The sequence below is a fragment of the Acanthochromis polyacanthus genome, chromosome 4, assembly GCF_021347895.1.
Source record: "Acanthochromis polyacanthus isolate Apoly-LR-REF ecotype Palm Island chromosome 4, KAUST_Apoly_ChrSc, whole genome shotgun sequence".
Taxonomy (NCBI): Eukaryota; Metazoa; Chordata; class Actinopteri; family Pomacentridae; genus Acanthochromis; species Acanthochromis polyacanthus.
In genome coordinates, this window is record NC_067116.1 from 17447483 (window position 1) to 18015561 (window position 568079).

The 568079-nt window shown below is 40.5% G+C and overlaps 6 protein-coding genes, 2 long non-coding RNA genes and 1 other non-coding gene across 30 annotated transcripts; 6 read left to right on the forward strand and 3 right to left on the reverse strand.

Moving 5' to 3' along the window:
* Nucleotides 1–3162: 3162 nt before the first annotated feature.
* On the reverse strand, nt 3163–174718 carry lrrc7 (leucine rich repeat containing 7). 18 transcript variants are annotated; one of them, XM_051946959.1, is made up of 35 exons: nt 174289–174718; nt 136461–136757; nt 60415–60617; nt 58007–58124; nt 56343–56421; nt 55537–55626; nt 54358–54414; nt 51890–51953; nt 50744–50818; nt 50482–50626; nt 49196–49268; nt 48921–48938; nt 46263–46392; nt 44506–44621; nt 44164–44233; nt 42772–42871; nt 42319–42443; nt 41637–41711; nt 40231–40467; nt 39966–40088; nt 36763–36874; nt 34339–34543; nt 32240–32743; nt 30765–30989; nt 30411–30645; nt 29891–30238; nt 27252–27497; nt 21745–21957; nt 18211–18378; nt 16716–16835; nt 16338–16530; nt 15599–15858; nt 14574–14666; nt 8927–9001; nt 3163–6483 (listed from the first exon to the last, which is right to left on the reverse strand). In XM_051946959.1, exons 3-35 carry the CDS (start codon nt 60601–60603, stop codon nt 6373–6375), a joined length of 4992 nt encoding a protein of 1663 aa, XP_051802919.1. In that variant the 5' UTR covers nt 60604–60617; nt 136461–136757; nt 174289–174718; the 3' UTR covers nt 3163–6372. The 18 variants fall into 18 exon arrangements, with proteins under 18 accessions (XP_051802919.1, XP_022054533.1, XP_022054540.1 ...); XM_022198841.2 differs by lacking the exons at nt 136461–136757; nt 174289–174718 and adding an exon at nt 104229–104895; XM_022198850.2 differs by lacking the exons at nt 136461–136757; nt 174289–174718 and adding an exon at nt 104229–104895 and having other exon boundaries at nt 6360–6483; nt 8927–8984.
* A 3443-nt stretch (nt 174719–178161) lies between these two features.
* Nucleotides 178162–191247, forward strand: ccdc17 (coiled-coil domain containing 17). Its single transcript, XM_051947630.1, has 14 exons — nt 178162–178532; nt 181614–181742; nt 182084–182183; nt 183084–183222; nt 184809–184925; nt 185060–185193; nt 185483–185689; nt 187608–187777; nt 187991–188076; nt 189312–189527; nt 189796–189931; nt 190241–190327; nt 190461–190571; nt 190780–191247. The coding sequence occupies exons 1-14, from the start codon at nt 178335–178337 to the stop codon at nt 190930–190932; spliced, it is 1983 nt and encodes a 660-aa protein (XP_051803590.1). The 5' UTR covers nt 178162–178334; the 3' UTR covers nt 190933–191247.
* Nucleotides 191248–191538: 291 nt separating this feature from the next.
* Nucleotides 191539–197564, reverse strand: nasp (nuclear autoantigenic sperm protein (histone-binding)). 4 transcript variants are annotated; one of them, XM_022209249.2, is made up of 14 exons: nt 197357–197561; nt 196898–196945; nt 196689–196802; nt 196286–196366; nt 195711–195817; nt 194786–194838; nt 194641–194711; nt 194483–194556; nt 194200–194388; nt 193564–193736; nt 193345–193428; nt 193175–193249; nt 192437–192571; nt 191539–191736 (listed from the first exon to the last, which is right to left on the reverse strand). In XM_022209249.2, the coding sequence occupies exons 1-14, from the start codon at nt 197392–197394 to the stop codon at nt 191698–191700; spliced, it is 1281 nt and encodes a 426-aa protein (XP_022064941.1). In that variant the 5' UTR covers nt 197395–197561; the 3' UTR covers nt 191539–191697. The 4 variants fall into 4 exon arrangements, with proteins under 4 accessions (XP_022064941.1, XP_051802934.1, XP_022064940.1 ...); XM_051946974.1 differs by having other exon boundaries at nt 194786–194841; XM_022209248.2 differs by having other exon boundaries at nt 194786–194844.
* Nucleotides 197565–198211: 647 nt separating this feature from the next.
* trnam-cau (transfer RNA methionine (anticodon CAU)) lies at nt 198212–198285 on the forward strand. The gene has a single exon. It is a non-coding gene; the product is annotated as a tRNA-Met (tRNA).
* A 1407-nt stretch (nt 198286–199692) lies between these two features.
* LOC110961574 (glypican-5-like) lies at nt 199693–269904 on the forward strand. 2 transcript variants are annotated; one of them, XM_022209252.2, is made up of 11 exons: nt 199693–199952; nt 202582–202743; nt 209373–209920; nt 213842–214024; nt 216104–216276; nt 216405–216464; nt 217112–217234; nt 232821–232941; nt 244039–244168; nt 264737–264840; nt 267290–269904. In XM_022209252.2, the coding sequence occupies exons 1-11, from the start codon at nt 199775–199777 to the stop codon at nt 267386–267388; spliced, it is 1881 nt and encodes a 626-aa protein (XP_022064944.2). In that variant the 5' UTR covers nt 199693–199774; the 3' UTR covers nt 267389–269904. The 2 variants fall into 2 exon arrangements, with proteins under 2 accessions (XP_022064944.2, XP_022064943.2); XM_022209251.2 differs by having other exon boundaries at nt 199694–199952; nt 244039–244180.
* Nucleotides 269905–279734: 9830 nt separating this feature from the next.
* Nucleotides 279735–341173, reverse strand: LOC127533593 (uncharacterized). Its single transcript, XR_007941355.1, has 2 exons — nt 340892–341173; nt 279735–281286 (listed from the first exon to the last, which is right to left on the reverse strand). It is a non-coding gene; the product is annotated as an uncharacterized LOC127533593 (long non-coding RNA).
* Nucleotides 285015–337740, forward strand: gpc1a (glypican 1a). The gene is made up of 10 exons (XM_022209253.2): nt 285015–285741; nt 322198–322356; nt 324235–324452; nt 324916–325089; nt 326607–326772; nt 327232–327362; nt 330996–331133; nt 331520–331650; nt 335609–335784; nt 336147–337740. The coding sequence occupies exons 1-10, from the start codon at nt 285591–285593 to the stop codon at nt 336326–336328; spliced, it is 1626 nt and encodes a 541-aa protein (XP_022064945.2). The 5' UTR covers nt 285015–285590; the 3' UTR covers nt 336329–337740.
* Nucleotides 341174–347824: 6651 nt separating the features above from the next.
* Nucleotides 347825–466918, forward strand: LOC110966046 (ephrin type-B receptor 1-like). The gene is made up of 20 exons (XM_051946972.1): nt 347825–348187; nt 392545–392609; nt 393251–393541; nt 394855–395073; nt 395181–395361; nt 404417–404572; nt 412333–412595; nt 415670–415745; nt 417125–417249; nt 429273–429438; nt 429835–429940; nt 431831–431892; nt 431989–432186; nt 438892–439139; nt 445760–445827; nt 446572–446719; nt 449437–449586; nt 457089–457285; nt 457404–457562; nt 458820–466918. Exons 1-20 carry the CDS (start codon nt 348094–348096, stop codon nt 458929–458931), a joined length of 3084 nt encoding a protein of 1027 aa, XP_051802932.1. The 5' UTR covers nt 347825–348093; the 3' UTR covers nt 458932–466918.
* A 70674-nt stretch (nt 466919–537592) lies between these two features.
* LOC127533711 (uncharacterized) lies at nt 537593–538344 on the forward strand. The gene is made up of 2 exons (XR_007941463.1): nt 537593–537749; nt 538256–538344. It is a non-coding gene; the product is annotated as an uncharacterized LOC127533711 (long non-coding RNA).
* The last annotated feature ends 29735 nt before the right edge of the window (nt 538345–568079 follow it).

The following is a 568079-nucleotide window of genomic DNA, read 5'->3' on the forward strand; positions in this document are numbered from 1 at the left end:
CATTAATGTTTTGTTGACCCATCCATCCACCTTCACCTCCTCCTTAGGCCTTGATTACATTTTTCTTGCACAGGCACAAGCAGACACCACAGACTTGTTGCTGCTGGTATTTAGACTATTTTCTAGTCTGCTTGGAGAACTCGTCACATACACTACCAGTCAATAGTTTGGACTCGCCTTCTCATTTGAAGTTTTTTCTTAGAGACCATCAAATAGGGCTGTCAACTGTGTACCAACCTGACTTCTGCACAACACAACTGATGGTCCCAACCCCATTCAGGGCAAGAAATTCCACAAATTAACTTTGACAAGGCACACCTGTGAACCATTTCAGGTGACTACCTCATGAAGCTCACTGAGAGAATGTCAAGAGTGTGCAGAGCAGTAATCAAAGCAATGAGCCGCAATTTGGAAGAATCTAAAACATAAAAAATGTTTTGACTTATTTCACACTTTTTTGTTTTCGGAGAGAATCTACAATGTAAATAATCATGAAAATAAAAAAAAAAACCTTGAATGAGAAGGTGTGTCCAGACTTTTGACTGATATGTGCACTAGTTTGGCATCTACGTGTTTTTGGTTCGCCCACAATGACTAGAACTTTGTTAGCTCCAAATCCTGGGCTGGACATGCATGTGTGTGGAGGGGTTGATGTGAGTTGATTGAGTGGAAATCTACATCACGTGGACCCTCGTGTACTTGCAAACACAGAAAGCATAAGACTGAAAATCTGAGCCGTTTTGCCCTGTCAACTTTATATGCACTTCTTGCTAATTTTTCACAAATTGTGGTATTTTTTCCCCAGTTCTTACTTTATTGGTCCTCAAAAATAAAATCGAGAAACCAAATGTGCTTTTCTGTGTGTTTATAGTCTGAGTGGTACATACAGACTCCCCTTCTAGGATACTTAGATTACAGTGTCCCATTTTCTGTTTAAATAATAAAGGGTAAAAACACAAATTGGTTAAATAAAATACATTTGGACCTGTTTTCGGTCAGATGCTTCTCTCCACTACTACTTTAAATCCTTATGCTAAGTACATCTGACAAAAGAGGGGATTTCCCCCCCAAAAAATGAAATGCATTTTTCATATACTTTGCAGGAATGGCATGTTTATTTGAGTTATTATGATAATTTAGTTACTTGGTCAGCACACACTGGCTGCAAGACAGCCGATGGAGTAACAAGATGAAAAAATTAGATTCAAAACCTAACCCTAACCCTATGCAAAATTCCTGCATGCTGGACACATACTGTGTCTGTGGACAGTGGAGCAGTTGTCGGGATCAGATGCGCAGGCAGCAGCTGAATGCAGGTCATGGGCTCAGTCTCTGGTATTGTTATCGATCAGGTCACAAGAGGTTATTGACTGCTTTGGTGGCGGCACAAAAACTCTCACTCAGTATCTCTTACACATGCCAACACTCACACACTGATTCCGGCATAATATGAGTCAGTGTGGGGAGAAATGCATGCATGATTGTGTAAGTGGGTTGGTCACTCAGCACACAGAAGTATCTTTTTGTCCAAAGCAGCGTGTAAAAGACAGAGTAAAGAGGAAAGGGAACAAAGCGCCGTCATTCTGCTTTTCCCAGTGTGTGCATTAGTGCGTGTGTGTGTGTGTGTGTGTGTGTGTGTGTGCAGTGTCACTCTCTATTGTTAATTGTCGGCCTGTGCTACAGTAAGTGGAGTTGTTCTACAGAGAGCACTGATGCCACGAGAACAGTGGGGATTGGTACAAGGCAGATTCAGGGGAGAAGTTTAGCCAGTGATAAATATGTCATTAGATTGCAGCCAACTCATTATGTACTATGATAGTGGTATGTTCACTTTGATACTATTTTTCTTTGTGTTTAAACATGCACTATGAAAAGCACTTTGAATTGCTTTTGTATATAAAGTGTATAAACTGCCTTGCTTGTACTGTATAATAGTACAGTTAACAGTATTACAATAAGTACTCAGATATTTTACAGTGTAAGAATCTCCACAAAAAAGAACTCATTCTCCAAAAAACATTTCTTATGTGAGTTGATTTCAATATAATTATTTGAGCATTAATAGTTCACCAAGGAGGCGGAGCTTCAACTGAGCTATGTAGCGATCAACATTGCTTTGTCTGTGTGTCTGTTAGCAACACTAATCAAAAATGGACTAATGGATTTGGAGGAAATTTTCAGGGAAGGTCAGAAATGACACAAGGACCAAGTGATTAGATCTCGGCAGTGATGTGGCTTTATGGTCTGGAAAGATTTCTGTATCATTGTGAGATAGCGGCACGGCATCACTGTAACTATGACAACAAGTGAACGTAACGTCAGCTGGTGGTGAATAAATGAAAGGTTCAGGTGTAGTCCAGAGCAGTCTGGACTCTTCTCATTGTATGAACTACGCTTTCCATGTGGAAATGATCTCTGGTTTAGGGCTCTGTTTACGCATGAATGAGCTCCAGTTCATTTTCCAGAAAAAGCACTGTAATTATCATTGATCAATATCTAATCATTTCCTCTGCTGTATGTGGTGTGTGCAAAAATCAGTAGGATTTTTATACTTACGATAATAGACATGGTTTTGGTAGACTCTGGTAGGCTCTCAGTTTGAGAGGCGGCTGGATAAAGTCAGCTTTCCCTGTGTGATCCACAGATCAGATAAGTGTCAGGAATAGATGAGATGGACCGAAGGAGAGGGATGAAGAGGAGTCAGGCTGTTAGACAAATGGACAAACACACAAAGGAGCATCTGCTGAGATGCTGAGTTAATCCACACAGTAGCAGAGGTAACTGTAATCTCCCACAGACCTGCTGAGGTGATCTCCATCACGCTCTCCTCTTTCCTATATTTTTCCATCACTTCCTTTACTTACCTCATCTCTTCATACGTCCTTCACCCATTTCCCTTCCATCTGCTCCTATTCTTGCCTGCCTGCCTTAGTTTCTTCTTCCATTTACTCCTTTTCATTTACTGCAGTGTCACTTTCCTTCCTCCTTTCTGTTATTTCCCTCATTTTGGGTCCTGCATTTCATGAATTCTTTTCATTCTTCCTGCATCCCTCTCATTCTTTCCATTGCTGCTTCCTTTCTCTTCTTCTACAGAAAGAGCAGAAAGAGAGACATCTCATTCCTCGTAAAGACAGATCGCAGTACACCAGAAGAAGCCCATAGTACCAATAGTGACATTTTTATTATTTGTACAATAGAGACTTTAGTACATTATTCAAAACACTTCTTATATACTGAAAAAATGGTACGTCCCAAAGCCCAAAATGGCTCCAGTATAATCGCTGCACAGCATTTTTTCAATTTTATACATATATTATTTTTTGTAAAAACTGTATCTTAAATAGTATGTACAGATAGCGTCTGCAAAATGCATTCTAAACACATGATATATATTATATATACTTCGGCAATTACATTTCTCCGCATTAATACTCAAACTTAAAACTGGAAGGATTTCAACTTGCATGTGCAAATAAATAAAGAAATAAATAGTTCTGTTAAATCGTCACTAAAATTTGTCCAACTTATAACTCGACAGCGTTTCTCTCTTCGGAGGTCAAAGTACTTTTTGTCACACAACAGAAGAAGCAGCATTCAAGTTGGGTAGGTGTAGGTACTGCAGAAAGCATGAGTACATTCACAATCAATATGAGTCATTTTAAATTGGATTTCATTCACAGCTATGTACAGTGACACCGTCCTCATTTGTTCAGCTCTTATGTAGTTTAAACACATAGAAAATGACTGTTTTTATAGTCATATACATATATATATAATATATATTTGTATAACACAAATTCACAATTACAGTAGAAATACATTTTATACAGTTTTGGATAGTACATGTGTAGGTCTCCAAGTCATACTGTGCGTACTTCCATCCATAACTTTGTTATAAGTGTCATTATAAAATATCACAATTTTTGAGCAAAGCTAAGGTATATCAATATATTTAGAAAGAATTACCTGAAACATGTAGTAAAAAATAATTATATTATCAAACCTTTTTCTCTGTTCTCATCACAATATCTTTGATATTTCAAACTCTAAATAGGGTCGGGTGGGTACCTGTGGTTAAATCTCTCAACCACCTGATTAAACTGTGCCATTTTGTGTCCTTTATGTGGAATTAACGGAAATCTTAAGAGAGTCGACACAAAATGTGCACAGTATGTCATGTCAAGTAAAAAGCAAAGGACAGTGAGGCATGTTGTTTTGCTCTAGATGAAACATCAGATGTTTTACAGAACAGAACTCACTGTCATGAAATGTCTTCAAGACGTGTGTTGCATTTGCACAAAGACAGAAAATGAACATCTTCACTCTTATTTGTGGTTACTTCTGTCATGTCAATTCAACTTCTCAAGTGTGAAGGTCAGACCGCACTGCAACGGCTCCAGCTTTGGCCAGAAACTCCCCACAAAATCTCGCTTTTAACATTTAAGTGAGTCTTTTTCCCTGTTCTTTTTGATGGTGAACTTCAACTATAACCTGATTTTATCTACATTTACCAACAAAGTTAGCAAATCGAAATGTCAGTGCACGCTCTTAGTGTCAATTAGCATCTCTTCAATTTACCAAGGTTGCACTGAAAATTCAAGTGTAACAAACAACAGATGAGATCTTTCCCTGATTGTCTAAGAAGGGAAAATCATGTCACTAAAACTGTGTTACACCTTACTGGTTATTATAGGGACATTCTTTTCTCTTGTTGCTTTCCACAGGAAGGCCGGAGGTTAGGACACTTCAGCAGAGCAGATGCTTGCTGACACTTGACTCGAGGCTGAGCCAACAGGTAAAAACCAGTTTCCCCACTCTCTAAAGCCACACTGCTGCTCTCACTGTGTGAACGTGAGATCTGGGCCACAAACAAGTAAAGCTCTGAGGATGTGGGCCTGTTTCAATACAACCAAGGAGCGGCAGAGGGTCCATATGGCACCAACGATAGAAGATCAGTCTCACTGAAACTCAGTGCTAATAGAGTCTTCTAGAGTGTAGAAAACATCTAGAATAGAAAATGGCTGGCTGTCAGTGACCAATAATATGAAAGCATGCTGTGACTTTATCACACAACTCAAACACTTAGAAAGGGAAGTGGCATTGCTGTGATAAGGACTTCAAAAGATGGCACAGATATTATTAATGGTGTTCAGTGTGAGTGTGACTGGTTTTATAATAGAATTTGTATTCTAAACTTATAGTCAGGACCTCATTATGCAGCAGTGCACAGAAATTAGCATCGCAAGTGTTGTGTATGGGGACACAGGATATGTGTGTGTTTTGCCTGTTAGTTCATGTGCATGGCAGTGTGTGTGTAAACATTAGCATGACTCGCTCCATAGATGGCACTGCAGGACAAGTTAGGCTCTGCTGAAAAGCTCAACGGGCTGAGCCTCAGAAATATTGCTTTAGCTCTTTTCAGCACAGCTGTGCAAGCAACAGTTTCCTAAACAAACAAAAAAAAAAAACAAGTAGCAATGATGACCTATGAAAAGTGTTTTCTATACAGATAAAATAGTGATATACTTTAGAAAATCATCCATTTGGAGAAATGATCCCTGTATGTTCACAGGAGAGAATTCAGAATATAGTTTATCAACAATAATTATATTAATCATAAACTTTTAGAGCTGTCTGTTCAGGCCCCAGGGAGAGAGCAGCTCTGGAAAGCTGAATCTCTATATATGTACACAAGGCAGAAAGTCTTAAGTTTTCAATTTCTGTACACTGGAGGCAATATTACCTGCAGAACTGAACAAAAGACAGCAGAAAGGAATAAAACACAAGATGGTAAAAGAAAGAGAAGAATTGAGAAGAAAAGAAGGTACAAAAGAGGGACAAAAAGAACTAAAGACACCAGAGGAAAAAAAAAATAACAGAAGAACGATGAAGAACATGTGCTACACCAAACAAGTCATTTAAAATCTACTATGGACAGCAAGAAAAAGGCAGTGGAGAAAAGCAAAAAATACCGCAAAACACCAACTAACCAACAAAAACAAACTACTCAGACTGACTGATCAGATGACTGCCTAATTAAAAAACCAACCACAAATCCAAACTGCAGCAGCCCTGTAAGGACTCCAAGTGTAGAGTCCTCTTGTGGTCCGTCCATCCGTCGATCAGGTCCCTGACCGCCGGTAGACAGAAGAGCCGATATGTTTCCTATGGTACATTTGGCACTGGTATTTGCCTTTGGTCCAGCAATAGGCAAATAAATGTCTGTGTGTTCCCCTAAAAAGGTAAAAAAGGCGGCTCATTTTCCAGTTCCACGAGCCTCCAGCGGAGGGCAGGTGGGGTGGCGTGGGATGGCGATGAGCAGAGAAGAGAAGCGTTGTTGTATTTGTTTGTTTGTTTGTTATAAAACTATTTCTAGCGCGTGCTGCTGTCTCTCAGAACCACCAAGTCCACCGTCCGCTGGAAACTCTTCAGCAGAGAGACGGCGGTCTCGTGCTCCATGTGTAAAAAACTATGTCCATTAGCCTGCAAGGCAAACACGCAGCACAGTCAACAGCATGTGTGTGTGTGCATGTATGTGTAGAGGTATGTGTGCTGCACTTTTTCCATACACATGTCTATGTGTGAGTGTTTGTGGAAGGATGGAGGGTCACTGCCATCATTATCTCAGTAACACATCACTGTTGGGGAAAAGAGAGAGAAGAGGAGGAGCTACACAGTCATGCTGTAGAAAGAGAAGGGGTAAAGACAAAAAAGGGCTTTTAGATGAGGTCATCCAGCTAAACTGTACATCTGTGGAGAGAAGATGAAGGGGAGGAGAGAGGGGAGGAACACATGAAAGGAACGAGACATAAAGGGAGGGTAAATCTATTACAATCTGAAGCGCTGACATCTCATTTTAACCTCAAAGTACAAACCTTTCCTTTTGGTCTTAAGTCTAGCACAGTTCTGAATTACGAGGTTCGGCAAGTACCAATAAAATACATTTTCCACAGTGAGAGGGTGAGATTTTTACTAGTTGTGATCAGTGGTTATTCATTGACTATGCTAGTTCCATGTATCTGATAAAATAATCCTGCATGGAAAAAGAAACTCTCAGATACTGGAAATGGAGTTGAGTTATTTGGAAATATGTGAGAGACAAGCAACATTTGTAGTATAAAGAAAAAGTTAATGGTTTATGACGAGGACAAAGAACTTTGGTTTGTACCTGTCATTAAAGTCATGAAAGCAAAGCAGTTAAAAAGTAATAATAAGGACAATGATGGCCATATGCATACAACACAAGTGAGTTCCTGTCTGTGCAGTGTTATTTAAATGTAAAATGATTAAAAATTCGATCCCCTTAACTGCATTACTTTTAAGTTGAACAGTAGGGTATTTGCACTTCTTAAAACTTAAAAACTAACAGTATACCGTCGCTATATTAGAAATACAGGCCCCACAGCAAGAGCTCAATGCAACAAAAGTCAGAACATCTTTTATTACTGAGATTTTGATGTTTTTAACTTTTCAGTATGTTGTATTTCCTGCTTTGTTTTAAATTTTTGATGACAGATTCAATCCTCCTCAGAATGGAAGTTATCAGTGTTGCACAAATTTCTAGAGAGCTGTTCCTCTCCTCAGAAATTCTTCACAGTTTTTACTTGTGTCTTCTATAAAATTTCGTGTGATTTTGGCACTGGGTTTTGGATCAATGTCATGTTGGAATATTCCCATTCTGCCAAGCTTCTGAAAGCTGAGTGGTTTTTATCAGCAAGTATTTGGTATATCCACAGGCATTCATAGCCATCTAGAAATGTCATCTTCTCGACATCTTTTCCGTTCATGCAGCCCTGTATCATCACACTCCCACCACTGTGCTTCACTGTCAGGACTATGCATTTACTGTGGTACTTCAGTCTAGGTCCTACCCAAACATACTGGACCCCATCAGAGGTAAACAGGTTTACCATATGACCATGGTGTCATCTGACCAAAGACTGCTTACAGTGCTCATCACTTTAGTCTTGTTTAAGCACAGTTTTAGGTCTTGGATGCTGTCCATGGAGGTTGACGATATGCATTTCCCTTCATGCTGTCTGAACGTTCACAAGTAGCCTCTGTTCACTTTTGAAAGACGACCACTGCGGCTGTGAGTAGTAGTACTATAACTTGTTCTGTACCTCCAGATCACTGCTGCAACTGTCTTTCCAATGGTTCTCAGTTAGTCTCTGATCTTCTTATATCCTTTACCATTTTTGTGTTGTTTTTCAGCTGCTCTGCCAATTCTTTTCTATGTGAAGCCATTGTATTGACACACAAGCAAGCCCATAGGAACAAAGCTGGGAAGGTTTTGGCCCTCACTTATTTTACATCCATATTCATGCAGAAATAGACTACTTGTCACTTAAAAAACAATGCAATTACTGAGAGGTGATACAAATTTGAATCATTGTGCACTCACTTTTGTTGTGTACTTTACATATCAGGCCAACTAAAAAACGCAACATATGTGTGTTTTAGAGCAACTGACAGAGGACTTTTGAAGCTGATATTTGGGGGTTTAAAGCTGTGAACATGACATATTGAAAAAGGCTACTTCAGTCTGCCTGTGATCTGTAGCTCAAAGGTTCATGGGCGTCTTTAGCTAATAAAAGAGAGTACATCGGGTGGGGGGGTCATGCCTGATTTCTGCAGCTTGCACACACAGAGGCAGAACATACACCAGGAAAGTGCTGAAGTCCAATACACACTTTTTTTTACTAAATACGAACATCCAGTGAGGGAACACCAGCAAATGTCTTTGCATGTCATCTCTGACTGTGTGCTGAGTTATACGATGGCAGATAAACTGTGCAAGACTTTCTCTCTCTTCCTGCTGAATGATCTGCCTCACTGTTTGAAAAATGTTAGGGAAGGGTTGGGGAGGGGGAGGGGGATGGAGGGCAGGATGTGGCCCATTTGATGACGAGTGAGAGGGCGTTACCTGCAGTATCTTGTCTCCGGGCTGCAGGGCAGAGGCGGCGGGCCCGTCATGCTGTACCCTAGTAACAAAGATACCCTATAAGTCAAAATGATACACCGTTAGGACAACACAGGGACACGATGGTTTAGAATCTTTGCCTTTCTCAATCTCATCTCAATACCCACCCACCCAGAAAAAAAATCACATTTCTGCCAGAAATATATACGGCCGGTTCACCAATGCATTCGCCTTGTTTTAAATTTGGAGAGGCATGCAAATGATGCAGATATACTGTTGATAAGCTGCCAGTTGATTCAGAATGCTAGAACTTTAGTCTTTTAAGGTACTTGAATTGACTTTGTTACAAACACTGAATGATGCATTCCTCCCAAACATATCAAAATGGTTTATCAGCTATTTATACGGATGTGGACTTGGCATAGAATAGACATGAGGTTAGAAAGAGAGAAAAATAGATATGCAGTCAATATTTAAAGTATATGGGAAGAAGAATAGGTGTGGGATGGGTTCTGACTAGGGGAAAGAAGTAGGGAGCAGGGAGGGCAGAAGAGATTTCATCCCCCATATTTTCCTTCAATAACCCAAGGCAGAGATTGTAAAAACACCAACATCTTTTCACCGAGAGCTGAAAGATGTTTTTGAACACAGAAAGTGTGGGACAATGCGGCTGTATCAACTCAACAGGCTGTGCACGTGTTGAACACACAATAGTGAGCTTAACAGAGAAATGTGCCATAGAAAAGTGACACGAGTTAACCAAGAACAGTAAGATGTAGCAGTGACAGTGCAGCAGCACCTACATACACACGTGGACAAAATTGTTGGTACCCCTCAGTTAAAGAAGGAAAAACCCACAATTCTCACTGAAATCACTTGAAACTCACAAAAGTAACAATAAATAAAAATTTATTGAAAATTAAATAATCAAAAACAGCCATCACTTTTGAATTGTTGATTAACATAATTATTTAAAAAAACAAACTAATGAAACAGGCCTGGACAAAAATGATGGTACCTCTATAAAAGATTGAAAACTATTTGACCAGAGTGACATGATTAACTCAGGTGTGTCATTTAATTGACATCACAGGTGTTTCCAAACTCATAATCAGTCAGTCTGCCTATTTAAAGGGAGACAAGTAGTCACCCTGCTGTTTGGTGAAAAGGTGTGTACCACACTGAACATGGACAACAGAAAGCGAAGGAGAGAATTGTCCCAGGACATCCGAAAAAAAATTATAGACAAACATCTTAAAGGTAAAGGCTATAAGACCATCTCTAAACAGCTTGAAGTTCCTGTGACAACAGTGGCTCATATTATTCAGAAGTTCAAGACCCATGGGACAGTAGCCAACCTCCCTGGACGTGGCCGCAAGAGGAAAATTGATGACAAACTGAAGAGACGGATCGTTGGAATTGTATCCAAAGAGCCCAGAGCAACCTCCAAAGAAATTAAAGGTGAACTCCAAGGCCAAGGTACATCAGTGTCAGATCGCACCATTCGTCGTTGTTTGAGCCAAAGTGGACTTCATGGGAGACGACCAAGGAGGACACCACTGCTGAAAAAAACTCATAAAAAAGCGAGACTGGAATTTGCAAAAATGCGTGTTGACAAGCCACAAAGCTTCTGGGAGAATGTCCTTTGGACAGATGAGACCAAACTGGAGCTTTTTGGTAAGGCACATCAACTCTATGTTCATAGACTCAAAAACCAAGCATACGAAGAAAAGAACACTGTCCCTACGGTGAAACATGGAGGAGGCTCAGTAATGTTTTGGGGCTGCTTTGCTGCATCTGGCACAGGGTGTCTTGAAAGTGTGCAAGGTACGATGAAATCTGAAGACTATCAAGGCATTCTGGAGAGAAATGTGCTGCCTAGTGTCAGAAAGCTTGGTCTCAGTCGCAGGTCATGGGTCTTCCAACAGGACAACGATCCAAAACACACAGCCAAAAACACCCAAGAATGGCTGAGAGAAAAGCGTTGGACTATTCTAAAGTGGCCTTCTATGAGCCCAGATCTGAATCCCATTGAACATATGTGGAAGGAGCTGAAACATGTCATTTGGAGAAGACACCCATCAAACCTGAGACAACTGGAGCTGTTTGCTCATGAGGAGTGGGCCAAAATACCTGTTGACAGCTGCAGAACGCTCATTGACAAATACAGAAATCGTTTAATTGCAGTGATTGCCTCAAAAGGTTGTGCAACAAAATATTAAGTTATGGGTACCATCATTTTTGTCCAGCCCTATTTCATTAGTTTGTTTTTTTAAATAATTATGTTAATCAACAATTCAAAAGTGATGGCTGATTTTGATTATTTAATTTTCAATAAATTTTTATTTATTGTTACTTTTGTGAGTTTCAAGTGATTTCAGTGAGAATTGTGGGTTTTTCCTTCTTTAACTGAGGGGTACCAACAATTTTGTCCACGTGTGTACTACAGTCTGTGAGTGAATGCAGGAACAAACACGTATATTGCAGGTTAAAGAACTGCACATGTTAGAAGTATTAGTGAAGTTAATATAAAACAATGACATTTATACAGTGAGCCTCATACATCCAGACAGTCAAACAATTTGATTGTTGGCAATAAACGAAATAAAGCTTTTGTAAGCAAAGTGCTACATATATGCAATCTGGTTAGTTAATTTTGCCACTTTTCTTCATCCACATCCTCCCAAGTGGTGAGAAAGCAGACTTGTCCTGTCAAATATATGGAGCTCACTACACATTACAAATGAGTTTGCTAGCAGCTGAAATTGCATTAGTGACAACAATTAAACATTTCTGCAATATAAAGCAGTTGCACACAAAGCTGCATCAACCTGTAAAAACCTTCCATCCTCAAAATGTACTTCATTCAATTTTGAGTTTACTAACCACAGAACTGTTTTCTACACAAGTGATGCTTTTGATGAGTTACACAAAAGGACGATATTGAGGATGAGGTTAGTGCAGTCCAGTGATAACACGTGTACAGTTTTCTCCAAACGATGACAGTATGTTTGCTATCAAAGCAGCTTAATGTGCAATAGCAGTATATCTCACAACAGGAACAGAAAATTGGGTTTTAAAATTTTCATGAGTCCGATCAGACTAAAAATCCATGTTCTAATCTTTAAAACTCCTGTCTTCTGCCCTTAAACCAAGCCGGAGAAGAAGATACATCAAAGCTCGACATCCCAATCCAGTCAATACAGGAACTGACTCACTGTCTACTCACTGATTCCTAATTAGCCCGAAGTGAAAGTGCCCCGGTGGCTTAGAGGGCCTCTTTTAAGTCAAACTCATAGGATCATTGTCATTTTTTAGGCATCTGATAATGACTTCTGGTCTAACAATCTACAATTAAAAGCAACTTGTCAGATGCTATGTGATAAGGACACTCTATTCTGAGCAATGTATTTTGCAACCTGAATTAGTTTAATTCTGCCATCTGCCAGTGTGTTCTGTTTCTACACAAACACATGAGCAAAAGGATCTACATCTTTAAAGAACGATGATCAGGCCAGAAAAGAAAAACAACAGAGTACAATCTGTCTTATATCATGTGGTATTTTATATTTTTGAAGCCAATTTGCAGACATCACTCTTCCAACTGTCTAACACTAATCTTCATAAAGCACTGTCAAACGTTAAATATCTGCTTCATCTAGATATGTAACCACCAGAGGGAGCCACAGCCTTGTGGAACAGCCATAGCTGTAGTAGGCTCCTGGGATTAAAACCATAGATGTATAATTTAGTAGTCAAGCTGTTTTCAACCACAGTCCTTTTTAACTATATAAACTCTGGCTCGATTTAGCCTTAGTCTCAGACAAAGTAGTGTCTTATCTGGACAAAATCATCACAAAGACATTTATGAAGAGAATCTGACAAACCCGCATGAGTAAGTAGGTTGAGAAGGATGATAAAACCATATTCAGAGGCATCTTTATTACTTTGAGCAAAAACTGCTGTCAAATCAGCCCTGATCGGATTACTACTGTTAAAACATGGAAGCTGCTGCTTTAGTTAGATGTCTCACACTGTCTGGAAACAGCGTAAGAAGATGGAGTCAGAAGAGGAAACTTGGACAGTAGAAGTGTAATAGCTGCTGCTGAATCACTAACACAGGCCAAATATCCTCCATCAGACTATGAAACCCTGCAGGACGCTACGAGTGAGTTCAGTAAAGCAGAGTCCACACAGTCCACATCACACAGAGCACATCTACATCCACATTTCACTTTAAAACATTTATATACGATACATACTTCCATGACTCAGTGAAAAATCAACATTTGCTGACGTTAAGTGACATCTGACTGCCACTGTTTTCATTCACTGAGATGTTACAGTATGCATAGTAAAAGTAAACATTTTGCACTAAAGTGAAATATTGCAAAGTGTTCCACAAAATCTCTTATTCCACACCGACAGAGATGTATATATATACATGTGTATGTAAGTATGTCCATATCATCTATCTGTTATGTCATATATATTATATGTATGATTTAATTACTTGACAAAATATTCAGCAGAATCTTCTGAAAAACCGTTCATCTGCATTGACTGCATTTGTTGCCTCTGTAACATAGCATTAATAATGGACAAACTGCAGCTGGTGGAAACTTTATGGATACAAGCAGAGAAGGGAATGATAAAATAAGTGCACGAGTCAGCAACTGTAGCACCAGTTGTCTGCTTAAAACTCCAAGTTAAATGATGAATTGACAGTTTAGGTATAATCAGTCTAACACCCTGACTTAAAAAAACGTCACCATGCGTCACGTGGGCCGTACGGAGGATGAATGTTTAAAGAACTCTTCTTTGCAGGCTTTCTATTTATAGACCAGCTGTCTCGTCAGTTACTCTGAATAACAGTCAGTAAAATCTGTCATACTTCCCATCCCTAGATCAAAGTGTTGAACATCTAAAATCACCCATGGTGTCCCAGAACTAAGCAGCACTTCCTAAAATAGCTGTCAGAGCTCCGTGAGCAGCCTCGCTCCTTTACACCGACTATAGCAGCGTGTTTCTAGGACAGACTGCCATGTGCAGCAGGCCTGAGGGATCTGCAGCCCCCAACAGGCTCTCAGCACAGGCACACACTGACAGAATCAGTCAAACTCAGAAGTAGAAATGATGAAAGAGTTTGGCATATTTCATAATGTGTATGCATGTGGCCACAGATATTTAGGTTTGCTGATGTGACTTCCGAACAGTGAAAAGTCCACAATAAAGACATGCCAAATATGCAGCAATACTGCGTTATCAGCATGTGCACGTATAAATCAGGTATTAGCAGTCCTACAACGTTATGTCAGTATGTGAAGTAACTAGTGATACTAGCAGTTTTTCACTATAATACTTATGGAATATATGTAGGTGATGTGTAAGCCAGATTAATCCCATCATGCCTCAGGTATCTTTACCAATTTAATAGAAACCCTTCAGTCAAACTGCTGTTTTCCAGCAGTTTTTAGTCCAACATCACAGGCTCAAATAGACTCAAAGTTAACCAAGTCAACTGCTGCCCTACAGACAGACACACGGACAGATAGACGAAACACTGCAGTAACGAGCAGCAGTTTCCATGGCAACTCTGAGGTAAAGCCAGGGAGGCTGTGATTGGCTGGCAGGCCGGGTCAGGTCGTACCATGTCGGAGGGTTTGAAGGGGTTCCCCTGGCCGCTGATGCCACCAGAGATACTGAAACCAAGACCAGGGTTCTTCTCTATTCTCACACACAACTAGAGAGAGAGGAAGGAGAGGACAAGAAAGAAAAAAGAAGGAAAGACAACTGAAAGTGAAATACAAGGACTGTGAAAATTGCTACACATGCATAGAGACAACATGTAGAAGAGTGCTTATGTGTGACGTGTAACACGTTTTGGCAGCTATATTGGAGGTCCTCTATGGCTGCAACAAATGAGCCACAAAAATAATTGTGAGAGTTTTCCTATTTGGCATGTCGAACGCCATCTCATACTAGGAAGGAGAAAAACAAAAACCATCAGGAAGATCATCTGGTGCGAATGACTTCATGTTCCTACCTAAACTGGTACAGTGATCTCCATCTGTGAAATATTTCAGATTTAGAATGACACCGCCTTCGTCTGTTTCAGCACAAACTGTTGCTGTTAGGTGGCTAAAATTACATTTGGATGTCCCAGTTAAATTTAGATTTTGTCTCCTTTAGTTGACTGCCTCATGTATTGACCTTATCTGAGACCTTCATAATCCACTTACCAACCTATGCATCTATTCTGACATCACTTTTTCTTCCTGTTCATAAATTTGGTATAATATGTAAACATTATCCACTTCTGTCTTTTCAAATTTAGTTTGCTGTTCAGTTATCTAGCAACGGATAGGAAAGGCTGACCTTAATTTCAAACTGCACCTGAACAAATTTTATAGTTGAGTCGAGCCCAAAAAAGGTTCAGAACAGTTTACCCTGTCAGTTACCTGCATTCAGGAACATATTTTGCTCTTTAACCTTCACCTTTGCGTTGTTACTACATGGCTCAACATCCCAAACAAAAATGAGCTAATTTCCAAAATAATCACTGCATATTTAGCCCAATTTTAAAACAGAGCTCCAATATAGCATGCAATGCGGCTTGCTGCAGGCACACAGATAGACAGAGATAGCCACACAGACAGACAGACAGACAAATACCTGCTCCTGGAAACCATCCGTGCTCTTCTGGCCTTTAGTCTGCAACAGGCAGCGAGCGCTCTGAGGCCGTGGGTTGGTGTGGGTGGTCATGACAACCTGGTTGCTATGAACCATGCCCTGGTTGCCATGGTACTGAGGGTTGGTAGCGGGCTGATGGGAGGAGTGGGAGCCATGGGGGTTGTACTGGGGCTGGTTCCCAGACGAGGACAAGGCCATGGGCAGGCCAGCGCTGGGGTAAGCCTGGCCAGGAGCAGGATGGGCTGGACAGAACAAAAAGAGGCTGATAGGATCTAACTAATGAAATGAAACTTTCTGGAACTGATTATTGTGCAGGAAATTGATTGGAGACACGACATACATTTAATTTAACTGACTCAAGTACTATTACTGGGTAATTAAAGGGTGGAGTTTTACCTAGAGTAAATTTAACTAAACTTTTTTTCCTAATTTATTTCAAGTTTTAAGAAATTTTACCATTTCACACAAATAGGATACACAATCACTGGTTTGTTAGTGTCATCTGTTTAGTCATGAAGTCATCTGACAGCAAAAACATAAGATAGTGACTTCCAAATTTCATACTGTCATTGGATGTGACGACTGGATGTGTGAATGACCCCAAAGGTGATCTCATTTCTACAAAATGGCATTATACTACTTGTGAATATTGAAATTTGAACCTTCAAAATGAATAAGTCTGTACATGGACAGATGAACCATTTCTGTTTTCTTATTTCACCTTGAGACATGTTGCCTTGGTACTGTCCAGCAGGAACTACTGATAGGGGCATCCCTGGCTGGTACTGGCCCCCCTTGTTCATCATCCCGTCGTAGCCCTGCTGCCCGACCACGCGGTGAGGAGTGGTGGAGGAAGAGGAGGTGACGATCATGGTGTTGTGTGACTGGTGGGAGGGGTTGTGTGAATGGATTCCCTGTGGAAAGAGAATGGGCCTGTTTAGCTTACAAATGTACTTCTTCAAGGTCTTAGGAGTGCGAGCCTCTAAAAATCCATAAAGTGAAGCCAAATGCAGCAGGTTATGTACCCTCTGTAGGTAGAGACTGTAAAATAGTCTGGAAACAGACATGAGAGGTTCACTGATTAGTCAGCAGTTCTCACCTTTTTCATGAGGTTGTCAGGTGGGACGTCTCTCCTGCCAAGTGAGTAGGGAGCCCACTGGTTGCTCCCTGACAGCCCCTCCTGGTCATTATCCAGCATGGCAGCCTGCTGAGAGGGGGTCTGAGAGAGAGACGGAGTGACCTTTACTGAAAATGAACATTTAACTCCTTCTGTATCAGTCTCTGCCTGCCTGTGACGCAGGTAATGTGAGATTCTGTTCTTTAAAAGTTGCTATGTATAAGGATTTTGTTTAAAAATTTCAGTCACTGCTAACAAGCTGCTGCCTGTCCCGGAAGGTCCGCTGTTCTGCTCCTGCGGGTCAGGAGAACACAACAAGGGCCCAGGCTAGCTGACTAGCGGTGACTGAACCTTGAAAATAAAATTATTACAAACAAAACTTTAAAGGTGGAGTAAAAAAATTCTAATCTAATGCTTCATCAGACTCAGTGAATATCTTCTCTTGGTTCACCAGCTGTGCGGTGTGCACTGGAAAAACATCCAGTGTTTGTACACAGCCTGGCTCTGCAAATAGGAAGCAAGCATTGGATCAGTCCACACAGTACTATTCCAGTGTGTCCTGTACACATGTGCGCTTGTCAGCAATGTTTGTCCAGAAGTGCAGACTCCATATTTACGTATGAACAAAGCTATAATAGTGTAGTAAATATATTTTCCTTCTAGAGGAAGTAATGTGCTAGCAACGTCAGTCAACGTGGTCCAATGGCTGAAGCAGCAGACAAACAGTATTTAAATAGCAAGTTATCTTTGATCCCCTCCTCCCCAATACCAAGAGTCTCTCACTAAAAGATCCTGAAAACCTGGCTGGGAAATTAAAAAGTATTTGTGCTGTTGTAATTTATGGTCAACAGCAGTTTTTCTGCCCACTGACATCAAACCACTAAAAAGTGCACAGAGAAAAAAGTAATTACTGAAATCTCCAATAAAAAATACCAAAACTTCAGCAGGAAATGTTTTTTGAGGATCTAAAACGGTGCCTTGTTAAAACTATAAAAGTGTTTTGTAGGTGATAACAAGTTGGTCTCATGGCCCTAAAACGGTGAAATGTGGTGCAGACAAGCAATACCCAGAAACTCCAGGTGTTAGACAAAGTTTGATTTAAGGATGGAAAAGACAGATGTCTGTTTTAATGAGCTGTTTCCATCACTGTTGTTCTGTTAACCTTGAAATAGACAAGAATTTGTTCACTGGCTGCATCACTTTACACTACACCTGCTTTTAACTCCTCTTAAGAAATATTCATGGGATTTGAACAGTAAAAATAAGGAGTTTCATACCCATTTGACAGATACTTACTGTTTGAGATGGCAAAGTAGGCAGTTATAACAGCCCACACTATACAAAACACATACTTAAATAATAGTTTGTGGTAGTTGTAGTTAGGTAAAGAGGCAGTGGCTGCAATTCTCCAATACTACCTACGTATGCAGTAACAACAGCAGTACCAGGGGTTCATCGATCTCCGGGGGATACTCACAGCGTTAGCAGATGGAGGAGGAGGTAGTGGCAGCCAGCGGCCAGCAGGGGGCTCATGCTTAGTGTTATTGTAAAGGTTAAAGTTCAAAGTGCTGCTGCGCCCCTGGCCGTGACCCCCGCCCTGACAGAGCATGCCCAGCGTGAGCGTGTTGTGCTTTAGGACACCACTCTGATTGGAGAAGACAACATCACACGACATGGGTGAATGTGGGGGGGAGGGGAGGGAGGGGAGGGAGGGGAGTGGGGGCGGAGCCAACACAGCGGGCTGCAGCGTGGTGACAACACACTGTGAGCTCCACAAACAAATAAACAAACAAACAGCAATAACACTTATAAAAACAACAACGACAACAGTGCAGAGTTGCTGAAAGCACAGAGAAATGTTAGCTAGTGGTCGGTCAATACGCACAGAACATTGTGTCATACAAGCAACAACAGGTGGATCAGTTCATACCAACATTAGTTTGTAACTTTTTGGATTAGTTATCTTTGTTGTACGTGGATGTTTAAACAAACAATCAGCCTAAAATCCCCCAATGAAACTGATAAATACAAGGTTTTATTGTGAAATGTTAAACCATGGAGTGACAGGGTGGATGTACTTGGACAGGGTGGATGTACTTGGCACCATGTGACAGGCTACAGTAGGGTGATCTTAAGACGCATTAGCAGGTTTTTAGGATTCTGCATGATACACTGCCCGTCCAAAAAAAAAGTCGCCATCTGTATTTAACTAAGTGAGCAATAGGTAAGAACCTTTCATTGGATAATTACTGCAGTAATGAATATGTTTCAGCTACAACAGCTTATTTAACCCTAGCTGATGCAGTGAGGAGCTTCTCATTTCTTCAACAACCATGTTGGAAGACATATCCTGTGGTCATGGAAAGGATCTTAATCTTTCTCAGAAGGGTCAAATTACTGGCCTGCTAAAATCTGTTATGAACTGTCCAATTCATTACAAAAACCTGAAGGATTGTGGTGAACTGTCATCTTTGAGGAACAAATGTGGCCGAAACAAACTCTTGGGTGATCGTGATCGGAGACCACTTAAACGTTTGGTGAAATCATATCACAAGAAATCAAAAGTAGAACTTATGGTTATGTTTAATAGTGAAAGTAAGAGCATTTCCACATGCATGATGAGAAGGGAACTCAAGGGATTGAGTTCCCTTGAGTTCCCTGTCAACTCAAGGGATTGAGTTGACAGCTGTGTAGCCTTAAGAAAACCACTGACCAGTGAGGCTAATCAGAAAAAAAGGCTTCAGTTTGCTAGGTAGCATAAAGATTTCACTGTGGAGCAATGAAAGAAGGTTGTGTGGTCTGATGAGTCCAGATTTACCAAGTTCCAGAGTGATGGGGGCATCAGGGTAAGAAGAGAGGCGGATGATGTGATGCACTCATCATCTCTAGTGCCTACAAGCCTGTGGGGGTTTGGGTTATGATCTGGGGTTGGTCAGGTTCAGCAACATTATATTCCAAAAGAATGAAGTCAGCTGACCTTTCCATCAGTGGAGTTTTTCTTTGCTGATGGCATGGGCATGTTCCAAGATGACAATGTCAGGATTCATGGTGCTCACATTGTGAATGAGTGGATCAGGGAGCATGAGACATCATTTTCACACATGGATTGTTCTCCACAGAGTCCAGTCCTCAGACCCACTAAGAATCTTTGGGATGTGCTGGGGAAGACTTTGTGCTGCTGTCCGACTCTCACATCATCAATATAAGATCTTGGCAGAAAATTAATGCAACTCTGGACAGAAGTAAATGCTGTGACTTTGTAGAAGCTTATCAAAACAATGCCACGGCAAATGGGTGTCTCAAAGCTAAAGGCAGTCCAACGAAATATTAGAGTGTGCGACTTTTTCTATGGATGGGCAACGTATTTTTCAGAAATTTGTACTCCGGACCTCCTCCCTGCCACGTCTGATTGTCCTGTCTTTAGAGGCACCAGCTCTAACTAATTAGTTTGACATTTGGAAAATATTGCTCATTTGCTTTCTCACTGAGAGTTAGATGAGAGGATTGATAGCACTCTTATGTCAGGATGGTAAATATGAATCTGGAGCCAAAAGACATAAATCCCAGACACAAGAGTTATTAGCTAGCTTGCCTGTGTCCAAACGTAAAATAATCCGCTCTGCAGCACCGCTAAAGCTCTCTAATTAATGCATTATATCTTGGTTGTTTAATCTGTATTGAAAAAAAAAGCAAAGAAATAGGTTTGTCACATTGTCAAACAGAAAACCAGAAATAGTTAATTTTACACTTCCGCTTTTGATACGGATAAAACAAGCAAAATATCTCATGTCAATTTGTCAGCATTTAAGTGGATTAATGTACTTTTGGACAGAGTCAGGTGAAGTGTTTTTACCGGTTTGAAGTCTAAAGCTCTATTTGCACCAGACGAGTATTATTTGGGGATTTTGTGATTTAAAAACAACCCCCCAATGTCTGTGTTTCATGCGATACATTCGTACAGGAAAAGCAAAATTTGTATTTTACTCAAAATTAATGGCATTATAAGCAGATATGATAATAATAAAAAGAAGAAACGTGGACAAAATGAATAACGCTGCAAAAAACATCATTCCAACTTTCCTGGGGCTAACGTTATCCCAGAACTTGTGCATTTGGCGATATAGCAGGTCCTCCAACAGAGAATTGTTAATTTACAAATAATTGACATGACAGATTTGCATGAGATTTACTTTCTCTGCAGTTATTAGAAATACCACAGGTCCTTAAGTAATTCTAGTTCTGTTCAAATTAGCCTACAGTGAGCTAATGTCCTGTAGATTCATATTTAGCATACAGACATGAAATCAGTATTAATTCTGTGATTAAACTTTAGTAAAGAAAGCACATGAGAGTATTTCTCAAAAAGGTTTTCCTATTAAAACTACTGCTGCTTCTTAAATCTGTGTTAGGATAAATGCTATGAGCTCCTCAAAATATCCTCATTTTTGACTTTTGAGTCTGAGGAGCTTGTGATTTTTTTTAAAAAACAGGTGAAAATATCAAACATTAAAAAGTTCATTTACTTCAAGTGCTGTAACTGAGGTTAACAGCATATTTTTGTTGTTTTCAAGACAAGTGTCCGACAACTACATTAAAATCGATCAGTGGGACTTATGTCCCTGACTTTATTCGTTTCAAAAAACATTTTAAGGCACGACACAAGATCAAATTATTTATCACAATGCAGATTTTGTTGCATTGCATATCAGGACGTGATTTTCACAGCACATATCCAGTAGTGAGTGTGCAGTAGGTCAGGTTGACAGAGTGACAGTGTGGAGTGGACACACATGCAGCCGGACACAAAAATCTGGTCACCCTTACAACACAGACTTACACAGATACAGACAGGGAGGGCCTCTCAATGCTCTGTGTGTGTGTGTGTGTGTGTGTGTGTGTGTGTGTGTGTGTGTGTGTGTGTGTGTGTGTGTGTGTGTGTGTGTGTGTGTGTGTGTGTGTGTGTGTATGTGCATTCCTCTCTTTAGTGTGTGTGTGCATGTCATTGACGTACCCTGTCTAATCGTTTGGCCTCTATGTGCCTGAGTAGCTGTTGCCTCCAGTCGGCAGGCATCTTGGAGGTGATGTCTTCAGGTTTCTGTGGTACGACAGGCCTTACTTTGATGGTGTCATCAGGTGATTTCTCGGGGCAGGTTGCCAGGGTGTAGTCAGGTGGCATCTTCTCCAGAAGGGCAGCCATGGTGGGACGAGCGGAGACTGGACGGGCCTGAGGACAGAGGGTTAACATTTTAAACATACAGTAACATAGAAACAACATTAGCAACTGGTTGGTGAAGACAAAGCAGGGATATAAGTACAGTTAACGGTGATACATCGATTGATAATATGTCTGGTGTTGTCCTTACAACTTGTAAAACAATGTATGGCATTTTGTAGTTCTTAAAAACTAAAAGTCCTTTCAGACATGCATTCACTTTCATTAATCTGATGGCATCTGAATCTGATAAAACTGGACCTTGAAACATTTCAGTACCACTTTTAACGAGTCGGAACTGTATGTAGTCACATTATTGGATAAGCATCCACAAACAACATATTTTGAGTGGTATAAAGCAATTTGTGGAAGGCTCTTTCCACATTTCAGCACCAATACTGGTCTAAAAACATCACAGAGAACACAAAAGACACAGTTTGCGAGGCACTTTGCTGCACCATTTCACATCTGTGCCAAACTGAAATGTCCATGAGAAAACTTCACTGCCATATAGAGAGTCTGAAGTCCAGATTAATGAAACTCACCAATAGTTAATGTAATTGAGGTTTTGACAAAACATTCAATGGAGATGAAGTTTATTTTGTTGCTTCCAGCTGTTTATAGGACTCTTTTCTCTGGGTTTATTACATACTTGCAGGATCAAACCAAAGTGGGACCTACATGAGCATCTCCAAAGAGAGAGTTGCGCACATTGTCCACACCAGAGAGTGGAGCTGTCACACAGAGTCACAGTGGATCATCCATCCGTCCATCCGTCCATCCATCCATCCATCCATCCATCCATCCATTCTCTATACACCCTTTTATCCTCACTAGGGTTGCGGGGGTGCTGGAGCCTATCTCAGCTGACTCGGGCGAAGGCAGGGAGCACCCTGGACAGGTCGCCAGTCTGTCGCAGGGCTACATGTACAGACAGTCACTCTCGCATTCACACCTACGGGCAATTTAGAGTCATCAATTAACCTCAGCATATTTTTGGATTGTGGGAAGAAGCCAGAGTGCCCGGGGAAAACCCACGCATGCAGAAAGATCCCGGGAAAGCTGGGACGCGAACCAGGGATCTTCTTGCTGCAAGGCGAAAGTGCTAACCACGATGTCACTGTGCAGCCCCACAGTGTATAGATAAATTATTTGTTACATAGCTGTATTCCTCAAGTTGTGTCCTGAGCTCTGTCATTGCTCAAACAATGAACAATACAAATCTGCAGCTGTGCTAGTGGCTCTGTGAGGCTGTACTAACAGGAAACAACTATGCTAACATGCCAGTGTTTAGCAGGGACAGACCGATTATCGGCCAGCCTAATTATTGTGGCTGATCATTTTTTCCGATTTTTGGTATCATTGTTTTATTGGCCGATTATCTAATAATTAATTGCACTACTTCAGCTCTGATGCAGTCACCTTTCTCTGTCTGTCATCACTCTGTGGTCTCAGAAATGTCTCTCGAAAGACTGCAAAAACTGAACAAGAAACACAAGCCGTTGCCCCAAACCAGGCAATTAGCTACTCTCACAGTGGCTGAGGCTATGCTAACGGCTAACAGCTAATTAAGAAGGCAGCCACAGATTAAACTAAAATAGAGTCTGCAAAATAATGATTAATAATGCTTTGAAATATGGACCTTAGTGGGCAATGAAAGTAATAGAATAGTGAAATATCAAGGAAACAGAAGAACAGTAGACATAACCGCAGGAGACAAACTGATCAATCTTAGTTGACTGCACATAAACAGAAGAGAGCACAAAATTTAATCTTTCCTATTTCTATTTACATATTCACTTATAGTCACTCTTTTTATTGAAGAAGCCTAGTTTTAAATGACAGGTTCTTGCTATCACATGCCTTTAAAACACTACATGTATTGTATATTGGTTCCAAATATCAGTTAAAGGCCTTTCCTTATTACAATAATTGACATAGGTAGGGACCCTGAAAAACCCATACTGGTCGATCCATACTTCTAACTATTTTCACCAGCACTAGGGACAAAGTACAGCTGAGGATGATTGAAATGTCAGCAGTTCTTCACGTATGAACAACTGTTTTGTTTTTGTTTTTGTTTTTGTTTTGACCTGATGAGAGAATAGATCAACATGAAACTTTGTACAAAATTTTAGAGTAATCCATCCAGTCACTTTCCACATGTTTCAGTCAGGACTAATATAATTAGCTGACTAATGGGCCTGGCATTTACCATGACTATCCAATGAGCCAAGCTGTCAGTGTGGCTAATAGTAACCGGGGTTATATGGAATATGAGAATGGCAGGCAGATAGCCATAGAGACTCCAGTTGTGCACACCAGACTTGCATAGGGGAGGTGTGCTTTAGAATAAAGGTAAAACTATTTGCATAACAGGTGATGTATACACTGTTATCATAACTTTTGACCATGAACTTGGGCAAAAGACATCCAGAATAAGACTGCAGCCATAAGTGTTCTATATAAGTTTCCTAGTGCTTAGTTTCCTTCCCATGCCCTGCTTGTTCATGCTGAAAGGTGCCAGATGAAGTGCTTTGCGCCTCTCATCAGTATGCTCCTGGACACCTCTGTGTGACTATTTTGGGAAAGTCTGACTTGAGGCAAACCCAGAACATCCTGAAGGGATTATTTATGGACATGGGATTGCCTTGGGATCTAGTGTATGGCTGAGGCAGAGGACACCTGCACTCCTCTGCTTAGTCTGCTGCTGTAATAACCTGGACTCGAGTAATTGGTGGAAAATGGAAGGATTAAAAATACTGTAATCCCAAATCTGCTACCTCTATGATAAAGTAGGCCATTTGTCTGTGTGTTCCAAGTATTTTTCATTTTTAGGTAGCTACACACGTGGACAAAATTGTTGGTACCCCTCAGTTAAAGAAGGAAAAACCCACAATTCTCACTGAAATCACTTGAAACTCACAAAAGTAACAATAAATAAAAATTTATTGAAAATTAAATAATCAAAAACAGCCATTACTTTTGAATTGTTGATTAACATAATTATTTAAAAAAACAAACTAATGAAACAGGCCTGGACAAAAATGATGGTACCTCTATAAAAGATTGAAAACTATTTGACCAGAGTGACATGATTAACTCAGGTGTGTCATTTAATTGACATCACAGGTGTTTCCAAACTCATAATCAGTCAGTCTGCCTATTTAAAGGGAGACAAGTAGTCACCCTGCTGTTTGGTGAAAAGGTGTGTACCACACTGAACATGGACAACAGAAAGCGAAGGAGAGAATTGTCCCAGGACATCCGAAAAAAAATGATAGACAAACATCTTAAAGGTAAAGGCTATAAGACCATCTCTAAACAGCTTGAAGTTCCTGTGACAACAGTGACTCATATTATTCAGAAGTTCAAGACCCACGGGACAGTAGCCAACCTCCCTGGACGTGGCCGCAAGAGGAAAATTGATGACAAATTGAAGAGACGGATGGTTCGAATTGTATCCAAAGAGCCCAGAGCAACCTCCAAAGAAATTAAAGGTGAACTCCAAGGCCAAGGTACATCAGTGTCAGATCGCACCATTCGTCGTTGTTTGAGCCAAAGTGGACTTCATGGGAGACGACCAAGGAGGACACCACTGCTGAAAAAAACTCATAAAAAAGCCAGACTGGAATTTGCAAAAATGCATGTTGACAAGCCACAAAGCTTCTGGGAGAATGTCCTTTGGACAGATGAGACCAAACTGGAGCTTTTTGGTAAGGCACATCAACTCTATGTTCATAGACTCAAAAACCAAGCATACGAAGAAAAGAACACTGTCCCTACGGTGAAACATGGAGGAGGCTCAGTAATGTTTTGGGGCTGCTTTGCTGCATCTGGCACAGGGTGTCTTGAAAGTGTGCAAGGTACGATGAAATCTGAAGACTATCAAGGCATTCTGGAGAGAAATGTGCTGCCTAGTGTCAGAAAGCTTGGTCTCAGTAGCAGGTCATGGGTCTTCCAACAGGACAACGATCCAAAACACACAGCCAAAAACACCCAAGAATGGCTGAGAGAAAAGCGTTGGACTATTCTAAAGTGGCCTTCTATGAGCCCAGATCTGAATCCCATTGAACATATGTGGAAGGAGCTGAAACATGCCATTTGGAGAAGACACCCATCAAACCTGAGACAACTGGAGCTGTTTGCTCATGAGGAGTGGGCCAAAATACCTGTTGACAGCTGCAGAACGCTCATTGACAAATACAGAAATCGTTTAATTGCAGTGATTGCCTCAAAAGGTTGTGCAACAAAATATTAAGTTATGGGTACCATCATTTTTGTCCAGCCCTATTTCATTAGTTTGTTTTTTTAAATAATTATGTTAATCAACAATTCAAAAGTGATGGCTGATTTTGATTATTTAATTTTCAATAAATTTTTATTTATTGTTACTTTTGTGAATTTCAAGTGATTTCAGTGAGAATTGTGGGTTTTCCTTCTTTAACTGAGGGGTACCAACAATTTTGTCCACGTGTGTACTTGAGATGGCAAAAGATTGTGGTCACGCATATGAGAAGCTAAAGTTTACTGCTGTTTGGAGACGACATGCAAACCCTGGTCTCCAGTGTCAAAGTCATCCTGGACGTTTTGACATTTTTAGGCTCTTTGAGCAAACAGCTCATGCTGCCACTTTTGCAAAGTACCTGCAGTCCAAAAATACTGAATTCTTTTCCCCTTTTTATCTGATGATGCTATTATTGTTTTGACATCATTTTGTATAAAAGATATAAACCAACCCTACCAAATTCATCGCTTTTAGAGGATATCAAACCATTTGAAACGACAAAGAGTGCTTCAAAGGTATCTGATGGGTCCTAATACAGCTGCTGTGTTTCCTAGATATTGCCCCTATTGGCAAGTGAGGCTGTTAATCTGTCAGTTCATTAATACTGTAAATTAAAGTTTCAAATTATAATTGAAATCATTAGTTGATTAATTGTCAACAGAAAATGATTCTTCAGCTGTACTAATAATCAGTTTTTCCACAGTGAGGTTTTACTGTCTTTTTCTATTTTATTGTAAATTCAGTCTTTTTGGTTTTGGACAAAACATGACATTTGAAGATGTCACATTGTGCTCAGGAAAACTATGAAAGACATCAGTGTCATTTTCTGACATTTACAAACAAGCCAAGTAATTCACAGATTGAAGACATAGCTGGCAGATCAGTAATGGCAATAACTGCTAGTTCCAAATCGAATTGTATGGGGCTCCAAGATCAAACGAGATAAATGGTAAAAAAGTAGAAATGTAAAGTCAAAAATACACAGCTTTAACAGCAGCTTAGGTAACAGACAGCATACCTGAGATGCTCCGTAGGTCTCAGTGCTGTAGCTCCTGGCAGACAGGGGACGGCGCTGAGTCAGGCTCTTGGTGGGATAGCCAATCATGGGCTTCTTTTGCTCCTGGTAAGTAGGGTAGTCATCATCATAGCGACCGTTTCTCTTGTTGTGCATCATCTGACTCTGGCTGTCGGCCATGTTAGTAATAGCAGAGTGCTCCATGGGGGTGGAGTAGGCAAGAGCCCGACCATAAAGAGGAGGGTCCGCCTGAGGGTAGGAGACAGGAGGAAAGAGGGGAGCGTTTCATCAGAGCATAGAATCAAAAACAAATTGACATCATTGCTATAAATGTAGTGGATATAATGAAAAAGCAGAGGGTAAAAGCAAAAATGGTGCATTTGAACCATAAACATGACAAGAAAGAAATAAGGTTGTGCTTCACAGATAACCAAGCAAAGTCAATATCATATTTCATATTTCAGTTATGGAAGGAGTTGTCCTAATAGTGCCACTGTTTGTTTGTTTTTTTAATGCAACTAAAATGTCCATTTTAATACAGTTCATGAAGGGGGGATAGGTCAATAAACCAGAAAACACATCCACTAAAATGAAATACTTTAAAGACCTAATACATGCTGCATCACTGACTTATTTTTACTTATTGTCAGGTATTTTGCACCGTGGAAATAGAAACAGCACAGTGGTGTTTATGATGTCACATATTAGTATGTTCAAACTAATGGCCGAACAAGTACAACAGGCCTCTAGACCAGAAATGTGTTTGGGGAGGTTGTGGCACACACACAAACACACACATAGAAAGTGCACAGCAGAAATGAGTATGCTTCTGTGCTCACTTATACTTCTAATGATTCAAAATTGTACCGCCTTGCAATCACTACATTATTTCAAAGTTGACATGTAAAGCATTTTGTCTTGTGAACAATCCAAAATAAATACCTCAGAAAGACATAAAGACCCAAAAGTAGAAATTCAATGCCAGAAAAGTGAATCCACTGTGATCACTGAGTACACCTGTGATTTCCATTGAGCCTAAATGCATGAAGATCCATCCATTCTCTATACACCGCTTTATCCTCATGAGGGTCACGGGGGGTGCTGGAGCCTATCCCAGCTGACTCGGGCGAAGGCAGGGGACACCCAGGACAGGTCGCCAGTCTGTCTCAGGGCTACATATACAGACAAACAATCACACTCACATTCACACCTACGGTCAATTTAGAATAATCAATTAACCTCAGCATATTTTTGGACTGTGGGAGGAAGCTGGAGTGCCCAGAGAAAACCCACACATGCACAGGGAGAACATGCAAACTCCATGCAGAAAGATCCCAGGCCCACCCCGGGGTTTGAACCGGGGATCTTCTTGCTGCAAGGCGAAAATGCTAACCACTACATCACTGTGCAGACTGCATGAAGATGTTGGTAAAATTAAATTTTTGATCTATTAATCTATTTCCATGGCTCCACGTGGACAACATTCGTCAGAGGAACTGAAAAAACGGACTGTAGAACTTCACAAAGACGGAAAAGGTTTGCAAGAATATTGGCAACCAATAAAAAAAATCAGGTGTAACACAGCTGCAGTAGAAATCAAAAGGTACAGAAAAAGCCACAGTACCACTAATCAGAACCACAGCAATCACCCTCCTAAAAAAATTACACCATGAACAGTGCACTACTTGCACAATATAGTTCTGAAAAAAATACAAAAATGCCTTATACTTGGTAAGGGGATATCATGTGGAAATGTTTCTGAGATATGTGAGTGTGAAGACAGTGTGAAGGACACTGTCTAACATCAGCCTCTGTGGACAGCATCTCAGAAAGAAATTCCATATTTGCTCTTTGACACAAAACTACAAGTTTAAACTTCACTTAAGAACATTAAATGAAGCCTGATGAATATTGCGATCACACTCTTTGGTCAGATGAAACTCAGATGGGGTCTAGTATTTTTGTGTAACTCTGGTCAGGACTACTACAGTGAATGCATAGTCCTGATCATGAAATTCAGAGGTGGGCAGGTAATGATATGAGGCTGCATGAGAGCAGAGGGAGATGACATTTATAAATAGTACCATAGATGGATGAATATAACAAAATACTGGTTAGTAAGATGAATTCCAGTCTGCAGAAGAGTCACAGAAAAGGATTATTCCAGCATGATAACGATCCAAAGTACACTACCAAAATCACACAAGAGGTTTAAAAGATAAAAGGAGAAACCTGACCAAGTAAGTCAGCTGACTTGAATCAACAGAACACTTTTGGAGTATTTTTACAGAAAGATATATCAACGCAACCCCTCCCACAAAGAGCACCTGAAAAACTGTTGGTGTGTCTAGGAGGATTAAGTCCGTCATCAAAATAAAGGTGGACATACAAAGTCCTGAAAAAATATAAAAGATCTGAATCTCAGTTATTGCACTGAGTTCTTATTCTATAGTTTGTAGTTGTAATACAGCAAATCTGAATTGTTAGTTTTTAATTTTACATTAGGGCAAATACCCTACTGTTCAGAAGTAATGCAACAATTGAGAGGTGATACAACTTTGAATAATCCAACATTTAAGTGAAACTGACATCTGTTATATGGTGTTTGTACAAATAAGCATAGTTGTGCTTTTAGCCCCTACCTGCTGTCTGTACTGAGCTTCCTGCAGTGCCTCCTGCTGGGCTTCATGAACTCGACGGAACAAAGCGAGCTCCGTAGAGCTCACCAAGGAATCTGCTCTCCGCAAAAACCCTGGCCTGGAGCGCTGTGTTGGGATTGGCTGCTGCTGGGTGGGTGGGCCATCCTGATTGATTGGTGACTGGGGGAAAGAAAACATCTCCAGTGGTGGATATGCACGATACCGAGGGCTCACTAACTCCTTGGGTAATGTCTTCCCTGGTTGATTTATGTACTCCAACGCCTTTGATGAGTGGTTGGCATAATCTGGTGTGTTGGGAAAGGGAGGAGGGACCCGTCGATCAATGGTCACCTGAATGGTTGGAATGGTTACAGAAAAAGTTTTTAGGTATTAGTGATCATTCAAAACTGAAATCGCTTCATCTTAATTGTTTTTAATAAACTAAATGAAAATGTGTGTGTGTGATTTCAGGTATGAAAGCTTTGCTCTGTTGTAGTTCCAGCTGTCAAAAACTCCAACTAACCTGGGGGTTGTAGTTCTGGTCAAAGTGGTAGGCCTTATGTGGGACGGCAGGTTTTTGGTTCTGTCCTGGCTGGTTCTGGTTGCCGACTCCGTGTCCTGGGTAGCCCAGCTCTTCATCTAACATGGGTGCAGACTGTGACCGTGACATGTTGGTCTGCTCCATAGAACCAGGCAGCTCGGGACGGTCCAAACTAGTCTGCTGCTCAATGGATGAACTATAGCTGTCCATGGGGATACTGCAGACAGACAGGAAAGCACGTTAGGTCTGTTTCGACACCACAGTAAGGTAACTAAGGTGCAAAGAGCCCCACTCGAGGATCGGTGTCATTTAAAATAGAAAAAGAGCACATTCTACCTGTAGACTTTGTAGGAGCCGATGTCAATCTCATCTATACTCTGTGACTTCTTAAACTTGGATCTCGTCTCCTTCATCATAGGGGACAGTCGGTCCGAGCTTTTACTCATTACCACGGTCACCTTGTTGCCCCCGGTGACAGTGAGCTGATCCTTCCTGTTCTGCTCCCCTTGATTGTTATGGTACGTCCAGCTGCCAGGCAAAGGCCCTGTACCTTGTTCCATCCTTGGAGAAAAAATATGCGTTTAGGATTCAATGTCGTGATTAGGATTTTAATAATATGAGCCCCTACAAATGAGCAGGGCTAGCGAAGTGTTATAATAATAGAAGCAGAAAACAAGGACAGGTGAAAAAGTGTAATTATAGCCTAATCATCGGACTGAGCCATTTCATTTCTGCTCCATTATTCATTCTATTTGAACAGCTGACAAAATGTGTCTGGTAATTCAGAGGTCTGGAATCAGGTTAGTGTTGGTAATAATGAGAACAGAAATGAAGAAGGAAAGGAGCAGCTTCAAAACAGTTTTTTTTTTTTTACCACAAATATGATGGATGTAATACTTAAATTCTAATTTGACTTCAATTATAGCCACACCAATTGTTAATTATCTCAACCACAAAAGGAAAACAAAAACAGAAAAACATTTCTTAAAAACATTTTTAAACATACCCCAAAGTGGCACATTCAAAGAACTTGTGTTATCCTAAAATTATTAATCCAGAAATAATATAAAACTGGGGAAAAAAACTGAATATTGTGAGAAGCTGGATCCATTGAATTTTTTGCATTTTTCCTAAAAACAGCAAGCACAAATTTCAGTTATCTGTTGATTAATAAATCCGTCCCTTCAAATAATTCAAAGCTGGAAAAGTTTCAAAACATACACTACTATTCAAAAGTTTGGAGTCACCCAGACAATTTCATGTTTTCCATGAAAACTCACACTTTATTCATGTGCTAACAGATCTGCACAAGAGTTTTCTAATCACCAATTAATCTTTCAACACCATTAGCTAACACAGTGTAGCATTAGAACACAGGAGTGATGGTTGTTTGAAATGTTCCTCTGCACCCCTATGGAGATATTCCATTAAAAATCAGCTGTTTCCAGCTAGAATAATCATTTACCACATTAACAATGTCTAGACTGTATTTCTGATTAATTTAATGTCATCTTCATTTAAAAAAAACTGCTTTCTTTCAAAATTAAGGACATTGAGTGACCCCAAACTTTTGAATGGTAGTGAAGGACAAAGTTTTAGAAGACCTCTGGATCTTGTTTGCTACTACAAAAACCCAGGTGTTAGTTGGATAACCTGATCAAAAATACATCTTCATCATCAGCTAGAGAAAAGTGTAGAAATGGTGCCATTACGATTTGTCAAACTGAAAACTTGCAAACTGTAGGGGTCATTGAGCCTTCCACATCAGCACACATTTCAGGGCTAAATGCAGGTGAGTTTCTGTTACTCACCTTGAGTCTATGTCCTTGCGGTCGGGGTTGGGGCTGGAGGTGGGTGTCAGGTCCAGCTTGGAGGGGAAAGCGGTTCTGTCTTCCAGTGGACTGGGGGTCCTGGTCCAATTCTGCCAGGGGTTCTGGGAAGGTCCGGAGGATTGTGGGTCATTGTCCGGGGTGGATCGTTGGTTGCCATGGAAGGGGAGTGTCTGAGTGTCCAGCTCCAATGGGACTCCTACGATTCTTTCTTGCCTGAGGAGGGGGCGGCGGCCGTGTGTGGACTGGCTGCGAGGTTTAGAGCCCAGCGGCGGGTTTCCCTGACTCGCACTAGATGATGGAGGATCCAGAGGAGACTCCTCTGCATCGAAACCTGTGTTGTCGTAATGAGGGGCCTCAGCCCAGTCAAACGGCTCGCTAAGTGGACGCCGATCCCCGCGCTGCTGCAGGGTTCCTGATGGAGGGGTTTCTCTCTGAGACAGCAGGGGCTTGGAGTCAATGGGCTTGGGGAACGACTGGGCAATTCTACAACAATAGACAGACAATATCAATCACTACTTATCTTATGGAAAATAATAAAAGGAACAAAATTATGCTACTCTTATGTCTTGTATAGTAAATCCGAGCCGGTGTGCACTAACAGCACAAGTTTCTCTTCCCCTTTCTGAAACATCAGTGGGGCCAAGAACCACATGTGTTGTAAGTGATACTTCCAAGAGCATGAACAAAAAACATGAATCCTTCAAACTCCTTAACTGCCAGTTGCAGTTTACAAATCCCATGTTTCACAAGTACAGAGACAAAAGAACAAGTATACAGACTGCGATCTGTGCCTCACCCCAGGGCATGTGAAATGACAACTTTAATGTCAAAAAATACCAAAGCGAGCTTTCACCCTGCAGGGCTCCTCAGTACAAGAGCAGGCATGGCAAGACTGAGGACAGGGAAATTAGTTTTAACATTATTGGCAATGACATTCCCATTGATGGAGCAAATAGGAAAAGGTTTTGTCTGGAGGCAAAACAGAGAAGAACATCAAGGTACAGTTATCCAGTCCAATCTGTTACCAGAACCCTGATTACAGATTGTTGGAGGGGCAAATCTGAACATCTTTCTAAATGTTACATATTTGAATGTCTCTATTTTTGAGGCACTGACATACAGTAAATAATGAATTTTGGCAATGCTGGGATATTAAAATATCCACATTACCTAGCAGTGACCCAGTGAGATCTCCACTTTGAAAAAATAGTGATACAACAGCGTGTACCAACACCAGGGTGTTTATCCGACAGCCGTTAGCTTATTGTAGATGTATTGTGATCAATGTGTTTGTTGACTAACAAGTAACAAAAAATATAAGTTTGATGTATACTATAAAATGCCTTCTTGAGCAGATGGTGTGGTTATAATGAATAATAAAAAAACCTAATTAAAACAAAGTGAACAAACACATTTACCATGAATTTATTCTTTATTATATGTGTTGAGACAGAAAATGATTGTCAGCCCATATGTCACTGACAGACCTTTCATTTTTACTCTCAGGTATAATTATCATCCAGTCTTATCAGTATGACTGAGACTATACTGAAAATGTCACAAAAATAGCAGGTAATCTAAGTTGAGGCATTTGTTGTTTATAGCTAACATTTCTGATTAGAATTTAAAACAGATTCAAAACACTTCCATGTCTGGTAAACTTCACTGTACTTGAAGTGCACTGCAACCAGAGGAATAACTTCAGTGGAAAGACGAGGCCTGTTTAAAAAAAACCTAAAAAGCCTCTTGATCGTAACGTTACTGAAGCCCAGACTGGACAGCTGAGAAGCTACGAAAAAGGGAGCTGAGAAGGAGAATCCTGAACAGAAATCTGTGGCGTCCTAATGAGCCTCTCTGACCTTGACAGAGTGAGCAGAGAGATGAGAAAGACGTGAGAAGATGGAGGGAGGAGATGATGGAAAGAGCGATTGGATGGATGGATGGATTAGATAAATGATAGATGGAGGAGACTGAAGTGGGGATGGAATCAAAAGAGAAGAAGAGATGATAGATAGTGAGAGGGAGGTACGCTGATGAAATTAAACCTGAAGCATGCGCGCGTGTGTGCGTGTGTGTACCTGTTGGTCCAGTGTGTCTGAGGGGCCTGGTCCTTGCTGGGGGCCGGAGCATGAGGGTGTGCATGAGAGAGTGTGTGTGAGTGTGTGTTGGCCGGCGGGTTGGAGGAGCCTGAGGAGCCCTGTGAGGGAGAGTAGTCGGAGTAGGTGGCCGAGGAGCCGCTGTGGTTCAGACAGTGCAGTTTATCCACCTCTTCATCTGTAGACTCTAGACAGACAGACACAGACAGTCAGATGGCTCTATTCAGTGAAAATGTCACATCCTCTTCTTTCTGATAGCCTCTTGTACTGCTGCTGATCAGCCTTTGACACCTTCTTGTATTTCATTCTAGTTCCATGTAAGATCCTCTCTACTGCGACATGAAGCTGCATTGTTCGTATCGGTGGTGATGGGTTTTTGCGGCTTGAATCACCGTAGTGGTCAAATTTAAAACCACAGTATCCACAGTTCCTATGAACAGAGAGTGAATGGCATCTGAAAAGAATAAGCAGCGTGTCTAATTTCTGTCTTTTTGTCATAATATTACGATAAATCAGTAATAATAGCAGTAAAATGTTGCTTAAGTGTATATATTCACAGTGAACAAGCAAAAAAGGACAGTTACAATTGGGTAGAAAACAATAAATATTATATATAGCATATTTTGACATCTTTCTTAATACTTACATATTCAAGAAAAAACAAGTTATGAAAGAAATACATAAAAATATGCAGAAGAGCAACATCTGAGCTCATGAAAGAAAACAAAGTGAATCAAAGTGAAAAAAAAAAAGCTTTAGGATGAGATTTAAAACTAGCAACTGTGTCAATGGAGACAGCAAAAGCTTGATCCCCTTTGTTTCTAACCCAGACTCCGGAACAGTTAAAAGATCTAAACTGGCAGATCTGAAGGTCTGTTTGAACATTAAAACCCCTCTCTGTTGATTAAACCTCTCAAAGTAAAACCCTCATCTGTGCTTATCAAAGTTATATATTTAGCAGCTTTTCCACTGAAACAATCCCTTGCTGCCTTAAAATGGCTTACACTTAACTCTAAAATGTGCAGATTCATTAAGTCCCTGCCTCTCTATCTCCCTCCACACAAGAACATATTTCAACCCACAACAACTTGTAAGCATTGGTAGTAGCTACTAACTACAATATTTGTTTGAGAAAACAGCAACGTCTCCAGAAACCTACTCCAAAAATATTTGTGGGAGCTGCGACAGGTGCAGAAAGAGGGTGGTATATTCATATTTTTTGGGGTTTTCCAAATTTCTGCCTCTCCCAGCTTTATTGTGTTGGTCAACAACAGTATGATGGTTATCACCTTGATCCTACCAGAAGTTTTAGTGGTAAATTCATCATTTTATTACGCAAAAGCATCTACATGCTTCATCGGATGCATGAATAGTGCTATCAGAACTCATTAATGCTCCCAAATCCCACCTCACTGTTTTAAATCTCAGCTGTGAGAGAGAGAAGAAGGTGAGATCAGAGGTTTTTAACAAGGTGTTGATATTGAAGCCATCGTGATGTTCAACAGTCAGATCCCTGTATTACACATGACAAGAGGTAAAAGAATCATGCACTTCTTTAATCTTGTCTTCTGTTCCTTAACCCAGATTTGTGCCAAGCTCACATTATATTTATGGATAATATTTCGTCCATTGCCGCAAGATGTGGCCTGGTAATAAAACATGTGCTGAACAGTTGTATTCAGTCTTTATCAAGAGCCTCTGTTGGAGATGACGCTTGGAAAGAAAGCAGCACCTAGCATCAATTGCCGAAGCGCGTGAACCAGGGGACAACTTACATTTTTCTTTGCAATTACCAACAACATCACACCAGGAGGCTCATGTCAAACCTCCTCAAATCTCGACGAAAGCTCTTTATTTCCTGCACAAGATCCACGATTAAGAATTTACGCTCACCAAGACAGACAAGCTGTTTGAGCTTTAATCATTCTGCAGTGAGCTCCCTGAAGAAGGAGTGGATTATATGATGGAGCTCTGAATTAGCCAGAGCTACAGTTCGTCACGGAGACCGGATAATAAACTGTTTCTTTCAGAAGATGCGATTAAGGCGCTAAATTATTTAGAACTAAAAAGAGATTTTTGATAAGGCAGTAAAAGTGGCTTTGTTTCCCTCAGATGAAACTGAAGCCTTCAGGGCTAAACAAGTAAAAAGGGGTCAAACTGAAAGCTGCACACACCAGACTGGAACCTACATGCACTGCAGAGGTCCACAGTATTCCCTCCCTCTCTCTGATTTGTGCTCAAACTAATTTGTGTGCCACCATGACTAATTAATGGACACTATTACAACATGCCCCAAAGCTGTATGCAAAAAACCACATTAAATTACTGTGTGCAGCCTTGTATGTACATGTATGTATGACCCTGTATGTTCCCGTAACACTGTAGATCTACAGTATGATACAGTACCTTTCTTATCTTTTCCCAGCAGCACCACCTTTGGTTTGTACATCGGTGGCTCCACCAGGGTGGGCCTCATGTCAGAGATACGGATGTCGTTGGGAGAGCCGCCCATCGAGTCCTGAAGACAGACAAAACACCCGGACAGGTTGATGTGAGGAAGCTATAACACTGAAGGGCAGCCTTGGAAATCTACTCAGCAGCTCGTGAGCTAATATGGAACACAAGTTAATACTTTATAAACATTATAGCTCCAAATCAGGATCTCTGTAATTTGATGCTGCTTGTTTGTTCGTATAAAAAAGTGATGGTAATTCAAGCAGGCGGAGTGGAATGTTGTCAATAATCTTATAAAAAGGTCATCAGTTTGCGTTGAAATTGAAATCAAAAACATGAGACTATGTGACACAAATAAGGCATTTGGCAATCATTCAACAGTTACAGGAAGTATTTAGAAGCATTTAACATATTTAACGACACCCTGCAGAGTTTTTGACCTTCAACATTTTTGATAACATTTCACTACTTCCTGACAGCCTCAGCTATTTGAATATTGATGTTGCTGTAATGCCACACCATATAAATAGTTTTTACAGAAATACAAATTGAATTTCAATTTCTGTTTTTGTTCCTGAGTGACACTGCTTTCAAACATAACTTTTGTTTGTTTGCCAGAAATACCTCAGAGCACCTCAGCTGCATAAAGGTTCTCTGTGTAACATTTAGAAAACCCATATTAATGATTCCGGTGGCCATTAAAGGCATTGTGGAGGATGTTTTTTTTTGTTTAATTTGTCTGATTCACATAAAATGAATATACTGACCTTTAGTGGACTTGTATGTATGGTTTCTCAAAAAATAAAAAATGAAAAAAATAACTGTGGACATGGCAGGACCTGAAAAACATCAGCCAATCAATGCGCTCGGACCGAGGCGTTTGGTTTGCTCCCTTTCCTGTCAATCAAAAATCTTCCAGCTCAGGCCTAGTTACGTAGATTACGTACGCCTTGGACTTACGTGTTTTCTGTATGTGTTGCTTTGGTATAGCTTCGTAGTTAGCTGGCGACTTGTTTTGCTCATCTTTTTTACATAATGGCAGATAAAGATCCAGGGGGACCCAGCCGTAAAAGACAACTTCACGAGTCCTACGCAAGTTTCTGGAGGGGGGCGTTTCTTCGTAAATGTTAAGGGGGGAGGTTAGAGAGGGGTGAGAGAGAGGTTGTACGTGCGCATGCACATGCTACGTTCAAAGTCGTAGGAAATTAAATCTCCTCTAATGCCATTAAGTAAACTGCATCCTAAGCATCAGCCAAAAGAGTGACAAACATGAGACTGAACATGTTTGTTTCTATCAAGCTGATAGATGAAGTAGCTAAAGTTATCAGTTAAAGCTGACTACAAAAATTAAAGCTTAAAGCTAAATTAAAACTTTTTTGCGACTGTATTTGAATTTCCAGTGCTGGCATAGTGCTAAAACCAAGTGTAGAGATACAGTGGGAGGAGAGTTTGTGTTGTTAGATGGTCACTGATCTACATCAGCAGACTCCCTTCCTAAGCTAACAGTGGCTACTGTTGCACACTAGTGGTATTGTGGGGAGCAAAAGGGAGACACTCAGGAGCTAACAAAAACATTGCACCCTTTGGATTTTCCTTGAAAACAAGAGTCTTTTACACAACCCCAATCCTTGTCTGCACATTCATGAGGCACTTTTTGTGAATGTGCCTCAAAGTTATTGAGGATATTAGAATATAGGACTATTCCACAGAGCATGAGGCCTCTAATGCAGACATCTCAAAGCCATTATGCACCCTTTCTGTGAGTCTGCATATCTGCAGACTTCCCTTGGGGACTTTCCTAGAGCTCATGGCAGAATTGGTGGCGTGAAAACATAGCTGCTGTGCTGCCCACAAAATTTACACAAAGCAAGCATGGACAGAGTTGAGAAGAAATCCTTGTGGAAGTTTACCTGTAAGTCACAGCATCTGGCTATTAGTTTTTGTGGTTATTCATTGCATGTTTGTAGAGCTGATTATATTTTCAGGATTTAAAAATGTTTATTCCTTTCCTGACATTTGGCAGTTTGCTAAAAATGTGTAGACTGTAATGTCACAAACAGAGAGTGATTAACTGAGCAGCTTATCAAATTGCAAATGAAACACAAGTCCAACTTCACTTCTTATTTACTCCGCCAAGGAACGCGGTGGAGTTATGTGACAATTGGCGTACGTTTTTCTGTGAATCTGTCTTTCAGTCTCTGTACAGCATTATCCAAAAACAGACTAATGGATTTGGTTGAAATTTTCAGGGAAGGTCAGAAATGACACTAGGATGAAGTGATTAGATTTTGGCAGTGAGGTGCCTTATCGTCTGTATCCACGGATTTGTTAAAGATTTCTGTATTGTTGCGAGATAGCAACACGGCGTCACTGTAACTATGACAACAAATGAACATTACATCAGCTTCCTGCTGACGATCACATGATTGTGATCCTACTACAAATCCATTGCTGTGGACTTATCGGGACTTATCCGTCGGAAATCATACAAGGACTAAGCAGCCTTGGCTAAGTACTGTGCTCTCTGAGTGTTTTTCTTGTTTTAAAAATTGTGATGGAATGCTTTCAAATAACGTGTACTGTCATGATAATGTGTCCCAGTCCTCCTTTTATACGATATCATGACTTTGATCCTCATGAACTCACACATTCAGGCACTACAGTTGCAGAACCACTTACGGTTGTGATGGTTTAGTGTTTCAGCTTTGAGGTGGAAATGGGGATTGGAGCATTAAAATCAGCCTACGGGCTGTGACCAACCAAAAAAGTCACAGACGGTTTCATTTTCAAGGTTATGATACACACTGTTCACATACTGGGAATAAGAAAGCTAATAGTATTTGTAAATTTCTTCATATTTCTACTCATTGTCTCTTTAACTTATAGAGTGGAGTTTAAGTGTGAGTATAAGAACAATAAAAAAAAACCCCACAAAAATACAGTACATTAATTTTTCAATTGGCCAACTAACAGACACATTTTTTTAAGGTGAACATTTTAATGACACTGTTCCTCATTCTTACTGTGATTACTGTAAAAATCAGGAGAAAAAAATTCCATATGATTGCACAATGCAGCAAGCTAAAAACATCTGAATCATGTTTCCACAGTCCTTGTTGTTGTGTGTCTGTGTGTGCCCACACTATGTGACAAACCTCAGAGCTCTCTGTCAAGTCTTCTTTGTCCTTCCTCTTGGGAATGTCGATGCCAGAGTTATGCATTGATCCCTGATCCATTAGCTGAACCTGAGAGAAGTCCTGCATCTCTCTATCTGTCACCTGGAACACAGATTCATTTTTTCAGTCATGCACTGATTTTTACCTCATTCAACAAACACAAAATATGTGGAATATCCTGACTTCTAAATAAAATATGTTAAATACACTTGTGGCTGCCTGTGAGTGTTTGTGTGTTTCCTACCTCTTTGGGAGGCAGGGGCCACGGTGGTTCATACGGCTCTTTGCTGAGGTGTGTATGTTCCATGTTAGTTCCTGCCGAGGTGGCAGTGCCTGTGCTCAGCTGGTGCTGGTGCGGATGCTGGTGCTGGTGTGGATGTCCGGTGTGCACGTTTTTACCCACAAGACTTTGCACTGACTTGACCATGTTCTTCAGATCCTCAGGGTAGGGTGTTGGGTAGCGCTTTAGGTTTATCTCCACCTACAAGACGTACACCAACAAATAACTAAAATCAGAGGATTAACATACTTCCCAATGTGGAAGAATTACAGGTTTCCAGAATATGAATTCCCTGTAAAAAAAACAAAAAACAAAAAGTTACTTTAAATGGTTTCTTTGCTTCAGGAATAGGACTTTTGCATTTCAGTGGCTGAAATCTGAAATGTAGCATGTACCATATGCATATCAGTAACAAAAAATGTAGCAAAGTTGCTGAACAGATTCAAAACTTGTTGAAAATCTGAAAATGAATTGACTCAAGTTGATACTTAGAGACACATAAAAGAGTTTATGTCAAATGTTGACTTATGGTGAACTTTTTTTTTGACCGACAGGATTTGTCTGCTTGGAAACGACATAAACAAGTGACAAACGACAGTGAGACATTGTGTTAGAGATGTTAATGATACATTTTGCCTACTTCAGTTAAGTTATTTTCTGTCAAACATGCCGTAGTTTTGTCGTCAGGTACTAGTCAAGTCACGGCTAAAACCAAAGGACTTCGTGACGACCTCCAGTTGTGCATTGTAGCACCTCACAAGATGGGAAACGCCTATAAATCCATATTCAAGTGTCTTCAAGTGCCAGTGGCCACAGTGTAAATCATCATGAAAAAGTAGAAGCAGTTTAACACTGTGATAAATCTCGAAGGTCGTGGTAAGAAACGGAAGGCAACCCCTTAACTGGCAAGAATGGTAGAGGAGAGGTCAAAAAGGAATCCAATGATCATCACCCAGACCATCGTGATGAATCTGGGAGACACTGAATGAGTCTGGTCTCCACAGACACAGACCAAGGAGGACTCCAGCTCTCCAAGACAGGCAAGCAAAAGCTCACTCTTTTGGTCATTTTGGTCATCAGTTCGGTGGTAGAAGGAGAAGCATTCAAATCCAGGAAGACCATCCCCACGGCAAAGCATGGTGGTGGGAATGCTTTCGTGATTTTTCAGTCAATATGTGACCTTGTCAACAGCACCATCAGAAAAAAAAAAAGACTACATTAAGATTCTGGAGGGAAACATCACGCAGTCTGGAAATAAAATGTCCTTGGGCAGCACTGGAACTTCCAACAAGACAATGATTTGAAACATACAGCCAAAGTGGTCAAGAAATGGTTAACAGACAACAATATCAACATTTTAGAGTCCAGACCTGAATCCCATCGAGAATCTCTGGGGGGAACTGAAGACCAGAGTGATGGCGAAGAAGCCTTTCAACCTCAGAGACCTGGAGATCGTCACAAAGAGGAGTGGAACAAAATCCCAGTGGAGACATGCAGAACGATTGTTAGCAATTAAAAGAACTGTTTGATTGAAGTTGTGGCAAACAAAAGGCTTTGTCAGTAATTATTGACAAATTTCTGACATGGCCTTTGTTTTAGCAAAAATGTAAAAGAAAAAAAGCCATATATTTAGATATTAGGTTCAATTAGAAATTGCCAATAGTTAATTTAAAATCATTCATATCTCTAATGACATGTCTTACTGCCTTTTGTCTCTTGTTTATGTCATGTCCAGTCAGAATTTGGCATTGGTATGAATAATTTTGAGCTTTTCTGTATAATAATTCTACAAAGCGGTGCTCCCTTGATAAAAAGTACAGATTTGTACTTTAAATCAGTGAGCCAGACTGTTCTGAGTACATCTGTCCGCTGTCTGTGCTAATGTTTCAACCTGGACGGTTTTGTGCTATAAGTTAGGGCTGCTCCAGATGTTTGTCCGTTAGCGCGGGTCTTTGGAAAAAAATTCTATAAAAAACTCTGGTCGCCTCATATGACCCCTTCAGTTATTTAATGCAAGTGAGAGACGGAAACAGAGAAAGACAGAGAGCTGACCTTGACCTTCCCAGAGTTGTCTTCCTCTTCCTTCTTGTCCTCAAAGTCAAAGGCCACAGTCATCCTCTGCTGTCTCTGCTCCTCCCACAGAGTAGGATTAAAGCTGTCACTGTCCGACTGGTAATCTGTACACACACAAACACACATACACAGCAGTGATTAATGATAAAGGGTTAAAACTTTCAATCAGGGACTGGAAATTGTCAGTATGCACATGTCCTCTTCATGGAGCACATAACATTATGTAATGTCAAATGCTAATATTGTAATATTACTGAATCTAATCAAACAAATACAAAACATTCGGTGACCTTTTCTCAATGTCCTTAAACCACATCACACACACACACACACACACACACACACACACACACACACACACACACACACACACACACACACACACACACACACACACACACACACACACACACACACACACAGAGTTTGTACCCTCATCGTGTCGTGGCTGCTGAGGAAACATGTAGTTGGTCAAAACCTTCTGTTTGGTTTCGGGGTGGGCTTCTGTCTGCAGAGGGATCAGAGCCTTGGACTGCAAACACATGAGCAATGTTTTCATTAGTATTCTTGAAAGAACTTTGACAGATGATACTGATTCCCTGACTCCTAATCTTAACCTAATCCTACCCATTAAAAACTAAAAACAAAGATTCCTGTTAGAAGTTTATTTAAATCTCTCTTCAGCAACAGAAAAGCTTGACTTGACAAGACGAGTGTTATTATAATTACTGATATAAATCACTGAGAAAAATTTGCAAATCAATTTTGCCAACAAGGAAAATGAATTTCGATTACATTTGGATTACAAATAGAACTTTGTAGCCTGAGTGTGTTGTCAGTTTTTTTTTAATTTCCATGTCGATCTCAAGGAAAATGCTCGTTATAAATGCTAACGTGAAATAAACAGAAACATAAACATGAAATGTATTGATGTATAAGAATTCTCATTTTCCATGTTGGTTTTTAATACAAACTTTTTTTAATTTAACTTTAATTTCAAGTTATCTAAATTTCCCTGATGTCAAAGTCTGCAGTTGTTATGCATCAAAAAGCATGACTGAATTTGAGAGCAGAATTTTAAGGCAGAGCATGCACGCAGTGGCAATTTTAAATGTAAATGTAAGGCTTCACTGCCATTTCACAAATTAACATTTGAATTTCAAATTAGTTTTTTTCTTTAGCAGGTAAATAAGGATCTGTGGTTGTTGTGACTTTTGATGTGATTTAAGAGTTTTATTCAACTTTAAGCAAAACTTTGAATGTCTTGAGGAATATTTTTGTTTGTAAATCAAAGTGTCTCTGAAAGCAAAATAATATGTCCTCCAGGATGGAGCAATGACTCTATCATGTATTTACTACATCGAGCATACAAACAATACGGCTCCTTGACATAATAAATTGCAAAGGAACCTTATTTTAATGTACTTTTAAGTGAAGAATTCACTTAAAATCACATAATTAAGTAATGATCAAAAATAAGATGCCATCCCTTTGAAGAAAAAATAACTAAGAAATCAAGTGAAAATGTACTATGTAAATTTAGCCCATGTACTTTTAGAGATAGACATTTTTCTTCCTTCATTCTTCCTTGCCAAACCGTTCAGATAACTACAAGTGAAAGTCAATCAGCGGCTGAATTTTCACAATAAAAGCTTTCCTGTGATAGCAAATGAATGGGAATGGGTGCCTGCCTGAAAAATAAAACGAGATAAAATATACTATCTAACTTTTTAATTTGAATTATACATTGATGCTTTTAGTGTAATGCTGCATATATTTTAGCAGGTACAGTCTCTTGGAGAGTGTAGGAGGAGACACAGATACCTGATTGTCAGAGAGCCACAGAGCTGCCAGGTCCTTCAGCTTAGTGAAGGTAAACGGTAGATTCTTTAACCTGAGAGGGAGGGAAGGAAGGGAAGGGAGAGAGGGAGGGGTGAGAAAGAAAAGAGAGATGTTTCGTCTGCCCACGCACCTTACAGCCTGCAGAGCACGTCACCATGGCAACACACTCACCCATTCCCATGGTAACTGTAGGCCGTGAGAGCTGCTAGAGAATCGAAACGGCCATTGAGAAAGTGTTGCCTGCGTGTGTGTTTGTGTGAGTGTGTAGCTCACATCACTACTGAGTCATAGCTTGGTCTCTGCCTCTGTGTGTGTGTATTTTACCTGTTGTCGCTGAGGTTTAGGACTCGTAGTTTGGTCATCTGTCCGATCTCATCAGGAAGAAACTCCAGTTTGTTGGACCGCAGTGACATCACCGTGACATTCTTACAGTTACCGATCTGAAGCACACACACATCCATCATATCACAATATAACTGCATCAAACGTTGAACAAGAGATCCGCTGCATCACGGAACACCTCTGAACCAGCTACATTACACAGTGTATCTGCAGATACACGGACATTAAATTTAAAACTTGTGAAGATCTTTTTACAGTGACAATGATTAAATTTAATATGCTGCATTTAAAAAAATGTAAAACATTCATGAAAAACAGATTTTACTGCCAGTCATTTTATTCAAACACCCACAGAAGTGACTGAAAATGGTACAAGACTCCATCAGTTGAGCGCCATCTTATCCATAACATTATAATTAGCTGTTACATTTGTTTTACAACGAACATTACAGTCAGTTATATTCTACCTCAGAATTTAAGGCCAAAAACTAGGCAGAATGATTTCTTAGTTTTGAATAAACTAATAAACTTACAGTTATCGATCTGAAACATACACACATCCGTCACACACTCGGTGTATCACTGTTCTTTGTTTGCCATTTGTGCAAATGTAATGTTCAGGTTTATCAAATGTTCTCCCAATGACAGGCTGCAACCAGCCTCACGTGGCACTACCTGTCGCTATCCTGCTGGAGTCACTAACATCTCAGCAAAACCACCAAAAAGAACATCAACACTATGGTTCACGTCTGTCATCTTGTCTGCAGGTCTCCTTAATTTTCATTATAAACATTTTAAAATGCAGGAAAAATAAACATAAATCCCATTTGTCATGTCCATTTAATTTAGGACCCTTGAATGATGGATGTACAGAGCAGACTTTCAGGTCCTTTTAAGAATCTTCCCAAGAATCATCTAACACCCTGATCATAGTCATATTAGGGCAGTGACTTGCAGTTTTCTTGTTAAGTGTCCAGTAAATGTCAGAAAATCTGGAGGAATGTTAATGGCAATTTCCCAGCACTCATGGGGACAGCTCAGGTTACTTCTGTCTGACTAGTCTTACATAGCTCTATCTATCTCCACAGTGCTGTGTCAGTGCTGGAGAACGGTCTGGTTGCACTCCACCATGGGTTCTTATATAGTGGGGGAAAGAAACTCAGGACTGTTTATATTATTTTTACCTAATCACAATAATCTTTGGTGGTGCCAAGCCCAGGATGCAGTGATGGTGCCCCTCCTAAATAATGATAGGTAATTGTTTTGGTGGAACATTTGCATGCAGTGATGCCAACACTGTCATTAAACTGGATAATTCACCAAAACAACTGAACAGGCTTGTTTTTATCGCCTCCGTCAGCATGTTGCCTGCAACTGGGATTTTCAAAACCCTAACATGCACAGTAGTGTGTGAGAAACATTGTTGTCACACACTACTTCATTCACTTTGACTTTAATAAGCTGCTGTAAGTGAAATCCAACACTTACTGCTGATTTTTCACTGTAAAAGCCTTTCAGCAACAGCAAATTGACGAAAATGGGAGCCTATCCTTAGAACATAATTTGATCTCCGAGAAAAACTCGAAAATTTTCACAGCTGAGATGCTTGAGGCAGTAAATGTATCACTTAATTTTCTGTCGATCAACTAATCATTTATTCTGCTAATCTCTTCAGTTTTAAATAACATCAAGGCCAGAACCGCAATAAGGAAGTGTTCATGATGTGTTGATCTACCTACCTCACGGGGCAGCTCTGTGAGGAAGTTCTCATCAGCAGCGAAGGTCCGCAGGCTGTGCAGGTAGCCGATAGTGGGAGGCAACGACTCCAACTCATTACAACTACAGTCCAACTCCTCCAACAGAGACAGACTGGGTGAAAGGAAAAGAGGCAGGAAGGAGGAGGAGATGAGAAAGACAGGAAATCATACTACAGGCTACAAAATCTCTGCTGTGATATTAGATTACATAGACATGGGTTTTAAAAGATAAGAATGGCCACATTCTCTGTTTTTACAACTGTCAACAAATTCCATGAGAAGACTGAAACCAGGAATTAACTGAGCTTACTAACAAGTGTCGTCTGTGTTTCTTTGAGCCACTGAGTCCCACTGCTGTTCAAAAACACACCAGTAATCCACATCATTGCACTTGAAAACATGTTTCTTCATTACCATGAACAAACACACACTGTAGTATGTTCTGAATCAGCCCCACACACCATCCTGATACACCGAACGTGCATTAATCTGTGGCTGAAAATAGCACAGTTTACTCCAGTTTAAGTGACAATGAGCAAGATGTCTGAGGACATTTAAAAAAACAAAACTATTTAAAGATATGTATCGTTGCAGAAAAGTGAGAATGATTGTTAGTTTCAGTCTTTCCATGGGAGTTGTTGACAGCAATAAAAACAAAGAATGACCCCAGGCCTATCTTTTAACATGTTATGATGAGAAGGAAACTTGGCAACAACTTATAGGTGGAGAGTGTTGAGAGAAGGAAAAGATTGTCAATTTAAGGAATCAGTCAATTATTCAATTAGCCAATCGGTAAATGAACAACTTACACATATTTGGTCTCATTTGATGCCCACTTGTCCTCATTTTCCCACATTTGATGTTGGGAATTCTTTAACCTGGATCTCAACCTCTCCACTACACTCAGATATACAGTAACATCCATAGCAGACCCTCTACAGGACACCGTGACCCCCCCTTTGACTGCCTTTGTTGGCCTAGCGTCACACTAACAGCAGGCTAATGCTAATGAGACAACACTTTTACATTAATGTACTGTCACTGTTAACATTGCATTAGTCTGCTGTTATTATTCCCAATAGACCCGACCATCTGGGCCACCATACGGTCTGATAGGAGAGGAGAGGAGAGGAAAGAAATGTCACACCCCATTTTAAACTTTAATAGGTAGATTACATTTTCTATCGTTCTTTTCTTCTTAGCATTGTTTATATTCCTAATAAAAAAAAACAGAATGTCTCTCTTTTTTCTTCAAAAATGTACAGCTACAGTTAAACCTGTCAAATATGACTTTTTAACAACCTTCATAAGATTATTGAGCCGCTATCTGCCTACCAGCTGCATAATCCTACATTCAAGAGCTGCCATTGTAAGGAAGCACAGTGGCTCAGTGGTAGATCACTTTAAGACTTGAGTCTCTGGATTCAAATCTCCTTTGTGCACAGAGCTTTTGCATCCTTTGGTGTGGGTTTCCACCAGGTACTACTGTTGCACGCTCATTTTAAGTTCCCCTCTTGTTGAGAGCAAAGGCTGCAGTTTTACTCCAAGACTTCAGTCCTGAAGAACTTCAACTGCCATATAGTGTATGTAATAGGAAGATCTTGATATACAGCATATAGATTATAGATTCAGCTTTGTGTACTTTGTATATATAGTGAAATACAGTATCCTTTTATACTAATGTAGCTAGAAGGGGAAGTAGTGTAGTAACAGCTGTCCTACAGGCACGAATTCTGCATTTCCTTGGATTTCACATAAATACAATTCTTTTAAAAATATGAAGTAACTCATTATGAATATTGAATTGCTCAGTGTAGAAACCGAAGCATAAGTAAAGGATCACACTCATCATTAGTAAGAAACACTTAAAAAACTAGAGGGGTAAGAAAGGACCTTTCTTAGGGGAAATAATGAATCTACAGTACTACTTATTGAGGCTAAAGCCTGGGACTTGTTCAGGAAGACAAAATGCTTTCAGTGCGTTCAGATACAAATCTTGCAATAAGTGTTGGTGTCAGGTAGAGAGTTAAATGGCATGTATAAAGTCACGCAGAATAACTATGCTTGTGTAAAAAAAGAACAGAATCAAAATATGTTTTCTTATACTAATATAATGTAGTATTTCTGTCACTGTCCAAAATTTTCCACCACCAACTTATAAAAATCTTTTCAGTGTATAGAGGTGAAAGAGGGACACACTAACAGTACTTTTAAATTCAGATTTCAAAAATGTTCCTGCTTCATCCAACTAAATATTCATCTTTACTCAAAGGGAAACAATGCAATTACTGTGGCAGAATCTGGACTGTGATGGATAATAATGAGAATTATGGTAATCACATTGCTCTAATCATTTTACATGCAATCATTTCCATCTCAACCCTCCAGGTTTTAGCTGGCCTGGGTTCACGTACATTAGCAATTATGGATGTGGATTTTGTTCAAATATTAGGTCCAAATGTCCAAACATGAATGAAATGTAAAAATCTGTTTATGTTTGCATGTAATTCATATGGATATAAGATGTTTCCCACATTGACAGCATGTGGCAGCAAGCTCGTATTCTTGTATCTGCAACGCAGTTGAACATCAGTCTGTCTCTGAACACACCCCTGGATCCAGGAGGCTAATGTTACTCACCCTTGCTTGGGCTTCGCACTAAGCCACGGCAACGCAGCAAACATAACACACAGAACCCCCCAATCATCAGCCAGCATAACAACACAGCAGTAATAAACAAGGAAAACAACAACCCACCAACGATAAACAGTCTCCTGCTGAGGTCATCTAAACTGACAAAAGATTTTGTTGATGGTGGCAATAAAGTAAAACAAAAGTCTACTGCATATGATGTGAGTCTGGCTTTAATTTTTAGCTTTGCTAGCTTTTCATGGAAGTGTGTGCGGGCTTCTTACCTCCCGATGGTGTTAGGCAGTGAGGTCAGCTGGTTGTCATCTACCTTCAGTGTTGTCAGCTTCTTCAACATTCCTACATCAAACACACACCCAAAGTCATTCTCTTCTTTGAAGAAGTATACGCTGTGTTCCCAGTAGACCCCAAAAGGGAGCTTCAGTTTTTGTTTCAGTCTTCTCACTTCCTCGTGCTTATACTTACACAGCGCAATCCACTAATTTCCTCAATCTGTACAGTACAAACATAGTTCTCTGCCACCCAGCTCCAACAAGGATTGTAGAAATAGTTTGAAATTGGAGAGACATGCTGTATTGTTTTTTTGTTGAGAAATAAATGAGGAGATTGACGCCACTCTGCATAGTAAATATGATGCTGTAGTCAACATCTGGGGAGCTTAGCTTAGCATAGCATAAAGACAAGAAATGGTAGGAAACTAGTTTTCTGACTGTCAAAAGACAAAAAATGGACCTTGCTTCTCTAAAGTTAATTACTAAACACGATATAACCTTGTTTGTTTGTTGGGGGGTAAAGCAGTGTGAAGGGGGATTGGTTATTTTTTATTTGATCTGGAACACCCTCCTTTTTTACCTTTCTAAAATATCTTTATTGGGATTTTTATACAGTGGAAGACACAACATGAGCAAAATACACAACACAACTGAGCATTTCTGAAACCGCAGTGTACTGAAAGCACAGATTCAGACTTTCATACAAAGCAAACATAAGGAACCAACCCTGTCAACACGATGACTAAATTACTCCTGTATTACAGCTTCCTATTGTTAGCCCCTACAGTGTAGTAGTTTTATAAGCAGAAGCATAGGTGAGCTGCTGTGCTCAAGCTGCAATAACTGGGGAAGATGGTGGTGCAGAGAGAGGCCGGGACTCCATACACCTGCAAATTCTAAAGGAAGCACCAGTGAAAAGTTACACTGCAGTCATTTTAAAGCAGGAAGGGATTGTTATCATGGAAAACACTTAATATGCAACTTTGGCACACAGAGATGAGTTAGGGGATTCATCAATAACCAAAGAAGGCCTTTAGAGCAAGGCTAAGTGTAGGCTAAGTGTGTCTCCAGTCAGCTAACTAGCTCCTGGTTGTATTACTTTTTACTGTACAGATATGAGAGTGGTTTCAATCTTCTCTTCTAATTCTCCAACAAATGGATGCTCCAAAAAATTCTTTTGAACAGGAGTTAATATAATTGCCTCTCTAAAAGACAGCGACGGTAAATACAGCTTGACTGTTTTTTAAAAAAAAAAAGACTATGAATGTATGTGTGTGTACCTATAGAGTCAGGGAGGTGCTGCAGCATGTTGGAGGATAGCAGTAGGTCTTCTAAGGCCTCGCAGCCGGAAATGTCTGTGTCCAACTGCTCAATACGATTCTTAGCTAAGTCCAAGTACCGCAACTGGCGGAGCTTCCCTATCGACTGTGGTGGAGAGCACAAGGGGAGGAAGGAACAGTTGACAGAGTGACAGAGAAAAGATGAATGAGCAAAGATCTCAAAGAACATTTTCGGCTGTGATCGCCTGTGATGCTTTCTTACCCCTGGTATAGACTGTAGAGAGTTGTTATCCAGCCACAGCTCCCTTAGGTTGTGGATCTGTTCCAACACCTCTGGCTAACATGCAGACAGAAGAATCCTCATTCTCATATACCGAACACATACGATATAAACAGATATGCAGTGACATGTACGAAAACAACAAATGAATATTCATGATCCTCAAATGACGCATTCTCAGCACTTATATTGTGTATTGTGCTCAACCAAAAATTAACTTGAGTCCATCTTCAGACCACGACTGGCAGAAATAAATAAAAAGCTGGCGGAGTGGGTGAGACTGGCAATCACTCCCTCCATGATTTCTCGTTCTTGGCAGGAAGCAGAACGCAGAGCCAACCTACTCCTGTCAGAGTCAGCTTCCTGTCTGACCTTGATGTCCCACCCTGTCAGTCTTCACGCAGACCATCCTCCCTCCTCCCTTCCTGTCACTGTGTCCCATTTCAGGGTCTGACTGAACCTGCGCCTCATCACTAGATAAGACGGTCTACAGAGGGTTTACCATATGCTGCACTGGGTCTTGAAATGTGAACTCTGAAGATGGTGTCCCCTGAAATGGGACACAGCATCTGTGTCGCCGACCCTCCTCTCCTCCCTTGGAATCTTGCCGTTCTCCCTTCTGTCAATTTCTTCACCAACAAAGACTTTTAATTAAATGCACGTGTGACCGTCAAAGATCATTTCAGCGACACATACTGTATTTTTAGTTCTGCATTGAAGTTTTTCGTTCTGTAGATATTTAGATTCTAATCGATCACACAACACCATCAAGAAGGTGTCTAAAAAAGTCATTCTGAAATATGACAACCTCAAACATATAGCTAAAATACTGAAATAATTATATTTAGCAACAAGAAGAATGAAGTGTCCTGCAATAGACTGAGTCAAGTGAACCAATGAGAGATGTTGCTGTTTCAAAGGCAAAGTTTAGTCAGAGCGTCAGACGAACACTAAAATCTATTTAATATGTTTACTTCATTTGTATGAACTTTATCTCTAAATAAAAAGTTGTCTGGGCTCACTTCAGTGCCTAAAACATTTGCACAGCACTGTATATTCCAGCTTCATTTTACTGTGAGCACATATCTCTGATGTTGAATTGCAAAACATGACAGCAAGCGGTCTCACCATTTCAGAGAATTCATTGCTACCCAGATCCAGCCTCTCCAGCTGTGTCAGTCTGTGGATGGACCTGAGAGGAGAGGATTCACTGATTAGTACAATTACTGCAATTATGGCATACCCTAAGTCAGCTTTGCATTTTAAATACTGAAAAACTGTGCACTAAATCAACCCTTTTAAAAAACTTTATATGATACTATTATTGCTACTGTAGGCATTATAATGTATTTCTGCTTGGCTTTAAATGTCGTGTTTGCAGCGCGGCCCTAAGCTGTGGATAACTATCTGCTGATAATGGCCCACGTGATGTGGTGTCTATCATCAGATAATTTTAACCCTTAGATGCACGAGTAATTGGACTCTGCACTCTTCCATAAGTGGGTCAAAAATAACTTGTATAAGAATCTATTTGTTTTGTGCCATTTTTGTCATTTTGGTAAAAGAAAAAATTATCATTTGTATGATTGTTTGTATTATATTTTTATCCACACAGGAATGATTTCATGCTTGAAAAATGTTTATTTTTCACTTTATAACACATTTTGAACATTTCGATGATTGAAAAAGAATAATATTACACAGAACAGCAAAAGATAAATGTCAACATCCATTCTGTTGACATTTTTCCACTCTGTTCCTCCAGCTGTTGCTGCTCTCTGTCCCTCCAAATTTCTGCATCACCTCTTGTATGATATTATCAGTGATAAAGAGCTTGGGGTAGTTATACAAATATCACTATTTCTTTAAAAGTGTAAAAGATAACCTAAAAATTTAAATGGAATGATATCAAAAACTCATTTTTGAGGAATAACTGGAATATGAAATGACAAAACCTTTTCATTACAAAGGTTTTGCAAGAAAACGACCTCACCAGGTCATTTATGACCCACTTATGCATCTAAGGGTTCAAGAAAACTACTGTAAGCCCACACTGTGTCCTTAGTGTATGCACACATTTCAAAATAAAGCTATAGTCTGGTTTAAGGACACAAAATAATATCAAGATGACAGTACAACATTATTAAGTGCGATGTCTGTTCTTGCATCTGTACAAAATGACTCCTGACTGAATGTTCATATAGTATTTTTCAGTCCCAGGCTAAAGGTGTAACAAAACAAACTGAATATTAGCATGCAGATCAAGTCCATGAGCTAAATTTTCCACTATTACTTTTCTTTTTGGTTCTGGCAGGCTTGTTGTAAAGCAGTGATGTGATTTCGCTGCATTTTTTAAAATCTTCAGTGATGCACCTTGTACCCTGGTAGTCAGAAGTATTCACATCCTTTTTTATTTAAAAGGACCAACACAGCAATGTAAAAACAGTCCATTATATGTAAAAGTCCTGCATAAAAAAAATACTACTTCCTTAAAATTTTTGCATCAGAATTTAGTTTAAGTGAAAGTACTGTTTCGGTCCCTTGGATAGATCTATTAATATATATGACAGCATTAGATTATTTAGTGAAGAGTCAGTGTGTTCATGTTACTGTTGTTGGTGGAACTACTTTATAACTGGTTTTGTTTACAGAGACAACAGACACATCTGAGGACTTTCCAGAAGTCCCAGATCTGTCTTCAGTTTTTTGGACATTATCTCTAATCTTTGATTTTTTTGTGAGATGTTGGATCACTTGAACATTCAAAAATGAAATAAAATGAAATAAAACCATGTAAGACGTTTAGGGGGGGGGGGGGGGGGGGAATTACTGTTTCACTGAGCTGTTAACAACTCACAGATATCGGAAATGTGAGCCTGACTACACACTGCTTTTTGTAAAAAAAATTAATAAATAAAAAAAAAGGCCAAAAGTAAACCACTGGTTTAATTTTTAACTATGTGATGCAGCTTAAAAGCTTGTTAGCAAATATGTTGTGTAAAATGTTTATATTGCAACTAACTAAAGCTGTCAAATAAACATAGTGGAGCAGAAAGTACAATATTTGTGCCTGAAATGTAGTTGACTAGAAGGAAAAAGTAGCACAAAATGGAAATACCTCAAAACTATGCTTAATAACAGTACTTGAGTGAATGCACTTTCTCTCACTGCTGGTAGCTGTACTTCATCAGCAGCAGTATTATTGTTATTCACACCAGCACTCTTCACAACCTCTTGTAATTAAAATCTCTGTTCTTCTACTTTAAAGGTTGTCTCTGTTGAGTGAAGTTGTGCTGGTGGCCTCCTCTGTGGTCGTGGTGAGGATTTGAACAGAGGGATAAATTCAGCTGCATTATGTGAAACACTTTAAACTGTTAAGACTGACATGATCCTGCTATAATAGGCTTCATCAGTATTCAGGAACACCTGCCAGGGATAAATATAGTTTTAATCTGGACACCTGGGAAGGCGAGCATGCACTCTGTAACATCATCAAGCGTCTGCAAGTGTGTGAGCTGTAAAATTAAAATCAACCTTTCTCACTCACTCTTTCTCTCCATTACACACACACACACACATATGGCAGTTTGTCTCACTTTGGCATGGTTTTCAGGTGGTTCTCTCTCAGCTCCAGGATCCGTAGTTTGGAGAGTCTGAAAAACAGAAGGGGCAAAAACCAAAACTGAATTCACTGCAACAGTTTTTCAGCAGGAAGGTTGCAAAAGGCCAAATAAAATGAGGAAAAACAAGTTTAATTCATCGACTCCAAAATCAGTGCCAGACTCATTTCCTCATCATAATTATGTGCAATCATAAACTTGTAATGTTTGATAAAACATTACTTCGCGGCATACCAGATGATCACCACCACGACTGTGTTCAATACAGGGGATTTCTGTCGCTTCCATTTGAAGTAATTCATGCGATTCATCCGTCAGGAAGTTTCTAATGTCAGCTGCACTCCCTCACAGTAACAGAATCTGCAAATTGGCTGAGCAACTTGCTGGAAGTTGGTTAACAAACAAGCAATAAACCAAAAAGACTACAACATGACCTTTACCTGGATGGAATGCTAAAGAGTAGCATCCTAGTGTGTTGTTGTAGGGAGGTATAAATGATTGTTAGTATAAATATGTAAAGTTTCTGTGAGATCAAACAAGAACAAAATTATTTATTTTTCCCCAAATATAGAAAATCATGAAGTGTAGGCCTTGCACTGGTGCTGCTACATTTTACATAAAACGCGCTAATTTTTAAGGCTAAATTCAGTAGTAAGCTGTAAGGGTGCTGTTCAATCTAAATTTTTAAATCTAAAGTTTATTGCACAACAGATAAAACATAGGATGGAGCATTACCGCATGGGACACCACCAAAAACTTAACTGCTCTATAATTTAATACATAAGATAAAGCAATTATCACAAAAAATGTGGCTATGTTAAATTAAAGAAACAAAGTATAAGTAAAAAATAAAATAAGGAAGCAGTACGACTTTTCTGAAAACAATCTCTGACATTAAAGCGGGTAGGTCATTCCTCTATCAGGACCAGCATCAAAGTATTACAAATTCTGCAATCAAGTTAAAGTAACAATGCTAATTGCATTATTTCAAATTCTGGTTTTAATTTGAAATCAATTCTTTTTTAAGCCCAGCTGCATGTGCCCATTTTTATGACAAAGACTGCCCCACACAAAAGGTACTGAATAAAGGACTCTGTTGACTTTAATATTTAATCACAAACAGTCCAACAAAGTCACACACATGCATCAGTTTACCTGCCAAAGTTAGCCGGCAGATACTCCAGGAAGGCATCGTTTAAAAAGAGCTGGGTCAGATTCAGGAGCTGCGTAAAACCATCTGGGAGTCTGGAGGTGAGAGGAAGAAAGAGATAGATAGATGGAGAAAGGCATTAGGAAAGAAAGAAAGAAACAAACAAACAAAAGAGAATAAAAAACGAGGAAAGAAGGTGTGTGTCCTTGAATGGCCTCGGTGGAATAAAGCAAGGACATTGTTCCTGTAACAACCCCTGCAGAAGCAGCTAACTGCTGTTAGCCTGCAGATGACTCATCCGCTGCCCCACACATACACACAAACACACACACACACACACGCAAAATACAAGCAGCATTTCTGTCTGCAGCATACCATGTGGTAAAATCTAGCTTTGTTTTATGGTCATTACACAGCCGATAGAAAACAGCAATTACAAGTCTAACACCTGATGATGAAAGCATAATGGTGAACAACAACAGCACTCACGTGCATATTTTCTATTGATTGGACTTAACTGAGGCAACAAGATATCAACACAGGGACCAGGCTGTATGGTTGTACAGGGTCTAAATTATTTAGCCTCTCTGTGGTGTAAAAAATGTATAATTCTGCATAAGTAAAAGCAGGTTAAGTAAACAAACCAGAGCAGCCCAAAAAGCTTAAAACGTAGCAAATCCATCAAATAATTCATGACATCTTGAGTCAGAGTTCACTCAAAGCTAGCTGATAAAAGGGTCCCATCAACCACAGGGTGAAGTATTCTGTTACAGGTTCAGTTCTGCAGTGATGGTGTGTGTTAGTGTCTTACTTGGTGATGGGGTTGACACTGGCTTCCACCACAGACAGGCCTTTACAGCATTTTATATTGTCTGGAAATTCCTGGATTCCTGTTGGCGAGAGAGTCCAATTAAAGGTGAAGATACATTATGTCTTATTTTTGTTACACATTCATTGTGAAGCTCATAAGTTTCCTCACCGTCTCAACTTCACAGTATCTAGGAAGGCAGTAATTTCAATTCTAAGGAAATCATTCATGGAGATGTTTTCAGAAATGCCCACGATTGTAAATCAGCAGTTCCAAATGCCACTAAGTTTGCAATTTTTTTTTCTTTGCTTAGTTTTATTATTCCGCTAAGGAACGGTGGAGTTATGTGATGATCAGCGTGCGTTCGTTTGTCCATCTGTTTGCCTGTTAGCAATGTTACTCAAAAACAGATGAACGGATTTGGATGAAATTTTCAGAGAAGGTCAGAAATGACACAAGGACCAACTCATTAGATTTTGGAAGTGATGCAGCTTATAGTCTAGATCCACGGATTTGTTAAAGATATCTGTATCATTGCGAGATAGTGACATGGTGCCACTGTAACTATGACAACAAGTGAACACTACATCAGCTGCCTGCTGACGAACACACGATTACGATACTACTACACATCGACTACTGCCGACTTATCAGGACTTATCTGTCGGAAATGATACAAGAAACGATTAAATTGTGGGGGTGTTTCCGAGTTTCATCAATTCCCGCCGCCTGCTACATATAATTAGGTCACACGAGCATAATGTACACATGCATAACATACGCCTATTTGCCTGGAAAATCCAGACTGACTTTATTTATGTATTAATATAAATACAAATAAAGGCAGTCTGGCATTGTGATGATAGGAGACGATTTCAAAAAGGAGGGGCTAACGAATGCAGCTTGAACGAGAAAGAACCAATCAGCGTAACACGGATGTGACGCACAAACAAATCGACCTTGAAGTCCATGTAGTCCAAACAACAATGGCATGCAGCCGAGAAAGCGTCGCGGTGAACGATTACTGCCGTTTTTGTCACAAAAATCTGCGAATACATGGGGTACTCTCAAGTACAACACTTATTTTTTGAAAAGGCTACGCAACAAAAGACTCCTTCCGAACGAGTATCGGTGTTAGGAATAACTTTAAATTGGAGTCAAACCAAGTCGGTGCGTATGTGTAAAAGTTGCTTAAATTTACTCACACGTTTGGAACGGGATTTTCCTCGGTACAAACAATGGCAAGAAGCCAAAAGTAACGAGCCATCCACTGCCTCCTCGTCGTCGGAAACGTCAAGTGAAAAGAGGCAACGACTAACGCCATCCAAAACGCCAAGAGACCACAAAAAGATTCGCTTTGGCCCCCCTCCTCCTCCTCCATTATCTTCGAGGCGCTGAAGATGACGCAGCATTAACTCCCGCCTCCCGTGCTATGATTGATCGTACCAAACTGTACCGGGAGGGAAACGCGATTCAATTCGCCCAATGCCAAACTGACTCTCCTGTATCTCCTAACATGGAGATAGGAGATTACATGGAGATTCAGTTTGGATTTTCCAAGCTATACGCCTATGCTTAGCGTAAGGTCATTTTGTTTGTGGGTACATCTATAATCTATATTCTATTGCCACATTCTATAGTGTCATGATTTCTGATTCCATTTTTACCGTTTTTACTGATGTCTAGCTCTTTGAGGTTAACCAGGCTGGCGATGGTGGTGGGCAGGTTGGACAAATCATTATCGGGCATGCTCAGCTTCTTCAAGGCCTGGCAGTTGAAGAGTTGCTATGGGAACACAGAGGGATGACAAAGGGATATTACAGTCTGCTGGCAAAATCTCCAAGACCTCAAACAGAAAGGTACAAAAGAACGGAGCGTGGAAAGTCAGCTGCAGGCATGCATCACTTAATGTTGTGGAAAAGCTGAGCCATTTTAAGTGCATTTTTCTATGAATAATGCAGATTTAATCTCCTCCATACGGTGGGCCCTCAGGACAAAACACATACTAGAGTGAAAGCAAAAACATCCAGCGAATTGTGCCCTCCATCGAAAAAAAAAAAAATGCAAATTCCAAAATATATACAAGAGTGAAAGCTAATGCATAAAAAGAGCTTAGAATACAGATATACTATAAATACCAAGCAAATGCTCTTTAGATTTTAGAAATGCTGCACATGTAACAAGACTAAACAATACAGGAGCTCAAAACTGAGGAGAGGCATGGACAGAATTTTAAACAAGCAACAACAAAACTGTTAGTTTTACATTGAGGCTTGTCAGAAAGAAAACATAAACTACATGACAAAGTTGTCTATACTAAAGGTCCACTTACTTACTTACTAGCTTTAAATGGAGCATTATTTTTACCCCCAGAGTCAAAAATGACACATTTCCCCTCTAGATATACAGTACAGAAAGAGAAACAGAAAAATTCAATAACTAAGAACCAAATATACATATATATATATATATATATATATATATATATATGTATATATATGTATATATAAGGCAAAGAGCGACATACTGCATAGCTTGACATGGTCGTGGCTGTTCTGAGCCAACAGGTTGCACAAGGCCACCACACTCAGTCACTTCAATTCTCACACACACATAAGGAGCAGTCCAACTCTCTTACATAAAAGCCAATCACTCAATAGCTCTTATACAATCTTGGCACACATACACATTGTCAAGGCTGAGCAGGTTTTTATTTATTTTATTTTTTTTCTGTCAGTTGAATGCAAGTTTGGCCCGCCTCTCACACAACCCTATTAGACTGTCTCCATTCATGCGGGCTAAATTTAGAAATCCAATTCACATCTTTATCATTTAAACCAGGACAGGATATCAATAAAAAGTGATGGCCCTCTTATAAAGCAGCACCTGTAATTCTCCTTGAAATATTAGAAGGGCGTTGGGCTTCAGCACTGCTCATGTGGGGGCTTTCACATAGCCTCTGATGGGCTGGGATGCTGCCACGAGGTGCTTATGTGGCCACAAATTGACTTTGACTATCCTCACGTTTCATGTAACTCTTTGTTTTCAGTTGCTTTTGGTCTGAAGAATCTACTTTTCTAAAGAAATGTCAGTATTGTCCACTCAGTCAGTCAAGTGAAGTCAAAGAGACTTAAGTTTTCGTCACTTCTTGCACCATAATTATTGGAATATTTTTTTCACTTAACTCTCGTTTTGACCTTCACTTTCACTTGCTGTGAATCACTTGCTGTCTACTTGCATTTTCAGTTAGGGTTTCATTCGGTTCAGGCACAAAAACGACTTGGTTAGGTTTAGAATATGATTTTATTTTGCATTTTTCCAGGGTGACAACTTCACTGCAGATATTACATGTACCTATTCATACTGCCCAAGAGGTTGCTGACACTATTGGGGTTACATTGTAGTTATCAGTGGTCAGAATGATAACACACCTACCTAGCTTACTAGAAGATGGGGGAGGTCCCTACTGGCTAATATGTATGGGAATGATGTGCAATGGTAACAGCCATTTATTAGGCAGATACTATCCAAATTGTGTCACTGTATTTACAGATTAATCACAGAAGAATAAATCAAAGAACTGTCATAATACAAACAAGCTGTTAATGGCCAATGCAACAGTACATTTGTCCAAGTGACAGGTGCTCTCTATCAAATACAGTACTGTGTAAAAGTTTGCAGAAACAGCTATGTATGTCTGGATGGGGACAGACAGAGAACAGCTCCTTTAGTTCTGCTCCTTAGGTGGTCTTGTGCAAAATCATAAATCCTCAACTGTACCAATGAAGCTTCTGAAGGCAGCAAACCGATCAGCAAAACAGTGGCTAAACCAGGCAGTTGTGAGTGCTGAACTGTAAGCATAAACTCAGTGTTCCTGAAAAGCAGAGCATGACTCAGTGAATAAGAATCAGCATGAATTGTGTTTGACCAGTAGGAACCCTGAGGAAGGGGGCCATCAGGTTGGACGAGGTCAGTAACGTTTAACAGGGTTTAAAGGGTAGAAAGAATGTAAAAGGAGTCAGTCAAATGAAGGAAAGGTAGAGCAGGAAAGAGTTAACACATGAGTCACAGCTACCTTGGGCAGTTCCTCAATCTGGTTGGCATCCAAGTAGAGCTCCTCCAGAGTTCTCTCAAAGCTGAAGATTTCCTTGGGGACCTGCTGAAGGCTGCAGTGGGAATAGTCCAACACTGAGATCACTTCCTCTTCACCACGAAAACAACGGCACGGCACCAGCCGGCCAATCAGCTTCCGCTTAGTGGTCATTTCCAGACACTGCACTATAAAGGGCAGAAAAAGAATAGAGAGAAATGATGTTAGAATCATTTCAGGGGGTCTGCAACTCATGAACATCAACAGTCTTGTTATATCTTGTTAACCATGCCTGACGTACGTCAGCGGGGTTACTGCATTCGGTGCGGTATCTGGCTGGGTAAGTATGTATGTGGGTATGTATGTATGTATGTATGTATGTATGTATGTATGTATGTGTGTATGTCCGGTCCGATATCTCTGCAAGTGCTGAAGTCAGGATAATCAAACTTGGCACTGAAGATCAGTCTAAGGTCCTCTGCTCAGTTGTGGAGTTAGAGGTCAGCAGATCAAGTAGGAAGGGATATACGTCGGATGATCAAAATTGATACAGAGTATCATGCATAGGCGTGGTTCTGCCCCATAGTGGAGGCTCGTCTAGTTATATCTGTATTCCATGTCTTACTACACAAAAACCGCTGTTAGCCTGACGGCGCTACATGGACAGACTGAATCACTAAGGGATGACACATGGTCTGAAATATCAAACTAGTATTAAAAATGTTTCTGCAGCAGAGATTAACTATGGAGCTGGCATTAAAATTCATGAGTGGGATTTTCTCTAAAATATTCCAAAATAAATTTGTGACATCAACCCTGTGAGCTGCATTCATTAATATTGACAGATTTTGGTGCTTTTGATGAGTAATGAAATAAATAAGCGCACAAAGGAACACATTTTCACATGACACCTTCTGCAAAATTTTTTTTATAATATGCAGAGATAATTTGTAAGTGTTAATTTAAGTCTGAGGGTGTAAAAATGACAGTATTCATATGACTCTGTATCTATCATCCATCCATCCATTCTCTATACACCGCTTTATCCTCACTAGGGTCGTGGTCGGTGTTGGAGCCTATCCCAGCTGACTCGGGCAATAGGGGACACCCTGGACAGGTCGCCAGTCTGTCGCAGGGCTACATATACAGACAAACAATCACACTCGCATTCACACCTACGGACAATTTAGAGTAATCAATTAACCTCAGCATATTTTTGGACTGTGGGAGGAAGCCGGAGTGCCTGGAGAAAACCCACGCATGCACAGGGAGAACATGCAAACTCCATGCAGAAAGATCCCAGGCCCAGCCTGGGATTTGAAGCAGGGATCTTCTTGCTTCAAGGCAAACTTGCTAACCACTCCACCTGTGCAGCCCTGTATCTATCAGTGTCTGACATATCATCTGCGAGCCCAGTGCATCTTGTGCATTTTGAGTTGGGATGGGCTCCAGCCCTTCACAGCCCTGCGGATGAGTGATTGGGTGGAAGAATGGAGTGATCACGCTCCAGGAAAAACTTCTAACTCTAAATATGTAGTCAAAGCATTTGCTATGTGGCCTCAAGTTCACCCAATTGGATATACATGGAAATGTGAAACCCTGTCACAGCACCTCGTCTTTACTGCCTTTTTTGTGTGTGTCTGTATTTATTGTGTGCTGCACCACAGTCACAGATGTCCATTACATCAATTTAGTATTGTAGATCAAAAACACTCAAATGTATGTAGCAGACTTTGACTCCCTTGAATGGATCAGTTCTAAAAACACTGAATTTCCCATTACACAACCAACAGCATCTTAATATCGGATCAAGACTGACTGAAACTCCATGTCCTCAAATAACTCAGCTTGTAAATAACTTTCACATCCTGAGGGGCTTTTGAATGAGTAGGGAAATTATCCCCATGCGTAAAATTGCTGGATTGACCATTTAAGCATTGTTCTAAATCAGGTTTAGGCCTGTCCGTGTGGATTTTGAATGTTCTCCCCGTCCGTCTATTGGCTTTCTCTCAGTGTTCATTTTTCCTCCCACAGTTCAAAGATATATTGACTCTAAATTAACTGTAGGTGTAAATGTGAGGGTGAATGGCTGTCTGTCTCTATGTGTCAGCACTATGATTAAAATATATAAAAAAATAAACTCGTCGACCTAAAAATAGGGTGCTCCAATTGAAAAACATCGCATGATTAGGTTTTTCATCCTTTCTTTAACACAGAAATCTGCATCTGACAACTGTACAGGGGATAATTTTTTTATTTTCTTATAACTCACCTGCTCAAACGGTTTTAAGGCTTCTAAAGTCATGCATAATTCATGGTGTAGGTCATAGTTACAAGTGGGTCAATACGACGGTCCATGGCCTGCCTCAGCTCCACTCAAGATCCAAATCTTTGCTCATTTTTGGATCAGCAGGGACTGAGTCAGGCACTGCCAAGATGGTGACTGCTGGAGCCACCACACTGAGCTAAGTGATGTCACTCAGAGTTTATCTATCTATATGAATGTCCCAAACCAATGGAAAAGGGTCAAACCTAGGCTTGAACCAAAACCTGACCCTTGTCCACTGTCACTCAGTTGTGACAAAGGGAGAGCATGATTTGAGGCAGGATACTAAGGATACATATTTTGGATAACTTCCTAATTATCTGCAGCATTATAAATTAATAATTGGCTAAATGATAACACAAACTAAGCACGGTGAACATTTCTCTGTCCTGGTATTGCTGTTTTAGTCAACATATATGTGAAAGGCTGCAAAGGTGGGTCGATTACATATGCCAATAGGATTTAAGAAGATATAAGAATCTCAACTTGTCTTAAACACATTAGCGCTGGCTGGAGGTCGTTAAGCTTTGCTGAAGTTTTTTTCATGGTGGCCTAATGCTAGCTAAACCCCTCCACAATGCTCTCTGTTTGCCAACAATGGACAGCTGGTAGTGCAAGTGACAGCCTCCTCTTGTCAATACAGTGTCAATCCATAAGAGGTTCCACCTGGTGACACAGCTACACCTACAGGTAATCTACAATACCTGAGGTGTGTATCATCTCGGTAAATAGTATTGGATATCTGTAGATACTAAATAATTAGGGACTCGCACTGCATAGCAAAAAAACTTGATGCAGTCCTACTTATCTATCCATGGCGTGAAAGCTGCACCAAATTTAGAAAGCATACCAATGACGACAACATGATGTCCTTACTCGGCCCTTGTAGGATCCCTCCGATCACATGATGAAATTGAGTGTTTACTAGATATTTCAGAGCGAAAGTGAGACAGAGAAGCCACACAAATTCAGAAGTGTCCAGCCAAAACGAAAGCAGTAGCACTCCAATGTAATGTTAGCTGTAGGAAATGTACCATTTAGGTTTTGGTGGACATTTATACTGTGTATAAAAGTGTCACATGTGTGATGGCATACTTGCAGTCAGGTGTGGAACTTTAACGTGGGAGTTGGGAGTGGAGGCACTTAAACAGGCACCAGATGGTAAATGATAAATCATACCATAATGTGGAAGTCCCCTGAGCATGTATTGGCCAAAACATTAGCCTCAGCTCAGCTTAATGGTGCATTTTCTGCACAGAATGAGCCCTCTACATGTTATCCACTATTTTATCAACGGGAATATTGCATTACTGAAGGCCAGTGAGAGCTACAGCTCTGAAAAACTGTTGAAACATACACTACTGTTCAAAAGTTTGGGGTCGCTTACAAATGTCCTTATTTTTGAAAGAAAACAGCTTTTTTCAATGGAGATAACATTAAATTGATCAGAAACACAGTCTAGACATTGTTAAAGTGGTAAATGACTATTTTTGCTGGAAATGGCTGATTTTTAATAGAATATCTACATAAGGGTACAGAGGAACATTTCCAGCAACCATCACTCCTGTGTTCTAATGCTACATTATGTTAGCTAATGGTGTTGAAAGGCTAATTGATGATTAGAAAACTCTTGTGCAATTATGCTAGCACATGAATAAAAGTGTGAGTTTTCATGGAAAACATGAAAATGTCTGGGCGACCCCAAACTTACGAACGGGAGTGTACATCTGGACATGTGAATGTTGTTCTAAGACAGGGACAAATGTAAACTTTTGCTTTAGGTGTTGTGGAACCAACATTAGTCTGAGAGCTTCATTTTGCACTGCAGCTATTTTGCTGCCAGGCAGGTGTAAAACATGGGACAGATGGGTAATATAGTCATCAACCGCCAACCAGCAGTTACCCAGCTCACAGCAGGCTGAGGCTCTTTGTCACGCACACACTCAGTCTTTTCAAACAACAAGCCAGAGCCATATAATTAGACTGAATCCTCTGTAATTCTGCGACAACATCACTCCATTACACAACTCCATTTAAAAAGCTCGTGGCTGAATGGCATAAGTAGGCTAACCATGGGTATTAAAATCCTTGAGTGAGGATTCATCATTCAGCTTTATCATTTCAAACCCAAGCGCTTACTACACTCAATCTACTGACAAATAAAAATGTTTTAATACCAGCCCTTTCAAATAGAACAAAGAGTGAATCTTCAGTTATCGGACTGACACTTCAATTTCCTGTTTGATCTGCAGCTGTGATGAGGAGAGCGGAGGGAGGTGATGAGGAGTGGCATAAAGAGAGAGACAGGAGTCAAAAAGGGGAAAAGGAGGAGAAAAGGAAGTAGAGAATATGATAATATGAAGGTGTGGAGAGCAGAGAGACAGACACCAGGAGGCTCAGAGATAAGACCTGCAGCTTTATCTGTCTATAAACACACACACATGTCCAGCTCCACTGTGAGACCAGATGAATTCAGACGATAAACAGAGTGATCTTGAGCGCTGTGAGTACACTATGTTATCAGCTAGAGGTTGTTGCAAGCACAGTGAAATCTGATAAAAAGGCCACAGATCCTCCAGGACTGTTTATCTAAAAGGGCTGGCCCATTAAAATCAATACATCCTTATCCACAGCCACGCTCAGTGCGGGTGTAATGAGGCCAGCTGGGATTTACTGTTTGTCTACTGTATGTGTAAACCTGGCAGTCAGGGCTTTTCATGGTGCTCAAACCATAGACCACTGGTTCCTTTCTACCCGCTCATGTTCAGAGCAAATAAACCAGGGTTTGTTCTACATTGGGGAATGGGGAACAAGGATCGCATAGCACAAAAAAATCTTGGAGCAAATCCCATTTTCCTTTTTCCGCACAGTTGTCAGAAAATGCAGAGAAAAAGATCCCACTGAAAAGCAGGAGCTAAAATATGGACAGGCCTTACAGACAAAATTAATGAATGCAACACCACAGATATAAAACAAAAAATATATAATTTAATTCCTTCTCTGGTGACTGATTTATTCTACCCAATACTCAAATGTACATATTTAGTTTTAACTTTTTTTTTCCAGGAAAATCCTTTCCTGCTGTAAAATGGCTTAGATATACCTTTGCACTGTTGACTCCTTCGAAATGTAAATATCCATGAGGTCTACAACTTTTTCTCCTTCGCTCCAGCGTACCAGCTCACCTAGGAGCTTCTCAAACACTGTAAAATCACTGTATGTAACACAATGGACAATTGTAATATTGGAATAAGCCAGCCATACATGTTGGGACCCAGAAACTGATTGTGAAGCAGAACTCCACCCTGCAAGCTGATTGGTTCCTTTGGTTTGTGAGATAAGAAACTGCGTTAGTCTGAATCTGTCTTTTCAATACTTTCATCAATACTCAGCTTTAAATTAAATGCTCACTCATAGTGTTTGCTGCTGATTTTGCACACAATGAGTCTTTTAGCAAAGATAAAACACCACATTGACATGTTACAAGGTTAAAAATTAGATGCCCATGCACATAAATGAATAAATAAAAAATGTTTTAAAATTCTCTTGGGAAACTTTTTAAACCATTGATATGCTATGAGTGGCCATCTCATAGAAATATTTTTAAAAGATGGCTGTATGTCTTCTATTTATGTCAATTTTTCTCTTGTATAGTCGCATGAATAACTGACGACTTCCATTGAACTGAATACACCTGGAAGTGCACTCAGACAGAGATCAGCTAAGGCCAATGCCAAGGCCAATTTCGCAATTTGAAAGAAGTTTCAAGAAAACCGGTCTGGCAGTTTTTTGCTTAATCTTGCTGACACACAGACAGACAGTCAAACAAACAAACCAACAAACGGATGAGGCTTCAACTTCTTGGCAAAGGTAAAAATGAAACAACGGCTCCAGCCAAAAACAGGAAGATACACAAAAATGTTTTTGGGAATACTGGAATAGAGACGACTAAATTGTAGTTAGTTGATAAAGATGTACTTGATTGCAAACAGTGCTGGCTTTATGACCATACCATAAGTTGCAGCATCAAGGGTTTGGTCAAGACCTGAAATGTTGACCTTCTCCAAAATGTTCTAATGTAATGGAAATGGAGACCATGGACTGATGCATTTGTGGTCAGTGTTGTACAAGCACAGATGAGCACAGATGTTTTTCTACTTTTGTACTTTATCATCACACACTCTTTCTGCAAAACGATGAGCTGCAACAGCATGGCCATGAGGAGAAGTTAACAGTGTTCAGGCCTGGAGCAAAATACAACACAGCATGTTTGCAAGACACCCTGCTGCTCTGCACCATCTCTCAGCTGCACAAACACGCTTAAACACAGTTGTGGAAAACATGCACTGTTACACGAGATAACTACAAATGTGATTTGGGTGTATGTGTTCTCTGGTATGTGTCAACCCTTTTATGTACTCAGCCCACTACAATCCCCTCTCACATGTTCGGTCTCAGTGTGACTGAGGACACACATCAGGTGACACTCCGTCATAGTGACACAGCAGAAGCAGCATTAGGGATCTTTTCAGTAGCCGAGTGAGACTGTGCTCTGAGTGCTTGCTTGGCTGAAACCTGCATGGCTAGAAAATCTGTGAAATCAGTTTGATGCTTGGTGCAGCCTCTAATCATCCACTTGACATCCCAGCCGAGAGCCAGATGGCCCAATATGAACCAGTAACACTGACCACACTTGATATGACCAACACTTGGCTGTAGTTGATCTTCAGTCTTTTTTAATGTTTTCTTTGGTTTTTCTTTTAATAATTGTTGTCATCTTCTGTTTTAATGTCTTTGTAAAGCACTTTGAATCGCCTTGTTGTTGAAATGTGCTATATAAATAAATTTGCCTTGCCTTAATGGACAATCCCAGTCATATACGGTATACTGATAGAATGATCAGACACACACAAGATGAACCATTACTTTTCCTGACAGACATGTGGTAACTTTTATTGACTCCAGTCCGCATTTTAAGACTCACAAAATTACCCAGTATGGAAGCAGTGAAAAGCAACTCTTGTGTTTAATGATTTGGCTAAATCAATCGCTAAATATCAGCGCACAGGCTGCTGAACAATCTGTTTCTACTTGATACCAATAATGCAGCTGCTTGATTATGCCCTCACAGTCTATTGATGCAACAGCTAAATATGCAAAGACAGAGTAGAGTAAAAATAACAGCTTTTTTTGTCAAGACAGACACGAGAAAATAGAGAGGAGAGCTGATGTTGGCCGGGCTAGTACTGCCACAGCAGGGACAATGACAAATATTAGCCACTGGGAGACTGTTTACGTGGGCAACAGTGAGAGACAACTGTGGGCAGTCACCTTCATGACACAGACACCTCCACAGACTGATTTGATGCCAAGAAAATCCCAGAAGATGGACAAAGAAGCTGCACAGAAAAGACAGCTGTGATTTCTCAAATCCACCTTATGAAGTGTATTTCACACCAGAACAGAAAGAACAATAAAAATGCTGCAAAATGTACCGGTTGAACTGTTTATTCCAGCATTTGGTCCCAGTGTCCATTCATGGATGTCATGTTTTGTGAAGAAAATGAGTCTGTAATTTTCTTCTTTGTTTGCTTTGCATTTTGTGGACTCTGCCTAAATAAATGAATGAATGAAGGTGTGGCACTTCAGTGCATCCACTCCTGCCCAGACTCACGGAGAGCAAGTCGCCACAAAAAAGAGAAAAGAAAAAAGAAAAAAGTAGGAAGAGAGTCAGAGTGAGCCGGCACCAATAGGGAGAAACTAGGAAGAGAGCGTGGTTGGCTGTGTTGGCTCTCGCTGCTGCTATGGAAACAGTATGACAGAGCAGACTGACTCTGCAGAGGCAACGCTGTATGTGCAAGTCCCCAACACACACACACACACACACACACACACACACACACACACACACACACACACACACACACACACACACACACACACACACATTTAAACAATTTTACTTTGTTAGCAGCACAGTCATTATGATATTATATAAAATAATGATGTACAGAAAAATGTTAGATCTGCTGCTGCAACATGAACTGATCAGACACAACATTAAAACCACCTGCCTAACATTGTGTAAGTCCCCTTTACACGATGGACATTAAACCCCTGGGGGTCCTGTGGTGTCTGGAACAGGAGTGTTGGCTGCGAGCTCTTTGTGTACTTGTGCCCATGGATGCTCAATCAAATTGGGATCTGGGAAGCCTGGAGGTCACAGACTTGGGCTCTTGGTCATGTTCCTCCAGCCACTCCTAAGCAGTTGATGGGATGTATTGTCTTACAAGAGGAGGACACTGGCATTGAAGAGTGCTGTTGCATGGGCTTGGTCTGCAACATTGTTTAGGTGGCAGGTGTCTTTCACAGGAATGCCAGGACCCAAGAATTCCCAGCAGAACATTGGATTACAGTGAGATCATCAATGTTATTCACTTCAACTGTCTGCGCTTTCATTGTTGCCACCTACACACAGTTACACACCGGCATGCAGTGGCAGAATAAGATCAAACTACTTACTTAAGGAAAAGTAGCAATACAACAATGTGAAAAAACTCAAGTACAATTAAAAATCCATGTGCCACCTTCATTGTATAAAGACGTCCCTTTCACAGTGACACACAGTATATCACAATGTAATTGTAGCTCCTTTATTTATATGTCACCAACAGTTTTGCTGTTGTTGGTTTTTGATTTGGTATTTTGGCAGTTTAATCTGTGGCTTCGCAATAAGGGCTTTTCTGTCAGGTGTGGAGTTTTAAACATCATTTCCTATTTAAATGAACGTGCTTAATACGTTTTGCAGACATATTTCTATATCCTAAAAGAATCATGAAGAAAGGACGGATTGTGACATGAAAAGTCTTATGAAATTTACATTCAAGCTTTTGTTTATTATTTGACGATCAGCAAAAACATTAAAACTACTGACAGGTGAAGTGAATGACATTGCAGTTCAATGGTCCTCTGGGAAACTTTGGGTGCTGCCATTCATGTGGATGCCACTTTGACATGCTCCGCAGACTGAAACATTGGTCCAGATCAAGCACACTACTGAAACTCATGAAAACTCATAAATACAGCATTCTCCAACTCCAGCGAACTCCCCCAGCAGGACAATGTGCCCCACCACACTGCAAAATATCCCAAGAACAACTGAAGGAACATGACAAAGAGCCCATAGCCTTTACCCCGCTCTGAAACTCTCTAGATCCCAATCTACTTGGGCACCCATGGGACAACCCACAGGACATCACAGGATCGTCTGCAAACATCACAGGACACCAGCTCAGTGGTCATGGCCTGATGGGTCAACACTGTTTTGGCAGTAAAAGGGGGACTTTCATAATATTAGGCAGGTGGTGTTCATGTTGTGTCTGACTGGTCTATTTCTAACAACACAGGGAGATTGCTTCACTTTTTAAAAAGAAATAAGGCTTCGAGGACTCAATTCCAAAATGAAATGACCTGATGAGACATTCAGCTATTATCTATACACCGCTTAAGACAGGGTTCAAGCTTTGAGTCACATTTCACTGCCAAAATTACCATTTTTTCGACTTTCCGTTGGAAATTTAAAACATAAATTTTCTATTGTAAAATTTTCTCAGGAATTCTGATTTGAAATCAGAAATGCAAAATCTCTAACCACTTTTCAGCTACAGCCATTTTTTTCTCAGACACTTCAGGCAGAAATTGACAAAAACATTAGCATTCATATTCCTGACATTTATAAGTACTGTGTTGTGAATACATGGAAAACCTTGCTTTAACTATACCATTTACTGACTGAACATCTTAAAGAGTCCATACAAAGGTCATGTATTTTAAATTCATTTCTCCATCACTCACATGTATGAAATGACATATGAAAACAGACCCCAGGTTGAAAAAAAAAACGACGCTCCCCTTTAACAAAGATTTCTTAACTATATTTAGTAGAGTCAGGCAGTGAGAAAGTAACAAAAGGAATACAAAACACCTTAATACCCCAAAATTTGCCAGGTGGAAATTAAAAAAAAGATGTAAAATTCCATGTTAAAAAAACACTAACACTTGTTTCTGAGCATCAAAATCAACAAAATAATGTAATCACCATCTGTACAACATTTTAAAGTATACTGGGATTGATTTTTGAAGCTGTATGGTCAAAATTGCCCAAGTGTTAGTTTTTTTAACGAGGGTCAATAACTTTTTTACAAATCAAGAATTTCAACAGGGTGGGTTAGTATTTTGCTTGTGTGCTCTTAGCTGACTTAATAAAATATTTGCTGCTGCACATCATCATTTTTGCCAGGTCCTAGAGAATCAAATGGTATATAACACTTGCATATAGTCCTTCCAATAATATGAAATATATGGTAACTTCTTACCTTAAATTTGAAATATAGCAAACGATTTTGTCACTGCACCCTCTGTAAACACAGGTACTGAAAAACACCTTGGAATACCTGCAAGCCTTAAAACTGGGTTCCAAATTAAAGCACACAACATGAACACGGGAATGGGACCTTAAAATACCTTATCAAAGAAACATTAACACAGGATTTACTGCTTCCATATCAAAGTACAAAAATTTTTGTCACCGAAAATCATCATTTTTTGCCTGTTTTTTGCCATAAATGGCCACAAAAATGATGTAAGCATACAATTGAGATAAAATATGATGCTTCCATCAGAAAGCAGACAATTTTTTTACCCTAGAAACAACTTTTATAATTTGGAAGTATGGAAAAGTATTCCTTACAGAATTTTTTTACACCGGTGGCAGTAAAACGTGACTCAATGCTTGAAGGCTGTCTTAATGGATGGAGTCTTTCCCAGCTGACTTAAAGTGAAGACAGAGGACACCCTGGATAGGTCACCAGTCTGTCACAGAGCTACATATACGTAGAGACTAACAATCACACTCACATTCACACCTACAGACAATTCAGAATTACCTGGAGCAGGAGCACCTGAAGAAAACCCACACATGCACAGGGAGAACACACAAACTCCATGCAGAAAGATCCCTGAAAGGCCGGGACACGAACCGGGAATCTTTTAGCTGCCAAGTGAAAGTGCTAACCATCAAACCACTGTGCAGCCCCCCCCCCCCCCCCCCCCCCCCCCCCCGATGAGACGGATTTTTGCTTCGTATTATAAAGTAAATTGTTTAATTTGTATCAAAAACAACCTGCCAAATATGCAGAATAAGTAGTAAGTATCACAGATGGAAATACTAAAGCAAAGAATGTTAAAACTGCACTGAAGCCCAGTGTTGCATAGAGTTGCTCTGCAGCACTGCTTGTGAGCAATCATTATGGTGTCACTGCTCCTCCTGAATTTCACCTCAAGTGGTCTCTTTTCTTTCCTCGTGCTTCTGCTCTTCATTCAAGCTTGTGTGTGTGTGTTTCAGCGTATGTGTGTGTGTGTGTGTGCGTGCGTGTGTCCTCCAGCGGCTCGAGAGGGTGAATTCCCCTGAGCGCCATGACGGCCATCTCTTCACGTGCAGCCCTTGCCATCACCATAGTAACCGCTGCCATAGAGACTGTCTCCCAGGAGCCGGGTGTATTTTTACTCATTCTCTCTCTCTGTGTGTCATAAAACAGAACATGCTGCACTCAGTGGGCGATCGCTCCACATTTGGCGACGCTTAACGTAGACTCGGATATATCAGACACTTTTATAGCACCTGAAGAAGGGCTTCAGAACAACTCCTTTTCTTTCTGGTTCTTGTAAAGGTGTCAGTGCTGCACTCCGCAGAGCTTCCCTCAGGCTCCTGCACCCGCTCACAATTAAACAGTCACACAGTCACGCAAAAGCACATGTGAAACGCACACACACACACACACACACAGACTCATTTACTTCATGATTACTTGTGACGGTGACAGCGAGAGAAAATGGAAGATCCTGTTTCACATCCCAGTGCTCCACATTGTTAAGCAAATCCCTGAGCGGTGTGTATGTGTGTGAGACTGTACATGTGGGAGGTCGTTAGCTAACTAGCAGCCAGGAACAGCTTGTTCTGTCGTTTTCTTGTACATTCATTAAATAACCACTTAGAGCCTTTACCTGCATCAGCACATGCATACAAACACACAGATTTATTTTTTTGTCTTTTTGTTCTGGGCCAAGAACTTAATCATTTACAAATGTTGTGTTTGAAAAGTCAGGCTTTCACTCAGCAGAGATCAGCAGCACTGTGCTGCGTTCAAGTACTCTCAGGAGACATTCTACATGCACAGGAATAATGAAATGTTATTCAAGTCTGAAGTACAGGTGTATCTCTGGGGGATGGTTATTGATAATGGATATTGAATTTGACATTCAGGGTGTTTTATTTCAAATCCAAGGCAGTCTGGGATATCCTCCAGACACATGTCACATTAATGAGGATTAAGCACAGAAGGACAATAAATCAAAGTAAAACTGCAGCAGGTGTCATTCTCGAGCATGTTTTATACCAGTCCCCAGCTCCCAAAATCACTCAGGTCTCAGTTAAAACAAACAAGCAGCAATATTTGGTCAAAACATCAATCCAGCCATCACCTCGACTCACAATTCTTCGAGTTCATGGGTGCCAAACATACGGCCCGGGGGCCAAAACCAACCCACCAGAGGGTCCAATCCAGCCCACAGGATGACTTTGCAAAGTGTAAAAATTATAGAGGTGAAAACTAACCAAGCCTTTCTGTGAAAATAGTTAAAGACGTTGAACATTGAACAATATAATGTCAGTCAGCAGTTGCAGTACAACAGAGTTTAAATTGGTGGAATTCTATTGTTGATGCACTGCCACAACTTTTATGTATTTTTACCTCCGCCAAGGAGGTTATGTGACACCCAGCGTTTGTGTGTCTGTCTGTCTGGCTGTTCGCAAGATAACTCAAAAACACCTGGGCAGATTCAGATGAAATTTTGAGGGGATGTAGACTATGGTAAGAGGAAGAGCTGATTTAATTTTGGTGGCAATCCAGAAAGGATCCTGGATTCTGGATCACTTTGAATTTTTTAGTATGTGGTTTAGTATGTGGTCCAAAATTTGACAAAAACATCATAGGTTAGTATGTCGTCCAACAAATTGGAACAAGGTGTCCAGATAGCTCAACTGGTTTAGAAGGTGATTCGTAAACAGAACTGTGTCAGAGACGCAGGTTCGGTTCCAGCTCATGATCCTTTACTGCATGGGTTTCCTGTTTTCCTCTCTCCCTGTTGATTAATTCAAAATGCAATAAAATTGTTCATGAAAATATATGTCTTATGTTTCCATGAAAATACAATGAGTGCTTTTCTAGTTTAGTTTGTCATCCAAAAATGACAAAAACATCATAGTTTAGTATGTCGTCCAAAATTTCAGGAAAATGTCATATTTTCATATGTTGTCCAAAATGTGATAAAAACTTCATAGTTTAGTATGTCGTCCAAAATGTCACCAAGAACTTCATAGTTTAGTATGTTATCCAAAATGTTTTAAATCGTACATAAATGTATGTGAATACAATCTTCCATGGGAATGTCTATGTCCTTGGTGGACGTCTGCGCTCTCTGAGTGCTTTTATAGTCTATGTATGAATTTGAAACATTTACAAGGCAGGAGGATAAATTATTATTTTCTTTAATAGATCCCACTTTAGTTTGTGTGGTGAGTCAGTTCAGATCACATCTGTGTAGTAATCCTGATCACCAGTGATCAGGATTACTACACAGATGTGGAAATGAATGTAAATTTTAAATGATTTCTGTGGTCTGTGATCTGTAAGCTGTAATGTGTCAGTAATAAACTGAGGCTTCATCTTATTAAAATTGTACTTATTTTTCTTTTTAATTTTCAAGTTGTTCACAATGTTGCATAAAATCAATAGTTTATTAAATGGGAACATTTTCAGGATGCACTTTTTTGCACTAAAACAAATGGGAAAAATTGGAGTTGTCCTTATTTATCGGTGATTATGTTATGATTTTACTGATCCGGTCCACTTGAGATCAAGCTGGGCTGAATGTGGCCCCTGAACTAAAATGAGTGTGACACCCCTGGTCTGAGTGATACAATGCTGGTGATCGTCCCAACCTGGTAATCTAACTGAACTCTTGCTGACCTTGTTTTTCTTGCAGTTGTGATCATTTGTGAAAGAGCGGCCAGCCAGAAAATCTCAAAACTTATTTTTTTTATAGGTAGGTTCATAATTTAAGGAACTTAAGTGCACTGGATAACAACTGATATTTTGTGTATGGTCTCATATGGGATGCCTATGTAAACTTTGAAAAGCGATACTATGCATAGGTACACGTTTATAATTGTATTGTGGAGGTTTACTAAAATTCACAGGCAGCTTACATGCTCAATGTTTCAAAAAGACATTATTTTTCTCATATTGTATTTTGTTACAGTCCCTCTTCTCACCCACTGATGTGTTCCATGACAACTTAAATACGTAATGCAAAAAAAAAAAACCATAAAATAATGCTTTATGCAAAGCGCAGAACTGGCAGGTTGGTATAATCTGTAAAACCATCGTATGTGGATCGACAGTTTAATTCCCTGTGCTGCTCCTCACCTTTCAACATGTCAGTCCACAAATATACTTCACTGTAAAGATAACCAATCCCCTAAATACACACATGCACACACATTTTCCATTTTCACAGGGTCCTACATGTTACTTGTGAGTCTGAAATGTCAAGGCCTCAATGCTTCACCAAACCAGTCTGTCTGGATGTTGGGAGGAAGCAAAGACAATGTTGGAGTCCCATCTCAAAACAAACACATCTGACCAGTTTATAATTCAATGTCTCACAACTGAAAGCTCATGTGAAATATATTAACTTAACCTTTGTGTTACTGACTCGTTTTAAAGTTTGAAAATGTGGGGAAAAAAATACATTTTCACAGTGAAACTTCCGATGTCCACCTTTTCAACAATTTTGGGAAATCTTTGAACAATTTTTGATGTAAAAAACAGAAATGTTAAAAATGTTTCTTAAGAACATTCACAAAAAAATCAAACAAAATCCTGGGAATTTCGCTGGATTTTGTTTGATTTGTTTCTAAATGTCGTTAAAAAACATTATAAGTTTTACTGATATATATGTAATCATTTTAGATATTTTTTGGATTTTTTGGGAAGATTTTTACTCATTTGTTGAAAATTCTTCGAAGAATTTTCTTGCCAAATTTTGGGGATTTTTTTTTCCAATAAAGCTTTTAAGGGAAACTTTTAAGGAATCATTGGAATTTGCTTTGTGAAGGTTTTGCAAATTTTCAAAAATTTTAGGATTTTTTTTGGCTGAATTTTTGGATTTTTTTCAGACAAGGAAACAATATTTTTGGTGCCTGTAAATGAGGACAACAGGAGGGTTAAATAGATTTTATAGCTAGACAATTGGTTTTTCAATATATCAATGCAGTAGCCGAGGCCTGGTTATGTTTATGTCATTAAAATAACCTGATTAGTGTTGGAGAAACATTGCCTCCAAGGTTGACGTAAAAGTCTTTGCATGGGACAGAACGGAAAGCCAACTCATCCACTTTCTATCTCCCACAGTCCCTGCTGTCAGGGGAACGTCGGTCCGTGCTTGAACAAATGATCAATAATTAATTTTTTTGCGATGAGGACAAAGTCTCGAGGAAGCACGGCTCAGTCTTGTTGAATCACAGTCTGGGCGTTTTCACACTCGCAGCCCGTCCAATCTGCCCGCCACTGTGGCTCCAGGTGGCACGTCTGTAAAACTCAATGACCCTCACAGCACCGACACTAAATATAACAGCCGGCCGACACAACAAAACACAGAGCAGCTGACTATTCACCTGCACCCACAATGTGACAATCAATTATGCTCAGATGCATGACTGAACAAATTCACAAATGCAACAAATGGGTCATAGAGCTGGGACTGCAGCCACAGAGTGACCTGAAAAGATGCTGGCAGCGTGCACACAAGTGAAATAAGGGACCCACTCTCACTATATCTGAGGAAAACTTTTGGATGTGACTGGAGACAAATACAGACAAATGACAGACTGAAAGTTCGACAGACAAACAGTGGGATGTATAAATAGTTCACAATAAAGACAGATAAACAAGCAACCAGACAGAGAAAAGCTGCATGACAGAGAACTAGCAGCAGCAGCAGAGAGTTGTGCTGTTAGAGATGAGCAGCTCTGAGTTACTGCAGGGATTTATGACATACAGTCGTTTCATATGGCAGCCATCAGAGCGACTCAACAATCAGGCCATCAACACAAAATTGACCGTTTTGGTAATTAAGTCAAGCAGAAATGGCAAATATTTATTCGCATCTGCCTCTCATGTTTTTTTACTTGTTTCATAGCACTGTCAGTTGAACGTATTCTATTGGATAATTTAACAGTATTGATACAGATATGGAACAACATGCAACAAACTTCAGCCTGAAGCAAACCAGGTAAGCAAAAATGTGATTCCTATGCAACAAAAACTTCACTTTCATTTCAGTTTTTAAAAGAAACGTATATTCCCACCAAACGGTAAGAGTTTAGACGAAGTAAAAAAAAAAAAAATTTCCAGTTCGAAAGATCCTCATTAGGAGGGTGGAGTGAAGGCGTAACTCTGCAGCAGGACGTTCTCTCAGTACACTGGGCATTGCTACTCATGTGGGACCTTTATTCTGAAACTGAAGTTTCATTTTAATGAAGTGTTTGTTTTAATATTTATTCCCTGTTTGGTTAGCTTTAGGAAAATATCATGAACTGGGTAAAAAATGCAAACCCTTCACAACATTTCTGCCTCATTCTCCGTGTAACCATGGTGACAAGTTCTGCCCCGTTCATTATGTGACTGATTGGTTGAAAATGAGCGACAGTAAAGCAACTACATAAATGAAAGAGATGATGATTAGAACACTTTTGTTTTACACAAACATATTCCCGGAGGAAATGTGCTTCTTTCAAAAACAATTGGGAATGACGTTTAGTCGTAGAGCAACCTCATTTTTAGGAGACATGATGTTCTAACAGATTCACATACACCGGCTAACTTGATAAAATACATCATTTTTTAAAATTTGATCAGACAAATGGCTACAATAGTGGTGAGGCAAACAAAGGAAAGTCAGATTTCTGCAGCACAAAGTTATAACGTGCCTATTTTTTGAAGCCCTTTTTTAATCCCTACTTATTTCTTGCAATTTATTAAATATAATTACATTTTCAGGACAAAACTTATCCAGTCAGTAATTAGTCTACCTATAATTTAAATACAATTCAAATAAAACAGCTCTCATAAAGTGACAGACTCATGCAGGATGTGATAAAAAGTTACTGAAAGCAGCTTTTTCTTAAATGGTCAAGAACCAGTGGATTTAATTGTTCTTATTTTAAAATTGGACACTATACTTTTCTGAATCCCAAAAGTCCATTAACTGGATGATTTATTTTATTTAAAACTTTCTTTTTATATATGTTGCTTTACCATTATATATAACAGCATCACTCAGGTTGTCAGTCAGATTTCTTCTCACTGATGGTGACACTTTGTCAGATTTCAGCAGTTACCATGTTGCATATAAAATGATCACGTCCAACAGAAACAGACGCCAGAACTGCAGAAAACAGGATTAAAGTTGTAATAAAGTGGAATCGCCCTTCAGCGATCAGAGGTTCGACTATGAAACAGCTTGTGTGTGCACGTACACTGATGTCACTATCAACAGAAAGGCAGCTGGCTGTTCTCAAACATTTCCAGACAGACTTATTTGGTTTTTCATTTCAAGGCTTCACTCGTCCAACTGTTCCTCAGTATCTGTGAGGCTCACGGAGAAAAGACTTCATTTGAGCCTCTCCTCTCCTTCCTCCCTTCTGTTATCGTTCACTTTCTCTCCCCTTTTTTCCAGGCCAGTCTTTTCTTTTTTCAGTGCTCTGTTCTTCCAGGGTTGTGCTCAGTGGCCCAGTTCTTTCTGCCTGAGACACCCCGCCACATCTCCTCTTTCTGTCTTCTCCCTTTTAGGCTTCTCTCTCTCTCTCAGCGCTCTTCCTCCGTCTGTCTCTGTGTTTAACTTTTTCTCTCTCTCTATCTTCCTCCATCCCACCCCTCTACTGAGAGACAGAAAGGGAAGCCATCTTAAATCAAGCACAGTATTTTTTGTTTCCTCTCTACGGGAGCATCTCGATCTAAATCCATTTTTTAAATTCCAGGAGGTGATTCATTGGAAAGACAAACTTATCATCATGTGTTTGAGAACGAGTAGATCTCTGCAGACTGTGTTTTCTGCTCTCAGTCCTCGTTATGAAGGGAGGAAAGTTTTTGTGCCATTTTCCCAAACTGATGTTTGTCTTTTCACACAGGACAAACTCCTTTCAGTTATCCACGGAGAACATACACACTGTAAGGAGCTTAAAACTCTTCCTGAGATTTCTGACTTTTCCTGATTCCACTGTGACCTTCAGAGGATGTCTACGGCGACACAGTTTCACAAAAATAATGGAAAAGACACAAACTTAGCCAGATTGGCTACAGTAACTGCACTAATCCTTAATTAATCTGTCACCTTGATCTCCTGTCAAATACAGAATGTACAGTCTCAGGAAATAATCATGTAAATTTATTTGAACGTCTCTTTTTAAAAAAGCAGATTTCTTTTGGCGCATCTAAATTTAAACTGATGCAATGTTCTGTTCCCGTGAATGAGCAAAAAGTCAGGATTTGTCAAATGAAAAATGAATTTTAAAGCCATAGCCACATACTACTTGAGATTTTACATGTAAACACATGATCAGTTCATAAAATTGGCTTTCAATCAAATCTCAGGCTGCAATTAATAACAGAAAATAAAGTCATAGAAACTGCAATTACCTGAAAGCAAAAAAAAAGAAAAAAAAAAAGAAACAATACATGAAAGTGCTAAGATTTTGCTTAATTTTGATGACGTACTTCACAATAATACGCAAAAATGCATCATAATTCAATTTGATTTTCAATTTAATTACTTTTTAACATTTTCAAGTGGAAGTTTTGGTCGTACAGAATATTGTTAAACTAATCAAAGGTGGATTATGTGATTCTCATCCAGCATACTTTTTGTCAATTTCAGTGGATTCCTCTTCACAGTCCGCTGGCTGTCTGTTCTGTGTGTGTTTTGGTGTTGGTACACATCCCCGTAATGGCTGAACAAACAGCTCCATAAATGGGAAACAAAGTAAGGAGCTCTAACCGATCCACGCTATTCCAGTCAACCAGCAACAGGGAATGTTGTTGCCTGTACATAGGACAATCTCATGAATTCCACCACATTTCCAAAGGATAAGGTGAATTCAGAGGATTTACAAAACACCTTGTCCCATTATTCCGTACAGTGCATGGTTTTACTGCAGCAATAGCTTGTAAAGCAGATGTGAAAGAAAGCAGCAACTGTTCATCTCCATCCTGTTTTCAAGGGGAAATGTTGAGGGAAAAAAAAACTGCCTTCAGCATTATGGGGCACAAGACTGCCATCCTCCTCTGAGCAGCAGGGCATCATAGGTGCTGGCTTTAACTTGACCAGGGAAAGAAAGGTCTGCAGCTGGCCCTGTGGCTCTCCAGGCGGGGTAAAACTATTTCAACATCTCACTCTCTCTAGTTTTTAATCCATTGTGTTTCATATGAAAAGGTTTCATTTACTTTAGCTATGAAAAAAGACATCCACTTCCATGCCTAGAAGGCTGAAATTCTTTTCCATTTACCCAGCTGTCAGTAGCATGCCCATGTCCATAGATGTGCATGAATATGGGAGGCGAGGCTTCTGAATCTACAAGTATGTTTGTTTGGCTGCTGAATTCAAATATCTGCAACTTTCTCATGGCAACAGCATACTTCACCTCTAAGTAGGAGATACTTCCTCCAGCACTGATTATATACCTCAATAAGTCAATCCTGGAGGAGCTTATTCATCAGGTTTTGGGCTTCAGAGGGTTTGTACTGTTGAGGTGGGCCAGCCTCGGGCCGCTGCAGCACTTCATCATAAATGTCATATCGACTAAGCTTATGCAAGTGCTCGAAAATGAACCAGCAAATCCCTCGCTGATGCTTAAGTGCAGACTTGTGACCTGTTTTTAGCTGTGGCTGAAAAAGACAACTGCTTCCTGACGTCAGGTGGCATGTTTAGGTGTTTCTCCACTGCACTAGAATCGAATGTTTCTTGCAGTAAAGGATATTCCACATACACATTTTCTCTGACAAATGCTAATGAAAGTTAGCTGTGAAAAGTTCTGAAATGCTACCAACCTTGTATATTACCAAACATTTATAAGAAAGTCACATGAGTAGAGGAACTGGGATTACAGTGAGTTATAAGGACTAATCCTATACAGAAAGGACGGATAAAGATGCTTTTAAGCTCAGACTGTTGATGTCTGTAAGAGGGTAACTGTGTGTGTTATTTAGTTGTTTATTTAAGGTCACCTTGCCATGCTGGTGTCCCAGCAGCTCGCCCAATGCTCAGAGCCAGAAAGACAGAGGAGCGGAAAGAAGACACACACACACACACACACACACACACACACACACACACACACACACACACACACACACACACACACACACACACACACGGATGTCTACTATGGCATCATGTCTTCAAACTGTTGGCCTAGAAGCTTTGAACTATTCATAGATCATGCTAAGAACGGAGTGACACGTATTATTAAAGTTTTAGGTTAATTTGATTTAACATACTGGAGACTAAATATGAACCCTGGGTCAACACACGGTGTACCAGTTCATGTGCTGCACAGTCTGCTCTCCTTACCGTGTCGCCTCAGTGTGACTTGGAAAGAAAACACAGGCTCGGAGCTCTAAAAAGCATAGAGAGTGGGTTTCTACAAATGCAAAATAGCTTCTCTTCTTCGCACCTTTAACACTATTTAAAGACGCAATCTGAAATGGTCTTTATCTTCTCAGAACTCATGCAACCTGCAAGCAGATTGTGCTTCTCTTTTAGGCTTTTTGGGCCACTTTATGGAAGGTTGAACACAACACTGGCATACTATCATGTGATAGGCTTATGTCTTAGTAACCTCCTTAAATATGAAGCCAGCATAGAAGCAATAAAAACTGCAGTTCCTCAAATGTCCACTTGAAGTTGGTTCCAAAACTGAGTCAGTCCCAACCGATCTCTATGTTAAAATGTCCAACTTTACATCAGAAATAATGTTTACAACCTGGTACAAAAACAGCTTTGGTGTCTATCTGTAATTTCCACATTCATGACAACTGTGCAGTAGATTAGTTATATACATATATATATATATACCTCACTCATTTAGATTATATTGAGGCTTAAAGTTAAGTATAATTCAGGGCATGGAAGCTCTGCTGGTGCTCCATCTCTTTGCTCATTTATGGATGGATGATGTCACAGGTGGTCCATCTAGCTCTATATACAGTCAATATTTACACATATAACACTCATAGTGCAAGACTGATTCTTATATTAATTGTGTCTTTGACAACCTGGAGCATCTAAGTCCAACATTCCTTCTCCTTTTAGCTCTGCTTTGGTCTCCCTCAACCCCTGAAGGAAGCATCTACCTTTAAAGCTGCTAAATCTTCCACCTTACTGACCAACTTGTTGCTCGCTGTGTCTGTCTGCTGTGTAGTGTTGGGCAGGAAGCGTTTATCTCAATCTTTTTGCACAAAACTCCTGCTGCTCAGTCTGGAAATTATGCTGAAAAATGAAAGTCACTGGCTGTAAAATCCAAACACTGAGCTGAAAGATGCTCCACAGACCTGAAGGGGCTGTTGATGAACCTTTACCCAAACTTTAACATGGTTAAAATTTAAACTTTATTACTAAAACTAAGCCTTGCCTCTAATATAAAGGGTTGTCATTTTTGTCATGCGGTGCGTTACTGAGCCCCCATATGTGGCAATGTGTCCGGGTTTCTCTCTGTGCAACGTGATGAAAACAGATCACAGAGTCCTGGTTGCGAGAGAACGGTTCACCTTCACCTGAAAAACTCTCCGTGTGTACACACTGCGAGACCTGCTGCTATCTGGAACAACCGCTCCATCTTTCTGTCATCCCTCTCTCTTTCTCTCTCTTTCGCTCTGGCCGGGAGTCAATCTCTCTTTTTTACTGCCAGCTGATAGCTGTGCATGACTGTCTGGATCTCTATTCATGCGTTCATTCCATCTATCACCTGCTGCTGCCTCTGTCACTCCCCCTGTCCTCCCCCTCCCCTCTCGTTCCTCCCCCTCTCCCAATGAAAGCAGATAATGTGCCGTGGCTTCTCATCTATGCACTGATAGCTCTCAGCTCACATGCTTATCATCAGACCAATCAGACTGGGTTTACCGTTTTGCTCAAGGTCACTTCAGCGCCCATGCAGGAATCTAACCGGTGACTCCTCGGCTGCAGCTCCTCTTCCTGTGAAGCCACACTTGCAGCGTTTTGAATGTTTTTCTCACCCTGCATGACAGCTTCCATTTGCATAAACGCCCTTTAGTAAGTTTTATCCCTAAAGCTTTCCTTAACAGTCCATGGAAATTGCACATCGAGCAGTTGCTATGGTAACTGGGGACTCAATTGCCCAAAATTACCATAAAACACTAATTAAAAAGCCCTGGCTAAGAGCACCATTTTGACAAGCTTTATGCAACACGGCTGAACCAGTCCCTCAGGTGAGGAAAATGAACTGGGAATGGAAGTCATTTCAACACCCACTGTGTAATGTTTTATAATTCTGTGGACTGAATGTGAGCGTGGAGTATCGGAGTGTAGGTGTGCAGTATGTGAGGTAAAATGAACACAGGAAGTCTGGTGTGGAGTGGCTCTGAGCTTGTGTGCTGCACCACAAACTTTGTGTACTGGAACAAACATTTCTGCCCCCGTTTGACTTATTTTGACAAAAGCTGACAGCCAACAGGCCTGTGTTTTTGTGGACTGTGTTTCTGCCAGCGGTGTAAAAATGCAGCGCATTTATACAGTTTAATGCATGCTTTGGTTTGGAGTCACAGTCAGTATGCTTTGCAGAAATTCAACAACAGTGACCAGGATGAACTTCCTGTTCATTTATTTTAAACATGCGAGACAGGAAATTGAAAGGTGGAGTCTGTGATTCTGGAGAAAGATTGTTGATACTTCGCTAGTTAGCATATTTAGATGAAATGCTAGATTTCTAAATGTATCATGATCACAACATTGTGCACTCCTAGAAATGCATTACTGTGAATTAAAGTTGCAATTTCATGTGCTTTTTTGCACAAAAATAATCCCTTCCTGCCCTAAAATAGTTTAGATATAACCTAACAACTTTGCTTCCCATAGAGAGTACAGATTTATGGAGTCCCTGCCACTTGAGCACACCAGCTCACCTACAACTCTCCTCAGACACCTTAAAACTATTGGACACGACACAACACAATGAAGTTGGAATTTTGGAGTAATTCAGCCACACATGTTCAAACGGGGGCTGCACAGAGGCTTGGTGTGAGCACTTCCGCCTTGCAGCTAGAAAGTCACGTCTCCACCTTCCAGGGATCTTTCTGCATGGAGTTTGCATGTTCTCTCTGTGCATGCATGGGTTTTCTCAGGGTACTCCAGCTTCCTCCCACAGTCCAAAAACATGCTGAGGTTATTTGGTGATACTAAATTGTCCATAGGTATGAATGTAAGTATGATTGTTTGTCTCTATATGTAGTCCAGTCAGCTGGGATAGACTCCAGCCCCCCGTGACCCTAAGGAAGCTTAAGCGGTGTATAAATAATAGATGGATGGGTGTTAAAACTGCAAACTGATCCTGATGAAAACTATTGATAGAGAAAGCTCCACCCTGCAAGTTGACACATATTTGTCTTACATGAGACTCTGGAAGTCTGAATCCTGACTGTCACCTGTACAGTTTCAAGGTGACTACTCAAGTAGCTTATACAATGACTTCCACCATAAAAACAACATCATATGGACGTGTTAACAAAGTGAAAAACTTGATCTTCACCAGAGCAGGTCTTTAAAGGCCAACTTTTCCATAAGTTATATTGTTAATCTGAAAAATATTCAAAACTTGATACACTTACTAACACAACATACACATAAAGTAACAAATCAGTCCTGAAATCAGTTGTTTCCTAAAAAGTTCACAAATCCACCCTGCATCTGTGATTGTTTTGACTTTGAATCTGTTACTGAACTTCAAGTACACATGGAAAACATTCAACAAAAATGACTGCAGTTTGCTGTCCAAACTTGTTTTCTGGAGCACTGAATTACTCCATTAGATGTGATGGAATTACATTTTATTGCATTTATGGACTGACAGCCACCACAATGAACTCTACTCACTAATGGGTAAGAGCAGGTTCTGTTGCGCTGCCGTTTGTGTCTGATTAGTAAATGTTTAATTAAATTACTTTAGAATGAATTAGAGACATTTAAATTTCCATACAGTTTTTCTTTCTCTGAGCTTTCCTGCTCTGCTAACCACACACTGCTAGCTCCTTTTACGTTCACCAGATACCGGACATTAAATGGGACTAGGGAATATGAAAGAAAAGATGTGGTCAGCGTGTGGGTTTTGTGGTCATGGACAACAATGAGTTTATCATATGCCTACCTGTGTATTATGTTTTTTATATACACTACCCTTTAAAAGTCTGAGGTCACTTAGAAATGTCCTTATTTTTGAAAGAAAATCAGTTTTTTTTAAATGAAGACAACATTACATGAATCCAGTCTAGACATTGTTAATGTGGTAAATGACTATTCTTGCTGGAAACGGCTGATTTTTAATGGAATATCTCCATAGGGGTACAGAGGAACATGTCCAGCAACCATCACCCCTGTGTTCTAATGCTACATTGTGTTAGCTAATGGTGCTGAAAGGCTAATTGATGATTAGAAAACCCTTGTTCAGTTATGTTAGCACATGAATAAAAGTGTGAGTTTTCATGGAAAACATGAAATTACCGGGATGACCCCAAACTTTTGAACAATAGTGTAAGTATTTCCCACATGAACACTGCTGCCCTTGCAGTCACCACATGTTTTGTGCTGCATGTGGACATCAGTGAAGAGGTCCATGCAGACTCTCGTGGATTTGGGAAGATGACGATAATTTCATCATCATTTCATTGTCTGGGTGACCTCAAACTTTTGAACGATAGTGTATGAACTTGCAATAGATGTTTTTTCAGTGTGAACATTAAAAGGGTTAACTCTGCTGTAAATCTCTCAACATGAAGTTCCTCTCTGATCCCTTGTTTCTACAAATCGATGGAAAAGTAAATTGTTCTAGTACGAAGGATCAACATTATATGGGCTGGTCTCACCTGACTGGCATGGCCAAACTAACTTTCATTAAAAGACACAAATCTTCAAATTGGAAAGGCTGAATTCATGCTGTGCAGATGCCAGGATGTAGTGTGCTCAATGCTGCACATCCCCAGTATGCTGAAACTACTGAGTCACCTGACGGAGAGCTATAGCTAAATCTTGCAGGACAAAAGCAATCCCAGCTAAAACAAGCTGTGAAGACAGAGGTGATGCATCTTTTTACTCATCATCATCATCTCAATGATGATGACAGTCTTCGTTCCTCTCAGTTCAGAGCAGACAGCTTGTAGCAGAGCAGCCACAGACACCTTCCCTGTCTGGACAGAAAGCGACAGGACAGGAGGAGAAGAGTCAGAGCGAGGGGGCAGCTCCATGAGAATACGCTGGTGTGAAGCCCGCTAGTCACGACACAAAGCTGCTGTGGAAAATGCTTTAACACGATGCCGTCGCCACGGTGACGTGGGCATCGCAAGGCAAGTTCAGGCCAGTCAGTCAAGGGTGAGACACTCCACTCCCACATACCTGCGCTCCATCAAACATCACCATCACGATTCAAAGCGCTCGCAAGGCACATCCGCTCAGATAATGTAATACAGCATCACAGTTAAACAACAAGGAGAGAGGTGATATGTTCTGTCGCTGCAGGTTCTTCCTTTAACTCTTGAGTCTTCTCACTTAGCTTGCAAATGTTGCATACAAAAGGGAATAATACGTCAGTCTCACATCGCTGTAGATCTGCACAGTTTGTACTTGTTATTTTCTCCCCAAAATATCCACCTCTGTCTGTTCCTCTCTCTAAAAGCAAAGCCTTCATCTGTAGTACTTTTGTGGTTTCTACCTTAAACAGATCAAGGTCTTGATGATTTGTGATGATCGCTGACAGCATTTCACCATGTCAGTGGTGGCTGAAGCAACATGCAGCCCCTTCCATTTGTTTAATGCAGGCCTGTTTCAATCTGACCAAACACAATTTGGATCTGTGGATCGGTAGTCATTTCATGTTTGGTTTGAGGGAAGTAAAGACGTCTTAACAGATCAACAATCAGAATTGGGATGATCAATTAGATATCTGGCATGTCAGGAATTTGGATTGTCTTGCAGTTTGAGAGGTTTTATGGTTTGATATCCTACAATTCAGCGCAGAGTTGCTTCTGTGAGGACAGAATTATTGTGCACAAAGCACATCAGCTAAAAATCCTGTCAGTTTTGTCAGTGGACAAACCTGAATATGTCTATGGGACAAATGTCCACGTGTGAGACACAGTCTGGCATCTAGTCTGCTAGAAATCCAGTCAACCAAAAGGAGAAAATAGTGACGAAGTGTTAGTATCATTTGAAGTCCTATATGCAAGGAAATAATTCTTGTGTTCTACTTTTTCACAAGTCTTGTGGATTTGAGCCACTGACAAAAATCCACCATGTGGACTTGCGTGAACTCTTGCATGTATGTAAAACCCATGAACTGGCCGACAATGCTTTATTTCTCTCCTCACTGTGAATGTGGACTCCAAGTTTGCCTATGTTTCTGTATTGCATTCTTGTTACTATAAGAATTCACTTTTACAATACATTTAGTCTTAAGTTTCTTTATGGCATCCCCTATTTATTAATGATTAATGAACTTACTACATTTGTTATCTATTACAGTTTTCACAGTCCATTCCTGACATATTCGCAAAAGTCCCTCTCCAGTTTCTGATTAAACCCATAAAAAATCATCTCTGTCTATCCAAATGGATTAGATATGACTCTACACCATTGGTTCCTTTACAATGTACAGATTTATGAAGTTCCAGCCTCCTTCTCCATCCTCCCCTCCACCATTCGCGGCAGCTGGAGCACACCTGCTCACTGCTCTGCTTGCTCTCTGTAAAATTTTCAATATAATGCTGCCGTAATTTAGTCATACATGTTTGAATCAGAAACCGTTTCTTAAGAGTAAAAATGGTATAGTAATGCTACAAAGCCCCGCTCTACAAGTTGACAGGATTGGTTGTGTTGGTTTGTGTCTGAATCCTTGGTTTTATGGCTTTCATCAGGACGCTGCAGTTTCAAGCCAGAAATTACGAACGTAGATCTGACAGCTGGATTGTTTGTGAACTCTGTGTTTACTTGTGCCAACATCTGTCTGAAGACACTTTTAAAATATGCCCTCCAGGAATGAGTATGCTTGTGTGGACATCGTGTTTCATAAATATTTTCAATGTCACTTGCTATAAATGTCCCATTTAGCGTCTGTGTATGAATGGATAATAACTGTGATATCCAAGAGAAGTAAAAAGAAAATTCCCTCCAAATCGTATTTTCTTTCTAAATAAGGGGTGTTGTAAGATGGTTAATGGGGCAGGAAAGAAAAAAAAAAAACATGGTCCTGCTTCTCTAATCTTTGCTTTTTCATGAAAAGTAAAAGTACAAAACCTGCTTAAGAATTCTTACAAAACAAAGACATATTCAACTGGACGCTGAGTCACTTTTACACTCTTTGCCCAAAACTTAAAATAAGAACATTAGGAAGGAAGGAAGGAAGGAAGGAAGGAAGGAAGGAAGGAAGGAAGGAAGGAAGCATGAGAAGCTATGTTTAAATGCATAAGATCACTCTACTCTGCATCCTCAGAGCAGTGGCTGTACACGTCAACAGGCACAATTGAATTGCTAATTGCAGACTGCATGTTTAGGGCTTCAGAGCAGGCTGCCATGCTACAGCTGCCATTCAGGCAGTCCTATTGACACCTATAGAGCCCATAAGGTCCTGTGGGAGCTGGCCCACATATCTGCACACTACACACAAAGAGTCAACATGAGGGACAAGACAAGAACAAGCAGGAGTAAGAAGGATTCAATGATGCATTAAGCATCCAAGGTTAGAATTTCACATGAAATCTGACTTTCCATGCTTGTGAGGACCTTCAGTGGCTTAATGCAGTCCTGCTCCCAACCTAAACCTAATTGTGACCTCAAATTAGGTCCAAGTCCAAGTCAGATCCCACTGAGTCACACCCTTCTGTAGTCAAAACTCACGTCAACATCTGTTTTATTTATTTTTAATACATTTTCTAATATTAAAATGAAAAGATGGGACTTTGGGGATATCAAAGACGTTCCTTTTTGTGTCAGGTTCAGATTGACAGCAGCCGAGTGTCTGTGGAACACCAAAGGAGATGAGAGCCAAACTGAACAAATCTTGTAGCCTAGCCGCGCTAGACAACCCACGGCAACGAATTTAATTCTCTGCCAGGGTGGGTCGAGTTACCCTCCATAAGGCTCGAGGCTGGATTCTCCTAAAACTGGCCGGACCAATCACCATGAAGTGTAGAGTCAGAAGGCAGGCGTAACGAAGTGACGACAGAGGCGCGACGATTCTGACAGAAACAACCGGCGCACAATAAACAGTTATCTTTCGACTCGGCTTTGGCCACAGCCCTTAAAGATTTGAAGCTAAAATTCAACTTGAAAGATCAACAAAGGATGGCACTGAAGTGTTTCATTGAGAAGAAAGACGTATTTGGACCTATGCCGACGGGATATGGCAAATCCTTAATATACCAGTTGGCTCCGCTGGTTGGGAAGCTAATGGGACTTAGCCACAATCCGCCGGCGCTCTAGGAACTCCGTCAGCCTATTCATTGCGCTGATTGGTTGTATACTTACCCAATTGCTGCAGAGTGATTTGAAAGACAACCTTTTAAGCCCGCCTCCCTCCCTGTCGAGCGGCCCTAGACCCTTGTGCCTTCAGAACATGGGTCTAGCGCGGCTAGGCTACAAATCTTGGGTTGTAGCTACTAGTCTCAAGGAGACAGCGTTTTGTTTCTAGAATTAAAGAGCAGTGGTGTGTGTCCTCAGAGTCTGTCATTAATACACTTCCTATCTGTTGTCTATGGAAACTGCTGTGCCATATATTCTGGTAGCAGTACTTTGCGTTTTGAGAGACAGTGCAAAGTGCGTGAGGTTGGCTGCATCTTTGTTCACATAAAGTTGAGATCTTCACTGGAAACTCCTGAAAAATGTCTGAACTAACCATTGTTGATCTGAAATGAGAACAGTTTCAGCAACTGCCTGGCTCATTGTTCAATTCTACATGATTCAATTCAGTTCAATTCAACACATTTTGGTGAACAGTTTTCTTATATAAGAGTGCAGATATTGGACAGCACTTGTTAGTCATCTGTTGTGACACTGTCTAGTCACATGTAGGGAAGTGGTGCCACTCCTGTCCTAAAATGCCCCTGCAGACACACATCAGTATCCTAACAAACCATGGTGACGCATGTGCTGTTTAATGAGCTGCAGCTGAGCAGCCATTTATCCGTACCCTGCAAACTAACATCACCAGTGCACTCCGAGTCTGTGAATATGCACTTTTTAACACACACTCTTTAACAATGACTGGACGTGTTCATGTTGGTAAGTTAGATAAGAAGGAGCAGGAAAACTAATGTGGGTTGTTGTTCAGAATGTGTGGCTCTTGTGTTGTGTAGCAGCTGCTCAGAGCAACTGTCTCCTGTCTGTGACACGACGTCGACGTGTGCAGACTGTTTTATGTAAAATTATGGAAGTAACATCTCCATGTAGGGTAAATGCAAAACTAGAGGGCACTAAATCACGCCAAAACATTTTTTTAAATAACTTTCTTATTACTCTGTCAAGGAATACGGTGGAGTTATGTGACAATCAGTGTACGTTTGTCTGTCTGTCTGTCTGTTAACAACATTACTCAAAAAAGGAATAACGGATTTGGATGAAATTTTCAGGGGAGGTCAGAAATGAGACAAGGACCACCTTATTAGTAACCTGGCAATAGCCAGATTAATAATTGTGTAGTACTTGATAGTACTCCACGATCACATGATTGTGATCCTTCAACAAATCCACTGCTGCAGACTTCTCGGGACTTATCCATCGGAAATGATACAAGGAGCAACTGATTAAATTGTGGGGGTGTTTCCGAGTCCCATCAATTCCCGCCGCCTGCTACATATTTAGGTGACGTGATCCAGTATCCATACATAACATACACATGCATAACACATGCCTGTGCTCAGCGCAAGGTCATTATGTTGGTGGATGCATCTATATTAAATGGCCATATTCTATGTTGCCGTGATTTTTGCCACACTGCAAAAACTCCAAATCTTATCAAGTCTATTTGTCTTATTTTTAGTCCAAATGTCTCATCCCACTTGATTTAAGATAAATTCACTTAATAAGTGACATTTCAGCAAGATGGAGGGACTCGTTTTGAGACAATGCATCCTAAATATCTTGTTAAGTCAAACAATCTGGAAATGATCTTGTTTTGAGTTGAATTTTACAAGAAAACTCAAAATAAGTTTAATATATCTCAAATTAGGAGGCTACATGTAAGCAAAAATCTATTTTTGAGTGAAAAACTGCTATTTTTTTAGCATGTCTGGCTTATTTTAAGACACCCAAGTTTGACAATCCTGGTAAAATATAGCTTAAAATAAGTTTTCCCAGCTAATTTTAAGATCTCAATCTTCTAAATATCATATCTTATTTCAAGACATTTTTCACTTCTTCTATTCGCAGTTTTTTTCCCTCTTATTTCAAGGTAAAAGTTCCTTGAAATAAGTTTTTTTTTCTCGATTTGAGAGGGGCATTGTTTTTTTTCCAGTGGACAAAGTCTTTCAAGATTTCAGCCGTCAGAAATGATACGACTGAGCAGCCTTGGTGGAGTACTGCCTTCTCTGAGTGCTTTTCTTGTATAAGAATGTCCTCACAGTGCAGAGATGACCTCAGTAGAAAATTAAAACTGCGCCTCACAAGATAGCAATAAATGCCAACATATACAGATTAGTACAGTGATCGATAGAAAAGATTTTCGGTGCTGGAATCCAACAATGTTGTGACAAGAAAATTTACAGTCAGCAGTCCTTTCACACACATGCAATTTATAGAGTCACATGCAGCTCCACACACTCATACACATGCATGGATGGGTGCTCACTAGAGTCTGGAGTGACACAGTGTAGTGCACGCACGCACACGCACACACACACACACACGCACGCACGCACGCACGCACACACACGGGTCTGAGGTCTCCCTTCAGTCACGTGTAGTGCAGTGGTCTATTAACATTCTCTACACATGGGTGCATACAGTGAGCCCGGGGACTTTGCTCAAATGTAAAGAAAATACACTGTCAAACAAAATTACCACAGCGCATTTCATCCCACAGGTGAGCTCATGAATGGACTAAATCATTCAGGAAAGCATTCTGCAAAATACAGTTTACTCAGAGAAAATAAGGCTTACACGGCAGCTCGTTTCTGCACTTCTTCCTCCACAATATGCTTCATGTAACGTTCCACTAATGAAAGTCAGACATGCTTGCCTGGTTGTACAAAGCTCTGCAGAACATTTGCTGATGTTCTATGCTTAGAAATAAAGCTGGAGAATAGCGAGCGTTACCAAAAATATCATTAAAATGTCACGAATCATCATTAAGCATAATTTCTTTCACTCTAAAATAACAACCAAAACCCTTTTGACATTAAAACGCGATTATAGACATTTTTACGGCTGACACTGATGTGTCATAACATAAAAAGCACAGATGGAGCTAATGACTTTAATGACGGATGAGGAAGTTGCATTTGTGTGGACATCATTAAAGTTATTAGTCACACCTGCATGTTTCCTGTGAAAATGCGCTACTGTTTGCATTTTGGGTGAGTCATTTATTATTGTTTCTGTACAGTAAACTAAGTGGTGTAACATGACAAGAGGGATTTTCAAGTTATATTTAGCTACTTCACCATATATATGAACTTTTTTATAATACAGAAAAAGATGCTTGGAGTAATTTTGAAATGGCGTCAGTACATATTCTGTTTAACACGGCAGCTCCAAATCCCAACTGTCAACACTGTCTGCAGCACATGTAGCAGAGTACGTATCGGAGCTGAGCAGATGTTGGTGAGTCAGTCAGTGTCTTCATGGCTAACTGCTGGCTAGTTTGTGAAAACATGGTTGGAAAGTTAGAAAGCAATGATTCTAACACTTTCCCTTTTCAAAGCAGGTAAACAAACATATCTACTTCACTACATTCCACCAGGATATGTTGTAATTTTAAGTCCATACATTTATTTGATGACTGTACTTCTGGATTTGGAGGTTCCAATTTTTAATACAAAACATGGTACATTTAAATTAACATTATATTTTGCCCCACATCAACTAATTAAAATGTTATACTAAAAGTGACCAAACTACACAGCAGAATGTAAAGTGATTTTGAGCTTTACCGGTAACACCAATAAAATGATGTATTATGTCATCAAATGTTATTGTGAAACTGGCCATTCTACAAAATGAAAACTACTGTAGCTTTGATTATATTGTTTTTGTTCTGATTACACTTTCAAATACTCAGAGTATTTCTACACTGTGATATTGCTCCTGATGCTAAAAAAATCTGAGTGCTTCCTCCATTATTATATAAGTTTTTACATCCCTTTGACTTTTGCTGCTGACAAAGTTTTTAGCATTCATTACTGACTTCTACTAAGGGGAGGATTGAAAATCATTTTCTTCCTCTCAGCCTTAAAGGAAGTGGCATCATGCCAAATCTCCACTTCCTCCTGTGATCCTGCTGGGAGCCTCTCAGGTCGAAGATGACGGCAGCATATATCGAGTAATGCTGGACTGCCGCTGCTGGAAAGCCAATATTTACTATGACTGCAATGGGAGAGATATTCCAAGATCTACGGTGAGATAGAGAGATAGATAGATGGCTAGATAGCTAGCTAGACAGATAGACAGATAGACAGATAGACAGATAGATAGATAGATAGATAGATAGATAGATAGATAGATGGCTGGATAGCTAGCTAGACAGACAGACAGACAGACAGACAGACAGACAGACAGATAGATAGATAGATAGATAGATAGATAGATAGATAGATAGATAGATAGATAGATAGATAGATAGATGGCTGGATAGCTAGCTAGACAGACAGACAGACAGACAGACAGACAGACAGACAGATAGATAGATAGATGTCACTTCAAAAATAAACTAAACAAATAAAAATTACTGTTGGTGACATTTTACAGTGTGCATTAAACCAAGAATATATCGATTGAGATTTCATCTTAACTGTGAAAAAATCCCAAGAAAATGCCAAAACAACAATGAATCAATTAAATAACCAAATCCTTTTGTTCATTAATTACTAAAAACACATCACCAACATGTTCCTATACTACCATTAAGTTTATTCTGGAAGGATTCCACATACGTTGCTCTACTGTGGAAATGCCAACTAATGCACCAAATCTGCAGCTCAAAATGTCCCCAACTACAGTGCCAAGCTGCAAAAAAAGCAACAAAAAAACTATATTTATTTGAAACAAAGGTTTATTTTGTTGGATGGAACAGTTGTGTGTCGCTCCCTCGCAGCTTCCAGCCTGCTGGGCTATCTCCATGTGGAGTTTGCGTGTTCTTCCTGTGCAGAGACATGCATGCTAAGTTCATTAGTGATTTTTAGATGTGAGTGTAAGCATGCATGGTTATCTGCACTGTGTTAACCCTGCAATGGGCCGACCACCTGTCCAGGGTGAAGCCCACCTCTCAGCCAGTAGATGGTACAAGGAACAAGTGGACAGAAACACAGAGAGACATAAACAGACTGATGAAGTTGGAAAGTTTTCAGAGACAGATTGCTGGTTTGTCATGGGATTTAATAACAGTAACAAAAAAAAAAGCAGAATGTCTCTCTCCTTTAAGGAACCTAAACCTATAAACACTGAGATATGGTGATTACAGAGAAGAAGCTGTCCTACTGTGATGACAAAATGCCAAAGAGCGGTGAACCCGAGCGATCGCAGAGACGAGCCATCTCTCAGTCTCTTCCTGCCTGATAGCCATGACAGCTGAGCTGAGGCAGACTGAGCAGGACAGCCGGCAGATGCTGTCGACTTACAGAGATTACTCTCTCGCTCGCCCATCTTCCACTCGGCCTTTATGTGTCCCTGCGCTCTCTCTGCTCCACTGCTTTCTAAAAGTTTCTCTGTTGACTTTCTCTGGAGTGTCACAAAATGTAGACCAATTACACCAAGATACTAGACACAGTTGAAGATGCTACTAACTCTAAAATAAAATATTAATTGCAGTTTCCCCCCCCATGTCCGTGTCTTTCTCTGCAGCTTTTATTCCCATTTCTGTGGCGCAATTTCATTAATGGGGGCTGTGGTTATTTTTGCTACAGTGAAACGGCCATTATGAAAAGATTCAATGGGTCCAAATTACCTCCATGGTAAATGCTGTGAGTCTGAAACGGATGAGAGGATTTTAAAGACTCTAACAGAGGCCAGAGGGTCACTTTGCTTCTCTCTTGCTCACATTCAAACATCCTGACGTACGTGGAGTCACCACGCACGAGTTTTTGTCCCATTGAGTACAGGCTAAGTTGCCAGTGGCAACACATGGTCCAACCGGCAGAGGATGCAGATAGACCTGCCCCCCTCCTCCTCCCATCTCCTGGGAGATTGTCACACAACTCACCCTCTCTCCAGGAAACACAGGATCAATTCTGACACTGCACATGTTTTGGGAAAGCATAAAATTTCATACTTGCAAGTATCACTGACTTTTTCCGCAATCTACAGTGTCTTTAGTGGAGATACTGATGATTCAGATGTAAAGTGTTGACCGTGGCAATATTTTAAGCCCTGGATCAAACTGCTGCCCACTGATTCATCCACTCATAATTTCATTCTGTTCAAGTTTTCCACTATAAGTTGGCTCCTGCACTGGAATGGCTCTGGCTGCTCTACAGACATTAACGTTTTGATCACAATGAGCCTGTAATTTTGCTTTTAAGGGTTTAGGAAAGGAATTGTACATGTTTCTGTGACTTTTATCGAAATTACGAGTGACAAATGGTTGACAAATTAAAGGAAAAACCTGAACCTGTGACCTTACTTTTTTTGTTGTTGTTGTTGTTGTTGTGGGGGCATATTCTGTGGGCATGATTTGAGTCCATTGTTCCCTTTTGAGGTATACGTCACTGCAAATCAATACTAACCAGCTCTGAATGATCACCTTTATCCTATAATGAAACGTTTCAATCCTGAGGGGAGTGGCGTCTTCCTCAACGACAGTGTCTCCATCCATAGGGCACAAGGTGTCATTGGTTGGTTTGATGGAGTAGAAAAATCATAAGAGTCAAAAGGTATTGCCTTCACCGTCAACAGATCTCAATCCCACTGAACACCTATGGGTGATTTTGGACCAAGAGCACTCTCTACCACCATCATCAAAACACCAAATGAGGGAACATCTTTTAGAGGAATGGCGTTCATCCCTCCAGTAGAGTTCCAGAGACTTGTTGCCAAGCTACATTGAAGCTGCTATTAAAAAAAACAAAAACAAAACAAGCTGCTATAGAGGCCCAACACCCTGCTAAGACACTTACTTTCATTTTTCATCCATCTCCAACTCTAAAAATTGTTGTTTTAGAGACCTAATTTGCAATTTTTTACACTGGAAGACTGCAGATTGGATCGGAAGTTAGAGCAGGTTGATTATTTTTTTTATCAAATGTAAGTGAGGTACATTGGTAATAACATAACTGAAAAGAGACAGTGCTCATGTGCAAGTTAGAGCTCCTAAAATTCAGAATTTTTGTTATCACACCCCTCAAAATCTAGACTTTCCGACTAATAATGTCACCGCAGTTTTACAGTGAAGTCACTTCAAATAACTTGCAAGTATGTTATTTTTTTAGAGCATGAGATGTCTTGCTAAATGTATAGGCTGCATTCCTGTGCTATTGGTCGATGGGCATGACCTTTAAGTTTAATCTCCTTCCTGTCACGATAAACTGTGCACAGTTGAGTGAGGAACATAAAAATCAGTTCAGACCAGAGTTTCTCAGCCTGTAGCACAGTTAGCCTGCTGCCAAGGGGCTTCTAAAAAAAGTTCTGAATTATGGTTCCTCGCTTTGTCATTATAGGTTACTGAGCATAGATTAATGAGCAAAATGGCAGTTTTATTCATTTAAAGTTAAATTTACAATACAATGAAGTGCTAAAAAAGATTAATATGACAGCTTATCATCTCACTCTAAATTCTGGGGATGTGAGTATTTGGGGAAGTATAAAGTATGGGGCCACTTCCTACCAGGCTGAAACTGAGCAAACATGGAGACAAAGAAAAGTGTGTGCGCACACACACACACACACACACACACACACACACACACACACACACACACACACACACACACACACACACACACGCGCACAAAACCCAGTAGATTCAGCAGAAACACAGGGTCACACGTCACACCGAGTGACATATTGGTCAAGTGTGAAAGACTCAGCTATCCATGCAAACACACACACTGAGCCCTCGGTACAGTGTGAAACGCCGTGCTACAGTCCTGCCAGGTTGATTAACAACTGCATGGTTACCTATGGTTTCTGCCAAACTGTTCAGTTGTAGAAATCACACTCTACTGAACAGCTCTTCCTTTTAGTCTCCATGTGTCATAGTCATGCACCTCTCAAAAACTGCATTATCTCAGAACAGGGTCTATGTTTTAGCTCCAGCTTTCTTCCTCCTTGTCAGCAACAGGTCATCTTCTTAGTGTTCTTGTAGCTGCCAGAGTACATGAGGAGAGAGTTTTGTGACGACAAAGAAGCTCCTTGACCTGTTCTGTCAGCGTATCATAAAAACGATGCTGTCTGGTGGACTACAGCACAACACTGAACCTTAAAATCAAGTCTAACAGCATGTTTGGCACAACTACCATTAGAAAAGCGCTCAGAGAATGCAGTACTCCACCAAGGCTGTTCATTCCCCCATATGGCATTGTCAGAAATGCAGCATTTTTTGTAGAAATATATAATTTGTTTGTTAGTTATTGATGATCAGAAATCACGGCAACATAGAATGTGGCCATTTAATATAGATGTACCCACAAAAAACAATACCTTGCGGTGAGCACAGGCGTGTGTTATGCATGTGCACGTTATGTACAGATACTGAATCATGTGACCTAAATATGTAGCGGGCGACAGGAATTGATGGGACTCAGAAACACCCCCACAAATTAATCAGTTGTTTCTTTTTAAGGTTTCTGATAAGTCCACAATGGTCGATTTGTGGTAAGATCACAGTCATGTGATCATCAGCAGGCAGCGTTCACTTGTTGCCATAGTTACAGTGACGTGTCGCTATCTTGCAATGATACAGAAATTTTTAAAAAATCCATGGATCCAGACTATAAGCCGCATCACTGCCAAAATTTAATGAGGTGGTCCTTGTGTCATTTCTGACCTTCCTTGAAACTTTTGTCCAAATCCATTAGTCCATGTTTGAGTAATGCTGCTAACAGACAGACAAACAGACGGACAAACGTACGCTGAATACTCCGCTCTGATTGGTTCCTTGGCGGAGGAATAAGCACTTCATACTTTAGGGTAAAATGTCAGCTGCAACTGAAAATAGTGTACATATGTTTTAATAAACTAAGACAACTACAGCAGGAGGTTCCCTAAAACTCATTCTGCCCTCTCTGCATTAACTCTGTTATCAGTTCAGACCAGACAATAGCACCTGCCCTGCTCCTCCACAGCTGTTTCACCGGATCTTCTTCACCGCTCTGCTCACCTGTCTGCTCATTAGTCCCTCAGTATACAGCATGTGCAGCCGGTCCATCAGCTACAGTACATCTAACCAGATACTCCCTGTGTGCTCGTCATGATTGCACGCCAGCAGTCTTTTCATTTTCTGCTTGTTTTTTGAACCTGCCTGACACTGTTTTTGTCTGCTCCCTCCGCTTTGTCTGCTTGCGTGGTTTTATCTCTGAACATCGTTTGGTGCTTTTGTTTTGTGTCTGGCATTGTGATCCTTTATCCTGAGATGTGACATCTCCTTACAACACAGCAGAAACAACATCTCTGGTCTGGTTTCTGCTTCGTTAAAATTATAGGCGGTACATCGAAGATGGATGTAGCCTCCGGGTCTGAGAAGTGAAGCCAACGCAAAAGTGCATTAAACCTGCACTGATCTGTTCCCATGGGAGACATTTTCCTAAGCAGTGTATGGTCTAGATTGCTAGCTTCAAGATGTTTTGAATATGACATGATGTTCATTTTGTAAATTATAGTCCTATTTAGAGCAGATTATACTATATAGCAGAGTATATCATGGGGCACGGCTAGCTCGTGAGTCACAGATTGCTAACTCTAGCATGGTTATGTCAGATCGACATCTTGTTTGTTATGTCCAACTTCATGTATGGAAATAATTAATTTGATGAATGGATTTTGTCAGAAAATGGTTCCAATATTGGACCGACCCATAGACATTCATTCCATTTCTTTCCCCTACTCTTCTCCCTACGTTTCCTGTCTCTCTCTTCAGTATGTACTATAATAAAGGCAAAAAAAAAAAATTGGCTGTCACATGTTCCTAGAAACTAAGATCAGGTCTTCTGTTTTATGCGGTGAGGTTTGGGGTTGTTAGGCTGTGCATTTATGTTTGTTCGTATCATCCATCCATCCATTCTCTATACACCGCTTTATCCTCATTAGGGTCGCAGGGGGTGCTGGAGCCTATCCCAGCTGACTCAGGCGAAGGCAGGGGACACCCTGGACAGGTCGCCAGTCTGTCGCACGGCTACATATACAGACGAACAATCACACTCACATTCACACCTACGGGCAATTTAGAGTAACCAGTTAACCTCAGCATATTTTTGGACTGTGGGAGGAAGCCGGAGTACCCGGAGAAAACCCACGCATGCTCAGGGAGAACATGCAAACTCCATGCAGAAAGATTCCAGGCCCACCCTGGGATTTGAACCAGGGATCTTCTTGCTGCAAGGCGAAAGTGTTAACCACTACCCCACTGAGCAGCCCTTGTTCATATCACCTATTTTGTATTTTAATTTCTATTTTACTTTTCTGCCAAGGTGCGCAAGGACAGCAGATGGAAATGATCTACAACAAAATCTTGTACAACGCATCTCTTGTCTTATGAGATGTTTTTGTGCACAATCCATGACACATATGAAATTATTTTAGCACTGAAATTGGATTAAAGAAAGTAATTTGGGAATTTAATTCCTACTCGCTTATGTTAATGCTTTTATTCTGGTCAAATCTCTGATGTTGACTCATACTATGATCCCGCCTTGTGGGCAAAACCTGACTGATTTTGATTAAAATACATCGTGTATTCAAGGAGAACTTCCAATAGAAAACTGGTACTCTTAATGCCAAATTTCATTTCCCCATTAGACTGTGAAGGATCCAGAATCTCTAACTGGAGCCAAATAATTATGTCACCCTCGAGAGAACAATGTGAATGATGCAACCATGGCAACACTGCCACTGAGACTGGAGAAGGGACAGAACGGATGCTCCCATATGAGTCTGTACTCACAGTGGGGAAAAAAAAGAAATCACATTAAACCAGATAGAAGAACAAAACGAATGAGATAAATTTATCCTCCGAAAGACCAGTTTGGAACAGTTTCATGCAGCCTGTGTGAACCTACAGTACAGTACGTGCCGTGACGAAGAGGATAATGTTGCTGTCTGTTCCTCCTCCCTCCCCCTCGACTCTACTCTGCTCTTGCCTGCTTTTCTAAAATCCTTCAAAGGTTTCCTAACATGGATTTGGTGGCTTTAAGAAAATTGTGGCAAAATAGTAGCGTGCGCCTTTTATACTTAACCACAGAGTTGGAAACTGCTCCAAGTCACGCTCTATCCAAAACACTGGCCTGAGAGGTGGTGGTAAAACATCAGCTTGAGGTCAAATTCTAGATGATTCATGGCAAGAAATTAAAAAGTGGAACAAAAAACTTCCCAAAAATTAGTCCTGCAGCAGCAACCAAGAGTTCCAGCAGACGTCTTCATGTCTTTGTGCAGTTAATCCAAATATATTCAGCTTATGATCATATTAAAAAGACCAAATCATTAAATTCCACATCTTAGATAAGCTAAAGCCAACTTTCATTTTTAAAAATGCACTTAAACAATCAATTATCCCACCTGTAGCAGATTCATCTTCAGTGTTAATCAGCTCTATTCTGCAGCCTGTAACTCTCCACTACAATACACCTTTCATGTTGAATAACTGCCTTCATATGTTGGTTATATTGCGAGGGCATTTTCTTGACAAACTTGACAAATCAAAATGAATGCAATTAAAGTGCACTCTCCATGTCCCTAATCAGCACCCTCGCTGCCGTCGCCACGTCTGACAGCTCCAACATTTCCCAATCAAAGCACCGTAAGCGTCACCATCATCCTCCATAATATCACAATTCTTCCTCATCATCACAGAACACACTGCAGATGTATCTCTGTCCCCCTTCCCTCACTGGGTCTCTCTCCCTTGGCCCATCACCATGACGATGGGAGCCGGTTCCATGGATACAGTCACTAGGCAACCGGCAGCATCAGCAGCAGCAGCAGCAGCAGCAGCAGGAACAGCAGTGTCCTGTCAGAGCTCTAGTGGAGCAGCAGCAGCAAAGAGCCTGAGCCAACCTTCCTCCTCTGTGCAAGTTTGCTCTTTGAAGAGGAAATGTTAATGCATTTATCGTGTCTTGGATCTGAAGCCTCTTACATTACACTCAACACTGGAGGGGCTTAATTTAGACTGACACACGCTAGAATGGGAAGAGTTTGTGGGCAAAGTGGAACCCAGATGAGCGTGTATCTGCTTTAAAACTGTGTTTAAATATACATGTCAACATCATTACTGCTTACTGATAGCTCAAATATGGATGCGGAGTTTCTCTCTCAGTGCTTATGTGTCTTCATCTGTCAAAAAAGGGAACCATAACAGGCAAAATACCCAAAGCGCCAACCACAGAGTACAGCTATAAATTATCCAACTTTCAGTATTATTTCTCGCTGTATTGGTTATTCTTTAAGTAAATTGTTGTTGGTGTCTTCAGATTTCTTGTTTTTCCCAACCAGCAATCCAAACCACAGAAATATTCTCTCACATAAAATGGAGAAAAACACCAATTCTGACATTTGAGATTTTGAAAATAAAATCAACTCAACTGTGTTTGTATAGCACATTTAAAAAAACAACCAAGGTTTACCAAAGTGTTTTAGAGATGAAAAATGAAAACAAGACACAATCTGTAAGGAAATATACAGAGCAAGATGAACAATGATATATATCAGGTGTCAGCACTCAGCTACAATTGAAAGCCAGAGAGTACATGTGTGTCTTCAGTTGAAGGTATGAAGAGACCAGGTATAAAGAAAGTTTGAAGATTTACCTTGATAAATTACAGCAGCAATCAAATTATCAAAAGAGCCAATCTTCCAATCAACTAGTGGACTATCCTGGCGAACAGCTGGGAGATCAGCTTCATAAAGACACAACAAATACTTCAAAGTATTACTCAGTTACAATACTCGACTGGGAGTAGCCTGCTCAGCAAAATGTGCTTAAAGTGGCAAAATAAAAACACAAAAGGTGTCATACCACAGAATTACCACTGAGCAGCGTTTTTTATTGTGGTAGCTTTTAACAACGATATATAAGCTTCTACAATTTGCAAAATGTTCAATGTCAATGATTGAATCCTGTGAATGCTTTTATACACGTATGAATATTACGAAAAGAACCATCGAGAAAATTCTGATTAACAGATCTAAATGACTCAATTTCAGTCTAAAATGAACTCAGAAGGATTTTTTTTTTTCACTAAATAATGCATCACGCTTTGAAAACTCATTGCATGTTTGCTCTGAAAAGCAATTTGCAAATTATCTAGCACGCACAGATGTCAAATAAATGCACCGAGGATACAAATACGCTTTTTCCCACGATAAAACACAGTGGAGTAGATTTATTTAAATCTGCACAACACTTGAGTAAAAGTATTGGGTTACATTCCACCATTGAAGCAGGTAAATTCATACTTTTATAATGCTGGTGGATAGAATAAACTGAGCAATCACTTTATATGCACAAAGAAAGAGAGGGTGCTGCATAATGCATAGAATCTGAAACCGAGGCAGATTAGTCTACACGTCAGGAGAATCACATGCAGTGTGCATACGACTGCAGACGACAGCCAGGACTGCTGAGAGACCAACACTGACAACACATAATTGCCTGTTTGCAAAACTACACAAAATAAGGCAGCGACTGCACGGTCCCGATGGAGAGAAAAGCACTAATAGAACCATCTCAGGAGCAACACAGACACAGGAGCTTTGATATATGTTGCACTGAAGATTGCAGTTAAATATTCCCTTTGATTAGAAGACGCTTCTTTTTTTTCATGTTGCTCCAGTGCCATAATAATCATACATGCAGTAAAAGGAAATGCCAGGGAGAACAAATTACAGCAGGGAAAATTATGATCCACATAACAGAGAGCTCTAAACCGTGTGCAGGTGTATAACTGCAGCTATAAAGCATTGAGCCGGATGCTTAACAAGCCTTTGTCATTACGGGCTTGCAACAACTGACTGATACAGCTAAATAATGGGCGAGATGGTGCTTAGCAGGACACAATACCTCCGGCTGCTGGGAGGAACAGGTGTGTGTCTGTGTGTGCGATGGTGTGTTATATGGAAGCATGAAGCTGTGATGGCAGATCGCTGGGGGCTACATGTCAAGACAGGAGGGTATATGACACTGCATCATATATCATTCACACACACACACACACACACACACACACACACACACACACACACACACACACACACACACACACACACACACACACACACACACACACACACACACACCAGCTCTCCCTGTTCCTGCAGTCATGGCTGTTTCATTAGCTCATCACACAGCTTTAAAGGCCCACAGATGAGGGTCTACTGTGTGCAAAAGGGGAGAAAAAAAAAATTCTCATATATGCTGCACAGTGCTGTTGCCCAGCAGCAGCACTGATGCAAAAAAATAAAATAAAAAAAAATCTAATAATGTCATTCAAACTGTCGCATAATAGCAGCCTTATAAAAAATTATGGTCATAGCAAACATGGGGGGAAATCATGAATTGTAGCCTGGCTGCAAATTTATATGGCATTTTAATATTAGCCGCAGATTAAAAATGACATTTTGTGCCAATAAGGGGACACCAATTGCCCACTGTGTCGATGTCAGTGTGGTTTTCCATTAAGGGATGTCCACATTTAACGCTGCAGCAGGTATGTGTGTGTTGCCTTACGTTGTAAAGTAGAGTAGTTATCCATCTGTTAGGCTGCTGGTGGCCGATCCGGTTAATATCTATCAAATAAAGATCACTCTGGTGGCCCCCGTGGACACCGCAGCACCGGACAGGATCAGTCTACCGGGACGAACCGAGCCGGTGTGAAAGCAGGACAGGTACCCGCGCTACCAGCTGCATCTTCAGCAGCTACCCCCGGGGCCGGAACGCGGAGGAGATGAGGACATCACCGCGGCTCATTTCATTCGGTGAGGGGTTTTAAAATCCAAGTGGGCTCCGGCACACGTAGACTACACCCTGCTTTCTGTCACACAGCTCCTCGGTCCACGCAGAAGAACGGGAAAAGCACATGAAGAAGCCGAGATGCGGGCAGAGAAAAGGTCAGTGTGGAAATCACACCGGAGGAACGGATCCGTGACCGACGGAGAGGAGCGGCGCGCTTCTCCTTCTTCTCCGTTACCGTAAAAACCCCGCTGCAGGAAAAACACATTCAGCAGGAGCGTCTCCTCCCATCTGTCCCCCGTGGAGAGAGAGAGAGGGAGGAGAGGGGAGAGATGGATGAAGATGGAACGAGGACGCCGGAGTAGGCTCGGTGCGTTTACGCGTGCGCCATGGACGTGCGCGCTTGTGTGGTGTGATTGTGCGCCGATGTGACTTTGTGTGAAAGAGACAAAAGGAGAGAAAGAGTGAGAGTCGTCTTTTATCTCATTGTGTCACAGCAAGCAAGCACATGCGCGCGCACACGCACGCACACGTGAAGTGGAGCTGAGACTGTTGCCATGCTGCCTCCATCTTTCCCTCAGAGACACAGAAATGTTGTTTTTTTTTTCCTTTGTGGACAAAAATAGTGATGAAAGATCATAGTAAATGAGAAGGGTTCGGTTTTTCTAAATATATATTCAGAGGCTGAATACAAAACTCTGCAGACCACTTTATAATTAGGCACTGTTGCTTGGTTTAAGGTATAAGGTTATATATAAGTAGTTATAGCTATTAATGCATAATTTAGCAATGCTTTATTCTTCAGTCATAAGTCATTTATAACACCTTTTGAGTTGCCAGGTTGTGAAAAATCTCTCTGGCTGCTGCTTCTGCTCCTCCCTACTTGGTTTGTGTATTGAATTCATCATGAAGGTCCACAAATAGATCTTTAGACCAACCCTAGGAAAACAAACATGCCCCAAAATTCACTTATTAACACTTTATGCCATCTGCAGACCAGACATCTGATTATGAACTGAGAAAGCAGTGACCCTTTGTTAACCTCTTAAGCACTATGGGGTTATTTTAGGATGTTTCCACTCCAAAGAACATCCCAAAATATAGGCCGTGGCCTAACTGATACAGATACTTGGTGAAAACAAACATTTTTCTGAATGTTTAAGGTTCTTATCCACATGCAAAAAGTGTTGAAGGTCAACCAAACGGAGAAAACCTTGTAAAGCACGGATTAAGTCTCCAGATGTGTTTCCCCTCAATTCATGCATGCTCATTGTTGCTTTATTCAATAACTGCTACATAGTTAATAACTAAACTTGGCATTGTTGCGCCACCTCACCAGCACACAAACCCTCTGCGTCTGTATCTGCAGTTTAAGGTTTGCAGAAACAACAAACTAACAGAATCTTCTCAGTATATTGTTGTATTGAGGTAGACCGGCCCGGCATGCTTGTTACCATGTTTGCAGTTGTTTTTGTGTTCTTGTGTGGAAAGTGATATATTGCACACAATGGTCACGTAGAGAGAGTTTTTATTTTTTAAGGACGAAGATATCTGCCTGTAAAAGCCTCCGTATTAGTGTGGACAAGGCCTTCATCAGTAACAACAGCAAACCTGCAGAGCCAAACTGAAGAACCTTGAGCTCTGTGGATAAGAGACACGTGGGAGAATCTGACAGCCAATAAATCTTTTTATCCTCATCACCAGGTGTGAGTGAGATCTGAAAAAAAAAATTCTTCAAAGTTTATGTTATTGAAGCTGTTTTAAATAATTCCAGCTGCAACTCTACCAAAGGAAATGAAGGACAAGTGCTACATTTCAATAAAAGCGGTGTTTGGTGGCATCTTAATTGTGTGCCTGGCAACCTTAAAAAACAGTTTTGTTGTGTTTCTATGACAGATCCAGCCTTGTCCTGGTATTATTTATACATACAGACATGATTGCTTTCGACAGGTGCAATCCATTAGCACTTCTAACTGTAACTACATTATTACAGTAGAATAAAGACCAGCCAATGGGATTTTCACAACCTAACAAAAGTTGTACTTAATGGAATTTTAAGAAATATACAGCACCGGTAAGTCAATATCAAGTACAAATATTCCCTACTATATTGTTTACATTGCAAATATATGTAAGCCAAACAAAAGTCAACATATTTTAATCTGACAAAATGTATTCACAGATATAATGTGCTTGAATTTCTCAATCACTCTTCACATTCACACTGTGTACACCTTGCTGACGGAATCTCTTTCCTCATGTCGGCGGAATCTATTTTATCATGCCATTACGGCGGAATCTCTTCACACTCACACCTGTGTACACCTTGCCGGCGGAATCTCTTTTATCATGCTAGCGGAATCTCTTTCTCACCCGTGGTTCTGATCGGTGTCACTTCCTGGATCGGATCCTTGGATTCACACCCAGCGCCGAGGGATCGCTTTTCCTTTCACCGACCTGGCCACGAATTCACGTCCCAGGATTTTCAGATCTCGCTGCTTGGCGACGATCGCTGTCGACAGACTTCGGTGTCGGCTCTCCTCGACGTCGGGAAGGAATCCTCGGATCCGGCTCGAAGGACCAAGTTATATGTCAGAGAGAAGCTCCGCTGAGAGCTCCCACATAACATAAGAAGATATTCACCGAACCAGAAAGACACGGAGACTGTAATTTTACTTGCAAGGGTAACACAGCACAGTGTAACAAGACACATTAGTGCGAGCTACAAAGACTGCTCCCATACGAAGTTTATTTTATACACAAGCAGAAATGAAAACATAGCATAAGAGCTCGAGTTACACAAGGGGGTGTGCTAAGCTGAAAGAGTGGAAATATACTGGGATGTGGAGACTAGAGAGAGAGATGGAGAGATGGAGAGATGTGTGCAGATAGGTGTGAGTGAGTGGTATTCTATGAAAATAGTCATGTAAAATACTATGCACACACAGTTAATGCTCTAAGGCTCGATTATGATAAATGTATTTACAAATTCAACTCTAACAGGGTTCATCCAGCCAACACTGTCATTACATAAAACAGTTCTCCTCGCTGGCCTGCAGCAGCAGCAGCAGCAGCAGCAGCAACAATGATGTTGGGACGATGAGCTGTGTGATTGAGAGTCGCCAACATTATCAGCAACTGCCCCCACTGCCAAAAACGTAAAGCGTTTGGCCTGATGCCCGGGATAAATGTGTCCCTACTCCTCTTCATTCTCCTCTTGACCAACATTTTAGTGTCCAAAATTAAATCTGAATCTGAACAGTGAAGGTGCCATCAATCAGAAAGGATGATCGCTGTGCAGCCACTGAAGCTTCACCTCAGTTGAGCTCATGACATTTCTTGAAAACATATGCTGGTAGCCCAAAAGATAAAAATGTGCTTCTAAAATTTCAAATGTGGAAGGCTTGCTGCAGATGTACGGTACTCATGCAGCTGGACTAACGCGTAGAGGACCCTGCTGGTTTTGTGCAGGACACGATAAATGGTAAATTAGCAGTCTTATCTGGAGCTCAACATGTGGCACATTGCTGCTCATAGTCAGTAGCCATCTGAGTCGGCTGCTGTTTAGAGGCTAATCAGCTCATCCGCAGTCAGCATGAGGTCAATTCAATAGTGTTGGTTTCCGTGAATATCACTCAGTGGAGCAGTAAATCCATTTAACAAACAGGCCTCACTTTTTTTTTAACTTTTTTAAGTGTGAACATGCTGGCAATTCATTATTAGCTAAAATTCCTGTGTGTACTTTCATATTAGTAAAAACTCCATCTGCGGAGTCTGTTGGTGACACCTAAGTTCAAGATTTCATGTTCATTAGCTAAGATTAGTAAAGTAGAAAAGTCAAGATTACATCAACATTTTTCATTCCATACAGAGGGATACTGGCCCTGAGATCAGAGAGCAGGTCTGTGACAGGTTTGATAATAGGATCATCAGGATAAACTGATCTGAAGATGGTGACAGTGGTTGTCCCTGTCTTCCGACTCTTACCCACAGAGGCTTCATTGAAGATGTTTTAAGGTCAACAGATGTCTGCTGTTGCACTGGGTAGCTTCTCAACTTGAAGATGTTCAACTATTTGAGTGTGGCACATAGGTTCCTCTAAGTAAGTAAATCTACCCAAAGGTCAAAACCAAGAATAAGAAGTAAATGAAACAATCAAGGCACTGATTTATTGCTGTGATAAGATTCAAATTAGATTTCTGTTGTTAGTGCTCTCCAGTACTCTTCCTCCCAATTATCTGCCTCAGCTAAATGCTGAGATAAAAGCTTCCTATCAAAAGGGCAGTGTCAGTCAGGATGGGGTTTCAGTCAATTCAATGGCAATCAGTGATTCTGCAGGAGAAAGACTGAAAGGTGTGGCCATTTTGTGAGGGAGGCCATGAACAAGTAAAGCACAATGGTAGATGTTGCTCAGGTGATAAAGTTGACTGTCCACTAATTACAATGTTGGTAACGTCCTTGTGACACTGAACCCAAAGTTGCTCTGGATGTCAGGCAAGCACCTTGTCACCACTGGAGTGTGATTGTGTGTGCAAGTGACACTTTGAGTACCACTAAGGTAGAAAAGTGGTACACACAGATCAGGCAAGACATTATGGCATTATGACCATCTGCTTAATATTATGTTGGTCCCTTTTATGCTGCTAGAACTCCTCTGACCCAGTGGGGCATGGACACAGGAACTCTGAGGATGTTCTGTGGGACCTGGATGGTGAGAGTGAATTCTGTGGGTTGCAGGGTGGGACCTACCTAGATCAGGCTTATCCTGGTACATGTCACAGATGCTCAACTAGATTTGAATCTAGGAACTGCTGTTGGACTGCTGTTGCAATGGGAGGTTGTTTGACCTTCAGTGTTTAGGTGGGTGGTACATGTCAAACATCCATATGAATGTCAGGACTCAAGGTTTCCCAGCAGAACATTACATTGTAACAATATGATCGATGTTATTCATTCACCTGTCAGTGTTCATAATGCTGTGGCAGATCGGTGCATAAGTGCAGACCATTTACAACAAGATTAACTAGGCTGACTTCTGAAATATACTTTTATAAACCCTCCTGAACTCTTCTGGACAAAATAACGTGGTTCCTGTCATGACTTGAACTGGCCTCTGACATTGCACTTCACTCCACTGTCCTCGACTCTACTGTACCAGTGATATAGTATCCTTATGCCATCTGTGCCAGTTGGCAGTGCCAGGATGAAGCTCCAGTTAAACCCAGATGGCAGCACTGGGATTCTCCAAGACTCACTGAGTTTGGTAACAGTCTGTGAGAAAACACAAAGCCGGCCAGGACATCACTCTGTCACTCCACAACTCATCATTCTCTGCCCAGATTTCGTTCTTTCTTTCCTTCCTGGGTCACCTTGAAGTTTTTCAGGTCCACTTTAACATCACATTTTTCACTTCCATTGCTGAAACATCCTTCCACTAAATCTGACTACCTATCAGGTGGGACTGCACTGTTTGCCTGGCAAAAAAGAGCCCCAAACTGAAAGGTCTTTGAGCTTTTTAGTCAGATCATTTAGATCTCAGAAGACTTTCTACAACAAAGTAGACTACTTTTAGAAAATGGATGACAGTACAAATGGCAAAACAGCTGAAGTGAAAGCAAAGTGTGGGAAGATATGAGGCCTACCAGCAATGTCAGAAACTAGTCAGACCAAAGAGCATTAGTGCCACAAGGAGTGTCAGAACACCCTCATAAATGGTGATTGATGAGCAAAAATTGCCTCTGAGACTTTGAAACAAGGTTCAATTTCCATTTCAAACACACATACTCACAAAATAGCGCTTAATGTGCTGCTATGACACAATCCTACACCTGCAAAGAGGCTGACTGCTGGGATGAACCAGTACCTCCATTAAAAAGCTCTGTTACTGAAGAAAGCAGCCCACAATATGTGTCATCACCAATGCCAGCCCCAGCACCCCTCAAACATTGCACTGAACAGCTAAAGCTAATCATGAATTTGTAAAAAGAGGTAAACAGGTTAAAAAGTATTCGGCTTTCTCCCACCAAACACGCACGCATCATCAATTGGCTTATTGAAAGTAACTGCAATGCTAAACCTCGAGACTTTCAAATGTCTTTGGTCTGGTGCTTTACTTCACAGTGTCAGCGAGTTGGCAGAAAATGTTGGCTAGCTAATGTTTAGTCTCGCATAGCCAGAACGATCTCCACACTTGGGTTTTAATGCCGTGCCAACACCAGAGAAATGCTAATGCTGCAGCGTAAGTGCGGGGCTGCATAGTCAAGTCTGTAATTTCATTTAATCTCTGCTCGAAACATCAGCAGAGCTAAGTATGAGCATTAAAGAAAGCATGCTGAAAGTTCCAACTGCAGTTATTTCCAGAACTCCATCATTAAAAGTGAATATTACACTCATTTGAGGTTTTTGTAGCTGCTAGTCTGTAATTTTGTGAAACACCTGAGGCTGTGGCTGCGGGATGCAGTCACTGTTTAGACTAGTAGTGAATCTGAGTGTGACATTATCCATGAAATTAGAATTTTTGGTAGATCTAATCAGATTAAGCCTGTTAAATATAGTTGAGGTAGTTTTGGTGGTGGAAGAGTAAAAACTTGTGCTGCCCTGTAGAGAGAGGCTGCTTTCCCTCACACATAGCTACTGATAATTGCAAGCTTCTCTTTGGAACAGCAATAATATGTTTTTTATTTACTCGTGTTGGCACAAGTTGGTAATTACTGTATGGGTTTTAATTTGGGATCACTTCATATTAAAATGTGCAAATGTGTGCACTAATTATCATGTTTTTTTTTTATTTTGTATGCCACATTTCCTGCACTGCCCACCTGTTTTTTTAGAGTTTAAAAGTTGTTAAATGTGTGAAAAATGTTAAGTAACTTTTGAATATTTGCTATGAAAGAATGTTAATTCCTCATGGTTTTCCTACACCTAGCTGCACTGCTATACTCACACTCTGTTTAAATACAGCACTGCATTATATGATCAGTCTTTTATAAAAGCAATGAGCCATAAGAGGCTGAGCTTTACAGTGATTTAAAATCAATACCAAGAGGTTTTACTGAGATTCACATGGTGTCAGTGTATGACTGACTGCTGCTTGTGTTTTTGTGTCCAACAGTGTGATCACAAATACAAGATAAAAATACTATTCAGGGCTGTTACTTTTAAAATCTAATCATTTAGCAGTACTATTTGAATTAATAATACAGCAGATATAACTTTTTTTTTCAAATGTGGTTCTTAGGATTTGTACAGTGGCTTTAAGTGTGTGTTTACAGGTGTGGTTTGATTAGATCTAATGGACAATGATCAACCAATATAAACAAACAACACAGACTCGATATAGAGATTTCTCTTGTGAAATACCCCAAACTGTTCTAACTTTTGCTGGAAATCAATGTGAGGCTTGTAATAAAAGTTGATTAACAAATATAACCAAAATAACTCTCAAAATTTACAGGTAAGATTGGCTGTTCAGCCTGGTTCCAAACCTCAAAGGCTACATCCACTCCAATAAGCTTTCATTTTTAGACTAAAACAGACTTTGCTGTTATTTAGTATGAAATTAGTGCACACAGAACAAAATTCTGTTGCAATTAGCTCTGCACAGATTGAGCAAATTAAAGTATGTGTTAAAATACATATTAAAAATAAAGTATATCAAAATATATAGCAGTAAAAATGCTATAAGGTGCAACAGTGAAAAATAATAGAAGTAACAGTAGTGCAAACATTTTTTCATATATAATAAGAATTTTAAAACTGATGTGAAAACTGTTGCCATCCCGACAAGCATATTAGCAGTGTTTCAGCATTAATCTTCATGCATATTAACATGTGTTAAATGCATGTTGCATGGCCATCTATGTACAGTAGGAATGCAATTGCAGATGTAAATGTGAAGCAGGGGTTGGCTGCTTAGTTATGGAATATATGAATGGGAAGAGAAGGAAGAACGGGTAACAATAAATAAAACCACAGGTTTCCTTAACAGCATCTGGTAGCACAGACAACAAGATCAAGAACAGCTATAATTTGCTATCACTGTTAAACAAACCACTGAATGTCAGTCACGGGACAGGACCATGTCCAAGGTTGTATATAAAGATGGATACATTTTCCTGAACAGTGGTTTTGAAGCTCAATGTGATGGCTGTCATCTTGGCAGTGCCTCCTAACTCCTGGCTAATCTAAAAAGGAGCCAACAGGTGGAGTGTAAGTGGAGCAATAGACTGTCCTGTGATAGTACCGATGCATAATTTTAAGGCCTGAACACAATTTAAATAGCTAAACTATATAAAAATGTACCTACATGGTGTTGAATATGGACACTGGTGATAGCAACCTAAACCATTTTTGTAACATTCTGTAAACATGATTATTTCTGCTGTAAAGTTGAACATTTTAACATGGGGGTTTTGGGGACTGACTGACTTTTAGAGTCAACCTCAAGTGGTCATTCAAGGAACTGCAGTTTTTGACTGTTCTATTTTGGCTAAAACCCAAACAGAGAAGGAACATGGGGATCTGTCTCATAATTTACAAAAGTCTCTGTTTGTTCAGACTAAAAAACTCTGACATTTATTAATCTAAAACAGAGACAGCAAATGATGCAGTAGTGTGGATGTTAGACATAAAGGTTATACTTTTTAAAATCAAAACATTTTAATGTAGATTTCACTGGCCACATCTCAGATTTGTTTTAGACTTCAAAAAAGCTGGATAAAAAAAATAAAAATTGAAATGAAGGGAGCCAATTAGAGCTTACGAGCTTACAAGGTGAGATTAAGAACTGGGATTTTATCTTTCCACATACAAGCGACAGTTTAAAAAGGCAGCAAAAGAGAATAACAGTGTGGATGAAACCGATGAAGCTGTGCGAGTGTTTATGAGTCCAACAGCTCTTAATGTGTAAAATGGTTAACATGAAGAAACATGAGGTGGTTTAATCTGATTATCAGTTTGGCAGGAAGTGCTGCAGGAACATAGAATCAACTCGTTGGAGTTCATGCAAAAAGATGAAGAACATCCACCAGGTAGAGACAAAATATTTTAAACCTTACGTGGATGTTAAAAAGTATTTTCAGACTTTCAAAGTTTTGATAAAACACAGTTTCTTGAAAAGGATACAGAAGCCTTTCTTAAAATAAACCAGAGGAGATGTGATCAAATTTAAAGAATATAAATGAGGCACAACGCATTTTGCACTCTGTGTAACACTTTGGTGGGCCAAACTCATTTTATGAGCGCCAGGTTTTGCCCACAGGTCCTATTTCAGGCAGCTTGGACTCAGTTGATTTTGCCCACAGGTCCTATTTTGAACGGCCCTGGTTTAGAGAGCCAAGCATGGATCTGCTATAAACGTAGGTCACAAGGCTGTACATTTAAAGGCTTCGCCTATTTTGGGCATCTAAGTGCCGCTCCTTTAACACCTCTTGCGTGTTTTGCAGGTTTTATCGGCAAATATGATGCTTGTAACATCACAACTGCAGGATTCCCAGAACTGTAAGAATATATATTATCAGCAGCATGATCCAAGTTATGGCTCAAAAGTTATATACACTGGGCACATATTAGTTTAGGCAGCCCCGGTCACATCTGCACAGGACTTCTAATCTGTGTGCTTTATATCTTTGAAAGGCCCAATCTGAGTTTCAGACCTTGAGGGTGAAGATATCTGGCAGTCGTTCTTTCACAGCATGTTAAGAGCTTAGGTTTGGTTATAGGGTTCAGTTTAGATTTAGACTTGCATTAAGACAAGGGTACTGTTGTTTTTTAGCAAGTTGTTGTGATAGTTACAAACATGTGTCCCAGGGGATGGTTGAGAGAATTGGATCATTACAGCTCTATTCACATGCAGCTTGAAAAGGGAGTATCTTCGACACACACACATACAGAGACACACACATACACACAAAAGCACACACAGTTGCATTCCAGAAAGACAATATGAGTATGAGATGGGACCCTGCAGGTAGCAGGACGTCATGCAGCGAACTGACAGCCTGTTGCAGAGCCAACAAAAACAACTGTGTCATTAAATCACTGAAGCCTCAATAGTTGCTTCCTGTTAAGATGTTCACGAAGTTAATGTTGCCAAGCAACAAATACAATTTGAGCCAGTTAGAGGAGCTTCAGCCAAAATCACTTGGCAACTAAATTTTGCAAGGAGAAAGAAAAAGTACTGAAGAATCAATAGTTTCAGACCTTGTATCCCAGGATGATGTTTGGATTTCTGCAGCTGTAATCGAGGACACGTGGGTCACGTTCAAGTCACTTCCAGGACAAGGTCAGTACATAAGGATGAGGTTAGTCTTATACTGTCTCCATCTGTGAATACACAGGGGTCCACGAGGGCCCACTTCATGTATATTTCATCATCAAAGGGTACATCTGTGCAGACATTCACAAGCTATCCAATTATTTAGTGTCTCTGTCGGCACTATGCTACGAGTCACCAACTGCACATGTGCTGGAAAACCAAAACAGGACGTTTGATTGGACTCATAGTGGACATGTATAGAATATGTTGATGATGATCTACTGCACGTTTGGACCACAGCCTCCATGTGGACAAGTAATAAGTATGACCTTGTAACATCTAATAAGGATCAATGATTTCTAATACAAACTGATGACAGAAGATCATTCAGTATTTACAGCTTATTTCTTTCTACTCATTTCTTCCTTCCTGTCGTCACCAAGTGCTGCTCATGAGGGAAATGTTGAATTTCTCTCTGTAACACACTGAGGTCATGACCTTACTCTATTTCATATCTGTTTTGATGTGAAAAGCACTTCATGCCTGTAGCTCTTTTCAAGCTCTTTAGTTGTGAAGGACCATGAGCAGCATTTCTTGTATGAATCGTGGTGTACAAATCAAGTTTAGAATTCTTCTTATTTTATTATTATTAACATTAAATATTCTGCTTTAACCCAATTGACCCTCACTTACAACAGGAAAAAATTCATCCAAATTCAAATGCAATCCTTAAACAAGCTCCAAATTAAATGGATATGTGCCTCCTTCAACCGTATCTCTGAATCTGCATTGGTCCTTCATTGAACAATGCTACAAAACAAATCTATCCCTTGGTTGTACCTAAATGCGGCCCCTGGTCATATAATTCTATTAATGTGAATGTATATTAATGATGGCAGCGCATCATATGGCTAATATTAAGCTTAACCTTCACTGTTGCTGCTCCGCTCCGTGTTAGTTTGCTTTCATTGGAGCACAGAAGAAGTAGAAAAAGGAGAAGCTTATACACTAAACTGAAATTAAACTAAAGCACAGAAATTTGATAAATAACATAGATGTACACTTTTTTTAAAAAAATTCTGGCCATTTTTGGGGCAACACCAAGCTGCACTGTTGCTTTGACAACAAGCACAGAAAGGAAGCTACTGGACAGTAAGATGTGCTTATAGGTGAACAATTCATTGAGGTTGGTCTGTGAGTAAGTGGTATGGAATCATAATATGATTCATGGAGACTTTAACTCATCTCCAATCAGAGTAGGGAAATCAGTACTGCACACACACACTGGACAGACTTTTCTCCGCCTGAGTGGGCTTCCTGAGCTCCTAAAGAGTCACAGAGTCAGGAGCAATGCATGATTTCCTTGCATTAGACACCTGAATGAGTACCAAAACACTACAAGCGATCAGTTCGGGTTCATGTCTCCCTTACTTGAGTGTTTTTTTCCCCAACTCATTGAATGAAGCGCTTCAGACGAGTGAAACAGAAACAAATCAAAATGACAACACCAGTAATGAAACCTTTTGGGCTCAGTCAAGCAACTATGACATAAATGACACTGAAAGATAACAGTACTGACATTGGAAATTTGCTGTTCTAAAGCACCACCAGGAAGCTAAATGACAGCCGAGCATTTTGGTATAAAAAAAATTACCAATTGGCTAAAAGTATTTTTGCAAAGGGTAAATGTTAGGAGAAAAAAATATTATTAAAAAACTTAACTGGAAAGAAATTAAAAGTAAAAAAAGTGATATGTTGTGTCAAATTATGACAAAATACATCTGACTGAGGGATGCACAGTGGAGTAGTGGTTAGCACTTTTGCCTTGCAGCAAGAAGATCGCCGGTTCTAATCTCGGCCTGGGATCTTTCTGCATGGAGTTTGCATGTTCTCCCTGTGCATGCGTGGGTTTTCTCCGGGCACTCCGGCTTCCTCCCACACCAAAAATATAGTGAGGTTAATTGGTTACTCTAAATTGCCCGTAGGTGTGAATGTGAGTGTGACTGTCTGTCTGTATATGTAGCCCTGTGACAGACTGGCGACCTGTCCAGGGTGTCCCCTGCCTTCGCCCGAGTCAGCTGGGATAGGCTCCAGCACCCCCCCACGACCCTAGTGAGGATAAAGCGGTGTATAGAGAATGGATGGATGGATGGATGGACATCTGACTGACAAGTTGACATTTTTAAAAGGACTAGTTTGAGGAGCCACTGCTGGCTGTGAGCCCCTTACAGCTCCCTGGAGGATTGCTTAATTTGCTTAATTTGCTTTTGCCTCAGAGTGGGAACAGTACATCCATCCACATCAGCTGCACCAATATGCAATAAACCGCTCTGGAAGCCATCATTTAAATATTGCTCCCTGTAGTGGGAAAAACTTGTTTCATTTTTAAGAAATTTCCTTTGAGGAATAAGCGGCAACAAACTTTGAAACAGTCGTTGCCAAGACCATCTCACTGCAGGCAAAGAAGATGTTCATGTTGTTCATTTACAGATGTTTGCTCACATTTGAAAGGGTTGTACATCAGATCAGCATTAGATTCGAATGTGTATAATCAGCCTCATGATGCCTTAAGTCACAATAATCTAAAAACACTGTAATAAATGATTAGAGGAGAAGTGAAAGACATTAGCAGAGTCTTCTTCCTGACAATATGAAATATCAATGGTTGCTATGGTGATGCAGTTTCATCAATCACAGTTTTTTTTTCTTCCGAGGGCCAAAAGCTGCAGTTTATAAAGCTGTCTTGTGCACAGTGCCCATTACTGTCTGTATTGTAAGCCTTAAGATCTGTTAGGTATTAGGTGTGGGAAGAGACCAAGTTTTAGTCTGCTCCCACTGAGATGACTAATTGGCTGGCTGCTTGGTTGGTTGGTTGGCCGGCTGACCAGCAGAATGAATGACTCACTGACAATAGAGAGACACGGTGAGGAAAGACGGGGAATACATGGGATAACATGATAGGTAGGAGCTGGTATTTAAACAACACGGTGCGCTGCAGTAGTACATGACAGCAGCACCACTCTGTGGATGTCGAACCTGCCCCAGGAGTTAAACTGACTTATTGACTGTGAAACTTGGTCAGGACACGGGATGACTGAGCAAGTGATGGGTTAAGACACACACAAATCTTGCACTTGGGCATTCTAGCATGTAAAAGGATGAGGTATGAGTCAAACTGACTACTTTGCAGTCATCAGTGTTGTACACCGCAACCCGCCGAGCAGCCACATGCTCCCATTTTCTTTTTCTAAACCTCAAACACACATAACAGCACATTTCCTGGTTTGTTATTTACCCCTGAACAGCCACATCTCTTTCATGTCCTCTCGCTGTGCCTGACTCTCTGAATCCGCGAGTACATTCAGTTTCCATACTGCAATATGCCTTATATGGTATTTTGTGAATGGGTGTTGCTAGGTAACTGGAGTGCAGTAAAGCGTGGCAACTTGATTCTTGTATTTAAGATGAATAAGGATTAAAATGACAGTCATAAGGACTGGAGCTCCAGAGTCACCATGAAGATTTACATGTATAAAGGAGCTGCATGTGTTTTAGTTTAATGGTACAAAAGATATCGCAGTTTCTCCTCAATAACAAAGCACCACAACATGTGCAGCTGTTCTTTGGTGCAGAGCAAGATTTCTGAACATATTGTGTCTATATTAAATATATTCATGTTCTGGTGCTGGATTCTTTGATATCAGGAAGGCTGAATCTGCATGTTTTCTCTTAATGAAGTAGACAATTTTGAGATATCTAATGCTTAAATATAAACTCAGCTTATTATCTTTTGTTTCTGTGAGTGTAATCTCAGCTGACTTCCATCTAAACCTCCTCATCACTACAAAGGTTAGCTGGTAGGGAGCAGTGATTAAACAGTGAATCATGTCCACAGATAGGAGTTTTGTTTGTTTTTGTTGTTGATTCTAGTTGGTTATGCATGTCTTTGTCATGGACAATATAAACTCTTTGCGCAACTTCATCTGTTTCCAAGGAGCAAGAAGGGGAATGAGGAGGTCAAAACTTCAACATCATTTGTAGTATAAAGGATATTTTGCCACATATCCACAGCATTGTGTCTGTACGAGAGAATGGTCAGGCTGCACCTTGTGATCATTCGGTTATCGAAGGACATTCTGGCTTGTTTGCATATCTTGAAATGTCACTTTCATTAAAACAGCTAAGTCAATGACAGAATCCAGCAGGTCTGTCTCACTGCACGATCCAAATCTTTGGGAAAGTTGCCATTTGCAGTGTGTAGGTTGCTCCTTGGAGGTTGTTGTTGCCGTTTCTGGTAGTGAAGGGATTTTGACAATGATGACCAGCAGATAGTGGAGGAGAATTAGAAACCTGTGTGAAATGTGCTCCTGGAAATGGCAGACTTATACCCAAAGTCTGGATTCAGTGAGTCAGACCAGTAGAATGTTAATCTGCTACAATAAATCAAAAATGTTTTTCCTTAAGCATTTATTATAATCCTTTTCAGACAGACACACGAACAGCTGTAATTATTAGATTTTGTAGACACCTTGGAGACCATTTGGAGGACTCTGTTTCGTAGATGTACAGTAGATAAACTTCTACAGACACTAATGCTGAGCATGTACAGTACTGCCATTTTCCTGTAGACACAAATGTTAGGCCGCACCATGGAGGTACCCATGAGGAAGTCATGATCATACTTCTTTGTGGACACACACACACAGACAGCTGCCGACACCACAGACCTGTTTTTGTTATACTATTTTGACGTCTACTTGGAAGTCGATGGGACGACTCCATTCCATACATGTGCAGCTGGTCGTCATCTACACTACCATTCAAAAGTTTAGAAATGTCCTTATTTTGGAAAGAAAAATGTTTTTTTTCAATGAAAATAACATTAAATTAATCAGAAATACAGTCTAGACATTGTTGATGTGTTAAATGACTATTCTAGCTGGAAACGGTTGATTTTTAATGGAATATCTCTCCTATCTCTATCACTCCTGTGTTTTAATGCTACATTACATTAGCTAATCATGTTGAAAGGCTAATTCATGATTAGAAACCCTTGTTCAATTATGTTAGCACATCAATAACAGTGTGAATTTTCATGGAAAACATGAAATTGCCTGAGTGACCTCAAACTTTTGAACGGTAGTGTATTTCCCCCATGAACACCGCTGCCCTTGCAGTCACCACAGGTTTTGTGCTGTATGTGGACAACAGTGAAGAGGTCCATGCAGACTCCCGTGGACTTGGGGAGATAATGACAACTTCATGTGAATCCTATCACATACTTGTGCAGAAAGTAGAACACTGCCCTAAATAGATAGAACATTAAACTGCAGACCGCTGTTGTGAGGTTAAGATGTCTGGCATCGCTTTTAATCTGACACTCTGACAGTAGTTTCTTTTTTTTTCTTCAATTCTTTCCTCTTCACATCTTTGTGAAAGTAAACTTTCCACTTTAGCCAAGTGTGAAATCACCTGTGATCACAAGCAGAAGTGTCATTCTTGGTGAAACTTGATGTAGCCTCCTAACTGAGAGCAGCTTTCATGTCACCTCACAGCATAAGAGGAAAAAAAAAGTGCACTCTCTGCAACCAACTGGTGAAACATGTGGAACAAGTGAAAGAAGTGAGTCTCTGAGTCTGCAGTCTCCACCTCCTCATGCTGGACGGTGACAGAGGATGGCAGCTTTGGTCTTTCCAACACTGAGCTGCAGGTGGGTGCAGTAACTCTGATCCAGATCTGTACTCCTCTTCACTGTACCTCTCATGGGTGGTTGTAATTTTCATTCCAGGCTTTTAACCAGGAACACATCCAGGAATTTCTGCCATTCATATCTGTTTAGGTTGGAGCTGTATATACAGATCTTTATTTCTATTTATGTGATGTTATGTGAAGGAAAAGTATTTCCATTTAAAATCACCATTGCTGAATTACTGCAAATAAAGCTGCACAAAGTCTATTTTCATTTTCAAGCTCAGTAAATTAGAACTACCAGTGAACTGGCTCAAACATGCAAACAACTTAGTAAACTTACAAAAAAAAGACTAGTGTTTTTAAGCACATTCAAATGGCTTTGAAAGATAGAGTGTCCACATTACAGAAAGAATCAACACTATTTTAATTCTGAGAGGAATCTGAACAGATACAGAACACTAAATATTATAAATCATTACTTGAAAGTATTCATTTGCACTGTTGATAATTGGTATCCAGAATACTTAACTGTACAGAATATGTTTTCTTTGTCAAAGTTCCAAAATAAGGAGGGTATTAATGTAGCACTTAATGTTTGAAATCAAGTGCCATTATTTCACTTGACCTCTGTCACAAATAGCACATATAAAAACTAGCCCATAAATAAGAAAGGTGCAGGACTTCTGCCCCTTCCAAAATCACTGCTGGAAAATAAATCAGTCAAATGTTTCCAGAGAAGCTTTGTTTAGTGTTTGATTGTGTGTAAGCCACAAAGAAAACTGATTAGGTTTAACCAAAGCCTGTAATTTAAGATAAAGTAGTCTGAATGACCGGATGTAGACTTAGGAAATTATTCGTCCATACAGGCTAGACATTGTTAATGTGGTAAATGATTATTCTAGCTGGAACAGCTGATTTTTAATGGAATATCTCCATAGGGTACAGAGGAACATTTCCAGCAACCATCACTCCTGTGTTCTAATGCTACATTGTGTTAGCTAATGGTGCTGAAAGGCTAATTGATGATTAGAAACCCTTGTGCAATTATGGTAGCACATCAATAAAGTTGTCCTGTTTTCATGGAAAGCATGAAATTGTCTGGGTGACCCAAACATTTGAACAGTAGTGTAGCTCTCTCTAAATTTTGGGGGAATTAGCTATTTTAATGACAGTGCTTGCTAGTCTCCCTGTGTGCAAGTGTCCCATTAAACAATTCCCCTTGTAGCTATTTTGCAGCGACACAGTTACTGTATCCTGGGCTTTGCACTACCTGATGATTCTGATTGGTTCAAGGAACTACAAACAAGCCAGAACATTTCCAACAAGCCATAGCACTGTCTACAGTAGGCAGGGCCTGGCTATGAAAGATAAATTCATTTCATCGGTATAACAAATTTGGTTATGGAACAATTTAAGGACACAACTTGGACCTTGCTTGTTAATGGGAAACAAAAAGTGGTCTTCAGTGTGTAAGTTCAGCATTTTGTTGTTCAATCCATCCACCCTGACCTCCTCCCCACATGGATTTTGCTCTACAATAATGCCACATAATGATTTAGGTTGCTACTGATACAACTGAAGGCCTTGCAAATGTTACATACAAACATATTTTGGTGGGCCTTGCTGACACAACTGATGCTTTGTTCTCCTTGTTAGGACGATCTCAGTCTTATCTTACTAATACAATTTATACTGATACCTGTGCAAATAAACATGATAACCTGTGTGCATCTCTATGGCATGTTTGTTAACTCTACAGCATGTAATCATCTTGATATTGCTGGTGTAACAGCCCTTTACAGATCAGTAAAACTGGCGTGCGTCACACCTGGCTGGCTGTGAGATGAAGCCAGCTGTCCACTGTATGAACAGTCTCCTGATGGATTATGGGTAATGACAAACCACGGTCAAAGGTCAGGAATTTGTCCTATCATCCCTCTTTCTATCACACTGCCATCGACTCCTATTTCGATCTGCGGTTTCATTCCTTTTTCCGTCTTTTTCTTGCCTTGTTTGCCTGCATTCTGTCTCGTGTGTTTTCTGCACACTTTCTTTTTTCCACGCTGTCAGCACAACAGTACACAGAAGACAGACACAACAGAGAGGTGGATGCACGGAGATGTAAGCTTTCAAGCTGAAGTGCATTTTCAGAGAGTCCGTCTTTGTGTATTAACAATGTTATTTTGGTCTGCATCTGAGGATTTAATTGCCCTTTTATCTGAAATATCTCTCGGAGAAGCGCGAATTCAGTTAACAGCGGCTTCCTGTATAAAAACAGAACCAAGAAAAGAGAAGCTAATTGATTTTCCTTGTCCTCTTTTCTAAATGTCTCCATCTTTCCAGGACGCCTCACCTCTATTATGCTCCTCTTTCTGCCAATTCCCTCCTCTATTCATCTGCCTTCTGTAAGTTTAATGTAAACATCAAAAATCACATTAGCACTCTGGAAAGAAGGATGGACGGATGGATGGATTTCTGGGCTTCTTTCTCCTTCTTTCACTTTATCTCACATATTCTCTCTCTCTCTCTATGCCTCCTCTCCCTCGCTCCCGCACTGATGAATATATGAATGAGATTAAAACAGAGACGCACAAACACACTCTCTCTCCGGCACATAACCTGCACCACACACACACATTTACCATCTACATTTCCACTGAATGTCCAATGACTCTCAAAACCTTCATCATCACATGTGGGTTGTTTGAGTTTACAGTGGCACCAAACTGACAGTATTTATTTAAGAAACTCGGAGAGTGAAAGCCGTCTAATAATGAGGCAGCCTTCCAGTCAGGAGACACACAGTGAGACTTTGATTCCTTTGCCTTTAACCGAGCCACAACATCTACAGCAACAAGTAAATAATGCAGCTAACAAGCACTTTTACCTCAAGCAAGAACTCATCCGTCCCTGTTTACAATAAACCAGTATAGCGCACAAACGCTGTGTAAAGTATACTTCTGTGTATCATAAACCTTGCTTGTCGGACCCAAAAGGTATAATTGGCCCCTAAGTCCAGGACACAGAGGGATGGATGAAGGATTAGAGATAGCGCTGCAGGGATGGACAGAAGGAGCAGATGAAAGCTCCAGGAGAGGCTCCAAGAAAAAAAAAAAGAAAAAAAAACAGCAAACACAGATGCAGAGAGACACTGAGAGGTAGAGATGGATGAAGAGCAGACCTGAAAGTTTGCCCTCCCTCTCTGCCTCCCTACTTCCTTCATTCTCTCCTTCTCTATCTCTCTCATTTCCTTTCTTTCTTTTCTTTCTCAGTCTTTCTCTCCCTTCACTGTAGGCTCTCTGTTTCTATGGCGACCGCTCCTGCCATCGCCGAGGAAGAAATGATACCTGAGGAGAGGAATCGAAGACAGTTGAGGAGGAACCGATAGATGAAGATGGATGGAGAGGAGCTGGATGAAAACATTTATTATTGCTATCTGGACCACGTTCATGTGCACAGTAATGCAGCTGGTACTCAGTATATTGGTCACATTTTAACTGGACAGCTGGACATTATGTCTGTTGAATCAACTGAGAGGTTAAAAAGACTTTTACTTTGGCCACAGTAAGCCTACTTCTGAATATGCTAACCTATAACTCTTAATAAGTCAGCGATTCTCACTTAGCCATCTATGTTTGACAATGAGGGGGGAAATGTAAAGATTGCAGTGTGTTTTCGTGCTGTTATTCAGTCCACATTAACACGCCTCACACAAAATATATGGAATAGCTATGCTGGCCCACAGCGCAAGATACATTGTTTTACAATAAATGCTGTAAATGATGACATGCCTGATGTATTTTAGCCTGTTCTTTTCTATTGGTCTGCATCCACATGACATAACTGATGAGGTTGTTTCACTTCATACATGAGAAGAGCAGCAAGAAACAACTTTCTACTCCAAGAACTCAGAGCAGGCCTGAGGTGGTGTGAACGTTCACAGTAACTGACCTTGCTAGTCTTTTAGTTTCGATTCCAATCTCTAGTAATACCAAGTGTTCCAAAGCATTGACAAACAGAAGTCACTGGAAAGAACTTCATTTCTATGAGCATGTATGAAACAGAATTATTGTGCTTGTTGTGTTAGCTTAAATGGCAATTATTTCCGTCTGTAATTGTGATGCTGAAAAGACTGCTACTGAATGATAATACGAGGAGGGGAGAATAAATAGCCGCTCCGAAGTACCTAACCTGGAGAGGAACATTTTATCTCTTAAATGCAACCCTGAAAGAGGTACATGGGCAGATCTTACTGTCTGTAAGAACCAGCCTCCCCAAGGAAGGCTCCGAACTACTGCAACTACTGTGTCGGTCCATCCATTTTTTGAATTACTTCAACATTTGTCACATTTTTAGTAGTTTATTACTCTTGATATCTTTCACTGTGTGCTTTGATTTCTGCTACAAAACTGCCTGGATAGTTTGAATAGGTTAAAATACTTTCGTACAAATATTAAACACAACACTCTTGTTTCTTTTAGGTCTCCATATACATGGGTCTTGCCACAGCAATAGCCTCTTACAAAGCGTACATTTTTTCCAGTGTTTTATTGGAAAACTATAGATTTTGTGGGTCAATGTAACTCTAGCAGATTTGATGTGAGGCTGGACTGATCCATCTCTCACCAGCCTGTCAGAACCTATCGACTCCATTTTAAATCAACACGTCTGTTAGCTCAGGCAGAAGAATATGCAAACAAAACGTGAGCCATTGCCTGCTCATGTTTTTCTTGCTTATTCTTCTGCCCTAAATTTTTATTCCATTTAAGGACATTACTAAAGTGATTGTATGTTGAGCTATGATGATATTTAAATGTAATTAAATAGCAACAAATGGGAAAATGAAGTAATTCCCTTTTGTTCCAAAAGGGAAATCTAGTCATCTAAGAACTGATTTTTACAAATATTTTTCATGAATACTCATTGGTCAGTTCTTGTCCACATTGATTTCGCATTTTATCTTAAGCTCAGTTTTCTAAAGGCCCGGGTCGTGTCTTTAAACTGCTTGCTTTTTCTGACTCACAGTTTAAAACTCATGTTTGGTTTACACTCACATAAGGCAAAGAAAAGACTGCCAAATCCTTACGACTGAGAAGCTGAAATAAATAAATATCAGCCAGCTATCAAAACACAGTTGTAGATTTAATGTGAATACTCAGTTCTATTATATTTAGTTAGATGTACAATGATCAGTATTGGATCAAAGCAGGTTTAGATCAGATGCGACGAGTTGTCAATGGAGCTGCTTGCTTTGAGACTACACTGATAAATAAAGAGTGATGAAGCTCTGCAGATGGTTGCCATTGACAGCACAGCTTACAAAGTAAAAATAGCTGTACTGACAGTGTTCTGTAAATCCTAGCATGACATTCCCTCCTCCACACCTGACAGAAATGTTTAGATGGGTTTCACTAAGTGGCCGCACAAGGTCAGCTGCAAGGTTGGGTGGAGGTGGGATGCACATCTCCTGGAAATACTGCAGCAATAAATACTGTGTTTGAGAGCAGCCTGCAGTATTAAGACGCCACGAAGAGGCAACAGCTGATCTGCATCTACAAATCTACAGGCTGTCACCCCGAGGCCGGTATCACAAAGGAACATTTGGTGTTACAGTCATCAACAAATTTTTACACACATATGTAATGACTATCTACAGCATGGCAGTCTAAAGTTTTAAATGACTCCTATAGCTCTTAATTTTCTATAATGGAAATTTCTGAAACACCATGAATTTTGGCTCTTTCATAGTTTAATTTTAGGTATTTGGGGAAAAAAAGATTAAAAATGGGGTTTAAAATATACATACATTAACTATAAGTATCAGTTTTGATGATGTAAAAAGTAAAAACATTTTCTAAGTGGCATGGCCTCTTAGCTTCCTATGAGGGACTATGATTGACTACAGCTGCTGACTCCTCTGGGCCTATTTAAATAGAGCCCATATGTTACACTCACAACCACTCTCAGCCACAACAAGACAGTGGGAAAGTCTGAGGAGCTTAGCAAAGATTTGAAAAAGCAAATCATTGATTCGAACAAGTCAGGACAGTGACTTGGAGCCAATTCAAAGCAATTGCTGATCCCAAAATCATCTGTGCAAACCACCGTTTGTTAATACAAAATACGTGGTGTCATTGTGTCACGGCTACGATTGGGAAGAAAACAGAATCAGTCACCTACTGCTGACAAATAATTGGTCAGGATGGTAAATAAAAAAGCAGGTCTGCTATGATTGGGCTGCTACAACACTCGTGTCGGTGTCTACAGTCAAGTGTGTTTTACATCACATGTTAAAGTCCAACTGACTGCTGATCATATGGACAAAGAAAAGACCTTCTGAAAGAAAGTTCTGTGGTTGGATGAAACAAAAACTTGACCAGAAAAATGTTCGGAGGAAAGAAGTTGAGGTCTTTAATCCCAAGAACACTAAATCTTCCATCAAGCACGGTGGTGGTAGTATTATGCTCTGGGGCTGTTTTGGGCAAATGAAACTGGTGGTTTAGACAGAGTATACTGGATATCGAAGGCGGAGGATTGCCTCTGCATTCTTAACCCTCAACAGTACACCTGTGGTCCATGCAGACTTCAGGGGTAAATAAGATGTCATATTTTTTAATTTGCAAGTTGGATTTGTTAGTCCCTTTAGGTAGTCGTCACCCACATAGTTGCCATCACATACGCTAAAGCTTATTTGATTGTAACCAGGTCTGTGGTGTATATATGTATTTAAAAAATCCAGCCCGACTGTGCATCTTTTACTTGTGTATGTTTGTGTTATGTTGCTCTTGTGATGACTGCTTCAGTTACATTGTGTTTCGTTTCAATTCTGAAGTTTTTATACTAATATTGTCAGCAATCCACGTCAGTAATCATCAATAGTAATTTCATTGTTTCTTTCATATTTGTATCTATAGACGACACACGTTTTAGGAAAATATATTTTGAGAGGATATGGACACGTAAAGAAATGTGAAACTGATGAAATACTCCTGGGGTCCAGCTGGATCCCAAGTGTACAGAGTAGTAGGTTTTGCCACGTGTACTGATGAGGGTTAAGAACAACCTAAAAGCATCCACTAGAAGGTTGGATACTGGATGCAGCTGAGTGTTCACCCAGCACACAGGCCAAACACAAATCAAAAATGTGAAAGAAATGGCAACGAATTAAGAGCTTAGACTAGTCTCTCCAAAGTTCTGACTTAAACCCCATCAACAACCTGTACACTGTGCAGGCCATTTGGACACCATCAACAGACTGAATAGTGTTCATCAACTTTTTTTTGTAAAAACAGTAAAGCAGTGAGCTAAAGTTGACTAACTGCTCAGTCTGTGTGATATTCCATATTTAATTTCAATGGCAGGACTCCACTGCTCATAAAATTTCTAAATTAAATTGGCCAAACTCCCAAATACATCAGGACCAAGATGAAACATTAGTGAGTTTCCCAAATGGCATTTGTCACCTATGATCAGCCAAAAAGGGAATTCCCTAAATGAACAGGATGTAGTCCTGCATCCCTTTACTCCCTCTTATTTACACCCAAGGACATCTCAGCAGGTGTTTATTTACCTGCATTAGCTCTGGCAGTCTAAAAGTCCCTGATCCCTGCAAATGTTTGTTCCTGTAACTAAACAATAACATCATGTTACTGTGATTATGCATGTATTTAGACTGCGCGCATAATCTCTTTATTTTAATTAGTGCGATAACAACAGCTACGCTTTAAGCACGTTCTTGCTTTAATCAAATTACAACCATACGTGTAAATCACATCAACACATCGGTGCACACGAACACCTGTGTGTGTTTCACATCAGTGTAACATGCATTTAAACTGTATCTGTAAACACTGGGATTAAAATGCTAATTTTACACGTAGTGAATTTACACAAATTGAAACCTTAACGTCTTAGAATCCCACATTGCAGTACATTTTGGCTGCCTTAATGCTGAGTAATCCTTCACATTTCCAGTTTCTGAAAAATGTTTTCAGAACATTTTGAAAATGTGCGACATGTGCAATTATAAAGCGAGTGATAGCTTTAAAATGTTTGTCATGGCAACAGTACATGGTGCTTAAATGCCTCAGAGAGAAACGTACTGGTACACGCAACATATGCACTGTATCTTATTGCTTCCATTGTCATGAATCACGCAATCATATCAAATTATTTTGTGCCTCAGCAGCAGATTGAGGGTGATTTACAGTCTGTTGCTATTGCAGCTTGATTGACGTTGCATTCAGAAACATTCCCTCTGTCTTGGAGAAACTCTAAATTGCTTTCTTAAGTGGGATTAAGATAGGATTTTCTCATTCGGATGTTCCTGTAATGTGGCCCCAGGAGTGAGTCACGCAGGAGCTGTTCACAAAAGCCATTAACTCTGTTCAGTTCAGCTCAGACTGAAGATGCAGTCCCATGGGATTCATTTGCAACTGCTTCAATTACTGTGGACTTGCCCAACTGTTCTCTGTTGCTCTACTGTCCTCTTCTATGGAGAAGAAAATGCAGTCACAAAAGAGGCCATTATGACAACTGCAGCTCACAAAGGAACAATTTAAAGGACCATGCCACACAAAAAAGTTAAATCAGAAATATCGCAGACGCAATTTCACGCACACAACGAACTGGGTCTAAAAGTAGCAATGTTAAGTGCCAGCTTAATATTGTACAACATGTGCATATGAATCATGGCATCCAGAGTACAGTGTGTGTGGTGTTAATTACAGCTCAGTCATGTCGCTGAGACCCCCACTGAGTCTGTGGAGAAAACCCAGTCCCCAAGGGATGATGTAGTCGTATGCTTGTGTATATTTTGGTGGCAAGATAAATAAAAAGAAAATCACTGCAGCCAATTATATCATAGCCTGCAGACACAGCTGGCTAGTTATACTACACTGATATCAGGTAAAACAAAGTTTATCTAGATACCTTGAATCTCACTCTTCTCTGCAGGATTTCTAACGTTAAGATTTCTTGAATTTGACTGTGATTTGACTGATTATTCCAACTCCTGCTTTAAAATGATCAAAAGCTCTAGATCACACTGAGCCAGGATATGTTTGAAGTTTGGACATGAAGAGAGCTTCAGCGCAGCCTACTGTGACCAGCTAACAGAGAGAGGCTTCTGCAGCAAGCAGCTATGTGGGAACAAGTCACTACACCGAGTGGTGGTCTCACTAATTCCAACAATCAAGGTACCATGTAATTATCAGAACGGTTCACATCAGCAGTGTGACATTAACCCAGCTCACACATTCACTGCTACAGTTGTGTTAAAATACTTTTTCTGTTCATGGCGATAATACATATTTGAGTTTTACATGTAAAGCTGCCAAACTGTCAGTTACTGCTAAAGGTGTAAATGTAAGTATCTGCACCTTTTTTTTTATTGTAGGCCTTTAACACCCATGGTATTCAGTTAATTAACACAATAACTACACGTGTATGGGACGCTCTCTGTTATGGCAAATGCAGACCAACCAGAGCCTAAAGTCTGCTGTTTAGGAATACTACAGTTTCACTTAACTACAGTGACGATGGACAAAGAGATGTGCATCGTAGAAAAGCGATACTTGGTCATTGTTTAACCACAGTCACATAGCTACCATTCAAAAGTTTGGGGTCACTTACAAATGTCCTTATTTTGGAAAGAAAAGCATTTTTTAAAATGAAGACAAATTTAATGAATCAGAAATACACTGTAGACATCGTTAATGTGGTAAATGACTATTCCAGCTGGAAACGGCTGATTTTTAATGGAATATCTCCATAGGGGTACAGAGGAACATTTCCAGCAACCATCACTCCTGTGTTCTAATGCTACGTTGTGTTAGCTAATAGTGTGGAAAGGCTAATTGATGATTAGAAAACCCTTGTGTAATTATATTAGCACATGAATAAAAGTGTGAGCTGTCATGGAAAACATGAAATTGTCTGGATGACCCCAAACTTTTGAACGGTCGTGTATGCAGCTTCCAAGTTGCTCACTGTGAACATCAGAGGTGTGAGAGAAAAAACAGCACAAACTCTGCTCCCCACAGCAGCCTCTTTCTAACTGATCTGAAGCAATAACAAACATCAATCATAGAAGCAAAACTGCAATGATACTTTAACATGGGTTAGAACATGGGTTTTAAACACATGCTGAAAGTAATCGGAACACATTACAAAGTAAACCCTTACATGCACATTTTAACCAGTAAGTCATAGCAGCCCGTTATAAAGAAACACAAGCTAAAATTGTCCACAACTCATCCAACATCTGCTGCTGCCCTCACAAATGATGGATGCACATGTAGGGACACAGACCTCACAGAAACACTGCAGTTGAACTTCATTATTTGGTAAATGTTTCACTCTAATAGATAGTATGTGGATTTTATTGGAGATAAAATATGTATTGCACAGTCCTAATGTGAACCTGGAGGATGCTAATATGAATACAAATGCAGTACAGTTAAAGGGTATTTTCTAAAACTGCGCCTTAATAGGTTGTCATTTCATAAGTTTTTTTTAATTTTTTGAACCGAATATTTTTTTTTTTTTACAGTTTTACTTCTTTTTCAGTAGGTTGCAGCCAGTTACAGCAGCAACGATATACTTTTTAAAGGGAAGACATTGTCAAACACTAAAAGAAGCAGTTTAATGCTTTAGTACTTTATGTTTTTGCTGGAGTGAAAATGTACAAAACTGATTTTTAAGTAGTGTTCACCAGCATCAGTCACATCACTTCGATGAGCATAATGGTGAGTTCAGGCTACCAGTGAAAAAGCAACTGACTGAAAGCTCTTTTCAAAGGAAGCCTGTCATATGAAGGCCATGACGTGCTACCAACCACAGTTAATCTTGCCTTTTTCTTTAGTTCCATTTCCACTTCCCCACTCTTCATGAAGAGTTAGCCTGTTTTCTAGATGTTAATCATGAAATGGCTTGAGAATATATGTAATTTTGCAGCATTGTCAACACTTTCCTCCTCCTCTCAACGCCACCTTTTTATCTTTCTCTCTTTCATCTGATGCATATGTGCACTGAAGACAGCCAGAGATCACACTATCAGGTGAGAAGCAGGCAGGAGACCTCATGATCTGAGTGAAGAAATTGTCTTTGCTTTGGATTTCTCCATTTCATGAAGCATTCTTAGCACTTGCCAGACACTCAGCTGGCCAGTCCACTGGGAATTCTCCTGATGCTCCAGATGGCCAGTCCCGGTTGGCACACAATGGCATCATCACTTTCCTTTAAAGGGATGTGTGTTGCCATTTTGAGAAATAAAACCATTTGGCTTCTTTTGGAGATTAAGAGGAGATGTCACTCACTCGGTTTGGCTCACAGCTGGAGCCAGGAGACGGTCGGCATCGCTAAGAATAAAGACTGGAAGCTGTGAGAAACAACCGGAGCTGAAAAATAGGCCTGCTAACACCTCAAAATCTCCCTTTACCAAACAGAAAGTCAAAGAAAACAGCAATTACTAGCTGCAGCTTCACACATTGAATATCTCTCACATGCAGCAGTTTATTAATCTGCTCAAACTTTTCTTAGAGAGGCATAGTGACATCAAACCTGGCAACCTCATTACACCCTTGTGCCTCCTCTAAAACCATGATTTGACCCTTTTACATTTTTCTCAAACACCACACAACATGTTAATTAGTGAGCTTTGTAGCTTCCAGCTTATTTTTGGACAGTGTCAGGTTAGTTGTGTCCCTCTGCCTCCAGGCTTTATGCTAATCTAGGCTACCTCACTCTGTTTTTAAACGCGCAGACATGACACTGACATCCATCTCCTCATTTCACTCTTGGAAAAATATGGTGCATTTTCCCAATAGCTGAATCATTCCTTTAATTTAAAATCATGGCACACGGATGGAACATTAGAAAGTGCTGGATTAATCTTCAGAGTAAACTGGCGGCTTATGAGTGATAAACGAGAAGAACGGCAGGGTTGTGAAATCATTTATGATCATTAGAAGTGGCAGCTTTCCTGAAAGTTTGAGTGTCTGCTTTATCTTTCACCGTGGGAGGAAAAGGAGGTCAAAGCGCATTAAGGCGTCACAAGGCCAAGTGAGACATCAGTGCTGCTAAAAGTAGAGGTCTTCCCCACGCTGAACATGGATGATGTGACTGGATGTCTTAAAACTGCTACGAGCAGCTACACAGGGTTTGGTAGATGAGTCTGAGATGCCACCTAGTGATTCTGATAGGACCACCCCAGTCCTACTATATACGCCCTCTTTTTCCTGACTCAGCGAACGGGGATGAGTAGGATAAGTTTCCATGGCAACAGCAGACAGAGAGAAAGAGAAAGGGAGAGAAGAAGAAGAAGAAGAAGACAGAGGATGCACAGAGGGAGAAAAATACAATAAGGCTACAAAAACACCCCCTTTAAAAACATACAACCATACTCAGAACAAAGGGTGTCGTGTTAATACAAAGGTCACATTGTATCGGTTTCTGTGTTTTTAATTTCTTGCTGGGAGTCAATAATTCATTAAGGTGCACCATACTTGTACAGAGAATGTTTAATTGCGGGTTGTTTAACTACCAAAGCAATTTGCGCTGAAGGGCAGAGATAAGAAAAAAGGGAAATAATCATTCATTAGTCACAACAAGAATAATGCAACCCGGCTGTGCTGTTCATTAACTGAGGGTCTAACTGTGGTTTATGTCATGCTACTATAATGTGGGTCAAAATATGGAGAAATGTGGACATTTTACATGTCCACTTACATTAAAATATGTGTGACATATTAAGGTACAAGTAATGATGGGAAAGGTTACTCACCAAACAAGGTATGAATTCAAATTTGATGAGAGAAGTATTTATATAGTTCCCTAACCACAACAGCTGTCAAACCTCAAAAGTGTTATTTACAGATTAGATGATTAAAAACATACTATTTGGAGGAGCCAACAGTCTGGTCCAGAGTGAGGTTTCCGTGCATGAAGATAAACGTTTTACTTGAGCTTTTAACACAAGCTACTGAAAAGTGATGTTGCTTTGTTCATGACATCTATATTAGAGAAAACTCAAACATTATCTTTTCCTTTTCAGTGCAGTCATGCCTTCAGAGCAAAATTTCCACGAGTTCATAACAAGTGAAAAATAAGTAAATCCAACAATCAGACTGGATGAAATTTACTGATCAAATGCCTTTGTTCATGACCAAACTCCTAAAGCAACAAAAAGAAATGTTCACTGTGCACATTGAGTAAGGTACCTCAGAGCTTAGAGAGAGATTACCATGACATTTTCGAAGCACATTCATGCTCTCAAGGGCGCAGCCTTCTCATCTCATTTAGAAAAACATTCTCAAGTACCAGAGATGATTTGTCCTTGGTTAATATAATGATCTGCAGTTATTACCCACAAACCTCCCCAGTGCTTATTGTTCTCTTCTGGGTTGTTTTTCGCTCTGTTATTCTTTTCTCTCTCCAGTTAACCCTCACCTAAACTTGTCAAGGCAGATGTCTGCCCTCCCTGAACCTGGTTCTGCCAGAGGTTTTTTTCTGTAAATAATTGATTTTTTTCTTCCCACTGTTCCCAAAGTGTTGAAGATTTTTACCTCAAGTGCTCTGAGATGACATATGTTGTAAATTGGCACCATATAAATAAAACTGAATTTAATTTTGTTGTACAACACTCTGTATCCAGAAACTGGTGTTTAAAAATCTCTTTTTCTCTACAGCAGCTCACGTGGTAAAACAAAATTGATCCACAGCTGCTCGGGAGCTTTCTTCTGTACACTTGTCCTGCTTATAATCACACCTAAATACATACATTTACTCAGGTTCTAAACTTAGGTCTAGTTTTAAGTAACAGTTAACAAAAATGATGGTACCCATAACTTAATATTTTGTTGCACAACCTTTTGAGGCAATCACTGCAATTAAACGATTTCTGTATTTGTCAATGAGCGTTCTGCAGCTGTCAACAGGTATTTTGGCCCACTCCTCATGAGCAAACAGCTCCAGTTGTCTCAGGTTTGATGGGTGTCTTCTCCAAATGGCATGTTTCAGCTCCTTCCACATATGTTCAATGGGATTCAGATCTGGGCTCATAGAAGGCCACTTTAGAATAGTCCAACGCTTTTCTCTCAGCCATTCTTGGGTGTTTTTGGCTGTGTGTTTTGGATCGTTGTCCTGTTGGAAGACCCATGACCTGCGACTGAGACCAAGCTTTCTGACACAAGGCAGCACATTTCTCTCCAGAATGCCTTGATAGTCTTCAGATTTCATCGTACCTTGCACACTTTCAAGACACCCTGTGCCAGATGCAGCAAAGCAGCCCCAAAACATTACTGAGCCTCCTCCATGTTTCACCGTAGGGACAGTGTTCTTTTCTTCGTATGCTTGGTTTTTGAGTCTATGAACATAGAGTTGATGTGCCTTACCAAAAAGCTCCAGTTTGGTCTCATCTGTCCAAAGGACATTCTCCCAGAAGCTTTGTGGCTTGTCAAAATGCATTTTTGCAAATTCCAGTCTCGCTTTTTTATGAGTTTTTTCAGCAGTGGTGTCCTCCTTGGTCGTCTCCCATGAAGTCCACTTTGGCTCAAACAACGACGAATGGTGCGATCTGACACTGATGTACCTTGGCCTTGGAGTTCACCTTTAATTTCTTTGGAGGTTGCTCTGGGCTCTTTGGATACAATTCGAACGATCCGTCTCTTCAATTTGTCATCAATTTTCCTCTTGCGGCCACGTCCAGGGAGGTTGGCTACTGTCCCGTGGGTCTTGAACTTCTGAATAATATGAGCCACTGTTGTCACAGGAACTTCAAGCTGTTTAGAGATGGTCTTATAGCCTTTACCTTTAAGATGTTTGTCTATAATTTTTTTCGGATGTCCTGGGACAATTCTCTCCTTGGCTTTCTGTTGTCCATGTTCAGTGTGGTACACACCTTTTCACCAAACAGCAGGGTGACTACTTGTCTCCCTTTAAATAGGCAGACTGACTGATTATGAGTTTGGAAACACCTGTGATGTCAATTAAATGACACACCTGAGTTAATCATGTCACTCTGGTCAAATAGTTTTCAATCTTTTATAGAGGTACCATCATTTTTGTCCAGCCCTATTTCATTAGTTTGTTTTTTTAAATAATTATGTTAATCAACAATTCAAAAGTAATGGCTGTTTTTGATTATTTAATTTTCAATAAATTTTTATTTATTGTTACTTTTGTGAGTTTCAAGTGATTTCAGTGAGAATTGTGGGTTTTTCCTTCTTTAACTGAGGGGTACCAACAATTTTGTCCACGTGTGTAAAACGCCCAACTTTACAGCAGAAATAAACATCTCTATTTTAATGGTGTTCTGTGATAAATATTTTTCGTTCACAGTGAATTCTTTCTTACAATACTGTGAGCAACCACAATGAAGGAAGATCAAGGAAAATTGGAAGCAAGGCTGACAGTTAATGTGTTTGTCAACTTAAACTTCTTTTTTAAAGTACCACTGCTCCAACTTTTACTCATGATATCTATTTTTATCTGTTTGTTTTTCCACTACATTCACAGTTGCCTTCAGTAAAATCTTCAAAGAGCAGCTGCTGCGTCCGACCTTTAGTGAACGAGTGTTGGGCTTGCTGCATAGCTCTGCATCTACATCCACAGTGAGGCCAGAAGAGGGTCAGTATCCTTCAGATGAAGGGCTTGTTGAAACTCCCCCTCCCTCTGACCTTTCCAACATCAGAATTAGGGCTGTTTCAGATAATTTTATAGCTTTCCAAAGCTGACAATGTGATAATACCAACCATTTCGAGCAGCCAACAGATATGCTGGATTTTACCTTCTTTCCAAAATTTTCAGAATTTGTACACTTAACACAACATCAAATCATCAAATCAAACAAATCATCTTTCTATTGTTCGCTCTTCTTTATCCTTCTTGTAATATTTATTGCACACTGGTCATGCTGCTATGAAACTGGTAACCCTCTTTAACACCTCCACCCATTTGTTTCCTCCAACACTTCAACCTCAGCTCCCCTTTTTGTCTCCCTCCTTCCAGCTCCAGTTGGTCCGATAAATGAAAAAGTTTTTGACAAAGACAGCTACATCTCCTACCTTTACTGTGGGCCAATGAGCGTTCAGATGCCGGTGTTTGAGGTGTCGTTCCGTCTGTCAGTCACCCTGGATATCACTGGTGGGTGGAGCTTATATCCCCGGGTGACGGCCTGTGGTTGGTCAGGTTCATCTCTGCCTCCTTGTAACCCCACCCACTGGGCCTCCTCAAGGCCTTATGGGTAAAACGCTCTGCTGCACATGTTGCTGTTTGCTGTTCAGTTGAGCCGTCTGTCTTTGTTAAGCTTCCCGTCTGTCTGTTAAAGCTGATTCTTCATACGTCGTCTTCATATAGTTTTCCTGTGTGAGCAGAAAACAAAAGGTGAAACACTTGATTATTTGCAAAGCCCTCTTTAGTTACAGTAGCATGTGTCTGCAGTTTCAGGGCTGCAGGTGTAGGACTCCCATTCGAGGTTTGTTACGTACTGAACTGGATAACTAAGGGTTTAAGGTACCTAAAGATGGAATCTCTCATGATTGTGATCTTGTGAGAATTCAGTAGCCTGCAAGCCAACTGGTTAGTACACATAAGCAAAGATGACCATGCACATTCATTTTTTAAACAATGTCTCAGCCTGCTTATTGTAGACAGAAGCTAAGTTGGTTGAAAGATAGATAGCCCTGTGTGACACCTTGACTTTCTTTGCAATTTCTCTGTAGGAAAGACCTACATTTTTCAGTGTTATGATGGTCTGTCTCTCTTCCACTGTTAATTGCCTTTTCTATGCCATTTTTATAGCAACACAGTGCAATACTGTTCAACTAATGCTTTCAATGGTATGGTGGCATGATGTGTTCCAACACTACTTTGAAGCCCCGTCCACACGAAGATGAAACGAGGTCTAAACGCATAAGTTTCTTGTCGAATCTGCGTATCATCCACATGAAGACGGCGTTTTGGGGATCTGTAAACGATCATTTTTGAAAACGGGTTCCAGAGTGGAAAGATTTTGAAACGCCGTTTAAGCAGCTCCATGTGTACGGGCGACCCACTGCTTTTCAGAAACGCTTGCGTCATAGTTTCGTATCTTCACTGACACACATGCGCAGTTTCATAACTTCATTGACACGCATGCGCCACACGCGGCCACGACAACAACAATGGCGGCGTACAGTGTAGAAACTGTGCTGATGAAGCTCTCTGTTTACAACTTTTGCCGCAAATGCACATGCCCACAGTTTTTTTCTTCTGTTTGCGCGTGTTTCCGTCATATCGTTACAGCGCCCCAAGAGGTCTGGCATGTGTTTTACAGCGTTTCCATGCATTCGTGGAGACGCACACATTCGTCTTTACGGCGGTCGTTTTTGAAACTGTTCAGCGTTTCGTCTTCGGGTGGACGGGGCCTTATTCCAACAGAGGGGGTTGTAAGTAATAAAGACAAGTTGGGACGCCTGTGGGATTTGGTAGCACCAACTCTCAAGGCTTGATCAACCTCCACTGCTGCAGAACAGCTTTAAGTTAACCCATTTCTTGTTCCCTGAAATGTACATTATTTTTCAGTTTTGGGTAACCTTACATTTTTTTACTCTGACAGTTCACCACTTATCTTTGTACCATTTCAAGCTATTCATTGGACTTGAACTACATGAATTTCAATACACAAAATGGAAGAACTGGGGCTAAAACGTTTGACCAGTAGTGTATGGATTCTCTCCAGCCAGTTTTAGGAACACCTCAGAGTCTCCTCCAGGCTGGATGTACCAGGAAAACCTTCAAAAGAAAGCCCTCAGGAAGCCTCTTCTGTAGATGTCTGAACCTCCTCAGCTAACTCCTTTCAATACAAAGGAGCAGCCACTCTCCTGTGAGCGCTCTTTAGATTTTCAAGCTTCCCAGCAACTCAACAGATGAAACCCATTTCAGTCACATGTGTCTGCGATCTCACTCTTTCGGTCACTACCCAGACCTCATGACCATAGTGGACGGCTGAAATGTAGATCGACTGGTAAATCCCTTTTTTATCAAGGTGGTCAGCGGTGCAATACCACCAACGCTGCATCAATTTATCAATTTCACAACTCACCCTGAACCCAGAAGGAGCAATTAGGTTTCTGGCACGTTGTAAACCAGCAAGATGGCAAGTGTGACATGTGATATCTCAAAAAACCAGCATGGCTTGGCAGTAGCATAATGGAGAGAATGAAAATAAAAAACACTTGAATATGTAAACGCTTAACCAGAGCAATGTGGAACTACATTCAGCACAAACACGCAGGCATTAGCGTGCAAGGAAATAAGTCTGCTGCTGCTGCTAGCTCTTCTAATACTAGCAAAAATGTTACATTCTTTACTGCAGACACTGTGATCCAGCTAAGTCCGAAAAGATGCAGCTCATCACGGCAAAGATTGAGCTAAGTATGCCTCCATTCAGCTTTGTTGAAGGTAAGGGCTTCCATAAGTTCATGTAAACACTGAGCTTGAGTAAAAGATGCGCAAAATGATCACATTCAGACTGGAGCAAAACCAGTGTGGCTCAACTTTCAGACTAGTTGATCAGAGTGAATCAAAATTGCTAACAAAGAAACTGATCACTATGAACAACACTAGTCTTAATTATCAAAAGTTCCTCTAAAGCTGTGCCATGTCGCCGCTTATCACAGAAAATTCCTTCTCAGTTTTCAATGATGTATTTTCTCTAATACGAGGAAACAGGACTTTCTATTAAAAAAAAACCCTGATGCTGTATTCTGAAATGACGTATTTTCAACAAGATTAAAGAAGGAACTGTACTGTCATAATCTTGAGAGGATATATTATAATTTAGTAATCCCTGAACGACAGCGAAAGCTTTGTGTTTACTCCGACTCCAAACCTTCTTTGCCTTGTCACTTAAAATAAGAAATACTTTGTCTCTCGTTTCCATTAACACAATCTGTTAAGCCGAAAACACGCATAAAATCTCAGGGTGACAATACTGGGATGGTGTTTTGTCAGATCGCTGGAATAACAAAGTGGCACTGATGGAAGACAATCGCAGTCATCGGTAAAGAGTGAAACGAAGGGTTATAAAAACATGTTTTTTTCTGTCCCTGCATGCTCTTTGTGATATGATATATCTTTCTGCTATTGGCAAAGAGCACACTTAAACCCAGTCACTCATAGTTATAACGTCGTCAGCCTCACTGAACGGTAATAATTTATTCTTTAATCACTGTCCTGTTGCTGATTTATCTTTTATATTCCTCTGAAAATGAATATTCTCTACAGGGGCTCTACAGTAATGGATATTATAAATCAGACTTCCATGTAGCTGTTTTCCTGATTAGATGCATCACTGCAGTGGTTTTAGTGAACGGCAAATGTGTCATCACTTTCACTTTGAGCTTTAACATGTCAGAATGCGTCTATGACCACTTCCAGAGGTTTGAATAATTAAACATCTGCAGGTCTTGAATATGTATCACTGGATCCTCTGCACTGCTGCTATTCATTTAAATGAATATATTGCAAGTTATATTGCATAAAGTTCAGGGGTTCATGGGAACACCTGCCACATATAAATTAGCTATAAGAGGGATACTACACAACAGTCATGCATAACTGCTTCTCTCTGTGAGTTCAAGTGGATTAAAATGATGCATTTTATCAAGATGGTCTTGAGCACAGACAGCCTTAGCTTCGTGCAGCACATGATGATCCCCCTCAATGTTTGTGCCCTCAACAACAACTTGTACATCATTACTCCTTGTTTACAGTCAATTCATTAACTTCACACTAAATATCTACGGTCCACAAATGAACTGCAAGTTCTGCTCTGCAAGCTAAAAAGGGAGTCAAACCAATGAGATACCAGAAACAGCAGCAGCCTCCCTGTGTGTCAGTTTGTCTGTCCAACAAATCCAAATGACACCCAATAATGTGGGGATGCTCGTTTCCATGGAGATGCAGCATGAGTCATTGTGAGGTTCGTTATGGAGACAAAGGCCCGTGTTGAACATATGATTATAATTAGAGACAGAGAGGGTTCGCCTGGATACCAGCACACAAACACAACAGGGCTGTATCTACTGAAGTATAGTGGACTATATAGAGACATTACATTCTTTTCATCCCATGTTTCAGAGCCCAGCTTCTCCTTTTCATCCATTGTTACTGTTCCAAAAACAGCAGCTTTGCAGAATGAAAATTTCATTTTGAATCCTGTCCTTACTTCTGAGTGAGTAAGCTTATATGCCTACACGACCGTTCAAAAGTTTGGGGTCATCCAGGCAATTTCATGTTTGCCATGAAAACTCACATTTTTATTCATGTGCTAACATAATTGAAAAGGGGTTTTCTAATCATCAATTAGTCTTTCAACACCATTAGCTAACACAGTGTAGCATTAGAACACAGGAGTGATGGTTGCTGGAAATGTTCCTCTGTACCCCTATGGAGATATTCCATTAAAAATCAGTTGTTTCCAGCTAGAATAGTCATTTACCACATTAACAATGTCTACAGTGTATTTCTGATTCATTAATGTTGTCTTCATTTTTAAAAAAAAACTGCTTTTCTTTGAAAAATAAGGACATTTCAAAGTGACCCCAAACTTTTCAATGGTAGTATGTGTCCAACTAAAACTGAAATTCATACTGGTGACAATTTTAACTGTCCCTGGAATCTCATGTATGTAAGGTGTCAGTGGAGTTACACTGTCAGCTATATTAAACATTTAAAGTGAGTGTCACACATCACCAAGAAAAGAATTTCTAAACTGTTCTATAAACAATATAAATTATATTTGGGGTTGGATTCAGGTGAACAAAGCCTCAAAATACTTGCCTTCCCCTAGAACTTGGTTAGTGGCAACAGAAACTACTGTCCTGATTTGTTACCACTAAGTGAAAGATCAATCAGTCAAAAAATCAGCTCTTCAGCTGACTCACACAGATGGTGACGCATCTCTACTTATGATCAGTGTAGTTGCTGGATGCTGGATATAAAATAAAAAATCTTCTGACTCATTCCATACGTGGTTGTTGCTGTGTGATGGAGCACCACTGTTTGTTTTCCTTGAAGCTTAACCAGCTTTTATATTTTGTAAAAATAGAATAATTTCTTCTGATGTTACTGGAGGAGCTCTTTACTTCAAGGATGCCAACGTACCTCTAATAGGAAAAAAACCTCTCATTCTGCGTGTAGTCCTTGACAGGGGTATAGTAGTCAGCAAGGAACTTTTACAATACTGGCATTAAAATCACTAGCCTGCTGTTGATGGAATAAATAGCTTGACAGAGTATGACTATATACACTGCTGTTCAAAAGTTTGGGGTCACTTAGAAATGTCCGATAAAACATATAAGAGCAAAGCTATTACTATGAAGGATGGGACATATTTTGAATTTAAAAGCCTCATATAGATGATACTGCTCACTGTTTTTACTGTACTTGACTTACGGTGCAGAAAAGTAGGGTAACACATATTACACTCAGTCAAAATATGACAAATAACCCTATCACAATAGTATATAATGTGGGATATAGTGAGCACACTAATATATTTTTTTCCAAAGCAAATACTTTGAAATTTAAAGATTTAGTTAATTTTAGAACTGTGCAAATAATGTTTAAAGCAAGCCACAACAAAGTCCCTGATAACATACAATAATTGTTCAGAAGTAGAGCTGCACATTATGAATCAAGAAGAAATATTCAACTTCAATATGTGGGATAAACTTATGGAACAGTCTGGATGAGGATTTAAAAATGAGTACAACTGAAAAACATTTTGATGTGGGAATGTAAATGTGTTCTGGAGTTTTTAAAGAGGTAGAAAAGTAAAAGGTTCGATGTAAACAGGAAACAGTGAGATATGAGATGTACAGATATTTCGTGGGAAGAAGTTGAGTTAATATTCATCCTACTCATTTTCACACATTATTTGCAATGTGTTTTATTCTTTTTTGCCTTCATGATACTGTGGCATGTCTGAAATAAATTAAAATAAATGAAAAGCTGTCCATTCACTATTGTGATCTGCATAGTTACACTACTGTTCAAAAGTTTGGGATCCCTCAGACAATTTCATGTTTTCCATGAAAACTCACACTTTTATTCATGTGCTAACATAACTGCACAAGGGTTTTCTAATCATCAATTAGCCTTTCAACACCATTAGCTAACACAGTGTAGCATTAGAACACAGGAGTGATGGTTGCTGGAAATGTTCCTCTGTACCCCTATGGAGATATTCCATTAAAAATCAGCTGTTTCCAGCTAGAATAGTCATTAAGCACATTAACAATATCTACACTGTATTTCTGATTCATTTAATGTTATCTTCATTAAAGAAAAACTGCTTTTTTTTCTTTTTTTTTAAAAAAAGGACATTTCCAAGTGACCCCAAACTTTTCAATGGGAGTGTACATTTCTGGGCATGTGCACATCCGGCTTCAATGGAGATTGAATGCAGAAATACCAATCAAGCTTTAGATGGTGTTACCTCTTTGTCTTATAAACAATGACCTAAAAAGCACAGATTGAAGCCTCATGAAGTTCCTGAATGAACCCTCATAAATACTATAAAGCTGATATATATTTATATTTGGTTAATTGTGCAAAGATTCAAAATTGCGTTTCCCTTCATGACAAGTTAGACTTGTGAAGGCAATCATTCCATCCATGCAGGAGGTGAAAGTTTCCTTCACAACCAATAAACAAACAGTAGTTCATTTCTTTTTAATGGAGCTGTAATTCAGCAGTGAATCACATCACTCCTAAAACTGTCATCAAAATCTCTGCAGTGGAGATTTTGCACCAGACAAATAGATGAACAGACAAAGGAACGGAAGGAAATTGTTCCGTGGTCTTCCCATCAGTTTGAAAAAGCTCACACAAAGTCTTTTCTCTCCAAATACTCTGAATGCTGACTCCCCTGCCCACCCACAGTCTGTTGGCCGCTTCACCCTGTTCTTATCTGTGAAAAAAACAAAGCCACTGCCTCCTGTTGGATAAAGAGCTGCAGTTTTTCAAGGATTTCTACAGCGATCGGTGGAGGAAATGGGCTGCTTTTAAAACAAGCAAAAACGTTCAACGTCTGCGAAAGTCAGATAGAAAGTACAACGAAACGTCATGTTTTTATTCCTGCTTCCAACGCGGTTCGTTTGGAATGACAGAGAAACAATAAAAATGAGTGTTTACTGTCTGTCTCGACTCGCCTTTGAACTCATTCACTCCTCTCTGTTTGCCCTGCCTTCCCTCTTACGCCCTCCTTCTCTCCCGTCCATCCTGGCAAACAGAGAGGGAGCGAAGGGTGAATTAATAAAGGAGTGAAAGTGGAGCACAACTCCCTGAGGTCCGCCTTTTCTGGGACGCTCACACAGAGAAAGAGATACACGCTCACACACTCACACAAACGACAACACAATCTACATGAAGACCCTGACACACACAGATAAATGTGAGGCCTACATGGCTTTAGATGAGAAGAGGAGGAGACACAGAGCGACGACTCTCCATACAGCCCATCATCTGCATGCACGTAAGAGAGAGATGAGGAGGGAGGAGAGGGGGAGTGAAGGGAGGAGAAGAGTGAGGAAGACAAAGGAGGAAGAGGAGGGAGGGCAAGAGCCACGTGAGGACGGATGGATGAAGAGTGTCGCCCGAGGCGGTGGAACTCACAATGGTCCCATATTCCCTGTGATTCCTCCTCTCCTCTTTCCTTTCACTTCTTCTTTCCCTCTTTTCTTCACCTTCCTCGCCTCTTCCCTTCATTCTCAGCTTTTTTTGTCTATTTATTTTTCTTTTCATTCATCTTCTCCCCTTTTACTTTAAATTTCGCTTCTTCTCTGCTCCCCCACTCATCCTTTCTTTATTCTGCTTCTTTTCTCTCCCTTCATCTTTTCATTTCATCTTTCTCTTCCTTTTTCTCTCCTCTCTTACCCACTTTTCTATTATTCTTCTCACCCTCTTCTTTCTTCTTAGTATTTCTTGTCTTTTTCAAGTTCCTCCTCCTCCTTTTCCTATCTATCCCTTTATTTCCCTACCTCCTCTTCCCTTTATTCCTTTCCTTTAATTTTAATAATTTCATTCCCGTGCCTTTCTTCTCCCTCTTCTGCTCATTTCTTTCCTTTTCTTTCATCTCATCTTTCCATTTTCTCTCTTCTCCCCTCATCTTCTTTCTCCTGTCTATTTTTCTCCTCCTTTCTCCTTTTCTTTTCTTTCATATCTGCTTGCTTTTCTTTTTCTCCTCTCTTCTCCTTTCTCCCCCTCCGTTTCTTTTCCTTTCTTCGACTTTCTCTTTCCCTTCATTTCTTTCCTCCCCTCTCCTTATCTCTTCTTTCATCTCTTCACCTCCTCTCTCTTTTACTTTCTACTCCTTTCCTTTCATCCTTCCCATTTTTGTCTTCTCATTTTTGTCCTTTTCCCCTTCTTTTGTCTTCTGCTCTTCCTATCCTTATTTTTTTCTTCTTTTAGTCTTTTCCACTCTTGTCCTCCTTCCTTCCTTTACCTTCGAATTCTTTCATTTTCTTTCATTGTATTTCTTCATTCTTTCCCTTTTCTTTTTTCCCTTATTCCTTATTTGCCGACTTCCATTTTCTTCCATCTTCCTTTTTCCTTCCCTTTCTCCCCATTTTCTTTCACTCTGTCTTTTCTCTGGTTCCTCCTCTCCTCCTCCACTTCTTAATGGTACATTTTAATACAAAGTTTAGGCATCTTCCCTGTCAGCAAAAATCCGAGGATGAGTCACTCTCTGGTTGGGCTGCAAACGCAAAATAAACAGTTTGTATTGACAGGTTGCTTTACAGTCAGGAAGGGATGTATTGTTAATTAATGGCCTACAACAACAAAACATGTTGACAATTAAGCCTCCTTTAGTGAGGAAAAAAAAGCCCCCCAGGAGTTTCATTGTAATTCAAAGCGTTGTAGTGGGCACAGTCAGGCACTGGGGATAAAGCCAGCAACTCTTCGACTACTCTCTGGATTTCCTCACAGATCTGCCAACTAGTGAGCTTTTCCTCCCTCTGCTCCATCCATCTTTCCTCCCTCTGCCCATCTCTTTGTTCTCATCTCCTCTTCCAAGCCATATGTTAACCAAAACAAAGAGAGAGAATGAATGAAGTTAGCTGAATGAACCAGTAGGTGAAAGTAAACAAATGAACGTCAGAATGGTTAAATGTTTAGGGTTACCAAAGCTGTGAAAGTTAATTAAATTCTCCTTTGTTTCTGAACATCTTGTCACCAATGACGGGTTGATTTTTTTTTCCTTTAATAAATTGCTGTGAAATGTTGATGCAGGTTGACGTGGGCTAATGATGGCAGAGGAAAATAAAGATGGAAAACATCAGTTAACTTTTTTACACAAAACAAGCTTGGTATTTAATTCTTAAAAATCACTGGAAATGTCCAATTAAAAGAGTCATCTACACTTTGAATATTTGGCACATTTCTGAAAAGCGGGTCATGTGCTGCACAAACATGTCTAATTACTGACAAAAAAAATGGTTTAAAACAGCCACTTTGTGAAATGCACACAAAAAATCAACATCCCTGATGGTGAATATTAAAACACTGAAGTTATCTTAAGAAGTGCGTCACAGTGAGGGATTCCAAGGTGGCAGAGTAGCACAAAAACTAGATATTGTTTATGTAATGAAACTTAATCTGAGTGTTAAAAAAATTAGAAATAAGGAGAATAAACAACAAATGCAAACATGGGATTTAAACCCCATTCCCTATAAATAATACAGATCTAAAACAGGATTAATCTTTATGGTAAGCTATGTACATGTACTTGTACAGTTTATTATGTCTACAGTTATGATGGTAACATCCTATACTTTATTACTCCGCTTAGGAGTGTGGCGGAGTTATGTGTCAATCGGCGTTGGTTTGTCCTTCCGTCTGTTTGTCTGTCTGTGCACAACATTATTCAAAAACTGACATACGGAATTGGAAGAAATTTTCAGGGAAGGTCAGAAATGACACAAGGACCAACTGATTAGATTTTGGCAGTGATGTGGCTTATAATCTGGATCCACAGATTTGCTAAAGATTTCTTTATCATTGCGAGATGCAACACAGCGTCACTGTAAATATGACAACAAGTGAACGCTACATCAGCTGCCTGCTGACGATCACATGATCGCGATCTCACTACAAATCCACTACTGTTGATTTATCAGGGCTTATCTGTCAGAAATGATACAAGGAACAATTGATTAAATTGTGGGGGGTGTTTCTGAGCCCCATCAATTCCTGCCACCTGCTACATATTTAGGTCATGCGATCCGGTATCCATACATAACATACACATGCATAACACATTCCTGTGCTCAGTGCAAGGTCAGTTTCTTTGTGGGGACTTCTATATTAAATGGCCACATTCTATGATGCTGTAATTTTTGATCATTGATAACTAATAAACAAATGCTGCAATTCTGACCATACCATATGGGGGAATGAACAGCCTTGGTGGAGTGCTGTGCTCTCTGAGTGTTTTTCTAGTTCTAATATGGTATCATGACATTAGGCAGTGTGGTGGCGCTTACATGTCTAATTGTAATGTCAAGACAAACAATGCTATGAGATTTTGAGATATTTCAGTCTAAACTCTGTCCTCACTCCATTGAATACCAGTGAGGTATCAAGCCTAAGCAATACGTCAATATGAACAAAAGTTTTGATTTCTAAAGTTAGAAGACAGAGTAAGAAACCCCTAGTGCTTGGAGAGGACTTGAGGACAGCTTCAGAAAAAGCAAGTAAATGAACCTGTTTCTTTAGTCAGAAATTAGTCTCATATAGCCAGACTATTCTCTATGGTCTGGCAGCACTTCATTATCATTCTGCTGTAGGGGGAAAAATACTCCGTTAAACCAATCACAGCGGTTTCGAGCAGGGCTAAGAACAGTTTGAACTGTTTTTTATTCACCACATAAAGTGTCTTTGTAAGGTACTGGACCACTATGTGCTGCCATAACAGCTTTAATGCACCTTGGCACGGATTCTCTGAACTCTACTGGAGGGATGAACACAGTTATTACCAAAAGATATTCCCTTATGTGGCGTTGCCATGATGGTGGTGGAGAATGCTATTTAGCATAGTGACAGATGATCTGGATGATCATTTTTATACTTTTCAAACCACTCAGTGACCCCTCGAACCCTATGGACATGGAATTATCATCCTGGAAGAGATCACTCCCATCAGGATAGAAATGTTTCATCATAGGAAAGAGATGATCATTTCAAACGTGAGCTTGATTTGCAGTGACTCTCCCCTCTGAGGTGACAAATGGACTCAAGCAATGGAAGTAAAATGCCCCCCACAGCATAACAGTGCCACCAGATGTCCTCACTGTGGGGGTCAAAGGTTCAGGTTTTTCCTTTAATTTGCTGTCCATCTGTATATACACCTCACAAATCTTACGTGGAGTAAACAACACAAATGCACAAAAGCAACTTCAATCTGCAGCTGATTTGTCAGGAGGTCAGGAGTCAATTTCAAAACTGCAGCTTGAGGTTTGCAGTGTGGAAGTCAGTTGAAAGTAAACTTTTTTTTTATTTATCTGCCCCTGGAGGTGCATTCAACCTAAAATAAAGCTTCACATTAAATGTCATTAATATGCAAGAAAGCAGCATCAGCAAGAAAAAAATAAAATAAACGAGAAGGAAGAGGAAGACAGCCATGACAGAAACTGAAAGATTAACTGCACAAATCAGTCGCAAGATGAAGCTGCTTGTGTGTTACTTTTATTTTCTGTTTTCTATTAACATTATCTGTCATGTCACGTATGATGCAAGACGAGGAGATGGAAAAGAGGAAGCAGGTGCAGAGTGGAGCGGGCAGGCAGGAATAGATCTGGCAATTTATTGAGAATCAAAAACAATCTTACATCCAGGTGGCTGGCAGGCAGTCAGCACAAGTGTGTGAGTGGCAATCTATTAAAGGTATAAATACACTGTGGCTGACTGGGAGTGGGGAAGATGAGAGGTAGGTGTGGCAGTCAGGTGACACAGGGAGAGTCACGGGGTGTGAATGAGGTGTGACATCAGACAGGAGTGAAACAATGAAACAAAACAGGACATGAATAGGAACTATTATCACTGAACAAAGAATGTTGGCGTTCCTCACTAAAAATAAGAAATCATCTAAAAGCTTTGCAGTCATGGTAATGCTCAAAATGCTTCTCTCCTGCTCCCTGTGCTCGCATAAAGCGTAATTAGTCACAGCCAAACTCCCAATAAAGCTGTTTTCATTACATATGTCTCTTTTTCTCTTTCCAGATGACAGAATTAATATGAAACAGAATCTTAAATGAAGCCCACTGAGACAGCATGCTCACTAGCAGTCTCTTCCAAGCTGCCGCTCCGCTAAAATCTTAATTTTATACCCGTCACGTTGTCTGACAAACGCACCATATACACAAGTTAACGACGACTGCTGGGCAACATTTTGATAGAATTCAAAGCTGCTACCAAAGTCAGGAATCAATTTCACAACAAAGAGAAAAGACGTTTCTTTAGCTGCTCTGTGCCTTTTCATTTTGTCGAGGGCTTTGATAGAACCTTGGAGTTCTTCTGGGACTCCTACTGGCTTAAAAAATACCCCCTCTGATTTTATTTGCATTTATCAAATTGGTGTTTCAAATTTAAATATGTTTGCATTTCATAGTGTCCATAAAATTTCTGTGTATACAAAAAAATCATACAATGACAAAGTTTGTCAGAATAAAGGTTCACTCATTTTGCTTTCTGGGGGAAAATTTACTGGTCAGATTAACTGAATAACTGTTAACAAAGTCAACAGATTAACTGATGGTAATGGAGTCATTAGTGGCGGTCTTAATCTTTGACCATTTTCGATGAGAACCGTCGGTTGTGTTGTTTTTTGGAAACATTTCTCAAGTCTCAGTAGGTTTGTATAATGGATTTTACAATCATGTTAGAGTTAAGATGCTTTCAGAGAATGAGGGCCAAGTTTGTCACAACCAAAGCCTGTTTGTTCTCTCCATAATATCAATAATTCACTCTGCCTTTGAAACATCCTCTCACATTCATCAAGTAACAAACAAGACAAGCTGATCTGAAATGATGACAGTATCTGGTCCTGAAACATTACAGATTAAACAGTCATAAAACATGAAGGCATGACTTTGAGCTTTCCATCCTCAAAAAAGACGGAATGTTTGCCTCGACTCCGCGTAGTGGCCAAAAGTGGAATAAGAAACTGTTAGAATACAGTCAGATGAATGTGATAATGCCAGAGAAAGGATGAAAAGACACCTACAGGAAACAAAACTCAATAGAGCATAAAATAAAGACTGAGAACAGATTTAGGAACGCTCTCTGGTTGTTTTTTTTAAATGTCACTGAGAAATAATTTCACACGCACATGCATATAAGCACAACTTATTAAAGAAAGACAAAAACAGACCAAACAACAGAAAGACAGATGACATCAGAGAGAAGAAGAAATACAAGAAGAGAGAAATAGAGCAAGAAGTAAAAGATGTAGGGGAAGAAGTGAAAGAAAAAAGAGCTAGAAGCAGCGAGAGGGAGAAAGAAAGAGAGCCTCTTGCAGAAGCCCAGGGGGTATCCTGCTATCCCAGAATGCCTTGCTCTAACCTACTTTGGTATTTCTGTTTCCGTCTTTGTCTCTGCAGCGCTCTGAGTGGGCTAGCTACCCCGTACACACCAGATCTGAGCGAGTTTTGTACGTGTGTGTGTGTGTGTGTGTCTGTGTTCTTAGATTTCTATCATCCTGAAATTAATAGGAACATGCATGTGTCTGTGTGTGAATATGAGTTGAGGACCTACACTGCTGCAAGCATTTGATCACCGACATTAACACTTCTATAAATCACTGTTTTCACTTGTATGACTGCAGCTCTGTATGTGTGTCAGTAATATAACTCAGTCCGGCTGTATATATTTTGTGTGTTTTTGTGAGTATGTATGGGTGAATGAGTGTGTGTGTGTGTGTGTGTTGGAGAACAGTGCGGGCTGAGTGGGCAGCCTGACAACCAGCTCAGCAACACTCTGTTACCATGGAAACTAATGAGAGGAGCATGGAAGAGAAGAGTGTGATGGAGAGAGGAAGTTTTATCTATCTATCTATCTATCTATCTATCTATCTATCTATCTATCTATCTATCGCCAGAATTGTTATAGATTTTCATAGTTTGACCATTAAAGGTAGTCAGCTGTAGATAGTCGACTATCTGTAGAAATACCGTTGTAGCGTTAAACATTTAGCATTCAGGGTTACTTTAACTGTTGACTGAAACAGATCATTTTCTTACATTAAATCAGATGTTGCAAAAACTGACTGAAATATCAGAAAAAGCCACACTTTGCAGATAAAAACACAGTTGCAAACCCTGGCTTGAGCAGAAATCAAGGCAATATTTCCACACTATCGAGCGCGCTGTCCAAATTACAATCATTCTTGAACACCCTCTCTAGTGAAAATGGTGTTTTATATATGCTAAAAGAAGCATCATGAGCAGTTTGAATATGTATGGCTGAATTTCTCCAAAGTTACAACTTGATAAAACATTCACGACTGGAGTTGTCGCATCAACTAGAAGCTGTGATAATATCATACGACTGTGGCAGTAGTCAGCAGTTACTGGTGAAGGGAACAATATAGATATTGGCGTATAAATCATATAGGGAGGTTCTCTTTCTCAGATCACGGCAACAACTGATTAGAGGAACCGTGTGCCCATAGGCCAAGGACATGCCAGTGCACCAATGAAGAGAAAGCTAAGTCCAAATCACGGCTTCTCTCCAACAGTTTTAGACAATAAGACTGTAGCACATTCCGTAAAAAGACTCTGTCCACATTGAACTTCATCCATTCCTGGGAAGACGCCTACAGATTAACATTTTGTTGACTGTAGTCCTCTCAACTAGCCTAGCCGCGCTAGACCCATGTTCTGAAGACGCAAGGGTCTAGGCACGCTCGACAGGGAGGGAGGCGGGCTAAAAGGTTGTCTATCAAATCACTCTGCAAGCAATTGGGTAGGTATACAACCAATCAGCGCAACGAATAGGCTCCTAGAGCGCCGGAAATCAGAGGATGCGGTAGTTCGGTGAAGCCTTATTTATACAGTCAATGGGTGAAGCTCAAGTATATTACAGACATGTTAACAGAAAGATTATTCAGAATCGGTGCTAATGGAGCTCAACGACTCTTGTCGTTTTTGTTGTCGACCCTGGCAGAGAATTCAATTTGTTGCCGTGGGTTGTCTAGCATGGCTAGGCTAGTTGTTTCCGGTTGTTTCTGTCAGAATCGTCGCGCCTCTGTCGTTACTTAGTTACGCCCGCCTTCTGACTCTACACTTCATGGTGATTCGTCCAGCCAGTTTTAGGAGCATCCAACCTCAAGCCTTTTGGAGGGAAACTAGACCCACCCTGGCAGAGAATTAAATTCGTTGCCGTGGGTTGTCTAGCGCGGCTAGGCTATCTCTCAACAGTAATGGTCCTTGATATCAATATAATTCTACATTGCAGAATAAACAGCTGTAGCCCTATATACTGCAGTCAATTCCGCCTGAAATTTCTACTGAAGTTCGCGAATATCCATCCATCCATTCTCTATACACCGCTTTATCCTCACTAGGGTTGCGGGGGGTGCTGTAGCCTATCTCAAAATATGGGACGCACAGCACGAGGCGCACGTTCACGAAAACTAGCTATTTGTGGATTGTTTACTGATTTCAAGACATGTTTTGGACAAAATATTTTACTGGCTTGTTTTGTCTGGATATCCAAGGTTGGATTATGGCCGTTTTTTGTGGAATATTTTCATCTGTGACTAGTTATAAGCCTTCAAAGGTGAGTTGTGCTGTTTACGGTATTTGTTGCTGGTTGGACAAATGTGTTTATATTACCCGCAGTGGTAATCACATCTGAAAGTGGTTTATACCGGCGGATTCATGAGAATCTAAGCTTTCCATGGGTGTATAGTGTTTGTATAATCGCGTTTGCAGCTTCAGACATTTAAGGAAATGCTTATGCAGATCTCAAAGCGTCCCGCGGGCGGGCCGGTGAAGTGCAACGGGTTGAGAAAAGTTGCCTGTATTCTATCTCAAAAAACAAACACAATCAACACTAGTGACATTCATAGTGTTTGAGTAGAGTTGTAGGTGAGCTGGCGTGTTGGTGTGCAGTTTATTCGGACAGATGTGCTGAAAAAGAGGCATGGAAGCAATGGTGTAGTGGCATAGAAGCAATTTTACGGCACAAAGGGATTATTTTCGGGGCCGTGGGGGTCTGGGGCTCATCCCAGGTGACAGGTACCTGGTCCATCACAGAGCTAACATAAAAATACAAATGACCATGCAACCTCACACCTACAGCCAATTTAGATTCAGCAAATAGTCACCCATGCATGTCTTGGGGAGAAAGCTGAAGCACTCAGATAAAAAGCCCACACAGACACATGGAGAGCAAACTCCCCAAAGAAAGGCCTCAGCCAGGTTCAAACCCTTCTGGCTGTGAGTCAGCAATGCAAGCCACAGCACCACCATGCAGCTGACATTCTGCAAACTGCACAAGTGAATTAACAGCAAACATACATTCAAACAATCAACCTTGGGGTGTTTTCGTTGCATAGATTATATCAGATGATTGGTCCCGAATTCATCCTACAGCATGACAATGAGGCCAAACATTCGGCCAGAGTCATGAAAAACCATTTTCAGACACAAGAAGAACAAGGAGTCCTGCAGCCTGTGGTAAGACTCCCACAGAGCCCTGATCTCAACATCATGAAGTCAGATTACATGAAGAGAAAGAAGACACCGAGACAGCAGAAATCCACAGAAGTGCTGTAGCAGGTTCTTCAAAATGCTTGGAACAACATATCTAGGAGACCTGGGGCACCGGGTATTGATTTGATTTAGTTTTTTCAGTTTTCTGCACTGTGGATGACGTTGACGGATAAATAAAAACTACCCATGGCTCCTTTTCTAAAAGCATCTTCACTTTGTACATCTCAGCTGCAGCTCTAGAACTGAGCTCACAATAGGATCTGTAGTTATCTGACTGCCCCTAAACTTTTTATATAATCAATAACAGATTGAATTCAACAGCTTTTTTGGGGGGGATTTTATGCTATCTTTCTTTTCATCTCATAGATGACATTATAGTTTGATGGTTTCTGCATGATTGAGAGATTGTTCAAACTGGGTTGAAAATAAAGCAAATCTGCAACCCTAATAATCTTACCCAGTACCTGTGTCTACCACCAACACTTATCCTAACCCTAGAATAAGTTTTAGTAAGTCTCTACCCTAAAACAAATGATTAACCACGTGGAGGCGAACAGGAGGCGAGTCCTCACAATGTGATCTCTGTTACAGCTTCAGGCACACATGTGACATCCAACACTGGAATCAGGGCTCCACCTGCTGCATGCTGAGGAACACTCACACACATTTGTACTTCTATCCTTGAGAGGCCTTTCATTGACATTATGCATTCCCAAACCCCTTATCCCAACCTAAACCTGAACCTCTAACCTCAAACCAAGTGTTACACCTCACACCCTTTAGTGATTCGTCCCACAGTGAGGACCAGTCACCCTGACCCTCATCCCAAGGTTCAAAACTCAAATTAGTCCTCATAAGAATAGACCTGCAAATGCTCACACACACACACACAGCTGTCAAAGCTCTCCTCCTCCACTGAACAGGAAGCCAGTTTCCTAACAGCAGGCCAGTGCAGTGCAAATCCCCATGGAGACTGAGGATGCTCACACACATGCGGTTTAAAGCCTTTAATCTGTCATAATGATCGAACATTTTATGCTTCTCCGCAATCAGTTACCACAGACTCATTAACACACAAATCCACAACAGTGTTAAATTCAAATGAACTTCTCCAAACTGTCAACCACATCACGTGACTCCTGACTCTCCGTACGGATCAGTTTCTGCTCCGTTCAGCTGTTGTTGTAACATGCTGCAATCTGTAACCGTTAAACCCTCCACTCAGCTCCATATACAGACACATAAGTTTTAACACGAGCATGGAAGCAAATGTGTTACCAACATAAACATATTTCCTGTCTACTGACCCCTATGTATTGTGTTATTTGTGCTGCGCAACTGAGCATAACTCCATTACCCCTCTGACCGAGGACCTCACACCTTCCTTCCTTTTTGTATTAGTTGTTACAACAGCAACAACATGAACCACGGCTAAATGATTTTGGCAATAAAAACATCTTTTGTAAGATGCTTTTACTGAGCATTTATTGTTTCTAAAAATGTATCTTTCCAGGATGTATCAATTCATTGAAGTATTAAGGCCTGAGAGAGGTTTTACAAGCATAATTATGGCCTAAGCTTTCAAATAAAGAAAGTTTTTGGATAATTTGCACAAATAGTGACCACAATGAAAGTTTTCCTACTCCAATAACCCACATTTACTCTCAGGATTACGCTCTGAGAAGCTTTTCAGCTCTGGCGGTGCTATGGATTGTTTTAATGAGTGGGTCCCTGGTGTGTTTGAAACATGAAAGAGCAGCAGGAGGCCCAGGAGTGAGCAGGAACTTCACATTGAGCCGTTGCTTTCAGCTGTTTCACTGGTGGACAGATGTGTGATTGTAAGAAATACAGCATTTGAAGATATCCATCCATTCTCTATACACCGCTTTATCCTCACTAGGGTTGTGGGGGGTGCTGGAGCCTATCCCAGCTGACTCGGGTGAAGGCAGGGGACACCCTGGACAGGTCGCCAGTCTGTCACAGGGCTACATATACAGACAAACAATCACACTCACATTCACACCTACAGACAATTTAGAATAATCAATTAACCTCAGCATATTTTTGGACTGTGGGAGAAAGCCGGAGTACCCAGAGAAAACCCACGCATGCTCAGGGAGAACATGCAAACTCCATGCAGAAAGATCCCAGGCCCACCCCGGGATTTGAACTGGGGATCTTCTTGCTGTAAGGCAAAAGCGCTAAGCACTACTACACTGTGCAGCCCACATTTGAAGTTATTAACTTCAAAAACATGTTAGGAAAAAACAAAGTGCATCCAACATTTTTTGATATAAATGTGCTGTCACTTGAGAAACACTGACTGTAAATGTACAAAGCTTTTATTGGTGAAACTTTAAAGGGAACATTTGTGTGTATAATCTGCAACACGGATCATTTAATTATTAGTTGGCTGCCAGGTCTGATCAAACCAACAATATGCATTAGGATGATGACCCATCCTACTGATTATCAGATGCTGTTGTCCACTACAGGAACTTGTGTGCTGTTTCAGAGCTGCCTGAATATTTGACCAAGTTCTAACTGCAGGTTGTCCTGGTAGCTTAACTGGTTGAGCAGGTTTCCTATAAACAGAGGCTATAATCCCCAGCATAGTGGTCATAGGTTTGAATCCAGCCTATGGTCCTTTGCTGCAGGTTTTCTCCTACTCTTCTAACCACTTTCCTATCTCTCTCTACTGTCCTATATAATAAAAGCCAAAAAAAAAAAAGTTCTTGCTGCAGGAACCCTGTAAAACTTTGTTCAAGGTTATTTTCAGGAGAGGAAAAGCAGCTTTGACCCTGAAAAACTGCTGTGTGGGTCTCAACACCAACTGGGTAAAGTCTCAGTGACCTAATCATTAGTCGTTTTCTCTTAAACATTGCCATCAACAACATAAAATTCACAATGTTGGCTAACATAAGAATGCCTCTGTTCTATTCCCTGTATGCTCATAGAATTGTACTTCCATCCAGTAACTATAATTTGTTATTATTTTGGCACACTCAGAGGTAACGTTGCAATTGGAGCTGTCAGATGATCCACTGCAATAAGAACAGAAAGTCTGTAAAGACCATCTGCCAAGTATGTACTGTTTATAAGATGAACTGAGAGTGTGACCGGCCTCCTTCTACCTGTTGTCCTTCCTCTAATCCATTTTTTCCTTCCAGTTCTCCTTACTACAATTTGTGCTTAAAAGGGTTTAATAAAGTATGTTCTTTAACTAGTTTCTCTTCATATTTGCATTTTATGTCATAATGAGCGCTTAATTTACTCATGATTACAACTTAAATGTAAAACAATGAAAACAAAATCTCAAAAATGTCAGTATATGTTGCTTGCCAGAATGCCTAAAGTGGACTGGTGTTGGATCAGGTGCATTCTGAACAAAAACAGCAGTGGTTTGATGGACGCCATTGAAACTCTTCAGCCCTTCCTGCTTCCTACTGAGCTTTGCTTTCTTTCAACCCTTACTATAATCATTCCTATGCTGATTAAAAAGCACTGCCTCTAGAAATTCTCTACTTTATGCGTGTGTTTCACGTATGTGCACATTTACATTTGCACTACAGCCCATGCACCCAATAAGCGCTTGCTGTCGTCCACTGCAAACTACCCCATTCAATTGGATAATGGTTGGGAGGGCTCTCAGATGACTCACTCTACATCTCTCTCACACTCATAAATGCACGCAGACACAAACTCGCAAACAATGACGCACAAGAAATTTTCCAATGAATGTTCCGTTAGCATTTGTGCCGAAGCAGTTACCAACACTTGACGGGTAGAGTCAGAGAGAAAACAAACAAAGAAGAGAGAAGACTTCACACATGTTAGTGGCCTGTTCTATCGTTGAAGAAGAGACCGGAGGGCCTCAATCAGAGCCCACTATCCCCTGTGGATCTGACTGTGTGTGTGTGTGTGTGTGTGTGTGTGTGTGTGTGTGTGTGTGTGTGTGTGTGTGTGTGTGTGTGTGTGTGTGTGTGTGTGTGTGTGTGTGTGTGTGTGTGTGTGTGTGTGTCCATGGGCATCCTGTGTGTGGGGGCGGACAGTGAAGCTGAGTTGTCACGTTGGGCAGAACATATCAGCATATTCATAACCAAGACTCTACAGCGCACAAGCCTGCATACACACAAGCACACACACTCAGGTGAACACAGATGCAGAAAATGTATCATGAGATGTAAACAATATGAAATAAACAGTAATGGCAGAGGACAGCGGGAGGCAGGGAGGACTCTGAGCGAAAGAGACAAGGTAGGCTGAGAGAACACGAGGAAAGACACAACGGCAGACTAGAACCAGAGAGAAATGTAGAGGAAGAGAATGAGTGGTAGGCAGGAGACTCTGTGTGGGTTGACTTTTTCTCTCCCTGGTGCTATGGTAACCTACAGAGCTGCAGCTAATCATAGGAGGAGAGGAGAGGAGAGGAGAAATTAATACTCAAAAAAGACAGTAGGTAACTTCAAATTTTACCTGGTTTTAAAAACCTTACATTTAAAGACAGTTCCTTGATGGCATGTTTAAAGCTCACATTATCTCTTTTAAAGATCTTTCAGCAGTCTACTGAGTCATATTAAAAAATAAAAATTAAACCCGACTGCTTCAAACAATACTGAAATTCAAACAAAAACCAGGGGCTGGGCATCCTTATGGTGGTTAGAGTGTGTTAACTGATGCACTACTTTGGCCCACACTAAAATCGATCACCAAACCACTGGTTTGCCATGAAATTTAGTAAAAATATTGCTCCTAGTGATTTAATTATGTCTTGACTTTTCCTCTAGACATACAGTGAGATATTTGTGGCCTTGAGTGAAATATCTTTACAAATTAGTAACTTTGGTGATCCTTTAAAGAGGTCATACTATGCACATATTATTTGGGGTCTACTAGAATATGTCAGAGTGCTCTGTTTTAGTTCCTGAATCTTTAAGGCCCGCCTTCTGAGGAGTCCTGTGTGCTCTGATTGGCCAAAGTCAGGCAGCTTTAGCTCGGTACTGTGACTCCAGATGCTCTTAGTACTGAGGAGTCTTGACTTACATCGGAATTCCATTAGTACGGCACGACATAACGCAATTTTCACCGAAAGTCAGAACTCACGTGTACGTAAGTACCCATGTCACTCACCGACATTAACACAGTGGTAAAATCTTAATGTAGGACATAAAAACACTGTACAGTAAAAAGAAAAAATAAATCTAATAAAGAAAACTATTTGTTTTAATGTCACAAACGCTGCACGTTGCAATAATGGAACAAGACTTTCTTAATGAATTTATAGGAGATGGCGACGTAACCACAAAACGCCGTAGATCGAGGACACTGTAAACCAAACACCTACCGTATAGGCAGAAAAACATGACATCACTTTTACTGTTCATGTATTTGGGATTTCTCATAACTGATATCTAACGCTCACCTGCAAATATCTACAGTGCGACTTACAGAGATTTGCTGATGAATTATGACTCGTAGTAATTCCAGTTTCAGATATCTACAGTTTATTGCTAACTAGCCTTAATTCAATTTCAAGATATTTTTGATATTGTATTCAAGATATTTTATTTTCCATTCACTTCAGGTACATTGTAATTAAATTTTATTTGAACAAGTCAGAATGCTGTACAGGTGTCTTGAATTGGAATTCTGACTAGTCCAAATGTAATAACAGATATCTTGTATCAGCTTTGACCAGCAGTTAGATCAAAAGCTACGGCAAGTGGGAGGCCGAGGTAGCATGCTTTTCAAATGTACTATGGCACTGCAACTGTATCCACATATTACAAGATGTTTTACTACCATGTCAGATTGAGGCCAAAGTTCTAGTCTCTGATGATTGAAACTATTTGCAGATGTCTTGCTAATGAGGTCTTTCTATTTCATGGAATTTTCTAAAGATCTCTTCCACCACTGCTAAAATGCTTTGCATGAGCAACGACACGGAAAACTAGTCATAATGATGTTTGAGATAGCTGCAAGTATAAGAAGTGAATACAAGATACATCTAATTTACGCTGTGACTAGTTAGAATGATGTATCAACAGCTAATCAAAATGACCGGTGGCGATGTCTGTAATTTAGATTCCAGAGAGTCAAACTCAGGTAATAAATGTAATAATGGCCCAGCTGTTCACCTGTGTTACATGGTGACATACATAAGTAATTGGAAAAAAGCCCAGACTTCACTCAGGTAAGAAGCAGTCTATTTATGTATGGATGAGAATAACTCCCTTTGGTGTGGAAGGTTACAGAAATTTTACATACCCAAACAAGAAAAGCACTCAGAGAACTCAATAGTCTGACAAGGCTGTTCTGTCATATCATTTCCAACAGCTGAAATCTGAAAAAACTGGGCCAGAAATCATGGCAACATAGAATGTGGCCATTTAATATAGACGTACCCACAATTAAAATTAACTTGCCCTGAGCACAGGCGTGTGTTATGCATGTGTACATTATGTAGGGATACCGAATTGCGTGATCTAAATATGTAGCGGGTGGCTGGAATTGATGGGACTTGAAGACATCCCCATAGTTTAATCAGCTGTTTCTTTTATCATTTCTGATGCATAAGTCCCGATAAGTCCACAGCGATGGATTTGTGGTAGGATAGCAATCATGTGATCATCAGCAGGCAGCTGAGGTAGTGTTCACTTGTTGTCATAGTTACAGTGACGCTGTGTCTATCTCGCAATGATACAGAAATCATTAGCAAATCTGTGGATCCAGACTATAAGCCACATCACTGCCAAAGAATAATCAGTTGGTCCTTGTGTCATTTATGACCTTCCCTGAAAATGTCATCCAAATCCGCCAGTCTGTTTTTGAGTAATGTTACTAACAGACAGACGGACAGACAAACGTTTGGCAGTCGTCACATAACTCCGCCATTCCTTGGTGGAGTAAATACTAAAACACACTTAAGGAAATGGAAATCCCAAAAGCATAACACGGACTCTTTCACTTCCATCTAATTTCATCAGCAGGTCAAAATTGACATTGTTAGAATTCTACCCAATAAACATCAGCATGTTAGCATTAGCTTAAAGTACCACTATACTGCAGTACAGTGTCACAAAGCTGCTGGTATTGAGCTATAGATCCTGTCTTCTTTAGCCATGCTGTAACACTGAGTAACACTATAATATCATAATGGGGAAAATCCTGCAAAGATGATTCGGAACAAACATAGGAAACATGTGACTGCAGTAATGAAGCAGTGTTGTACCAGATTCTGACCATGATCTCCCACTCACCAAACATGTGATCAGTCATTTGCAGTGGCTCTGCTCTGTCTCTAAACTGTAGTCCCTGTAAGTGGGTTTAGTGTTTTTGTTGGCAGATGATATTAGATGCAGAGGCACACAGGTGGATTTCCACCCCTGCAGCTGTATTTTTAGATCTTCAGTGAGGCATTTTGATGGCTTGTCCTTATCTGAAACGTGTTGACGCTCAGTGTTTGGTTGTCTCCGCCGTCTAAACAGTTAACTGATCATATTCACAGGATAAAATAAGTGTAGCTCTGTAAGCTTTAAATTGTGTGTTTACTGGTATATTTCATATTCCTGTCATTTAACATTTAAATAGTATTTTAGACTTTATGCACTGAGCATGTTTCTCTACAAAACATAGGGGTAGTGTATTATGTTTTTTGTGTCATTAATCCGGATAACTCTGAATGTGAATTCCTGATTATATGTTTGATCGTCTCTGATATTGTTGTGGAAGTTGTTTGGTTCTGTACAATGTAAAAAAAATACACAAAGCAAAAACAGCAGAACATGTGGAATCAAAATCTGTAACATCTAAAAGAAAAACCTAAAAACTAATTCTATCACTGAAGTCTGACAGAAACTGTCCTTCATTTTTCTTTTTTCCCCCTCTGTCGCAACACAAAAAATATGTTTGTGGGCAGACTTCTGTTTTGTTTGTTGTTGTGACAGCTGATGATATAAACAAAGAAACTACAAGGCTGTAAATGTAACAATCCTTTGTTCCACTTTCTCTTTGTATTATGCCCACCCTGGAGCACCGAGCTGCAAATTAATCACAACATGATTCAGCCTCAGGAAATAAGGTGTCGGACATCTACAGGAGTTAAGAGTAGGATGGGCGACGAAACTCTTAGTTGACAACATACAACAAAAACACAATTTTTAAAAAAATCTTTGTGATTCAATCTTGTTGTCGTGTCTCTTGGAGGTCATTCTGTGTTTGTTGGTTTTTGATATATCCCTCGATGATTGTTTTGTATGTCTCTGCAGTGGTTTCATGTCTCTTTTTGTTGTGTTAAAACTCTCTGTAAAAGTTTTTGTGTCTTTGATGTTGCTTTGTGTCTCTTGTGGTTGCTTTGTGTCTCTTGTGGTTGTTTTGTGTCCCTTTGTGGTTGTTTTGTGTCTCTTTGTGGTTGTTTTGTGTCTCTTTGTGGTTGCTTTGTGTCCCTTTGTGGTTGCTTTGTGTCTCTTGTGGTTGTTTTGTGTCTGTGGTTATTTTGTGTCCCTTTGTGGTTGTTTTGTGTCTCTTTGTGGTTGTTTTGTGTCCCTTTGTGGTTGTTTTGTGTCTCTTTGTGGTTGTTTTGTGTCTCTTGTGGTTGCTTTGTGTCTCTTGTGGTTGTTTTGTGTCCCTTTGTGGTTGTTTTGTGTCTCTTTGTGGTTGTTTTGTGTCTCTTTGTGGTTATTTTGTGTCCCTTTGTGGTTGCTTTGTGTCTCTTGTGGTTGTTTTGTGTCTCTTGTGGTTGCTTTGTGTCTCTTGTGGTTGTTTTGTGTCTCTTGTGGTTGTTTTGTGTCTGTGGTTATTTTGTGTCCCTTTGTGGTTGTTTTGTGTCTCTTTGTGGTTGTTTTGTGTCTCTTTGTGGTTGTTTTGTGTCTCTTTGTGGTTGTTTTGTGTCTCTTGTGGTTGCTTTATGTCTCTGTGGTTGCTTTGTGTCTCTGTGGTTGTTTTGTGTCTCTTTGTGGTTGTTTGGTGTCTCTTTGTGGTTGTTCTGTATCTCTTGTGGTTGTTTTGTGTCTCTGTGGTTGTTCTGTATCTCTTGTGGTTGTTTTGTGTCTCTGTGGTTGTTCTGTATCTCTTGTGGTTGTTTTGTGTCTCCTCATGGTTAATTTGTGTCTTTCTGTGATACTTTGTGTGTCTTTGCAGTTATTTTCTATAGTTTTTTTTGTGTCTATTTGAAGTTATTTTGTGTCTCTAGTAGTAGTTTTGCCTCTCTTTGTGGCTGTTCTGTGTGTCTTTGCAGTAGTTCTGTGTCCCTTTTTTGTTGTTTTAAAATTCTCTGTAGTAGTTCTTGCGTGTCTTGTGGCTGTTTTATGTCTCTCTGTGGTTGTGTTGTGTCTCTGTAGTTGCATTATATCTCTTTATAACAGTTTTGTATCTTTTTACAGTAGTTTTTGGTCTCTTTGTGCTTGTTTCGTGTCTCCTAAACGTTATTTTGTGTCTTGTTGTGATATTATTTGTGTCGTTGTAGTTAATATTTATTTTTATTCTGTGTATCTCTGGGGTTGTTTTGTGTGTCTTTGCTGCAGTTTTGCATCTCTTTGTTGTTTCATATATCTCTGTAGTAGTTTTTGTGTCTATAGTTGCATTATATGTCCTTATAGTAGTTTTGTATCTTTTTGTAGTAGTTTTGGATCTCTTTGTTAACGGTTCTTTTGTGTCTCTCTTTGTGGTTGTTCTATGTCTCTGTAGTTTCATTACATCTCTTTACAGTAGTTTTTTATCTTTTTGTAGTAGTTTTGGGCCTCATTTTTGTGACTCCTTGAGGTTGTTTTGTGTCTCGTTGTGGTTTTATGTGTGCCTTTGTAGTTACTTTCCTTATTTTTTTTCTTTGTGTCTCTGTGGTTCATGTGTTTGTGTTAGATTACAGGAGTCTTGCTAATTTTTCTTTGTGTTTGTTTCCCTGTCAATGGCAGCTTTTGTCTCTTTATAATCATTTTGTGTCACTTTGCAGTCCTTTGGCTATACTTTGCTTGTGGTAATTCCGTATGTCCCTCTGGTTTGTGTCTTTGTTGTGCGTTTTTGTGTCTCTTGGTGGTTATTTTCAGTTGTTTGTAGTGCTGTTGTTGTATCTGTGGTCGTTTAATTGACTCTCCAGCTGTTCTGAAATGTCATGTGCTGTCATACAGGGCTCTGGTCCAGGCTGCTGCTCTGTTCAGTAATCCATCTATGATTCTAATAAGCCAACTGCATATCCTATGACTGGTGAGGGGAAGTGCACCTTGTTCAAATCATTCTCTGACAGAAAAAAAAGAAACAAAATCCTCCCTGCACCTGTGCATATTACTCAGTCCAGGTAATTTGCCCATGCCTGCAATGAAAGTGTAAGTATAGCACATTTTCTGACGGGGACAGGTGCAGAGATAATGGTGACAATTAGTCTCAGAATGTTCATGGGCCTCGTTCAGACTGCCTGCTTGATTTTTTTTTTTTTTGCATATCCTGAATAATTTTAAGAAGTCTGGACAGCAAAAATGTTTCAGATTTTTGCAGAATGGATCCAACTTGCATTTGGATGTGGTTTTAAATGCAATTCCAATTGGATTTCTACAGATAGATGTCAGTCCGGATACTCTAAATACTCAAATTGGATCTCAAAACCAGAGTGACGGAAGTTCAGAGTAGAATCCATGCTGCTTCTAGCACAGTGTTATGGATGACCACAGTCCATAAACAGATGGGGAAATAAATTGTGTTGCAGCTTATTGGGAGTTGGTTTGTGTACAAACCCGTTGTCAAGTCATATCACCAACGTAGCTATGTGTGTACTGATGCCTATGTTGTCATCACAACCACCCATGCAAATAGATGGATGATGTCTGGACACACAAATGTGAACTGATTGCTTGTAAATAACACTGGGGACAGTCGGTCTTAAAGATCTGATTTGCCTGCAGTCTGAACGAAGCCATGGAGTAGCAAGAACAAATTTGCTCAAAAGAGAGTAAGAAAAAGACCAAAAGAATCAGTGAGAGCCTAAGGAATGGCTGCAGGCCAAAATGATTTTATACACGTGAGATTCATTCATATTAGATCAAGAAGTGGTATTGAGCCATTTGGATTTTTGTAATTTTGTCTCTGAAATCCCAGAGCCAAATGTGTTCCATCAATAAACGCAGTAACTCTCTGTCTGATGATTATATTGACTCCTCAGCTGGTTTTCTGAGGCTGCAGGACAATCAGACACATTGATTATGGATTGCAGTTTTTTTGATCACAGATTATTGTTCCGATATGCTGTTTAATAATAGAAACTGTTGAAAGCTCATCATTAGAGTGACTCATTCTGTCTAAGTCTCCTTAAGTTGAGTCATCATCATTTTAAGCTGTTTTGTGGCTTGTGACAGAAGAATCAAATATCTTTTATTGTCAAAGACCTGACAAGCTTTGTTTCTCTCATCTGTCCCTCTCAGTCTTTCTCCTCCTTTGTCTCAGTCTCTCTGTTTCTGACTCCTCTCTGCTCATTTCTCACTGTTTCATAATCCTACTGAGAATGATGCAACTGTACAGTAACTGTACAGGCAGACAAGCAAACAGTCTTTCTGAAACCAGACTACTTAGGAAATATTTCATCTCTACTTCTGTGTTCATTTGCAAATGAAAACGCTCATCTTTTATCTCCGTCTGTATTGTACGTCTGTTTTTTTTCTGTATATGTAGGTCAGGGCGCCCCAGTTGTAACTGGACCTACTTTAACTTGATTGGCTTCAAAAGGTTTTGTTGTTGTGGCTGATTAGACTGTGGATGTTTGCTGATGTGAGCAATTTCAATATAGTGAAAACAACCACAAATTGTTTAATGTCTCACTCTAATAGGCACAACAGCAAAGTCAGTGAAGCGCAGCTGTTTATGGCTTTCAAATAATGGCGCATCTGTTTTATACTCCATAGTTGAGAAAAAAGTGGCATCCCTCTTACTCAAATGTGCCTTTTTCCATGTGTGGGAATTAACAAAATACATTTACTTAAATACTGTACCTAAGTACAGTTTTGAGGTATTTGTACTTGAATATTTTCATTGTATGCTGCTTTATACTTCAACCTCACCACATTTTAGATAGAAACGATATGTTCCCTTTTAGTTTTAACTTTAAAATGGAGACTTTACACAAGCTTTCAAATAAATAAGATACAGATCAAACCAGTGTTTTCCAACCTTTTATGTGCTTTTTCCTTTTAAGCTTCTCACATGAAAATGTTCAAATGATCCAACTTCTCACCAAAAATCAAAGAAAAGAGAAAAAGTCAAATATCTAAAAGCAGATTTGTGCATCAGAACTTTGTCTTTTCTTCTTCCCTCTCTTATTAATCACGCCTCAGATTTGCCTGCTGTCCCTGTATATAATGTATTTACAGCTACAACAGTAACATGCTGCTGACACACTTCAGTATTAACAATGACAACAAATGATGCCGTATAATATAGTCATGAAGAAAGGTTAACACACGCTTGTAAAGACCAATACTGTATGTCAATACATATCATTTCATTGCTATACATCTATTTTTAATGCAGCAGATTTTATTGGATTTCGAACAGACAAAAATAAATCTATGACAGAACCAAAATGCATGATTGTGTTTTGTGACAAAGAAAACAATCAAACATCACTGTGCTTCCATCAGAAAATTCAGAGCTACAGGACTCACTGGAAACTCAGGATCGCCTTTACAAATGCATGTGAATGCTTGATAACAACTGTATGTATCAGCCATATTTACTTCAAGACTTCTGATACATTTTGCCACCAATACTAATTTTTATATATTAATAATGCAGGACTTTACTTTCAATGCAACAGTCATTTTGACCTGTCATAGCAGAAAAAGCACAGGTGCTACTGTAAACATTAAGAATGTCAGAGTGACGGTGACCCTGAAACTGAAGCAGTCAGTGCAATACAGCCATCATTGACCTCTATTACAAATGTGTTTTCCCAAAGTGTGATGTCAAAACGTCTTCTGTGAACAAGACCTAGTGTACACCGCTATCGTAATTGAGACTTGTCAAGAGCAATAATCTGTATTTGTGTGTATAATAATAGCCAAAATCGAAAACACCCAAGGTACCATGTGTGTTGAGTTACATATATCAAGAGTTTTGTCCAGAAAAGGATTTCATTTTTTGCCTTTAAATAACTAAGATGTAACTTTACACTGTTGCTTCCTCTAAAATGTGTATCAGCTCACCTACCGCTCAGCTCAAACACTAAAACTACTTCACCTGACACAATACCAGGGTGTATCATTGCAGTAATGCAGCAACAGATGTTCAATCTTGAAACAGATTGAAGAAGTTATTGACACAGAAATTCCCACATAGTTCCTGAGCTCCACAAGATAAAAAAAAAAAAAAAATCATCTTGTCAAAATCAAGTTGCTCCCAGCACCAGAATAAAATGAAGAACTGGAACCTGATCCCACCTTTCAGTCAAAGTAAAACTTTCCAGGGGTCACTATCAAAAATCTGTCCATCTTATAGTAACACTTGGCCAAAGTAAACTAACAGTGCTTAAGTGAGGCCTGCTGCTGATGTCATGAATAATCTGGACATTTTTGGAAACTTGTGAAATCATGTTATGTTTTTCTAACATCTAAAATGGTTTTAATCTTCCTCTATCGCATACAGTAATGTGTTCTCAAATAAGCAGATGTTGCCAATCTGGGACCCTGTTTTCTATGCAGAGAAGAAACCCAAGTAACTCTAAACCCGTGCACAACTTCAAACACCAAGAAAGTCAACAGAAAGTTAATCCCTTTAATAAACAGATGTGCACAACAAACACATGAATCCAGCTCTCTTTAGCTAAGTGTCAAATATTTAGAACTGCTTCAGAATCCACGGACACAGGTCGGTGTGTTGCTGATGTACACTACCGTTCAAATGCTTGGTGTCATTTAGAAATGTCCTTATTTTTCAATGAAGATAACATTAAATTAATCGGAAATACACTCTAGATTAATGTGGCTAATGATTATTCTAGCTAGAAACAGCTGGTTTTTAATGGAATATCTCCATAGGGGTACAGAGGAACATTTCCAGCAACCATCACTCCTGTGTTCTAATGCTACATTGTGTTAGCTAATGGCGTTGAAAGGCTAATTGATGGTTAGAAAGCCCTTGTGCAGTTATGTTAGCACATAAATAAAAGTGTGAGTTTTCATGGAAAACATGAAATTACCTGGGTGACCCCAAACTTTTGAACGCTAGTGTCTCTATATATATCAATAGCTATTAGCTTCATTAGAATATTCAATAAGCATATGTTGCCAGGCAACAGATATGGTGTCCATGGTGTTATTGCTTAGAAGGGACATCTGATTATAGGCCTCACAGTGCTGTATGACTGTGATGAAGTTTAAACCACGAGGGTGTCATCATGGCCTGATCGCCTTCAGAAACACTCAGTAACCTTGAAAGCAGACAGGATAATCGTGGATAAAAATACATACACAGACAGTAACACCAGGGGGCTGTTTCACTAAGTGGGTTTGACAAACTCTAAACTTTACCCTGAAATCAACTTAGAACAGCTGATCCGAGTTTATAGAAGAGTTCAACTGAGTGCATGCAAGGTGAATGAAATAAGTTATCATCAGTGATGCTCTGATGCATTCGGCAGTCGAAAAACACAACAGCAGCAGTGAAAGAAGCTAAGAGCTAATCAGTTAAAGCTGTTATATCTTATTCAGCAACCACTCATCATTTAGGAGACCTGAATTAAGAACATGGGATGATAAACAGTTGAATCCTGCTGAATGTTACTTTAAATGTTTAAATACATTTATTCAGCTGTAACTTCAGGGACACAGAGCTGGTGGCAGCAGAGGATGAAAATACAGATCAAACAGATTATTTACAGAGCTCTGACGGTAACCTCAAGTCTGACGCAGCAATCACGACCTTGGTGAATTTCAGCTGAAAAAGCATCCGAGGTAAACCTGAGTGTACATTTTTAGATCTCTATTTAACATTTTATACCATTAATGACTATATTTAAACATGCAGTAAAATTAAACTCAGAAACTGAAATGCTGTTAAAACAAATCAGGCTGCATTCAAAAACTGTCCAACTAAGGCTTGGACTTCTTTGATGTCTTCTCCTAAGCTTCTGCAAATGAATGCACTCTGGTAATCGCTTTCCATAATGCAATGAGGAAAAAAAAATGCCGTGTCAGACAGCTTCTTCAAGTTTGGGAGGAGGGGAGGAGACAGAGAGGAGGAGCTCAGGGTTTGTAGTAGAAAGTATGCCAGAAAGACTACGAACAGACAAAGTTACTACAGTAGTTCAAGAGATCTGACCTTCACCTCATAGTTAACAGTGTTTTCACTGAACTACATTTCTGCACACAGAATTAAAACTAGACAAGATGGGTCAATATATAATTGAGGGACATTTGAAGACCATAGCATATATCCTGCATATATTTTTATTAAAAGTAAAAAAAAAATAGGTGTTTTTATGTTCATTATGATCATGTCTTTACAAATTCCATAATTATTTTTTATGAAAACAATCACTTTTTAATAAAATGTGACTAATTTGTCAACTAAATAACTGTCCAAAATTAATAACAACCATCTTTTAATTAGCTAAACAATAATAAAATTAAAAATGTTTTGATTGTGTTCTTTTTATTAACTTGAGATAATCATGACAGTGATTTATTTTTTTGGCAACATATCAAATTTTATATGGAAAATAACAAATTGTATCTGTGTCCAAGAAATCACTTTCAACTAAGTTACCCATTACAAAAACACCTCTCTAGGAAGTGTGTTAATTCCAGATCACATGACCTGCTCGTCATGATGTCATTTCCTCCTGAAGAAAAGACTGGCAAGACTCCAAGGCTTTCTGAGTTATTTAAAATACAGTAGTGTGGATTTATCGCATGTCAACAGGTTTACTACAATATCTTTATAAATAGCTTTTAATTTCAGTTTTACTAAGTTGTATATATAATAGAAGAATCTTTCTCTAAAAACGCCATGTGGTGTTTGGTTGTAGGCGGCCATGTTGATTTTGGGCCTGAAAACAGCAAAAATGTCAACTATGATACCTGTCAACTATGTTACAAAAAGTTTTGCAATTTGACCCAGTTGATGTGTCTGCTTAAAGAGAACCCATGTATGTCTATGTAGCAAACTGAAGTCAAAGCAATTTAACTTTATGAACACAGATTTTCTCCCTCATTTACATGAAATATTTCCTGACATGCTTCCTCCAACATTGAAACTTTGGTACTAGCTGCACCATTTCATCATTTCTTCACTAGAGGTGATATAAAAAAACACTGATCATCTCATTATAACGCAACACTCTACTGGGAAACCGTGGGTCCTGACATTCCTGTGGATGTGACTTTGATACGTACCACACAAACATAGTTTCAAACCAAGCACTGCACCCCAATGCAACATCACCATCAGGCAGCAGTGGCCCCTGCAGGACAGTGAGCCCTACCACACTGCAAATACTGTTCAGGAAAGTCTCAAGGAACATGACCGAACAGATCCGAAGGCATTGAACTGGCCTCAAACTCCACTGATCCCAATCCAATCAAGACATGCAGCAGAAAAAGCCAGATTCATAGAGGACCCACTCCAAAACCCAAAGAACCTGTTAGAATCTCACCAGTGATTCAAATTATTATTTTGCCGACATTATGGGGATCTACACAATCATAGGCAGGTTGTTCTCAAATTGTGACTCATCAGTATACCTCATATGAGGGTGTTACTTTCATATGTATAAAATAGTAATGACAAACCAAACTAGTAAAGTTGGAACACCAGTGAGTCCATCAACTTTCTGCCCAGGATTTCACACACAACCAGCCTCGAAGACGGGAGGGAAAACATCTTCCACCGTAACAGCAGGTTAAAAATACCGCCTCTCCTCAGACATCATATTTGCTCCAAAGAGAGTGTCTCTATCCACAAAATCCTCCTACTTGTCCTTGGATAAACAAGCTCAACTGTACTCAGGGGAGATTGTGGAGTATTCATAATACCTACTGTGTCTAACGTACTCTAATGAATGTGAATGCTTGATGCAGCCACATGGAACAGAACCAAAAAGTCTGCATGTATGTGTATATTTCTGTTCCTGTATTATCATTTTAAAGGCCAGTCTGAGTGTTAATCTAGGAGTGAGGGCATTTTCAAGTTCATCATCTGATTTAGATTAAAGGAATATTTCAAAGAGTTTGTGAAATATGTTTATAATGGTCCCTCGTCTACCGTGGAGTTAGGTTCCAGACCCCCATTTTGGACAATATAATACATCACTCATGTTAGTACATTAAAGCAGCATAATCAGCATCTTTTTAAGTTATAATGTGATGTGACAATATTAAAGGGGTTTCTTGTAGTGAAGAATCTACCAAATCCTGCAGCTCTTTTCAAACTTACAAAGCTTGAAATCAGGCAGCAACCTCTAGGACTGGAAAATAAACTCACACAAAGTGTCACAAATGGAAGTTTCTTGAATGACCACTAGAGGCTGGCTCCAATAGAAAGTCAATCTCCATACACCTCTATGTTAAAATGTCTAACTTTACAGCACAAATTAACATGTTTACAGCCTGATGGCAAAAACAGTTTTGGCCATGATAGATAGTTTCCCTGTTGGTGACAGCTGTACGCAGTCTGAATTTTTAAATAGCTCATCTATTGTAATTGTATTGAGGCTTAAGGTTCTGCATAATTACAGGAGTGGCTGTTTTGAGTGACAGGTGGGTAGCATCATTGAACAGTCCATGGCCCAGAGAACTCTACATGATCTGCTCAGGCTCCACCTCTGCCGAGTTTCTATAAGTCAGAAGTTAAGTAGACCAGGCCTGCTTTTGTGATGATGGCCAAACCCACTACACTGAGTTTAGGAAACCTAAACCTCAAAGAAGGTTTATCCACCTCCTCATATAGTCAGTGGCACCAAGCAGCAGACATGAAAAAGGTAACAAGCTGGTAATCACAGTGGAGCATTTAGAAGCTCAGTAGTCACATACTGTAGTGTGCTCAGAAGTTGGTAGAGATCAAAACAGACCAAATATAGCATTAGACATATTTAATAGATGGCCAGAAACATGGCTCCAAATGAATGATTGTGTCGGAGTGTGGTAGCTGGATAGGTAAAGTGTTTCCTCACAAAGGCACCAACTAATCTTCAAAACTGTCAGTGTTGTCAGTTATTGCAGGATCAAACGACATAGTTAGATTAGCTTAGCATAGCATAAAAGCTGCAGTGGAACACAGCTAGCCTAATAAAATTGGTCATTTTTAAAATATGGCAAGCAATCCTTTTGTCACCTACCCCCAAACCGTCCCAGTTCTAAAGACTTATGCTAAGCTAATAATCTTCAGGTTGCAGCTTCATGTCTAGCATGCAGAGATGGACAGTGTATTGATCTCATCTCAGCTACAAATGCATGTAGTGGTAACAGCCGAAGTTCAACCTATGAGTATATTGTGGCATCTGGCTACTTAATTTTGTAGTGTATTAAATCGGGAAACATTATTTTAGTTGTGTAAATTAGTGTCAGTGCAATATTAAATAAATATTGATTTGCTTTTCAGACTTGTTTTGTCTGCAGAAGGTATTTCATTGTACCTCAGCAATGGAAGTGGGTATTAATTACAGTTTTGCACCTCTTGTTTCCACGTTCCCACTTACGCACTGTCATCCCGTGATCTAACTGGCTTGCTAAAACATAACTGATTATAGCCAAACCTTTACCAGTCAGCCCTGGCCAAGAAATTTTCTGAGGTTTACTGGGGCTTAAACTGTAATCGCAAGACTACTCATGTTTCTGAATCTCTCAGCTGTGGGGCATCCCAGTGAATCCGTGGGCTAAGGTGAATATCATGTACTTGTGATGTTGTAGGCTCAAATCTGGCTTCTGGCCTGTCTCATCTCCCCTTTTTCTCTCTGTCATCTTCCCTGCAACGCTCTGCATACAGCCTAATGAAGCAGAAACGTATCCCAGAGCTTTCTATCTGCAGTAGACGGAGCTGTGAAGATGAGATGTTTCCTCCTACGCAGGCAGGCAGACAGGCAGTAGCTCTAGAGACCCAAACACCTTCAACTGGAGCTACTGTAAAGCTATGGAATATCTGATTAACTCTCAGTGATAGCAAACAGCAAACCTGCAGCCTCCGTCTGAGCTGCTAGCTGATTGATTTATTTTTTAGGTTTGTATCTGCAGTGAGGATTAAAATTCATTATGTGGATTTACGTCAGACTTATAGCCACAAACATAACAAAATACAGGTCTAAAGTGGAAACGGAATTGCTAAAGGTTGACAAATACAAAAAGCTATTAGGCTGCCATGTTAGTGAGTTGACAAGATGGAGCAGAGTTTTATAAGCAGGATGAGTCAGTTAACAACAAGATGGTTGGAGGAGTCTGCCACCAGAGGCAGTCAAATGTTTCTACATTCGAACAATTTTGAACACGCTAAGGTCTTGGAACCTCAATAAATTCTGAAGTACTATCAGCATCTTTTCAGTTTTACTACTGTATAAATCACATCGGGTGCCTGGCTTTGGTGTCAAAACGAGATGAGTAATTTCCCATAACATTTTCTCAAGATGGTGCTGGATTAGCGGAAGCTTTTCTGTGCTTTCTGCAGCCGTTGGTGAGAGTAGGTGTTGGAAACTGTAAGGATGATAGACTGAATGGGAAAACGACACTAATTACATCTGCTGGATTTGTTTAAACTGATAAAGCTTTATGGTATAGTATTTAAAGATCCATATATATATATTGCAGTTGTTAAGTAACTCCTTTCTATCGGATATATGTAGAAACAAACCAGAGCAGATAGTTTACTGATACTGCATTTTACACATCTGTTGCATGTGATGTGAATTACAGTACGCTGATATGCTGATAGTCAAATCAGATATTGTGGAGGAAGCAGAAAAATACTGATGACCAAATATAAGGATTAATTTGCTGTATATTGAATGATAAGTGTAAAAACATGCAGATGGACTCTTAGAATTTAAACTTCACATCAGAAAACAGGAGGAAAATTCTAAATATTGTTATCTGTCGTCCAAACCTGCTCTCACAAAACCCTACAGGGAGACAAATACATTCCCCAAAAAGGAGGAAGGGAAGAAAGAAAAAAAAAACAGGACCTCACACCGGATCTAAAATAGCCTTCAAGTGTTTGAGGTGTGCTCAGGTGGTCGGGGGAAAGGACTCTCGGTGGGAGAGCAGCCAAGCAGAAAGTCAAGTCCCTGCTGGTGAAGAGTTGGGTCCTGAGGCCACAGAAGAGCCGGCTGTCACCTGACCTCAGGTTACTAATGGATGTTTTAGGGAGTCCTGGTGGCAAAGAGGGCTGGCACCTCACACATGCTGGGCACTTAGAGCAATCTGACCCCGGTGCATAGTCTGTCACTCTGTATGAGCCTTCAAGTTGTAACAGGATCAGATGTTAGGTGTTTTTATCGCCTGTCCACGCAAATGAAGCTCTAAACTCAGACCTGAGTGAAACGCTGATACATATACAGACAGACAGATAGAGTCCTCCACACAAAGTGCCATGAAGTTCAGTGTGTCCCATTAGAAACTGTCTCTGTGTCTTTCTAGGTTACAGTAGGAAAGAAGACAGCCACAAGGCAGTGATGCTTTTCTGGACTAATGGGACAGTAACATGCTGCACAGCCCCGACAAGAGTATAGATGAAGTGTTATGTAATTAATACTCCTCCTCCTATGCAGATACAGTAGACAAGCTGAGAAATCGTGGCCTCAGCTGTAACTGTAAACCTGAAATGGCTTATACAGCTCATATATACAGTGTCCTTTTAATCATTCTGGCTCCTATAGCCTCATATAGACCAGCAGCTCTTGACTCAGCTAAAGCTTGTGCATAACTGAGACAGTAAAACAGGCTTTCTGTGGAATGTTGGCTTTTTACAGTAACATCAAAGCCCTTCTACAGCCACGCAGCATGCAGAAAACCTGTCTTTCTCTCTGTCTCACCCACACACACTCACATAACACTCAGCCCAGAGACCCCCCCCTTGTGTACCTGCTATCCCATAAGTCACAGTGTTGGCAAGGGCAGGTGACTGGTAAAGCAAAGACACACAGAGAAAAGTGGTGTGGGGCTTCACTTACCAACAAATCCCCCTTCTTCAGGAATCCTTCCTTTCCTCTCCCTTCAGCCGGCTTCTTCCAGCGCTCCAGCTTTCATCTTCCCAGCAAAGAGAGCAGGAGGGAAAGAGCGAAGGACTTTAAAGAATTAGCATTCCTCTTGCTCTTGTGTTTTCTCTCCGTCTCTGCTCTCGTCCAGATTTCTCCACAGTCTCTGGGGGGAAGCAGGAGCATCAGTGATACACTGCCGTGCGCTCCGCTGCAGGAGGCTGAATGTCAATCACACAGGTATCCTAGGGAACGGCTGAGCCCGCCCCGTAGCCGACCCTGATTGGTCGGCTGACGGAGAACCAGAAGTCACAAGTCCTCGCAGATCCACAGATGGGTACCGAGAGCTGTGGTGGGATCATGTACGGAGCCAAACAAACAGTAGTGGATTGCAGTACTTGCGAACTCTCTTTCTCTCCTCTTGGTCTCTCTCTCTCTCTGACTTCAGAGCCTACTGCTTTATTTTACAGTTGCTTAGCAACAGCCTGGCATGTGTGAGTATGTGTTGCAGAGCAGGAGGAGAGATGTGGGAGAGAGAAAGGAGTTCAAGTCCTCAACTCTCTCTTTCTCTCTGTCAGAGGTGTGGATGGACGTTGAATATTTCAGTTCTCAGCAGCAGCATCAGTATGTCTCAGTATTATGGAGGCCCTGGACTCTTTAATGGTGCAGGAGAAATACTGCACAAACTTAAATTTAAGACAATTTAAATTTAAAGAGGCAATTGAGCATAAAGCCCCATATAGACTAAGTCATAAAATTTCATAACGAGTCACTGTAATTCACGATGTCAAACTTTTTAGCCTGGAAAACACAAGACTGTGATTTGCCATTAATTCTATGAAAAGCACAGATACTATAGAAGGTATTGAAGTTTCAGTATTTCAAAGCTTATATTTGTGTAACTGCTTCACATTCAGTATGTGTAGTTAAAAATGCAAATGTGCTTAAATCTTCAGATATAAAAAGCGCAAAATGTAAATATGTCACCAGAGAAAGAAAAATTATACTAAATCTGAAGGTGTTCTGCATGCTCAAGTGCCAATACGCCGAGTGGTGCAAAGGATTCACAAGGGACTCTATGACAAGGCTGAGGCAGAGGTCAGATGGTAGAGTTCACCATCCTGAAGGCCTGAGGGGAGAAGGTTCTGCTTGACGTTGTCATCTATGTTGTTGCCAGGATTTTAGGAAAACAGAGAACAGGAATCCTGATTACCCAAAAACTACAGAACCACTGCTGATACCAAAAAAGATCATCTCTTAAATAGTTCCTCTCTTATTTATTTAGACCTTCATATCCCACAACATGAAAGTCCAAATATATAAGATACTGGTGAGAAAATACTGAATTCTTTACTCTTTCAGTTGCTTTCTTGGCCTTAAAGAAGCCGTATTTAAATTTATTACATCTAAAATATTGAAATTAGCTTAAAAATTGCTGAACATGACTCTAATTTGTGAGTCGTGGTTGTCATGCAGATTATCAGTGATTAAAAATGTTACTTAAACAGCTGAGTAGTTACCTCTGCGGTATTTAAAAACATACAGATGATGAATTTATCATTTGTTCATGTTACAGAAATACAAACAGCACCAACCCTTGTAGTTTGGGTCACTTACTGAGGGGCTATTTCTTTGATATCACACTCTGTGAAATAAATTGAGATTTGTCAGCACTTAAACATTCAGAGCAGTGCCTGACCAGTGCCTGAACTCTTTCAGTTACACCCAGGATGGAAGACTTTGTGGCGCCAAAAACTTTCTAAGACTTATACTCCCAGCTGTATGTGCCAAAACAATCAAAATCTATCTGTTGCTTGGATTCACTACAGTTCCGAAAGGCATCACAGTGTTTTCAGCTGCAAAATAAATTTAAAAAAATCAAAATGTCCTCAGAAACTTCCAAATCACTTCTGCAACAACACCTACTTCCCTACTGTCCATCCATAAGCCCAGAATACTCAAACATTACCTACAAACCTACCCTACTCCTGATAAGGTGCCTGCTGCATTTAAATTTGTCAGACTTGATTCAATAATTGATCTGCACATTTAAGAAGGCAAACATATTTCTGTAGTTTCTTTCTATTAAAAAGCATGCACATGTGAGAAGACTGCACACAGAGTATTTACTGGTGGTAAACATTTGCCTTTACTGCAACGCTAGAGTTGCTGCAACCTTCAGTACAACAGCAGAGCTTATTATTCACACAACTACCAGCAGGAGGCACCAAAGCCACTGACGAGCACAGCAGGGTAAAAGAAAAAGAAGAAGAAAGAGAAGTTTGGAAGATAAAAACGTGCTGTTATTATTGCTTTGTTATCACACTAGTTTATAAAACACACATTTAGATCTTCTTACACATACAATGTGAAGAATTTGTGTGAGTAAATGTAGTAAGAAGTGCAGAAACCGACTGTCACCACTGCAAGATGTATTCAGTACTTCAAATATTAAAAGAACGCAACGAATTAAAATGGCCTCAGTGATATTAAACATGAGTTAAGAGAAGCACTATCACGCTCATTGTTTTGTTCAACCAATACCTCAAAAATGCTTGCAATAAATGAAACGTATTACAACAATTCAAAGACAATAAATTCTCACATTTGAGAAGCTGTAATCATCAGTTGTATTTTTTTCTTTTTTAGAAATCAACTTATATGACAAATCATTTTGTAGGCCGACTAGTAAATCAGTGCATCAACTCATTTTTCCAGTTCCATTGTTGGTATAGCATATTTCATGCATGTAGCGCAAATGAATTTAGTGAGCTTTTAAAAAATTCTGTTATCAGGATGTATAACACTACATAGGCAAGTATAATGTTTTAATTTAGAATGTATAAAGGAACTGGAGGCTTAAACCTGTCAAAAAATAATGAGAAATAGGAATACAAAGTGGCACAAAAATGAAACACTTAAGTACCTAAAAATCTCTATCCTGTTCAACACAACACCACTCATTATATAGAAAAGCTGATTTCAAATTGAACTGAGCTTGGCTGAACTCAAAACTGCTAAAAATTTGTTTGCAGCTGGGATGCGACTGGCCTGAGGCAGACACAAGTTTGTTCTCTAGAGCTGAACACATTTAAGTAGAGTTTCTAAGAAGAAGTTAGATGTAAAAAGCTCCTCTCAAAGGAACTGACCTGATAGGAACTGCCCTTGTAGAGTCGTGTACTAAAAACCAGACTTTCCATTACCCAGTTCTGTTGTTATTTCAAAGCAGCATAGTAAACGAGTCAGAACAAGGGGGCAGAAGCTGAGTGAAAGGGTACTTGCAAACACTTGAATGTAGTCAGTGCTATACATTATGTGGTGAGCTTTATTGGCCTTAAGGTCAGATTATTGTACGTACCTCACACGCAGTTTGTCAGAGCGACTGAATTCACTGAGGTCCAGATGCTTTGGAGCCAGACATCCAGCTGCAGTCTGCCTCTGAGTGCTCACTCAAGGGTGAGAAAACATCAGACAGTCTGAGAATTTAAAAAAAAAGAAGAAAAAAAAGAGGCATGTTATGAATATTCAAACGGCCAGAATAAAAGCATAGTGTTGTTTCAAAGTGGATTAAGTAGATAGTGCTGAAAAAGAGAAAATTTGCTTCTTAGATCACAATTCCTGACTTTCAGCTTCACTGTTGCAGAAGGAGATACACTGCAAAAACCCCATCCGGCTGAAATAATCACACTCTGACCTGTTCATCTACAATATAAAATTACTTATGAAAGAGGGAGGGGAAAGGGCTGGTGTTATGAGACGACCTCACCACACCTTCACAACAAAATCACTGGCATGGTGACAGTTACCAACAAACATAAGCCAGCAACTCAGTTAGCTAGATTTACAACCTGTAACGAGCTGGCACTTCTGTTTAATTTAGAATAGTAAGAGTGGATTTTGTGTTGCTTTTTTTTTGTTGGTGGGACCTAATACTGTTTTGTGTTCTACCCTTAAGTGCAGTTCCTCCAGTACTTCAGTTTATGAGCAAGCTGTTCTACTAGAATTACCAGCTTTGACACCAGATGGAGAAGGAGTTGATCTGCAGAGACTGTAACATGCTGTTTCACTCCACCCGGCTACTCGAGAAACATAAAGTACTGTTGTGCATTGGGAGTGAGGCAGGGCACATTCAGGCACAAAGACACAGCTCTGAACCTCTCAGGAGGAACAAAGCTGGAGGCGTGGACCCGAAACAGACAAGAACCCCTGACCTGGTGAAGGTGAGTCAGTCAGGTTATTAGTAAGTGACCAATCTGACAAAACAATTTAGAGAGTTAAATTACAAGTATATGGGTCAGCTTATAATTGTTGGACTTTTTGTAGCATAGCTGGCAGGTATCATAGTTGACATGTTTGCTGTTTTCATGGCCGCCTATAACCAAACACCACATTGCATTTTTAGAGACAGATTCTTCTAAAATATTATATATACAACTAAGTAAAATTGAAACTGAAAGTTATTTAAAAGATATTGTAGTAAACCTGTTGACACAAATCCACACTACTTTATTTTAAAGAACTCAGAAAGCCTTGGAGTCGTGCCAATCTTTTCTTCAGGAGGAAATGACATCATGTGGAGCAGGTCATGTGATCTGGAATTAACACACTTCCTTGAGAGGTGTTTTTGTAATAATGGGTAACTTAGTTGAAAGTTAATTCTCGTAAACAGATACAATTTGTTATTTTCCATATAAAATTTGATATGTTGCCAAAAAATAAATATCTGTCATGATTATCTCAACTTAATAAAAAAAGAACACAATCAAAACAATTTTTAAATTAGCTCCTTTTATTATTGTTTAGCTAATTAGAAGGTGGTTGTTATTAAATGTGGACGGTTATTTAGTTAAAATTTTAAATGGTTGTATTTATATAGCACTTTTATCCAAAGCGCTTTACATGATGATATATCACATTTACCCATTCACACACTGATGGCGGGAGCTGCCATGCAAGGTGCTAACCACAACCCATCAGGAGCAATTAGGGGTTAGGTGTCTTGCTCAGGGACACCTCGACGTGAGCACGATGGGCCGAGGATCAAACCGGGAACCTTCCAGTCACAAGACGGCCACTCTACCCACTGAGCCATGCCGCCCCTATTTTAGCTATATAAAGTCTTTTTTTCTTAATACGTGATTGTTTCTATAATAATTAATTATGGAATTTGTAAAGACATGATCATAATGAACATAAAAAACTACACTTTTTATTTTTAATAAAAATGTATGCAAGATATATCCAATGGTCTTCAAAAGTCCCTCAATTATATATTGACCCATGAACAAATTTAGAAATAAAAGGGATAGTGGATGTGGTGGTGCTTAAAAGTTTGCAAACACCTCAGAATTTTGTACGTTTTTACAAATGTAAATGTGACTTAAAACATCATCAGATTTTCACGCAAGTCCTTAAAGTAGATGAAAAGAGCCAAGTCAAATGACTAAGACAAACATATTATAGCTGGTTATTTATTTATTGAGGTCAGTGATACTAAATCACATATATGTGAGTGGCAAGAGTATGTGAACTTGTACAATTAGCAGCTCACTTGTGGTCTTCTGTCAAAACGATGACAATAAGACGTGAGAGGGCATCCTGTTCTATTTAAAGAACAGGGACATATTAAAGCCTGATATCACAACACATGTATGTGGAAGTGGATCATAGCATGGACAAATGAGATTTCTAACCTCAGAAAAGAGTTGATGTTGTTGAAAGGGTCACAAAACCAGCTCTAAAGAGTTTGCCCTCACAATCTGCAAGCAGACAGACTGACAGACATACAAATGGAGGACATTCAGGACCACTGTTACCCTCCACAGGAATGATTCACCAACAAAGACCACTCCACTAGCTAGGTGTGTATTAGGCTGCATAGTTAAAATGAACCCAGAGAAGCTTAAAAGCAACTAAAGGTCTCTCGAACAGCACTCAGGAGAACACTGAACAACGGTGTGCATGGAATGATTGCAAAGAGAAAGCGACTGCTCACCAAAGAGAACATCACCACATGTCTGCAGCTTGTGAAAGATCACATGAACAAGCTGGAAAGCTGCTGGAAAATGTTTGCTGGACAGAAGAGAGTAAAGTAAATGAGAAGTGTTATGTGTAGAGAAAAGAAAACCCTGCATTCTGGCAAAAGAACCTCATACCATTGTGAAACATGGTGATGGTAGCATCATAGTTTGAAACCGTTCTGATGCATTAGATCAGGACGGTTCGTAATCATCAATCAATCCAACATTAAATTCTTGTGAATTCAAGACAAATTATACAGGAAAATGGCAGAGTTCTGTTTGTAACCTGAATCTCTGGATAAAGTGGATCATTCAGTATAACATTAACGTTGAACACAAATCATTCTATCAGAGAAAGGTTAAAGAAGAATATATTTAATGTTTTGGAATGATCAATTCAAAATTCTGACCTTCATAAAATAGGAATGTTGTGGATCTAAAGAACCAACCAACATCCCAGAGTTGTTCTGTACAGATGGGCTAAAATTCCTCTAAAGTGCACAACTGATCAACAGGAAATGTTAGTTGCAGCTCAGTGGGATCACAGCAGACACTGAAAGCAGTGATTCACTTACTTTTGCCCGTCACAGACATGTAATATTACATCATTTTGTTTGTCTGTTTTAAGACTTGTATGAAACTCTGATAATATTTTATATTTATTCAGAGAGAAAATCTAAAGAGGTCTGAAAACAGACTTAAAAGACTTGAAAGTAAGAAGCTGTGAACATATAAATAAGAGAATTGTTCTCATGGGGGACACGTTGCTTAAAAAAGAAATAATGTTTGTGCACTAGAGTGCCTCCGTAGAGACGATCATTCACATTTTCATTACGTATCTAAAAATTTCATACCTGTTCTTTTATAATTAAACACAGAAACCTCTTAAATTTTGCATTTCATAAATTCCCAGGTCTAAATATAATGTGTTCCTCTAAAACTCCAGCACTAATTATGGTTTTAAAAAATGATCAAAGATATGAGTCAACACATCTCTAGCATTACTAAAAAGGCCCAACAGTATCAACTCCAAAAAGATGGGATCTTAAGCAGGGCTGGTGTTGGATTGCATTCAGTCGTGTGGGTGTATCTGATAAACAGCACTGACAGCTGAATATTTATCAGGCGTGTCACTAGCTAAGGATGACAGGAGTGAGTTCTGTCTGAAGCTGGATCTCTATACCACTCTGTAATGTCAAATAAAGCTGATTTCATGCGTCACTCAGAGAAACAGATGCTTTTGGAGACACTGAATGTGTGTCTTTGTGTGTGTGTGTGCAGCTGAGAGGTCAGCAGAGGAGCAAGAGTAGGAGGGGAAATGTTGATGCAGAACTGAAGTCACCAAGAGTGGAAGACAAAGCAGCGACCTGCCAGAGAGACAGTGCTGCTCTGCAAAACCTCACTGATGAGGTAAAACTGAACCACAAACCAGCTTTCAACCACCCTGCTCCAACCACGGCTGTCAACTTCAAAAACAAGATCCTAAAGATAATCCACAGAGGGAAAAGGGCATCGGAGTAACATTTTATGCATATAAATGCATTTTATTGTGTCGTTTCGCCGAGCACTGCAGGCATTTTATGGTCTTTGATTAAACATTCATGTGTGAATATCATTAAATCAGTGAAGACACATTGAAAGAGCAGCTTTAAAGGGAGTCCACAGATACACAAGTGTGAATAAGTAACGTCAATGTTGATGTGTAAATACTGAAATATAATGCAACACTATTTCCCTTCTCTGACTTCTAGTTTCACAAGCTGAGGACGTCAATTGAAGAAAATCTGCCAAAGTGGTCAAAAAGGACCAATGATTCCAAAGTTGGCTCCACAGTCTCTTTTTTCACTCATACTTTACATCTTTTTTCTTTTTCCTCTTGATGTACTATTCAGCCATTGGCCCACTCACACTTTAAAGAGTGTCACGGTACTACTAGTGCTCACATTTCTTCTATATTGTAAAATCTTTTTAAATAATGGATGAAGTCATCAGCCAGTGGCTTCAGAGTGAGTCACAGGTCACTCTGGGGGACTTAAGTTAAAGAACTGAGTACATTTTAATGACGGTGACAAAAGAAATTCAAGAGTTTGCTCCAAGACGTTAAAGAACTAATTCTGTACATAAATCCATGTGTTCTTTAGGTGAGTGGGAGTCAGCTGGGACACAGTGAGCGACTGAAAGAGATGAGAGAAATGGCATCGGTCCATGAACGCCAACTGGCCCTGATACATGCTCAAAACCAGCAGCTGGAGCAGCAGAGAGATGGTGAGGAACAAATGCTACAAGTGGCATGAGACCTTGTGGGCTGAGTATCTCCTTCAACCCATGTCTGAAAGTCTATGCTTAAAAAGCTACAGGTATTGACTGAAGCTGCTTTAACAGTCGTGTGTTTGGGTACTACTTGTGTTTTGGGAGCATACGTTGATCAGCCACAACATTAAGACCACCTGCCTATGATTATGTAGGTTCTCCTCATGCTGCCAATATGTCTCATGCCCATCTGGACATGGACACAGGACCTCTGGGGTGTCCTGTGGTGTCTAGCACAGGGATGTCTGATCTTCCTTGGATCAGGCTACTGTGAATCAATAAAATTTAGATTCACATTGGTTTAGAGTGTTAGGTTTTGGATGGGCTTATACAAGCAGTCCTAGTGGCGAAGTTTAAGGTTTGGGGCATGTCACCAAGAAATAGATGTAGATCACCGTAATGTTTTCTGAAGTGATGGAAACATGGCTGCATATATTTCAGAGTTGGCTCATCAGGTTAGCATCCTGGCTGAGCAGAGCAACACAACTCACATGGAGAGACTGCTGACGGAGCTCAGAGAGCAGGAGGAGAGGAACAAGGAGACACTGCAACAACTTACCGAACATCTTTGCGCATTACAGTAAGTGTATATGTTTGTGTAAGCTTTAATGGAAACCAAGTCCTTTACGTTTGGTATAAAAATATTCAACAGTGCTTTTTTTACATACAAAAGTTCTACATTAAAAAAATATATCTCATTACTAGCAATAAAATGAACTAAAAGCAGTTTTTAGATTTAGATTTTAGCTTCAAAATGAGTTCTCAGAAGATGATATTTTATAAAGCAATAACATAAAAAGATCTACTTGTAGGCTCCCTTTGCCAAAACAGCTACGAAACCATTGAGGTGGGTCTCTACAGACCTCTGACAGTGTCCTGTTTTATCAGGAATGAAAAAATTAGCAGCAGGCCTTTTTTGGTCCAATAAGCTGTGATGTGGGGCCTCTATGGACTGAACTTGTGTTTCCAACACATTCCCACAGATGGCTGATCGCATTAAGATTGGAGGTAATTGGATGCACATTCAACCCCTTGAACTCCTTGTCATGTTCCTTAAACCATTCCTGAATATTTTTTACAGTGGCAGTTCGCAGAGCTTTCTATCTTCCCGAGTGTATCCCGGTCTTTCCCAACATACCCCTAATGAAGAGCCATTTTGGATATGCTGTGACTCCTTGTCATCACAGTTTAGTCCTTGTGAAAGTCACTCAGTTCTTTATGCTGCCCATGATTTGTGCTTCCAACACAACTTCAACAGCCGAGTGTTCACCTTCTGCCTAATATATTACTGTTCAAAAGTTTGGGATCACTCAGACAATGTTGTGTTTTCCATGAAGACTCACACTTTTATTCATGTGCTAACATAATTGCACAAGGGTTTTCTAATCACCAATTAGCCTTTCAACACCATTAGCTAACACAATGTAGCATTAGAACACAGGAGTGATGGTTGCTGGAAATGTTCCTCTGTACCCCTATGGAGATATTCCATTAAAAATCAGTTGTTTCCTGCTAGAATAGTCATTTACCACATTAACAATGTCCAGACTGGATTTCTGATTCATTTAATGTTATCTTCGTTGAAAGAAAAAATAAGCTTTTCTTTCAAAAATGAGGACATTTGTAAGTGACTCCAAACTTTTGAACATACATTTGTATAATATAAAATAATGTACTAAAGTGCAATTGCCTTAAGACCCTACTGTAGTAGAGTGATAATGCAGAGAGTGATTATTTAGATTCATCAACAGGATACCAGACTACCAAAGTCCAGCACTAACTGTTCAACTTGGATCAACCTTACTACCACAACAAGTACAAGTGCAGGTTTATTTAATGTGTTTTTGTAGGCTGATATATTATATATGCACTGATACAGACATGGTACTCAAACCAAAATTACTGCAGCTACAGTATTTTTTCACAAAGAGGAATGCTCAGCGAACTACATGTTTTTGTTTTTTGTTTTTTGATCAGGACACTGGATGAGTCATAGCATCAGTTATTTCATTATGCCTGGGTAGTTCCTTATTGCGGTATGTTTGTGGTACAAAGAATTGAATTGGTCTTTGCAGGGTGGATTCTGGCTGCAAAACGGTCGACAAACGCCACAATATAATCTAATTTTTAAGATCGACTGTGTTCTTGTTCTCATTTTCTTTCAAGTGTGCGAGAGGGCTCTGTACCTGCTGATCAGTCAGATCCACACAAGAAGAAAAAGATGCATCATGACAACTACAAGCTCCTTTTATCTGTGGAAGGCCCTCTCTCTAGCCAGATAAAGTATGTACCCACACTGTATCCCTCAAGAGTACTTTACTGTAAACCTATAGGGAGTGCATATTTTAGCATTCTTTCTTAATGTCATGATGAAATTAAGGTTGTTCACATGTGAATATGAGGTATCTTTGTTTCAGAGCACTGCAGCAGGTGTATATGCAGTCAGGTGGGTCTGATCCAGCCGTTGTGACAGAGCTGATAGACCTGCAGGCTCAAGCCCAAAGCCTAGAGAAAGACCGACCAGCAGCAGCCTCCAAGGCCGGAAAAAAGAGTACGAGTCAGAGTGATGAACAGAAGTGATGACAAACAGAAAATATGCAGTGCTTGTCACTGTCTAACCCTCTGTCAACACAGCTGTGCTCAGTGAAGCTTTTATTAAGTTTACTCAGCTTGATTTTTCCACTCTAAAAACCGATTTCCTCTCCATAGTCCATGGTTATTAGATTCTGGTCCAACATTTCTTTTCAGTGACAAGCTGTAACACCCAAAACATACTGAGAGCAAAACACACAATGAATTAGAAAGTTGTGTCTGGGGCCAATAAAGATGATGACTCACAAACTTGTGGTTCCGGCTGCAGATCTGTGGCAAAAATATGAGCATCTTTAAGTCCCAAGTCCCATTATCATCATTGTTGTCCTCGTGTCCAGATGTAAAGGCTTCACATCCAAGTTGGGAGCTGCTGGTTTTGGAGCAGGAAAACCAAAGACTGGAAGAGGAGATCCTCAGGATCCAGCTGGCCAGAGAGAGACACAGTGCTTCTGAAGGTTGGACAGTTTGTGCTACGAAGCACACAGCTCTTATTGTTCCTGTTTTTACCAAATCCATTTATGGAAACCTGAAAAGCGCTTAACAGTTAACTCATTTAAAATAAGTTAGTGCAGGTCAAATTTCAAACATGTGACTGTCTCCATCCAAGTTTGAAACTATACTTAGCGAGTGCGGCGTAGATCTGACTAAAAACTCAAGGACACTATGACTGGCAATACAATGCCAAGCTGTCAAACAGAAGGTAGCCCCACCCTAAAACACACCCTACTTCATCATCTGTTTTCCTCCAAATGAGCCATAATTCCCAAAATGAACTCCATACTGCATTTTAAAAAGTCTTGACAATAGCAACTGAGAACATAAACTCATTAGGAAAATGTTTACTGAAGCAACAGATCAGGGGAGAAGTAGGGTCATTTTCTTAAAGACTTCCATACAATCTGACGATTGAGAGAGATCTCCGCTCTGCCAGCTGTTGAAAAGAATGTAGTCTGGAAGGCTCTGTCTTCTAGTCTTCTATATGCAGTCTATGGTGTTGATAACCACGCTAGCAATTCTGCTACAGTGAATCCTAAAATCTATATTGTAACATGAAGATATCTGGCAGGTATAATGTTCAGAATTTGCACCATCATGGTTTAGTGTGGTAGCAGCATGCTAACATTTGCTAGTTATGCAGTTTAAATGTCATTATGTTTTCTAGTATGCTTTAAAGCTCGTGTCCGGAGTTTCCGTTTGTTTTCAATTTACGTATCATTGTTTAACAAAGCTCAAATGTGTTAGTCTAGTTCGATAATATAACATAATGTTAGTATGACGCGATATGAAAATTTATTCATGAGGTCCGCCTTCCTCTCATAGACCCCAATGTTATTCCAAAAAGCGCCGGTTGCTGCCGACCAATCAAGTTCGAGCTTCAGCTTTGTCATGCTGTCAATCAACGGTTACGCGCACAGCAAGCAAGCCCATGCAGAGGTGGGCGAGCTACGCACTACGCAACCGCGCACACATTTGTTTTGCTTGTGGAGGAGAGAGCATCAGGGATCAGCAACTTCCAGAAAAGTTACCAATCCCACGCCTTGTCAGGCTAAGAGACTGCAGGACGTTTTTTGGCTCGGGGTGCTCGCGTCGCTCCCCGACCACGGCCTCCATAGCCCGCCTGACGGCTTCGTTTAGATGCCCGACCTCTGGAGGAAGATGTTGGGGCGTCTGGGACATACTCTTCGTCAGAGTCGTCATGCAATTCTGAACTCTAGATAGAAATAAATAAACAATGTAACACATATACACGCGTAAATGCACTGAGTTTGATAAACAACGTCATCGAGAGGGATACACGAGTGTAATCACATATTGAAACTTTACTCGTTCGTCCTAGGAGATTCATGTTATTTTGGTATTAGGACAAGTTAGACTCAATACAGAATTCCAACGTAATTCCTTTATTATTTACTAAATATACTAAATGTAGAAGAGTGGAAAACAGCAAAACAGGCAAGATGCTGCAGCACTCGGGGCACTCCTCTCAGGTACTGCGCGCGTGCACAAATAAAGGGGCGAAATCAGAGGGAGGGTGGGACCAACAGTGTTTTGGGAGACGCTGCGATTCAAACTCCGGACACGAGCTTTAATGAACAAACCTATATCTTGACCAGAAAATCAAGTTGGATGAAATTTCAAATTTCATTGCAAAATACCCGATCGTCGTCAAAAACTATTTCAGTCGAAGTCAACAATCACCAGCATCAGGCTATATCCACTGAAGACAATCCGTAATGCCATGTCGTTATTACATTTACAGTCTACAGGTACATATTTAGATGGATTGAATGTGTGGAAGCCCCTGAACTTCCTTACAAAACACCGATGTACACAGAAATATATACCGGTCAGTCATCTTTGTGTGTTCTCCAGCAGCAGTGAAGACGGAGCTTGAGCTGATTCAGAGGGAGAACCTCCACTGGATTTCTAGCGTACAGGCTGAGATGGAAAGAAGGAAAGAAGCTTCCAGGCCCAGGAGACAGCCTCCTCCATCTCCACTCCCACTCCAGCCTAAGAACCACATTCATGCACCTCTTTCACTGGTACATAATATTCAGTTGTTGTCAAAAATATTCGTGAGACTCTCCAAAAGATCATGAGTCAAGTGAAGACTAATTTCTCATTTTAGACAATTTTAAGCTACATTCAATTTAGTAAATGCATTTATTTATGTTCTTCGATGACTGAAACTTAAAATTATCACCAACATATGTCTGTAATACTGGTGAAGACACAGTTCCTCTGTATCCTCCCAGTTCCAGACCAGATCCTTCTCATGTTCTCTGGGAGGACATGTTTTGGACTCCTCGGACTCTCTTGGTCCGGCCCCCTATGACCCTCTGTGAGTTTAACTCTCACAACATCCACAGACGCATTTTACATCTAAATTAAAATATTTTTAGATGCAGTGAAAAGCTAACTATATATACAAAAGTATGTTACCAGTAATTTGAAAGGTTGATGCTACAGGTACGGACCGTACCAGTAGCATCTGTACTAGAGGTACGGACCCGTTAAGGTCACTGAAGAGCTGGCGCCGGTTAACTACTATTTGCTGCACATTACAGGCAGTTTATATGAATGACTTTGACGGCGAACATTGTATAATTTAACCAAAAATACACCGTCTCCTCTCACACTTTAGACATTGCAGTTTTTACGCTTTTAGACGCCGTGTATAAATTGTTTGAAGTCCAGTTCCTATTAATTAGTTTACCGCGTTCAGTGGTGGAAGCGGCTGACGAACTCCATTGCAAATGTTCCCATTTAATTTCGGACGCTAATTTACAAGATAAAGTTAAGGATGTCGAATATGAAACAAACACTCGTGAATGGTGAGGAGCAGCTCTTTAATTCGGCATGAATTAAAAAAAAACCCACAAACTCGATTTACTGTGATATTGTGAGATTTGTTTGTGGTGATGTAAATTAGCCATTCAACAGAGTCCGCTAACATTAAAGTGACTGACGTGCAGTGTCTGTGTTGACAGACGCAGAAAATACGTCAGGGTTTTGTTTAGGTTGTTAATATGTAATAGTCTGTCGCTACTTTTGAAGGTAAAAAAAATACTTGTAGTTTGCTGGCTGTTAGTTCCGCCATTTGTTTTGTTTGCTGTTTGTGCTTTATTAGAACAGGGTCACGTGAATAAAAAGTTTTGCTATTTTTAATAGTAGTGCTGATTTCAACCCCCACATCGCTGTCCGTGAAAAAGTCAGATAATGATATTTATAAGACATTATGCATGATCGAAAAGAGAACAGCAGATGACTGACATGACAGGCTCGGCACGCAGATTCACCTCGAATCACGGAAGCGCCTTCATCACTCGGATTACCAAGCCGGCTCATTAATATTTATATACGTCGGATTACCAGCCAATCACAAAGCGCGTTCATCAGCCGGCTCATTAATATTTATGTACGGCTCATTAATATTTATGGAAAGGCAAAGTGCCGTATCCCTCGGTCACAGGCTACGGGTACGGGTCCGTATCTGTAGACTCTACCTTTGGAATTACCTATGCACCAGTCATATCAGCTAACCTTTCTGTGAACTAACATCCTCTGGTTTTGCAGCGCTGGCTTTGTTGTTTTCTATGACATGGCGCTGGGAGTGGATGCCTCTCAGAAGGCCCTGCATCTGGTCTCTGCTCTTTACTCAAAAGGTCAGAAAGTGGGACCGTCAACTCTGCTTCCTGCTGTCCAGTGCCTTCCAGGAGTGCCTTGTCCTTACCCGCACAGCCTCACCCCTGGAAACAATGTCCTCCTGTCAGTCAAACAGCATGCACCCAGGTAGGGGCACAACTTCGGGAGGAATGACTGTTTTTATTATTATAATCAGCAGTGCAGTGACCTAAAATCTCTCTGGCTGACAGTGTAGTGTGCTGCATGATTTTAGTGGGACAGAAACACTGAAGTGAGGTTTATGCGTTTGAGGAGGGAGGCATTTTAGGAAAGTCAGGCTGTATTTTCACAAATGCACAAGGGATCTTGCAGTTAACATGTTATATCTACCCACCTAAAAGTTGTGTAAATGCACTGTGAACCTCTCCCCCTGCAGCATCCAGCCGTCACCCTACCTCTGTCTGGTAGTGGAGCTGCAGGCAGCAAGAGATCTGGATGATTATAACCATGAAGTCTACAAACTGGCATCCTGCGGCTGGACACGACTAGAGCTCTTTGATCAGCACAACCAGGTCTAATCGGACGATATACAGTACAATTACATGATGTTAACTGCAAAATATGTATATTAATTCTATAACAGCTGAACTAGTGCATGCTGTTATGGCATGAGTACTACATTTAATCTCTAAAGCTATTGAGTTACACCTGATTTACTGGATGATACAACTGTTTAACCAGTTATAGTAGCAACTTAACCTGAATTGTATTCATTTATATATAAAACATTCAATCATGTGCTTTTAATAACCATTCAAACTACTGATTATTAAATATGCTGCTTGTATGTCATGACATTGTGCTATTCTCCCAATTAACAGCTCCATAGTGGCCACTGGAGGGTGCCAGTGCGCACTCTGCCTATTAGACCTTCTGGAAGCATTGCCCAGCTCAACTCAATACCCCAGGTACAAATACCCCGAGAGATACTTCGAGCAAATGCCTGCTAACAACAATCGATACATTTTGCAGCCATTCTGAAGGCAGAAGGTAAAGCAATCTTGTTAACTACAGCCCTGACTGACTTTCTATAAACTTGAGGTGGGCACCACGGAGCTGTGTGTACGTTTGGTCAACGGACGAGATGGAGATGTGCAGACTCTGATAAAGCCTGATCCACACAGCACCAGCCACTACAAATACCCACCTGTGGTAGGTTAAAAAGGCTTCCAGATGTTCCAACTATAAAAGTATTACCATAAGTTGTGAACAAAAATTTAGTATAGCAACTCAGTTATGTAAATCAAGACTACATGTCACAGTAAATCAATGTAACTTTATCCTTGATTACAACAGAAAGGATCACATCCTCTCCATGGTTGAATGTGGCGCTGTTTGTGTACCTTATGTCACAATACAGGAGTCCTGTCTTCCTGCCTCGATCCACAGTGTTGCTGCTCCGCCAGTTTCAGCTCCACAGCCCACTGGAGTGCATCAACTCTCCTCGCTGCTGCCCTGCACAGACCCCAAACCCCCATCACCCACAAAGACAGAATGGAAAGAGAACATGTAGAAAACACATCTACAGTCAGGACGTAAATTCTTAAAAAGATACAGGCCTTTACTCTACATTCAGATGAAATATGCAGTGGTCTACAGTAGAAGCCTAGCTATGCTCTAAAACTACAGTAAAGTAGCAGTGTGCTGTTGAAAAAGAACACAGAAGAGGAACAACGGCCACCATTGACAGAAGTGACTTTTAGTAACATTGTTTGTTTTCTACTTCAAAGTCTCTCAAGCCTGTAGGGATATATTAAAATTTGTCAACATCTCAAGTTGTGACACCAAAAAACACAAAGTTGAAGAAACACACATTTAAGATGAAACTTGTTAAAGTCAGAGAGTGCAGGTCTACACTTTTTTGGTTCCTGTTCAGTTCACCATCTGTTAAGGCTAAAAATCACATTATAAAGTAGCAATAAAAAACAAAACTTCACTCTATAAAAATGAATACTTGCAAATAATCCAACTTAAGATTGTACCTTGTGCGTCAAAAGGTGTTTGAATAAAATATCAACTATCGGTGCATTATATATTTAAAACCTGTCATCAGCATTTAGCGTTTCTCCACTCAACTGTGTGAGTCCACCCAAAAAGACTGAAGAAAATAACACAAAACTTGATCTGCAAATTCTTTATTTTTTTACTACAAGTATACAAAACTTGACAGACAAATCTATGAAAATGGATCTTATTTACAGAAACAAGTGTTGAAACGTGGAGAGGAACTGGACAGGCATGCTGTGCTGGTTTTAAAGATCAGAAAAGACGAAGAACGTCACGCCGAGGACTGGACGGAGGCTGACTCTGCGGCAGGCTGGAAGAGAAAAGCAAAAAAGTAACATGACATCAGAAAGGACTCGACGTATATGTAATATGGACTCGCGAGAGCGTGCAATTTACACAAACATCCATTTAGCAGTTGGATTACAGGTTTTTCTATTGCCATTTTATCCAACCAACGAAACCACTTCTTGAGTGGTTTCAAGAAGATACTTGCCACATGATTCCTTCTCTAAACATGAGAACACAAAAAGGAACCATATCTATAATGCAAATGCAAGACAAAAATGGTTTTGTCAAGTCTGACTATACCAAGATTCAACTTCAGTGGCAGTGAAAGATGCACAAAATGTGCTCTGAAACTTGGTAAATCCTACCGACGTTATTCCAAAACGAAGAGAGTCTAGGCACCCTCTTTTCAGGAGCTTAAGTTAGGTAGAAGGTCCCACATAGCAATTTTCTCCCATGTCAGCAACTGTACAATTCATCCTAACTGAAGATTAAAGCCTCATTTTTAATGAGACTTTCAGAGATTCACTTACTTCAGATGTGCTTATTGTATCCTATCATGTATAGTCACTAACATGAAGCAAAAAAACTAAATATTTTACTTGACTGGAGATCCGCTTGCAAGCAGCAGTAGTTACCCTGTCTCCCTACGATATCACAGCACAAACATATTTCAGAGAGTCCTGTGGATATATCAGTAAGTAAGACATGAGCCTATCACTCGCCTCCTGTGATTGTCCCTCCTGGACTCCATTGCCGTTGCTGGCACTAGAGTCCCCGCTGCCATTAACTGTGGCTTCCTGTTTCGCTTGTTTAGCATCAGTGTCCTTTACTGGGCTCTCCTCCTCCTCTGGTTTCCTCTGTGTAGAAACATAAAACCAGGACAAAAAGGGGAGGAAAAGAAGACTGAGGCCTGTTGTACACAACTGCATTCAATGCAAAAGACCTTTCGGGGTGATATTAAGAAAGAAGCGACGAAGACTAAATTTGACATCAGGAGCTGTGGCCTACAATGTCAAAAAAAAAAAACAATATAATGAATCATGCACACAAATCAGCCCATAACCAAAGCTTAATTTCTAGCATTCCTGCCACAACACAAGCACCGACACACATGCACAAAATCCAATTCAACAGCACTTCAATCACTGCATAGGTCACACAAAAGTCACAATACACAAGCTAAAGAATGACATTTGCAGGAAAGTCAATGAGCTCCTACAACCACAGCAGGCAACCACGCAGACCGTACAACACAAAGCAAGCCACACAAGGCCAACTTCAATGTACAGGCAATTACAGCTCCTGTATGGAACCAACTGAAGGTTTTTCCTTCAGTAATTACTTTAATGACTTCAGCCCAGTATAACAAAGAAAAACTGGACTTTGGCCCAAGAAGTATGAAACAAGTAACCAAAAAATGCACAACTGATGGCGAGTGACTACAGGTTAGTGGGCCTCACCTTTTTCCTGACCAGGTGAGATATGTCAGAGACAGCCTTGGAAGATGAAGCACTGTCAGATGTTTTCACTGGAATCTGAAACACAAAGAGTTACATCTTCTGTTGGTGCTTTCAAGTCAACAGTAAATAGGGCTTTATTAATAGCCACAGCCATCTTGCAGTGCCATTACCTGGCTGGTGGTTGCAAATGCTGCCGCTGATGATGAAGGTCCACCATTCTCACAGGGAAATGCTGATGAAGTTGAAGCGCCACCCTGCAAAAGTCGAGTGGGTTACACACAAGTTAGGGTTGCATCACTTTGCTACTTCTCTCCCTCTACAGGCAGACACTTAGAATATTTCACAAACAAATAGTTTAATCCCTAGACGCTGCTGTCACGTGTACCCACTAGTGTCTGCTGGATGGCCTGTGAGGCAGCACTGGCTGTTCTCTGGCTTTCCTTGGCATCCTCCACCTTTTCCCTGATATCAGGCAGAAGCAGTTTCAGTTCTTCCATCTCATTTTTCTCCTCTGCTGCACCATCTGCTCCTTCTGCTGCATCTATCACCTTCTGCAGCATGGCTACACACAGACAACAATCAGATTAAGACAAGAAATGCATGATATGGAAGGATAACCTGCATAACAGTTTTTGTGTACAAGTTCTGAGTGGGTGATGTCACTCTTCCAACCACTCCCAGAATTTTCAATTACAAATGATTCAGCATTCATAAATATACACCACCAGTCAAACATTTGGACACACCTCCTCATTCATTGATTTTATTTAATTATTTTCTACATTGTGGATCAATACTGAAGACATCAAAACTTTAAAAGAACACATGGAATTATGCTGTAAACAAAAAAGTGTTAATCTTCAGTATTAATCTACATTGTTGAAAATAATACAAATAAATAAAAAGCATTGAATGAGAAAGTGTGTCTAAATGTCTGACTGGTAGTGTATGTACAATGAGGTCAAAATTCTGACAAGGCTGATTCTCACAAAAAAAAAAAAAAGAAAAAAAAAGTGTAGTCTTACCCAGACGGGTCTCGATGACTTCTATGGAGCTGTTGTAGTGCTGGATGGCCTGACTGTACTGATCCATGTAGCAAAGTGTTGTAGCAACATGGTAGTGGGTCTCAGCGAGCAGACGACTGTGGGAAGGCAAGTGCTTCAGCTGCAGGGTGAGACACTCCTGGAAGTCCTCTAGTGCCTGAGGATAGTTACCTGAGGTGAAAGCAAGGCAATCAGATTTGGACAGTGAAGAAACTGACACAAGTCCAATCCTGGAACTTCAGTCTTCTGCATGGGAGCGACATACCCGACTCAGCACTGACTTCTCCAAGTTTCAGATACACTTGGGCGGCCATCAGCTGGTCATCCTTGCTTTCCTTTCTGCACAGATGAAGCAAAACAAGAATAACATAATTATGTGCTGAACTTTAATGGATCAACTTCATGCTGTAATGTTGCCCGTACCTTTTATAAATGACTTTGGCGACCTCTAGCATCTCCCAGGCCAACTGTAAATTCCCAACATCATCTTCTTCCTGAAAGGTGGGAAAGCTGTCAGAAATCCTCAATGTCAAAACTAAGTCAAAAACCATCAAATATGGGAACTGACCTTATCTTGTCCGTTTTTCTCTTCATCATCATCGTCATCATCATCATCATCATCATCATCTGTCGAAGCAAAAGAAAAAATTTAAGGCCAGATAATCTTTAGTATTTTGGGACTTAAATAGAAACTGAAGACAGGTGCACTCAAATGGGCAATTAGTTTCCTCAGAAATGCAATTTACACATGCTACACTATTTTTCCCCTTCACCTTTTATGACACCTGCTAATGTGAACTACTGTAAATAAAAAAATTCCAAGTATGTGCTCAACACATCCACACCAATGGTGCTCTGTATCTAAATATCTACTACCCTCAGGTTTCTCCTCGTCCTGTTCCTTCTCCAAAACTTCCTCTTCTCCATCCTCTGGCTCTGCCTCGACCACCTTGCCATTCTGCTCTTCTAAGGCATCAGTCTTCTTTTCTGTTCCTTTTTCTGGGGATGCTTCCTCCACGTCATTGACAGAAGCATCTGGGTTCTTCTCAACTTGATTTACTTTAGCTTCCTCGACTGAATTATCTTCCACATTCACAAGAGAACTTGAGGCATCTTCTGATGCAGTCACATTTTGCTTCACAGGTGACTTCTCATCATTTTCCTTTTTCACCTCTGTGTCGCTCTTCACATCCTTAGTCTTTTCCTCCTCTGCCATTGCATCATACACCTGCTTCCGTAGGTCATCTCTAGTTTTGTCTGCACCAGTGGCACATGAGAATTGGTCTTTCAATTGCTAACAACCCAGGTAACTTACATTGACTGTAATGTAAATTAATTTACATTAATGTAGTGAGCCATGATCTAAAAAGGTAATTTGCTTGACCTTTGACTGTGTGTATACAAGGATTTGATAAAGACTTCTGACAAACTTGGGATTTGTCCCTTTTAAATACTAAAATAAGGCAAAACTTTAAACACTTCAATGCACTGACCATCAAGGTTGTTGGCGCTTTCAATATTAGAGTTGCTGGGCTGCTCCTCTTCTTCTGATTCTTCTGGGACTCCCTCTAGGGCATTGCCAAGGACACTGTTCTCCATCCTGACCAAAAGACAAAAAGCCATGACGTCATCAAAAATTCAATTACTGCTTACAACTGAAGGAAAACAGAGCAATGTCCCTAAATTGTCACTCTGAATGCAGATTAACTGGTGAGCTCAGCCCTTTGCCTTGTACAGAACAGGAACTTACCAAACAACAGATAAATGACGCATAGGTGACAAAGCAGTAGTTAACTCAGCATGAACCTTACAGAAGTGCTATATATTAAAATAAGAATCTGCCTTTTCCTGGCTCAGAATGGGTCTTTGGGGAATGATTACACACAACAGTAAGCATGATCAGTCTGCACACAGTATAAAGGCAATGAATCTGTGCATTTTCCTGTTAATTCTGGCCACTTCATGAACAAAAATATCAATTTATAAAAATCTTGTCTCTGGGTAAACCCTCCTTGGGGTGGGGCAGTAACAACTCTTCTCTACAGGGGAAAAAAAACACTGTACAAACCTGGCAAGCTCCAGTAGGGACTTCCCACACAGGAATAAAGCCTCACCGCACTCATCTGCAGTGTCCCCATATCTCTCAGCCCTGCCATTAAGACAAAACAAGTATTAGGTGTAGAAAGTTTTGATGATCACATACATGAACAACATTACACTACTGCAAAAGTCTTTACTGGGCTGAAGACAAACTTAATTATTTCAAACAAAACATATTGTACATCAACTTTCACTTTCCATTTCTCATTTATCCAGACTGATAGAGCAAGTAGAAAAAAATATATATAAAATTAGTCAGTGTCACTAAGTATGTTTTTCTTTTTTTAATACATGTAATCCTTTGTCTTAAAATAACGAATGCACTTGTCCCACGTTGAATCACTAATGGCGCCTTCTTCATCAGTACTCACAGCATGCCACAGGCGTCCTGGAAGACACTGACAGCAGAAACAACATCTCCCATCACCAGATGCCTGTTCCCTGTGCCAATCAGTTTCTTTGCCTCCTCCATGACGTCAACTGAGCTGCAAGGGGAAAATACACATGCGAGTTATACTGGGTCGATGCTGAATTAATCAACGCCTGCAGAAGAGTTTGCTGTAACGCTGTGGACACTAACCTGTCTGCAGCAGCTGCCGATGATGATGAGCAGGGCTTCTCCTCCACACTGCAAGAGTTTAAACTGAGATCAGTCAAAGCAAGTTTCACCTCATTCCGAAGTGCAACCACAGTCGACACACTTAACTTTTACGGCTCATTCAAAGAGTTTCATGTCCGAAGACATCAGCGACGCCTTATTGTTGTTAGCACCGTGTGGTTGTTAGCCAACTAGCTTGCCAGTGGGGGTGACAGTGATGTTGGCACCGTTTACAGACACTACAAGGTGCCATCAGCCATCTGATTACTTTAAAGTGAGTGTCACTAGCTGTACGTGTACATACCAAAAAACACATTTCAACACACTCTTAACACACAAGGTCGCCAGCGTTAGCCGCGTCACCTAGCTAAAGGCTAGCTAGCCGTGTTTCCCCTGCTACGTTTATTGTGACTACAGAGAGAAATTACAAGCGGTTCTTACCTCCCAGAGCTCGACGCGGCGGACGTTTCCTCTGGCATGGTTTCAGAAGGACAGTACAGACGGTGAACAGAAGGAAAACCGACGGGCTTCTATGCAGTGAATGAAGTGCAGCGAGACCTCCTGGGACAGTCTTTGTTGGCGCGCTTAAATAGAGAAAAGAAGGCTTTCTGTTTCCGCCTAACTTGGAACGCGGGAGATTGGAGTTAAAGGGGCCGCAGCAAGTATCATGGTGCGTTTTAGGGTCGTGGGACAAACCAAACATTCACAGCAGCACAGGCGATACAACAACACTGAGTCAAACATCAGCACAGCATCAGTGTGATTTTGCTATATATGCTCACAAATGTCTGAAATACTACGAGGATATTTCCTCGGATTGCCGTTTTGACTAATACACCGCTCACCGTGCTTCATATGTAACTATACCTAAAAACACCCAAATATCAGTGAAATTACCCACAGGTCATGAATACAACAACTCCATTTGGCTATTTTATCACTGAGAGTAAAGTTTAAATGTGATAGCTTGATAAGACTGTAAGTGTATACCACCATTTGTCCGAATAAGATATACATTTTTGCTGAAAAAATAAAATAACCGACGACAGTTTTTTGAGGTTCAGCCGAGATAAAAGCAAATGACTCCACTGAAAACAGAAACAGAAACAGGACAGATGGAGGTGAAACCTGTCTCTCTCCTAGCATCTGTAAACACAGAGTGAGGTGAAGAAAGTGTCCCCACCTTTCGTTTATCTTCGACCACGCCTTCCCATATTGAACCAAATATCTCTTCTAAACTAAGCACGGGCTAGCTAAATACACTGTTGTGTATGGTTCTACATTGTTGGTTTAGCAGCCTCGTTGGCGCAGTTAGGCAGCGCGTCAGTCTCATAATCTGAAGGTCGTGAGTTCGATCCTCACACGGGGCACACGTTTTTTCACCACATAAAGGTTCTCTGTCCTAATTAACAGACTACAGTACAAGTGAAAACAAAATGTCTCACCTGCTATTCAACTCGTTACAGACAGCAACCAAAGTTACCTGAAATAAACTGTAACATTGTCCTTAGTTGGCAAGTTTCAACGGCCGTTTACAGTTTGTTGTGGCCGTTGTCTTGCTAGCAACTCGTTTCATGTGGTCAAGGTAAGTCAGAAACACCCAACATTAACATTATTCGACCACGTAGTACTTGCAGTGCTATTTAAAAAATATTATTATTATTATTGTTTTATTTTATGTTTGTCAAAAAACTGGTTAAATTAAACAGGGTGCAGGCTAGCTTAACTGCTAAGCTACAACAAGCTAGTTTATGCGCTTCATATGTTAGCACACATTTGGTCTACAGAGCTAATCATATGATTTTCTAGTATTAAATTAACAACAACCTTTCTGAAACACCCAAGAGTCGTTTAAAAACACCTTACCTGTGTTTTGGAATTACTTCCAGGCTCATTAAATACTGTTCTACTGAACTGAACTCGAAAATAATTAATACACAAGGTTTTTCATGAAGTCAGGTGTTTTTCTCCAGTAGCCATCTTGTTCTGAAACTGGAGAAAAATTTTTAGAAAAAAAAGTTTCTGTCACTCAGTAGATTTTTTTTGTAGTCTAAACTATTATGGACATTTGGAAATAAGAAGAGCTGGTATTCTTTTTATTTTATTTTATATTGTTCATTAACTTGCTTAAAGCTCATATACACTGGGGCCAGTGGAGCATTGGAAGTATAGTTAGGTGCAATACTCTTGTATTATTCACGTATTTAGCATTCAGCATGCAACACATCACATCATTAAGTCCCGATTATCACATATAGGTGTGTACATTACATTAAAACTACAGCTACTGCACAAAACAACTTTCTTATGAGGGGAAGGGGTCAGCAGGTGGCGCCCATGTTCCACGTTTCAGCCGTAGTTTCCTCTGATTCCACTTCACTCCATCAGTCAACTTTATTGGATCATCTTATTTGCAGAAGCATCTGTTGTGCACTATTTATGTGAGATATAACGTCATAGAAAACAAGCATCTGGCTTATGACCCTGTAACTTGGTGAACTGCATGTAAATTGCCTTTATTCTCTGCGGTTGTTGTGATAGTTATTCCATGCTTTGTTGTCAACTTATAGCAGACTTTTGCCACAATTGCGTTCTGGCAGCCGCATGATCAAAGGAAGTGGTATTTTGAAGGTATTTTTATTTTGAGTGCACATGTCAATTAAGTAATTGAGGCACAGTGGGGGGGGGAGAGAGAGGGACAGAGAGGAGGGCTCTGAGGCTCGGCGGGCTCCTCTCAGACTTAGCGGCTGCAGATGAAGTTTTCAGTCACACTGCTCGGTGGGACTTTTTTTTTTTTTTTTTTTTTTAGGATTTCACATTAACCGTCCAGACTCTTTATCTGCCTACTGACATGTTGCGATGTTCCGCGCAGCCTTACAAAACATGGACTTGTTTTGGGTAATTTTGCTGTATGTTGTTTTTGTGCCGGAGACTGGCTGTGGATCAGCCGATGCAGACAGCTGTCATGAGGTGAAGACAGCTTACATGATGCGCCAAATAGGCCCGGTGGAGCTGGTGCCAGACAGACCGGGGACAGGTCAGTCAGTCTCTCTGCAAATGTTTGCTCTGTGTCGGAGGATGTTATATGAATTATTCTCACAACTAACACGGAACACACGGAAGTGGGAAGCGACTGAAAAAGCACTGAACTCGAGTGTACTTTTCATATAGTCAGACTTTACTTGAGATTTTTTACTTTGTGCTAATTTATACTTTGTTATATTTTAAAGACAGATATCGTGCATTTTACTCCAGTATTTATCTGACATTTATCAAAGACAAAGCATATGATAAGTTGCGATATTAAAAGCATATACATTTTTTGTCTATTTATGTATTTGTAATAATAAACCAAGACTGTAGTAATCTTGATGATGGCGCTATTCTAATGCACAATGACAGCTTTTCCTTTTTAATTTGTTAAGTGCATTTTACCTATAGATTTTTATGCCTGTGATGTTTATGAACGCATGGCTTGCAGTTCCACATAAAATCACCACTAACCACAAGAGCATTGTTTAAACTTCTGCTCAGTGTCTCTCTTGCTCTGAGTTCTGTCAGATGTACTTGCAGCACTCACAGGTTTTAGATCAGTAGCCTTGTAAATGTAGGGCTCAATTCCACAGAGAGGATCATCTCTGTACTGCATTAAGGGCGAACCCTTTAAGGGGAGAGAGGCTATTTCTGCTGAAAATTAACCAAAATAGTCTGGAAGACCTATATAGAGCTCCTGAAAGCATACTTGGCTGCACATGGCAGCGTTAATTATCGTGTTTGCTAAATCTAAAGGCCCATTGGAGATTTTGTCTGGCTTATGAGAGTCTCTTTTTACTTTATGACTGAGCTGGAAGTGTACGTCTTAAATGTTAATGACAGATCATCCTTTCGATCAAAACTGCACCCTAAGAGAAATGTGCTCCTTATGAAGAGGTGGAGTGGATGATAGAGATCTTGACTCAAGTTTAGCTTTTCGTTTTTCAACCTTCGCATAACTTTACAGTGCTCCTTGTGTCAATTATAACATACACAGATGCACAACATTCAGACATGTGAATAATCTCTGACAGACATCACTGTAGAATTGAAAATATGTTACTTTAGCATGCTGGCTATGCAGGAGTTTCAAGTAAGCAAAGAATGCACCAATAGTTCTACAGTGTTACTGGTTTTAGATCAGTGACTAGCTTTGTGCCTTTTGCTTGTGATTGCTAACAGAGATTTTTGGCAGTGGTGTTTGCTAATTATAGATAATTACCAGACCAGAATCAATGCACATCTATACACAACATATCTGCACAACAGAGCCTGTTGTTCTGGTCTTCAACAGCCATGAATCACTTAGTTTGAGGAATGTGCGATTTTAAGAATCTTCTCTCGCTGATTAAGACATCCACTCATTTACCCACAGCTGATTGGATGAAGGCGCCAAACTCTGGGATGTAATTGATCTTGGCTTCTGTAAATTGAATCCTCAAAAACAAAGTGGTTTCTCTGGAATATTTGTGACACGTCTCCAAAAATGTCTTAATGATTCATCAGTGAATTTGGAAAAAAGCACATTTAGAAGGAAGAAAATCCTGGTATGAAGTACACTTGCTGGAAAATTTCCAAAGGTTTGAGCCTGGTCGACCACCTGTTACCATGTGAATGACATTCCAAATGTGCATTATTTGATCTGTCAAACTCCATCTGCTGATGGAGGCCATGTGATGCAGCTGAAATCTCTGAGAAAATAACAGCAAGTAGATCTTGTAGTGCAATTTTTTTTATTATTTTATTTTACTAATGCATACTTTTGACACAAGAAGAGAGGCCACACAGTTCTAATTCTTGCTGAGTCAGTTAAATTTTAAGCTGCTGTTTGCAGACTTAAACCTTGTTGCAAAAATTGAGCTTTGAGATGATCTCAGTCTCTGCTGTTTCCCACTAACCTGCTGCTCTTAACGCATGCGTGGAATGCAATATGCCTTTACCAATACATCGTAACTATCCCAGCAATGAAGTCCATTGTCAGCTAGTGCTAATATGAATAGTCCAAAGTTTGACACAGGCCTGGTGTGTTTGTGTGTGTGTGCGTGTGCGTGTGCGTGTGTGTGTGTGTGTGTGTGTGTGTGTGTGTGTGTGTGTGTGTATGTGTGTGTGTATGTGTGTGCATGTGTGTGCTTGTGTATGTGTGACTGTGTGTGGCTCACATAACTTTACAGTTCATTCCTCTCATCTCTTTCTCCCCCTTGATCTCAGTCAGCTGCTTGACAGCTTGGCTTACAGTAGTCTACCAAAGTCAGACTGCTCCATACCACACACACACACACACACACACACACACACACACACACACACTTAGGTCCCAACAGGCTCACTGTACAATTAATTGTGTGAGGTCATAAAGTCTTCTGGGTCACCTGCTTTTAGATTACAGATCCACATTGAATTGCCAAATAACAATGAGTCCAGTTAGCGGTGGTGGTAAAATGTAAGGGAAAATGGATTTCTTCAGAATTACATCATCTTTGGAATCAGTAGTAGTAGTAGCTGTTACCAGTATTTGAGCCCTAAAGAAAAAAAATCTTTTTCTATCCAAGAAGATATGATTGATGTTTGACATTTCTCAGACTTTGCAAAGTTTATGTAAACAATAACAATCAGTTATTTCCTCTGTTTTTTAGATGATTCTCTGCGAGTATGTGTCCACCCTGGGCCTAGCTGCTGTACCAGTAAGATGGAGGACAGCTACATGGCAGCTGTTCGCAGTGAGACGCAGCAGAAGATGCGATCGTACAGCTTTGAACTCAAGTACCTAATTGCTGGACACACCAAGGCTTACCATGGTAAGGGAGGGAAATAGAGAGGGCTGTGGATTCGAGAATGTCGTACTTGCATTGTTTCATTTTGTACATCAGTGAAGAGAAACCAAAGACAAAAAGTGAGGGAAAAGTATCTCGCTAAATTACATCACTCTTTAGATTAAAATGTCTTTATTATATTGACCTGTTCTAACTGGATTTTGAAGAGATGCCCATGCATAGTGGAGAGCATAGTGCACCATAGTACTATGGTTTGGAGATTTTTTTTTCTTTCTGTTTTTCTCTACTGATTTTTCCTCTTGACACAAGACAAAGAAACATCTATTTCAAGAGTCAGGTTAACAGAAGAGTGACAAATACATCTATATAAAAAATTGAAACAGACTCCTTGCAAAAGCACATTTATTTGCCACATTTCAGTGCTACACCTTCATCAGCCACATGGTTTGTTGCACAAAGAAGCCATCAGAAATAGGGAGCATTTGTAATGTCACAAACAATCACATTTCATTTATTCTATATGAAGGCATTAATCTTAAAACTTCATTCTAACAACTTTTAATATTATACAGAAAGTTACAAAACAGTATCTGTCACAGTCATAAGTACATACAACACTGTGTCATTAGAATAAATCTCTACTGACTACATTAATCTAAGTGAGCCACATGCTGATTAGATTTATATATTGTACTGGGGAGGTCTTAAATAAATGTATTATTTAGGTCATTTATTATCGATGTAAATCTTTATTATATATTATGTTAAATGTTGCTAAATGTTGCCTACTTAAAATCATAGTATTTTATCCACTGAATGTAAACCATTTTGAAGTACATTTATGATTGTTCCAGTATCCACAGTTTTCTAGCTTTCTCCATGTTATTGAAAATTGTCATTCAGTACAGTGATGCTGGGACTCAGGACTTCCTTGTATAGTATGTGGGGAATGTGATTGGTTGTGGAGTTACAGCTACTCCCTCCTTAATACGGCTTTGCTTTGTAACAATGTGCCGGAGGGCTGTTTGAAACATTATTCCCTTCACCCCAAAGAACACCTAACCCCCAACATTTAAAATGAAGACTCTTTAATACAAACCACACCTCTAATACAAGAGAAAAACATGTCGGATAATTAAAAAACATCCCATAAGCAGCTCAGCAAATCTAAAAATGAGAGGCCTCTGTCTTTTTTGTAAAACTTTAATATTTCTTGGGGCTGTTTGCCTTTCATATGTAGACATCACCTGGGCTCTGACAAATATAAATGAAAGTTCCTTCTTCATTTTTGAATAAAAATATTTTTACATTTAAATATTAAAATATTTTTTTGGGCATTTTATAAGATTAAATGTTTAGAAGAATCAGGAAAATTCTTATAATGTAAACCAAAATGAATAGGTAATGAAGATAATATATTACTTCTTGTTTCTGTTCAGCTGTGTTGTGATAATGCGTTTTCTCTGTCAGTCAAAGTCAGAGTGACTTTAATACCAGTCGTGATTTTGATGTTTTAACAGTTTTGTGAAGAGCCTGTAGCCCCTCTGTCATTCTCACTTTGTGTGTTCATCATGAAATAGCTAGTTTGTGTCAGGGTGGTGGTGTGAGGCCAGTTTATTTTGTGAGGCGCCACAGTGGCTAGCCAAACAAACAACTGATGTTCGATTGAGTCTTTGAGAGAGCAAACTCTCAGAGGGAGCAGCGGAAAACTTTGTTACAACTCTCCACTCTCTTTCTCTGTCTGTCTGTCTCTGTCGCTGCGATAATCAGGTTTTGTTCTTGACCAATGAGAGAGCGAGGGACGAAGAATGTTTACATTCAGTACGTATCCGCAGCAAAGTGTTGTTGCCGTGGGCAACAGCCGGTCTCTAACGGGCTGCTCTGAATAGAAGGAAGAATACTCTGCTTGTCCACTTGTCTCTCAACGCTATTCACTAGTCTGTGTGAGCATGTGTGTGCGAGAGAGACCTTGTGTTTGTATGTGTTTACGTGCATGGATGTGTGCATGTGTGCTGCTCATGTAGGGTGGAGACTATGAGAATTGTAGAGTTGATGAAACCCAGCAGACACCCCCCTCTCCCCTCCACTCGCTTCTTCTGAATACACTCAGGCTCGGTTTCAGCTGCTATTTATGCCCAATGGATAGCTAAACCATCCATGGGTAAAATTAATGCCAAACAGCCAAACACAAAGAAGGGCTGAGCAAACCTGAAACAGCAGCAAGGGGACAAGTGTAGAATTTGCTGCATTAACTTGAAATTTTGCAGGTTCAAACGCTATGATTAAAAAAATCGATTCACTCAAACTGCAAAAAAAGGATATTTTTTCATTAACCCCAGGAGATATCCAGCCATGCAAATAATTTAATGTGCTTGTGATGGCTATTCTGAAAACACTGCAGCCATCTCACCTCAGCAATGGTAAATAGGATTTTTATTTTGCTGCTCATGACACTGAAAAACTGCTGAAAAGAAAGCAATTTTTGGCAATACAAAGTGATAAATAATGTTAAAGTCTTCATTTGGTCAGGTGTAATGGTTTGCACTCATGGAGTAGGGAGAAGATTCTTTACATCTAATGCTTAACATTTAGTCCAAATGTGTTTTGCAGCCACTCAATTTTACTGCAGTTAAAGATAAAATTGACAGACAGTGTCCTGGATGCTCAGGATACTTTGCTGTCAACAGTTTTCAGAGGAGCTGCTTCTCTAGTTTTACAGTGGTGCCATATTTATAAACCCTGGACAACTTACACTTAACGTTGTTATGGACAAATGAGGAAGACATGCTTTTTTGTTATGTAGATCCCTTTAATGAATTAATAGAGGAATTCATTTCATCGGGAAGTTTCTTGGAATTATAATCTCTTTTTCAAAGAACACTTGGCAAACAAGGCACACCATTGTGAAGCTGCAAAAAATTATAAGATTGAGCTTGATGGAAAAAAGACACGGGACAATTAATGAAATTGATTTTGCAGGACAGCAGTGTTCCTCAACAGCTGAGCTGAGTCTCACAGGATTCCCTCTTCTGAGCACAGTGATTATAACCCACTGGAGAAACTGAGACATGCCCAGAGCGCTTGTAGTCAGGCTCTCCTTACACCCTGTGGATTACTTGTGTGTGTGTGTGTGTGTGTGTGTGTGTGTGTGTGTGTGTGTGTGTGTGTGTGTGTGTGTGTGTGTGTGTGTGTGTGTGTGTGTGTGTGTGTGTGTGTGTGTGTGTGTGTGCGTGCGTGCGTGCGTGCAAATATCTGTCTGCATGCTTGGGTGCGTTTCTCCTGGTACTATAAGACCCTTGTGCCCTCTCTTCCTCGTCGCAGCTGTTGTCCAATCACAGAGGGTAAAGAGCTAATCACATGACCCCATGTGAGTAGACTGCTTTGTCACTTGATGCTGTCTGTATTTGAGTTGCTATTGCCAGGACATGGGTATGCAAACACATAAAAGTGAGACATTCTCACTCAGAGCTTTGGCTGCTCAGCTGCCTCATCCTTCAGCGTGCATGCTCCTTCATACAAAATCTTTGCCTTCAGTGGCACTTTTGTGAGTTATTCAATAAATCCCTAACCAAATGACTCTCTCTTGTAGGGTCAGATGGTTGTGATGGTGAAATTCAAAGCTGTTAGGACACAAACCCACACATGCATTCACACAGAAGCATGCACAGTGACTGACAGAGTGGCTTGGTGAAAGTCCTAGGTAAATAGGTTTCTCTCCCTGTCTCTGTTTCTCCCATTTGTCACTGTGTGTGTGTCAAGATGCCTTCAGACTGACCTCACCCTTTTTACTTGGCAAGTCTCAAACATAGAGGCACTGACTGTCACACAGCATAGAGCCTCTGTAAAGGGGAGGGTGACGTCCTCTTTATTAGACCCTGTCTGACATAGGAAACACAGTGGATCATGAGATTGGGCCTCTCATTATCACCTGTCTATAGATAACAGAGTTGTGAAAACGAGCTCGGGGATGAATTAAGTTTGAGCTATTTTGGTACGTATGCAGCAGGAAAAAGTCAGTCCAAGGTCAGTTAGACAGAGACTGTGTGACAAGGAAAAAGAATATATGCACAGACATGGAAATCTTCAAGTGACACATGTAAATGTCATGCCTCTATCTGAAAGTGAAACAACTTTATACAGAGTTATTGTATGTAAATGGTTATTTATAATTCATTGTGCATGTATATTATATTCACATACACTATATGTGTACTTAATTGATGGCAACAGTCCCCCCCTGGTATATGGCATGGTCAAGATTAGATAATAACTAAGCAAGGGGAGTGCTCATAGACACATTATTATAACTGCACTGTTAGCACAGCTGTCAATTGTTTGTCTGTTGCTGTAATTTTATATAATAAACTAAGAGGTCTGTGGTAGGAGAAGCACCCAGACCATTTACTTCAGTAAAAGTAACAATACAACAATGTAGAAATGTACAAGTTAAAATTGTGTATTCAGAATCCTAATTCAGTACATTTGCATAGCTGTTATCATCAGAAGGACTTAAAGCCAGAGTGTAAAATGAATAAATGAATAAATGAGCTCTTGCAAAGCCAGTTTACACAATGCTGATTAGGCCTATCAGCACCACCGATGTATTGCTGTATTTCTAATTTTAAATCAGTATTCTTGTAGCAACCTGTTTAACGTCAACCAGCATTGGCTGCTTTGTCAGTGCTGACGAGTGACACAACTGAGGCTTCAGCAATCAGGAGTATGGTGGAAAAACCATCCACAAAAAGTTTAAGACAGAGCTCTGACAGATGTTCCAGATTAAAAATGAATAATTGGTAATTGTAGTTCCACACTGCAGATTTAAAGTATCAAGAGTAAATACTCATCATCTATGAATGACATGCTACCATATATGACATAATAAGACTGCTAATGCAGATATATTAATATGAAAGCAACATGTTCCCATTCAAGATAGTCAAAATAAGACGAGTTTTAAAAACTTTATTTACAAATTGATAGTTTAGTCGAGTGTTTCCCAACCTGGGGGTCACAAGAGAAGTCTGATGAATCGAGAATATGAACTTTAGTTATTTAAAGATGAACAGCCCTCCATGACATTATCCACAGTGTTCCTGATCAGTGTGTTTTTGATGCTCAGTGTGATGCCTGTGGCCATTGGCAGTAGGCCTCCTAACTTCCAACTAATCAAAAAATTAGCAAAGAGGTGGAGGGTGAGTGAAGCTGAGGTGGGCCATGCAAATGTCTCAGGGCCATGGACTGTCCTATGATGACACCTATCTGTGACTCAAAGCAGTTACATCCTAAATTATGTGTCACTAAAAGTATTTTCTACCGTAAAGTTGGGCATTTTAGCACGGGGGTCTTTGGAGATTGATTCACCGTTGGACCCAGCCTCAAGGGGCCACTTGCGGAATTGCAGTTTTTGGGACTTAAGAGTTGATGTCATTTGTCAGCATTGCAGGTTGCTGTTTTGTTGTGAGATCATTATTGAGGCAGAAATTATTTTTTGCATGAAATAATTTGAGCACTTATTAAAAATTAAAGCATTTGAAAAGTGGAGAAATGTCTCCTTGGTAAAACTGCTGACAACCTTGAAATATAATAGAGACACAAAGCTGTTTCCGTCTGAGAGTTACAAGTGAAAGAAGTTGGAAACAAATAATCTTTAACCTGTATCAATGCATTGTATTTTAACTTTTCATGTGCTTTTTATGTACACAGCAGTAAATCTTAATCTGAAAAGTAATCTGGAACATATATATATGTAGTGGAGTATAAAGAACAATATTTCACCTTGTGGTGCAGTGAGTAGCAGCAGAAAATAAAACAATCAAGTACATGAAAAGTAGCTCAAAAAAGCCACATTAGTCCCTATGGACTAATGTCTGGGAATTTTAGAATAAACTAAAGGCTCCTCCATCCCTTTGTTGTCTGTGTTTCCACTGTGGTTCCAAAAAGATTAGGTAAATTAGTTAGCTAATTTTAGAAAAAGGAAAGACTGTTTTTCTGTGTCATATTTGAGTTTGACTTCAATGTGGACGAGTGTCTCAAATTCCCACTGCATGTCTTTACATAAATGTTTAACACAGTCTAAACTTATCACCAGTCCCTCTATCATACAACTTCTTTATTAGCTGCATGTTGTGTCAAAGAACAAATGTCAAATGAGCACAGTCAAAATACGCTTATTTGCAGTTGCAGGTGACAGTGTTTGGAATATAAAGGAATATAAAGTTTCCAAAGTCAGTTATTCTATGTGTGCTGATTTTGACTCAAATGTAAATGTGAGTTTCACAAAACAGTGTTTTTTTGCTCCATATGATCAGAATTATTTAGACAAGAATTACTAATCATTAACAATTTTAATTAACAACCAATTACCTATAATCAACTGGGATTTATTTTTTGTCGATGGATTTTGTGCATGAGCCATGCAGATCATCTTACAGGAATGCTTGATACTTGGAAAAGGCTATTTGTAAGCCAGCAAGATGAGTCATATATGCAATAAAGAATCACATTAACTTTGCCAGCAGGTAATAATGGTGTTTAATGCTTACATATTCTGACTTAATATAGTTGCGACTAGGTACATGGATGTTTGACACAAGTGCCCATGGTATACACACCATAAAATCCCTCTCTTCCTGTCTACTCTCTCATTCCAGAGACCTTTGAGTCGCTTGTGTCCTTTACATCTAACCTGACCAGCACTCTGTTTGACAGTGCTTACTCCAGTCTGGCGTCCCACTGTCGCCCCCTTGTGTTTCACCTGTTCAGCGACATCAAAGGTCACCTGTCTGGAGACTCTAATTCCTCCTTGGACAATGCTGTGAGGCGATTCTACAATGATCTCTTCCCACTGGTCTACCGCCGCCTGCTCAACCCTGGCATTGGCCACTTGTCAACCCCGTCCTATTCCTCCCTTACCACGAATCACGACGAATGCCTGCGGCTGACGCGACAGGATGTCAGCCCTTTCGGACTTCATCCTCGCCTTCTTGTCAGCAGCCTGTCCCGGGCGCTCGGGCCTGGTCGAGCGCTGAGCCGACTGTTGCAGCTGGCTGGAGAGGTTGTGAATGCAACGGAGAAGGCAACGTTATCCAGAGAGTGTGGGCGCGGGTTAGTGAGGATGCAGTACTGTTCCCACTGCAGAGGGCTCACTCTGATACGGCCCTGCACTGGACTGTGTGTCAACATTATGAGAGGATGTCTGGTAAGCCTTTGAATGTGCATTTATGCTTTCTGTGTGTGCAGCTGTTTAAATATAAGTGTTTGTTTGCATTAGTTTTGCACTGTTCACACTGATATGAATATATTTCACCAGTGGACTTTACAGAATGCGAAGTACACTCAACAAAAATATAAACGCAACACTTTTGTTTTTGCTCCCATTTTTTATGAGATGAACTCAAAGATCTAAAACGTTTTCCACATACACAATGTCACCATTTCTCTCAAATATTGTTCACAAATCTGTCTAAATCTGTGATAGTGAGCACTTCTCCTTTGCTGAGATAATCCATCCCACCTCACAGGTGTGCCACATCAAGATGCTGATTAGACACCATGATTAGTGCACAGGTGTGCCTTAGACTGCCCACAATAAAAGGCCACTCTGAAAGATGCAGTTTTATCACACAGCACAATGCCACAGATGTGGCAAGATTTGAGGGAGCGTGCAATTGGCATGCTGACAGCAGGAATGTCATCCAGAGCTGTTGTTCGTGTGTTGAATGTTCATTTCTCTACCATAAGCTGTCTCCAAAGGCGTTTCACAGAATTTGGCAGTACATCCAACCAGCCTCACAACCGCAGACCACGTGTAACCACACCAGCCCAGGACCTCCACATCCAGCATGTTCACCTCCAAGATCATCTGAGATCAGCCACTTGGACAGCTGCTGAAACAATGAGTTTGCATAACCAAAGAATTTCTGCACAAACTGTCAAAAACCATCTCAGGGAAGCTCATCTGCATCCTCGTCGTCCTCATCGGGGTCTCGACCTGACTCCAGTTCGTCATCGTAACCGACTTGAGTGGGCAAATGCTCACATTCGATGGCATCTGGCACGTTGGAGAGGTGTTCTCTTCACGGATGAATCCTGGTTTACACTGTTCAGGACAGATGGCAGACAGCGTGTGTGGCGTCGTGTGGGTGAGCGGTTTTCTGATGTCAATGTTGTGGATGGAGTGGCCCATGGTGGCGGTGGGGTTATGGTATGGGCAGGCGTCTGTTATGGACGAAGAACACAGGGGCATTTTATTGATGGCATTTTGAATGCACAGAGATACCGTGACGAGATCCTGAGGCCCATTGTTGTGCCATACATCCAAGAACATCACCTCATGTTGCAGCAGGATAATGCACGGCCCCATGTTGCAAGGATCTGTACATAATTCTTGGAAGTTGAAAACGTCCCAGTTCTTGCATGGCCAGCATACTCACCGGACATGTCACCCATTGAGCATGTTTGGGATGCTCTGGATCGGCGTATACGACAGCGTGTACCAGTTCCCGCCAATATCCAGCAACTTCGCACAGCCATTGAAGAGGAGTGGAACAACATTCCACAGGCCACAATCGACAACCTGATCAACTCTATGCGAAGGAGATGTGTTGCACTGCATGAGGCAAATGGTGGTCACACAAGATACTGACTGGTTTTCTGAGTCCCCAAACCCAGCAATCTATAAATCAAATGATCTGCATTCACATGAGATAGTTGGATGGCCTATTTGCGTGTCAAACTACATACATGCCTGCCTCCTTGCACACTACCTGTGCACTCATTGCACTTCACAACATACTATAAGACTAGCTGGACATATTGCTAGAGTTAGCGAGTATATACAGCACAAGAATAGCAGATAGAGTGCAGCCACATTTTACTGTTCCACTTGAATCTACACACAACAAGAAACATAGTCAAGACCATAACCAAAAAACATTAAACAGAGCAAGAAATCAAACCCAAATCACCCTCGGTAGGTTTTTCCTGGACTGGCACCTGGCAGTCAATGCAGGAGTCAAAAGGCCTGGAAAGTGACACCATGGCTCCTCTTTTTCTGTTCAACAAGTAATAATCTGCCTTTGGGGCGACACTTACTGGTTTAATTGAATGAAACATGATTTCATTTGAATGATTTGAACTCCCCTACCTTCCAGTGCTCTCTCTCTCATGTATTAGTCCACCTGCTGTATTCAGGCAGTGTGCATTCATGGTTTTTTTTAAAGAGTGGCAGTTGAGGTAGCGTTATGTCCTTTTTCTAGTACTAGTTATAGAAATAACAGTGTTGCATTTGTCAGTGGTATTGCACCGATTCTTACAGGAATAGAACTACTGAGAGAAGCATTAATAGTGCACAGATTATTACGGTATCTATATTACACAGATACCAAGAGGCACACAAGTAGAGGCAGGAAGTGATTAACTCAGCTCAGTATAAAGACTGGAAGCGGAAAGAGAAAGATTTAGAGAGTGATGAATGATACCTGCACCACCCTGGAATGTTATTAATTAACTACTGGCATCTTATTTGTTTAATCTATAAAGAAAGACAGTAGTAAAAATCTGATGGATTGTGCTTGTTGACAGCGTCTAACTCCCCATAAAACTGTAAAAGATATTGTAATTGTTAGAGTTGCAATGATTACCCAATTGTCAACTATTATTCTAATTGCCAAATATTCTGATAATTGATCAGTTAGTTTCTGTACTTTATTTAGAAACTAAGTAAAACAAAATCTGATTCCAGAGTTTCTTAAATTTGAATATTTTCTGGTTTCTTTCCTCTTCAATGATAGTAAACTGAACAGCTTTGGACTGTCGACAAATCAAGACAATATGAGGAGCAAATGGTGGATTTTTGTGCAGAAAGATTGTCATTTTACGCCTGTATTTATAGACCAAACAACTAGTTGATTTCAAAAAGTATTTGACAGATCTGTCAACAATGAATAGAATTGTTTGATGCAGCCCTAGTAATTAATTTGTAAGCGTTATAGGTGGTGGAATGTGTATGTTTCTAAGTGGTTAGAACCAGGCTTCCTGTTTCCCATTACTTGCATTGTTTATGCTAAGCTAGAAAAAAATCACCTAATAGCTCCATCCTTGTACTTCATGCCCAGACTTCAGAGCTCCTCCCCCAAAATGCTGAACTATTCCTTTAATTTAACTTGCTTGGACTTGCTTCTGTTACGTCCAAAGTAAAACATTTTTGAGATGTTGCAATGATGTCTTGGCTTTTCTTAATTACTTTTAATCTGCTGTCAGATCTAGAATTTAGAAATTGCTGAACCTCATCCATTGTTATTCCTCTCAGGTTGTGTGGGTGTGATTTGAAGACAGTGATTTAGATGCAAGAGAGGCTTCAGAGTGTTTGTCTTCCTCTTTCTGAAGGAGGACACTGACAGATTTAGAGTAATATTCCCATGTCTCACACTGCTGAATCATTCACAGCATTTTATCACTGGTAAATCATTCCCACATTAAGTTTTAGACTGACAAATAACGAGAGCATTGCCAAGAGAACTGGCAGAGTCTTCCATGCATCTTGCTGGTCTGCTCCGAAATTTGCTGGACAGCTTTAGCAGCGCCCACAATAGAGACTTCTTTATAGCACAAAATTGGAAGATGGCACTGTTCAAGCCGCCTGAGAGCTTCTTGGAAGCACAGAAAGCGTGATAGAAAAACAACTCCCAACATGTTTATCCTGCTCAGGGCAGAAGAGAAAAGAGGAGGAAAGAAAAATTCACACAGCAAAGCCAAAGAGAGGCAGAGGAAGCAAGCTGGTTCATGGAGAATGCTGTCTTCCTATCCTCTCATGAGCTAGAAACTGCTAGTCTTCTATATCTTTAACTAATTTTGTTCCATCCATTTGTTTTTCAATTTACACCAAGGTTTTCAGTTATCAAAGACAGATTTTCTAAGTTTGATTTTTGCAGTAGAGCTTAACTAATGTACCAGCTTTGGAGAAACAGCTCTAAGATTACCTCCAAATTTGTCCTCGTTCTCTTTCTCCTTTTACTGTTTTCTTCTATCTTCTTTCATCACATCTATCACCTGTGCAATCTTGTGTTTATCCTCCCCTCTCCCTATTCCTCTCGTATTTTCTCGTTTCCCTCTTTTGTAGGTGGGTGTATCAGAGCTGGGTGCCCCCTGGGGGAGTTTGGTGGTACTGCTCCAACGGTTAGCTGCTACTTTAGCAACCAGCAGCAATCACAACAGCATGGAGTTAGCTCTGTTAGCGGTCCGAAACCATGTGAATGATGCCATACTGCACGCTCAGCTGCACGGGCCACGCATCACAGCCACAGTAAGCAGAGGGGATGATGGGATTGAGGGGGTGATGTAAATTCTGCGTTCCATGCTTGTGTAGTAAATTGTGCATGAAAGCAATTTTGAATTCTGGATCTTGATGCGTTCCCCGGCAACACCCACACTTTAAAGAGCTCAAATCTAAATGAGGACCAGCAGCAGATCACCTCATTACTCATATGCCCCAATAATAAAGTCATTTGAATTTTGGACACAGAGTGAGGAAGGCCGTGGGTTTCTTTCAGCCTGGCACTTGGATCTCCTTACAAAAGCCGTGTACCTAGATGGGCTAAAAACAGCCTCATTCTTCAGAGAATCTGGGGTTCCCCTCAGTCTGTGTGTGTGTGTGTGTGCGCGCGCGCGAGTGTGTATGTGAGTGTGAATACAGATCCAGTGCCAGACAAAGACTGTGGTTGGCGGGACAACCGATACCCAGAATGCCGCTTGGTTCTGAGTGATGAGAAAGTTTCTGTGGCTAATCTGTGGACAAACAGACGACACACAAACACATGCATGCATGCACACACTGTTGGAGGGAAAAATAGAGTCGGCGTCCAATTTTGAGAGAACATTGTGGACTTAGTAGAGTAGATTCCTGAGAGGTAAACAAACACACACAAGCAGAATTGCACTGCTAATTGTGGGGCTAATAAGAAAATACCACTTCATTAATTATTTGATCAAGCTCTCTTATTCATTAGGCACATCACCAAAGGCTGACCTCTAACCTTTCAGCAGTACATGAGCTCTGTGCTGCATTTAAAGTGAAAAGGTGTTTGCAGCATGAATTTTAAGACAGCAGTGATTTTAGCTTGTTGGGGAAACAGCGTGTCTGAGGAAAACAAACACACTAATAGGATAAGTAATTGGTGTGAGGCTATTCTTTTGTGTGTTTACTGTCATAACAACCAATAAACTACCAGCTATGAAAGGCAGAGGCACCGACGGACCTCCCAACAACCTGAGGCAATACTATTTAACCCCTTAAAGCTCATTTCTGTGTATCAGAGTCACATGTTTAGATTTTCTTTCCATTGAAATAACCCCTTCCTGTCTTAAAAGTACTTAAGATTAACCCTACACTGTTGCTTCCTCTCGGATTTGCTAAATAGCTAAATTTGGCTCTGCTCAAACTCTGTGAAGCTAATCTACATTACACAATGGCTAGTTGTTCTATACATGTTCTAACAGAAAGCATGTTCTAAAGAATAAGACGCAAAGTCCCACCGTGAGAGTTTGCAGTGTTGGTGCTTGGGTTTGTTACATATTGACACACTCTTAAAATAATGGCCTAAGTCATTTTTTCAGGTTTTCAGGAAACACAAAAAAACTGAACCACAATACACTGAACCTTGACCTAGACCATCATACTACAGGCGTAGAATTGCATGATCTGTTCAACTGAAGATTCAGGCGATTTTACCAGAGGTGGTCAGCATCATGAAGAGATGTTTTAGGTTAAAAAAAAAACTTTTATCAAAACAAGACTTAGGCCATTATCTTAGGAAGGTGACAATATGAAGCCCCAAAAGTCTGAACTTGTGTTTCTGAGACTGTCTTGGGTACGCTGCATTTTCAAGGTGGAAATGCTCAGCCATGGTGTTGACTGCTTATTTTACTCATGATATGTCTCCCAGCATATTTAAAACATCACATAGGCATGTTAACAATTGTTATCTAGTTAGCAATCAAGCAACAAAGTCAAAACAACTAATGCACAGATAAATGAAACATTAACCTTCAGCCTCTCTAAGTGGTCGTGCAAACTTGACTGAATCGATTAAAAAAAGATCCAAGTCTTGTACCTAATATAATATAATATAATATAATATAATATAATATAATATAATAGTTAGCAAAATTCCATCATGTATACCTGTTTACAAATCTGTTCAAATGAACACATTTGGAATAGAATGTTTGGTATGGATGTACAGAAGTGAGTTCAGCTAATTGGCTTTGCTGTAAAAACCAAAGTTCTTAATACTTCATGTTCATATATATTGCATTCCTCTGAAAAGCAGTCACATCATCATCCTTTGAAAAAGAAATGCTATTAAAACTATCTCCTCCACAGGTAGAGAAGGTGTGCGGCCCCGAGGCGGCTGGTTCCATGACGACAAGTACACAACCCAACATCTTGCACACAACAACACATGCAGCATCAGCGGCCACAGAGAAGCCATCTGTGACTTTACCTCCTTCGGTTGGTCCACCCACGAATCACCGTTTACAGCTGCAGGCCAGGAGGTGAGTTCAGCACGTACATCTGATGACATGAAAGTTCTTGTCATTGAGGTGGTAATGATTGAGGAAAGATACACCTTCAACAATGGCAGAAGGAAAATGAAAAGCATTGTGTGTGTGTTTGTCTATAGGTCATTCCCTCTTAAAGGTTCAAGAGGAGACAAGAGTCGAAGCCTGAAAAAACTATCAAGGTGAATTTTTTGGCTTTGAATTAAATATTGTTAAAGTGACGGACATCTAATTACCTATGTTATATGTTTATGTTTCTTGCAATATACAATATGCAATAAATATATATATATATATATATATATATATATATATATATATATATATAGATAGATAGATAGATAGATAGATAGATATAGATATGCAATTTACTTTATTATATCTATCAAGGGTTAGTCCAGTAAAGGGAGTGTTGCTTTACCTAGCTTTAGACTGTTTTGACTTGATCAATTTCTCTGTGGCTGTATTTGCATTTTAATCATTTCTATTTATTGTCATCACCGTATGTCACATCTCCTAAAGTACACAGCAATTTCATATTTCAGCAATTTCAAATTTAAAAAAAGAAAACAGAAGATCAGACAGCTCATTAAACCAAACCTCGGTGTCAGATTTTCATTATGCAGTCATTATCAAAAATGCTATGAGCTTGTTCCCCCCCTCCTTGTTGCATTCAGTAACCTCTCTTAAGTCTCTCTGAATGGATTTTCCAGGGAACTGGACATGACAAGTGTAAATTGGAACAAATAAAGGCATATGGTACATGGCTCCTACTCTTATTAACGGCTACCCAAGCATTCAGCTGTGCACAACTCTCTCTTTCTTTCAGGGAGTTTGAGGGCTCTATCCAGCGGTACCAGTGGTTTTTCTCTGAGCTGCCAGAGATGCTTTGTGAAAGCGAGATGGAGGTTGAGCAGCACACATGCTGGAGCGGCCAAGATGTCGTAGAAAGGTCTGTGTGTGTTGCATTACGTGTATAATGTTATCACTAAGCATCACTTATGGTAACAGTAGCACTGACATGCTAGTTGCTCCTGATGACTGATTTAATCATGATCTTCTAGGATTTGGTTCCTAAAGCATTCAAATTTGTATAAAGTCAAAAGGGGAATTTTTCTCAGTCATAGTCACCCTGATTGGTGCTTTTATTAACAAAACGACATAAAAGTTTAACATGCTACCATTTTTAGCATTGTTGTACTGATTGTGTGCAGAAATGAATGTCGGAGGACATTTTAAAAAAGAGACATTTAAATGCTGGACCAAGTTTCGTGTTTGTCAGCTTTTGCCAGGTGTGAATTTCAGGCCCAAGCTGGACTTTGGAGACCATGTAAAATCAGGTCAATACATTGTTCATATCTCACTCAGCAGCTGGAGTGCTGCTCATCAATTTTGCCACTACTGTTCAGAAGGCACAGTATTTTGCAGCAATACTAATGGAGCTGCATTTTTCCCAATTTATTACAGTGTCTGCCCACCATTCAGTGTAAATTCCGATCTAGCAGGTGTGTGAGAAAGATGTGCCATTGTGTGGTCAGCATTTTGTTGCTTTAGATAAGCTGGCATCAGCATGGAATGAGTTGTTTGAAACCTTCTATCCAATTATGTTGGTAATGTTAACATTCATCTGTAGCATTTAGAGCAAATGAGTGTTTCTCTGACGACATCCATGACCATAGTATGTAATCTGATGACAACATTCGGGCCGATGGAACAGGAAATAGAAAGGTTTTAAGAAAGTGGGTTTGTGGCTGGCAAAATGCAGTGTGAAAGCATTCCTTGCTTTAAAAAAATAATATCATTTTGAGTGTGTCTTTGTGGTTTAAAGAATGGGATAAAAGTGCAACAGCACATGAGTCTGCGTTCGTGTGTGTGTGCGTGTGTGCGTGCGTGCGCGCGCGCGTGCGTGCATGCGTGTGTGTGTGTGTCTCCTAATAGTTGCCAGGGCAGGGGGGTGACAGGGTTGTGAAGGTTAGAGAGTTCGTTTCCAGAGTCTTTCTCATGGTGATTTCATTGGCAGCTTAAACTGGTAACAAGACAAATGGACACACACACATGCACCAACACATGCACACACATTCACACGCGTGCACGTAAACGCATGTCAACACACACATTCCTACACACATACCAACACGCACCCCGCAGTACAGAATATAGGATGATAGTGCTCGTCGGACACCTCGCTGCACACATGCTTGTCTGAAAGAAACAGACACACAGTGAAGCGTTGTTTCAGGTCGATCCATCTCAGGAGGGAATGGGTTGCTGTGATGGAGAAGGTTTTTTATTAATGGTCTATCAGCCATATGAAACAGACCGTGTAGCCTTGCAAGGACATCCCACGCTAACACACACACTTTGCTTTGTCACCATTAGTGCTGCAGTGACGGCCAGTAAATCTCATATTTAATAACTCTATTTTTAGAAAACTGAAGCAAGACCCCCTTTAAATATAAAATGTAGTTCAAAAAGATCTATTTTGGATCCAAAATATTTAATCAAGAAATGCATTATGTTATGTTTAATTTTCCAAGTTAAACTATATGCGGGTACACAGTATGATGTCTGACATAAACAAGACATCACTATTCCTCCAAAATAACATTTTGTCAATATTAAGTGCTAGAATTGCTTAAACCTTGTGAACACAGAAGGGATGTTATTGGCAACTCCATTGTGTTTGTAAGTATAATTTTAACAACCTACAAAATAAAAGTTATTAAACCAAGGCTTTCTTTTTCAATGTAGAGAGGAGTTGTTGTTTCCTAGTAATCTAGTGGAGGCACGGTCCATTTCAAGGCAGTAAACCGTTTCTGATCATTGCAGTGTCTGAGTCCTCAGAATGTGTTTCTGGAAAAGCTCCAGTTTTCCACGGTGCCGTTGCCTCTGTTTCAGAAGATCACTATGATTAAAGATGCTGAATGAACATTTCTCATAAAACTCCTGCTCTTCTCTTCCCCTCTAATTTCTCTTCTAAAGATAAAGTAGGCAAGCATGTGGAAATAGCAAAAACAAAGCCAGACTTTGAAAATGCAAACCCAATCTTGTAACTCTCCCCCTTCCCCTCTCTGTCCTGAGCTCCTCCCACCAAACCGGCCTAAGAATATGCTCGTAGTTCAAATGCAGAAAAACAGTTAAGCTAAACATTCAGTCAACATTCTTTTGTGGCTTTATATAAGATTCATATCCCACTTTATTGTGAGAAAGTTTTCTGTTTAACCCATTGCACCACATTTTCCTACTCTCACTGTGGACTCCCCTGATCTGGGCGATTAGACCTGCATTTAGCTGAGTCTGTCATCAAAGATTACATATTCTGAGGCATGAGGAGGTGCAGAAGTCTATTTTACTCTCAGACCACTTGAATTACAATGTCCTAAAAATGATCATACATTTTTTCCCCAATGACCATAGATGCTGCCATAGAAAATTCACATAAGTGGCTGTAATTGAGTGCTAGAATTTCTAATCATCACTAAAGCATTCCAGGCAAAAAAAAACAATTAAAACAAATCTGCTCTAACATTTGATCATGTGGTCAGTTATAGCTGACCAACATATCGGACCGGTGGTTACATAACCTTAGAACTGAGCTGTAACTTAACTGTGCAAGCATGCGTGTGTGAAAGGTGCACTCTAGTGCCTAAACAAAGAGCACTATTCCCATGCCAGCAATGCCAGAAAAATACTGCCTACCCTCGCTTCGTGTCACATCACTGATCATGTGGAGTTGGAACACTGAGAAAAGCTTCCTGGACATTTCCCGATCTACATTCCTTCCCAGTCCACCTTAAATATTCCTACTTCTATTGTAATTTTTTCTGTGACATCTCAGAAATCAATATTCAGAAATTCTCTGTCATCACCATCATCTGTAAAGTGCTTCGTTTAGGGTGAAGTTTTACTTAGAGGGCTAGAAGAGATGTTGCCGTTGGCCTGTGTTGGAGTCCAGCCAGTCTGTGCCTCTCTGACCTCTTTACATCTTCTTCTCTCTTTCATCTATCCATCCACCCATTCATTCATTAATTCAGCCATCCATTCATCTCTCCATCCTTCTTTTCAGACCTCCATTCATCTCCTCCGCCCTCTGACCCACTTCACTTACAAATGTCTGTGCTGGTGAGAGTGTGTGCATGTGATAGAAAGGCAATAAATGATGAGAAAGTCTGAGAGTGGATGATTGAGGAGAAGAGAGCCGTTTATAAGCTCCTCTTTCTTCTGGGTTACAAGCAGGTTGGACAATGAAGATAGTTACACCTCTGTTCAAATGTCAGAGAGAAGCGAGAAAACACTGCTACCAGACAACCCAGGCTGAAAGCTCAAGGTCATCTACTGTAGAAACGAAGCAGACTATCCTCCAGTCCTCCAGTCGCTCCACAAACACCTACAGACTTACCTACACAGGAGCAGGAGACAGAACAAAACATTAAATAGTGTTGTAAGAAGGTTCAAATTTAGATAAAGCTATGACTAGAAAAATGAAGAAATTTGTAATTTGAATACTTTATTTTGATAGCACAAAAGCAGGAGCTATCTAATTATATTACACAAAATCATTATATAAGTCATCTCAGGGCGCTTTATATTGTAAATCCTTAAAACAAGACAAACCCGACAATTCCCCCTTGAGCAGCAATTGGGAGCAACTGGGACAGAAAACTCCCTTTTAACAAAACCAGATTCAGCATGGGTGACCATTTGCCTCAACCAACTGAGATGAGAGGAGAGAGAAATTTTAAACATTGACTAACAAAAACACCAAACTGGCTGCAACCACAGATCAGACACATGCAGCTCCAGAGACGCCTGCAGAAAAGTAGAGAGAATACCGAGAGAACAAGCAAAGGACTACTCCGCCAAGACTGTTCATTCCTCAAGTTGTGTATTCAAAAATCCCAGCACCATTGAATCTGACCATTTAGTATAGATCAACCCACAAACTAACTAAATACATAAAATTTCCTTGCATGAGCACAGGCATGTGCTGTGCGTGTGTACGTTCTGTACAGATACCGAATTGCTTGACCGAAATATGTAGCGGGTCGAGTGAATTGATGCAGGTAAAACTCTCCCGTATTGTCAGTCAGGCCAGCAGAATCATTGGTTCAACACAAACTCAAATCTCTGAACTGTGATCAGGAAAGTCACCCTGATCACAGAGGACCCTTCTCACCCCCTTCATCACTTCTTTCAGTTACTGCCATCAGGTAGACATTACAAAGTCCCACTGGCCTGCAAAACATCTGCAAAAAATCCTTTTTTCCCACTGCAATAACCACCCTGAACAAAATAAAATAAGACACTGAGCACTAGATATTTATTTATTTTTATCTACTGCTGTTTCTTTTAGACATCTACTCGTGAGCTTGGGTTTTCAGTGTGTTTTATTTTATTGTTGGAGCCTGTCAGAGAAGAATTTGTCACCATTTAGGACAAACAATAAAGTTTATCTATCTATCTAACTGACACAGCGTTCACTTGTTGTCATGGTTACGGTGATGCCGTGGCGGCCACTATGTCTCGCAATGGGAAATCTTTAACAAATCTGTGGATGCAGACGATAAGCTGCATCACTGCCAAAATCTAATGAGATGGTCCTTGTGTCATTTCTGACCTTCCCTGAAAGTTTCATCGAAATCCATTTTTTAAGTCATGTTGCGGACGGACAGACAGATTCACAGACAAACGTATGCCGATTGTCACATAACTCTGCTGCGTTCCTTAGCAGAGGAACAAATCACAAGCTACACAATACAGAGGACACAAAGTTAATTGCATGCAGCAGTGGCATACAAATACATGGAAAGTGAAATAGAGGAGAGGAGACTAGAGGTGCGCAGGGCATCATGGGAGGTACCCCAGCAGCACAGGGTTATAGCAACATAGCTGAGCTAGTCCTAAAGATAAGCTTTATTAAAAAGGAAAGTTTTAAGCCTAATCCTAAAAGCAGAGAGGATGTCTGCCTCCTGAACCCAAACTGGGAGCTGATTCCACAGGAGAGAAGCATGATAGGTAAAAGCTTTGCTTCCCATTCTGCTTTTGGAAACTGGGAACCACAAGTAAGCCTGCACTCTGAGAGCAAAGTGCTCTAATGGGATAATAAAGTACTATGAGGTCTTTAAGATATGATGGAGCCTGGTCATTAAGGGCTTTGCATGTGAGGAGAAGGATTTTAAATTCTATTCAGGAGGGCTAATGACGAGAAGCTAATACGGGAGAAATATGACCTCTCTTGCTGGTTCCTGTCAGAACTCTCACTGCAGCATTTTGAATCAGTGGGAGGTTTTTCTCAGTTATTCACACATCCATATAATCAGCAAAGATTGTAGTCAAACCAAGAAGTAACAAATGCATGAACTAGTATTTCAGCTTCAGTGTAGAGACAGCATGTTCCTGATTCTGATACACAACATTACAGGTTACTGTGGCCTTCATGTCTTGAATTGCAGCTGTGCTTTCTAATATTATTGCCAAGGCAAAGAAAATATACAGTGTGAAAGTGCAGAACCCTTTTAAACACCATGACAAACATTGGTGTGCATGGGCAGATAGTTATTGACACGAGCAAACTGGAATTTGTCTGATAAATATGACTTGAGATTGGCCCAATGTCTGAGGCTGTAAGAAGAACATTGATGAGATTTTTCACTGTTGTGCTTGGGCCTTGATGTGCTCCTAATTCAAAATAAAAATCTTCACCATAATTGATTTGCAGCAGCTTTTTCAAGGTTTTTCATTTTAGAGACAAAGGGAATGTTTGATGTAGGTCTAAAAATCGGCTAAAAGACATAGATCAACAGCAGGCTTTTGAAGTAGAGATTAAATTACAGAAATCTTTAAAGCCCCTGATATGTATCCTGTTATTAAAGATAGATTAGATTTAATATGGGCATGTTAATCAAGATTAAAACATCCTTGAGTGGTCTGATTTAGATAGGGTTTATAAGATACGCTAATGATTTAGATACAGTTTTCTCAGAGAGATCTAAAAAGAGAAATAGATTAAATATAAATCAAGTCTTACTGCCATTTCTAGAGCTACTATGACTCACAATACTTCTGAGACAGTTGTGGGAAGGATGTGATGGTGCAATTCTATTTGTAAAGAAGCTCATGAAGTCATTACGACTAAGAGGTACAGGACTGCAAGGCTCAACAAAGCTGTGGGTTTTTGTTAGCCTGGCTACAGCCCACACAGTGTTTTCACTTGTTTTGCCTTTTTGTAATTTTGAGTACACCTACCTGTGCAAGTCTGGACTTTTTTAAAGGCAGATATTTGGATTTGTCAGAAAAAGTTGAAATACATTTTGTTAGTGGTGGCTAAGTCCCATCAAGTGTCCCCGAGTATGACAGTGAACACATTTAATGTTATCAGTTACATATGCTTTTTGTGCTGTCACCTGTCAAAATGTCTGCTGTGAAAAATATTTAGAATCTTTATTTTTCATACAGTTTCTTGAAATTTTGTGACCCCTGCAGTTCCCAGCATATCTGTACCTAAATCCAACCTGTGGAAAGGTCTGATCAGCTGGAAGTGGAAACATATGGGGACGTGCAGGGTCTTGGAAACACTCTTGTATGAAAACAGGCCCATAATTGTACACATGAGCTTGAGACATCATGACCCTGCATTTAATTCAAGGTATCAGTGCAAGACATATGGAGAGTACAGGGTGACCCAAAAGTTTGGAAACAAATGAAAAGTCTATAATCCAAATAATATAATGTAATTTCAATAAATCAGTACCACAGATATATTCAGAAGAGTTACAGATTAGTGTAAAACAAACATATTTCGACATGTTCATGTTTGTTTCTAATACAAAGTTGTGAACGTTTCCACCAACTGGTTACACTGGTTACACTGGTATCTTCTGGAATGTATCTTCATTCATGCTTGTGAAGGTTCCTCAAACTGGCCAGTAAATGTCGCCTCGTAGTACTTTTGGATGTTTAAAAAAATTAAAACTGTCAGATACTTTACCATCAACAGTTTTGAAATCTGACACTGATGGCCTGCATTTTGAAGTGATGCTCCAGCATACCTGTACCTTATGGTTCTATTCATTTTCTTCCGAGTTATTGCACTCGGCAAATACTAAGCTTTTAAGTTATTTTATTATGCTATAACAAAAATTGGTAAAATAAGAGTGAATTCATGCACCCCCAACTCAAATAGACACTGGAGTTAAACTTTGTTTCCAAATTTTTGGGTCACCCTGTATAGTACAATATGTGTTTTTCCATCTCAATGTGGATATACAATACCGTTCAAAAATCTGGGGTCACCCAGGCAAATTCATGTCTTCCATGAAAACTTACACTTTCATTCATGTGCTACCATAATTGTGAAAGGGTTTTCTAATCATCAATTAGCCCTTTACCAGCTAACACAATGTAGCATGGTTGCTGGAAATGTTCCTCTGTACCCCTATGGAGATATTCCATTAAAAATCAACCATTTAGTGCAAGAATAGTAATTTACCACATTAACAATGTCCAGACTGTATGTCTGATTAGTTTAATGTCATCCCCAAACTTTTGGATGGTAGTGTAGCTCGCACACTGATCAGGTGTTCTGTCTTCAGTTAGAACTGTAATAGCCGTTTGTCTCCAGAAGAGGGAAGCATCATATCACATTAACAAGGGAACAGGTATCAACTCTGCTTCCCACTCAACACCTGCCACACCCCATGTGTTGATGTGTTTTTTTGTCTCAGTTTTTTAAGGAGTTACTTGCAATTTATATGAAGCATTAATGCTTAACAGAGTCAGGTAAATGCTGATAAAAGTCTGACAATGAGCTGTCCTGAGGGCAGAAGAAGAAAGTAGGGAATATAAAAAATTCATCTTAGTGCCAGATCTATCCAAACCATGGCATATCGCTTCCATCTGGGACAAGAAGCACAGGTAAAGGCCTCAGGTATTAGTATAGTGTGTTAGTGTCTGTGTGTCTCTGTGTGTAAATGAATAAGATAGAGCTATATAAATGACTCCACAGGAATGCAGATAGATTTACTACTCAGGTTGTGACTCTTATAATTACACACCTCCCTCAGATCAGATCAGATCACATTCTCAGGTAATTTTCGCTGCAGTTGTGTGTAGCACACGCATGTGTGTGTGTGTGTGTGTGTGTGTGTGTGTGTGTGTTCTTGTACTTGCTACATTGTGAGAACCATTTTCTGCATTTAACTATCAAAGTGAGGACATTTTGGCCGGTCCTCACTTTGAAACAGCCATGTTTGAGGGTGAAGACTTGTTTTTAGAGAACAGGTATGAATTGAGGTTTGGTTAGGGTTAGGGTAAGGATTAGGGTTAGGCGATCAGTTGTGATGGTTAAGGTTAGGGTAAGGCTCTAGGAAATGCATTACGCCTATGGATGTCCTCACTAAGATAGAAGTACAAACATGTGTGTGTGTGTGTGTGTGTGTGTGTGTGTGTGTTCGTGCATGTGTGTGTGAGTGTGTGAGTGTGAGCTGCCACAGATGCTTTAAACGTTTGCTGCAGGGATGAGACCGAAGAATAGATGTCTGTGTGTGTGTTACCATTAGCAACCCCGCTGTAACCGAGGGCAACAGCAGAGCAGCATTGTCGTTATGGCGCTGGTGATTTATGTCTGTCGTTCTCCAGATCTTATTAAGTGTCACTCACAGTCACACCTCTCTGTGTCGTCTGCGGCAACAGTTTCTGCAATATTATCATCTGGTGTCAAACACACAGAGCAGCCCGACAGTCTGTAATCTGGCCAATAGCTCATTCACAGCGCTGACAGCTTCCAATACGTTCAGCAGGACAGCAGGTATTGCACATTAGAAAATGCTTTAGATGGGCAGATGCTGTTGATATTTTTCTCCTCCAGACGGAACAGATTTGTACCTTTGCCAGGTGGTAATTACAGGTAATTGAATAGAGATTATTTTCTGCAACTTCAGTAACCTTTGAACAGAAGGTTGTTTTTTTATCAGCTACACCATGTTTGATTTCCACAACAAAGTGGTACCAGACTGATAAAAGAGGGTGAAGATCTGATGAGTGCTGTCAACAAGAACCATTGACTACTTTTCTCTTCCATCCATCCATCCATTCTCTATACACCGCTTTATCCTCATTAGGGTCGCGGGGGGTGCTGGAGCCTTACTTTTCTCTTGAATTTGAATTTTTTTGTTTGTTCTGCCTGATTCTTGCTTCTTTTAATTGAACATTACAATAATGAACTCAGACAAATTTAGTGAAAAAAAGCCGCACATTGTCAAAGTTGCTTGGCGGCCATCTTGGTAAGGCCCCGAGCAGTTTTTTTTCAACCAGCAAGAGCACGTCTCTGTCTGAATCAATAGGAAAGGAGGAATCCCCAGTCTCATCATCATCATCATCATACGTTTTAGAGTCCATTCTTCCCCTAGCAAGGGGGTTAGACGGTCAGGAGGTAGCCCGAACTTGCTGTCGCCATTCATCCCTGTCCTTGGCCATGTCGACTGTAAGGTTACAGGAATGAAGGTCCTCCAGAACATTATCCATCCATGTTTTCCGTGGTTTCCCTCTACTTCTGGTACCTTCTACCTCCAGTGTTTGGCACTTCCTTATCCAGGAGTGGCCCAAACTAGCGAAGCCTGTTCCTTCTAAGGATGACCTCAAGGTGGACTAGGTCTAGCTTGCTGTACAGTGTGGCTGTATCCACATGTGCCTAGGTGTTGACTCCGCATATCCACCTAATCATAGCCCTCTCATTCCGAAGCAGCTTAGAGCGCTCCTCGTTTCTTATCACCCAGCACTCGCTGGCATACAACATAACACTGCGGACACATGAGGCATAGATTCTTCCTCTAGTGAGCAGACTTAGGGTGCGACAGGTGAGGATAGGCAACAGCTCTCTGAATTTGCCCCACGCAGCTCTACAGTGTTTTGTGATGCTGGACAGGCTTCCACCTTCAGTGCTGATCGTATCACCGAGATCGGGCTGCGAGGTAACAGTGCTAAAAGCTAAAAGCATCAGGAGAGAGATGCACTATCCTCCTCACTGAACTCATGAACCACATCACCATGGAGGGTCACATTCCTGCAGACTGGGACGAAAGTTACATTGTGAACTGCTACAAGGGTAAGGGCGATGCGCTCGAGAGAGGGAACTACAGAGGCCTGAAGCTACTTGACCAGGCTATGAAAGTGCTGGAAAGAGTCTTAGAGAAGCTGATCAGAGAAATGGTGAGCATCAACGAGATGCAGTTTGGGTTCATGCCTGGAAGAGGAACGACTGATGCCATCTTTATTGTACGCCAGCTTCAGGAAAAGTATCTCCATAAGAACCGCCAGCTCTATTTCGCCTTCGTAGTCTTGGAGAAGGCTTTTGACAGTCTAATAAACAAAAAACAGTGAAAAAGTTTGGTGACTTTGCCCAAAATAAGACCATAAAATCTTTTTTCCAAGCAGGTTTTACTTCTGCTCGCATGGCCACAGTAGCAGAAGTTCAGTTCAGATAGATCAGGAGGGGCAGATCATACAATCTCCGTTTTGTCCTTATAGAATTCTCCCATAGATTTCTTCTTAAGATTGTTTCAGTGATGACTTTTTCCTTTATACCATATCTAAACTCATCACCTCCAGTCGAGGGCTGAATGTTTAATCAATTTCGAATCGAAATGGCAATTTTAAATAATGCAATTGGCAAATCGCAAAGACTGCATTAAACAATGAGATTAATGCTGTAGCTCCGTTTGATTTCATTTCAGCTGATTGAAACTTTCATGGATTCTTCATGGTTGCCCATCGATCAATGCGTACTAAGTGGTTTTGGCTGCATGCTGTGGTTGGACCAGCCACACTTTGTACATTTAGAAGTGTGGCTCACTGTCAGTCTCAGTAAAAGTGGCGGCTGTTAATGTCTGTCAGGCTTCTAGCAGATGTTTTGCTACTGCTGCCAGTGTGATTTACTAATATCTTCTCCTGCAAATAACCCAGAGGTGCATCCAGCCCACTCTGGGTTCCTTTTTCAGCCTTCCCCTCCTACTGCAGTGCTTAAGGCTCTCCAGAATATTAATAATTGATTTTTCCATTACATCTTGCATAGTCATAGAAATTGGCTCCTGTGGTCGTGGACATTACAGGGATCCTATTGTCCAATTTCCGAGTTGCCCTACTTGACAACTCTTCTGGAATTGGTCTTCAATAACAGCTGAAGGCATTCCTATTGGAGAACCTGCTATCATCCTGGTCTTTACAGGCAGTCATAGTCCCATCTCAGTGGTGGCCTTACTATTGATGATTTAGATACCTGCCCATACATTCATAGATTTATCAAAAACGTTTCATATGACCGTTTAACTTTTATAGTGCAGTTTGTTCTCTTGGCTATAGAAAGGATGCATTTTTCAGGTTTGTAGCGTATGTACGGCCATACAGTTCCTTTGCCATCCCGGGCTGTTCACCGTTCATGTCAGTACTGTTGACTCTTTGACGTTTAATTGTCCAATGCATATTTATGCAGACTGTACCAGCTTCATGCAAATACAACAAAATCCATGCTCCTCTCAATGTCCGTGTGGAGATATATTACAGTAATTTCCATATTTCCACTGTGACCGTGCTTAATACTGAAAAGGTCACCAATATAAAACCTCTGATATCTGCCTCTCTGACAAATTTACATTTAAATATCAAATAGAAAACATACCATGCTGAAACCAAAGCCTGGCTTTATGTACAGAAACACTTTATCTCTGAGTTGTAGGAAAAGTATTGTTAAAGTTGTTTTTCTCTCACTTCCTGATTATGTGGATGTAATTTATAGACATGCTCCTGCTTCCACCTTCAGGCCCTTAGATTCCATTTACCATTAAGCTCTTAGATTCATTAGAGGAGATAATTACAATACGCAGCACAGCATTTTTCATTATTAGGTCTGTTGGTCTTCCTTTACTGAGAGACACAATAACCTTTGGTGTTTATCTATTGACTAATGTCTTGCTGGAAAATTGCCATCTTGTGTCGAACTTTTTATTCTTTGAAAGAAATGACTTGTTTTATTGTGAGTCCACAAAAATGCAAAGCAAAGCAACTTAAAAATGCCAAAACCTCAAAGCCGTGCATAATAATTGCCTCATACATGCCTGTATTGCTTCCTCTGATTCTGTAAATCATTCTGATTTGTCTGTGTCTGTTCTGTGTAAACTAGTCGACTTATTTTTCAGTGTAACTCTAAACGAGGTGCTGCAGTAAAATAACAGCAGGCTCAGCCAACCTTGGATAAATAAAGGTCAGATCAGCTGCCTGTCACTCTTGGCTGCATTGTTACCAATAAATAACATTCCTAGCTTTAACGAAGATGAAAGAGAACATGAAATATGCCACAGCATTTGTGAGGAGTTGACAATAACAGATGCACTGGATGTGTGGTGTTGACACTGATCCCTAAAATCTTTGCTGGAGTCTGAGGAATCTTGGGATTTCCCCATGGAGAAAATCTGTGGTTTTTAATTGAGCTTTTATCTCTTCTTTTTCCTCATCCTCATTCATCACCCGCCTTCTTTCCTGCCCTTCTCCTCTTCCTCTTCCCTCTCATATTTTCCTCCTTCTGCTGCCTTCGATTTTAGATGACATTTCGGAGGCTTTGTTTTGCCTTTAGTCATGTGTTAATGCATTTACATTAAGACCAGTATCCTGTTATTATATAGTCTCACTTTGTTTCGGGCATGTCGCTTCATGTACCATCATATCCTGTTTCTGTCAAACACACTCTCACATCCCAGCCGTGCTTTAAAAAGCCAAATTCAATTCCATGAATATACGCAGATTAGCAGGGATGCACCTTATGATCTTTTGTTGCTCAGTGGTGCATCTGAGGAATCAATGTAAGTTGTTTCCATGGTGACAATGTTTATAATGTTTCCTTTGTTTATGCAGCAATACAGAAAAAGATATGCGTCTTGTCTTATAAAGGAAGATTAATGGATTACCCTGCTAACTTTAGGCTTATCCCGAGTTATCTGGATTGGTGAGTCCTAAACACTTTGTCTTATGCAGCTACCTGTTAAGATCAAAGGATTTAAGAGAAGGTAAACACTGCTCCAGCTCATATATAATAGACAGTAAGCGCACCAGTTGAGATTCTACTGCAACATTTCCATCAGCGATCAGTTGATTGTAGCCTCTTGCTCTTTCTTTAACCATGCAGAAACATGAGGTGTTTTATGAAAGACTCAATAGGATGGCCATTTTACGAGTATAAAGTATGTTCTTCATACCAATTAAGGCCAGTGCAGAGCCTTAAAATGTGAAAAATGTTCACACACTGAAAAATAGGTCCCATTAATTCATATAGCGAGCCGCACAGACCTTCATCAGTCATCCTTTTCCTGTAGCCATTATGTTTAGCATTTACAGTGCAGTTCTTTTCTCCAGGAATCTTCCCTGCAATGGCAGAAGAAACAGCAACACTATTATAATGCATCTCACTAGGAAACAGAAGTAATTATTTGGTAAGAGGCTACTGCATATGTAGAAAACGGCTGGAAATATAATACTTACTTGATTCTGTTCAGTATCAGTTCAGTATCTGTTCAGTATTTTTGTTGATGATATTTATTACATCTGCTTGTGTGATGTATTGGTTTTCCCACTGCATCATATTATTTTGCCTCTCTAATAGCCTGATTTTCCCATGTGGATCTGTAGTCTGATCCTTTCTTCAAATAAACATGCAGCTCTAGATCTCAACACATTATACGCGACTGGCTGCCTGTTTAATTTGAACTTGCTCAGACAGAGCAGAAAAGGAAAACCATACTTGACAGAAACAGTTGCATTTTTGTAATGTAAGTTCTCACAGATTGATGTCAGGCATAATGAAGCCAAACAAATTCAGATCAGGCAGAACCTGCTTTGTGAGTGAGGCCTCAGAACATTAACTTTTTGTTTTAAAAAAATACCTTTAGTAATAGATGATCTTATCTGGAAGCATATGTGCATTAAAACACGATCTGTGTGAGAATAAAACATTCATCTGAAAAGCTTAATTAAAGGCTTTATACACTGTGTGAAGCTTCTGATGGGATCTGATCCCAGAAAAGCAGGATCAGCATGGCTCCAGAGGATGGGGTCCTCACCACTGCTTGGCTCTTGGCATCAGTCAAGTCATTTTAGAGTCATCCACCATGTCTCTACTCTTTGGTTCCCACAATCCTTTTCCCTTCGTTGCCATAGCCAGAGAGTGTTTGTGTTTTCGAGGGTGTGTACTCTGAGTGGTTTCTGAGTTGGTGGCTGATTGTATTAGCTAGCAAAGCTGGTTTGGAACATGGGAAAATGTGACTCATGAACTTTTGTTTCTTCTCTTTCGCTTTTCTCCCACTTCATCTTCCTTTTGATCCACCCACCCCGACACCCCACACAGCTGAAATGATGTGATACTTGCTTACAGCCCACTACAGAAGGAGCCATCAATAAGCGAGATGATCAAAGATCACACTCAGTGATGAATTCTCTTCTTTCAGGCTACTCCAACTAATTCATCATTCTAAAAATGTTCAGTGTAGAGTCCGTACATTCAAGTAGTTGCAGAAATCTATTTATTAAAATGTTTTACAATCAAATGCCCCGTTTCAAAAACATACATTTGGTATGTTGCTCTGTAAAGTAAATCACTTACACTTTTAATTATTGCTTCTGGAACTATAATCCAGTTGTTATACAGCAGATAGTCCTGGTGAAGTAATAGTAAATTTTACATTTATATAGTATGATTTTCATATACAACTTCATTTTCCAAAATAACTTATAACTGACAGTGCAACTGATGGAGGAGAGCAAAGATACAATGCCTCACTGTAAGTATCATAAAAATGCCAATGAACTGCTCTTTTTGTGTTTACAGTTTCTATCATTTTAATGCATTGTTCAAAACCACTAACAGCAGTGGCTATCAACAGTCAATCTGTATTTAATAAAATATCTCTGGCTTTAACTAGAGGATTATCATAAAGATGGGCCTGCCCAAAACTGATCTCATGTCACCAGTTAATTGGTTAATGTAATCGGTAACTCCACTGCTTGAATAAAAGATTTGTTTTTTCTGTTTCTTTTTGTCAAACCAAACTAATTCGCCAATGTATGCGTGCACTTGTACTACTCATGTTGTGGGGACATAAATCTGTTTACACACTCACACTGTGGGGGCCTGCCTCCCTTCTGAGAACAAAAAACAAGCTCCCATCACATAAATCATTGCATTTTTAGATGAATGCTGGGTTTAAGGGAAGGTTTAGGCTGAGACTGGTTTAAAGATCTGGGTTAGTCAAGTAATGGTTGTGTAGGAGTTAGGGTAAGTCTAGTGAAAATGCATGTAAGTCAATGTAATGTCCCCTGACGTGATTTAAAACACGACTGTATCTGTGTGTGTGTGTACTGTCATGAAATGAGTCACTGCATCCTGACTGAACACACTGGTATAGCGACTGTGGGGAAACTGGGGCAGGAGAGAAACTCACTCACTAACAAACTGGGACAGGAAGTACTGTATGTCTTTCTCATGTTCTGCCTTTCTTTAGTTATGCAGGTCATGTGGTTGGCAGTACTCTAAAAGCCCAGAAGGAGAATCCAGAAATGACCGTCCGTAATACAGATCCTGTCCTGAAGGGGGCGAAACAGAAGTTGGAGCAGCTAACACAGGTAACCATCACATGCTCACTTATAAAAAAATAAATGCTAGCACACATTGTTCTCCTAACTTCTTATTATCGTGATAATATTACGTATATTCAGACTTTAATATAATGGTGGATTTTGTGATTCAGAAGAAATATGGTTGATATTCAGATAGTTAACGTGCTGTATTTATCATGACTCGTGCTCCAACTGCCATGTTTCTTTTGGTGCTGTGCATAAATACAAATATGGACAGGACATGCTAGAATAGCACTGTGTGGCTCAGTCCTAAAGACTGTATGAAAAGATAGTCGAACCCTCTGTGTCATGACCCATAGGCCTTCCAAAAAGCCATTCTAAAGCTCAGTTCGGAGGCTCTGGTTGTCTCCATCTTGCCAATGCCAGACTCCTCCTGGCGTCCAGCTAATTTAAAAATGTGCAGAGGTGGTAATTCATTGCCCTACAGTTGTCATGAACAAACAAATATGCTTTAAAGACCAAAACTACTTTTATACCAGGCTGTAAACATGTTGATTTCAGCTGTAAAGTTGGGCATCTTAACATGGGGCTCTATGAGAATTGACTCATAGAGCCAGTCTAAAAGTGGTCATTCGAGGAATTGCAGTTTTTGGCACTTAAATGTTGTATTAATTTTTCAGCTCTGGAGGTTGCCCTTGATTTGTCCAAGCCTCTTTGTTTTTATCCCATTTACAGAGCCTCAGCAATGTGCAAAAAAAATAGTTTTTTTCTCTGCACACACGTAATTAGCAGCTGATGGGCTCGTAATAAAATACTCACTGAATTTCACATAAAGTATATTAGATTAGTGGCTATGCAGACTCTTCCTTTAAAAGGGATAGTATTCAGCAGGACCTAAAGATGTTATATGATGTCTGAACAACTAATTTCCAAACTGGCACATAACTTTAGTAAATATCAAAGCTTTCTGTAACATTTTTAACTCATGCTTCAATTAGAATTTCACTGACATTTTTTTAATGGCAAAGTGTCTTGAGAAGGTATCTTGAAAAATAATCTAAACTGGAATCTTTGAAATTTGCAGTGAATACTCAAGGCTCCCAGAACATGAAATGCTGTATTGTCGGGCCTTCCTCTCCCTTTTTCTAGCAGCACATTAAAAGAAATAAGAAACAGCCAACAATTCATGCTTGTTTGCTCTGTAGGAAATGGTTTAAGAGTCCACAGTAATATTATTTGTAATTTAAGGTTTTGTGTTGGTCATCCCTGGTGTATACATCTGAAACAGTGTCTTTTGTTATTGTCTGCAGGCTTAAATGAAACTTTGACGTATTTTTGCATTGCGGTTAGTTTAGAGCTGCAACAAATGAGTGAATTTTCTGCTCGATAATCTACAACTACTAATTTTTGTTATTTTTCAGTCAAAAATGCCACATAGTAGAAGACTCTAGCTTACTTTAATGGTACTGACAGACATAACAAGACGTTTAACTGCATTTTCCTAAACCATGGCAATTCATTACAGACATTTTAAATGTAGAAATAACACAATTAAGTGATTACTTGTGTCGACAAATTAATTGATGATGAAGGCAATCATTAGCTGCCGCCCTTGGTGGGTTATTTATTCATCTCATTATGCAGCCTTTGCAGAAGCCTCCGCTGTGAACATATACATTGGAGAACATAAGCATTTCTGTAAATGTTACGTCAGAGTAAACAGAAATGTGTGGATGATTTCATAACTCTTCTGCTGAAAGAAGAAGAGGAATATCTCCTCTGCTAACCTCAGCCACAACACAAAGACACATGAAGGCGGTTCTTCTTAATGCATTCTGCAGGAATGATACTTTCTGCCCTTAGACGATTGCTCATCTCCATGTCTAAATAATGATTCTATTGTTAGTTTGATCTTTGGCTGCATTGTAGTGAAGCCTCTTTGTGTTAGTCGAAGGTGTAATGTAGGTGTGATACATCAAGTCTCTAAAGCCAGCCTCAGGTTGTCTGTGTCTCTGGGGGTGTGAAGTGTCCTCGTGTTCATCTGGCTCTCAATCATCTGTTATCGCCTCGCCTGTGAAGCCCTGCTTAAGCCAATAAACTGAAATGTCAGCACTCCAAACAGATGTAGATAATAACATGCAATAATAAATTAATTAATTCAACAATTAAACTAGATTTATGCAGCACTTTCAAAGCCCTGCACAGTATGGTAATGTGGTGATACGATTTGCATGGTGGATTCATAAAGTCATATGAATACGATCCCACAAAATGATACATGAATGTTACTCATAATGATGATTCATTATTTGTGCTGAGGACCATGTGGCTGTGGAGCCTGTAGAGACAGTCGGACATAGTTTGCTCGCCAATAAAGGATTAACCTGGCAATGATTTGTATTTTTTGTTATTGTCAAGTAAATCTAATATGAGACCAAAACCAACACTGTGTTAGTCTATAGGTCTCTCAACACTCTCTAAGTTCTGAAATTCTACCCACTGCTACAAAGATATAAATCTTTAAAATATGTCTATGACTATGGTTTTATTTTCTAACAGAAGCGCGATATAATAAAGTGAAAGAGCAGGGAATAGTCCGCAGCTTTCTCTCTCCATTCTTCACCTCATCAAATATTATTCAAACATGAGTAAATAGTCGATTTCTTATGAACTATTTTCGGTGGTGGATTTGGTGCACTGCAAAGAACTTATGACAGCAAAATGTATATGTGGGATGGAATAAATGTGTCCATTCTGCCAGTAATAAAAGACCAGCACATCCGGCTCAGAAGTGTGGTTCACTGATGTGACATGAATAGTTTCTGGACAGTAATTGAGCTTTATGGCACTGAGAAGTAGCAGCTTTGGTTACAGAAGCAGCACTTTGGATCACTTCATGATTGGTTACATGATGTCTATTGGCAGTAATGAAGAATTGTCAGACTTGATCTTTAAAATAATATTCCTTATAGCCATAACCATGAAGCTGATGAAGCCAGGGATAAGATTTCAGGCTGTGTATGCCTCTCAGCTGGGTTTATACTGGGTCATTCAAGCTTGGTTTCACATACGCTCATCCTGCTGCTTTGTCAGGAAATTTTGGCATCGCATTTGAACACACTGGATACCCCGTGGCATCAATTTTTCAACAGCAGGGTAGTCTGATAGACCTAAATCAGAGTGTCAGAAAAATGGTGCCACAGTCCATAGTCGAGTGTCCTCGGCTGGTGTTATCACTGCTGCTCTGTGTGGGTAATGTTGATGTGTTTTACCCCAAACCTTAAACAAAGCAAGGTTTGTGAGGCGCATAAACCTAACCAAAAAGCAAGTAGAAAATTAACTGGAAAAAAGACACAGGGAATGAACTTCAGTCTGCTGGGTTAAAATCCTGTCACTTACAATACCACCAGGCCTCTTGTGTAGCTATTTTCTGCTAAAAACACCTCCTGTACTTCTATCGACATCAGCTATTTACATAGGTGGCACCAACACCAAAGGACACCTCATGCATAACTCTAAGACCCCGTGGCTTTGTCAGACACAGTGGGAATGAGAATGAGTTGGTCATGCTGTATGTAGGGAGCAGTGGCTGATAAATATCATCTTTCACGGATTCCGATGCCGATTATTAGTAAACAAGCAGATTTATCGCTGATATTTGGAAGTGATATATATTTGTAGTGAAATTTAAATCTTACTCCAACATGCCTTCAATTATGTTGTACTCAAAAGACATGAATTAGATTAATTTAATTAAACAAGAGCTTTTCTCCATTTAATCTTCATTGTTGATGGCAGTTTATTACTTATCGTGCATCCAGTTAGATACTGCAGCGGGATGTTACTGAATGCTGAAGAACACTGACTGCACATAGAAAGAGGTGGCTGCTTCAGAGTCAGAGTAGCACATTTGTAAATGCACTTATTTGTATCAGGAATCCATTTAAAAAAAAATAAAATCAAGAACAAGAAAAATATAATATCATATCCAGTACAACCGAGAATCATTTGACCCCTACCACGAAGGCAATATATATATCGACTTCTGTGAGGACTGTAAGAACTATCATGGTCAACATGAGCTCTGTTTGGGCTTTTTGATGTGGGTGGAGATTGTTTAAAACAGCATGAAATTAGGTGGGAAAAGGCTGCGTTATGTTCGACCTGTCGGTGACCAGAAACACGCATTTAGCAAAAGCATTTCCTGTGATCATCAGCTCAGTATCACAGTGAAACAGCATGAGTACAGCAACACTCAGAGCAGAGCATCACGATTCCAATTCCATGAATGAAACAAGATGGACCTTCGTACTGTATCATAAAGTGAATTACAGAATCTCAACAGTCTCCACTTAACCTCTTTCATCAAGTCTGAATCTAGCTTTGAAAATGACTAAAGACACCTGTCATGTACTGGCACGTATTTTCAGTTTGTGTAAGCTTGTCTAAAAAGCCTGATACGTTCTGTTAATCTAAGCGTTGGTGACGGTTACAGAAAACTCATTGGATGGAACATGCTAAGGTTTATTTTTCTCTTTTTGCTGTTGAAGCTCTTTCTGTGCTCCGTCTAATTTGGGTGTTGAGTCCATTAATCACGTTGCGTTTACATGGATGGAAAATGCCAAGTCAGCATCCCCCCGTGCCACACGCACAAACACACACACCGCACGTGCACCATGTAATCATTTATGGATGAGATTTGGTTTCTCAGGCCCATTAATTCTGTGTAAGGCATACATGTCGCGGGCATACATGAGTTAAAGAACATTCAGGCTTCTGTGAATGCTAAATGGGATTCTATGAAGATCAACATACGCTGAGGATAAGGAAAGTTAGATCAGTATTTATGGATCTGTAATTCATGCCTGCTGGATTGATCACGATACTATTAACAGGTCACAACATGAACCAAAGAGCTCATCTGCATTGCAAGCTATATTCTGTTCCAAAGGATGTGCAGTCCTTCCATCTTTTTAATAAACTGAGAGAATGCACATAAACAAACACACTGCTGGTTTTGTCTTTTGAACAAGTTCAGTCACCTTTAGAAATTAAAGTCCTGGGCTGTGTTTCTTTCATTCTAGCTGCCCTGGTAATTTCTCTTTGGAGGAGGCGCACACATAAATGCTCGCCATTTATTAATTGTTATTCATGGCTGTCATGTGTGCCTTTAACACACTCCCACAACAAGGATGAGAGCAGGAAGCAAATATGAAACAGGACAAAGAAGCTTCTCTGGAATTTTAATTATTTCATCAGCCTTGTTTTGAAGGTCTGTCTCTCCCTTCGTCTCTTCTTATCTCTCACTGTCCCAATTTGTATTACGTGTTAATCAGACCTTTGCAGCAGCGGCTTGTGTTTCACACGGGCTTTGCAGTCTAATGGGATTCTGTTAGTGCAGCCACTCGTTCATCCTCTCAATTAAAATTTGTATGTTCATGCTCAGCCAATCAAGTTGAGTCTAATCAACCCTGTGGGGGCTGCCCCGTGTCGAAAGGGCAGCACTCCCCCCACTGCTCAGCTGCTTTTTTTAAGTGGCAGCAGATGACAGCATGGGCAGGGATGGCTTCATTAAAACACTGGAGTGTATTAGATCCATTGACAGCGTTCAGTGATCCTAATTTCACTGAGGAGATCAGAGTTTGTGTCTAATCACACACTTATCTCCATTTTATTACTCCACTAAGGCGGAGCTTCAGCGGAGTTATGTAACAATCGATGTACGTTTGTCTGTCTGCCTGTTAGCAACATTAGTATATCTTCATGCTTACTGGGGGATATTTACACCCCCAAGGAACGTGGCAGAATTATATGACGATTGGTGTTCATTTGTCTGTCTGTTAGCAACATTACCCAAAAATGGACAAACGGATTTGGATGAAATTTTCAGGGAAGGTCAGAAATGACACAAGGACCACCTCATTAGATTTTGGCCATGATGCGGCTTTTTGTCTGGATCCATGGATTTGTTAAATATTTCTGTATCATTGCTAGATAGCAGCACAGTGCCACAACAGCCATGACAAGTTAACACTATGTCAGCTGCCTGCTGACGATCACATGACTGCGATCCTACTACAAATCCACCAGGAACAATTGATTAAATTGTGGGGGTGTTTCCGAGTCCCATCAATTCCTGTCACCTGCTACATATTTAGCTAATGCAATTCTCTATCCATACCTCACCCAAGGTCATTTTGTTCGTGGGTCCATGTATATTAAAAGGCCAAATTCCACAGTGGTTTGACTTCTGCCACAATTTTTTTTAAGAGTTCAACCGTCGGAAATGATAGGGCGACTGTGCAGCCTTGACAGACTACTGCACTCTCTGAGTGCTTTTCTTGTTTAAAGGATTTCACTATAATGGGAACTACTCTTAGTTGCTTTTTTAATGAGAGTCAGATAAGAAAACTGATGCCCCTCTCCTATCAGGCAGCAGCCAATGAGCTTGGCTTAGCACAAAGACTGGAAAAGTAGGGAAACTGCTATCTTGGCTTTGTCCAAACATAACAGAATCCTACAACCACCTCTAGAGCTCAGTAATAAGCACACGTTGTGATAATGTGCAGCACTGATTCCAGGAAGTCTGTAGTCACCATGTACTGATAAAAATAGTAATTTAAAGAGCAACTTGTAGGCCGGCAGCCTCAGGGGATTGATGTGTAAGAAGAAGAAGCAGCAGAATGTAGTTTTATAAATGTGTCTATAATAACAAGGAGAATAGTTTTTGAGTGTTTTACTATCCTCAGAAATAACTATTTGGCTCACCAAAGGGAAAACAAAACAGCTAGGTCCAGTTAAACAATAGGTAGTAACAGTAGTGTTGACACTGAAGAAGTTGAAATTGTGTGTTCATGCAGATATGACCACAGCTTTAATAGCCTGCTGGGTGCAGGGACAGATAAGAACTTGGATACATAAAGACTCTCTGCAAGAAGTGAATTAGTGGTGTAAGAGTAACCAACGGCAGAACAAGGAGGGTGTCTTCCTATGAGACATTTGATAACTTATGTAACACTGTGTTATGTTGCAGTGCTAGTTTGCTATTACTTATCAGGATACAAGACAGCTAATATTGACTGATACTGACAACAGTATAAATATTACCTTACACAGAATCTAGCATTTGAGAATCAGCTGGTATTGGTCATATCTCACTTGTCTTACATGAATTAATATCACATTTTGTGGTGCCGCGTGGGAGAGGGAGGTGGGGGAGACCTGAGTAATTTAGAATTTTAAAAGAAAACTCACAGGTCACAGTTCATGTTTTGGTTGAGCTGAACGTTCGACAGATCGATGATCATTGCTCCTGCCGGTGCCGGCAGCTGAACCTGCTGCTGATGCTTGAAGCAGCTGTGTGCACCGCAGGAACCACGACAGCTACGAGCCTCTCACAGCCATAGATTAGACATCCCATCCAGAAACTCTATCACACCTTCGGAAACATAACCCTCCTGTCTGAAACGAGCGCTGCACAGCACCACATCTTTCATGACCTATTTAACAGTGAAGTCTCTCCACCTGCACAAAACACACTCGCAGAAGAGCTTGTTAGGAAAAGTGTGGACTCCATGTTCTAACAGGCTGCAACCTGCACACAATAATTCACCATGTTGAAATACTGTGAAAAAGTAATTAACAGAAATCCCAGTTACTTAGACTAACTACCAGCTATTTCTACACGGTGTGCTGAGACAGCAGCAACTCTCTGATGTGATGTAATGTGACCTGTTCTGGAAGAAAAAGTTTTCAGAAAAGTTGCTCTGAAAGAAACATTGGCTTTCGAAAGCTTTGTTGAACTTATTCCAGAATTTTGCAGAACCACTCATTATAAATAATTACCAGTACAGTTGCTGGATCATTCGTAAAAGGTAAGTAAGTTATGCGGAGGGTTTTTGCTGGTTTCTGCTGCACATTTTGTCGTCAAGCCTATCTGGATCTTTCGCAGAGCTGTTTACGTATAACCATTTGTACAACATGATACTGTTGATAATTGATATTTTGCTAAAAACCAAACAGTTACTTGTCAAAGTGTTCATTGTTGGACTAGTAGAAACAAAGTAATTCATACAACTGCCATTTATTACCTTTAGATTTTATCCAGATTTGATTTTCCAACCTCTCTGTGCTTTTTGTGTATTTTTGTCGTATGCAAATAAAAAACTAAGACCAAAAGTCCTCACCTCAGTTTTCCCTCCTCTCATTAATTAGACTGGACAGCCCATTCTGGAGTAGCCACCCTTGAATAATTTTATTTGTTGGCCTGTTGGTTTCACTGGAGAGTTTCAATGCCACATGGCCCAAATTCTGCTTAAATTCTAGACTTTCCACATGACTAAGAAAACAGTCCTGGTGGAAACATTGCTGTAATGTATTTTTGTCCTCCCTCAGCCCTCATTTGCAGTCCGATGACATGATAGTGAATCACCACACAGTGCCTAGTCTGTCTCCATGTCCCCTCGGACATGCTGTCATATAATAACCTTGGTTCCCCTTGTTTCCATGGCTGCCACACACCTACAGCACGGTGGAGGCCAGATGTCCCTCTGTTTGCTTCCCATTTTCACCTGTCCAAGCAAAAAAATACCTAATACATAGACAGTGAGCATCACCAATTACTTTGAAAATCATGTGCTTTTTCTAGTTTTTGATGAAAATACTCACATAACAATAGCAAATTGTTATTCACATATTACTGTATGTATGATGTACTTAGTATAACTTTGATCCAGTTACATGCATGCATATATAAAGCAGTATGTGTCAGTGAAAGTAGCAGCAGTTCATACCTTATGTTTTTGTGTTAAAGAGATTGTATTTGTAAGGCAGAGTCAAAAAGACTTTAAATACTGAAGAGTCAAATAGATTTTGGCTGTTTACCAACAAGAGACTCTTTCCCTGCATGACAATGAAGCTTTAAAAGATGTTTGCAATTATAAAATCCTGAACAGTTGACTCTCAGCTTGGCCTTTTGTAATATTTAATTTCCAGACATATTTCACCAGTGTAAGGTAATATAAATCATTACGATAGATGTCACAATCTTTATGCCATCACAGTCGCTGTATATATAGAAGTTTTATCTTTGAGAAAAATAAAATGTCAGTACAATATATCTTTTTCCTTCATAAAACTGGTGGCTGTTTGCCTTATCGCCTTCCTCAGCTGGAATTTATATATTACCTACCTTGACTCTTCACCATACACATTTATCATACTGTGAACCAATTATATGTTCCTGTCGCCGTGTTTGGGTGAGAACTTAATAACTAAAATTTTGGTTTGGTTTGTTTTGTGGTTTCTTGCTTGGAACAAAAGTTTGTGCTGTCTGTTATGAATACAGTAATCAAATTGTACAACCACTGACTGAAACAAAGTGAAAACTCAATATTTGAGTGGATGTTATAAACTTTTTCCTCAATAGTAGAGCTGTAGGAGACATGAGTTTTCTATCTGGGATCACAATTATGAAACACAGCACAGCATCACTGTAACTTAACTGAGTAGGAGAGAATATGGATTCATTCAGAGACAGCATGACCTCAGTTACCCTTTAATGTACACTCTGACCAAGACCTGTGTGCTTTTGTTTATGTGTTTGTGTATGTTCTGGCCATTTTGTGCCTTAAGTTGGAAAAATACAGCAGAACTACGACTATTTTTAGCTTTAGCATTTCTTCTCTATGATTGCTTCAATATCATTATCATTTCACAATTATCAGAGCATTCTAAATTCAATTTATTTCCATTCAATTCAAAGGAAATATAGCTTCACACTGCTAAAGCCAGTTTGAAATAACAACAAAAAACTGTATCTGACCAGAAGACATGTACTTTAGCTATTAGATTAATATCACACACTTACAGATAAGTTAAAAATAACTTGAAATAAAAATACAGTACTTTCCTGACCTTTGCTGTTATTTTTTGTAATGCTTTGTTTGTTGATTTGCGAGTGGAAGCTTATACTCTTTGCACTTAATGTAACTCCTTCTGAGGTTTGTGATATGCCTTAAATTGGGGGGGGAAAGCAAACAACAAAAAAGAAGTTTAGAACCTACAAAACCTACAACAATGCTTGAAATTCTATGAGACTTTACTTGGGAATCTTACACAGGTCTTAAGAGTGAAGCCAATGCACACTTGCCCTAAACCTGCATTGTTTCTAACGACCAGCAGGGGATGACTCCTCCAGAGTGATTGCACAGATGTCTATGAGAAAATTACCCTACATTTTCCTATTACGTTTATAGTCCCAATCACTATTTTGAAGTCTTCTTCAATTTAGCATGTTATTGATTTTCTAAAACATGCTCACATTTAGAGAAAAATATATGATAAATCAGAGTTTGTTTTAGATCGGAGCTACCTTATGATTGATGGATCGCTACTGTGTCAGAGAGCGTAGTGTCCTTTATTTGTTAGTCAGCCCTTCCCATTATTGTTTTTTTTTTATACTAAAATTTTGATGGTCAAATGCCAAACTCAAGGCTTCAAAACCAAAATTCACAAACCAGTGGGTGGCTTCACAGTCCCATCGGTCCATCTTAAATATACAGTCTCTGTTAGGCACAGCAGTGTTTTGAGCTAAATTTTACAATCAGCATCCAGTCAAGCTCGCCGGTCTGATGCTTTGCAGGTCATATTTACCAGGTCCACATTCTTCGTTAAACCTTTGTGCATGCCAAGATTTATTAATTTGAACTCAACACAAAGTATTTCTGGTTCTGATGGAAGTGTAATTTGTTTTACTAATATTTAAGTAGTGGACAAAATAGAAATTTTAACCTAATAGTGGTGCTGGATAAAAAGTTCAGGTACTACCTGAGTGTTGAAAGTTTATCTGAGGAGTCCTTTAAAGAGTGCACAAAATTTTATGATAATTATCGCTTTAGTTGTTGTGACATTTGACTCAAAAGTCAAGGAAATGACCAAAGTTTGTAAGATAAGCCCTCTGATGAGCATGAATATGTCGTAAACTTCCATCCAATACTGGTGGACAAGCTGACCAACGCTGCCATCCTCAGAGTTACCCCACCAGCATGACTAAAGATGTAAATGTGAGTTTTTGTGTATCTTAGGAGTGCATGTGTAATGTGTTTGGACATTTGCGTGTGTATGTGTGTGTGTTTTCTTTAGGAGCTGTTAGTGGAGCTCGGCTGGGCAAGCAAAGCGAGAGGACGAGGGGAGGAAGAGGAGGGAGGGAGCGCGCAGACAGATGGAGGCAGCGGAGACGACTGTGATGATGAAGATGGCTGTGAAGCATCTGGTGAGGAGAGCGGTGAGTCACGCGTGCACACAAACACACGGGCAAGCACACAAAAAGAGAGGAACAAACATTAGCAAACATACACCCACGCATATACGGAGTTGATGCACTTTTGCAAGCTTGTCTTTTCACTCTGCAAATATAGGGGTTCTGATTCCTACATTACACACGCGCATACTGTATATATACACACACTATTAATAAATAAAAGGCAACACACACACTTAGTTTATTGGCGTGGTGGAGATTCTAAATGCTGCAGCCGCCACATATCGTGTGCCAGCAGGGAAATGCCCAGAGGGAGGGATAGTACTGAGATGGATTCAACTGTCCTCCCTCTCTCTTCCTCTCTCTCACTTTTTCCTTCTCCCTTTCTGCTGCTCTCTGCACTTTTTTTTTCTCCTTCTCAGCCGGGATAAAGGATGCACTAACAACCAGGTCACCACAAAAACAGAAATAGAAAAATAAGCTGAAATTATTCATTTATCTCTTGACTTATTCGTCGAGCTTTAACTTATACATAATACATGGGTGTCACAGGGAGATCTGGGAACTCCTTGGAGCCTTGAGGCAATCCCACAGAGCGAATGTCGTAAATGTTTGCTATGATTTAAATTGTTGATGAGATAAAGTTGCTCCATGTTGAGGTTACTGGCCAAATGTAATGTTTTCTGTCCTTGATGTAAGAAATATTTTCAGTGCAGCGTTTCCCACAGATTTAAAACGTGTTTTTGGTTGAGCTTCTTCTTGCACTGCTCCCACCAGCCTGAGAGCTCTGCTTTAGAGTACTGTGTGGTCCTTAGACTCTTAAATGTGATGCACTAATAAACAAACTAGCTTTTGGTTCTAGGTAAGCTCAGCGAAGCAGCTCTGTTCCACAAGGCATTTCAGTGTTTGAAAGGGACAATAGATAAATGTCTGTGTCTAAAATGTTCTTTGCATTGTGGAGGTTTGCAATTTTTTTTTAAATTGCCACTTAGCACATTTAGCATCAGGTAGCTCACTTCACCCTTGCATTATAGGAGAACCTACAGTGTCCACTAATGCTACCACTAAGCCAACATAAGAACTTTGATTCAAATCTCAAGTACTTCTCTCCAAAATATACAATTCTTGACTTCAATCCAAATTAAAAATTAAAAAACCCTAAAAGGCTGAATGGGGCTGTGTTGATTTACTGTATCAAACTTAAATTACTTAATTCAGTAAATTAACACAGACTGAAAAAAATGTAGTTGTTTTTCATTCTGGTTCAAAGTTCTGCATCTGTTGTAAAACTGATCACACCCAGCATCACTAGCTGTGGTTCCATGATGTATTTTATGTGCATTTAGAAATGTCACATTTGAAAAAGTTAATGGAAACTGCAAAATAGAAATAAAAAAATATTTTAATGTTTGATTTAGGTGTTTTTTTTATGTTTGGAAAAAATGTTACACATACCCATAATACACATGACAGGAGTTGGTCACACTTTTCTGACATAGTGAACATTACATGACCAATAAACCGATTCCACTTATTTTATTGCTGTCGTCTCTTGATAGCATTAAACGCGTTGAATACCGTAGACATGAATGGATAATTACAACTTTCCATATTTTTTAAAAACTTCTTTCCATTTTTCTCCCGATGGCCAAGTTTTGTTTTTTCCTTCTTCTTCAAGGTGTTTTAGGTGGTAAACAACTGATTTTATTGTGGCTTCTTTACTCTCTTCATTACTGCCTGTACCGTCACCCTCAGACGACACTATACAGTTTAGTTTATTTGCTTCGAAGCAAGCCTAATTCGCATTTTCTCATTATTGTTTTTTTCTGTTCAGAAGTGCTCTCTTTTGTAGTGTAAACACACTCGACAGTGTGTTCACAGTGTGCTGACATCCTGAAGTATACGCATTCAACACTTCATTAAGGCAATGCAAAAACACCATTTTCTGTGGGTGTTAAGTTACACTTTAATATAATAAGAAGGCAAATTACACTGCAAAATAAGGAGGGCATGACGTCAGTGCTCTAAGCAGCAGTTGCTGCCCTGTACATGACCCTTTTCCAACAGATCCCTATTCATTTCAAGCTAGAGAGAGGTGTGCAAACAAAAACACCTAACAGACATCTGCTATGTGAATTAACCAGTGTCCTTCTAACTGTGACAGTGTTTTTAGGGATGACCCCATGGCTTATAGTAAGAAACGTATTCAAAAATACAGGTTTAGTCTGGTTTAATCAGAATCAACAGCTGGTTTACACTGGGTCTTTTACATACAGAAGCAACCTTTTTTCAAACACATCAGTGCAAACAGATCTAGTATTTTGTGAGTATTATGTCATCTCCAGCCAGAAGCCTGTAGGATAAACAGTTCAGCCTTGCTGTAATCTATACGCTGTGGAAAGCTTTACGACCCACGTCTATCTTTAGCTGGAAAAACACATACATTGATCAACTCGTCAACGTATGTGAAGACCTCAGCCACCTTTATGGTGATGGAACTTTCCATGACACCCAAGTGCTTTGTAACTTAGTCTCTGTGGTCATATTGGTGCTGACCCGCGGCAGTAGTTTTCAGGTCAAATCAATAAAGTCATAGCAGGAGCGTTTGTTGCCATTTTCTGTATTTTCATTAGGATGGAAATTGTGCTGCAACAGCACCGAAGTTTTATTGTTGGGGGTCAGCTTGTGCTTGCGTCACGGGATTGATTGTCATAATTCAGTAAAACAGGACTCATTCTTCTGCTTCAGCACCTTGTTACTCATGATCAGAGGTCGTGTCATCCTCATGGGCGCCCTGGTGATGTCATCTCTGTCCCCGAAGGCAGAATCTAACAGGGTCAAAGGTCATTGTCGCATTCACTATCCCTGCACTGTCCTTCTCATTACTGGAGTCATCAGTGTGTATTCTTACTGTGGTGTGAAACGCCATTGTAGCTTTCTGGCCCATTGTGCTTTATATTTTATGCCGGGTTGCAGACTCAAGCTAGGCCATGACATGACCAAGTGGAAAAAGCAAAGTTATTTTCTATCTTTATGTATACTGGGGGATATTTACGCCACCAAAGAACGTGACAGAATTATGTGACAATCGGCTTGCATTTGTCTGTCTGTTAGCAACATTACTCAAAAACGGACTAGTGGATTTGGATGAAATTTTCAGGGAAGGTCAGAAATGACACAAGGACCAAGTGATTAGATTTTGGCAGTGATGCGGCTTATAGTCGTCTGGATCTACAGATTTGTTAAAGATTTCTGTATCATTGCCAGATAGCGGTACGGCTTCACTGTAGCTATGACAACAGGTGAACACTACAGCTGCTTGCTGATGATCGCATGATTGCAATCCTACTATAAATTGACCACTGTGGACTTATTAGACTTATTCATCGGAAATGATACAATGACTGACCAGCCTTGGCAGAGTACTGTGTTCTCTGACTGTCTAGGCTGCTACATCTTTCCTTCTCTGTCACTTTCAGAAGACTCCGATCAGTGCTGTATGTAAGTTCATCTGTTATTCAGCGCTTGCACATATCTATGTACCACTCAGTCCTCATTAGGGTGTTGGGGAGACTAGAGCCTATCCCAGCTGACTTAGAGTGAAGGCAGGGAACAGGTCCAGCTAACTGAATGTTAACATTTTCATTCATAAACCACAATATTTCAAAGCCATTGGCAGAAGATTACAAATGATAGCCTCATTTATGTGCAAAATTCATATTTTGCATTTTAGAAAGGGGTCCTGCATTTGCACATCAGGAAAAACAATGTAATCAAACATGCTTACTGGAGTACTGAGGTCTTCTGTTTTTTCAAATTTCTTACACTTAAATGTTCCAGATCATCAAATTACTATTTCTATTAAATTAATATTAGATAGAGATAACCCACAAAACACAAAACACCATTTTAAAATTACAGTTTACTGAAGATTTATTGAAAATCAGTATCATCCCTGTGAAAAAGTAATTGGCCCCTAAACCTAATAACTGGTTGGGCTTCCCTTAGCAGCAACAACTGCAGTTAAACGTTTGTGATTAGCTTGTTAGCTTGTGTTCAGTACTTTACGTCTCCATGGAGGAGTTATTGGCCCACTGTATTCTGCCGAATAGTTTTAATTTGGCCACATTAGATGGTTTACAAGCAGGAACGGCCTGTTTGAGGTCTTGCCACAGCATCTAAATTAGATTCAAGACTGGACTTTGACTCGGCCACTTCAAAACCTTCATTTTATTCTTTTTGAGTGACTCAGAGGTGGACTTGCTTGTGTGCTGTGAGTCATTGTCATTCTGAGAACCCATTTGAGCTTTAGGTCAATAACTGGTGGTGGATATTCTGCAGGAGGATTTTCTGATAGAGAGCAGAATTCATGGCCCCTTCAATTATGACAAATCATCCAGGTCCTCAAACCATCACACTACCACCGCCATGTTTCCCTGCTGGTATGTTCTCCTTGTGAAATGGAGTATTAGCTTTACAGAAGATTCCAAAGTTCCACCTTTGACTCATCAGTCCACAGGATGTTATCCCAAAAGTTTTGGGGCTTATCTAGACATTTGTTTGTTTGTTTTTTTAAATCCCAGACAAGCCTTCATGTTCTTTTTGGTCAGTAGTGGTTTGGGCCTTGCTACTCTCCCATGGGTGCAGTTTTCCCTTAGTGTCTTCCTTATTGTAGAATCATGTAGACGTACTTTTACTGAGGCCAGTGAGGTCTGCAGTTCTTTTGATGTTCGTCTGGGTTCTTTTGTGACTCCAGCATTAGATGTCAGTGTGCTGTTGGAGAAATGTCGGTAGGCCGGCCACTACTGGAAAGGTTTACGACTGTTCCATCTTTCTCCATTTGTGGATAATGTCTCTCACTGTGATTCTCTAGAGTCCCAGAGCTTTAACAATGGCTTTGTAGCCCTTTCCAGATTGATAAATGTCAATGTTTGTATCTATTCTTGAATCTCTTTAGAACGTGGCATGGTGCTGCTTTTTGAGACCCTTTAGCTACTTCACAATGCCAGACAGGTTCTACTGAAGTGATGTTTAGATTCAACAAGCCTGGCAGTAATCATATAGGAGGGGAGACTGGTGAAATTGAACCCAATTGTCAAATGAATTTCGTCATTCGGTCGATTCTTAACTAAAGGGGCAGTTACTATTTCACGAAGAGAAAGATGGCCTGGACAGCATTTTTCCTTCACTAAATGAAGTCATATTTTAAAAACTGCATTTTGTGTTTTCTTGGGTTATCTGTATTATATATATATAAAAATAGTGTGATGATCTGAAATATTTAAATGTAACAAATATGCAAAAATAGAAGATATCTGAAGGGGGGCCAATGGTTTTTCACAGCTCTGTATGTACTGCAACACCCCCTTCTTTAACAGCTCTTAAAGTAAAGTACTTGTGGGTACATTTGTCATACCCTTCCCATTGACCTTGATGTGTCACATCTGTAGAAACTCACACCTCCCGCTGGGCCTGAAACTATTGGCTATTTACAGAGAAAATTGCTGGTTATGATTTAGCGAGCTGGTGGCAATGTGTTGGGATCTTGCCTTTCAGGCCACAATGAATTCCTGGAGAGAGAATCTCCATAAAGAGTGACAAAAGGGGATTTTCTGCATTTCCCCTACTTGTCGGCATCTCTATGCATATAAACAAGCCTCACATGCACTGAAGCTGAAAGAGTGATGCAGGATCAACCAGACCACACAAATCACAGAGATAGGCCTGAAAAACTCATTTACTCTTTTATTTATTTGTACATTTTATGTCTGAATTGTCCATTAAATCAGTAGTCCTGAGTTAAATTATGAATAAAGTACCATAAAATGAATAAAAGCAGTCCACCTGTGGTTGTTCTTATAGATCTGCCACTAAATCTGTGCTCTCTGACTCTCCTTCTTTAAAATTCTGTGTACAAGCCATTTCTCTAAATCCGAATCACTGAAATGTGGAGCTTATTATTTCGCAGGAGAGGAAGAGCACAGAAACAAAAACTCTGTTTGCGTGACAACAAGAGTGTTTGTGAATGTGTGGATGTGCACGCACAAATGAATCTTTATAGCCTCTCGCTTGTGCATGTGTGCCCAACATGTGCTTTACGTGTAAGATTTAAAGGCGTTTGCATTTGTGCAGACAGGACATCTGCATCTTCAGTGTGTTTGTGTGTAATTCATTGTGTTTTGTGGATGCTGATTCTCTGTCTGACTGACTGAAACGGATCCAGTAGTGTGTCGCTTCTTGACTTATAATGTCTTTCTCAATATCAACCTGCTGTTTTCTGTAACACATGATTGAGCTTAAGTTCTCTCTCTCTGTCCCTGTCCTGCAGATATTAAGAAAGGCGGGTGAAATCAAAAAGAATATATTGTTTCTTGGTCGTAATTAACTGTCATGACATCCAGGCTTTATTAAAAACTGAAGAAGGACAAGAGAAGAGTAGGATGAGAGGGGGAGGTGTGGTGCCAGGCGATATCAGCCAGGAGCAGAAATCAAGCTCCAAAACGCCATGCCTTTGTTTTATTTATGTGGGCCATTTAACAGTGAGAAGTTATTTTAGTCCTGCTGAGACAGTACACAGTCTATTATTATTTGATATAAGTCCATTTTCCACATCAAGGCAAGTTGATCTCAGCCCAGAGAAGGGAGAATCACTTGGCAAACATTGTTCGCACATCAAAAGCAAAAGGAAAAAGCCAGGCATCCGAACATAGTAGCACTTAAAAGCAGTGAGCTTAACTTAGCGCTGTTTGTGCCATTGTATTTATTTATTTATTTGTAAGAGAGAGACAGTGAAGTCAAGCCAGACGAGCTGATTATGTGGTTTATCCTCACACATTGTTCTCGTTGAGGTTAGCCGTTGATATAGGCCAATAAGCACAGAAGTCTCAAAATAAAAACAGTAATATTGCATCAGCAGTCACATTTAGTTACTGTTAGCTATTTTTTTTTGTTTAAATTATGTATTATTTTGTAGGGGACTATTTTTGTTTCTCATTCACTGTTCTTTCTTCGTCTAGCCATTTCTCACCCTCCCCTTTTCTGGAATTCACCAAGATTAAACTGATTGATTTTCTCTCCTCAATCCCTTCTTTAACTGCCCCTTCTCCGATCTCTCTGTCTCCCCAGACATATCCAGGTCCTATAACGTCAATAATGTAAATGTAATCACAGCTTCTCGTCTCATCTCTTCTTCTTTTCTCGTTTCTGTTCTCTAACAAATTAAATGCTGTGTCACCATAATTGCTATGATATAAACTGTGATGTGGTGGTGGTGGCGGTGCTGGGAATACTGAAACCTCCAGGTATCCATGAGTCACATAACAACCACTAATGCCGGTCTGGAAAGCACCAAATCTTTTCCCATAAGACCCCAGGCTGCTTTCTCTTACCCTGCATCACTGGTAATGTATTCTGGAACTCTTTGTGTCTTTACCAAGTACAAGTGTACATTGGTGTGTGAGTGTGTATGTAAGAGAATGTGTGAATGTGTACTCGCAAGGGGCACTCAATCCCCGTAACCATAGTTACCAGGTGGTCTGTCCTCCCATGGGTCCCTATTTGATGACAATGAAGAAAGAGAAAGGGAGGAAGGGAGGAAGAGATGGAGAGATATATTAAGGGAGGAGGTGTGGCATATTTTGTGCCATCTCTCTTGGTCAAGTATAAAATGCATTTGTGCAGTGGGCTTCCTGTATATTCTCATTTCTTCTGCTGTGATAGTGAATGTTCAGTTTAATTTCCAGTTAAAATATTGTCAGTATTTGGTTCTAACCATAAACCTGCAATAAATAATAGAAATACAACAGGATATTGTACACTGCAGAACCATTTTCCCTTTATTGCCCTCCTTCCATGTATCTTCCCTCCATCATCTCTGCCTCGGCTCTGCTGGCCTCTCCCCCACTTCCCTGGGGCCAGATTCGCAAAGCCTTTTAGAAGCTATTTCATCTTAAAGGGAAAGGCCAGTGTTTTCCACTGCTTAAAAATGCTGCCCCTCTGCCCGAGGACAGTTTGATCTGCATTCGTAAGCATCCACTGCTGTCCAAAGAGAGCCAGAAAGAACAATAAAAAGTCTGGCAAGGCTTCTAATCTGCACTGGTGACTATAAAAGTTATGTATAAAAGTTCCCAGAGCGAGCCTTTGAACTGGATTGATCAGTGCTATAAAATGAAACTGCTTTCTTTGTACATGCATACACTGGAGAACATTAGAGTGCATAACATCAAATGAATGCAGAGTGTCTGACTGATGCAGCAGCTTTACCCTGGAAAACCAGGCCAAAGCATTTTCTTTCTATTATGCTTTATTTTCACCTGTAGTCATTAGATTGTTACAACAGCAGAGATTATGTGCAACTAGTTATATATATATATATATATGTATATACATTAGTATATGAATATTAGAGAAAAGAATTCTAGTTTCTTTTTATCTATCGTGGTGAGACAGTATTTAAAGCATAGAACTGTTCACAGTGTATAATGTTCATAGATCATATTTGTTTTACCAACCAAAGCTCCTACTGGAAACTAAATGAAGAATAACTGTGGTTACATTTTTTGTGTGTTTTCCTGTCAATAAACCCCATTAAACACATAAACCAGAAACAAACTGATCCTAACAGGTGTCTCCAAAGCCTTTATGTCATAAAGCTCCATTGTTTTGAAATCGCATCAGTGAGCCGCACCAGTGTGACATGTGCTTTATTAGAGAAATATGTAGTTTATTTTGAGTGCAGCCCACATGTACTTTATTGTTGCTGTAAATACTTGACACCACACAGTGGCTGAAAATAATCCCCAATGCCCTAGCTACAGAGACTATAACCGTTGTCTACACCAGACTGTAAACATGTCCATTTCTGCTATAAACCTTGACATTCTAACATGGGGGCTCTGTAGGGATTGATTCAATTCTGGGGCCAGCCTCAAGTGGTCATTTGAGAAACTGCAGTTTTTGTCACTTTTGCATTGGCCTAATTTTTCAGCCCCAGAAGTTGCCACTCGAAATGGCCGTGAGCTGCTTTTTAAGACTAACACATTCAGTCATGAATGGGTTGGGGGTTTAAAGGACAGGACGAGCAAAATGTATCAGAAGGACCAACACATTATTGGTTTTGGTATTTTCAAAAGATTTTTTAACAAAGACAGATATATTAAATAATGTGCTCCCAGCTTTGTCCTTAAACCCCTAACATTCTCCATTTTATGTTCATTAAAATGTGATTAATTTTATTCAATGGGCTCTTACGATGAAAACTGTGTGTAGGAAATAGTGATTGAACAAGTATGTGTCCTTACAGATGACAGAAAAGGTAAGAAACTAGTATTTAGTTGTGTTCACACTCTTGTTGTAAAGCAGGGAACTGTTTTTGCTGTGATTTTACCTGATCTAAAAATGGTTTATATTGTATGCATTGTGGTTTCACAATGTGTAGTTTGTTAGCCTTGATTTGAGTGCCATTTAAAATACATCATTCCAGCTGATGAGTGATGAAGGATAACGGTCATAGATAGAAAATGCTCTCCAACTGTCCAGTTTGCTCTTTCTAGCCATCTAGCCAAATGTTGCACCTCCTTGACTATCAATAACACGACCAAGGAAAATAATCTAGGCAGCAATTTAGCAATGTTTCCCCCCAAACAAATTTAGCAAAACTAATAGGATGTAAATGTATTTTGAAGCATAACTGAGATCTCCTCATTATTTATCATCTAGCTGGTATTTCTCTTTTAACTTCTGGCCTTTTCCTACTCTCAGTACTTTAGTTGTTTTGTTTACGTCGCTCAGGTTTCACAGCTTGAGACTTCAGCTGCCACACGCATACATGTGCACATATAGAATGATAAGAGCTAACGGTAGGTGTAGCGAGAATGAGAGACAATCATAAATGATACGCTCCCACGCTGTGTGTGTGTGTTCAGCATGTGGCAGTGGTTCATAAGCAGTGGAGTTAAATGATAGATCCCTAAGGTGGGAGACGCGGCTCATTAAAGAATTATACATTCACTTTGCTCTTGCTCTGTCTTTCTCAGTCCAAGTGAAAAACTGCTCTCTTCTTTGTTCAACATGCCCACAGAGAAATAGAAGACGTGAACTTTACATGAGATGCCGCACATCGCAGAATTCCTGTTTATTAGCAATGCGTATGGTCGATTCCTTACACACAAGCTATCAACACACCCATCACCCTTATCAGGCATCTCCTCTATTGCCTGTCATGTCCTACTGGTTGCCTGTCTGCTTGTCTATCAGCCTGTCTGTTTGCCTATTTCCTGCTTGCCTGTCTCTCTGTCTGACCCTCTGCTTGTCTCTCCACCTCAGTGGGTTTGTTCATGCAACTCTGATTAGACATCATCTGTTTATTAGTCCTCTCCTCTGCAGGGATGTTGTTATTCCCTTTCTTGACCTTTTGAGAGAAGCCTGCTGCCCTTGCTTTGTTTAGCTGCACCTCCAACAACACCCTCACTGGCTGCTGTTGATGTGCAGCCTTCAAAGACTCATTCGTCTCTGTTCATTCTTTCATCTCCCTCCAATCACAGTTAGTCCCTCGCTGCCTTCGCGGCTCCGTCTTCATCTCGTTTTTTTTCTCTGCATGTTTCCACCCAATGTTTTATGATTCGTCTTGAGGCTATGATTAACCTGGGTGAGTGTGACCTTCAGAAGACATTCCACTGCAAGTCAAAGCGGTAACTGCTATTATAATCCACATTATGTGAAAACAAGCACTAACTGTTAACCTGGATGATACTTCATAGCACGTGGTGTTACTGCAGAGTAAATATTGGAGAAATCGAGAAGATGGTGGAGATCCATCCATCCATTCTCTATACACCGCTTTATCCTCACTAGGGTCGCGGGGGTGCTGGAGTCTATCCCAGCTGACTCGGGCGAAGGCAGGGGACACCCTGGACAGGTCACTAGTCTGAAGATGGTGGAGATGCACACCCAAAAATTTGACCCAGCTGTTGTCCATAATCACTGAAAAAATACACAAGTTTGTAATTTAATACTCGTTTTGGGGAGATAAGCCAGCTGATTAATTTGATTATGATGTTGTAATTAGGGCTGGGACTTCAACACGTTAGTTTTGATTAACTGATTACAGAAAAAATAATGTGTTAAAAGAAATAATGTGTTTAATCGCACCTTTCTCAGTTCCCTAATTTCTGGCACACCAATAACATTGATGCACACTCCAGCCTGATAGGAGGCAGTAAGAAATCTGAAGTCCGTATGGTAGCCACAAAGAAGTTGCACAGGACGCACTGAGTGATGTCAGCACAAGAAAGTTTGTTGAACAGTGAATCAAGGCGAGACCACACTGAGCTTGTTGCGAGGAAAATTTGCTTTTAAAAATCTTCAGGATGGCAGCTTGGATAAAAGCGTGGTTGTGTGCAAATTGAGCAACAAAGAGTTTTCTTATCAACGCAGCACTTCAAGCCAACAGTATCACCTCGATGTAACACGTTAGCACCAGAGCTAACGTTAACTACGACAGTCCTGGTAGCAGCAAATGGTGTAGCTATCCCATAATAGGCCACTTTTCAAGACACGGAAAGTGCTGAAGTTTATAAAAAGTTTTAAAATATTGAATATAATCGCTATAATTACACTTTGAGTTTGCAGTAATCTGTGAATGTAGTAGACAGATGAAAAATGCAGATAAATATAAATGAAACTAACATTTTTGCTGTTTAAATTCATCCATCCATTCTCTATACACCGCTTTATCCTCACGAGGGTCACGGGGGTGCTGGAGCCTATCCCAGCTGACTCGGGCAAAGGCAGGGGACACCCTGGACAGGTCACCAGTCTGTCGCAGGGCTATATATATAGACACACAATCACACTCACATTCACACCTACGGGCAATTTAGAGTCATCAATTAACCTCAGCATATTTTTGGACTGTGGGAGGAAGCCGGAGTGCCCGGAGAAAACCCACGCATGCACAGGGAGAACATGCAAACTCCATGCAGAAAGATCCCAGGCTGGGATTTGAACCGGGGATCTTCTTGCTGCAAGGCGAAAGTGCTAACCACTACTCCAATGTGCAGCCCTGTTAAGTTCATGTATGTGTCTATTCAACAATTCAGTCGTCAATCAAAATTTATTTGAATTGAAAATCTTTGCTTATTGTGTCAAATATTGCTATTTGACAAAAAATGTGATTAATCACGATTAATTCATTACAAAGCCTCTAATAATTAGATACATTTTTTTTAATTGCGTCCCACGACTAATTGTAATACAGACATCACAATTATCCATCCTTAGTCAATTCCAGCAAACTTTAGATCATCTGCTCCATTGCAGGACTTTTATAAGTGATGTGTTATAGTAAGCAGAACACAGAGCAAAGAAACCATTAGGTATCATTAAGAATACCTTCTGTGAGGTAAATTGTATTTTAAAGTAAATACATCAGTCAGATTTGTTGAAACTGTACTTTCTGATTTTGATTGAGTAGCTCAGTTTGATTGATTATTCACCACTAGAGCTAAAAAATGATAGACATGAAGAAGTCCTTGAAGAAACGTATTAAAATTTCACCCCGAATAAATAAGACTGACTGAGTCAGTCGATTTACATTGACTGATTCCTGACTAAAAGAGCCACCAAGCAGGTCAAAGTTTCAGTTATTCTGTGAAAAATCTCAACATCTACTTGATGGAGTGAGAAATTTGGCAAAGACATCCATAGTTACCAGATATGTGTTGTCATGACACTGGTGATTCTTTGACTTTATCTGTGGTAACATTTGGAGTTTTTAAAGAATCTAAACTAACTAATCTAATCTTTGCCCTTTTGCTTCATACAGCCTATCTTCCGTGGTGTGATCTTGGATAAACAGTTCAGCTCAGTCTAACACTAACTTTTCTCAGTTAAGACTTTTAGCCAAGTTAAACCCTATCTTTCGCCGAAAGCCTTCAATATTATTGCCATTATTACCTCCTATTAGACTATTGTAATTCTTTGGATGTGAGTGTAGAACAGTTGTTTCTTTAGTGCCTGCAGCTGGTACAAAAACAGCTGCTTGTCTTTTAATAGAAATGAAACACCAGTATTTCCCTATTTTCACTTTTGTTTCTTCTTTCTGTTTCAGGATTTCAGATAAGTTTGTTTTTTAAATTTTCACATGGGTTAACACTGCCGTATCTAGCAAAACTTGCAACGTCATATCATCAACCAAGCAGATGTGGTGGATGTTCTGAGATACAGGCTCATAAATAGAGAATTACTCAGACTTGTGAAACTTTTAGGTCACTGCTGAAGCCCAACTTTTTCTCATTGACTTTTGATTTGAGGAGGTATTGGCACCATGACATTACATTTTTACTTTGTTGTATTTTTTCACATTAATCTTTTTAGTCATTGTGTTTTTTGTGGTTTTATTGTTTGCTATTTTAATTATTCAACACCTCTCTAGAATTCATATTGCTGTCAAATGTGCTTTTGAAATAAATTTGACGTAATCATATCTATTTGGGGGCTGCACAGTGAATGGTTGTTAGCACTGTCGCCTTGCAGCAAGAAAAGTTCCAGCTTATGTCTCAGCCTGGGCCTGGGATCTTTCTGCATGGAGTTTGCATGTTCTCCCTGTACATGTGTGGGTTTTCTCCGGGTTCTCCGGCTTCATCCCACAGACCAAAAACATGCTGAGGTTAATTTGTTATTCTAAATTGTCCGTAGGTGTGAATATGAGTGTGATTGACTGTCTCTATATGTAGCCCTGCCATAGACTGGTGACCTGTCCAGGGTGTCCCCTGCCTTTACCCTAAGTCAGCTGGGATAGACTACAGCCCCCCATGACCCTAATGAGGATTAAGCGGCGTATAGATAGATGGATATCTGTTTGGCGACCCCTTTTCTTTTCATGTAGTGTAATCAACAGGTCTAAATTTACTTCATGACCTCCAATGCTTCACATCTGCTGTCCTTTGTATTTTCTTGCTAGATAAAATTGTTCACACAACTAACCTTAGCTTAACGAAGATTGTGAACATGGCGAACATCCTACCTGCTAAACATCAGCATCTTAACATTGGTACTGTGAGCATGCTAGCTCTGCATTAGCATTTAGTGTCTATTACAGCCTCACAGAGCTATTAACAGGCTGTGGTCTTCATGGAAATAATCAGTTCTCTGAGTTCCTTTTAGGTTTTGTGCTTTATGGCTTGATGTATTTCTTTGTCAAGTTAAATGTCGGTTATCTCTCCATATTGTGCCTATTCTGACCGGAGAAAGCTACACCAATGATATCAGTAACCTTTTGTAATGTGAACAAATGCGTGTAGAGATTTTTCCTTCGAAACGTACAAAATGGAGTTTCTAACAATTGACAGGGTTTGTTTTAAACCACACCATGATTTTTAAGATTAACCAAGTAGCTTTGATACCTAAACTTATCCAAAAAGCAGGTCAAAACACAAGTCAAAAAGCAATACTATAACAACGGTTAAAGATAAAACTCAAACTTAAATCTCCTTGCTACAAATCCCCTGATTTTGGCCACCAGCAGATCCCAAACCTCCAAATGTAGGCTTTCGTTCTTATTTGTAGGTGCAAAATCATTGCTTCATTAAGTGAGATGATAACAAAGCATCTTCAATAAGATACAGAGCCTACTGTGGTGGAAGATGACCCTACTATATGTACAGGAATGATACGCAATGATCACACTTGCCATCATAACATTCAAAATAGGTGTTTCAGTTGGAAAATCGACATGACATGAACTCTCTCAACATAAAACCCAACAATTCATGCCGTATCGTATGCAAATTTAACACGGATTTACATCTCTGAGATGTCCCCTTCAAAGTATTTATTGTGTAGAATAGTTAGAGCTCCTTAAAGTCATCATATTTGTCACATACTACCATCCAATACAGCACAGTAAAGGCTTACTAAATTGCTTAAAAATATCATGGCAAATTACCCACATGAATAATTTTAGCATCTATAGATTCCCATCAGCGTGAGTAAATTAAACAAGCATGCTGATTTGATTAAATTCTTTCTTAAAGTCAATAAATGACATTTATGACAGACCACAGTGAGTAATGTTGAATAATAACAGAATATTAGAATCCCATTACTTTTACTGCCAGGTTCAGCACAGTACAGAAAGCAGGCAGTGTCAAAGGTGATAGAATTTATTCTTAATGTATATTTACTACGAAGTTCACTGTGTATTGTCTCCTTTCTGTCTTTGTCTACTTTTATATTTTGCTATCGTTATATAATTTGATTCTGATAAGGACTTGCTGAGGGTATAATCTTCAGCTACCTTCTACCATGCTCTTTCTGCTCTCTGTGTGTGTGTGTGTGTGTGTGTGTGTGTGTGTGTGTGTGTGTGTGTGGTATGTGCGATCATGTGCTTGTGTGTGTGTGTGTGTGTGGGCGTGCATGTGTTTGTGTTTCCTCCCTGGGGAACTGAGGCTGAAGTAATGAAATGCTCATTACTGATTCAGCTGGAAATGCTTGGGATACATTTACATGCCTACACACACACACACACACACACACACACACACACACACACACACACACACACACACACACACCAGCTATCCAGACGCTTTTCAAGGTCACCTCGCATCATTTGCCTGTGTGTGTCGGTGCGTCTGTGTGTGTGAATGAATGTGTGTCGTATACACAAACTGAGGAGCAACACGATGGGGCATAATTGGGGCCTAAATTGACAGTTCTGTACTATACACCGTAGGCGTCTGATATCAGACACGATCATTAATGCACTGCGTCTTTCTCATTCTCTGTTTCACACACACGCTCACACGCCTCACACACATACATATTCACCTTTGCTGTCAGTTCACTTTTCAACTTTCACTCATCAGATCGTGCCTCGCTGACAGCCTCTCCATCCACACAGACAAACACATGAAGGTGTCTGATCGACCTGAGGTTGCCGTCTGCAGCAGGACAAGACAGTACAAATGCTCTTCCTCTTTGTCGAACGCATCCAAATGCGTTCATTGAGCTCTGCTTTACGCACAGGTCAGGCTGATCAAAGCATAACTAGCGTGTTTCTGTGACGCGCACTGTGTTTATGGGCACACACATGCAGGACATACACAGCGCTGTCTGCTGTTATTAGGAAGGAGCTGTGTTGTCAGGAGGGTTTTGTTTCAGATGGCTGACTGGAGGAATGCATGAAAGAGAATTAAACACAGTTATGCTGATGTTTGGTTATTGGCTTTTCTGGAATGGATGCTTTGGTTTTATGCCAAACAGACAGGAATGCTAAAGTCTGAACAATACGAAGGACTGAAAAACCACAGATGCATTGTTGCATGATTTTGAAGCACATTTTATCTCTATCTCAATTCCAAAATGTAATAAAACACGTGGACAGATGGGCACCTGATGAAAGCTTGCAGGTCGCCATCCTAAATTGAATAAAACAACTGACTTAAATGTATGATTTTCAGTGTTTTAAATGATTATTTTGTCTGTAGGTACACTCCTGTATACAATGCATATATTATTTAAAAGCCACTGCAGATTTCAGCTTTGTAGGGTTGGCTTGAATAGCAGTTTCTGGGCTCCAGATATTCGGGCCCTATTAATGACCAGTATCCGAATATTCGGGCCGTTCCGTAGCAGTATTCGGATCTCAAAATTAATATCTGGATACCACCGTTGGGATCGAATATTCGGATATTCGGGTTCAGTCCTACAGCTTTGACGTAATACTTCAGAAAATCTCCTTTGGACTTGGACAAACAAAAACAATATGCAAACGTGCATATTGTAAAAAGCTAAATGCTTTTTGTTAAAATCTATTTTGATATTTCTATAGCCGGGTTGTTTTCTTGCTTGTCTAAAAGTGTTGCGCAGCATTAATGATTCTCTTTAATCTAATGATCCTCTTACACAGAGTGGGATGGATGCACCTGGACAGCCATGATTTTAAAAGTTAGCCTTCCACAGTGAATAATGCAGTGTGAATGTGTAAAACAAGCAGAACTAATTCCCTTTGTCAACTATCCTTTATGCCGACTAGCTACACTGGTGGCATAAGGCCATTATGCATAGAATGCTTAATTTGTATGTCATGTAGCCCTTTGTGTATTTCACCTGAGGGTGGAAGGAAGTCCAGAAGCAGAGTCAAGCTGGCATTTGTCCAACTGATGATTCAACTTTATGACACTGAGTGAGCAGCCACACCAAAAATAGAAATTTCAAGCTTTCTTTCACTAATTTCACCCAGTGCCTTTTCTCTCACAAACATATTTTTACCAAATCCTGAATATTAGTCTGTTGATCATGTTTTGTGAACATAAATCTGAGTACTCAGTCTCATTGTGTTGATCAGCCAGGCTTTTAGTACATACCAAAAGCCCTGTCACATAAATAATTATATTTTAGACTGATGACTTGGTTTATACCAGGATTGGGTTAGGGTTGGTCCAGTACTGGTTGCGGTCAGTGTTGCGGTAAATCTGCAGGAAGTGAGTGTTAGTCAACACAAGGTCCTCTGAAGCTGTGGAAACGTAGTGTCTGTTTGTGTGTGTGAGATGCACTAAATGCTTGGCAGCCAGTCTGTTTCCTGTGGGTCACCACAACTCTGATTTATGGCTCTGCTCCACCTGCTTGGCATCCTTACTGTCACCCCTGGGTGAACACTTCACTTGAATCCAATTCCATTTTTATCTTATTATTTTGGAAAAGTATCTAAATTACAAGCCGATGGTGAAGAGGACGTATTTATTTGCTTGGAAAGGAGGGGACGATGAATCACTGCCTTCATGTTTTCACCAGCCTTCCTCTTCAGCCACTACAGTACATGGTGACCATTTGTGTCCCTACTTGTAAACTGTCAGCTCAGCTCCTGTGGGGATGTAAACTGTGCATGAATGGAGTGGGTAGCTGTTCATATGCTGGACGGCAGGAACAAGGCTAGAACTTCTGGTTGATCTCCTATAGCACTGACCCGGATACTGCAATTCACTGACTGGATCCCTCAAATGTCACTCCTGAATTCTTATTATCACACACACACACACACACACACACACACACACACATACACATACACATACACGCACACGCACACGCACACACACACACACACACACACACTCATTGCTCATTGCAGCAAAGGTTAAACTACCCCATGAGTGGTATTGTTCATCACTCATCTCTTGCTGTGTGTGTCTGTGTGTGTGCACGTCTTTCCAGCCAATCTGCCATATGTGACATGTTCTGGATTGTTGCTAAGAGACAAACATGCTGAAGGGCATGTAGGAGGAGTCAGCATGTTGCGACCCGCATCAAAAGACACACACACGCACACAAACACACAGGAGGACGTGCACATGTGCATGCAAAGCAACCGGGGTGACGTAGACTTTATCAAATCAATCTAATTATGAACCTGAAAGATGGAAATGTTTTAAGTTTTGTCGACATTTCACTGACCAAACAATCTATAGTTTGATCTGTTGTTTAAATGAAAGCTAATGTGTTGATATTGGAATTGATTGTTAATGGAAATGATCAGTAGTTGCTGTGACAGTGGCAGTGTTTATGGAGTGTATCAACTCAGCTTATAGTCCTCACTTGGACTGTGTTTTTCTTTAGTCAGCGGGGGAAAGTACTCAGGTTGTGAACTTTAGCAATTCTGCAGCATAAAAAAATCTTTCTTGCTGGTGTTACTTTGACACATATCGCCCATCTAGACATCGCTCCAGACCAATACCTCACGGCAACACCACTCCCCAATGGTATGGCCTTCCTCAGCAGAACATTGTGCTCCACTACACCACCAAATCTGCTCACATACAGCTCGAGGAACACAACCAAGAGCCCAAAGTGTTGGCTCTGACTTTAAACTCCCTGCATTATCTAATCAAGAATCTGCAAAATCTAGCGGAGGCCCAACCCAGCAGCACACAGCACCCAGAAGCCAATGTCCTGAGCCTGACACCACCAGACACCACCCTGACATCCCTCTCTCAGGTGGTCATGGTGGCACTAGAGGAACCTACAATATATTAGGCCGATGGACAGGCCAATGCCTTAAAACTTAAATTAAGAGATTGAGCTCCAGTAGTATGCATTTTCCTCTTTGTAGCACAAGTTTTTAAAATTACTTTTCCCTCAGTCATTACTCTGGTGCCAAATTTGTCTTGAAATAAAAGTAATTCACTTACATGCTCTTTGGGAAAATGATTTTTCCCCTATTCTCATTTACACGTGCTCAGCGTAAGAGCAAAGGAAGTTCAGTGAACAGATCCTGTGCTAAAATTGGCACAAGTAGGCCCAGCTACACTCATCTTTGTGGAGAATCAGACACAATACGACCCAGTTCTGTTCCCTCAACAGGTTCAAACCAGATGTGATTCAAGGTTTTCAGTTCTGATGGGAACAGATGGACACAAAACAGACCACACACACACACACAAACACGCACACACAGACATTTGTGCAGCTATGAACCCAGTGTCCCATATTGCTCCATGCTGCTATTTGTCAAGAGCACACAATAAAGGACAGATGCCTGCTCTGAGTAAATCATCTAAATCATCAGCACAGACACGGGCAAAAACAAAAACACATCATGCGTCTTGCATACTGTTTTATTTTTTGACATGCAGGAGAGTATCGATGTCTGTGTTTTGAATTTCTCATGTTTTGTTTGTGCATATAAAGGTGTCTTCCTGCTGTTTTTTATATGTCATACTGTGAGATCTAATATTTGTATGAGTGTGTGAATATTAACAAAATCACCTCATTCCTGAGCAACTGAAAGAGCCTCTTTGTCTATTGTACTGCAGGACAATGTGCATTGTAAGAGACTGAATCAGATTTCTTCCCAGGCAGGTGTGTATGTGTGTTTGTGCCAAGATGTTAGAGAAAAAGAGCATGTTGTGACTGAGTGTTTTTGTGATAGTGCAGGTACCAGAACGTCTGTGGCTGATGAGTGTTACTTGTGTGTGTGTGTGTGTGTGTGTGTGTGTGTGTGTGTGTGTGTGTGTGTGTGTGTGTGTGTGTGTATGTGTGTATGTGTGTGTGTGTGTGTGTGTGTGTGTGTGTGTGTGTGTTTTGCCAGCGGCTCAGTCTGTCTCCCTGGTGTCCTAATCCACTCATTTACCTGATTTTCTCCCAGGAGGAGCCTGCATGTGAAAGCGTTAAAGCAGCTGGTTAAGTCCAGCCGCGCTCCCAATAAATGAAGCAACGTTTCGCACATCTGTGCGTGTTAGAGTGTGTTTATGTGTGTAAGGTAACAGCATTCGCACTGTGCGAAGCTGTGGGTGGGTGGGGTGAAATCCATAAATCTTTCAGGTCTAAACAACAACAAAACAGCCATAAATAATGCAAGATTTTGTGCAATCATAAGGCTAAAAACAGGAAGAGAAATTACTTCCACAAATCTTCCCTCTTAATTTTGGTTTTTGTTAGATTGCAAAGCCTCAAACATATTTTTGTTCCTTTAATTGATCTTTCCAGACATCTTAACTTAGGGCTCATAGCTAAGATTCTATGCTGTGTCATTTTGTGTACTGTTGTAATTCTATATATTGTCATATTTTGGCGTCTGTTCAGGTGATGAGACCAGTGATGCACCCAGCGGTCATAGTCCAGGAACCAAGGACGTGGCTCCTCCTCCTCGTCGCCCAGTCCCTCCTCAGCACCTCTCACCTCCCCAGGTGGGCGAAAAATTTACGACCACAGTTCAGACAATAAGTAAACATCACAGATTTCCCCAAGAAATTGGTTAGCAGACGTGGCAGTAGCTCTTTCCGCATTTTAAACACTCCGAATGCAATCAAAGTGTCTTTCAGCGTGAGAATGGCTTCAAGCAGGTATGTGAATGAGAATGCATGCGGCAGCAGGCGGGAGGCAAATCCCACACATTAACACATGTGACTGCACAGAGAAGAGGCTGATTCGAAAAGCTCGGTTTTTGACAACCGTATCGATTTTTTGCCGACTTCCACGCAGCATTTGGGACGGATCTTTGGTTGCGCGTTCGTGTAGCTGATTCTGCAGCCTGAATCTCTGACTGTTTTCCAATACTTTTCAGTTTATTTCACACCCCCGCTTCTTCCCACAACATTGCAATGAGCTGCTCTGATTAATTACTGAGGAGTCAGTGTACAGCGTGATCGATTAGTCCATCACCTACTGAGCTCTATCAGACAGATACTGATGCAGCTTGATATCAATATAGTTCTGAGATGACAGTTTCAAAAGTTGCCTCACTCATTAAATTCTGTGCGTGCTGCTTGCTGTGTGATGTAGCACGACGGCTTGTTTTCCTGGAGCACTAATAAGTGAAAAAATTGTGTCATAAAGTAAGTGTAGTAGTTTCATAAAACTGTTATAGCTCTCTTTATTTCAGGCGGTAAATAACACCACAGGAAGCACAGCATTAATTTTGCATATACAGTTAAGCACAACCTGACACATTTTGGTTTTGGCTGCATCTTTGGTACACATGAACACTCTACCTTTCTTTATGGGACCTACAGTTCTTTTACGATTTGTAGTCATAAAACTTGCTAGAAAAATCTGTTTGAAAGCAATGAATTCAATAAAATTCTACATATATATTCTAGGTGGATTCTGTTGGTCGACCTATGATTGATACATATTTATACATCCTTCATTTAACCATTACTCAATCACAGATAGAACGATCAATACATAGATTAATAGATATATATGGATAGTATCTGTCTATTTTTTTCTTTCTATCCATGACAAATTGGCTGATAAAACAGTATGTGTGGACATCTGTGTTTCAATCTGTATCATGGATGGATCCACCATCTATTGGTTTATAATCAGTGAATATTCCAACAGATGGATTGATGAAAGTAGCAAGAGTATATGCACAATAGATTATACATCCAAATGTCAAGGTAAAAATTAACATTGACAAGAAAATGTGGCAACCGTCTTTAGCCCACAGATGAGATTTGCGTATTAGAAATCACATTCACGAGCCACCCGACATTGTTTGGGTGTCTAACAGAGCTCAGTTTGATGGCTGGATGTCTGATTCTGTGAAGAAAGAGAAAAAAATCAGTTTTTAATTAAATATAATTACACTGTGGGCGGCTCAGTTGTAAATCTGTGTTGCACGTAGCCCCAACGTGTAGGGTTTTTCTCAAGCCTAGCTAATACACTACCGTTCAAAAGTAGAAATGTCCTTATTTTTGACAGAAAGACAGAGTTTTTTCAATGAAGATATTATTTAACTAGACGAGCCCTCAGTAGAGGGCAGAACCACGCCCATGCATGACACTCTATCAATTTTGATCATCCTGCGTATATCCCTTCCTACTTGATCTGCTGACCTCTAACTCCACAAGTGAGCAGGGGACCTTAGACTGATCTTCAGTGCCAAGTTTGATTATCCTGACTTCAGCACTTGCAGAGATATCTGACCGGACATACACACACACCCACCCACCCACATACATACATACTTACCCAGCCAGCCTGATACCGAAGCGAATGCAGTAACCCCGCTGACGTACGTCAGGCATGGTTAATTAATCAGAAATCCAGTCTGGACATTGTTAATGTGGTAAATGACTATTCTAGCTGGAAACGGCTGATTTTTAAAAGAATATCTCCATAGGGGTACAGAGGAACATTTCCAGCAACCATCACTCCTGTGTTCTAATGCTACATTGTGTTAGCTAATGGTGTTGAAAGGCTAACTGATGATTATAAAACCTTTGTGCAATTATGTTAACATACAAATAAAAGTGCGAGTTTTCATAGTAAATATAAAATTGCCTGGATGACCCCAAACTTTTAAACTGTAGTGTATATTTTTTAAGTTGGCTACTTAAAAATAGCGGTACATTTTAGGCAACAGGATGGTTATTTAGATGATGTAAGGTTGGATTCGGACTCTTGAACACACAGCTCATTAGTCAATTATGATAAAGCAATTACCTATGTGCTTCCACAACACCTTTGCCCTCTTCGCGGAACCACGTCTACACTTTCTAGAAATTAGTCTTCTGTCAAAGTGGTAAACTGACCAGACACACACTCTGTTTAACCCTGGCACAAATGCACACACTGTTGGTACACTGAAAGTATAATTGCGTAACGTATTTCGTATTTCCCTATGAGGTGGCTGTTCATGGCTCGGCCCACACAACGATGACGTTCGGAGCTTTGACCCTGGTGACCCTGCTGCTCCTACTGCTGTCACCATGGGAACCACGCTGACCGTGAAGAGACAGATCCAGAGATGGACAGAGACAGTAAAGGGTGACAGACAGCCACACGCTGTGTGTTATGTGGCGACGATGAGTACGTGGAGTTTCTGTGAGCTCAGCACGACCGCTCGGGCTGTTTTTTTGTTTTGGGTGGTGAAGCTGGTGGGACGAGCTGCTGGCTCACCACCGCTTCAGGTGCACAGTATGCATTTGTATTACCTGTACTGACCTCTGTATGTGTTCATTTATGTTTAACTCTGATAGGATAGATTGCACAGCACTACTGACTTTTTTTTTTGAAGAGAGATGTAAATACAAATATATATATTATATATTTATATAAAGAATTTCTATAGATAACAATGGCCTGATGTGTAAATAGAGTTTAATATAGAACAGAGCAGACTTGGACATTAAGGGATGTTTGGTTTGTTTGTTTTGACCTTTATAAAAGAAGTCTCCCGCTGAGATCAGAGTCCAGAACAGCGAGGGTTCAAGCTGCAGACCTTCACTGTTACCACACCAGTGCACCTACAGTGAAGGGACACTGCTGAGGATTTACTAATGTGACAGAAAGAGGCTGGAAGAGGACATTGAAACACTTTCTTAAAAGGCAAAACAACCAATTATGTGATGCTTCAGACACATTTACAGATGGTCATGCAGCATAATGAAGACGACCCATCTACCCCTTTCTCCCCACACAAACACGCTCTTTTACTAATGCAAGCTGGATGATTTTTTTTTTAAAAATTCTTCAGCAAGTATGATGAGTTTTAAATGCGTAACACTTCGCTCAAAAACTCTGTCTCCTCTGCTGATTTGTCATTTCAAGGCATATGTGTATTCTTGGAAAAACTAGATAAGACTATTTTCTTCTCGAGATGTGCAGTGTGAAAAATTGTTAAAGCACTACAGGGAGATATGTAACAGCTTTCAGCTCAACATCAATTACACTTCTTCAGCAGGAGAAATAAGAATAAAGGCAGAAAAAGCACCCAGTGCAAGACAAGAAGCAGAAACAATCATCTGCCTTACAATGAATTATTTGACATCTTATTGTCATTTGCAAAAACTGAACTGTTTTGTGCTTTTAAAGGCTGATGAGTCTCCAAGTGTGTATTAATTAAAACTGCTCTGTCCTGCAATTAGATTATATATATAAAACATCCAACAAAACACTGTATTCAATTCAATAAAATTGAATTGAATTGAATTGAATTGAACTGTATAGTTAAGGGTTTTTTTCTATGTCTTGTGATCAGAGAAACCCAGATCAAGACGTGTGGACTAAGTGTAATTCATATTAATTAGGATTATCAAATCCTCCTGGGCTCTCTGTTGAGTCCCTCTCCCCTCAGACTGCACACAACAGCAGGACTGGCAACTGGAATACTGATTAAATACACTCAAAGGGTGCAAATGAACCAACTGAAGGACGGTGTGCATTTCTGTCAGTGGGTGACTGGCTCTCTTCTGTGATTCATGTATTACCTACCTGCTTCCTTGTGGTTTCACGCTGTAGCTGCAGTCATTTTTGTCTTTGATGATTTGCTGTAAAACTTTTGAGAATGTGTCTGCTTTCATCACCTGACACGGTTTATTTATGAGGGAATGTGACTGACACAAGAGACGACTGAAAAAATACCATTAAGAGCTTAGGTTTGTGAGTTATCTGGGCAGCCAGCCCAAATACCATCTTAGCCAGCGGGGTGCTTTTACAACATAATCTTCCAACAAATGTGCTATTATTTGATTACTATTTAGGCGTTATACCTAAATGAGATGAGGTTTTGGATTCAAGCCAGCCCTTCCATCCAACTCAGCTCCTGCGAGGCGACCTTGTGCGTAAACAAACTGCCAAATGCACACGTGGAGACCCTGAACAGGATGAGTGGACAGAGAAAATATAGAAGTACGCAGTATTTTCACAAACCGTGGCACTACCACTGTGGCTACCGACACGTTTTGAAGGGGATTCTAAAATGTAAAAAATATATATTTTCATATATTTTATAATCTTATGAAGTCTGTTTTCATTTTTGCCATAAAATATTGAGCTTTTATCGAGCAAAATAGTCAAAATTCAAATGATTATCTGGAATGTGAGGATAAAACTGATAAATTGGGGTTACAAGTTGTTCTTGTGTGCTTGCTCGCCTGCTACAGTTGTAAGAATCTTGTATATGAATTGTAGCCACAATACTTCAAAAATACACTGACTGTGAGCTTCTGCTGTGTCATTGCTAAATAAAATCAATAAATCTACCTTATCCAAGTTTAACAGCTCTATTAGTTTAGAGAACCTAATTTTTGTTGTTCTGTAGCGGTATGCAGGGCACCGGGACGCAACAACCGGCCTTTTAGCTGCAGCTGTGGTTCATTCAAACCACTGTGTTCATGTAAACTAAACCAGTAACTCTGATGTGCCACTTACTACTGTAATACTCTGTGTGTCCCGCTACTCTGTTGTGTTGATAATCACCAGTTGGATATCCTCAGTAATAAAATGTGTTTTCAAATACACATTGCCGTTTTGTTCTTTATGCAGAGTGTGGAAGAAGTGTCAGTGGAAGATGGGAGCCACCCACAACTGGAACAGATGTGTGAAATAGAAAACGGGAAACAGTGAATACAGACACATCTTAAAGGCAGCCGGTTGTAGCTTCAACGTAGCATGAATTAACATCACCGTGTTCAGCTCAGCTACTGCAGCCAAAATGAACAGTGCTGGCCTTGGCCTTTTTTGCTCTCGTCACCAAAACACAGTGAAATGTGAAAATTCAAAGCTGTAGAGAGAATAGATTAGATTTGAGAGCAAATAACAGATTATAACAGTGAGTCAGCATGTACTGATGGGCCTGTTCTAAAACATTTCAATTACAACTCTTCTAAATTTGACTTCTTAAGCATATTAACTTCAAAAAACAACGTGGGAGGGAAAAAATGACATAGAGGTGGTCCTATATTTGGACAAGGCCCCTTTACACAGAGTTACTAATAGGGTGACCTTTCTTTGTACAGCTTCCCTTCCTGTTCACTCTTTGAGCTGCAGTAGGCAAAAATAGTCACACCAAGAGGCATTTTGACATCTGGTTTCCTCAGGGATTATAAGAGAGTCCTCTACTGAACCCTTCTAGTCGCAAATACGACTGCACTGCCTGGCCAAAAAAAAAAAAAGTCACCACATGGATTTAACTAAGCAATAGGTAAGAGCCTTCCATTGGATATTTGATGAATATGTATCAAGTCACTACCGGAAGAGATCAGCATTGGTATAGAACTACTAGTCTAGTGCAAGACTTTCAAGTATCTAGGGAGTACTGTTTCAGAGAATGCTAAGCTAGAGGACGAAATATCACTCAGAATGGGAAGAGCGAGCGCTGTGTTTGGAAACTTGAGGGAGAGACTGTGGAACGGTCGACGTGTCTATCCATGTGAAATGCAAAGTGTGCAGAGAGTGACAGTACTGGCTACTCTACTGTACGGTGCTGAAACTTGGACTGTCTACAGAGTGCAGATAAAGAAACTAAACACATACGCGATGAGACAGGTTCAAGCCATAATGAACATCTCATGGAGAAACAAGATAACCAACATAGAAGTGTTGAAACGAGCTGGTCTACCATCAGTGGAGGACATGCTAATACAGATGAACCTGAGATGGCTTGGACATGGTGAAAGTTGGACCACCAGCGTGTCCCTCGTCAGTTACTGTACTCACAGTTATGCAGGGGCAAACGCAATCAGGGTAGACCAAGGCTCAGATTTAAAGACACTGTAAAGATTAACTTGAAGAAACTGGGTGTAGACAGGAGTTCCAGGCAGCGGAAGGCTAAGGACAGAGCTGCGTGGAGGGATCTGATCACATCTAAATGAAACATTCATTGTCACTACGACAGACTGCTATGATGAATACGTTTCAGCTGCAACAACTTATTTAACTCTAGCTGCTGCAGTGAAGAGCTTCTCATTTCTTAAACAAACAACCACAGGCAGACACATCCTGTGGTTGTGGAAAAGATGTTAGTCTGGGTCAAAGGGTCAAATTATTGTCCAGCAAAGAAAACAAGTAAGGAGATTTCTGAAACTACTAAAATCAGGTTAAGAACTGTCCAATGCATTATTAAAACTTTGAAGAACAGTGGTGAACCATCGTCTTTGAGGAAGAAATGTGGTCGGTCATGTGGTCTGATGAGTCCAGATTTACCCTGTTCCAGAGCGATGGGTGCACCAGGGTAAGAAGAGAGGCAGATGAAGTGATGTATTCATCATGTCTAGTGCCTACCAGCCTGTGGCGGTTAGGGTTATGATCTGGGGTTGGTCAGGTTCAGCAACGTTCTGTTCCCAAAGAATGAGGTCAGCTGACTACCTGAATCTACTGAATGACCAGGTCTTTCCATCAATGGAGTTCATCTTCCCTGATGGCATGGTCATGTTCCAAGATGACGATGCCAGGATTTATGGGGCTCACATTGAGAATAAGTGAATCAGGGAGCATGAGATGTCATTTTCACACATGGATTGACCTCCACAGAGTCCAGACTTCAGTCCCATTGAGAATCTTAGGGATGTGCTGGAGAAGGCTTTGTACAGCGGTCCGACTCTTCCCTTAATGAAACGATGCCACAGTGGATGAGTGTTGTCCTCAATGTTAAAGACAGTCCAATTGAATATTAGAGTGTGTGACTTCTTTTGTTGGCTGGGCAGTGTATTTGCTGCTGTTTTTTCTCTCTCCCCTGACCTCGGTGATTTAAAAACCTGTGACTAGCCAAGGTCACCTGTCACAGCTAGACTTCCTGAAGCCTGAAAACAGAACCAAGAGGAGGTGAAGAAGTCTAGCTTCCTCTTTAAGCACTTAAACTACAAAATACCGAGGGCTTATTATGGAATTTTTTCCTTAAAGATGCCAGATTTAAGTAGCTTTAAAGTTGCTGAAATCTTCTCACTGTCTGACATTTCCACATTTATTTTATGTCCTCTTTATTGATGCTGCAAGACATTTACAGTGTGTGAAATATTTAAACTGAAAACTCCCACTTTTTTTTAAATATTATTACATCTTTAAATCAAATGGAAATACACCAAATGACATGTGCAGTACTTAACACACAGTCTGCACAAAATTTAAGATTAAGTGTCTTTGACATCTTTGGGATTTCTACCAGAATCTAAAATCAGATTTGTGTAGGTTTGAATAATGTTTGAATACTTCAGGGCTGTCAAATTAAAATTTTCTGCTATGCGTGTAGCTGGGAATTTTCATTCTGCAGATGTAACTGCTGCCTGTCTTAACGTCAGATTAAGACATTTTTTGGTTGTTTTTGTTTGGCATTTACCGCTGGTACACACATTCATCGCATCTGGGTTGCTGAAAGAGCTTTGAACGTACCAGAGAGTGAAGCCATCAGAACCTTGCATATATATTTTATGGGAACGTGGCTGCAGGTCTTTGGCCTCTGGCCCCGCAAGAGATTACTGTGATTGGATTGGCATGGTTAGGAAGTTGGCACAGATCGCTTGGCTGGCACAGCAAACTGCCACGGGATGATGGGAAATAAAGACATCACTGAATGCAAATTGCCACAGAGAAGAAGACACGGAGAGAAGGAGAGAAGGAAGGATGAAGAAAGACTGTGAGGAGTTGGAGGAGGAGGAGGAGGAGGAGGAGGAGGAGGAGTGTACCCATCCCTCATCCTGATGTTGGCACATCCGAGTCCCACCCATATATTATGTTTCCCTCTAAGAAAGGTGCTTCACTATGTCTTTACATTCAATGTTTCTCAAGCTTTTATTCATTAGTGCTGACTTTTGAATTCTTTCAAGGAAACAGTTTGTCTTCTCTCAATGCTGCCACGTGCTGCTGCCTTGATTAATTCTATTCTGCACAGCTCCGAACAAGAGAGCAGACAGACAGACAGAAAACAGCCGGCAGAGGGGTTAGAGGTGAAGCAGGTGAAGGGGCAGAGAGACGTTTACAGGGTGTTCTTTCAACAAGCTGATGAGGTTTCTCTGCTGAATAATATCCGTCCTCTGTGCCAGCACTAATGAAATCAGAGCTCTGATTATTTTGACCCTGCCCAAGGGTTATGATTGAGGTTTGTGCTATTTAAATCATATTTATCACCGCCAGAGTTTGCAGCCTTCAAACCACACATCAGATAGCTGACTGTGGACACGTTGCAGCACTCCACATGACTTTAGAGCTGCTTTAGCTCTGGAAATGTGCCTGGAGGCTTTCAAGCTATTGAGAACTTCATACACACAAAACAACACTACAATATCTAATTGTCTAAGGATTTGCTGTGACACTGCGACAAACATCCAATTAGTAAATCCGGATAGGATTTGTTTGTACCATCTGTTTATCTGGAAAAGGATCCTTGAATCTACCCAAAGCAAGTTTCGGTGTTGTGTGCACATTCTTTCTGAGGAGTTATGACCCACTGAGGAAGGTAAGGAATCAGTGATGGGACGCTTCATCATCTGATCCATGTGAATGTGAACAGTCCATTGTTTCTGAATGCTTCTGGGTGCGCTGCAGTCTAAATCTGGATTGGGTGTTGACTCATTTAAACCCAAAAGCAGATCATCTTCGCAGTGGTTGGCAGCCTCCTTATCCACAGTCTACAATGCCAACATCAGGGAAGCTCTGCTGAAGCAATCAAGGATTAAGTGTCTTGCTGAAGGGCACTTTAACTTCAGTTTCTGTGTGAAAGGAGAGCACTGAATCATCTAACTTACCTTAACACACCTGGATTATTCCAGCCCTGAGTTATTAAAAACCACAAAACCAAGCAATACCAGTAAGATTAAGAGCCTTGAGCTGTGCTATCAACTCTGTAAGGTCAGACCCCAAACTGAAATCCCACCTGCATTGTTGCCATTTTCAGTAGTAATAAAGTAAACTTTATAAGGTACAGTCAGAAAGTTCTGTGTGAGCAGGATATCTGGACTGGCAATAGGTAACCTTGATGTTGAGGACAATCACTGTGGATGAGACCCAGAGACAAAGCAAGAGGAAAAGTTCAGTCTCCATGACCGAATAAAGGTTCACCAAGTCAGGAGATCACTAAGGGCAGGTTGGTTGTTTTCTTCAACATTCACATAGTTGAGCACCATGAATTTGTCCCCCATATCTGCACATTTGGACTGACAGTGTTACGTCCCACTGTAACATCTTGATGCAACTAATTGACAACAATTGATACAAACAATGTCAAACAGTAGCACGATGTGGGCACCCGGACAGCTCAAGGGGTTAAGTGGACAACCCATATGCAGGGGGCTGGTCCTCGACGCAGTAGACTGGGTTTGATTCCCGGTTGTGGCCCTTTACTGCATCTCTAACAAAGGCCAAAAAAATAACTTATTAAAAAACAGTAACACGATGCCATGTGGTTGCTTCATCAAGTTAACAACACAACTGTTGCTCACCTCCCAGGACTGGCTCCCTCCTAATTCTTCCTTCCCTCCCAAAATGAAATTCAAGCCAAAGGGTCACTTTTTGACACAGTTGAGGGGATCCAGTGTGTGTTGGTGTACTTCACCACAGCCAGTGTCCACAATATATTAAGAAAGTGAAGCTTGCTGTAGTGTCTGGGCTACATTGGGTTTCTGCGGTTGCACCACGTCTCCTGGTCACTGGGTGTAAATGACTTCACCAGTGCAAGACGGCAATGACTATTTCTGCAATGTTTTGATATTCCATTTGCAAAAGGCCAGGAAGTGATGATCCATCATCATTTATGCAGTCTATGGTTCATCGTGATGGCGACATGAATGTTTGCACAAAGTTTTATAGCAATCCATCCAGTACTTGTTGCAACATTTCACTCGTGTCAACAGCAGCTTGAGGAAACTTGAGGACTTGTGAGTCTTGAGGAAAAGCAACAGATTAATAAAATCAGTTGGATGTATCAGTAAGTGGTAATAGTGAGAAAATGAGCTGATTCAAAGCTTTTTGCTCAGTGTAATTCAAAGATTCATGATTACAGAGTTCAGCTTGTTGCTGTGTGCGAGGTGAACAGTTCAAGCCCATTATTTATGACTGGTAGATTTGTTTGTACATGTAGCTGAGAGGTTTATCACACTGAGAGATGCGGTTTTAGCAAGGCAACAAAATCACCATCTTCTCAGTCTGCCTGTTCTCCTGCATTTATAGTGGCTGAGTTTGGCCTTCAGTATTAACCTCACAGTGTTTTCAGGTTGAAGCACATTTAACTGGACGCCAGCCAATCATTCACTCCCATGCCATTATGTCAATGTTTATTGGCTATGGCTGAGAGATCTTATCGTGAATGACAGATTGCTTGGATTGAGAGTGGCAGGTGAGCTATTAAAGCTTCATCATTTGTATGATTTATCGTTTATAGGTGAGCGGGTACAGTATGCATCTGGTGTTAGTGCGTGCTTTGTGACAGACACTTTGGCAGATGTCTTGGTTTAGTTGGAGCTCTACACTGCAGATGCCACCAAGACACACAGCCATGTGAGTCAAGAGTTCTGTCGGTTTAAATTCTGCGTTGAAGGAAATATCTGTCGCTCTGACTTACAGACTTAAAAGGACACGGAGGGGAGCAGGAAAAGACTTCAGTGCAGCACACTCACACACTCACAGGTCGCTGTTCGCAGGTCACAGCAGGCTAAGCTGCTTTGTCTTTCATTTCATTATATTTCTCCCTGACATCTTCACGCTCTGATGCATCACTGGCATGCACTTGAAAATACAGAGCCATATGATGTATCTGCATGATACCATAAGACCGTGTCTTTGGGAGTGTTGAGACCAAGGTGCAAAAAGATGGCAAAGAGGGAATATACTGAAAAGTGGCAAATATGAAAGTATTTAAACTCTCTTCTTCAGAGTGTGAGGGCTTAGTGAAGGGCATATCTAAGAGGGCTGGGAATTTAGATGGGAAGACAACAAGAGTAAGGCTGAGTTTAAAATATATCAAGAACTGATCTGACCTGATGCTGGTTCAGTGTTAGTGGTTATTTTAGGTGTGTGGTTCTAAACCAAGGCTGCACAGTGGAGTAGTGGTTAGCACTTTCGCCTTGCAGCTAGAAGATCCCTGGTTCACGTCCCGGCTTTCCCGGGATCTTTCTGCAGGGACTTTGCATGTTCTCCCTGTTCATGTGTGGGTTCTCTCTGGGCACTCCAGCTTCCTCCCACAGTCCAAAAATATGCTGAGGTTAATTGATTATTCTAAATTGCCCGTAGGTGTGAATGCGAGAGTGATTGTTTGTATGTGTAGGCCTGTGACAGACTGGCGACCTGTCCAGGATGTTCCCTGCCTTTGCCTGAGTCAGCTGGGATAGACTCCAGCCCCCCTCCCGGCGACCCTAATGAGGAATAAGTGGTGTATAGATGATGGATGGATGGATGGATGGATGGATGGATGGATGGATGGATGAATGGATGGTTCTGACCCAGCTCTGACCTGGCTTGACTAGCCTCACATGGTGCCTCAGGAAAAATAACTCAAAGATGCAAAAGTCGATAGTGACTCTAGGTTGGAGGGAATGTTCTTTGCTATTCTTTCATTTATTTGTGTTATGCAAACCGTAACTGAGTTGTGGAAATGGATCAATTACGGTTTGCATAACACATATTTTGACATCTTTGCCTCGGTGGCACCAACCGACACTGAAATCTTGCACTGTGGTGCCAAGAAGAAAGCCAAGATGATGTGCTCATCCACAGACAGCGTCCTCAATGTTGCAATGAGTTAAAACGTCGTCAGATATCAGTTCAAACCAGTTTTGGAGCGTTGGCGTTTTAATCAGACCTTTGAAAGTTTGGTGGATCTTGATTAAACAGAACTTTTTATCTATCAAAAATATTCTCATCTGTAATTTCCAAACCAGGAAGTTGTCACTCGTCTGCTGGATGTGAACACAGACGTGTGACATGTTACTGCTAACAGCATCAAACCGAACAGCATTTAGTCTGCCAAGGCAATAAATCATCGACTGGATCAACACATGCCCCGGTGTTACACCAGACATGTGTGTGGAACGGGTGTGTGTTGGATTATGTGAAAGTTCAGGTTTTCCTTGGACTGAGTTAGTCTGTGAAGGTGTGTCCTTGGCCTGGAAATTGTCCTAAAACAGCTGACAGAGTGCTAAATACACAAGATTATCATCAAACTTTTGGCATTGAACTTTAAATCAAGCTCTCTTCTCCCTGTGCTGCAACATGTTCTGGATGATGATAAATTTGGCCTGGCTTCTTTTTGACACCTTTCAGGAGCTTTTTCCTTTATGTCGATCATACACCAGTGATTAATGACCACATGAATCAAACAGGTAAGTACACAGTGTTCACGTGATAATTCCTGACTAGCAGAAGCCAAAATGTCTTCTGTAATAAAAACTATGTATGTAGGGGATTTCAGACTTTGTGATCAGATTTTTTTCTTAAAACACAAGTTACTCACATACAGTTTGTCCTGTACATTCATATTGCAGCCACTAAAATACAAAAGATTCCTGCATTTTACAGAGTTTAGATACAGTGTTGACCTTTACATTTTTGGGGGGATTTTACGACTCTATTTCCGATCAGCAGCAGTGAGATGACAACAACAAAAATGGACTTGAAATGACTTCACAGAAAAGGCTTAAACCATAGGCTATATCTTGGTCTAAAACTGGATGAATGCTCAATGATTTCACCAAAATGTTTCCTGAATAGCAGTTTTGTGGTGTGGTGCCTCCAGCCGTCTCCATCGTGGCAGCGTCTGCCTCCTCTTAACTCCCAGCTAATCCAAAAATGAGAAAAGAGGTGGAGGTTGAGTGGAGCCATAAACTGTCTTATAATTATGTATAAGATTAAGCTTAAGTGCAGTTTAAATGAGTTAGTTACATAAAAATTAACCCCTTGTACAGTTGTCACAAACAGGGAAATTAGCATTAGAGACACTAAATATCTTCATTTCTGCTTAAAAGTTGAGGAATGAAATGCAGGTCTAAATGGAGATCGTCTCGTTTCGGAACCACCCTCAAGTGGTCATTTGAGGAACTGCAGTTTATGGTTCTTCCCTGTTGGACTAATTTTTCCATCCTCAGAGACTGCTAAGTCCAGACACCATATTGCCACACATGTGGGGCACTTATTGGCTTTATTTCCAGTCAACAGTGGTGAGATATCAGGAAGCAAGGGAGAAGATAGGAAAGAACTTGTCACAAAGGGCTCAAACTAGAATTTTACCAGGAATAAGTTGCTGTTTAGTGCCAGCACCTTCACCCCCAGACCACCCAGACACACATATGCGATTGTTAGCATCGTAATCTAAAACAACTTGTGTTAAATTTTCAGATGCAATGGCTTCATTTCAGCCAAAAGAGCACGAGTGAGGTTAGCCGCTGCTGCTGAGTAATGAGGTCTGACTCTTGGTCAGTTTCCAGTTCATTTTGCTGGATGGGGTTGAGGTCAGGGCTTAGTGGAGGCCAGTTAAGTTCAGAATCTCTTAGTTTAGTGCAGTGTGGCTTTGTCATGTGGAAACAGGAAAGAGCCCTCCCCACTTTGTTGCCACAAAGATGGAAGCAGTTGCAATGAACTGCAGGGACACAGATGTTCTTGAGCATGACATTGTCCCTAAAATAGCAATTAAAAAATAAAAAATCAAAGCATCCTCTCTGTTTCCGAGTTCCTGATGAGAACATTGTTCCGCAGAATAAAGCCACCGGGGTTTGAATCTCTTTATAGTCTTCTAAAGTACCTCGTGTTATTAATTAAAGTGCTGTAACCCTGAGTCTGACCTGTGTACCATTAACGTCACTCACACAACTGTGCACTCCTCTGCCACATCCAGTTTAAACGTAATGAGAACTCATTTAAACTCTTTGTTGCTTCAAAGCCCAACAATTTCCTTTTTATTTCAGCTGCATTTCTGAGGTGTCAGTCAGATTTCAGAGCTGCCCCTGACCTTCTGTGGCCAGCATGTAGACCCGATGTTAGATGTGAAGACTGGAGAGCGTCTGACAGCTCATTGGTCACATCCACCAGCCCTGGAAAACTGAGCCGGAGGAAAAGCACTGACTCTCTAGCAGCCTTGCAGAAACACATGGGTTGCTCTATGAGTCAGGATTGTTTGCAGAAAGGCTAATTTCTCCAGTTTGTATGACACATTTTGTTTCATGCATTCACTTGCGAAAGAAAATCTGCTCTTGAATCTGAAATCCTGACCTCAGTATCAGCGTTTAAGTGGCTTCAGCTCGACTGATGCTGGAAGGCTGCAGGCCAGGAGAGCACTGTGCGAGTGAAGAATAATTCAGTAAATCCCTTTAGCTTTGAAACTCCCTGCCAGAAGATCTGAAGTCTGCAGAAACAATCTCTTAAATCAAAGCCATCTTTTTTAAAGGATTTTATTAAGGTCACAAAGAAGATCTATTTTTTTCCGTTCAGAGATTACCAGTTTTCATTCTGTAACTCTTTTCATCTTACTTCATTCTTTGTTTTATTTCCCATGTAAAGTCTTTTGTGAGTTTGTTTTTCAGGTGCTGTATAGAAAAATGAATGATGATTGGTGTTCTAATTATTAGAATGTGTCTTACACAAACTTAGCCACTATTTATTTGAGTGTTTCCATTTTATGCTACTTTACATTACATTTCAAAGGGAAACAATCAAAACTAAATCAGTGGTTTCTAATCTTTGTTGTTTCTCACAAAGAACAGTGTGTAGTCGGTTCAGTTTCAGATGTCTATGAGTTGTTAACAGCTTCATCAAAGAGCAATTTTTCCCTCTAATATGATTTCATCTCAATAAATGCTCAAATGATTCAATATCTCACCGACTACCACCAAAAAGATAAGAGAAAGAGTCTCAAATCTAAGAACAGATGTGTGTTTCAGAACAGTTTTTTCTTCTTTCATGTCCCATTCTTCACACACTGATGTTTCTCTATTAATAATCTAATAATGTCATAAACATTATCACAATCAGCAGGAATTTTATTCACTTTACCCACGTTTTACTGGGAATACTTGCATGCCTTCTCTTGTAAATGTGTATTATTACGTTGCTGTATTGGTATTTTATTTTAAGTGAAGGATCTGAATATTTCTTCCACTGCTGCTTTCAAATGATGATCTCTTGACATTGTAGTGAAGTTAAGATCAACACAACAAAGTGAAACCAAGCTGCTCTGATATAAGCAGAGCCTTCAAAAAGTTTGCTTTCATTTTCTATCCAACTAATCTCCATTTGTACTCAGAGTGGCGATGGACCCAAAACTTACCATATTTTTACTCCTCATTTATTATCATTTGAGTCCTACATATTGCAGAGTGTTTAAATATCATAAACCCACTACACTCTGTCTCTGTCGACTCCAGGATTTTAAATTAATGAGAATAAACACTATACATTTTTAATGGGGGATCCCTGGAAGATAGAAAGAAAACCCAGTGCTGAAAAACAATAGTAACTTTCAAAATAAGTAGAGTTAAGGCAAGCCATCACTGCTGTGTGATGTTTTCATCAATATGATTTCCTATAGGTAATTTTCTTGAGGCATTTTCAAATCTCACAGTGTATGTATAGGTCCCTCTAAACAAGAAAAGTCTTGTGACAGTGATCGAGTTAGAAAAGAACTGGCTGAAAATGAAGTGGCAATTGATGGCATCAACCACTACTTAACAGAAAAAATATCAAAAAATAACTAAAAAATAGCATGAGGCATATCAAATGCTGTGTGTATGTCTATGTCTGTAAATTGGTGATTAGTGTATATATGTGTAATTTTGTGGTTTTTCTTCCAGTTACACACAACTGTGTATTCCTATCCTTGTGGGGATCTACAATTGACTCCCATTCATATCTAACCCCTAAACCTTACCCTAACCCTAACCCTAACCCAGACCAAAACAATGTCTAACCCTAAAGAAACGTTTTTGCACCTTTACTTTTTTCAGTAACAACAACATGGCCAAGAAAACACTGTTTCCCCTCATGGGGACCCAAATGAGGTCCCCACAAATGACATTTCTTTTGGTTTTCCTATGGTTGTGAGGACATTAGGTCCCCACAACTCCTATAATTACCCACACACACACACACACACACACACACACACACACACACACACACACACACACACACACACACACACACACACACACACACACACACACACACACACACACACACACACAGACATATAACTTATACACACGTGGACAAAATTGTTGGTACCCCTCAGTTAAAGAAGGAAAAACCCACAATTCTCACTGAAATCACTTGAAACTCACAAAAGTAACAATAAATAAAAATTTATTGAAAATTAAATAATCAAAATCAGCCATCACTTTTGAATTGTTGATTAACATAATTATTTTAAAAAACAAACTAATGAAATAGGGCTGGACAAAAATGATGGTACCCATAACTTAATATTTTGTTGCACAACCTTTTGAGGCAATCACTGCAATTAAACGATTTCTGTATTTGTCAATGAGCGTTCTGCAGCTGTCAACAGGTATTTTGGCCCACTCCTCATGAGCAAACAGCTCCAGTTGTCTCAGGTTTGATGGGTGTCTTCTCCAAATGGCATGTTTCAGCTCCTTCCACATATGTTCAATGGGATTCAGATCTGGGCTCATAGAAGGCCACTTTAGAATAGTCCAACGCTTTTCTCTCAGCCATTCTTGGGTGTTTTTGGCTGTGTGTTTTGGATCGTTGTCCTGTTGGAAGACCCATGACCTGCGACTGAGACCAAGCTTTCTGACACTAGGCAGCACATTTCTCTCCAGAATGCCTTGATAGTCTTCAGATTTCATTGTACCTTGCACACTTTCGAGACACCCTGTGCCAGATGCAGCAAAGCAGCCCCAAAACATTACTGAGCCTCCTCCATGTTTCACCGTAGGGACAGTGTTCTTTTCTTCGTATGCTTGGTTTTTGAGTCTATGAACATAGAGTTGATGTGCCTTACCAAAAAGCTCCAGTTTGGTCTCATCTGTCCAAAGGACATTCTCCCAGAAGCTTTGTGGTTTGTCAACATGCATTTTTGCAAATTCCAGTCTGGCTTTTTTATGAGTTTTTTCAGCAGTGGTGTCCTCCTTGGTCGTCTCCCATGAAGTCCACTTTGGCTCAAACAACGACGAATGGTGCCATCTGACACTGATGTACCTTGGCCTTGGAGTTCACCTTTAATTTCTTTGGAGGTTGCTCTGGGCTCTTTGGATACAATTCCAACGATCCGTCTCTTCAATTTGTCATCAATTTTCCTCTTGCGGCCACGTCCAGGGAGGTTGGCTACTGTCCCGTGGGTCTTGAACTTCTGAATAATATGAGTCACTGTTGTCACAGGAACTTCAAGCTGTTTAGAGATGGTCTTATAGCCTTTACCTTTAAGATGTTTGTCTATCATTTTTTTTCGGAAGTCCTGGGACAATTCTCTCCTTCGCTTTCTGTTGTCCATGTTCAGTGTGGTACACACCTTTTCACCAAACAGCAGGGTGACTACTTGTCTCCCTTTAAATAGGCAGACTGACTGATTATGAGTTTGGAAACACCTGTGATGTCAATTAAATGACACACCTGAGTTAATCATGTCACTCTGGTCAAATAGTTTTCAATCTTTTATAGAGGTACCATCATTTTTGTCCAGGCCTGTTTCATTAGTTTGTTTTTTTAAATAATTATGTTAATCAACAATTCAAAAGTAATGGCTGTTTTTGATTATTTGATTTTCAATAAATTTTTATTTATTGTTACTTTTGTGAGTTTCAAGTGATTTCAGTGAGAATTGTGGGTTTTTCCTTCTTTAACTGAGGGGTACCAACAATTTTGTCCACGTGTGTATATATACATATATATATATATATATATATATGTATACACACTGCTCAAAAAAATTAAAGGAACACTTTGAAAATACATCATATTTCAATACGGGGGGAAAACAAACTGGATATTAGCATTGATATGGACTGGTTAATGTGTTAGGAATGAAAAGTGTCACATTGTTTGATGGGAATGAAAATTATCAACCCCCCAGGAGGGTTAAATTCAAGACACCCCAAAATCAAAGTGAAAAACTGATGTGGCAGGCTGGTCCATCTTGCTGAAATTCCTTGGCAGCAACTCAAAATGGTATTCAGTAGTTTGTATGGCCTCCATGTGCTTGTATGCATGACTGACGATGTCGGGACAAGCTCTGAATGAGACGACAGATGGTGTCCTGGGGTATCTCCTCCCAGAACTGGACCAGGGCATCGCTGAGCTCCTGGACAGTCTGAGGAGCAACCTGATGGTGTCGGATGGAACAAAACATAATGTTCCAAAGGTGTTCTATTGGATTCAGGTCAGGTGAGCATGGGGGCCAGCTAATGGCATCAGTTCTTCATCCTCCAGGAACTGCATGAGTTCTCTTACCACATAAGACTGGGCATTGTGCACCAGAAGGAATCCAGGACCACTGCACCAATGTAAGGTCTGACAATGGGTCAAAGGATTTCATCCTGATACCTAAAGGCAGTCAGAATGCCATTATCCAGCCTGTAGAGGTCTGTGCGTCCCTCCATGGATATGCCTCCCCACACCATCACTGACCCACCACCAAGCCAGTCATGCTGAACAATGTTACAGGCAGCATAACGTTCTCCACGGCTTCTCCAGACCCTTTCATGCCTGTCACATGCGCTCAGGGTGAACCTGCTCTCATCTGTGAAAAGCACAGGCCACCAGTGGTGGACCTACCAGTTCCTGTGTTTTATGGCAAATGTTAACCGAGCTCCACGGTGCCAGTCAGCGAGCACAGCAGGCACTAGAGGATGCTGGGCCCTCAGACCACTCTCATTACATCTCTTTCTGATTGTTTGGTCAGAGACATTAGAACCAGTGGTCTGCTGGAGGTCATTTTGTAGAGCTATTGCAGTGCTCATCCTGTTCCTCCTTGCACAAAGGAGCAGATACCTGTCCTGCTAATTGGTTGAGGACCTTTGACAGTCCTGTCCAGCTCTCCCAGACTAACTGCCTGTCTCCTGGAATCTCCTCCATGCACTTCAGAATGTGCTGGGAGAAACAGCAAACCTTCTGGCAATGGCACGCATTGATGTGCCATCCTGGAGGAGTTGGACTGTCTGTGGAACCTCTGTAGGGTCCAGGTATCGCCTCATGCTACCAGAAGTGACACTTACCCTAGCCAAATGCAAAACTAGTGAAAAACAGTCAGAAAACATTAGGAAGGAAAAAATGTCAGTGGCCTTCACCTGTAAACTCATTCCTGTTTTGGGGGTTGTCTCATTGTTACCCCTCTAGTGCATCTGTTGTTAATTTTATGAACAGCAAAGCAGCTGAAACTGACTAAAAAGATCCTCTGTTACTTACTTGTCCAGATCAGTATCCCACATGTTTCACTGAGTTGATGCAATACTTAGATTAAAAAGTGTTCCTTTATTTTTTTTGAGCAGTGTATATATATTAATGAAAAGCTATGAAATAAAATATGCAATCAAAAAATATGCAATCAAATTCAAAGTGCTAACAAGGTGGTGATGGGAAGGAGAAAAAATCTGTTGTAAAAAAACTTTTTTTTATGCATTAAAGGTACATTCTCTCTGCTCTCTCAGTTTTTCAAGCCTGCAGGTGGCGCTGCTTAACTCATATTCTCTCGGCAGCTGAATCCACGCTCACACTGATACACAAAGAGCCAGCATCATCCCTGTCCCTGATCACTCCCTCTAACAGTCCGCTCCTTGTCCCGCAGCCTGGACCGGAGGACTACACCGTCCCCGGTCACACTGACACACTTTGTGGGTGTGTTTCCTTCTCAGCGGCTGTTGCTGCCCCATGAGGAGAGGCTGAGTCCGGCTCTGAGCGACACCTGCCTCTCTGCTGCCCGCTCTCTTTTGTCTCTCGCATCTCTGCAGCTCCGGGCAGCAGCGACCAGGAGGAGGAGGAGGAGGAGGAGGAGGAGGAGGAGGAGCAGCGGGTGTACCTGATACCTACAGCCGCACCGCAGCTCCGCTCTCTGGCACAGAACAGCCCGCACCGGCCGCCACCGGCACCGCCTCCCTCCCTGTGTTAGTTCACCGGAGCTTTGTGCAGTTTGAACGGGACACGCCGCTTCTGCTGGCAGACCGACAACTCTTAGAAATACAAAGAAGAAAACAACAAATCACTGAGGACCTTCTAAGAACTCCTGCTCGGGATCTTTCCGTCAGACTGTGAGGAGAAAAAAGGACTACACCTGAAGAAGATGCGTCTCCCGGTGCTTCTGTGTGCGGCGGTGTGTCTGTGCGCTGTACCGGGCCCGGCCGCCGGGGCGGATAGGAGCTGCGCCGACCTGCGACAGTTCTACACCGGGAAAGGGTTCACTCTGGCCGGCGTACCTCAGACCGAGATCTCCGGTGAGTTTCTGGAGGAAAATTTTTCATTCACTTATTAAAAAAAAATAAAAAAAAATCAACGACTTATTAAGTCAGTTTTTCAGTTATCATCTATGAAAACACGAATAGTTTAAAAATCACCAGATGTTGTGATAAAATATTACAGTAGGATTTATTTTCTCATATCGAAGCAATATAGGGACGTAGAGTATGTTGGTAATATTTCTAATACAAAATTCCTTTAAAATGCTTATCCTACCATTACTCTGTTTGATAATTAAATCAGTGCACTGTGACCGAGGCTCCCATCTGTGCTAATAAACCTGCACCTCCTGCTTTTTTAACCAAGTTTCATCCTCCTTTCACTTGCTTCATTGTTCCCAACAGCAGGTGTGCTTATCTTGTGCTGCATCTCAGTCCATGTGCCTTTTGTGCATTTGTCCATCCTCAATTTTCTATTTCCCTGACTGAGCATCTCCAGTGAAGTGATTTCCCATCCTATAGGTTCTCATGTACGTCCCTGTTATAGCCCTTTCTGGGGCATTTGGCTGTTTACTGAGGTTGCTGTGAGCCATGTGTCGTGTGGAGCCATTATAATCTATTCATTGCATTTGCTGTTGTTTGCAAATGTTTAGCGCTGCAGGTGTGACCAGCTCTTAGTATAAAGTACAGAGGAGCATATCGATTTGGCTGTTGAATAGCAGTGCTGCACTCATGTGTTCTGGGGCATTTTTTCATTGTCTGCTTTTGCACTGGACTGCAGGTGTGGTGTGTGTGTGTGTGACTCGATAGATGCTGAAATGGCCTGTTTTTTTCCATTTGCATAAACTAATAATTTAGCACGGCCTGGGGTAATATCCAGTAACAACTATAGCTCAGAAATCTCGACATAAGCTGCTGCTGAGTTGAACAGGAGAAGAAGTGGTTTACAATCACTGTATTCTTTTGTTTCTTTCCTGGACCCCGTCCTGTCAGTCAGTTCTCCAACTAGTCAGGCAATCATGCATTTAATCAATCAGTCAATTACCCATCCAGTCAAGTAATCAGTCAGCTCGAGATCCAGTCAGTCAGTCAGACAGCACACATCAAAGTCTCTCTATCTCGTCTCTTGCGCTCGCTGCCGTCCAACGCTGATTAAACTGTCTTGGCCTTGAGGAAAGTGAAATGGAGTTGTTTTCCCCTTTAAGGCAATCATCTGACGTTCTGTCTTTTCCCGTATTCCACCTAAAGATGGAAGGAAAGCAGCGGCCTCGCAAAAGGAGGAGATGAAAGCGAGGCGAGATTGAGGTGTGCGTTCTGTGTGTATGATCTGAAGGTCATTTCATGTTGTGTCAATGAAATCGCTCTGGTATGAGAGACTGGGTGATTAATATTAGATGTGTGTATGTGCGTATGATTGAGGTAGATGGCAGCAAACAGATAACACTGTGGCAACGAAATCTGTGAGAAAGGCAAAGGAACTGAAAAAGATAGACAGGGAGACAGGTTGACGGAGACAGAGCTAGTGAGTCACCCAAGGTCTCTGTCGGTGCTTCACAGAGAAGACACCCGACACAACACTCTCCCTCCCTTTCCATTAAAAACTCATCTTTTGTTGACGGATGAAAAGCACAAAGCTTCACTCACTTGGACTTCTAGTTATTCGAGCAAGAGTTCTACCTTTCCAAAACTCATTAAAAGTGACGACGAGATAGGAACAAAAAAAATGGCGACAGGCAGCAGAATTCCCCAGAAGAAGTGGCTCTTCGATGTTTCTCATCTCAGAGACTGAAGTTGAGCTTTTCAGGCCTGGTGGAAAGAGACTCTGCTGCACTCCTGTGTCACTGTGGAGGATGGATGAGACTCCTGATGTGCACACAATTTTAGTGCGACTCTTGACTCTAGACCTTGTGGATACAGAGGTACATACAGTAGGAATGTGAGTTATTTGGTTGATGCAGCTATACCACAACTTTCGTCCTTATTTGTTCCAGTGTTTGCACAAATTCATGTTTTGGCAAGTATGGATTACAGTAATAGAGACAAATGCTCAGAGGGAACTGCTTTCCATTCACAGCTTTATGTTATTCGAGAGTCTTTTCTTAGCAGAAAGATAGAATTATACTGGACAAATGTAAGAGGATTTAGAGGTAAGAAATTAGAATCTGTCAGAAACTCTGCCGTGGATAGTTTTAACACCCACCAAACCAGTTAAATGGTATTTTAATTGGCATAAATGTGTATATTATAGTGTTGTGTTCTGCCTGCAGCTACATACAGATGCTGATGCTTTGGACAGCTCTCCATTCTGAATAAAATTTGGAATCTAAAGAGCACAGATGCTGGTGTTAAACTGGCCAAACACCATCATCAGAAGAACAATTAGTAGCACGCAAATTAAGGCGCAACATTCTTACAGCCTCATTTGACTACGACATTTAGCTATTGTTTCTCAGTGCAGTAAACACACGGACAGATGTTTCAGCCCTGTGGCCTTCCTGTGCATGCAGCACACTCGCATTCTGAGGAACAAACACTTCCCTAATGATCTGGGACAAGACCCAGCTGTTGGCAGTCACGAGCAGTTCACAGTTAGCATTATCTGTGGCGCACAGCAGTGGTGGAGAAGGTTACTTCAGTTGACAGAGCTCACTGGGGGACAAATCCCTCAGTATATACAGTGATAAAGATCACCAGATGGCCATTAAAAGTGAGTTTACAGTCTCTGATATGACTACAAACTGCAGTACCTGCCCTTCTGAACCACAACAATACTGTGAAATACACAAGTTCATGGTAATTTTAGTCACACTAGTGGCATGTCCCTGTAGAGAAAGTGATTTCAGTGTGTTGGTCAGTCAGTACCGACCTTGTTTCAGACTGAAATATCTCAATGGTGGTTCAGCAGATTGCCATGGAAGTTGCTAAAACATCTATGTTACCCACAGGATGAATTTTAAAGACCCTCTCTGGTGAAAGTCAAGTTTTTTTTTTACCAGGTTTTTGAAGGAAAATATACCATGAGTAAAATTAGCAGTCAAGTCCGTGGCTGAGTATTTCCATCTTAAAACTGCAGTGTACCAGCGACAGGCTTAAAAATACAGATTCTGACTTCTGAGGTTTTAAATGTAATAAATCCCAAGAACCAATCCTGTCACCTTGCTGGGCGGGACTTTCAGTATCATTATTTTTCCTCAAAATTGGTGTTTCCTTCGAACTATTGTTGGACTGCTCCAATATTACAACTTACTCTTTTGTAGAGTAGTTTTACAGTGTTTGAGTAGAGTCACAGGTGAGCTGGTGTGCTCAGCTGCAGTGAGCAGGGAGTGGTGGGTGTAAAGAGAGGAGAAGCCCTCATAGATCTGATCGTTCTCGGGAAATCACCGGTATAGAAGTACATGTAGAAAATGTTTAGGAGGAATGGATTATTTTCATGCAAAAAAATCCCTTTAAATATGTAACTTTGATGGACTGAGATGAGCTTGTTGGGGTTCAATCAATGGCTAGAGAGGAACTGTAATAACTTTGGTGGTCCGTGATTTGAGTTTTCGTGCAATCATCAGGTCAACATTTGAATATGTCAGCACTTTGGTTAATGACCAGATACCCACAAAACTAGTGAGCCTCTGCTGAACTTTGTGTTTAGTTCTAGTTATCACGTGTTAGTGTGCTAACATGCTAAACAGTGTGAACAGTGGCATCGCCCCACACACCCCCATGTTGAATCTAAAGCAGAATTTTACAGAATACAGCAGCTTGCAGACTGATCTGTAGTACCCTGTCAGTGGATATTCCTGAGGTGTCCCGAGCACGGTGGGCCAACATAGCACAGGACTTCTGGAGAATCTATTACTTCCTACTGTTTCTGGGCTCCATCCACTAACTTGGCATTTACTCAAGCAGAAGTGCCAGAAAACCAACCAAATAAGGAGGTGTTGCATCAAGGCGATGTAGATGTGTTACTTAACCCAATGTTTCATGTGTATGATGCACAGCATTTTAATCCTCACGTGGCCCACTCTGTAATTATACAACCATCTGGATGGGTTGATGACTGATGACATGGGAAATGTTTTCTGTCTCTACCATTCATCTCATATAACATGAGCTCAACATACAGTAAGTACAGTGTTGCTGCAAGCATGTCTGTAGACTCACTGTTTTATTTTGTTTCTACTAAACCCTTTTTACATTTTATAGAATATGTCAAACTCTGTTGAAAACTTCAGTGTTTAAAGACCAAGTATCCAATGCCAGCTTTTAATTTCAATGTCCAACCGTCGCTCTCTGTTTGTGCTTCTAAGATAACGTATCATTCACATCAGTGGAACAACCTTGTCATTTAGTCCCATAGCGACTACTGTTTTGGAAGAACTTAGAATTTCTTCCAATACATTGAAATTTTTGCAGGTGAATTCTGGTAACTAGCTGAACAGTTAGTAGAGAAAGATGAGCAGTCCAAATCCTCCTTATGCTGTGCTGTTTTTTCCAAGCCAAAACACATGCTTAGAAGTTCCTCTTCGACTGGAGCACAGCCAAACAATAAAGCAGAAATGCAGTTTGTGTCGACGCCACATATGGGAACATAAACTGGAATTGGCATAAAAAGGGACGCATACAGTGTACCAATCTACAGGGGAAAGAAAATAGTTGAAAATGCATGTTACTGCCAGGTCTAACAGGGTGTAAGACCTGTATGTGTAAGTGGATATGATAAATATCATCACTTCACAGTAAAATGTGTGTAATACGACGAGCAGATGCTCCAAATTCCTTCTCCGAGTTAAAAAAAGTCTATTCTTCTCAGCCTCTGCTCGCACCTATTGTCCTATACATTTAACACCATGTGAATGGAAGCCGTCTTTCCTGCTGTCTGCCTGTCTGTCTTTGTGCCTGCCAGCGTTTTTAACTCTCACATTGTACCCTTCACCTGGTCCATAGTTAAAGAGCAGCTCATCCTATAGTGTGTGTGTGTATTTAAAAGTCAGTGAAAGGCAGCACCTTCTCCAGGGCAGACACTTAGTTTCATTCACACATGCTTTGTCTGTGCAGAGCAGCACACACCCATGTGATCGAGTGACAGAGAAACAGAGGCAGAGTGTGGAACCTGCACACTTCACATTCTGTGCAAAGAGGTATTCAGTTCTGACGCCTGTATGTGTTTGTGCGTGTGTTATTTAGCCGGTGTATTAAGTATTCGTCATGTTGTTGTACGTTCGAAAGACCTTAGAAAAGACCAGCAGAAAGGTCCTGTGTGAATGACGGAGTTTAACATGATACACTGTGTTATAGGTCAGATTACCATTAGATTAGGATACATTACAGGTTTGGTTATGAGCCAATAACTCTTTAACAAGGCTCAGTCAGCCTCCGTTCATTTGCATGGACACAGTCCTGGTAGATACACAGCACCAAGGGTGGAGGAGTAATCCAATATTATTATTCCTCCATCAACTTTACACCCACATTTGTCTCAAATTTAATCAACTTTCCTGAAAATCGGCTTCCATCTACTGCTGTTATGTGAACATTTGGATTTGGATATTTGAGATAAACAGCTGGAGGGGATTATTCTTAAGTTGGGTGCTGTTGAGGAAGTGATGTTGTAAAAACAAATGAGAATAATGGGGAAAATTTGAATACTATTGCATCACTCCTGTAATTTCTCATTTCAACATTTAAGTCACTGCGTACATCAAGAAAAGCCTGTTTTCTTCACACTTTGTCACATTTGTTTAATCGAAACATCTGCTTTTCCAAATCATCCAAGTATGAAAACATTGATGTCACATATTGACTTTTTGGACTTTCTGAAGGTTTCACTGAAGTGTTTGTTCCTCACAAATAAAAAAGTGCACTAAAGCAAGTGCATGGAAAAAACACTCACTCAGTTTAGTTGTTATATTCATGTGACGTTCTGTTGTTATTTGTTATTTCACAGAGTTTGGTGTCCTAATGCCAGAGTAGAAAAAAAAATCATAAAGGCTTGGAAAAATTCAGAGCCCCCTTAAGCTTTTGGTAGCAAGTTTCATTGTCCCCTCAGTACTGATCGTCTTCAGGAAAAAATGTAAAAATCAGGTGTGTTTAGACCTGTGCTGAGTCGAGACGTCACAACAGCAGAACTATTTTAGAAGCTTTACATGTTTTCTGTAGAAACTTAAGCTTTCATTACACTTGTGTTTGGAAGCAAATAGTTCAAAATTCCCTCATAAAAGTAATCCAGCTGATCTCAACTTGGTTTCTTTCCTCTTAATGTGGCTGTTTTGGCTCCAAGTGGCATGCTACATTTGCACTTTTCACCTCTGTTGTACAGATTTGGGGAAACTGCATGTAGCAGAAGGCAATTAGCTCCCTGCAGCTTTCCAGAGGAAGTGGATTTTTACATGTCTCCATTTTGAACATTTGTTTTTAGTCAGATTGAAAGCAAACACAAAAATTAGCCACCTGAACATTTGTCTCACTGGGTTGGCTTTACTTAACATATGGAGAGTTGCACCTTCGCGTTCTTTTCCTCCAGTTGATTTTGAGGAGGTGGAACAGTGTTTATCAAAGCTGCAGATTCATTAGTTATAATTCCACATCTGGGACTCCTCTCATCCATGAATGCATGAAGATTGTCCAAGTCTGACACCAGCAGGTCTCAGTCTTTGCAACAGCGGTTTTCCTGCAGCAGAGCAGTAAGGGCAGCATCGGTTTCCAACATAGGCTGTTTTTCAAGATGTCCTGTTGTCTTTCTGCCTCCATCCCCACAGTTAAAGTCAGTCTCACATGTCCAAACAAACCGCAGGTAGAGATACCAGTGATTGGGTCAGTCAGGAGGTATGCCTGCATGGAGATCCCAAATGCGGTTAGCAAAAATGTCCGTTTCTCTGTTTAACTTCAGTCAGAGAGAAAACAAACATTAAAAATGATTCATTATTCATAGTCTTTCTTTGGGAAGCTGCAGGGAGCTCATGCTTAATTGCCTCGCTAAATGCTGTTCACAAGCTGTTTTGTGCAACTCCTCATTTCCCCAAATCTCTACAATGGAGGATCCATAGAGACACAGCAGCAACGCTAATGAGAAATACTCCAGGTTGAAATGAAACTGAAATTCTCATTAAGGATTGTTATAATGACTTCACCCATTCATTCCAACATAAAATCAGACTGTAGAGCTGATGTAGCCCCTGGCATTTCCTTTTGCATGAAGATTTATGAGCATAAGGGTAATTTCAGAGGGTGGTTTCTTTAGCTGTGAACTAGTCACCTAGCCATTGTCACTGTGTTGTTAGTTTGGTGCTAAAGAGAGAAGCGAGCAACTGAAAATGAACTGGAACAGATGAAGTTTTTTTTTGTTATTTTCTGCCATTAGTAGTTGCAGCTCTGCATTCATGTAAAAATCACTGTTGTGCAGCACTTTTAATGCGACTCCTTACGTTAAATATCGCAAAGATAGAGTAGAGAGGCCTTTAAGTTTCTCATTTAATTCCAAGGAACCTCAAGCTGCTACTTCACCCCTGTTTGAACCAATACACCTGACGAAATAAACCCTTATTATGACACCTCTCCTTCCTCCGTCTAAACTGCCTGAAGACTGCTCTCAGTGAAAATACTGCAATGCTACAAAGTTCAAGAAAAATCCAATGTAAATTTAAGCAGAATATTTTCCATTTTAACTGATGCTGGGTGGTGTCTGCCCACCGTGTACGAGCGTCTACATACGTGTTTGAGGGAGGAAATTGATACTGTCCGTCATCTGTCACACATCACATGCTCACTCAGGCGTTCACGACACACGCCACCGAGTGGAACGCCGAATCCCCAACACACACACGCGCACATGCACACACAAGCTCTGTCCCAGATAGCAAACTATGGGTGAATCAATGTTGAATCTATGTTGAGACCTAACGTCGAAATTATACAGAAAGCGCAAGGTTGATAAAATGTTGAGTTGACGTTTGCTTACATAGATTACATGTTTGCAAACATAGATTCAACATTAATTAAACATTGACCTGTCAAACATTTTAATTAAACCAAAATACAATGTAGATTCAATGGTATCTTTTAAACACAAACTTCAATGCTGACAAAATGTTGTTGAATCAACGTTGATCCAACCATCAGTCTTCAACCGTAACCAAAATTCAACCTTCTTAACCCTAATTCAACATTGATTTAACATCTTTTGCTATCTGGGTAAATTGTGATTTATGGTTGAAAAGCAAACGTTGAGTCAACATTTTATCAACCTTGCGCTTTCTGTATAATTTCGACCTTAGGTCTCAACATAGATTCAACATTGATTCACCCATAGTTTGCTATCTGGGGTATGTTCTCCTATAACTTTTGCTCTCCTCTCCTGCTGGTGTCTTATTCCTGGTGACATCCCAACATTGTTTTTCCAGACAGGCTCAGATCTATGAGTGCAGGGTTGTGTGTGAGAGCGAGGACTTTGCTTGGTCGTTAAAAGCAGAGCTGTGAATCTTTCATGATGTCTGATGCAGCGACATGAGAGAGCGACGGATAGAGATGGAGGTGAGGAGGAGGGGAGGATGGGAGGAGGCTCCATCCTGGTTGCCTTTCCTGTTATCTCTCCTTCATCCTGCCTTCACAGATGAGGGATGAGTGCTGCTACAATTGGTTTGATACAGATACAAGCTCTGGTGCTTTATGTTTGATCCTTCTGCGGCGCTCTTTTATTTAGGCACTTGGAAATATGCGGCTACGCAAGCGAGTAAAGAACTCTCCAGTAAAAATATGGTTTTATTAAACCCCACTCCTGAACAGTGATATCTCAAGATTGTAGTGTCATTTTGTTTAGCTTTTTCAAAACTAAAAAAAAAACAAAAGCAAAAATGAAGGTGTTTGTCACCTCTAAGCAGCAGTTGTTAGCTTATTTAGCTAACTAGCTTACTACTGTACCCGAGCGATAACTCCAGACACGTCATTACCCGATACATTGCTTCATATTTCAAAATTACATAAAAAGCCTTGTTCACAACAAAAACACATGCTGTATAATAAGTCCATGAATACTTCAGAGTTGAGGCTAGCGCTAGCAGCTCTGTCCCGCTCTAGAGGTTTGCGCTACAGCAAGCATAGCATTACATTAGCTGAACACATCAGTTTGTTCACATTAAAAGTTAAATTCTGCTTTTCTACAAACTTCTCTTCATCATGTGTACAATATGGGGACTGACTAATACAGATGTTAAAAAATTCTATGTTTATATGTTCTTATTTTTATATATATATATATATATCACTACACATCTGTATAAAATATCAGATGGTGAAGATGTTGACTGTTGTGTGGCACTTGTAGCATTAGCCACAATTTTTAAGACTCCATCCTATGTCTTTGTAGCACTAACTACAAATCTGGATGAACCCTCCATGATGTCACCTGTTGCTTTCCTAAACAGCAGCCATTACTATCATGGCAGTACCTGACTTTGTTTAACTCCTGGCTATATAAATTAGCAGAGAGATGGATCTGAGTCATTCCATGGAAACTGGGTCAGTTGTTGCAGTTATCTTTCACTCAGAGTGGCCATGCCCCTAATTTTATTTCATTTTAAGCCTCAATATAATTAGAACAGGTGAGTTATATAAAAATTCATCCCCCATTCAAATTTCAGGAAGAGGGAAATTCGGCATAGAGACCAAATCTGTTTTTTTTTTTTTTTTTTACCAGGCTGTAAACATTTTTTTCCTGCTGTAAAGTTGGGCGTTTTACCATTAGGGTCTATGAGGATTAACTCGCTTTTGTAGCTGGCCCCAAGTGGACACTCAAGAAACTGCAGTTTTTGGCACTGTCACAAATTTTATGTGTGTATATTTCATGTCCCATTTATGTACAAAGGACAATGTGAGAACAATGGAGTGCAAAATGCAACATTTTTTAGATAACCGATTCAGCACACATTGTCTAATTTAGCTAGCAAGCTAGGGTTGATATAACTAACAGTGTATTTATTGTCAGTTAGAATAGATTTATTTGGAAATGTGCTAGTAATGTAAAATAATCTATTTTTACTGCAGGTATTGTCTGAACCTTGTTGAAAAACCAAAACTGTCCTCCACTAAAGAACAGTCTTATAGGTCGTCTGTGCAAACATGGTAGTACACCTCATGGTTACATTACATAGTGACCTCTAGTGCATATAGCAATTATTGTGAGAGCAATAGATAAAGAGGGGTGACTACATAGTCCAGTGTTACACTTTTTGTAACGATGCATGCAGAATGGTTTCCTAGGATTTGAATGATGTCCAAGTCCATGAGAGTCCACGCAAAGGCAGTAGGGCATGTGCTGATCTACATATATGAAATGCACCAAGCAAACTGGAAAGTACTATAATGACTGAGTCTGTGGTGTTAGCAGTTGTGTGTGTGCATGTACTCAAGGGTGTATAGTCAGGGCCTAAGGAGTAGTTTGGACTGGGTGGACAGCTCAACAGAACAATGGGCCCTACAATTTTTTCTCTATTTTAAACCAATGCTCAATATTTCCTTCAACCATGACTGTTCCATAGCCTCAACTATTATTTCCACAATTCTAAATTGTAGCCAAAACCTTGCTGTTTGCCTAGTTTTTGTGCCTAAACAATACCAAACTGTTTTAAACATTATTTTAGCTGTGCTACATTATGCTCTATGGGTTCTATCAGAGGGTAGGGACAAACAACCAGTCTGTTTTTTCAGGTTGGTTGGTAATCCTGCCACATTAATAATGCACATTCACATTCTAGATATGAACCCATATTATCCGGGATGACAGTGAGCAAAGGCACAAGAAGATTAAATCCTTCCATGACCAACATGTAATCAAGTCAAACTGATGAATGTATCATGGGTCACAGTCATGCAGCCCTCCTGCATCCTTATGACCGGCACGTATTATACAAGTGGTGGCTGGAGGAAGAAGAAAGAGCCGAGCAGCAAAAGCACAAAGCGTTCGATGCCTTAACATCAATCTTTGCACCTAAAATCAATGTGCAGCAAATCAGTATCGCTTCTCGATAACCTCTGTCTTACCCTTCGTCTGCATCCTCCTGCCTTTCTTCCCCCATGCTCCAGCTCACACCTCTTCTCCTTGTTCTCTCCCCTCCCTTTAATGTTTACTTCCTCCTCCTTATCAGACGCTATTTTTACTTTCTCCTCCTCCTCCCAGCCCTCCTCTCATCTTCCCCTCCTCCTCTCGGGGAGTTGAACGTCCATCTGTTTTCCAAATGAAAAGATGAGTTGTTTGTGTGATGTGGTGGACTCTGCGGTTTCTCGGCTGCTTTATGAGTCTCTTCATGCATATGCTCCGTGGAGCCCAGTTCCCTGTGTGTGTGTGTGTGTTTGTGTGTGTGTGTGTGTGTGTGTGTGTGTGTGTATAAGGAATGGAGATTTATTGGTATTTGTGTCACTTGGATAACAGATATTTACATAAAGTGAAATAAACCGGTGCATCGCATCACTGGTGCTTCCTGAGCTGACTCTTCAGATGCATTTAGAGACTGCTGGCCACACAGCATTTTATTCATGTACGGTATCACCTGGTTAATTGATTACTTGCTCAATGGATAATCAGACTATCTTTTGGACAATGGTATAAAGAAATTCACCAGTTCCAACTTCTAAATTGTGAATAAATACTGGTTTTGTCATCTTGTTTTGTAGCGAACCGAATGTGTTTTGATTATGGACTTTTGGATACAAAGATTAATTGAATTACTGATAATAATTAATTCATTTTCATTGAGTACAGCTGAGTTCATGTTCAACAAAAATCTAATCTGTTGTAATTTCCCCTATGCAATTCATTTCATATCTGCATCGAAAGTGTAGGTGTTCAGAAGTAATGCTGAACAACCCTATAGATAAACAGTACAGATTAAAAAAAAGCAACTTAGCGTGCAACTTTTAAACCTTCATAATACACTTCAGATGTTGAAGTACTTTTAATAACTCCTTATGACAGTGAATAGAGACGGCAGGAGTGGATGAGATGTGTCGGCTTAACGCGTTCGCCCAGCGTTTCAGCTCACAGTTCTGCATATTAACTGTCATGCATTGCGGTTTGTAATTTCAGGGAAGGACACAAGTGCAGCCTCCTCAGTGGGTTATGTTCAGGCATTAGAGAATGCTATGCTGAGGTATTACAGTGCTGTGCTTTCCATTTCACTAACCTCTGCAGTCCAACGCACCAGTGCAGAGCTGCTATCACTGAGTGTCTGTAATTGGTTATTACAAGGATTGATTGTTGTAATTTGAGCATTTCCTGCAAAACTGCCTTGTTTTTTTTATGTGGTTTTCATGTAATGCTTTTTTTAGAAGTATTTGACAAGTGGTACAAAATGAAGCAGAGCAATTAGAAATTAAATAGCTTTACGACAGTGAGAAACTGTTGAGTTTCTTACAATACAAAAATTAACTTCCATTAGCAGCCATGGGAATTCTAATTAGATAAATTCTCCTTGATCAACTTGTCATGTTGATGCTAGTGATGGGACACGATTAAAAAAATTATCTAATTAATTAGAAGCTTTGTAATTAATAGCCAGTCCCTCCAGGAATTCACGATGTTGCGATTGCGCGAATTTACGTGAAATCAACCAATCTCCGCGAATTTTGCGCGGCCTTGTAATTTTGTCCAATCACCGCAACTTCCCGCAATTTTGGCCCGCCTCCTGTGACTTCCACCAATCATAGTAGTCCCCAGCGAAAACCTAATGCACGTACGTCACCGAATTACTTCCTTGTTTATGGTTTGAAGATGCAGACATGTGCAGTACTAATGTCTCTCATTTACCAACAAAAATTACTGCTGAAGATCGTGATAAACAATTAATTCACTGATGTTCTTCACCAAAGTGGAGCTAAACTGTTTTACAACCGTGTATTATTGTGGTGGAATACAAAAAAGAAAAAAATCATTTATTTGATACACTTTTGAAAAAAAAACACGAAACATATTAGAACGGCTGAAATGAGCGGACAACAGACCAGACAGATCACCATGATGGAAACTGTTGCATCCAGATCCATTAGAGCACTGAAAGAATGAAGGTAAATTAGATTATTTATTCCACCTAAGAACAGTTATTTGAATCCTTCCTGTGTTACCAACATCACTCAAAAACAGACTCAGGGATTTGAATGAAATTTTCAGGGTCGGTCAGAAATGACACAAGGACCAAATGATTAGACTTCGGCAGAAATGCGGCTTAAAGTTTGGATCCACGGATTTGTTAAGGATTTCCCATTGAGGTAGCGGCACGCCGTCTGATAGTGGCATGGTAACCATGGCAACAAGTGAATGCTACCTCAGCGGCCTGCTGACGATCACATGATTGTGATCCTACTACAAATCTACCACTGTGGACGTATCGGAAATGATACAAGGAGCAGTTGATTAAATTGTGGGGGTGTTTCTGAGTCCCATCAATTCCAATTGCCAGCTACATATTTAGGCCACGCGATTTGGTATGTACACATGCAGAACACACACCTGTCTTGGTGGAGGACTGCGCTCTCTCAGTGCTGTTCTTGTTTATTGACGTGACAAGCCGTGAGCGTGTGTGTGTGTGAACACGTGTGTGCAGGATGTGAAATTAACTTTTTAAGCCACTGACAGATATGTCTGAATATGATTCATTCAATGGTAAATTAGCATTTTGTGCCGTAAATCTACCAATCACATCATACTAAACCAGTATCTGGCTGCTGCTAATGTCCCACCATGGTGTGCCAGCTTGTGGAAATGGGTTGAAAGGCAAAATAACTAATTTCGGAATAAATATTGTCAATTACAGCATTGAAGCATGTTCTACAAGCTGGAAAAAATGCAGCTTTTTAGCAATTGCCAGTGTCTCCCGCAATTTCATCACAACAAATAAACTTAAAACATTACAACTTTTATCGCAATTTTTTAGAAAAGCTGCCGCGAATTCAGGCATTTTCGGCCACAACAATCACGAAAAACGCCCACGAAATCCTTGAAGGACTGAATAGCGATTAATCGCATTTTTGTCAAATAGCAATATTTGACACAATAAGCAAAGTTTTTCAATTCAAATAAATTTTGGTCAACAACTGAATCAGTGAATAGACATATACATGAACTTAAACAACAAAAATGTTTGTTTCATTTATATTTATCTGCATTTTTTCATCTGTCTACTACATTCACAGATTGCTGGAAACTCAAATTGCAATTTTAGCGATTATATTCAACATTTTAAGACTCTTTGTAACGTCAAGCACTTTCAGTGTCAAAGTGGGTTATTATGGGATGGCTACACTGTTTGCTGATACCAGGACTGTCGTAGCTAGCGTTAGCTCTAGTGCTAACAGCAACATGTTTAACATTGAAGTGATACTGTCGGCTTTAAGTGCTGCGGTGATAAGAAAACTCTTTGTTGCACAATTTGCACACAACCACGCTTTTATCCAAGCTGACATCGGGAATTTTTTTTTAAAAGAAAACTTTCCACCCAACAAGCTTAATTCAGTCTCGTCTTCCTTCACTGTTCACCAAAATTTCTTGACATCACTCAGACTTTAGGTTCATTACCGCCACCTACAGGCTGAAGTGTGCATCAAAGTTACCGGTGTGCCAGAAATTAGGGAACTGAGAAAGGTGCGATTAAATGCGTTTATTTTTAATGCATTTGATCACATGTAATAGTCATGAGATTGTTTGAATGTGTTGGTATTCTTCTCTGAATATATAGAGATTTAAATTTATGTAATAGGTTGTACAAAGGTACACACTGGAGACTTACACCCATCAGCCACAGCAATAAAGCCCCCCTAATATCAGAATCAGAATCACTTTTATTTGCCAAGTATGTGAGTACATACAAGGAATTTGACTCCGGTATTTTACAGTACCCTCTTGTACTAGACAAATAGAAATTCAAATAATAAACATAAATTTTGTAACAAAAAATATTTTAAAAAATGCTAACATAACTTTAACATTACATAATAAGAAGATTTAACATAAGATAACGTAACGTAACATAACATGACATGACATAACAACATAAAAAAAACTTAGTTTAAAGTGATCAGTGGAAATGGTGCATTTCTAGTTATAAGTTTATTGTTTATAGGACTGTTTATTGAGGTTATGGATGTTTATGTTCATGATTCAGACTGTGGCTGATTTCAAATGTTTATCAGAGCAACAGCCTGTGGAAAGAAACTGTTCATGTGTCTGGTGGTTTTGGCGTACAGAGCTCTGTAGCGCCTGCCGGAGGGGAGGAGGTGAAACAGGTTATGTCCAGGGTGTGACGGATCTGCAGTGATGTTACCTGCCCTTTTCCTGACTCTGGACATGTACAAGTCTTGAATGGAGGGCAGGCCGCCACCGATGATTTTTTCTGCAGTCCTGACTGTCCGTTGCAGTCTTATTGTGTATGTAATATGTAATATTGTGTAGTTTCCCTTTGTGTCATTACAACAGCTTCACATGTCATAAATGCTTGATCATATCAGGATCTGAGAAGCTTAAAGAGTAAGTTTAAACCCTCGGCTCTTGGTCATGTTCCTTAAGCAGTTCCTGAGTAGTGTTTGCAATGAAGCAAGGTGCATCGTCCTACTCTGAGAGACTGTAGTTGGTCTGCAACAGTGTTTAGATACAGGTGGTACTTGCATTTAGTTGATCTAATATTGGTTCTCATCAGATAGCTACATGATCTAAACCTCACCTTTAGCACACTTGTTTCTGGAACAACTTCATACAATCAAATGCTTGTAAAAAGACATGTCGGCTACTCAATACTGTGTATCAAGCTGGGTATTCCACATATTCCACATTCATAAATTTTGAGTACAAGTTATAGACATATCACACATAAACTGAACAAAGTAGAAATCAGCTTCTTGTTTCTTTGTCAATAAAGCAGAAACGATCATCTCAAAAGTCCCCTCTAGACATGTTATAAAACATAAAGTCATGGATCCAGAATAATACTTCAGCAGACATACATTTTCAACAAAAAAAACTCAATTCCTTGATTAATTCTTAAAAGTGCATCTGCTTCTCGCTCCCCACTGAAAAATCCAGAATCTATAAAGACTAAAAAAGAAAAAAAAACTTTGCGGTAAAAACATAAATACTGTATGAACACAGCACACATTGTTCTCGGTTCACCAACGATTTGTGTTGTGCTGCTAAAAATATTTAACTGCCATATTAGTCTCAGCATGTTCAATGAGCGGCTGTGCATTTGTTCGCTGTAGTGTACAGTCACCCGGGGAGACATTACGTTCCTACAGCTAATCACACACTAGTTTTTAAGTATTTTCCTCAAACCCCAACAGGGTGTTTATCAGCTTTATGGCTCGAAGAGTCTCATTGGAAGGAACTCTAATGTCATTCAGTGCTGCAGTACCGTAGAGGATGTTTTAGTTGACCACATGGTGTCCTAACTGGGAGGTCACAGCCGCAACACGCATCTTCACGCTCAGCGCTGATAGGCTCTCGAGTGCAGAGTATTATCAGACGCAAATCTCATTGAGTGTGACTGGGTGTCCGTGGCAGGTGTATCTGTCACGGCTCTACACGGTAAAACAAACGGACTTGGCAGCAGTTTCCAGTAGCAATCGAGGGAGGTGATCAGCGTTGATACATTACGTGTTAGTGGAGTCAAACAATGATTGATTTAAAGGCTGAGGAGTGGATTTAAAAGGTCCGATCAATGAGACATCATGCTACAGTTTTCACCCTACATGCATGTGTTTCATGAAAAGAGCAAGTTGCTGATTTGTTGAAAGTTACGGCACATTTGCACACTCAGACATGGGACAGTCGTGGGATACAAGGTGTGGTTCGTTAATTTAGAACCAGGCTGAAACCAATGAGAGGGATCCATCACTGTGTGCATTAGGTTTTATTTTCATGTGTCTCTACATGTGAAACCCAGACATGAACCTATAATTAGACTTGTTGCTGTGAAAATCCCAACTCTGTGCACGCCTGCTGTGTTTGTGCTGCATACAGCCAGTCTTTTCTCCACACTTTTTATCATTTTAACCTCCCGAGTGTTGGCTCAGAGGTTATTTCAAGATATTTTTTTATTGCAATTTCATGGCATTTCTACTTTATTACACACTTTGCTGTTGGGAGTGACAGAGAAGTTTATTTGATAGAGGTGACGAACTGCATAAAAATGGCTCCTTGGCTCATAACATTTTGAAGCCGCTGTGTGCGTCATATTGTGACGATACACCAGGGTGTCCGTATGACTTTTGGAAATGTACCACACTTTGTGGAGCAGCTCCATTGCAGTACTTACAGAAGCGTGGCCATGGGCACCATGGGAGACGTAATAATGAATTTCTGTGAATTAACTTGGGAGCCGAAGAAAAATCTCTCCCTATGAAATTTAAATAGCTTCTTTGCATCTTCCTCATTTTATATTTAAATATTATCAAACACCAGTGTTGCAGAGGTTCTCTCAGTCTTCTTACACATTGATTATCTGATTAAAATTCATCATTCTCTGCCTGGCTTTGACAAACTCCATTTTTTGTGCCTGTTTGCTTTACTACTGTATATGTATGTACATGATATATGTTGGTGAGTTTGGATAGTCTAAGGAGCTAAATGAACTGTTTTAGTGGACCGTGTGGCCATGTAGGAGGAAGTGTTCCACAAATTTGTCTTGAGCTTGTCAGAGAAAGGGTCTTCTGTGCCAGCAGTGGCTGATGAATCTGTTATTAACAAAGCTGTGGTACCAGACCTAGGATCTCTTTTATTCTGTAAGGTGACTTACAACAACCTCTGCAGCTGTTTCATTTCTGTCATGTTTGTCTCTGTTTCAGTGGCACCTGGTTGTCTCACTGTCCGTCACGCAACTGACTAATTTAGAATCTTCAACTATGATGAATACTGTCTTCGTACGGCAACAGAACTTAAATACAACTGCATTGCTCCTGCATTAACCCTCTGAACTCCAAAACCCATCGTAGGTTTGAAAGGCTAGTTATGTTTGACAACATCTGCAAAACTGCACCATTTATCAGAGCCAGAAGCTGTAAAAACAGGAATAGTTGCTGAATTTCCAACTTTTTAACGGCCCTTGAACGTATTTCCTGTGACAGCCTGTTTTTTTTAGCTTAAAATCTTGATCATTTATCAAAATTATGTTATCCTGCATGTCTCATTTCCAAAAAAATTTGCACTAAAGAGATTCTGTACAATATAGAGAATTCTGTGCTCTCCAGTGCACCTGTAAAGTGATTCATAACTCAACTGTGAGTAACAGTCACCATTCTGCGGCTGAACTGCAGGGCACTTAGAAAAATGTTGTACATGTTAATGAACGATTTTTTGTTTGATTTTTTGGATAGATAAATAATCAAAGAAATTACTTTTTTTTTTTTTTTTTTAGTACAATACCGTTCAAAAGTTTGAGGTCACTTAGAAATGTCCTTATTTTTGAAAGAAAAACTGTTTTTTTTCAAATGAAGATAACATTAAATTAATCAGAAATAAAGTGTACATATTGTTAATGTAGTAAATGACTATTCTAGCAAGAAACGGCTGATTTTTAATTGAATATCTCCATAGGGAACAGAGGAACATTTCCAGCAATCATCACTCCTGTGTGCTAATGCTACATTGTGTTAGCTAATGGTGTTGAAAGGCTAATAGATGATTAGAAAACCCTTGTGCAGTTATGTTAGCACATGAATAAAAGTGTGAGTTTTCATGGAAAACATGAAATTGTCTGGATGACCCCAAACTTTTAAACAGTATAGTATATACACATAATTTGCTGCATGAAAAGACACTTTTGAGTCTTCCGGCCAAGTGAAAGTGAAAAGAACAACTGAAAATGCTTGAAGTTCAGAGAGTTAAGGCATAATGATGGTATTTCTCTCATTTTTTTCATCTCTCAGTATGTTCTTAAATAGGACCTGGCATCGGTTCAAGAATGAGAACTTCTAATACTTGCCTCTCCCTCAGTGTTTCAGAGGCTCTGATCAGGCTCTCGTCACGTTCGTTCAGTCTCTCCACTGCTCTGACACTTCAGACTCGTCCTGGAATCGACTGACCTCTGGCTGTGACCTAATGTTCGGCCGACCACAGAGATTTGATGTCCCCCGCTGAGAGAGAGAGAGCAGGGGCAGAGAATCGCCCTTCATGTCCCCCTATTAACCCCACCTCCACACACTCACGTTCGCTTATTCCCACCTCTCTTTCACCACCTTCGGTCAGCGCTGCCAACAGTGTGCTGTTGGATTAGCCGATGTCTAATCTCCTGCTAATCCTGGCCTGTTAATCTATGCGTTAACAGTTCTTACTCACAGTGTGACTCCTGAATGCACTGACCTTACCACACAGGGAATAAGACACTCTCACTGAGGTATTCCATTTTGTCTTTTTGCTCCTTACGCTCATTCAGCATGTTTACATATACAGAAACTGTCATTATTGCTCAGGATACTTAAATCTCCTTTTGATTTGTCAGAGGGCGACAGGGCAATCTCCTGTTTACAGTCAGCTGCAAATGAAGGCTACGGTAATCCCTGCTGTCAAAGATAGCTGACGTGACCTTTGCATTTACCAGAATTATCCACATATTTGCACAAATGTGCAAACTCACTCCGACAGACGCTGACTCTTCGCAGCGTGGCACACACCAGTTGGCACATGTTGTGACTTTTTTCTTTTTTACAGGAGTGAGTGAAGGGGAGTAAAAGTAGTAGTTAGTTTAAGAGCCTTTAACTACTCCCAGAAATGACATAGAATTATGGCATTATACGGTGGAGTCGGTGCCCTGTGAACACACACTAACACACACACACACACACACACACACACAGTGGGCAGCAGACAGGGTGGACTGAGAGGCGGTGGGATATTTTTAGTGCAGTAATGGTTTAAAATAAGGAAGGGTTCACCCAAAACACTGTTTGCCTACACCCCTTTATGTTTTCCCTGCCTTTTCGGCTGCTTTTTGACTCATTTTTCACATTCTCTATTTCATTTTACTTCCAGTAGGTGTCAAAGAACATCTACATTCATCATTCCTCTCAGTTTTTGCTCAGCAAACTTGTCCATGCTGTAGATAATAAATACAATATTTCACATATTCTGTAATAGCCATGGTTAGAGTGTCACAGTGCATTATAAGCCCATCAGCCACAACACTGAGACCAACGACTGATGAGTGAATTACATTGATTATCTGGTTACAGTCCAGTGGTCTGATGGAAACCTGGTCTCCTGGAAGTCATGTGGATGTTACTTTCAAGTCAAGCCAATTTTATTTATACATCACATTTAAAAAAACAAAAAAAGGTTGACCAAAGTGCTTTACAGATCAAAAATAGAAAACAAGACATAAACTGTGAGGAAATTTACAAAGCAAGATAAACAATGATGTTTATTAAGGTGTCAGCGCTCAAGTACAACTAACATTCTCATTCTCTCAAGCCTGAGCGTACATACGTGTCTTCAGTAAGTAATCAAAGGTATCAAGAGACCGAGTAGTTCTGATTTGAACAGGTAAGCGGATCCAGACTCAGCCACAGTCTGGGAACTTTAAGGGCCATCTGATTGGCTGACCTCAGCAATAAAAGTGGAGCATGGACATGTAAAAGTTGAGATAAATAACCCATTTAACACCTTAAAAACAAGCAATAAAATCTTTAAAACAATTCTGAAGCAGTCAGGAAGCCAGTGGAGCGAGGCTAAAACTGGGGTGATGTGTTCCCGTTTCTTCGTCTGTTAGAAGTCGGGCAGTAGAGTTTTTTACCAGCTGGAGCCGACGAAGAGACATCAGATCAAGACCTACATACAGAAAGATACAATAGATGTGATGAAGGCATGCATGACTGTTTCAAAGTTGTTGTGGCAGAGATAGGACTTTACTTTAGCCAACAGCCAGAAGTGATTTGTTTGTCAAATTTGAAAGCACTGTCAGAAATCAAAAAATCAAAAATCACGTTGACACATCACCTACCAAAACATTGTTGCAGATCACCTACATCCCTTCATGGCAACAGTATTCCCTAAAGCTAATGGCCTCTTCCAGCCGCCACACTGCAAAATCTGCTCCGGAACAGTTACAGAAACATAACAAAGAGCCCAAGACCCAGCATCAAAACTCCACAGATTCCTGACAGATCACCTCACAACCCACAAGAACCAAACGATGTGCTGCCAACATCCTGGAGACAAACACCACAGGACACCCACAGAGGGCCTGTGACCATGCCCTAGTAATTTAAAGCTATTTGGTGGCACAAATGGGAGCTACACAGTACTAGGCAGGTGGTTTTAATGTTGTGGCTGACTGGTGCATGTGCGCTTTTAAAAGTAAGCAGAGCAGAGCAACAATGAATGTGTGTTTGCACCATTTCTTGCACTGTTAATGAACTAATTATCAATATAAGCAGCATCATTGATTTGCCCGCTGTGGGAAAACTGCCACAAAACTGCAATGTAAGCCCGTTTTTAAATCAAGTGTCAATCAATTATGACTGGAAATCTGAATAATCGCAGAAAGGAAAGATAATGAGCTACAGATTTATTCAGCAGTTTCCACTAGATTACAGCTTCGTAATTTACTCTTTTCCCCCCTTTTCTCTCTCTCTGCTTCTACTTTTGTCTCCATCGATGGTCTTTTACTCCTCCTCCTTCTTTTATTTCCATTTTATCGCCTTCTCATCCCTCCATCTCTCTCGCTCCTCTTCCTTCATTACAGCTCCGTGGCTACTCTGCCTCTCTGCCCTCCCTTTACTTTTCAGTGGATAGTAAAAAGGTAAAAGTGTACTTTGGGAGGAAGGCCATGTGGGACGTTAAATCACATACAGGTGCCCTTAAATGGTGAAGAGAGTGTGAGAAACACACATACACACACACACACATACATGCACGCAGACGTACCATCAGCCTCTCATTTTGGTAGCAGTAATTTGCCGCAGTAAGTGACAGGGTTATTGTAAGACGCTCATTAAGAAAGGGAAGCGGCGAATAAACGTCTGACTGAAGGGAATAAATTCAAACCACTGCGCCACTTTTACTGCTCAGCAATAAGCCGCTTTGATGTGGTGTGTGATGGCAGAGCCAGGGCAGACTCAGGGTGTGTGAGTGTGTCAAAATGCAGGCTCTTATAACACCGATTTTACATTTTATTTGTAATGTGATCACAGTACAACATGTGTCACGTATACGTGTCTGTCGTCGCACCTTCAAAGATCAGAGGTCAGATCAGTTACAATGCGACAGACTGTTACCGTGGTAACACAGCGCGAGGTCACTTCCTGTGACAAACTTTCATCTCAGCAGGAGAGAGGAAAGGAAAAGAGAGAGAAGGAGGGATGCATGAAAGGAGTGAGGCGAGTGACACTGGTGTAAAATGGAGGGATGGAAGAGGTGATTCTGAGGGAAGAGTTAAAAGGAGTGCAGGCTGGATGAAAGGCTGAGGAGATTTCTGAAGGAGGGAAAGGGTGAGAAGAAATCTGGATAAGATGGAGGTTCAAAGGTGGTTCATGCCTTTAGCTTCTGATGTAATGCATTTCTTCATTTCTTTATTTTACAGTTATGAGCTGACATTACAGGGCTTTTTTTTGTAAATGTGTGTGCACTTATTTATTCGTGAGAGGTTCAGCATTCAACTTATTGTCTGTGTACCTGGATGAAGCTTGAATGGGCTAAAGTGTTTAAACCAGGATGGTTTATATTGAATGTTACATTGAAAAAACAACAACTTTTTTGCTCATTAAAAATTACACCAAGTCTCAATGTACACTACCTGTTAAAGTTTGAACACCTTCTCATTCAATGCCTTTTATTTGTTTGTATTATTACTAGTACTAGTACTCCTTGCACGTTTTTGTTTACAACATATATGTAATCTTTTTATAGTTTTGATGTCTTTAGTGTTAATCTACAATGCAGAAATAATTAAAGATTAACCATTGAATGAGAAGGCGTGTCCAAACTTGTGACTGGTAGTGTTTGTCCACATTTTAACAGTGTGATCAGAAGTACAAATGTAGTTCAAGAAAAAACAATTTTCCGAATGACAAAGTTGCCAACTGAATACTATGCAATAAATGAATATCCGAATAGTTGAATGTTGCGGTCGGGCTCCCCACTGAGCAGCACTGTGGAGACAGCAGGGAGGAAAAACTCCATTTGAACCAGAAGAAACCTCCAATAGAACCAGACTCAGGGTGGGCGGCATTCTGCCTCGACCAGTTGGGAAGAGAGGAGAGAGAAAGGATGAGCAATGAGAAACAGCAAACAACAGCAGGTTGGTGAGGCTCTAACTACGGATCAGAAACATGCAGCTCCAGAGCGAAAAAACTGAACAACCCTTGTTAACAAGCTGCTTTCAGGGGATTTGGTTCATCCTTTTATTTGGACAACAGTGGTGCTCCACCCAAGGAGCGCTGTCGAGTTTTATTCCAGCGTCAGCAGCTAAAACAGGCTGAAGTGTGGTGTAACATCTGGAAACTAGTCATTTGAGATACTTTCGTTATGCTTTACAGTGTGCTGATTCAGCTTCAGCATAAACTATCTGACCTCTGAGAAAGATTAGTCTGCAGTGTTGGTGCAGGTTAGGCGTGCGATGGAGCTGCGGCTCAGAGTGTAATTAGATTTTCACGTCTCATTTAACCTGCTTGACGCCTCAGTAGTCTCAGATATTGGAAGCATCACTTGAGTTTCTCGAGTATAGCAAAATTGATCCAGTGTTTTTCATGGTATAGAAATTGTCTTTAATTAGTTAAAATTAAAGAAAAGTGCAACCAAAACAACCTTTAGCCAGCTCAGCAAAGTTCATCCATTTACATACTTAATTATGATTAAAGATATAATTACTGAGTGTGGCGGGTTTCGTTTTGTTTTGGTTCAAAACATCGAGGGAAAGTTTTAGCAGCGTCGATGTTGTTGCAACAATGTTCTACAGTTTGTGAAACCAAAAAAAAACTGAGCTGTGAATGCACTTGTTAATAGCTTTATGGCACATATTCAAAGCCGTGTGTGTGCATGTGTTTGTGTGTTAAACGAGAAGCGATTATCCTGTTTGTATCTTCCATTTAGCGTAACCTATAGCCTCTGGGTATTATGTCTGTGCATGTAACACGGCATTTCTGCCCCACCTCTGTGTGTGTTGGGAGAATAAAAGCTTATACTGTACATTTCACTGTGATAACTGGTCCGTGTGTGTGTGTGGGCGGGTAATAGGGGTTGTGGGGACCTAATGTCCTCACAACCATAGGAAAACCAAAAGAAATTTCATTTGTGGGGACCTTATTTGGGTCCCCATGAGGGGAAACAGTGTTTTCTGGGCCATGTTGTTGTTACTGAAAAAAGTAAAAGAGCAAAAACGTTTCTTTAGGGTTAGGCATTGGTTTGGTTAGGGTTAGGGTTAGGGTAAGGGTTAGGGGTTAGATATGAATGGGAGTCAATGGTAGATCCCCACAAGGATAGGAATACACAGTTGTGTGTGTGTGTGTGTGTGTGTGTGTGTGTGGTATGAAATGCAGTGACCTGATCTTCTTAATAGCACGTCTGGTGACCCTGATCCCCCTTATCAATGCCATGAGGGGAGCACTGTGCATTTGAGTGTGTTTGTTCTGTTAAGCTCCTATACAATGGTGCATTCTGTGGTATTAACCCCACTATGTATAGGAGTATTGTTGTGTTTGGTGTATTAAAATTTTCCAGCTGGCCTTCTTCAGTCCACCGACCAGTGGCTACTGCATCCAGCAGTATCTGATAAAGAGTCTGAGGGTGTCAGATCTCATACTCTGACTTATTTGTGGTGGCCCACACCACCACAATATCATCTCTGACCAGTATGTATTGATTTTCTACTTTTTTACTATTTAAAATGGGTACTACTCCACTGCAGAACTCTGCTCCTCTGCCTTATTTCTCTCTCTTACACACACATTGACAACAGACTGTCTGACTACAGATCCTAACACTGTAAATCTCAACGTGTAGCTAAATGAAGTACAGAGTGACACAATCAGTTCAGAGTTCACATGAACACATCTTAGGAACTTTGTCCAAGACCGACGCATTCAAGTTCACTCTCATAAATTCATCCATTTGTTCTTTACAGCAGCATCCAAGTTAGAAGCATGTAAAGTGCTGTGTTGCATTTCAGCTCCTACCTATAACAGGCAGACCTTGTCTTTACTCTGGCCTTCATAAATAGCCTTTACTGTCAGGGCAACTCTGCAGTGAAGAGCAGCAGCAGAGAGACAACAGCCTTGTTTCCTTTTTTGGGGCAACAAACACGGTTCTCGACATTTAGATAACTGTTAATATCAGCAGTAGGCAATAAATTCGTCCAGTGACCCAACCCTGGTGTCCAAAATGTGCATGTGTTAAAAGCTAATAGGGATGCATGTTATTGAATTTTCTGATCTGATATGCTGATGTCCTGCTCATTATGGCAAATTGCAGATACTAATGGATTTGCCTGTTATTATCTTTATTCATGATGGCCCACTGGCAGGCACAGATTTAATAGACTGTACTTTTAAGTGTGCACATTTAGCAAGAGAACTAAGAAGTGCTTCAACTTACATGGATTTTGTTTTATGCAACATTTACACAACTGTACAAAAAAAGTACCTTGATGACAATTACCTGCCCATCAGTGTTCAGTGTGGGTCGTGCTGATATTTCATTTTAAAGCCCATATTGGCAGATAGAGTGCATTCCTAATAGACCTACACTACCTTATTTTTGAGATGTCTTCAATTATAGTTTTATGAAAAAATTAACAAAACATGTGTACTACTATATAAATCATTGTGTGTGTGTGTGTGTGTGTGTGGGGGGGGGGGGGGTTCCATACTCGTCACTTTGAGGCAGAAAAGGTTCTGTTTCCACTGTGTCCATTTATTTGTCACTGAGTCATTATTGCTCTGCAGACAAGGAATGACAATACTGAGTGAGTGTTGACTTTTAATGGCAAAAATAGGATTTTTTGGTTCCCCTGATTTTAAAGAATTGGAGAACATTTTGGGGAAGATGAAAGTGGTTAAAATTGTCATCTCACTATCAGAAAAAAAGCAAAAAATGTGTCGGACTAGCTTGGCTAGAGGGAACATCTGAAGTACATCTAAAGCTATATGTATAATTTGTTTAATATACACATAAATAATATCATCAAACTGAATTTTTCAGAGGGAGTCAAGCTTTTTTCCCCCAACTTTTAGTCATTTTTCTAAACAAGCTAATCATCAAATCTTCATTAAACATGCAAATATGTGCATCACTTCAATTTACTCATCTGAAGTCAATGGAAGAAGCATATTTCTTAAAACGCCGAGCTTTAACAGATGTGGACTAAAAACACAGATGGTGCAGATATTAATTACAGCTGCAGGATCTCAGTGGTAAATCGAGTTTGATTGGGACTTTAATTCAAATAGAGCCGGTTCATCACAGCCACTCTGAGATCGGTGCTCATCAGGTCGGTTTGAAGCAGTCCACTTGAGCTCAGCTACTTAGCTCCAGCTCAAATTAGGCGCTACAGCGAAGAGCTCATCATACTCTGTTGCACTGGGAAAATGTCTGATGTTTTCGCAAACCAGTGCCGGAATAAATCCTGGATTAAAATTTGTAAAATCAATTTTCCATGCCATGTAGTGGAAATAAACAACTGGTGGAGCAGAAATATCTTCCCATGAACATAATAATGCGTTTTACCAGAGGGCGAATACCAATTATAGGACTGCAGCCAGGAGCCAAACCAGTAAGTATTGGTGTGTCTGCTGTAGAATCCAGCAGCGTGCCACTTTAGCTGTACCGTTTTCAGGAGAAATTAATTAATTTTAGGTGCCAGACTGAGGTAAACAGACAGCTGCTGTCAAGTGGTTAAATAAATCAAGAGTTATCAACGATTTATGTCTTTATTCAATCTGGGTGTTGTTAAAGTCATAATATTGGATTGATTAATTGAAAGATTGTGCTGGAGTTTAATCTGAGTTTCAGTTTATTTAGTTAACTGTGATTTAGCATAGTTTCAGATTACAGGTGCTTTTTTTTGCAGCTTGTGGCCTTTGAGGTGTCGCCACGCTTGCTGTTACTGAGCGGCTTTGATTGTGGTGCCGTCGGCCTGCAGAGCAGAGCGGGTTACCTGTTTGTCTGCTCGGCACACGGGCTGAGGTCGGCTCACTTGTCGAGACGGGCTCAGGTATGTTGGAGCTGCCACAAGGAATGCAGGGAGAAATAAAGGAGACGGAGCAGGAGGGTGTGACACAGAGAAGAAAGTGAGAGCCAGATGCTTTTGATGGGAAAAGGAAATGAACGGCCGAGCACTGTCGTCTTGATGTGGTCCCCATGGCGACCAACATATGCTGTTAGACGTCTGCAGGCAAAACCAAGAACAAGTTTTGAATTAAATGGAATCGCTAATGATTAAGTGCAAAATAGCCTGCAGCAGAACGAGGTTCTGCACTTTACTAATGTGGCACTTAGCTCCAGGAGGGCTGTGGGAACCAGATCTCTGCTTGACATAGAATCCACCATTAAATTCATAAATATAACAACAGACATTTCCACAGAATCAATACTAAAGAATTTACCTCATCAGGATTCATGCCAGTCTGATGAGGTGTGTAAACCCTGTTCCTCAAATAATAAGCAGACTAATCTGTGAATAAGTAGATTTTGTCTTGACAACATCCTCGACTCCGACTTTACAGAAACCTGGTGGGCAGACTGGGAGGGATGATGTTGTTGGTCCCTGAGCTGCTGGTAAAATTTAAGAGGAGAAAGTAAATGAATAGCAACCAAAAACAGAAGGCTAAGACTGAACTGAGGAGCACTTAGAGCTTATTGAGATGAAGGTTGTTTAAATTTGCAGCAGGAGCTGCTGTTTTGGGCTTATAATACTTAATAGCTTCTCACGTAAAGATCAAAGAAACACGGTTAATGGATTCAACTGAAGAAGACACTTGTACCATTCAATTTATAAGCTTGAATTGCCTTTTTATGTGTCTTCATGAAAATATAGGATGTTGAACATTATTTAAAATTTTCATTTGCAAGTAATTCTGTTTTGTTTCACGGTGTAAATGTGTGAATTATAAAACTCTTTTAATTTTCCATATTTTAGTTCAGGCACAACTGCACCAAATGACTTCCATGTACAAACACTGAAATTATGAGTTCCATTGGATGCGTTCCATTCTAATGGAAATAAAAGCGAGCTGCAATATACACTACTGTTCAAAAGTTTGGGGTCACTCAGACAATTTTAAGCTTTCCATGAAAACTCACACTTTTATTCCTGTGTGGGTTTTCTAATCATCAGTTAGCCTTTCAACACCATTAGCTAACACAATGTAGCATTAGAACACAGGAGTGATGGTTGCTGGAAATGTTCCTCTGTACCCCTATGGAGATATTCCATTAAAAATCCGCCATTTCCAGCTAGAATTTAATGTTATCTTCGTTTTTAAAAACTGCCTTTCTTTCCAAAAGAAGGACATTTCTAAGTGACCCCAAATTTTTGAACAGTAGTGTGTGTATTCATTAGAAAAACAGGAGTAGTACCGATGAACTTCTTGTGTGTGTGGGTGTTTGTATTCGTTGCCAGGGACTTTGAGACTTGAATTAGTTTGATACAGACCTTGTTTTTCGTAAATGAACCGCTTGTTGTTTACACACCTTGAAGATGCCAGCATCCCCACCCCACCGGTCCCTGCAGTAAGGGGTTGTTCAGATCAGATCCAGTTTTTTGTTTTATCTTCAACATATTTTTAGTGCCAGGAGCGCCAGTGCTCAGATTGATGTCAGTCAGAGGTGAGACAGTCTCTCCTAAACCTGCACATTCTCAAGTTTCATCACTGTTTACAGGACTGCAGAAAATCATTTTGTGCTGATCAGGTCTCCTGATGGCAGCAATAACTGGCAGTAAAAACCTTGCTGCAGATGTTTCGCACCACTGAGCCGCTCACATTCAGAAACACATATTCTGTTTACTTCATCTTTGCCACTTTTTTTCTGCTAACAACTATGGATTAATATTAATTTTGGATTCATACATGCACCAAAAGGGGCCCTCATCTTGACTGTTAATGACTGTGAGTTTCAGATAAACATAAACAGAGGGGCACCGGGCTAAAGGGCCTGATGACATCTTTACATGAGGCTGTATTGAATTCAGCTGTCAATTTGCCTTTTTTCTCTTCACAGCTGGTCTTTTGAAACTGTAGAAGTAAAATTACAATCATTCATGAAGGAAAAGGAGAACCACTAAAGATACGGCTTATTGATAGCTCAGAGGGAGTCTATCTTACCTCTGCTGGGGGGAAGCTGCTCTGCTTATGTATAACTGCTTCTCTGCTCTAGTAATTATGTTGTTTTTTTTGGATGACTGATTTCCATTTTAAACTTTAAAAGAGAAGAGTTTTTTCCCCCTCACTTCTCTATAAACCTCTTTGAAGTATAGATGCAATTATTAATTGGTAAATTGATTAATTGCCTATTCAACTATATAATCAGTTTAAACTAAATTTCCTGATTCCAGTTGCTTAAATTTGTATCGCTTTTGGTTTCCTTACTCTTGTATGACAGCAAGCAAACTACATATTTTCGGGTTTTGGACAAAACAAGACATTCAAGGACGTTATTTAGCGCTTTGGGAAACACTTACCAAACATTTGCGTGATTCTCTGACCTTTTATTAACCAAATAACTCATCAGCTAATTGAGAAAGTATTAAGCAGTTAAATCAACAATGAAAATGGCTGTTAGATGCAGCTCTACATTGAAGGTTAAAGCTTGTGCTAAGGCATACAGGGGCATTAATTTGGAACAGGGCATCAAGGGCAATGTTCAGGCTTGTGTACTGAATGTCACTCAAGATTTTCCAAATGTAGCAGAGCCCAGTGGAAAAATCCAAGCCGCTGTACCTAACTGAAGGCAAGAATGCCACGGTGAGCTGAGGGCAGACAGTTGGTGGGATGAGATCCAGAGATGCACCACAAAGATAGTTGGGTTGAGGACAAACCTTTGGTTAATTGGATAAGATTCTAGGAAGCTCCAGGTTTTAGGGTTAGATTAGTGGTGATTGGGAGGTTTAAGGTGCCAGTATGCAACAAAAGGGTGGCCTGGCAAAGTGTCACTCCACTTTAATAGTTGAAGAGCATCTTCAGCAGTAATTTTCCCTCTGTTTTCTCACAACATGGAATTGACCTCATTGACATACACAAGCACCCTCGTTAGATTGTTCCATTATGTGTTTTCTGAATGCGCTGATGGATGCGCTGATGGACCTGACTTTAAGGATCTCTCCTAACAAGGAAGCGTCTCTGACATTGAGACAACCTTGTGTCTAAACCCGCTCACCTCATAGTTGGTCGGATGTGTGAAGTTTTACAGAAGTAGGCAGATTGGGAAGTTTTTTTCTTTTTTAGAGGAACTATTTCTTCCTCTTTCATGATTAAAACCACATGTGACACCATCAACGCCTTCAAGGAGAGACTGTCCCAAATTGTGCGGCATTAAACACATTTTAATGATCCATCGCATCTCGCCTCTGTGTATGATGGCAACCTTTTCACCCTGCCGTTGAGAGTGGTAGTTAAGAGCAGCTATAAACATTTTTACCTTCAGACACGACCGGATGTCACCTCATACAAACTACTTAATTTCAAGCAATGCCCAACCTTTAGGGTTAGGGTTGGTAGCTGTTCACTCACATTCATATCTTCAAAGGCTGGTATCTCCTCTCTTGTCCTCTCTTCTCCTTGACACCCCTGCAGCACTTAGTATGATGTTTTAAAAAAGACTTTCCACCATTTTGATAATCTCCCTCTCCCACTATGTGCAGATGGATGCCCACAAGCTACTCCATTACCCATCACGAAACCCTTGAGCAAAGCACTTAATCCCAGATTTGCTGAGGTGACCTGAACCATGCAGGACATTCTGCTCTTCTCGGCAACTGTCAACCATTTGCATGCATATGTGAGCATGTTTGCAAGCTTGCTTTTTGTACACATGTGTTAGTGTGTCACCACTCCGCTCACTCCTGTCTCTCCAAATAAATTAAGGTTTTATAGCAGGATGCCAGCTGCTTCCATTACCCAGCCGTCCAGGAATGCAGTAAAGCATATGTGTTAGCAGTAAACGCCCCGTGTCGTCTGGGTTGGTAAGCAAACTAGCAACCAAACGCTAGCATTAGCTGTAGCATACGAGCACTGGAAGATGGTGTCTGCTGCCTGTGAGCTGCAGATGTAACACTGATGTGGTGGTTTCAAACCAAGCAAAGGCTCCAAGGTACCAAATACCAAATTCAAGCCTTTTCAAATGTCATGAAGTAACCCAGCTTCATGCATCATAATGTAGATAGTTTATCGTCTCTTCAGCAATATGAATGTAAGAAATAATAACTGGTTGAAATGCAGTGTAAAATAACTCACTTATGCAGCTTTGTAGCTACTCTAACTTCATCTAGAGGACATACTTATCAGCAACAGCCGAGGAATTTGGCCCTTCGCAATGATCTGATTTATGGTTTAATACAAGCACAAGAAGGAAAATAAAGAAAAATGCCTCTGGTCTTCTGTTTTATTAGCTGGCTATGATTTTTGCACAAGTCCAAAACTGCATTTACTGTATTGAAGAAATATCTCCACCAAGACTCCTGCTTTAACTATGAAAGTATTAAACAGATGGGAGCTTTTATTAGGCTTGAAGTACTAACCTCCAGCCAACAAAATGGCATTCGGCTTTGTCGGTCATCAGTCCTCTGTCACTGCATGTCAGGCTTTAGGGCCTCACCAGCTCAGTACTCTGTCAATCTCTTCCTCCTCTTCTCAAACAGCGTTCATGTCAATCTCTAGAGGGGTGGTACATTCAGTCGAACTTTTCACTGAGGCAAACCACCAAAAGCTACAAAAAGTAACCTCCCAAAACCATTCTTACCTGCCCAATCAAACAGAAACCAGCCCAACTGAATGGAAAACAGCCCACAGTGATCCTCCAATATCAGCTCTTTTGATTAAAAGTGTGGTTGAATGTTCACTTTGGACGGGGACAAAATATTTGGAGAATAACTGACAGTAAGACTGTACTTAGTGCTGCATCCAACACAAAGAGGTGATGCGGTAGTTCGCTCTGGAAACCAGATTGACAGGATGGGGGAGTCATGTGAAAATTCACAGCTTAAGTGTGAGGATGCGATTACATTCTTCTTACCAACTTTAAATAATGAAACACAGAGCTCAGTAAGAAGCAGGTGTGATTAGAAGAAAGATTTTTTTTTTGGATGTGTTTGAGCTCAGTGGAGTGAAGCATCTCATCTCAGACTGAACGACCTGCACTTGACACTCAAGGACTGCTGAAGAAATGAGAATATTTAATGAGTGTCCTGGCTGATCCGTGGGATGAACGTGTGCGTGAGGGTTCAGCTCCACGCCTTAACTTCAAATCCTCTTTCTGATAGTCTCCCTGTGTTTGTAGTAAAGACAAAAAACTCCTTAAAACGAGATGTGAGAGAAGAGGTGAGGTGGAACATTTGGTGCTATTTCCCGTAATACAGCTGCCACTGTTTATCTCTCTCTCTGTTATCACACTCACACCACACACACACACACACACACACACACACACACACACACACACACACACACACACACACACACACACACACACACACACACACACACACACACACACACACCAGCCAGCGCCAATGAAACATTCATGGAGGCAGTGATGATGAAGCCCTCTCCTCTTCTGCTCCACTTACCATAGTGGACAAATTCTACCCCACAACCCACATATAAACCCCCCATTCCCTCCCCCTGTCTCCCACACACCCACACACACACACACACACACACACATACACACCAGCCCAGAACCTGTTAGGGAAGAAGAGAGCAGCGATGCACACAGCTGTGGGGTACTTACTCACCCTTAACCTTCCTCGGCGAAGACACACACACACAGACACACACACTTCCTGGGGCATCCAGCCTGTCAGGAGACTGATGCTGCAGACTGCTTTCTAGGCTGTCTGGCAGACTTGGTGCGTGTGCAAGTATGTCTATATCTGCATGTGCGAGAAAGATCTTCATTTTTATTTTCCCTCGTGGGCCCGAGAATCCCCACAAGAAAAGACAAAAAAGAGCGCTCAAGGCGAGATTTTCAGGTTTTGATTCCACCATTTTTATGATGCATGCACGTCATGATCGGGATTTAGTTACTGGCTAGAGGATAGGAACATTTCAAGAGCCGCAGCATTCATCACAGTGGCGTCTCTGTGTTTCAGTACGCCCTTTAAGCTGACATATTGCAACATTTAAAAAAAAAAAGAAACCTCTGGTGGAAATGCTTTATTCTTTTCTTCATGATTCAGACATCCATATGGTGTTTTTATATGCTAGAAGACATATCAGGAGTGATATAAGCAGTCAGTGACATAGATGATTGTTTCCTCTGAAGCTGTGTTGTAGCGATGGCTCAAAAACACTAATTCAGACTAAGAAAGACAGGAACCGGGCCGGTCTAATTTGAGGGTGGGGCTTTCTGCATCATTGTTGTTACTCTGAATTGGCTTCCAGTTTTTACATGTATGACTGCATTGCTTTAACATAAGAACTGACCATTGTGTACAGTAGTTTTGCAGTGGTGGTGTGGTGCAGGAGGTGGTGAGATGATGCTTAGAGGCATTAACAGGATGAAGGCATTGCTTTTGTGGATAAAACTTCTAAATAGATAGCTTTGGCAAACAGAGTGATTACATAAAATATGGTTTTTATTCTACTCCTTGTGTTTTTCTGGTATAGTTGTATAGTGGTCCTGGTATATAGGTTATGTGAAGGATTAAGATGATCATTTTCCATATATAGCATGGTATAAAATACATAGAAAAAAAGCTTCCCAGTGGCTTACAATGTTCAAACTATATTCACCCTGTTGTGAAGGTTTCAACTTAATCAATAAACACCATACAGTCAGGATCGTTGTTTCTTTGTTTTCCTTTGATGTGCACAGAATCTTTTTTCTGCAGCAAAAGAGACAGTCACTGTGACGTACAACATATCAGAGTCCGCCCAGTGAGGCAGGCTGACAACACTTATAGTTCCACTCAAAACGAAACTCAGTGTCACGACCTTCAGTGCCTTTCCACCCAAAAACAAGTCTCAGTGCTTTTCCACTTTTATCATGTGACACAGCCATGCTTCTCTATTATTTCTAATACAGTGAATTTCCACTACACACCCTATATGCTGATGCATCACAAATGATACAACAATAATATAGGAATAACTGCACGAATCAATGAAGGAATCTCTGTCTGTCTCGTTATCTGTTCTTCGCTTCCCTTTACAAATCTTCCTCTGATCTGCTTCAGACTTGGCGGGTATATTACCAAGAACCTGAGGAACTGCAGTGTCCAGTTTGAAGCTGTTATGATGAGCAGTGGCAGTTTTTAGCAGCCTTGCAATGAGGGCACATTCTGATAAGAGCCACACAGACAATGTCAGAATTAGTAAATATCTTCACTGTATGGTGCCATTTTGCACAGAAATGCATTGATTTTCACCCTGGTGTTAAGTTACTTTCTTCGTAAGAAATGTCAGCACTTCTTCTAATTCTACATCAGGAGACGGTAGAAGAAACAAGAATAACATGCAATAAAGGACCCCGTCCGGATTCGAACCGGTGATGTCTGTGGAAGAGCTTAAACTGCCTCTAACTGCAGAATCAAAACCAAGTCCACGAAACTGGCATACTGCCCCAAAACGTATGTTCAGACACACACATGTAGAGCCAAAAAACATACAGTGTGACTGGACAATAGCCAAAACGCAAATGTGGTTTGCTATATCTAAACCGAGCATAGTAGACATACAGTATGGAGCGCTTTCCTGGTTGGTAACTATATTTAAAAGGATTCCAAGAGTGCCATAAATACTTTATGCAGTGGTGTGAGAAGAGGAAATTCTGTACTTAAGCAAAAACAGCAGCTCCATGTAGAAATAAATCCCTCCAGTGCTGCATTGAAAATGCAATTAAGTAAACAAATACTAGCAGAGTGAAATATACATGTGCCCAAAGCCTAAGTAGTATACACATAATAAATATTACTTCAAAGTGTAGAATTATAGATGGGTTAATATGTAACCACTATGTTACCTGGTTAAATGTCTAAAAGGATTATCTTGCAGAAAGAAAGCATTTTCTGCCAAATACAGTCATTTCTGTCAGACTTTCATCTCGTCTTTACATTTTGGGAATGATGTACAATTTTAGACGGCAAAAACAGTTTGAGAAATGTAATTTAGTGGGTGACGAGATGAAAAGGTTGTGAACTACTGCTACATACAGTGTGATGTTGAAAAAAAACGTTGCTTTACCATTTGTAATGCAGTTTTCCTTTACAATCTGCATCATGTTTATAGATTTAAAATAGAACGTCTCCTGTTGAAATATGCATGTACGGTAATGTAGATTGAAAGCTGTATTGATAGAAATGATCTGTAGGCAGAAGCAGCTCTTACTACCGCTTTCATTCTGTCAGTGGTTTAAAGATATTTCCATTGTCACAGCAGAACCTGGAGTTTAACACTGCTGTGAACATTAACATAATAGCAGGTATAATGTTTACCATCTTCACCTTCTTAGTTTAGGACAAGCTAAAATATGCAAATGACCACTAAACGCAGAGTAATGTAAATTATTTTGCATGCATTTAGTCAGAAATAAAAATCTGGACCACTTCTCATTTTTGACCTGAGGATGGTGCTGAATGAAGAGTTGGATGAAAAGATAGACTTAATTCTGCATACTTTCTAATAGCCAACAGGGGGCTTTGGTTGCATAAAGAAGTCAGATTGCATAGACCTCTATGAGAAAATGACCCAACTCCTCGCTTCATTTGTTCCCTCAGTTAACATGTTCCTGGTGAGTTTATGGTCTCAATCGTTGGTTTCAGGTCTCCATCATTACAGCACCATGTTCATTTAGCAAATAATGGTTCCATTTGGACAATGATGGAAGATAAAACAGGGATGTATTAATGGTAGGGCCACCCTGAAGAGCAAGACTGTGATAGCTAAATGCCACAAACTCGAGGATTATGAATGGTAGTCTACAAACCAGTAGGTGTTATCACGGTGGACAAGTCCATCTTTTATATACATTCTATGGAGTTCACCAAAGTTACTGCAATAAAGGGACAGGAATTTACTTTCAGGTGCCGCCGGACAAAAAGTCAAGGGATGATCACAGTATTCATTTTTCATCTTCTAGGGGCTCTAAATTTATCCAACAGTTGCTGAGGTATTAAAGTCTGGACCACAGGGAGGAACTAACGGCTGTCACCATCCCTGGAAGTGACTAACAAGCAGTTACTTTTCTGTTCTCTTTAACTCCCCTTTCCTGAAGCCTGGTGTTGCGGATTGTTTGGTTTGGTGATAAATGCACATGTCCAAGAGCTGACAAGTTCATTAGATAAGATTAAATTAATTAGAGTCTCTGTGTCTTCCCTGCTGTACCAGGTGAACATCTGAGGATGTGTCCTCAGGGCCCGACCTGCTGCACCAGCACCATGGAGGAGAACCTGGCCGGTCTGAGCGCCCAAGAGACAGAGGGACTGATCAGAGAGGCCGGTAGATCGCTGCAGGCGGCCTTCAACGCTCTCCACAGGAGCTTCGACAGTAAGCAGTGTGTATGTGTGCGTGTGTGTGTGTATGTGTCTCTCATTACTAGCTGAGCTCAACAGCAAGTCTTCAGAAGTGAGCCCAGAGGAGTGTGACATTTGTATGTTGTGAGTTTGTGTTTGGTACAAGCATTGGTTTCTGCTCAGTGCTTAATATTACAGCTTCAATAGAGACGGTGAGTGTGTGTGTTGGTGTGTGTGAAAGTACGCAAGTGTGTGTGTGTGTGTGTGTGTGTGTGTGTGTGTGTGTGTGTGTGTGTGTGTGTGTGTGTGTGTGTGTGTGTGTGTGTGTGTGTGTGTGTGTGTGTCCTGTGCGTCAAGGGGACCCCTGACTGGGTGTTATAATGAGAGCAGAGTCAGCCAGACACAATGAAACGTGATAAGCCGATCCCCTGATCTCGGGGGAGACACACACACACGCACTGCCTACGTTGACACACACACAGACACACACACACACACACACACACAGAGGGGTGTCCCCCGGGGCAGGGACTGGTTCAGCTAATGAGCAGTTGACCCACTGAGGAGCCGAGTCTGCAGATCACTGCACATCAGAGAAAGAGTAGGATGGAGGGAGGAAGAAGAGTGAGAAGTGCCACTGCTAACAACAGGGAAACAGACAAATGCAGCGAGGGAGAAACATGTCATTAGTGCTGAGAAGAAAGCGTGAATCAAAATAAAAAAAGGGAAAGAAAGGAATCCAAACAGAGGGTAGGAGGAGGGCTGGTCGGAGGAAGAGGAGGACAGTATTATTAGTGTGAAGGCAGCGGGCCACCTCAGTAGCAGTAATGTGGCCGTCCATCTGGTTGTGGTTAGAGCAGCCTGGCACTGGTCCACAGCCTTTGAAGCACAAGGGAAAAGCCCAGACCAGTACACTGCAGAGACAGCTCGCTGACTCCCTCATTCTCTCTGTTTGACCTCTCTCACTTTGTATCCATCTGGCCGCAGAAGAAATTTCAAAGGAACCTTTAACAATGTTAAAAAAATTTAATTAATTAGCTGGGCTGTAAAGAGAGTTGATCAGCAGCATGGCTGTAAAACTTCACTCTACATCTAGAATTCATATCAGTGTTATTACACAAATGGCTTATCTTCATCCACCCACTTGATAACAAATAAACCTGCATGGCAGCACTCAAATGCCATTCAGCTCAACATATGTTAACTGGACATTTATTGCAATATAATGTAACGTAATGTTAAATATAGCAACAAATTAACAGGCGCAACACCAGAACAGCAGGCATACAAAGTTGTTGAGCAGCTGGTGAACACAGTGAAACATTTAGCTCCTACAAATCAACTTGTACTTCTCAGATGCTGGTGGAGACCAAAACAGAGCTAAAAGGAATTTGGATGTAGGGCTTGAATTCGTCTGCCATCCAGAAATACGATTCCTAATTGATGCTAATGTTGGTGTTCTGCATGTATAAAGAGGCAACTGTACTGTACAGAGCTACGGCAATCATTTAATTATATCTCAACTATTAAACTAATCACCAACTATTTTTTAATAATCGATTAACTGATTTTAAGTAATTTATCAAGAAAGAAAACTAGAAATTGTATAATTCCAACTTCTTAAATTTCTGCTCTATGACAGAATATTAAATATCTTCGGGTTGTGGACACATTTGAGGACGTCAGCTTGGCTTTGGGAAACATTATTTGTTTTGGGGTTTTTTTTGCAGTCCTAGTACTGTATATCAACTTCACAGATCATGATATTGTATGAGACATGTATGTGAGCTTTTCCTCCAAATAATCTGCTTCAGGTTATTGTAATTTTTGAAAGAAATCAGCTATAATTCTCTTTCTCTGTCCTTCTCCTCTTCTTATTTCTTATTTCTTTGCCCCTGCCTTCCTCTTCCAGCCTATTTCACGGAGCTGCATGCTACCTCTGAGCGTTCCCTGCAGGAGGTGTTGTCTCCACTCGGCCCCCTGTACTCCCAGAACACCCGTCTGTATGGAGATCTCTACGCCGACCTGCGCCAGTACTATCGAGGTTCCGCCCTCAACCTGGACGAGAACCTGTCGGACTTCTGGTCCCGCCTGTTGGAGCGGACATTTAAAGCCTCGGCCCCTACGGATGTGAGTTAAGACGCTCAAAGCACAGCCTCACACTGAATGTCAAACTTGTGAGATATAAGGAAAAGAGTGCTTGAGTGCAACAGAAATCAGAGTGCTGATTGGATTAGGACAGTGGGGTGGGGGCGGAGTGGCTCACTGGAGATAAAAATGGTTAAATTATACTGAGTCATACAAAATATGATGAAAATGGAAATGTCTGATATTTTAATAGACACAGTTGGGGGATTTTGTGAACTCGTCCTGCTGGTCCTCTCAGCTCTTGCTTCTGTTGTGATTCATAAAAAGACACAATGTGACAAGCTGATAAAAAATGCACTTAGACAATGTTTTTTTTATCTATTATTACTCTGATTTGCATTCGTCTGATGGAGATGAAAAGTGTTTTCTCTGTTTTTTGATAGCACACTTGGAGACATATTTCTCCTACATCGTGTCCTCTCCTTCTGTGATCTCTGTCTGACAGGTCACCCTATCAGAGGACTACCTTGAATGTGTTGCCAAGCAACAGGAGACGCTGCGGCCATTTGGAGACGTCCCCCGGGACATGAAGGCGAAGGTGATCCGGGCTTTTGTCACAGCCAGGTCGTTTGTCCAGGGGCTGTTAGTCAGCACAGAGGTGGTCAGGAAGGTCTCACAGGTGAGTGTGTTGTGTTACTCATGTAGTGAGGACATGAGGCTGTTGACACTCTGAAGACCAACAGTTCACAGAACATAAATTATTAAAGCTTTGGGTTAAGCAAGCAGTGCTTATGGCTCGTGTTAGAATGAGTCTAATGTGAGTCTAATAGTGTCCTCTGAAGTGATGGAAAAACAACACTTCAGTGACGTGTGTGTGTGTGTGTGTGTGTGCATGCATGTGTGTGTGTGTGTGTGCCTAAGGCCTGCTGGGCCGAGTCCCAGGAAAGCAGATATGATGGCTGCATGGTCGTCACACCCTAACTGTCAGTGAAAGTGTCTCCACCCTACAAATGAGAAACACAAAGATCATCTGAAATGAAGTGTCAGAGTCTGCCATCAGAACAAAGCTCTCATTTGGAGGGATGACAGCGCTTTTGTCAAATCATGGGTGTGATGATGTTTTTTCAGCGCTTGGTGCAGTTTTTTTTCCCAAACTCTGAGAGATACAGCGTCTCTCTGAGTTGTGTTCTTGTACGTTTCCTGCTGTCAGAGCCTTGTTTCTATTGTTTCACCTCGCTTGCATTTGAGCAGCACATTTTTTGCACCTTCCCTCTTTTATTCATGCCTCATAAGTAAGCTCTATTTACATAAGCTATGCCCCAAATCTCCATTTTCCACAGTTCACAGTATGTTTACTCTTATTATCCATTTTCCAAGATATTCTGCTTTGATTTAAAAGAATTAGTGTGCTTTCTGTCTCGGTTTCTGATTTCCCGTAGCTCTGATTCATTTGTGACTGATGTAAGGATCTGAGCACATTCTTGAAATTTGCTTCAGTTGTGCAATCCATCAGTGAGTTTTTATCAAAGCTGCATTATCCTTCTGAGTGCAGACTGTTGAAATCAGTCAAACCACAATAGCAAACAACAGTCATGTCACAGAGACACAAATTAATGCAGACCTGATGTAGACAGTTATGAATTCTCCAACTCAAGCAAGTTTTAAGCCTTTTGACTGTGTTTCATGTTGCACTGAAATCTGCATGTGAGTGCTTGTAGGAAAATACATGCAAAGACATAAAACTGCATAGCATGTAGTTGAAAACGCTCAGAGTAAAGGTGTAAAATTAAACCTGTGAATGCACTGCTGTAGTCCTTTAATTCCCCGCTGTCATTTCTGGAGACACCTTTGGTTTGCAGTGTCCCTCTGTCAGATCCGTGAGTGGAAAAATAACTCCACTGTGGAACTGGACACCTTTTATGGCTTGCACTCATAATCAGAAGCTGTAACAGAAACCATGTACTGTATAAAGAGTGACAAGGAAGGCCGTCACTGCGCTCCTGTGCAGACCGTGTCCCTATAATGTTGCAACAGTGCCACCTATTGTTATTAACTGTTGGCAAGGAGAGAGAAAATGCTGCAGACAGTTCACAAAGAAACACTTTAAACTGGGACACCAATTTATATCTCCTGTAAAGAACAAATAAATGTCCTCCTTTCATGAGTGAAACTTGTGATTCTGTCCATCTACGTCAGGTTTCTCTGAGTCCAGAGTGTGTGAAGGCCCTGATGAAGCTGGTTTACTGCCCTCACTGTCGTGGTCTGGCCTCCGTCAAACCCTGTCCCAACTACTGTGCCAACGTCATGAAGGGCTGCCTGGCCAACCAAGCCGACCTGGACCCCGAGTGGCAGAACCTCATAGGTGAGACGCATTAAGAACTCTCTGAGTGATGCTTTAAGTTATCAGTTAGTCTACGTGACTTTTAGAATTATCATACAAACTGAAGGCCAAAAGTTAAGAAGCAACTTCAAGTTTCTGTTCACAATGCCTTTCTATGGATTTTGGGATGTATTCACTGCATGATCAGACTTTGCTTTCATTGATATCCACCTTTTTCCTCAATTTACCTTTAGGTATACATCGATGGTACCAGACAATTGCTGAGTAAATGTTCACAAAAGAAAAGAAAGGCTTAATTGTAGAGTTGAGAAGATTAGAAAGAGTCACAACTTCAGTGCAAATGTAAAAAAAAATCCCAATAAATCTCAACTGTGTCTCTGTAACTACCACTGAAATATCTAGAAGGAAACAGCTGAGTAAAGAAACAAGAGTACAGACACAAATATCTGCTGAAATGTGACTTCCTGTCCTTTTGTTCAGACATAATGATGCAGGTGGCGTCTAGTTTCAGCACAGCGCCCAGTCTGGATGTGGTTCTCGACTCCATTCCCGCTCGGATCTACGAGGCTGTGCACTTCCTGCAGGACAACATGGACACGTTCACAGCTAAGGTACGTCATCTGACTCTGTCTTATCACTTATTCTGATTGCATACAAACTCCCAGACCACTTTCCCTGCAGGCCTCTCATCCCCGCTCAGATACAAGCTCATCATGCTTAAATCTGCAGTCGTGTGTCCTCGGACAAATTATTACTCAGTTTGTGGGTTGATTTTAATGATCAGATCAAAGACCATTAAGAAGTGTGCAACGTCATCCACTGACAGAGTTAGAATCCTAATTATTACACAGTAGATAGAGGTCACTGGTCTGCTCCAGTGGTATTAGATTCAACCTGGTTTTGTTGGTTTTGCAGATATGTCCTTCTAATAAACACAGACAGAATTATTAAGACTCAAGTCACTCAACATTTGCCACTGAAAGTATTGCTCTTTCCATGCTTACCACCATAGGCGTCAGTTTAGGGGGGACGGTGGGGACGTGTCCCCCCCACTTTTTGTCAGGGGTCATTTTGTCTCCAACACATTCAAATTCTTCACATGTAAGCCGTTGTAAACCCAGTTATTTTCAGTAGTATAGAAAATTCCGACGCTCCTGAACGCACCATCCGCACTCGGCCGAGAGTTAGCACACCTTCGTGAGGTTAAAAAAAATGTGCAGATGCTAAATTTGCGCCCGTGCCAAGTGGAAGCTCAATGGCGTGCTGGGTAATCGGGAACACCGGGGATATCCCCGCATTGGTGATGGACGCCTGCTTTTCTCATACGCTTCCGTGTCGTTGGTAAGACAGCACTTTGAGAAAATGTCGAAGAACGGCGGCAAAATGCCACAAACTGGGATTGAACTCACAACCACCGCACAAAAGGCAGAGGCTCAACCTGTTGAGCTATCGGTACATACGGGTAAAGCGGTCTGTAGGCCGGTATAGTACTAATTCTCCCGGGCCGAAATTTTGCCCCTGCACGCCCCTGGCCGACCCAGGGTGTGCATTTCCATCTGACATTGGCTGTGGTCTCCACCCCCCACTTTTAAAAACAAACTGACGCCCTTGCTTACCACTATAGCAGGCATGTCCAAAGTCTGGCTCAGTTGGCCAATTGCAGCCCGCGTTAAGATCTCATACGGCCCGCAACTTCGGTCTTATAATGTATTATTTATGACCCGCTAACACTGTCTAACAGAATAAATCACAAAACTTTAACATGTAATTCCTCCTTTTACCACATGGTGGCAGCACCACTTTAATGCTATCAGGCTCTGCATCCTTGGTGAACCCTTCTCTGCTCACTGCCGCCATGGCGACTGCAAAGAAAAAGAGGAAAGTTGATAGTGAGGACCGCCGCTTTCAGGAAAGATGGGAATTACAGTACTTCTTCACTGAAAATCGAGGCAATTGTGTTTGTCTTATTTGTCAAGAGACTCTTGCCTTGTTTAAAGATTTTAACATAAAGAGACACTACCAAACTAAACATGCTAACACATACGACAAGCTAACAGGGAGTGACCGCGTTGAAAAAATGAAGCAACTCCAAGCTGCTCTGGCATCACAACAGCGATTCTTCACGCGGGCCTGTGAGTCAAAGGAAAGTATCACCAAAGCAAGCTACGAAGTGGCCATGTTAATACGTAAACATGGCAAACCTTTTACTGAAGGTGCATTTATCAAAGACTGTGTCCTGAAAATGGTGGAGAACGTTTGCCCCGAGAAGAAGCAAGAATTTATGAATGTTTGCCTGGCACGTAACACTGTGGCACGGAGAGTCGAGGACATATCATCAGATATTCAGAGACAACTGGGGGACAGGGGAGTGGCTTTTGATTGTTTCTCATCAGCCTGCGATGAAAGCACCGATGCATCTGACACTGCACAGCTCTTGATTTTTTAAGAGGAGTTGATGACAACATGAAGGTAACAGAGGAGCTGCTTGACCTCCAAAGCCTTAAAGGCCAAACCAGAGGAATGGATTTTTTCGTTTGTTTGTGAAGCTGTTGATGATCTGAAACTACCATGGAGTAAAGTTTCTGGGATCGTTACCAATGGTGCACCTGCCATGGCTGGTGAGCAAAGTAGATTGTCCACACTGATCTGCAATAAAGTCAGCGAAGAAGGAGTTAACGCTATTAAACTTCACTGTATAATTCACCAGCAGGCTCTCTGCGCCAAACATCTCAAATTTGATCATGTTATGAAACCAGTGGTAAAGGCAATCAATTCTATTCGCTCTAAAGCTCTACACCACCGACAGTTTCAGCAGTTCTTGCTTGACATTCAGGCTGAATACGGAGACGTAATATATCACAACGATATGAGGTGGCTAAGTCAGGGGCCTTCAATGCAGCGATTTTTCTCTCTCAGAGAGGAAATTGGACGTTTTTTGGGTGAAAAGGGGCAACCGATGGAAGAACTGTCCGATCCTGTATGGCTGGCAGATTTGGCTTTTTTGGTTGACATAACTAAGCATCAGAATGCGCTGAATGTTAATCTGCAAGGACAAAATGCAGTGGTGAGTCAGCTGTACACCTTTGGAACCAAGCTGCAACTTTTCCAAAGACACTTGTCCCAAACGGAGCCCTGCACCGCGCACTTCCCAGCTTTGAAAGAGGTCATCGACAGTTTCCCACAGGACAACATCGGTGCGCAAATGATGAGTTATGCAACAGCTATCGCATCTCTTTCTATGGAATTTAACAAACGCTTTCTGGATTTTGCAGTTATTGAAAAATACATGTTGCTTTTCTCTTCTCCCTTCTCCGTGGACCCTGATGATGCTCCTCCACAGCTGCAGCTGGAGCCCATTGAGCTGCAGTGTGATGATGAGCGGCGCGGTAAACACCAGCAGCTTTCTCTTGTCGACTTTTACGGGCAGCTGGATAAAGGCAGGTTTCCAGAAATGCGAACATTTGGCAAGAAAATGCTGAGCTTATTCGGCTCCACATATTTGTGTGAGCAGACATTCTCTGTCATGAACAAACATAAATAAACATATTCTTGTCATAAACAAGAACCGACTGAGGTCAAGACTAAGTGATTCCCACTTACGTGACATTTTACGCATTTCAACCACTTCCCTCAAACCAGACCTGGCCTCTTTACTGAAATCCAGATCTCAGTATCACCCTTCTCATTAATGTCAGCAAGTTATTGGTTTCTTGCTCAATCTGAAATTGAATGTTTTGAACGGTAACATCTGTCACTATTAACAGTGAAAAGCCAAAAGCATACTTATGCACTTGGACTTGTGGCACTTTTTTTTATTTTATTAAACATCTTGAATAAGATTTGGTTATAACTGTTGATGTTGTGTACCTATAGATGTGACACAAACTATTACTCTCTGAAAGATCTTGTAAAAGACAAGAGCAAAATTTTTCGCTTGTTTTAAACTTTAATGATAACAGACAACTTTGCATTACATATAACTCCTGTTTAAAATGTTCACCCCTGCACTATAGCCTGTATCAATACAAAAAGAGTCCAGTTAGGTAGCTTATAAGAGTCTAAACGTCCTCACAGTTTAAACTCTTGTCTGTGGCGACATCTAGTGGATGTTGTAGTTCTCACACATACAAACGAAGCAGTGAATGACTTCTTGTGCTTGTTTGTGTTTGTGATAACTCACGTATGTCTTTATCTGGCAGCTACAGCTCGTAACATGGATGCCTTTTTGTTGTTTATGTGTGTAGGTGTACCAGACCTGTGGACCTCCAGGTGAACCAGGAACAGGAAGTCCCACAGCTCACGAGCCGAGGAGGAAGAGCAGCTCCCTAACGGCATCAGAGTACAAACCCTCGCCGACGGCCGGACTCAGGCTAGAAATGCAGGTGTGTACGTCTACATTCAATCGTAGGGCTTGATTCAAGGGGATTTTAAATGATTGATTTTAGTGTACAGTTAAATTTTTCTTGGGAGTCCAGCATAGATTTATTTGTATTTGTACATATGAAAAATTGTAGAATTTCATGGGAAACTCAGAAGTTTCGGCTTATGTTTACATCTCTTTTTTGTGTATTGTGTTAGACTAAATCCCAGGTTGCTATTATCTGCATATTTTGTATTTGACAGCGTACAGTGTTGTTCATATCTATTAAATTTAAATGATTCATGTTATGACTTATTTAATATTATTTAACCAAACTACAGGATAAAGGGTGTGACCTTTCAAAACAATAATAAAACAAGCAAATTAACCACCTGTCTTTCCTCCCAGGTATCAGATCTGTACAGTAAACTGAGGGAGATGCGTCTGTACTGGATCCAGCTCCCTGTGGCGCTTTGCAGCAAAGTGGTAGCAGGAGTCAACAGTCAGGATAAATGCTGGAATGGCATTACCAAGGCCAGGTGAGAGAGAAATCCTGAGCATTATGCGCTAGTTCTTTAACCCACGGAGCCAGACGGATGCACTTTTTGTCCAAATTTACATCCGTCTTCTTGGTTGAAGTATATACTGCAGTGACATGTGGTGCATATCAAATTTGGCTATGCGGCTTGACCTTTCCAGCAATCCTCGTTGCTTGACTTTGTGATGAAGTGTCAATGGGGAAGAAGAAAAAGGAATTTATATCACATTTAATCATAGTTTAGTGCTCATGGATGTGGACCACTGATCTTTTAGAATTACTCATTGATTATCATTAGATGTTAACATATCTGTGCAATTATATGTTAATACCACAACACAAGAAAGAGTGGAACTGGAGTTTTGTATTATATTTACACACACACACACACACACACACACACACACACACACACACACACACACACACACACACACACACACACACACACACACACACACACCCATGTTTGTACTTCTATCTTAGTGAGGACATCCATAGGCGTAATGCATTTCCTAGAGCCTTACCCTAACCTTAACCATCACAACTGATTGCCTAAACTTAATCCTTACCCTAACCCTAACCAAACCTCAATTCATACCTGTTCTCTAAAAACAAGTCTTCACCCTCAAACATGGCTGTTTCAAAGTGAGGACTGGCCAAAATGTCCTCACTTTGTAAAAATGTCCTCACTTTGATAGTTAAATGCAGAAAATGGTCCTCACAATGGAGCAAGAACACACACACACACACACACACACACACACACACACACACACACACACAGACACACGTATATTAGTACTTAGCAAATTTGTTATTTCTACACCCACATTTACACTCTTGCTTCTCGGGTTAATAAGTCACTAAGTAGTGATCATTTCATAATGTATTGATGCATCAAAATAAACAACAGAATGTACCCTTTCTGAAGATACCGTGTTTCTCTGTAAGACAGCGAGGATTTTTTTAGATGTTAAACATCAGACTGACATTGCATTCCACTTTTCAGTAAAAATCAGCACCCAATATTGCATCTTTTCTGTGCAGTGACACAAAAGTTGTGGTCAAAAGACATTCGCAGGTCATCTGTGCATAAGTAGGCCGTGGTGCTCCTTGACTCTGGCAGCTTAAGCCAAAGTGGCCAATAAGGGCCTCTTGTTTGGACGTTGGGGACAAACATTTGCCGGGTTTAACTCTTCTGCAAGTAGGCTACAGTATGTGAAGACTTCAGTGAAGTGGCACTAAAGCACATATTTGTCTCAAATTCTAAGTCCTACCCTCTCCAACCATTATGGTTCAGATGTTTCCAGAATCCAGATATTTTCTTCCACACAATTATGAAAAAATATCTACTGCAAGTTTGTTTTTTGCTTTTTTTTATGGTGAAATACCTATTTAAAAGACAACAATTTAGTATGAAAGCTAATATAAAAAATCTCCAAGTATTATCAAATTAAATGGTGAAAGATCAGGATAGCCTAGACTCCTCTAAATAAAAAGAGATACGGCATGTAAGGCCAGACCTCATAATGACCAAGATAAGGGCTTAAAAGTAAAAGTAGTGAAATTACCTTGAACATATCCTGGGGCCCATGAGATTAAAAATGGATCTAATGCACTGCATGTTTCCTCTGTATAATCAAATCCCCTTTCTGTTCAGACTCGGTCTAGATATGATCAGCACTGGAATGTTTTGTGTATTTGCACTCGCTAAATACCTCCTGAGTTGCCAATACAGAAGTTCACTGTCTATTTCATCTGATTACAATCTTTAAACCCTGTGAACTTGTCAGTGAAGACTCTCAATAACGAAAGCAGAGGGTTTAAAGGGAGGTAGTTGAGCAGCTCCTCTATCCTCCACCAATAAAATCGAAGTTATAGTGTTGAATAAAACACTTTCAGGGTCTGAAATCTGTGCAGCAAGAGTTTTATTCATGCAGTGCACAAACAAGATTCACTCCAAAGTGGAAACTCTTGTTCTTTGGCGCTTAAAAGCTAACAGAGGCTGAGAACAAAGGGAATAGCTTTGATCACGCTGCTTCACTTCTTCTCCCTGAAAGCCATGCGTGGCGCTTGTGTCCAAACAAAGAGACAACAAGCTATTTCTTCTGTGACAAACTGAGAACTGCACTGAATGGAAATGTATGCTCTGGTGTTGACGTTTCGCAGTAATTTGAAACCTTGAAACCTGAAATTCACATCCTGCAACACAAGCATTCGTGCTCACACAAACACGCGTCGCTGTACGCATTCCTGCCTCCCTCAGTCCGTGTGTCGATGGATCATAGGACAACCTGATGCCTTGTTGATGTGCTGATACGCTATCCAGCCACACGCCTGACAATCAACACACACACGCACACACACACACACAGATACACACACTTCTTTGTCTTTAAAGTGATTGGAACACAGCCAAGTGATGCGATACATCCTGAGCAGAAATATTTGACAGTCAAAAGACATAAAATATAAGTGTGTGTGTGTGTGTGTGTGTGTGTGTGTGTGTGTGTGTGTGTGTGTGTGTGTGTGTGTGTGTGTGTGTGTGTGTGTGTCTGAATAATGTGAGAGAGGCCATGAAATATAGATGAATGGCTGACTGTGTGTGACAGATTAGGAAGTATGAAATTTGTGTGTGTCAGTGTGGCTGAGTGACTTATTGCTGTGATAAAGTGTCTGAAGCTCTACAGCGACATCTAGTGTACTTTTGTGCACTCGATAAAGTTTACAAAATTCCAACCAGGATTAATTTCTAGATGAACGATGAACCACAGGACTGGAGTATGGATTAACTGCTGTTGTTTACATTTTTAAATAGGTTTAAGAATATAAAATCCTGCTCAAAATAAGCCAATTAGCAATTAAAGTCTGTTTTTAGTGTTTAAGATTAGAGTCTGGCCAATAACTCAGTAACTCTTAATGTTGTAATGCTTGATTTCAGTCATGCTTAGCCTTAAATATGTGTAGATATGTAATGGTCCATGAGAATGAAAATTACTTGGCTTCCCCAGCCCTAAAACAACACTTTCAGTCAGACTTATTCTTTAATGCATTGACAGAACTAAATTAATGCACGTATTTCTGGTGACAAACACAGCAGTATGGGTGTTGGTCTGAACATGTTGTGAAGCTGAAGAAGAGCTATGGATCGATTTCACTGAATTTGCTGATTATCAGACTTTGCAGGCTTTGTAGAGATTTTTTTTAAAAAATATTTAGGAGTTCTACCAATTCTTCTAAAATGCCTCAGGTAATAACTTGCTCGATCCGAAGAGCAGAATTTTAAAAATGTTATCAAACCTGAGGGTGTTAGTTGAAAAGAAATAAGCTTACCTGACCTCTGTAACCTGCTCTGTAAACCTCTGGTTGAGACATGAGTTTACCATAACACCCTCAAATCTCCAATCACACTCTGTGCTTCTGAGTCAAACTGGTTTTGGCGCGCAAGAAGGATGTACTGACTAACAAAAACAGCACCCCTGGTTCTGCTGCTTCAATTTTATTGTCCATCAGAGGGCAATACCAAGCTACTGGATTTAAGGCGATGGCGCTAAATGCATTTTGTCAGTGAGGATCCCTACAAGTGCCAAAGTACCATCATGTCTGTGTTATGTGCTTGTGTGTATTGTGCTGTAAACACAAAATGCCAGACTTAAGTGTCTAAAACTCAGCACAGCAAGTGTTTAAACAGCTACAGTTCTAACACGTAACTGCACTGTACTCTTTCTGAGCAAAACTACCCTCATTTTTAAAGGTTTCTATGTCCGACTTGGAACTTGAGAGCAAAAAAGTCACTGAACACCAACTAGATCACAGTTTCACAACCATTTAAACTCACGTTTAACAGATATTGTGTTACATTATCAGTGCACACAATGTAATCCTCAAAGGATCACATATAAGTCATGAACCAAGACTTGAACCATCATGTGAACGTACTTCTATCCTCCAATCAGATACCTTCCAGAGGTGATGGGTGACGGTTTGGCCAATCAGATCAACAACCCAGAAGTGGAGCTGGACATCACAAAGCCAGACATGACCATCCGGCAGCAGATCATGCAGCTCAAGATCATGAGCAACAGGCTGAAAAATGCCCTGGAAGGCAACGACGTGGACTTCCAGGATGCAAGTGGGTGTTTTTCTAACATTTGTCCTATGAAATGTACAATCTAGTGAAAATGTCTGTGTGTGATCATCATTACAAAGCTGACACGTGTAGATGACATACACCACCACAATGAGGCGATGTTCTAACTGCATTAAAGTTAAACCAGACTTGAAGACAAAATGTCCTCATTAAAGCATTCGTTGCATTCTTGACAGTTGCTTGGACCTAATCACAAACTGCAAAGGGGAAGCTTATCAAGAGCAATTGAAGGATCCTTCTTGACCAAAAAAAAAGAAAAACTGGTCACCTCAACATGCTTTAATATAAAGTATTTGACAAATTCTCATTCAGCAGTGTGTTCTCTGTCTCTGATAACCTCCCAGGTGATGACATCAGCGGCTCAGGAAGCGGGATGTGCGTAGGCGGTCAGTGTCCTCGGAGCAGACCGGGATTGTACGCCTACTCGCCGGACAACAACCGAGTCCGAGGCGCTGCTACGTCTCACGCCGGCCTCTGTGGCCTCCTACTGCTGCTCCCTCTGACCGTCCTGCTGCTCCAGCGATGATGGCCTGCCGAAGCCTCCAGTCAGACTCTGAAGTCTGGAGCAGGGCTGAACCACGTGAAGGACAAACGGGAGTTCAGTTGGGGGAAGATTGGAACATAACTTTTGCCAAAAAAATAAAAAAGACTTTTTGGGGAATGAATGGATATTTCCTTTGACTGTGAGGAGCAAAAACGGACGATATTCTTTATTTTGCTGAGTTTAAATATGTCTTAGTTTGAGTGTGATTCAATTTGTTGAGCTGGTTTCAGTGGATTAATTGGATGAGGACGGTTGAAGGAAGACGAAGAGGAGAATGATGACTGTTGAGAATGAAGAAGGCTCTGATGATGAAGATAATGATTTTGCTCCAGTGTCCAGTCGACAGGCTGCAGAGCTGTGTGAAAAAAATGTTTGATGTCCCGATATGTGGCACCCTTTTTTTATTTTATTTTATTTTATAACTTGACTCGAGGTTGTCTACCTTTACAAACATTGTGTACGCTGTAAATGTTTGTGTACATTAGCTTAAAGACTGGCACCATATTGAGCCGTGAATGTACAGTATAATACTCTATTGGCAATGAACATCTCCCTCCCATAATCTGTGATGTAGTCGTCCAGATGTTTTGGTGTGTGTTTGGCATAAACAGAAACATTCAGTAGGATTTGTTTGAAGTATTGCAGATAAATTATCACACTTCCCAAATGTATGAGATGTCGTGATTGCAAGACTTGACCTCACTTTTACTGTATACCCGACCATTTCAAAAAGAAAAACAGAATGGACCACTTTTTTAGCATCACCTTTGTAAAGACGTAAGCAGTCTCATCGAAACTCATACGAACAAGCACACCTGAACAGTTTACTCAAGTTCTGCTCTGAAGACAGAAAATTGCACATTTTTCTGATGCGTCTGGTTGCAGGAAACACAAAAAATCTCCACAGAAACAGAAAACATCTCACGACACAGTAAAACCAGAGAGGATTGATGAATGCACGCCTATGTTGAGTTCCTGACAGTGGCTGATATATAGTCGGTCAAACCAAAGCTTATTACACTGTACACTTTTAGACAGCCCAACGCACGCTGAACACGTGACAACCTGTTCCCCTGGTTTGGACTGCATCATGTTTTAAAAAATGCATCACTAAGGAAACAACGGTCCTCAGTTCCTGAAAGGTTTTTGTACATACAGGATACTTGCAGAATACTGTCTACATTACCTGGTAAATGATCATTTACTCGACATGCCTTTCTTCCAGTGTGCACTACTATACTGGTACATTTAGGATTTCTGTTTCTTGCAGATGTGTTACAAACACACACATACATTTACACTGGCACTCTGGGGCTTTGTATTGAGTTGGTTTTAATTCATCTGTGTATCTAATCACACATTCATCCATTAAACTCTGTTTGATTGTAGCAGTGGATTTTTGTCATGGACAGTTTGATTTGATTGATTTCCGTCTGTTGAAATAAATATAGAATACAGCAGAGGTGAGTATACCCCTGCAGTATCACTTAAATACCATATTGTCAAAAAATATATCACCTTACGGTAACTGCATCTCTTCTACACTGAACAGTTTATTGAAAAGTAACAGCTTTGGTTTACTGTATTAAAAATAATGGCCCCACAGTAGGAACTCAGTGCAACAAACATCAGTCTGCTTTAAGGAAGATTCAAAATGATTTGAATCTTTTTCGCTGAAATTAAAATGTTTAGTTTTTTTTCCAATATTTTCTTTGCCCACCTTTATTTTTGATGACAGAATCAATCCTCCTTGACATGTATACCATGTTTTTAGGGAGATGCTCTGCCTTTCTTCAGAGAGGAGGGGTGGTTTTGCTCTATCTCTCTCTATAAAACACCCCAACGGTGTACTGCTTGATTCAAGTTAGACGGCTTACTTGGCAATGTTATGGCTTTCGATATTTTTTCTCCAGAAACTTTTTTGGCAGTGTGCTTTGGATCAATATCATGCTGGAGTATTCCTACTCTGCTGAGCTTCCGCTGATTAGGGGTCATCTTTTGCCTGGAAAATCCAGACTGACTTTATTTATGTATTAATATCAATACAAATAAAGGCAGTCTGGCATTGCGATGATAGGAGATGATTTCAAAAAGGAGGGGCTAACGAATGCAGCTTGAACAAGAAAGAACCAATCAGCGTAACACGGATGTGACGCACAAACAAATCGACCTTGAAGTCCATGTAGTCCAAACAACAATGGCATGCAGCCGAGAAAGCGTCGCGGTGAACGATTACTGCCGTTTTTGTCACAAAAATCTGCGAATACATGGGGTACTCTCAAGTACAACACTTTTTTTTGAAAAGGCTACGCAACAAAAGACTCCTTCCGAACGATTAGCGGTGTTAGGAATAACTTTAAATTGGAGCCAAACCAAGTCGGTGCGTATGTGTAAAAGTTGCTTAAATTTACTCACACGTTTGGAACGGGATTTTCCTCTGTACAAATAATGGCAAGAAGCCGAAAGTAACGAGCCATCCACTGCCTCCTCATCGTCGGAAGATGACGCAGCATTAAGTCCCGCCTCCCGTGCTATGATTGGTCGTACCAAACTTTCCCGGGAGGGAAACGCGATTCAATTCGTCCAATGCCAAACTGACTCTCCTGTATCTCCTAACATGGAGATAGGAGATTACATGGAGATTCAGTTTGGATTTTCCAAGCTAGGTCATCTTGTCAGCAAGTATTTCGGTATATCCACAGACATTTATGGTTCCATCTCTGTGTCATCTCCCCAACACCTTTTGCTCTCATATCATCACATCTCCACCATTGTGCTTCACTGTCAGGACTATACCATCTCTGTGGTGGTTCTGACCAGGCTAAAGGCAAATATATTGGAACGCGTTATAGCATCAAAGGATTTATTTGTTGCACACCATCCAAAGAAGTTGGTGCCATTCAATGTGTATCATACTCTCTATGCTGTCATAAATAACCCCTGTGCCAAGTCTGAATCACTCGTCCATCTGTTCTTCAGCGCTAGAACGCTGCTCTGATTGGTGGTATTGTGGTTCATTCTACTGATTTCTGCTGCCACTGTGTTTGAGCTCATTTTCAGATGTACCTGATCATCCTGTACAGTTTTTCAGGTCATCTGAAATTTATTTTCCATGTGACACCATGATGCAGACATACAGATAGTCACAGCCCAATATTAAGAAAGTTCTGCTGTTTCACAGGTCACTTTATGATTATTTAATGTAATTAAGCTGAATGAAAATCACAGATGTACACAGTTTTCTTTCAGCAAATAACAGGTTTTGCTCACTTTTGCTGAGTCTGTACTTTGGGGCCTGACTTGTCAGTGCAGTCTTTGTAAAGAATTTGTAAAGTGTTCACAAGACAAGATACTTTAAACGCAAGAAAAAATCAGTCATTGAGAGGTGATGTGATTCTGAATAATTTGGCATTCAAGTGATATTGCACAGGTGTGTACTTCTGTTTTAGTTTATTGAAATGAAATAGCAAAATAACATCTGTGCTGCCAAGAGTTACGTGAAAAAATCAATGACTGATTGAAAGGTACACATAATTTCTAAAAAAAAAAAAAAAAGCTACAGCCAATAAGCAATAAACTTAGCTTAGTATTCAAACTAGAGTCGAGGGTTAACATTTGGCTCTAAATTTCACTGATTAACACAGTGGAAACCACAAACTTGTTTGTTTTTACACCTCTTTTTCTGAATGTATTAAGCAAACAAGATGAAAGGTTTTAACCAGAGAGCTTTAGAGGTGTTGAAAGCTGGATTTTGAGACCCGTCAACAGAGCCAGGATAGGTGTCTCCTGCTGTTTCCAGTCTTTGCGCTGAGCTAAGTGGCTGTCACTCAGGGAGACAGAAAATAAGGGGCTCTTTTTCTTTTTTTTAAAGAAAAGTTGTTTTAATTGACGAAATTTCTGAGCATTTCTCTTGCTCTCAGCATGAATACCTCTGCTCTGATGCACCGCTTCAAGTCAGAATAAGTCAAAAATACATAGTCAGGGACCAGGGGTTCTTCTGACACAGTGCCGGATACGTTGTGACCACCAGATTTAGTCATGACTTGTTTCTTCTGCAAGGCCACACCCAGTTCCAGACTGCATCCCACTCCAGTCAAAAACAGTGAATCTTGGATGATTTTGCTGCCTGTCTATGAAAAGTCTTGACTTGCTTGATGCACTGCGGCTATAAATAAACATATAGCTCTCTGTAACCGGCGCTGACAAGCCTCATCTGGCCCTGCTGGGGGAAAATGGGGCTGACAACAATCCTGCACCAGTCAGGGGTTTGGAGTTAATGAATGATTTATTTTCCTGATGCTGATGTTTTTAAATCTGATACAACAGAATGAAATGGAGACACACAGACACACATGCGTGTGCACACACGCACGCACGCGCGCGCGCGCACACACACACACACACACACACACACACACACACACACACACTGTGTATTCCTATCCTTGTTGGGATCTACCATTGACTCCCATTCATATCTCACCCCTAACCCTAACCCTAACCCAGACCAAAACAATGTCTAACCCTAAAGAAACGTTTTTGCACTTTTACTTTTTTCAGTAACAACAACATGGCCAAGAAAACACTGTTTCCCCTCATGGGGACCCAAATGAGGTCCCCACAAATGACATTTCTTTTGGTTTTCCTATGGTTACACAACAATAGTCACCGCCTTATCACACACACACACACACACACACACACACACACACACACACACACACACACACTGGGAGCTCACCACGAGTTTCTGTTTTTGAATGATGCTCAGTGTTTCAGAGCTCACATTTCCTTTCCAGGCGTCAGTATCTTATGTAACTGTGACTGAGCAACCCCCATGCAAACATCTGTCTGAAGTGACTCGTGTCTTTCCTGAAATGGGTCGTGTCCTGTAATTGCAAATGATATGAAAGTAAATGTAAAATCTGAACTGAATTTCAATTAGATGTAGGAGGACAAGCACGTCAGCCGTACGCTGCCACACTGCTGCTTTTCACTCTACTGTGTCTAGACATGAAGAAGATTAATCGATGCTCAGCGCTGTCTGACCCTTCAGTCCATGATCAAAGTTTACTCACCCCTTTGAGTCTCTCTGGACAGAGTTTTCTCTTCACCAAAGGCTGCACAACTCTTGCTGCACAATTTAAAGAGAGTAGTCTTAACTCTGGAGACTGTTTAAACATTATTGTTCGGCTCTTGTGGCAGCCAGCAGGTCTGGAATCGATTTTTAGGTCTCCACCTGTGGTTAGAAGGAAATTCTACATTTGTCCAACTGCTGACTTTAAGATAAGAGCCATTTCCCTCTATTTGTTTGCATGTCACTTGCATGCACTCATATACAAACTGTTCAAGATGCTGGCCTATGTGTATAAGATGCAGCAGCCACTGAATCAAGGTGACTGGTACAGTGATGTAGTGTGATAAAAAACCACTGACAGCTGAGAAGTCATGTTGACAGACAGCGAACGAACTAAGAAATTCACTAATGTCACAACAGTAAGAGACAGTGTGAGAGATGCAGGATGAAGGAGAGGAGAGACAGGACAGAAAGCTAAAGAGTCGATTGATCCAAAGTCACCACCATTCTTACTGCTCCTGTTATTAAAACTTTTAGATTGTTGTAGGAAGCTGAAAACTTTCCAGTGTTGCCTGTTCACTCATTTTTCCATGATATTGTTATGGAGTCACAACATGAGATTCGCTGACAGGTGAAGTGAATTAATTTGTTAAGTTACAGCACAATGTTCTGCTGGGAAATCTTTAGTCCTTACGGTCAGTTACTTCAACACCTACCTGAACACGTTCGCCAACCCTCCATCAGCAGGACTTTGTGCCCCATCACACTTCAAAAACTGCTCAGGGAAAGCTTGAGGAACACGACCCCAAGATCCAAATTACTCAGATGCATGTGTGACTTCAGATTCAGTAGATCAGACCTGACATATAGAAGCCCCACCTTACAATCCACAGGACCCAGAGAATCGACTGCTATGTCCTGGTGCCAGACACCACAGGACACCCACAGAAGTCCTGTGTTCATGGGCCAGAGCTGTTGCTTGCAGATGGCAGTTTACACAATCTTAGACACGTGGTTTGAGGGAATGGTTAGTAAATAATCTTTTAAAAGCAATTAACCAGGTCCTAAAACTCTAGCACTACACATACTGTTGGTACTACAGTCTGAAAAGCGATCCACACAGATACATTAGACTTTCACCTTTCCTGTTACTGTGGTCAATATTCATAAGATCAATGGTTGAAACCCTCTGAATATGGTGTCTTATGACTTTCAAAACCCTTGACTACATGTACAAATTCATCTTGAGGTCCCATGCTCTACACACATTCATTTGTTTTTATCCAGTGAGAGATAAAGTAGGTCATATAGCTTAGAAAGTGAAACAGAGGCTTTCAGTGTGGCAAATTGGGCGTGCTTTAAAGATGTTCAGGTACCAGCAAGACTGATTAAAGTGTCCCATCTTAACAGGTGCTAAGAGAACATTTAGGGAAATGTCAATCAACACAGGCCTGAAAGGAGGTCTAATTAGCCAACATCAGTGAAGTGAATCGTGTAGGTGAACCATAGCTGTTACTTACTTAATCGTCTTCATCCCCTGAAGCACAGAAGGCCACAGAGTCTGGTTTAGTCTTGGCTTTTTTCGTCTTAACACTGCAAAGGCTGTTTTCATGTAGCAAATTAACCCCGGGGTCTCTCCTGTCGTGAGCAGCTGGAAAACCACTCAGCCGATACTTTAGTTTTTAACCTGAGGCCTTGGGCTAAAAGTCTGAAGAAACCAAACACACCTACATGTTTTTTTATGTGTGTTGCAAAGTGAATAAAATGTTATAAATTCAAGGGTTTTGCTCTTCAACTGTGACATATGGACTTATAGCAGCACACACATTCAAAAACAAGTTGTGCTGAAAACTCAGCTGCTTGATTGCATCTGTGAGGACTGTGTTTATACAATTCTTTGTCTCATAAAAGAAAATAAGGTCAAACACAGGTCAAGACCCCATGGTGTTACAGTATAGAGAACAGAAATTCCAATCGACCAGACCAAGGACATCCACTTATTTCAAAAATGTACACATGATATTTCTTCATCTCTTTGGCAACTTCTATATATCTCGTACATATTTTAGTCTCTGAAGATTATAAGTCTTGATTTTTGACCTGTCTTGCCTCAGACAGGAGTGGTCATGTGTACATATTATTCAGAGTGCCTTGAGGTGCTCTTGAAGGCTAATCGTCCTTTCTTGGTAGCTTTTTGTAGTTTCCATAAAGGAGGATTTTTTTGTTGTTGTTGTTTTTTTGTTTTTTTGCATGGACAGAGGAAGTGTGCTGTTGTCAAGTCCGTCACTGACACCAATCTGTCTTGGTTGAGCCTCTTGGTAGTGAAAACTCTCATAGTCTAATGGAGATACATGAGCTTTTCCTCCATGACAGGATCGTGATTGATGTGTGACTTTAATGGAACTTTAATGCCGGTGAATACTGACCGTGTTCTTGAACTTAAAACAAAGAGGCTGGAAATATAAAGCATAAATTGTCACGAGTCTGGAGAAAACTATCTGAAGATTCTCAGTGCTGCAGAGTAGAAAGAATAAAGTTTTTAAATGCACAATAACATGCTGATCAAGTGGAGCACATTAGCGGCACCTGTCGCTGCATTTGTTGCAATTTGAAACAAATAAAATGAATCAAAATTAGGATGTGTCACAACTTTTCTCCATTACTTACAAAATATTTTGTAGAATTTTTCCTGACTGAAGTTATTTCACTTTTCTTCGTTGAACAACTATATAACAAGTATAATTTTTGGTGATAATGTCAAATAAATGGACAGGATCTAAAGTCTCTGCTAGTCATTGAAATGAACCCCAAGAACTTTTCTGTGCGTATCTAAATAACATCTAAATTTGTTTTCTATAAAAATAGTCACTTCATGCCTTAAAAAGGCTCAGATATAGCTATGAAGTGCCCTCCTCTATTGTCATACCCTTCCTGTCTTGCTGCAGCTCGAGCACACCAGCTCACCTTCAACTCAAACACTGTAAATCTAAACTATGTTACACAATGGCAAATTATAATAGTGCAATAATTTCATTATATATGTTTAAACCAGAAACCAATTCTGAAGAATAATAATCACATGAACATCTCAAGCGGCACCCTCCAGGGCTGACAAATTCCTCCAATTGCCACTTAAGACTGGCTCCAAAAGTGAGAAGAAATAAACATGTTTACGCCTGGTGCTAAAAACAATTTTGCTCTCTATAGCTAATTTTCTCATTACTGGCAACTGTACAAAGGTGAACTTTTATATAACGCACCCATTTAAATCGAATTAAGGCTTAAAAATATGCATAATTAATGGTGAGTCTGTTTTGTGTGGCTGGAGGGTGCTGTTAAAGGACGGTCCATGCCCGTAGACATTTGCTAGGCCTGCCTCAGCTTCACACATGATCCACCTCATTGCTCATTTTTGGATTAGTCAGGAGTTGGGTGGATTCAGGCACTGCCACGATAGAAATGGCCAGAATCAACACATTGGCTCATTCCCAACGTCCAGAGTCACGAACTCACAGGCTTTGAGACGCGTGTGTTCCTGCTAAATGTGCAAAGGCTCAGGGCTGTCCCACTGTCAAACCGTCAAGTGCATGAGGACTCTCTTGCAGACATTTTGAGCCGTTTATGCACACTTTCTGTAAGACTTTGCTGGGGGGAATTACCCATCATTCAAAGTGCTGTCACATTAAACACGGGGTTACCAGAGGAAGGCAAGAAGCATAAAAAATAAACAGGGTAAACAAAAAAATATATAAACACATGGTAGTGATTCACAACCAGAACTGTGTAGTTGTTTGTCCTTAATAACATGACGATGAATTTCAACTATGTTTTCCCTAAGGTACTACAGCTATGAAGTGAGCTAAATATGTATAATATAAAGTCTTTAACCCACAGTAGCATAAAACATGTTTTGGTGTGACATCAACGTAGTATCTGTGAGGGCGCAGTGCTTTGGGTTTAGGGTGGAGATTGGAATTGGACCACTGGGCTTCAAAACCATTTAAAACCGGATAATGACACGATGAGATTGTCAGTCTTTATCCAGAGTCAACGGGGAAACCCCACCACTCAAGCTGATAGGATTGGTTCATTAAGTTTATTACAAATGAGACCTTGGCTGTCTGAATCCATGTTTTTGAGACCGTCCTCCTTTTCAAGGTGGAAATACTCAGCCATGGTGTTGACAGCTTATTGTACATGGCTTGTTGATGTGTCACCCAGGATGTAAAAATACACTATATAAACTGCTATCCCTCTCTGGTCATTGATTAAACTCCTGAAAGCTTGTCTCCATATGCTAAAGTTACATAGATAGAGTCATTTTCCTTTATAATAACACTTTCCTACTTTAAAGTGGTTTAAATGGGTCTCTACATTGTTACTTTCTCTAAAATCTGTCCCTGCCTTTTTCTCTGCTGACTGCAGCTGGAACACAAAATGACAGCAAACTATAAAATGGTAAGTTGTTGTGTTGAAGTAATTCAGATATGCATGCTTAAACTTATTCTAAATGAGAATAATGGTACAGAAAGCTCCACCCTGGAGGTCGAAAGGATTGGTTCTTTTGGTTTGTTACATATTAAATCGTGGAATCAGTGTTTTTGAGACTGTCATTGGTACACAGCAGATTGAAGCTGGAAAAACACACTATATGGATGTGTTAATGAGGTAAAAGAAAAGAAGATTTTAACTGGACAGGAGGAGGCTGCACACTGGATCAGTGGTTAGCACTGTCACCTTGTAACTAGAAGATCCACATCCCAGCCTGGGCTTTGGACATTTCTGCATGGAGTTTGCATGTTCTCCCTGTGCATGCGTGGGATTTATCCGGGTACTCCGGCTTCCTCCCACAGTCCAAAAATATGCTGAGGTTAACTGATAACTCTAAATTGTCCCTAGGTGTAGTTCTGTGACAGACTGGTGACCTGTCCAGGGTGCCCCCTACCTTCATCCTAAGTCAGCTGGGATAGGCTCCAGCCCCATGTGACCCTAGTAAGGATTATATGGTGTATAGATAATGGATGGATTGAAGGGAGCACTGGTTCCCTCCTATTTCACCAGTTGCATGTATCAACACTTGTTTTCTCTCTATGGTAGACAATCAAAGGTTGCTCCCTTAAAACCCAGCGACAAAATTGAGTTTTTCTCTCATCTACATCAATCAACAAGATATAACACTGCTCTCTTACAGCTCTTCATGTCTAATAACATCCTGTTTAACACTGGTCTTTCCCCCAATAATGTTTTTTACTACAAGAACAGAATAGTGGGTACATTATCCTCCATGTCAAACCTGTACTTATGCAAATTCATGAAGTCATAGGTGTACATATCCATCTGTAAACTCACCTTGTCATATACTGTATATACACATACATGTAAATTCATCACGGCTTGTGTATTGTCTCTATGTGACATTCATTATTACATCTTTATTTTTAGCCTTATTGTATTTTTAGCCTTATTGTATTTTTGTAATGCTATTCCTGTTTCTTTCTACCTTATCTACATCCAGCTGCTGTAACATGTAAATTTATCTGGTGAGGGATCAATGAAGTTGATCTTGTCTTATCTTCCATCCATCCATTATCTCTACACTGATTAATCCTCATTAGGGTCACAGGGGTGCTGGAGTCTATCACAGCTGACTCAGGGTGAAGGTAGGGGACACCCTGGACAGGTCACCAGTCTGTCACAGCACACTCACAATTTAGAATCACCAATTAACCTCTGCATGTTTTTGGACTGTGGAAGGAAGCTAGAGAACCCGGAGAAAACCCACACATGCACAAAGAACATGTAAACTGAACACAGAAAGAACTGGGGATCTTCTGGTTGAGAGGGGACGATCCACTGATCACTGTGCAACCCTTATGTTAGATAGATAGATAGATAGATAGATAGATAGACACTTTAATAATCCCAAGTGAAATTCAAGTTCATTCATGTTGTTTTGTTATGTTATGTTATGTTGTGTTGTGTTGTATTATGTTATGCTTTGTTGTGTTGTGTTTTGTTGTGTTGTGTTATGTTATTTTGTGTTATGTTATGCTTTGTTGTGTTGTGTTGTGTTATGTTATGTTGTGTTATGTTATGGTATGCTGTGTTGTGTTGTGTTGTGTTGTGTTATGTTATGTTGTGTTATGTTATGGTATGCTGTGTTGTGTTGTGTTATGTTATGCTTTGTTGTGTTGTGTTATGTTATGTTGTGTTGCGCTATGTTATGTTATGTTGTGTTGTGTTATGTTTTTGCAGCACCATGCTCGAGAACCCCACAACTGCCATCTCATCATAACGCAGCATCCATCCTGTCCCTGAGGAGACCAGTAAATAAATCCATTTGGTTGCTGCTCTTCTTTCCCTCCACTAGGTGTCGCAGTCCCGTCACACAGCCGCCATGCCGGGGCGGGGGAGACCTGACCATTGGGCACTGAGCTTGGGTCAGGTGGAAAGGAACGGGTGATTGGTTTACGAGCCGACATCCTATCTCCTGATTGGACAGAAAGGTGTGAGAAAGAAGCGGCGGAGAGCGGAGAGAGCAGAAACCCAGCAGCAGTCTTCCCCAGACTCTGCCGGTTCAGCACACACCAACTGAGGACTGAGATGTGACTGCCGAGCAGAGGACTACAGCGTGTTTCTGAGGGGATTTGTTGTTTCTAGCAGCCGGATAATGGGAGAGGACAGGCGGGGAGCCACCGCGGCCACTCCGGCCACTTGGGCTGCGCTGCTCCTCTGTGTGATTACTTCGGTGTGCACAGTGGAAGGTAGGTGGGCACAAGACAAGAGGGGACATTTTTCAGTGCTCAGCTGATGCAGGGTGAAGCCTTGAATTAATTTTGCACTAAGTGTGGGGAAAGCAGCAGGCTGGAGGAGTGTCAGCCAGGCTGCTTTATCATCCTTTGATTTATCCTTGTCGACTTAAAGCTTAACTTTATCCGGAGCTCTGTGTTGAACTTAAACTGTGGTATTTATGTGATGTTGCTTTTGTAAGTTTCTGCAGGGTGATGGGTGAGGGAGAACTGCCTCGGAGTGCTGGAATTTTGGAGATCTGCACACATGAATACATGCATGACATTAGAAATACAAGTAACCTGCATGCTCTGCTATGATGTAGTCATCTATGTCAATTTGATGTCCTCCCTAGACATAAAATACAAAAAACGCCTTTCTATTCTGGTCATGTTACAGGCTTAAATTACATCCGCTCCCTCCACGGTCCATTGATATCAAAGGATATGAATATGCTCTAGAATAATGTGTGGGGTTTATCAAACATTACCGTGTTTCTTCCTCCTGAGTGCACTGTTGTAGCTCTATTACCGTGCAGGCCGCCGCTCACCTGGAGCAGCAAAGTGAATCATAATTACAGCTCACAGGTGCTCAGTGACTCCAGGCTGCCTCCTCCCCCACCGCTCCTTCTGCTGCTCCTCCCCAACATCACCTCTTGCTCCTCCTGCTGTTTCCCCACCGAACAGTCATCTCGCCCCCCGGCACCCTTTCCAAACACCACCTCCTGTCTCTGCTGGTGCAGTCTGTCCAACTCAGAGATGCTGCCTCCCAAAGCAGCACGTATCTGACCTCCTGCTTCTCCTGCATCCCTCACTGCTGCTGCTGCTGCTGCTTCTTACCGAGCATCGCCTGCTGCCCCTTGTTTTACTTTCTCCTCCTGCCACTGCTCCTCTCCGAGCATCTTATTTTGCTCCTGCTGCTTCTCCACCCTCTTGTTCCCACTCCTTCTCCTCCTCCTCCACCCCACTCATTCTTTCCTTGACCTTTTCTGCTGCTCCCTAAAAATTATTTATTGCTTCTTTGGGCTATTTCCCCCCTCAACCATCACCTCCTGTTGCTCTTTCAAACATCTCCTACTGCCTCTGCTCCCCTCTAAACATCTTTTTTTTTTTAAACTTCTGCTGCTTCTCCTATCTCCATCTCCTCCAGTTCCCACTCTTTTTTCTGAGTCTTTTGCTTCTACACTCTTAACATATCCTACTACTGCATCTTTTCTGGCTCCTCTGCTCCTCTCCAACATCACCTCCCTCTTCTCCAGCTGCAATCCTCCAAATACAACCTCCTCTGCTGCTCCTCAAGCTTTATCTAAAGCTTGTTGGGCTGTTCTCGGTCATACATCTTCTTCCTTCAAGCATTTCCTTCTGCTTCTTGTTTTATTTCCTTCCAAACATCTCCTGCTGCTGCTCCTCTCAAAGCATCGTATTTCACTCCTGCTGCTTATCAACCCTTCCTCCTCTCCTGTTGCTGCTCCCGTTCTCTAACCACGACTCCCCCAGCTCCTACAGCCTGAGCATATTGCACTGCTCCTCCCTTTGATTTTCTCTGAACATCCACTTCTGCTTGTTCTCTGCAGACATCATTGTCTACTGCGCTTCTCCAACATCACCTCCCTCTTCTCTTGCTGCCGTCTTCTAGATATGACTGCTCCACAAGCATTACGTTTCACTCCTGCTGCTTCTCCCCTTTTATTTCTACACACTGATCATATCCTCCTGCTTCTCCCTTTGCTCTTCTCCGAGCATCTTTTCCTGCTGGTCCTCTGCAGACATAATCTCCTTTTGCTCATTTCCAACACCGCCTCCCTTTTTTCTTGCTGCCACCCTCCAAATATGACCTCCTCTACAGCTCCCAAAGCTCTGTCTGTTGCTTTTAGGACTATATTTTTACCAAGCATCACCTGCTGCTTCTGGTTCTACTTCCTTCCCAGCATCTCCTACTGCTGCTCCTCCTCTCCAAGCATCATATTTTACTCCTGCTGCCTCTCCACACTTCATCCACTCCTGCTCCTTTTCCCCAAGCATAACTCCCCATGGTTCTCTTTCTTCTGCACTGTGACCAAATCCAGTTGCTTCTCCCTTTGCTTTCCTTCAAACACATTTCCTGCAGACATTGTCTCCTTTAGCTCTCGCTGCCATCCTTTCAAATATGACCTCCTCTGCTGCTCCCCAAGCTTCAACTGTTGCTTCTCGTTCAGCGTTTTCTCCAAGCCACACCTTTTTGCTTCCCTCTAAACATCTCCTACTCCTCTCCAAGCATCATATTTCACTCCTGCTGCCTCTCCACCCGCTCCTGCTCCTTCTCCTCAAACATGACTCCTAGCTGCTACTTTTTCCTTCTGCTGTCTGATCCTATCCCACTGCTTCCATCTTTGAGCGTCTTCTACAAGCGTCGCCTCTCGTTCTCTCACTGCCACCCTTTCAAATATGACCTCCTTTGCGCTCACTGCTTCGTTTGTGTTGCTTCTCAGTCTTTCATTTACCTAAGCATCATCTCCTGTTGCTCCTTCAAGCGTCTCATATTGCCTCTTCATCTTGTAATCTACTCTCCTGCTGCTCCTCCTCAAACACAATCTTCTTCTCCTCTCCAGGCATCACCCTTTCCTGCTCCTCCTTTTCTTACTGTTGCATTGCATGTCTCCCATTGCTCCTGCTTCTTCTCCCCTCTCCTGCTCCTGCTGCTCTTCCTCAAGCATCACTCTCTCCTTCTCCTCTTCAAGTGTGACCTCTCTCTACTACTTCTTCTTCTTCTCCTCCCCAAGTATTATCACCCGCTGTTCCGCCCTTTGCTCTTCCCCAGGTGTCTCCTCCTGCTGTTTCTCGTCACACATCGCACGCTTCACCTGCTGCTCTTTCTCACACTTCACCTACTGCTCCTGCTACCTCGCCGACACCCCTCGCTGCTTCCTCTCGCTACTCCTCCTTGCTCCCTTTTTTTTTTTTTTTTTTCGAGAGCAGCTTCTCCTCCTCTTTCTGTTTTCCTCTTTTGCGGTTTCCCGCACGACTTGTTTCAAGGTAAACAAGTCGTCCTCTGCGTTCCTCTCGCCTCCTCTCCTGCGTCGGCCTCCACTCCCGTGTCCTCTGCTGCGTCTCCTCCTGCTCCTGCTGTTGCTGCTGTTGCTTATGGAAGCGCCAGATTAGTCTACTGCTGTGTTTTAATGGTGCGCGTAATGACGGGCTTCGTACTGAGTCTGCCCCATTATGAGACATGTAAATGTGTTGAAGGGCAGGCCTATTTTGATTAAACAGAATGCTGCTGGAGACTGTGTTTGTGTATCAGTGTGTAGTTGTGCGTCTGTGGGGGAGAGAGGGAGAGAGCGTGGTATGAGGTTCAAGCTAGAGAGGAGAGACAAATGCGTACAGTGTGGGTGGTGGGTTGTTTGTGGTCACGGTGGCCTTTTCATGGTAAGTAGGTGCCTAATGAACTGATGTATAAGCTGATCTGAGTCTGTTGGTGTAAAATAGACCCACTGCTGGCACAGTCGCTGCTGTTATCTGTGCTCTGAGTGCACTTTCGCACTTCTCTTCTGGAAACTCTCAGACTTTTTTCGAGAACTTGATTGGTGCTCACACTGTGCCGGGTTTTATTGCCTGATTTTTCAGTTATAACAATTCAGTATCGGCACGTATTGGACACCAATCAGCCACAACATTAAAATCACCTGATAGTGTGTAAGCCCTCCTTGTGCAGCAAGGTTAGCTCTGGCTGGTTGGGTCATGGACATGAGGCCATGTGAACAGCGTCCCAAAAGCTCTGATCTGGTGACGCATCTATGTGGATGTAGGTAAAATGGTTCCAACAAAAAGCTGCTCATTGTGAAGTCTGTGGATTACTCAGAGTAACTGGGATTAAATTTCTGCCAAGATATATTATTTCTCTGTTATTTTGCTTTGCATTGACCCCCACAATTAGATTTTATTGTATTCTTGGGAACACATATGTCAGCATGGACAAAAATACTCCCAAACTTACCTCCATGACTATGAAATGCTCTCCTGAGCCGCTCCAGTAAAACTACCTACCTAATATCGTGTAGGTCCTCCTCTTGTGCTGTCTGAACAGCTCTGACCTGCTGGGGTATGGATACAGGACTTCTGGGGGTCTCCTGCAGTGTCAGGCATCGCGATTTTGGATCCCTTGGGTGGTGGGGAGGGTCTCTGTGGATTGGGTGTGTTCCTGCGCACTCTGGAGAGGCTGTAGATGATCTGGATCTCGGGAGTTTGGTGAACAATCTGGGCTCTTTGTTGTGTTCCTTTAGCTGCTCCGGAGCAGTTTGAGGTGTAGCAGGGTGTGTTTGGTCTGCAGTGATGTTTAGGTGGGTGATACCAGGATTAGTGGAGCAACAGATCACAAAACGCACAATTCGGATAATTTCATGGCCTTTAATTCACAGATGAGAACATTTTTCAGATCAGCAACCAAAAAGGAGGAAACAAATACAGCTGTGTCTGTCACTGTCCACTGCTTTCAACTTGCTTTAATTGTGAGAAAAAGATTAAGTAGATTGTTCCTCGCTGAGGCAGAGATATATATTTTTAGTGGCGTTTGCTGTCTATTTGCTTGTCTGTAAGAAGGATTACACAAAAACTACCAGGCTGAATTCCAAGAAAGTTGGTGGAGAGATGGAGATTTTGTAAAAACTTTGAGATAGGGCACTGACCCTGCAAATTCCAAGTCCCTTTCGAATTAAGAAATACCAGCAGTCACACACTTGTATTTCACTCTATGATGGTTGAACTTCTCAGTTAACTTGTGCACTGAACTGTAGGTGATGATCTGTACAGATCAACTATGGTTCACTGGAAAGGACCTGAGATCTCTCAGTTGAACTTTGCATTTCAATGAGATGGTCAGTGTTATTCACTTCTCCTGTCAGTGGTTTAATGTTGTGGCTGATGGATGAACTGTATATTGACCTTCAAGTAACAAGAAACTGAAACAGAATGAAAGCAAAAATTACAACTTCCCAAAATGCAGAAAAGTTGTAAATATTTGCATTTGAGAAGCTTGTTTGGCTTCGAACTCCAACTTTAAAGGGCCAAGATAAAGAATGGTAGAATACATGGCACGCTATTTGAACTCCAATCAGAAATTAAGTCAAGATATTCACTTTATGATCAGCATTACTGTGAAGTATCACAGCAAAACCCCACCTCAGTTATCAGTGTTGTGCTTGTGTGACGTCTTTGTAAAAAAAAAAAGCAAAGTGTATCATGGCAAATTTATTAACCCTCAAATACAGACCAAAAATACACTCAGAAAGACAGTTGGGTTTTCCTCATTGTCCTGTGTGTGTTTCCCTCCTTAAATGTCTTTGCTTCTGCTGATTGCTTTGTATGAAGTGAATATATTTCTCAGTTTGAAAGGTTTTTGTCTTGATCATATCTGTTGTTTGCAAAGGTAGCCATAAGCAGCTTTTTGAAAGTGTGAAGTCAGGCTAGACTTTGCGGATTTGAGGAAGTGTGGAGATGCAGGCGAATAAGCCAGCACACTGGAAAAATTTGCTCTGAAAACAAAAAGTGTAAGTACATTATTCTGGCCGTAGCTATTGGCTGTCATTTTTATAGCCTGAAAATGCAGCAATTGTTGGGCGACCTTTACATTCCCTCAGGATTTTCACCTATTCAGCGAGCCTCGAATGCACTCCAGTAATCCAGCATTTGACCCTGTTATTTTGAAAGTCAATGCAAACCCTGACCCAGCGGATATTGTTGGGTATAAGTGCTACATATCCCACAAACAAGCCTTGGGAGCAGAGCAAAGTCATCTGTGTCTGAACCAAATGCCCAGTCAGCAGCAGGCTCTGTCACTGGAAATGCTGATTTGTGTCAGTGTTGAGTGTCGAGGGGTCGAGGAGTTAATTTCTTTCGACTTTTTCATGCAAGAGCTGCTAGAGTGGGCCTAATTAAGAAACCATGAATTGGTCTCACCTTTCTATATGTACATGTAAAATGTAAACCGTGCATATGATTACGCTGCACATATTTCTTTTCCTACACACAAACTACTTCAGGCCTTTCCCCTGGAGCCCAAACACAAACATACCGTGCCCTGTCTGTCACCTTGTGGGAATGCTAAAGGTTAAACATTGTCGATCCTGTTTTAGATGCTGCTGTTAACATGACAAGCCGTAATTTGTGACTTTGTTCAGCGTGTTTGTGTGCAACAAATGAGCAAATGATCTCCTCGGGGGAAACCTATCTCACCTTTATTGGGAATGGATATGCAGATGACACATTGTATACACACACACACACACACACACACACACACACAGCGCTGTCTGCTCACATCCACACACATTCACCTACATACTGTACCCTGCACCACGCTCTGCCAGCTCATGTTTTAAACATGCTGTTTCCATAGTCCTCTGCTGACAGGTTATCAATGTGACAGACAGATAGTTGAACTGGGGGAAAGTAGGAGCTTGGAAGTAGATCCTTTGCACCGGTCCTGAGGCTTTTACGCCAGTGTTTCCCGGTCTATTTTTCCTCAGGGCCTGCCTTCAGTATTAAATATTTATTTCCACACAGCACTCAGATTGTTTCAGAATAAATTTGGTTTTCTTTTTCTGTAAGGTATTTGGAACCTGTGGGAATATTTACCTTTTGCTGAGAGACTCAGAGTCCGGGGCTTTGGTGCTGTATTTCCCACGGTGAATTGGGCATGAAGTGGCAATTTTAGATCAGTCAGTCTGGTATTTGATGCTGTACTCCTCTGTACCCACAGGCTATCAGACTTCACTATCACAGTATTCACTGGTTCAGGAAGTCATTCCCAACAAAACATGCCCAATGTTTACTGAAATGTGATTAATAAGTTATATTAGTGTGAAAAATATATCCCTAACTATGAATCTTCACACCTTGACTGTGAATTTTCACACAACTCAACACTTTTTTTTTTTCCCTATATTGAGGAAGAACGTGTTGGTCCATTGTATCAGTGATGAGTCATGTTGGTTACTGAGGAAAAATACCATTTTTGATGCATATTTTTGGCAGCATTTGTGTACCAAATGTTAAGATCACATCCCCCTCTGGTGATTACATAAGCAAACTGTGCAAAATGTCCAAAAATGGTTCATACTGTAGCTGAGTTTTTTGTAAGTACGCAGTGGTGGTGTTGGTGAAGGAGTCAAGTCTTGAAACCAAGTCTCACATTTGCAATTCAGTATCCAAAACCACTAGTGACAAACATGAGATGTGACATTTCCATTAAGCTGACTGACCTCAAGGGTGCATTAACAATACTCATGTAAATGGGGTTTTCTTGACATAAACCTCATGCATCCTTTAAGACTAGGTGTATATTATTCTTCAGAATTACATTCTAGTCTGTGATAGACACAGTGATGCAATAGCTTGAAAAATATCAATGAGTACAATTTTTGAAACTACAGAGAAAAATAGCCATGACATTGAAAGCAAAACATTTTAGACCCTTCATAAATGATAAATCCAACAAGGCTGTTTTTCCATTAAGGAAAGCTTCTTGTTTATGAGAAACTAAGATTGTCACACAACTGGGAGTCAATCAAGTGCAGGTAAAAAAACAAAATATACCCTGCTAATTTTCCTAAGATTTTCAAGTGAAAACAAACAACTTTCACAGAATGTATTTATAGTTCTGTAAATATTTACAGTGTTTCTTGTCCTTTTATGCCCCTCTTCAGAGGTATTTGACTGCTCTTAGTTTCTGTTACTGTGTGACTTTGACTTTGGCAGGTTAGTTTTGAACTAGCATGTTAAAAACAAAGTCGCACAATAACAGACGAGCAACTCTCGTGAACTGTGTGGTAAAATAGCAATATAACTGTTTCAGCTTGCCAGAAAGGTCTAAAGCAGTGAAATTATTCTAAATACAGTGTAAACTTAAAGCGAAGCTGGGATGATGCAGACCATCATCATCTGACAAATAAGTACATCATAGAACTCCACCTCCAACAGTTTCAGGTCCAAAAGGCGCTAAAGTGCCACTTAAAAGAAGTAGCAGTGCAGTTCTATTAATTTTTTCAAATTAAAAATGAGCAAAAAATTTAAAAGAATGTAGTTATTGTTTTTAAAGGCTATAGGCAAACGTATAACAATGTAACTAAAAGTTTCCAGCCCAGCTAGTATTGATGATAATGTGGAAATTGAAACCATTTTTAATATTTAGAATCAATACACTTTGAAAATACTATTATTGACAACACTGTTCTGTGATCTTTTAGTCTCATCTTGAGTTCTTTTGATTATTAATAATTAAAACTAAGATGTCGCTGTATTACAGATACATGAAAACTCACACTTTCATTCATGCACTAACATAATTCCACGAGAGTTTTCTTACCATCAGTGCGCCTTTCAGCACCATTAGCTAACACAATGTAGCATTAGAACACAGGAGTGATGGTTGCTGGAAATGTTCCTCTGTACCCCTATGGAGATATTCCATTAAAAATCAGCCGTTTACAGCTAGAATAGTCATTTACCACATTAACAATGTCTAGACTGTATTTCTGATTCATTTAATGTTATCTTCATTGAAAAAATGCTTTTCCAAAATAAACTGCATTCCTTCCTCTAATTGAAAGTTATAATGTGAAGTGAAATAGTCTTGATGTCAAATGCATGCTTATCTCTGTCCATGTAAAGCTACCTGTGAGAATGGCCATGAGGCATTCAGCTCTACAATGATTGACATTAATCAAACAGAATCGGGATATGCAACCACACATAAAATCCCCATCTACCGGCAGGTTCGATACCTGAACCTTCTTGCTTTGAGGTAGCAGCACTAGACAGAACAGTCACAGTTGTTGTGGTCTTCATTACTACATGCAGTTACACTGATGCACATGAGGCTGCGGCATAGGATACATAGCTACCCTGTACCTATGGTGTAGAGTCAATGTGGAAGTACACACGTGGACAAAATTGTTGGTACCCCTCAGTTAAAGAAGGAAAAACCCACAATTCTCACTGAAATCACTTGAAACTCACAAAAATAACAATAAATAAAAATTTATTGAAAATTAAATAATCAAAATCAGCCATCACTTTTGAATTGTTGATTAACATAATTATTTAAAAAAACAAACTAATGAAATAGGGCTGGACAAAAATGATGGTACCCATAACTTAATATTTTGTTGCACAACCTTTTGAGGCAATCACTGCAATTAAACGATTTCTGTATTTGTCAATGAGCGTTCTGCAGCTGTCAACAGGTATTTTGGCCCACTCCTCATGAGCAAACAGCTCCAGTTGTCTCAGGTTTGATGGGTGTCTTCTCCAAATGGCATGTTTCAGCTCCTTCCACATATGTTCAATGGGATTCAGATCTGGGCTCATAGAAGGCCACTTTAGAATAGTCCAACGCTTTTCTCTCAGCCATTCTTGGGTGTTTTTGGCTGTGTGTTTTGGATGGTTGTCCTGTTGGAAGACCCATGACCTGCGACTGAGACCAAGCTTTCTGACACTAGGCAGCACATTTCTCTCCAGAATGCCTTGATAGTCTTCAGATTTCATCGTACCTTGCACACTTTCAAGACACCCTGTGCCAGATGCAGCAAAGCAGCCCCAAAACATTACTGAGCCTCCTCCATGTTTCACCGTAGGGACAGTGTTCTTTTCTTCGTATGCTTGGTTTTTGAGTCTATGAACATAGAGTTGATGTGCCTTACCAAAAAGCTCCAGTTTGGTCTCATCTGTCCAAAGGACATTCTCCCAGAAGCTTTGTGGCTTGTCAACATGCATTTTTGCAAATTCCAGTCTGGCTTTTTTATGAGTTTTTTTCAGCAGTGGTGTCCTCCTTGGTCGTCTCCCATGAAGTCCACTTTGGCTCAAACAACGACGAATGGTGCGATCTGACACTGATGTACCTTGGCCTTGGAGTTCACCTTTAATTTCTTTGGAGGTTGCTCTGGGCTCTTTGGATACAATTCCAACGATCCGTCTCTTCAATTTGTCATCAATTTTCCTCTTGCGGCCACGTCCAGGGAGGTTGGCTACTGTCCCGTGGGTCTTGAACTTCTGAATAATATGAGCCACTGTTGTCACAGGAACTTCAAGCTGTTTAGAGATGGTCTTATAGCCTTTACCTTTAAGATGTTTGTCTATAATTTTTTTTCGGATGTCCTGGGACAATTCTCTCCTTCGCTTTCTGTTGTCCATGTTCAGTGTGGTACACACCTTTTCACCAAACAGCAGGGTGACTACTTGTCTCCCTTTAAATAGGCAGACTGACTGATTATGAGTTTGGAAACACCTGTGATGTCAATTAAATGACACACCTGAGTTAATCATGTCACTCTGGTCAAATAGTTTTCAATCTTTTATAGAGGTACCATCATTTTTGTCCAGGCCCGTTTCATTAGTTTGTTTTTTTAAATAACTATGTTAATCAACAATTCAAAAGTAATGGCTGTTTTTGATTATTTAATTTTCAATAAATTTTTATTTATTGTTACTTTTGTGAGTTTCAAGTGATTTCAGTGAGAATTGTGGGTTTTTCCTTCTTTAACTGAGGGGTACCAACAATTTTGTCCACGTGTGTAACTGCTGACCTTCTCCAAAAGAGATCCTCTGTAAATACAGTGTATAGGATATTGGGGTAAGATGATGACCATGAAGCACAAATTCCCTGCTTCACATCTGACTAGGAGCCTTTGTTGAATTTTACTCTCCACTTCTACCTCTTATTTTCTCACAATCAAATCTCTACTTTCAATTATGGATTTAAAACTGCACCCAAAACAACATTAGATTCATGACTTCAGCTTGATATATACACACATGGACAAAATTGTTGGTACCCCTCAGTTAAAGAAGGAAAAACCCACAATTCTCACTGAAATCACTTGAAACTCACAAAAGTAACAATAAATAAAAATTTATTGAAAATTAAATAATCAAAAACAGCCATTACTTTTGAATTGTTGATTAACATAATTATTTAAAAAAAACAAACTAATGAAACAGGCCTGGACAAAAATGATGGTACCTCTATAAAAGATTGAAAACTATTTGACCAGAGTGACATGATTAACTCAGGTGTGTCATTTAATTGACATCACAGGTGTTTCCAAACTCATAATCAGTCAGTCTGCCTATTTAAAGGGAGACAAGTAGTCACCCTGCTGTTTGGTGAAAAGGTGTGTACCACACTGAACATGGACAACAGAAAGCGAAGGAGAGAATTGTCCCAGGACATCCGAAAAAAAATTATAGACAAACATCTTAAAGGTAAAGGCTATAAGACCATCTCTAAACAGCTTGAAGTTCCTGTGACAACAGTGGCTCATATTATTCAGAAGTTCAAGACCCACGGGACAGTAGCCAACCTCCCTGGACGTGGCCGCAAGAGGAAAATTGATGACAAATTGAAGAGACGGATCGTTGGAATTGTATCCAAAGAGCCCAGAGCAACCTCCAAAGAAATTAAAGGTGAACTCCAAGGCCAAGGTACATCAGTGTCAGATCGCACCATTCGTCGTTGTTTGAGCCAAAGTGGACTTCATGGGAGACGACCAAGGAGGACACCACTGCTGAAAAAAACTCATAAAAAGCCAGACTGGAATTTGCAAAAATGCATGTTGACAAGCCACAAAGCTTCTGGGAGAATGTCCTTTGGACAGATGAGACCAAACTGGAGCTTTTTGGTAAGGCACATCAACTCTATGTTCATAGACTCAAAAACCAAGCATACGAAGAAAAGAACACTGTCCCTACGGTGAAACATGGAGGAGGCTCAGTAATGTTTTGGGGCTGCTTTGCTGCATCTGGCACAGGGTGTCTTGAAAGTGTGCAAGGTACGATGAAATCTGAAGACTATCAAGGCATTCTGGAGAGAAATGTGCTGCCGAGTGTCAGAAAGCTTGGTCTCAGTCGCAGGTCATGGGTCTTCCAACAGGACAACCATCCAAAACACACAGCCAAAAACACCCAAGAATGGCTGAGAGAAAAGCGTTGGACTATTCTAAAGTGGCCTTCTATGAGCCCAGATCTGAATCCCATTGAACATATGTGGAAGGAGCTGAAACATGCCATTTGGAGAAGACACCCATCAAACCTGAGACAACTGGAGCTGTTTGCTCATGAGGAGTGGGCCAAAATACCTGTTGACAGCTGCAGAACGCTCATTGACAAATACAGAAATCGTTTAATTGCAGTGATTGCCTCAAAAGGTTGTGCAACAAAATATTAAGTTATGGGTACCATCATTTTTGTCCAGCCCTATTTCATTAGTTTGTTTTTTTAAATAATTATGTTAATCAACAATTCAAAAGTGATGGCTGATTTTGATTATTTAATTTTCAATAAATTTTTATTTATTGTTACTTTTGTGAGTTTCAAGTGATTTCAGTGAGAATTGTGGGTTTTTCCTTCTTTAACTGAGGGGTACCAACAATTTTGTCCACGTGTGTAGCTGATTGAGTCAATTTAATAACCACCAAGCCTTCTTTTGTTGTTTTCAAATATGAGATTTTGCTCTTTTGTCATTATAAATTTTAAATACATATAAGGAGCTGTTAGTCAGACAAAACAAGCAATTTAAAGTTATCCCGGACTCTGGTATTGCAAAGCTTTTACTATTTTCTGATATTTTATAGACAACAAATGATCACTCATTAAAACTGCTGACTTGTTGCTCAGAAAATGATCAATTGATGGCCTGCTTCTATGTAAAGATAAAATGAGGAGAGTGCAAACATTTTGGCATGTTGTAAACTTGAACTTATCAGTTTGATAGCAATATACTGCCTAGAAAGTGATGTGAATAAAAGATGAGCGGTCCCTGCAGCTTAGAACCTACTCACTGCATATACCATCCATATGAGTCAATCAGCATTTAAACCACCTACATTACACACATTTAACTACAATCACCATTTCTCTTCGGTAGCTGCCATCGCTGACATGTTTGAAAAAGCATAAATTGATTTTAGCGGCAGCGAGAAGCAGAAGGCTTGCACATTATAAAACACTTCACCGCCCAAATTCCTCAGGTTATTTGCATAACAAACCAGTCTAAATAGATTATATTTCCCTGATATGAAACTATAATTGATACAGTTAGAGAACAGAGCACTGGTGGGCATAAAAGGAATGAAAGAATCCTTTGTTTTCACCTAAAAATCTCCCTTTTTTCTTTCACTGGGGTCCATTATACTGTCACTTCAACTAATTTGCAGCTCAAAGAGTCACATCAATACAGCACTATGTTAGACAGACAGCAATGGCATACTCCTTGAGTTGTGCTGTCTTCTGTATTGATTCTTTTCTTCGACATGCAAGGTAAGCGATAGCATCAATTACCCTTTGTTTCAGACAAAGACAAAATAATTTCTCCACACTCTTGTGGCAGACTTTGCCAATGGAAAACCCTTAATTTGCCTTGACCTCTGGCCTCCCACCAACTGCTCTACCAGCCAGCCAAGGTAACGAGAAATAAGAAGCATGAGAGAATTTCAAAGTGTGCATTTACAAGATTGCAGAGCTATCCTTAAAGCCCAATAGTGGGACACCACTATCATTCAGGAACACTTGTATATTCTTGGACAATGCTGGCTCAAAATATGTGGAATATACTCTATATTTATTCCACTTTAATATATGGTATGCAGGAATAATGGGTTTATCTCTGGGTTGAGTGCCAGCTAGTTTCATTTAGACCGATTTGACTCCACAGGGTTGTGTCAGTGCTGGAGAATGGTGTGACTGCACCTTATTCTGCTAAAGGAGGTAAAAAAAACAAAACAAAACAGGCTTTTTTTTGTATTTATTTAAGCCAATCGTGATCATCTGCTAAGTCCAGGATGCAGTGACGATGTCTCTGATTTGCTCGTAGGGAGGCAACTATTGTCATTAAAATGTTTAATTCCTTGAAAGAGCCAAACAAGGTGGGGGTATTGCACGGTCTAAATGTTCGTCAAAACCTGATAGTGTGCAAGTCACTGTTCAGAGGCTGCTGTTGTTTCCTGTTGAGAAGAGGATTTTGAAAATTATGAGAGAACACACATGAAGGACAAAGCGGTGTGAAACGTGAGTCAGACTAAGTGCAAACACACGTTTTGTCTTTAAATGATGAATGAAACAAACCATCATTTGATTTAGTGATATATTGAATTCAAACTATTTTCATTAGAAATAAATGATGATTGTTTATCAGAATAATTAAGTGATTGTGTTGTTTATAAAAGGGACATTGAAACATGCATGTTTCCAAAGTCTGACATGGCATCCTCAGGCTGCTGGCTTTGTTTAACAAACTGTCAAAATTTCGAATAGCAGACATATTTTTGATAATAGTAGTTTGGCATTAAAAAAAAAAAAGCAATTTATTTGATCAGTCACCTACCATGTTCTAGTAATTTTGTCTTCTTTCTAATTCTGTAAGTCTGTGCTGATCCTTCAATGGACATCTGTGTGCAGCCCAAACATTGTATCTGTGCCACCATTACAATACAAGGACAGTGGTACTCATGTTCACCGGTCTTGTATATGCACAAAATATACACACTACTACTCAAAAGTTTGGGGTCACTTAGAAATGTCCTTATTTTGGAAAGAAAAGCTTTTTTCAATGAAGAGAACATTTAATGAATCAGAAATACAGTCTAGACATTGTTAATGTGGTAAATGACTACTCTAGGTAGAAACGGCTGATTTTTTTAATTTATTTTTTTTAATGGAATATCTCCATAGGGGTACAGAGGAACATTTCCAGCAACCATCACTCCTGTGTTCTAATGCTACATTGTGTTAGCTAAAGGTGTTGAAAGGCTAATTGATGATTAGAAAACCCTTGTGCAATTATGTTAGCACATGAATAACAGTGTGAGTTTTCACGTAAAACATGAAGTTGTCTGGGTGACCCCAAACTTTTGAACAGTGGTGTGGATGCAGATTTACTGTGCATGTATGCAGCGGTGTCAAACTCCAAGCAGACTATGAAGTAGTATAATAACAGCAGCTAGCTTTCTACAACTGTCCATGTGCGTGTCCACATGGGAGTGTAATGAAGGCTTTTGTCCTCTGCCCTTCTGTGACACGCTGCCATTTGTTTCTACTGAAGACATGCTCTTCAGAAAATGGGTCAGAAATTTATTGTATAACAGCTGGACTCTGTAGTTTGTAGCAAACATTAGTCAAACTGGAGCATTTGCAGCAGCAACACAGTGTATGTGGGATTGCCTTAAAGTTTACCAGAGTGCTCATTTTGGTGGTAGCGAAGGAACATGTCACCAAGTGCAACAGAGTGTCTGACTGATGTGTTTTTAATAGTTTTCAGATAACAATGGAGCTCTTTTGTAGAGTAAAATGCACAAGCTTTGGCTATAGAGGCGGATTTCAAGCTATTCTGTTTTTCCACGCTGCGCGTTGAATACTGCAGCTCTGAGCTTTAGACCTTTATAGCTCAGCATATGATTGAACATAATGGCCCATTATTTATTTGCTGGTTGTGAGTGGGCCCTCTGCCAGGCTCGTCAGGGTTCCTGCCGTGGGCATATGGTCTCACAGATAGCCATGCTGGATATATTAAGGACTTTGTCACTGTTGGAGCAAAAAGAAAAAGAGGAGAGGACATAATGAGTGAGGCAACGCACATCAGTTATTTTGCCTCACCTTGAAAAGGTTGTGCGGGAAAAAGTGCCAAATCAAGAATTTTAATCCCGTCATCGTTTGATATTAATGTTAGGCAGCGAAAAAGCTGTCAGAGGTCCAACAGAGCAGCGATGCACGATTCCCATATTTTCATTATCGATTCATGTCTCAGTTCATTTTTCAATTTGGATTCAGGATGTAGTCTGTACAGCATATATCCAAAACTGTGAAAAACATTCATCACATTTACCCACAGCCCAAAGTGATGTCTTAAAGTTCCTCAGCTCAACAACTTCTGGATGATTTACCATGAAATTTGGTACAGATATTCATGTTTGCCACAGGATTAATAGGAATAACTGTGGTGATCTCCTGACTCTTCCTCGAGTGCCTTCACAAGGTAAAAAACTGGTTTAAAACCAGGTATCTGTAAAGTGCACATCAGAGCTCCTCAACCTCAGCTGTAGTCAAGTTGGTAGTGTTAACAAGTACTTAGCACATGTTTTCTTGTGAACATGCTAAATTACAACGGTGGACATGATATACTTAATGCGAGTGTAACATCTGGATGTTGCTGCACACTGTGAGCATTAGCGCGCCGCTGTTATCATTTAGCTCAGAGCACCACAGTGTCACAGCACAGAGCTGCTAATGTGGTTGTCAACGAGTCAGAGACTTAAAGATTGCTGAGAAATCCTGTCTATGGGAAAATTCTGTTTGCTAAACGTGATGATTGCATGACACGTCCTGCTCTTGCCCCCAAAGACCAATTGTCTGCTTATATCAGCAGAATCTAACCTCAAAGTTACGTTTCTATAGTGGAGCTAAAGTGCATCCTGTTTCGCATTAGTGCATTTTCTCACCCGTGATGTAGTTAGGGTGGCTTCCAATTTGAAAGAACTAGGAAGTCTGTATGAGGAGTTTGGAGAGGAGAATGGAGGCACAAGCCAGCAACATCACTTTGACCCAGAAGACCAGGGTTTGTGTCTTTTGGTTTTAGTTGAAGTTTAGGTGCCAAAACTCTGTAATTAGATTCAGGAAAATGACATGGTTGGAGGGTTAAATTTGACCCTGTGAAATAAATGTCAAAGATATGTTGATTTGAAATATATTTGTGATTCATCACAAAATAAATCTCCAAGGGTAAATAAGTTCTCATTGAATTTTTAGGAGACAGAGTTTGTGAATTGCAAACATGCTGTTGCACTGATTCAAGGGCAGTGTCATGAAATGGTGCACGTGGTGCAAACGCTTTTTAAACCTAATTTTGGGGCAAAGTCACTGAACCGATCACACAGGGTTTTTTTTGTTTGTTTTTTTTTCAGAGTTGACTGGTGGTTTTTTGTCTGTTGCAGTTATATCTCTCTCCTTTTCATTTAAAGAGGGGCCTGCTCTAGTGATCCTGACAAACTGCCTGGAGGCGTAACCAAGATCACTGCTGAGTGGTGAGACTTGCTGTTAAGGACTTCAGTCTTACTTGATAAATGGCCTAATGATATCAAAAAAGCTGTGATTTAGCCTCCAAATCTCACTTTTTTCCCCACTTTTTTTTTAGTGTCTTTTAGAAAAAATTAGATCTTTATTCAAAGACCTTGAATTTTTCCTCAAGTTTAAACATCATTTTTTTACCTACTCATTTGCTGTCATTTGAAAAGCTGTGTTATATAATAGTTTTAGTTCCCCACCTGGCACCTGCACAGCCTTATGTTCCCTTTTCAGTTAAAACCTTATCGACTCACGGTAGGTTGACCAACCGTCTGTGTTCTTTCATATCGGTGTGCAGCTTCACACTCGCTCAGTTCCATCCACCCCTGCCTTTTTCAGCCACAGGCTTCTGTTCTGCCGGCTGCTAAGCTGCTCCGCCTGACCAGTAGGGCATTTGCTGCCCCTACCCAGGGACAGAAGGAGAGTGACCACAGGAAATAAAGATTATTGTTCAAGTCCAACGCGTGTGCTCTGGGTGTAGACTTTTGTCTGGTAAAATGTCACACACTTCAGCTGTACATGTATCGTGACCCTACAGATTGGGCTTTTTGTGGTTTTATATTTTCCTCTTGTTCTCCTCGTTGAATTTTTAACATAACAGGGGCGAAGAAAATACCAGGGCAGAGAGGACAGGTGGGACGGCAGTGGGGGCAGTTTTACTTCGACAGTTTCTCTCTGCACAACAGCAGTCTCCATCGTAAATCTCCTTAGAGCTGGAAAGAGCAAAAGAGGATCGAAAAGAAAATAAGTTAAAGCAAGAAAGAGACCCAAAGAGAGAGACAGTGAACCTGATAGTTAGTCCTCTGCAGGTTGATGTATGGAGCACAGAGCCAATAAGTGTCAGGTCCCTCCTACGAGAAACCATTTTAACAAGCTCTTTGTGTGTGAGTGGCCGTTTGTAGGCTCATAATCCAGTCTGGAAATTTTTTACTGATGTGGAATTTGAATTACAAAGCTGTGAACACATTTGTGCAAGCATACTCAGGTAAACAGAACAGCAGCCCTTTCTTTTTATCAGCTGACACCGCCATGTGAGCCAACTGCTTTGTACTACTCTCATTTATTTGATTCTCTCACAGTATGGTTTAGATCTTGTTCTTTAAGATATACAGTCGTCTTTTAGATAATCGGTAAAAAGGAGAGAAACTAATGTTAAATGCAGGAGTTGGCTTGCAGCATCCTGTTGGTCATGAGCCAGATTCAATATTCACACGGTAAACATACACTGCGCTGTGTACTTAAAGCCTCTGGTCCACCCGTACACTTCATTTCAGAATGAGAAAATAAATTTTTTTTGTTTGGTTTCTGGCCTAAACCAATGCTGCAGGATCCAGAGAACAGGCACAAACACTCGGTTTAGTTGATCATTTGCAGAAAAACCCGTTTACTGGAACACCAACCTGTTTGGTTTACTCTACAAGCCCATATGGTTTTGGCGCGGAGTATACCCAAGTGAATACTGCGCTACATTTTCCTTGTTAGGAAGGTCTTTAGTTTATTTAATTCTTTTTTCCGGCCATGAAACGAACACACAGCAGAAATATGCTTTGCACAGCTTAACTGTATGTTCACTCAGAGATGCATTTCCAATCGCAGCTGTCAGTGCAGAAAAATACACTTGATGGAACATCACTTTACTAACTAGTAACTTGGGTATGATGGGGCTTGAGACCAACATTTTTGCCTGTGTGTCTGACTCTAACTTTAAATTCACAGTTTATAATTTATTATTATTTAATGTATAACATGTTGCTGACATAACATGAATAACCAGCAAAATAGAGACATGTTTACAATGTGATGCAGTCCAAAAAAATTCTTTATTCTCTGTTGCAACTCTGTCACCTTTAAATTATGTTAATATATTACTCCGTTATTTCCCCAGTTACATTGTGGTGGCAAATGCAATTGTCAACTGGAACATGCTCAAAAGAGTTTTTGAATGAATATACATCAGAGGATGGAGGTGGTCGAGGTGGATGGTGGGTCTACAAACCGTAGCACTGCGATACCATATTTCACTGTTTATGTTCATATATTATGCTAATCTGTGGCAACCCAAAGATTAAAATTATGTAAAGATTGTATTATTAGTTGAATCAGATAAGAATATTTCCAGTTTCCATAATATTGATGGAATTTGGGTGCGTTTTATTCAGAGCTAGAAGTTCCAATCATCGATAAAGCAAAGAGAAAGCAAGGGAATTAGTGAGTGGTTGTACTGACATGAAAGTGTGTTAATTTATTCATGAAGTCAGCTCATACCTTTAGAAACATGGAAGAAAACACACTTCTTGTTGTCTTTTAGCAGCAAAGCGATTTATTTTCTCTTTAATCTTAACTTAAAACTTATTTGAAGCCCTTATTTCTGCATGTGTACCTTGATTTATCCCTATGAAAGCTGAAGTCCATAAGTGCTGGGGTCTAAAGTTGAGTTGAGACACATTTATATTCAAAAATGCTAAATTCGGTTGTTGACTTGCAGTCTGTCGTCATAATAGTCATTTGACGGATCAGTAATTGGAGTAATATAATTCTTCAGATGGAAGAATCAAACTGTTGTTTGTAGATCAATATGCTGCAACATGATGATTTATGAACTGTTCATAAAGTCAGTCAAAACATTTGATCATGTTGTCAGCAAATGTAAACCTGCTTCTGTAGGAACAAAGGTTTCAGACACTGTAGACAGCTACACTCCAGTACTTGAACAAACACTCCTGGTGAAATGTTAAGAAATATTCACAGGAATATTTTATTTACCTCTTGAATATCCTAGTTTGAGCATGGACAGCAGGTACTGTTTTTACTGTTGCTACTTTTTTTTTTTCATTCATTTAGTTTTTCTGTGAGCTGTTTACTGCTAACCACGATACAAGTGAAGCTAACATGATGTGAAGCTAATGTTTTGGTTGCTAAATGCTAATACAGGGTGAAACAAAAACGGGAACTTTTTAACAATCCAATAAAACCAAGAGTGATGGAAGAAAAATATTTTATTCATAGTAATTGAAACCTTAAAACATGCCATTTAAGAAACAATGATGGGATTTTCTTTTTTTTTTTAAATTACTTCCTGTAGATGGCGTCCTCCTGTACGAATGCATTCTTGAAATCTGCTGTTGAGATCCCTCATTGACCGCTGCAACATTGACAGCTGGGATACTGTGAATTTCATCCTGAATTCTCTGTTTTAACTCATCCAGAGTTCTTGGTCGAGTCATGTACACTTTATTCTTGACATAGCCCCAGGTAGATTTCAAGAATGCGTTCGTACAGGAGGACGCCATCTACAGGAAGTCATTTTTTAAAAATTAAAATTCCATCATTGTTTCTTAAATGGCATGTTTTAAGGTTTCAATTACAATGGATTGTTAAAAAGATCGTTTTTTTTTTTTGTGTGTGTGTCACCCTGTATAACATTTTAAGTTGACAAAACTGTAAAATTTACTGTTTGGGTCACTGTTATGTTATGTTAGCTTAAAGTGTGGTGACTAATAACTGTGTTGCACTTAATTTTATTGTCCACTGCTGATAAAAAAAATAGCTTACTTTTACAATACGTTTAGGTAACTATTGCTAACACCATTTGAATACTCAATCGTCATCACTGAAATTACTGTCCCGTTTCACTGTAGGTATGTTTAGCTTGCTGTAAAGCTATGTGCATACACTCGTATTGATAACTGAAGAAGTTTGCTGAACAGAAACAAGGGCAAATTCTACTGTAGGGCTATCTTGTTTGCCCTGCAATACAACATAAAGACATTTCCAATTTAAGTAACTCAGAATATGCAGTCTGTTTCTTGAGAAATATGACAAATTTTGCTGTAATGGTAATTCTTGCTAGTTAAAAACAATGTTTTAAAGGTCATAAATTAGAGATCTTTTGTGTAATTTTGACAAGATGTGCAAAAACTGATATCAAGACAACCTAAATAGGTTAATCTAAGCTACTATTTAGTGACCATGATTACAAAAAACGGCAATTAGGATGAAAATTAAGGTAAATGATACAAGAATTGTAACCCAGTAGCTATAAACAAGCTGAAAACAAACCAAATAAGTAAGCCGTTGAAAAGCAAAAAGCATAACTTGGTGAACTTCATTCTGTCCTAAATGGGGACATTTCTTTATACTATTCCCTCAGTAGTTAACAGTGTCACCAGTTAGATGGGAATCAGCAGTGGAGTCCAGAGTGTGCGTCACTTATTCTTCACTGCTTTTTGTTGCTGAAGTGACTTATGAAGGCCACAGAAGATAGTAACAGTCAGTTAGGGACCCGGTTTATACTTGAACACTGACGAACTGAGCTTCATGACCTGTAAAAGTAAAAGACGGTGAGATGTGAGGGAGGCAGAGTCAGAGTGAGAGTGGAGCTGGAAGCAGCTGTTGTACTGAAGTCCTCAGGGTCGACCCAAGACGAGACATGGGCACATCTCTGTGACAGCAGGTCAAACTGTGTGTGTGAGAGTGTGTGTGTGGAGGCACTGAGGCGAAGCGATGCAGTTGACTAGACACCAACACTTGACTTTGACGACCCTCACACACGCAGCAGCACACACTTCACACTTGCACACACAGCATCTTCAAGGCACAGATGATGAGTGTGGCAGTGACGCTGGATAACGCTGCCGAGCGCAGGCTGAAAAAACAAGATAAAATTTTAATTCATCCGCAGTTTCTTGAAAGTTCTGTCTCCTCTCAGTATTTAGGTGAACTCAGATTCAACCTTCATCTTTACTTGCATCCTCATTCTCCCTCAGACTCAGCAACTGATCCTCCTCAGGTTTCTACCTCAAGGAGCAACAAAAGTCGACCAGCTTCAGACTCCCCTACCAAGGCTAAACATATCTCTCACATAGTTGGAATTTTTTAGGACTGTTTGGTTTACCTTCACTTGCACGCAGAATATACATAGTCATCCTCACTGACTCAGAAAATAACTGGCGGGTCACGGTAGAGGCGATCTTCTGGCGAACTCTGCAGCTGAAGTTACAGCTCTCATCTCACTCTTATCTCTTCACCCCAGTAATTCTAATCTGATGGGTCTCTGAACAGAGAAGCAGGTTCTGAAGAGTTTTTCAGTAGCTATTCCACACTTGCACTTGATTTGGTAGCACCTCTCCAAAATGTGTGAAAGTGGCCTCTCAGCATTTGATTAAATAATAGGGGGTATGAAATGGTACATGTTCAAGCTTTTCATACGGCAGGAAAAAAGGTGAACAGCACTGTGTGAAAGAGAAATGATCAAACTTCCTCTCATAGAGCCCGTTCAGCTTAATGTACAAGTTGATTTATAAACTGCTAGTTTAGCATTAAGTGGAAGTCTGAGTTCTGTTCTACTTGAAATCTCTGCTTGTTGAAGTGGCGCCAAATGGTCATGGCTATAAAATGTATGATAGAATAGTAAGTTGGCAGTTTTTCAAGTGTTTCGTTGAAATGGCTTCAAGTGCCAAAGTCACAAAATGGCTTTAACAGTTGTAAAAATGCAGATAAGTAAAAATTAGGGCTGGCTTGAATAGTGATTTCTGGCCTCCGAATATTCTGGACTTATTAAAGACGAATATCCGAATATTCGTTTCACCACGTAACGGTGGGGGGGGGGCGCGAATATTCGGATCTGTTCCTCTCTCGTCTCCTGGGTCCAAATTTTGCCTTCGTTTTGTCTTCAGTTAAACGGAAGAATTCCCAAAGAGCGGAGGTCTTCAGCATCTTGTCTTGTGTTTATGCAACAACGTGAAGTGTGACTTCAGAGTCGGCAGCCACCCGGCCATTCGGGTGGTGTTTACAAACACGAATGGAGGAGTCGAAGTGGGGCGAAGGGAAGAGACGAGCTTCAAATATTTTCGTCTGGGGGGAGGAAGGGATGATCACATAGACATATGTGTATATGTCATAAGCTGCGTTTCCCTTACCCTTAGATATGCGCAAAATGTAAATAGTGCAATAAAAAAAACTGGTAATGGAAACACCTGAATTTCGAAAAAGGACTAAAATATCGCTAAAAAGTTTTTACATTCTCATGAGGTGGTTTTTCAGATGTTTCGATATTGAAAAATATCGCAAAAGTGCAATGGAAACACTTTTTCCGCAATAATACGTCATTGGACGTGACGTACCTGGTCACGTGACCAGTTCTCTCGGAGTAAACATGGCGCGGTACGTGTGGACAGAAGAGGAGACAGAGACTTTTCTTGGCATTATTCTTGAGAAAAACATCACTGCCATACTAGACAGCAAACAGCAGAGGAATGCAGAGTGTTTTAACCCGTTGCGCTTCAGTGTCCCGCCCGCGGTACACTTTGAGATCTGCATAAGCAATTTGCTAAATGTCTGAAACTGCAAACACGATTATACAAACACTATACGCCGATGGAAAGCTTAGATTCTCATGAATCCGCCGGTATAAACCACTTTCAGATGTGATTACCACAGCGGGTAATATAAACACATTTGTCCGACAAACAACGAATATCCATTCATCCGTTCTTTATACACGGCTTCAACGCACACAGCGCGACTCTCATTTCCGGGTTCATTATTACACACAGATGAAAGTATTCCACAAAAAACGGCCATAATCCAACCTTTTACATCCAGATGACACAAGCCAGTAAACTATTTTGTCCAAAACATGTCCTGAAGTCGTATAAAATCCCCGAATCGGTCGTTTTCAAGGAAATGCACCTCCCGATGCACGTCCAATATTCCCCGTATTTTTTGTAATTTTTTTTATTTAAAAATAGAATATTAGCGTTTTTTTTTTGTTTTTTTTTGGTACTGAAAATGGCTGGAATTGACTGCAGCTTAAAGGGAAAAGGAGATAAAAGCAGAAATGAGGGAGAAAGGGTTCGACATCGAAATCTCGCGGGATGGTATTTTACGAGTTACGATGCTTCTGCCCAGAACAACCTTCAATGGAAACACGTTCAAAGCGCAAATATACTTTGTCGAAATTTTAGAAATATCGCTTTTATTTTGCGAAAAACTGTAATGGAAACCCAGCTAGTGACATATGTGTATATGTTTGTGATCACGTGACGAGATGAGCTGATGTGGGCCGAAGGTGGAGGGAAGACGGTAACGCCGCATATTCTTTACGCCAGGATGCATGCTGATGTGAAATTGAATATAGTCTCTCTCTCTCTCTCTCTCTCTCTCTCTCTCTCTCTCTCTCTCTCTCTCTCTCTCTCTCTCTCTCTCTCTCTCTCTCTCTCTCTCTCTTTTTTTTTTTTTTTTTTTTTTTAAGAAAGTTGATGCGAAATAAGACAAAGTTACAGAAACTTGTGGAACATGGGCCACTAACAGTGATATAGAACTGTAGCCTGAATGTTTTTGTCTGTAGAAAATCTATCTTCATTCGTGCTTAATTTATCATGTATTTACTGTGATACAGTTCACTTTCAGTGTCATTTAGAACTGTAACAAATAACCAGCAATCGGTTTATCAACTATTAAATTAATGGCCAACTATTTTGCTAATTGAGTCAGTATTGTCAGATTCCTGCTTCTTCAGTTTGCAAATTGGCTGATTTTCTTTAGTGCTTTTGATAGCAAAGTGAATAATTTTGGGTTGTGGACAAAGCTAAGTACTTGAGTACGTCATCTTGGGCTTGGGGAAACTGTTTTCTGATATTTTATAGACCAAACAACTAACATATTAGTGGAGAAAGTTTACAGATTAATCAGCTTAAAAAATAATTGTTATTCGCAGCCCGAGTGTCAGTATTAGGGGTTCATAAGAGTTGGTAAACAAACAAAAAGGTGACTTTTCTTTGCCAAAATCAATCTGCAAAAAGTCAAATTTTCATTTTTATACATTGCCTTTTAATAAGCGTGGGCACTGTTGATTTTTTTGTTGTTTTTTTTTTGGACTGCAGCCAATGAGTACTTTCATTATCAGTTTCTTGAACAACTGGTAATTATTAATTATATAAGGTTTTCGAAAATACCCATTAAATGTGTTGTCTTCTCCACACCAGCAGTCTAAAAATATAAAGGTATTAGTGTTAGTTAGTGCTGATATAAAACAGACAAAAGCAGCAAACTGGAGCAGCTGATACCACAAAATCTCTGAATGACTGTTTTGTTGGCCGAAAAATGACTTAAATGATTAATTAATTATCAGCATTGCCAATCAACTAAAAAGCTCATTACATTTAATTACCAATTTAATTTTAGCTTCCGTGTATTGGTGTCGCAGCAGAAATCAGAGAACTTTTAGCGTTTTTATTAAATTTAGTGAAACTACCCAGTGGGGATACATGAAATTCCGATCAGTGTTACAGACTTCTATTGGTAATGATTAGTATGCAGCGTAGACATGGGAGACACAAGGCTGCCGCTTGCTCTGCAAAGGTTTCCTGCTCTCGGGCTCGGGCCAGCAGCCCCTCCACACCACATTGCAGTCTGCAGTGTGTCTGGTATAGCGTGCGGCTCCAAACTGACATGACCGAGCTCCATACTGTGCGAGCATGTGTCTCTTTGCCGTGCTGCGCATTCTTAGTTAACATAAGGTGTCTCACTGAGCCGGCGGATGTCTTTCAGGCTGCTTCTCGGCAGCGTGTCTGTCAACAGATTGACCTGCTGATAGATTAACACCGTCAGGGGAGATGCAGCAGAGACTTGGTGGCATGTGGTCAGCTGATATCTCTTTCTCTCTTTGTTCATTTCCGTCTTTCTTTTGCTGTCTCCAGGGAGACAAGCGGAGACACATGCTGACATGTGATAAACGGATCTGTGACTAATGGTCTGCTTTAATAGAATACAAATCAGATGATTAGACAACCTCTTTTATGCCAAAGAAGGAAACTCTGCTGACAAAATAATGCTCGAAGCCGGAGAGCGCTGGTTTTTAATTATATACTTATATTCCGTCTGTACTGTGGGGGATGGTTTAACATTAAAACTAGTACATTAAGCGTGGTAGCGAGCTTTGTTTTTCTGAAGTTTTGATTGGCTTGTCAGGTCACATCAGCAAAATAAATAATATATTTATGTTCAAATTACCTTGTCATTCAGTGACATTTCACTCCGCTTGGTATTTCTGGATACCGACAAAATGCAAAATGCCTGCCAACTTCTTCTTTTTTTTTTTCCCCTGGAATTCCAGTGTTTGTCTCTCTGTTGTTTTTATTCTGGAAAACCTATGAAGACTGTTTATTCAGGTGCACTCCATAAAGAAATGATTTAAACGTCTGGCATTGGAGATATTGTCAGTCAGTCTGAAGATGTGAGACAACAGTGAAGGGGCAGGAAATTTATGTGCCGCACGTGGGTACAGCTGAGGAAGAAAGCTTTTCTTTTCTGTTAATTAAAAGTATTAACGTGTCCTGTCTTTCATTTTGAGCAGCATAATCATTAGAAAGAACAAAGGTGCTGCAACAATTATCAGCCTTGTTGCAAAAAATGTGACTCATTGAAGTCACCCATTTAGAGAAACACAATAGACTCAAAAACAGACAATATATATGCTGTAAAGAACAACTGGAAAATTATTGTCATTTTTTTCAAAGTCAGAAAAACCAAAATTTAACAGATTCCTTTTTCACAAATGGCAATTTTTGCAGTTTGTCTTTCCCTGAAGACTCTGCAGGCAAACACGTGTTCTTTTTTTCTTCGTACGATGCTCAATTTTTATGATTTTAATGGAAATAAAACTGACAAATCAACACAGTTTTTTAATCAAATAATACTTTCTTTGCACACTGAAACATTACATTTTATTAAAGTGGCAGTACAAAAGAGCAATTGTCTACATGTGGGTAATGAAAAGGAGAATTTTAATTGCTCGTCTTTCAAGAATGGTTTCCCAAAGTACGTTCTGAATGACTTCAGAAGCACTTGCATACAGAAGACTTGGCCATTTAGTTTCTTTCTGTATTCTGAAGGTTTTTATTGAGGAGTTTGTTCATATGTCATTCACAGACTGGTTTATAGAACATTTTATCCCTCAAAACATGGCAAAATGTTTTTAATTCTGCCTGTTGACTAGCCTAGCCGCGCTAGACCCATGCTCTGAAGACGCAAGGGTCTAGGCACGCTCGACAGGGAGGGAGGTGGGCTAAAACGTTGTCTATCAAATCACTCTGCAGCAATTGGGTAAGTATACAACCAATCAGTGCAACAAATAAGCTCCTAGAGCGCTGGAAATCAGAGGATGCGGTAGTTCGGTGAAGCCTTATTTATACAGTCAATGGGTGAAGCTCAAGTATATTACAGACATGTTAACAGAAAGATTATTCAGAGTCAGTGCTAATGGAGCTCAATGACTGTTGTCGTTTTTATTGTCGACCCTGGCAGAGAATTAAATTCGTTGCCGTGGGTTGTCTAGCACGGCTAGGCTAGTTGTTTCCGGTTGTTTCTGTCAGAATCGTCGCGCCTCTGTTGTCACTTAGTTACGCCCGCCTTCTGACTCTACACTTCATGGTGATTGGTCCGGCCAGTTTTAGGAGCATCCAACCTCGAGCCTTATGGAGGGTAACAAGACCCACCCTGGCAGAGAATTAAATTTGTTGCCATGGGTTGTCTAGCGCGGCTAGGCTACCTGTTGACAGTATTTTCTGATGTATGAATCCACAAAAAAGAGATTTCCAAATTCTTGCTAAACAACTTCATACAAGAAATTTGAACTGGCTTTGTCCAGTGTTCAGATTTCTGTTCTCAAAATGTATGCAAATGAACACACATTTTGATAGATAATGCCTCATTTCCATATTTCAGCACAAAATTTATGAAAATTTGTTATCAAAACAAGAATTGTCTTTTATCTAAGTAATCAACTATGGAAGCTTCACTGTGATACCTGCTACTTTTAGGCTATTCACCTGCTGTGTCTGGCACTAAATGACTAGTTTTAGACAAAGATCCAACATGTGACAAAATAGAATCACTCATAATAATTATCAAAAAAATAACATGACAAAGAATCTTATCCCTCAGGCATGTGGTTTCTCTTCTCTTACATTAGTTTGTTCACAAACTTTTACTTTTCTTACTCAATTTTTGGTGTTCCGTTTTGATAGGCTTAAGTCTCACCATGAAAGGTCCGGATATACTTTTTAAAACTTCTTGTTTTACTCTGAGTACAAAAGTGAATTTTTCCAGGGGTAGTCATGACAACATTTGTTTGTCCACTGACTAATCTTTAGTCCAATTGTTTTCTTTCAGAGGAGAGCTGTGGTTCTCTTGCATTTAGCATCCTGTGGGGCATTAAGTGCAAAGAAAAATGTTTGTAATATTTCTGTTGAGTATATTTAGCTCATCTGATGTTGTTCACATTACCCGTTAGACTTTAGTGTTTTTTTTTTTTTCTAAAGGCACATTTGACTAATTCGGAAGTTTGCTTTAAAAAGGAGCTTATTTGAAGAAGCGTGCTGCATTCAGAACAATATAAAGGATGTTTCTTCACACAAATGCACCGAGTGCGAGTTGGCTGAAACGTTTGGCCGACTATTGCTTCAAAACGCTGTAGATGCGCATTTTTTTTTTTTTTTTAGTTTTGTTTTTCCCTTTCTGCATTGCATGCTCAGTGTACTTATATAAACTTAAGACGCTGTAATGCTGCTGTGGGTGTATTCTTTTTGAAGCGGATGAGCTTGTCACCCTTTGAGTTGCAGTGTAGATGTACCTACTGTAGATACACAATGCACACTGTGCCCTATTTCCTTTAAGCACAGTTCTATTCAGCTACAGGCTTCTTTTCAGTCGGCCTTTTTCTGGTCGTAAGTCACATCTAAAATGTTTCATCGTGCCCCACTTTGATACACTCCTTGCGGGTTTTTCATAATTATTATCAGTTTACATGTCAGAGTGCAAAAGAAATATTAAATGGAAGTGTATTTACTTCAGATTGATTTGATGAAGAATGTGGGGGATTAGGGCTTTGATGTTGGGGCTTGGAGATTACATGTTGGCGTTTGGAGATGTGATGCTTTAGTGTGTAGCTCGCAGTTCTGCCTCGTCTGATTTTGTGTCCCACTCATCTTTCATTCCTGACTGGCAGTTTGGAGACACACAGTAAAAATTAGAAATCTTTTGACACTCTTAAAGCTTTGCTGGATTTTGTCACATAGTTTTGAGTTTTCTGACAGCTAAAGTAGTCTAATTTACACTGTATGCAACACGTCACATTAAAAGTTGTGTAAATTGTCGGGTTTTCACTCACAAACTAAGCATCAACCCAAGTTAGCTTGAATTATAATGGAAATGCATGATGTAATAAACTTCTGCAGTGTCTGTTCAAAATGTGGCTGCATGAAACACGAAAAGGATGGTGGCGTCTGTCGCTGCCGTCGTGACAAATCACTCCATGATGCTTTTGCTTCAAGTGCTCGTGCAGCAGCTGTACTGGTGTGATCAGCCATTTCCAGTTTACAGTGCTTACAGAACACCACATTGTTGGCTCTCTGTCTAAAATACTCCCACACTTTAGATGATTGTGGGTGAGTTTTTTTAGCTGCAGCTTATTCTCTGCAGCAATCCATGCTAGAACTGCATGATATTAGAAAAAACTGACAATGTGATATTTTGTTCTTCTGTGAGATAAAGTTTGGTTTTAATAAACAGCTTAGCAAATATAACATGTGCATAGCTTAAATGGCTTGTGTCTTTTCATACAGACTTGATGTCTTTCGTTAAGGCCCCAAACAGCCACCCTTCTTTCATCTTCATTGCAATGCTCTTACTTGTATCATCACCCTGGAAAAATACTGTTTGCAAACAGCGACTCCTCAGTTGGAAATGTACATTAACACAGTGGATGGTGAGACTTGTGTAGGGCTCCACTGTCTGTTGTAGCTGCATAATATTCTCTTGTCAAAGCTCTGTTTCAATCTGTGCCTTGCATTTTTCATGCAGCCCTGGGATGACGACGTGAGAGATAGTTGTGTGATGGTGTTATACACAAACTGTCAAGCTATCAGTTTCAAACCCTGTTTGGTGACTTTGTTAATTGGTATTATGTATTCTGCGAGGTAAATAGTTGTCAAACCAGTGACTTCTCTCTTCCATTTGGAGCCTTTCTCATATGGTTTAACACTTAACACTAGAAAAGGCATCTGGAAAAGTCTGGAAGGCATTCACAGTTGGCTTAATATTCCTGATTTAAAAGTCAAAAATTGGCGCTTAGTTGCTCCAGTCCTATTGTAGTCACCAGCTGTCATTTAGTGTAATCTCTTTGTTTCTTGAATCCCACTCATCCATATGACTTGACACAACGCTGCATTTACCCACAGCAACAAACCCACCAAGTCTGAAGCGTAAGCAGAGATTCTAAACAGTGAAGACACTAACAATATTTTTCAGAATCAATTACTCTGCTAAATATTGTTTTAAATCAATAAATAATTTGGTCTGTAATAAGTCTGAAAATGGTTTAAAAAAAAAAAAAATCCTTTAAAAAACCGTAAACCCCCAGAGGATGTATTTAGATTGCACCAGTGTCCTATTACACAAAGCCGAAAAAGCAGCAAACTCTCCTAATTGAAATATTTCAACTAGAGAATACTTTACATTTTGCGTTATGTATAATTTGCACAATCGGTCAATTAAAAAAAGTTACTAAGTGATTTTCTGGAAAATGTGCTTGAGTGACGATAAAATTCATATCATTGTATCAACAGGCGTTACTGTATAACAGTAACAATACAGTGACACTGATTTCATACAGAAAGGTCAGCTTGCTTGTCATGTTGAGTATTACCAGCCTGTGAACACAGTTGCATACTGTCTTGCATGGCTTTGGAAGAGATTTGTCACATTTGAGAAAATAACCCTGATTATGTGATCAGTTGTCCCAGCTTGGGCTTGGCGATTACACATTTATACCTGAAAGCCGATTGGATGCATTATGGGCAGCTCCTGGGAGCTCGATTCTTACAAGGGACTAAAAGTCTGAACATCAGCGGCTTAAATTTTACCTTTAAATCTCAAAATGAGTCATTATAACAGAGACACAGTAGGTTCAGGAGTAAAATGTTATTCTTGAAATACATCAGACTATATGTCATTCTGTGAAAAAACACTGGATACGGTTAGGACAGTACATGAGTAGGTCATGTTCATCCGTGCTCAGCCCCAGACAGAGGCACAGGCATAGACTGGATATAAAAGATAGGTGGAGCCTCCAGGTCTGAAAGTAAAGCCACTGCACAAGTTACTTGCATTCCTACCAGCAGCCAGCAGAGGGCAACTCATCTGGTTGCAAAAAAGTCAGATTGTCTAGAAGCCTATGAGAAAATGATCCTACCTCTCATTTGGTTTATCTCATGAAACATTTTCCTAATGAGTTCATGGTTTCAACCATTAGGTTCACGTCTCCTTCAATACAGCTTGATACACATTGTGTAAATCATGGTCCCATTTAAAGGAAAATGGATGACAAAGTTGGGTATGTTTTAGGATGAGGCTACCTTGTGTTTGACAGGTCGGTACTGTATCAGCATGGATAGTGTTCTCAGTCAGATTGTAGTAGGTTTTCCAATAAAACCATCCACGGGAGCTTATGATAGACGTGTATTTCAAAAAGTATGTCCTCCACAGAAGTTCATCTTCTCACATTTATTGAACAATAAAACCCCAAGAATAAGAAGACAGGTTTTCTGTCCAGACACGGCTTTAAATATGCACAAAACCTACACAGTCCAAACACATTCCCAACGCGTTCCTCTCGTCTCTCAGGCCATCTCGCACACAGTACCTAGCATCACACAGATCGCCGTGCTTTCTTAAAGCGACAGGCTCCTATTTTTGTCCTTAGCTTTCATGAATACATTAGTTTGAAATAACCAAATACTGCGACTGTGTAAAGTATAATAATACAAATGTTGCTAAATTATGCATGTAAAAACTGTTTAAATGCCATAAAATACTGATTTATAACTGAAATTGTCATCAGTTAACTCAAACTATGCATACTGCACCTATACAGATACACCCCTCACTCACATCCAGTTTGAATGACGAACTTGTCATTGGGCACACATAGAAGCTGGGTCAGGGTTCCCATCCAATGAAATCCGGTCCAGGTCAACCAATCGGAACCATAATCTCAGCTTGGCGCAGTGGCTTTACCCTGGTTGCCATCCATGTGCAGTTGGGTTCTACTGGTATCATTCGTTTGACCTCTACCATTGTGTGTAAAAAAATTATTCATTTGTGATCTTCATTGTTGTGTTAACAGTAAAATTGTTCCATATGCACCTTGAAGTGTTCAAATTCACCCTGCCCTTTCAGTGGTAACCTTCTTAACATGATATAGCTCATAGATGACACTTGCACTCTGGGAATTCAGTTCTGGGAGTGTCAGCATGTAGACATATAGATATCTGTGATCCAAAGAGCTTGGAAGTGTCACCCCAAACAAAACACTGTGCACTGAACAGTTTGGGGTGAATGAGTGTTCCATTAGCTTCAAACATACCGCACATTATAACCATTAAGTCTTCAACATGGAAGACACTTAAAGCCTGACACCAGCAATCTTGCATGCTAGCAAAGTGGAGACAGAATCATCGTCTTCATCCCATTCACCATATGCCCCAGACTCAATACCTACCCTTTCATTTGTAGCTGTGGAAGCTATATTATCGGGTATCGTGCCCTGGCGGAGCCCTCTGAATCACCCACCCTATGAACACACAGAACACCTCCTTAACAAGTGATCCAGAATGTGACAATGTCTAATGTGGCATCTATGCTCGCTCTCCTTAAAAACACGGCATGTCAGTTAGAGGCCTGCTCCCCTTGTGTTCGTCACAAAGGCACAAAGGATTCTGCCACACTGACAGACTGGATGCTTCACACGGCGCTTGTGTCTCTGAGCGAGCGGGTGCACGTGTTTGTGTGTGCACATTTCTTTTTTGTGGTAGTGGCAGTTTCATGTTAAGTTTTCTTCCAGACAAAGACAAAAAGACAGGCTTCATTGGGGCTCAGTTCTAAAAATAAGACCCCAGTATGTTCTCATTTTATGGTTGTGCCACATTCCTATTTTCCAGAAGACAATAACTTGGTTATTTATTTATTTGACAGTGACTAGCACACCCTGTTGTCTAAAAAGTCGATATGTTGCAGTTATATTTATAGTGACAAGCCTCTGCTGTGCCAAGCAGTCATATTTTGGAGAACCACAGTACATTTTCTGTGTTTTTAAATGTTTTAGTGTGCTGTATTGAATTATCCAACATGTAATATGTCCTAGTGGCACGTCATCAAACTATAGAAATTCAACATTATAGTAGCTGCGGCTGCTGTGTTTCTCAACCTTTTCTGGCAGCAACACTAATGACGGAGAAATCTTTAAATCGTCAAAATGCGCAAAAACCAAAGGGCCCTTTTCATCTTCTGAAGAACTGAGATAGAAGGTTTCTTGAGGACAGTGATTCTATGTTATTTTTGCAGTGGTGAAGAACATGTCCTCCTTCATCAAGTGAAATCATGACACCACAGATTTTCTAGGTCAAGGCTGTTGACAGCAGATGTGAGAGGGGAACGAGAGGAGAGGTGAAATCAGAGGGTGAGGGAGAGACATAAAGGAAAAGCCAGAGAAAGAAACAAAGACAGGGACTACAGAGTCTGAGCCAGAGATTGACTGTTTTATGTGTGTGTGTTTTGTGTGGGATGCTTGTTCAATAAGAAACTGTGACACAGATAAGTGCTCATGTGTGACAGCTCGGTTGTTCTTTTTAACACAGCGGCCCTGTGCTTCTATTTACAACAACAACATGTCAGCAGAGAAAAAACAACCTGATACCTCAAGGCATTGGTTATACTTGTGCACAGGTTTAGTCCCAAGGGTCTGCTGCTGTGAGACCACACTGTGTTCTGCACACACTTGGCCTAAAAACGTCTAGCATGCATTTCCCACTGATGGATGGATGAGATCTGTGTCCATGCTATTCTATTATCGTATTATCAGTTTGCCACCTGTTGTTAGGCTGTTTTCTCATCTTGCTAACTGCTGCTGGATTTTTGACCACGTGGGGGCAGCAGAAAAGAAAACATCATACTGTGGGATTTATTACTTTATGAGAACATTGTATTTTGTCCTCATGACCAACAAAAGTTGGATATTGCCTCTACTTTTAGTTTTGTTCCATTGGTTCCTGAGTGAAATATCCAATTGTGATTGCTAAATACTGCACTCAACAAATAGTTGATACAACTTGTCTGTCTTTTGGTACTGGGCTGTTAAAGTGGGCTTTTTCTTACTGAAAAGTTGGCTGATATTGGCGCAGTAAAATTTGGGGTATTAAGACCAAAAATGAGCTGGAAGACACCCTACTACCCTTCCGGGTCTGAGATTTACTGCTCAGTGATAATTGAGGGTTTCTCACTTTGAGTTATGGATGAGGCGATATCAGTGATGTAGTAGTCAGTACCAGCACCATTGAAACAACAAATTTGATACCTTAAAAAACTCAAAGCAATTAAATTAATGCATTTCACTACTGTGCAAGTCCATCTCCTAAAACCTATGGCTACATCCTCAGTGATGTTCCTTGAGTCATTAGAGGGTTCTGGTTCTTTCATCATCATACACCCTTCTCCAGGCGACCCATCTAAGGCTGTTCAGATCTCAGCTTGTGTCGATATGGCTAGCTAGCTACTTTGCTCCCCCTGGTTCTGCTCTTCACAGCCACAAACTTCTAGAGACTTTCTCTGCCTCTTTGGGGTTATAAGGGGTGGCTATTCTCTTCGTGACTCCTTTGATGCCCAACAAACTGAAGACTCTGGAAGGGACTGGGCTGTAAAAGTCATCCGCTACTGGGAGACATCTTGGTTTACGGTGGGGGTCACAGTATGGCTAGGAAACTTCACTTCAGTTAAAGTAAGCATGAACAAACCAAATGGGCTGCCTCTCAGGCTGATAAACTGCTTATCATATCCCTTTCTAAGCTACAAGTGACATGCAAACAGCCAATCATTTTAACTCTTGTGTTGTTTGGTTGCACCATCAACATGTGATACAAGAGGTTTAGTCTGGTATAGTCAGATCTGTCTCCAACCAAAATAGTGACAGAGGGAATTGTTTTGTTGGAACATTTGCATATAGGGAGGCCTTGTCTTGACATTACAGTGGCTAATGGTAGAGTGTAGGTTGGTGCTAGCTTAGAGGCTGTTGTTCCCTGTGGTAAAGAGGATTTTTAAAAAAATGGTAAAATGCAGGTTGCAGATGAGGAGCAGAAAGCTGAATAAAATGCATGGCAGAAAAGGCAGGATTATACACCAAGTCTACATCCAGTAAGTCAGACTACATAAGAAACAATATTAGAAATAAGAACATGTTTTTGCCATGATTCATTTTTCAGGTCAACGCTTTACAATTTGAGCAATGAAAAAGTGCAAATAGACATTGTCATCTGACCCAAGGTTTAAATGTCTGTCTATGGGTTTTACATTTTTTCTTTCTTTTATTTATATATATATATATATATATATATATGGGTTGTTTTTTTTTTTGCAATCCTTGTGTGACAGTGGTGCTTTTGATGGTGTCTCATGGAAGTGCTCCATCACTTCTTAAATCTATTACACACTCAGTATTGAACTGAAGCTTGACCTATTTGGCAAATTTTAATTGCAACATCTGTCACGAAAAGTTAGCTATTTCTCTTAAATGGTTCAACCCTCCAACTTTAGATTACTGCTTAAAATCAAGCAGAACCAGGGTACTTTATGAACTTTCTAATGATTTTCTTACATTGGAGAACATGAAGACTTTCTCCAAGGCCATTTCTATTTATTTTACTGTAGCACATATAACATGTTTATTTACAGTATATTGTTCATCTGTTCAATATTTGTGCGCCATGAATTTTGTTTTTAGGCAGTAGTAGAGGTTCATCAGTTACCTCTTGGTGAAAAATGAAAGTGTAAATGTGCAAATGAGTGCAGCGCTGATAGTAACTGTGACCAAAAATACTTAGAGGTGTAGCACCTAATTTAGCAACTAGGAACTGGAGAGCAAAAGCCAGAACCCATAAAGAGCAATTCAGCAACCTTGAAGGGAACTTTGGCACGGTGATATTTCATCATCGAGGCTGCTCTTGAGACAAACACACCTTTAGTAATAAAGCATCACTAAAGGAAATGGGAAAGGAGCCAAGGAAGCAGTGAGATCCATCAGCACAAGCCCTCACGTTAATTCATTATGCACAGGGGGAAGTGTTTAGCTGGAAAAACTGTGGAATTTGCAAACATTTGAGGTCAACTTTATCATTTGAACAACCACTTGATGAGTCCAGAGGTTAAATTAATAGCAGAATTTCATCATAAAGCATTAATGTACTGCCAGACTGTTGGTTGGCCTTCCTCAAAGGTAGTGCACATTGTGGCATGTATCAGACCGACACTTTATTCCCTCAGTGTGAGAGAGCAAATTAACAAGATTTAGGTATTTATTTGCTTTTTACAAATGCAATACTATGAAGTCATTGCTTCTTTTTAAAAGAAGCCTGACATCATGGCTTAGATTTGAGGTGCTACACTTAATGGACTGCTCATAGTACAATGTACCGGGAGAAATATGGAAATGATGCAAAAAGCTGGAGGGACACATTTCATAGATTGATTACTGTTGATTTTTGTATACAATATAGATCAAATTAATGGTAATTTAAGGGTAATAGCCCACTCTGTGTGTTTTCAATTGCACAAAAAGCAGTATTCATGTGAAATTGCTCAAATCCCAAACTCCTTTTCTGCTTTATGACACAGTGTCATGCTATGACAGCAGCACTGTAATTTTGACAGCCACGTCTGCGGCTCTGCACGTAACTCGACTGTTGTTGCATAGTTATGTTTATTTTTGCTGATGCGTGTTTTTGAACTGCTGAGCACACTCTTTTAAGACAACAGGGTCAGCCTATTAGCCGGCACTTCAGAGTGATGTTGAATGTGGAGATTATTGGATGGGACTTTGCAGGCTGTGTACAAACAAGAGTGTGGCTGAAGGGGGACTGCGTGCAGATAAGAGCAGTTTGGAGACACCAGAGTGTAATATGGAGCCGACTGGAGCTCCTGTGGGCCCAGTAGAGGAAAACATGAACTCAGGCTTGATAACACTAAAATGTACTTGGGTTTGTTCTTTTTTTTTCATTCTTTCTTACAATTGGAGCCAGCTCTTTGTTTCACTGTTCAGTGAGTTCTTAAGGTTAATCACATCATTGCCTGTGGAAAGGCAAATGTTTGTCCTGGTTTTTTGAGTGAAGGAGTTATTTGGATCCTCAGAGCAGCGTGTCCTGCCTGATCACTGCCTTAATTGAGCGGAGAAGGGATGTGTGAGGTTGAATTGAAAGAAAAGCTACTCTGCAGGAGTCTTGGATACTGTCTGAGTGTGTCAGTGTACACCTGTGTCTGTGTACATGTGATCAGCATCAGTGCACATCTGAATGTGGGCTGTCCTTCCCTTACACTGCATCATTCCACTTGAACAGCTGACCGGTCAACGACTCTCTCGGCAGGTGGCATGACGTCTTTCTCCTCAGGAGGCCTTTTAGCGTGCGGTATGCTTTTGTATATGTGCACATCTGTGTTATTTTGGTGTGCTTCCTTAACCACCAGTATGATGCTCAGAGTTGTACCTTCTGGCTTTCTGTCAGAAGAGTGCATGTATGCAGTAGAGAGTGCAACGTGAACTTCTTAAGGAATTGTCCTTTAGATGTGTAGATTTACTTTTCACTTGTCCAGACAAAAAGCACATTTTTCTGGGTTAAAAGGACATTAATTCACGTCTTTCTTGTGTTGTTTGCAAATGTAGAATACAGAGGAGCAAACAGTGAAAACCACGTAAATGGGATTCAGTTTATGAATTTTGTTGAAGTGGCTATACAGTAAATTGCTTTCACTTCAAAAAATCATTTTCATATTCATTTAGACACCAACAGACAATACTGAGTGACACTAATGAACCTTTCGCATTGTACGTGTTGTATTTTGTCATTCTTTTTATTTACACTTGAACCATTATTCCCCTGTGAATGACATTTCCATTTGATCCTGAAGTGCATACGCTTTGTATCGTCTGTTCTGCCTCCTGATGTTTAATATTAATGATTGAGGTATTACTCTGTGCATAGCTTACAGGAATGTGATAATTTAGTGGTATAGTTATATACAGCCATAGCTGTGCAGGCTATGGCTGTATACTTCCAGTTCTTTGTATTTGCAGAAATGGAGCTCATGCATGATGCGCTCTTCCACAATGACTGAACTTTATAAAACCGAATCAGATGAATATGGATCTTTATATATGATCAAAACAATTCAGATGCATAGTTCTGTGTTTCTTAGTACCAGGGCCGTAGCCAGGATTTTGGAATAGGTGAGGTCCATGATGCGCGAAAATTTTTCAATGTTTTTTAAAAATATTTATTTTTATATATATTTTTTAGGCTACAAGTCACACAAGATGTTTGTTGTTTAAATATCTTTTAATGATGTGAAATCAGCATTTTCCAAACAAAAATGTATATTTTTTCAAAAAAACAAATCAACTTTTTACATCAAAGGCTAGCTGAATCCTCCTGTGACCAGAGGCATCCCACCGTCGAAAGATATTCTCCCGGTTCACCTCCACTTTCTGACGCACATGCATCATCGCCAGGCCTGTCAGTCTGTCGTTGGACATGGTAGATCTAAGCCATGTCTTAAGTCTTCGCATGGCTGAGAATGACCTCTCACAGGCACAAGTCGTCACTGGAAAGGTTAGAAATATCTTCAACATACATTGTATGTTGTCTGATGAGCCAGGCGCTCATAAAAAATAAATAAATAAATAAATAAAAAGCGTCTGACGCGCTCTCCGCTGTGGATAAAAGTAATTAAACTCTTTGATCAGATGATCTGACAGGCCGAACTAGTGCCGAATTATCTAAAAAAAATATATTGTGGTCATCTTGGTGTAGATGGGCGGGGATGTGGTCTACAAAGTGCTAATAATAAAAACACTAGTTTTTGAACGGGGTTTGGCCCGCTGCCAAGCGCGTCACAGGGCGCATTTTCGGGTACGTGCGTCAGCTGATCAAACAGCTTTTCACCGCAACACGCACACAGGCACAAACAGAACACAAAGCCCATGGATGTTTACCACAATTTAAAATTTACAAGCACGTTTCATAGAGAGGTTTCAAGTTTTTATGAGTTTATGTTTTATTCAGTTGGGCATATTTGGCGAAAAAAAAAAAAAAAAACTCGGAAAAAATAGGTGAGGTCCGGACCTCGCTGACCTCATACCTGGCTACGGCCATGCTTAGTACACACGGTTGTGAATCTACATAGAACTTTATGGATATAGGCCCAGTTCTGCTGAGTTCCAGCCTAGTTAGATTATTTTGTTTAAGACTGTTTTCAGCACTCTCCTCTTCTCCTGTTAGCTATGTTTGTAGCTAAAACAATCCCAGAATCAGGGAGGCAAATTTGAAACAATTTCTTTAGCTGATAGTTTCCCATTTTAACAATCAATAAATGATTATTCATTTAATAAATGAAGTGGACATTTTTCCCATCCCATGTCAGCTACAAATTTGTATTAGGAGTTTGAAGAACACATTAACAGGTAAACACCACATTACTGGAATTCAGCAGCAAAAATATTGACTTCACATAAAATTATGGTTCAAGTTGCTATTGGCTAGACATAATCTGTATTAAACGGTGCCTACTGCTGATTTTATTGTGGAGCCTCGTATATTTATAATACAAAGACACATGCATGTTTCTATTTTTGAGAGAATACAAACTGATCCCCGTACAGAAACCTTGTTAAAAGCCTAACCCCAGCCTGAAGCTAGACCCTAACGCATCCCTGAATCTTTAAACCAAATCTCAACTCTCTCAACCACCCGTTAAAATTCAACACGGTGGTTTCACACTAAAATGTGTGCTCCTGAACATAGAGGGACATGACCCCCCCCCCCCCCCACACACACACACACACACACACACACACACACACACACACACACACACACACACACATATAAATCAGGGCTAATTGTAGCCTTTGAGCAGCAGACTAATCTGGTTAGAACACACTTGGCTAATTAACATAAGATGAACCAACCTCACTTGCCATTTGACCACCGGTACTTATACAGCGCACACTCACATAAAGAGAGAGAGAAAGACAAGGAGGCAAAACAGTACAATTACTTCTAATCCAGGGTCTGTGATGGAAATACTTTTATTTCTCCCCAGTGGGCCTCAGCAAGGATTTAACAGCCTCTCTGACTGCTACAATATCGCGCAGATTTACCTGCTGTTTCCTCTGCCGTAAAATGGCTTTTGGTTTCGTTCAGCGGTGTAGTGCTGGTTGAGGAGGTGCACCACTGCGGGGGAGGTAGGCACACTGCGATCACAGCCTCCAATATGTCAAAAGTAATTAGGCTGATCGGCGAGTACACCCTATTATGCGCAGAGAGGTGTGTGCTGTGTGCTGTTAATTAGACTGATGAGGAGATACACTCTAATAAGCCCAGCACAGACCATCAAATACATGCCTCCTTTTGTTCTGATTTCACTTCTTTTCTTTTTTAAACCGGGGCGCGTGTGCTGATATGTGCTGCTTTATTGAGCTATTTGCATGGATATGTGAAATAACGGAGCTTGAAGGACGACTGATTGGCAAATATTATTGCAATCAGTTACTAATTTCAGCATTTTTTTTCTATGTAAAATGCTAATTCCACCTGCTCTCCTTTTGGTTCGAGGTTGTTCAACATTTTCTTTCATTGTGAAAATATGATAAATACATAAAAGAAAGTCAAATGTATTTTTATTTTTTTTTAATATTTACAGTATTTGACCTGCACTGAGTCAGAATCCTCAAGTTGGAGGCAGGATATAAAAATCTGAAATGATAAATCACACTGGCCTCCCAAGGGTTTTGGATACAATGGTGCAATCAGTTTTCAATAAATGGATTAGCCAGCAAAGTCATTATGTAGTATATTAAATTGTTTGAGAGTGTGCTTCAGTGCTCCGTTTTGAAGCATAAAGATGGTGGGAGAGTGCCATTGTTCTGTTAAGAGTTTGCTGGAAGGTATAGCTTGTAAGACTACGTGAGCTATTCCAACATCTCCTCTGCCGACATTGTGGATTTCTCTATATTATCTTTTTTTCTTTTTAACCTCTTTCTTATTTACTCAAACTTCAAAGGCTTCAGAAGAGGCAAAATATGCAAGGTAGAAATAAACTGGGTCTGCATTCTGCTGCAGATCGTTTTTGAAAATCTTTGTTGACAACATGCCACTAAACGCACCGAAGCTACAAATTAGACAGTGACACTTGTCACCGTTTGACTAAGCTTTGGTCCAAGAATTTGATAGTCGACTACATTTTCGCGTGACAAGCATTTCATTTTTCCAAAACGACCTTCTCTCCCAGGGGAGAGCGGAAAAACTGGGTTCTGCTGTAATTAGGCTAGCTCGCTGACAAAAAAAGAAGCACCCAAGGTAGAGGGGGGGATGAAAGATTGGGAGGCAGAGTGAAGGAGAGGATGAAGGTAGGGAGGGTGTGAGGAGGAGGGGAGATAATGAGAAGCAGGGTGACAGTATGAAACAGTGCGAGAGGAGGAGAGCATGTCAAGAATCAAGGGGGGTTGTTTGCCTGCAGCCGCCTCATGGTGTGATTTCGTCGAATCTTCTCAACATGCTATATTACAAAGGGCTCTGTGTTAGGGTCTGTGTTTTCAGCTTGCCAGCTAACTTATGTTGGCTCGAGCGTCTTTGTGTGTCCGCTCGCTGCATTGTGTCACACACATCGGTTTAGTTAGCCCACAAGCAACACACAAGAGGTAAGAAACTCGTTTATGTACAAAACAATGTTTATTAAAAGTACACTAATGAGTGCACAGGCGTCATGTCGTAATAGACCTTGAATCACAAGAAAATATTTGAAGCAATGCAAAATTCATGTATTTGCTTCTCTCTGACAGCTGAAAGTAGCACAAAACACTTTGAATTGTTTGAATAATTTTACCTTCGGTTTGCTGTAATGAGCAAATGCAGATTTCTAAACGGGCCTGGAGAAGTAGAACATGGAGCAGATTAAAGACGAGATTTTCATTTGACTGGATATTTACCAGTGTAACAGTATATAGATAAAAGTAACTGTTTTTATTAACTTTACCATTCTGAATTTTCCTTTGTGATTTCTGTGCTTTTCCTACCATCTACTGTAGTTGCATCAACACACATGGACATGTTACTGTACATTAGTCATTTCCTAATTAAATTCCTCTCATTTTCCAATTTCCCAGCCTTCCAAGCTTTGCGTATAACCAGAGCCATGCTTAAAATAGTTCCTATAGCTGCTCACCTAACAGTTTTTCACCATTAGTGTGGCAGTAGGATCTATAACATGAAGACATATTAGCCTGGTACATGTTTTACTGTGCTTGTTTCCTCCTGGGTGTTTTGCTGTGAAGTGCTTTGTTCTCATATAGTATACTCCTTATGATTTCTCTGCATTTGTTGCGATCTAAGAGGATATTTTTAGCTTTACGCTACTGTGTCAGTGTGTCACTCAGGTGTGAATTAATCAGTGTGTTAGTTTGTTAGGTTCCTGAGTATCTGATGGTGTCGGTTCAGGTGGGGACGTGAAGTCATTAGTGGCACCTCAATCAGCGCACGCATTCCAATAATAGTCACTTGTTTGATTGCTATCACTGCCGCTGATTGATTCATATAGCCTTTATAATTATTACTTAATTAACGCTAACTGCCAGTGTCAGGCAGTAATGTTGCATGTGTTACATTACATTAATGTGATTACTTATTTCTGAAATGGAAGTGCAGCTTTAATGTGTTTAAAATCCTTTGTTATGGTGTGTTTAATTTTATAACAAGATGTCAATTATGCCTGTCAGACGCCACATTTTCTGAAAAATGGGCTGGGAAATTGAAGGGGTAAAATAGTCAGAAAGGAATGTCTGTCTTTAGAGGAAGTCCTGGTTTTGAAAAATTGTAGAACATACCTCCAGAGGTCCTACATATTGATTTGAGCCAATTTCCACACAGGCTGTGTTGTACTGTACAGACAGAAATGTGAAACGGATAGCTCCCATAGTACAGCTAACTGCTAGTTTTGCAGCTGAACATTGTTGGTTAACAACTGCCTCAGTTCCCTACATAAACGAAGAGCTGAAGTCGTCATGTTCAAGCTATCGCTAATAAACTAGCTTCAGTAACTTACTGCACACAAATGTCTGTGACTTATGTGTCATGGTGTTTGTTAAAAGCTGGCAAAGAACATTATTGAATACACCTATAAAACAAGACATTTAAATTTCATAGATTTGGGGGGAAACCATGTCCTGAAGCTGTTACTATCATGATACACAAGTCAGTAGGATTTTGTATAAAATTCTTCCCCTTAAGGTTTGGTTTATCAGGTTTGTCAGTTCGATATAGCTCCTGGAGTTTAGCCATTTCCATGGTTAACTATGAAATTTCTTCATTTGTTAACTGTTATAGCTGTTCCTAACTTACTTCTGTTGTTGACTGTTATTGTGGTTGCTTTGTTAGCTGTTTCCTTCTTTCTGCTCATGCTATTGCTGTTGTCTATCATCTGTTGTAGCGGTTGCTAACTGGTTTCTGCTTCTAACTGCTGATCCTCCTGTGAACTGCTCTCTATCTTTTTTCACACTGCTCTTGTTGCCAACCACTTTTAGTCATCTGTCATTGCTGTTGACGTCTCTACTGTTATCTGTTTTGTCAGTTTCCTCTTTAATATTTTTTAGGCCAGCAGGAATTATTGTAATTATATACCTAAAACATTATAGGATCTGCTATTTTCACAATACAGTGGGATTCCAGCAGAGTGTATGTATTGATGACACTGAATGACTGCGTGCTATTCCTCATCATTGCCTGTTATAATTAGGCAGCAGATCTTCTTTTAACATAACCGTTTTCAGCTAGGCATAGGTTAAAATAAAACCTGAATAGACTGGATTATCTTTGTCGCCTTTGTGTCATACCATTGTTGCTTTTGTGTATACAATATTACATATCCAGAGGCTTTGCTTATTTGGGCCTGCTTATCTCTTTTATCACAGGATATACAGAACCGAGGGAAACGCATTACAGAAATGGTGTGAAGTGGGGTTTTAGGAATATGAATGGCACACATCACAAAGCAGTGCAGTTGGCGTCTGAGCTGCCTATTAATTAAAATGTGTACCTGTCCTCTTCCTACTGCGCTCCCTCTTTTCACCTTTCTCCCTGTCTGTCTCTCTTTTTGTCTGACAGAGACAGTGATGGATACAAGGACAGCGACAGCTGAGCTTGGCTGGATATCGTTTCCTGCCAATGGAGTAAGAACAATGTGCAAAGGTGTACTGTGTGTGTGTGTGTGTGTGTATGTGCGTGTGTCTATGTATGTGTGTGTGTACCTTTGGGGAAAGCAGTCTGACTACACTTTAAAGTGGTCCATTAACGAGTCTGTCAAAATCTTAATTACAGGCACAAGGTGACACCAATTAACCACTATTGATGCAAAATGGAATGGATTCCAAAAGACCAGAGAGGTTCAGCACACACCAGTCCACAATGGACAATTTTTTTTTTTTTTTTTAAAAAGGAAATTAAAAAGAATACAATACAATAGGGTCTTCCACCCACTTTCTTGAACTGCTTGGCTTTTTAAATTCTGGCTTTTCAACTAGCCGGTCACAGTGGTGTGCTGTGTTTATTGTATGTGTGTGTGTGTGTGTGTCTTGGAGGTGAGTGGCGCTAATTGTGATGAATGGTTGTCCCTGTGCAACACAGAACAAGGTAGAGGAGAGAAAAGGAGAATAAGGGAGGAGGGAGGCAGGAAAAAGAGGGAGACAAAATGCTTGGGAGGAATAGAGAAAGTTTAATTTGTGTCAGGTCTTGGTAAACCCATTAATCATTTTAGCCTCTCCGCTCCCCTCTTGCACCCCCTGCCCCTTCCTCACACACATGCACTCTCTAGTGGGAGGAGGTGAGCGGCTATGATGAGAACCTCAACACCATCAGGACGTACCAGGTGTGCAACGTGTTCGAGCCCAGCCAGAATAACTGGCTCCTCACCACCTACATCGACCGGAGAGCAGCGCAACGCATCTACGTGGAGATCCGCTTCACTGTGCGCGATTGTGCCTCCATACCGAGTGTCCTGGGCTCCTGCAAAGAGACGTTCAACCTGTACTACCTGGAGACCGATCGGACCATGTCGGAAGGCATCAAAGGGGTGGAGTACTGGGCAAATGCTCCTTTTCTAAAGGTAACTGCCAAGAAATTAGATGTTTTCACAAGAGAAGGGAAGTGTGAGGGTTCACTGGCTCCAAGATTGTTGTCACGGTATAAATAGCATTTGAAAAATAACCCTGATGTTACTCCACACAAATACGTCAGTACCAATGAAAGTTATGGGCTTTTGTATCCATGAGCCTTATATATTGTCGCTATGTCAAAGCTGCCTACCATAGGCTTGAAATCTAAAATATTTCAGTATGTACAGGTCCAGAGAAAACGCGACACTAATCCAGAATTGATCAAGAATCCCTGAGTAGATGGCCCCACATGCTGATTTATTAAAAAATGTTCTACCAGCCTCAAGCTCAACCTTTCATCAGATATTAGAATTTTACGCTTATTGAGCGGGTGTGTTTTTCCCAGGGCTCGTTGGGATTCATAACTGACTTCTCTACTGAAAATGTCATCTCCATGGTCTCATGCATTTGTAATTTTTTCTGTGATTAGTTTTTTTAGTGTAGTTACACAGTTTGTGTTGATACGTTTAATTTGTCAGTTATTTTGGAGGTTAATTGGGGAAACTGCAAATTATGGCTGAAGATATGACAGCAATGTCACGGTTTGTAGTCACAAAATATTTATCCAGAATTTTAAAGCAGCTCTTATCTTTATTTAACAAATCTCACTTTTTATTTTTCCTTTGATGCACAGTGTGGGTCAGGAGATATCCATTTTACCCGTGTTGTACATCAAAGGGTTAAAGAAGCCTAGTGGTGACCTTGTTGTCATGTCTATATTGTGTGTTTTTTTTTTTCTTAATGCTGGAGACATCAGGAGTAAAATAAGCAGTCAGCACTATTGCTGAGAATGTGTACCTCGAAACCGTAGTGTACTGATAACCGTCTTAAAAACACAGATTCAGACTTTCAGGGACCAGAGGAAGCAATCCTGTTCGCTTTTTCATAATCATAGAATAATGACACAGGCTTTTCTGTCTGAATATTGCAATATCACAACTTGCCATTGTGCAGTATGGAGGAGTTTTATGGTGTTTGAGTAGTGCTGTAGTTGAGCTGAGCAACAGGAGGTGAGGAGGTGAGGGTGGAGAGAGAGGAAGGGACTATGTAGATGTGCAGATTAATGGTATAGAGATACATTAGATGCAGATGAGAAGAGTTTGGGGAAAGAAATTCTAAATATGTGACCTTGATACACAGATATGATATTTTCAAGGTTAACTTAACACCAAATAGGACTTAAAAGACACCTAGAAAAATGTTTGCTCTAATGTCTACTGTTTTTTCATTTTCTTTCTTTCTGCTTCTCTTCTCTCTCTGCTAGGTGGACACTATTGCAGCAGATGAAAGCTTTTCCCAGGTAGATTTTGGCGGCCGGCTAATGAAGGTGAACACAGAAGTTAGAAGTTTTGGGCCACTGTCCAAAGGCAGGGGCTTCCACTTGGCCTTCCAAGATCTGGGTGCTTGCATGTCCCTTCTGGCTGTCAGAGTGTTCTACAAGAAGTGCCCCAGTGTTGTGCGGAACTTTGCGTTCTTCCCAGAGGTATGAACCACATATCTGTGTTGATTTTTTTTTTTTTAAATTAAACTTTGGTGCAGCTGTTGGATGGACATTTAACCACAATTTTTGATGTTTCTTATTCTGTGCAGACACTGACGGGAGCAGAGTCCACCTCATTAGTCATCGCCAGAGGAAGCTGCATCCCAAATGCTGAGGAAGTCGATGTGCCCATAAAGCTCTACTGTAACGGAGATGGAGAGTGGATGGTGCCGATCGGCAGCTGCAGCTGCAAGGCGGGTTATGAGCCAGACAATGGCAATGTGTGCCGAGGTAAATCTGTATATTAACGAGGCCGCGCTGGTTCAAACTGAGCTCGTAAAAAATGAAGATGAAATGCAAACATCAGCAAACGCAGCGACGCTTCCGTGTCGACTTAATTAATTGTCTTTTTACAAATCTGCTCTGATGACCTTGCTACAGCCAACACTGTTGCATGCTGCACATAAATTTCATACCATTTTGTAGCAAAAGCTAACAAGCCACCATGACAGCAAATCAATATCCAGCAAACATGCTTTCAATATTCAGCCACATCAACCATGCTATGCCAGCAATCAATATCTCCGAAAGCATACCAGAGCAAACAGATCATTCTAATAGCTGAAACTGTGGAAATACGACTGCAATCGAAGAGATATCTGCAACCTTCTTTTGCATTATGTTTAGCCGTTTCAGATATAATATTTACTTTTTTTTTTTTTAAACAAACTGCTTGCATATCAGGAGTACACATTCTATATTTAAGTCCCGACCTATAAAACTGCGTGATACGTACCAGAAATAAATGCTGAGTAAATTCTGTCGAAAATGCAAATGCAACTCAGGGAGAACAAAGTATGTCATTTTTGGCAGCCTTAGCTGAATTATTACTTGCACGTATACATTTAATGGTGTATTTTTGCCCAAGGGCGCAGCACACGATGCTCCATATGTTAATATTTGCAGAGGCAGACTTGCGTGAACGTGGTGCAGAAATAGCTCCTCTTCCCTCAATGCTCCAAATATCTCTACCTCTTTTCCTTCCTTTTTATATCTGGCCTCCTTCCCCATTTCCTCCCCAAAGTAGTACCCATCATTTCTAATGCTCCCTGGAGAGTCTCATCCATTTTGTGTGTGTGTTTGACTGCGAGTGTGTGTGTGTGTGGGCGTGTGATGTATGTACATATGGTGAAATGATAAGTGAGGCCGCTTCATCCCATGTTAATTAGTTTAGCATGTTCCAGCCAGATTAGTCGACTGCAAATTAGTCCTGGACTGTCAGAGGGTATCGAAGAGATGGAGAGGGTATCTGGAAGGAAGGAAGGAAGAAAGAAAGAAAGAAAACTCTATCTACTCAAAAAGAAGAAGGAAAGAAAGAACTCTCTGGAGATATGGACTGGGAAGAAAGTTTATAAAAAGGAGACCAAACCAAGGACAGAAAGGTTAAAATCTGAGATAAAACAGATAAAGTGCACGGAAACTGATGAATAGTATTTTGCCTCTGGTGAAATCCATTGAGTGCACTGACTGAAATGTTAGTTTAGCCTTTGGTGTCAGTCGCTCTTTTTGCACAGAACAAAGTTTTTCATCATGTGGTGTTTGATTGGCTATGTAGCCGGTAAACCAGTCACGATTCATGGGGCACTGTGATTAAGTCTGACGGTATTACAGTCATGTAAATTGCAATTGCTGAAGGACTTAAGCTGGAATTTTGAATTCTGAAACCTTCCTAATCCATGCTGTATATTTCTACAACACAGAGAGCTTTTCATTGTTGCCCTTGATAAACAACACTAGAAACTTGGGCTGTGTGATGCGGCAAAACATTTCATCACAGCAGTTTTTGTTGAAATAAGTATTTATTGTTGAACTTTAAATTCACTGGAGCTTTAAATTCCATAGAAAATTCAGAATCTGAACAATCACTAAAAATGTTTTGGCCTGAAAACTGAATATATTTTTAATTTAAATAAATACATTTTAAAGAAAATAAGTCAAAGATGATGGGTAGAAATTGCCTGAGATTATGTAGTATCTTGGGTCAGTTACATTTATCAGATAAACTTGAGTTTTCTGTTTAAAAAGCAGCAACATGTATTAATGAGGAGGGAGATGCAGAATATGTTTTGCCATGGGAAAGTTTCTCTACTTGTTTCTGAGGATAAGTCTAAAAACTGGTGAAATTGTGCTCAGACGCTCAGGGTACATGACATTTGATCTTTTAGTCATGTTAACCTCGATCTGTGTGACACTGTTTCATCTTTTGGAGAATCTCCACACCGCTGACTTCTTTTTGTCGTGCTTATCTGTGCTGTCGTGTGCAGACCATAGACTGTAGATGGATATCAGCTCCAGGTCTGAAAAGTGAAGCCAATGTGAAAAGTGTGTTAAACCTGCATTCTTTTAATAGCCAACAGGGGGTGACGTCTCTGGTTACAAAAGGAAATCCTGTTGCATAGAAGTCTGTGAGAAAATGACCCTACTTCTCACTTGATTTATTACTTCAGATTGCCTGGTGGGTTTATGGTCTCGATCAGTAGTTTCAACTATTTTTCAGTACAGCATGACGGTCATTGTGTAAATTAAGGTCCTCATTTTTGAAGCGGTTTAAAAGTCGCAACATACCAAACTTAAAACTTCAAAATGGTTGCATACAACTGATGGGTGACGTCAATCTTTTATATGCAATCTATGGTGTAAGTACTTTTTTTATTTTTGCTCTCATCTAGCTGTCCAACATTTGATTACAAAATGTGGTGGAATTAGTTCCAGTAAAACTATCAAACCTGCTTAGCCTTAGTCTTGTGAAGTCCATTTCTAAAGGACTCCCATAGGTTTGGTCAGAAACAGCTTTTTTTTTTTTTCTATACTGAAATTGAATTATTAATATATTAGCAGGTTATATAACTGACCTATTTGTTATATTTAACTTCTTAAATGTTTTGCCCAGTGATATTTTTCTAAATTGTGATTGTTGTTAAGTAGTAAGTAAGTAGCTTAAATCTCACAGCCCGAGCAGAAAATCTGAGTCACACAAGCACAGTCTGGGCAGAATATTTTTTCTTCATCCAAAGGCACGACTCATTGGGATATTCTCAGATTGTGTGATGATGGTTTGAGTACACAAAGCAAAGACAGACTCCGTCAACATGACTTCACAGTTTCCGCGATGGCATGTCTGCATACACCTGCTTCATGCGCTGTATTCAAAGCTTTCGAGCTTTAACAGTGATTTAAGACGTTGTAGGACAGAGCTGGTACTGCCTGTCTTCTTCAGGCTGGCATCTTTTTGGTGTGCCCGTCTGCCAATCAGCTGATAACGACTTGGCAGGAAGCTGGACTCACTATTAGAACAGATGGTCGTCTTTTTGTGTGTGTTTTTGTATGTGTGTGTGTCAGGCCAGAGAGATGGTGTTTGTTTTGCACCAAATCAGCATATTGTGCAAACCATACGGCAAAACTGGCTCAACATCAAAGTGCTGTATGTGTGTGTGTGTGTGTGTGCGCATGTGTGTGATTGCGTGTTTAAAGTAAATATTCAAGACCCTTACTTCAAATGCACCACACTATAAACGTAAACCCTCCCAATGAATACACAAAAACTCCCCCTGCTGTGCACCCCAACAATGCGCCCAGAGATTTTCAAACCTGTGGGCTTTTAAATGCACTCACACAGACCTCTGCACACACTCATGCAACTTTTTAATAATTGATTAGTGAGCCTGTTTGCCAGCTTTAGACAATTGTCATCCACCTGCTCGCTGCGTGACTCCACACAGCTGGCAAAGGGCACCGAGGGAAACAGAGGACTAATCTCATTCTCTTTGTCCCTTTTTAACTCTTCTTGTTATTATTCCTCTACAGGTCAGCGTGCTTACTTTTCTATCTCTGCCATTCTTGCTTTTTCTTTTTGTACTTGTATTCAGAATGTTCCTTGAATGTTAGTCTCAGAATGGTAGAATTTAAGGGGAAACTATTTCTGAAACACAATAGCGATTTTAAAAAAAGACTGCTAATGCAAATGTATGCTCAAACACATTAGAATGAGATTTTTTTCTTTTTTTTTTATGTCAGTCGATGGTTATGAAATCATTTTTTGCCAAGCCAATATTTTGGGCTATTTTTCCTTCACAAGAGTGTGCAGAAACCCAAACAACACTCATTTACATATGTGGGGAAACTAGTTTGAAATCGTTGGACAGTTGGACACCTACAGAGAGAGATATAGAACTATAAAGCGAGGTATCTGGAGATAAGTAATAGAGACTTGTTGCCATGGTGACACGCCCCATGTGTACGAGCAAGGTTGTTGAATAAATGACCTTGACAAGCCAGATGTCTATCTGCTTATTCAAGACAGAACCGCACAGACACACAAAAGGAGGCGCTGACACTCCTGAAGACATGGCTTCAAAGAAAGGTAGATGTCTGGATGGAAAGAAGGCAACAGAAAAGGAGGCTGGCAGAGGCAAAGGCTGCTTTCACAGTTTGAAAGCGTGAGCAGGCATCGTGGTTTTCATGTTTCAAGTAGTATGCACACTTAAAGGACACGGGGCTCAATGGAATGTGCATACTACTTTGTTTTTAAACCACTTAAATCCAGTTGATGTAAAGGCTATCATTGCTTTTATCTCAACAGCCCTTCTCAGCTTTAGTCATCTTTGAAAGGACTGGGGTCATGTTTCTGCTTTTATTACAGCAGAATAATAACAAGAAGAGAGTGTGACCAAGATGCAGCGACTCTCCATAGCTGGAGTCAAACTGGGCACATTGCAGCTCGTGGTCCACATTAACCCCAAAGCTACAGCGACACCGAACTGCTTTTTACACTTAAAGCGTCAGTACGCTGAAACCAAAGAATTGGTTTCATCTGAAAACTCTCTCACCTCACTTTTCCCAACTCGGGGTTGGGGGGTGTGGCTCTGTTTCCGACAAATTGTGTAGCGATCAGCTTTCAGGTGGAAAAACCAGGAGGTGAGAAAGTAAGCAGAGTCAGAACTTCACTCAGGTTCTTTTTTAACTCTTTATTCAGATATTTCTCTCTCGCTCTCTCTCGCTCTCTCTCGCTTGCTTGTACATGACTAAATGCAGCACAATTAAAGCTGTCTCAGATTGTCCTAAAGTGTGTGCGGTTACATGCTTTTGTACAAACTCTCTATGAAGGACAGCTTGTCTCTCTGTCTTTGTGTGTGGTCCTTCAGAATAGCTATGTGCATATTGTACTAACTACTTCATTGTAGGCATACTGCATTCTTTAGATTAATTCTGAAATCTGGATTTATTGTTAATAGTTGTTGGTAACGACCTTCAATGTTTGACTTGCTCTTGTGGCTAGATTCAATCTTTCTGCAGTGGATTGGAAATTGTAATGAATGAGTGAAGGCTGCTAACAAATAGAGCTGCAGAACTAGTGGAACAGCAATCGCAGTCATGAATTTGGATTCCAACATTTAAATGAACATGAGTGACTGTGATATTGAATTTGGAAATGCTCCCTTCATGGAAAACAATGCCCATGGAGAGAAGTCTTTGCAGACAAAATCATGTGGGTAAATCTGATGTTTGAAAGTCTTATTTCACTCAAATTTTAATTTTTTGCTCACTGCATAAATTGAGCGGGGAGACTAGAGGCTTCTCTGTGCACAAGAAATAGCAGGAATGTGGAAGTGAAAGCGGTGATTTAAACGTGAAAGTTCAGGGAACTCAGGGAAAATGTCTCAACCAGTAACTGTGATAAATAATTATTATCCCAACATGATTCAAAGCATTGATGATGATAATCTTAGTCATGACATGTTCATTTGATTATTTTTTTTACATGTGAAGTGGCAATCCTCTTCCTGTCAGGATCATAGATCTAACAAATGTTATATTCTGAATAATCTGACCAGTATTTTCTTACTTCTCTGCTTGTTTGTCAAACTAACAGCTAAAACTCAAATGTGCTGATAATTTTGTGAAAGAAGGAAAAACAAAGGCGGCAGATTATCATATTTAAGAAGCTGAAATTAATGAATTTTGTTAACTTTTTTTTTGTTTAAAGTCACTCAAAAGATTAACCAACTACCAAATAGCTTCTAAATATTCATAAATTTAAAGATCATTTCAGTTCATCAGCTCCCTTACCTACATGGCCTTTGTGGTCTAGCAAAGACATCACCTTTGAAAAGAACTTCTGAAACGATTGTGCTAAAAAATCTATTTATCTCTGTTGTGTCACTGCTGTTGGATCTATTCTCAGCAGTTAAACAGATTTCCGTGATATAATTTGAGGCTAGTTCTGTATAAAACTGTTCACGCTCAATAGGAGACCTGTAATCTGATCTGAAATTTGCTTCAACGCTGAGATCTGAGTAGTTTTGTAAAGCTCTGTGTGCCCCTATTTTACTGCATATTGTGTTGCATGTGAGCCAAAGGACAGTTCCCTCCATTGTAAATCATGTTGGAACAAAAGCCTCAGCAAAACCAAGGAATAACAATATAACATTTCAGGGGAGGCAACACAATAGAACAGTGCTGCAGAAATGCAATGATATCGAGAGAGAATAATAAAAGCAGCAGTCTCGTTGCGTTTCCCTTCACCTTATCCTCCTCTTGTTCCCTATTCCGTTGGCTTTTCTTTTGTTTTCTTGAGTACCTTGTTGTTTGTTTCTGTCCTTGCTTTTACTTTTCTGACATTCCTTTTCACTCCTGACCCTTACACCTTTTGACATTTGATTAAGTGACACTCTGAGAATCTTAACTTGCTGCCGCTTTGTCTCATTTACTTCTGTCACTCGATTCGTGTTATCACTAAAAGCCTGCTCGTGCCGTCCTCTTCCGTCTTCCGCCATAAATCTGTGTTGCATTTGCATTTTGGTCTCACCGCTTCTGAAGTATCTCAGAGATAAACATTCATTACAGAGAAGGCAGGGAAACACGAAGAGTGCTAAAGATAAATCAAAACTGAGAAAAGGAAACATTAAAAAACTCATTTGGTTTGTGTCTGCCTTTTGGCAGAGCTTTCATTTTAGTCTTATTCCTCATTTCACACCTCTCTGTTTTCCTCTCCTGCCTTTTTTTTAATTATTTATTTTACTTGAAGTCATATTTCAGAATGTGTTTGCTCTCACAAAAAGCCACTTATGAAATCCCATGTGTGAATGAAAAACAGCCATCCTTCTGGAGCACAATGTGTTCTGACGTAACGTGACGTGTTTTGCTAAAGATGTTTGACCATGTCAAGATGTTACTTTTGATTTGTGAAGATGTTTTTTTTTTTTCTTCTTCAGATTCAAATGAGATGACCTTTTCCTTTCTGTTGCTTCTTTTTCATGCTTGACTCTCAAGGTTTAAAGCATGTTTGAGCTAACGCAGGCTTGTTGTCATCATCTGCAGCACTACTGCTAACGATATATGTGCGTAGTTTCTTCAAAGAGACTGTAAAACGATGCTTTTGGTCGATGACATCATGTTCAGGCAGAGGTTGAGCTTTGTTGCAATTAAAAATGCATGTCCAAAATTAAATATGCAGCAGTGCTTTTGCCAGACCAGCTGGAAAAAGGGGGCTGATGCATGCATCTGTGGCATCAGAGCCCTACTGGTTTTGGATAATAATAATATTAATAATGCAGAGAAAGGGTTTGTGTGAATGACCGGTTTTAATGGAGCTTACTAATGGTAATAAGTATAAACTTTAAATGGTCTTATAATCATTTGGGAAGCTTTATTAACTTTATATAGCCTGTAATTGTCGAGGTTTTCAATCTTTCAAGCTGTAGTAGTGATTCCACTCTTTGAACTGCAAAATCATTCATGACATCAGATAGCTGTGTCTGAAAACTTGGAAGTTAAATGCAAATGATCCGATGAATGAAACTAGAAGGGCTCAGGCACGTCCGATTACTTTAGTCACGTTTCAGCTGACCTGTGGTGCTTCGATCGCTTGTTTACTCTATGAAATGTAAGAATACTGTAAATAATTAGGGTTAGTGCTGATTATGTTCTCCAATGTCTTATTTTGTCCACAACCCAAAGATGTTCATAAACTACCCAAACTAGTTGATCAACTGGCAAAATAGTTGCAGATTAATTTAACATCTAATGACTAATGAGTAAACTGATCAACTGTTGTAGTTCTACTGTGCTGCAACGGGGCATTTAAAGTCAGGGTAGGCAGAAATCTAGAAAAGGCAAAAACTGTATTCTGCCCTTCTGCACGCCTCCTTCTTTCAAAGCATAAATAGAGCATGAACTTGAATTTGCCACAACTACAGCAGGGAGCCCTTGGCTACAGTTACCCAAAGGCTAAACTATTACCAACATCCAATAGGGTTAGGATTAGCTCAACCACCACAGCACCTCTGGGTGGTACAGGAACAGCAAGCTGCATATCCATGAGTAGGGTTTGCAAATAATAACTCATGTCTTATTGCATTTATTATCAGATTCTCTATATAAGTACATTTGAATTTTTCATTTTTTCTGCAGTATAGGCAGTTGTAAAGTTGAAAAGTAACTTATACTGCAGGATTTCTCACAGTGGATTCATTGATATTTGCAGATCAGCCTGTAGAACAACGTCCTGTCTCTGAAGACACAATACATACATTTATAATACATTTACCTCTACCTGTCAGACCACTTGAATTACAATCTTCTATAAGGTAATTAATTCACAATTCTGCCAACTCCAGCTTTAATCTGCTGAGAGGGAGAACCTTCATGTAACTTGCAGGAAACCGTGAAACAACAGAAGAAGCATCCAGTCCAAACTGATTCTCACTCCTATTACTATGCGTGTCGTATCCCAGGTGAACCTCAGTATAAAATAATGAAACTGCATGTATGCAAGCTGAATAAGAAGAATGTTTTATACGCTGAGCACGACTCGTCCCTGGATAAATAAAAGTTGGATAAAGGGGAGATCATCCTTAAGAACTCATATGTGTTTCATGTCATAATTCAGTTAATATTTATGGAGTAGAGCAAACTCTGACCTAGATAAAGGAGTTGGAGAAACAAAATACAATTCAGATTGCAGATAATCAGTGCAGCACTGATTTGGTGTGATCGTACAGAAAATGTTTTTGTTTATCTTGTCGAAACAAGACAATGTGCTGCTATCCCCACAAAATCCCCCTCTGTGCTGTGTCAACCTTATAGTAGTAATAATAACTCTACTGGCACGTCAGCTTTCTAAAACAAAGTTTACCAAATGTCCAATAATCAAAGCAAACAAAAGGCCCGGACACGTGATTCAAACTGAGACAACTATAGCTCAAAACTTGTTGTGTTTCATTTATGTTCAGGAGGCAGAGTTATGTGCTGTTTTTTATGCGTTTTTTCCTTTTCTCCTGCTTCACAGCTTGCCCTCAGGGCACCTTTAAGTCGTCTCAGGGGGCAGGATTATGTCAGCAATGTCCGCTCTACAGTCTCTCCACCATCGAAGCTGCCACCCTCTGTGGTTGTCGGAATGGCTATTACCGTGGAGACATGGACAGACCAGAGGACATGTGCACCAGTGAGTCAGACTCTCTCTTTCAAACACACCAACTACATGGTCAATACACCTTTAGGCAATGTATCTGAGTCTCAGGATGACCAATACTGAGTCATGAATCCAGATTTTTGGCTGAACTGCAGTTGCCAATAGCTGACATATTACAGCACATCAGTGGTTGACAGACCAATATTTCATAATTAAATTAAAAGCCTACGTGTGCTTTGATTTATCATTCCACACCTAATTTTATGCATCTCATTCAGGCTGCTGCAACATTCCCGTCCTTGTTAGGGGATTTGGGGAGCAGTAAGTAATAATGCTGCCACATTCCTCAGGCTTTCCACTGAAGTGAATATGTGTTTAGTGTGTTGAAGAGGCTATATTGCTATGCAAGACGAGGCACAGAGTTTGAAAAACACAGCCTCTCAGTTCCACAGAGAGATGGTGGAAGTAGGTTGAGACATGAATCATTTTGGACTGTATGTAGTTAGTCTCAAACTCTGGAGCGGTGTGTGTGTTTGGACTGTGTGTGTAGTCAGACGTGTGCGTTTGTGCACGTCCTGGTGACCTGGATACAACTTCATGTTTTTTGGGGGCTAAAAAAGCTCTGGTTCATTCATATTCTGGCCTTCATTTTACTGTTACACCTTCATGAATGAATTTGCAACATTCTGCTAGAAAAACATAAAAAGGTAACTGTGGAGTTTTGTATATAAGAAATGTTGACAGTAAAAATACACCTATACCAGGGTTTTTTGAGAAGATCTCTGTGTAGACTAAAACAGGCTAAAATAGTTGGCCCAGAAACATATGACTTAGTTCCCTTTTGCACCTGTAGTTTGGTTTAGTTTGTCCATAACTGCAAGAATAAAGGATGCTGCTTCTTTAGTTCTGCTCCAGTTCTTCTTCACACTTGTTTTAAGACTCACAAAGAGTTATAAACATGACATGAACATCGTAGACTGGACAGCTCTTTAGTGGTCACACTGCAGTGCTACATAGAGCTATATGAGGAAATCTAATTCCATTGATGGACAGCAACTTTTACTGCACCTAATGTTTTTTTTCCTCATGTCACACAGAGCTTATCCAGAACATGCTGCTAATGAGCTTTATTGCTCCAGACTGCAGCTGAGCTTCGTATGGTATAAACACTGAAAGAAAGGCAGAAACAACAAAGAAGTTGTTTTCTACTTTAATATTAAAGCTGCTGTCCGGAGTTTCCGTTTGTTTTCAATTTATGTATCATTTTTTAACAAAGCTTAAATGTGTTAGTCTAGTTCGATACTATAATATAAAGTTAGTATAACGCGATATGAAAATTTATTTCTGAGCTCCGCCTTCCTCTCATAGACCCCCATGTTATTCCAAAAAGCGTCGGTTGCTGCCGACCAATCAAGTTCGAGCTTCAGCTTTGTCATGCTGTCAATCAATGGTTACGCGCACAGCAAGCAAGCCCATGCAGAGATGGGCGAGCTACGCACTACGCAACCGCGCGCACATTTGTGTTGCTTGTGGAGGAGAGAGCATCAGGGATCAGCAACTTCCAGAAAAGTTACCAATCCCACGGCTTGTCAGGCCAAGAGACTGCAGGACGTTTTTTGGCTCGGGGTGCTCGCGTCGCTCCCCGACCACGGCCTCCATAGCCCGCCTGACGGCTTCGTTTAGTTGCCCGACCTCTGGAGGAAGATGTTGGGGCGTCTGGGACATACTCTTGCATGACTCGTCAGAGGAGTCATGCAATTCTGAACTCTAGATAGAAATAAATAAACAATGTAACACATATACACGCGTAAATGCACTGAGTTTGATAAACAACGTCATCGAGAGGGATACACGAGTGTAATCACATATTGAAACTTTACTCGTTCGTCCTAGCAGATTCATGTTATTTTGGTATTAGGACAAGTTAGACTCAATACAGCATTCTAACGTAATTCCTTTATTATTTACTAAATGTACTAAATGTAGAAGAGTGGAAAACAGCAAAACAGGCAAGATGCTGCAGGACTCCGGGCACTCCTCAGGTACTGCGCGCGTGCACAAATAAAGGGGCGAAATCAGAGGGAGGGTGGGACCAACAGTGTTTTGGGAGACGCTGCGATTCAAACTACGGACAGCAGCTTTAAGGAGCAATAGTTGGGTCAATATATAATGGCGTGACTTTTTGTCACATAGTTGACATTTTTGCTGTTTTCAGGCTTAAAATCATCATAGCCACCTATAACCAAACACCACATGACATTTTTAGACAAAAAAAAAATCTAAATATCATATAAACAATTGAATAAAATTGAAATTTAAAGTTATTTAAAAGATATTGTGGTAAACCGGTTGACATGCGATAAATCCACACTACTTTATACTAAATAACTCAGAGAGCCTTGGAGTCTTGCCAGTCTGTTCTTCAGGAGGAAATGACATCATGTGGAGCAGGTCATGTGATCTGGAATTAACACACTTCCTTGAGAGGTGTTTTTCTAATGAGTAACTCAGTGATTTCTCTGACACAGATACAATTTGTCATTTTCCATATAAAGTTTGATATGTTGCCAAAAAAAGAAATACCTGTCGTGATTATCTCAATTTAATAAAAGGAACACAGTCTAAATGGTTTTTGAATGAGCTCATTTTATTTCTGCTTAGTTAATTAGAAGGTGGTTGTTATTAAATTGAGACAGTTATTTAGTTGACATTTTAGCAATATCCAGTCATTTTTTATTAACAAATGATTGTTTCCATCGTAAATATTATGGAATTTGTAAAAACATGATAATGAACATAAAAACATTACTTTTTCCTTTACTTTTAATAAAAATGTACGCAAGATATATCCCATGGACTTCAAAAATCTCTCAATTATATATTGACCCGGCTACCATTTGGCAGCTATACGTTTCACAGCTTCTAAATCAATGATTCCTTTTGTGGAAGCTTCTTGATTACAGTGGAAAGGAAAAACTTGAGGAAGAAACCTCTGGCAGAACAAGGTTTAGGGAGGGCCAGCTGAGGTTAGGGTAAAGGGTAGAGAAAACAGGACAAACAACATATAAGAGAGCAATGAACAAGTTGTGATATTGTAGTAAGCCAGCTTCACATATGTAAACTGGAAACTTGATGATTTCCCTTTGTATTAATAGCTACATTCAGAACTGCTAGCGCGTTATTGCTATAACCAGATTAGCTTGAGTAAGTGTAGCCTAACATCACTGCTGTGTTTGAACCTACCTGCTAATCAGTGTCCTATGGTTGGTGCAGTTGTTTAGTCTGAATTTTAGCTTGATTGATAGCCTCCTCATTAGCTTATGTAAAATCAACCAGATATCTGAGTTTAACCAAACAAAACCGAACAGGTTAGCTGCTGCAATATCTGGACTAAAAGTTGTTGTAGCATATTACAAAGAGAGCATCAGAGTGGAAATTTAAAAAAAGATTTTGCCACAATCGTTATGGAACAGTTGATGGGGTTACCGTATTCTGACAGCTGAGAAAGCACATGAAAAGCCTCACCTCAACAGCAGTAACACCCTCTCAAATTGATGCTGATGGAAGAAAAATCAACTTTCCCAGTGAAAAGGTGTCAGGTGTCAACCTACTCAGCCTACACAGCTCTGTGAATTACCTTGGCAATTTCAATTCAAGGACAAAAACAAATTGAGTTGCAAGCTCTTTCAAACACAACACAATGAAAAAGAAGAGTGAAAACTTTGAAAACAGTGGGATAGAAGTGTAATATAGGAGGGAGCTTCCATTTATTTGTATTTGGCACCAGCTCAATCAGATATAAAAATCAGATCAGTGAAATGGAAGAGTGAGCGCGCAGTGTGTGGATAGTTGCCTGACAGAAAATCATTCCCTCAGCATGCCTCATGGGCTACATAGGTACGGAGGAGGTATGTGTGTACAGCATCCATGTGTGGGTTTTTTGTAGTGTATTTTTGCGTATAGGTCAGATTAATATTGTGTAAGTCGCTTACAAAACTGTGAAAAACTCACAGGGTGGCTTGAACTGAAGCACAGATTGTGTCTCTGAGTCTTTTGGGTTGGTGTTTGTTATTGCAGCAGCAAAACTGGAATTGTAAAATGTGATTATTGCCTTTTCGCTTTTTTTTTTTTTTTTTTTTTTTTTTTTGCATTTGAATGTGTGCTTGCTGTGAACTCTGTGAGTGTCTGACAGTTTAAACAAATTTGTATTTGTGCTATTTAGATAAAAAGCAAGATGGAGTGAATATCTGTGTCAGCACACTGCATGTGCCTGTGTGTGCATAATTATGAATGCACAGACGGGTCCTCTCCCTCTCGCTCTCTCTGTAGAAATGTTTATAAGATGATGCTACTTAGATTTTCAGCCCCCTACTGATCGTTAGCACTTTGATTCTGGCTGTCTCTGAGTGTCTGTTTGAGAAACACACACATACACATATTCCACAGGGCCATCTCAGTCGTGTCTTATGACTCTGTGATTTAGCATATGCCAAGGTTGACTATCCATTTCATCTCAGCTGCTCTTGTTCCGCGCATGTGTCACAGTGCCTGTGATGTTTGTGAGCAGTCAAGGAGAAGTGCCCCCGCTAGGTTAAGCGTTGTGAAAAATCTGGCAGTGCACTAAAGACCCACTTTAACACCCTAAAAACCCCGAGCTGCTCCTCAGATCAAAGAGAGAACCAGTGACAAAGAAACCGACTACAAAGAGACACTGATTCTCTGGGTCACTTTTGACAGCGACAGTGTTGACTGAGGCCCAGATTCCTTCTATACTGGTAGGTGACTGCATTTGTCAACTTACCATGTAGGCAGCACTAAAATGACAGTTTTTTTTTTTAAGTCCTAAAGCCTCTAATATCATATGAGTTGATACCAGTAAAGTTAAACTATCATCGTTATATTCACTGGTCTGTGAGAAGAAAAGTCATGCCTTTAATCTAAGATTTGTTGATTCTTCATTTGCTCTGTGGCCAAGAGTGTATTACATGGCAATGCTTTACTTCTGGATATAAATTAAAGATTTCTCAGATACCAAAGATTGAATAGGACAAGATTTTATCTCTGTTGCAGATCGTCTGTGCGTAAGAATTATTCAGCTTCTTGGTTTTTATGTACAGAATACAACAGAAATGAGAACACTCCTGTTCAATACCATTTAAATGTCAGATAATTTTAACAAGTAGAGTATTTGCTCTGATTATTAATCAAATACAAATACAAAATACAGACTATATTAAGAAAACAGACCCCAAAGTAGAATCTCAGTGCAACAAAACTATGTAATTGAGTATGGATCCAATGGAAAAGAATTGCCAGAGGGTATAATAAAAAATCTGACTCTGAGACTTAACAAAGATGAAAAAGGATGCAGGATCAGTGACCAATTACAAGTCAGCTGATTAGCACAGTTGCAGCAGTAGACAGGAGGTGTAGAATGAGTAGTAGCACCGCTAATCAGTCTCACTGGTTGTCCCTCATAAAAACGCCATGGACAGTGCGGTACTTTGACAATCCAGCTCTGAAAAACCTTTTTGTGCTTCAGATTTTGCACGGCAATTATCAGTGAAAATCCATGTTTCTGTGACAGCTCAGACACTCTGAAGTATGTTGCATAATGCCAACCTTTATGGAAGATGCTCACAAACAGAACCCTTACTTGCTCTTTGGCACAAAACTACAAGATGAGACTTTGCTCTGGAGCATCAAAAGAAGCCTGGTGGTTATTGGGAGCCCATTCTTCCGTCAGATGTGACCTGCATAAATCAGCTCAACTTCGATGGAGTCCAGTCTGTTTGTACCTGGCCAGGACCACCACAGTGAATACATAATCCCAACACTGAAGCACAGAGGTGGGAGTGTGAAGATATGCGGCTGCATGAGAACAAAAGGTGTTGAGGAGATGACATTTATAGATGGCACCATGAATATCTGTGGATACACCAAAATACTGGCTGACAACAGCCTGCGGAAGCTTGGCAGAAGAAGAATATTCCAGCAAGATAGCGATCCAGAACACAATGCCAAAATCACACAAGAATTTCTGAAGAAGACAAAGTGAAGTATGTCGCTTGACTTGAACGCAGTGGAACACCTTTGGGGTATTTTAGGAAAGAGAAAGGCAAAGCAACACAATCCCCCCCAGCAAAGAGCAGCTTAAAGACTGGCAAAACATGTCTCCAGAAATTTGTGCAACTCTGGTATCCTCTCCAAAGAGAAGGATTGAGTGCATCTGTCATCAAAAATAAAGCTGGGCATAGAAAAAATATTTGCATCTAAGTCTTAAATAATGAAAAGTATGCTGTCTTTTGTTGCATTAAGTCCCTGCTGTGAGACCTGTATTTTTCATATAGTAAATCTAAACTTAACTGTTGCTTTTTGATTTTACACCAGACAAAAAGCCTCTTACTGTGTAATTTAAATGTAACTCATTTAATTCAAAATGATGCAATTTTGAATCTTTTGGCATTTGGTTGTTATTGTTCAAGGGTGTATTCATTACAGCTGGATACTGTAAAATCGGACTGTAACCAGTGATTATTTTATTATTACGTAATCTGTCAGTTGTTTGTTTGCAATTATTTGTTTAATCTGAATGTGAAAAATGATTGTTATATTTTAGCAAAGGCCGAAAAGCTTCAGTGTACCGCCGGCGGTACACCTACTAATTTGCATAGGAATTTCAAGAATGTCCGACGGGTGCAAACGCGATTATACAAACACTATACACCGATGGAAAGCTTAGATTCTCATGAATCCGCCGGTATAAACCACTTTCAGATGCGATTACCACAGCGGGTGAGAAAAACACATTTGTCCGACAAAAACAAATATTCATCCATCCGTTCTCTATACACGGCTTCAACGCACACAGCGCGACTCACATTTCCGGGTTTATTATTACACACACAAAAAAAGATTCCACAAAAAACGGCCATAATCCAACCTTTTACATCCAGATGACACAAGCCAGTAAACTATTTTGTCCAAAACATGTCCTGAAGTCGTATAAAATCCCCGAATCGGTCGTTTTCAAGGAAATGCACCTCCCGATGCACGTCCAATATTCCCCGTATTTTTTGTAATTTTTTTATTTAAAAATAGAATATTAGCGATTTTTTTTTGTACTGAAAACGGCTGGAAATGACTGAAGCTTAAAGGGTTAAGACTATATTTTTTAACCTAATCCTGCATCATAGGACACAAACTGTACTCTAGCTGTATGTGAATTGTTTCTCAGTCATTGTTTTTCCAATTAGTCAGATATCTACTGCAGAAAATGCTTTATTACAGGAGTATAAATACTCTAGCATCTGCAAAAAGTAAAAGAAATAATTATAGCTCACATATGGCACACTCCCATCAGACATTTACTTTAATGGCAAACTTCTTGGCATGCTATAGTGCAATGTTACATTAAGTGGGAGGTTCTCAAACACAGTTTATTGCATAAATGCGGCGATTCTCTGCTTACACAACAGCATGCTTACCTATAAAATACCAGACAGCCTTTGATAATAAAAAATCCATATGCAAGCCATTACTAGACACAGCTTAATAAAAGAAACAAATGATTTCCTCAAGTGCTTGGTACAATTAAACCTGATGGCGTTCAGGTGTAGAGCAGTGACTTGCGTTAAGCTGACAGACTAATCTTAATTTGTGTGATTGATGTCTGCGGCGCTTTGGCATGGACGGTTACAGAGTGATTAAAAGACAGACTGAAGCAGACACTGGAAGCATCCATTTTTCAGCGTTCATTCCCCCCCTGAACGTCTTATCATTTCTCTTGCCAGGTGTTCCTTCAGCTCCTCGCAATGTGGTCTCAGTTGTCAACCAAACGTCAGTGCTGCTGGAATGGCACCCACCACGTGAGACGGGCCACCGTGACGACTTGTCATACAACGTCTTGTGCCGCCGATGCCACAGCAGTGAGCGGCGAGCGTGCCAGCCATGCGATGACAGTGTGGTGTTTGTTCCCGGCAAGCGGGCGTTAAAGGACACGAGCGTCGAGATCAGCAAGCTGCGGGCCCACACTTCCTACACCTTCGAGATACAGGTTTGTCCCCCAAGACAGGTGTGTTTTTAAATCTGTGTTTGCACTGTTTCATGTTGTAAACAGGAATATTCAATGACAATCCGTCTTTTGACTATTACACCCATCAGTAGGCCAATAGAATGTCTGTGAAAAGAAGTTGTATCCAGGATTTGAAGCAGGCACAGTGAACTTTAAAGCTGACCCAGAATCACAGCAATCAAAATTTGTTGGGCTCAAAGGAGTCAGCAGCTGTAGACAACTGTAATCACTCATGAGGAATTAAGAGGTCATGTCACTAAGAAAATTTGATTGTTTTTCTATATTGATTGTTTTTCTATATTCCCATAGCTCATTATTTAAGTTGCTGTGTGTATAATTTTGACCCAGCAGATCATATTTCCAGAGACCCATAAAAAATCTATGAAAGAACCAAAATGCATGATTGATTTTTGTGACAAAGACACACAGATTTCAACAATTCCATCACAGAAAATTCAGAGTTATAGAAGTTATTGGAAATTCAAAATTGCCATGATATACACAATCTTTACGATGCATGTAAATTTCTGTTCACAACTATACGTTATTACACAACTACGGGTTACACTGTAATCCCTGCATGGCTCCAGAATCTACTGATTTATTAGCAAAGTGACTCCAAGAGACTTTTGGATCTATTGTAGCTACCATCCTCCAGCAAGACATCAAGTCAAACTTTACAAAACCACCTTTAAAGCCTTCAGACAGTGGCTCTCTAATGCTTAAACTTTGGATTTTCATTGGAAAATTTCTGCAATGTTTAGACAAAAAGTCACTCTGAAATTTATTAGAACTTGAACTAACCATTTGTTTGTCTACTTTCATTAAAAAGTAAATGAAATACAAATATGCTATTCAATAAACTAATCATTCCCCACTTTAAAAACAGCCTTGGTGCTGTCAGCTCTTGTTTTAAATGCAAAATAGCTGCTAGATCCACTATAATGCTCAAGGATGCTAAAGCTACGTAGATGCTTGCACACAGGCTTTTATGCACAATCTCCAATTATATTCCTCAACTCACAAGGTCACCCTGAAGTATATACAGCCAGTACAACGGTGAACCTTCAATCTTCTACCATCTGCCTCTTGTACCATAGGTACTGAGGACCTAAACCAAGGACTTGCACTATAATTGTTCAGGAATAATTTAATTTCTGTGTGTATCCAGTGAAGGTTAATGTTCGAGGTCAGTGAATCCACTAAATAGAAATGACTTTTTTTAAGGGTCTTTTTTAGTGTAGTCCTCTCCCAAATATACACTGACATGAATACTGTGGATCCATCAATGTGAATTGGAAACATTTTCAAGCGCTGTTGTGAACAGATCAATAATGATGAATGACTGAAGCAATGACATAATGAAAATATTGATTATTTTATGTGCTTACAGAACAGAGCCACCTTTAAAGACATGAATTTTCATTGAGATATCATTGGATTATCTCATTTTGACCCATAATTAAAATGTGCAAAAGTGGAAAATACAACAGCTAATCTAATGAAATTGAGTCTGGAGTCACAGTTAGATGTCACCTGAAGAACTGAACTTATCGACAGTTTTTAATGTATTTGTGAAAAACTGGGCTTTTTTGACGAAGATCAGCACAAACCACATGGAGACACTTTACTCTTGGAACACAAGGTATTCTTCAGTGTGAAGAAAATCGCAAATAAACAAAAACAATAACAAGTCAATGTTGATGCATCTTGAACTATATGCACAAGGATATGTCCTGCTCAGTGGGATAGCACTCTGTCAAATCTTAGAAATAAAAAAAGGAAAAACATGGCCGACCATATGGATGCCTACTTTAGACCATTGTACTAAAAAGAATGATGTGGACCCAGATATGAGCATTATTATATCAAATTAGTGAACAGATGCATATTTTTCAGTTGAGTACCAAATATTGATCATTTTATAGTCTTAGCAGAATGTTTTTTTTTCTTGTAAATATGAGACACAAACCAAATAAACTAGCAAAAAACAATCTAAAAGCACAACAGATGTGATACAAGACGTATTCAGTGTTCAGCTTTTGTATAATGATTTACTATATCTGAAGACATTGTTTCAGCCGTCAAAACGATTCCCTGACTGCATGATAAACAATATGGGAGAGCTAATTAGCTGATCTTTAAAAGTCACTTTGGACCTGCTAATTTTGTCTGAAATCAGAGCCATCTCATCTTTTCTGATAAGTGATTGACTGCTAGACCACAACAAGTGTCAAATCATAGCTTAGAATCTGTAACTGGGAAAGACAGGTCTGTCTAAGTTTGGATTTCACTGCGTGTTGATGTGATGTTCATGGAGCTGCAGTGAGGGAGATGCCGTGTACACAAAGAGTTTGAGGGATGATTGTGTAACCCCTTTCAAACCCAAAATAACTCATTTGAAATAAAAAAAGTGTAAGAAATTGATTTGCATTTTCAAGCAGAAAATGTAACCATACACCAGTCAGCCCCAACATTAAAGCAGCTACCGTGTAAATGCTACCAAAACAGCTCTGACTGGTTGTTCAACTGAGGGTGGCCAGTGGGTGGTACATCTTAAAGTAACATCTGTGAATGTCAAGATCTAAGGTTTCCCAGCAGAACATTGCATTGTAATGAGATTATGTTATTCACTTCACCCATCATTGGTTTTAATGTGGTGGCTGATCGGTGTATCTGGCTAACCACAGGAAGGTAATCTTTTCTGAATGCTAAGCAGAGCAGGGCAGCTTTACCTGATGTGTTGTGCCCCAAACTAGATTTTAGCAAGTCTATCAAGCCTAGTCTGATATTATTAGTATTGGTCAAACTCACCCAAAAATCCGTTTCTCACGTCATGTTAAAAACAAAATGGAATATTATTTGAATGCGAAAAAAAAAAAAAGTCCAAGTGTGTAAGTTAGGCAGCTGGTCAACACAAGATGCGGTTTCTTATCATGTCGTGCAGCATCAAACACAACGAAATGGAGTTAACATAAGGAATTGCGATGAATTAAAATAAGTACTAGTGTGAATGTAATTTTGAATAACTGACTGTTGCTGTTCATTCTGTACAGGCAGTCAACGGAGTCACCAACAAGAGTCCCTACCCCGCCCAGCAACTGTCCATCAACATTACAACCAATCAGGCTGGTGAGTTGGGAGTGCAAAGGCCGTGTGCGTGTGCGCATCTGTGAATGTGTGCCTTCCCTGGGCCTCAGTGGATAATGCGAGGGAAGGATGGCTGGGGAGATAAAGGAAATTGAGCTTCAGCCTTTTAATTCATAAAGCATGTTATAAGCTTGTCATCTTCTTGCCGTCTCTCTCCCCCGTTCTGTCTTTCCTGCACAACTGCAGCTTTCATCCTGTTTTCCTCCTTCCTTCTGTTTCTCTGTCAGTTCTCTTTCTCTCAGCTTTATCCCCTCTCCCTGCCCTTCCTCCTTCTCCCACAGTGTAATTCTTAGAGACCATAAAGTAACTGAGTTATTACTCCATCAATACTTTATGGAGACAGACACAAGTGATATTTCCACCGCTACCCAAATTTAGATTTAAAAGCCGCTTTGCTATGGAAAACACATCATTTACTTCATCTACAGCAACGCTGGCTCATTTCTAATCGAAACATGATCCATTGTCACCCTGCCGCCTTCTCAGCGCATTTGTTACTGCTCCCGGAAGCAAACCCCTCTTATCCGTCGAATCTTTTAGGACTCAACAAAAACTGATTTATTTTCAGGTTGACTGCACTGGGGGGATTTTTAAATTATGCAATAGGTTTTGAGCGCATTTCATTGGACCTTAGGATATGAAACTCACTCCACATAGCGAGAAGCGTGTAAAATGTCAATCGTGGCAATATTTAAAAAAGACTGTGAGGGTTTCAGGTGACAGCTCGCTCATGCTGTCAAATTATGGCTACAGAAGAAGTATTTGGCTCGTGAGGCATCATGGCGTTTACTGAGCTTTATGGCAGCACCGTGATGTCCCGATGACTCAGCTGTATAAGATGCGTCCTATCTATTTAGGATATAGTTTCAGACTGGAGCCCCATGAAAACCATGGAGACAAATTCAATTAGATTTTCAGGTTTTTTTCTTTAAAACACCCATCTTAATTAAATTTCAAACACTGTAATACATCCCACTGTGATCTAGTATCAGTCTTATTGTCTTGACTCCTTCCCGACTCCACTTTACGCTACTATCAAAGTACAAATGTGATGAAAACCATCTCATAAAATGATCCCAGAAGCAAAACCATGAAATACATTACAGCCACCAGCTTCTGCTTCTTAAAATTATGGGTAAAAATGCATTGCAGACATAACTCTTGTTTCCCCATCAGTGACAAGTGCAGTCATTTGTTTTCATGAGGCTGGAAGAGGAAGCATTTTTCTCCTTTGTGTGCAAATAATCTTTGGCAATATGTCATGACGTTATACATTATATTTCCATATTTATGATGTTTAAGCATGCTAGCGAATCCTTTAACTGCCTAATTGATTATGTGTTTTTGTGTGTTTTTAACAGCTCCCTCAGTAGTTCCCATAATGCACCAAGTGAGCTCAACGAGCCGTAGTTTCTCGTTGTCATGGCCACCGCCCGAACAGCCCAACGGAATTATCCTCGACTATGAGATACGATACTATGACAAGGTAGAGTGGGCTGATAAATGTCTGTGAAGGTTTGTGTGTGTTTCTGTGCTTTTTACTGTTATTGTCACAGCCAGTAATCTGTTAAAGAGTCGATAAAACGGGCAAATCAATATCAACTGCATCAAAGTCATCCATTATCACAACTCTTACTGAAGACCTGCAAGAGTCTCACTTCTTCAAGTAGCTCCTCCCATAAAAAAATGAAAAGCTGTCTCGCTGATTGCAGGTATGTTTATTTTCTCAGAGGCATGTGTTGCACCATTTTTCTATACGCTCTTGATATTTGCACATATTTCCAAGTCCGTGGGGGAAAAGTGTTAGTGTTTGTGCCGTGTAGCCTCTAATATTTCTCTGTTGTTTGCTGAGTGAGATTGTTTCCTGGATTCGTCTCCTTGGTTTACTGTGTTGATGTGGGGTTCAAGTTTCTGTCTTTAGGATTTTATTCAGGTCTGTGGATGAGAAGGCATTTATACTGGCGTTCAAATAAAGAGCACCACCCGTTAAAAGTGTAATTGTCATTTGCATATGCTAAATATGTGGCAGTGCTTCTGCAAATAGCCTTGGATTTGATTATCAGGCATACATGATGCTGTAATAGTGCATCAACTCTTGCCTTCAACTATATACAATGATCAGACACAACATTAAAACCACTGACAGGTGAGGGCAATATTGATCATTTTGCTAGAGTGCAGTGTTTTGCTTGGAAGCCTTGGGTCCTAGTGTTTATATGGATGCTGCTTTGACATGCACCGCCCACCTAATCACTGAGTACAAGCACACACCCTTATGGCAGCAGCCTGTGTCCCTTGCATAGACTGTATATAAAGATGGACGTAGCATCTGGCTCCAAAATTGAAGCCCACCCGGAAGTGTCAAAAACTTGCAATATCACGCCGTCCGCTAGGGTTGGCTCCAAAAAGCTTTTGCTCCATAGACCCCAATTCATTTTTGGAAAAAATAAAATGTGATAGACTGATTTTCTACAGCTCAGGATTTTTTTCCCATTAGTTTTCATGGTCAAAATGAGAGATCAGGTGGCCGATCTTAAAATAAATAAATACTGAATTTTAAATAAATCGTTCAAGTTTGGCGGAGCCAGGGGGCGTGGCTATACTTGGTTGACAGTCCCATAGACTGGTCCTGCCCCGAGTTGCTCTCCGGTTCAGCCTGTTTGATGACACTTTTTACGTGACTGGCTCCAAAAAAATCCCAAATGGCGACCGGGATCATTGGCCTCCAAACTCAATAGATCCCAATCCAATCGAGGACAGGAGGTGCTCTCCCAACAGGCCATAGTTGTTTTGGGGGCACCAGGATCCTACATAGTGTGGGAAAAGCCACTTTTTCCCCGTTTCCAGTCTTTGTACTCAGCTCAACTGACCATTAATGCCTGTTGTTTGATAACAAAACAAAATATAAACTTGTGCATTTTTGCCACAGTGTAAAACTATTCCTTTGTAAAAAATTAATAAATATCATGGTAATAAAAGATTTTAAAAAGACATAACAGTAATAACAGGGAAAAGGGCTGATGTTCAGAGGAAACAAAACATTAGCCCTATAAGGACAAAGAACCACTCTTCAAAGTGTAATATATACATACAGGCTGTTTTATCCATATAATAACTGTGGCTTAAAAAAATATATATATATGGACATAATAATAATGCCATCCACAAGTAGTTCTAAGTTAGCGTTTAATACCCGACAGCGCAGTGTGGGCTGGAGTTTTTAGACTTTCAGATGGGCTACAGAAGAAGCATCTGTCAAATATGTGTTTTCAATGAATATAACAAAGAAATAACAAAAATAATGACTGAAATCCACGATTGTACTCATATTCCCAGCATACACAAAAGAGTGACAGACATGATGACAGAAGTGTTTTTAATGCGTCCATTCTGCACAGTATCATTCAGAAATAATGATCATCACTCAGTAGTGTATTCTGCAGTTTTTATAATATTCTAATCATAATTGCTAATTAGGGCTGCATAGTGGCCTAGTGGTTAGCACTTTCGCCTTGCAGCAAGAAGATTCCTGGTTCAAATCCCGGGGTGGGCCTGGGATCTTTCTGCATGGAGTTTGCATGTTCTCCCTGTGCATGCGTGGGTTTTCTCCGGGTACTCCGGCTTCCTCCCACAGTCCAAAAATATGCTGAGGTTAATTGATTATTCTAAATTGCCCGTAGGTGTGAATGTGAGTGTGATTGTTTGTCTGTATATGTAGCCCTGAGACAGACTGGCGACCTGTCCTGGGTGTCCCCTGCCTTCGCCCAAGTCAGCTGGGATAGGCTCCAGCACCCCCTGCGACCCTAGTGAGGATAAAGTGGTCTATAGAGAATTGATGGATGGATAATTGCTAATTATTTTCTGTCGCTTAACATGACCACTACTGATCGACATGACATGATAGTTAATTAAGGACAGCACTATAAATATGCTGTCAGGCTATTTATTACATTTATAATTCCTTCCCAACTATTTTTTTTTATCACACTTGTGGTAGATGTCTGTTCATGTATCATCTTTCATACAATGTTATTTTCTAATAAGTCAGGATTGATCTGAGAGCTACAATGCATATTTCATGGGGCCTGTTGTCTTACTGACAGGATCAGTGATGGAGAGCCTCTCTTTATTCCAGCACACATGAATTGTTGATGGTATTTGTGCAGCAAAAATGAGCGTCCATTCATTCACAGTGAGCTTTTGTTAAAGTATAAGACTACATATGAGGTTGGTTGTGCTATTGATGGCCACCATGATGTATAGAAAATGTGAAGTATTTATTTTTAAAAGATAGATTCACTGACTTATTGAATCATAAAAAGTAGCGTTTGTTTCCATGAACACCTGACAAAGTAGTTGAAGCTACCACATAAACTGCAATGTAAACTGCAAGTGAAAATCCAGTTAAGTCAACGCATAATATACAATTTAAACTAATTTATGTTTGACTAAACACTTAAAATATGGTCCCATCTCAGCTCAATCTTTGAATATTTTGATGTCGCACTGCAGGAGATGAAATTCCATATTCTTTAGCTGCTGAATAATAATATAAACATATAAGCACTTTATCACTTCTTCATTTTCACTCCCGTTTTGACTGCTGTGATGCCCTTTTCTTCTATAGGCTGTCATGAAATTTGCACGTATTCCAAAGCCCATGGGGAGGAATGTCATAGTGTTTGTGGACTGCAGCCACTAACATCACACTGTTGTTTGCTGAGTGAGATTGTCTCCTAGATTCATCTCCTCAGTGTTGATGGAAGGGTCGAGTCTGTCTGTGGACCTCAGCACATCCCTGAAGTCAGCACAGGCCAGTGATATTAGTTATCTTTATCAGTGAATGTCAGACTCTTTCCTCCCAGAGACAGGCTGCTCCACAGAAAGCACAATGTCTAGATGTTGGTAGTTTCTTTCCTTGACAGTTGAAGTTGAGGGAAAACAATAGATATTCAAAATTTCTCAAAGTTTTGTGTCTTTGTTTCTGTCTTCTAACCCACCACGAGTCAGATGTACTAATGGACAGAAAAGGGAACAGATGGACAGAAAATTCAGGGAGAAGTGTCATTAGGTCCTTCAACCACACTGTTTGCTAATATCCTGTATCCTTCCCACTCTTAAGCCATTGAGTTGAGAATGAAAGGAAGTTGTCTCAGTCCTCACCTCCCTGTGCAAGTGCTTGTCATTCTTTTCCACCACTTGTCCAAGGGCAGGTTAATAATGGCGCTTTTCAAAGACTTTACATATAAAATCAACAAACATTAAAATAGAGGAACATCAGGCTAAGTTAATCAAGATGTCTGTCTCACTAGCAACGCCTTCCAGCCTGTCCTCGGGGAAAACAAGCCATTTGCAAACCGCATTTGATTTATAATCCCTCCGGCATGTTTGAGTCTACCCCAGGTTCTCCTACCTACCATGAATGCCCAGAAATTCCCCATTGGCTGGCACACAGATGGCATTGTTATCACATACCACCTCAACTTGCTTTTTTCAACGTAAGAAGCAGCTCAACTCTACTCCCTCTTCTCTCCTTCCACATGTCTGCGCTGCTTCTCAGGTCTCTAAAGATTAGTGCAGCCACGCTATAAAGAAAATAAATTTTTGGCTTTGATTTTATTGTTGTTGTCAGCTAAGCCTTGGAACTGTCGTGGACGTTTGGAACATAGATCAATGGGTAATTGTTCCAGTAAGTGGTCTGCACGGACATGACATTTTTCGACCTTGGTAGTTTCCCATTCACAAACAGGTGGTGACAGGTTTTTGCCTGCCATCAGGAGCAACTTTGTACCCAAGGACACATAGACATGCAGAGGTGCCAGAGATTGAACTGCCAATCTTGCAATTAGAAATTACTGCCACTTTCACAAAATTCTGTGTTGTCATAGTGAAGGGGTTTGTTTGTCTCTGTGAACCTGAATCCACAGGTGAATAATACCTGCAACGTCTGAACAGGGAAATTGGTGCCCTTTCTTGTAGCAAGACCGCGAGAGAAACTTACAGTGAGCGTTTAGTGGTCTGGAATTGACCCATGGATTTCAGTTGGGTAGCCAGTGTCATGCAGTTTGACCACTTGCAGTGACGGGCACTGCATTGGATGAGTTGTTGGGGCTTGGTGACACCTAATGTAAGCTGTCACATTCTCACCAGAGGTATTTCGAGCTTTGTCATCCTATTTCTGTTATGTGCAGCCACCTAAAGTGGGCAAATCCTGTGATGGCTCTGACCTACTGAAGCTCTTTCCCAGGTCTGAAGCAGTAGGAGTCTTGAAGTAAATGTGCTATTCCGCTTGTTTTCATTTTTTCGCAAGAGAGATTAAAGTGTTGCTGTTGGTAAAAATACTGCTCCTATTTTTATGTTCAGCATTGGAGAATAATTCTACCTTTGTAACTGAATCACTTAAAGATGAGAGGACTAAGGTGCCAGTTTATACCCTACTGGGTGCTGTTCAAAGCTGCTACCATTCTGCTCTGTGAGGCAGTCTGACAGAAGCAATCAAGCTTCCAGCTGTCCTATAGTGGACAAGGTCCTAATCTGTATGAACCAGGTGTCTCTGCAACAAAAGAACTAATGGCAGAGTTCAATGATCAAACTATCCTGAATAGAGAATGTCTAACCTGAGGCACCAATGTGAGCCTCTGATTCAGGGGTAAAACGTGCACAACCTGATTTCTTTCCCATCAAAGGCTGCTGCTGTAGGAAAGAAAATTGTGGAAAGAAAGGAAACTGTGACTGCATGTCTTGTCTTTGTAATTCAGTCAATGGGAAGCAATGAATCTTGAGACTAAAAGTTAAATTACCAGCATATATGTCACCCATAGGTAAATATAAAAATGTCCTCATATTTTCTGAAGCTGAGCCACCAGCTGCAAAAACAGAGACTTTCACTGCAGGCAGATTAAAAACAAAGAGCAAAGCATCTACAAGGGTTTACGTTAGATACACCACAACGAGCCCATGCCCTCTCATCCACAGCCCTCATTTTATTCAAGCCATCCTCCTTTCTATTTTACAAGCCTGAAGAAAATAGTTTTTGGCATTTTTGGGGGGATACCACTTCTGGTCCCTGCACTCATTTTTTTCTTTTTAATACATGCTGTCAGTGAGTTGGTGCTTTCATAACTCACTGGAACTCTCAACTACAAACAGAACTACAAACTTTAAATGTCCAAGACTCTCGTCAACTGTTTCTTTCTTATCTATTCTCTTTGATGAAAACACTCAGTCGCAGTCCTAAAGTCCATTGCTCTAGAGGACTCACTCAGAGATTCCAATTTTCTAGCACAACATAGTATATGGCTGTAATTTTACTGTGCTACACATAAAGAAAAGAGACTGTGTTTGTGTGTCTCAGTTTTATAGTTGGGGTTACGATTGCAGTTTTTAAAGTTCCAGTATGGCACTAGCACAGCCATTCATCATTACATAATTAGTAATGAGAAATTATTGCTTCCGAGTTTACATTCCAACCACGTGTTGATGCTTTTGATAAATTGCATTCAACTTTTAATGGAATTAAGCAATAATTTATGTATGCCGATATGCACAGTATGCACACAGAATGACCTTGGTATCTTTCAGAAGTATACTTTTAATGAGACTAGGCTTGTAATTACACCAAATTTTATGCAAAGATGTATTTAAACCAGATTCTTTTATGTCTTACTCTGATGTTGAAATGCTTCTAAATGATCCGTTCATGCTGATCTAGTGTCTGTTGTCTGTAATGTAGCTCTCCTCATTACTGACTTTCTATCCCAAAATGTAATTTAAAGAGATCTTCCAGAGATAACTGCGTTTGAGAAGTAAAGGTTTTCTGACAAATTGCATTTTATATTCCTGCAAATAATGAATGTCGTCTTAGTGGCAAAGACAGACATTTTGTGGTGTTGCTTCTACTACTTACTGGAAATCAGTCTTACCAACTGTCACCACCGATTTCTTTGAACCTTGACCATAGACTATTTGTATAGAAGGTAGACATAGCTTCTTTTGCTAGAAGTATCCTAAACCTGTATTATTTCTAACAGCCAGCATAGGGAGACTCTTTAAGTTGCAGAAAGAAGCCTGATTGTGTTGAAGTCTTTTAAAGAAATTATTCTACTTCTGCCTTGATTTTCTTAGTGAGACTGTCAACTATTTTCTAAGTCTCCTACAGTGCTGCATGATTTTTATCTAGTAAATGGTTTCATGTAGAGAAAAATAAACAATAAATATGTTGAAAGGTGGGGTTACCTTGTGACTAAGAGGTTGCTATTGCATTATAAATTGTAGTGTCCCAAGTTCTAGACCAGATTCACCCTCACTTGTTATCCCTGGTTAAAGAAGACCAAGATGGAATCTACAAATCAGTGGGTCATGCCACAGTCACATGACCATTAACTTGCCAAAAAACAATTGGTTGCTCGAAGTGTTTTCTTATTGTGTGAAAAACTAAGAAAATTAATTTTAAGGGAAAACACATCATGACAACACTGGCAAACTTATTGCAACATACAGATCTGGGCAGAGGTTTGACACACGTCTGATCTTTAGATCCGTATATCCATCATGCAAAACCATCAGGGAGGCATTCTGCAGCATTCCAGTAGCCCCAAACATGGTGCTAGAGTCAGGAAAAAAAAACTATCTTCAGCCACAAGAAGAACATGCAGTCCTGCAACAGATGGTTTGGTCCCCACAGAGCCCTGATCTCGACATCATGGAGTCAGTCTGAGATCACATGAAGAGGCACAAGACACTGAGACAGCTTAAAATCCACAGGAACACTGTGGCAAGTTCTCCAATATGCTGAGACAACATGCCTGCCAAGTGCTTTGAAAAACTGTGCACCTAGGAGAAGTGGTGCACTAAAAATATAGCTTTTCCAGTTCACTTCACTTCCTGTGCAATACGCTAATAAATAAAACCCATTCACAACAAAATTTTGAAAGCATCCTCACTTTACTTTTAGTGCCTGAAACTTTTACACGAAAAGGTATCAGGGAGAAAAAAAAAAGGCACAGCAACCCTTCCCCCGTGTGCAGTGCTCTCAGCACGCCTACTTCTCACAGTTTTAGTAACAGCGAAGTTCCAGGGAAAGATGGTGAAAAGCGGGCAAAGAAAGAGAAAGTTGAGATTCTGCCTCTCGGAGAGCAATTAGAGTGAGTCAAGGACAGAGTGAGAAGTAGTGCACTCACTAAGAGATGTAGTGGAGCTGCAGTCTGACAGCCACAGATAAAACCCTTACTTAGTCAAAATCATGGCAGCGACTTTACTGTAAGTCAGCCTTATTTCCTGCTGCTATTTTCTTATATTATTTAACACGGGAGCCAATTAAGATTCAGTATTTCGCACCGTACAGCAGTCGACCACATAAAGACTAGTTTTAGCGCTTAGCTTCAAGTGAAGTTGTCCTCAGGGAGCAGTTTGATAAGCCTGCAGAGAGAGAGGACAGGTTTTTCGAACCAGACAGCTGTACTGTACCTCCTTTTTCTTGCAATTTTGTAATTTCTCCACCTTCCTTCCCTCAATCTACACGTCCATTCCTCCCTCAACCACCCTTCCTCCTCCTTCACTCTATAGATAATGAGGTTTTAATGTAGTAAATTTGATATGGCACAGGAAGGCAGGATTTTTCCCCACTACTTATCTCTGGCTAGCAGGCCTTCCCAGATGGGCTGGCCCCTAACCTCTTCACTCTGGCAAGCATAGAGCCGCCATCACCACCCCCCTCAACACACACACACATATACACACTGACACCTCCAAATCCAAGCCCCACCCCTCACACAATGCCACTGCTGAGGCCACTTCCAAATATAACGTACTCTCTCCAGGCTTTCAGCACTGCAAATTCTATAGCTGTCTATGTGTCACATCCTAATTGTTCGAGTGGGATTAGTGGAGTCGGTCTTTGGTCGTAGTTCTGTATGTCAAACCCGAACACAGTCAAAGAAATTATGGCGCAGCATTACAATACATCAAGGTAACAGAAGGACGAGGAGAGTAGGCGAAATGGAATGTAAGAAATCACAGAACATAATAGTAATAATAAATAGACCAGTGAAAGGAGTTAAAATAATGAAGGGGAAATGAGTATTTGAGTTTTTATGCTGTCAGTTTTTCATAATCATCTTTGGCCCCTTTTATTCATGTCCGTGTTATCTCCTGAGAACCCTCGCTCTGTTTCTCCCATCTCCCCTCAATTTTTTTTCCCACTCTTTTCCCCTTTACACCGTCTTCCTTATCACTGCCATCTTCTCTCTTCCTCTCCTGTTTGCTCTGCCGTCGACCTCCTGTACCCTTCATCCTCACAGCAGGGTTCACCCCCCCACCCCCACGTGCCATCATCACACCATATCTGTGGTTCTTCTGTGGACTGTTTCCACTTAACTGCAGTAAAACCTTTTTTTATCGGAAGGAAAGTGGCGGAAGAGAGGAAGCGCAGAAGGAGGCCACAAATAGAGGTAAAAGGTGGTAGCCTCGGGTTTATAAGAGGTCTGATACACAATTCACCTCAGGAAGATGAATGGAAGGCGAGATGACAAAATGCTCACCTGTCTATGTGGGTAATAGCTGATTAACTGCATTATTACTGTATTATATTCGCAGGGAATGAGTGGGTCAGAGAGGCAGGAGAATTATGACGAGGCTGGTGGTCAGCGAAAAGAATGACTGGAAGATAGATGAGAGGAGGAATATGAGAGGGGAAAGGCAAAGAGGGACGTTTAAGGTGGTGGAAAGAAATATTGGGTAAAATGGAAGTGAAAATGACAGTGGGTTAACAAAAGGGTTTATTGTAAAACAGTGCCTGAGCTGTAAAAGGTCAATCGAAGCAAATTGCTGAAAAACTAAGCAGTTTTATTACTTAAGTCTGCTGATGTCTCGGAATGCGGATATTTTTTGCTTTATGTAGTAAGGTTTTGAAATACTCCATTTTGCCTTTTCTCTTTTGCCATAACACTAAAATGGAGATGAACTCTGAAAAATACGATTTGTAGAAGCAATGACCCCGGATCTCTACAAGACTTACTATTATGTGTTTTCTTGGGGACAATTTAGTCAGCAGAAAGTAGTTCCAAATACGACTGCGCCTATCAAGGTCTGGGCATCATCAAGAATAAAACTGGTAGTATTTCAGCCCATTTGCTGTTCTTGAGGTGTAATTTTTCAAAGCTTTTCACTGTATGAATGTTGTACTGTACTGTATCAAAACTATTTGGATGGTAGCATCTAAAAAGCTTCAGTTTGCAGACGTCTTAGAATTTCACTGTGGTAGAAAACACAAATGTATTTACAATAGGTACATTGCAACGCAAAACTGAAAATGTATTGCTGTAAAAATGTAAAAGTCAGAGTCTTATTTGCTTCTGAGGTTTGAGAAGATTCTGCCCATTAATTAAGAGTGTAGTGTCTCAGAGATATGCTTATTGCCAACTGGTCTTGGTCTTTCGGAGATAAAAAGACTGCTACGGCCTAGTCCTCATTGCAGTTTAGTTTAATAAGCTGGTGGGGGAAGGAATAGTTAAGAGGATACTGTACGGTTTCTAATGTGTTGAGTCTGTTTCCTGGGGCCAGAATAATTACATTCATTTGACGCTCACTGAACCGAATACAGATTGTGAGAATCTTTTGAATGCCATCTGCCCATTCTGAATCAAATTAAGCTTCCTGATTCAAGTGGCGTAAAACATTTTAAGGTACCAAAACCACAGCAACACTGGTTCTATAATTTGTAATATCAGTGCATGCTGCAAAATGGTAGTTTCTCGTCTCTTCTGGCAACTATAGGAATGTACAATTTGCTTATTCACTATATGATCTGATTTCATTGTGAGAGTCCAGTGATCAAAGTGCATTAATCTTTTTGTTTTTTATAGTAAAAAAGGAATGCATTTCAAAGCGTTAAGACACCAGACACTGACCCGAGTGTTTCCTTTGTCACTTCTCACCATGCTGTGGTGATGCAGAAGTGTAATCCAGGGTGTGTCAGTACACTGTGGCTCAGTAATGTGGTTGTAGATACACAGAGAAACTAGGAGGGCTGCCTTAGTGCAGGATCCAAATCCTTGGCAAGACTTGAAATTTTCAGTGTGGTTGCTGCTCGAAGGAGGATGTTGTTTCCCCTAGTGAAGAAAACCAGAACACACACAGATAGCAGAAAGGGGGGGGAGGATGCAGACTGAAATGAACAATGAGTTATACCTGCATTCTACATCCAGTGAGTCAGACTATGTCCTGGTTTTATGTTCCAAAATTATGGATAGGCTCTTTCTGTAAACTTCTGTCCCATCTTAGTACACATAGGGTAAATATGATTGTTCTGGTGCTGCGTTAAATATTGAAAGATATTATTTGAAAATGATCACAACATTTTTTTCTGGAAAAACAAAACATGTGGTGATTCATCTCTGTGGACTTGGAGAAAGTAGTCCCAATAAAAACTCTTCATAATGAAGTCTGTGGGTTACTCGGAGTAACTGGGACAATATTTCTCGAAAGATGTATATTTTTAAATGTCAGTCTTTTTCTTCACCTGTCTGATAGATATAATTATGACTAGACTATTACATGAAGTAGATCCTCCTCTTGAGTCACCAAAACAGCTCTGACTCATTCAGGTATACATTTTATACCTCTGGAGTGTCATATAATATCTGGCAACCACCAGGATAGTGGCAGTGGATCTTTTAGGTTCTGTGGGTGGGCGTCCTCAGCAGGCTTGTCCTGGCACATCCCCCAGATACTCAATCAGACTGGGATCTGGGAAGTTTGAAGGCCAAATCAATTCCTTGGACTCTTTGTTGTGTCTTTGTCATTTGTCTTGTCATCCTGGAGGCATTTCTGAGTAGTTTTGGCAGTGTAGCGGAGTGCACTGTCTTGCTGGGGTCGGTCACTGGCGTTGGGGAGTGCCATTACTAAGAGGGGCTTTGTCTGCAACAATGTTAAAGTGGGTGGTACATGTCATAGCAGCATCCACTTGACCCATAGGACATTACATCATAACAAGATGATAAATGTTATTCGCTTCATCTGTCAGTGGATTTAATGTTGTGGCAGATGGGTACCACCAGTGTGAGTGGTATACATTCTTTTTTATCATTGTTAATCCTTCTTCTCTTGAATGTTTTTGATAGTGTGGAACTTTATACATTGCCACCTGGTTTGGTTCTTGTGATGCTGCCGTAATGACCAAGTCTCCCTTCAGGCTGCTGACCTCAGTTTGACTTATCTGGTTAAATGAAGGTAGAACAAACGAAGAAAGTAAACTAAAGACACTGGACTGAATTCAAACTCACATTGTTGCAGTAACTCAGTCCTGTCAGTGTCCATGGTTTCATAGTCTGAAAATGATGAATGCCTCGGATTGTGTTGGAGCTCAGGATTAATCTTGTTTCAGCTGAAGGCCAAGAAGCCAGTGCTGAATTCATTCTGTCTCTTTTAGTCTGTGACTGAAGAAGTATTCATATAGTCTGTCTTGGGTGCTCCTGAAATATATCTATCTGTGTCTCTGCACTTCCTCCTCAGGCCCAGTCATCAGTGCTGAACAGTTCAGTGATCCAAAGCGAGACACCTAATGTGGTTCTGGAAGGTCTGAGGCCAGGGACGGGCTATGTGGTCCAGGTGAGGGCCCGCACTGTGGCCGGCTATGGAGCCTACAGCAAGGAGATGCTCTTCCACACCCTCACTGACGGTAAGTAGGTGGGTGGTTGGTGTGTGTGTGTGTGTGTGTGTGTGGGCTTTATGTTGGAGAGGAGGGAGAGTGCAGGGCTGAGAGTGAGAATGTGAGAGGTTGTGCAAGAGTGAAAATCTGGCTGTGAAGTAATTAAATTCTGCCCTACTTTGTGTGTGTGTGTGAGAGAGAGAGTGTGCTTGCAGTCATGTAAAATGAGCTCTGTAAATGATATTTTGTGTGTTAGAGAGAGAGAGAGAGAGAGAGAGAAATTGTCACTTGTATATTTTCCCTTCCAGAAATTTTTAGTTGTGTGTATGTGAGAGTCTCAAAAATATGAGAAGTCTGAAATGTAATATCCCTTTTCTCAGTTTGTGTACTGGATGGTGTTTGTGTAATGTGTGTTTATTTTTGCAGATGAGTATAAGTCAGAGCTTGGACAGCAGCTCTCCCTGATCGCAGGATCTTTAGTCGGTGGAGTGTGTATCGTCTCATTGGTGGCTATCGCCATCATCTGTACCAGGTAATTCACAGCACACACACATCAAATATGCAAGTGCATACATGTGAGCCTCTAAAATGTCCTAAAGGGTAGAGATGGAAGAAATGTGTCATATCAAATAACTTCAATACTATCGGATGTCCTATCAAAGAGTGTTTTTAACACAATGAAAAAATGAGGGCAAAACCTCTCATATGATCTATTTACTTGTGTTTTCGGAGCTTTCACCTACATCTGACAGTATTAGCCTTCATGCTAACAAATTAGGAACCTTCACTGATACAATTATGTTGACATCGATCATACATACAATCCTCTGCTATGTAATGACAAATGAGCAACTCTATCTGCAGAGGAAGACTGAGATCCATTTAAAAGCTACCACGTGGACTATTTTACTTCCTAACTAATGTTTTGAGGTCAAGAAACAACTTTCAGGGACTTGATGGCCAAGGTGTTAAGATTCATACCGTGTGGGCAAAAATGTCCTCAGCATCTGAGTCTCTGGTTCAACTCTGACCAGCTGGATGTTTGCTGCATATCGACTCCTGCTCTATTCCCTTCCCTCACATTTCCTGTCTGATTCTCCTGTGACTATCCTGTAAAGGCTGAATATCTTTACCAGAAACTTTTTCTGAGCTAGAGACTTTGTGGAAATGTGCTTTGACAAATGCAGCTGTTGCAATTCACAAACAGTAAACGGAACATTTCAGGATTTGAGCATTTTGATGACAAGTTGTTAATGTGACCTTAACAATGAAGTGTACCTTAAATGTACAGAACCGTGCCTGATCATCTCTTTCTTTCTGTCTGTCTTTCTTTCTGTCTTTCTTTGTAGATAGATAGAGTTTTCTGTCTTTCTTTTTCCAGTTGTTTTAGCAGACAACAGCCTTCTCACAGCACTGTGCGGGATACTTTATTTGCTGTTAATTGAAATAAGCCCTTCTTTCTTTTATCATTGTTTTCTTTGTGACATTTCAGTTTTCTATAATTTAGCTTGATAAACATATAATTTTTGTTTTTGTCCCGTATTTGCAGTATCTTCAGTACACAGGGTACTCCAGAAAAAGAGGAATCATAACAACATCAGTAATATGACATCAACTTGTACCCAAGCATCAGTTGACAGGACATATTCCTAATACTTGCTGCAAGTACACGGTTTGTTCTTGTACCAGGAAACTACAATTTTTGGATACATGGAGATATAAAATCACTGTAAATATGTGCTACCTATGAAAATTACATAAATAATAACTAAAAAAATAATTTTTGAATAAAAAATAACTTCCTTTAATGTTAAAATTGTGTGTACAGATGGAGTACAAGAGAATATGTCTAAGCTTGTGTCACGAGGGAGTGTACTGTAATATTTGGATGAAAGACTCTGGAATTACTAGAAATGGAAAATAGGTTGTAGACCAATTATGGCTAAGCTTTTGCACAAATGTGGCAAAAATGTAGTAAATTATCACAGTTTGTTTTGCAAGCCTTTCAAAGTGGACGTGAAATGTCCAAAGGTTTTGCGGCCCCATGACCTCCCACAAATAGCCAGCGACAAACTGTCTCTGCAGTGTGCAGTGTACGGTGTCTATTGTGAAGATCAACTGACATATTAGAATATTACATTCCTTTGGCTCCATCCCCAGATGAAAGCAGGAAACAAGAGCTGACGACACAGAACAGTAACAAGCCACACAGTAATAAGGAATTCCTAAAAAACGTTTTCTCAAGCAGACTCTTTTTTTTTTTTTTTTCTGACGTTCAGGAAGACTATTTATTTTACCTCAACCCAGCTGAAGAGAAGACAACCAATTAGATTTCACTCTCGCAACATTTCAAACTTTTGTGCAAAATTTCTGTCTATTTGCTACTTTTTCTCAAAGTCTTTTCATGTGTTTGTGACTGTAGAAGGAGGCAGCTGAAGGAGAGTGTGTATGGTGACAAGCTGCAGCAGTACAACACAGGAGGAGGTACGACCACGCTCTTATTCCTTTGTTATGAAGATAAATAAGTGCTAATGTCCGCCATGCAATGTTGGTAACTGAACGTTCTCATATTCTCCTTAGAGGTGACTCTGAGGCCAGACATGTTCAGTGGTCCCACCCCCACAGTGACCTTTCCCACCCTGTCTGAGGGTCACAGTTCACCAGGGGTCAAGATCTACATCGACCCTTTCACCTACGAGGACCCCAATGAGGCCGTTCGCGAGTTTGCCAAAGAAATCGACCCCTCCTGTGTCAAAATAGAGGAAGTCATCGGATCAGGTAGGCGGAGATTTTCATACTTGACTTTGCTTTGGCCTTCTTCTCTCTCATGTTGTTTCAATAAGGGATGAAAAGAAAATCTCAACAAATGCTCAAAATAAAAATCCATGATTATTTAAACACGTGTTGAATACATACATACATTCATTCTACCTCAAGGAGAGCTTCAATTGAAGAATGATATGAAAAAATCTCACAGTACTATTTCATGTGTACTATGAACTCCCATAGAAGGGAAGCTGGAAAAGTAAACCTTGGTTTATTTAATGAGACCAAGTGCCACTTGAAACAGCAGATACTCTACAGTAAATTAATCAATTTCTTCAGCTGCGCCAGACTTTTGTGTCAATGTGAAAGATCTGGAAACACGCAATGTCAATTTATTATTTTGCTTTATTTTTTTCCTTTGAAGTCAGGAGAGATGTTTTATTCATGCTGAAAACTTTCACAGGAATAAATTAAAACTGTCTTCATGCATTCTCTTTGGCTATCTGCGCTCTCACTGTAGAAATGCTGTGTGATGTTTGGCAAACGGAGAAAGTTGGTCCCAAAGCTTCCTCAGAATTTTTTTTTTTTTTTTTTTGGGGGGGGGGGTAGAGTTTTTGCATTTCGGCTGTGGGAAGGCAAAGGGAAAATGGGAACAAAAAAGGCAGAACTTTAAGATCAAGTGACTTATTTTAGCAGTAATTCCTACAGAATCTTTCATTATTTCATATTAATTTAATGGCTTTTACTCAGAAGAAAACAACACACAGATTCAGTACATAAAAATGTCTATAATAACAAAAACAAAAAAACAATGCTAATACTTAAAATGTGAAAAAACCTGCCATACAGCATCGCACATTTTCCCCAGTCAACAATTGGTGGCTTGCATGTGTAAAATAAATTATTTTAAAATAGTGCCCTAAAAAGTGTCTCAAAGCTAAGTATTTAACACTTTAACCTCTTGCACTGCCTTATCTTCTCACATGTTTATCATTTGTTTGGGTTATTCCTAATGGCAATCTACTCAACAATGTTCCAAAACCTAATAGCAATATACTCAACAATGTTACAAAACCTAATAGCAATATACTCAACAATGTTACAAAACCTAATAAAAAGTTTTTCTTGAAACAAGTATGTATTAAAAATTGATGTTAATGCTTATTGTGGATTTTGCTGTCAAACTACTGAACAAGAAAAGCACTCAGAGAGCACAGTACTCCACCAAGGCTGCTCAGTTGTATCGTTTCCAACAGCTTAAATCTTGACAAAAGAAAGAAATCACGGAACTACAGAATGTGGCCATTTAATATAGATGTACACACAAACAAAATGACCTTACGCTGAGCACAGGCATGTGTTACGTACAGATACGGAATCACATGATCTAAACATGTAGTGGCAGCAGGAATTGATGGGACTCAGAAACACCCCACAATTAAATCAACTGTTCCTTGTATCATTTCTGATGGATAAGTTCCAAGAAGTCTGCTGTAGTGGATTTGAAGTAGGATTGCAATCATGTGATCGTCAGCAGGCAGCTGATGTAGTGTTCACTTGCCTAATTCAAGGTCTCAAAGGCATAGACCATAGAAACATTTTCAAACAAAATATTTTACCTCTGAAATGGTCAGCGACAATATCACTGCAACACTATAGTGTTTCTTTTATAATGGTTTGTCATGACACATTTTACCTTTAGCAAAAAATTGCAGCTCCTGCAATGTGGATATAGCACTGGGGCTAGTCCACCATTTCAACACTATTTTGATTAATTGTTCAGCCCTACATGTACCAATCGTTCTCCAGAATCACAGACTCCTTAGTAATTTTGTCAGGAAGTACAGTATGAATTAAAGTGGATTCTGCTGTTGAAACTTCTCTTGTGGCCCTGAAGAGCAGATGACTCTTTTGTCAAACTGTAATTAGTATTGAAGTTTATATTGTTCTCTTATGGCACATACTTCTAATTAAATCTATGTTGAACTCTCTCAGGTCTTGGTCACTCTTTTCATTTTTCTCGTATTTCAGATCTGTAAAAAAAAAAAATCATTTTCTCATAATATCTTTTAGAGCAATTTGGTACTGTGTGCTTTTGAAGTGCCACTTGATATTAGAGACAGTTAAAAATTAAAATGTCATTTAAATTTATATTCCTTCAAACATGCAGCCAAGGATCCAGGCAATGAAATGTCAGTTCAGTGCTTTTCTCGTCATTCGCTACTAGAGAGAGACCCCAGAGGGTTAATCAATCAGTTACCACAAATTAATCAGTACGAATAAAAACATGAGGTCAAGTTCATCTTCAAAGTACTGGTTGCTTTCTGGGTATGTGTGCACTGTACCTAATAAGAACTTTAACTCTACGTGATATTTTGTCCATACATTTATATCATGGTATGACTACATATAGCGACATTAATCTTTTTGGGAAAATCAGTCATCAGCTGACTAAAAAAAAGTCTTCTCTGGGGTTATTATCATACCTAAAAAAACCAAAGTACCTCAAAGAAACCAGTTGATGCCATCCCTTAAACTGCTACCACAGTGTAAGGGATGGCATGCTGCTGCTAATTGACCATAGTCAGTAATGCGGGGCAGATTCTAATATTTTAATTTAATGTTATTTAAAACTGTTTGTCTATTACCTCAAACCAATTTTTGCTTCAGACGTTAAACCCCTGAAAACTCATAACTTATTTTTCTTCAGACTAAAGCCAATCAGATCCAAATGGCTATTGATCTCTGGGTGTTAAAGGTCGTGAACTAGATTGAGACTCTCACCACTCTGAGTATGTGCTTTGGGCTTTGGTCTGTTGAGCCACTCTGAGAGGCTCCCGGTAATCCCTCCGTTTCTCACTTTATTTCTCCAAGGGAAGGGTCTCTCACCTCAGCCAGAGGTGAAAAAGAAACGAGGAGGGAGGCTAAAATATAAGCTGAGGTGATATGAGACATGGCTGGACTTTGAGCCCTCAAATGGCTCAATGTCTCCCAATCTAAGCAAAAGTAAAAATGTATCCACTGCTATTTCTGTCTTGTTTTGCTCTCTGTGTTTCTTTCATACATCCTCCTGTCTCCAACTCTTTCTGTGGTTCAGCCCCTCTGGAGTTTTAGGGTTTGTTTTTGTATAGAGAAATGCTAAACAAAGAACCAAGAAGAACGGCAGATTGAGGAGGGAAGATAAAAGAAGAAAGCACCCTACGGAGATAATAAAAATATCTCACCTACTCCCTCATCCTCTCCCTGTGTGATAACACCCTCTCTTTTCCTCTTTTCTTATTACTATCACGCACACTGTAAGAAATGTCCTTCACACAAAGCTCTATGATGAAGACAAGTCATCAAACATTTAAATTTATAATAGCAAGGAGGAATAATGTCTCATCTGACAGTTACTGAACCAACAGTATATTTAGATATGCTGTAGATCTAAGATGGGATTTTACAACAAAACCAAAGAATGTTTCTTTTCAAGCTCCATCCTCTCCTTGACCTCCATGATTTTTGAGAAACAAGTGACATGTCATCTGATTTTGCCTCTCTTGGAGAAAAATACTGTTTTCGTCCCCCTCCGTTTGTCCTTCCATCCTTCCTGTCCTCTCCTCCCTTATTATCAATCTGGTCTCATTTCCATCCTTCAATCTTTCTACACCCCCCCCCCCCCCCCCCCCCCCCGCTCCCCATCTCTTCTTCCATTCCCATCCTCTTTCCATTCTTCTTCCTATTTTGCTCTCCATCCATCTCTGCTTCTCCTGGTTTACAGCACTGACAGTAGATAGTTTTTAATGAGCACTGAGATGTGGAGCAGAGATCACAGTGAGACAGGACGACACGGCCTGTCATCCAATTCCCATCACTCATCCATTATTCACACACCGATTTTTATCTCTGGGATGAGGACTTTTATTTTGAAGTGATATTCAATTTTCATGTCCCTAAGCAGTGTACTGCTGCATTTATTCTGACAAAACACATCTGCGCTTCCATACAAAGGACATTTTTGGTACATTGAACAAATTCATTGAAGTTACAACCAGCTCTCTTTTTTAAAAATATTTAACCGGGTTGATCAACATTGCAGTCATAGGTTGTATAAAAGAAGAGAATGTTTATACTTTGACATTGACCACTGGTTTGCAGAGTGCTGTTTGGCAGCCATCTTGTTTTTCGCTTGTGTTTTTTGTTTTTTTGAGAGGTGAAGCATATTTGGATAAGAGGGTGGAGCTGACCCAGAGTCTAAGACCATCTATGGATAACACATTTTGGAATTTGGGACCATAGACTGTAGATAAAGATGGATGGAGCCTGTTATTCTGAAAAGTGCAGCCACCACAGAAGTACCTTACACCTGCCTTCTTTCAAACGGCCAGCAGGAGGCGCCTCCTTTGATTCCCCAAGATGTCTGATTGTATAGAAGTCTGTGAGAAAACTGCCATAATTCTGCTTTGGTTTGTTACTGTAGTAAACATTTTCCATATTAGTTTATGGTCTCAATCGCTATTTTCAAGTCTCTTTCAATACAGGATGTTGTTAATTTTGTCAATCATGGTGTCATTTAGAGCAAATTTAGTGATAAAGCAGGGTATATTTTAGGGTGGGGCTACCTTGTAATTGATAGGTTGCTGGCACTGATGAATAAATAAGATTCTCTCAAGTAACTAAATCTGAAAACAAATCTTTTTAATCATCCAGAGAAGTACTCCCTGTGAAAACAGCTGTATAAAAGGAGAAGTAGTTTAGAAAGCCCTCTGCCCTCACACCTTTTCCACTTCATATCATGGGGAATAGTATCCAGCATTTACCCCTACTTGATGCTCTGCAGAGGTAAGACAGGAACCAGAGTTATGACGTGTCTGTTTTTCTTCACTTTTTACATAAATAACCTCATACATCACTGAGTGCCTTCTTGTCCAAGTGATATGTGAAAATGATGTTCATATTTTCATGAAAAGATAAAACTTGGTACACTTTTAGGTTCTGAACATTTTCAGAAATTCAATCATCGCAAAAACATTTTTTAAAATATTTCAGAGACATGACATGATTTTGTTTTTGTTGTTGTTGAACAAATTCTTCATTGTCTCCCTCTGTGACACAGAGCTGTGTTCTTTAAAGATGTGGCTTTGTTTGCATTTGCAATGCACCTGGCAGCCTTTCATGCAGTCACAATTTGAGAGTTCACGGATGGAGAGACCTACCTGTGAAAGTGTTGACCACAACGATTTCCAGTTACTTGGCTGTATCTAACCGCAGCCTGTTGAAGATGGCAGATTTAATGCCAACTCAGAGGCTGGTCTCCAACTATGTCCTCCCTGTGCTCTGCACTTTTGAGCAGCTGCATTTTAAGAGCTGTAAACTGAAGTGCGCCAAGTTTCACGCTTTATGAAAAAGTGTCATTTTCATATATCGCCTCAAATTTGGCACAAATCACCTGGACTGTTCCAGGAAAGAGTGGCTGAAATGTGTGCTATCATCATATTTAAATTATATCACCTCTCATCTCTCTTTATGACGACTTGCTTTTCATTCCATCCTCCGGTGTGGCCATTTGGAACAACTATAAACATCCTTGATTTCTTGCAAGCCACTGAGTACTTCAGGTTAGGGTCCTCTGAGACTCTTGAGAAGCTTTTTAAATGATGTTGGTCATCAGGATTAGCTTGGTTTGGTCATGAAAACTAGAAAACTTGAGCACTTTAGTGAAAGATGCAGGCATCCTGCACTAAGAAAGGGTGTACAAAAAAAGATACTAAGAAACTGCCGTCTCCAAAACTGTTAGCTAGTTCACTGTTTGTACGTGGCAGAAAGTGGAAACTACATGTCTTGACCTGCTACATGTGCTCTGACCACTTTTTTATTTTATTATTTCTGGTAAGGTAACTAATGCAAAGAAAATGGTGGTATTCTATGTGACACAGAGACCTCAGCTCGGTAAAGTGATGTTATAGTGTGTTTCACAGAGGAAGAAAGTGCTTTAGCCTACAAGACAAATCAAACTACAACAAGCTTCTGAACCTATGAACTTGTTGCGGTGCAGACTCTTTATCCATGAGGTCACCAAGCTGCCTTTATTTAACCAAGAGATTACATTTGTGGTGTGACGTGCAAAGCCAAGTATCTCAGCAATAATAACGGCTCTGTCCCTTTTATCTTGTTTTCCACCTCTGCTACACAACCTTCTGTCACCCCTGAGAGCAGTTATTGAGGGGATCCAATTTTTGTTGTTCTTTCAGTCTGCAAAAAATGTGCCCTTGAGCAAAGCCCTCGACCTCAATCTGCTCCGGCGGAGCTGCTCAGAAGCCATCAGTATGAGACGGAGGCTGCAGACAGCAGCTCCCAGCACTGAGTGTTTGTGTGTTAACATGCCCTGCCCCTCACACTGTTCCCCAGCTCAGCTGCTGCAAACACCAATGTGCTCCTTTTTCTTCATGCTCATTCATGTTTTAATAATGAAAGGTAACAAAGTGGCATCGAATTTCTCAGCCGACATATTTTACATCATAATTGCGATAATTTTATTAGCCCCGTTTGCTATGTAATAATTTATTTAAGGGCTGTGAATAAAGGAACATTAAAAAGCAACTATTTACAACAGTGCATTTGTTGTTTTCCCTGCTGAGTCACATTCTGTTTTCTGAAGAGTCCTCTGTGTGTAGTAATTGTGTCTTTGTACAGACTGCTCTAATTTCACCTACTTAATGTTTTCTTCTTTCTCAGGTGAGTTTGGAGAAGTGTACAAAGGTCGCCTGAAACCTGTGGGGAAAAAGGAGATCCCTGTGGCAATCAAGACCTTGAAGGTGGGCTACTCTGAGCGGCAGAGGAGGGACTTCCTGTCCGAGGCATCAATCATGGGCCAGTTTGACCAACCGAACATCATCAGACTGGAGGGCGTGGTCACCAAGAGCAGGCCGACAATGATCATCACAGAGTTCATGGAAAACGGAGCACTCGACTCATTTCTGAGGGTAAATGACTCGCATACTGCTGCTGCCTCAATGCAAGTGCATTAATGCATATGGGAAAAACAAGGTTTACCCAGTCCCCAAAAGATATCTTTAAATTAAAGCTGGGCATTTGCGATATTTTATGCCCAATATCATTCTTGCTTTGCTGAGAAGCTCTTTCTGGACCTTGGAAAAATCAATCAATCAAAATTGATTGATTGATTTTTTTATTTTTTTTTATAGAGCATTTTACAACAACATAAAAGAAGACAAAAGTGCTTTCCAACAGCATCATACAACAAAACAATACATTTTGGTTATCATAAAACCATAAAAACTATGGTTTGAGGTCCACATACTTCCTTATTCTTGAGTTTTCTGCTGTATCACCTGCTGCTCTTTTTTTTTTTTTTTTTTTTTTTTTACCATAACTGCTCATCTTTAGGACTTGTCATTTATGTTATCATTTGAGTTTTACAATTCATTCATTAACATGACAACTCTAAGACAAAATGTTTGAGACTAAACACGGTCATACGGCAAAAATGCTTAAAAAAATCCTCAGTCTTTGGGTTTTGATTTAAAAAGGTCTGAACAGGATCGGTTCCAATCTGTGGCACTGATTTGCCATTTACCCTCTCTCCTCGCCCTTTTTTCAAAAGTTCCTTAAAGAAATCAAGAAAATGCTGAAAAAATTAGCCTGTAAAAAATATATTGTTTCCTCAATCCGATTGGAAGTCAGTGCAGGATGTGAAAAGAAGCCAGAAAACAACAGGAGTGAATTATTGCGCCACTGTCTTCATATGTTCTAATATCCAGCCAGAACCAGAAAAGCTCCTCCTTCTGATCGGCTCTTTCTACTCCTTCACGTCCCTTTACCTTCACATGACACATTGCTGTTCAAAGAGGTTAAATCCTTGCAGAAATAAGTGCAGCATTACTTTAGTGTACATTTTAATTGCCTATTTCCATTCTTTCTGTGGAAATTTAGATGATCATCATAACTGCTGTTGTTGAGCTGCCTACTTGGAAGGACGTTTTGAGCAGCTTGCAGTAATGTGAGCTAACGTGACCAGTGTGAAAACTGCATGTAGAGAAGTTTGCTACTTTGGTCAGTTCGGTGGAAAGATAAAACCAAAGTAAACGCAGCCATTAACTGTCTTCAATGGTGAAAAACATTATTTTGTCACGAAATAAAAGACAGTCGTTTGACAGATTTTTGAGGGTATGTTGTATTTATGTTCTCTGTCACATTTGCAAGCCTGTTGCTCTGTAACTCCTTTGAACAAGTTCACATTTCTGTCAGCGAGATGCTTTGCCAACTTGTGTTGGCTCCCTCGGTCTGCGTAGGTAAAACACCTTTTACAGACGGACTGTGTGATGTCTCTGGTCTCTCCCTGACTTTCGACCAAAGCGAAATAAAGCCACATTTTGCTTTGTGCATCTACTTTGTAGGCAATTTGTGGACGGTTGGCAAGAGCCCCTGTTGTTGCAGCACACATCATTTTGTCACCATAAAAGCTGTAGTCTGCTTATGAGACAAGAAAAAAGCAATTGACAAGCCCACTATGCCTGCAAGGAGTGGAAACAGAGTACTACTACACACAGACACACATACCACCCTGCCATTGCACATTTATGTAAATTACAGTAAATAAAGCTTTTACTAAAAACTGTCATTCTTCAAGTATGGATCCTAAAAAAATAGGAAATGGTAATGATACTTTTCTAGTAACGATTCACCAGGAAACGCCAGTACTCACGGTATCATGCACATGTATCATATGGGTGGATTGTGGCAGTTAATTGAAGGATTAAAAAGGCCAGATCATAAAAAAATTATATCCTGACTAATAGAAGTTTATCACAGGTGGGTGAAAATGATTAATTAATTATTAATGAGAAAAATATAACTGTGAAAGAATATTAAGCTTAATTTTTCGTCAGGAACAAAAAGGCAGACTAAACTTTCATACACAAGTTTAAAGGTGCTTTTGTTTTAAACAGCAGTTAATGGACAAAAGTAAGAAAATTAAAGGTATACATTACTGTTCAAAAGTTTGGGGTCACCCAGACAATGTCATGTTTTCCATGAAAACTCTCCCTTATTTTTTTCATGTGTTAACATAATTGCACAAGGGTTTTCTAATCATCAGTTAGCCTTTCAACACCATTAGCTAACACAATGTAGCATTAGAACACAGGAGTGATGGTTGCTGGAAATGTTCCTCTGTACCCCTATGGAGATATTCCATTCAAAATCAGCCATTTCCAGCTAGAACAGTCATTTACCAGATTAACCATGTCTAGACTATGTTTCTGATTCGTTTAATGTTATCTTCACTGAAAAAAAAATGCTTTTCTTTCAAAATTACATACATTTCTCAGTGACCCAAACTTTTGAACAGCAGCATAATTAAAAATATAAATGGGAGGGGTAGATTTTCATTGTCAACAATGATACACAAGTATAATGTTACCATATCATCATGCAGGTCTCTTGTAGAAAATCATCAATTTAGGTAGATAACACATGGATCACTTGCATGTACTTGCGTATCCAGATGATACCATGCTGGTACTGACATTCACTATAAATATAATTGATTAATTTTCTGTGTGTCTGCAAGTTTCTATGTTATGTAAATTTTATCATCAAAGTCCATGAGGGTACACACAGGCCTCGCTGCAGACACAATCCAAAATTTGTGAGTGCAGAGTGTACAAGATGAAAGCTCGCCGACTGGACATATGCCAGAAAACAAATGAATCTCAAAACACATGCTTGTTTTGAAGAGAGGCTCTGCGAGGAGATTAGCCACCATCCACTCCTTTACAGTTCATCATTAAAAGAGTTGTAATTCAAGCTGACACTGCCGCACCTTAGAGGTGCTTTGATTTGTAGATGCTCTCTGTCGATGGTGCCCAAACACAGATGGAAGTCCTAAATTCTCCAGAAGTCCTGTGTTATGTCTGCCCACTGTGCCCGGCATACCTCTTGAGTAAACACAACCCAATCTGTAACTAGTAACTCCTGTAGAAAGTGCAAAGTCACAGCCTTTCAGAAACATCCACCGGAGTCCTGTGTGTGTTTTTTTTTTTTTTTGTTTGATCTGAGGTCCGAGTGTCTGTGTAGCAGACTGTATTGTAGAAGACAAAACCACATCTGCTCTCTACCTTCAAAGTCTATATCAGTCAGCGAACGGGGATGTGGAAACTGGCTTGGCCTTTAGCTTTAGTTCAAAATCACACACACTGAGGTTCAAGCACATAAATACCCAAAGTGTTGAAGCGAGCCGGACTGGGAGTTTTTGGAGAAAGAGACTCAAAGACCAAAACAACCTCCTGCTCTTCCTCTTCTCCTCTGTTTTCCTTCCTGTGCTCTTTCCTCCTCATCCTGCCAGTCTGTCTGTCAGTCAGTCTGCCCGTCTCTTTGATCCTGCCCTCCTTTTGAGGTGCCTCTAAAAACAGAAAGAGAAACTCTTTGATGTTTGGTTCTCACAGCGTGACCTCTTTTGACTCAGAAATCATCCGTTGACTCATGCACACACACACACACACACCTACACACACACACACACACACACACGTTCACAAACACAATGATCGATCTTGTTGGTGTTGCTGTCCTAGCGTGACCATCTTGCAGGCACAAAACCCAGAGGATCAATGTAGCATGTGCGTGTTTGTTTGTACCTAGAAGAAGGTTTTTGCCTGCAGAGGATTAAGCTAGTGGAGCATCAAAGGTGTGGTTTGATGCGCAAAGTGAATTAAAACACACACACACCTACTATATCAGCAGGGGATGTCAGTGATGTTTCAAGAGATGGAGACAGTTTAGCCCAAAGGTGAAAGGGTGAAACAGCTAAAAAGGCAAATATTCTGGGTTTCATCAAAAATGCCTCATAAAAACAACAAGCCTCCAGCACCTCAAAATATGAACTTTATGAACTCTGGAAGTGCTTCAAAACAGCAGTAGGCAGAAAGCAGCCCACACCACTATATCTGATCTGGACTTTGTTGTCTTTATACTCTCTCTCACCTGCTCTTGGTGAAAAGCCTTGTGATTGGCTTATATCTCCCATCACAGGCTACATTTCTAAAGCCTTAACATGAAATGAAGGTGCAGAAGGCCAACTTTCTCTCAACCCACTTGAATTGCAGTCTGCTGGAAGGTTAATTTAGTTTTTTTTTTTTGTCCAATTATATTAAAAAAAATCCTGTCTACCGCAGCTTTAAAGCCACTTGGAGACTCGCTGAACTTGCTTCAAACTATTCAAAGTGTGCAGCATATCATTTAGTATATGGTCACACATAAACATGCAGCTTAGCTCAGATTAAGATGGCAGAGATGTATCTGTATTCATCTGTCAATGCAAGGACATTGAACATGAGCACATGTATTTGTGAGAATGTCAGAGCGTTTTTAAGTATTCAGTTTGCTTGAATAGTTTGTCATCCAGTTACATCTAAAGGAGAGATATCTTTATTGCATATTCACATGTTCACATCATAGACTGCATATAAAACCAGATGAATCTTCCATGATGTTACCCATTGATCTCCAGATTATTGTATAGACTGACCTGTAGTGACACCCACCTGCCACCTAAAGGCAGCCACACCTGTAATTATGCGAAACCACAAGCCTTAATAAAATTTTAAACAAGTGAGTGACATACAAATGCATCCCTTGCACAGTTGTCATTAACAGGGAAATTAACCTTTGAGAACAAGACAGTTTATTGTAACATGTTTGATTCTGCTGTGAATATGGATTTTTGACAAAGGGATCTACCATTTCATTTAGCAGACGCTTTTATCCAAAGCAACTGAGAGTAGATACAACACAAGAAAGGATCTAGTCAGGAGAAAACAACCTGGATAGTTGCCATAAAGCAAGTTTAAGTGTGGTAATAGGACCTTGGTGCCTACTGGCAGTGCAGGAGGTAATAGGAATTTTTTTTTTTTTTTTTTTGCAGTCCATCAAGTGCAAAGGTGTTCAATGAAAAGCTGCGTCTTTAGTCATTTCTGAAAGACCAAGAGGAACTCTACCGGGTCTGTAGGGATCGACTCACAGCTGGAGCCAGCCTCAAGTGGCCATTTTTGGAACTGAAGTTTTTGGCACTTCGTAAACAATTGAATGGGGCAAAACGCCTGCTTCCATAGCCGCCTCCTGGAACTTTCAGACAGTTTAATCTGCTTTTGTTGCGTTACTCTCAGCTGGACACACAAAAACAAATCAAAGAGTTTTTTTTAACCTTGATTTATTCATGGATAGTTTTGCGCTGAAGACAGTGACACATCTGGAAACAGCCCAGTGCAGACAAAGTCCTACTTGGTGGCCACTGAGCACCTAAACTGGAGCAGTTGGGGTTAAGGGACTTGCTCAAACATTACAGTGGTATTAATGAGTGACAGTCATGGGATGCTTTTTCACTTTCCCTGTCTGATTCTATCCTTACAGTCACAAGTGTGCGTGAATTTTGTCTGCATATGGAAAACTACCAAAATTGTCAGATGCTGCTCTCTACTTCTGACAGCAAAAAGGTTTGGTGGAAGGTGTTTCAGACGTTATTAGAAAAATCAACAAGCATATTGACTTCTAAACGTATCATAAGACTCATAGAAAATGGATAAAGGAGTGGAAAAAGAGAACTGAATCCTTGTAATTGCAAAGCTGAAGTTAAAACATGACCACAACAGCAGCAATGATCAGAGTTTCTTTGGCTGAATCCCAAACTGCCCCCTACACACTCCCCCTACACTCCAAAAGGAGTCACACTCGCAGCAATGGAGGGCACCTATTATTGAAGGGGGAGGGTATAAATACGATCGTCAGGAATGGGATGCCCTGTCGCCTCACCGGAAAACGGAAGACGTCATCGCCATGGTAACACAAAGACGCCTACTGTGCATGGCTGTAGCGCTGTGGCACAGGTTGCAACTAACAAGGATCGCTGCTGCTTCCAGAAGACGAAAGCGTCCGACTTTTTTTCACTCACATGTTTTCCAATCCTATTATCTGGCATTTCATATCCAACAAATGAATGAATAAATGAATTCTGTCAGTTGTGTTCAAATTTTAAGGTGTCGGGGGGTGCACAATTAAATCAAACGTCAGCAGAGAAGAAGAATTGTTTCTTTTGATTTATCTTTTTACACCACTCTTTTTGTGATGTTCTGTCAGTGTGAAAAAGGCGTGGGAGAAATAATGGACGCATGTGGAATTTGCATCAATATGTTGTTTCCTCCTCCATTTTGACGTTGCACTTCCTGAAAAAGTTGTCCAGAGTGAGCATCGATGCAGACTCGCTATTTAAGGGCTGAACAGTCCACTCTCCCTCCGCACTACGCGGTTTGGGACGGCCCTTAATATGGAGGACCCTCCGCGGGAACGCGCAAACGGAGGGGTAGTGTGTAGGGATAGTGTGTAGGGGGCGGTTTGGGATTCAGCCTTCGTTTCCATCATGTTTGTCATCTACCGCAGACACTATACCATCATAAACCATAAATAGTGCATCCCCCATTAAAAAGAATTGTGTTTTATCATTCCATGCAAGGTACTGACACGTCTTCTCACCTGCAAGACTTGATAATGGAAAGTAAAAATAATCCTGTCACGGTTCTTGGTTTTGCAGCAAAATGATGGACAGTTCCCAGTGATCCAGCTGGTTGGTATGCTGAGGGGCATTGCATCTGGAATGAGGTAGACACACACACACACACACACACACACACACACACACACACACACACACACACACACACACACACACACACACACACACACACACACACACACACACACACACACAGACTACAGAAATCTGTTTTATTATAAAGATGAAGGAGAAACTTTTTCAGATCTTTCAGTGACTGTTATGAGAAGTTAGATTTCTTTGTGACAATATCAGTTCTTTCACTTTGAGATTTCATGTGGTGATATCCAATGCGGTCTGGTTACGTGCATCAGCAGCTTGAGATAGGCTGCTTCTGTATCCTGCAAACTCTCTTTCTCACACTCGTGCAAACACACAAGAACAAACACAACCTCCACTACATGCTGTACATTAATCCGAGGCATTTATTCAAGTTAACAGCACCACAACTTGTAGGCCTGGCAGATTGAAACACTGCTCAAACACACACACACATTCACACACACTGATCCTATCTGTTTTATTGGTGTCTGTGATAACACAAAAAAACATGCGCATATACACAAACATTAAATCCCATTCCCATTTTATCGAAGGTAGCTTGCAGTGATCACACACACACACACACACACACACACACACACACACACACTCACACTCACACTCACACTCACACTCACACTCACACACTCACTCACACACTCTCTAAATCCCATTACCTTTTTATAGTAGCCAAGGTAGCTGGCAACAGATAACACATATTCACACAATAAATCCTGTTGATGTTACAGGTACCTGGCGGAGATGAGTTATGTTCACCGGGACCTGGCAGCTCGAAACATCTTGGTTAACAGTAACTTGGTGTGTAAGGTGTCTGACTTTGGCTTATCCCGGTATCTGGAGGAGGACACCTCTGATCCCACCTACACCAGCTCACTGGTAAGGACTCACAATTGTAAGCTCCAGGAGACAAACTAGTCTTTCATTCATACTCCAGCCTCAAGAGAGCAATATACTTTTTTGCAGTGATACTTATAATAAAAGAAGGCTTCACCGTTCCTCTGACATTTGTAAAAAAGAACATTTTAACTCTATGACCATGCTGGTCTTTACCACACATTTATTCTCGGATGGATTAAAAATTGATAACTGTACAGATCTTCCACTTTGTCACAAGTTTGTAAGCTCAACCACAGATTAGGAGTAGTTGTTACAAATCCTCATTTATTCCCAGGGCTTTCGGGTTCTTAAAGTTTCTCTTTCCATTCAATTATCTACTCAGAATTGGATTTCAAAATGAGTTGTTGTCACTCTTTGTAACACATCCATCTGTCTGGCTATTTCAATTCAGTTCAGTTCAGTTCAATTTTATTCATCTAGCGCCAATTACAGTTCAGATTGTCTTAAGACACTTTACAGAACACATATGCCTGAAGCCCCAGAGCAAGCCCTGAGGTGACAGTGGCAAGGAAAAAGTCTCTTTTAACAGGAAGAAATCTTTAGCAGAAACCAGCTCATATGGATAGACCCATCTGCCTGCTGGGCGGCAAGTTGAAAGGGACAGAAGATGTGGAGAGAACAAGGAAACACATAGCACACATTGGAATACACGCATGATAAGACTAACTAAGATGATACATACAAGGTAATGCATAATGAATATAGAGTGAATTACACAACATCGAGGGAGATTCATAAATTTACTGTTACGGTGTAAGGCTCTGGCATTAAATATACTGCATATATAGCTGGTAGTAATATGCAGACAGTGTGTAGATGACCATATCAAGTATACTAAGGGCGATGTAGAGTAGATTGATGGAAATGGGCAGCTGAAAGCAGTGGGCTTTAGGAGAGACAGCAGCATCCCACAGTGGACATGATGTTATGCTGTGAACTGTCCATCTGAGACCTTTAAGTCCCTCCAGTTGTTGAATTAACCTCCTGGAAGCTCATCCCTGTGCATTGACGTTACATATTAAGCAGTTTTATGCATGAAAAGAATTTTTACCTCCCTTAAATGGCTTCAATGTCATCCTCACTGTTGTTTCCTCTGAATTGCCTCCTTTCCACGCAGCTTTGTTTGGTGCCTGTTATTATGAAAACATACCGATTGTGCCCTGTGGAGTTTAGTGCAGGGAAAAGCATTTCTTTATGGTTGGATACAAACTTCACCACAGCCATAGAAGAAAGGCTAATTTCATGAGATTTATTACACAATTTGACTGTCAACTTAGTCGATGTACTCGAGGCAAATTTTGGACCAGAAAAAAACAGAAGGAGCTTCCCAAACACATCGGAGTTCATGGAGGTTTCCAGGTGACTTACAAATATTCATAGAGCTTTGGAACCACAACAGAATCTACAGAACACGGACCACAAATTATTTCAGATTTCTTCCATCGGAAATCATACAACTGAGCAGCTTTGGCAGAGTACTGTGCTCTCGGAGTGCTTTTCTTGTTTTTCTTTAATACATGAACCAAACCAACATGTGGTAATACATACCCTCAACCTGGATTTCTGTCAGCAGAGGGAAGAAACTTTTGTTTAATTACCACTTTGTCTTCATTAAAGGCATTAGAGGAGATTTAATTTCCTACGACTTTGAACGTAGCATGCGCACATACAACCTCTCCCTCACCCCCCTCTAACCTCCCCCCTCTTAACATTTACAGAGAAACGCCCCCCTCCAGAAACTTGAGTAGGACTCATGAAGTTGCCTACAGCCGCAGTATAATACAATAATACATTTTATCTGTCCAGAAGGAATTTAGCAACCAAGGCATCTGTCTTTAGGTCCATTTGTTGCTTGAGCTGACGCCATCGCCCAAATGACTCGCCAATAATCACTTTTGTTTTTGCATTCTCGCGGTCCAGTTGTCTTTTATTTTCTCTGACCTCAAAAAATGACTTTCTTTTACGGCTGGGTCCCCCTGGATCTTTATCTGCCATTATGTAAAAAAAGATGAGCAAAACAAGTCGCCAGCTAACTACGAAGCTATACCAAAGCAACACATACAGAAAACACGCAAGTCCAAGGCGTACGTAATCTACGTACCAAGGCCTGAGCCGGAAGATTTTTGATTGACAGGAAAGGGAGCAAACCAAAGGCCTCGGTCCGAGCGCGTTGATTGGCTGATGTTTTTCAGGTCCTGCCATGTGAACAGTTGTTTTTTATTTATTTTTTTTATTCTTTTAGAGACCATACATACAAGTCCACTAAAGGTCAGTATATTCATTTTATGTGAATCAGACAAATTAAACAACAAAAACATCCTCCATAATGCCTTTAAAAGAGACAAAAGCAGACAGGTGTTGATTCATGTGTGTTGAGCAGTTTTTGAACTCAGGAGAGCTGAAGAAAAGAAAAATAGTACTGTAGCCTCATGTGCTCATAATGTATAAAATCCACACAGTTGTCATCACTGTGTCTGATAAATACAATGCTGTGATGACCATTAAATTAGTATTGAGTCCTCACCTTTCTGTTGTATGCATGCTGTGCTATGATATATGATCTGACTATGGCCTCTGTTTTATATTGTGATGAATATGCAAATGGAACTAACAAGTATAAATCAAGAAATCCTTTTTTTCCTCCCCTCCCTTATTTCCATTCTTTTCTTCTGCACTTTTTTCTTTCCTTCACTCAGGGAGGTAAAATCCCAGTGCGGTGGACGGCACCGGAGGCGATCGCCTACAGGAAATTCACGTCAGCTTCAGATGTCTGGAGTTATGGGATCGTCACCTGGGAGGTGATGTCATACGGAGAGAGACCTTACTGGGACATGAGCAACCAAGATGTAAGTCACCACCTGCTTGTGTGTGTCTTGTTTTGTTCTTTCTGATGTCTGTGACTGTGAAAGATTGTCTTTCTGGTGCGTGTGCCTGCATATGTGTGTGTGTGTCTGTGTGTTATGGGGGTTGTACTTGTTTGTTTCCTTTGCCGTCTCTCTCAGCAGGGTGTCTGCATGTCTAGGAAAACACATGGCAAATGAGGACATCAATTTAAGTGTCACATAAGTGTTTGTTCCCTGAACGTCAGACCAGAAGGCATGGGGGATTGTGTTTTCTAGCTGATATTTTTCTTCAGGGATTGTTTGTGGTACTGACAACTTTATTCCAATTACCTCCACAGTGTGATCAATTTGCTGCAGCGTTTCTATACCTGATTTTTTTCCCCCTCTTTGAGCCTGTATCACATTGATGTTAATAATCGCTTTGAGGTTGCGTTCATCCCGCTGTTTCTTAGGCAACACAATGATCACCAATTTTTAAAACGAGTAATGCACAATTCTCAGCTGTTTGTGTATTTCTGTAAATAAAAACCCTCATCTTGTATTTAGGCTGAGGATTCAATGTTACTGTTAAAACCTAAAGGGGATCAGGTAGAGTACACGAAAAAGGAGGTTCCACAAGATTGGATTGCCGACATTTTTATTTTTAGGTTTCTATTCCGAGAAGAAACGTGATACACAGATTATAGTTACTTTTGGCACTAAAACCTACTTCAAAGCACCGAGGCTCTAAATCCTGATTCTTGCTTTCTGAAACTATATATCTCACAGCTTTGACACAGAGGAGCCTGGGAATTTCACAAGCCTCCATTTTAGCTGGAGCGCAAACTTTAAAATGAAATTTGTTGGTATAGAAAACCTGCCAAAGCACCACTGGCCAGCTTCAGTTGTGTTTATTACCAGGAAAATATCATAATCAGCACTCTCTAAACTCTTGTTGAATAAGTGCTTAGCGTTTCCTTGTCTCATTTCTCCCGGTAGATGCCATTTTTCAAACCACAACTCCACTCTAGCAATGTTTAGCCTGCTGTAGACCTTGTTGTTTTCTCTCTAAGGTCAGCTGTCTCCGTGTCGAGGACTTAATCAGTGGCCCAGAGGCAAAAGTAACAAGAGGAACAAAACTAAATCACTCCCTCATTTTTGTCTACAGGTCACTATTCCCTGTCTGCCATGTACATCACCTTAACCATCTCCTTCCCCTTATTTTACACTTTCCACACTGTCTCTTACCTCCCTTAGAGCCTCACCCATCTTCCCCCCCACAGTTGCTCCAGAGCAACAGAAGCAGCCTATGCAGCAGTAAAGACAGAGTCTGTATGATGACAGAGACAGATTTATAACAGCGCAGAGTGTGTATAATGATGGGGAAAGTGTGTTACCACTACATCTAACGAGGGTCTGCGAGGGCATTAACTATGCATGAGGCTCACACCCTAAACTCACACGTACCACTGACACACACACACCCAGCTACACATGCGAGCAGACATGTGTAAAGGCACACACACATGATTTCAAAGAACACGGAGTGGTGAAATTGTCAGCGGAGCCACTGCAGGTGCTGTGTTCGACATGAATTAATCATGAAAGAGACCTGTGATGTTTCACTACACTCGCTGCTATTTTGATTGACAGCGGTGCTTAGAGTGAATTTATGCGGCACAAAGCCTGAGAAGTGTGTCGGGGTCAATTAGAGTTCACTCAGCGAGCAGACAAATCCCCGGCGCTGCATTTACAGTAGTAGAAGCACCGCATTACCTCAGCTTACCGCAAGGTAGGCTCACAAGAACACTGACACGGACTTGTGACTTTAAATTTACAGGAAGCCATGGAAAAAAAAAATGACATTGGAGCGAAATTTCACGGAATTTTATGTTTTCTTAAAGGAACAAAAGAGTAAGACCAGCATCAAATTTCAAAACACTGCTCAAGTAGGTCAGGTTAGGACACACAAGTCACAGGCAGAGCAGGTGGAGTTAAATTGTGCTTTGCTAGGTCACTGATCAAAGCAAGGAGAGGCAGAGAAGTCCAAGGGGGCAAAAGCTGGCCGGCAAAAGTCCAAAAACAGACAGAAGTAATAAACTGATGAAGTGGGGATAACAAGAGAAAAGACTGAATCACTTTGGCTGGAATGAAAGCTAGAAAAGCTGGCAGTAGTGAGGCTGTAGTGCAGATAAATAAGGGATGAAATGAGGAGCAGGTGTTTGGATTATTGTGGACGTCAAGTGATGGAGAATGGTGGAAAGACACTGGAGACAACTGAGGGAATGACTGATGAATGAGTCTGAGATGACAGCTGAGGTAGTGGCTGGTGGACAAAAACAAAAAAAGAGGCAGAACACAGAAACATGCAAAAGTGGCATGTGGCATTTATTCTAATTACCTCCACATGTCCAGCGGATTTTCACTCTGATAATGGAAAAAAATGTTCATTTTATTTGAGAACTATTCAGTCAGAAATGTAAGTAGTGGGTTAGTGAACACATTAAACAAGTAGCAACACAGGAAAATTGGGATTTATCCTGTGAGATTCATCCATTTGTGTCAAAATATCAAAGAAAAAGAGATTCTGGACTTTGGACAAAGTGTTGAATACTGAAAATAAAGTAATATTTTCTTTAAATTGTAAATGTAATTTTACACATCAACCAACATGTTGTAATACATTATTCTCTGGCCAAAGTTCAAAAGTAACCACTTCCACCAAGTGTCACTTCTTAAGCTTATGTGTTATCACTTTGTAACACTAAAATTACAGCCGTTTCTTGGCCAGGTGTAGTGACTTCTTGGTTTCGCCACAAGCCATATTTCCCAAAATGTATTTTATGTGCATTTTGCACTTTAAAAAAACTTAGTCGAAATGTCAAGATAAAAAAAAAAAAAACTCCGCCGTTTTGCAAAAAAAGTGTCATGTTTGCTTGAGGGGGTCTTTGACTTTAAAATGAAAAAAAAAAACTTGCGATAGGTTGTGTTGCTTCAAAAGTTAACTCGCATAACTGATCAGCAGTTTTTCTTTCTTTTGTTGTGTGAGTCTCTGGGCAGCAAAAAACATCTCTAATATCAGCTGACATGAAAGGATAATTACAACATGATTAAAACAAAAATGCCCTTCACTGCAGGAAATAACTAGAACCTCCAGGCAACCCTAATGAAGTACTCGCCTCCCTGCATGCAGGTGTTTCACCAAAAACAGCATCATTATCTTGAGCGAACGTAATTGGTGGACCATGTTGTCGGTGCCAGTGAAGGTGATTGTGTTCGTTTAAAGAAATACAAGCACATCAGGTCATTTTTTTTCCCGTAACAGCAGAATGATACTGAGGTGCAGTCAGATTATTCTACACAGCATTGTGCCTGTGCTCCAGAATGGTCTGGCTATATGACACTAAATCTCAGTTAACATCTCATCTAACTGCTGGCGAGAAAGCAGATGTTCTTGCTTTACAAAATCTGAAGCTATTCCTTCAGGTACAAACAGATGATTCAAAGAGTATTTTGATCCATAACATTCCCATGAGTCATTCTGTTTGTTTTCTTACATTGAAAGAAAAATGATGTAATTTCCAAGGCTGCTGACATTCTCTTATCAAAGTCTTTATATTTTACATGAACAGACTGATGTCATGAGTCAGCCCTTACCATTACCAAGATAAGCCATGACGACGTCTAAATGGCAGTTTTTTTTGTTGCTCCATAAGATTTGTTTCCATGAGTAAAGTCAGAAATTTCCATTGTAATGATTTGAAACATCCACAAAATCCTCATTTGTCATAAAGATAAACTTTAGCAATATTTATAATATTAATCTACCTCCATTTTGATCGAACCTCTAAGGAATAGTGTGCAAGGCAGCAAGACAGATCATCGCAATTGTATGCTTGATGTGTGATAAAGGCTGCAAGAAAGATAATATCTGACTGCTGCACAAATACAGAACATGTTAGACGCCACGTCTCGAACCATCAAGACACATCGTAATGGTAGTTTGGAAAATTACGACCATCATAATTAGAGTTTGGGAGACATTTCAAAAAATTATTTTTGCATTCCCGGTACAGGGGGCAGAATAATTTCAGGTAATGATCACTGAACTTGAGATTTCCTTTCTTTGATTATTTTTTTTAGGGCGGCAAGGCAGCTAGTTACTGACAGTTGTGAATTCTGTGATGCTCGGGATAATTACGTTCTGTACTCAAAGATAGCTCTGCACATTTAGGACAACCTCTGTGCTATACAAAATTCCTGCCTAAAAGTTTTCACAGAAACGCCTTGAAAGGTCTTTATCATTCTCTATACCTGCGCCGGCATAATGAAATCAAAAACTCCTCTGTGTAAAACTACCTGCCTCAACATCAGAGACTGCAGCGGTGTTACTGCGGCTTAGAGATGAAGATCTGGGTATACACTGTGACTGCACGCTGTGTCAGGATAAAGTTCTGAAAAGGAAATTAGATCTTCTTAACTAATGTGAGTTTTTTATGTGGTTTTAAATAAGAGGCAAGCTTGTTCTGTAAAAATACATCTGTCTTATCAGCTGGAATCACAAAGGAGCTGTAGCAGACAAGAACTTCTCTTCTAATCAAACATCAGTCTTCCTGCAGGAAAGGACAAATCAAAACTTTAGAGCAAAATAAATATGAGAGTGCCCCCTAAACAGCAGTGAGAGATCCGGCCTCGAAAATGGATCTTTCAGCCCTTTGATATCCTCAACATCACAGACCAGCACCATGCTGTGTTCAATTTACTGATGTCATATCACAAGATTCAATTTCTTTCAGAATATTTTCTTCCCTCTTCCATTTACATGTCCCGTTTATGTAAAGTTGACTTGTTTAAAACACACAAAAATACTCTTGGTATTTCTCAAATATGAAATATGCAACAGAAGTGAACACACCCCTGTACAATATCATTGAAATGTCAAACAATTCAAAATTGTGTAAGCTATCAACAACTTCATTAATTTCTAAATTTAGAAGTGTAGTATTTAATCTCATAAACAATTAAGAACATTTTTTTAGACGGACTAAACTGAGGGCTGCACACTGGCTTGGTGGTTAGCACTGTCGTCTCGCATCCCCGGTTCATGTCTCTGCCTTCCCAGAATCTTACTGTATGGAGTTTGCATGTCCTCCCTGTGCAGCATGGGTTTTCTCAGGTTAACTGGTAACTCTAAATTGTCCGTAGGTGTGGGTGTGAGTTAGCCTAGCCGCACTAGACAACCCACGGCAACAAATTTAATTCTCTGCCAGGGTGGGTCTAGTTACCCTCCATAAGGCTTGAGGCTGGATGCTCCTAAAACTGGCCGGACCAATCACCATGAAGTGTAGAGTCAGAAGGCGGGCGTAACAAAGTGACGACAGAGGCGTGACGATTCTGACAGAAACCACCAGCGCACAATAAACAGTTATCTTTCGACTCGGCTTTGGCCACAGCCCTTAAAGATTTGAAGCTAAAATTCAACTTGAAAGATAAACAAAGGACGGCACTGAAGTGTTTCATTGAGAAGAAAGACGTATTTGGACTTATGGTGACGGGATATGGCAAATCCTTAATATACCAGTTGGCTCCGCGGCTCCGCTGGTTGGGAAGCTAATGGGACTTAGCCACAATCCGCCGGTGCTCTCGGAACTACGTCAGCCTATTCGTTGCGTTGATTGGTTGTATACCTACCCAATTGCTGCAGAGGGATTTGATAGACAACCTTTTAGCCCGCCTCCCTCCCTGTCGAGCGTGCCTAGACCCTTGTGCCGTTAGAAACATGGGTATAGCGTGGCTAGGCTAGGTGTGAGTGTGATCGTTTGTCCCATATGTAGCCCTGTGACAGACTGGTGACCTGTCCAAGATGTCCTCTGCCTTCCCGCTAAGTCAGCTGGGATAGACTCCAGCCACCACACGATCCTAATGAGGATTAAGCAGTGTATAGATAATGGATGGATGGATGGATGGAGACTAAACTGACAATAAAGGCACGAAAGGTCAAGAAAAATATCTATGAAAAAACAGCTACAACCGTAGTCAGAACACTGGTCAGAGCCAAAGTGACTGTCCTGCTAAGCTGATGTCACCCTTAAAACAGACGGACAAGTGCTTTAGACTTAGCACAAGGGCACTGGAGTTTCTGTGGCAGCTCACACAGTGTGAAGGACAGTGGAAACTATGTTTAAGAACATGAAAAGAGGCCTGAATATTGATGATAGCTCATTCTTTGATCAGATGAAACCAAGGTAAATTGGTTCAGCTCAAATGGAGTCCAGCATGTTTGGTGAGACATTTGTCAGGACTACCACAGTGAATGCACAGTCCTGTCAGGGTAGCACGGAGGTGGAATGGGGTGATACAAAGCTGCTTCTGTGCAAAATGTAATGGAGAGATGACATTTATAGATATCACTAGAAAGGCTGTGGATGTACCTGAATACTGGCTGACAAGATGACTTCCAGTCGACAGAAGCTTGGCAGAAAAGGAATATTCCAGCATGATAATGATCCAACGTACATCACACAAAAGGTTCTGAAGAGATAAAAAGATTTGGGGTTAGTTGACCTGACCAAGCATTTTGTCTGATTTGAATCCAGTAGAACACCTTTGAGGCATTTTAAAGAAATGGATTTCCTCCAACAACTGAAAAAAAAATGGCCGAATGAATGGTAGAACATCTCTCCACAAGGATTCATTTGGTCATCAAAATTAAAACTGGACACATGAAGCATTGAAAAAAGAAAAGATTAAATTCTCTGTAATGAAAGGTGTACTGACTTTTGTTACATTGTTTCATGCAGTCAGTTCAGCTCTTAAAGTTAGATATCACTCTATCTTCAGAGTGATAGTTACGGAACACACTAGTGTTGGCTGTATCACAAAAAGTAGCTTTGCCTTCCGTGTTGGTGACAGCAGGCAAGACGCCCATCTGTCAGAGTCCAAAAGCTCTGCTTTTTGTTACTGCTTCAACAGAACTTTAAGTTAACCTCTTTGATACCATGTAGACAGCTCCATGGTTTAATTCCTGCTCTTACTGATTATTGTTCTTATTGTTTTATGTCAGGAGAGATCAGAGTTTGACAGCATTTATCGGGGTAATAATAGAAAGGCTTTGGCAGTTAGACACTGGGAAGCATCCAAAGTGAGCATAGTCCAAAATGAGGGTGGGAGATGGACGGATGATTGGAGCTTTCATTGAGATCCATTGGACAGCCAGGATTGTGAGGTTGTGATGGTTTATATAACAGTAGTCTAACAGTAGGAGCAAAAGGCAGAGTAATAGAATCACAGTGATATTTAAAGAACTGGGACTGATTGGCTGCATCACAAAGGAATCAGAGACAGATAATGAGGGAAGAGATCTGCCTTCTAGAACCTTTGCATTAGCTTCATGATAAGGATACTTATTTTTTTCACAAGCTTTAGTAAGTTAGATGGCTATGCACAACAAATCCATGGTTCTTCACAATGTGTAGTCACTTGTGGTTATTTCTCTCTCACTTTCTAACCCCTCTGCTGTGCCTCAGGTGATAAATGCCATAGAGCAGGATTTCAGGCTGCCAGCTCCCATGGACTGTCCAGTCGTGCTGCACCAACTGATGCTGGACTGCTGGCAGAAAGACAGGAACGCACGGCCAAAGTTCCCTGATATTGTCAGCATGTTGGATAAAATGATACGCAACCCTGCATCTCTCAAAGCCGGCACCAACAATCTGCCCCCTGGGTGAGCACAGATACAAACTCATTTACATACACAAACACACTCTCCCTGTCTCATGCCTCTGTTTCGGCGGTACAGTTGTTTTTCTAACTCCTTATTCCCCTGTATCTGCTCTCTGCAGCCCTCCCCACCACCCCTTGTTAGACCGTGGCGCTCCAGACCTGAGCAGGGTGAGTTCGGTGGAGGACTGGCTGGCTGCACTCAAGATGACCCAGTATAGAGACTCCTTCCTGGGCTCAGGCTTCACCTCTTTGCCGCTCGTCACACAAATCACAGCCGAGTAGGTTTTCCCATTACACTGCCTCTATTTTTGTCTGTCTGCCTCTCTCTGCCTGCGTCTCACACTGCTTTGGCTGCCAAGTCGGCGTCTTGTTAGTTGGACGACTGGCAGGGCAGCTGGTTGGCTGACTGGAGGTTCATGTGAACACTAGTCTGTCTCTCCATATGGCTCGCTTCCTTCCTCTTTTTCATCCATTCATAATGGCTAAATACTGTTCTAAGTGCCGTTACAGAACATCAGTTTATCACTGTCAGATAAACAGCAATCTGTCACAGTGAGAAATACTGCAGGTTTTAGCTTTGGTTAGTTAATAATGAATGTACTTTAGGTGTGCATTTTGTCATTAGCTGTTAGAATAGCTTGATCATTTTTTCCTGCCTAAATGAGCTGGTAGCAAAGGCAGTGATGAGAGAGGTTTGTGATATGTGCTTCAGTTCTGCTCTACAGCTGCTGCCTCTGCCCTCTGGTGTCAGGGAAGAGTCCACCGGAGGTTCCTGCTGTTACCTTTGACCAAAGGCAGGATCATCAGGCATGGAGCCGGTCCCACTCTGGCTGCCCTCTGCTCCTAAAATAGTTAGAATGGGTCAAATGCAGGGGGTAAATTTCACCAAAGGGATTAATTAAATGTGTTTTAACACAATCACAGTGTGAAGAAGGCATAAAGGTGTATGAACATTTTTCATGCAGAAATGAAATGAACTCAGGGAAAAATGGATGGAAAACCAAAGAAGTCACTGTGCTTAGGTCTGCTTTGTACTGTTATGTTTTGTCCTCTTTTATTTTAAAATATTCACCCATGTTGCAGACCTATAGCAACATATAAAACAATACATGTGACATTACTTGGGCTGTTTGGGAATTTATTTTTGGGGTTGGTTAAAAGCAAATATGCTGCATTTAATTCCACTGCTTCTTTTTTGTTAAGTGGAAAAAGTATGAAGGCATCTTGATTCCAAAAGCAATTTCTCCTGAAGAGACAATATACCTGTAATTAGAATAAGAAATTTTAAAATCTGAGAGTTCTATGAAATATGTTTCTCCCTTTAGTTAAACACAGACTATTACCTTGTCATTATTTAGTCAAACCAGTCAAAAATAGAGCCTACTGCATGTTCATGCTGAGCTAATTTAGCCCTGCCACTTTCTCTGTTCCATTTCAAGCGCTTGTTATTATTAACATAGTAGTGATTTACTGGTGTACACTCCTACACACAGCACCTTCAGTAATAACCATGTTGATATCTGTGTGTTGCACAGAGATCTGCAGAGGATCGGAGTGTCTCTTGCTGGACACCAGAAGAAAATCCTGACCAGCGTGCAGTCAATGAGGCACCAGGCCGACGACCAGTCTCCTACTGAATCTGTGTAGCTGCACAGGGGAGTGATACCGTACGAAACGTTTGACCGGTGTGCAGTCTGTGGACTAACAGGCTTTCATCTTAAACTTCTCTTTTACTCTCATACACTTAAGGTTGCTGCTTTTGGAAATCTCTACTACTTTACATGTTTTTAAACAATCATTGTGGCCATTTGTGTGTCTGCATGGCCAGATTCTGGACACTGGACAGACTTTTCTCATGCCATTTATCTTCCAAAATTGAAATGTCTCCCAGAAGAAACTCCATGTACAGGTGTGAAGTGTCGCACAGAGTGAAAAAAAAAAAAAAAAAGCGACACTGGGGAAAAATACAAACTAGTGTCTGACCTTAAGGAGCTACAATCACCAGTCCCCATGTCCCACTCACCAAAATCTGACAACGTCCGTCACTGACGTCTACAAATCATTTCTACCTAGCCGGCTGACTGAAGAAAGACGTGGTGTGTTTTTTTGTGTAAAGCTTAATCACACAAACGCACTCCTGTGAAGAGGAAACAGGCTGAGCAGACATTTATGTGAAAACTGGACCAAAACCCTGACTAAAGGTCTTTAAAACTGTGTTCCTGGAAACCAGACCTGCAGGCCTTCTTATCTGCAGCATGTTGGGCTGAGAAAGCTTCAGGGTGTCAAGGAAAATTGCCACCATTTGAATCCAGACAGAAGCCAACCATTTTAAATGAGACCTTTCTGAATCTATCTTCATATTGAAGAGTCTGTACATATTAAGACATGGGATGTTTATTTCCTCTTTGCTCACTTGCTTTCACTTTTGCCAACAGTCGATGTCACTGGAGTATTTGTGACTTCTCAATGATTATCTCCCTCAACTGACTCATCACTGCAACAAACTTGGAAGTGCTGCGGACTGCAGACAAAAAAAAAAAAAAAAGGTTTCACTGTTCTATTTTTTTGTACTTTCCATGCAGCCATGAAAAGATAAACTCTTCCTCACAGACAGCTAGCAAGGCCTGGCCTACTTAAAGTACTTAATTCAGAGAGAACTCTTAATGGATGATGTTTTACAATCAGCACAAATGCCCTCTGAGTAAAGGCAATTACAGATCAGAAAATAACAAGAGAAAGAGATAAAGAATTATTAAACCATAGCAGTGTCTCTTCCAAGCGAGGAAGCAAATCAACTGCATGCTTTGAGGTATAGAAGAAGAAATGGGCTGAAGAGACTGCAGGTACTGAGTCACTACCAGCTATTGAGATGCACCTGTTGTGATGCAGCGCAGTGCCCAGATAATCTCTAAAGACAGAAAAGGTGTTGTCGTCCAATGTTCTTGTGATTTGGCTGCAAATCCGAAAGCTGACTGCCAGTCAGGCATTATTACAATGCATGAAGCAAGCAGAAATCCAACGCTCATGTTCTGTCCACGCATGGAACAAATCTCATTTCTGTCTAAACTGTATGGCTGCCGTCCAGATGGCAATCATCACTCTGCTGCAGCAGCAGCGAGGCAGGGCCCTTTGTATTCATTCAGTTTTTAATTCATTGGCTGCCGGACATGTCATTGTTGTCAGAGTCTGTTTTGACAGTCTCATTTCCCGATTGACATCTCTGATTAATATTGTTGTGTCAGCTTGCAGATGAAATGACATAAAGTGACCTATCCGTGTAGTCATCTGTGGGCAGCAACCTTTTGCGTAACACACATTTACAGGATTGATTTCTGACACGTCCAACAAGAAAAGATAAATGCATTAGGGTCAAGAAGGAAATTGGCAGCTTATTTGTCATGTTTTAGTGCTTAATGGGATGTTTGACTCACAAAATATGAAATCTAGAAGGCCAGATCTCTCTCACACTGGTGGTGAGGCACTGGGAGATCTCTTTTATCTCAGAGCTGAGCCGATTACCAGCTGTGGAACAACAGCGGCCTGCTCTGCCTTCAGCCCAGGCCTCTGGTCACGCGTGTGCAACCCCATCCCAAGGATTACCAGTCAGTAGCTCTGATTGGATGTTATGATTTTATTTGTCATCCGCTGAGAGCCCAGCTCACATTGACAGAAGTGACAGTGTTTAGTTGTTTGATTTCAACACATTTCACTGCTGCACGTCTGTGACGCGTCCCACAAAACGCTGTTTGTGTTTTGCCTGGCACCACTGCTCACCACTGCTGGGACGCCCCACAGTCTTTTATTTATGAACATTGTGACATTGCGGCTGTTTTAAACCTCCAAACATTTCAGTTTCTACTTTTTCCGCCGAAACTCTGCTCCGACGGCGCGACCGCAATTGCATTTGTTGCCTGGCAACAGCAGCTTATTGAACATTTTATCAGGAAGTATTGAGATCAACTGGGAGCGTGTCAGTGGTTCACAGGCATAATTCGTTGTAAATAGATGCCTCTGGAAAAACAGTTTCAGCGCTGGCCCGGGGGTTTAATAAAGAGTGAGACGACTAGTGTGCCTAAAAGCTCATATTGAATGCCACCTAAAAAATGTCATGAAGAAGAAATGAAAGCTATCAACACAGACAGGCATCTGAATGCGTTATGTAACATCTGTGGCTAAGTGTGACGTGTCTATTCTTTCCTTCCTTTTTTTGTCTTCTATTTAACAAAGTTAGATGTGAGCTTTCAAAGACATATCACATGTTACTGTGTCGGTGTTTGTGGAAAAAAAACAATGAAGGCATCATTGATCTGCGACACTTCTTGTGTTTATATTGTGACGTGTTCTGGTTTGAGCACAGTCACCACATGGAGGGGATCTCAGGAACACGAGGGATGTGAGGTTTGTCCACATCGCTGCATAAAATGGGATATTTTATTGGTAAATCCTGCATTATATAAAGATTAATCCAAGACGAAGTGCTTTAAGAGTTCATAGAGAGAGCTGGTTTTGATGTTAGTTTTCTGAAGTACCTATTAAAAGTTAAATCCACCCTTAAGCTGTTCCCTAAAAAGAGGAGAGATGTGTGTTTGTGTGTAAACAACGCTGAAGTCAGAATTAAAACACTGTGATTAAATCTGCGCTGAATATCTGGGCAAATATTCTAGTTCAGGGCTAAACTACATTTTTAATCCTTTTTATTGATGGAGGGGAGTTTTAACGCCGAGCTTTATAAATGTTCCGCATTTTTCCCTTTTTACTTTTTTTTTCTTTTTTTTGATGAAAGGACTCCGGTTGAAAAGAATCACCGAGCCTCCAATAAAAATTCATCCTTGACTTTCTTTAGGGGCTTTTAGATTTTACTATTTTGTGCACAGCAGTGTGGAAACAAAACCTCTAAAATATGATGGTGAAATAAGTGGAAAAATCTCCCACTCACTGTCAACTTTGTATTAGTAGAATTTTGAGAGATAAAATGCTTCCCTGAGACAGTAGCTGTGTCCCAGTTCCAAACTGCTGCTGGTGAGTTAACACTGGAAAAGTGACAAAAGATAATTTTCTGTGAAAGTCAGCATGTGTGCACAAAGGAAATGAAGAGACAGCTGTATATTCTTCTAACCAATCATGGGTGGTGGTGAAGTACTTTTGAGAACGCTGCAGAAAAAAAATAGAACTATGATGGACTCTGTTTTGACGTGAAGTTTAATTAATACTGAGATTTGAAAGTCCTGGTTTATTTGGGATGAATGAGTACATTTCTGTCAGTACGAAACAGTTAAAGGTGCCCTGTGGATAAATTTCCTTCCTCTTGAAACATTTGTACAACCATTTTTAACATTTTAAAAGCAGCTTCATGTACATGCATGTTTCATAGCAGCGCTTTTCATCAGTGTAGTGCTGGCAAAAAATGAATGAACAAATCTTTGACTTGCACCAAGTCTGCACTGCTCCTCTCTGCCTCGTCACATACAGACACTTCTCCCACTCAGCGTCTATATGTTACCAATCTCACTGGCAGCTATAGTGCATGAATGGAAATGTGCAAATTTCATTTGAGTGCTTTGGGACAAAAGTTTAGCTTGTTTACAGCAGTGAAGATGGTGACGTGTTTTCCTCTCTGTGTATGCTGTAGATGTATGTGTGACTTGGCTGTTCAGTAGTACAAATCTGTGGCAAGTCATTTTATCATTGAATAGCTGAGTTTATCTGTCCAAAATTTAAATTGCAGATATCAAAAACAGGGCTGCACAGTGGATCGCTGGTTAGTACTGTTGCCTTGCAGCTAAAAGATCCCCAGTTCGCATTCTGGCTTGGGATCTTTCTGCATGGAGTTTGCATGCATGGGTTTTTTTCTAAGATGCTCCGACTTCCTCCCACAGTCCTGTGACATGCTGAGGTTAACTGGTGATTCTAAATTGTCCGTAGGTGTGAATGCAAGTGTGATTGTTTGTCTCTATATGTAGTCCTGTGATAGGCTGGTGACTTCACCCTAAGTCAGCTGGAATAGACTCCAGCCCCAATGACCCTAATGAGGAGTGAGCGATGTATAGATGATGGATGGATGGATGGATGGATATCAAAAGCAGTCATTTTGACTAACTGTAGTCACAGTGACTACTCAGTTATATTTGAAATATCAGTAATGCCTTTCTGATTAGTCAAAAAGACAGTTGCAGAAATCTGAAACCTCATTAAAGTTAGTTGAGATTTACTAGACTTTTGGCTTCAGACTGCTCTTACATGTTTGATAAAACTGCTTGCTATATGTTGTTTTGTTGCAGTGCCACAGTATGTTTGAAAAACAAGCTACCTCTGACGAGATTAGAGATAACTGCAATGTCATCTCTATCGGTGAAAGCTCTAAATGTTTGTAGTTACATTGTGAGTAATCAGAGTTTAGTTTGAGATTTGAATTAATTAAGATCTAATTTAACATCCCTTCAGAGGGCAATGCAGATATATCAAATTGGAAACAGGACTAGTTAGAATTAAGCTGTAGATATCTGAAACTGGACATACAACTAATCATAATATATCTATCGTTTGTTCTGTTTAGAATGATGATGTTATCTGAAATGTTCTTTTGATTGTGAGGAACAGACACAGATATCAGTAATGCATGTCCAGTTTAACTATTGTATGGAAAAATTACTTGGCCGCAGAATCAGTTTACAGTTTGACCATGTATGGCCCCGATATTAAAACTTTACATTGTGCAGCACAGAGTAGCTTCACAGTGAGCTGGTGTGCTGAGCTACAGCGACTGGGGAGGGATGTTTGGAAACAGAGTGGGAGACTTCAGAGTTACTGGGGATTATGTTCATAGAAAACCAACTTCTAATTATGTTACTTTGATACAGGGACATGAGTTTTTAAGGGGTTCGATCAATGACCAGAGAGTGATTTTTAATGCCGACAGTAGTGTAATAATTGCTTTGCATATTGACTTGCTCCAGTACACAAATGCAATGTAACACTTAAACTTTCTGTTGTATTTGTTGTGTTTTTTTGTATCTTACTGCCAGCTGGAATAATATTAAACCACTGGCATGAATGTAAATCCCATCACCCACATGCATTTGCGTTTCTGCGTGCAAAAAAGCACAAAGCTTCTCGCGAAAATATAAATTGATCGAGCTAGCGAGGTAAAAAAACAAAACAAAAAGAAAACCAGAAGGAAAAAAACTCCACAGGGCCCCTTTTATGTGTTGATCCTTTTTGCATACCAAGCAGAAAAATGTGGATTTGGAACACAGCTATTGTTGTGTGGTGAAGGTAAAGAGAAGAGCCACCCTTGAACATCCTTCAGGTTTTCTCCTGTTTGTGAAACTTGTGATTATTTAGGACATTATTGGGATGTTGCATGGTACTTTGTGTTGCGTGTGAACTCGCTGCTCTGTATGTACAAACAGCATCCGACCGGTTTGTGAACATGAGTGTGTATCTGTGGCCGCAGCCCGTCTCGTGTGTAAAAACTCAATATTTTATGCAGCTGCAGCGCCTTCTGTTCTGCCGGGATTATTGTCAATGGAGACGATGATGATGACTCCCAGTTCATTTCTGAATGGCAGTACAAATGGCAGCTGCAGACAAAAGCCCTCGCTCTGTGATTCGGAGGAACTGACACCAAAACCTAACATTTACTGCAGATGTTTCAGACTCTGCTCTTACTGTGCTGGAAATATATCAACAGGGTGTCACGTTTTATTTGGCCAGTAAGGCAGAGAAATGGGAAAAAAAACAGACTTCTAAATAACAAAACAGGCATTGCAAGGTGAGTCTCCTCTAAGTGCTTCAGGGTGGATTTATCTTTTAATTGCAGTTATTTTCTGGAAAGCTCGGTCAGACTCGGCTGCTTTTCTCGTCTGCTCCTGCTCCGGTGTAATAGATACTGTAGGTGAGGATGAGAGCAGGCGAGTTATGAAGAAAGAGGGAAAAAAAGTGAAAGGGTAGAGGTAATACAAGGGGCAAGAAGAGAAGAGGAGGCTAACAGGAGAAGAGAGAAGCGGGAGGGGTGGAGGAGCTGGGAAGCAAAGCTCGACTCTTGTTTGAATAAAAATGAGGCTGGGTGTGGAGAGATTACGCTTTCTCTTTTTGTCTCTCTCTCTCTGCTCTACCCAGCTGCCCTCCTTCTTCTTCTAATGCCCACAACCTCTGTGAACAGCTCACTCTGCTTCCAGTCCACATTTCCACTGTCTCCTTTGACTAACGGTTTTAAGGCAAGCAGTCGTTCTATTTTAGATGCTCTCCTCCTGCAGACATTTTGAACTCGCATCTCCTAAGGATATATTGGCACATATCTTTTACACAAAAGCCCCTGCAGGATTTTGTTGAGTATTTATGCCAAAACTGTGAAAGTAATGTTCTTTTCTACCTGCTTCGCTCCATGTGCGGAGTCGTATCAGAGTTTCATCAAGCTAACCTGAACTGACACAGTCTGCCTGCATACAGTGTACATGCAGGAAAGGGTCTTTTTTAGTTTTTTTTGGTCAGTCGGCCGCTGAATTTCTCGACTCCTGATAACTTGCTTGCTTTGACATTTTGTACAGAGATTTATGGTCCCAAGAGCATCAAGCCTGCTGACTTTAGTGGTCCCCAGACTTGTCTTCAAACCCTACCATGATGCTGATATCTCCATTTTTTTTTTAATAGGAACTCATCTACAGTTATTGCATGATTGCCATAAAATCTGGCTCACGCTTCCTTCACGATGAACTGAAATGACTCCGGTGATCCCTTTTCAGTTTCATCACTTCGCCCTGTGATTGAAATTGTAATTTTGACAAACATTTTCATGACCAAAATCCTGCCAAACTACTGTCGGCACATCAGCCTCAGTTGTCAGATTAAATGTCAGCATGCTAATTCAGTAAACGAACAGTGAAGATGGTAAACATTGTACCTGATCAGCGTGTTAGCATCATTACTGTGAGCAATATTTGCATGCTGACATTAGCATTTAGCTCAAAACACAGCTGGGATTGAGAACAGCCTCACAAAGTCACAAGTCTGACTGTAGACTCTGAATCATACTTCCATCTCTGAAGGCCTTGATATCTGCAAAGAACAAAACAAGTATCGTTATCAAGATCCCAAAACTGCGAACACAAAAATCTTCTGGCCAAATGTAGAAATATTTGCTTGGAGCTTTGTGGTTTCATTTTAAGGGAAAGTGTTTCATCAAACTAACCTAAACTGAAAAAGTCTGACTGTACACACTCTGAAGAAAATTTGACTTCTTTTTTTAATACATGTTAATTTATTTTTATTCTAATTGCTTGCCATACTTTTTAGTATGTATGTATAATGTACGGTTTCTCTTGAAAAAAGAAAAACAGCTCAATAATCGGCTGTAGTCTGCCTTTCTCTGTTTACCTACAATACTGTTATAGGTGTTGCTGCTCATATAGTCAGAGCATCCCACTGTAATGTATTATAATACTGTAATATAGTGAGTATGCGCACGCTTGTGCATCTTTGTGTGTTTGTGCGCGTGTGTGGGTGTGATATAACGTGTGTGCGGTGTTCAGTGTACAGTAAAATGTTTGTACATCGTGCGTGGGTTTGTAGCTGTAAACTTTCTGAATCTTACATTTACAATGCACTGTTTGTCAATAAAGAAGACAAATCAAACCGATCGATTTTTGGTCATCAATGAACTTTTGAGGTCAAGATCTTGGTTTGACAAAAGCAAACTGAATGGTATTCAATATATCTTTGATTTGAAGATATGAAGAAAATGACGGAGGCATTTGCTAATGGTAGAGTTTGATGTTTTTGATTGAAATGGTCACTATTTTGAGAACATTTGGGATGGGAAGATCAATACATCCGCAACATCTGGATGCTAGCTATAAAACTACCAACAGGCTACCTTAGCTTAGCATAAAGACAGACAACAACTCTTCACAGTAAAAAGGCAAAAAAAAGTAAATTATTTTGTTTATTTATCCATATGCGGCCGAATGAGATGAGCGTCCAACCATTAATCAGCCCTGTACAGGCACGCAGACCCACATGCGTCACACCACAACCACGGTCAGTGTAGGGAAAAGACTGCAGGCCAGCACTGCGTAAATTCCCGTGGATCCAGCAGCTTATTTATATACAGATACATTCATGAGTTACTTTGCATTGACCATTCATGGTAAAATGTGGGTGTGTTGTGGGCTGGATGTGAGGTAGATCCACCTGCACAATCTTCCAGCTGGTGTGTGATTATAAAGGGGAAATTGCGTGCAGCTGTGCTTACGCACAGTTTTATAAATCAGGGGTTAAGCGTATACGCCCATTTCGGAGTACACAAACTTTTAGTATGGATCCTACGCAATGCTTTATAAATGAGGCCCCTGCTCTTCTAGTCATCTTCCTTCTAGTTGCTGTAAAAAGTCACTCCATCCTCGCCGACTTCAACACCTCTTCATGACAGCTTGTTCTGCCTCCGACCTTGTGGAAACTCGGGAAAGCTCGTCGAGACTAGGATTAAGAAGTTCCTGAGTAGATGGCTGTTAGTTTGAACCTTCAGACAGTCTGAGGGCTGAAGATTTAAAGGTTTCTCAGTACTTCTGTGTTAGTTTGAAATTTCTGGTTAACAGAGGCCTTAAAGCTTGTGACCATGAGTCTTGATTTCACATTTAGACCATCGATCTGAGTTCTTCTCAGACCTTCACCTGTGGGTTTCTTAGAAATCCTGAACAAACTTTGATTCTCTTCACTGAACAGTAAAGTTTGTGGAGATCAGAAAGTAACATTAGTTTGATCGATGCCTTCAACTACAAGTAGACTTTATCTGGAAAGCAGTTTTCTGAAATGAGCTCTTAGTAAATCTGTCCAAAATCAAACCAAGAACACAGAAAGAGGAAATGTTTGAAGAAACAACCTGATGTTTTCAATTGAGACTAGAAAACACTTCAAGACCTTGATCTGTTTCTGCTCTTTTTGATCGTTTTATTGTCTCTTCTGTTTAATTTGATCTTCTAAAGTCAAACTGGTGTCTTTTCAAATGGTTTGTCTTTAGTTTGATTCTTCCTAAATGTTCAATGATGCTCTTTTCTCACCTTTTATTCTTTTCTAATGTCTGATTTTGAAATGTTTTGTCTTTGTAATGTTTAATTGTTGTTTTTTTTCAAATGTTTTATCAGCTTGTTTGAACATTTCCTTTTCTTTCCCAATGTTTAATTTTTAGATTAAATATTTAAGGTTTTTCTTTATAAATGTTTTAACACCTTTTAATGTTTAATTTTCTTTTTCAATGCTTCATTGTATTTTCTGCTTATTTTCCTATTGTCTTTAAGATTTAATTTTCTAATTACCGTATTTTCTGGACTATAAGCCGCTACTTTTTTTCATAGGTTTTGAACCATGAGGCTTAAACAAAGGTGCGACTATTCTGTGGATTTTTCTTCCACCGCTAGGGGCGCTCTAACCAGAATTAGAATCAAAACTCAGAAAAATCAGTGCAAAGAAGAATACGCTACTTTTTCTTTAGCAGATAGAACACGGACGACAAATTACCAACTGTTAATTATTTAAAAATCCTCGCCCCTTCATCATAGAACCCACACGAAGAAGTTCGTATGATGCAAGTTTTAAGTTGAAGGCCATCAATCTTGCTATCCAGGAAGGAAACCACGCTGCTGCACGCAAGCTTAGCATCAATGAATCTATGGTAAGATGTTGGAGGAGGCAGCGGGAAGCGCTCATGCAATGCCAAAACAAAATAAAGCCAAAACAATCGCCCGCGAAATGAATATTGAAGATTTCAAAGCGGGGCCGTCATGGTGTTTCAGAAACGTAAATACCTGTCCATCAGGACATGGACCACTCTCTGTCCGCAACTCCCCCCTGACTATCAGGAAAAATTAAAAACTTCCACAAATTTGTTGAAACAAAGATACAAGAACACTCCATCGGACCAGACGACATCATAAATATGGACGAAGTACCTTTGACGTTTGATCTGCCTCTGACCAGGACTGTTAACAAGACGGGCGCATCATCCGCGTTGTTGAAAACAACAGGCCACGAGAGGACGCACTTCACCTGCGTTCTGGCATGCACGGCATCCGGACAAAAACTTCCACCACTGGTAATTTTTAAGCGCATAACTATGCCAAAGAACAACTCCCGAAAGGCATAGTGGTCAATGTTAACACCAAAGGGTGGATGACGGAAGGCCTAATGAAGGAATGGTTAACGGAGTGCTACAGCTTTTTCACCGGAAAAAGGCACTGCTTGTTTTGGATGGCATGAAGGTCCACATCACAGATTCTGTGAAAGCAGCGATCAAGAAAACAAACTATTCCAGCTGTGATTCTTGTAGGTACAACAAAGTATTTGCAGCCACTTGACATCTGTGTGAATCGGGCATTTAAAGCTGCACTCCGGGTTGAGTGGGAGACTTTGATGACAAGTGGTGAGCAGTCATTTCCAGAAACCGGCCGCATGCGAAAAGCATCCTTTTCTGATGTCTGTCAGCGGATCCTAACAGCGTGGAGTGCTGTGAAAGAATCCACCATCACCAACGGGTTCCGAAAGGCTGGACTGCTACGCGAAGAGAGCGGCGCACCTTCAGAGCCAACTTCACCGGAGGATGATAGTGACACGGAGAATGAGACTGATGGAGACAGATGTGACGAAGCGCTTCTGAGGTTGTTCAACTTGGACACTGAAGAAGACGACTTCATGGGTTTCAGCAAAGATGATTAAACTGACTTTTGATTTCAAGCACAGGAGAAATGAAGATACGGTAAATAAATACTGGTTATTTTCTCTTGGTTCTGTTCCGTTTTAATCGGCAAAGTTGCTGCCGTGTTAAAAGGCACTGTTAGGAAAGAATCTGTTCAGGTACATACATGAACATTTACAGTTAAAAATCGTTATGTACATGCAGTAAATATCTAATTTTTCAACATGGATATCTGCGGCTTATAACCCGGTGCGGCTTGTATATCTCTTATTTATTATTTTTTTAAAAATAGAGCAGATGCGGCTTATAGTCCAGAAAAAACGGTAAACATTTAATTAATTGTTTTGTATTTTTAAAGGTTTAATAATCTAATTAAATGTTTTATTTTTTAAATGTTTAATATTCTCCTTGTTGTGTTTAACTGTTTATCTAAAATTTTTCATCTTTAATGTTTAATATTTTTTAAAAATGTGTTTAATTTCATAATTACATGTTTTGTATCTTCTGTTTAATTATATAATTCAATATTTTGTCTGTTTAATATAATTTAATTGCATTTAATGTTTATTTTTTTAAAGTTTTATTTTGTTAAATGGAGAAGTGGACTTTTCTTGTGCTTTCAGACCAAAGAACTGCAGACTCCTTACAACCTGCTCAAATTCTTTGTACAGGACCTCACCAGACAGGTCAAGAAGGTTTTAATCTCATTCCTACTCTAAAGCTCACCTTCTCCTGCTCAAACTACTGACAAATGTTTCTGCTGCTCTAAAGTCTGGTCTCCAGAACTTCCTAAAGACTCTCAAAGTCTCTTCTGCTGCAGGTTGCTTTGTAGAACCCTTACAGAAAACCTCACTAAACCACATGGAGGTGCCTCAAGATAGTCATCCAAATGAAACTGTACAAAAAACAAACCCAAACGCTAAAGTCTCCTGCAGCCTACCAGAGAACCTCTTTAAACAGAGAATCGGGACAGGAACTCTTTCCTTCTGGACAACCAACGTTGGTTCACAAACAAGAATACAGAATGTGTCTGACCAAAAGCCTCTAAAAACTCACTACAGCCAAGATAAAGACAACTCAGCTGCACCAAATCCACTGCACACATTCGCACCATGTACTAACTGTGGCTAAAGAACCACATTTACCAAGACAACTATCCAGTAAAAAGCCCTAAAACACACCAAGAAACACATTAAAGTCTATTTTACTGCTGGAAGCTGCAAGACAATGCCTAAAGAACAAACTAAGGCAACGGAACCAAACTTGGTTCAGTGAAGAGAAGCAGAGGAAATGTTTGACTGCAGACATAAAGCAGGAAGACACTGAGCAGCTCAGGTGTTCCTGATGATACCAAGGAGCCACCTGGACAGCCAATAGGAACACAGCTTACTGGAAGTCCAGAGGGCTGGCTTAGTGAAGTAAATCTAGTTTAAAGTTGAAGCAGAAAGTTAAAGAAAGTTGAAAACCACCTTCTGATACCTGAAACCTCTGAGTTTTCACACAAAGAATGCCTGAACATGTCAAACTGGTTTCATAGCAGAACCTTCACTGTAAAAATGTCACAGTATGGTGTGTTGCTCAAAAAACATTACGGCCCGGCTGTTTGGGGTTGCCGAGGAGCAACACAAAAACAGGACAAAGGCTGGTTTCCAGAGGGTTAGGCGGCTATTTATTTGAAGGAGTAAGTTTACAACAACACAACATGTGAGCAGAAAAATCAGTCTGTCTTTTGTTCAGCTGAAAATATTAGTTTTTGTCTTTTTTTATTGACCAAACCTTTCAGAAAGTAGATGAAGAATAATTAATGCTCTCATGTAGAAGTCCAACTTATTTTGGATCCTTGTGGAGAGTTTAGTCTTAGTTTGTAAAGCTGTTGAGTTCTTAGTCACATGGATTGTTTTGACATTTAATAACCAAGTCACAGCAGCAGAAATCTCAAACGTCTTCATGAGGAGTCTGGATTGAGGTTTCTCACTTGATAATGATCAAAACATGAAATTTAGGTTGCTTTAAAGGAATATTTCACCTTAAATCTTTGAATGTTGACCTAAAAGGTTGGTTTCAGGAAGTATTCCACCTACAAGATCCTCACACATCCACCTTAAAGGAACATTCCACCAAAAATCCCTGGACATGTTGGTTTAACTGAGTATTCCATCCAAAATCCTCAGAGACCTGACGGGCTGGTTAAAAGGAATATTCCACCTAAAACCTCAACTAGGGCAGTATGTGTAGCAGCGACAACCGAAAGAGGTCCTCTCTGGGTGGAAGAACCACGTCCGAGTGGCAGCTCCCTTTCTGCTCTTACCTTACTCACTAAACTCTAGTGCCATGGAGGACTCGAGTAGTTGACGTTTCCTGCTGCAACCTTCTCTTTTTCAGCTTTCTTCCACATCCGATCACTCCCAACCCGGTTTTTGTTGACGTTTTTGACCCTTTTTCTGAGTTTTGACCAATCCAAGAACATGAAGTATTTCATCGGCATTGGCGGCGTAACCAATGGAGGGAAAACCACCCTCACCAACCACCTGATCAAGAACCTGCTCAACTGCTGCGTGGTCCATCAGGATGACTTCTTCAAGCCCCAAGATCAGACTGAAGTTGGTGAAGATGGCTTTAAGCAGTACAATGTTATCACTGCTCTGGACATGGACTCTATGATCAGTACGATCTAGGCGTGGCTGGAGAACCCGGTGAAGTTTGAGAAGGCTCATGGCGTTAATAACACCCTGGACACAGAGATTGTCCTGAAGTCCGACCACAAAGAGGAGGAGGAGACTCACATCCTCATTTAGGAGGGCTTCCTGCTTCACACATACAGGCCTTTGATGGACGTGCTAAACCAGCGTTAATTTATTTCCATCCCACGTGAAGAATGCAAAAAGAGAAGGTGCTCTAGGAAGTACACGGTGCCGCACCTTGTTCGATGGCCACGTCTGGACCATGTACCTGCAAAACATCTGCTCACTGTGAAAGATTATTGAGAGCAGCTTTTTGTGATTTCTATGCAGAACACTGTTTGCTGAGATGTGCACTATTAAATGACTGAAGAATATGGAATAATGTTACTGTTTATTGTTTTTCTCAGGTTTACTATTTAATGTATACAGTGTTGCTTACTGTATTTTATTGTACACCGCTCTAAAAAATTAAAGGAACACTTTGAAAACACATCATTATTTCAATGTGGGGAAAAACAAACTGGATATTTACATTGATATGGACTGGATAATGTGTTAGGAATGAAAAGATGCCACATTGTATGATGTAAAATGAAAATTATCAACCCCCCAGGAGGGGTAAATTCAAGACACCCCAAAGTCAAAGTGAAAAACTGATGTGGCAGGCTAGTCCATCTTTCTGAAATTCCTTGGCAGCAACTCAAAATGGTATTCAGTAGTTTGTATGGCCTCCATGTGCTTGTATGCATGACTGACGATGCCGGGACAAGCTCTGAATGAGACGACAGATGGTGTCCTGGGGTATCTCCTCCCAGAACTAGACCAGGGCATCACTGAGCTCCTGGACAGTCTGAGGAGCAACCTGATGGTGTGAGATGGACCATAATGTTCCAAAGGTGTTCTACTGGATTCAGGTCAGGTGAGCATGGGGGCCAGCTAATGGCATCAGTTCTTCATCCTCCAGGAACTGCATGAGTTCTCTTACCACATAAGACTGGGCATTATCATGCACCAGAAGGAATCCAGGACCACTGCACCAATGTAAGGTCTGACAATGGGTCCAAGGATTTCATCCTGATACCTAAAGGCAGTCAGAATGCCACTGTCCAGCCTGTAGAGGTCTGTGCGTCCCTCCATGGATATGCCTCCCCACACCATCACTGACCCACCACCAAGCCAGTCATGCTGAACAATGTTACAGGCAGCATAACGTTCTCCACGGCTTCTCCAGACCCTTTCATGCCTGTCACATGCGCTCGGGGTGAACTTCCTCTCATCTGTGAAAAGCACAGGGCACCAGTGGTGGACCTGCCAATTCCTGTGTTCTATGGCAAATGTCAACCAAGCTCCACGGTGCCAGTCAGCGAGCACAGCGGGCACTAGAGGATGCTGGGCCCTCCGACCACTCTCATTACATCTCTTTCTGATTGTTTGATCAGAGACATTCACACCAGTGGTCTGCTGGAGGTCATTTTGTAGAGCTATTGCAGTGCTCAACCTGTTCTTCCTTGCACAAAGGAGCAGATAGCTGTCCTGTTGATGGATTGAGGACCTTCTACGATCCTGTCCAGCTCTCCCAGACTAACTGCCTGTCTCCTGGAATCTCCTCCATGCGCTTGAGAATGTGCTGGGAGACACAGCAAACCTTCTGGCAATGGCACACATTAATGTGCCATCCTGGAGGAGTTGGACTGTCTGTGGAACCTCTGTAGGGTCCAGGTATCACCTCATGCTACCAGAAGTGACACTTACCCTAGCCAAATGCAAAACTAGTGAAAAACAGTCAGCAAACATTAGGAAGGAAAAAAATGTCAGTGGCCTTCACCTGTAAACTCATTCCTGTTTTGGGGGTTGTCTCATTGTTACCCCTCTAGTGCATCTGTTGTTAATTTTATGAACACCAAAGCAGCTGAAACTGACTAAAAAGCTCCTCTGTTACTTACTTGACCAGATCAGTATCCCACATGTTTGACTGACTTGATGCAACACTTAGATTAAAAAGTGTTCCTTTAATTTTTTTGAGCAGTGTATTTTAAAATTTACATTACTACACAGAACATTTAAGGTTATTTTACCACAGATCAAAGGTACAGATGGTTGTTGTTCACTGTGTATTGGGTAGTACTCATTTTGATTTAGATTGATTAGCATACAGAACCCTATGATGTTTCTGGTTTATAGCTGAGAACTAGTTGCTAAAGTAAATAATATTATTTCTTATTTTAGGTGTGATAATTGTCAGTCAACATTCTAAGAAGTGGAAATTGACAGGGTTGTATATAGTGCTGTTCTTGCACAATATTTGTCACTTAATTGCCCTCAGGATACTGTCGTTGAGCTTACCAGTTTTACATAACAGGCAGATGGTGCAGCTAATGATGTTTCAGTTCACATAAACAAGAAAACAAGTCCATTATAATTTGAATGTTAACAGTCCAAAATGAAAAGGCCATATACAGCTTTCCTATTGGGTTAAAGAGCGAAAAAAAAAAAAACATGAAAGATACTTTGTAAAAGCGAGAGTTCTGTAGCAGCTTTCATTTTTTCTTAAAACTTTTCAGTGGCCCCCCAAAATATCTGTTGTACCCCCTTGTGCCCACCCACTAAAATTAATCTGGATCCAGCCCTGCACTCGCATTGACAAAAGGTCCCTGCTGACAATGACTTCTTCTATTTTCATGGCAATGACTCTAATTTACGTGATTTAGAATTTGTGATGTGTGTCAAGAGTCCAGTCTAAAGAAAATCTGACTTCCATTCAGTCCAGTCTATTCTCTGCTGTGTGCATGTGATTTGTCCTGCAGGGTTTTTTTTTAAGCAGCACCACTTTCTGAAATCCCAAACAAATCTATTTCAGCTTCTTTATTCCTTTGGTTGTGACAGTTTGTTCATAATAGGTCTTTCTGTGATAATAATATCATGGAGTAATCTCCATATCTTGTCACTTTCATCACCACTTCACTACTTTTCTACATATTGCATTTTAATGAGGAGATTTTTTTTAAAAACGGAAAGTGATGTTCTCTCTGTGCATGCGTGGGTTTTCTCCGGGTACTCCGGCTTCCTCCCACAGTCCAAAAATATGCTGAGGTTAATTGATGACTATAAATTGCCCGTAGGTATGAATGTGAGTGTGATTGTTTGTCTGTATATGTAGCCCTGTGACAGACTGGCGACCTGTCCAGGGTGTCCCCTGCCTTCGCCCGAGTCAGCTGAGATAGGCTCCAGCACCCCCTGCGACCCTAATGAGGATAAAGCGGTGTATAGAGAATGGATGGAAAGGAAAAGTGGTGAATGTTTCAGTTATCATTAACTACAGGACCCCAAACAAGAAAGAAATGATGGGGCATAGCAGCCGAACTAGTGGACATTTTTCAAATGAAGTCTACAGAGGACACAGCCCCCAATAATGATAATGTAATTTACTCAATAGTCTTTGTTAAATGTTTTGTACTGGAGGCAGCGTTAAGCCTCAATTTACCTGCTCTAATGTATGATGCATTTTACAGCGGATTACAGAAGACAACAGCATTCTGAAAACTAATAAAAAAAGGGTAATAAAACTCCATAATGAGTTCCTCTTTCACACCAGCAGACTAAATTAATCATTCATGAGAGCGAGAGACACTTATTTTAATGTGTGAATAACTCATGTTTTTGACTGCAACTTTTTGTTGATAAATGGCAAAGTTTACAACCTGTGAGGATGAGTTTGAATGATACAATGTGATTCTCCTCAGAGCGTTAGAGGCTTTTAACACCGCTGAGCTGACAATTTTTTTTTTAAAAAGTGGGGTAAATTGAATCCCATTTGAAGCCAGATTCCCTAATAAAGGAAACCTATTACCTGACAGCCTGTGGAGTCGGCTACAGTGTATCATTCAGAGCACTGAGAGTCCCATCAATTCATATGAAACAGATTAACACAGGAGCTATTGCACATTGCTAATGAGTGACATGAATACACAGCAGGAATGTAATTGACATAAACCTGTTAACTGTAGCTAAGTGATGGAAAATGAGATTTGATTACAATGAAATGTGTCTTGAGACTAAGATGTAATGAATAAATTCGCCATGTATATAAATTCCCCTAAAAAAAAATCAAGTTAAATGTTCCTACTAGGAATCAGGAATCCTACATATAAACCAGTCATTTGTAGTAAACGGACAGCAAAGACTGTAAGAACATCACAAGCAATGATCTGACTAGATTATTGATTCTACTAACTGTGTTTCCAGAGCCTTATCCATGCTATTCCTCTGTACTATTCCCCTGTCAGTGTTGCCCAGAAGGAGTAACACTGTGGTATTGTGTTGTTATGGAACATTTACCGTGGTGTTGAATTCTTGGAATTCATTTCAATTCTATTTCCCTTTTTCTTGAAAATATGATAACAGCAAATCAGAACTGCATTCTCAGCATGAGCCAAACGAGCTGATACCTTCACAACTGTACATATATTGGTGGAAAAAAGCTTTCGGACACCCTTAAAATTTTACACAATCTCAAATATCATCATGAAATATTTGTGGAAAAATCTGTTTTGTGTCTCAAAAGGTGTAGCTGCATTAGACAGACACAAACAAATACAAATTATATATTTTTTTGTTTACAAGAAAAACTAACAAAACTAAATTCTTGACAGTTCCGGTATGTCAGTTCTCGACATTGTCATTATCAAAGTCAACAAACAACAGAGAATGTGTTCAAAACTGAACAAAATAAATAAACCATCACATCATCAAATTAATATTTAGTAGTCCTGCCATTAGCATGCAGTAGAGCTCTAATCCTGACTGGCATGTTCCCCACCAGCCTTTCACGCTGTTGAGGGGTAATCTCACCCCATTCTTCTTAAATTACTGCTTTTAATTCTTCTACATTCTTTGGTTTACGCTTTGAAACAGATCTTTTGATAATCCACCACATATTTCCATTGGGGCTCATGTCTGAGGATTGAGTTGACCACTCTAAGACCTGGATACTGAGCTCCTGCAGCCAAGTTCTACTGGCCCTGGATGTATTAAAGGGGTATTATCTTGATGAAACACCAAGTTTGACCTCAACAGAACAGTGCACTTGTAGAAGGGAATATGTGGGGATGGAGAATGGCACAATACTTGGCAGAGTCTAATGTGTCATCACAGACAGATGACCAACACCAGCAGCACTCATGCATCCCCAAACCATGATACTGGCTGTGTCCGAAATCGCATACTAACGTACTACTCATACTAAGTGTGACGTCAAAATAAGTATGTACTGCGTTCACATTAGATAGTATGAAAAGATTGAGTACGCGAGAAATACCCGGATGTACACTATTTCCGGAAAATATTTAAGTATGCGCGGTGACCACACTAGTCATACTCAACCGCCCCATAATGCTTTGCGAGATACCCACCGAAATGGAAGCCTCCGTGGGATATGTGGCCAAACCAGGGCGATATAAATGTAAGTACCCAGTGTTTTTATTTTATTTTATGTGGTTAAGTAGTCATCCTAATCACCCCACAGATTTGAGAAATAGGCGTTTTCTGACCAACGTTTTAAATTTGTCAGACGCCTCACAACGTGCTACTGAATGCTAGCAGCTAGTTGCAGCAGCTCGCTTTGCATACAGAACCAGTAGCAGCTACCTCGAGTAGCCTGCAGCTACAATTGAAACGATTCACATAATCTGGCTAATAACTGCATGAGGAGTGCCGGCTTGAAATTGCCACATTAATTATGTGACTGTTTGCTCTTCCTGATCTCACGAAGTTCCCTCAACTGTTGTCCTCGTAAAACCTGTTTATATTATGGTCAGTCGCTGAGCACATTTCCCGGACAGGATGTGCAAAGAACTCTTAAATATTATTATGTGGGTGGCTTTACCACTCGAGCGGACTGTTATGATGATCAAATAGAAGCAATTTCTTATACCACCAAACAATGCAACTAATGCTTATAATGTTGGACACGACTGTTATTTTTCTCAGGGACAGATGAGGACACATCCATCCATCCATCCTCTATACACCGCTTTATCCTCATTAGGGTCACGGGGGGTGCTGGAGCCTATCCCAGCTGACTCAGGCGAAGGCAGGGGACACCCTGGACAGGTCGCAAGTCTGTCGCAGGGCCAGATGAGGACACAGATCGCCTCATTAAGTGGCGCGCTGAAAATGAGGACATGTTTACAGGGCGTCATAACGCAGCCCAAAAAGGTTTCGAGTAAGTACTAAACTCGTGTCATACATTGTGTGCATGTGTTTTTTCCCCACTCTGTTGTAAAATAATTCACAGATCATTGAGATAAGGCTTTTGGACAGTGTTAAGTCACAATCTTCTCTTCAGAGATAGCTGACTTTACTCATTAATAAATGCAAAGAATTTATTGTAACAAAGTCTGTTTTCCTATTTCAGTCCTATCATGTGTAGAATGTTCATCAAGGACCACAACCTTGAGGGAAAGGTGGAGGCAGGGTGGGTTTAAAAAAATGGGAAAACTTAAACCAAAAATACAAGGTTAGTTAAAAACACTTGGCCATAGTCATTCAGTTATCCACAGTATATCCTCTATGATCATTAACAAATAACCTCTGTGCTGTGTGGTAGGAACTGAAGGCACCGAGGGCAGGGGTCAGCACAGAAGGAGGAGAGACAACTGCTGCCTCGTGGAAATGGTATCAGGCCATGGATGAGGTGATGGGCAAAGGCCCAGTATAGCCCCACCAGTCATCACCTCAGCCATGGCAGAACCTGTGGCAGCAGCTGTCTCTCCTCCGGAAGGTGACAGAAGGAAGAGACGGAGAGAGGCTGACATGCTGGAGTTTTTGAGGGACATGGAGGAGCGAGAGGAGGAAAGAGAAAGCAGAGCAGAGGAGAGGGAGGAGGAACGAGAGAGGAGAGCAGAGCAGAGAGAGAACAGAAGACGAGCAGAAGAGAGAGAAGAGAAAGAGAGTGGAGAGAATGGATGGAGAGTCGGGCCAGGGAGGAGAGGAGAGAGAGAGAGGCGAGAGAGACGGAAAGCAGAGCAAGGGAGGAACGTTTGTTGGGGATTTTACAATCGTTTTTAAAGAAATAATGTGTTGTTCATTTATAGTTCATTTTATAGTTCATGTTCTTTTGGTTCTGTTTATTAAAAAATGTTTATCAAATCTTCTGTTTGGTTCATTTTTTTAAATATTATATACAGCATCTCAATGTAGGTATAGCTTCCAATTATGAGTTTACAGTTACGATTACACATGAGCAAATAAAAGAAAAAAATGTAGAAATAAGCAAACTATTTACAAAGAATGTGAGAAATTTAGAATGTGAAAAAACTATTTACATGTGTTGAACAGAGTTGTGTTTAACTATATTAACAATAATCATGTTCTTGCAGTTCATAGGTGGGGTGTTCTGGGGCAGACACTGCAGCGGCAAGACGGTTTCTGAGACCATCACCAGATTGCTGGACTGGCACAGGAACCTCAAAGTCCACTCCATCATCATTATCTTCCTCCACAACCTCTGGCTCTAAAATGTCTCCAGTTCTGATGCAGAGATTGTGGAGGAAAAGGCAGGCAACGATGACCTCCGGCACGAAGTCCACCTTCACCTCCAGGGCCTTCAGAAAAATGGATCGCCACCTGGTCTTCAAGACACCAAAAGCCCTCTCCACCACACACCTGTAATATAGAAAACATGCCATCAAAAATGAGTTGTTTTTAATTATTTATTGAACTATTTATTGGTATTTGTGTATTTTTAAAAACTATTTATTGGTATTTGTGTGGTTTTAAAAACTATTTATTGGTATTTGTGTGGTTTTTAAAACTATTCATTGGTATTTGTGTATGTTTTTAACTACTTGTTTTGAATGATAATATTTAAAGTATTTATTACATCTATATGAAATTATTCTTAAATGATTAAACTTTGCTATAAAATTAAAAAGTGGTTATGTGGCATAGCTATGGCATAATAGAAAATATGAATTGTGAATGAGAAAACAAAAGGACTTACCTCAACAGGGAAACCAAACTGTAAGTACAAATTAATCAAATGCCGGAGGCGATGGATGGCTTGTCTTCTGTGTCTTCGGGCAGTCAACATTTCAGCTTGTTTTGTTGTGGAAATTATTTTGTTGAAACTGTATTTAATATTAATTATTATCAAGCGTAAAATCGACCTGAAGCCTGCATTCAGCTAAGAGTCAAGCCGAGATGTGAACTTCCAGTTTTTGTCGTCGGAGGTTTGAAATGCATTATGGGAAACTTAGTATACTACAGTGTGAACGGTTGGCATTCTAATCATGCTTATAGTACGTAGTAAACAGTATATACTCATTGAGTATGTAGTATGTAGTACGTTAGTATGCCATTTCGGACACAGCCACTCTCTCCACCATGCTGTACATGCTGGATATAATGCTTTGCCTGGCCTTCTGTGTACCCTCACATTAGCAGGAGCAAGATAAAGCTGGAACTGGACTCATCTGACCACAAATTTTTCTTCCAATTTCTGGCTGTCCAGTTCTTGTGTGCTTGGGTCCAACGATGCCGGGCTAACCTCTGTCTCTCATTGATGAGGGGCTTCTTGACAGCCTTGTAGGACCTTAAGCCATGATCTAAAAGTTGACCATGTACAGTGCAGGTGAAACATTAGACACCAGTTTGGTTTGACCAGTGCTGCTGAAGCTCCTGTGATGTCATTCAGTGTTTTTTCTGCACATGTGGATCAGGATGTGGTCATTTCTTGCTGAAGAAATGCTTTAACGCCCAGATCTTGGTTTGTCTTCCAAGCTGTTGGTTCGTCTGTATTTCTGCAGAGTGTGTCGAACTGCTGAAAGACTACATCTGCACTTCCTGGCTATCTGGCTGCAGCTATACCCTTCCTAACTGAGAATATGTATCTTCATGTGTGTTTCCTGCATTAGGTTCCTTGTTTTAACCATTATTGTCTCTCAGAACTTTCAAGTGGGCTGGCTTTATATAGACATGATGTCAGAGCTCCCTTCTCACCCCCTGTCCTTCCCATCTGGCATCCCAAAAGACCCCATCCTATCTGTCTCCTCTCCCTCTTCCCTTTTGTGCTCCTTCTTCTCTCTCTCTCTCCCTCTCGTTGCAGAAGTACACTGAGCAGAGTGTGACTACACAGCTGGCCTCACTCAAACAATCAGCCATCTCCTCCGGAGTCTGGGCAGCTGATGTTCATTCCTTTGATTACACACCTACAATAAGAGACCGGCTCATCCTTCCACACCCTGCCAGATCGTTAGACTCGACGTACCCCGTCAGTTGCCTTCTAGCCTCTTGTTCCGTTGCATGTGAGTTTTACCTCTAATCCTGCTCTTCTCTATCTCGCCAAAACCAGCTGCCCGGATCTCTGCCTGCCGTACACTACCAGAACTCCTGGGACTGAATCCCCTCCAGTTTCCCTCTCGGCTCCTTCCCCCCTCCTCCTAGTGCCCCCGACTTCACCTGAGACCCTCCCGGCTTGGCTGTGGAACCGTCCCTGTTTGGATCGCCTCTGCCTGGCTCGTCTGCGTCCTAAGATCCCCCCTCCTTGGCTCCCTCATTCCCCGTTCTCCTACCAGCCGCCAGGGATCCAATTCCATCCAGCGCCGCACTCTGTTCCCCCCTCACAGAACTATGACGGCTGCCGATCCCCCGCTCAGACTCTGCCCCGAACCCCTCTGAGAGATCCTCCGGCTCACCATCCGCCATCTCCATCTCTCCTTCCATGAATAAACCTGCTGTCAAACCTGCCTGTGCCTCGACCATGTGTTCTCTGCTCGGGTTCTTTGCTCGTTGTGTGACACATGAAGCACAGCGACAACAATGGGGTCTTTTAATGAAAAGCATGGCTTTCATTAGTGGGTCACTGGTTCCAAAATGACCCAAAACTCAAAATTTATTATGTACTCAATCAATTTTTTTTAAAGAATTGTTTAGTATTTTGGCTGACTGAACTAAAATAAATTACACTTAAAGACCTAAGAGTGATTTTAATTGAATATTTCACAAAAGTAGTGGGTGTTCAAAAACTTTTTCCACCACTGAATGTATGTGACTGAAGTACCTTATGGAAATCCTTAACACAAGTCCTCCTGTGTGGAATTGCCCAGGCTGGCAATGGGTCCAAACCTAAGTCATCACAACATTTGCTAATAACAGCTTTGTGGTAATGCATTTTAAATGAAAATTTTCAGAGAAGATACAAAGTTCATATACTAGAATACGTGATGAAAGGTCCCTGATATTTAACAAGTGCTTTACAGCAACATTTGTAATCCAGGTATGGCACAATTAAGAGTAAAGACTACTCAGTGTGCAAAAATGTTGAAATCATACATTATCCAAAACACTTCTCAGGACAAAGTAGTGGCAGAGATAACAGTACATGATAGAATTTCATTCAACAGTATGACAAATTGTGTGGCACTCAGAGCATCACAGGAGAAAGATGGTCATAATCTCCCTAAGTAGCCATCTAGAGAAAATGGAACATATACTGCCCAGGCAAAAAAAAAAAAGTCTCACACTAATATTTTGTTGGATTGCATTTAGCTTTAAGTATGGCACTCATTCCCTGTGGCATCATTTCAATAAGCTTCTGCAATATCAAAGCATTTATTTCTGTTCAAAGTTGCATTAATTTTTCACCAAGATCTTATATTGATGATGGGAGAGTCAGACCACTGCGCAAAGTCTTCTCCAGCACATCCGAAAGATTCTCCATAGGGGCTGAGGTCTGGACTCTGTGGAGGTCAATCCATGTGTGAAAATGATGTCTCATGCTCCCTGATCCACTCATTCTCAATGTGAGCCCCATGAATCCTGGTGTCCTCATCTTGGAATATGCTCCTGCCAGGGAAGAAAAACTCCATTGATGTAAAGACCTGGGGCCTCATTTATAAAACACTGCGTAGGATCCATACTAAAGTTTTCGTACGCCGAAAATCCGAAATGGGCGTATGCCCTTCGCCCCTGAGTTATAAAACTGTGCTTAAGCACAGCTGCATGCAATTTCCCCTTTATAATCACACACCAACTGGAAGATTATGCAGGTGTGTCCACCTCACATCCCACCCACAACACACCCACATTTTACCATGAATGGTCAATGCAAAGTAACTCATGAATGTATCTGTATATAAATAAGCTGCTGGATCCACGGGAATTTACGCAGCGCCGGCCTGCAGTCTTTTCCCTACACTGAGCGTGGTTGTGGTGTGACGCATGTGGGTCTGCGTGCCTGTACAGGGCGTACGCCACTTTCTAGCCCTGTTTTGTGCGTACGCAAGCTTTATAAATGAGGCCCCTGGTCATTCATTATATTCAGGAAGGCAGCTGACCTCATTCTTTGGGAATATAATGTTGCTGAATCTGACCAACCCCAGATCATAACTCCAACTCCCACAGGCTGGTAGGCACTAGACAGTGAGTGAGTGCATCACTTCATCTGCCTCTCTTTTTACCCTGGTGCTCCCATGACTTTGGAACAGGTTAATTCTGAACTCATCAGACCACATGACAGACCATATTTGTTCCTAGATGAAGATGGTTCAACACTATCCTTCCAGGTTTGCCAGGTTTTGTCTGAAAGGGAAGGAGTAATCAAAAGATACGAGAATGCTGGATTTATACCTTATAAAAAACACTGCCAATGCAAATTTAGTTTGCATGTAGCAGGAAACAGAACACAAAACACAAGAAATGTCAAAATCTCAACTTGTGTATACTATCTAGCATGACCCTGCAGTGACATAACTCTGGCCTTTATTCACGTTTGTTACTAAACAGTCTTATATGGTATACAAGCATGTGTACTTTTTGCAAGGCACTAAATTAACCTTTAAACTGAGCAGCAGAAAAATGATTTAGAAGCTGCTATTCAAGGTCACACTTTTAAGAGCAACATTTTCAAGTCTCTTCAAGATTGCTTCTTCCATTTGCCTTTTTATTACTTTTGACATTGAACACTACAGTTGGCTGGCTCTTCCATTTTGTTTGGTTTTAATGGTCACCATCCTTTTTATGTTTTATGATGGTAGCTAGTCGTGAGTCACTACCATGTGCTTAGTAATAGCAGTCTTGTTGCTTGGGGACACATATGACAGTATCTCTCAGCCAAAACATCCAGAAAGTAGCGACCACTTCAAGAAAAGCAGGACTGAGCGACCAAATGCAACCACCTTTGCAGCTAACCAGACTACAACACCATGTAGATAATCACAATATTATATTCTGTCTTGCTATCCACATTCTTTCTAAAATGTTCGGCCATGTTAGAGACTCGATGAGCAGAGAAAAGAGTTAGCAAGTCAAAGAAAGCCAGGCAGAGTCTGTGATTGTATTGATCTTATATAGTACCGTTGTAGCACAACAGCTGTGTTAATACGCCTTCCTGCACAGCCAAAACACTGCATCTCCTCTTCTGACAAGGTACAGCTCAGTTCCTATACAGCTCAGACTGAAAGTGAGCAATGATTCCCCAATGACAGGTTCTGTGAAGTTTATTCAAATAAGATGGCTACATCCTTAGTTTGGACAAAGTGAGAGTAAGACAGGCGACTTTGCATGATTCTGGTATGAAAAGATGATACTAAGTGAAGAGGAAAATATAGAGCCTAAGACTGTCAAAAAATGTAGACAATATTGTCTCAATATGCACGTTTTTCATCACAGAAGTGTATAAAGCTTGTGACAGCAGCCTGAAGGAATATTGGAACTGACATGCCTTTAATCCACTGGACCATCCAAGAGGCAGATAGTTGATGGTCCAGGTGATAAATCAGCTGTCCTGACTCGCCTCAGACTGCCAGTCAAATGACATGCGACCAAAACGAATTAGTACAGTGCCGTCCCAGCTTCAACCTCTTGGCAGTGAGAGTGATTAAACAAACACTGTCAGTCCAGGCTCATGACGTCTGCCTCGCTGATGACAGCTTTCTCTTTAGGCTTCCTCTGAATGCAGAGTTTCTATATTATCTGGAGCATCAGAAACTTTTCTTGGAGACAGCGGAGTGGTTTTTTTTTTTTTTTGCCATACCAGTCATAGCCAACTCTATCTCTATTATGACAGTTGCTCTCCTTTTCAGATCTAGCAAACCAATCACTGTTGGTTCGTGTACAATGCAATCACTAACAGTTCTCTAGAGAGCAGGTCTAAGACTCTGGTGAACTGAAAAATACAAAGAGATTGTGCCTGATGTTTTATCAGCACTGTGCAAACTTGCTTTTAGTTTAAATGTAACAAGTCCTGCATTCTAGCTTTAACTCAGTCAATTGTTCTCTTAGGCTCAACATCACAGCTTCCACTTACCACCAGTCCCAGAGTCTGACTGGATGCATATTGTGTGGTCAAAGTTCAGTTTAGTGGAAAAAAGGCTAAGGGACAAACATGACAGTGTGAACCACAATGGCTTGCACAGCTGACCACAAGAACAAAGATACAATCTCTTTTGAAACTCTCCCTTGAAAATAAGGACCTTTTTCTGCACAATGATGCACCTGAGGTAGGGGGGGGAAGAAAAAAATTGCAGCCTACTTGTGCTGCCTCTTTTCCACACTATTTGAAGACTTTCAAACCACATCCATGCACTTGTAGTTTCCCAGCTGTAAATCCTCGTCTTTACAGAAGGGAAGACTGCCTCCCTCTGCGTCTGTGTCTCATTACCTTCAGAGATTAGACAGACGGGCCAAAGGACATATATTCAGCTCATATCTTATGAATGACACGATGTGTGTCTCGCCAGTCTTCGGTTTAAGGGTTAATGGCTTTTAGTAGTTCGAGACGAAAGCCTGGCCAGGCGTGTTTGTGAGGAGCATAACACCGGGCGTGGCGGCGTGACTTCATCAGCAGCAGAAAGAGTGAGTGACAGAAGGAGGTTAAGAGGGAGAAGATGGAGGGGGGAAAAATGAGAGAGATGAAGCGATGAAAGAGATTCTATATGAGTGTGTGTGCGTTTGTGCGTGTGCATGCGTGTGTGTGTGTGCATGCGTGTGTGTTACACATAGTGAGTCATCTTCACACAACCTCACAAACACAAATCTGTCTTCCCTCTCCTCCCCCAAAAGCCCCTCGGGATAAATAATTCACTCTCTTTTCTGACACTGGTCCACTGGTGTGAGGCATTTCGGTCTCTGGACTTGGACTTCAGAGATGAGACGATGTGATACTTTCTTTCTCCGTCCATCTCTGTCTCTCTTTCAGTCTGCTCTATCTTTCTCTCACAGAACTCTCTGCAGGAAACGATGAATAGTGAGCATTTTTTTAAAGGAATGAACAGTTATCTATTATTGAGCAGCAGTCAGCAGCAGCTATCTCTATCTACTCGGCTGCTAAAATAAATATGACACAGCACCACAGAGATTTGCACAGAGCTGAACTGAGCCCTCTCGTGCTCTGAGCTCTCTGAGTTATACATTTACCAGCAAAGCAGAGTCAAAACCTGAGCAAAGCCAGTTTGCTCAAAGCGACTAGTAAATAAAATGTTCTTTTTTGTTGGGTGGTAACATGACAAATGAAGGAATAAAAGCTTCTCTGGTCTTTGGGAAATACATTCTTGCTGAATTACTGAATGGGCTCGAGATTGTTTGTGATTACCGCTTTGATTTTTAACGTCTTTTGGCTTCTCTTTGGGAAAGGCAACTTTTCTTGTCATTTCAGACAGCATGTCAGTTCCTAACAGTCTACCAGATGCCCTCAGTGAGTTTCCATGCACACCTGCTCTTCATTAGTCAGTTACTGCAGCATACATATACATTCCTCAGCAGGCCACTGGCTCCTCTCCTGATTTTCTGTTTAGCTGCAGCAGCTTCTTAACAGCTGTATTTTCTCTGGCTGAGTTTAATTTGCAAATGTTCATCCACAGATTTACTTCATAAAACAAAGACTCATTGACTCCAACTTGTTCCACTCACCGAGTGCATCTCCTAAATGGTTACAAGACTAAATAAAATACGAATTTGTAGAGCTACATTTTGATGAATACACCACTGACTGGTTCGTAAGAAGACCTGGTTGAACACTGAGGTCTGAGTGTCAGGTCTGGGAGGGGCTGCTGGCAGGAGAAAAGCAGGACAGGATCTCAACCTTGAGTCACCATCTGGAAGTTGAAGAGAAACAATCAGTCAGTGTATGTTTGTCTGTCTGTCTGTTAGCAACATTACTCAAAAACATATCAGCGGATTTGAATAAAATTTTCAGGTAATGTCAGAAATGACACAAGGACCAACTGATTAGATTTTGGCAGTGATGTGGCTTATAGTCTGGATCCATGGATTTGTTAAAGATTTCTGTATCATTGCGAGATAGCGGCACAGCGTCACTGTAACTATGACAACAAGTGAACACTACATCAGCTGCCTGCTGACTATCACAGGATTGCAATCTTCTTACAAATCAACCGCTACGGACTAATTGGGACTTATCCATTGGAAATGATACAAGAAACAATTAATTAAATTGTTGGGGTGTTTCTGAGTCCCATCAATTCCCGCCGGCCGCTATATAATTAGGTCACGCGATTCTTTATCTGTGCATAACGTACACATGCATAACATGCCTGTGCTCAGCACAAGGTATTCTGTTTGTAGGTACATCGATACTCAACAAAAATATAAATGCAACACTTTTGTTTTTGCTCCCAATTTTTATGAGATGAACTCAAAGATCTAAAACTTTTTCCACATACACAGTATCACCATTTCTCTCAAATATTCTTCACAAATCTGTCTAAATCTGTGATAGTGAGCACTTCTCCTTTGCTGAGATAATCCATCCCACGTCACAGGTGTGCCATATCAAGATGCTGATTAGACACCATGATTAGTGCACAGGTGTGCCTTAGACTGCCCACAATAAGGGGCCGTTTACACGAGGACGCTTGCAGGTGAAAACGGCAAAATATTTCAACAAAACACCCTACCGTTTATACGAGGACGGCGTTTTGGGGGCTTAAAAACGCAAAAATTTGAAACCGGCCTCCAGAGTGGAAAAGTAGAAAACGCTCCGCCTTTACGTTTCCGTCTAAACAGCAAAACGCAAAACTTTGCCGAGATCTGACCACGTCGCGTACGCGATTACGTCACATACGTGCTTTGGTTTGCCGGCCGGTACAAGGACGTAAACAAAGATGTGTGATTATTTCCATCCTTTGTACCTTCAAGCAACTCTGGCAGCTCTATGTACATTACAGGAGTCGTACCAACAAACGTACAGAATCTGTACAGATTCCATTCATGAACATTTATCGCGGCGGAGATCCGAAAAGGGAGAAAGTAAGCATGCGCGTAGACATGGCAGAGTTTTATCACAGCGCCACCCAGCTGCCTGGCATGCATATCCAATCGAATTCCACACACTATAGAGTCACCGTATATACGCAGATTTCCTTCAAAACCGCTCGTCTAAATGTGAAATGACAAGACGCCACTTTTGCGTTTTCTGTTAGGATGGTCCTCGTATAAACGGCCCCTGAAAGGACACTCTGAAAGGTGCAGTTTTGTTTTATTGGTGGGGGGTCCACTCCTCTTCAATGGCACAGATTGTCATGGCCCCTCCCTCCTCTGTGCTGCGCTCCTGGCCAGCGATCAGCTGTGGCTGATTGGGAGCGGCTGCGGAGGAGCACAGCTGCTCCCAATCTACAATCAGCAGCTCTTAAAAACCTGGCTCTCTCAACCATTCAGTGCTGGGTCATTACCTGCGGTTCATTGGCTTGGAATACAACTGTCTTATCAGCTCTGTCTCGGCTGGCGCTCCGCCGGCTGCTCTGTTTCCGGTCTCCCCTCCCGCTCTGGATTCCCCGCTCTGCTCCGGTCTCCCCTCCCGCTCTGGATTTCCCCGTCTGCACTTTTCTGACCGGCCCCGCTCCAGAACTCTGTCCCCGCTGCGTCAAGCAGCCTCCGGACCGGTTTCCTTGCTCTGTCCTACCCGGTCCAGCTCCGGAACTCTGTCCCTGCCTCGTCCCCCAGTCCCTGGACTTAGTTGTGAGTTTTTCTGTTGGTTTCTGCCTAGCCCATGTCGTGGCCTGTTTTTGTTAACTGTTCTAGTTTAGTTTGAAGCCCTGCTATATTTATTTAAATACCTCCTGTACGGAGTTGGTTCGCCTCAGTTTGGTTATTAAATCTTGTATATTTATCTGCGTGCCTCCGAGTGTCTGCTTTTGGGTTCACCACACCCCGCATTCTAACACAGATTTAGACAGACTTGTGAACAATATTTGAGAGAAATGGTGATATTGTGTATGTGGGGAAAAAAATGTAGATCTTTGAGTTCATCTCATAAAAAATGGGAGCAAAAACAAAAGTGTTTCACTTATATTTTTGAGTGTATAATAAATGGCCACATTCTATGTTGCCATAGCCTAGCTGCGCTAGACCCATGCTCTGAAGACACAAGGGTCTAGGCATGCTTGACAGGGAGGGAGGCGGGCTAAAAGGTTGTCTATCAAATCACTCTGCAGCAATTGGGTAGGTATACAACCAATCAGCGCAACGAATAGGCTCCTAGAGCGCCGGAAATCTGAGGATGCGGTAGTGTGGGGATTATTCATTTCTATCTATCAAACAATCATGTTTTAATTCTATCTTTAGTTATAATCCATTTAATCATAAATCATCATTTGATCACATCATGTAACCAATCATATATTAATGTGCTTGCAACTTGTATTAACCCTATAATCAAATGTATTAAAGTGCTTATGAATGCATGTTTGAGTTCTAGCCCGTAACCTGGAAAAGTGTTGATCTAAGCAGGTTTCAACATCTAACTTAAAGGAAAGTGTGTTTAAGGTAAATGCTTGATGCTCCACTTGACTAAAAGGCTTGTGGTTACAACTGACCTTTCAAAGAGCTGAGGGGAAACTCCCCCTCGCTTCAAACTGAAAAGCTGAAATAAGAATAACATCTAGGATGGCAGTTTAGCGTGGACAGATGACAGTTTTAAAATTAAAAATAAAGAACATCCGTTAAAACTATGCAATACCTGGAAGAAAGAGGGGGGTCTGTGGTTACAGAGATGTGCAACTTGTCACGTACTCACAGAGGACAGAGACAGGGCAAAAAGTTCAAACAACAGCTAGATGTTTAAACAAGAATAAAAGTTAAAGTATTAAACCATAAAACAATACTGGGGAATTAAGATTAAAATATAATATTCATAAGCAAAATACTTAAAAGAGAATGTAATCAACAATGTCTTAAATTAACAGTAAATTGGGGACAGGCATAGAAATCTTATATTAACCTATGAGGATCCTAGATTAAAATAGGGATAAAATCAGATTAATCTGCCTTATACAAATAATTAAATTATTGCTATTGTTGTACTGTTATTAAATATAAAATTTAATAAGCTGAATTAATAAAACTCAAAGCTCAGCATAAATTGAGCAAGAAGCTCAGACCTGTTGTCTGCAGAAAGCTGAGTTGTAGTCTGTGCAAAGCTCACAGTAAGTCACACCTCAGGCAGGCACATACACACACATGCAAAGTACTCTCAATACAGGGTGAAGACGGCTGTGATTGGACGAAGACTGAAGACATCCGGCAGTGTGAACCAATCAGAAGACAACAGCTTCTTAGTTAAAAACTCATGTAATAGTTTAGAATTCGCTCTTTGTTGTGAACAGCTGCATGCAGAGGAATATTGTCTTAGTTTTAAGTCAGTCTGATGCCAGCTAGATCAACATGGAGTCTGCATGCATGCATTTCTGTACTATCCAATGCGTTTTTACTAAATATTCTTAAATGAATATTTTGACTCTGAGTCATCCTTGTCTCCGAGTGTTTTTTCCTCATTAACAGTACCAAATAATCCGCTCTGACAGTAGTTCGGTGAAGCCTTATTTATACAGTCAATGGGTGAAGCTCAAGTATATTACAGACATGTTAACAGAAAGATTATTCAGAGTCGGTGCTAATGGAGCTCAACGACTGTTGTCGTTTTTGTTGTCGACCCTGGCAGAGAATTAAATTCGTTGCCGTGGGTTGTCTAGCGTGGCTAGGCTAGTTGTTTCTGTCAGAATCGTCGCGCCTCTGTCGTCACTTAGTCACGCCCGCCTTCTGACTCTACACTTCAGGGTGATTGGTCCGGCCAGTTTTAGGAGCATTCAACCTCGAGCCTTATGGTGGGTAACTAGACCCACCCTGGCAGAGAATTAAATTTGTTGCTGTGGGTTGTCTAGCACTGCTAGGCTAATGTTGCCGTGATTTCTGCCACAAATTTTATCAAAATTTAGTTGTCGCAAATGATACGACTGAGCATCCTTGGTGGAGTACTGTGCTCTCTGAGTGCGTTTACATAGTGCTAATTCACAACATGTGTCATCTCATATTACTTTACATATTTGAAAGAAAGAACAGAGAACCAAACAACCGAAAATCGCCTTTGCGTTCCCTATGAGCAACCAGTCGGTGACAGTGGGAAGGAATAAAAAAAAAAAAACCTAAATGGGAAGGAAAACAAAACAAACTCAGAAAGAACCAGGCTCAGGGAATGACATCTGCCTCAACCAGCTAGGATGAGGGTGGAGGGAGATAGCAGGAATAGCAGATGTAGAAGAGACAAACAATACAAACAGCACAATGAATATTTTGGAGGTTGTGAGGCCAGCAATTGCAGATTAGAGATGTGTTGCTCCGCATCGAAAGTGAAGCCAAATAACTAACAGCCAGCAGGTGGCGATTTGTCTGTCTGCAAAAACAGGTCAGATTGTATAGAGCGCAATGAAAAATATTCATGATCTCAGTTGCTAGTTTTAGGTCTTGGTGCTCATTTTGTTCTGATATAAAATTATGGTCCCATTTAGAGGAAAACAGACAAAAAAAATAATGTGTGTTTTAGGGCAGGGTGGGGGGCGGGTGGGGGTGGGGGGTGGTGGGGTATTTGGATACAAAATTAATATCCGGATACCATCATCGTGAACGGATATTCGGGATATTCAGGTCCAGCCAGGCCCGGACTGGCAATCGGGAGAGGTGGGACTTTTCCCGGTGGCCTGCCTCCTTATTGGCCTGCCTGGACAGCCCAGTCACGGACTGGCAGGCCAATGATAAAAAGTTGATCGGCTTTTTAGCAGACAGGCCAGAGACAGCAGCGGTAGAAGCCTTACAGAGTACACGCCCACCCTCCTGTCACTCACACAAAGCAAGTGCTCTGAGCTCTAAATCAGAAGGATAGGGATTGGTCAAAGTGACATTTTTTTAGAAGAAACGTGCCATGAATGGTTAGTTGCTTTATGGCCCGCCCCTTCATAGCGAGAACCACAGACAAATATAGGTAGACGCATAGATATATACAAACACTAGATGTCTCATGAGCGCTGTCAGCCTATGGGGAGCAACGTCGCCACATGGCGGCCATCTTGGGACAGGGCTGCTCGATCACTCATAACATTAAAGTCAATGGAGCATGGATTTTAAAATCACTGTAGATTGCTCAATTTTCAATCGATTTTACAACAGCTTGGTTTGTTATAAACGTCAGAGATGTACTTGTTTTACTGCTTACATAAGAATAATTAAAACCATTGAATTCATATAAAAATTATATTAAGTAGATAGGTAATAAAGAAATAGCTATACACACACAGATATTATACTGTCAATCTTTAATATTTACAATATTCAAATAGACAAAATAAATAAATGATGAACAAATAAAAAAGTAATGCTAAAATGAAAAAATAATGACATTTGAACAAAAAAATAAATAATAATGAAAGAAAAATAATAAGGTTCCCACTCTTTTCAATAAATCATTTTCCAGGATTTTTGCAATGTCCCATAACCAACTGAAGTTACAACAATGGAGTGGGCAATTTTTAAGTTAATCTAGCCTTCTTAAAAAAACAAGATTAAAGGTTGATGACCAATATCTCTAACTAGCTGCACAGTATCATGTTAAGCTTTTGAATTTATTTCTAAATCTCAGGCACGAAAATTGTCTGCTAGCTGTCTTTTTAGTCAAAGGTTATTTAGTGTCTTACTATTCTTAATTTATGGTTTATACTTATATTGTAATCTTCACAATTTTATCCTGCTGGTTTGAGGACTGCAGCGAGGACCTTCCACTTCTCTAAACTTCAGGCTGCCACTGCAAAAAAATAAAAAATGAACACAGATATCATCTTTTTTCAGCATAAATGGATGTAAATGTAATTTTATTATTTAGCATTGCACTTCTTTATTACTATCAGCTTTCTAATGCACAGATAAAAACAAAGCTCAACCAAAATCAATACACAACAAACAGAGATGTTGTCTTTTCTTTTCATGAACCTGGTGCCTACATTACCCACAATGCATTTCGGCTGCAGGCTAACTAATCCAGGCATAGATGTATACAAACAATAAGTCTAAGGTCTCAATCAAAGTCTCTTAACAAGCAAATAAATACAACCACAACCACAAAGAATGTAATTTCGCCTAAAGATTCGGTTCTCAAAAAACGTTGGTCTCAGGAAAACCTAATAATTGAAAATCAGATTGTGAGTAACACCATCTTCAATGTGAGTAGCCAGGCAGAAAAGACACACAACTATGCCGCATTTTTCAAAACGAAAAGCTGCGATTTTGGAATTGAGCCTGAATTATAGCCACGTTAATAAGGCTTGTAATAAACTAAACCGTTTGTAAATCAATCAAGAATTGAGCGAGTTATGAGTGTTAAAGTGAGGAAATCATCCACCTTACCATTGACTACAGTACAGTGCGCCAGAGCAGTCCCCTGTCCTAAGATGGCCGCCAAGTGACGACGACGACGACTCCGTCTTGAGCCATCTAGTGTTTGTATATTTCTATGGGTAGACACCTCATAGGCTGTCGAGAGATAGCCTAGCTTAGCTAGACTGTATTCCCATTATAGGGGATATACGGGAATACGGTCTTGCCCTCCTCCATTGACACATTTTGACAGGTTTTCAAGCTCCGAGCAGATCAGACCGAACCAATCAGAGCACCAGAGGCGGGAGTTAACGATGCGACCACAACAGAGCGAGGTTTCTCTCGTGCGCTTTCCTCTGTTTTGCATGGGCTGAATTTGTCCTTAAAACCTCAACAAGAAGCAGCTCTTAAAGCTTTTCTTTTTAAAAAGGATGTATTTTTAATTCCGGCAGGCTGTACGATAGAATGCGTAATGCTGCCCTCCACTGTTGAAAGGGAGAGCTTAGATTTTCCTCAGGACCCCTGTACGGCGAAGGAAGCTGTTAAAACTACAAAACATCATGGCGGAAAGGCAATTGTTAGGTCGCTTAGTGATTGCGTCACACATGTGTTACACTGATTGGCTCTCTCCAATTCAAGCTGTGATCGGTAGTCCCGCCTCTGGGCTAGATTTGGTTCAATGGAGCAGTTCCAGACTGACTTTATGTGTATTTGTAATACACAATATAAAGGCTGTCTGGTCCCCAGGCAAGTCGAGAGACGTGCTTACAGCGCCGCCATCTTGGACCGGGGCCAGCCGAGGCAGCGGTGCAAAGAAGTCTATGGAGGAGAGAGGTACTGCTGAATCTAAAAGTGGAATTATTGTACCCCCTTTACAATAGATTGTAAAGGGGGTAGGTTTCTATAAGTTTAACTTCAACCTACTCCTTTTCGAATAACATGTTTTGTAATCAGTTTAATTTCTGAATTGTTTTTTATTTATTTTATTCGAAATAAACATTTCAATCAATCAATCAATCAATCAATTATTCGCCGAATTTTGAACCGATTGCCAAACTGTTTGATTTTTAGAAATGTCAGACGTGTAGCTACTATACAAGGTGCTCGGATATTTTTTTACAATGCTGGTTTTGCCACTCAACACTTAGATGCCGGACTTCTGTTCAGCCTATGGATGCTCTAATGAGCGCTGTAAGGAAACAAGAGCTCGTGGGAATACTTTTCACATGTAAGATGTATGTAAGAAATAATATATTGTTAGCAGGTTGTCATAGCTGGAGTGAAATAAACGCTGAGAAGACGGATAGAACCCCTCAGCTCCGTGTCTGGCTTCTACTACCCATGATCTAACCAGCTCTCTACATCATCCTGTGTATTACTCAGCTGCTTACCGGTTAAATAACTAATCTGAGACAATTTTTTGTTTAAAATTCGATGTTATGAATCTAGCGTTCCTAGCAACTTACTGCAGTAATTGGTGGGTTAGAATACAGCATCTGATTGATCTAATAATAGCCCTGATTTATGATGGAATTATTTTTGTTGTAGACAATTCTTTATCTCGAGCTACTTTTCTCACGTTTAAGCTTTCCCAAAGAACGTAATTTATACACGTGATATAATAGTAATAATAACAGTAATAATAATGATAAAAATAATAGTAATAATAGCAGTAATAATAGTAATAATAGCAGTAATAATAGTAATAATTGATATAATATTAAGAGTTGTAATAATAATAATTATTATTATTAACAGTAGTAATAATAGTAGTATCTATCTATCTATCTATCTATCTATGGCAAAACCAGCATTGTAAAAAAATATCCGAGCACCTTGTATAGTAGCTACACGTGTGACGTTTCTAAAAATCAAACAGTTTGGCAATCGGTTCAAAATTCGACGAATAATTCCACTTTTAGATTCAGCAGTACCTCTCTCCTCCATAGACTTCTATGCACCGCTGCCTCGGCTGGCCCCGGTCCAAGATGGCGGCGCTGCAGGCACATCGCTCGAGTGGGCAGCCGCAGTCAATGAGGCGTCTACGTATATATGTCTATGGCGAGAACGGGGAAGCACGCACTGCAGAGCGGTGATATGAGAGTGAGGCGAGAGAGTGGAAGGAGCGAAGATTATGGAGCACCCTTAAGTTTACAAACGATCGGTTCTTCTCACAAATGCATCATCAGACTTCAAAGGCCAAAATATAATAAAAAATGTCTGGCCCAAATAAGCTCCACAGGTGTCAGGTGGGTTGCAGGAAGCCTGAAAACGTTTGAGACCCCCTCTTCAGGTAGGATAGGCAGTTGACTTACAATTTTCAGTTATAAAATGAACATTGGTGTTTGCATATACTATTAGCTATGACCAGCTGACATCTAAATGATTTGCTGACAAAATAATATATATATTTTTAATTCCACATGTTATATAAATAATAGGAAAAGGAAAACATTGGAAAAATTGGTGAGGGTAGTGAAGAGATTACAGAAGAGAAAAGTTCTGGACTGTATGGAGCTGTCGTTATGGTTGTGTTTAATAGACTTACTATCTGTTTAGTAGTGTTGTAATTGCTATAACATAACTGTAAAAGGCATATTTTTGGAAGGAAAACAAACAAAATTTTGGTGCATTATCCCACGTGACACGACCCTTGCGGTGGCGGAAGTGGCCTGACTGATTGGAAATCTCCCGGCCTGAATTTCTTTCCCAGTCCGGCCCTGGGTCCAGCCCTATATTATAGTTGCTACGTCTATCGTTTACATACAGTCTATGTCTGAATATAACACAGGCATTGTGAATGCTCATAGATAGCCACAGGTTTGCAGTTTACACATACAGAATATGGATATTTTTATCAGACAGCTGAGAGACTGATAAGAAGTGTGGGGCAGGACAACTCATTCTCATTCCCAGGACATCAAAAACTGTCATTTTGTCAAAGCTGCTGACATCTCATTTGGAGTTGGTACCACCCACGTCAGTTTTCTGCATATTTTTAACACTTACAGACAGACTGGAGTTCTCCCAGTTTAAAAGAGTCACATACGGATGTTGTAGAGCTGGGGGCACCGCACGTCACAGGACTTCACTCAGCAAACCGGGGTTTATGTTGGGCCCGGATTTATTTCTCCTAGTTATGTTTTATTTTGTAACTATCACTTACACTTGCTGTTTACCTAAATTTTTCTATGCTAATATAATGATTTAGGTTATAACACTCCATTTTATGTCATTACCAACATGTTACTCCTTTTCAGGTAGCAAGGTGTTTCCCTTGTGACAATGATGACACCAGCAGAGCATTTTTAATCTTCGGGTATTTTTTATATGAAACTACTTTTATAGGCTGACCCATGCATTCAAATATGATACGAGGCCCTGCCAAAGCAGTACTGTGTGGTTGTGAGAACAGGCTGGAACAGAGAATGTTGTAGTTATATGGTATGCACTATCAGCTATTAGCATCCCAGTCACATCCGTTGTCGTTGATTGTAGAACAGGCAAAACTGCTAGTTAAAGGTGCCCTAGAGTTGTCTTGGAAACAACCAAAAATCTTGTAATGCTTTTCATCAAAACACCCACAGGTTTATGCAATGGTCAAAAACTGCACAGTTAATCTTCTAGTCCAAAACTTGTCTGGGCCATCGGCGTCTGACGCTACAGGCTCCCAAATGTTGACCTTTAATTTCAGACCAACTCTTCAAATTCCTGAACACTGAGCCAGGATATAACATCCCTGCAAGTGATGATGGAGTCAGTCCTGCACTGTCTTGAATGATTCTGTTTGAGGTAAAGCTTTTCACCTTTTAGTTATTGCGTCACATTTGGCTAAACACTTTAATTTTGTACTGAATGTAGGATATCAACCACACTCACGTTGTTGGAATTCGGGCCTCTTAAAGTTCACGTGTTCTAACAATAAGAGCAGTTCATGATTATTTAGCACACTGGAACATGTTGTAAAACTGCATCATCACTGCAGCTTTCATCAAACTCTAAGCAGCAGTGAAGGAAATTCCAGAAAGAGCAACAACAACAGCGTAGTAAATTTCTTCCCAGAGTGGCACTCATGTCCAGCAGGAAGCTGATGGAGGTTTATGGCATTCCTGCCTTTTTGAACTGTGAACTGCCACAGTGACAAGTGACTAAATCACTCTTGACCTCATCGTGTCACAGCTGCCCAGTGAGAGCGTCAGTCCACTGATTCACAGTGGGGTCAGATGACTTCACAGAAGATGTATGAGGGAGAGGGACTGATGGTACTGAATATCTTGAAATGGATCTTTTTCCAAGCTCAGTTCGTAAAGCAAAAGGCTCCGAAACAAAAGGTTCTGCTGTTGAAAACAGAAATTTTTTTTAGTCTAGAGACTTCCTCTTCATATTAAATAAATTCTTGGTCTTGGAATAAAGAATTAACATTCAAAAGTCTTTGACTGAACAACTAACTTTAAAAAAATAATGCTCAGAAGAATGCTTTGCAGTGGACTTTTGAAGAGCAGCCTCTTTAATGAGTTCAGGAATTAGTTTCTCGCTTTTTGACAAGATTCGCTGTGTTTCCACGTCCTGATGAAATGAACACATTTTCGGGGCTTTGCTTTGAGCATCTTAATTTGAGGAATTTGGGTCGAATGTAACTTTGATGCTCAGTTCTTTCAACTTCATTTGAACTTAATATCCGCCGTAAGTCATCCCTGAAGTAGATTGAACAGCAAGATAAACAACTTCGTCTTCAGCTTGGATTCATACAAATTACCTGCCACCTCTATTTGACTTACTCCTATCTGAATTATTGTTGAGAGATATATTTAAAATTTAAATGTTATGTAATATTTAAGCCTTTTATCTGTGATATTAGAATACTGAATCAGTGTAAGTTAAGCTGTGTGAGCGCTGTGCGTTTGAGAATACAAGGATCTAAAATACACACTCACAGAAATGACATATTTTTAGTTGCCAAAACTTCAGTGTCAAAGATCAGAATGCCACCTCTGCTCATCTGCATTTTCAAACTTTTCTCCTCTTCCTTCCTCTCTAGTCCTTTTCCCTCTCCATCTCTTCTTCCTCCCCCTTTTACCTTCCTCTCCCACCTCGGTTTCCTGCATCCCATTGTTTCTTCTCTGCCTGAAGCCTGTGAAGACTAAATTTAGCCGCTGATTCTTCTGGAGGGATCAGTGGTTGTACCGCTTTCTGAGGACGGCCTCAGTGTTTGCAGGAAGTAGTTCGGTCTAATCTTGTTTTTTATGGTTTGTATGATGATTCTTCAGCTGGAGTATTTTTAAAGTCAGTGCAAGAAGAAACTAGACACTGCTTCAAAGCCAAATCTGTACAACGATACGGTCGAAGTACAGGAAAGTGTGCGACCCGCTAAAGGTTTAAATGTCACCAAGCTGATATCTAATCAGCTATAAATCAGTGGCAAATATTCAATTAAAGTCAGACTGAAAATCACTGATCCACATCAGCAACATTCTATGTGAAACTATTTATTTTCTTTCTGTGTAATTGCTGCTTCTCTCAGTGTTAGGTTCAGTCAGATCTGAAATTCAAACTTTTGAGCATTTAAAGAATCAGTTCACATGAATGAAAACTTTTCCCACATACACAACCTTTGAAAAGTTTGGGGTCACTTAGAAATGGCCTTATTTTAGAAAGAAAAGCAGTTTTTCAATGAAGATAACATTAAATTACTTAGAAATATAGTCTAGACATTGCTAATGTGGTAAATGACTATTCTAGCTGGAAACGGCTGATTTTTAATGGAATATCTCCATAGGGGTACAGAGGAACATTTCCAGCAACCATCACTCCTGTGTTCTAATGCTACATTGTGTTAGCTAATGGTGTTGAAAGGCTAATTGATGATTAGAAAATCCTTGTGCAATTATGTTAGTGCATGAATAAAAATGTGAGTTTTCACGGAGAACGTGAAATTGTCTGGGTGACTCCAAACTTTTGAACGCTAGTGTATGTCAGACAGTTGAGGTTGTGTTTGAGATCTTCGCATTGCTGTGCATATAAACAGCTATAATGTTGAATAATGATTGTTATTTTATATCCATCTTTCTTTCTGGAGACATAGTTCAATTAGGGCTGGGCAATATGGCTAAAAAGTAAAGTCTCGATTTTTTTTTATTTTTTAGTCATCTTGGACGATTACGATTTTAATCGATTTTTGTTGTTTCTTTGCGGTCTGTTTGCTATGACTAGTGCTAGCCATGCCGCACTCCTGCGGGCACTCTTCCCATTCTTTAGGATGCCTTTGCTGGAGGTGCTGAAAGAGGTTAGTTGTGCTGCTACTCTTCGTTTTCACAGTACTTTTGCAAACCTTGCACATGACTGTAGTTTGCTCTGTGTCAGTCTTGTCAAAGCCGAACCACTTCCATATAATCGATGTAACATGAGGCCCTTTTCTCGCGACCAACTCTTCGTCTACTGTTGTGTCCGCCATGATGGCGGTGTGAGTGTTTTGGCAGGAGATGAGAGGCGGAAGCAAACCCCAGTGCACAAGTCGTGAAAGGCAGAAGAAGAATCTGTATTGTTATATATTTAAGCTCGCCTCGATTTTACGATTTGGCAAATTTTCGAATCGTCAGGTTTTAAAAAGATAAATTAATCAAATTAATTCGATTTATCGCCCAGCCCTAGGTTCAGTCATACAGGATCATCCACACCCTTCACTGAGATAACATGTTTTTCTCGCCAAGAGCCCATCATGTCTGTGCGTTAAACCTCAAGCTGGAGCCAGGAGGTGATCAGCTGAGCTCAGCACAAAGACCACAAACTGTTTCACACCTGCTTTTGATCATCTATGTTTGAATACATCAGCTCCTATTTTAATCCAGCTGCCTGCATGTGTTTTACTTGCCCTATACACCCACAGCTTCCATTGTTTCATTGTCTACGAGTCTCTGTGTGTATCATTATCGCACACTGTGGTCTTAATGTTGTATGAACAAACACAAAGGTGGTTTGGAGTACTTAAGCACATGTTGTCTGTCCATGGGCAGATTTTGTCAACATGACGGCATTACAACCGTGTGGGACACAGTCTTCAAACTCTAGCTGAGATCAAAATATAGGCCATGTTCAGGGATGTGTGTGGACCAACCCAAGAGAACTCTGGTGATGATGTGGTTGTGAGCACTAAGTACTTATAGATGTCGCTGCTGGTGTGATCCCCCACAAGAGGGTTTCTCGTTTTAACTCTTCAAATCTAAGCCTCTGTATTTTCACTGATGTCTTTGTGCACAATTAGTGATTCTAAAATGCAGAGAATTTACAGTTTAACACTGTGCCTGAATCCTTCCTTTGTAAGCACACACTGGAACTTCTGCTTCTAGAAACAGCCACCATAGTTCTGTCTGAATGTAAAGGAATCTGCCTTCCTGTGCCTCTCAAGCTGACTAATTACTACACCCAAACAGAAAAGTAAAGATGACAAGCTGGCTCTGGAGGTGCTCTGAACAGCACCAGGTGAACTGTTTCTTCCTCCTTCCGGTCCATAAGTTAAACTAACAGTCTCTTGACTTTAGCTCAATAGTTTTCTACACAGACACAAGGGTGGCATTAATCTCCTCACATGTACCAAAATATTGAACTATTTCTTCAAAAAAAAAAAAAAACAGAAATGTCATCTTAGATGGGAATACTATGATATTGATTTACTGTTCATGGACAAAGCCCTGAACAAGCTTGAAAACTAGTTTATTCTTTTTTTTTTTTTGGAATATTATCACTGCACTAAATTACAGTGTTTTACATTATTTTATTATTGTGGATCATTCCAATACATATGTTCCAGTAGGGATTTCTTTATCTTCAGTAGGTGTATTAGTACCCTGTTTAATGGTTTGGGGTTGGAGGGACGAGTGAAGTCTGAAGTCGGTGGACTTTCATCCAGGATTGTAAAGTTATTGTTAAGTTAATTACTGTTTTGTATTTTCACCTACAGTATTGTTCAAAAGTTTGGCGTCACCCAGACAATTTTATGTTCTCCGTGAAAGCTCACACTTTTATTCATGTGCTAACATATTGCACAAGGGTTTTCTAATCATCAATTAGCCTTTCAACACTATTAGCTAACACAATGTGGCATTAGAACACAGGAGTGATGGTTGCTGGAAATTTTCCTCTGAACCACTATGTAGATATTCCATTAAAAATCCAGCTCGAACAGCCATTTACCACATTGACTAGCCTGTACTTCTAATTAACTTAATGTTATCTTCATTGAAAAAAGCTGCTTTTCTTTAAAAAATAAGGACATTTCTAAGTGATCCCAGACTTTTGAACAGCAGTGTACGTCTTTTTGACTTGCACTGCACTTGTCTGTGATGTTTTTCACTCGTTTACTTGTGTTACGGCCAGTATTTGGTTAAGTCTATTCACCAGAACTACTTGGTTAGGTTTAGAAAACGATCATGGTTTTGGCTTAAATACACCAAAAACTCCATTTTCTTCATCTTCAGGGTGGCAGCTTCATCAGTTTTTTTCACGACTGCAACATATCATGAATATTATCAGCGTTTTTTTCTGTTAAACCGTCAACAGAACAAACAATCAGGTACACACTGAGCTCATACAGATGTGGAGGTGCTCCTTACTGGCCCACATATATTGGAAAGATCTGCAAAGATACCAGTTCTTTATTGGGCTGATTGCATTTGAATAGGGTGCTTAAATGCCTGAATAGCAAACTGTGACATACAGTGGCTTTAATTTTGCCAAAAGATATCACAGGGTCAAGCTGCTTGACTCTGGTTTTAATGTGGCCAATATCAATATACATTTTATTTGACTGTATGACCCACAACTCAGAACTTCATCCCTCATTATCATTACCACTTGAAATCACAGTGAGACTTCCTGGAGGTATGAGCTTTTCAGAGTGCAGCAGCAGTGGGGTGAGGAAGCCCCTAACATGAGATCACAGCCTGATTCATTCAGGCTTCCTCACTGTCACTGCATAGAAGCAACAACAACAGCAAGACGGAGGCAGCACAGTGACTCAAGATAACACAACTGCCGTGTTGAATTACGTCAGTTTCCTAAAGCCTAAACCATAACCACGAAATGTCAAACCCCAACCCAAAATCAAGTCTTTACCCTAAAATTTAATGATGTGCATTATCGGTCTCCACAATGTGCCTGTTTGAGTAAATGCACGTCCTCACAGCACTAGCAATACGAGCCATATGCACACCCCCCCAGCGTTTAGCCTGCTGCTGTGTTCAGGACTGCACCTCTGTGTTGATTTGATGATTTGACCATCAGACGGAGAAGGAGAGAGAAAAGAGGGAGTGACTCAATTTTGCATCACCATAGCAACGGGGGACTGTAGAGAAATCTGGTTTTCTCTTTTAATCTCTTTTTAAATCATCTTTGAAAAGATGGGATGGCTCCGTGACAATATCTATGTGAGGCACAGAGACAGAATGAATCTCCTCAGTAATTGTGGCCCACGTCTCTCTCCGTACTTTCTCCCTCACACACACACACACACTCACAACCTTCCCTTCTTTCTCTTTTGTCAGTGTATAGATTTTCTCTCGGCGCTGGCCTTGTCTTCCTCCCTGCACATCGCTGTGTTTCAGAATAGCAATCAGCCTCCCTCATTTGGCCCCTGTCTCCCCGCATACCAGAGAATACTTCTGCTTTCAAGTCAAAGGCTGCTCCCTGAAGGCGTCTGGGCTTCCTTCACTGGGTAAATTAGACATTTAAGTTGTTCGATGCTTTGTTGCAACTCCACTGGTGAAAAGTGAAGATTAAAAAAAAACAAGAAAAACCCCAGCCCTGACGTACGCAGCAAAGTTGAACTTGAAACACGGCAGATTGCAATCATTTATTGCATTTCATGTCCTCTTCTCTCAGGCTTTCCTTTATCTCCATCTTTTATTTCTCTCTGATTATGTGATTATGTTGTGTGTAAATCGGAATTCTGGTTTCTGCTTGTGGCGACCGAAGCAGCCCACAATTCTGCTGATATGAGCAGCACTGTAACTTCTCGAGGGGCAGCCTTTGTGCTACATGCGGAGTGAGTCAGTGTCTGCCTCTGGTCTAGTAAAAGCCCTAACATAAGACTAATACAGCTAACGTATGATTCAGGGAAATGATTAAAAATAGAAAAGATGCATACTTTGGCAGGGCATTCTGCATATTTTTCTCTCTGTGTTTCTCAGTTGCAGTATTGTTGCATCATATTAGAGTTAATTTAAGTGCTGAGCTCAGACTGACTCATAGAGCAGGCCGCAGAAGGTTCCTACAAATTGTAATCTGTTTGAAATTACTGATTGATTAGCAGCTTAACATTTCAGTCAGTACAGGAGTCATCAAACAAGCATTCAGAGATTTTCTTTCTTTGGATTCCAGCAGTTTTTCACACGAACACAGGCTTTAGGACTTTCAGAAAATATCACTTGCTCACTGCCTTCCCCTTCCTCTTCTTTATCCTCTTTAGAAAAAGCTCTCTTTTTATGCTGTCTTTGTGTCTTGACGTTATGCAGAGGCCAGAGCTGTGCAGTCGCTGTACGGTCCCCACCCTTGTTAATATTTCACATGGTTGGAAGTCACAGCAGACTCCTGGTTTTCTCCCGAAAGGAAAGCTGTCTCCTCGTTTAACCTCCGGCACCCAATCTCCATACTAACCAGCCCAGCCAAGGGCTTGACTAGAGACACGCTGATTGTTGCAGTGTGGCTCCCTGTTGTTCACGTTCTTTCCCTCAGCAGTGTGCTGCTCTTTATTGCTATGCAACATGACAAAACTTCAAAATTTAGCTGCCTTGGAACCATAACGTCCCCAAGCAGGAGACAGACGGGCTCTACCTGAGGTATAACTGTGAACATAACTAAAGGTCAGCCAGCATGAGTCTGCAAAAATCCGGTTTAAGCGTTAATATAAAATAAGAGGATCCTCATTTTGTCCTTTTAAAATGTGACTCTCTGTTCAGCTTGCAGTGATGTCGACTATTTTATTTTTGGTAGATCATGAAGTACATGTAGTTTATGTGGGAAAGGCTTCTCTCTTATTGGATATGATTCATCACCTTGCACAAAATCATTCCACTTTTCTCTAGTATTATTGTATTAACCGCTCTATTCCTCTGTCACAAGAACACAGTGATATAGATGTTTTTGATTAGAAAGAGCTTTTATCAAAATCGCTGCAGTTTAATGCCACTAAAGAGTGAACCTGTCAAAAATTTAAAGTGGGGGTAGGCAGTATTTTACAGTGTCATTGGGCAGAAATTACAAACCTTTTAGTGTTTTGTAATTCAAGTGGTCTGGAAGGAAATTAGTATTATTCTCCTCCTTCTGGCTTGGTTTTCGGTGTTTTGGAAAATGTAGCCCATGATGGCGGATTTTAGCCAATCACAGGACTTTTTACTCAGAGCAGATCAATACCTGTGTTCATCTGGTGAGCTGCAGGAGAAGGGCTGCATATTTTTCAAATTCGGCTGTTTTGATTTCTTATTTAATTTTTGTTACTTTTCTTATTCTCTGCGGCAGGTGGAATTACTTAAACACACAGTATGTCATTTCTGTTCAGCTACTCATACGACTACTGTAATTAACCTTATATGTTGAATTCAGTCATGGGAAATACCAGAGGGGGTATCTGTGGTCAAAACAATGATAGTGAAATAGTTAAGATAATTCATGGACAACATCCATCTCTCGTTTGTTACGTCTGATGTAGGGATCAGGTTAGACCAGCGGCAACAACCAAATCCTAAACGCAAGGCCACAGAATGACAGACCTCAAATCAATGGGTGCTGTAACATTCGCTGCTAATGGCTTTGAACATTGTTGGAAACATTTGACATAATGTAAGTATACAGTAACAAATCAGCAAACTATAGGACATTTTTAGAGATTTTAATTTAAAGATAAAAAAGGAAAAATGGCTGAGTGTAAAAACAAGAATTTGGAACAAAATAGACATAAACAAACTATCCTGATCACATTGCTGCACTGCTTTAAAGTCCATCTAATGTATCAGTTAGACATGGATTTATTGTTTGCAGTCAAAAATAAGGTTTAAGTGACTTGAATTTTATTGGTACTTAAAAGAAGGCACATGTAGTTTTATTATAAATGCTTTATTCCTGCCAATCCAGTATAGAACGTGTCTGAAACAACATTTGCTATAAAGTTTTATGGAGCTTAGCAGAAGTTCAGTTGGGAGGAATCTCCTATGTTTATGCTCTTGCACAATTTACATTCTCTCTCTCTCTCTTTGTGTCCCTAACTCACCACAGCAGCTGACTGAGGACTTTCTTCTCCAGTTAAATCATTCTCAACAAGATCTGTCAGCTCATGACAGTACTACTCCCTTAAAACGTTAATATCTCGATGGGGTGTAATCCCCCAAGACTCCTCACATATTTCTTCAACTTTGACTTTATCATCCACAACATGTCAAATAAATCCTTTACTTCTACTCTTTAAGCCTGTCTCTAGTTTGACTCTCTCCTGATGGAAATGCTAATTAATTGACATTAGTGCAGCAAGACACGTGACTAAGTAGAGTGAAATAAGACTTAACCATTAGCAGAAAACCTCATTTGACTTGCTGTTTGAAGTCTCGGGCTGCTGTTTAGTTGTTCATCTCCATGACCATCTGCCTAACAAGCAGAGATCAATATCGCTTCTTACGGGTATAGTTTAAAATAAAACGATTTCACTGAAATGAAAACAAGTCTTCCATCTCCATTAATGGTGCACCGACAGCTTTCCAAGTGTTCAAAGCAAAAAAAAAGTGAGCGCTTTCATAAAACAAAGATCTGAAATACAAATCTAAAATGTCTTCCTATTGGTTTCTGGTTGCTATTCTCACAGAAGAACACTGGCCATGGTAAGTCAGGGAGCAGATAATAGCACACAAAAGCATGAAATTTAACTTGAGCTGGATGTACTTGGACCTAGAAGTATAAAAGTTGCTCAACCATATGCACTTTCCACGGCACACACAGCCTTGGATGCCAGACTCAAGATGAATTACATGCCAGATCCATCCTAGGTTCATTGGTCGTGTTCCATGTGTGACACCAGCCTGAGTGCCTCTAACTGGAGCTGTTTCTAGCTTAATCTGGCAGCTACATGCGGCCCATAGCTGGCTAACATTTGGTCCTCTGGTGCCAGAATTCAGATGAGTGCACCAACACTCAGCTGCAGCTGGTCGTAGTCTGGCTGGCTACCTGGGCTATTGACCGTAAACGAAGGAGAACACGTTCAGTAAGACTGGCAGCCTCGACCGGACGCCGCATTTCACATTTTGTGCCACAGTGTCAAGTCTGACTAGGGGTGTGCTGGATTGCTTTATGACACAAAACAGGCAGAGACGGATGCCAGCACAAACAGAACTATTGGTTCAGAGTTTCTCACAAAGGCAGATGGTAGATGGTGAGAAAGACAGATGGAAAATCACTTTCTAGCTGTTTGTCCTCTTTAGTAAAGTGGAGGAGAAAATATTTGTCTGAAGAAGCGGCATTTTCGCTGAGAGGAGGTTTCCCGTTAGAACGATTTAAAGTTTATTGGTTTATAGGAAATGTGCTCTTAATGTAGAGAAACATTAGCAGTGACAGCATCACTGGTGCGAGGCTCACATTACCAATCATCTCCACCATGGAGTCACATGTTTACAGTAATTATACCAGGCTAGTTCAGAAATAAATGATGGCTGATTTTCAACTGTGCCTCGAGGAATAGCGATTGTTTTGTGAAACTGATGTTTTTTAACACGGGATTATGACATCATGAGGTATAAGCTGCATACAGCAACAGATCAGGAGGTATAGAATGAAAAGCAGGAATCCATTCAGGAAACCAGATCACATACAATACCTTAAATTATTCTTAACTCGCTCTTCCCATACAGTATAATGAAGACTCCAGAGACACTGTGACCCCGACAATGGAGGAAGGGTCAGAGGTCACAGACGACAGGTGGCTCATCATGATAATCATTCCACTTTGCTTTTTATGATTCCTGAGGTGGATTTCAGGGACTCAGACATATGTCCCTCCTTTTATATTGCTGTCCCATTAGGCTTTAGTATTTTAGGAATATTAATTTAGGAGTATGAAAGATCAGAGAGAAAGAATATAAAAGAAAGACTTCCCAGAATGCTTAAAGAAAAATTGAAACATATATTTCACAGGGTGTTTGCTTTCTCCTATGTAAGCCGAAACTGTGAGCATTCCCAGCTAACTGCCATACGCAGGATGTGAACAATTCCACAGCTTCTATAGGGGAGTGTGTTTGTGTCACTTTTTCATGGTCGTAAATGACAGCTACAACATTGACAAAGCAGCTGGTTTCGCTTTTTATTCATCACTGTTACTATTAATAAGAAAATGAATAATAAGAATAAGCAAACAGATGAGAAGTAGCCACTGCAGCCTGTCGTCAACACCACAGGGGGCTGTCTTTGCTCTTCTAGTTTGTTTTAAGACGAGAGTTTGTTTTTTTTCTAATCTTTGAGTAAATAGGAGTGAAGGACAAAGCGAGAACAGAGCGCATGCTAGTATCATTATTAAAGTAAATCAGTGATAAATCACCCTCATGCATGAGTCACGCATCAATAACAGCCTGCTCTTACACATGATCAATGATGATAAACTTACTGAAAAAAACAATAACTAAACTAAATGAACAGCAAAATAGCATGTTGTCGATATTTTACTTTTAAAAAACAAGATACACTACCAGTCAAGACTTTGGACACTCCTCCTCATTTAATGATCTTATTTAATTATTTTCTACATTGTAGATTAATACTGAAGACATCAAAACTATAAAAGAATACATATGGAATTTTGTTATAAACAACAAAGTGTTCATCATCAGTATTAATCTACAATGCAGCAAATAATACAAATAAATTTAAAAAAACGTTGAATGAGAAGGTGTGTCCAAACTTTTGACTGGTCGTGTATGTTTTCACAAATCATGTTTTCAGGGAGGGCTGAGGTTAACTGGTTCATTGGTGATTCATAATTGACTGGAGGTGTGAATGTGAGTGACATTCTTTGTCTGTATGTGTAGCCCTGCGATAGACTGGTGACCTTCATATTGTACACCAGTGTTCTTAGACATCACCAACAAATCACAGCAGAAATACTGCATGTCAAGAGAAACTACACTGCAAAAACTCAAAATCCTACCAAGTCTATTTGTCTTATTTTTAGTCAAAATGTCTCACCCCACTTGATTTAAGATAAATTCACTTAATAAGTGATATTTCAGCAAGATGGAGGGACTTCTTTTCAGACAATGCAGCTCAAAAATCTTGTTAAGTCAAACAATCTTGGAATTATCTTATTTTAGCTCTCCTGTCATCCTGTGGGTTAAATTGACCCATTTTATAGTTTTAAATTCTGGGGGGAAAATAGATATTCACATATCACAGTGAAAACTTCCACATTTTCAGATTTCTTTGGATGGAAAAAAGAATTAAAAAATGTTTCTTTAAGAATATTCAGAAAAAATCTACCAAAATGTAGTGAATTTTGCTGGATTTTGGTTGATTTTTTCCTGAATATTCTTAAACAAAATATTAGAATTTTTACTGATATATATGTAATTATTTTAGATATTTTTAAGATTTTTTTGGAAGATTTTTATTTGTTTTTAAAAAAAATATTTAGAATTTTCTGATTTTTTTCATTTTTAACATTTTTATAAAATGTTTATTTCTTGCCAGATTTGAGTGTGTGTGTTTTTTTAATTACAGCTTTTAAGGGAAACTTTTAAGGAATTTTCTTCCTGAAGATTTAGCAATTTTTTTTTATAAATTTGTGGAATTTTTGCTGAATTTTTGGATTTTTTCGGACAGGGCAACAATATTTTTTGGTGCCGTAAATGAGGTCGACAGGAGGGTTAAGACACCTAAGCTTGACAATCCTGGTAAAATATAGCTTAAAATAAGTTTTCCCAGCTAATTTTAAGATCTCAATATTCTAAATATCATATCTTATTTCAAGAAATCTTACCAAGCCAATTTTTACTTGTTGTATTGGCAGATTTTTTTCACTTTTTTTAAGGTAAAAATTCTTTGAAATAAGTTTTTTTGTTGTTGTTTTGAGAGGGGCATTTTTTCCAGTGTATAGTACATTCAAAATCCAATACAGCAAATGCTTGACAGTCTGTGAGTACATCTTCAGGTCAGTGAGGTGACTGTAACGAGTTCTGATTATTTAGGCCACAAGGACAACCTATACATCCTCATGTGTGCTTATTGTAGGTACATACTGTTGCATCACAGCCTGCAAAACCAAAATGCTAGCTAGTCCAAGCAATGGAATGACTTAAAACAATACAATGAGATGATTGAATACAGATATAAGGTCTGGTATCCACACTACATAATTGACATTTAAGTATCATGTGGCAAAACTTGTGAAAAAATTAAAGTTAAAATTGAATTGTTTCACAGGAATAAGATTTATTACTGGTGATAATTATAAGACTCGTCTCTGTGAGCTGTATGCTTTGGTTGAGTTGCCCTCCCTCTCTGTAAAGCTTCATAGAGACTAAGTTTTATTTATTTATAAGGCACTTTCTGGTTTTCCACCTCCTTACATTACTTCATTGCTGCTGGCCTTTACCCAACATGCTCAAATGATTGGAACACACTGCAGGTGCCAGCTGCTTTTACTGAGCTTAGGAAATCCATGTTTTTATTATCATCCCAGCTTCTTATTTGTATGTCTCCATGTTTTGTTTTGCTACTTGGCTATATTGTAAATGAGGCCTTCATATGTTCATGCATTCCAAGTTTGAGTAAAGCTGGAATGAATACATATGGTCAGTGTATGAGGAATAATTCATCTAGTTCTACCACATTACTGCTCTTCTGATCAAACTATGAAACTCTGACATGGCAAATTATCATACATGTAGGGATTTTGTAATTATTGGTGGTATGTTGTACAAATGTTTAAATTATACACTATCATTCAAAAGTTTGTGTCACTTAGAAATGTGCATATTTTTGAAAGAAAAGCTTTTTTCAATGAAGATAACATTTAATTAATCAGAAATCCAGTGTAGACATTTTAAATGTGGTAAATGACTATTCTAGCTGGAAACAGCTGATTTTTAATGTAATATCTTCATAGAGGTACAGAGGAACATTTCTAGCAATCATCACTCCTGTGTTCTAGTGCTACATTGTGTTAGCTAATGATGTTGAAAGGCTAATTGATGATTAGAGAACCCTTGTTCAGTTGTGATAGCACATGGATAAAAGTGTGAGTTTTCATGGAAAACATGAAATTGTCTGAGTGACCCCAAACTTTTGAACAGTAGCGTATATTTTTTAATTTTCTCACTTTTGTCCATCAACTTCTATTTAAGACAAAAGCACCATAAAATTGGTGTACAAGAGTCTAGTCCGGCTATTTCATTCTGATGAAAGATGAAGCTTCAAATATTTTCACAGCTTAGAGAACGCCATTTATATTTTTCTCATTAATAATTAACTAATTATTTTCACCCATGTGCCATAAACTACTATTAGTCAGGATGTTATTTTTTATGTATTATCTATTGTGTGGGAAAGCCCAAACTTTTGAACGGTGGTGTATATGAATACAATACATATTATACCGCCCTGTCACTTGGAAAGTGCACCTTTACCTTCCGTCATCAGTATTATGCTGAGTGCATATTTAGGAAACTTTTTTTTTTTAACAGGATTCTCATTGTAAATGCAATCAAAGAAAGTCAGCTTTAGACAGGCATTTTCAACCAACTCACACAGTCCTTAGTAGCTTAAGATGCTAACCAGTTACCTACAGATGATAAAAATCTAATAACAGTGTTTCAGCCGTAAACTGATGATCACCAGCTAGACATGAGAGGCCTTGTTGTAAAAGTGTAGCAACATCAATTTCCACAGACTGTGCCAGAAGCACATTTAATTGTATTAGACTCCTTAAATGCTATTGTATGAATAAAAAGACATTTTGAAGAAGTGATTGAGAGTTTTAGGTCAGAGCATTTTCCTTTTCTATCTATTTTTCCTTTCTAAATGACTTGTTGTTCTTTATTAGCGTATATCAACCGAATTAAGCCCCACACACCCACAAAGCAATGATGAACCCATCGATTTTAGATTAATACACTGTAGTTGTGAACACACACATTAGCCGCGGCAGAAATAATCAGCTGTCACCACAAATATGGCAGAAATATATGTGGATTTGTGGAGGATTTATGGCAGTCATTTAGGGAGAGGTTTACAGTTGCGGGAGCCGGGAAGGAAAAGCACGGCTGATGAAAAATAGTCTGTCAATCTGTCTGCCCTGGGTAGAATCACAAAACCAGGAATCTGACGGTAGGAATGAAATATTATGTGAGGTGTGAAATATTCCAGTGGTGAAATGCCCTGCTCTGTCTGTCCTCATTATCCATCTCTGCCTCCCTCTTTCTCCTTGTCTCACTTCTACTTCTCTCTCCACTGACTCGGCTCTCTTCATTCCTCTGACCTCTCTTTGTCTCCTTCTGTCTTTCTTTCTGTCTCTCTCAGTGCTGCAGGGAGTTACTCAGCTTCAGATTGGTCACAGTTTTCATAACAAAGGAGGAGAGGAAGAAAAGTGCGTTTATCTATCTGTCTGGGTTTTGTTTCCTGATGGCTGAGATGTGGATTTGCTGTAGATTAATAGTAGATAAAGTGGTAAATAAACATCTAAAGCTGGATTAACAACAAACCAGAAAAACTGATCCATATCATCATCATTTCGTTGATCTTGTATTTATTTGAAATTTGCTTCCCTGAAGTACAATATCAGCTTTGACAGGTCCTCCATCTCCTGCTTCTGGTCTTGTAGAGGGACCTTGTGTGAAAATGTAATTGCTTTTTATGGCGGTCATTTGTTGTAATGTTGTGTTTTTATCAAACTGCTTTCATTTTATTCTGTGTCAAGTAATTAACACACACACACAACCTGGGGGAAAGTAGTGTTATTTCATCACAGGAGCACCGAAAGGCTGCAGCCGACAATTATTTTCATCATCAGTACAGCTGGCAGTTATTTTCTTTTTTAATTATGTGATTGTTTAGCACGTCTCAAGTACGTTAGAAAAGAGGAAAACAATACCAAGGTCCCGTTCTTTTATTAAAAATCCAAAAATACTGAGTAACATTAAAAAAAATTCAAATTAGAAAATTGAGATGGCGTTATTAGAGGAGTGTTGCTGTTTTGTTTTCACATAAAGGTTGTGTGTGCAACAGGCAGAACCACGGGATGCAGCTGCAGATCAGCTCTCAGACCAAAACAAACAGGCATGTCAGCCACTCCTCTTCCCTCCCTTCACTTTCTTTTATAACCAGAGAGGCAGAGTACAAGAGAGCCTACAAAAAATAACCCAACCACAACCATTAGCCCCCACTAACATTGTAAAAATACTATGAAAAGCGGTTTGCAGCTCAGTGTGGTGGCTCCATCCTGGCAGTGACTGACTCTATCAAGTCTGGCAGTTCAGTGACAACTCTGTCAATGTTGAAACCTGAAGAGTTACCAAGGTGTGGATGATGGAGAACCGTTGCAGACATTCACATAGGGGCCCATGCAGACCCTCATGAACTTGGGTTGATAATGAAACTGATGTCTCATGCAACCTTGTGGATGGCAGTTCATGCTCATGTACTCAGAAAGCCTGCTGACCTTAACTCTCAGCTAACCTGAAGATGAGCAAATAGGTGTAATGGTATTCAAATAGGTGGCTTACACAAAAAAAGAAAGAAAGGAAAATGAAACCCCTGTATATCTGTCATAAATAGGGAAATTAGCTATGAGAATTAAACATTTTGTACCAGACAGTCATTTAACATGAGGGACTGTTGGGATTGAGTCAGCCTCATGTGGACATTTAAGGAACTGCAGTTTTTTTCCCTTCTATTTTGGCATCATTTTGGTTGCTGCTTGTAAAATACATTGAATGACTTTAGCAAATTGTTGCTAACTCAAGTATCGTTATCTCCACTTTAGCTGTCTTCTCCTTCCACAGTTTGTCAGACTGGAGCAGACATTTGAAACAGACACAGAAAGACCGAAGGAGTGGCGGAGCTTTAAAACGGCCAGAGAGACGTTCACAACGCAATGAAACAAGTCCGCACAAATTAGGGAAAGAGCATAAAAAATATTGTTTATACAGTCTTAGGGTTTTAGGACACTAACCGAATGCTGAGCTGCACTTTTATTTCTCCACTGTGGTGTGGAAGGTCACTCTCAGTCTGTTTATTAGCAAAGGCCAACGGTGTCAACGGGTGGGACTCACATGCACTAACACGCAGCACTGGACCAGAACAGAAAAGCTCAGAATCCAACTCCTACATACAGAGAGTGACCTTATTCTCTGCAATGCACCTCTACATCCTCATATAACAGACAGTTGTTTGGTGCTGTGTTCACTGTTTATTTCCGTTCACAAATTTACACATTGCACCTTTGAAAAATGACTTAAAGTGATCAGTTAATAAAATTGTTCATTTAAATTTGACTAAACAGCTCATTTCAGTTCTGGAGTACTGTTTGGGGTCTGGAGAAATAATGAAATTACTATGTACAGCTGGAGTCATTAGGGTCCCAAGAACACATTTTTAGCCCTGGGGTGCCTCAGGAAGTTAATTCGGCCATGCTTCTGAACCTAGACGTAATTGAGAGTGAGATTGGGTTGTGACAGTCACGACAACTCAAGCCTTATGAAAGGTAATGTGAAATGTTAAAAACCCATCTACTCATCTGTGTGTTTTAATAGAACAAGCTCAGTGCCAGCCCTCCCACAAACATTAAGTAGGCTGTGAATAGCAGGGAACCTAATCAATTTGATTTGGCTTCGACTCAAATGACTGTAGAGACATAGAGTTTTATTTCATTAAATCTGTGTAGTGGAGATGGGGACAGATTCTTAGTGCTAAGAGTGAAGTTATTCAGACTGAGATACAAAAGCTGACTGCTGTAAAAGTGGACCAAAAGGAATAGTGGTCTGCCAGGAATATTAATTAGGTAGATAGAAAATAAAATTTGACGTGCTGTTACCAACAAGTACAATTTAATAATAACAAGGGCAGATAACTTGGAATTGCCCTGATCATCCCCATAGGCTTTTAACTATGAGAAACAAAACAAAACTAAATATCTGCAAAGCCCTATGCTGTGCAAGGAGCACACATAAAACAAACTATTGGTGCTAATTAATATTAGTTTAGTGTTTGCAGTCTAATCTGTCCAGTGTGTGGGTTTTGTTCATTTATGGCCCATGGGAGGGGGGTGGGGTGGGTGGGTGGGATAAAGAAAGCTAGTTTTTACTGTGAATATTGTGTTAGCGAGGTGGAGCAGTGGATGGCACTGCTGCTTTACAGCAAGAAGGTCTGGGGTTTGAAGCTGTTGGTCATTAAAGACCTTTCTGTGTGGCGTTTGCATGTTTTCTTTCTACTTGTGTACGGTTTCTTCGGGTGCTCCAGCAGTACTAAGACTGGCACAGTTGTTGTATTAACTTCATTTTTGTCGATATATACTATATGAAACTGTTAACTTCTTTAACCTGACAATTCAGAAAAGTTTGTTACCTTGCTGACATGTTTCCACAGCTCCTGCTGTCTTCCTCAGAGCGTCATCTGACGTTTGGTGATGTGTCCTTTTTATCACGTGGTCAGTTTGACAGATCTGTCAACATCTGTCAAACTGACCAAAGAAAAGAACATTAAAAACTCTGTTAAAACCATTACTGGAGCTCAATAAAATAACACCGGAAGCATACAGCCATCTTATTCCCACAGCAAACGTTACCCCCCGGATATATGGAACACCAAAAATACATAAAAAAGACATACCACTACACCCCATAGTTGACAGCATCGGATCGGTCACATACAACCTCTCAAAAGCTTTAGTTGAAATCATCAAACCCCTCCTTGGTACATCAAAACATCACTGCAAAAATTCAAAACAACTGACACAAGAACTCAGTAATATCACAGTACAAAAAGACGAAATCCTCATATCACATGACGTAGTTTCACTATTCACAAAACACCCGTTGACGTCACTTTACACATTGTACAGGAACGACTCTCTAAGGACAGGACATTGAAAAAACGCACAAATCTCACAGTGAATGACATTATCACACTACTCCGGTTTGTTGCCACATCCACCTACTTTCAGTTCAAAGGCACAATATACCGTCAAAAACAAGGTTTTGCAATGGGAGATCCACTATCAGCCATAATGAGTATTTTTTTCATGGAGGACCTGGAAATGAAAGCCATCCACACAGCACCCTCGCACTGTAGACCCACCCTCTGGAAAAGATACGTCGACGACATCCTAGAAATAATAAAATCTGGACACACGCAAGAGCTCACAAACCATCTGAAAAATACAGACCACACTGGCAACATACAATTCACACATGTAGAAGAAATAAACCGGACCATCTCATTTTTGGACATCAGCATACACCACAGACAAGATGGCAGCATCAAAATAACAGTTTACAGAAAACCCACACATACAGACCAGTACCTCCTCTGGTCATCAGAACATCCCACAGCACACAAACTTTCAGTAGTTAGAACACTTTACGAACGAACCAATATCATAACGGACGATAAAGACAGACAGGAGGAGGAAGAACACATCAAGAATGCACTCAAAAACTGTCAATATCCGACATGGGCTATAACCAAAGGAAAACAACAAGCCAAAACCAAACAGATAAAACAAAAGGTAGCAAAATCAAAACACACACAAAAATCTGCCAATAAAAATAAGGATTTAATCATCATTCCATATATCCGTGGGATAACGGAACCAATACAACAACAATGAGAAAATATAACATCAACACAGCAGTTAAACCACATACAAAACTCCGGCAGCTGTTAGTTCATCCCAAAGACAGAATAGACCCAGACAATAAATGCAACATCATCTTTGAAATACCATGCAAATCATGCAACAAAACATACATTTGTGAAACAGGCAGATCATTCAAAACAAGAAGAACGGAACACCAAACAGAATGTAAAAAGGAAACAACTGGACGCTTCACAAGAGCACAAAAAGAGCAAGCCGAACAAGAAAATAACAAATCAGCCATCACAGACCACTGCAGAAGACAAAATCATGTTATGGACTGGGACGGGGGGAGGATTATCACTTCGGAGACCAATAAGCAGAGACGATAGATCAGGGAAGCCATTGAGATCAGGAAGCGGGCGGGTCACACCATGAACCGGGACGAGGGGGCCTACATCCTCTCGCACTCTTGGGACACCATCCTCCGGAGACCACCGGACGGCGGGAGGCGTGGTCAGTTTAACAGATTTTGACAGATCTGTCAAACTGACCATGTGATAAAAAGGACACGCCACCAAACGTCAGATGACGCTCTGAGGAAGACAGCAGGAGCTGTGGAAACATATCAGCAAGGTAACAAACTTTTCTGAATTGTCGGTTTAAAGAAGTTAACAGTTTCATACTGGCACAGTTGGTCAACTGGTCATTATCAACTAATCCTAGGTGTGAATGTGCATGGTTGCCTGTCCTTTTTTGTTAGCCTTGTAACAAGATAGTGGATTCCAGGGTGTAGCCTGCCTCTCACCTAGTTTCAGCCCAGAATCCACAACCGTCACCAACATAGAGAGGTTATAGATTGATGGATGTTATATGGGTCATTCCAGAATTAGAGGACATTTGGGCTTTAAAATTTTTGAAAAATAAATGTTCTTTTACAATTTTCTGCTACATATTCATCAATAATGGGTAATAAACTATGAAACGCTTGATTAGCTCAGCTTAGACATCAATGGTACCATTTTTACTCCATGTTTTATTTGTTGTTTGCTAATCCTACACTAATCACAGTAACAGGGTTGCTAATCCATGCTAATGTTAGCGTTTTCTCAGCTAGATATCTTAGCTAGCTGGTACTGCTGACCAAGAGGACAAATTTACTGATGGAAAACAGTAAAGAAAAAAGAAAAAATAATGTCTTTTCCTGTTAATATGCATAACAGAGACGCATGAGGTAGAGTGAGACATTCAATCAAAGCTGATAATGTTTTGAAAATATGAAAAATAGAAGAGAGGTCATAGCTTTTCTCTACTCATTCTTTAGAAAAAAGTTTGATGATATTAATTCCAGTGTTTCATGTGATTCACTATTTTCTTCTCCTTCTACCAACTAAAAAGGTCAACAGGGTTGCTGTCGGACACATGTTCCATGCATAATTATTATTATTATTTAAAGTAGTTTGTTGATTTAAAAAAAATCCCACAATTACAAGAGACATCAATTTAAAAAAAGAAAAATGCAATTTTATTTGAGAATCAGTTTGGTCATCAGGGGGACGGGACAAAAGAAAAACAGCTTTTTCCTCGTATGTTTAGATTTGGTCTCAGGACACGTACATTTACACAACAACTGCATGTTTTAGTATTTTGTACATGGATTATTTGAAATTTGACGGGTGAGACGTAAGATGTCCTTCAATTCTGGAATGACCCATGTAAGTAAGTATCTTTGTCACTCTTTACCCTCAAAAAAGATATCTCAGGTAACAGGAGCAGTAACAGTGAAAAATATAAAGTTAAACAACTTTATTGTCCTTTTCTATGCTTTTAGTGTAAATCATTGCTACAATTCTGTATTTGCCCGGAATTATTCATTGCAATCAACAGTTTTCAGGGACGATTTTTTATTTTAAATTTGAGTTCAATTTAAAATTCACACATTTTCAAAACTCACTCCTTTGGTTGAGTCTGTGTTGAACTCCACTCAACACATCACAGCTGCTCTCCGTTCTGATCGGGTTCAACTCACTGTGCTATTGTTAGAGCGCTCTATTCAGGTGAATTTGTAGCACTTGAACTGACAACCCCCCCGAGTTGCCTCCCTCTAACAGATTTACATCAGTGGAGTTACAGGAGCAGCAGCCTGAGTCGAGTGTGGAGCTTAGTTTGCCAGTAAAGACTTCAGATTTGTGCATTCAACTTTGCTTTAAATGAACTATTTGGACTAATGGATGAAAAATGAGACGAGTGTTGTTTATCAGAGGTGACGTGGCGGGGCAGTGAGCCGGCTGCTGACCGTGGTGCTGATCTGATAGCGCTGTCCACGGTGCTGACAGCAACTCAGCAACGCTTCACTGCCTTTATCCAGGTGCAGCACTCACAAAAGCACTTTTTAACACCTTCTGCAAGCTTTTTGCTGATGTAATTGATCGTGTCATCTCTTTCCTCTCAGGGTGAGTCCCATCCCACTCTCCAACACATGAGCCCTTGTGCCTGCCAGCCCGATAGTCATGCCACATATGGAGTTAATTCAAACGCTTGCTCCTGAACCAGATGAAAGATTGCATTTGTGCTAGTGACTTGAACCGATTCCCTCGACACTGTGACACTTGATGCGCCGTGGCTTCTTTTGTGGCAGAAATTTTCCGCACTCCTCCGCTAACCTGACAGCACGGGAAAGTGGAACTTTTTTGAGAGACAAAAATTTTTTGTGAAGCGTACACCCACACACGAACACACGCCTCCCTCCCTGCGCCACACACCCGTCCGTGTGCGCATGTGCACACACACATACACAAAATAACACAGACAGAATAATAAAAATACCTCGGCACTCATGCTGAGATGAGAGCTTGCAAGTGGAAGATAATGACATCTATTGGGAGTCAAGAATCCCTCTATGCAATGCACGCAGAAATACACACAAGGATGCACACGTGCACACAGCAGTTGATAAATATACTAATTCTCTTGCGTGCGTTATGCATATTAGATTCAAACTGTTCTACCAGTCATTTCAGTTCTGATTCAGTGTGTGTTTGGCTGCTATTTAACTGTTGCTGCTGTGGAAATTACCAGGACGTCTCTGTGTCACCTGTAGTGCCTGATGTGCTGCCATGGCAGAGGCATTTCTTGGCTCAGGAATGCATTGCTGCCACTACTGTGCCAGTTCTCTGAGTCGTGCTGTGGCTACAAAAGAAATAAATCTGACCTTCATGAAAATGTTTTTCAAAATTAAGCCACTGCAGTCAACCTGCAGTCGCACCGTAGAGTAATTTGATAATACAGAGCTCCAGTAGGTGTCCAGTCTTTTTAATTCGATGGGTTGTGCTTTCATTACATCACCAAGTCTCCTACCGGTACCTCCAAAACGCCAAGCGAAATAATCCCAACTGCAACGCAATGATAAGGACTCACTGTATACCGGGGGATAATCTCCTGATAATGTGTTGTGTAGCAGTGGGGTGTGCAGTACAGGTAGCCGGTGGTAGTCGTTTAAAAGTCCCATTACCTGGCGCGTACAAAGCCTCAGTGCTGTGGGATTTTCCAAAGTATTGCACCTGAGAGAGGCAGGGGTTACCAACAACAGAGCAACAAGGATTGCTTTTCCAGGAGTGAGTCACTGTGAGATTTGGGAGCAGAAACAGATCAGTAGTAGTGGATTGGACGGGTTATATTTGTATTTGTGGGTTTTCATCTCCGCTGGTCTGCCACAGGAGAAATGTGCTGCTGTGGTGAAGGGCAGGCAGTAAAAGGTATCTGACTGGAACATGCTTGGAGGCTGCTTTGCATAGCTGTATGAAAAGAGAGAGATTTACAGTTGGTTCTTGACCTTATCTTGCAGCAAGTTTTATACAATGGCTGCATCATGGAATTGTAAATAGTAGAAATAAAATGTTTTAGCACTCAGAGCACCAAAACATGTTATTTTCTAAGGCAACCGGAATGAGAAGTCGATAAAAAGTCTACAATTCTACAAAACCTGGGTAAACGCTTAGAACAGCTACTATCACAGCAAAAAATATATACAGTGCCTTGTGAAAGTATTCGGCCCCCTTGAACTTTTCAACCTTTCGCCACATTTCAGGCTTCAAACATAAAGATATAAAATTTTAATTTTTTGTCAAGAATCAACAACAAGTGGGACACAGTCGTGAAGTGGAATGAAATTTATTGGATATTTTAAACTTTTTTAACAAATAAAAACCTGAAAAGTGGGGTGTGCAATATTATTCGGCCCCCTTGCATTAATACTTTGTAGCGCCACCTTTTGCTGCAATTACAGCTGCAAGTCGCTTGGGGTATGTCTCTATCAGTTTTGCACATCGAGAGACTGAAATTCTTGCCCATTCTTCCTTGCAAAACAGCTCGAGCTCAGTGAGGTTGGATGGAGAGCGTTTGTGAACAGCAGTCTTCAGCTCTGCCCACAGATTCTCGATTGGATTCAGGTCTGGACTTTGACTTGGCCATTCTAACACCTGGATACGTTTATTTGTGAACCATTCCATTGTAGATTTGGCTTTATGTTTTGGATCATTGTCCTGTTGGAAGATAAATCTCCGTCCCAGTCTCAGGTCTTTTGCAGACTCCAACAGGTTTTCTTCCAGAATGCTCCTGTATTTGGCTCCATTCATCTTCCCATCAATTTTAACCATCTTCCCTGTCCCTGCTGAAGAAAAGCAGGCCCAAACCATGAGGCTGCCACCACCATGTTTGACAGTGGGGATGGTGTGTTCAGGGTGATGAGCTGTGTTGCTTTTACGCCAAACATTTCGTTTTGCATTGTGGCCAAAAAGTTCGATTTTGGTTTCATCTGACCAGAGCACCTTCTTCCACATGTTTGGTGTGTCTCCCAGGTGGCTTGTGGCAAACTTTAAACGAGACTTTTTATGGATATCTTTGAGAAATGGCTTTCTTCTTGCCACTCTTCCATAAAGGCCAGATTTGTGCAGTGTACGACTGATTGTTGTCCTATGGACAGACTCTCCCACCTCAGCTGTAGATCTCTGCAGTTCATCCAGAGTGATCATGGGCCTCTTGGCTGCATCTCTGATCAGTCTTCTCCTTGTTCGAGGTGAAAGTTTAGAGGGACGGCCGGGTCTTGGTAGATTTGCAGTGGTCTGATACTCCTTCCATTTTAATATGATTGCTTGCACAGTGCTCCTTGAGATGTTTAAAGCTTGGGAAATCTTCTTGTATCCAAATCCGGCTTTAAACTTCTCCACAACAGTATCTCGGACCTGCCTGGTGTGTTCCTTGGTCTTCATGATGCTCTCTGCACTTTAAACAGAACCCTGAGACTATCACAGAGCAGGTGCATTTATACGGAGACTTGATTACACACAGGTGGATTCTATTTATCATCATCAGTCATTTAGGACAACATTGGATCATTCAGAGATCCTCACTGAACTTCTGGAGTGAGTTTGCTGCACTGAAAGTAAAGGGGCCGAATAATATTGCACACCCCACTTTTCAGTTTTTTATTTGTTAAAAAAGTATAAAATATCCAATAAATTTCATTCCACTTCACGATTGTGTCCCAATTGTTGTTGATTCTTGACAAAAAATTAAAATTTTATATCTTTATGTTTGAAGCCTGAAATTTGGCGAAAGGTTGAAAAGTTCAAGGGGGCTGAATACTTTCACAAGGCACTGTATATATAAAAAAATAATCCAGTAAGGAGATTTGTTTAGACGTACATGGCCACACATTGCAAACTAAGATGAGTTTTCTTTAGCTTTGGTCAGGAAGTAGCAGAGTCAGAGGTGTCAGAGGTACACTGAGTTTTTGTCTAGATTGGGTGAAGCTCATGAAGCTCATGGATTGTATAGAAAAGATGGATGCAGGCAACATTATGTCACCCATTTGTTAGTGGAATACCATTGTGAAGCCCTGAGTTTAGAAGTTGGCTGTCACCATTTTGGTTTTTTGAAAGCAGATTTATCACGTGAGAAGAGGACTAAATGAGAACTAAAACACACTATGCACAGTAATACAATTGCAACCTGTTAATCACAATGTAGTCCCACCTTTAAACGTACTGTACCTTATTATCTGTTTCACCCTAAATGGGAGAATATTTTATAAAATTAGCATCCTTCTTTGTTTAAAAAGCCATGAAATTAGCAATTGAGACCATAAACTCATTCGGAAAATGTTTGCTGAGAAAGCAGATCAAGTGAGAAGTTGGATAATTTTCTCTTAGACTTCTATACAATCTGAATTTTTTTTCCAGGCAGAGGAGTCGCCTCTCGCTGGCTGTTAGAAAGAATGCAGGCCTCAGCTTCACTTTTCAGACATGGAGGCTACATCTAGTCTTTTATACACAGTCTATGGGATCAAGTAATAACTAAAAACCAAAGATCCTTTCCCCATAGTATGTTTTGTGCTTTGCTTCATAAGTTTATATAAGGATGAAGATAATGTTGCTTTCAGTCGATGTGTCTTTTGTCTAATACTCCTTAGCAAACACCATTTCTCATAAACCCTGAATGTTCGCAAGACAGTAGGTCTGTGCTCACAGACTAATCATTGTTTGCTTTGTTAAGATTTACAAAGACTCAGTTTATTCTCGCAGACCAGTGGAAGGACGGTGTTCTCGTGGAATCCAGGACCAAATCAAACAACACATGCCAACAGCTTTCAAACGCACCAATCCAGCTGTTAGCCACAGAGTGCATGTAAAGATTCTGCACCCTCCATGGTGTCACCCATGGGTTGACTGAACAGCCATTTAAAAGCATTGTGTTGTGACTTTGGCCATCACCATCTTAACTGTGTCTGACTCCTTCAAACGTCCGGCTAATTTGAAAATTAGCAAATTGTGGCACACGAGTGGAAACATCTCTGGACCGTGGACTTTCCTGTCACTCAAAGCCACCAGAGAATTAGTTATGCATAACTTTAAATGTTAATACAACTTCCAGTAAATGGGTAAATTACATAAACATCTTCCATACAGTTGTCATGAATGGCTTAATTAGCCACCAGCCTGTGAACGTATTTATTTCTGTGGTAAAGTTGAGCATTTTAACAAGTTCCAAGTGAACATTCAAGGAATTACAGTTTTTTCTGCTTCTCCATTGACGTCATGTTTCAACTAAGAAGGCCTCTGCTTTGATATGACTTTCAAAAGTTTAGATCTCCAAGTAAATATTGAGATGACCTTGATAAATCACAATGATTAAGAAATATTAGTAATTATATTAAGTCTCGCCACTCACTGATGAAAACACTTGTCCCGCTGTCAATTTAAAAATTATTATTTTGACAAACAACTAAGGCAGCCAGTAAATTTTAAATTGTAATATATATTCAGCACTATAAAACCGTCTTTGTGATGCAAAGCCAGAGGACACAGTAAGAAAAGAGCAAAATTTTCAATCACGCTGTGGTCGTCCTTTAACATTGACCTCTGTGATTGATGCAGCCGCTCTGCAAGCATCATTTTAGTCCTGTAGCCTTTCAAATCAAAGAAGAAGAGAACTGGGAAGCTTTGAATGGTTGTAATCAAGTTTCTAATCCATTCTGCATGAACCATTGTCCACGAAACAAAATCACAGTGATGGAGGTACAAAGAAGTGTGAGAATTTGATTGGCTGTCGGCGATCCATTGGCGCAAAAAAGTTCACTTTTTGTTTGCCTTTTGACAAGTTTATCATCCACACAGCAGCCAAGTTTGGTTACTCAGCTCTGCAGGAAATGAACAGTTTTCCAGTGACTTGTTGATCATGAGACTTGCAGTGTGAATGCAGAGTAATGAGAGGAATATAATAACATTTTTCACAGCAGTAAAAAACACCAAGTGTGTGTATGTGTGTGTGCATGTATGAATAACAATACCAGAATCACCACAAGCCACCAACACAACAAATTAGCTGAGCAAATGAACCAAAAAATGAACAAACCAAGCAAAAAAAGCTTCCATCACTTTGTCACTCAGACTTTATATCTATGTGTAGTTCTCTTCATCACCCTTAATCAGTCTATTAGTCAGCTTTTACCATTCCATTAAGTGTTTTCAAGCCTTGTTAGTGTCCCGCAGTAGAGTGTGTTTGGGTGTGTTTTGGAGTAGCAGGGTACAGGCTGTGCTCTGAGTCAGCAGACAAGAGTGGAACTGAATGTTAAAATGACTAAATGCTAAATGCCAGCTCAGTAATGAGAAACTGTCTGAAGCTGTCAGAGGCGGCCTGAACCAAAGGCTCCAGTTTGATTAAGACACCTATCGTCTGTGTCCCACAAACAGAAAGCAGACTGCGCTGTAAAAAGGTCAAGTTTTCGGGAAGTGAGAAACATTTGTTCATTTACCCTGTAACACTGCTGTAGTTCAAGTGCTCTGATGTGTTTAACACGTTTGTAGAAGTTTTTCAGCATGAGAGTGCTTCCCTGAAACTGCTCTGTTATCCTGAAGACAATCTGAGTAAACTCACTGGTTTATAGAGGAGCTCTGAGACAAATGACATGATCTCATCCAGTTAATGCCCTCCGTCTGTGACCCCAGCAATGAGAGATGTGTGAAATCTCAAATTTTATCTGTGGACACATGAAAGCCTTATTAGGATTTCAGTCCTGATTGATGTCCAGCATGTGTAGTTTAACCCTCAGAGAACAGCGGCTGCATTTTGCATCCCAATTCCTTCCTTTCAGTTGAATTGCTCTCAAAGTATCTATTGCAGCGAACAATCTATTACCAACAATGCTAGTTGCATGTCTGTGTGACAAAGTGTGTGTGTGAAAAATACTTCTGAGTTTTCATACAATTTGAGCAAAGTTACAGCCTGCATAAAGCTCTGCATCATCTCCATTACTGGGGGTCCTCGACTTACAGTGGAGTTCTGTTCCTACGTGTCATGGTCTCTGATGAGAGGATGCAGAGCAGCTGCTGGACCAACCCAGGTGCAGCTCATCCAATCATCTCGCTATATAGACCGCCGGGACACGGCATGTGATGTCGGCTCATCATTGTTGTCTCCAGTCTCTGAGATGCAGTGTGACTGTAGACACCGAAACAACCTGCCCTCCCCATCAGAGGCCCTCCAGAAGAGGACCTGGATCTCCCCCAGCAAGCCTCCAGTTTGAAGTCTTGCAAGCCGTCCTCCTGAAGAGGACTTGGACTCCCCCCTCGGACCAGCTCCATTCCTGGTCCTCCCTTGGGGCAGCTCAAGCTGACCCCCCACCCACATAAAAAATCCAAGCAAACAGGCTGAGTGGTTAATGCTTTGTTTGTGCTGATTTGTGCCATTAAAATTTTCGTTTGTGCTGCTATAGTTTTTGAGATATTAAAGATTATTTTTTAGGTCATTCAGAGGCCATCATCCCCCCAGCTTACTCCAAAATGAACCAGACTGGTCTACTTATTCAGTGCTTCGTTTGTGCTGATTTGTGCCGTTAAAATTTTTGTGGATTTTGTATGTGGGTGGGGGGTCAGCTTCACTGGACTCGCAGGGGCTGCCGCCATGTGCAAGTGTGAGCTCTCCGGGCTGCAGCATTCCAGGAGCCTGCCTGTCCTTCTGCTTCAGTCTACCTGCTGCCTGAAGAGGACCTGGCATCGTTCCTGGCTGCCGTTGCCGTCCTCCGCCAGCTGCTGTGAGCGCCGGCGCCTGCGTTCCCCTTGACTGCTGCAAACGGCAGCCTGCTTTCCCCTCTCTCTCACTCGTTGTGGGTTCTGGCCTAAGTTGGCAAATTCGATAGTTTGTTGTTATTTAGCCCTGTTTGGTTTCAGTCTACCTGCCGTCTGCTCTGTGCCGCTCTTACTTTGGATTCAAATCCCCCTTGCACCGTAACACTACAGCCCAATGAAAGTCAGTTTTCGCCGTAAGTCGGAACTCTGTCAAAAGAGTGTGACTTAGGCTTGACAGCCATGGTAAAGGGTAATAAGTCAGCAAACGTAGCACAATCTAAGGTGGAATACAACTGGAGAATGTAAACAAAGCCATCCTAGAGCACCTCGTGGCGACGTTTTCATCCGCTCCACGTACCGACTAGTTCCAAATAACCAATTTTGACGTAACAAAAAAACGCTGTAGGTCGAGGATGAACTCCCGGCACTCTTATTTGAATTATTTATGGAGTTGTCATTGCATAGATTATATCGTGTGTTCATATCAATGCATCACATTGACAACTGTATTCACTGTAACAACTGTATCACATCCAAAGAAAGACTGGAACTGTGTTTTTGCAAATAAAACAAAGAAATGGATTGCTTTTTCACTGCAGTGATCCAAAAGTTATGCTCAAAAGACAAGCACAGGTCACTAGTGTGCAGGTAGACAATGGGGATACTAGATTTCAAGGTCAAGCATTGTTTAGGGGAAAGGGTCAAACCTTTATCTGGTTTGGCACCTCTACAAGTAGATTACTGTATGTGAACACTTCAGTGAATAAAATAACCGCTCTAAACACTTTTTTTTTTCCAGTTACTAATTCATAGAGTTTCCCTGTCATTGTGGCTCTGATGTTGCCAGATTCCAGACAATCTCCCCAACAATTTCATGATAAGATAACTCTACTTCCAGCATTTTATGATGAGGCACACTTCTGCTCAAATGTTTGGGGTCACTTAGAAATGTCCTCATTTTTGACAGAAAAGCAGTATTTTCAATGAAAATGACATTAATCAGAAATACAGTCTAGACATTGTTAATGTGGTAAATGACTGTTCTAGCTGGAAACAGCTGATTCTTAATGGAATATCTCCACAGGGGTACAGAGGAACATTTCCAGCAACCATCACTCTTGTGTTCTAATGCCACATTGTGTTAGCTAATGGTGCTGAAAGGCTAATTGATGATTAGAAAACCCTTGTGCAATTATGCTAGCACATGAAGAAAAGTATGAGTTTTCATGGAAAACATGAAATTTTCTGCGTGACCCGTAACTTTTGAACAGTCATGTACATGTAAAAACTTACAAATTTCATAAGCATTTTCCAGTAATAAAACGGCTAACATAAATACATTTTTTAAAACATCGGTTTTATGAAATCACATGATGGAAGATCTGGACAGCCTAAACTGCACATGCAAGATGCATCATTCTGATTAGGTTTTATAAGATAAGAGCTTTAAAGTAAAGGCAGTGAAATTACCCTGAAAATAGCTGGAGATTCATAGGGTTAACAGACACAGCAAACCTGTTGAGAAGGTGCTTTATCAGAAATGCAACAGCAAAGCAACAGAGAAAAAAAAACTCATGTTGTTTTTTTAAAAAAAGAAGTCAGTCAATAATTGGCCTTTTTCCCTTCATCCATGAGCAGCTGTGAGCTCATGCTGCAAATGGCACAAGTAGCTTTCCAAACAACAGCAGAGCATGGGGACCACTGTTCCCATGCTGAGGAGTCAGAGGTGTGCAGCTTGTCACCAGCAGCTCACACTGGCTGCTCCTTTTCTTCACTTGCTCCCTGCACTATTTAAAACTAATCAATGTGCAAAGAACACAGACCATTATCTTTGTTTTTTAATGAATGATCTCCAGTGCTAACCACTGTGACAAATGTGTTTTCTATGACTTCTGCACAGTAAAAGCCAGCCAGTTTCTCACCAGCTGAATTCTTCAAAGTGAAACAGTAGGAAATACTTACAGATGTGGGAGAGTAAAAAGGAAACTGTGAGGATGACAAAAATGACAGAAAATTACGGACAGCAATCATTTCCTGGAAATCCCTGGTGTATGTGAAGGCAATTTGAAATCAGCAAGGAAATGGTGGAAACAGTACACAGTGGTAAATCTAAATAAATACTGTTTGTGATATGACTGACAGCTTCAGGATGAATTCTAAAACCAAACTAAATTAGCCTTGTGGTTGGATTGTTTTCTCATCTGGCTCAGTTTTGGTTGAATAAGTCTCAGTTTTAAGACTTATTCAATTTATTAACCAATTGTGGTGACATTTCATTGTGAAAGAAGGAAAATTTGATCAGATTACACCTCTTGTGACTTTCCTACATTCACTCTGTGTTTCTGTAACACAGTATCACATAATGCTGGTTGTTTCACTGTCCCCAGAATGAGGGAGAAATTGGCAGCAGCAGACCTTTTTCTTAAAATATACTGATCGCTGCTCTACAATTCTTGCAAATCTGGAACCTTGGGAGCCAATTTAATCCTGCAAAAACAGATTTTTTTCCCTCAGTTTTGTCCTTTTAGGTACAGTGAAAACACAGTCGTGAAGACAAGATTACCATATTATTATCTTTAAAAGAGGTATGATAAACTGTATTAGTGAACATGGAAATTTATTTGGAACTCTGTTTCTGGCCACCTGGCAAATCTAAGTCCACTGATAATTCTTTTAGCTCTGACTATGGTCATCATTAACTCCCGAGGGAAATATCTACTTTGTCAGCTGCTAAAAGCTACACTATGCTTCGTATTAGAGCTGCACGGACAGACCTATTTCCACGGCAACACACTACCAGCCAAAGGTTCAGGCACACCTTCTCATTCAATGCTTTTAATTATTTGTAATAATTTCTACATTGTAGATTAGTACTGAAGATTAACACTTTTTTGTTCACAACATAATTAGTATGCCAGGGAGGTATGTGATGATCGATGTACATTTGTCTGTTAATCTGTGAATCTATCTGTCTGTTAGCATCGTTACTCAAAAACAAAATAACGGATTTGGAGGAAATTTTCCGGGAAGGTCAGAAATGGCGCAGTGATTAAATTTGGGCAGTGATGTGGCTTATTGTCTGGATCCCCGGATTTGTTAAAGATTTCTGTATCATTGCAAGACAGCCGTATGGCATCACTGTAGCTGTGACAACAAGTGAACACTACAAGTGAATACTACGATTGCAATCCTACTACAAATCTATTGCTGTGGACTTATCACAACTTATCCTTTGGAAATTATACAACAGCTGAGCAGTCTTGGCAGAGTACTGCGCTCTCTGAGTGCTTTTCTTGTGCAATATGTATTCTTTTATAGTTTTGATGACTTCATTATTAATCTACAATGTATAAAATAATATAATTAAAAACCATTAAATAAGAAGGTTTGTCCAAACTTTTGACTGGTAGTGTATGTCAGTGAGAAAGAGTGGTGTGACTGCACCCAGGATGCAGCATCCCTGGTGCAAATGCTGTACATCTATTTGTTGAAGATCTTTATTTTCATTCACCAAACATTTTTCAAAACATGCAGTTTTCGGTGTTTTGGGTGTTGAACCAGTAGAAAGATAAGTCTATTCTCTGAAAACAGCAGAATGCCAGGGCTAAAAACACCCCAATGATAGTGGTGAGAGTGAACCAGAACAGTAAAGTAGTGAACCAAACAGCAAAACAATAAGCTGCAACTCACTATTAGGGCAAAGATTGGTGCTGTAGATTTAGATGATTACACAATCAGTCCTTTTCATGTCTTCATTATTATCGAATGAAAAAGAAACTTCCGTGTTGGGTTTGCTGCCATTTGACTGATGCTAGCAGCCTCTCTCTCCTCCCTTACACTGCACTCTCCTGCCTTAGTTTAGGCATCATTAACACAGAAACCTGCTGCTGGATGCAGGTGGAGGCGTCCTTTTGGCTCTGTCTCCTTAGGAATCTGCTCATGGGCAAACAATGAGTGTGAGTCACTCACAGCACAGCGCTGTGTGTTTATTCTTCCTCTGTGTCTCTCACACACTGACCAGGTGCAGAGTTCCTGCCCAGCATTGGACGCCGTGCTGCCCTTGCTAATGTGAACGGTGGAAGTGGCTGAAGCCCCGTCTCTCTGCCACATTGTGTGCCTTCTTATCTCAGTGTCCTTATTACTGTCAATTTTACTATCTTTTCTGTGCACCTCATACTCTGCTGCAGCTGTGGGGTGTTATTCTCTGTCTTAGCAGGAACTACAGAGCACCAGGAGCAAATCCAAAACTATGTCATGTGTCAGTCATGCGACTGAATTGTTTGAAAGGAGGCAGCAAAGGAGTCATGCAGAGGTGTAAAGAGAGACCCAGAATAGAATAAACATGCCTCTCTTCAAAGCTCTCACTCACCTTTGTATTTAACTTTTATAGACTAGTCCTCACAACAGTCAACAGCATCATATGAGAAGAAATTCTCATCTCAAATCTCTTGTGCCACCGTTCAGCCATGTCTGAAAAGATATATTCCTGTTCCACTAATCTGCCTTCTAATTATTGTTTTGAAAGAAACTTATTTTCTATTTAAAAAGTATGACTGACACAGTAGGAAATGCTTCCAATTTGAAAGATCCACACAGTCAATGTTAGGAGGCTGGATGTTCAACGAAGGCAAACGTCTGCAGCAGGATTTTCACCCAGCAGAATGAGGTCTGTGTTCCACGTGGGACCTTTATTCGTAAACTTAAGTTTCATTTTCACTCACCGGTTGGTTGAATGTAGGCACTAAATCTTTTTGGTTAGGTTTAGGAAAATACCACAGTCTGGGTTTAAATATACCCTTTCATAACATGTTTGATGCGCTTCCTTTTTCTGGGTTACCGGGTTGACAAGCCCCGCCCTTTTTGATTTATGACTGGTTTGTTGAAAAGGAGCAACAGTAAAGTAACATGTATAGAACCCTACAGCTAAATCTAAATCTGACAGCATCAAAATAACAGCATCTCGGGGTCTTGTTCACACGTGACGGAAAAATGGAACGTGATGGACAGACAGCCTGGTGGAGCTTCACCAGTAATGAAGGTGTTATACAGTAGAGACTGTAGTGATGAAGAGGGAACTGAGCCGGAAGGCAAAGATGTTGATTTAGCAGTTGGTTTTCGTCCTCATCCTTTGACTTTAAATATGGTTATGACCTTTACGTACTGACTGAAAGAATGAGGTCACAGATACCAGTAACTGAAATGAGTTTCCTCCAAAGGGTGGCCGGGCACAGGCTTAGAGATGGAGCAAGCAGCTCTGACATCCAGACATAGGTCAGAGCAGAGTCACTACTCCTTTGTACTGATTGGAGCCAGCTTAGGCATTTCAGGCATCAAATGCATCCTGGTTACCTGAAACAATCCATGTTTGTGTGTTTCTGTTTGTTCTAAATGCTCACACTTTGTACTTTTTTAAAGCTTCCAGCAGTTTTTAGGAGTCTTTGCTTTAAGTTTATTAAAAACCTACAACATCAGGTTCTGCATGAGTGTCTTAATTTAAGCATGAAGCAATAATTCAACATTTAGATATGATTTGAAATTGTCCTTCATGTGGATCAATCAGGATCTAACAACAAGTCACAATGTTTTTTAGAATATCCTCACTAATGGAGAAAATTTTATGTGTTGAGGAAATCATAAATAAAATAGACTTTTAGTTATTTGGATGTTATAACCTGCTATTAGTTTTATATTTTGTTTTTTACTGCATAACTATACAATATGCATCCCTTGATGTAAGCTATGATATAATCTGGAGTGAATAACAAATATTGCCTGCCCGTTATGACTCCCTCCAGCGCTGTGGATGCCTGAATACTGTAGGCCTGTGAGGATGTAATAGTGACCACTGTATGATAGAATGCTGTCACTTTAATGGAGCAGGAGCACTATGCATCCCATGTCTGAAAATAACTTAAGAGTTGAGATACAGAAAAGCATGTAAGTGTTCGAGGGAGTATCTAAAGGTAATTTACCCAATTAGGCTCTTATTCCAGTCAGCCAATCAAAATACTTGACAGGGACTTCATGATTTAGCGTATTATTTCTCCCCTCCCTCCCCTTGTTTCTGTAAGCAGAGAGTATATTTTTGTATATATGCTAGGATGCCCACATTTTCTAATTTAATGTCATTATCCTGCTGCTTTATCTTCCTTTCCTTCTATGTTTTGTTATGTTGTTGTTCCAAAAATAAAAAGGACATTGGAAAGAGTCAGTCCTAAGTGTCCAGGCATCAGTGAAGGTTTCTGCCATTACAAAGGCCCATTTCAGGGTTTTCTCTGATATTTTTCAATGCACACACTCATGTACAAGGTTTTTGCAGCTAGTTATTTGCCTCCTCCACATGCTATTCTTGTAACAACCAGAAAAAGGACTTACACACATCAGGATTTAAAGTCTAAAAAAGCAGCCTTGACTCGGGTATAAAACAGTACAGTACACAGGTAATCAGTCAGCAGAAGGCAAACAAATCTGACATGGAATGAGCTAAGGCAGGGTCCAAGGGAAACAGGCAGAGTCAAGAAAAACAAGAAGATTAACTCAGGAGAACAAAAGGCTGGAAGGACAACACAAAGATGATCTGGCACAGAGAAAGGGAAAGACACAGTCTGGGGCTACATCCCCACAGATTTCCTTCATTTTAACCTGTTAAAACCTGCTGTTGCAGAAATACAACATCAGATTCATTTCTTTCAAACATTATTTTCTATTTTATATATATACAGTAGGGCTGAACAGTGCCGTAGTGGTTAGCACTTTCGCCTTGCAGCAAGAAGATCCCTGGGCCTGGGATCTTTCTGCATGGGGCGGCATGGATCAGTGGGTAGAGTGGCTGTCTTGGAACTGGAAGGTTGCCGGTTCGATCCTCGGCCCGTCGAGCTCATGTCGAGGTGTCCCTGAGCACCTGTCCCACCGAACCCCTAATTACTCCTGGTGGGTCGTGGTTAGCGCCTTGCATGGCAGCTTCCGCCACCAGTGTGTGAATGGGTGAATGTGACGTATCATGGAAAGTGCTTTGGATAAAAGGGCTATATAAATACAGCCATTTACCATGGAGTTTGCATGTTCTCCCTGTGCATGCGTGGGTTTTCTCCGGGCACTCCGGCTTCCTCCCACAGTCCAAAAATATACTGAAGTTAATTGGTTTCTCTAAATTGTCCATAAGTGTGAATGTGAGTGTGATTGTCTGTCTGTATATGTAGCCTTGCGACAGACTGGCGACCTGTCCAGGGTGTCCCCTGGCTTCGCCCGAGTCAGCTGGGATAGGCCCCCGCGACCCTAGTGAGGATAACGCAGTGTATAGAGAATGGATGGATATATATAGTATATTATTATTAGGCTAGGTTACTATTTTAGCCTTAAGGAACAGGATCCTGAGTGCTTAGCAGTTGATGGTGAATTGCCTAAATCCCCTTGTTTAAATAGATAGTATTAGAACAGGCAAAATTTACAAAGAATAATAATAGTGCCGTGCCTCCACTGTGGAACTGCTTAACTCAAAACCAATGAGCTACATTTGTATTTCCCTAGAAAGAAATAAAAATTTCTATGGTGTTAATACAGTCAAATAATATGAAAGATGCAGGTCAACCAAATAACATACATAACAATTACACATTTAATATTCAACACAACGAATTATACCTTTAACAAAGGCAGCTTAGCTGATTGCATCAACAGAGAGTTTTAACAGCATTCGATTTTCAGATTTGTGTGTAAATACAGTCAGTTTGAATAGTTTTCAATGTTCAGTTGTGTGTGTGGGTGCGTGCCTGTGTGTATGTACAGTTTACAATGTTACCAAGCACTTGGTTTTTTGTCTCTCTTGGTGAGCTTAGGTGGTGACACAAATAAAAACATTGGAAAAACAACACTCTTTGTGCTTAATGGAAAAAGGCTCCTCTTACTCACGAATCCAAGATGCAAAGCAAGTCTGAAGAGTTCACGGTGAATATGAGGCGGCGGCGTCAGTGGCGGCGGCGGCGGCGGCGGCGGCGACAGCAGAGATGCAACAGGTGTCCTCTGTGTGTCGATGCAAGTTCAGCGGCTGGTCATTCATCACAGCAGTAGTGTAACAGACTGTTTAGTGTATATGTGCGGAGAGAGGAGGTGTGTCCCTCGGAGTTGTCGTAGGGCAGATGTGAACGAAGAGTTAGTGCGGTTGTGCGGAAAAGAAAAGGTGTGTGTTCACTCTCCTGTCAGGAGGAATAAAAAAGAAGCAGAACGCTGTTGAACCCATTTCCTCGTCTCCTGCACCGTTTGTTATTTTATTACACACAACAGTATAGGCAAACCCAGAACGGTCAGCTACAGTAGCAACAGGCTAACTAGCATGCACAGTCCTCCAGCGAAGTCCTCAGCTCTCCCAATCCTCCTCAATGAAAGTGGCGGCTGGTGTTTATAACTAACTGTCTCTGATAGCAATATGTCCTTAAATGTCCAGGTTTTAGTCCACACCAGGGTTCTCGCCAGCGCATTTCAACGTAACGGCCCGTTACGCTGCCATAACTACGGTGGCCCGTTACACTGTCTAATGGGCCGTTATGCTGTCTTAACGGCCCGTTACGCTCAGTTTAAAAGATTACGCTGTGATTAGGGCCGCTACGCCAGCGCATTTCAAAGATTACGCTGTTGTTATGAGAGTGTGTGGCTCCGTCATGAGAGAGGGAGAGAGAGCAGCGTGTGTGTGGGAGGGAGGGGGAGAGCGAGTGAGAGAGACGGCAGTCGGTGCCATGGTCGGTGCAGTCGGAGGAGGAGAGAAGGTGTGTAGTTGCTGGGTTGGCCTTACTGTGCGGTTCAGCCACTGTTGATAGACAATAAAGGCTGCAGTGTTCTTCGATGCGGCTGGGCTCCTGTGTCTTTGCCTCTACGGCTGCTGAGGAAGTGAAGGGGGTTAACCCCGGGCTTCCTGACCGACCTGGCCGAACAGGAAGGGTTAACACTGTGATTAGGGCCGCTGCGCTGTTATTTTGACAGATAACGCCATGTGTGTTTGTTTTTATCAACTGGGTGCCTATCTAGGTTAATTTATGTCTCCCCACCTCAGCCGTACTTTCCTGTCGATTGATCCGTTCCCGTCTATTGCGCATGCGCACATGCGCGTTCCCGTCTATTGCGCGCGCGCGTTCCCGTCTACTGCGTGCGCGCATTCCCGTCTATTGCGCGCGCGCGTGTGCAGGAGCACCTGCCGTTACGCTGAAAAAAATCCTGGCGAGAACCCTGCACACCTAAACTTTTTCAAGCTAGTAAATAAACAATAATCGCGGCAAGCCTACCTGCACTTCATTTTGAGCTTCGGTATAGCGAGTCGCTAAACTGCAAGTTTCACAAGACAGAAATCTGTTAAATACTAGTTGTGCCAAGCCAATACTGAAACTATGCAGGTCTACAACTTTTAATCACCTCTACTTTAAACTTGATTTTCCCTGCTAGTCCTCTGCTTTTTTCTTCAACCATGCATGTAATCTTTTCTCTCGTTCTCCACGTTGTTCTCAAGTCACGCTGTTTTTCCCACTCGCCAACAAAATCAGTTCTGATTGGCTAAGAGTGCAGCTGACCGAAAACCCTAGTGGCTTACAATACATCACTCAAACACCTTGAAAATACACTGGTGGAGTAAACAAAACATTATACAATGAAAGAATCATGGCCAGCGTAGTTCTCACCAGTTATACTCATACATGTTGTGAAGCAGTGGGCCTGGGATCTTTCTGCATGGAGTTTGCATGTTCTCCCTGTGCATGCGTGGGTTTTCTCCGGGCACTTAGGCTTCCTCCCACAGTCCAAAAATATGCAGAGGTTAACTGGTTACTCTAAATTGCCCGTAGGTGTGAATGTGAGTGTGATTGTTTGTCTGTATATGTAGCCCTGCGACAGACTGGTGACCTGTCCTGGGTGTCCCCTGCCTTTGCCCGAGTCAGCTGGGATAGGCTCCAGCACCCCCCGCAACCCTAATGAGGATAAAGCGGTGTATAGAGAATGGATGGATGGATGTTGTGAAGCAAGTGTCTTTTAGCTATTCTCGATCATCCCACCTCGGATTTTCTATGATACACCCTAACATACAGTAGCTTTATTCCCTTCTCTCTACAAGTCAGACTGATCCCCTGTGCTAAATCATTCACTGCAATGGCCGTGCAACTTCTCTCTGTCTCATAATGTTTATGAATTGGTTTTAACTATCGAGTGTGTTTTGCAAAACTGTACCAAAACCAGGGGCGGATCGAGCGGGGTGGCATAGGGTGGCAAATGTCCTGAACGATCTAATTCACAAATATGTATATGAAAGTTTGTGGCCGGCTGTAAAGAGCAAAAGTCCTGAAAGGATGAATAACGAGCAAAACTCCAATGTCCGAGTGCATTTGAATGCACCATGTAGACGTATCTTACAGTGCTGCCACAGATACGGGGTGGCACGACTTCCCTGAAGAGCAGTGTTACAAAGTCTGCATATGTTAAGCAACTTTGGGCTTGTTTTTCTGTAAAGTCGCTTGCAAATTTCATCAATTGCGGGTTGTTTTTGGGCTTGTTTTCTAAAGTGTAGTCACTTATTTAGGCTTGCTTTGCTGTCTGTATGAACCCCTCCTCATCCCTCCCAGTTCTCCACAACAAAGCGAAATAGAGGAGGTAGAGGAGGAGGTGGGAGGGATGGGGAGGAACGTGGAGGAATAGGAGGAAAGACAGGTAGAGGAGGAGGTGGGAGGAATGGGTTGGAGCACGGAGTAATGGGTGGAGGGACAGGCAGAGGAGGAGGGGGTGGGAAGGAGTGGGACGAGCGTGGAGGAATAGGAGGAGAGACAGAGGGGGAGTTGTGAGGAATGGGGAGGAGCGTGGAGGGATGGGAGTAGGGACAGGCAGAGCCTTAGAGATAGTTAGAGTTGCGACACTCCCATAGGGTGCCGTTGTACGCTTTCTTTCGGTCTACTTCCGGGTTGTGGAGGCTTGTTTAGTTCCAAGCACCGCTTCGACAGTGATAGCCACCGTTCATTTGCACTGCAGGTTGTTGAGTATATGTGGAGGTAAGTTGATGAAATGCCTACCTCTTTTGAATTGTCAACTGCCTATATTTTATCAGAGGCTCTTTATGATGCATATGCTGAGCTTTATTTGTATTTGCGCAGCGTAATTATATATATTTTTTATCTTGGTAGACGACCGAATTTCTGCTACTTTTTTTAGCTCGACTCTGCTGTTAGCTGTGAAGTTATCTCCAGAGATATATTGACGGATTAATTGTTGATGAGTCGCTACCTCTTTTTTAATTTTAACGTCTTTATATTATATCAGAAGCCTTTTGTGGTGCATACATTTATCTGTATTTGTGAATATTGGCAGATGACCGACTTTCAGGCATTGCCATGTGCTTGTTAGCTCTTCTTTGAAAGCTACCTAGCTACATCGCTACCTCTTTTTAATTGTCAAGACTACGTCCTTTATATGAGACCCTTTATAATGCATAAACTTATACTTGTAAGTATTTAACAAATATATTTATTAATATCTATCGTATCTATCTATCTGCCAGTATCCCAAGAGCCCTCACTGAAGACACGAAGACCCTCATTGTTTCTCCCATTGTCAATAAAACATACTATTTCATTCATCAAAGCATAATGAGTTGTTATTCTTGAATATATATATTTTGTGTATGTCTTAAAATGGTTATAGTGAGTCAACTCCTGCCTCATCAGAAGTGGCTGGACACTATCTGCTGAATGGACTGTTGTTACTCTGCTTTTCAATAACTCCCAGACTACAGGTAAGTGAATCAGAGAAATATAGACATTGTCTGGAAATACAATAATCCAGCTGGGCAAAAATTAACATCTTCAATCATCTTACATTTCTGTGTAAAAGTCGATTTTCCATGCTAACACGAATGTGAAACATTCCCTCCCAAACCCCAAAAGCGTCTTTAATATGTCACCTTACGGCTCAAAATGTAAAACTGACATTTACATGCATACTCCAATGAATTAATAATCAAACAAGTACTTGGAGGTGTGATTTTATTCCTTTTTTTTTTTACCGTGAAATCGCCGCTCTCAGTCCCATAGAAGGAAATGACAGCGCTGCCTGTTTGGAACTATTCAGGCTTACATGAACCACGTGACCGCCCCGCTGCGAGAGCATGAGTGTCGCAACTCTTACTATCTCTAAGGCTCTGGGGACAGGTATAAGAGGAGGTGACAGGGAAGGGGAGGAGCATGGAGGAATGGGAGGATGGACAGACAGAGGAGGAGGTGTGAGGGAAGGGGAGTAGCATGTAGGAGTAGGAGGAGGAACAGTTAGAGGAGGAGGTGGGAGGGATGGGGAGGAGCGTGGAGGAATGAGAGTAAGTACAAGGTGAGTAGGAGGTGGGAGGGAAGGGGAGGAGCGTGGAGGAATGGGTGGAGGGACAGGCAGAGGAGGAGGGAGGATTGGTTAGGAGTGTGGAGGAATGGGAGGAGGTGGGAGGGATGGGGAAGAGCGCGGAGGAATGGGAGGAGAGACAGGTAGAGGAGGAGGTGGGAGGGAGGGGGAGGAGCGTGGAGGAACAGGAGCAGGGACAGGCAGAGGAAGAGGAGGTGAGAGTGAGTGGGACGAGCGTGTAGGAATAGGAGGAGGAACAGCTAGAGGAGGAGGTGGGAGGGATGGGGAGGAGCATGATGGGTGGAGGGACAGGCAGAGGAGGAGGAAGGATTGGTTAGGAGTGTGAAGGAATGGGAGGAGGTGAGAGGGATGGGAGGAGCATGGAGGAGTGGGTGAAGGAAAAGGAAGACAAACTCTTTTTCATTCAGTGTTTTTATGAGAAGCCTTTTAATTGACTCATTTTGTGCATTTGTTCTGTTACAAAAACAGGCATTCTTACTTTTGTTTAATATTTCAATCAAACTTTTTTGCACAAAAACAAATGAACAAAACTCTGCACATGAACCCACAGAACCAGAACAGAAACAGAACCAGACTCAGTATTCAAACAGTATAAATGTCCTCAGAGCAGGCTGACATTTAGAAAAATCAGATGGCTGAGCTTGGATGGGCTGATACCGTTTCTTCTTTCAGTGAATATCTGCCGTGTTTTTGAGAAGATTCTCTCAGATGGAAGAAGTTGTCTCTCCTCCATCACCTTCACCAGGTGGGGCAGACTGAGGCCTTGTCCTGCCTCCAGCTCAGTGGGTTGTCTGCTGGTTGGATGAGGGGTTCCTCTAGATATGATCCTCCATTACCACGTCAGCTGTAGGATTTCTCCTGAATCATCTCCTGTAGCTCTTCCATCAAAGAGCCTCCATATAGCAGAAGTTGAGGTTCCTCCTCCACTTGGTCCTCTAATGGTGGAGGTGTGAGGCTGCTGCTCTTGTTCTCTGAAGTGTCTCATCAAAAGCTCTGTTGTCACTGAAGGCAAGCTTCTTTAATCTAGGATCCAGTAACATGTTTTCTGCGAGGACAGTGTTAAACTGCATACTCCATTAAATACGTTAGGAGTCGGCTCTTCAGATTCACTACAAAGCATCGTCTCTTAGAGTCGTATCTTTTGCACATTATACATCAGTGGAGGACAGACTGTGGCCACATGCTGAACATGTTTGGCTCAACATACAGCTGTAAGGCAGCTTTCTCAACTATGAACATAATCAAAACTAAATATTGTTTCAGACTCACCAATGAGCTCCTCTAAATATGCTCTGACACCATTCAGGCCATGATTCAAAACACTGGCAGGACAAGCAGCAGCTCAGTTCTCCCATTAAGCCGCAGAGATATAAGGGGAGTGATAGAAGACAAGAAAACAATGTGAAAGGGTTCAAATGTTTACATTTATGAGATTTAGGTATTGTCCAAGATGTTAAGTTGGTTCAGGTTGTTCAGCCACTTTTTTTCTAAAGTTCTACAATTTATTTTAAGATATACAGTTATATAAAAAGTTATTTATTAATAAATGTCGACATGTTTTTGAACCGTACTGAATTTATTTGACGGTCAGTTTTGATTACATGCAGACTCTAATAAAACTACCAGGTTACATCAACATATATCACACTAATTCAAGTTAAACATTATGATGTTCTGGACCTTTGCTTTAATCCATTTTCTCTGACTGGACCTCTTTGAATTTTAGCTGAATACCCCTGGCTTAGAAAAAGAAGGACATGAGTTAACAACCTGTAATGATCCAACACCAGTCAGTGGAGAAAAAATAACAAAAAGAAAGCAAAGCAAAATTAAACTATTTCAGTGTTTTAATAAGTCTGTTGCTTGTCCTGTGAATATGGCCACTTTAGGAAACACTAAAGCCGGAGCTAAGGTTAATGTTTAGGAAAGGGAGCCTGATGAAGAGGAAACATCAGCTCTACCTGATGAAGAGGAAACATCAGCTCTACCTGATGAAGAGGAAACATCAGCTCTACCTGATGGCAGGAGGAGGAGCCGCTGACACTATAATGTCTATAAGTATCTAATTGGTAGTTTGAAATAAAGGAGCTTCTGCTGCTGTGTGTGTGTGTGTGTGTGTGTGTGTGTGTGTGTGTGTGTGTGTGTGTGTGTGTGTGTGCGCGCGCGCACGCACATATATGAGAACCTGACCTGGCTTATGAAGCTGGAGTATACCCACTAGAAACAACTAGACTACACCACTGCTTCAGTCTGTGTGAAACAGCTGGCATGGTGTGTACAAGTCCACAGAAAATGATTTATTGTCTGATTCCAATCAAGAGACCACTGAGGCGCCACATGCGTAAATGCACGTAAAGACGTACCGATGGTTTCTGGTGCTGTGATGCTGCAGGTGTTTATTAAACTCAGAGTAAGCAATGCGACACACAGCAGCTGTGGGCAGCAAACAGGACTTCTGGAGGTGTTTAAATGGTTGTGCTGAATCCACAGTGACATTCAGTGAACCTAAAACACTGAAGTGTCTCTCTGGTCATTGATTAAATTCATAAAAACTCATCTCTGTCTTTCAAAGTTACATATTCAGAATTTTTTTTTCATGATAATAATCCCTTCTTGTCTTAAAATGTCTTAGATGTGTCTCTACACAGTTGGCCCTGAAGCCATTAAAGTCACTGCTTCCCTTTCCACCAACCGCTCAGCCACTCACAGCGGCTCAAGCACACCAGCTCACCTTCTACTCTGCTCAAACACCGTAGAACTACACTGTGGTACACAATGACAAGCTATAATATTGAAGTAAATCAGCTCCAAGTGTTAGGACTTGAGAAACTGAATCTTGAAGATGAATAATGACACAGAAAGTCCCACTCTGCAAGTTCACAGGATTGGTTTGTTATGTATGAAACCCTGAAAGTCTGAATCCATAATTTTCAAACTGTCTTCAGTACACTGTAGCATAAAGGCAGAAATGGTCATCCATGGCATTGCTAACTTATTTTGGTCATAATGTGTCTTCTAGTTAGCCTAGCCGCGCTAGACCCAGGTCTGAAGACACAAGGGTCTAGGAACTTTCGACAGGGAGGGAGGCGGGCTAAAAGGTTGTCTTTCAAATCACTCTGCAGCAACTGGGTAGGTATACAACCAATCAGCGCAACGAATAGGCTGACGTAGTTCCGAGAGCGCCGGAAATCAGAGAATGCGGGAGTTCGGTGAAGCCTTATTTATACAGTCAATGGGTGAAGCTCAAGTATATTACAGACATGTTAACATGTGAATTTTAGCTTCAAGTCTTTAAGGGCTGTGGCCAAAGCCGAGTCGAAAGATAACTGTTTATTGTGCGCAGCCATCTTCGTGTCTATCCTTGCTTCTATGGTTGTTTCCGGTTGTTTCTGTCAGAATCGTTGCGCCTCTGTCATCACTTAGTTACGCCCGCCTTCTGACTCTACACTTCATGGTGATTCGTCGGCCAGTTTTAGGAGAATCCAACCTCGAGGCTTACCGAGGGTAACTAGACCGACCCTGGCAGAGAATTAAATTCATTGCCGTGGGTTGTCTAGCGCATCTAGGCTATCTTCTAGTATATACAAACCACTATATGGACATGTTAGCAGGGTAAAAAAAAACATATATTTTTTTAAAGGGGGTCTTAAGAAATTACCTGTTCATGTGTGGACAAAACCTGAACATAGTGAGAAGGTTTGACAATGAGACACACATTGGATGGTTCAGGTAATAGCAGTGTCAGAAAACACATCAGGGCAAGAAGCATCTGAAGCAAGAGTAGAGGTAAGTATAGGACAAGAAAACAGACAGAAGGAGCTGCGTGAAACCTCACATGCCTTGTGCTCAGCCAACCCCCTGTTGCTGTCGTGTACTGTATTGCATCATTCAGTCCTTTGATTGATTATTGATTAATTAGATGTACAAAACTTCTTTCTTTCACTGCACATAAAGACCGCTGAGACTATGCTGAGATAACATGCTTCATGAATAAAAGATACTGAACTGGAACTAATTATGTTCTTTTCAGTTTCACTACACAATCATATTTTATTCAACTTGATACTATTGTACTGAATATTCAGTCTTATTCTATTCTGTTTGATAGCATTGCTTTGTTTATCGCGTGGCTTTAGCCAGCAGGCCGGTCACCCTCTCTCTATGTTGATTCCATTTTTTTGGTCTTTTTAGTGTCATTCGACCAGAAAACAGACAGCCTCTTGGTGTATCAGTGAATGATTCTCATCTGGGTAACCCAGCAGCAAACTCCCACCCTGGTCGGCAGCAAAGCTTTTTTTATCAAAGCTGAGGAAGCTACTTTGATTTAGCAGACAACACAGAGTCGGTAATGATGTTCTCGGCGGAGCACCCCCTCTAGAGTGATTGCGGGCCATGTTTGTTGGTGTTATTTAGATGCATCAATCTCACCGCTGAATGGAGTGGACTCCTGCTGCCGTTATTCAACATCCAAATTATCTTCAAGTCAATTAGTCATGAAGTTGAGAACAAACAGTCATGGAGGAAGCTTTTTTTTCTTCTCCAGAATGACCTAAATCTGTTATTTCAAAGACGTGACATGTTCTCTTTGACCAAAAGTCACCAGAACACATGAAAATGAAACTTCCCTGCTGTGTTGAATAGAATTGGAGTTTATTTTTCATTTCAGAGGGGGTTATTCTGGGGGAATCATTTTTTTTATACAGAAATTATGAACACAAACGCACACGCTCTCTTGCATATATACACATCCCCTCACTCCAACAAGAGTAGAAAACCCTCATTAAGATCAAAGACTTGTTTCTTTTAATTACTCTGCTGTTGCAGCCTCATCCTGTCCTCACACACACACACGCGCGCGCGCGCGCGCACACACACACACACACACACACACACACACACACACACAGCAGAAAACTAATTAGACTGAAGTTATTTTTAAACCAGTATCCTTGTTTCTGAGAGGGTTTTTCTGTGTGTTACACTCAGTGACCATTTTATTAGGCACACCTTTCTAATACTGGTTGACTTCCCAGAATAGCTTTGCATTCAACATTCCAGTGACACAGCAGCCGCAGGTTTGTCAGCAGTGCATTCAAAGGTGCTCCTTAGGCTGAGATCGGGTCATTATGGAAGCCTTTGGGCACTGAAATCATAGTTGAGCTGTGGAACCAGCTTAAGACAACATGTGCTGTTTGACATGGTGTGTTATCCTACTGGAACCAGCCAAAGACGGTGAAGATGCTTTTGATGAGCAGACGTATCGCTCAATCCCTTCAAGAGCCCATATGGTGAGAATTTATTCTTCTGTTGGGTGGTTGCTATAAAGTCAGAAGTGTAAAATTAAGGCCATGGAGACATTTACTTTCCTCAAGCCCCCCAACAACTAGATAATCTCCCAGCTTTACAAGCCAGTGAGAGTTCAACCCAGGTGCTATGTAACTCCTAAGGGCCCTGTCACACTCTAGCGTATAGAGCCAGCGTCTGAGGAACGTATTGAATATTTCGAAAAATTGTTTATACGCACAACTTTTCAGCGTATGTGGTCGATTTTCGGTTAATGACCATTAGAGTAACGTGAGCCTAGCGTACCGTCAGCGTATGAGTAGCGTATGTGAGCGTATGTGATGTGATGTGTATTTGAGTTGGACGTATACCGACGTATGAGTAACGTATATCAGCATACCTCCGACGTATGAGAAACGTATGTGGAACGTCAGCCACACGTATGATGAGCGTACACAGCTGGTGATGTTGGGACCAACCCTGTCCAGCAGTTCATCATACATTTCTGGAGGCATGCGTAGGAAGTTCCTGAAGGCTCTCTGATCTTCATTTCTCAATTCTCAATTCTCAATTCTACCATAAGCTGGTCATAAAGGCCAAATTGACGCCGCCTTCCAATCCAAGGTTTCACCCAGATTGCATGTCTCATTCTACGCCTTCTTCTTCTGTGTCTAGCATACTCAACTGCCAACTGTAACAAATCTTGGTGATGTTGGAGCACAGCAACCTCCATCTCTGAACTGCTGGTACAAACTGATACAGATTTGGAAATGTGAGACTTTATATGCTCCCCATACGCTAAAAATACGCATGTAATACGCATGGGATAAGTTGGCTGTACGCTCAGAACACGTTAGGCATAAATTGAGTACGTTAGATTGTCGTTAGAACTACCATCATAACGTTAGCCATTCGTTAGACACACGTCAGACACACGTTCATTATACACTCCTCTAACGCTAGGTTTCCTGACCCACTTAATTTCAATGTATGAGAAGCGTACTCGACGTATATGTAATGTACCTTCAGCGTACCTCTAGCGTGTTCAGCGTATGAGGAACGTATGAGGAGCGTAAAATTCATACGTCGGCATACGCTGAAAATTTTTGTGCATGTTCAAAAAATTTTTGGCCGTCAGCGTACATCAGCGTACACCAACGTACCCCGGCGTACCCCGGCGTACTAGAAATGTATTCTAGCGTACCCCTAGCGTATTTCAGCGTATGTCAGCATATTCCCAAAAAGTCCATACGTTCCTCAGACGCTGGCTCTGTACGCTAGAGTGTGACAGGGCCTTTACTAAGACAGCGTGTTCTTCCAGCAGCAGCTCACTGGTTTTTCCTAAAACCAGTGGTTATACAGTTGTGGTAAAATGAATCACCCCTGCAGTATTTTGAATTGAAAAACTGACATATTGCGGGGACATGTGAGATAATATGTTACCTTTAACATTTGACAATCCTTTTGCAAAAAAGAAATTCCTTACAAGCTTGAAATCTTTTATTCACTGGACTGTTAAGATGAAATTAGTTTGCAACTCATAGTTGATTCAACAAGTATATGTCTTCATAGGAGATAAATGGTGAGGAACTACACTTCTTGTTGTACAAGCACTACTATTACATAGTTACTTTGTCTTTTGTATCTTAAAATGGCTTCCACTATTGAAATAAGCCGTCATCTGTCGAAGGGGTGTCAAGGGATTTCTAAAACACAGCCAAGTTGGTATTAAGTCCGAATATGTGGCAAGAAAATATTATCCACCACCCTCAGCCTAATGATGACACCAGACAGGATGGATCCATTGATTTGGCCCAATTAAACCTTTTTAATTGGGTTTCTGTAGGATCACACAACATTTGTAGCGAAGAACAAATAAAACTGGCATTTACTTTGTCCCACAAGGAAAGAGAGACATATTTTTTCAAAGAATTTGGCGCTGGACCACACACAAGCAAAGTTAAAAACATAAAACACATGAATTGCAGATTGATGTTGCGCCTTTACTCATTAAAATAAAAAACAAATACACATTCCACACTTCACTGCTCCACAGCTAATTGATTAGATAAAAATTGCAAAACTTTGTAATTTTCTTTTTTGATAGGTCCCTTGACAACAGCCCAGGACCTTCCTTAGGGAGACAGTCTAATTTTCTGCAGCTTAAGAAAATATATTACTCATTGTTTGTCACAGTATCACCCTCCCGCTCCTTGTTCCTCTTGTTTTCTCCCTTTTGTCTTTAATTTGTCTCCACTATCCTCCCTGTGTTTGGGCTTGCATGCGGCCACCTGTTCCTCTTTCACCTGACTCACCTGAGATTCATCCACTAATCACCTGCTGCGGTATTTAAACTCCAGATCTTCGTTCAGCTTCTCGCCAGCTTGTTCTGCCTGCTCCCGTGGTAGTATCTTGGGTCAGAACTCTCCTTGTAGCATCTGCTTTCTCGTGTTAAGTGAAGTCTCGTTGAGCCCCAGTTCTGCTCTGCAACTTCTTTGTGCCTCAGGTCGTGTTCTCCTCAGGCTGTCTCCTCATCTTTCCTACCCTCAGCCTGCAATTTACCATGTCTGACACACCTTTCACTTCCTCTGTCTCCACAACAGCCAGTCAACCACCCACTCAACCACATGCCACACTCAGAGTTACCAACCTTCATACTTCTACATGTGCTACAGGATTTCCACGGCCGCCATTCACCTGCAATAGTCTCCACATCTCTGCATTCTTTCCCCTGGTTTCCCCCTTCATCACCAGAAATGCTTAACAATAAACATTTTGAAAGTGTGCATTGATTTTTGTTCTGCATTTGAATCCAGAAAAATTGTTAACCATAATAGAATGAAACAGAGGTCCATAACGATCAGTCTCATAACACGCTGAAGGTAATTACATTCTGTTGAGATAAATAGAAAGAAGGTGAAGTGGCTGATATCCCAAACAGAGCACAGAAAGAGCGTGTGTCACGCCTTTTCTGCATTATTTTATATAAATATAGAAATCTTTGTCCAGCCAAAAACTTATTCATACCAAAATTTGATTCAAACATCTGTGTGTTGAAATAGAAATTAGACATACATTTTTTTTCACTTCAGACATGTTTCAAACTCAGGTGCTTTTCCATCTAGTGCTATTTTAAAATGTGATTATTTGAGTTAGTGTCTCCTTCCTGTTAGCTTGAACCTGTTTGACCTTTCTATTGGTAACTCTCTCGTTAATGAAGGGTTTCCATCCCCAGAAGTGGTGCTCACTCTATGTTTGGCCTTTTTGCACCTTTGTGAGAGACTGTCGTGGTGAAAATTCAGGCGACCAAAGGTTATTTAAACGAGCCCGCTGGGCATCAACAATTATTCCACCATGCTGGATCTGGACAAGAGCTGTAGCTCTTGACTATCTTTGGCATGCGTGTATGCCTTCAGCAGCTGCAGCGTGATTGCCTGACTGCATTAAAGAGCAAGTTTTAAGGCTTACAAATGGCTACCAAAGCTAAGCGTTGATCGTCTTTTTACAATGCTATATAAAAGTAGTAGTAGTCGTATATCATGTGGATGTTGCATTTACACGTGCCACCAACAGTATCTAAACATTGTTGCAGATGAGGTAGACACAGTGTTACTCCCACATCTCAGCGGCCTTCCCCACCAGGACAACCAAACGAATCCACGTTCCAGTCGCGGTCACCAGAGGTCCCATGTTAGTATCCCGACAACTCAGAGCTGGTTTGGTGGCAGGAAAAAGAACAAAAATAATAGGCTTGTGGTGATTTGATGCATATTGCTGTTGCTGTAAATCACTGACTCTCACTTAAGCGGATCACAGCACTTCATGCTAAAGTTCTCAAATGGTTCAATAAAAACAAATGAATCTAAAAGAAGTTTAACCAAAGAGCAACAAAGAGTGGATGCTCTTTTGGGGCAACTGCGGCTCTCCTTGACAGAGAACACTAAGTTGCTCTGAATGGCAGGCGAGCACCTTGTATTGCGGCACTGCTCCATTAGTATGTGAGCGTGTGGGAATGGGTGAATGAGAAACACTTTGTAGAACGTATATACAGTAAGTGCAGACCATTTGCCTTTCATTAACTCTTAAACCTTAAATGGTTCACACTTCTATTGTGCTGTTTCAACCTAAGGCTCCAAAGCACTTTACAACGCATTTCTCATTCACACACACACTCACACAACAGTGAGCAGAGCTGTCATGCAGGGCGCTACCCGGCCATTGGAAACAACTTTGGGTTCAGCGACTTGTCCAGGGATGCTTTTGCCAACACCCACAACCTGCCAACTCTGCAATCAGTGGACGACCCTACTCTACCAACTGAGCCACGGCCACACCTGTAACTGTGCCGAACTGTATATAAAGTAATTAAAAGAAGTCACATGTTAGTAAAATACTCTCTATTATCATAAAATATTTAAATTGATTATGTGCACTACTTAACATTGATTTTAGGTAAATCCATTATATTCATTTTAGAAAGGTTTGAGTGCAAGACTGGAATGGCCACACAAAAAAAGTGTTTACCATAATAATAATAATAATGAAGTTTATTTGCTGTTATTTTTTTCCTTCTGTCTCTACAAACCGAGAGGAGCTGGGGAATCAAAAAGAAGGCATGCCGTTGGAAAAATGTGCAAATAATCCTGCAAAAAGCTTTATGGTGATTCTGCATCCCCAGATAACCCGGTAGTTTTGTCAAACTTTTTGCCTTATTGCAGCCGTCGAAATAAGACATGCCTGCTGATGTATGTGAGCCTGTGTGGAATAGCAACATCAGACAAGTGACAATGACTTTTCGGTAATTCTTTGACTTATTCTGCTGCGGCTTTGGCTCACTTGCAACATAATTTCAAGGCATTTATGCACGTGTGGGGGTGTGTGTGCATGTGTGTAAATCCCTTCTTTTTATATGAAATACCAGTCTGATGTGCCGCTGGGAGGTGGAATCGTGTTAGATCAGTTCCTCCACACATGAGCAGTGAGACTTGAGTCAAGTCATCGCTCATCCCGGATGACTTACAGCTGACAACTATGTGGGTTTTAAACCTGTTTTCTTTTGTTCGTTAAAGCCTTTCATAACCTAAGATGTGTGAATCTGATTGTGCTGTATCAAAAACAGTCCCTGAACACCAAAACGACAATGTGTATGTTCTTTGTACTTGCCAACAAAGGGCTGTCTTTCTCTCGTTGCGCCAGCATGGTGGTGAAAGTGTATATCTGAGTGTGTGTGTGTGTGTGTGTGTGTGTGTGTGTGTGTGTGTGTGTGTGTGTGTGTGTGTGTGTGTGTGTGTGTGTGTGTGTGTGTGTGTGGCATGGAGATGGCACACCTGCCACTTCAAAGCTCTAGCCAGATGTGAAAGCATAGGGACTGGCAACACAGTGTCACAGTGGGAGGTACCCACACAGTTCAGTAGCATTATTTGCACATAATTATACATGCAGAAGCACAATGACAGCAGCTCATTACAATGCTGGAAATCATGCACCAGCCCCATGTCTTTACCAGTGGTCACCCTTTGAAGGACCACCTTTGGCATTGCTCTTTGAATAAGCATTTGTTTTAAAGTCTTTGAATATGTGTTTGTCAAAGACTTGCTCTCGACTGAAGTGTTCATACTGGCAGGTGAAAGGTCAGTGTGTAACATCTGCTTTTCTTTGTTGCTGCTCAGGGAAAATATGAGGAAATTAAAGTTATACTTTGTGTAGGAGGTCAATACATGGACTCTTGTAGTTGGAGCCAGGTTCATGTCTTTGCATTCATTAAAAAACAAAAGAAAACATGTACGACATATTGCATTTTAAATAGACAAATGTATATTTACACGGATCAGGCATGTGAAGTGAATAACACTGATATCTTGTCATCTTGGCTGGTGGTTTGGTTCTATTAGGGAGCAAACGAACATTTTGGCATCAAAGTTGATGTGTTTGAAGCAGGAAAAATGGGCGAGTGCTAGGATTTACGAGTTTGACAAGGGCCAAATTGAGATGACTAGAGGACTGGGAAAGAGCATCTCCAAAACTGCAGCTCTTATGGGGTGTTTCTGGTCTGCAGTGGTCAGGATCTATCAACAGTGGTCCAAGGAAGGAACAGTGGTGAATCGACGACAGGATCATGGGCGAATAAGGCTCAATGATGCACATAGGGAGTGAAGGCTGGATTGTGTGGTCTGATCCAACAGATGAGCTACTTCAAATTGAAGTAATGTTCTTCTTATCAGGAGGATAACTTCATCAAAAGACATTCTAAAAAAATGTATTGTCATGGTCCCTCCCTCTCCTGTTTGGTGCTCTGCCGGATTACCAGGTGGTGCACAGCTGGCACGACTAACTAATCAGCCATCAGCGGCGTATAAAGTCTGGCTCTCTCCTCTGCTTCGATGCTGGGACATTACATGCCGTTCTCTGTCATGTACACACCGCTTCCTGGACTCTCTGGACTACGTCGCCTGCTCGTCACCCCTGCTCTGCTCTGCACCCCTCCTCCGTCTGCTCCTGGTCCGTCTGCTCCTCAGTCTTCGTCACATCCCCGTTACCGGCTCCCTCAGCTCTGCCCCCCACCTCATCTCCCGAACCCCGGGACACTGTCGTGAGTCACCCCTCCTCAGTTTAGTTTAGCTAATCTCCACCACGGCCGACTGGTCCGTCGCCTTTAGTTTAGTTTTCATCTCCGTTCCGTTTGTTCCCTGTGCCTCCTCATATGGAGTGTTCATGTTTAAATTTAAACCCCTTTTTGCAATTCACCCGTCTGTCTCTTTGCCTGCTGCATGGGTTCTAAACGCCCAGGTTATGACATGTATGAGCTAACATGTTACCTCAACAACATCCTCAGAACATTGCAAGCAAAACGCTTCACTGTTGATTATGTAATATTAGAGGAACATTTTTTTAATTCTATCATTTGAAGGTTTGAAAACATCTTGAAAGCATTTTTTAAATGTTGCTACGAATGTAAGCAACATTTAAATGTCACACCAATTTATTTCTGTCCAGAAATAAACATTGACATTGATTTCACAGCATTTTGTTGCATTAATTTTCTGCCAAGATCTTGTATTGATGATGGGAAAGTCGGACAAAGTCTTCTCCAGCACATCCCAAAGATTCTTAGTAGGGCTGAGGTCTGGACTCTGTGGAGGCCAATCCATGTGTGAAAATGATGTTTCATGCTCCCTGATCCACTCATTCTCAATGTGGGCCCCATGAATCCTGGCATCGTCATCTTGGAACATGCCCAGGCCATCAGGGAAGAAAAACTCCACTGATGTAAAGACCTGGTCATTCAGTATATTCAGGTGGTCAACTGACCTCATTCTTTGGGAACATAATGTTGTTGAACCTGACCAACCCCAGATCATAACCCAAACCTCCACAGGTTTGTAGACACTAGACATGATGAATTCATCACTTCATCTGCCTCTCTTCTTACCCTGATGCACCCATCACTCTGGAACAGGGTAAATCTGGACTCATCAGACCACATGACCTTCTTTCATTGCTCCAGGAGCCAGTCTTTATGCTCCACAGCAAACTGAAGCCTTTTTTTCTGATTAGCCTAACTGATCAGTGGTTTTCTTAAGACTACACAGCTGTTTAGTCCCAATCCCTTGAGTTCCCTTCGCATTGTACTTGTGGAACCGCTCTTACTTTCACCAGTAAACATAACCGTGAGTTCTACTGTTGATTTGACCAAACGTTTAACTGATCTCTGACCACAATCTTCCAGGAGTTTGTTCTAATCACATTTGTTCCTCAAAGATGATGGTTCCCACTATTCTTTGAGGTTTTAATGATGCGTTGGACAGTTCCTAACCTGATTTTAGTAGTTTCAGAAATCTCTTTAGTAGTTTTCTTTGCTTAATGCAAGCCAATAATTTGACACGTCTGAAACAGACTAACATCCTTTCCGTTACCACAGGATACAACATGGTTGTTTAAGAAATGAGAAGCTCCTCACTGCATCAGCTAGGATTAAACAAGGTGTTGCAGCTGAAACATATTCATCACTGCAGTAATTATCCAATGGAAGGCTCTTACCTATTTGCTTAGTTAAATTCAGGTGGTGACTTTTTTTTTTTGAACAGGCAGTGCATCATGTGGCATGAAGGACATCTCGGTGTCCTCAGAGTCGGTCCGGCAGCTGGCTGATCAGTTTCTGATCCACCTGGACTGGTTCAGCAGCCAGACCAGGAGGCTGCTGCTGGTCCAGGACCTGGTGGACTCTCTCAAGCTGGCTGCAGCCATGTGGGTGATGATGTACGTTGGAGCTGTGTTTAATGGAGTTACCATCCTGATTCTTGCTGACATCATCTTCTTCACCACTCCTCTGAACTGGACCAGAGCTGGTCCATCAGCATGGTAAAGTGTCTGCATCTTGTCATTCATGCATTGGTCACTTTAATGTTGATGTTCCTCACGGCTTCATTCAAGCATACGATCAATAGAGAGGGAGAGAGAGACTGCACAGGTCCTATTTGTCATTCATGTGAGGTTGGACACTACAAGAAGCGATACATAAAACATAAGCTAATAAACAAAAGATGGGATCGAAACTAACATCCAGTTTATCATATTTTCCAAGAAACAAAACTAATAGTCTTGGTTATTTATCGTTTCCTAAACACTAGAAATCCTGTCCATGTGTGACAATACTCTAACTACCGCTTGACCAACATTAAATAAAGATATCCTGACAGCTGTGATGAAGCTCAAGACTCAACTTGAGGCCTGTAAGAGCCGATCAACTGTGACTGTGTGACATCTCATCTGTGTGATCAAAGTACACACTGGGGCTGTTAGATCCTGATTAGTCCTCTCTCCATGCCAGGGATCATTTATAAATACAAGTAATTAATAAAGCTATCGACGGTGTTTTGTGTAAACGCAGCAACTCTCCCTCTTTGAGACCCTCCTGTGGCTCCTGCTGCTGTCTGATGCTGCAGGTATTTAATACACTCAGAGTAAAGACTCCTACAAACAGCTGAAGCCACAAACTAAACTTCAGCTCTAGTTAACGTTTTGTCAAACTCGGATTACATTTACAATTGGTGAGTCTCGTTAATCTCTAGCAGACGCTGCCTTCATTGCAGTAAGGCATTTTTTATGGACATTTCAGTTTGCAATAGATGTGAAATTGTAGGAAAAAGTGAATGAGAAATGTGTTTTGGTCACAAACAGAAGCCTCCCATAAATCACTGCACACAACTCGAAGCATGTTGCTTCCCCACCCATCCATAAATGTGACTCCATGCAGTTCAGATTTGTGTTTGTGTTGAAAATGATACAGAAATGTTATTTGGTCCGACCTACTAAGATTGCCTTTATTCCTGAAAGGGGCTATAAAATTCTTTTATTATTTAGGGGATATGAAGTTCTTGATTTATGCACTGAACTAAAAGAAACAGTGAAACGGTTTGTGTGCATTTTGTATAGTTCATGTCCTTTATTATCCTCCTTCAGTGATGTGTTCAGTCGTTCTGTTCCTTCCTCCGTGTTAGGCATCGGCCAAAGAGAGGCTCGTCTCTGGACCAGAGTCCTGTTACACGGGAGGGTTAATTAGGATTTCAGGGACCTTGTTTGCCTGATGGACCATCCTTTCCTCTCTCCTCCCCCTCACAAGCACTCGTCACAGTCACGTCTTCCTTTTTAATACCACAAACCACTTCCCATTTCAGGGTTGATAAAGCTGCAGAACTGTTCCTTGCAGAAGCCACTGAAGTGTGTGTGTGTGTGTGTGTGTGTGGAGTGTTTTTTTTATCCATTAATACTTAATATCATTGGCAAGGGGCACAGCTCTCTATTTCATCTCTTGCAGCATTTAAATGTTGAAACATCTATGATTAAAGTGTTGAAACGACTACACCATTGTGCTCCTTGTGCAGCCCATGTGCATCCTGACGTGGGACAACCTCTTTGGTGATATTTCAGCAGGTATGCACACAAGACTTTAAAATGTATTTCATGTTTTGCTCTGAAACACTGTGTGAAACTGTTACAGTTTAATGTAAGTGTGTTCTATATTTGGAGCCCATGTGTGTGAGACTGTGCATGCTGATGAATACCAGTGAGTGAATGTGGCTGCATATTTATAGCGGTCCCACTTTGACTAAAACAGCGAGGTTTTGATATTCCTGCCATGCATTCTAACACTGTCAGGCTGTGGATCCCGTCCGTTCAACTGAAGAGAATCAGACAGGTAGAAAACTAGAGAGAGGAAAATGACATGTAACACACACACATGCTACTTCACACAAACCCTGCATGCACGCACACACTCATTCGCGCACGGAAACACTTTCCTTGTTTCAGTCATTCTTTGGCTGGCATTTCCTGGGGTTGCTGTCTCTGCATGAGCTTTTCACACATCCTCCCTCTATGGCTGTGAGCAACACTGATCTGATGGGCAGAGAGAGAGAGAGAGAGAGAGAGAAAGAGAGTGCAATCAGGCAGATAGTTGGTCAGAGGCAGCCAAGCAAAGAGTGGTAGTCAGACAAAGAGACAGACTGCGTGGGAGTGGTGCCAGGACCTGAATTTTTATTCTGCCCAAACCAGCCGTCTTCATTCACATATCAAACCAGGATCAATCCAGCTGAAGTGAAAGAAAGGTCAAGGTCAAGTGAACAGAGCCAGTGCTGCTGAACGCTACTGCCATGTCAGTCGATTTTTCACGTGATCTTTAACTTGTCAGTATGTTCTAGTTAGAATTAAGTTACATGACATAATGAGCAATTTAATCAGCTGTAACTTTTGTTTGCGTTATAACACAGAGACATCCTGCTGAGAGTGGTGATAGGAGCAATACGCTGCATCTCCAACCTCACCCAGACGCACCAAAAATCTCATCCCAAGCTGATTCAAAAAGAAAAGATGAGAGGATAATCAGACTGGATCCAAAATGCACTTAAGAGAAACAAACGACCCCAGACAGAGAGGGAAGACCACCACTGTCAGCAGCGTGACATTCCACTACTTAACAACCAGAAGCCGTCAAGAAAAGCAGCGATGTCACAACATGTAATTTTTCTTGCACTTAAGACTTCATATGCTGTGTTGTGAAACAAACAGCTGCTGCAGAGACTATGACACAGTATATGATCAAGGCTGATGTCAGTTTTTGCTCTGTTCCACTTGAGTAGTACACTGACTGACACACAGACCCGGGACACGGTGCAGTACAGTGGGATTGTAGCTGACCCAGTTAGGCTGAATGTAATTTGGGTCGAATCTTGGGTGCTAAAAATTGAGCAAACGTGGAGACTTGGCAGTGGGGTGTTCCTCTTAAACCCTGCCATGGAATTGTTTTTATTTATTTATTTTGTTGGACAATATGAATCCTGCATTGTTTGATGGGTGCAGTGGCACTTCTCTTGGCCGCATAAAGTAATTTTCCACTGCAGTAGCTTGTGGGTAACTATAGGGCAGCCCAAACCTGTGTGTGTGTTCCAGCCACAAGAACCACCTCTGTGGAAGCCCTTGATTTAAAAAAAAATGTCTTGGAATCTGTACAAAACCCAATCAAAAAGGTAAAAAAAAAAAGCAAACAGAAGGGAAAAGGAAAAAACAAATCAATGGATACATCCTGCCTTGTGCCATCTGTTCAGGTTGGGGGTTGGTGGGTGTTTTTCTTGGAACATATCAGGCTTTAATACTAACTTGGACATGTTTAATAAATGCCACCATTGTGCCTGATCATAATCAGCTTTGTGGCCACAGTCTACCATCCTCTAATGGTTGTGTGCAGTAGGATATGTTCAAAGCACACGTGACAACAGGCTGTTTTCCATAGTGGGAACTTCGTGGCCATTTTTGAACGGATTGAACCTTTCTTGGTTTTCTAACCACAAACGTCACCACTCCAGGGTCGGTACTTCTGAGCTGCTTTAGCCTTCCTGTTGTCATCATTTACAGGCGCCAAAAAATATTGTTTTCTCATCTAAAAAAAAAATCCAATAATTCAGCAAAAACATTCCTCAAATTTCTGAAAATCTACAAAACCTTCAGGAAGAAAATTCCTATAATTTCTTAAAAATTTTCCCTAAAAGTTTAATTTTAAAAAATCTTCCAAATTTCACAAGAAAATTCTTGTAAATATTTTCAAAAAATGAGTAAAAATCTTCCAAAAAATCCTAAAAATATAAAGTGATTACATATAAATCAGTAAAACTTCTAATATTTTCTTTAAGAACGTTCGCATAAAAATCAACCAAAATTCAACAAAAACAAAATACCGTGTGGTAATTGGTTCAACCTGAAGAAGACAACAGCATGAAGTACAATTATTTTAACCCTTTCAATGTCCTTGTCAGGTAGCAGTCTTCTCCTCTTTACCATCAGCATTACCAATGTTAAATTCATTATAAACTAACATTACAGCCCTCCATTTGTTCTATTTCCTACACACGTGGACAAAATTGTTGGTACCCCTCAGTTAAAGAAGGAAAAACCCACAATTCTCACTGAAATCACTTGAAACTCACAAAAGTAACAATAAATAAAAATTTATTGAAAATTCAATAATCAAAAACAGCCATTACTTTTGAATTGTTGATTAACATAATTATTTAAAAAAACAAACTAATGAAACAGGCCTGGACAAAAATGATGGTACCTCTATAAAAGATGGAAAACTATTTGACCAGAGTGACATGATTAACTCAGGTGTGTCATTTAATTGACATCACAGGTGTTTCCAAACTCATAATCAGTCAGTCTGCCTATTTAAAGGGAGACAAGTAGTCACCCTGCTGTTTGGTGAAAAGGTGTGTACCACACTGAACATGGACAACAGAAAGCGAAGGAGAGAATTGTCCCAGGACATCCGAAAAAAATGATAGACAAACATCTTAAAGGTAAAGGCTATAAGACCATCTCTAAACAGCTTGAAGTTCCTGTGACAACAGTGGCTCATATTATTCAGAAGTTCAAGACCCACGGGACAGTAGCCAACCTCCCTGGACGTGGCCGCAAGAGGAAAATTGATGACAAATTGAAGAGACGGATCGTTGGAATTGTATCCAAAGAGCCCAGAGCAACCTCCAAAGAAATTAAAAGTGAACTCCAAGGCCAAGGTACATCAGTGTCAGATCGCACCATTCGTCGTTGTTTGAGCCAAAGTGGACTTCATGGGAGACGACCAAGGAGGACACCACTGCTGAAAAAAACTCATAAAAAAGCCAGACTGGAATTTGCAAAAATGCATGTTGACAAGCCACAAAGCTTCTGGGAGAATGTCCTTTGGACAGATGAGACCAAACTGGAGCTTTTTGGTAAGGCACATCAACTCTATGTTCATAGACTCAAAAACCAAGCATACGAAGAAAAGAACACTGTCCCTACGGTGAAACATGGAGGAGGCTCAGTAAGGTTTTGGGGCTGCTTTGCTGCATCTGGCACAGGGTGTCTTGAAAGTGTGCAAGGTACGATGAAATCTGAAGACTATCAAGGCATTCTGGAGAGAAATGTGCTGCCGAGTGTCAGAAAGCTTGGTCTCAGTCGCAGGTCATGGGTCTTCCAACAGGACAACGATCCAAAACACACAGCCAAAAACACCCAAGAATGGCTGAGAGAAAAGCGTTGGACTATTCTAAAGTGGCCTTCTATGAGCCCAGATCTGAATCCCATTGAACATATGTGGAAGGAGCTGAAACATGCCATTTGGAGAAGACACCCATCAAACCTGAGACAACTGGAGCTGTTTGCTCATGAGGAGTGGGCCAAAATACCTGTTGACAGCTGCAGAACGCTCATTGACAAATACAGAAATCGTTTAATTGCAGTGATTGCCTCAAAAGGTTGTGCAACAAAATATTAAGTTATGGGTACCATCATTTTTGTCCAGCCCTATTTCATTAGTTTGTTTTTTTAAATAATTATGTTAATCAACAATTCAAAAGTGATGGCTGATTTTGATTATTTAATTTTCAATAAATTTTTATTTATTGTTACTTTTGTGAGTTTCAAGTGATTTCAGTGAGAATTGTGGGTTTTTCCTTCTTTAACTGAGGGGTACCAACAATTTTGTCCACGTGTGTATGTGCTCATAGAAACAATCTGCTACACTTGGGGAGGAAATTGCTGTCGAGGCTACTTGATCCTACAACGCAATGCAAACAGAAGTACTGACACGCCAAATTACAGTGCTGTTCTTTTAAACATTTGCGCCTCCTTGCACCTACCCCATGTTCCTGCACACCCATGATACAACCAAAATCCCTACTGCTCACCAAAAAGTGCTTTGGAACACAACTAGCACTGAAAAGCTCCACAGGGCACCTCTAAGTTGCTCTTTATTTTTCAATCCAAAGTCAATAGTTGATTCTTCAGCCCTGATAACTATCACTGTTGACTGATCAATTTCTCACCTTCTCTCTTATTATTCCAGTGGAAATGTGAAAAAAAAAAATCTATTTCATTTCAAGAAAATCTATTTCACAACAAGAGATTATGAAGTAGGAGCATTTTAAAAGCAATCACGAACCTGTTAGAAGTTGAATCAGTGTTCATTCATATTAATCAGGGATAAATAAACATAAAACTGGTATTTTTTTTAAATACAAATGCCACTCAGCATTATAATGAAGAATGCAATGTGCGTCTGCACAGTGGTAGGCTCTGACAAAACACACAGTCAGAATGAAAACTGAAAAAAAAAAAAATTCAATATTTGATGAACATTAAAGTGAGAAAAAAATGCTAAGTGATTTTCAAAGACTGGGCTGAGACTATGGTGGATAGCAGTAAGATTAAAAGATTACTCTGGAGAAAGTGAGAGTGAAAGATAATTGAAATGGCATGCTGCCAAGGACATCCCAAGTCTGTGTTATAAAAGGCAGACTGATGAAGAACAATGTAGGCTAGCAGATCAGCGGTTTGTTGACAGAAAAGACACAGATGCAGCATATCTACGGAACAATTTGATAAATTACACAACAGCTTTAGTCTTATAGATAGAGGGGAAATTATTCAAAAGTTGTGTGATAAAATGCCCCGGGTGGATTTAGAGGTGTGAAGGATTATTGAAACATCTCACCTCAAACTAAAGAGGGCACCTCAGATGTTGGAGCAGATGGACAAAAAAAGGGACGAGAGAAGGATGAAAAAGATGAAAGTTCATAAATGTTTAGTCATCATGAACCTAAACGTGGATGGTGAGCACACAAACACGAACACACACAGATGTGCATGCAAGGACACGTGCACACATTCTCACACATAAACTGCCGTGCACACACATACACACTCAGGCTGAGACATCCAGAGCATCCTCTGTGTGCCAGGCTCTTCCTCCAGGGTGAGTTAGTGGTGCTTTTAAGTGCCGACATCAAAGAGGCCTGTATGGGTGTATAAATAGGCTTTAGGGCTGAAAAAGTTTTGGTTGTCATGAGTTTGATACCCAGCCGGTTAGACAAGGTCATGCATTGACTCAGTGACTTCTCCCTAACCCCTTTCACTCAGTCTCCCTCTCTCACACACAGACACACACACAAAAACATGAGAGTGTTCAGAGTAGAGCACATAGACACACACAGCCAGACAAAAACCTGCACACAGGCTTTCAAACACTGCAGCTTGTGCAAATACACACATGCATCCAAATACGTATTTACTATATTCAGCATAAACATATGCACACACACATACACACACGCCTGGAATATAAATAGCAAGTAGAGGTTATGACATTTTCCAAATAGCCACAATATTACTGCCAAACAGGTTTTTTTTGTTGGTAGCTTGACTAGCGCTGATGTCCAGCTGGGTAGTGGGTAGCAGGTGACCGGCTGTGATACATCTTAGAGTTGGCCGAGGAGGTAAAATCAGGAGTGGGCAATGCATCATGAGCGCCAGAGTTTCAAGTACCACACGTGGTACTTCAATCACATTCAGTGATTGAGCCAGTCTCTCACACTGTGCATCATCATTCCAGCTCTGGGCTTCTATAATACGCTTTGACATCACTGGATTCCTTTCTCTCTGCAAGTCAAACCGATGCCCTGCTCTTCCAGTGTTTTTCACTGTAATGCAACTCATCTGAGTCTCATAATGTGCTTGAATCGGTTATAACCACAAACTGTATTTTGCAACATTGTAGAAAAACATTAAAGTCCCTCCACGGTCATTGATTAAACCCCAGGAAACTCATTTCTATGCATCAAAGGTACATATTTAGAAGTTTTTTCTGTGAAAATAATCCCTTCCTGCCTTAAAATGGCTTAGATGTAACTGTACACCGTTGCATCCTCTAGGGTGTGCAGATCTATGAAGTCTCCACTCACCTCTCCCCACTCAGCTTAAGCACACCGCTTGACCTAGTGCTCTGCTCATATACTGTAAAGCTACACTGGCAGGTTGGGGTTTTGGAGTAATTTAGCCATACATATTTGCTCTAGAAAACAATTCTAAATGAGAATGACAGGATTGGTTCTTTACACATGAAACAGTCATTGCTCACTGTCTTCATTTTAACTCATCTTCCAGCATGTAAAAACCGCCATCTGGACATGTTAACAAGGTAAAAATCCGTTCGCCAGAGGAAGACGATATCAGCTCGTGTGATTCTAACTGTAAATACAATGAATGCATGTGACTCTCTGTGTCTCTGAACTCAGTGAACTCAGCAGCCATTTGCTCTCCACAAGCAGGTTCTGATCAACTACCACTGAAGCAAAAAGCCCAACATCTAAAGCCTTAAGACTGTCCACGGGAGTTATATCCATGTTGTATGATTCTGCACTTCATGATTTAAATTCAGTGCCAAAATTCTGTTCCACTTGTGGAAATAGTCTGTCTTATCCTGTACAGAGCTGAGGTGAGTTGTAAAGTCCTGTTGACAAATAAAATTATTCACTCAACCATCACACTGTAGTTTGCAGCTGGTCACTAGTGGTTCCCCTGTTCTGTATTTCCCACTCACTAACTTTTCCAACTGAGACTGGCTAACCTACAATTTGATGCTATTTCAACCATAGTATTACAATATTAATGTTTGCCAAAATTTAATTTCTTTTAGCTCACATATATGCACCTTAGTAGACATTAGTGAGTAGGGGTTGGTTGTTTACGAACAGTAAAATGTTATCCAGACAGCTGTGGTGAAGTTCAGGGCTCAACATGAGGAGGGCTGCTGTGTAACAAATTATTTAATTGTAACAATGTGCCTGTCTGTGACAGCCCACATATCTGAAGTAAAGAAAAGTACACCATACCCTTGGCAATTAAATCATGTCCGGTCTACATATCCAACAAAACATATAACAAAATGTGTGGCAGTGCTTTCAAAAATGGAGGTCCGTTCATCACTTTTTCAATTTTTTCACTTACATGCTATGAAGAGCTGCGCTGCTGTTCTAATATGAGGAACCACAATATGCCATGCATGTTGTTCCTAGTGTTAAATGTTTGAGAAACCCAATGATTGCACTTCAGTCAGTGTGTTCCTTTTCTACGATTCGTAGTTGCCTCAAACTTTAGATTAGTTGAATTTGATCCCTGCTGACTTCATGTTGTCGACATTTTTACTGCCTGTCATTGGTACATGTTTCCAAAGTTCGTTGACATTCAGTGGTCTCTGCTCACTGCATCTCTGCTCATCTCTTCCTGTGTGTGTGGGGCTTCATGGTATGCTGGTTGGAGTGGTGGATCAATAAATCCGACTTGAATGATAGAGAACAAATTGGGCTCATGTGACATAAATGCAGCAAACATAACAATCTTCAGCTAACCTTGACAAACAACAGTACCTTAACTATCATGTATTTACTCTAACTCCCTTCTAATGCACAACATGGGTAAAAAATGAGCCAGATCATTATTTTTATTTTTCCTTTCATATTTTTGAACAAAATATCTGTATTTTTTTTATTATTACAGCAAGTTTTCACTCATAGATCATAAATGATCCATTTATCTAAGTGTGGTTTAAAATTAAATGGCTTAATACTATGATAATAATTAGTTCCAGATTGTTACTTTATCAGTGAGTGGGGCCAAACACAATATTTGCAACATGTTTCTTTGTAATTTTGTCACACATACACATACCCCTAATACCAGATAACACAGCTATTGAACCGCACTTTATCTGTAGTGTTACTACTATAACTACTCATCAAATAAGTCTTCTTCATGTAGAAGAGCTGGATTCCCAGGCACTCAGATAACTCTAGCTTGATCCTGTGGCAAATATTCTGGGTCATTATTATCATCATCAGAAATTTCAGACTCAAAATTGGGATAAATTACCCCCTCATCGTCCTCATCTGGTTCTTCCAGCAGCATACGTACAGCCATCTCAGCAGAAAATGTTGTGCATTCGAAGTGTAGTGATACAAAAAAGGTTTTTAGTCAAAAGGTAAGAGAGGAAAAAATGAAATAATGATGTGTGGTGATCAAAAACAATTAATGCCTGAAATACCGAATGATAAAAATAATATAGTGCAAAGATATTGAACATAAAAACTCATTTGTGTCACTTTTGACCCATGTTCTGCAGCAAACTCTTTCCCAAACAGCACCATAACTGCCATAAACAGATGTTACAGAAAGAAAGGAAGTTATTTAATAATGATTTGGGTCTTGCACAATTGCCCAATATTTTCTCGCGATTCTTGTAAGGAGATGATGGAGGCTGAAATTGTAGGTATGGAGCCATTCTCCTTTGCTATCAGTGTTTCTTTCTCTGTAATCTTACCCAATTTTTTTTTAAACGACATTCATTAAGTTTTGCAATTCTATATTTTAATGGTATAACTTTGCATTTCTATTTATGGATGTACACTCACCAAGTACTTAATTAGGAACACCTGCTTATCCACGCAATTATCCACTTAGCCAATCATGTGGCAGCGGTGCAACGCATAATAACCTGCAGATACAGGTCAGGAGCTTCAGTTAACGTTCACATCAAACATCATAATGGGAAAAAATGAGATCTCAGTGACTTTGACTGTGGTGTAATTGTTGATGCCAGATGGGCTAGATTGAGTGACTGTGAAGCTGCTGATCTCCTGGGATTTTCACACACTGCAGACTCTAGGGTTTTCTCCGAATGGTGCGAAAAGCAAACGCCTTGCTGATGAAAGAGGTGAGAGGAGAACGGCCAGACGGTTGAAGCTGACAGGAAGACTATGGTGACTCAGAAAACCACTCACTGTCGGCTGAGAACAGAACTGAGAGGCTGAAGTGGGCACAGTTTCACCAAAATTGGACAGTTGAAGATGAATCTCCATTTCTGCTGAGGCTGCAGAGGGTAGGTATGAATCCATGGAGAGGACGGGTCTCACAGACTGCCTCTGCTGGTGGTGTAATGGTGTAGTGAACATCTCCTGGCACGCTTTGAATGCGCATCCTTTTACTGGCCAGAATTAACCCATCTTTTAATGAGCGCTCGCAACATGTTCACGCACCATGTCACAAAGTCGTCTAATTGCACCAACATGACAGTGAGTTCAGTGCAACCTCCTTCATCACCACATCTGAAGTCTGAAGAATCCCCTGGGGATGCATCAGAACAGAGGATTCGCAATCTGCAGGAGTTATGTGAAACCATGTCTACGTGCACCAGAACCTCAAAAGAATGGCATCAAGAAGACCGACCATGTATTATTATGCTGCTCAGTGTAGAAGAAACAAGGACACACATTCATTTTGTATATTCCTGATATTTTGATTTTGCCTGTGCAAAAAGCGTTAAACACAAAGCAATAAGTAAATTTTAAAACCACAACATTTCCTGCTGGATCTTGCATAATTTGATATATAAGAACATGCTGCAACTCCTTTTAAAGTGGTTCAAATATTAAAATAAATCAAATAGAATTACAGCTGTGTTCACTATATGCTGTAGAGTTTATCCATGAAGAATGAATTTTTGTGAGCAGGACACTTGGGATAAAAATGAGGGAGAAAAACACGTGTTTCAGCAGTGTGATGCGCAAAAGATGAGTAATTGATATGAGGCTTGGCGAGCTCACAGAGCAATATTTAGTGCCAAAGCTTTACAGTTCAAGAGTCAAATAACCTAAACCTACTTCATAAAATTCCTAAATTGTGACAGAAAAGCCCTAAACTGAAAGCAACATGCACATTTAAGTGCTTCAAGTTGAACATTCAGAAGCACATTCTTGTTTTTCCTTCTGCTAACTGCAGACACAAAACCATGAAACTTCTCACTTCAGAAGTGATGTTTTATTGCAGGTGTTCTTTTGTTGCTGCTGCAGAAAAAGAGAGCCTGAATACATGACGGAGACATTAAGAGTCTGAAGCTGACTACTTTATCCAAGTAAAATGACCGGGATTTGTGGCCACTGCTACAGAGAATGCCAATCAACTGTGAAAGCTTTGCTAACATGAGCTCAGGCCTTGACCAATTACAGTGAAATTTAATGGGTTTAGCATCAATGTCCATGTTTTGGCCACAACAGTGTAGGAAACAGGTTGTCCAAGGGGGGAAAAGTGGGAAACCAATTAAATGAGAGAATTATCCTTCTTCTTTCGCCTGTCTCTCCATCCTAATGTCTTCCCTTCTCTGGGCAGACTGTGACCAATAAGATAAGAAAGAAATCCCAGCAGCATCATGTGAAAGGGGGAGAAAAAAACAAGTGAAAAATGAAGAGAGTGGGAGATAAAATGCAAAAAGAGAAGACAATGGTGAAGAGAGTGCATATGTGAATGAAAGCACATGAGACAGAAATAAAGAGAAAGGTTTTCTTAAGATACAGACTGGCTGCCTTCCTGTGATTTGGTTCCATTTATTCTCATCTATCTGTGAAAGATGGACAAAGTAATGGTAAAAGACAAAATGTAAATACTTTGACTGGGACACACAAATCCCAGGTAGAATGTGATTAGAAACAGAAGTGGCACTGGCCTTTTTTTATTCTTAAATGTGCTGTGCAGTAGAGAAACCAATTATTTTCCTCTTTTACTGGCAAGTGATGTGACACAGGAGGAGATTTCTGCCAGTATTTCCTCCAAAAATATGTTCTTGGCAAGGTGGAAAGGTCTGTGAAACAGCATTTAGACCGTGGTAGAGTGAAATTCTTCACTGAAAACAATACAAATGAACTTCTCTGCAACAGGATTTAGACCATGTCAGAGTAAAACTTTCCACTACAGGTAACTCCAATGAAATCTCTCAAAACAGTATTGTAGCTCAAGTCACACTGAAATTCACCTTCTCTTCTCTTCTCTTCTCTTCTCTTCTCTTCTCTTCTCTTCTCTTCTCTTCTCTTCTCTTCTCTTCTCTTCTCTTCTCTTCTCTTCTCTTCTCTTCTCTTCTCTTCTCTTCTCACTCCCAGCCCATCCCTGTACAAAGTGAACAGCAGGGGCCCCCGTGGCAGCAGCCCCCTCGTATCTGGGCCTGGGCATCACTACAGCATAGCATCTCTGTGCAGCGAGCAGAAGGGGAGATTACTCCGTGCTCACATCAAAGGAGGTTTGTCTAACTTGGGTCTGGCGTTGTGCTGGTAGAGCGAGTCCTTGGAGCAGCCTCGCCGTTCTTATCTCTCCCCCACAGACTCTTTCTGCTTTCTGCTGCAACACAACTGGCTCCCGGTAACACTGACGCATGAATGCATGGCTCTGCACGGTCAAATGTGCACACAGACAAACACCAGTTCACATTCTGTCGTATGAAAACCCACATGCACAAAGACACACACAACACTGAGGCAGCTCTTTTTTTTCTCTCGATATTAGTAGAATTTGTTCTGCCGAGCGAGCCTCCCTCTCTGTCCCTCCCTCCCCCTCTCTCTCTCCTGATGTGTTCAGGGTTGAACCTGGTTCACTGAATATTTGAAATGGATTAAATGATTATCCCTGGATAGCTGCTTGCAAAAAGAATCCACTTTATTTGACTATGATGTTAAAAATTTTCACCACTCAAGGTGTACTTACAACCAAAACCACCACCGAGGGGAAAAATCGCCTGCATGAAACATAAAAATGAGGTTATGGCCTTTTAACCCACTGATATCTCAATCGATTAGTCTCAGTCTGAAAGAACAGTTCAACACTAGGCTGAGAAATATGATTTATTGTTCATTTGGCCTTTGCTGGACTTAGCACAAAGCCTGCAAATAGGTGAAAACAACTGGTCTGGCTCTATCCAAAGGTTACAAACTACAGCACCTCACTGCTTAACCCAGTTACACTCACCGGCTCAAATGCAGAGTGACTGCTGCTCTATCCTGAATGGCATCAGTTCAGATACACATCACAGAGCCTCATGATAAGTCAGGTGGTCCAAAACCCAGCACTTATTTAGCACTGACAAAGTTGAAAAAAAAGGGGTTGGCACTTCTTCTGCAACTTGATCGCAACACCTTTGACCAATCGCACTTTTGCACTTTTGCACTTACTAAAGGTTTTTCCTTATGTCTGAATTCTTGCTTGTGTTGTACGTTGCTTTGGACAAAAGCGTCTGCTAAATGAAATTGTAGAATTGTAGATTGAAATGTTGCAAATAGTTTCAAGATCCAGCAACAACTATTTTGTAGTCATCTTTGCATCTCTGTCATCTGTAGGTCACATACTTGTTGAATGTACGCTGGTTTTAGCAATAGAGTCCAGCAAACAAAACACTCTGGTGAATGGTGATGAGTTAACACATTCTAAGTAGGAAAAAACCTGAACCATGACCGCCTCAGTGAGAGGATCTGGTGGCTCTGTTATACTGTGGGGGGCATTCTCTGGCATTATTTGGACCCATTTGTCGCCTCATAACAATCAATACAAAATTGTTCTGAGTGATCACCTTAATTTTACCATGATTCATTTCTATTCCTCCAGGATAGCAAAGCCTCCATTCACAGGGCACAAGGGATCTCTGAGTGGTTTGATGAGTATGAAAATGATGTGAGTCATACGTTATGAACTTTGTCTCAACCCAGCTGAACACCTATGAGACATTTTAGACCAACATGTGAGACACGAGTGGAAACCTCCAGGACTGAGAAGTAAAGCCAGTATGGATGTGCCAGAAGTTGAAGTTCCACGAATGTAGGTTTAAGACTCGTTCCAAATGCGACTCAATCCCCATGGATCCCCATTTTAAAATGTCCAACATCAGTGCAGTAATAAACATGTTTACAACCAAGTGCAAAAAAAAATGTTGTGGTCCTACTTTCCCTTTTCATATAAAGGGGTCAGTTTTAAGTAGGTCACTCATTTCAATTGTATTAAGACTTAACGTTATGCATTATTAAGGGTACGGCCAACTTAAGTGACAGGTGGTTACCAGCACAGTCCATGGCCACGTATCAGCTCCAGTCATGCTCCACCTCTTTGCTCATTTTTGGATTAGCTGGGAGTTAGGAGGAGTCAGGCCCTGCCAACATGGTGACAGCCGGAGCCACCACACTGGAGCAGACGTCACAGAGGGTTCATCCATCTTTATATACAGTCAACGGCTAGACAGCACTCTGCACCAACACCAAGTGGGGGAATATTGTTTGGAAGAAAGGTGTTCATCCTTCCACTAGAACTCTAGAGACTTGCATACTCAATGCCAAGCAACACTGTCCCTTTCTGAGACACTTTAAGTTGTTTTTCCTTTATCTTGTCACCCATCTGAATTTCTTTTGTTAAATCCATAACCAGACTAAATGTATCCTCCTGTTTTCACTCCTTATGCTGAGCTAACTGTCTCCCAGTCCAACATTTAAAACACAGATCTAAGAGGGCTGCAGATCTTC

Bases quoted from the DNA above. Each gene is read 5' to 3' on its own strand.
- lrrc7 (XM_022198841.2), bottom strand. From the start codon at position 104,253: ATGGATAACTACTCTACTTTACAAC. The intron at 40,468-41,636 runs GTCTGGACTCTA...TACGTCTTGTAG, and splicing joins AGATTCTCGATGGGATTCAG to GTGGAGATAAACCTAAAGCG. The intron at 21,958-27,251 runs GTATGCTGTCTG...CTCTGTCCTCAG, and splicing joins AGACCTACGGAGCATCTCAG to GCCCGTCCAGTCTCCGCTCG.
- ccdc17 (XM_051947630.1), top strand. From the start codon at position 178,335: ATGGAGAAGGAGTTGATCTGCAGAGACTGTAACATGCTGTTTCACTCC. The intron at 182,184-183,083 runs CTTTACATCTTT...CATATATTTCAG, and splicing joins AGTCTCTTTTTTCACTCATA to AGTTGGCTCATCAGGTTAGC. The intron at 185,690-187,607 runs GTTGGACAGTTT...TGTGTTCTCCAG, and splicing joins GAGACACAGTGCTTCTGAAG to CAGCAGTGAAGACGGAGCTT.
- nasp (XM_022209248.2), bottom strand. From the start codon at position 197,394: ATGCCAGAGGAAACGTCCGCCGCGTCGAGCTCTGGGAG. The intron at 196,946-197,356 runs GTAAGAACCGCT...AAACTCTTGCAG, and splicing joins GCCGCGTCGAGCTCTGGGAG to TGTGGAGGAGAAGCCCTGCT. The intron at 196,367-196,688 runs GTGAGTACTGAT...TCTTAATGGCAG, and splicing joins CAGGACGCCTGTGGCATGCT to GGCTGAGAGATATGGGGACA.
- LOC110961574 (XM_022209251.2), top strand. From the start codon at position 199,775: ATGTTCCGCGCAGCCTTACAAAACATGGACTTGTTTTGGGTAATTTTG. The intron at 216,277-216,404 runs GTGAGTTCAGCA...GTTTGTCTATAG, and splicing joins TTACAGCTGCAGGCCAGGAG to GTCATTCCCTCTTAAAGGTT. The intron at 264,841-267,289 runs GTGGGCGAAAAA...TTTCCCTATGAG, and splicing joins AGCACCTCTCACCTCCCCAG to GTGGCTGTTCATGGCTCGGC.
- gpc1a (XM_022209253.2), top strand. From the start codon at position 285,591: ATGCGTCTCCCGGTGCTTCTGTGTGCGGCGGTGTGTCTGTGCGCTGTA. The intron at 285,742-322,197 runs GTGAGTTTCTGG...CTGCTGTACCAG, and splicing joins ACCTCAGACCGAGATCTCCG to GTGAACATCTGAGGATGTGT. The intron at 322,357-324,234 runs GTAAGCAGTGTG...TTCCTCTTCCAG, and splicing joins TCTCCACAGGAGCTTCGACA to CCTATTTCACGGAGCTGCAT.
- LOC110966046 (XM_051946972.1), top strand. From the start codon at position 348,094: ATGGGAGAGGACAGGCGGGGAGCCACCGCGGCCACTCCGGCCACTTGG. The intron at 432,187-438,891 runs GTAGGCGGAGAT...CTTCTTTCTCAG, and splicing joins AGAGGAAGTCATCGGATCAG to GTGAGTTTGGAGAAGTGTAC. The intron at 439,140-445,759 runs GTAAATGACTCG...TTGGTTTTGCAG, and splicing joins CACTCGACTCATTTCTGAGG to CAAAATGATGGACAGTTCCC.